Consider the following 576,716-nt stretch of genomic DNA (forward strand, 5'->3'; position numbering starts at 1 on the left):
TGCGTGTAGCTTGAGCAGCGGCCGGCAGCGTCTGACGTCACATGCAATGAGGGCAGTGTGGGCAATCCGGGCTTCACCTGTGTCCCAAGGGGAGGGGCAAGGACGGACGGAGCGATTTGCAGATTTTGGCTGTGAGACTGTCGGGCTGCTGGCTAGATCCGCTGCAGAGGATAAGGGCTTAGCGGAGGCGTCTCCCACTATACCAATACGGCAATACAGAGAGGATTAACATCAAAGAGGCTGTCTAAAGGTGCATATTTGCACCGATAAATGTGAGTGCATTACCGTTTTTCTTAATGGAATAAAGTGATTCTTTTAAAAGATATAAGCACTATTGTGAGTCTTCTCTATTACATGCATACGTTTATTATGAGGATATAAGGTGTACTTAAGAGGATAAGATCATCAGCATCTACCAGACACCTGGCATTTAGATCCAACCACACCTAATATGAGATTGCAAAGGAGGAGATTGATCAATCTATGGGAGGAAATCATCTGATCCCGCCAGGCAGTTAGAAATTGAGTGCATTTATTTTTCATACAAGGTGAGCGCCCAATCACAAGGGGGTGCACAAATAAGAAAGAACTGTGACACCCTTGTCACCCACGGGGTTGTTGGGAGCACAGCCACACAATTGGTGGTTTGAGCACAGTTTGTTTTTTGCACATCATTTTATCGTCATTATATATGGTGCACCGTATATTATTTGCACAAATAATGTTTGCACAATTTTTATTGGTGATTTAGCACGTTTGTTACAATTAATTTACTGTTTTAAGTATCAATATTCATTTATCACTGAGGTAAACAAGCATTCATTATATTTTATAAAATAATATTTATTTTTCATTTTCATTTTTATTTAATTTTATGAAGTATTTATTGCACATATCCTAGGTTTCATAGGAATCTAATTCACTTGAGCACAGATATTTATTTTGAATAGGAGGACCATTACAAATGTGATTCTACAACATATAGTGAGTTTCCATAAACCTACTTTTAAAACCACCACTCAAATACCCCAACAATTCCACAATTATGATTATCAATGTATACCCCCTAGGTCGCATCCCATTGGTTCCTGTTGCGAATCTTATCAGACAAAAAGAAGCACACAAGAATAGGCAAAAAAATGTATGTATTTCTACTCTACTAATAAATTATGCTTTAATGAATATGACGTGTATTAATAATAATAGATATTTATCACTACCTCTACAGACTTGGGGATAAAAATCCTTGAAAAAGGCTACATTGTAGCCGAAACGCATCAGACAAAACTGGATTACCTCTGTGAACACATTTCCAAGCAACCAAGCCTGGAAAAACAGAGACTAAACATCCAAAAATGAGTCACCATATTCACAATTGTCGCGGAAACTCTTTCCGAACCTATTTTCCTACCTACGCACTTTGGGTCTATAACCCAACGCTTATGCACACTACGATGATTATCATTACCATTATAAGTTTCTACCTTGAAACAACTAAGTGTATGTTTTAAATCCACCAATAAATTACTTTGATTTTATGTACAATCTGTGTTCAGAATCACTTGCCCTTAAAGTCCCATTCCTTGGTTTGAGGCACCAACCCACCCCTTCCAGGTCCATATATATTTGGACGCAGGCACAATTTTAGGTATTTGCCAAAACATTATCAAGCTATAGTTATATGGTGGATATGGGCTGAAAGTGCACACTCTCAGGTTTAATTGGAGGGTATGTACATCCAAATCAGAGAAAGGGTTTAGGAATTACAGCTCTTAGGAATAGCCACCCCACCTTTTGGTCAAGGGACCAAAATTAATTGGAGAAATAAATCAAAAGCTGTTTCAGACCAGGTGTGGGCCACTCCTTTGTTATTTCCTAAAAGAGCAGGTAAAAGGTCTGGAGTTGATTCTATTGCCTCGTACACACGTTCAGATAATCGGGCAATTTATCGTTTGCATTTTGTTGCATGATACTAATATCGAATTTAACAATGCATATAAACGTAGGATTTTTTTCGTACAATTCCGGGAAAAGCTTCCTGGTTGCTTAGCTACGTATCAGATGGTGCAAAACAAAAACAATGGCAGCCAAGCTTTTTCCGTGCTATTTTAGTTTTTCTGATCATGTGTGGTCTTTGTTGCTCTATTTTTATTAGCGGACGCATACTGTACTGATTAACCACTTTACCACCGGAGGATTTTGCTGTCTTACGTCCAGGCCACTTTTTGCGATTCGGCACTGTGCGACTTTAACTGACAATTGCGCGGTCGTGCGACGCCGTAACCAAACGAAATTTACGTCCTTTTTTTCCCACAAAAGAGCTTTCTTTTGGTGGTATTTGATCACCTATGTGATTTTTACTTTTTGCGCTCTAAACAAAAAAAGAGCGTAAATTTTGAAAAAATAACAATATTTTTCACATTTTTTTATATGAAATTCCCCCCAGAAAAATGTAAAAATCAAAATTTTTTTAAATATTTGGCCAATTTGTTTTCTGCTACCTATGTTTGGTAAAAAAAATATCACAATAAGCGTATTTTGATTGGTTTGCGAAAAAGTTATTGCGTTTACTAACTAAGGGAAAGATTTTTGTCATTTTTGGTGTTTTTTAATGGCGGCGATTTGCGATTTTTTTTGCGGGACTGCGACATTGCGGCGGACAGATCGGACCCTTGACTGACATTTTTGACACTTTTGGGGGTACCAGTGACATTACTACAGTAATCAGTGCTATAAATATGCACTGTTACTGTAAAAATGACACTGGCAGGGAAGGGGTTAATTTTATTGGAGAGGGAGGGGTTAATGTATGCCTGGTGCTTACTAACGTGTGTGGGGGGAGGTGACTGAGTGACACAGGGACAGATCGCATGTTCAGTTATGCTGAACCCTGCAATCTGTCACTGTCTGTCACTTAGGAGATCCGCCCGCTTTGTTTACACAAGCGGGCGGATCTCCAAACTCGATTCCCCGACGATCGGGGAAGAGCGGCGGTGATCACCGCCACTCCTCCCCTGGCCCGACTCCCGCTGTGACTGAATACAGCTGGAGCGAGCCTCCGGCGGCGCGCGTGCACCGCCCACAAGGGGAGGAGTCCAGCGACGTATGTCTACGTCGCTGGATGGGAACTGACCACTTTGCCGCAGTAGAGCTCGAGTGAGCGGTCAGCAAGTGGTTAAACGATTGTCGTTCTTGATCGGCTGTCTAAAGCTGTGTACCAATGATCAGATTATCGTGCGATCAAGTCAAAAGCGATTATTTTCATACGATTTTCTGAATGTGTGTACGAGGCATAAGTGTGATATTTGCATTTGGAATCTATTACTGTGAACCTACATAATGCGTTCAAAGGAGCTGCCCATGCAAGTGAAACAGGCCATTGTAAGGCTTCAAAAACTAAATAAAAATCCATCAGAAAGATAACAACAACATTGGGAGTGGCCAAATCAACAGTTTGGTACATTCTGAGAAAAGAAGAACGCACTGGTGGGCTCAGCAACATAAAAAGGCCTGGACATCTATGGAAGACAACGGTGGTGGATGATTGCAGAGTCCTCTCTATGGTGAAAAAAACCCATTCACAACAATTAGACAAGTGAAGGACACTCTCCAGGAGGTGGGCATATCATTGTCAGTCTACAATCAAGATAAGACTTAACGAGAGCAAATACAGAGAGTTCACCACAAGGTGCAAACAATTCATAAGCCTGAAGAATAGAAAAGCCAGATTAGACTATGCCAAAAAACATCTAAAAAACCTAGACCAGTTCTGAAAAAGCATTCCTTGGACAGATGAAACAAAGATTAATCTGTACCAGAATGATAGTAAGAAAAAAGTGTGGAGAGGGCTTGGAATAGCTCATGATCCAAAGCACACAACATCATCTGTAAAACATGGTGGAGGCAGTGTGATGGTGTTTATTGTATCTGTCAGCCCAGATTTAGCCAAATGCAGCAAAGTTGATTGGATGGCGCTTTACAGTACAGATGGACCATGATCCAAAACACACTGCAAAAGCAACCCAGGTGCTTTTGAAGGAAAAGAAGTGGAATATTCTGCCATGGCCAAGTCAATCATCTGATCTTAACCCAATTGAGCATTCATTTCACTTGCTGAAGGCAGAACTAAAGGCAGAAAGACCCACAAGAACAACTGAAGACAGCTGCAGTTAGAGCCTGGCAAAGCATCAGAAAGGAGGAAACCCAGTCTTTGGTAATGTCCATGGGTTCCAGACTTCAGGCACTCATTGCAAGTAAAGGATTCACAACAAAATATTAATTAACATTTTATTCATGATTATATTAATTTGTCTAATTACATTTGAGCCCCTAAAAATGGGGGCGCTGTGTTTAGAAATGATTGCAATTCCTAAAATGTGTACTTGATATTTATGTTTAACCCCTTGAATTAAAGCTACACTTCAAATTAATTTGGATAAATTCATTTTAATTTTATTCTGGTGGCATACAGTGTCAAAAGTATGAAAATTGTGCCTGTGTCCAAATATATATGGACCGGACAGTATCTCACAGAAGTGAGTACACCCCTCACATTTTTGTAAATATTTTATTATATCTTTTCATGTAACAACACTAAAGAAATGACACTTTGCCACAATGTAAAGTAGTGAGTGTACAGCTTGTATAACAGTGTAAATTTGCTGTCCCCTCAAAATAACTCAACACACAACCATTAATGTCTATACCGCTGGCAACAAAAGTGAGTACATCCCTAAGTGAAAATGTCTAAATAGGGCCCAATTAGCCATTTCCCTCCCCGATGTCACGTGACTCGTTAGTGTTACAAGGTCTCAGGTGTGAATGGGAAGAAGGTGTGTTAAATTTGGTGTAATCGCTCTTACTCTCTCATACTGGTCACTGGAAGTTCAACATGGCACCTCATGGCAAAGAACTCTCTGAGGATCTGAAAAAAAGAGTTGTTGCTCTACATAAAGATGGCCTAGGCTATAAGAAGATTTCCAAGACCCTGAAACGAATCTGTGGCACGGTGGTCAAGACCATACAGCAGTTTAAAAGGACAGGTTCCACTCAGAACAGGCATCGCCATGGTCGACCAAAGAAGTTGAGTGCACGTGCTCAGCGTCATATCCAGAGGTTGTCTTTGGGAAACAGACGTATGAGTGCTGCCAGCATTGCTGCAGAGGTTGAAGAGGTGGGGGTCAGCCTGTCAGTGCTCAGACTGCTTCAAATTGGTCTGCATGGCTGTCGTCCCAGAAGGAACCCTCTTCTAAAGATGATGCACAAGAAAGCCCAGGAACCATGTCCTGTGGTCTGATGAGACCAAGATAAACTTATTTGGTTCAGATGGTGTCAAGCGTGTGTGGCGGCAACCAGGTAAGGAGTACAAAGATAAGTGTGTCTTGCCTACAGTCAAGCATGGTGGCGGGAGTGTCATGGTCTGGGGCTGCATGAGTGCTGCCGACACTGGGGAGCTGATTTTATTAAGGAAACCATGAATGCCAACATGTACTGTGACATTCTGAAGCAGAGCATGATTCCCCTCCCTTTGGAGACTGGGGCGCAGGGCAGTATTCCAAAATGATAACGACCCCAAACACACCTCCAAGATGACCACTGCCTTGCTAAAGAAGCTGAGGGTAAAGGTGATGGACTGGCCAAGCATGTCTCCAGACCTAAACCCTATTGAGCATCTGTGGAGCATCCTCAAATTGAAGGTGGAGGAGCACAAGATCTCTAACATCCACCAGCTCTGTAAAGTCACCATGGGGGAGTGGAAGAGAACTCCAGTGGCAACCTATGAAGCTCTGGTAAACTCCATGCCCAAGAGGGTTAAGGCAGTGCTGGAAAATAATCTTGGCCACACAAAATATTGACACTTTGGACCAAATTTGGACATTTTCATTTAGAGGTGTACTCACTTTTGTTGCCAGTGATTTAGACATTAATGGCTGTGTGTTGAGTTATTTTGAGGAGACAGCAAGTTTCTACACTGTTATACAAGCTGTACACTCTCTACTTTACATTGTAGCAAAGTGTAATTTCTTCAGTGTTGTCACATGAAAAGATAGAATAAAATATTTACAAAAATGTGAGGGGTGTACTCAGTTTTGTGAGATACTGTAGATGGGGCATGGCCTGGGCATGGAAGAGTGAGGCAGCAGGACACCGGAGCTCTATCCGCACACCAGCCTAATTAGCCTTAATCAGGGGTCCCCGCAGCCAGACCGGATGCCCAGAGCGTGTCCTACCACCGAAAAGCCTCATTCCAACCCTCGAGGGACTGCAACTCCATACCAGGGAGGCATAGAATCCTCCTTTCATGAGGCCGGAGTGGGGGTAAGGATAAGACATCTGCAGCGGCTCAGCCTCTCCAATAAATGTCATATCAGTCTAAGGAAAGGGTTAAATAAACCTCCCAGATGCGCATATAGCCATCCATACTTACAACTAAATAGATGCTTGTTGTTGCCAAGACTGCCAACGAATAACAAAATGTAATTTCATGTGGTTACAGGTCATTAGGTCCATCTGGTGAATGTCCACTCAGATATCCATCTTCTAGTAGGCAGAGGAATGGACTACAATGGCGCCCATCGCATTCCCCAGTGTCCCAAAATATACTGCACATGCACATCATCATGACGTCACATGCGTGCGCGTTACTTTCAATCTCCGCCATGACCACTTCCGGAGACTATCGGGTGCCGTACTGGGGACAAGCCACCAAAACAGGAGTCTGGTATGGGTTACTGGGCTTTATAATGGCTTTCTCTATCCCTGGGGCTTTTGTTATCATTTATATACCTCCTTATGGCATATATCTCTTCTGGGCTACCTTGCATGCCTTTTTAGGTGCACACTTCCCTAGGAGGGGCTTCTGTCTGGCCCATGTTTCCCTGCAACCACTGCTATTATATTCATTCATTGCTACCTTTCTCCTTACTCTAGGTTAACGCCCTTGTTCTTTGTCTCAATTAAGACATGCAATTTGCTTATCCTGTCTACAGTGACATCAGTTGACAGACTCACTCCAGCAGAATACCCCCCCCCCCCCGTGTTGATTTATGATCTGTTTACCTTTTTACTGTCCAATATTTTGGCTATTGTGATTAACTACTCCCCTCTACAGGGGTAGGTATAATTTCATAGATGTTTACTGATATTAGCTATGTCTCTCGGGTCCCCACATCGGTCCCTGTATGCTCTTTTGCCCGTTTGGGTTGTTGCGTTCCTAGCCATCACCATTTCTGGGTCCCCTTGGTGACGAACATCTTCCACTCCCCCCTTTTTTTTTTTCCATTGTTTTTTTTTTTCTTTCATTGTACTTTTTTTGATTGAGTGATTTCTATGTTATTATTATCATATTGTTCCTTTTTCTTTCTCCTATTTAAAAATGTTGATTATTTTGTGTTCTTTATGCAATACAATACAATTGTTGTTAAATCTATCTAAGATATTTAGATTTGTGATAATTGCATACAGATGCTTTGTGAATAATAATGGTTCATTCTGCTACACAGAGTCTGTATACCAGTAGCTCCGGAAGAAGCTTGATTTCTCAAGCGAAACATGTAGGGCACCTGGCTACATGAACCATCCCTCACGTTTAGGGCTGTACGAACTACACTCTAGAGGACGTTCAACGTCATGTAGGATGTAATGTATAGTATTCCTACACCACCACATTTCATATGTTATGCAATCATTTGTACATTACTTATATTCTTATGCCTCATTGTTAAGGTATATTTTGGTGTTTTTTATGTATCTTATGTATGTCCAATAACCATTCCCTTGTGCTAGGGTTTTTTTTCCCCTGGTTTTTATACGTCAATCAATAAAAAAGTTTTTTACTTCATCCCTATCTGTGCCTATAAAGTCCATTCAATTCTTTCCAAATGTTCGATACCTATTAGGATGTGGCACATTGCTCCCTTACCCTGTTGCGCCCTTACTCTGCTGCTGTATTGTTTGCGCAATATATTCGTTTATTTAACACAGGAGGATGGTTCCACCTCCAGCTCAAACCAGGAATAATGCACGCACACTGCGCATGTTCCAAGGGGTGCAAAGTCCCCCTTGCTTAAAACCAGAAAGGGAAACAATGAGCACGACCGCACATGCTCCAAGAGGTGCCAAAACAACAAGGCCCTAGTAGGAATCACTTGGGGTCTTGCAGTATCAGAGGTTCTATACCTTTCGGGATAATTTGTCCACTCTGGGTTTTATACTTCTCTCTGGTACAAAGGGTTGCCAACCTCCCAAAGTAAAATGTACTGACATGAAACAAATGTTCTGACAGAGCCATTTTTTTAGTTTCAATAGATTTTTATTGATTTTAACAGGAACATAAGCATTCATAAAAGGCAGTTAACAGACATTTCCTTCATGCTAGAGATGTTCAGAACAATTGCAAAAATGCATACAAAAGGTATAACACATAGCCATCAATAGTTGTTCTCACGAAACTCATGTGAAAGGTATTGTAACAGTAGCCTGGAACAACGGCGGACTTCCCCCCCCAGGCACCCCAATGGGAACAAACTGTGACACAGGGGGGGATGTCCACCCTGACGAACATGAAATAGTAAACAACTTGCGGGCTTCAATGAGCATGTTACCAAGACTGCCACTGTAGAGGGAAAGATACTGGTGAGTGTGGGGGGAGGTAGGGGAGGACACATGAGGAGGGTAGGGTAACATAAAGCGGTTAAGAAGTTAGGAGGGTAGTGGAGAGGGCAATGTCATTAGATCCACCTCACATGAAAGCAGGTAATCAATACTACATCAAATGATAACTGTACATTTAGGGTGCTGGAGCCAAACATCCCATTTCTTGTGAAATGCCTTAGTGTTCAAGGAAACGCGGGAAAGGATACGTTCCATATCACACTGTTGGTTCAGGGTGTCAATAGTGTCCTCTATCGAGGGGGCTGTGGTGGACTTCCACAGTCTAGTGATGGTGAGTTTGGCTGCTAAAAGAGTGTGAAGTATCACCGGTCTAACGGCTAGCCGAAATTCCTGGATACGGATATGTAAGAGGGCCAAGTCAGGTTCGGGGGACACCTGTTGATTACATAATTCAGATATTAGTGAGAAAATTTTATTCCAGAATGACCTGAGAGATAGGCAGGCCCACATAGTGTGGAAGAGGGTGCCACACTCCCCACATTCCCTCCAACAGGAGGGCAGGTGGGAAGGGTAGATCTTGGAAAGTCTATATGGCGTTAGGTACCAATGGTGGGTCAGTTTAACATGTTGTTCCCAATGCGTGACGCATTTAGTGGCCGAGTAGGTGGACGAGAAGGCCTTCAACCAGTGAGAGGAAGGGAATGTTTTTTGTAGGGTCTGTTCCCATTTAAGCATGGTATGCGTTTTAGAGAAGAGACCTAGTTGGGTAATTGTTTTGTAGAAGAGGGTTATACCCTTGGAGGAGCCAGGGAGATCTTGAAGATATTCGTGGATAGGGGAAGGGAGTGTAATAAAGTGTGGGATGGCTTCGGAGCGTAAGAAGGACCGAATTTGGAGATATGTGTGGAAGGCCTTCGGCGGGAGGTTAAATTTTTTCACTAAGTCCGTGTATGTGGAGAGTGAGGTGCCTTGGTAAAGGTCCTTGATGTATCTTGGTGGGGCGCCCCTAGGCAGCCACAACGTGAGATCAAGGTTGGGAATAAAATAAGAGAGGACTTGCAGCGGGAGCATAATATTCTGGCCGCAGTCTGTAGGTGATATAGTGAGAGGAAGTTCTTTCCATATGTGATACGAACATAGGACAGAAGGATTCGTGGACGGAGGGGGTTTGGCTCCCATACGAGTGGCAAGTAGCGACAGTTGAAGGCTCTTGTGTGGTACTAAGGCCGCTTCCATCTGCGACCAGGATTTATTGGAGGAAGGGGACCACCAGTATTTAAGTTGGTCAAGCACACAGGCTTTGTAGTATGAGTAAAGGTTAGGGACTCCCATCCCCCCTAGGGACCTGTGCCTGGACATAATAGTCAGCGAGCATCTCGAGGGTTTTCGGTCCCATATAAATTTGGTAATTGCACCCTGAAGGGCTGTAAAGAAGGAGCGTGAAAGGGGAATTATTAATGTGCGGAGGAAGTAAAGGAGCTTAGGTAGGATTATCATTTTAAATGTGGCTATTCTACCCATGACGGATAGTTCTTGCGTTTTAAGGGAAGTCAAAGTACGTGGCAAAGATTCCAATAAGGGTTTAAAATTATGGGCAAAAAGTCCGGAGGGGTTCGGGGTGAGTTGAATACCCAGGAAGCCTAAAGAGTCAGCGACCCAGGTGAAGGGGAGATTGTGAGAAAGTGATTGACGAAGGGCAGGAGGTATGTGGAGAGCGAGTATTTGGGATTTGCTAGCATTTAATTTATAATAGGAGACTGCACTAAATTCTTGTAATAGATCATAAACTGCAGGTAGAGAATTGGCTGGATTGGTCAATATGAGCAAAACATCGTCCGCGAACAGACTTATCCTGTGCTCAGAATGAGCGATCTTAGGGCCTGAGATAAGAGGGGAGTCACGGATTCTCTGAGCTAGGGGTTCCATAAGCAATGTAAATATGATGGGTGAAAGGGGGCATCCTTGCCTAGTGCCATTGGTAATGTGTAGGGGTTTGGATTTGATTCCCGAGGTAAGGACTACTGCAGATGGGGCGGAATATAGAGATAAAATGGCAGATTGCATCCACTCCTGAATACCAAACTTGTCTAGGACCTGTTGCAGATAGCCCCAATGTACCCTGTCAAACGCCTTCTCCGCATCCAGGGACAGGAGCAGAGAAGGCGTTTGAGGGGCTCCAAGGTGGGAGATTAGGCCAATAAGACGTCTGGTGGCATCAGGGGCCTGACGACCCGGAACAAATCCCACCTGGTCTGGGTGTATCAGGAGAGGAAGCACCCTTTGTAACCGTAGAGCTAAGATCTTGGCATAAATTTTAATATCAACATTTAGTAGTGATATAGGTCTATAATTCGCAGGCAGGGAAGGGTCCTTATTCGGTTTCGGGATAGTGACTATAACAGCACGCAACATATCAGGAGGGAAGGAAGCAGTGGAGGAAGCAAGAGAGAAGACGTCCTGCAATCGAGGGGCAATTTCTGGAGCAAAGCATTTATAATACTCATTGGAGAAGCCATCTTCCCCGGGGGATTTATTGTTAGGTAGTTTAGAAATAACAGAGCAGATTTCGTTTGGAGTAATGGGTTGTGAGATAGATTGGAGCATCTCCGTAGAGAGAGCAGGCAATTTAGTTTTAGAAAGAAAGTTGGCAATACCTTCAGGAGTAGGTTGAGGTGTAGAGCTGTCAGTGCGGAGGTCATAGAGTTTCTGATAATAAGACGCGAAGGCATCTGCTATGTTTTGGGGGTTGGTCAGGAGATCAGCTGCGGTCGGATAGGTCAAGGATAGAGTTTTCTGCTTTAGTCGCTTAGATTTGACCTTCCGAGCCAGCCAAGCGCCCGCCCTGTTGTTCAGTGCATAGAATTGAGCCTTCATGTACTTAATGTGATTTTCATATTTATATAAGAGGAGAGACCGTAGGGTCTGTCTTTCAGAAACAATAAGTTGCGTGAGGCTGGGGGAGGGGTTAGTTTTGTTTTCCTGTTCCTTGAGAGCAATGGACTTCAACAGGTCCTCAACCTGTTTCCTCCTCTGCTTCCGTAAATATGAAGACATTTTGATCAGCACTCCTCGCATGTATGCTTTATATGTGCCCCACAAGGTGAATCTGTTAACATCAGGGCCATCATTCCATTCAAAAAAGTTGTTATGTTCCTGCAATATCGCCTGGCGCAACTTCTCATCCGCCAGCAGCGAAGAGTTCAGTCTCCACACCGGGGGAGGGGAGTTGCGCAGCTTGTCGTCAAACTCCAGAACTATCGGTGCGTGGTCAGACCAAGAAATCGCGCCAATGCGAGCATTGGTCACACTCTGCAAGGATCCCTTCGTTGTGAGAAAGAGGTCTATGCGGGAGTATGAGGAATGAGGAGCAGATAGGAACGTATAGTCCCTTTCAGAACCATTAAAACAACGCCAGACATCATATAAATCGTGAGATTGCAGTAAAGACACTATAGATTGTGTAGGCCTCCTGGATTGTGAGGTGGAGTCCATGGCAGGGTCCAGGACAGTATTGAAATCCCCTCCAATCAAGAGGGTACCTTGCAACATTTTCATCGTTACAGAAAGCAATGGGGTCAAGAACTTCCTTTGACGTGTATTCGGGGCATAGAGGTTAAGTAGGGTAAAGACAGTGTTGTTCAGTCGGCATATCAGCACAATAAACCTTCCTTCAGGGTCGGCTATGGAGTCAATATACTGGAATGTTACTGAGTCTCTGATAGCAATAAAAACACCACACGCCTTTTTCGGAGCGTTGGCCATATAAACATGGGGGAAGTGAGGAAGAGTCACTTTGGGGCACTTGTGGGCAGCAAAATGGGATTCTTGGACAAAAAGAACGTCAGCTTTGTGAAGTTTGGCTTCTCTAATCAGTGCCGATCTCTTATAAGGGCTGTTGAGCCCTTTTGTGTTCAACGAGAGTACTTTCAACGGCATGATGACACAGTGGGATATGTGCAAATGGTGAGGGTCCTACTCTGGGTAGGGCTCACTGCGTGTAGAGCATAGTACCTTACTGGAAAGTCATGTAGATAGGAAGGCATCGGGACGGCTTGCAGCACGATGAATGAGGTGCAGAAGGGACATTCGGATCCAGCAGATACCTGAGGTATTAGTCCAAACAGTTGTACAAGTCGACAGGGATGATTCGGATTCAGGTAGGTGGTGAGTGGTTCTGGAGGGGCTGTAAGAAAAGGGGGAGACGACAAGACAGACAAAACAAACAACACAAAGATAAGAAAGGCCTGACTAAAAAAGCAGGCTCGATGGGCAGCCAAAAAGGCCACTGCGGTCAAGGGGGGTCTACAAACGCTCAGCAACATGCTGAGCTGTCACAGAGAATTTGTAGAGCGCACCAGTGCAAAAAAGGCCTGGTGTAACGCAATGGAAAAAGAGCTTCAAAAAGGAAAAATAGAGAAAAAAAAAAGTAAAGCAGCAAAACCGGCAAACATTGGAGCTCACGGCAGTCCTCCAGAAATTTGAAGAGGAATCTGACTAATGCAGAAAGTAGAGGCTTGTAGAGAGTCATGTCCATTCAGAATGCAGGCGTTCCAACGGGGGAACAGTGGGTAAAGGGGTCTCATCGGGTATAAGCTGCCACTGCTTGAAAAGCTGTATCCCCTTCTCCACACTATAGATAGGATAGGTCTTGCCATTCCAGGTGACCAGCAGCTTCGTGGGGAAACCCCACTTGTAGATCACTTTGTTATTGCGGAGCATCTTAGTGAGGGGCGCCAGCTTCTTACGGTTAAGTGCAGTTTGCTGCGAGATATCCGTGTAAAGGGAGATGCCCATGAATTCTTCAGGAACCGCTGGACTCTGCTTCGCCGCTAACATAACCCGTTCCTTCACATGATAATAGTGAATGCGAGCTAGGGTGTCCCTAGGTGTTGTGTCGGGCAGGAACTTGGGTTTTGGAATACGGTGGGCCCTGTCCACACACAGTTCAATGTCGCTCAGGGCTGGGAGGAGAGCCTTCATCAGGCGTTGCACATAGCGGGTCAGCTCGCTATGGGGAACAGTCTCAGGGATCCCCCTGAACTTAATGTTATTCCGACGTGAGCGATCTTCTAGGTCGGCTAGTTTAGTTTGGATGCGTTGCAGCTCAGTCTCCTGGTCAGTATAAGCATCTACAAGGTCATTGTGTGCATTATAAAGATCCGCCATCTTAGTCTCCAGATGATGAATCCTATGGTCATTGGTGTGCACTTTGCCTTTAATTTCATGAAACATGTCATCAAAGTCAGCATGGAGTGTACTTCTGAAGGATATGAGCATCCGCTTCATGGTCGCTTCGGATATGGGTTGGTCTGAGGCAGGGAACATATCAATGGAGAGGTCCGAGGATCTGTTAGGCCTCTGGGCCTTGTCTGAGGCGCGCTGTGTGAAGGGGGAGATGTCTCCGCTATTGCGGCGCTGCTTAGATTTAGCAGGGCTGGATGTTGTGGGAGAGGAGGGTGGGGAGCTTTCCTCCAGCGTCCCTATGTCAGGCATGTCCTCCAAATGAGGGTCATCCCCGCCGCTATGGCGCTGAGGACCGGGAGCCGCGCCGGGTCCGGCGCCATTTTGTGTACCTCGAGCCGGCGCCGCCGGGAAGAAGTCGGTCAGCCGCTGGGGTGGTTTCGTCGCCTTCCTGCGTTTGGACATTGCTGCCGGGAGATGTAAGGAGCCTCCTGAGCCGTTTGCCGTGACCGTAGTGCAGAGACGTCAGCCGCTGTGAGTTGCTGTATTCTGGTGGATGCCGGAGCTCTCACTTCATGCGGCCATCACGCTCGCCGGCCGGACACGCCCCCCAGAGCCATTTTTTTAATGGCCGTTCAAAAAGTAAGTATCAGGCTAGGAGCAGATAGCAGGAAACAGTTCAGATGTGCACTGGTGGTGTGCTGATACAGGTGATTTAAAGGTGAGCTGGCCAATCACCGTTGATTCCCAGGCAAAGGCTGTGTCAGGTGAGGTTTGCTGGGTCTTAAAGTTATCCTAGTACTAACATTACCCCCCCCCTACCTCGAGGGGTTGCTCCTGCACCCCCAGGCTTACTTGGATAACGAAGATGGAACTTCTTCTTAAGTTAGTCAGCATAAAGATCACGAGCTGGGACCCAAGATCGATCCTCTGGGCCAAAACCTTTCCAATGAACAAGATGTTGAAAGGAATTACGTACTCCTCTGGAATTAAGAATATATGCCACTTCATATTTCTGACTGTCCAAGACGTCCACAGGTTCTAGTTCATTTACTTGGAGGCTTGAATTGAACAGGCTTCAACAATGAAACATGAAAGACATTTGAAATGCGCATGGATGGGGGAAGTCTTAATCTACAGGCCACATGATTAACAATCTCCAAAATGTCATAGGGCCCGATGGATTCTGGGCCAAGTTTTTTAGATGGTATATGCAGGGACAGATTCCTAGACGATAGCCACACTTTGTCACCAATTTTATATCCTGGAATGGAGAATTCGGATAGGGTGGTTACCCTGGAGATTGCCAACATCCCTTGATATAAGTTATAGCGGAAAGATCCCCTGGGGGTGGGACTTTAAGTGGCAAAGACCAGAGCTTGAGTAGATTTTATCAAATTTTATTCGTACAATGATTTACATTCGTGAAAAGCATGTGAAAATCGCTGTGTACATAGGTTACAAACACTTAGTGGTCAAAAACAAGTGGTCAAATGATACATCACAGTTCTGAAGCGATACAAGTTACGTATTTATTGATCAGACTACCATATCCTCTCTTTAGGGATTCAACGTTGGACATTTGCTCTTACTAAGCCCTACAGTGCGGGCTATTCATTTGGTGATCCTCGTGGGAGTCCTCTGTGGGATGGTTGCATCTCCCTCGCTTCATATTTTTACTTTATGGTTTGCCATTAGACACCTAAATTGGTACAAATTCCTTTCTGAGGCAAGATACAGACCTGGAGAAGCTGATAATTGGCGACTCTTTCCGATAGCACGAGCCATAGGTTCTTTCTTGGCTTCGTTTTTATGCTTTGTGGCCTTCTTTCTCACATCACATTTAGGATGTGTCCTCAAGTCTGAGATTCTTTCCTGCTGGACCACTGAGAAAGGTTACCAACCGAAACGCGTCTGGTCCCTTCTTTCCAAGAAATCCCAGCCATTCTTATCTGTGATGTATCATTTGGCCACTTGTTTTCAACCACTAAGTGTTTGTAACCTATGTACACAGCGATTTTCACATGCTTTTCACGAATGTAAATCATTGTACGAATAAAATTTGATAAAATCTACTCAAGCTCTGGTCTTTGCCACTTAAAGTCCCACCCCCAGGGGATCTTTCCGCTATAACCAATTTTATATCCTGGTGCCTTTGAGTGCCTCTTGTCAGCCATTCTCTTAAAAGCCTGCACAGAGTGGGAGATAGCACAATTAACATCGGACCAGATTTTGGAGAAATTTTCAATTTTAGTGTTGGCATCTGGAACATCGGAGGGTGGAAGATCAAAGAGCCTTCCAAAACTGGGCTATAATCTGAGAACCACGGTCTGAGACAATGTTAATTGGTGCCCCATAGAGCCTGAAGACATGTTTAATTAATAGAGACGCCAGTTATTTAGTGGATGGAAGTTTCGGAAGCGGAACAAAGTGGGCCATCTTACTGAACCTGTCCACCACCACCACTCAGATCGCGGAACATTCCTGGGACGGAGGCAAGTCAGTGATAAAGTACATAGATAAATGGGTTCAGGGATAGGTGGGTATCAGAAGAGGACGTAGGAGACCGGAGGGCTTAGAGGTACTGCTCTTTTGGCACAAACTTCACAGGGCTGGACGAAGGCTAACACATCCTGCCTAATTGATGGCCACCAGAGGTGTCAAAAGATAATCTCATAAGTCTGTCTAAATCCCGGATGTGCTGCAGACTTCGATGCATGTACTTGCTGCAATACCTGAAAACAATGAGCCAGGGGCACAAAAAGCGTTCCAGAGGGAGTGGAGGGAGGGGCCTCAGCCTGTGCAGGTAACAAGGCCTCAGAGATGTCAGTCAAGGTGAAAGCCAAAATCCTATCCTCCAGGATAATGGGTTGTGGAGGAAGCGGAGGAGGAGACTCTGATAAAAAGCTTTGAGACAAGGCATCAGCCTTAATATTTTTTTTTGGCCCTGGTAGATAAGAGATTGTGAAGTCAATGAACAATGAACACCTGGCTTGACGGGAGTTCAGTCTTTTAGCAGAACGGATGTATTTAAGGTTATTGTGGTCAGTCAGAACTATGAATGGATAGCGAGCTCCCTCCAGCCAATGTCTCCATTCCTCCAAAGCTAGCTTTTTGGCTAGAAGTTCTCAGTTGCCTATATCATAGTTTCACTCTGCTGGAGAATATTTATGGAACAAGAAGGCACAGGGGTGAATGGCAGCAGTTACAGGATCCTTTTGTGACAAAAGTGCCCCCACCCCCACCTCAGATGCATCTACCTCCACAATAAAAGGCAGCTCAGGAACAGGATGGCGTAGAATTGGTGCAGAGGTAAAGACCGCCTGGGCTTTAGTAGTCCATTTAAACTTAGTCTGAGCCTTCCTTGTGAGAGAGGTGATGGGATGAGCAATGGTGGCAAATTAATTTCCTATAGAAATTTGCAAAGCCCAGGAAGCGCTGAACTGCCTTCAGGTCTGAAGGTGGTGCCCAGTCTAAAATGGCTTGAATCTTGGTTGGATCCATGATAAGGCCCGTGACAGAAATCAGGTAGCCCAGGAAAGGTACTTGTTTAACATTGAATAAACACTTTTTGGGGTTTACAAAAAGGGAGTCCTCAATCGGGCCAATACCGAGCAGACGTGCCTCTGATGTGTTTCAAGATTGGGGGAGTATATCAAAATATCATCCAAGTATACAAGCAGGAAGCGACCCAACGGGTCACGGAAATGTCATTCATAAAGTTTTGAAAGACAGCTGGCGCATTCCTGAGACCAAAAGGCATGACAAGACATTCATAATGGCCATCCTTGGTGTTAAAGACTGTCTTCCATTCATCTCCTGCACGGATGCGCACTAGATTATAGGCTCCTCTTAGGTCCAGTTTGGAGAAAATTTTGGCTCCCTGAATTTGGGAGGACAACTCAGTGATGAGAGGAAGAGGATATCGATTGGGAACAGTTATCTTATTTAAACCTCTGTAGTCAACACAAAGTCTTAGTCCCTCATCCTTCTTTGGGACAAAGAAGCATCCTGCGCCCGCGGGAGCAGTAGACGGGTGGATGAATCCTTTAGCTAGGTTATCCTGGATATACTCTTGCAAAGCAAGATTCTCTGGCACAGACAGTGGAAAAACTCTCCCTCAAGGAGGTGTAGTGTCAGGCAGGAGGTCAATGGGACAATCATAACTGCGATGAGGAGGTAAACTGTAAGCAATCCCTTTTAGAAAACACGTTACAAAAGTCCTTATAACAAAGCAGAATCTATTCCACTCACAATTGACAGGCAGCAAATCTAACAGGGTGCTGGATGCAGTTTTTTACACACTGATTGGACCAAGCCAAACTATTTTCTGTTCGCCAGTCAATTACTGGATTGTGATTCTGAAGCCATGGAAGGCCTAGGATCAAAGGAGTGGATGGAGAGTCAATGACAGGGCATGGAATCTTTTCCTAGTGCAAAGCCCCCCACTTGTAACTGGAAAGGGTTGGTGGATTGGAGCACTTGATCTTGAGAGAGAGGCCTATTATCCACAGAAATCAGGCGGACTGGGAAATCTAGAGCATGAGTTTCCAGGGACAAAGAGATAATCAGAGTCTTATAAAAAAAAAATCAGCTGCTCCCGAATCCACAAAGGCCAGCAGTTCATGAGCCCCCGTACCAACGTGAATAACAGCGGGTAATAGTATGCACTTACCTAATTTGCCATAGCTGTATTGAGTCCACGCCTCCTCTCCCGCTGGCGGTGGTCAATTCTAATGGCTAGACACAGCCTCTCCCAGTGAGTCTGGGTAGGAAAAGTGGACCAGAGTGTCCATAATTGCATCAGAAAGGCCTATTCTAAACTGGCTGCGGAGAGCTGCATCATTCCAGCCAGAATCCGGGGCCCACCTGCGAAACTCTGAGCAATGCATTTCAGCAGTGTTTATCCCTTGCTGTAAGTTACACAGGGTTGATTCTGCGGTAGCAGCACGATCTGAATCATCTTAAAGCAAACAGAGGGCTTCAAAGAAGGCATCTACTGTTAGCAGGGCCAGATGGTTTGGTTCCAAGTTAAAGGCCCAAGCCTGGGGGTCACCCTGTAGTAAAGAGATGATTATCTGAACCCTCTGATTTTCAGAGCCAGATGAGGATGGTTTTAACTTGAAAAAAATTTTGCAGCGGTTTTTAAAGTTGAAAAACCCTTTACGGTCACCAGAAAAACGATCAGGTAGAGGAATTTTCGGTTCAGGTGATGGAGTATTTGTAGCGGTGGTAGTAAGAGATTGCACCTTGGTGAGCTCTGTGGCCATTTCCTGGACTTGATGGGATAAACGGCAAAATTACTGTGCAAACAACTGAGCTTGTGAAGGATCCATGACCATGATAGTTTTCCCTTTAAATGTATGTCTCGTGATGTCAGGCTAGGAGCAGATAGCAGGAAACAGTTCAGATGTGCTGATAGGCAAAGAGTTCAATAAACAAGAGAACATACCATGAGCAGGTCTGACCAGAGCAGGTCAGCTGGAACTTGTAGTTCACCACCACTGCAGATGTAGCAGGAGGTTGGCTGGTGCTTGTGGTTCACCGCTACAGATGTAGCAGGAGTTTGGCTGGTACGTGTGGTTCACTGCTGCTGATGTAGCAGGAGGTTGGCTGGTACTTGTGGTAGAAACAGGCAAAGCGTAGTCTAGACAAGCTGGGTCATACACAGGTAGATCAGAGTCCAAACAGTACAGAGTCAGAAGCGAGCAAAGCAGGGTCAAAACTAGCCAGGTCATACACATTTTAACTATAGCACATATTAGCTGGGTCAAGCAAGAGCACACAAGGTGATAACGCTATCACGAGCTCTGGTGGTGTGCTGATACAGGTGATTTAAAGGTGACCTGGCCAATCACTGTTGATTCTCAGACAAAGGCTGTGTCAGGTTAGGTTCGCTGGGTCTTAAAGTGATCCTAGTACTGACAGTAAGCCAAAATGACTGCTTTCATTGCAAATATTAATATTTAAGCTACAAACATGTACACTAGCTAGTGTAATTCGTAATATGCTTAAGGTATAACAAAAGGCAAAAAACATATTTCTCCTTTTACATGAAGGTCAGGTTAATATAAGCCAGCACAGAGTCTGCAGGGTCCCCCTTTACAGTGCAAGGGGGAACTCTGAGAACTCTGATGTAAGAGGGAATGCTGTGGACGATGTAAAGTGAAACTCTGATGTAAAGGGGTCTCTAGTCCCTGGAGCCCCCTTACACAAGAGTCGAAAGATCTCTCATTTACATCACAGTCCACTCCTTACTTTAGACCCCACAGTGTTCCTCTTTACATCACAGTCCACAAAGTTTTCCATTACTTATAAGGGCGGGGTCTCTGATGACCCTTTAAATCAGAGTCCACATAGTTCCCCTTTTAGGTAAAAGTCCTCAGAGTTCCCCTTTATAGTGTAAGGGGGAACTCTGCAGACCCTGATGTAAAGGGGAACACTGTGGACTCTGATTTAAAGGGTCACTAGAGACCCCGCCCTTATAATTATGGGAAAACTTTGAGGACTGTGATGTAAAGAGGAACTCTGTGGGGTCTAAAGTAAGGGGGAACTCAGTGGACTGTGATGTAAATGAGAGCTCTCTGGACTCTTCTGTAAGGGGGGTTCTGGCGATTGATCCTGATGTAAGGGGGAATGCTGAAGACTCAGGTGTGAAGGTAAACCCTCATGTAAGGTGGTCTCTGGTCACCAGAGCCCCCTACATCAATGTCTGCAGCATTGCCCTTTACATCAGAGTTCCCCTTGACAGACGTTGTGTGGCAGCTGGAGGCTGGAGCTGTAGGTGACTAACCATCTCCATTGTTCGCTTGGGTGCAGTGCAGTCAGGTGCGGTCCTCGAAGTGGCTCCTCCCATCACCAACTTGGTCCTCTTCTCCTTCAAAGTCCACCTCCAGTCCTCCAGTGACACAGTTCCTGTAATTCCTAAAAGGCACCAAGTGGCGCCATGATGCCTGAGCCCTGCTTGATCTCACCAGAACCTGGCCAGCTTCGGAACTGAGCACATGCGCACTTTCGAAGCCACATTTGTTACAGGCAGCCACTGTCCATAACGGACATTTACAGACAAACACCCGATTTTAACAAACTGTAAATTTAGGGACGGTTAGCCCCTTACTAATCAGTGATTCTCAGAAGACCTAGAAGTCACAAGCAGGAAATACTGGCACGACTTGATGTTACCTTGACGGTACGAGTATAGCGGGTCAGCAGTTGGTCCTTCCAAGTTGAGAGGCCTCCACAATCTCAAATGTTTCATCTTATCCAACTGCTGCAAAAGTGCCTGCAACCAGAGTCCCTGTGTGGCCCACAGATAGTGGAATGTGTGGTAATGGATTGTTACCTGAGGTCTTTATACATCATAAGTGAGTGAGTCAAGGGGACCCCAAGTCAGCTGGTAGTCTGGGGGAGCTTGTTGAGAGGTAAAATGCTGCAGAGAGCCTGGTTGCCTCCACTACAACCTCAAAGACTTTCCACCCAAAGCCACGGTCTCCCTAGTCGAACGGTAAGACTGTTCCAGGGGAAGAGGGTGGTAAGCATGGCAAGGAGAGCAGGGGAGAGGAGCTCTAAGGTGTCTGTGAAGTGTGACAGGGGCTAAGCAGTTGTTCGCTGGAGTGCCAGGCCAGGGATTGGAAAGTGGCCTATGGGCAGAGTAGGGCAATTTATGGCAGAGGAGGGCTGACACATTGATGAGAGCTAGGCACCACTGAGACTGGAGAATGAAAACCTGTTGCTAGTGCCTAAGGTTCAATCACCACGGAACCCCTGAAGAGTGATGCTGCCAAAGAATTACCAAATGAGAATTTTATAAGTGCCAGTAATGGTCTCCAACTCCATGAGTAGGATTTTTATTATGAATACAGAGCTTAAAGATGCAAAGCTGATCCTCCTGCCATCACATTTTTACAACACCTCTAATTACAAGAACTACTGGCCATGTATTTGCAAGCAGGGGGCACGTAATTATTCACAGCAGAAACTGAAGATGAAGATGAAGATGAACCGCCATTACTAGTAATAAAAAAAAAAAAAATACATAAAAATTCCTGTATATATCCCATAGTTTTTAGATGCTATGACTTTTGGGCAAACCAATCAATGTACGTTTATTAGGATTTTTGTTTACCAAAAATATGTAGCAGAATACATATTGGCCTAAATTTATAATGAAACTTGATTTTTTCCATTTTTTATTGAATAGATTTTATAGCAGAAAGTAAAAAAAATATATATTTTCTTTTTTTCAAAATTGTAAGTCGTTTTTTGTTTATAGCACAAAAAAAAAAAAAAAAAAAAACGCAGTGATGATCAAAAACCACCAAAAGAAAGCTATATTTGTAGGGAAAAAATTACATACATTTTTTTTTTTTTTTTGGGGGTACAGAGTTGCATGACCATGCAATTGTCAGGTAAAGTAACCCAGGACCGTATTGCAAAAAGTGGCCTGGCCATGAAGGAGGGTAAATCTTTCGCAGGTCAAATGACAAAGTTAAATCTATCCCTGAACTGAGATTGGCATTTCAATTTTTACATCAGGAGTTCCATTAATCTACTCTGGTCTCCATCTTGTGCTATTTTTCTTGTTCTGGAAATATTCCATTCTCTATATCTTCTCTTTCTCAGCTACCAAAATCACTCCACACTCATTTTTAAAAGACACAGGTGTGGAACAGTTTCTCTTCACTCTTATAAACTCTCTTAATGGAATGGATCTAATTATATGCATAGGATGACAACTAGAGGCTAATAAGAGTGTATTTCCAGCACATTCCTTCTTGGGTGTGCTAGTTTCCACTTCCCCAGTGTCTATGTGTCCTATATATACAATATATAGACAATAAATAATTGATTCATGATGATAAATACCATTAAATTCAAGATTAAAGTTACTATTAAGAAACTGGAGAAATGCAGTAATGCTTGTTTCAACACTGCACCACACCATGACCATGTCTTCTATAAAATGACCATACAAAATTACCATACCTATAAACCGTCTATAAAATACTGTCCTACCATACCTATAAACCCTCTATAAAATAACCATACCAGATCACGCCTGTAAGGATCATTATGGGAGAACAGGTAAACCTCCTCCCACCAACCCATGTACAGGTTGGCCAGGGAGAGGGGAAACCTGGCCCCCATAGATGCTCCACAGCATTGAATACCAGAATACCAACAAGTCATTTTTGTTACTTTGTTATGCAACCAACTAACAACATTTGTGTCACTTTTTAGAGGGAAATTGTTGCTTTTCAGAGAGACTGTGCTGTGTTTTTCTCTTCCTCCCTGTTTAACGGTGTTCATCTTGTTTATTTGGGATCTGTCTTCCTAATTAAATGATTGTAGAGCAGACCTCTTGGTAATTAAAAATGTTGTGATTTCTCATTTTTACTTATACTTTGAAGAAGGCCATCATGGAGAAAACATGTTAGCTATTTTGTGCCCCCATTAAGGTAGCCTAATAAAGAATTTGGAACTTGGAACGTAACAGGTTACCGGATAATTTCTTCTATATCTAACACTTACCTTCCGCAGATTTACAATGCTGCTGTCCAAAGGCCATGCGTGCCCTGTGCCCATTTATCCAGAGTGGGGGCACTCTAATACAGGTGTTGTTGTGGAAATGTTATTAATATTTGTGTGGACATTTTCCAGGAAGTGTTTTATTTAAATTGCCAGTATGTCTCCCAGTGTCAGTTTACTGGTAATCGCTATGCACCGCGAATATGGCTTTAACTGGCATTGAGAAAAGACCTGTAGTTGTAGAAACCTTCCATTAAATGGAGACTGCATACCACTCACCTAATCTCCTGATTGGCGGGTGCTCTGAGCGGCTACCACTGGAGAGAACGCCGATCCAGATCTATGGCAATGTGATGCGAACTCCTCAGCGCAAATGTATATCAGCCCCCGGGGCCCCGGTATTTACTTGCAGGGATATGTTTGTGATGTGGAATTATTATGGTTTTGATAAATATCTGCCCATTTTGCTGGAATAATGGCTGGTAGCTTTCTATTATGCTTGATCCACATGATTGAAATACTGCTGATTTTTTCCTTTGCAGCCATAGTTCCATTTACTGGAATAGTAGCATATTCACTATCAAATATGTATTTTATTAACTATATTATATAGGATTCACTCTAACAGGTTATGACGGGTTGTGCGTGCGTATGTACTGGCATGGTCGTGTTCATGAGAATCCATGCTAGTTCCATTTTATAAGTGTTTGGCAGCCATTTTAGCAATAGTGCAAGGTTCCTGTTTCACACAACAGCTGGAAACTCCTGCAGACAGTTTCAGTTGGTTCATTTACATGCACTCCCATTTCTATTTTATATTTGAATGTATACAAGTGTGTCATTGGCTAATGTGGTGTAACCATCCATTCCTGTCTCTGTTCTTGTGTTGACCTATAAATAAACTAAGCCCATTGTTCAACGGAGGACTGCTCCTATGGACACCGACCGTGATACAGCGTGTGCCTGTCTCTCTCTTTGTCGCCGAGCGCGCTAGAATTTCTATATATAAAAGAGCTTTACATTGTACTTTTCAGTACAAGGGATTAATGGCGCTTGGCACATATTAATATCCACAAGTGCGCTTTTCAGCGCAGCAAAGTTTTCAGCGCACCAAGTGAATATCTATGCTCCAAACCCCATTAATTTCCAGAACAGTGTGTTACTGGCCAGATCACCAGGTAAAAACAGAGGGGAAAAAGCCTAAAAAAAAAAAGAAATGATCGGTAAGCTGAATTTTTAGTTTTGGGTTTAATAACTCTTTAATGAACATGAAAAGAACCATGCTGTGATTAAAAAAGAATGCTTAGCAATAAAGTGAACTTTGGATGCTCTGAGAAATAATTTATTAGGGTGTCATTTTGACCTAGTATATGATCAAGCTCCTCTCAAATTGATGGTCCAAAAGAAAAAGAAACAGAAATAAAAGAAACAAAAAAGTGGGAAAACCTGTGGTTTTTGGCTCTACAGGATTATTCCTTCATGGTAAAACACAGACCAGGTACTAAGAGGAAATATAGACACCCATCCATGGTTCACCCTTATTGGGCTACAGTTGTTCCAACCCTAGGTTTGAAAAGGAGGGAAGAATACAGTGCATTCGGAAAGTATTCACAGCACTTCACTTTTTCCACATTTTGTTATGTTACAGCCTTATTCCCAAATTAAATAAATTCATTATTGTCCACAAAATTCTACAAACAATACCCCATGATGACAACATAAAAGAAGTCTGTTTGAAATCTTTGCAAATTTATTAAAAATAAAAAATGAAACAATCACATCTGCATAAGTATTCACTGCCTTTGCCATGACACTCAAAATTGAGATCAGGTGCATCCTGTTTTCACTGATCATCCTTGAGATGTTTCACCTGTAGTAAATTCAGTTATTTGGACAGGATTTGGAAAGTCACACACCTGTCTATATAAGGTCCCACAGTTAACAGTGCATGTAAGAGCTCTAACCAAGCCATGAAGTCCGAAGAATTGTCTGGAGACCTCCGAGACAGGATTGTATCGAGGCACAGATCTTGGGAAGGGTACAGAAAAATTTCTGCAGCACTGAAGGTCCCAAATGAGCACAGTGGCCTCCATTATCCATAAATAGAAGAAGTTTGAAATCACCAGGACTCTTCCTAGAGCAGGCCGCCCGGCTAAACTGAGCAATGGGGAGAGATGGGCCTTAGTCAGGGAGGCGACTCTGACAGAGCTCCAGCTTTTTCTGTGGAAAGAGGAGAACCTTCCAGAAGAACAACAATCTTTGCAGCACTCCACCAGCCTGTATGGTAGAGTGTCCAGACGGAATCCACTCCTTAGGAATAGGCACATGATAGGCCGCCTGGAGTTTGCTAAAAGGCACCTGAAGGACTCTCAGACCATGAGAAACAAAATTCTCTGGTCTGATGAAACAAAGATTGAACTCTATGGCCTGAATGGCAAGCATCATATCTGGAGGAAACCAGGCACAGCTCATCAGCTGGCCAATACATCCCTACAGTGAAGTATGGTGTAGGGCTGCAACTAACGATTATTTTCATAATCGATTAGTTGGCCGATTATTGTTTCGATTAATCGACTAATCGGATAAAAACCTCAATAAAAAAAGATTGGTGTATAATTTAGTTAATATTGTTGAATATCTATATGCAGTGGTAAATATAAATACCCAGCTATATAGTTGGATATTTAATCCACTCTTAAACAGATATATGTATTATTGGAGGTTTAAATGTGGTACATATCAGACTCCGAGTTCAATATTTTTAAAATGTGAAAAGACCTAAAACACTTTTTTGCAAATTTTCAGCCCGGATTGGTATATAATATTCATGACAGACTCCCTTTTTAAAAGGCAGGTAGTTGGACACAAGCTCCCTGCTGTCACTTATGCTGGCCATACACAAACTACATTTTTTTTTTTAGAAAATTTTCAAAAACGTTCATCCAATTTTCTAGCCATTAGTGGGGTCCATTTGGTGTTCATTGTCAACCACAGTGACAGGAACATTCGAAGGAGCAAAATTGAAAACTTCTCGATCAAACAAATCTTCGTATAGTGTATGTGGTTTTTGCTCAGAAGTTATATTCATTTTAAAATTGAATGTTAAAAGCAAGTGGAATTTTCAAACACTTGTCCATTTAACAAATATACAAATCATTTTTGAACAAATATAGATGCAAATATTTTTGTCCAAAAATCCAATACATGAATGGGCAGCATAAGACCTTTAGTAGCAGCAGCGTGCTTTTTTTTTTATCACCTGTCATGATGGGGTTAAAAAAAATAGCCCTTTTATAGTAAAAAAACAGCAGATAATCGCTACTGTAATATAATTATAATTTCTAATGTGAAACAGTGAGTATTATATCTTGTATTATGTATATATAAAAAAAAAAAAAAAAAAAAAATGCCCAGAAGTCGGATATGGAGGATATTTTAACTGGGAGTAAGACATGAAGCTATATGAAGGGTGGAGGGGGGAAAATAACATTTATATATTAAAGTAGTACTAAAAGCTGAGACTTTTTTCTCATGGATATAATTTTAAATATAATGCACAATACTAGTAAACTTTTACTCTAAATGTAATTGTAATTCCTTATATCACCTCTAGTCTATCAGCCTCCACCTTCTCTGGGTTCAAATGCTGATCTTCCCTGCACAGAGCCCTAAAGTGATTGTAAGCAAGGTAAAAAAAAACCTCTGCCTTTAGAATCACTTGGTTCCTTCTCTTGCCCAGGACTACATTTCCCATGAGGTATTGCTTCACACATTCACAAGTTCTCTGCCTTCTACTGACATGTATGGAAGGTGTACTGAGCTGTATGTGCGTTGCACTGTATTTTCTGATATGTAAACAAACAATGCATTCTGTATGCAGGACAACTAATCGGCTGACCGATTAATCGATTATGAAAATGGTTGACAACTATTTTCATAATCGATTAGTTGTCGATTAATCGATTAGTTGTTTCAGCCCTAGTATGGTGGTGGCAGCATCATGCTGTGGGGATGTTTTTCAGCGGTAGGAACTTGAAGACTAGTCAGAACCGAATGAAAGATGAATGCAGCAATATACAGAGACATCCTTCTTGAAAACCTGCTCCACAGTACTCTGGACCTCAGACTAAGGTAAAAGTTAATCTTCCAACAGCAATATGATCTTAACCACTTGCCTTCTGTGCACTTAAACACCCTTCCCATCCAGGCCAATTTTCAGCTTTCAGTGCTCTCACACTTTGACTGACAATTGCGCGGTCATGCTACACTGTACCCATATGAAATTTTTATAATTTTTTTCACACAAATAGAGCTTTCTTTTGGTGGTATTTAATCATCTCTGGGTTTTTTATTTTTTACAAAAAAAAAAGAAAAAATACTGAAAATTTTGAAAAAAAAAAAAAGTTTTTCTTATTTTCTGCGAGTAAATTTTGAAAATAAACTTTTCTCCTTCACTGATGTGCGCTGATGAGGTGGCACTGATGGGCACTGATAGGCTGCACTGATGGGCACTGATGAGGTGGCACTTATGGGCACTGATGAGGAGGTACTAATATGCCGCACTGATGTGCACTGATAGGCGGCATTGATAGGCGGCACTGATAGGCGGCACTGATAGGCAGCACTGATGAGCACTGATAGGCGGCACTGCTGGGCACTGAGAGGTGGCACTGAGAGGTGGCACTGCTGGGCACTGAGAGGCAGCACTGACGGGCGGCACTGATGGGCACTGATAGGCGGCACTGATGGGCACTGGCGGATGGCACTGATGGACACTGATGGGTGGCACTGATGAGCACTGATGGGCGGCACTGATGAGCACTGATGGGCAGCACCATCAGTGCCCACACTCAGTGCCCATAGTGCTGCCAGTCAGTGCTCATCAGTGCCTAGATGAGCAGGCATTGATGGGCACTGACTGGCAGCACTATGGGCACTGATTGTGGGCATTGATGGGGGGCACTGAGGCGGGCACTGTGGGCACTGATGGGGGGGCAATGTGTGTGTTTTTTTACCTTTAGTAATCAGGGCACTGGTGATCAGTGCCCTGATTACACTGCTGTGTGTCCCCGGCGGCTGACGGCTCCCCCTCCTTCCTCACACTGCAGGCTCTGTGTGAGGAAGGAGCGCCGGCGATGAGAGATGATCTCATATGTTTACATATGAGATCATCTCTCATTGGACGGCTTGATCACGTGGTGAATGGCCGCTGTGATTGGCCATTCACCACGATCTGTGATTGGCTGTGTCCAAGGGACACTGCCAACACAGATTCTCCCCGATGCGCGCTCGCGGGAGCGTGCGGGGAGAGTCTTTCCGGGAGGCCGTTTAAAAACGGCCTCCCGAAAATTCAAGTCCGCGCTGCAGCCGTATATAGGCTGTAGCGCGGATGTCAGGAAGTTAAGCACACAGCCAAGATAACAAAGGAGTGCCTACGGGACAACTCTGTGAATTTCCTTGAGTCGCCCAGCCAGAGCTCAGACTTGAACCCAATTGAACATCTTTGGAGAGATCTGAAAATGGCTGTGCACCGACACTCTCCATCCAACCTGATGGAGCTTGAGAGGTCCTGCAAGGTGTACCAAGCTTGTGGCATCATACTAAAACAAGACTTGAGCCTGTAATTGGTGCCAAAGGTTCTTCAACAAAGTATTGAGCAAAGGCGGTGAATGCTTATGTACATGTGATTTTGTTAATTTTTTATGTTTAATAAATTTGTAAAGATTTCAAACAAACTTCTTCTACATTGTCATTATGGGGTATTGTTTGTAGAATTTTTAGGAAAATAATACATTTAATCCATTTTGGAATATGGCTGTACCATAACAAAATGTGGAAAAAGTAAAGCGCTGTGAATACTTTCCGAATGCACTGTATGTAGCAGAATGTCTCAAAGGGAGCCTGGGAAGGTCCTGTCTGGGATTTATACATTTCCCAGGCTGCTGTCTTTTATCTTTCGGGACTTCTGATAATTTGTCCACTCTGGGTTATGTACCTCTCTCTGTCACGCCATTTAGTAACACTAAAGGCTCAGTCAGTGCTCTCTAGCTTGGGGAACAGACAGGTTGTGTATGTGAGAGCTAAAAGGTTGTTGTGGAAAACTGATGTGGAGGCTGGATAGGGACATGTCTAGGATGTTTTGAACTGTTTTATTTTTGGAGCACAGTACATCACCTGTATATAGCCTTATAAATAGCACCAATAAATACATCACGGTGTGTCACTACATCCCTGGACTGGTATGTGTGCCTTAAAGAGCTGCTCACCCCAGGGAACATTCTACCTGCCACCTATCCCCAGCTCACACCTGTCACTTATTGGTTTTGCTATGTCCTGACTTGATTCCTCCATTCATCAATGTCTGGAATGTCAGCAGGGTAATTTGTGATACCAAGTCATTGAGGCTGCCTATCACACTAACCAACCAATAGAAAGGTGTAGGAGGCAGGAGGAGCAGGGACAAGCTCATTTTATATAGCATAACCTGAGATGTGCATAATTCTTCCGCTGTCTATATCTTAAATAATAGTTTTTGACAAGCAGTTATCTCTGCTTATGCATTTTTCATCATATTCTCAGCTTGAGCTGGCCAGGTTTAAACAGTCACTTTAAGTGTGGATCAACACGTTTACTCCTGCTGTCATTCAAGTATATATTTCTGCCCCAACATTATTTAATTCTTTCTGCTACTTGCATTTTTTTTAATGGCTGTGAGAGTGAACTGTCACTCGCCCATCCCTTGATCGCACCGCAGTGGTAAAGGCAATGCTGCATAAAATCTACATATGATATGCAACTGTATAAACCAAAAATGCTTTCTTAAAATAATTTTTATATATTATCAAAATACTATAAATAACTAAGTTCCAAAACAACTAAGGGTTTACAGAATATTAATACCTAAAAAGGAATGACTTCAATTAAATGATATCACTAAATCAACATTTGAACCATAGAATGCTGCTGCAGATATCAGCTAAATACATGCCTCTGGTTTACAACCAGGTACTAAATGTATTATGTTAACGTTGCATTAAAAACCACAGTTAGAAAAAAGATTAACCACAAAAGTCATAAATGTGGGTAGGCAACCAATAGAAGGTGAAAGTTTAGCAAAACTTTCTCATCGTCTTTGTCAAAGACAACAAGAAAGGTGTTAAGTACAGGATGGGAGAGAGCTGAAGTGAATATGCTATTGTCTGGCCAAATCGATTCCCATCAACAATAGGTTTAGAACGCAGGTGTATTTATAGTAAAATGACCAAAAAAAAAAAATGTTATCTCTAAGGCCAGCCATACTTGAATCCCCCATCAACACAGACAGTGCTGACAGGGGAAATAAGAAATTGTCTGCCCCAGGTGGGGGGAGGCAGGGGCAGGTGGGAGAAGCCATCCCCACAGGGAGAAGACAGTGATTATCGCAGCGGCTATAGCTATAATCGTTAGAGAATCCAGCAAGCTGGTTGTACCCAAGTACAATTCATTGGGTACATTAGCCTGCCCAATTAACAATTTGAATCTCAGTAGGTTCCTGTTAAACACTAAGAACATCTAGTAAGATAATCTAAAACAGCGCCAATCAGGCATAAAAATTATCACAATTATAATATAAATAATAATATTTAATGAAGCACTAGTACACTTTATTATTATTTATATTAAAAATTGTCACAATTATAATATAAATAATAATATAAATAATAATGTTATTTTATATTTTAAAATAAGTATTGTATGTATAGATATTAATAGAGATGTATAGTAACTAAGTAGAACTACTTCACTACTGTACTTAAGTACCGAAAGGCGGTATCTGTACTTTCCTAGAGTAGAATTTTTTTCCCCTACTTCCACTTTTACTTCACTACATTTTTTCGATGATTTCAATACTTCTACTCCAATATTTTTATTTTGTGCTGCATAGTTACCCGTTACATTTATAAAAATTACCACTGCCAGAACAGTAGATGGCAGGTTTCATGAAGCTCAAAAAAATATGTATGTCATGTGTACTTTTGACTTCTTTTGACTTCTTTCGTTAATAACTTTAACTTTAATAAATTTAACTTTAATAAACTTTTGACTTCTTTCTTTAATAACTACATAACACAGTACTTGTACTTTTACTTTTAGTACTTGAGTAGCAATTTTTTTTAAAAAAACTACTGGTACTTTTACTTTCAGTACTTGAGTAGCAAAATTTTTTAAAAAACTACTTGCAATACTTAAGTACAAAAAATGTTGAATACTTTAGTACTTCTACTCAAGTCACTTTTTGATCGAGCACTTCCACTTCTACTCAAGTCACTTTTTGATTGAGCACTTGTACTTTTACTCAAGTATGGGTTTCGATTATTTTATACAACTCTGGATATTAATGATAAAGTAGCACCTCAGTACAGTATACTACCCTTATCACTCGGCTCCAAACATCTAAACAAAAAATTACCTTTTAATTAATTTTTCTCCCCTTCTGAGCAGATTTATAATATATCAGTACAGTATAGTTATCAGTATAATACAACAACCTCAAGTTTACTGTACATTAACTGCTTTAAGACCGCCCGCCGCACATTTACTGCGGCAGGCTACCTCTCCTGCACAAACCGATGTAGCCCTACTTCGGTCACGCGCCTGGTGCTGGAGAGTGAGTGCGCGCTGTCGGCGGCGCGCTCCCGCCCCCACTAGGCAGTGGAGATGCTGATACACGGGGCTGGCGCCCGTGATTGCCACCGGGCACGCGTGATCCCTTCTCCCTGAGAGAGAAGAACGGTCAGCTGTTGTACACACAGCTGACCGTTCTTCTCTCTGAAATTATCACAGAGCGCCTCTGATCCTGCTATATAGGATCACAGATCTCTGTGGTCATTTCATAAGCCCATTCCCCCGCAGTTAGTAAACACTCCCCTGGGCTCACACTTAACCCTTTGATCGCCCCTAGGTTAACCCCTACCCTGCCAATGTTATTATTACACTAACAGTGCATATTTTTAGCACTCATTACTATAATAATGTCACTAGTACGACCAAAAGTGTCAAAAATATCAGTTAGGGGTCCGGTCTGTCCACCGCAATGTTGCAGTCTTCCTAAAAATCACAGATCGCCGCCATTACTAGTGAAAAAATATAAAAAATGACATAAATCTTTCCCCTAGTTTGTAGACGTGATAACTTTTGTGCAAACCAATCGAAATACGCTTATTGCATTTTTTTTTTACCAAAAATATGTAACAGAATACAAATTGATTTTAAAAATGTTTTTGGGGGAATGTTATATAGCAGAATGTGCAAAATGTTGTTGTTGTTTTTTTTTCCCCAGAAATGTCGCTGTTTTTTTATTTATAGCGCAAAAAATAAAAATCGCAGAGGTGATCAAATACCACCAAAAGAAAGCTCTATTTGTGGGAAAAAAAGAACATCAATTTTATTTTGGTACATCGTTGCACTTTTCCAGTAAAGTACCGCAGTGGCGAATAGCAAAAAAATGGCTTGGTCATTAGGGGGCAAATCCTTCCGGTCCAGAAGTGGTTAAGAGCAGCAGGTCAATGATATTTAGTAAACACAACAATTGTGGTAAAGTCAGGGGACCCACTTGATTTACCCTGATGAACATGCAGCCCTTCACGTGGTTATTGGGGAAGTACCCTGAAGCCTGTGCTGGGTATCCACCCATTTCCCTCTTCCCCCCCCCTCAAATCAATGTATGGATAAAAAAAAACAAAGTACTGACAGGTTGGGCTTAGCTCCATATACATGGCTCAAGACTTTATTTTAAGTAGGAGTACTGCTGGAAATACTGAAAGGAGACCGTGATGTACATTCAAAAGGAGTGGCCATTGGTTACCCGACAATGACCATGATGAATGTGAGAACCGCTGTCAATTTTTTATTCCTTTTTCTGCTGTGTCCCATTGGGGAGATTCCCCTTCACTTCCTGTTGCAGAAACACAGGAGGAAGTGAGAAGATATCTCCCCTAAGAGAGAGGAAACAAACTTGTATACAGTTGTCACCACTGGCAAATTGGACCCAAGTCCAGAGAAGACTGCAAGCAGGCATGTAGGTTTCTATTCTAACAGTAGTAGTTCATGTCTTTTCTGCAATAAAAAGCCTGCCTGCTCATGTGTTCTTGGAATGTACACTGAGCTACGCATTCTAGTTGTTGCCATTCCTGTTTTATTTAAGGGAATAAAAACCTGACGTGGGTTCTAACATTCCTTACTCTACCCAAAACCAAAAACTTTAGATTCCCCTTTTTAAGCATACACAGTCTATCAATGTACTTTAGCCACACGCAGTTCATCTTCTTTCATGACATGGACAATCTTAGGGATGTGTGTAACAACCAGGGCAGCTTTTCCACTAGCAGTGCGATAAGCCAAAAGAAAACGCCACAGTTCCTTTTTCCAGTCTCTTCTCTCTAAATGAGCAATCCGCAAAGCTTTCAGCAAGGTTCGATTCTGGCGTTCCACTTCCCCGTTAGCCTGTGGCCAGTATGGAGTTGTACGATGATGTTCAATAGCATTTGATTTCAGATAATCCTGAAATTCCTGAGAAGTAAATTGGGCACCATTATCACTCACAATCCGTTTAGGCAACCCATGAGATGCAAAAATGCTCTCCAACCCCTCAATTACAGTTGATGATGTAGCTTTAGTGAGAACTACCACCTCTTGCCACCTTGAATAATAGTCCACAACAACTAAAAGATGGTGTCCAGATGGAATGTCGCACAGATCAATGGCTAAATCTTCCCATGGTCCCTCAGGTAGAACAGTGTGAGTTACTGGTTCTGGTTTAGGTTTGCTGCCCACCAACTGACATGCTCGACATGAAGAAACCAAACGTTCCACATCCTTGTCAATTCCTGGCCACCAGACTTTCTCACGTAATCTTTGTTTGGTGCGTACAATGCCTTGATGGCCCTCATGGGCTAAATGTAATGTACGTTTCCGTAAATCTTTAGGCATCACAATACGATTGCCACGTAGAACTAGTTGTCCTGCAATACTCAGCTCTTGTTTGATTCTGTGATAGCTTGGGTCACAATCCACCCAAACCCCTTGTCTTACACATTTTCTCAACCGAGCAATTTCCGGATCCACAGATGACAATTCTTCAACCTCCCGCGGTGTCAATGCCTGAGGCATGGCGTTAGTAGCCACAAAACGAATGTACTCTTCTGCCAGGTTATGAACAGGTGCAGAAGACTGAGGCAATCTGGAAAGTGCATCTGCCGCATTAGTCGGTCCAGGTCTGTACCGCACTGTAAAGCGATATGGTAACAATCTGAGAACCCATCTCTCAATTCTGGCGGATGGTTTTGAGCGTGGCGAATATATCACTTCCAGAGGCTTGTGGTCTGTGATGATTTCAAAATCAAGGCCGTAGAGATAGGTGTGAAACCTTTCACATCCCCAAACAACAGCCAAAGCTTCTTTCTCGGTCTGAGAATAACGTCTCTCTACATCAGTGAGGGATCTGCTTGCATACTGAATAGGCCTGTAATCGCCTGTGCATTGTCTCTGAACCAAGATGGCGCCTAACCCCACAGGGCTAGCATCGACAATAACTTGGGTGTGTGCAGTAGGATTGAAATAAGCCAAAGTTGTGGCGCAAGTCAGCCGTCTCTTAAGTTCATCAAATGCACCTTGTTCCAAAAAGCCCCACTTCCACGGGACTGCTTTGCGAGTCAACACTCTCAAAGGTTCACTGACAGTCGCCATATCTGGAATAAACTTGGCACAGTAATTCACTAGCCCAAGAAAACTGCGTACTTCTGCAGGGTTTTCAGGATTTCTGGCATCAGACACAGCTTTAATTTTACAGTCCTCCGGACCAATGCCCCTGTCAGACAGCACATGGCCCATAAAAGTCATTTTATTCATTTGAAATGTGCATTTCTTCTCATTTAATGTTAACCCTTTCTCCTTCAAGCGATTTAGCACTGCACGGAGACGTTCATCGTGCTCCTGTGTGTTTGTTCCCCACACAATTATATCATCAGAAATGTTATGCGTGCCTTCACAACCATGTAGCACTTGCTGAATCACATGTTGATAGGCCTCCGGTGCGGACGATACGCCAAACATCAACCTCTTGTATCTAAAAAGACCTTTATGGCTTGCAAATGTAGTGATGACTCTAGATGCTGGGGTCAATTCAATCTGATGATAACCCCATTTCAAATCCAGTTTACTGAAGACACTTGCCCCATTCATTGCATGCAGAACATCTTCAATAGTGGGAATTGGATGTCTCTCTCTCTGCACAGCTTGGTTAGCACATCTCATGTCCACACAAATCTGAATATCTGTGCCCTTTGGTACCACAACTAACGGCGATACCCACGGAGTGGGCCCTTCCACAGGTTCAATAATGTCAAGGTCTAGCAGCTCTGCCAGTTTGTGCTCAACAGGTGATCTCAGGCTATAAGGAAGTCTGCGTACTGGCTGTGCAATAGGCTTTACATGTGGATCAATGTGAAGCTCCAACTGAAAATCCTTTAATTTTCCAAACCCAGAGAAGCAATCTTTAAATTCCTCTTTCAATGCAGAAATAGCAGGAGACACCATATTCACTCTTGCGCTGCCTACATCACGGCCAATCTGTAACACCCCTAGTGCCATTGCGGTTTGACGACCAAGCAGAGGCGACCCTGTGCCATCTACAACATAGAATTCGGTCTGCAATGGAGGACCAGTCTCATGTGTTTGAACAGAGGTATAAAATTTGCCTTTAAGTTGCAGTGGTGTACTGGAGCCATAAGTATAAATCTGTTTAGTGGTGTTACACAATTTAAGGTGATTTTCTCTGCCATTAAGACTGTGCCAAGAAGCCAAGTCCATAACATTGCATGTAGCTCCAGAGTCAATCAACACTGACACATCTGTATTTCCAATCTTAATGGTTAATGTCCCAGCTTGCAGAGAACACAGGGAGAATATAAATTCACAGTCAGGAGCACTCTCTTTATCCTCAGCTATAACATTTACTTGTGCAGATGGTCCTTTGGTTTTGTTATCTCTGGTTGTACTTCTACACACAGCTGCAAAATGACCTGTCTTTCCACAAGCAAAGCACATTTTATTCTGTACCACAGTGCAGTCCTGACTTGTGTGTCCCGCCCTGCCACATTTATTGCAGGTGATATGTAAAGTCCTCTTTGGAAAACTCTCTTTCCTACTCCAGATATTCCTATTATTATAGGTAGGTTTGGAGACTGTATTGACAGATGCAGTGTTCTTTGTTTCAATATGCAGAGCCTGGAGCTCAGACAGTTCAATGGCTCTTGCAATCTCCTGCAGACTAGTAAGTGTGAGACTAGGTTCTCTCAATAATCTCCTCCTGAGGTGCACAGATGTGCATTTCTCTATGACCTGATCTCTGATTATCTCCTCAGTTACAGTCCCAAAATCACAAGACTTTGCCAGATATTTCAGCCTAGTCACATAACTGTCTGTGGTTTCTCCCAGTTCTTGCACAGCCTGTCTAAACTTATATCTTTCATAGGGAATATTTTTCTTTGGCTCAAAGTACTCACTCAGTCTATTCATGGCTGTCTCATAGTCTGAATCTTCCCCTGTTGCTCCCAGGGTTTCAAAAATGTCCTGAACTTGAGGTCCAGCTAGATGCAGCAGCATGGCTCTCTTCTGAGCAGGTGCAGTCACTCCTGTGGCTATAACATAGAGCTGAAATCCCTTCTTCCACTTGTCCCAGCGCTGTGAGAGACTAGTGTGGTCTCCAGACACATCAAACGGTCCGATAGCCGGTAAATCCAGAAAGCTAGCCATCCTCGTCGCCAAAATGTAGTGTATTAACACAGACAAGCTGTACAGGTTGCTTCTTTATTCACTGCACATCAGCATGCAACTAACTTCAGCCACACCCAGCTCCCAGACATATACATAATTGTAACATTTTGCAGACAGCAACTTAACCCGTTGCTTACCATACTACAAACATACTCTCTGCATCAGGGCTTTTGGTATCGAACACAAATTACATTTTTTTTTTTTTTTTTTATTATTATTATTTATTATTTTTTTTTTTTTTAAGTATAACAGAAAGAAGAATTTTACAAAGTGATATATGGAGGTACAAGGTTGTAGGGAGTACAGATATCTCTACTACTGATGAGTACAGGCAGATTCAACAACACTATAGAGGTAGATAAAATTGTTCAATCCAAGACAGTGGCAGCTGGTGCTCAAAATGTTTAGGGGCGGCGCAAACAGAAAAATGAGTGATCAGCCTGCCCCGAATCAATTCAGAGTGCTACAGCATGCCCCCAATCAATGCAGAGCGCCACAGCATGCCCCCAATCAATGCAGAGTGCCACAGCATGCCCCCCAATCAATGCAGAATGCCACAGCGTGCCCCCAATCAATGCAGAGTGCCACAGCGTGCCCCCCAATCAATGCAGAGTGCCACAGCATGCCCCCATCAATGCAGAATGCCACAGCATGCCCCCATCAATGCAGAATGCCACAGCGTGCCCCCAATCAATGCAGACTGCAATAGCATGCCCCCCGATCAATGCAGAGTGCCACAGCGTGCCCCCAATCAATGCAGAGTGCCACAGTGTGCCCCCCAATCAATGCAGAGTGCCACAGCATGCCCCCATCAATGCAGAGTGCCACAGCATGCCCCCAATCAATGCAGAGTGCCACAGCATGCCCCCCAATCAATGCAGAGTGCCACAGCATGCCCCCCAATCAATTCAGAGTGCCACAGCATGCCCCCAATCAATGCAGAGTGCCACAGCGTGCCCCCCAATCAATGCAGAGTGCCACAGCGTGCCCCCCAATCAATGCAGAGCGCCACAGCGTGCCCCCAATCATTGCAGAGCGCCACAGCGTGCCCCCCATCAATGCAGAAACCAGCGTGCATGCCCCCTTCAATGCGGTGTGGGCTTCCCCCCCCCCGAGACCAATGCACTTACCTGGCGGCGGCTTCTCTTCAGTCCCAGCGGCGGCGGCTTCTCCTCACTCTGTCCCCCGGCGCGTCTCCTGCAGTCCTCCTGCTCCCGCCTCCTCCTCGGCCAATGGCATGGTGTTTGCTTTGCAGCCAATCAGGAAGCGTGTATCGGACGCGCTTCCTGATTGGCCAGGAGGAGGATTCAGTGTGGCAGTAGCGAATTTTCATTCGCTATTGTCACACAATGGGTGGGCTTGGGACGCACTGCTCTGTGCCCCGAGCCCACCCTTTGCATCACCCTATTAGAGCCTCTGGCTCTAATCAGGTGATGTAAAAAAAAAACCCATTGCACTCCATGCGTCCGGCGCCCTGCATGCAGATTAGGGGGCCGGACACATGGATGGGGGGGCGGCGCCCCTGCACCCTCAATACACCAGCCGCCACTGATCCAAGATTTTGGCACCATAACAAGTTCCAAATCTTGACTGCCCTTAAGAAACATTTAGGGGAAATGGCAGCTTTTGTACCGTAATGACTGTAGAGAGTATTACAGCATGGCATTCCTAAATAAAATGCCACACTTCTGCACCCATATAATAGTATGTACTAATACAATAGTACATGCTAATATGGAACAATGCAGCTAAATTGTGATTCAGGTTCTCAAGACACAGAGGTGGATTTACTAAAGGTAAATAGACTGTGTACTTTGTATGTGTAGTTGCACTCATTTTCCCCAAAACTTTATGAATGTGGTAACGATCTGCTGATTTCCATTATCCAATCATGTGCACCTGATTTAGTATTCTTTACAAAGTAAAGCTTTACCACATGCACCAAGCTCTCAAGACTTTCGACTCTCAAGCTCCCTTTTCTCCTCCTCCCATGCTCGTCTCCAGGATTTCTCCAGAGCCTCTCCCATCCTCCGGAACACTCTACCTCAACCTGTACAGCTATCTCCTTCTCTAGCTGCCTTCAGGCAATTCCTGAAAACTCATCTCTTCAGGGAAGCCTATCACACCTCCAACTAATCTTTGACCTCTTCCATCTGCTCATTCCCCACAGTTACAAGAGGAAGTGGGCTGTAAAAGGTATTTACTGGCAGAAAAAAAAATGCTTTACTATTTAAGGTTAAAACAAGGGCAGAGGATTTAATGGATGGAAAGATGAAAAACGACTGAAGAGCCGCTGTGGTCACCCGAGCCATCGCTGCTCTCCCTCTTCTCTGTGAACCGATGTGGTCACCCGAGCCATCGCTTCTCTGCTACTTCTCTCGTTGACGCTGGCATTTCAATTGTCCTGAATGGTTCATCAGTCATCTGGGAGCTGTGACATGTCCCAGAATCACATAGGTGATCCGAGTGGAGTGGGTACCTGTCAAAAACTAGGTACACGCTCCCTCCCCCCCCCCCCCCCCCCAAAAAAAAAAAAATGACGTGGCAAAAGTGGCAGGGTTTAAGTAACTAAAGCAGAACTGCCCCTTTTATGTGGAGCTCCGCTTTAACCACTTGCGAACTGCCTGCCCACAATGTACTGCGGACAGGCAGCCAAGACAGGCACAGCTACGTACTGGTATGTTGCTGCCTGTTTCCGGGTTTAGGGTGCCCCCCGCGCTAACGCTCACAGTAATTGTACACAGCGGGTGTCTGTCAGCACATCCTGGGCAATGATTCATGGCCGGGACCTGATGTTGGAATGACTTCTCTGTTTCTATTTTCTGCAAAGCAGGGATAAGAAACATAGAGATCTTTAGTATAAATCAGCACATAACACACACATTACACATTGTTAGGCACACATTTAATCCCTTGATTACCCTGGATGTTAACCCCTTATCAGCCATTGTCATTAGTACAGTGACAGTGTATAGTGTTAGCACTGATCACGGTATTAGTGTCCCTGGTTGTGTCAGTGACAGTTAGTCAGTTCCCACTCAGTGCCAGTTAGTGTCAGATTGTCTGCCGCACTATTGCAGCCCCATTATAAAAGTCGCTATCACCGTCATTAGTAGTTAAAAAAAATAAAAAAAAATTCCAGTATATATACTAAAGTTTGTAGACGCTATAACTTTCACGCAAACCAATCAATTTACAGTATTTGGATATTTTTTTTTTTACTAAAGACAAGAATACATTTTGGTGTAAATTTATGAAGAAATTAGATTTTTTCATTGGATATGCTATATACCAGAAAGTAAAAAATATTATTGTTCATTCTTATGTTTAGATAATAAAAAAACAGCAGTTATCAAATACCACCAAATGAAAGCTCTATTTGTGTTTAAAATTAAGACACTTAATTGTTAACATTCTATTACGCACTGTTTTTCTGCCCAAACATTATATACTTTTTAATTGAGAAGAAAACTAAAGGACACAAAATATAGTGGGAGATTTGTAAAAAATATTCTATGATGCAGGAATTGTCCTATATCATTCATTCTGCAATATCTCTGCAGTATTTTTTTCAAGAAAAAGCAGTTGTCAGATCCTTTGCAGCAACTGACAAGTAAGAAGTGCACCCTCCCTTCTATATGCTTGGTATGATATTGTAATTTTAGCACATGGCTGAATCCAGATTTAAAAACCGTAAATACAATATATATCAGTATACAGATTATCGCCTCGCTTCCTCCAACGCGCTCTACAAACGGCCTTTCTGCTTCTTTTTTTGAAGGCCATATGGGAATTTTCAGAGCCATTGCAGCAAATCATGTTGCATTCAATGATGACTTCTGGGACACTAACAAATTGAGGTGAGCCAGTGAGAGCGATAGGACACTGGTGACAGACAGAGCATGCTCAGAAGCAGAAAAGGGGGAGAGCAGCAAACGCCAGCTTAGTCTGCAGATGGTGCAATGAAAACAGCTATTATCATATGAATGAAACAGGCTTGCTGAGATTTGTTTGTAATTCTCCAATCAGAGACGAGACAATAGGAACCCTCTTAAACCATTTTTATTCAGCAGAAGGAAGACGGGGAACTCCAGATAACAGTAGATGTTGCTTTTGTAGCAATGTAAGCTATGCACACTATTGAAGTACTGATCTCCCATCCACAGCAGCCTCTGATGTCGTCTGCAGCTGTACCGGAGTCATGAACAGCATGTTCTTATGGTGAGTGTTAATGACAGCATTTATCCATTACAATATGGCTTGCATTGTAATTTTTAGAATTAATGGCTACGTTTTATGTACTGCTACTGAACATGATTGCTTTCAGCTAGTTATATCTTAATCATTCCTAATGAGGAACTGCATTATTTCTGCTTTAATATGTGTAACATTGACTGTATGGAAAAGGAGAGTAAATTTAGCATACAAGACACATTTTGGACAGGTACTCATCTTGTCTAATGCATATATTATTTTAGAGCATCATCTATTTTGGTTACTGCATGCAACAAATATACGTGTGTGACCTCATTTTCACAAGGCTTTAACAAAGTCCAGGCCTCCCCAAAGGGAGAACAGCCTTTATTACAGTGTTACACTGACAAAAAAATGACATATAACAAATATGAGCTCATTGCGATAATTAGATCTAGATATAGCTAGAGGGTTTATCATATCAAGTATACAATACATTCTCCTATTTAAATTGACCTTGTGCTGTTTATGTAAAAGGGTTGCCTAACTATTAGGTAGGATGTCATACGCTTCAGGTTATTTTTAGTTTATTTAAATTTGAACACATGTATTAAAGTGTCTAAGGCAGCCTTTCTCAACCTGTTTATCCCAGAAGAACCCTTAAAATAATTTTCAGGTTTCAGGACATCCCTGCTAAAAATGATTATATCTACAGCCCACAGTAGAGAGTGTATGGATAAAAATGAATTAATAATTAAAAAAATAAAGAGTGTGACATACCTACAGTATTTGACACCCAAGGTGGATCATGTTTTAACAACCTCCTGCTGTATATGATAAAATGATTTGTAGTCATTTTTACAAAATTAAAATAGTAATGCCGGTCAGAAAAACCTGGACTCTACATTGGTGGTCAGTGGACAAATGCCTTCGTATTTTGTGTTCTGTTGGAAAGGAGTACCCTTACATTATGGTCAAAGAGAAAGAGTTGCTATTTTTGGTTAGAGGAAGAATGGCCCTTACATTGGAGGTAAATTAAAAGAGTTAACCATTTCAATGGGGATCAATGCCATCATTAAAGACAGCTAAAACAATCCCCAATGTCATGCCACCAACGCTGTCCAAATATCTTTGGCCCCCAGAACTAAGCAATCACCATTAGATAGTAGATCAGTCATGTTTAAAGAACCTCTGGAGCAGCCTTTCTCAAACTTTTTAACACGGAGGAACCCTTGAAAGAAATTTCTGGTCTCGGGAACCCCTGCTTAAAAATAAAAACTCATGGCACATTAGTGTGACAGTCATTGGGAAGAATGCTCCTTACTCTTGTCATCATTGGGAAGAATTACCCCTTACCGATAGCTAAAAGGAATAATGGTGTTATTGGGAACATATGAGAGAGGCAGAAATTGCCCATTGCTCAAGGAACCCCTAGCAACCCCAGGAGGAACCCTAGTGTTTCACGGAACCCTGGTTGAGAAACCCTGCTCTGGGGAAACCTTCTTGTTCCACGGAATTCTGGTTAAGGATGTCTGGTCTAAGGGAAGAATTGTCTCTTGATTGGTATCCATCAGATTGTTCCTATTATCCTGAAATGGTTTATCCCTTAAGAAATTGTTATAAATCAGGCCAATAGTACTAACAGCAGTGGTATGGGGTTACCCAAAATAACCAATTGCAAACTCTTTCTAAAGTTGATCATAAACTGAGCCAATTCATTAGGAACAGGCTGGAATTTGCTTCATGGGAGGCCATGTCGATACCTTCCCACCCAACCTCCTTTGATTAAAAAATTTAAAAAGGCGAACAGAAAACTGTTGGCTGAACAGTAACTACATCCAATCAGATGCAGTCATTTTTTAAGTATTCCTACAGCCATCAGCTGTCAGACCACAATAGCCAGCGCTGCAGATTCGTCCACCTACACTGTATGGGATGGCTGGAAGAATGTTTTAGAATTCTCCATTCAGTCTGCAGGCTAAAAAAAAAATAAAAAATATCAGTGTATGGCCAGCTTAAGGTGATAAAATGTGACTAGTTTTTTTTTTTTTTTTACTTTTCATTTATTATGTATTGAAGTATTTTGTTCATTGTTATTTTATACAATGTTAATGCTCAGAGTGATGAGACCTTCTTAAAATTCTTTACAATAGTGTTAAACAATCTCTATGATGTGAAATGTGCTTAAAACGGAGCTCAGAGATTACACTGTTTTTTTTTTTAATAATTGCACTGCTTTAAATAAGAATTACAGACAAAAAAATCCCATGCAGTGGGGCTGTGCCCGCATTGCATGGATTAACTGCTCCTTATTTTTCTAGGGGTGAGGATAGCAGAGATATACTTACCTAATCCATCAATTCTCCAAGCGCAAGTCCAGTCCCTGCTGCTCCTGCTCCCCCGCACACTAGGGGTCTTGCCAGTGCACTGTTCCTGACGTCATCACGTCCATAGACTAGCTCTGGATGTGAGGACGGCAGGAACAGTCAACAACTGGACGTGGGGAGCTCTGTTTTCCTGAGGATCGAAGAATTGGGTTAGAATATCCTTTCTGTGCTCCTCTGGACAAAACGAGATGTTAACCCATGCTCCTGAATTCTGCTTTAAACTGTATGTGACAAAAAAAAACTATTTCAGATGGAGTTGGGAAGAATTACAATCCCTGTTTGTTTTTAACTGCTATCCAGGGCTCAGTTAGAGAAATTTGGCTTTACTTCCTGTCCCTCTGACAACAGTTTAACCAGACAGGAAGCAGAGAAAGCCTTTAACGAAACAGACAGAAATTAAAATCTGACAGGGGCACTAGCCTTTTTCTACTCTAGCTAAAATGTAAAATTTTTATTTGTGTCTGAGCTGCTGTTCAAAAGTTCTGCTCACTTTGTGCCAGAGCCCCAGATAGCATTTTAAATCTGATAGGGGTGTAACCCTTCCCCACTCGATCCAAAACGAGGAATAAAAAATGTTGGTTGTACATACACTTAAAGACAGGCTTTAAAATTAAATGTAAAATTTGAGTAAATAAATTGTTAAACCCACACAAGTTCAAGGAGAACATGCATACTCCATGCAGACAGTGTACAGGTTGGAATAAAATAAAAGACCAAGTGGTCCACCCTGCGCATAGGTGAAATAAATTAATTAGTTAATTAATAATGTGAAAAACTCCTTAAATACTGTAGCTGCTGCTCATCAACATGTGAAAATATGTGGGTATATGTACACAGCGCTAAAACAGTGTTAATATTCCAATAATCTAAAAATATAAAAAATTGCAAAAAGTTAAAAATATTAAAAATATAAATATATAAGTGCAGTGTCCAAAAATAAAAGTTCCGTGCTAAAAACACAAATCTCCACTGTGAAACATCTTCAGTGCAAATAATTGTACAGAAAGTGCTCCCAAGTGCTTTACGGATCCACACGTACCCTCTTCCCCACACGTGAGTCCACTTACCAGATGGTGTGGACCCCTTAAGACCATCAAAGACGGTCTTTGATGACGCCCACAAGGAGGGGCGAAATGCGTAGACGTATGTCCGGTCTTTACAGCGAACGTGATACGTCACTTCCGGTACAGTGGAACGCAAGCGGAAGTAGCGTTGGAACGCACGCCGCTTTCCACATCTAGGAGGACGGTAGGAACACTATCCACTAGACACCGGGGATATTCTTATTGGTATTAAGGCTTGTTAATATATTGGAAATGTGAGTGTATTTCCTACAGTTATTTGATCTATTAAATTATACTTTATTGGAACATACTGCACCATTGGTTTTTTGTATGCTTATTTGCATATCCTTATGGGAAGACTATCCTGAAGGCACCCAAGCTCATCCATCTAACCTAAAACCTGCTAGACCCCAAGAACATAAGGTCTTAAGGGTCCACACCATCTGGTAAGTTGACTCACGTGTGAGGAAGAGGGCACGTGTGGATCTCATCCATAAAGCACTTGGGAGCACTTTCCGTACAGTTATTTGCACTAAAGAAGTTTCACAGTGGACATTTGTGTTTTTAGCACGGAACTTTTATTTTTGGAAAATGCACTTATATATTTATATTTTTTATATTTTTAACTTTTTGCAATTTTTTATATTTTTGGACACTTATTTATTCATGTATATGCATAAGTCACTGGTTCATTAGAAGTTTTATTGTTTTAGATTATTGGAATATTAACACTATTTTAGCGCTGTGTATATATACCCACAGTGTACAGGTTGGTATTCATACTGAGGACCTAAGTGCTGCAAGGCAGAAGTGCTAACCACTAAACCGTTTTTCTTTTTTTAAATAATCTTTATTTATTTAACAAAGTCAAAACATTACACGGATATACAAAACATCAAGAAAAAAAGGCAAAGTACAGATAGGAGGTACATAGAGAAGGCACAATCGGTGATTCTATCAGTCCGGATGTCATGAGCGAAACTTATACATCCACAGAGGGCAAACAAACATATTGAAAGCGTGTGCCAATTTGGCCAAACAGCAATTACAGTAAGAAACCCCCCTTTACACGCCATGTCTGTCATCGCCATCCAGGAAGGCCTTCACAAAGGGAGTCGGATAGCCAGACAGACACCATGTACACCTCGAGCAATAGTACACGTTGGCATCCATAACACAGTGTATACTACAGAGGATACTAGCCGGAGGCCTTAAGAAAAGAGAAAGAAAAAAAGGCAAAGGGCAAGAATAATAGGGAAGAACAGTGTGGGGAAATGGACAGATAGGGGGGGAAGGGAACAGATAGGATAAGGGAGGCCTGGAGGGGGGCGTGGGCCCCAGTGAGGAGGAAACCGGTCAGGAGTCACAGCGTTTAGCTGCATGCAGTTGTTGTTACACATCTGGGATCTCATCAGAGTAGAACATCCACCCCATCCAGGTATCCTGGAAACGTTCCTGTCTACCCTGCGAGGTCAGAACCCGCCGTTCCGCCTCCATCACCAGGTTGACCTCCCGCTTCCACTCAGAAAGTGTGGGACAGGCGGAACTCCGCCAATGCCTCGGAATGAGGCACTTGGCGGCGTTTAGCAGAAAAGGGACAACACTACGTTTGTAATGTTTAAACGAGGAGCGTGTATCATGGAACAGGTACTGTAGGGGAGTGCGACTAGGAGGAGTGAGCGACAGTTTTGACACCCAATGATGGACAGCGTCCCAGAAGGGCTGCAGCAGGGGGCACTCCCACCAGATGTGGAGGAAGGTACCCACCTGGCCACAGCCCCTCCAACAATGGGGGTCCGAGCCTGGAAATATCCGGGCTAATTTGGCAGGAGTCCTGTACCATCGAGCCACAAACTTATAGGCCGACTCCAGGATCCTAGTACTGATGGAGGAAACATGAGTCAAACGTAGGATGCGTGACAATTGCGCGGGGAGAGAATTCCACCCCCAGCTCTCTCTCCCATTCCCTCACAAAGTAAGGTGGCGTGGAGGAAACCCCGCTCAGAAGCAATTTATACATATATGACAACAGATGGCGGGAGTCTGGGGGATCTACAAACCACTTCTCAAAGGCTGAGAGACCAGTAATCGGGCGGGGAGCAGTCGGAAGCGTGGCGAAGAAATCAGTCAGTTGCCTATAGCGCCAGTCGGACATCGGAAAATCGCCGAAGCGGTCGCACAAAGTCGCCAAGGGTAGCAAAGTGCCCGCAGGAGCAAATTTCCCGCAGTACAATTTGCCATCTGCACTCCAGGAGCGGAAGAAGAGCACATCTTCCCATGGAGCAAACCAGGGAAACCCACCTAGAGGGGCCAAAGGGGACACGCCGGAAGACAAATCGCCATCCCAGATGCGAAGTGTAGCCTTAGTCAGGGGCGACGTCCAGACCGAAAGCCCGCGTTCATCCGCCGGAATCCACGGAGCTCCAGCTAGATTCCGTCCCGCCAGCGTCTTCTCTAAGGGGACCCAAGGTTTAGTCTGGCCATCGTGCGCCCAGTTCAGCATACGAACCAGTGCCATCGCTTTATAATACAGAGCGACATCCGTAAGATGTCCGTAAGACCTACGCCACCATCGGCCTTCGTCCTCCTAAGGATAGAGTAGGCCAAGCGGGGGTTCTTTTCTCTCCAGACGAACTTCAAAAAAGCCTGACGCAGACGCTTAAAAAAGGATACAGGCAGATGCATGGGAACTGTGTTAAACAAATAAATCAGCCGAGGGAGAATAGTCATTTTAAGCACGTTGATGCGGCCAAACCACGTAATAGAGTGGGATGCCCACGAGTCCAAGTCAAGATGAATGCGTGCTAGTAAGTCCTCGAAGTTCTTGTCATACAGGGTTTTTTAAGTCAGGGGAGATGTTCACTCCAAGATATGGGAGGTAGTCCTCCCGCCATCTAAAGCCAAAAGACTGTCGCAGTGTCTGAGCCAAATCTGGGGGCACATGGATAGGTAGTAATTCAGATTTGTCATAATTGACCTTGAAATTGGAAAGCCCACTAAACCGTTTTTCTCATCTGTCTAATGACTGTGGGGTTGTACTGTAAATAGGGCCTAAGCATGGTAGTGCTTCATGGTTACAGAGTATGTATTAAAAATATGCTTATCAATTTCATAGCTGAAAATTATAAATACAGAATCATTATGCTGAAGGTTAGAAATCTTTTAGCAGGTTGGGCTGTCATCATCATAGTGCCATTAGATGATATGAACACTACAGGCAAACTGAATATTCTATCACTTAACAAGGAATACATTAATAAATAAACACAAGTTAAAAAGGCTTATCTACATTTCAGTCTCAAGAGAAAATGCCATCAGTCCTAGAGTAGATATACTGGGAAGTAATGCACCTCCGTAGAGTCTTCTGAACCCTTTTTAGGCAGATGGTAGTTAGATAAAATGACATCTGGTCCTGTTAAGTGGAAGTACAACTATAAACAATCAGGCTGTATACCAAAAAAAGCCCTCTAAGATCCGTCAAAAAGGTGATGCCACAACAGAATGCTGTTAAAGCAATAGGTAACAATGCCAATGCATCAGATTACTAAATCATTTTAAGACCTGCGGGAAAATGTACCTTAACAATTTTCATGAACCCTATATATTGTCCAAATGCTGTTATGGTCTACATTAGCATTTCCTTTTGTCAGTCACAGCACCATTTAAAAACATTCAAAATCTTCAGGCACCCCAGTCTAAATTGTAAAAAATGTATATGTTACTTATCAATGGGAAATTCAAGTCCGGAACGATACACACAACCAATAAAATTTAATTCACTCCTTCACATCAGAGGTCCCCGATCACATTAGAATATACATGGAAGCCCCCCCCCCCCCCCCATTACATCAAAGCCACCCCTATACATAATTTGCTTAAATCCCCCTTCAACACAGATCCCTCCTGCCGAGCCATTGTATTCTCCCGGCGTGAGGCCGGGGGAAGCTGTCTGGTTGTACCCACGTTGATCGATGAATAAACTTGGTACATTCAGCCTGCCTATACATGGTTTGGATATTGAACTGTCTATGGCCTAAGTCCCCACATTGTATCTAAGACCCTCCAATACCACAAAGTCCCCACGTCACACAGCCCCCTGACCACAGAACCAACCAGCCTGCACTATGGCAACTCATGACACTAATCCAGGGCAAACTGGGTCCCATGTACCCTGATGGAACCAAGATGGCACCCTGGCTGAGAAACACTGGTCTAGATAAATGATTATAAGGCTGTAAGGGATACCTTCCTTCCTTCTCTGTATACTGAGTTCCTGTGATGTGGGGACTCTAGGCATGAATGACTTTGGTAAATGAAAAGAAATCATGAGGTGATAAAGTAAATCTTTACTGCAAGAACACTGGAAACACAAGAAGCCTCTACCCCCCCCCCTCACACACAGTTCAGACATACTTCACCAATTTAAAACTAAGGCAGGGGTCTCTAAACTTTCTAAACAAAGGGCCAATTTACTGTCCTTCAGACTTTAGGGAGGCCAGACTGTGACCATTGGGAGTAGAAAAGGTCCCAACGTCAGTGGGAAAAAATAATGCCCCATCTTTGATCCCAGTGGGAGATATTGTGTCCCATTGTTGGTGTAATTGGGAGAAATTGTGCCCCGTCGTTAGTGTCATTAGGAGGAATTCTGCCCCTTTAGTGGTGTCAGTGAAGGGAATTATGCCCCATTGTTGGTATCAGTGGATGGAATAATGCCCCAAGGGGAGGATAAAAACAAGCAAAGGGCCGAATCTGGCCCGAGGGGAGCAATTTGGAGACCACTGCTCTAAGGCAATCACAAAGTTCAATTCAGATTGTTCAAGATACATCTGGGACATTAAAAACGTCTCCAACATTGCTATATCCTTATATTCCTGTTACTAGTAGTTTCTGAAATAATCTATTAATTGTACTAATATGTAACTGTAAATATGTAATATATGTTTCAATAAAAAATATTAGAAGAAAAAAAATATTTCCTCGAAGAATAATGGAGGATGCTATTTATGACCAAGATATATATATATATATTTTTTTTTTTTGAATTTTTCACCACTATGTAAAAATTTGCATATTTTCTAGAAAATTATGTAAATCCCCCATCATATTATCTTATAAAAGCAGTTGCAATTTTTTATTTTGCATATTTGGGCACCTGTTTATCAAAAATTTGTATTAAAAAATCCACTAAAATTAATTTGAATGCACATAAACACAATAAGTATAAACAAAAAAGTCCTGGCGCTGTGGTTGCGGTGATCAGACGGCGGGGCTGGGATAATGGGGTCGGACAATGTCCCAAGGGGGTCCACCTTCAATGTCACGTCCAAGTCTGGGCTGCTGCCTACCCTAACCCAGATTCCAACTGGGTGGAGAGAATAGCAACACGAAAAATCGGGTATGATGGCGCTCCCGGACAAAATGACATGAAAAAGAAAGAAAAAACTTTGATGCTGCTCGGGATCTGGATAATAAACTTGTTTATTAAAATCAATAAAATAGGCTCCTGGTCAAGGAAAAAACAATGGTGTGCCAGGGAAGTAATGCTGAGCATGTAGACATAGTACCAAGGGGGATGACTCAAACAGCAAGGAGGACCCAGAGGCAGGGAAACAACGCCTTACCACCAGTAAGGTCTGGACAGTGTGTCACCTGTGGATGGGCTGACCGACAGCCTCGATCGGATCGGGAGCCTTCGCTGCGGGTGAGTCTCCAGATGGGGCGATGCCTGGGGTGAGGAGAGGTAGATGGAGGGGTGGTATCCTCAAACCCCGACCTGCAGCTCCGGTGGTGGTGCGCGCCCGAGGTGGCAGCGGCCGCTGCTCGTCAGTCCCTGCTGACGCGGCGCCGGGAGATGACGTCACCAGGTGCCTAACGCCGATATGCGCACCAGGGGCTGGACCCACGATGTAGCCGGAAGTGTGGAGGTGGCTCACCAACGACCCGGCTCTTGCATCACCAAAGGGTCACCTGGCGGAGCTATTGGGAAATGCCACAATTGGAGGGAAATGACATGTTTCGGGCCAAGCCCTTCTTCAGATCTCCTGTGGCTAACTGAAAATGGCACATATATAGGGTATGGGGAGGAAGAGGCGTTGCCCCCCACTCTCTGGCTCCACCTTGTGTCCAATCATGATAAATATAAAACAATAACATAATGACATGACAAAACAAAAACAAACCAACAAATATCATGGAAAATAAATGGAAGAAAAATATATAGACAATATGAAAAAAAAAAAAAAAAAAAAACTTTTTAAAAATTTTTTTTATAAAAAATGAAAAATGACAGATGACGACCTTGAGCCCAACCAAGAGGAAGTTACACCACAGTGTAAGCGTCGAGCTCCTCGTTCAACCCATGGGGGGACAGAGTATTAAGCTTATAAATCCAGAACGTCTCTCTCTTGCAAAGCAAGGAGAGACGTTCATTACTGGACAAGGAACCCTTGGGTACGCACTCAACCGCCCACACCCTAAGGTCCTGTACTAGGCTCTTATGGTGGGTGGCAAAGTGTCGGGGCACACTATGGGGTGGTTTCCCATTTTTAGTATTTAGTCCCTGCAAAATACCTCTACGGTGCTCACCAATCCGTGTTGGGGGCAACGCCTCTTCCTCCCCATACCCTATATATGTGCCATTTTCAGTTAGCCACAGGAGATCTGAAGAAGGGCTTGGCCCGAAACATGTCATTTCCCTCCAATTGTGGCATTTCCCAATAGCTCCGCCAGGTGACCCTTTGGTGATGCAAGAGCCGGGTCGTTGGTGAGCCACCTCCACACTTCCGGCTACATCGTGGGTCCAGCCCCTGGTGCGCATATCGGCGTTAGGCACCTGGTGACGTCATCTCCCGGCGCCGCGTCAGCAGGGACTGACGAGCAGCGGCCGCTGCCACCTCGGGCGCGCACCACCACCGGAGCTGCAGGTCGGGGTTTGAGGATACCACCCCTCCATCTACCTCTCCTCACCCCAGGCATTGCCCCATCTGGAGACTCACCCGCAGCGAAGGCTCCCGATCCGATCGAGGCTGTCGGTCAGCCCATCCACAGGTGACACACTGTCCAGACCTTACTGGTGGTAAGGCGTTGTTTCCCTGCCTCTGGGTCCTCCTTGCTGTTTGAGTCATCCCCCTTGGTACTATGTCTACATGCTCAGCATTACTTCCCTGGCACACCATTGTTTTTTCCTTGACCAGGAGCCTATTTTATTGATTTTAATAAACAAGTTTATTATCCAGATCCCGAGCAGCATCAAAGTTTTTTCTTTCTTTTTCATGTCATTTTGTCCGGGAGCGCCATCATACCCGATTTTTTGTGTTGACATAAACACAATATAATACCCGCAGTGCTGAAAATTGATAATACCTCACATGTGGCACAATTTATGTTACATACACACGCACATCCTATGTGTGCGGTTGCATCTGCATCTGTGCGAGGGGTGATGGTGTACTTTTACATTTTATTATTTTTAATTATTTTATTGTAATTTTATTTTTTAGAATTTTTTTTTTTTTTTCCATTTAACTTTTTTTGCTGTCACAAGGGAGCTAACAAGCCTCCTTTGTGATTGCAAGGGTGGATTTTAGTACAGGAAAAGAGCCTAGAAAAATCAGGGGTCTTTTGAACCCCCAGTGTCATGTCTATGACTGACAGCTCGGAAGTGACAAAATGCTGAAGTGAGAGTGGTAAAGGGATCGCTTTTGATGGAATTTTGATTGAGGAAAAATTTCCACGAAGGAAGGAAGTAAAGCAAAAAAGAATTCGACTTTTTTCGGCAGAACTAAAGAAAAAGGCAACCAACTTCCTAAGACACTTGCAAAAAACTGAGGCATGCTGTGTATAGGAAGAGTTATATGTGGGCTAGCTTACAATTTTCTGTCCCAACCTCCTAAAGGTGGTAGTATACCCTAACTGTTTCTGAATTCTTGTGTCCCTCAATGTACAAGAAAGAAATAGTGTTTGAAATAGTGTGAAATAATTGCTGATCAACTTCCTAAATTGTTAGGTACCTGTCTGTCATGGTAACCCTTGGGTTTTGTGAGCTACTTACCTGGAACAAGTATTCAGATAGGGGGCTTTCACATTTACTGGCTACAGACTTGATGGGAGTCAGAGTCTTATAGAAGGTAAAGCTAGTATGCGGACAAAGCCCCAATGCCCAAAATGAGAAAGGTTCATGGTCCATGGTATCAACTTGTATTTTCCTAACCTGAAAGATTCCCTGAGAAAATAGAAGACTTACTTCTCCCCCTGCAACTGCATTCTTTGATATCTGCAGAGTTCAAATTTGTACATAGAGGTGCATGAACCTAGCTGCTGAAGATCTAGATGCCCAGATTAAGGAGGTTTATGACATTTTAAAAACAACTATAGCTGTAAAATGGCAAACTAAATGCTTAAAAAAACCTACTAATCAAGTGGGCTAGGGTAATGATTCATAAACAAGTTTACCGTCACCACGAGTTCACTTGTTAAGTGTGAAACACATGGATGAGATTGGATAATAAAAACAGATGAACAGATGGTTACAGTTCAATCAGCAGAAATGTTTACCGAGAACATGTTTATTTCATTTTAATAAATGTAAATTTATGTTACATTGTGAGGGCCAAAGTAGCTTGTACACTTAAGGGTCTATGTATAAAAAAAATCCTGTAGGAATGTCACAGCAGCTGTCAGGAATAACTCCCAAAATGTGTCTAATATGTTTATTTCCTATGATTGACAGCTCCATCTGGTGGTCAAAATGCAGAATACCTCAATTGTGAAAATACTGCAAATTACTGCCACTAGATGGATCTGACGATCATAGGAAATCCTTACGGGCATTATTCATGACTACTGAGAAAATGCTGTGACATTCGTACAGCAAAGTTTCATAAATAAACCCGATAGCATCGCAGTATAAAAAAAAATTATCCACAAACATTATTCCCTGCATTTTCTGGTGCCTAACTGAACTTTAAGACCCACTCAATTTTTTTTTTTTTTTTAGAAAAAGTGATGAAGAGATAGAACCTCTTTCAGGTTTTTTTTGCTCTGTTTCCCAGTTTGGGAGAGTTCCCCTCAGTTTGTATCTTAGTGACAGGGAAACTGGGGACAAGGAAAGCAACAAAAGCATTTTTAGTAGCGTAGGGAAAGGTCAGACCCACTGTCGAGGTTCATTGCTATTCCTGTTTCTTGCTTTTCTTGTCACAGGGTCAGTAAATAAGGACTAATCTTCTAATGCGGTCAAGAGAAGCAAAAAGAAGAAAAGTGAAGTTCTAAATCTTCCCTACTCCATCCAAAGCTACAAAAAAAATGGCTGGCAGTGGGCTTTAACTGCCACCTAGCTCTTACTTTATTACCCCATCCTTTCCTTTTTATAGAAGACAGCCAATGCACACTCCTGGAAGACCCCCTCTGAATTTTCAGGAAGTTAAATCTAACTTAAATCGCAAAATGGTCAATGAAAACATGACCGCCATAGTGGAGGATCAACATTACTTACAGTATTTCTGAAATTGTTGGAACCCGTGGATAGATTACGTACAACCTGACCATGAGGCTTTACATTCTTATTTTTAACCCCTTGGAGCCTAAACCTTTTTCTGACACTTGTCTCCAAAGGCGACGCTTTAAAAAATTTAACGGTTACCAGTTAGGAGTTACAGAGTAGGTCTTGTGCTATAATTATTACTCTCACTCTAACAATCACGGTGATACCTCACATGTGTGGTTTGAACACTGTTTACATTTGCGGGAGTGACTTACATATGCGTTCGTGTTATTTTCCTATTTTTTTTATTTTATTTCTTTACATTGTCCCTTTAAAAAAAAAAAAAAAACAGTAATAGGCAGTGACAAGTACTCTTTATGGTGGGATCTGGATTCTATAAGACCCCAAACCCCCCTCTGCCCTTAAAAGCATTCAAAACGCCAAGATCGGCTGTTTTGAATACTGGCAATTTTTTTAAATCTGGCGCCTTTAAGGTTCCAGTAAACAGAAAGTGATCTCATGACATTGCTTCCAAGTTACTAGATCCGAGACCCGATCAAAGCCGATTCCGGTGGGACAGGACAGCCTGGGCGAGGGGGGGGGGGGGATATCCCCTCCTGCTGCTTGTAATAACAGGCAAGCAGCTAATTAGCCACATCGGTTGTTATTACAATAAAGTGGGCATCACCCCGGTACAACCCTTTAAAGCCGAAAGCCACATACTTGCGTTATGTCAGTGTCAAGATGTTAACTCTACTGTTATGGAATGACAGTCATTAGGGGAGAGGATACTACTCCCCAGCCACTTTGACGTAGCATCCTTATTGCATTTTCTCTTCCTCCTCCTCTTTTCCTCCTACCTACTTCTCTTTCAATTCCTCCCACTGGACAATTCAGACAGTTCAGTAAACATGTAATCAACCTACACCAGTTCCTTTGCGTGAGCCTCCATTGATTTTTTTTACCTAGTCCTTTCTTTTTATTAAACCATTACGTTGGAAACTTATCCATTCAAGTTTTTGCTATATTTAATTAGTATTCACCAAGATTTGGAAATTATTTACTCAAACTCTAACAACTCCACAAAAACAATAGAGAAATGCTTAATACAATATTTCTGATCAGATTAGCTGCAAAAGAAGCCCCATTGACGCCAGTACTCAACACAGTACTCTTATACACAGTTAGGGTTGTACATCTTTCATTATTACCATTGCAATATAATGTTCACCATCATTGTTACAGACCCAATGACAAGCTAAAGGTCCCAGGGGGTATACTCATTCTCTCTGCTATAGGTACTCAGTTTTGTTACAAGCAGTGTCAGAAGAATTACAACTCCTTAGAGGGGTGGGTGCTGTGTCCGTCAATGAACATCAGAGAAATGGATTTTACGGTAAGCAAAAAATTCAATTTTCTCTTTCGTTCATTGATGAACACAGCTCCTGATCTTCTTAACCATTGGGACGTCCCAAAGCATGGGAACATGAGGAGTGGGAACAGTGAAAAATAAATTCCCAAGGCTAACTATAGACAACCAGGTAAACAGGAGCTCAACCAAATAAACTGGAGCTCACCTGAAAAAAACAGAACACCCTCAGGTCCTCTAAACAGCAGCGTGCAAAACCTTGCGGCCAAAGGAAGCATCGGCAGATGCCAACACATCCACTTTATAGAACTTTGTGAAAGTGTGCACCGACGACCAGGTGGTCTCCTTGCAAACCTGCGTCACTGACGCCTGATGACGGAGGCCCTGAGTAGTGAGCGCCTGAGTAGAATGCGATTTGACAGGGAAAGGAGGGACCTGACACTTGATAGAATAGGCCTGAACCATGGTCTGTCTGATCCATCTGGAAATGGTCGCAGAGGAAGCGGACAACCCTTTCCGATGCCCTCTTGTAAGCACAAATAGTGAGTCTGATTTCCTAAAAGACTGCGTAGCTGCCAGGTACACCCTAATCGCCCGGACCACATCTAAGGCATGCAAGGCAATTTCCTTTGGATGTTGTGGCCTGGGGCAAAGGGAACGCAACACAATGTCTTTATTCAAATGAAAATCAGAGACAACCTTTGAAAGGAAGGACGGACGGGGGCGAAGAACCACCTTTTCCCTGCGAACCATAAAGTAAGGTGAATGACAGGATAATGCGGCCAATTATGACACCCTGGCGCAGAGGTGGTAGCCACCAAAAAGGCCACCTTCTGGGACAGTGTAAGCAGGGGAATCTCCAGGAGATTCTCAAAGAGAGGCTTCTGAAAGACTGAGAGCAACAAATTGAGGTCCCAAGGCAGTAGCGGAGGCCGCACTGGAGGAGCCAAGTGCCAAACTCCCTGAAGAAATATACGCACCAGGTAGTGTGTGGCCAAGGGCCGTTGAAAGAAGACCGCTAAGGCTGACACCTGGCCCTTGATAGTACTCAAGGCCGGTTTCTGCTCAACCCCCCGTTAAAGGAAGGTCAAGATCCGAGGTACCACACCATGCAATGTACGTCTTCCTCGTACGATGGTAGATCTTCCTAGAAGTAGATTTCCTAGCTTTTAACAGCATTGGAATCACTGACTCTATCCATTAGCACCTGGCGTTCAACAGCCAAGCCAGTGACTGTAAAGCAGAATGGCAGATAAGTCCTTGGGACAGCACATCCTCCCTGATGGAAGCTTTCAAGGAACATCGATTACCAGCCGCACCATATCGGTGTACAAAGCCCAGCGAGGCCAGTCTGGGGCCACTAAGATGACCGAAATCCCATCTGCCTCAATCCTACGAAGAAGTCTTGGCAGAAGCTTGAGAGGAGGAAAGGCGTAAATCAGACAATACTGACCCTACGGGGCCACCAGCGCGTCTGTGGCGTCCGCCAGAGGATCTTGTGACACAAACCTCTGCACCTTTCTGTTGAGCTGGGACACCAACAGATCTCCCTCGGTAATGCCCCACCACAACTGAGACACAACTGATGAAACACCTCCGGATGAAGGGACCACACCCCTTGGTCCAACGCCTGCCAACTGAGGTAATACGCCTGCCAGTTTTCCACCCCAGGAATGTGTACTGTGGAGAGGGCAGGAACAAACCATTCTGCCCACCTTAGAATGCTGGCTACCTCCAGAACCGCCAGAACACTTCTTGTGCCCCCCTGGTGATTGACATAAGCCACTGCCGTGGCATTGTCCAATTGAATGTGCACTGGACATCCCTGAAGATGATCCGTCCATTGTTCCAGGCACAGTCTGATAGCTCAGAGTTCCAAGACATTGATCGGTAGTCTGGACTCTTCCAGTGTCCAGATCCCCTGAGCAGAATTTTTGCAGAGGACGTCTCCCCAACCAGACAGGCTGGCATCCGTGGTGACCACTGTCCAGTACAAGGGGAGGAAGGATTTGCCCAGCCGAAGCGCCAGAGACCGAAGCCACCATTTCAGGGACTCTTTCGTTCCCTGGCTCAGCCAGATCTGATTGTTCAGAGACATTTGGCCAGAATCTCCCTTTGCAGGAGCCTCGTATGGCACTGTGCAAACGGAACCGCCTCGAAGGTAGACAACATCAGGCCTAGCACCCGAATGCAAGTCCAGGGCGATGACCATCTGCTGGACAGCAGGAGACAAATCCCAGACTGCAATTTCTGGAGTTTTTCCAGAGGAAGGAGAACTCTGGCTAAGGCCGAGTCCAGAGTCAGACCCAGATAATCCAGATTTGTGGACAGAAACAGAGCAGACTTCTGAAAATTCAGAATCCAGCCGAACATCCTCATAGTTCGTATGGTGATTTCCAGGTTTTCCACCAGAGCAGTAGGAGACTCCGCAGAAGGTCATCCAAATAGCCCAGTATCGCGGTCCCCCATTGGCGTAACAATGCTAGCACCGGGGGTTAACACTTTTGTGAAGACCCAAGGAGCAGAGACGAGACCAAATGGTAACGCCACAAACTGATAATGCTCCTCTCCCACGACAAAGCGGAGGAAGCGCTGGTGACCAGCACATATTAGAATGTGAAGGTAAAGCATCCTTGATGTCGATAGAGGCAAGAAAATCCCCCTGATGCAGAGATGCCACCACTATGCGAGTGGACTCCATTCTGAACTTCTGCACCCGCACAAAGCAGTTTAGCGCCTTGAGGTCCAGGATTGGACGCACCTTGCCTTCCTTCCTGGGAACTGTAAACAGATTTGAGTAAAAACCCTGAAAACGTTCAGATGTCGGAACCGGGACAAACACCCCTTAAAATAACAGGTCTTGTACCACCCCAAACAGACCCTGTAAGCGGTCCAGGACAGGCCCAAATTGGAAGGAAAGAACCTTGCCGGGGGGTGAGAGTGAAACTCGATCTTGTAGCCGGACCGTATGACTAACAAGGAACTAGGGCACTAGGGCCTTACTCCTGACTAGGCAGAAAAAACAGTGTACCTATAGCAGAGAGAGGGAGTATACCCCCTGGGACTGCCCATAGGCCTAGCCAGACTTTTTTTCCACCGATTGTCCTACTTCTGTAGGGGGCAGTAAACCCAATGGTTAAGAAGATCAGGAGATGTGTCCATCAATAAATGAAAGAGAAATGTCTGTTTTCTTGCTATGGTTATAATAGTTACTGGTTAGGAAGCTTTATGGCCATTTTAATGATAAGCATAACACGAGAAGAGATAAACTTCATAGATGATTGTTGCCCAGATTTTGAATGGACAAACCACATAACTGAAATTCAGCTGCAAACAGAGCCATATTGGCCTGATTACCTGTGTAATCTTTACTACTGTCTTTCAGGTCTGGGACAAGGGGTGGGCAGAGGGAGAGGCTTCCCTGGGTGCAATAGTTTATTGCCAGAATGGGGGCCCCTGTGCCAGTTGGTTCTGTTACAAGGCTGACATGAGTTGTGACAGTGACATCACTATCAAACCCAACCCCAAGGGAAGGGGGGCGCAGTTTAGCATCTTTGCCCTGGGTGCTGGATGACCTTGTCGCAGCACTGCTGTCTCTTATTGGGTTTGCAGATGATTAGCTACCAAGATTTTGACACAATCATTTCAGGACTGCACACATTTCAATGTGGACAACTGCAACACTATGCGGTCATAGATGGTTACACGGACATCATAGCAATCTTCAATCATTAATAAAATATTACAAAGCACTAGTGAGGAGGTTTTGCATAAATGAAAATGGCAACCTGTTAGAAACTGCAGTCAACTGTCAGTGTGGGACAAATGAACAACACAGCTGCCAATTTAGTTTAGCCACAATGCTGTTGGAATTGAATTTTTTTTTCTTTAACGTGGAGTGGTGTTCATCACTATGTCATTTTGTATTGATTGTTCAAGTGATGTTATTACATTACAAGAAAGGAAATAACACCTAGCTATATCTTCAAGGCTATTTGGATTAAATTACAGGCAATTCTCCACTTTCATTTTGGATTTTATATTTTTAAGCTTTATATTGTTTTGCTGCAGTTAATGGAGTCTAACATTACATATGCAATTTTGCCTCTCCTATCATACACTTCTCCACCATCTCCTTCCCGAATTGCATTTATTTGTTAATTTATTAATGTGTTCTAGCTGGTTGCAACCCTAGAAAATAATAGTTTCCCATTGCTAGTGATGCATTATTTAGTAGACCATCATCACTGTTACATGATATAGCCTATGATCTACCTTCATATAAAACAGATTTGTGATACTAATATTGATACTGATATTGTGACTGTCAAATTGAAAACCATGTGATAATTTTATAAAATAACATTTTTTTGTATTGTTTAATGGTGCATGTATTTTTTGACAAGACAATAGGCATGTTATTTATATATGAAATATAGGAAACATGCAATGCCAGCACTATCTTAAATAAAACAAAACAATGATGCCTGTGATTTCAGCAATCTATGTATGAATTGCAGGTATGGATATAAAAACAATATCTGTTAATTCAGCTTTAAAATGAAAATGTGTACTGTGAGCTACAGCATGGGCTTTCAATTTTGAGAGGACATCCGTGTCGCATCAGTTGCACTCTAGGATCGATGTGTCCTTTGGGCACAGCTAACTACAGTTCGGAGTAAAGGGCCAATCACAGCATCCCTTTACCATGTGATCAGCTGTGTCCAATAACAGCTGTCACAAATGCCCCAAAGCAAGCTTGGATGGCTGGTATCGGTGTTCTAAATTTTCGTCGGACCCGTGAAAATTCCGGACCCTCGTCACTTCCGGTCACTTCCGGTGATGCTCCGTCACCACCAGCTGGTGCGACAGCTGGTGCGAGCCCCGGTGCGCATGCGCACAAGAATTTTTCCAGGTCCGATGAAATTTTAAGACTTACGAACAGCTGACTGAGAGGAGGAGGGACTGAGGTGGGACGCACACACCACCGCGGGAAAATTTTACAACACCGCCGCATTATCGAGCAAGGAACATGTTGCAGAGCTGACTTAGAGGAGGCGGGAAGGAAGTGAATACTCATACTAAATAGCATTGATAAAAAATGTTTAGTATTTCTTATTATTTTTTTTTATCATTACTATTTAGTATGAGTATTCACTTCCTTCCCGCCTCCTCTAAGTCAGCTCGGCAACATGTTCCTTGCTCGATGACGCGGCGGTGTTGTAAAATTTTCCCTCGGCGGTGTGTGTGTCCCACCTCAGCCCCACCTCCTCTCAGTCAGCTGTTCGTAAGTCTTAAAATTTCATCGGACCTGGAAAATTTCTTGTGCCCATGCGCACCGGGGCTCGCACCAGCTGTCGCACCAGCTGGTGGTGACGGAGCGTCACCGGAAGTTACGGGGGTCCGGAATTTTCACGGGTCCGATGAAAATTTTAGAACATCGGCTCTCCTTTCCTCACACAAAGACAACATGTGAGGAAAGGAGAGCCAATCTGTGAGTACAGCAGTTACACTGATAATACCCTGATCATCAGTGCAGCCTCATTAGTGCTCATCAGTGCCCATTAGTGCAGCCTCATCAGTGCCCATCCACATCAGTGTAGCTTCACCAGGGCCCATCAGTGAAGAATAAAAATTCCTTTTTGCAAAATGATATAACAGTAACATTTTGTTTTTATTTATTTAGCAAAAAATAAAAACCCCTGTGGTGAATAAATAGAAAGCTCTATCTGTAAAAAAAAAAGGATTACATTTTTATATAAGTTTAGTGTTGCATGACTGAGCAATTGTCTATCAAAATGTGACAGCACTAAAAGTTGAACATTGGCCTGGGCAGGAAGGGGGTAAAAGTGCCCTATATTAAAATGGTTAAATAACTCTGTAATGTTGAAAATTTCACCACTCACCTTATTAGCATTTCCAGTTTTATTAGTACAAAAGCTCAAATCTGGGCTGAATTTTTATTTCTTAACATTAGCCCCCCAGAGTTAACCCGAAGGGTGAGTACATACTGTGAGTGCAGGCCATCATGGTTTAAGTCCCTAATGGGGGCATAACCCCTTTTTCACAGTACTGTTGCATAGAGTGGCACTGACATCATCTCTGAAACAGTGAGGACCACCTATCGCTGAAAAGATGTGAAGAGGACTCTGAAGCATCATGTGGCCAGCCCAAATACTTAGGAGAGAGATATGTTTTAGGCAACAAAAAGCATAAAGTATGGGCAGTGGGGGCCACAAGGTAAAAGGATCAATTTGGTGGATGTGGTGGTGTGAAAGAAGCACAGAGCCCATATTTAGGCTTTAATGTTTTTAATTTTAATTTCGTTATATTCAGACTGAAAAATTAAGCTTTTTAAAATGTTTTACGCTTTAAATTTAGTCAGCTCAATATGAAATACTGAATATGAATATTTAAAGCCCAATAGCGGCTTATGCAAAAACAAGTTGTCAGGATAGCTCCGAATAAAATGTGATAATTGGCTTGCTCTTTTCTGTTTCTGTAAAGCCACCCCAGCCCCAGAAGAAAACTCCTATGCTCGGCAAATGTGCTCTATGTGAGAAGTGGTGTTCATACACACATGCCCCCCACTGAGTGGGATTTCCAGCGCTGTAATCAGTGGGGAGTGTGAGCTTTGATTGCAGAACTGCAGTTCAGATGCTGTAGCTCCAATCCACCTAATTTGTGATTCCACTTCCACCAATTGAACAGTAACTCCCTCTGTATAAATGATCCCCAAGTAAACCAAAGGTCTTCATATCTCCAGAAGGTCTTTATATTTCCAGGCCTAATAACACCTCTTCTCTCCGCCCAACACATGTCCTCAATAAAAACCTCCACAGGGCCATCTGTATTGAAGGATGGGACTTTATATATTTCACTTATATTTAGTTAGGAGCTATTTCTTTTTTGTTGTATTGTCAAGAGTGCATACTCACGCATGATAGCAAATCGTGGCACTGGGATATGATTGTAGTCACACCAATAAGCAAGGATTTTTCCCCAAACCATTTTGTCTTTCTTTTTTCTTTTTTTTTTACTTGGTAGTAGGAACATTCCGAGGTACTTACATTAAATTTGCAGGTGGGAGCTTTTCACTCACTAATCTCTTTTTCTCTTTTTTCCTGAGTAATTTTTTGCATCACTTTTGGCTGCTTTTGGAAGGCTGCTAATAGACATTAAGGGGTTTATTTAATAAAGCTAGAGCAGGCAAAACTAGTCACAATTCTGCAGAGAAACCAATCATTTTCCAGGTTTTATTGCTAAATCCTAATTAAACAAGCTGAGGTTAGAAGCTGATTTGTTTCTATGCAGAATTGTGACTAATTTCACCCTCTCAAGCTGTAGACTGTCACTTTATTTATTTTACACTGTATAAATCAAAATAATAATTATATATATATATATATATATATATATATATATATATATATATAATTATATATATATATATATATATATATATATATATATATACACATATATATATATAGTTACATAGTTAGTCAGGTTGAAAAAAGACACATCTGGTTCAACCAAAAAAAAAATCAGTATTGAAAACCCAACCATACAATCCCTTATACACAATCCTGTACCCGCAGTTGATCCAGAGGAAGGTGAAAATCCCCAGCAAAGCACGATCCAATTTGCTACAGCAGGGGGGAAAAAAATTCCTTCCTGATCCCCCGAGAGGCAGTCGGATATTTCCCTGGATCAACTTTACCTAAAAAAAAATATATATATATATATAAATATACGTAAATATATATATATATATACATACACACACTTTTTTTTTTTTTGGTAAATTCTTCATTCATTCCAAGTATGCAGATCAAACAATTTACAGATCAGTGTAGACAACATTCGGTCACATCATAATAATATGATCTTTTTATGTCTTTGTTTTCTCAGCCTAAATGAGATGTAAAAACGGAATGACAATCATGGTTTGTTTTTTTACTTTTATTTAAACATTTTATCACCTGCTGCAACTTTGCAAGCTATTTTTCAGGGTGGGTCTCCTGAGGGTGACAACAGTGCCTGCACACTCAATGTAGTCAGTATGGGTGCTTATAGTCCCCAATGGGAGAGTCCAGGATGAGGGAACAACACAGCGGTTAGGGACACAAGTCTTTCCCTGGAAGCATCTGTCTGCAGGTCCATCTATCCACAGGTAACCGCCAGGGTTGCCAACCATCATGAAATTCAAGGATAGTTAGTAAAATCCATGATTTTTATATCTGTCTGTGAATGGCTATTATGGACATGCAGTTCATACGGACATTCACAGAGAGATGTAAGAAAAATCACGGCTATTACAGACTGTCTGAGAATTTGACAGTTGGCAACCCTGGTAACTGCTGGATGTGCAGATACACGTGAACAGTGATGGTTATTCTCATCCTGTCATTGCTTTTTAAAGGCTGAGCTGTACGCATACATCTGATCCCAGCTACAAGAATTTGCAGCATGCCTGAAAAATCACCCATGTAAATGATGCCTTAGGCTATGTTCACATATATACCACTTTCTCAAATGAAATCTATCCAAAACTGAGCTCATAATATTTCCTCTCTCCCCTGCCTCTGCCCCTGATTTCTGTGTCAAGATCGATGGTGCAACTATCTCAACCTGTCCCTGCATGCCAGGGTCCAAGGTGTAATCCTGGACTCTGAACTCTCCTTTTGGCCCCACATCCAATCACTGTCCAAATCTTGCCACCTCAGCCTACGCAACATCACCAAAATACACCCCTTCCTAACCGAAGACACCACTAAGCTCCTTGTTCACTTCCTGGTCATTTCTCAACTCCCACTACTACAACTCCCTCTTGGATTACGATTAAATAGGCAATCCCTCTTCAGCACATCACGAATGCTGCCGCCAGGCTTATTCACCTTACCAACCCCTCTCTGCCAATCCCTCCACTGGCTTCTGCTCACCCAACAAATTCAATTCAAAATACCAACAACTTACAAAGCCATCTTCAACTCAGCTCCCCGCTACATCACTAACCTAGTCTCAAAATACCAACCTACTCGTTCTCTTCGTTCCTCTCAAGACCTCCTGCTCTCTGAGGAAGGGAGCGTGCCTCCCAAAACGCATCAGAGGTCTTACTATAGGAACATGTCCTTTCCACATCGAGGTGGACTAATTTTATGCGATTTTAGCTCTTCATGTTTGTGAGTATGTTTTTGCCATTTTAATAAAAATTTTAAAGGTGTCCAAGGGTAATGCACTAGATGCTTGTGCCTCCTTTCTTTTGTATTTTTAGTCTCTAGCTCCCTCGTCACCTCCTCCCAATGCTCGCCTCTAGGACTTTTCTTGAGCCTCTCCCACACTATAGAACTCCCTACCCCAATCTGTCTGACTATATCCTTCTCTGTGCACATTTAGGCGATCCCTAAAAACACTCCTCTTAAGAGAAGCCTATCTTGCCCACATCCAACAACTGAACTTTTATTTTCTCTATCAGCTCATCCCCCACAGCTATTGCCTTTTGTATCACTTGACCCTCCCTCCTAGATTGTAAGCTCTAATGAGCAGGGTCCTCTGATTCCTCCTGTATTATACTGTATACTAACAGTACTGTCCGCCCTCATGTTGTAAAGCGCTGCACAAACTGGCGGCGCAATATAAATCCTGTATAATAATAAAATATACAGGGGTGGGAGTGCATGTAAATCACACAGTGCTGCACAGAAAATTTGAGGGGTGCCTTTAATTTGGCATCCCCATGCACTGAAAAATGTGGTGCAGTGTTCTGTAGACAGAAATTGCATGGTGCAAAAGCACCATGTGTTTTACATGCAGCCAATTTTTTTTAAAAGGTGCAGAGACCTTTTCCGTACAGAAAACGCAGGCACAGCAGCCCATTTATATGAATATGTTGCTGTGCCCACACCCCCACGTCACGCACAGCCGCATACATGTGAACTAGGGCTTAGGGCTTCTTCCTTGTTTTCCGGACACTTCCTTGTTTCCTTAGCACATGTGCTGTGGCTGGGGAATCATAATGTTGCCAATACCAGTGTGTAAATAGTAAAAATCCCTAGGTAGAGTACTGGTTTATGTGTGTGCTGACAACCCTTGGCATCCACACCCAGTGCTCTAGCCAGAGAATTATATTTTCCTGGTGCCAACATGGCAGCATACTACCATTTATATTCTGCCATGGATTGGCGCCAGGAAAGGAAAATTACGATGAGTATTTGATCCCATTTTCTGTTATTTACACATTGCTGGTACTAAACCCAGCAGCCTGAAGACTTCTGGGACACACAACGTCCATATCCCAGGAGTCTGTGGTGGGGTCTGTAGTCAATGTGGCTACTTTATTCCTGAATAGGTAAGAAATGTGGAACTGAGAGGAGGAAAACAAAAAATGGTATTTACCACTTCACGACTGCCCTATAGCAGATTTACTGCTCTACAGGGTGACCGTTCTGTGCAGAATCACGTGTGTGTGTGTGTGTATATATATATATATATATATATATATATATATATATATATATATATATACATATACATATACATGTGATTCTACACTTCCGCATAGGAGAATGCGCCACTTCTGCTGTGATTGGTCTCCTTGATGATCAGCATGTGCCAGTGGTCATCCATTGGCCAGCACCCGTTGATCGTCAAGGAGACACAGGATGGAGCTCTCCATATGTGAACAAGGCAGCGCTCTGCCCTGTCAGCAGGGATGTGGTGGATTTTGTTTCTCTGCTTACATCCCTTAGTAAAAACACCGCACAGTACACACACAAACACTGGCTAGGCACACAGTTAACCCTTTGATCATCCTAGATGTTTAACCCCTTCCCAGACAGTGTCATTAGTACAGTGACAGTGCATATTTTTAGCACTGATTGTATACACTAATACACTGTATTAGTATCACTGGTTCCCACAAAGTGTCAATAAGTGTCAGATTGTTCGCTGCAATATCACAGTCCTGCTATAAGTCCCCTGCTCGCCGCCATTACCAGTATAAAAAAGAAATAAAAATGTCAGTATACATACCATAGTTTGTAGATGCTATAACTTTTGCGCAAACCAATAAATATACGCTTATTGGGAATTTGTTTTACCAAAAAATATGTAGCAGAATAGATATTGGCCTACATGTATGAAGAAATTTGATTTTTTAGTTTTATATGTTTTATAGCAGAAAGTGAAAAATGTTGCTATTTTTTTTTTTGCAAAATTGTCGTTCTTTTTTTGTTTATAGCACAAAAAAAAAAGGGACAAATGTTATTTGGGTACAGGCTTGGATGACCGGGCAATTGTCAGTAAAGTAACGTAATGCAGCATTGTAAAAAATGACCTGGTCATGAAGGGGAGTTCATCTTCCAGAGAGCAGGTGGTTAATAGGTAGAAAAACGATTGGATGTATTTGACGCATAACTTATTTTGTATTGGATATATTTTATAGCAGAAAGCAAAAAATGTTGCTTTTTTTTTATTTTTGCAAAATTGACGTTCTTTTTTTGTTTATAGCACAAAAAATAAAAAATTCAGAAAGAAAAAAGCCTAATTTGCGTGAAGAAAAAAGGCATACATTTTATTTGGGTACAGCATTGCATGACTGGGCAATTGTCAGTAAAGTAGCGTAATGCTGCATCGCAAAAAATGACTTGGTCATGAAGGGGGGTACATCTTCCAAAGGGCAGGTGGCTAATAGGTAGAAAAACTATTGGATGTATTTGACACATAACTTATTTATGTTTTATAGCAGAAAGTAAAAAATGTTGCTTTCTTTTTATTTTGCAAAATTATCGTTCTTTTTTCCTTTATAGCACGAAAAAACAAAAAACGCAGAAAGAAAAAAAAAAAAGCTCAATCTGTGTGGAAACAAACTTTATTTGGGTACAGCATTGCATGACAAGGCACTTGTCAGTTAAAGTAACGCAATGACGTATCGCGAAAAATGGCCTGGTCATGAAGGGGGGTAAATCATCCAGAGGGCAAATGGTTGCTAAGTAAAAAAAATCTACTAGATGTATTAAACTTATAGGGAATTCTCTCATCTTGTACAGCAGAGCGGAGGTGTAGTTTGTTATCATCGGACACAATTTGTGTATTTTCCACAGAAAGGCTCTTTTTGTAGGTTTCTGCTTATACAGTGCCTTGCGAAAGTATTCGGCCCCCTTGAACTTTGCGACCTTTTGCCACATTTCAGACTTCAAACATAAAGATATAAAGCAAATTTTTTGTGAAGAATCAACAACAAGTGGGACACAATCATGAAGTGGAACGAAATTTATTGGATATTTCAAACTTTTTTAACAAATAAAAAACTGAAAAATTGGGCGTGCAAAATTATTCAGCCCCCTTAAGTTAATACTTGTAGCGCCACCTTTTGCTGTGATTACAGCTGTAAGTCGCTTGGGGTATGTCTCTATTAGTTTTGCACATTGAGAGACTGAAATTTCTGCCCATTCCTCCTTGCAAAACAGCTCGAGCTCAGTGAGGTCGGATGGAGAGCGTTTGTGAACAGCAGTTTTCAGTTCTTTCCACAGATTCTCGATTGGATTCAGGTCTGGACTTTGACTTGGCCATTCTAACACCTGGATATGTTTATTTGTGAACCATTCCATTGTAGATTTTGCTTTATGTTTTGGATCAGTGTCTTGTTGGAAGACAAATCTCCGTCCCAGTCTCAGGTCTTTTGCAGACTCCATCAGGTTTTCTTCCAGAATGGTCCTGTATTTGGCTCCATCCATCTTCCAATCAATTTTAACCATCTTCCCTGTCCCTGCTGAAGAAAAGCAGGCCCAAACCATGATGCTGCCACCACCATGTTTGACAGTGGGGATGGTGTGTTCAGGGTGATGAGCTGTGTTGCTTTTACGCCAAACATAACGTTTTGCATTGTTGCCAAAAAGTTTGATTTTGGTTTCATCTGACCAGAGCACCTTCTTCCACATGTTTGGTGTGTCTCACAGGTGGCTTGTGGCAAACTTTAAACAACACTTTTTATGGATATCTTTAAGAAATGGCTTTCTTCTTGCCACTCTTCCATAAAGGCCAGATTTGTGCAGTATACGACTGATTGTTGTCCTATGGACAGAGTCTCCCACCTCAGCTGTAGATCTCTGCAGTTCATCCAGAGTGATCATGGGCCTCTTGGCTGCATCTCTGATCAGTCTTCTCCTGGTATGAGCTGAAAGTTTAGAGGGATGGCCAGGTCTTCGTAGATTTGCAGTGGTCTGATACTCCTTCCATTTCAATATTATCGTTTGCACAGTGCTCCTTGGGATGTTTAAAGCTTGGGAAATCTTTTTGTATCCAAATCCGGCTTTAAACTTCTCCACAACAGTATCTCGGACCTGCCTGGTGTGTTCCTTGTTCTTCATGATGCTCTCTGCGCTTTAAACAGACCTCTGAGACTATCACAGTGCAGGTGCATTTATACGGAGACTTGATTACACACAGGTGGATTCTATTTATCATCATTAGTCATTTAGGTCAACATTGGATCATTCAGAGACCCTCAGGCCCAGTTCACACTGGGGCGATCCGACTTCCAGGGGCGACCTCCGAGGTCACGGTGCGAGCAGCGCGCCGCGACCTCGGAGCGGCCGGCACGGACTTCATAACATTGAAGTCTATGACGGTCGCTCCGGGTCGCCCCAAAGAAGCTCCGGACCAAGTCGGAGCGACTTGTGTCGCTCCTATTAGAATGGGTCCGCAGCTTCCCTATGGAAGGCGACCTACGGCGACCTGTGAGGCGACCAGGTCGCCTCACAGGTCGCCCAAGTGTGAACGGGGACTTACTCAACTTCTGGAGAGAGTTTGCTGAAAGTAAAGGGGCTGAATCATGCACGCCCAATTTTTCAGTTTTTTATTTGTTAACAAAGTTTGAAATATCCAATAAATTTCGTTCCACTTCATGATTGTGTCCCACTTGTTGATTCTTCACAAAAAATTACAGTTTTATATCTTTATCTTTGAAGCCTGAAATGTGGGAAAAGTTCGCAAAGTTCAAGGGGGCCGAATACTTTCGGAAGGCACTGTATATAATACAAATACAATTAGGGATGCACCGATCCATATTAGGATCGGATATCGGCCGCGATACTGACAAAATAGCTGGATCTGGGATCGGTAAAATTTAACAGATCCACAGGCCGATCTGGGGTTTCGTCGCATCAGAACCGTCATTAATCAGCCTCACGTGTGTGTCGGGTATGGAGCGCGCCAAAGAGTCACCTGTGTGGAGATATTAAATGCTTGCCAAGCCAACTAGTTCCACAGCTGTTTGCAATGTCTGCAAAGTAAATGTTTCGAGGGGAGGTGAAATAACTGGGGACAACTGAAAAATGCCTGCTGGCGCTGACTTGATGCCGGTCAACGCCGGTTAATTCTGGTTAACGCTGGCCTGCTGCCTGTTAACAATGAAATGACTTCTAATCACCTCCTTGTGACTCAAAGTCCTTTTGAAGCTCCCTTTGGCAGTCCTTGCTGAGGTAGCTACTTTATCATTGCTCCACTGCTGAACACTTGTACGCTTCAGGGCCCGCACCGGCACCCTCTCTCACACACTTATCTTCAGGGCTTAGACACTGGCACCCCCTTTTCTAAGCCTTCTCTACTGGTTAGCTGGCTCCCATATCCCTGTGACCTTCTGGAGTGGTCCCTTCTCCTTCTCCTGGATCCCTCTCTGCAGCTCAGCTCAACCTTCCATCCTCTAGGCCGACTGCCAAGGACCTTTTCTCACGCTAAAAGGAGGAGAGGCAGCCATCACCCTCCTCCTGGGACTCTGCTTCCTGCCAAAGACGCTCTGTCATGTGCTCCCCACAGACTTATATTCCCCTCCCGGGATGCATTGCTGCAGATTCTGCCCTCTGGGATAGATACAAGCCCTGGTGTGCTATTGGCCAGGTTTCCTCCACTGTCCAATAAGAGCCCTCATTGGACATAGTGGGGAGACTCCCCAGACTCAACAGGCACACCTGGAAACACATGACAGCCTAACTGAACAATCAGGCCCCCCTGATAAGCAGACAGGGCCTCCCTATGGTTTTCCTAGCACCTACCTAGGAGGGTGCTACATCATGTTACAGCCTTATTCCAAAATAGATTCAATTTATTATTTTTCCTCAAAATTCAACAAACAATTCCCCATAATGACATTGTGAAAGAAGTTTGTTTGAAATCTTTGCAAATTTAATAACAATATAAAATGAAAAAATCACATGTACATAAGTATTCACAGACTTTGCCATAACTCTCAAAATTGAGAATTGAGCTCAGGTGCATCCTGTTTCCACTAATCATCCTTGAGATGTTTCTACAACTTGATTGGAGTCCATCTGTGGTAAATTCAGTTGATTGGACATGATTTGGAAAGGTACACACCTGTCATATATAAGGTCCTGTCTATATAAGGTAACAGTGCATGTCAGAGCATAAACCAAGCCATGAAGTCTAGGGAATTGTCTGTAGACCTCCGAGGCAGGATTGTATGGAGGCACAGATCTGGGGAAGCATACAGAAAAATGTCTGCAGCATTGAAGGTCCCAATGAGCACAGTGGCCTCCATCATCTGTAAATGGAAGAAGTTTTGAACCACCAGGACTCTTCCTAGAGTGGGCCGCCCGGCCATACTGAGCAATCCGGGGGAGAAGGGCCTTAGTCAGGAAGGTATCCAAGAATCCGATGATCACTCTGACAGAGCTCCAGCTTTCTCTGTGGAGAAAGGAGAACATTCCAGAAGAACAACCATCTCTGCTGCACTCCACCAGTCAGGTCAATATGGTAGAGTGGCCAGATGAAAGCACATGACAGCCCTTCTGGAGTTTGCCAAAAGGCACCTGAAGGTCTCTCAGACCACATAGTTGCCAACATTTGAAAAAAAGTTCCAGGGACACTTTGCAGCGCAGCTATCAATTACTTACCACACCCACTTCCCTGAAGCTCCGCCCACTCTGCATAATTACTCTCCGCCTACTTATCATATTATAGGGTCTACTTCATAAAGAGAGAATTACAGGAATTTGAAAAGCGAATTAAAAACTTGAGGCCAAAGTAGCAGGGTTGGAATAATTCTCCCATTCAGCTGCACTACTTCTGCCTAAAGTTTAAGATTCTCATCACAATTCCCTGCAATTCTAAAGTGTCAGCTTGTCGGAAGGTGCTCTGCCTCCCCCTGCTGGCGGATTTCGGAAAGTGCACCATGCTGTCACCCTGCCTCCGGTGATACGTTAAATTTGCGACAGGCGGGAAGAGTGAGCGGGCACCGCGAGAGAGACAACCTGCTGCCAGAACTACAACACCTAGCTGGGGTGAGAGCGACACTGTGTGGAACAAAATTTAAAAAAAAACAGGGACCATGTAAATTAAACGGGACAGGCTCCTATTTGCCGGGATTGTCCCGGGAAAAACGGGACAGTTGGCAGGTATGAGACCATGAGAAACAAAATTCTCTGGTCTGATGAACGATTGAACTCTTTGGCCTGAATGGCAAGCGTCATGTCTGGAGGAAACCAGGTACTGCTCTTCACCTGACCAATACCCCTTTTACAGTAAAGCATGGTGGTGGCAGCACCATGCTGTGGGGATGTTTTTCAGGGGCAGGAACTGGGAGACTAGTCAGGATTGAGGGAAAGATGAATGTAGAAATGTACAGAGACATCCTCGATGAAGACCTGCTCCAGAGTGCTCTGGACCTTACACTAGGGTGAAGGTTAATCTTCCAACAGGACAACAACCCTAAGCACACGGCCAGAATAACAAAGGAGTGGCTGCGGGACAACTCTGTGAATGTCCTTGAGTGGCCCAGCCAGAGCCTAGACTTGAACCCGACTGAACATCTGTGAAGAGATCTGAAAATGGCTGTGCACCGACACTCCCCATTCAACCTGATGGTGCTTGAGAGGTCCTGCAAAGAAGAATGTGAGAAATTGTCCAAAAATAGGTGTGCCAAGCTTGTAGCATCATACTCAAAAAGACTTGAGGCTGTAATTGGTGCCAAATGTGCTTCAACAAAATACTGAGCAAAGGCTGTAAATACTTATGTACAGTAAACCCCCGCTCCATCGCGGTACAGTTTTTGCGGTCCCGGTTTTGTGTTTTCCATAGACCTTGCTATGTCTCTTAGTATCTTTTATGTGTTTAAATGAGTTTCTATTGTTTTAAAAGTGTGTTTAAAGACCTTAAAATGCTTTTACACGTACAGTGACAGTAAAATAAACATGCCTACAATGCATTTTAATAGGGTTTTTCTATTTCGCGGATTTTCACTTTTCGCGGCTGGGTCCGGAACGTAACCCCCGCAATGGAGGGGGGTTTACTGTACATGGGATTTTGTTTGTTTTTTATTTTTAATAAACTTGAAAAGATTTCGAACTTCTTTCACGTTGTCATTATGGGGTATTTATAGGATTTTGAGGAAAATGATGAATTTAATCCATTCTGGAATAAGGCTGTAACATAAATTGTGGAAAAAAGTGAAGCACTGTGCGTACTTTCCGTATGCACTGTGTGTGATATATATATATATATATATATACACACACACGTAAAAAAAATGATGAGAAGAGTATCTTCTATAATTTTTTATATGTATATATATATATATATGTATATGTATATATTGCTTAACAGTTAAAGAGGTTGTAAACCCTCTTGTATAACTTTTACCTATAGGTAAGCCTATATTAAGGCTTACCTATAGGTGCTATAAATATTTCCCAAACTAGCACCGTTTAGGAGATATTTACAGCGCAAACTGCCGATGACGTCATCGGCGCAGGCGCTCTGAGGGAACGGCCACCCGTGCCGTTCCTTCAGAGCTCAGTGCCGTGAACGGCGGCTCCCGCGCGCATGCGCGGGAGTGATGTAATCGCGCCTCCGGCCAATCAGATGGCCGGAGGACGCGAACCCGGAAGCGGGACGGCAGGACATGTCGCCGTCCTGTCGCTGAGGTGGCGGCACGGCGGGGGCTTCGTTTTAAGGTAAGTACTGCATAATGAGCTAGTATGCGATGCATACTAGCTCATTATGCCTTTCTCTTTACAGGGCTTTTTTTTTCTCGGATTTTTTTTTTTGAGTTTACTTCCTCTTTAAGAGATATATATATATATATATATATATATATATATATATTATATATATATATATATATATATATATATATATATAAAATAAAAGATTGAATATACTCTTCTCATTATAATTCTTTTATAATAGTAATTTGTATTTTTTTTTTTTTAATAATATGCTCATATACATGCCATGTAAACTCATAAATAAAAAAATGCAATGTGGTTAAGCCTTAATCACATTTCATTTGTTATTTATGAGTTTACATGGCATGTATATGAGCATATTATTATTGTTAGGGGCTATTTTTCACACGTTACTGCTTATGAAAGGAACTGGCAAACACGACCTTTCGTCCACGTGCCTCCATTCTCCTTCTCTACATGTAGCTTTCCTCAGACCAGTCACAGTGAACCTCTCCGTCCTCACACCCTTCCTTTGTACTTTAGAGAGCTGAAGGACCTGCGGTGACATCACCGTCATGTGACCAGCCTCCTGTGTGGGAGGGGCCATGTATGCTGTCCATGCTGCAGGCTCCGAGCCGGTGAATATGTTCTATGGAGACAAGTAAGATGATTTCCTCCTCAGTACAGTGCGGGGAGAGCTGTTCAGCATGTCTTCTATGCATGTCATGTACAACTGTATCGTCTAATAGGTTTTCAGCCTGTGGGACGCCAGGTGTTGTAGAACTACAAGTCCCATGATGCCTTGCCACATTTTGGCTCATGCTCCAGAACACTAATGTTACAGCTGAGTAAAGGGAACCTGTCATTTTGTAGATGTTAGTGAATTGTGTACAGAAATAAAGTGCATGCAGTGTTGACTATGTTCACATCTGGGGGGTTACATGAAAGTGTGTTTTTTCGCATGTTTTATTTTTTATTGCATGTTTTCATACTATGGGCGTACAGCAGTCCATTCATTTAAATGAGCTGCCCTATGCGTGTCAAATAAGCGCATGTACCATTGTGGATGTTGAGCTGTACACGGTTTTGGTGCATTTTTCACACACCACAAAAATGCTCATCTGCTGGCCACGTTGGGGGGTGCTATTAACCACTTCAGCCCCGGAAGATTTACCCCCCCCCCCCTTTCATGACCAGGCCATTTACTGCGGTATTTTAACTGACGATTGCATGTTCCTGCGCCACTGTACCCAATAAATGTTATGCCCTTTTTTTCGCACAGAATTTTCTTTTTGGGGTTTTTGATCACCTGTGTTTTTTTATTTTTTTGCACTATAAACAAAAAAAGACCGACAATTTAAAAAAAAAAAAATTTTTTACTTTCTGCTACAAAACCTATCCAATAAAAAAAATGTAAAAAATATAATTTCTTTATCAATTTAGGCAAGTGTGTATTCTGCTAGATGTTTTTGGTAAAAAAAAAAAAAAATCCCAATAAGAGTATTTTGATTGGTTTGCACAAAAGTTATAGCGTTTACAAACTGTGGGAAATATGTATGGAATTTTTATTTATTTTTTACTAGTAATGCGATCAGCGATGTTGCGGTGGACATTCAGGCACTAACTGACACTTTTTGGTGACCAGTGACACTAATAAACTGTACTCGGGACACTGGCTGGGAAGGGGTTAATAGGGACGATCAAAGGGTTAAGGGTGTGCCTAGGTAGTGTTTGTGTGTTAACTGTGTGCCTAACCTATAGGGTTTTGTTTACAGTGTTGGGTGCTTTTACTAGGGGAAGACATGGATCTGCTTTGCAGAGACATGGGATCCATGCCTTACCACCTGTTAGAACAGCGATCTGCCTTCTTATTCATAGGCAGACTGCCGTTCTGCCTCTCTGGCTGACGATCGGTGCTGGTGGACATCTAGTCCGCGGTACCCACTGATCGGCTCATGCTGTATATAATCATAGCAGGAGCGAGCCGCTGGTGGCGCACATTCGTGCCCCCTACCCAGAAGTGCAGCATCATGTGTGTGTGTGGATATATATATATATATATATATATATATATATATATATATATATATACATACATAAGGGATCCTGAACACAGCGGCTGCCCTGTAGCAGTAAAACTGCTATAGGGCAGTCAGCAAGTGGATAACAATGAATGGCACGGCAAGCATGACATTCATTTTTTGCACATTTGCAGAACTTTTAGACAGGCCATGCATTATGCAATTTTCTTTCCTTCAACCATGGATTGAAGGAAAGAAATTTGCTTGATTCCCCCATCAACAGTCAGTGTTGATGAGGGGATCCCTCCGTTTTGTGATTGTATTTTGACAGGGGGAGGTTTCTCAGCCATCAGAATACAATGATCACTGCTGGCGGCTGTATGCGGAAGCAGTTATTGTACAAAAAAAAAAAAAAAAAAAAAAAAAAATGACAGGCTGGTTGTACTGAAGTTCATTGATAGATCTCATAGATAGATCAACATTCTGTCGGTTCCTGCTGTACTGGCCGAATTTTAGTCTGTCTATGTCCGGCTTTAGATGTGAAATGGAACCTGAGAATACAACACCTGGTGCTTGTCATTGTGGGAATTGTAGCACGGAATATAAGCCCATGTTCACACCTGGGCCATTTATTGTGCATTTCCAGAAGTGGATACTCCAATTTTATTCCATTTCATCTGAGCCATGTGCTGTCTCTTGTTGCACCAAAGAAGTACACAAGCCATGATTGGGCAGGATCACCTGTATTTTGGCCTCCTCCCTGTAACATGATTTCCATTAGCCTAAAAGAAAACTCCTACACCTAAAAATGCATAAAAAACAACCAAAGAAGCAAACACTGAAGTGTGAACCTAACCTAAGTAAGAAAAAAAGATTTCCTCTGCACCCTCCGACTCCTAGGACCCATTTACATGTTTTGTAGTGTGTTTCCTTACATCTGGGAGAGAGCCAACGAGAAAGTATAACCCAGTCGCTTGGATTTTAAAGCGGTTGTAAACCTCAGAAAAAAAAAACACCTGAAAGACAAACACATAATGAGCTAGTATGTATTGCATACTAGCTCATTATGAAATACTTACCTTAGAATGAAGCCCCACAGTGCCACCCGCTCACCTCTCTCACGGATGACATGTTCGGTCGCCCTTCTTCCAGGGTTGTGGCATCCGGCCATCTGATTGGCTGGGGCCACAATGACGTCACTCGGAAGCCAACGTTCACGGCACAGGGCTCTGAAGGAATGGCACAAGCGGTACATGTTTAGGAGATATTTACAGTACCTATAGGTAAGCCTTATCATAGGCTTACCTATAGGTACAAGTTGCAGAGGAGGGTTTACTTCCACTTTAAACACCCCAGGGGTTGACAAATTTGCTTTGAATCTAGGAGCCAGCTAAACAAGTTAGGAGCCAGTATGTGCATGAAGGGCGATATGTAACACGTGTATTGCAAGCGACATTTTCATTCATAGGCGCCCTAACTTGTGCGTTTGCTTTTTTATGTGTGGGGGGGGCCTAAAAAAATTGGGGGCGGGATTTTACATGCTTGGGTGTAATTTACATTTTTTAGCAAATAAAAAAAAAAAACATTTCTCTTACGTCCTCCGACAGTCGCCGCCTCTTCATATTCGTCACATATGGGGTATTAGACTTTGCTCCGAAGGAGTAGCTAGGCAACAGAATATGTTAACATTAAAGCTTTTAACATATCCCACCCTCAAGGGGTGGTCCCCTCAGTCAATACCCTCCTACTTCCTGCAACCATATCTCAGTTTTAATGTCTAGCTTGTCAGGAGTGGCTGGCTCTCTCTGTGCTGGGGCTTTCTGCCCCAGACTCTTTCTTCTTTTTTGGATTTTGTTTGAGTTTTCTCTCTACCTTTACTTAGCTGTTATTTTTGTCAGCGTTAGTTAGTTCTTCTGATGAAGAGGATCATGCGGACTGGGTCTCGGGCTGATCCCCCTGGTCGCAGGTCGTGGGTCAGTGGCTTCCCAGTCTGCCATCGAGCGTTCAGCCAGGTAACACTCCTGGTACAGTGAACGACCCATCCCTGTTCGGTGCAGGGATGATTGGTGAGGTGGCTACCTCACTGGACGCTGTGCGGTTTCTTAACCCCCGTTTTGTGCGTCTTGAATGCGACTCTCCCTGCCTCATGTGCAGCGGCTTGTTCGCCTGTGCGGGTCCCCCACGCCATGTGAGGTAAGTGTATTTATGTGGGGACCTGTCTGTCTGGGGGGGTGTCAGTCTGGGACTGTGTAACCTGCCTCTATTCACACTGCTTGTCTCCCTATCTCTCGGCTGCATGCTGTGGGCTGCAAGGGGGGGGAGCTGTGTGACACTGTGTGTGTCAGCCTGGTCAGTGTGTGAACGCTGTGTGCTGTGGGGCATGTTTTTTTGGCATGTTTGGGCATATACAGCGATCGCTGAGGCGATCTGACATGTATTCTGATACTGGGATGTCATGTGTGCTTTACTGCACTGTGGAGCGGCGGTTTCGGCGCCAAACGGCGCCATTTTGCCTACACTCGCTCCGGCCGCATGTTTTACATGCATGGCGGCCATTTTCTTGTAGCCTCCATAGGCTTTCATAGAGCGCCCTGGCAGCATCACTTCCTCTTTCCAGGAACACCGATCGAGGCAGCAGCAGCGGCGAGGGTCTCCTCAGGTTTTATCCTTCTGTTCTTGCTATCCATTGCCTGTGTTCAGTTTGCATATTCCCTGTGGGGGTCTCATTGTGCTTGAGTGTGGTGCGGTGGGCTGCGCTTGCCGCGCTTGCTTTAAAGGGGCAGTTAACCCTTTATTGTCTGGCATTACAGGGGCAATGGATTCTCAGGAGGGCAAATTTCCTACCGCCTTGGTGGAAAGCCAGGGGACCGCTGTTTCCCCCCCAGGGGGGGATTTAGCCACTATTGTGGCTGGCCTTGCTGCTCAGGTACAGATGCTGGTGGCTGCTCAATCTACTAAAAGGCCCAGAGTTGCTCTTTCCTCTGATTCTGAGGGTGAAGGTGATGGGGCTGTTATGGCGGGGGCCTCCTTATCGGGGTCCCGCTCCTCTCTAGATCTAGTGGGGTCCGAGGTGGAGGCTGAAGTTGAGGGGGTTGATAATTCTCCCCCTGGCTCGCCTGAAGAGCTTGCAATCATGGATGAGTTGATTGCTTCCATAAAGCAAACGCTGCGTTTGCAGGATGAAGTGTGTCCCCCCGCCGCCTTGGCGGCTTATGGGACGCAGAGAAAACGCAGGACGCCGCAGGTTTTCCCCTGCAATGATGATTTTCAGCGCGCTGTTAAGGAACAATGGCGCAATCTGCGCAAACCTTTTGCTGTACCAAGTAGATTCAAGCTGCGTTATCCTTTCTCGCCTTCCACTGATGAAAGGTGGTGTGTGCCTCCCCCAGTGGATCACGCAATTGCGGTTTTAAACAAATCCACTGCGACTCCTGCAGAGGATTCCCCTGTGTTCCGTGATGCCACGGATAGGAGATTGGAGTCTCTTGCCCGTCATACTTATTCTGTTACGGGTTCTATGCTTAAGGCTCTGTTTGCTTCTCTCATGGCGGCTCAGGCGATCGCAAGTTGGACGCAGATGCTTAGGCGCGTCCTAGTGGCCGATTCGGCCTCACCGGCGACCCTGGATATGGTGGATCAAATCCACCAGGGTGTCATGTATCTGTGTGATGCGGACCTGGACCTGGTTCCGTTGGCTGCACGTGTGCACAGCGTGGCGGTGTTGTCTCGCCGCCTGGTTTGGTTAAAATGTTGGTCGGTGGACCAGTCCTCACGTAAGACCTTGGCCAATCTACCTTATGATGGGTCTCGCCTTTTTGGGGAGTCCTTGGATGTGTTGATTAAGGGGATCACCGGGGGTAAGAACACTCTCTTACCCCATTTCCCCAAGGCTAAGGGGGCTTCTGGGAAGAAGCATGCTAATTTTCGGCCCCCTCAGGGGTCCTTTCGTGCCTTTCGGCCGCACTACAAGGGCAAGCCGTTCAAAGGTCAAGGCTCTCAGTAGAAGCCCTGGTCTGGGATACAGAAGTCCGGCCAATCCGGATCTGCAGCCCATAACAGTTCGGCCTGAAGGGGCGCCCTCACCCAGTTTTGGGGTGGGGGGACGCTTGCTCGGTTTTCTTCAGCCCTGGTTGACCCGTGTGCGGGACAGATGGGTTCAGGAAATCGTTCGATCTGGTTACAAGATCGAGTTTCTCTCTCGGCCGGAGAGCAGATTTTTTCCCTCAAATCTTCAACTGTCTCCAGAGCGTTTGCGGGACCTGCACCTGGCGGTGCGGGACCTGAGGGCTCAGGGAGTGGTGGTTCCGGTGCCTCATCGGGACAGATTTCGGGGGTTTTATTCCAATCTGTTCACCGTGCCCAGGAAGGAGGGCAAGGTTCGTCCAATTCTGGACTTGAAGGCTCTGAACCGCTCTGTGCGGGTTCGCAAGTTCCGCATGGAATCCCTGCGGTCGGTGGTGGCTGCCCTGGTTCCGGGGGAATTCATGGCCTCCATCGATTTGAAGGATGCGTATCTTCACATCCCCATTTTCGAGGGTCACCAGAGGTTCCTTCGATTTGCCATTGCGGAGGATCACTACCAGTTCGTGGCGTTGCCTTTTGGTCTCGCCTCGGCTCCGCGGGTCTTCACCAAGGTGCTTGCACCGGTTCTGGCGTTGTTGAGGGCCCAGGGCATTTCTGTCCTGGGGTATCTGGACGACATTCTGGTTCGGTCTGCGACCAGCCAGGGTCTGGAGAAGGACCTGTCTGTCACGATGCAAACTCTGCAGGAGTTTGGTTGGACGGTAAATTTTCCAAAGTCGACACTGAGTCCGTCGGTTCGTCTTCCCTACCTGGGAATGATTCTGGACTCGGTGCAGGCGAAGGTCTTCCTGCCGGAAGACAAACTCAGAACTCTCCAGGAGGAAGTCAGGTCCCTCAGGGACGTTCCGCACTCGTCTCTGCGGACGTGCATGAGATGTCTGGGATTGATGGTCTCGGCCTTCGAGGCGATTCCCTTCGCCCAGTTTCACACGCGGGGTCTCCAAGCGGAGATCCTGTCCAGGTGGGACGGGCGACCTCAATCTCTGGATCTTCAAATCTCGTTGAGTCATCGCACCAGAAGAAACCTTCTGTGGTGGCTCCAGTCCCCATTGGTGTCCGGGGGCAAGTCGTTTCGTCCTGTCTCGTGGACGGTGATCACCACGGATGCCAGCCTGTCGGGCTGGGGTGGTGTTCTGGGCGTTCTGTCCGCCCAGGGAACTTGGTCGGAGGGGGAGTCTTCCCTTCCGATCAACATCCTGGAATTGCGTGCGATAAGTCTCTGTCTTCATCGCTGGACGGACCGGCTGCAGGGCTGCCCGGTTCGGGTGCAGACGGACAATGCCACGGCGGTGGCCTACATCAACCACCAAGGGGGCACCAGGAGTGCCCGAGCGGCTCGAGAAGTGGCCGACATTCTGTCTTGGGCCGAGACTCATGTCCCGGCGATAACGGCGGTTCACATTCCAGGGGTGGAGAACTGGCATGCGGACTATCTGAGTCGCCAGACCCTGGATCAGGTGGAATGGTCTCTCCACCCGGCTGTCTTCCAGATGTTGTGCGCGAAGTGGGGTCTTCCAGATGTGGACCTGTTCGCGTCTCGTCTCAACAACAAGGTGAGAAGGTTCGTGGCAAGGACGCGCGACCCTAGGGCAGACGCGTCGGACGCGTTAGTGGCCCCGTGGCATCGGTACAGGCTGATGTACGCGTTTCCACCGATTCAGTTGCTGTCCAGGTTCCTTCGCAGGTTACACTCGGAACGCAGCACGGTGATTCTTGTGGCACCGGACTGGCCTCGCCGGTCCTGGTACGCAGACCTCGTGAATCTGGCGGTCGACGCCCCGTGGCGTCTGCCTCTTCGAGACGATCTACTGTCTCAAGGACCGATATACCATCCTGCTTTACAGTCGCTGGCTTTGACGGCCTGGCTGTTGAGACCGAGGTCCTGAAGGAGAAGAGTCTCTCTCCGGAGGTCGTTCATACTTTGATCAACGCGAGGAAATCTTCCTCGGGGAAGGTTTATTACCGTACTTGGAAGGCCTATTTTGCCTGGTGTGAGTCCAGGGGGTTTTCACCCCGCACGTACTCGGTTTCCCGTGTGCTGTCTTTCCTTCAAACGGGTGTTGATCAGCGTTTGGCGCTGGCTACGATAAAGGGTCAGGTGTCTGCGCTGGCCGTTCTGTTTCAACGTCCCGTGGCTTCCAACTCCTTGGTTGGCACTTTTGTTCAGGGTGTGCGGCATCTGATTCCTCCTAGGAGGGATCCTTTGCCCCCTTGGGACTTGAATCTCGTTCTGTCTGTGTTGCAACGTGCTCCTTTTGAACAGATCAGGGAGATCTCGTTGTCTATGTTGTCCAAAAAGGTCGCCTTTTTGGTGGCGATCACTTCGGCTCGCAGAGTGTCGGAGCTGGCAGCTTTGTCCTGCAAGTCTCCTTACCTGGTTATTCATTTGGATAAGGTGGTCTTGCGACCTAATCCTTCTTTTCTTCCGAAACGGGTTTCGGAATTCCATCTTAATGAGGATATTGTCTTACCTTCGCTGTGCGCGAAGCCTAAACATCCAAAGGAGGTGAGATTGCATTCTCTGGATGTTGTTCGGGCGATAAGGGTTTACCTTAAATCGACTGAGTCCTTTCGTAAGACGGACTCCTTGTTTGTTCTTCCTGAGGGTCCTCGGAAGGGCATGGCGGCTTCGGCCTCTACCATCGCCAAATGGATCAGGCAGACCATTGAACAGGCCTATGCCTTGCAGGGGAAGGTTCCTCCTGTACCTGTGAAGGCGCACTCTACTAGATCTTTGAGTACGTCTTGGGCCTGTCGTCATGGGGCTTCTGTAGCCCAGGTGTGTAAGGCGGCGACTTGGTCGACCGTGCACACTTTCACAAAATTCTACAAAGTAGATGTTCAGGCATCGGCGGATGCTTCCTTTGGCCGCAAGGTTCTTAATGCGGCTGTTCCCTAGGGTCCCTTGTTGGGGACTCCTGGCTGTTGGGATAAGTTTTGTATCCCCTGGTTTTTTGTCTTTTCCTGGGTTGTTGCTCCTGTTGAGCACTTGTTTTTTTCCTGTTGCCCAGCTGGTTTCCTTCCTTTGGTAAGGTTCCTTTCTTTGATGCGGAGACTGCGTTGCCTTTTCGGCGCGGATGCGTTTCCCACCCCTCATGTTTGCACTGCTTTGGGACGTCCCCATATGTGACGAATATGAAGAGGCGGCGACTGTCGGAGGACGTAAGAGAAAACTGAATTTTTGTAAAATCTTACCTGTAAAATTCCTTTCTCTGAGTCCTCCGACAGTCGCCGCCCCCGCCCCTCTTTTGGGGTTTGGTTGTATACTCTACTGCTATTCCACTAAAACTGAGATATGGTTGCAGGAAGTAGGAGGGTATTGACTGAGGGGACCACCCCTTGAGGGTGGGATATGTTAAAAGCTTTAATGTTAACATATTCTGTTGCCTAGCTACTCCTTCGGAGCAAAGTCTAATACCCCATATGTGACGAATATGAAGAGGCGGCGACTGTCGGAGGACTCAGAGAAAGGAATTTTACAGGTAAGATTTTACAAAAATTCAGTTTTTTCATCACATAGGGCAGGGGTGTCCAAACTTTGGCCCTCCAGCTGTTCAGGAACTACAATTCCCATCATGCCTAGTTATGTGTGTGAATGTCAGAGATTTACAATGCCTTATGGGAATTGTAGTTCCTGAACAGTTGGAAGGCCATAGTTTGGACACCCCTGATATAGGGGACAAAAAGTCCCATATATGATGTCTTCTCTTTAATGAGACATGCAGGGTCTAAAAAACCCTGCATGTCTCCCTTGTGCTCTACTGAATGTATTGCAGTGCAGATCGCAATGCATTACATTCTTACCTGGCCAGGGAAACTGTCAACGGGGACCCAGAAGTGACGTCATACACTTTGCTTCTGGGTCAGGAACAAGATGGGTAGGGGGGTGGGCACACATCCACTGTCCTCTCTCTCACCTCTACCCTGCCGAGTCCACTATGCTGGTCCCGGGCCTGCAGATATCCAAGCGGAGCCCGGGATACATAGTGGAGGGGCGGCAATTTACCTGAATGTGTGAAAGCAATTGGGTGGCAGCGGAGCCGCCCAAATACTTCCACCTGACAAGTGAGCCCTACTGCTTGCCTGCAGGAGGGCTAAATGAAGAAAAAACGTCCTGCCCGGCACCCAGAACTGCATGTCTTGGGCATCGGCAATACAAATTGTGCATCCCTGCAACAGTAAATGGGCTGACAAAAGCCAGGATGCAATTTCTTGTCACCATGGTGACCTGGTGCTTGGGATTTGTCAAGCCCTGAAACACAAACACCCTACACCCAAAGAAGTACATGAATTATTTTTATAAGAGTACTCAGGTATTTTTGGTCCCATAGATGTCAATAGGAGCAGCTGTAAAATCACAACACATACATTTTGGGCCTGAAAAACTCCTCTCCTTCTCTAGATCTGCTTGCCTTCCCTTACCAAGCCCAAGACACCTAAAGCTTGATGCATGCGCAAAACACTTTGACAAAGCTTGTAAAACTCTTTACAAATTGCCTACCCCCCCCCCCCCCCCCCCCCCAAGACAGGTGGTCTGTTTTCATATAAATTGCCCCATAGAGAAGAGCTGGACTCTGTCCGTGTCTGCTCTGCATAGCGGAGCGGACACGGACCTTTCATGCCTGCTCAGCGAGATCAGTAAAGAGATCCCAGACAGAGTGGAGAGGGATTAGAACGCTTGTCAGTTTTTATTGCTGTCTCTGCCCCCATTAGGGAGATTCACCCTCCTCTACTTTTCCTGTTTACCATTATCATTGAACGTGAAAGCAAAAGAAAATCCCAAATTTTGGGTTGCCCCTGAAAAGAAATAGAGGGGAAATCTTCCAATGGGGACACTAGTTCTGGTGACCTGGGGGTCCCCAAGGAATTTTCCTAATTTTCAAGGATTTCCTCTCACTTCCTGTTTGGCTATGGGATAGGAAGTGAAGCAAAATCTCTGCCATTGGCAAAAAAAAAAAAATCTTGAGGGTTATAACCCTCCCTTGCTCTATGCAAAATTAAAAAAAAAAAAAAGGTTTTACCTTTAGTTCTACTTTTAAGTGTTAGTGCCAGGCTACAACTAAATTTAGAGTTTGGTTATGCTTTGGGATTTAAGTAACAAAAAGGGACTAAAGCAACAACTGTCTTTTTTGTCCTGTTGGGGAGATATTCACTCTTTTCGTATCTCAGAGACATATCAGGAAGTGAGAAATAATCCCCTCACATGGGCATACCCATCTGTGCTTCTATGTATAGGGCCATGCATGGGATGCACAGGTATTCCATGCATCCACATGTAGGCAGTTCCCTTCATGTCTATTGGGACACAGCCACTGGTCAACATCTGAGTGGGTGCTTCTCCGCAGATGCAGACAATATATGTTCAGGATCCCACACCCACACAGCTATACAACTGGGGCCAGCAGCTGTGTACATGCAGCTGATGCGTCCCAATAAAGATGAATAGGACTGCCTGCACACAAATGCATGAAACACCTGTGCATTCCGTGTGGTGTCCTGATGATCAGTTATGCCAATCAGTGCTTGCAATCAGTGTCTATCAGTGATGCCAATCAGTGCCAGCTTTCATTGCTGCCTATTAGTGCCGCATATCAGTGCTGCCTCATCTGTGCCCATCAGTGCAGTCTCATCAGCGCACAACAGTGAATGAGAAAAATGACCTGTCTGCAAAATTTTATAGCAGAAACTAAGAAAAACTATTTTGTTTCTTTTCAATATGTTCTGTCTTTTTTCGTTTGTTTAGCAAAAAATAAAAAAAACAGTGGTTATTAAATACCACCAAAAACAAAGCTCTGTTTGTATGGAAAAAATGATAAAGAGTCATATGTGTACAGTGCTGCATGATTGTGCAATTGTCATTCATAGTGCGACAGCACTGAAAGCTGAAAAATTGGCTTGGGCAGGAAGGGGGTAAAAGTGCCCAGTAGGCATGTGGTTACTTTTGGGATATGTAATGGGATGAGACATGTTAATACACTTTGTGCACACTGGTTCCTTTAGTTCCTCTTTACAGAAACATACTGAGTAGTGATGGGCTCGGGCATGTTCGGATCAAGCCCGCCAGGAAGCCCTCACTGCACACCGCCAATCATAGGCAGGGAGGTATTTCCAGACCAGCAGCTGCATACAGTATCCCACAAAAGTGAGTACACCCCTCACATTATTTTATTATATCTTTTCATTTGACAACACTGAAGAAATTACAATGTAAAGTAGTGATTCTACAGCTTGTATACCAGTGTAAATTTGCTGTCCCCTCAAAATTCCTCACAACACAGCTATTAATGTCTAAACCGCTGGCAACAAACTTGAGTACACCCCTAAGTGGAGATGTCCAAATTGGGCCCAAAGTGTCAATATTTTGTGTGGTGACCATTATTTTCCAGCGTTGCTTTAACCCACTTGGGCATGGAGTTCACCAGAGCTTCACAGGTTGCCACTGGAGTCCTCTTCTACTCCTCCATGACGACATCACAGAGTTGGTGGATGGTAGAGACCTTGCGCTCCTCCACCTTCCATTTGAGGATGCCCCACAGATGCGCAATAGGGTTTAGGTCTGGAGAAATGCTTGGCCAGTCCATCACCTTTACCCTCAGCTTCTTTAGCAAAGCAGTAGTCACCTTGGAGGTATGTGTGGGGGTCAGTATTATGTTGGAATACCACCCTGCGGCCCAGTTTCCGAAGTGAGGGGATCATGCTCTGCTTAAGTATATCACGGTACATGTTGTCATTCATGGTTCCCTCAGTAGCTCCCTAGTGCTGGCAGCACTCATGCAGCCCCAGACCATGACACTCCCACCACCATGCTTGACTGTAGGTAAGACACACTTGTCTTTGTACTCCTTATCTGGTTGCTGCCACACACACTTGACACCATCTGAACAAAATACGTTTATCTTGGTCTCATCAGACCACAGGACATGATTCCAGTAATCCATGTCCTTAGTCTGCTTGTCTTCTGCAAACTGTTAGCGAGATTTCTTGTGCATCATCTTTAGAAGAGGCTTCCTTCTGGGATGACAGCCATGCAGACCAATTTGATGCAGTGTGCGGCGTATGGTCTGAGCATTGACAGGCTGACCCCCCCCACCCCTTTAAACTCTGCAGCAATGCTGGCAGCACTCCTGCGTCTATTTCCCAAAGACAACCTCTGGATATGATGCGGAGCACGTGCACTCAACTTCTTTGGTCAACCATGGCGAGGCCTGTTCTGAGTGGAACCTGTCCTGTTGGTCTTGGCCACTGTGCTGCAGCTCAGTTTCAGGGTCTTGGCAATCTTCTTAAAGCCTAGGCCATCTTTATGTAGAGCAACAATTCTTTTTGTCAGATCTTCAGAGAGTTCTTTGCCATGAGGTGCTGTGTTGAACGTCTAGTGACCAATATTAGAGAGTGAGAGCTATAACACCAAATTTAACACACCTGCTCCCCATTCATACCTGAGATCTTGTAACACTAACAAATCACATGACATCGGGGAGGGAAAATGTCGACTTGGGCCCAATTTGGACATTTTCACTTAGGGGTGTACTCACTTTTTTTTGCCAGAGGTTTAGACATTAATGGCTGTGTGTTGAGTTATTTTGAGGAGACAGCAAATGTACACTGTTATACAAGCTGTACACTCACTACTTTACATTGTAGCAAAGTGTAATTTCTTCAGTGTTGTCACATGAAAAGATATAATAAAATATTTACAAAAACGTGAGGGGTGTACTCACTTTTGTGATATACTGTATACAGTCACACTGCCTATGATTGGCAGTGTGCAGTGCCGACTTCCTGACGGGCTTGATCCAAAAACGCCCAAGCCCATTGCTACTATTAATTACCTACACACACACACACACACACACACACACACACACACATCTAAAAAGTATTGAAAAAGTCTATACACTTTGATTAAGCTCATATACAGTACGTTATGGCATGTATGCATTGTTTGAAAACACTGACGTGGTATTATATGGAATCCTTGATAATCTGAATTCTCTTTTTTTCCCTTCTTCCCTAGGTCTATTTACAATGTTAAGCTGCCTAAATAATGACAGTCTCTGTTGCTAGGCTGTTTTTTGGATATCTCAATGTGGTATTTCTACAGAATGAACATATCTGCAGTGTTTAATGCTTTGCTTGTATCCATCCTGGCAGCAGTGTTGTGGAAACATGTCAAACTTTGGGAGCAGTTTTCTATTATTGAGGAGGAGTTGGACCTCACCCGTCAGTCCCAGGAGCTGTCACAAGTACGCATTGACTATCATGCAGCTTTATATGCACTTGTGGAAGATGGCACTAAAATGGTTTGTACTGGGAGGATGCATACAGACCGCGTGTGTCGCTTCGAGTCACTTTGTTTCTCCACCGAAGCTGAAGAGTTTGTCTTTTTTCATAGCAACTCATCAATTATGCTACCAAACCTAGGAGCTAGGCGCTTCCAACCTGCTCTTTTAGACTTGTCTTCTGTAGATGATCACAATACCCAATATTTCAACTTTGTAGAGCTTCCAGCTGCTGCACTAAAATTTATGCCCAAGCCTGTCTTTGTGCCAGACGTTGCGCTCATAATGAATAGGTTTAATCCAGACAACCTAATGCATGTCTTTCATGATGACTTGCTACCAATATTCTACACCATGCAGCAGTTTCCAGACCTAGACCTGGACTCTCGACTCTTTTTTATGGAAGGATGGGGGGAAGGCTCACACTTTGACCTCTACAAGTTTATGAGCAATAAACAGCCTTTATTGAAAGAGCAGTTGAAGACTTTAGGAAGGCTCCTCTGCTTTACTAAAGCTTATGTGGGGTTAACGAAAATCACAACATGGTATCAGTATGGCTTTGTCCAACCGCAGGGTCCAAAGGCAAACTTATTGGTCTCTGGCAATGAAATACGACACTTTGCAAAATTCTTATTGGGAAAGCTAAACATAAGTTCTGATCAGAGTACGACAGAAGATTACATAGTACTGTTCACTCGATCAATTAATCGACTTATTGTAAATGAGGCTGAATTACTCCTTGCTTTAGCTCAGGAATTTCAAATGAGAACAATAACAGTTTCTCTAGAAGACAATTCATTTGCTGAAATTGTGCGTCTGATCAGTAATGCATCCATGCTTGTGAGTATGCATGGAGCACAATTAGTTATGTCCCTCTTTCTGCCAAGAGGTGCAGCTGTAGTAGAGCTTTTCCCCTATGCCATCAACCCAGATCATTACACACCATACAAAACTCTAGCAACCCTTCCTGGCATGGAACTCCAGTATGTTGCTTGGCAGAACACAGAGGAGAAGAATACGGTCACTTATCCTGAAAGGTCTTGGGAACAAGGTGGAATTGCACACCTGAATGTTGTTGAGCAGGAACGAATAACGAAGAGTAAAGAAGTTCCACGTCACCTCTGTTGCCGTAATCCAGAGTGGCTTTTCCGTATCTACCAGGACACAAAAGTAGATGTTTCATCACTTATCAAAGTCATCAGAGGTGTTATTAAAACAAAGCCTGGTTCTCGAAAGCAGAAGTTTGCAAATGGATTGTATCCTGGCAAAGTAAGGGAATGCAAGTGTCAGGCTTCTTCATCAGGTGCCAGTGTAACCAAGCTGTCCGTGTCTTGGCAGATTCCATGGAATCTCAAGTACTTGAAAGTCAGAGATGTAAAATATGAAGTATGGATCCAAGAGCAAGGTGAAAACACATACATGCCTTATATATTATCCTATCAGAACCACACATTCTCTGAAAACATTAAACCGTCTACAACATATTTAGTGTGGATCCGCTGCATTTTTAATAAAACTCTCCTTGGACCTTTTGCAGAAGTTTTAGTGTGTAAAACATAACAAAACGGAACATATGTTTAACACAGTGTGTATACACTTTGTAAAATAAGGTTTTATCATCTGTGAATTTATCACTCTCTCTTTCATGGTTTAAAGCAGTGCTGGACTTCTGTAACCAATAGTAAAAACCTTGACTTACATATGCTGTATGTTTAAAAGTTCCCTATCCCATGGCTTTTGTTTAATAAAAGCCATTACTTTTGTGCAAAATGCAGTAACTAAGCAAGCAATCAGACAATATTTTATTCCCCTTCGTATTTTAAACCCCTGAAAGCAGAAATGGCATTGATTTTGACAACAGAACAGTATTACATTTTGCAACTATATATAATTATGAATTGAACAACAGTGGTTATCATTTAAAGTGACTTTGTCATGATTAGGTGTCTTAAAAGGGAAGTATGGGGTTCTTAAAAAAAAAAAAAAAATATATATATATATATATATATATATATATATATATACACACCTAGGTGGATGCAGCACACTTTGACCTCTACAAGTCAAAGTGCTTCTATAATTGAGAACTGAGCGATCAAAGACCACTAATCGCTCAGTTCTCAGTCTTTAGTGAGCAGAGAGTCAGCTGCGAGGCTGAGCTAGCTGCCAGTCCAGGCATCTGAGTGGATCCCAACTTTAAAGTCAGGATCTTTCCAGAGCCTGGACCAGCTGAGTGATGTCAGCCAACAGCGGACTTTATCCTGCTGTTGACTGAAAGCAGGTCACAGGAGTGCAGAAAGAACTCCCCTCCTTTGATCCATAAGAGAGGTAGGTCCAAAATGTTTTGGCCATACTTCACCTTTTAAACAAGTGTACCTGAAAAATAAGATACTTGTCTTCTGCACTGCTGAAATTCTGCCCCTTTCAGTGGGAACCTTCTTATGGCTGCAGGGAAACTAACATCTCCAGTAATGTCGATCTCCTGGGTCCACCACAGCTTTCACTGGTTCCTCGTGTTGACTTTTACTCACTACAGCATATAGTAGTGACATAGAGGTCAGCAGGAGGAATCAGCGAGAGCTGTGGGGAACCCAGGAGATCGACATTACCAGAGTGTTGTTTCCCTGCTAATTTCAGAGGAAGATTTATTTCGAACTGAGCAGCTTACTGGCAGCCCCGGCAGGGGGAAACCTTATTATTCCCTCCTTATTTTGAAAGTACATTTGTTTAGGATGCTTTTATTATGACATGGTTGTTAAAAAAAAAAAATCTTGTACAATGCATCAGTCAGTCCCTGAAAAATTAAAATTGACAAAAAGGGCAACAAGTGCATTGCTTAAAGTTTTGTGTAAACAGCTCAGATATCTGATTTTAATTAATTTCCGTCCTATTTAGAATAATAAATGTTGCATTTGAACACTATGAAAAAAACAAAAAGGCTAAGTGCTTGATGTAAATTGTGTATATACATCATTGAATAATTTATTAAGATGTTTTGATATAGATTGTGTACAGAGTGTATGTTAGTGTGGCTAATGCAAAGTTCTGGTTGTAAGTTATTATAGGACAGGTCAATAAATATGTTTTGCATCTATTTAAAGAATATTTTTTCTTTGTAACAGTAATCTTAAGCGGTATAACTATTTTGTATATTTTAAGAACTAAAGAAGATTTTCATTGCAAGTGTCATATTCTAGGTGTGGTAAGTTTTACGAAAGTACATTTCATATGCTATGTGCATTAGAACAACTAATATAGATTTTATTATAAAATGTAATTGTTACATTTGGTCTTTATTTTCTGTTATATGGACATTGTGTGTGCTTTTAGGTGCAGACATCTGTTAAACTATGAATGGGAGAAAAATTAGATTAATTTACGTATTCCTGATATCTAGTATGTTTATTAAGCGATTTCATCTGTTATTCAGAAAACAACACACAATAAATGGGTCACAACCAAAATCAGAACATGCCTCCCATTCTCAGAAAATAAAAATATTAAATGTTTTTCAACAAAGAAAATGGTGGTATAAGTTGAATTACAGTACATGCATAGGAAGAAGTGACAATAGTGAAGCAAAGGTCACCAGTCCAATATCGAAAATAATGAAATGTGAATAAAGGGGATCATACTAATTTCCCAGACTTGGAGACATTAGAGTAAGGAGGATAAGATATCTAGTATTTAATTGTAACATGTTGGTGCAGTGGTTTTGTTTGAAGAGACATTTATGTTGATTTACTAAAACTGGAGAGTTCAAAATCTGATGCAGCTGTGAATGGTAGCCAATCAGCTTCTAACTTCAGCTTGTTCAATTAAGCATTGACAATAAGCCCTTGTTCACATTGAATCGTGCGGCTTCATCTGAATTTGCACAATTTCAAAGCCGCATTTCAGTCAGACTTCATGGGCGACTTGAAAGACATTTGTGCGGGTTCATGCACAGATGTCTATTGAAGTCACCCCACAAAATCGGCAAAACTAGTGCAGGAACAACTTTTGAAAATCGGTGCAGCGCTGCAAAATTGGCGTTGGATCATGCCTATGCCGGCAATAGGCTACGATTTGACATGTCAAATTGCACCAATGTGAACGGGGGCTAAAACCTGGAAGTTAATTGGTTTCTATGCAGAACTGCACCAGATTTTGCACTCTTCAGTTTCAGTAAATCAACCCCATTGTCACCCTGTGCTGATCCAGGGCCATGTGACAGTGTCTTCACAGAACCAACCCTCCCAACAATGTTCTGTGCACCATCACCACCTCCATACTTCAAGAGTCCACCCTGGGTAAGATCCAAGGTGTGATGGTGCCTGTTAGACCCCAGTGGATGACGTTACAGCACCATCCCTCAACTGAAAAGGTATAAATAACAAGAAATACAGTATCGGAACATAGAATTCAAATAGTTTTCAATTGTCACAGCTAATAAAAACAGTTGCTTCCTAATTCAAAGTATGATACAGATTGCATTTTACTACTCTAAACTTGGCATGGGAGAAATACAGGACTTGCCTTTGCTGACCTACTTCTGCCAATACTAACTTCTTGGCTGTTCTACTGAGCCACTGGTTTCAGTATTTTTACTGGCACTTTTAGAAAAAGAAGAAATTACAGCCACCATAATTCTCTAAAGGACAATATTTCTTAAATGAGCTTACATTGCCCTAATTAGTTTTGGATATATTTTAATTCATTCAGGGTTTCTCTTTTTCTCTGGAAGACATCTGTCTTGAGATTCACAGAGCTCAAATTAATAAATGACAAAGGTAGTTTTCAGGCCATCAGGTAAAAGAAACAGCAGGTCCAAATTACTTTATTCCATTTTTAGATTTGAAGATTAGAAATTGCAACAGCTCTACTTTAATTTCTGTAGCATCTACAATGTGGAGAACAATAAGGCTGGGTTCACACATATGCTAATCGGATGCAGGTTTTTTCCGTGTCCAATTTGCATGACCGGCCCTCAATGGACACAGCTCTGGGGCTGCCGCAGTTCACATTTAAAAAGTGTCCTATGCATCTTTTGTTCCGATTCAGGTGCGAATTCAGGCAAATATTTGGACCTTATAAGGAGAGGAATCCTGCACTGATCCTTCCAATAATACAATTAAAATTATGTGATAACCAATACCACTTAAGTGAACAAAAAAAACTGTGGATTATTGTGTAGAATTTTACAAACTAATTCGAGAGCCGCTACCCAATGAAGTCTGAATAGAAGACTCAAAAAGGTGACCAGGTGCGCTTCTCAGTTAACAATCATCATCATGAAATGTGTGCTACATAGCCAATACATAAATAATTAAAAACAAAACAGCTTGACAATTAAAACCTAATCACATATAAAAAGTCTGTATGGTTCTCCCAGTGAAAAAGAAGTGGAAACATGGCAACACATATAGTGATAGGGTGCTCTGACAGATCCCTCTCCACCGATAACACCCACCTCTTACCAGAGACTATCGGGATAATAGAGACCAAAATCGCTTTGTTCTCCACACTTCTGTATCATTTAGGAATAAAGACCGGCCGTCAGCCAAGATGGCTCAGCATATAACTTGCGATATCTTATCACCACCCAGGTAATTCAATGTGTGACCAGCAGACAGTTTTCCATATAAAGCGCTCCAACAGTGGTAAAATCGATCCTCCGCATGTATCAAGTGAAAGAAGAGGTAGGTAATTTATAGTGTAGTATTTTAAAACATTCCAGTTTATTAAAACATGGCTTGCACTTACACTAAAGATGAAAACAAACAGCGGTAGAATCAAACAAACAAGGCTGCGAGCCCCGCTACCCAGTTCGTGTGCACAGACTTCTCAGATATGGCTCCAGCTGACACATTTCCCCGTAACAGGCGTCAACTGGGAAAAGGAGGCTCCTGGGGAAAAAGTCAGACCTGATTCGCACCTGAATCGGTGAACAGGAACGCACCGGATCCCATGCTGTGAACCACGGCCGTAGTATATGTGAACCCAACCTCAGGAGGAAAAAACTAGTCAGAAACTTACAGGAGTTACCAGGTGCAAGGTTTAATCAGAGTAAGACTTTTTTTTATCAACTTTCATGTTTTTGAAACTTGCTGTTAATACAATGTATCAAAGTTTGTTCACATTTTAACAAGCACTAACTCAGAACACCTGCTGACATCAGCTATTTGAAATAGGTTGAAATGTCAGCTGTCAACCTGACAGCAGGTTCTGACAGCTACAGGTGTAGGTGTGTGTCCAGGGGAAAGACACAACTTTTATGCACTGTATTTTAGTCTTAAAAAAAAAAAAAAAAAAAAACGTACTGCAACTGAGATACGTCAACGGAAATTACATATCTCAAACCCCAACCACCAGAACAAAACACCAGACATAGACTGACGAAATAGCATTGGGTGTTGTTTAAAAAAACGTAATTTCCGGTCAGCTGGACTCCAGGTGGAGCGCAAATTGGTAATTCCTATACAATACATGCTGATCCCTGTCTTCTTTAATGTAAGTGCAATAAAACCTTCTTCTTAAAATAAATTATTTGAAATACTGCACCATGAGAGTGTTTCTTCCTCTCCCTCTCTATATGGCAACACTGGAGCTTTGAATGTGCTATTTATATACATATTGAATGGATGACAGCGGCAGTTTGGAATCATTCCTGTGACCTCAGGTTTGACATCTTGAATTTTCCCATATGCGCAATTTGACTCTGTAATAGGGGTCAATAAAGTGTAGGGAGCGCATAGTGCGTCTGCATGCTGGTTGAGTGGAACCTTTCCTATACTCACTGAGGACATTATTCACGTGTGGACTTCACAAGTTTTATGTATTTTTTATAATTTAAATGAAGATTTATTTATTTGTCTATTTACTATTGTTTATTCACTATGGTGATATGTATTTTATGATGTAAGGACACGGTTCCTTTGTTTCTTAAAAATAAGATACTTACACTGAAAGGGAAAAAAAAGGGTCCAAGGAGACATTTTTAAGGGATCACAAACAGTTTAAAAAGAGGGTGGAACTCCACTTTAAAGAGAACCTTTCAGAACAGATGGTACACTTTAGAACAAAACTTGTATCCAACATCCCCACTGATCCAGAACCTCCAGAAGGGCTAGTTCAGAAATTTGCATTGCATCTGGGATTAGGGCAAAAGCAGCCTCCAGTGTTAAAAGGAAGCCTTACCTTGGACAGGCAGCATTAATCACACAAAACTGTGACAACATAGCTGAATTGGTGTGTGATCAGCTTTTTCATTTTTTGAAATGTAAAAGTGCAAATGCAAAATCTGATAATAAAAATAAACTTCCTCTTATGTATACCTCGATACCTCCTGGGAGTTACATTTTGAGATAATCCCTATTTATTCCAAGGATTTTGTTCCATTTTGGTAATTTGGTTTTGTTAAGTATGTTACCTTATTTCTCCTAAATTATGTATTTCTAAGTATTCTAGAAACTGGGTTTTGTTTGTTTTATCATGTAAGTTCTCTGTATATCATATCTATGGTTTGACTTAATGGTTTTCTCAATAAACGAAATGTGAATGGATCACAACAAAGAGATTTTATCTAACGTGATGAAATATTTTAAAACAGAATTTATGCATGGGAAGAATTGTTGTCCCATGTGTATTTGACTTCTGTCAGGTTTTATTTTATTCCCTTTTTTTTACTGCCTGTGTCCTGTTGGGGAGATTTGACGCACAAAAAAAGATCGGCAGCGCTGTGTTCTGAGCTTTCACATATCAGCATTGTGGTGCATTGGTGCACTATTTTTCTACACTGAATAGGGGGTTTGTGATGCCAATCAGTATGCATTGAAATGCACATACTGTATACAGTGTATGAAAGGGCATCATTCTCCCCAAAACAGCAAAAGAACAGATGCAAGCCAAACAGCAATCATATGTACAAATAGTGCAGGACATTTGTTAAAATTGGAGCAGCAATGCACAGTAACCAGTCTGCTTCTATCTTCAGCTTGTTGAGTTAAGCTTTGAGAATGAAAACTAGAGGCTGATTAGTTGCCATGCACACAGGCCCCCGGTCTTAGCAAATTGCCCTCAATATTTTTTCTTTATTTTTTTTCTGTAAATGTAGAGCTGCACAATTCTGGATAAAATGAGAATCACAATTTGTTTGCTTAAAATAAAGATGATGATTCTCGGTTAAACATCATCTTTTTACATTATAAAAAAAAAAAATGGGCTAACTTTACTGTTTCGTTTTTTTAAATTTCATGAAAGTGTATTTTTTTCCAAAAAACTGCATTTCAAAGATTTCTGCGCAAATACAGTGTGACATAAAACGCTTGCCGTTTTATTCTCTAGGGTTTCTGCTAAAAAAAGAAAAAAAAAATATATATATATATACAGTGGGTACGGAAAGTATTCAGACCCCCTTAAATTTTTCACTCTTTGTTATATTGCAGCCATTTGCTAAAATCATTTAAGTTCATTCTTCTTCCTCATGAATGTACACACAGCTCCCCATATTGACAGAAAAACACAGAATTGTTGACATTGTTGCAGATTTATTAAAAAAGAAAAACTGAAATATCACATGGTCCTAAGTATTCAGACCCTTTGCTGTGACACTCATATATTTAACTCAGGTGCTTTCCATTTCTTCTGATCATCCTTGAGATGGTTCTACACCTTCATTTGAGTCCAGCTGTGTTTGATTATACTGATTGGACTTGATTAGGAAAGCCACACACCTGTCTATATAAGACCTTCCAGATCACAATGCATGTCAGAGCAAATGAGAATCATGAGGTCAAAGGAACTGCCTGAAGAGCTCAGAGACAGAATTGTGGCAAGGCACAGATCTGGCCAAGGTTACAAAAAGATTTCTGCTTAAGGTTCCTAAGAGCACAGTGGCCTTCATAATCCTCAAATGGAAGATGTTTGGGGGGACCAGAACCCTTCCTAGAGCTGGCCATCCGGCCAAACTGAGCTATCGGGGGAGAAGAGCCTTGGTGAGAGAGGTAAAGAAGAACCCAAAGATCACTGTGGCTGAGCTCCAGAGATGCAGTCAGGAGATGGGAGAAAGTTGTAGAAAGTCAACCATCACTGCAGCCCTCCACCAGTCGGGGCTTTATGGCAGAGTGGCCCGACGGAAGCCTCTCCTCAGTGTAAGACACATGAAAGCCCGCATGGAGTTTTCTAAAAAAACACCTGAAGGACTCCAAGATGGTGAGAAATAAGATTCTCTGGTCTGATGAGACCAAAATAGAACTTTTTGGCCTTAATTCTAAGCGGTATGTGTGGAGGAAACCAGGCACTGCTCATCACCTGTCCAATACAGTCCCAACAGTGAAGCATGGTGGTGGCAGAATCATGCTGTGGGGGTGTTTTTCAGCTGCAGGGACATGACGACTGGTTGCAATCGAGGGAAAGATGAATGCGGCCAAGTACAGGGATATCCTGGACAAAAACCTTCTCCAGAGTGCTCTGGACCTCAGACTGGGCCGAAGGTTTACCTTCCAACAAGACAATGACCCTAAGCACACAGCTAAAATAACGAAGGAGTGGCTTCACAACAACTCCGTGACTGTTCTTGAATGGCCCAGCCAGAGCCCTGACTTAAACCCAATTGAGCATCTCTGGAGAGACCTAAAAATGGCTGTCCACCAACGTTTACCATCCAACCTGACAGAACTGGAGAGGATCTGCAAGGAGGAATGGCAGAGGATACCCAAATCCAGGTGTGAAAGACTTGTTGCATCTTTCCCAAAAAGACTCCTGGCTGTATTAGATCAAAAGGGGTCTTCTACTAAATACTGAGCAAAGGGTCTGAATACTTAGGACCATGTGATATTTCAGTTTTTCTTTTTTAATAAATCTGCAACAATGTCAACAATTCTGTGTTTTTCTGTCAGTATGGGGTGCTATGTGTACATTCATGAGGAAGAAGAATGAACCTAAATGATTTTAGCAAATGGCTGCAATATAACAAAGAGTGAAAAATTTAAGGGGGTCTGAATACTTTCCGTACCCACTGTATATATATATATATATATATATAAAATGTTTGGATGGTCTAAGTAATTTTCTCAAAGTCGTCTTCCAGGACAGCCCATGAGACCTTAGGCTCCTCCCCCAGGGACAGGAAACACATTCCAAAATTCAAATAAAAGGCGGTGCCTTAGTCCTCACCTTCAGTATTTAGTGTTTCCTCCGGACAGGGGGTAACATGTTCCTGGAACTGAAGCTCCCGGTCTCCTGGACTGTCCTTGGAAAGACTTGGAAAGATGCATCTCCTCAGCCCATAGCGGTACCCCCTTAGTGCCGCAATAGGGGCTGACCGCTGTCTCCTGTTCTTCTAGCCTCTCGGCAGGACTACGGATGCTGTCTGGTGGAACGTTGGGGAGTCCACTCCGTTGGTCGGCCGGTTCCTTGGAGCAGAGTCCTGTGTACCCGTGAACCGCTAACTTCGGAAGAAATTTTGAAGTTGGCGCCAAAAACGGAGGGGGCGGAACTCAGCGTATCCACTCTGGCCTCACGGGAAGCGAAAGTGTCACTTCCGGCGCAGTGACGGCATCCGCGGGCGCCGGAAACCCTCGTTCCAGTTTCCGAAGGCGCGAACAGTGAGTACATATGGGCGACCGATGTTAGGTGGAAACAGCAGTGCTGGGACCACCATACAGAGCGATGGACACGACAGTAACCGCACAGGCGGTGGAAGTCGGCTCTGGCATCGGCACCTCTCAGGTAAGCAAGGGAAATGTACACCCTATTTGCAGATACCTGTTAGGAACTCCGTTCCCCTTCCCCCCTCTCTTTTCTATCGTTAGGGGCAGGGGTTAAGCAGCACCGCTCCCTCTTTTCTAAATCACAAATGGGGGATAAGCGGGAGGTGGGAGGAGGACAAGTTTCCCTGATTATAATTCTCTTGTCTTTTATCTTCCAGGCCAAGGCTCAGGACAATAACCCACCTCAGCCCCCCAAAAAGAAGTGTGCTGTATGCGGAGAGAAATTGAGTTCCTCTTGGAACAAAGCAGTGTGCCGGGCATGTATAGCTAAACTGGTCAGAGACGACCCTGCAGTCTCTACCCAGAAAATGCTGACCTCAGTGAGAGATGAACTAAAAAGTACCATTAGTTCATTCAAAACTCTCGTTGAAAAGATGCAGGCACCAGTCCAGCCTTCCACCCCAGCTCAGGCTCCATTGGCCCAGGCCCCATCTTTGAATGTCCCAGTGGGTTTGGAGGAAGTTTCTTCTTCCCACTCCTCCGGTGGGGAGCAAGAAGGATCAGGATCAGGGGAGGAACCCATAGACAAGGATTCCCATGATAGCTCCAACTTTAAATTGAGCTTGGAGGATGTAGATAACCTACTAAAGGCAGTTTATACAACTCTAGAAATTGAGGAGGAAGAAGTGCATCTCTCTAAGCATGACTTGATGTACGCTTGTCATAAAAAGCATGCTAGAGTGTTCCCTGTGCATAGCTCCCTATTGGATATGATTAAACAGGAGTGGAATTCTCCTGATAAAAAGCCTTTTTTTCCAAAGACTTTGAAAAGAAGGTATCCATTTGACAACAGTGGGGATCAGCCTTGGAACAAAATCCCTAAGCTGGATGCCTCCCTTTCCAGAATCTCCAAAGGCACTGACTTGGCATTTGAGGATTCAGGAGCTCTAAAAGACCCTATGGATAAGAGAACTGATATCTCTTTGCGTAGGGTCTGGGAAGCCTCCATTATGAGCTTAAAGCCAGCCCTGGCATCCACCTGCATAGCCAGACACCTGGAGCTCTGGCTATCTCAAATCCAAACACACTTGTCTGCTGGAACATCGAGGGAACAGATTAATAAATCATTTCCGCTCTTGTTTCAGGGAATTGGATTCCTGGCGGATTCTTCAGCTGAAGCTGTAAGAATGGCAGCAAGGACCTCAGCTTTGGCTAATACGGCCAGAAGAAGCCTATGGCTCAAGACATGGTCAGGTGATGTTACTTCTAAATCTCGCCTTTGTGGTCTTCCCTTCACAGGAGACCACCTTTTTGGCCCAGGCCTAACAGAAGCCCTGGAGCGTACAGCGGATAAAAAGAAGGGATTCCCAGAAAAGAAGAAATTCCCCTATGCTCAGAGGAATGCTCGTGGCAGGGGTAAACAGCAGAAGTCTTTTGAAACCCAGCAAAATTTCAAAAAACATTGGACCAGGCATAAAGGAAAAGGGAAGGGCAACATTCTGTTTAACCCTCCTCAACGCCCCGACAAGCCCCAATGACTCCCTTCCCAGGGTGGGAGGAAGTTTAGGGGCCTTCCTCCCACTATGGAAGAGGATTTCTTCCAGCCCTTTTATTCTAGACCTAGTAGGCCAAGGACACAGGCTGGAGTTCTGTCTTCTACATCCAGAAAGAATCTGGGTCTCTCTGAGGGACGTCACAAGAAGGATGTGCTTGATGACCTCCTGTTTCCCAGCGGTCCCCTGGGCAGGGTTCCAACTACGTCCACTCCAAATGTTCTTCCTACAGAATTGGGATGGATAGTCAAGTTCCTTAGAACAGAAAGTAAAGGTTCCCACCAAGTTGAAAAGGACCCTTTGGGGGTGGAAATCCTCTCTTCACCTATCAATAAGGCGAAGCTGGACCATCCAGGTATCACAGACATATCTGCACCACCACCAGATGAACCAGGACAATTGGTTCCTCAACCAAGAGGTGTTTTTCAAAGTCACAACCCCTTGGGGCCTACCGGTAGTGGATCTGTTTGCCTCCTAGGCAAACAGGAAAATAGAAAAATTATTTTCCATAATCCTAGTAGATATAGAGATGATCCTGATAACCCCATACTGGCCCAAGAGGCCATGGTTGGCACGCCTTCAGGCATTGGCTGCACTACCTCCAATGACCTTCCCTTGGAGACTAGATCTCTTAACTCAAGGTCCGGTGGTCCATCCATTTCTCAGGACCCTAAACCTGTCGGCCTGGTATCTGAGGAACAAATTCTAGGTTCTCAGGGGTTCTCAGACAGAGTCATCCAAACATTGACCAGCTGTCGTAAGCCGGTCACTAGGAAAATATATGCAAAAAGTTGGAAGAAATTTCATTTTTGGATGGTGGAGAATCAGAGATTTTCCCCAGATATTCCAACTATCTTAGATTTTTTTCAAGAAGGCATAGACAAAGGTCTCTCCCTAGGGACCTTAAAGGTACAGGCTGCCGCCCTTAGTGTCTTCCTTCGGTTCTCCCTTAGAGAAGACCCTAATGTGAATGCCTTTTTCAGAGCAATTGCCAGGACAAAGCCAACCAGGATTAAAACGTGTCCAGCTTGGGATCTATCCCTGGTACTCCAGGCTTTGGTTACCAGTCCGTTTGAACCCTTGGTAGACCTGTCAGTAAAAATGCTCACCCTAAAAACTTTATTTTTAGTAGCTATTACATTCGGCTAGAAGAGTTAGCGAATTACAGGCTCTCTCAATCAGAGAACCTTTTCTTATGATTTTTGACGACAGGATTGTGCTAAAAACAGATCCAGGATTTTTGCCCAAGAGGGTCTCTTCTTTTCATAGGACTCAGGACATAGTCCTTCCTTCCTTTTGCAATTTCCCAAACAACAATAAAGAAAGAGAATTTAGTTGTTTGGATGTCAGAAAAGCCCTTCTGAGATACCTGGAGGTGACTAAAACCTTCAGGAAGAATGATACTTTGTTTTTACAATTTTCCGGCCCCCATAAAGGGGAAAAAGCTTCTAAGGCAACCTTAGCTAGATGGATCAAACAGGCTATCACAGAAGCCTATATGGTGAAAAAGGTGACTCCACCTTTCATTACTGCACACTCTACTAGAGCACTGTCCACGTCTTGGGCTGAAAGGGCCGGTGCCTCTCCAGAACAAATCTGTAAGGCAGCTACCTGGTCTAACTTTTCGACCTTTGTTAGACATTATCGCCTGGACCTCCTATCTTCTCAGGAACAGGCGTTCGGTCGAAAGGTGCTCCAGGCAGTGGTCCCTCCCTAGACTGGTAAGTTTCTTGCTTATCGTCTCATGGGCTGTCCTGGAAGACGACTTTGAGAAAAGATGGGTTATACTTACTGATAACTCCTTTTCTAATAGTCTTCCAGGACAGCCGGATTCCCACCCGATTTATCTGGTATTATGTATAAATGATATGTGTATATATATATCTATGTATATGTTTTACAGGGTGTCCTACGGTTCTCATGAAATACTGAAGGTGAGGACTAAGGCACCGCCTTTTATTTGAATTTTGGAATGTGTTTCCTGTCCCTGGGGGAGGAGCCTAAGGTCTCATGGGCTGTCCTGGAAGACTATTAGAAAAGGAGTTATCAGTAAGTATAACCCATCTTTTCTAGCAAAAAATAGAAAAGGCTTTGTTTTTAAACTTTGTTTTACAGACAGATGTTCATTCCTTTAGTGCCGGTTCACACTAGTACGACTTGGTAAAAAAAACCTGAGTGCAGGAGTCCCTCAGACCTCCCTATTACTTCCCTGAGCCCCCTCTCGATCCAGCGATCTCCACAAGAGCTTTGACTCTCCAGGGACTCGCACTCCTGAATGGCTCCCACTGCTGTCAGCCACAGCCAGTAAGCTAATCAGTAGATGAAGGGGGCGGGGCCAAACCACTGCTCCGTGCATGACAGGACATACAGAACCACGGGACAAGAGCGCAACTGCTTGGGTTTCTTCAGAGCAACATGCTTGCTGTAGGGGCACCCAGCAGGAGGGAGGAGCCATGAGCACCAGCGAGGAACCAGAGAAGAGAAAGATATGTGCAAAACCACTGCACAGAGCATGTAAGTATAACATGTTTGTTATTTAAAATAAAAAACAAGGCTTTAATATTACTTTGAGTATTTGTATATACACCCCTCCTCAATTCAGTAAAATAGCCAATCATGAAAGGAAAATTCGACATGGGCTAAAAATCTCAAATAATGCCTAAAACCCCCTCAATCTCCAACCCTATGGTGACAAGTAGGGCTGTTAATAAAACCAGATTCTTCTCTCTAGAGGGCATTCTCATTATTCACCCATGAAGAATCTACAAAATAGCTGGTGACACCAGCATACTGATTTGTATAATTAATTTTTTCACACTGCAGTTGTGCTTTGCAGAGAACACTAAATGGTTTTAAGAATTGGGTTACCCAGGTCTTCTATAATGGGATGGAACTGATGTGCAGGTGGCAGGAGGTGTCTTCTATTCACGCTAAAAAAAGCTTTGTGCGTTTTTTTCCCCGTAGGTTCAGTTTAAGTTGTCTCCAGTGGTAGGATTAGTTAGAGTTTTCACCAATTTCTGTTTAGATTTGCTTGATCTTGATTTCCAAAGGTTGGTGAACTCATAACATCACAGAGAAACCATCAGTGCTTATAGATGAGACAGGAAAAAAAACTTCAAGTTAGCAGTACAACAGGGTGAGTAATCACCAAATGATCAGATAGAGTGTAATACTAATTTGCAGTTTAATAAACAAGTGCAATATTAAAATCAATAATGCAAAACAGCATCAGAATAGTAAACAGCATGTGTAAACTGCAGAATACGGTAAAACAGCTTCACAAGCATGGACTTTTCACAGCAATGTCTTCGTGGCTCAATCCCAGTAACGAGGCAGCAAAGCATAAAACTCTATAAACCTCTATAATAAAGGAGAGTCTAGATGAGAATTGCTACTTCAGTAAAACAGTTCCGAACAGACATTTGCTTGTGCTTATCCCAGGGGTGTTTTATGAAAGATTCTCTATGGGGTTTAGGTAAGGTGAGTTTGCTGGCCAATCAAGCACAGTGATACCATGATCATTAAACCAGGTATTGGTACTTTTGGCAGTGTGGGCAGGTGCCAAGTCCTGCCGGAAAATGAAATCAGCATCTCCATAAAGCTGGTAAGCAGAGGAAAGCATGAAGTGTTCTAGAATTTCCTGGTAGAGGGCTGCGCCAACTTTGGACTTGATAAAATAAAGTGGAACACCAGCAGATGACATGGCTCCTCAAATTATCACTGACTGTGGAACATTTTGCATTTCATTTGGAAATCAAGGTCCCAGAATCTGGAGGAAGAGTGGAAAGGCACTAAATCCAAGTTGTATGAGGTCCAGTGTGAAGTTTTCAGTCAGTTACAGTGGCGGCCCATCCATTGGGGGTGCAGGGGCGCCGCCCCCCCTATCTATGCATCCTGCCCCCTAATCTACATGCAGGGCACCAGGCGCATGGATTCCAATGGGTTTTTTTTTTAAGCACCTGATTAGAGCCAGAGGCTCTAATAGGCTTCAAAAAAGGGTGGGCTCGGGTCGCAGAGCATTATATTATAGGGTGCTGACCAGTGCATTTATAGTTCATTAAGAACTACAAGCGTCTGCCACAGTGCCAGAAGGAACTTGTAATTTTTTTCATTAACAGATCGCGGTTAATGAAAAATGTGGCTGTGCAGGCGGAGACCCACACAGCCGTGCAAATTTTAAAGAAACTCTGCTCACTGTTATGTGGAGGTGGGGGTAAGGTAGGGGGGGTGCTGAACATATTCCTAAAGAGGGGTGTCATGTTCAGAAGGTGAACTTATCCATTATTAACATACAACACAGTGTATAGAGTGCAGCAGTCAGGATGATAGGTGGAAAGAGAAGGAAAAAAGGGGTGCAAAGAGAAAAAGAGGGGGGAAGGTGAGAGGGAGAAAGAAAGAAGGGGGGGAGGGATTGAGATGGAGGGAGAGATAGAGGTAGAGAAAGGAAGAAAGAGAGAGGGAGTTAGAGAGAGATAAAAGGAAGGGAGAGGTGGGGAGAGAGAGAGACAAGGTGAAGAGAGAGGTGGGGGGGGGGAGAGAGGACAGGTGGTCAGAGGAAGGAGGGAAGAGAGGAGGAGGAGGAAAGAAGGGCACAGAGCAAGGGTTAAGAGAGAATGAGCACCTAGGCGGTACAGAGGCAGACCCCCATTCTGTCACAGAGGAAAATGGAGATCTTGTGTTTCTGCTAAGCAGAAACTTGGATCTCTGTTTTTCTCTAGTGCAGGGGTCTCCAAACTGCGGCCCAAGGGCCAGATGTTGCTCTTTGCTAGCCTTTATCTGGCCCTTGAGGCACTATACCTCTTACTGATATGAGGCACTATTCCTCCTACTGACACCAACAAGGAGGCACTATTTCTTCCACTGATACCAAAGATGGGATACTATTACTCCTACTAATAGGGGCACTACTCCTTCTCCTACTGACCATCAACACTGAGGCCAAATATATTATCATTGATGCTGGGCCCATGACATGTTCTGCCCCCGCTGCCTACAATCTGGCCCTCCTAAAGTCTGAAGGACAATAAACTGGCCCTTTGTTTGAAAAGTTTGGGGACCCCTGCTCTAGTGCAACCATTCCCCACACAGTTAGAAATCACTCCCTAGGAGCACACTTAACCCTTTGATCGCCCCTGATGTTAACCCCTTGCCTGCCAGTGTCATTTATACAGTGACAGTGCATTTTGTTTTAGCACTGATCACTGTTTTGGTCACTGATCACTGGTCCCAAAAAAGTGTTACTTAGTGTCAGATTTGTCAGTCGCAATCCCGCTAAAAATCGCTGATCGTCACCAATAATAGTAAAATAAAATAAAAAAAAAAATAAAAAGTACATAAATCTATCCCATAGTTTGTAGACGATATAACTTTTGCGCAAACCAATCAATATACGCTTATTGGGAATTTATTTTTTACCAAAAACATGTAGCAGAATAAATAGGCCTAAAATTAAATTTTTTTAATTTTTTTTTTTATTGGATATGTTTTATAACAGAAAGTAAAAAATATTGTTTTTTTTTTTTTCAAAACTATCAGTCTTTTTTTTATTTATAGCGTTAAAAAATTAAAAAATAAAAACCGCAGAAGTGATCAAATACCCCCAAAAGAAAGCTCTATTTATGGGAAAAAAGGACATCTTTTTTATTTGGATACAGCGTCGTGCGTCCACACAATTGCCAGTTAAAGCAACGAGGTGCCATATTGCAAAAAATGGCCTGGTCAGGAAGGGGGTAAAACCTTTCGGCTCTGAAGTGGTTAAAAAGGTTTTACACTTCCCTGTACTGTTTATACCTATAGGTAAGCCTATAATAATGACGATGACTGATTGGCCGAAATGCGTAAGTTGATCCCGGAGAAAGACACAGGCATGCTAGAAGCCACTGCTTTATTGCTTTTTGCTGCTTGTTTTATGCTGGAATTTTCAAGTACAATTTTAATAAATTGTCATTCACTCATTACGTACTGCCCTATGAATCCCTTTATTTTCTGGGTGTACTTATTTGATTGAGTGGAAGAATATCTATCAGTCAGATCCTTGAGTCTACGATTTATACTATCATACTAATAATGAGAGTGTCTGTGGGTCTCCCTGTGGATGAAGCCTGAGAGTCATCTAAAAGCACTGTGCATTATTGTTCATCATCTGGTAAGCAGATTTGATTGCATCACGGTGGTGTGGTGTGGTGTGGTGTGGTGTGGTATGCTTCATCGACACACAGGCTGGTCAAGGACATTCAACTTTACATCCTTTTTTGACCTTTAATCAACTTATACCCACCCAAAACACAGTGTTGCTCCAGACAAATATATGTATAACACAATAGATAAAGTATATTAAAGATATAATATAAGTGAAAAATAAGCTAACACAAATATTATTAGCTGTGCAAATCATAAGTAGTGCAAAAATAGTGACTAAATAATGTCCATCAAATGAATCCCATACTGATAGAGTGACACCTCCGTGAATGTGATATGGTTCCCTTCACCTTCTAAAGTGGCCTCTCACCTTGTTCTTAGACCCGGAAATCACGAGTCAATAACAGCTTTTACCCTCACTGGGGGATATGAGATGTTAGTCCACAAACAGGGGGGGCTGATCCAGGGTTCCACCTCCGGTCACAGGTGGCATATATAAGGAGTAAAGGGAAAAGATCTAGTGCTCTCTGCCTTTTTTAAGTAAGGTAGTTTATTAAGTAAATAGCCGCACTTACATATAAGACACTCGGCAGTGCATGCTTGTATAGCTGCTCGTAACAGTTCAGAAAGAGATGTAACGTCAGGTATGCAGGCTCCACCCCCTATACGCGTTACGTCAATGCTTTCCCAGCTGTGACTTCCTCGGTAGGGGGAAGTCACAGCTGAGAAAGCATTGACGTAACGCGTATAGGGGGCGGAACCTGCATACCGGACGTTACATCTCTTCCTGAACTGTTATGAGCAGCTATACAAGCATGCACTACGGAGTGACAAATAGGCGGTGTATTATCTACAAAATGCTGTGGATGCCGCTATTAGCGTGCGTTCAACGCCGATCCAGGAAGTGTAACAGGAACTGACGATTACATTGATGCCGTACCGGAAGTGCGCACTTCCGGTACGGCATCGACGTAATCGTCAGTTCCGGTTACACTTCCTGGATCGGCATGGAACACACGCTAATAGCGGCATCCACAGCATTTTGTAGCTAATACACCGCCTATTTGTCATTTTGTTTGTGAGTATGTTTTCAATAAATTTATTGAAACGTACTTCACTATATGCGGTCCTTTGTTTCTGGTCTGGGGGTCTATGGAGGAAACTCGGACCATCCTTATTTAGGAAATACCTGAAACAACTTGTCATTCCTTAGGAGGTGTCCTTTGTGTATTACCCCAGTGACTACAGGCTGTTTTTATTCGTTGTTCTGGTGAGTGGGGAACCTGGAGGGGTCACTGTCACCTGGAGCACATTACCTTCTGTTTTGCACTGGAGCACTTTGGATTTTATTGATCACCTTTAATGAAAGGAGTTTTGTTTTCATGACTATTGTCATTGTATAACTTTGTTCACATTATGCACATTATTTAATCAATTTAATGATTTTGGTTTTATGCTAGCGCTGTTTTAATATCAATTTTACATATTTTCTAAGTTTTTTACAGCAGCTGCATCTTATTACATTTACGTTTTTTTGGTAGGGAGCGCGGGTTTTAATTATTCTTTGCATGCACTGCCGAGTGCCTTTTATGTAAGTGCGGCTATTTACCTAATAAACTACCTTACTTAAACAAAGCAGAGAGCACTAGATCTTTTCCCTTTACTCCTTATATATGCCATCTGTGACCGGAGGTGGAAACCTGGATCAGCCCCCCCTGTTTGTGGACTAACATCTCATATCCCCCAGTGAGGGTAAAAGCTGTTATTGACTCGTGATTTCCGGGTCTAAGAACAAGGTGAGAGGCCACTTTAGATGGTGAAGGGAACCATATCACATTCACGGAGGTGTCACTCTATCTGGAGTATGGGATTCATTTGATGGACATTATTTAGTCACTATTTTTGCACTACTTATGATTTGCACAGCTAATAATATTTTTGTGAGCTTATTTTTCACTTATATTATATCTTTAATATACTTTATTTACTGTGGTATACGTATATTTGTCTGGCGCAACACTGTTTTTTGTTTGATATTTGATTTTGATTGTAAGGTGTGAGCACAATTTGGTGTGAGCAGCCGGATTCGAGGAATATAGTTTGTGCACTGTATATTATATTACATTTCTTTCACTTTTTTGATACACAGAGATTATTTAATTTAGTGTGTCACATTTTTGCACTGATAGATTTTTGAATTATTTACTTATAGGTATTGTAAATATCTCCTACACTTGCACCGTTTAGGAGATATTTACTGTATACTGCATTAATGACATCATCGGCACATGCGCTCTGAAGGAACGGTCACCTGCGCGGGGGTGACATCACGAGTAGCACAGCCGAAGTCAGCGGGCCCAGCAGGAAGACGGGGGAAGATGGATGCTGCCTCCAGGGGGGACAATGAGGGCTTCTTTTGCAGGCAAGTTTCACATAATGTGCTAGTATGTGATGCAGGTTTGCAAGCAAGTTTCACATAATGTGCAGGTGAAGATGGATGATGACTCCAGCGGGGACAATGAGGGCTTCGTTTGCAGGCAAGCTTCACATAATGTGCTAGTATGTGATGCATACTAGCACATTATGCCTTTACTTTGCAGGTAAAAAAAAAAATGTAAAAATAAAGCAGACTTTACCTTCTCTTTAAGAGACTTGCCCTGGAATTTTGTGTTGCTCAATAATTATAGGGACATTTGTGTATTTTATATATTGTTTGAGCTAACCATTTGTGAACTTAGTTATCACATATTCACTACAAAAGTTTCACATTTTATTTTAAGTATTTTTGTATTTAAAATGTAAAAGAATTGCACACCTACTTTCGACTAAAAGACAATAGGGATATAATGACTTTGGCATTGAATGAAAGGTAATAAGGTATTCAAACTGTTTGGGATGGATTAATGTTTTCAATTAAAACCCTTCATTTGTTGAGCCAAGAGTGGAGTATCCTGTGTGTATGAACAGTCCCAGATTTGGCAGTTTTTACATATTTCAATAAATCCTCTTTTATTATAGCTTGAGATGCTTCCATCAAAGGACTTCCAATCCCTCTACTGCAAATGTATTCCTTTTAACTCTGCAAGGCTTATCTAATCTCCTTCATTCTCCACTGGGAGAGATTTTATTTTGCAGGATTATGATTCTGACCACTGGAGATGGAACAGAACCAAACAATAGGATTACAATAATGGAATAAGAAAACAATACATTTGTTCTATAAATATCCTCATGCACAGGAGACACACATTATTCTTCAGCAATATGTCTTTGTACATGCATATAAATCCTGCTATTACATTATATCTGAACATTAAACATTTAGGCTTTTCTAGCAGGCATTTCTCCAATCAGAAGAGTGAAACCGCTGAAGCAGCGCCGGCACTCCCCACGTATAATTATAAACCAGATGTCAGGATGGCTACATTGGAGACTCATTTATCTGATGTTTTTTTCCTTCATGACATCCAATCTCAACGAGTTCTAGCAGCTGAATTAGGCTTTTACTGGTCACATTGATCTGAACCATATCACCCCGGGAGTTTAATACATTGTGTTCTTAAAGCGGAGTTCCACCCTGGGACATTTTTTTTTAAATAAAAATACCCCCGGGACAGTCAGGAGTAGTACATTCCACAATGGCTAGCCTCTGATCTCTCCCGGGTTGCACTTACCTGTTAGGAGAAATACTTACCTTGCAAAAGTATTGTCCAGCACTGCCATCTCAGGTGTGGGCAGCTTGAAGCCAGCGCGATCCTCTTCTGCGTCCTCTTCCGTCTTCTTCGGTCCCACGATGCACTGCACTGGCCCCGCCGTCACTTCCGGTGCACGCGCGTCATCCCTCCACAGCTTCGGGGCCGGTGCAGGCGCATTGATTCCTGGGAGCGATGACGTTCAGCTCCCAGGAATCATTACAAAGCCAGGAAGTGACGAATCGCCGTGGCCGCTGAGGGGAGGAAGAAGGAAGTAAGGTAAGTATATTTTCTTCTATACGAGGTAAGTAAAAAAAAAAAAAAATTGCGATTATCCATTTGTTTTTCAGGTGATCCGGAGCGAGAAGATGGAGGTAAGTATACATTTAGGGTGGAACTCCGCTTTAAAGCAGCACTAAAAGTTGAAAGATTTCAGAAAGCAAGTTATCCATTTAGAAATGAACATGATGGATCCCTTCAAAACACATCACACCTGAAGTAATTTTGTAATACTTTGGAATTCTGCAATCAAATTCCCAGCCTGTGTAGCAGCAACCGGTGTAAGATAGACTCTGAAAAATGGCTTCTGCACTTTCAGAAAGGTTTCTGTATACCATTAGGCTGGGCTCACACATTTGGGGCCTAGAGTTGCCACCTCATCCCTTTAATCCAGGACACATTAATTACACAGGTTCTGAGGCTGCTATAATGCACATAGGGCACCAAGTGAGTTTAATTACCACCGTAATTAGCCACAGAACCTGTGTAATGAATGCGTGTCCTGGTTTAAAGAGATGAGGTGGCAACCCTAATGGGGCCGCGGTTTCAGTGTGGCAGTCCGGTGCAGTTCTGTTCACCGGTTCAGGTGCAATTCACCTGCAAGTTTTTACCTGAAATCGCAGCTGAGCTGGACCCACAATCGCACAGAACCCTTTTTAAAACCACACCGTAGCCCCCCCCCCCGTACATGTGTGAACTAGGATTGCCACTTCATCCCTTTAAAACCCAACAGATTACCGTATTTATTGGCATAGAACACACACTTTTTCCCCCTGAGAAAAGAGGGCAAATCATGTTTGCGTGTTATACGCCAATATTTTACCTGGCTGCCTCGGAGGGGAAGAGGGGGGGGGGTCGAGCGCCGCCAGATTACACAGAGCCGGGATTTCCTGTCTTCTAGGTGCTCACGGTCACACACAGTCCCGCCTCCTGGACTGGCTCTTAAGACCCATACACACGAGTAGAAATTCGGCCGGGAAATTTCGTCCGATGACCGATCTGCCGATTTTCGGCTTGTTAGTATGGTGCTTCCGACAACCGACTCTGACTTTTCGGCCGAAAAAATCCTAGTGTGCAGGCTGTATAATTTTTGTTGACCGTCAAAACACGGCCGATTTTCGTCTCATTAGTACAGATTTCGATGGGGAAAAATCTTATGAGAAAGACTAGGCATGCTCAGAGATGAAAGAACACAAAGAAAGCAACCCAACACATGACATCACTTCTGAAGTAGAATTCTGTCGTGTGGAGCACATTCCAACCAACAGACACCACTCTGGACAAAAGACGGATGACCGGTCGGCAGACATTCGTAGCGTGTGTACGAGGCTTTAGGATAGACGTCACATGTCCCGGCACTGATCAGGCTGCATTAATGGGCAATGGTGAGGCTGCAGATGGGCACTGATCAGGCTGCATTAATGGGCAATGGGAGGCTGCAGATGGGCACTGATCAAGCTGCATTGATGGGCAATGGCGAGGCTGCATTGATGGGCAATTGCAAGGCTGCAGATTGGCACTGATCAGGCAGCAGATGGTCCATGTGGTGGACTCATTCAATGCAATTTCTGCTCTTCATGTCTGCGAGTACGTTTTTGGCATTTTAATAAAAGGTTTTAAAGGTGTCCAAGGGTAATGCACTAGTTGCTTTCACCCCTTTTTTTCTCTTTCCTATGCAGATGGCCACTGATTAGGCTGCATTGATGGGCAATGGCGAGGTTAGAGGTAAGCACTGATTAGGCTGCAATTGGGCACTGATCAGGCTGCTATGATGGGCACTGACCCCTATTTTGCTTCAAAGTTCTTTATTTAAAATTTAAGTTTTTTGTCCTAAAACTTTCCTCTTAAATGAAGGTGCATGTTATACACCGATAAATATGGTAATTACACAGGTTCTGCCACTGTTTAACCACTTAAGCCCCGGAGGATTTGGCTGCTAAACGACCAGGGGGTATTTTGCGATTCGGCACTGCGTGACTTTAACGGACAATTGCGCGGTTGTGCGACGCTGTACCTAAACAAATTTGACGTCCTTTTTTTCCCCACAAACAGAGCTTTCTTTTGGTGGTATTTGATCACCTGTGCGATTTTTTGATCACGCGCTATAAACAAAAAAAGAGCGTCAATTTTGCAAAAATAACAATATTTTTCACATTTTTTTATATGAAATTCCCCCCAAAAAAATGTAAAAATCTAAATTTTTTAACATTTTCGGCCAATTTGTTTTATGCTACCTATGTTTGGTAAAAAAAAAATCGCAAAAAGCGTATTTTTATTGGTTTGCGCAAAAGTTATCGCGTTTACTAACAAAGGTAAAGATTTTTGTCATTTTTGTTGTTTTTTTTTTAACGCGTAATGGCGGCGATCTGCGATTTTTTTTGCGGTACTGCGACATTGGGGCGGACAGATCGGACCCTTGACTGACATTTTTGACACTTTTGGGGTTACCAGTGACATTTCTACAGTAATCAGGGCTATAAATATGCACTGTTACTGTAAAAATACACTGGTAGTGAAGGGGTTAACTTTATTTGAGAGGGAGGGGCTGTGTGTGTCCCTAGGGGCGTGATTCTTACTGTGATTGGCTGTGACTTGAGGTGTAAGGACACTGATCAACGGTTCTACATAATAGAACCGTATGATCAGTGTTTTTACACCGAGGAGAATGACAGGCAGCTTGTTTACACAAGCTGCCTGACTTTCTCCCTCTCCCCCGACAATCGCCGAGTGACCGGCGGACATCGGGTCCGCTGGTCACACGCGCGGGGGAGTCCGGGAGCGCGCCTCCGGCGGCGCGCGCTCGGTCCCCAGACCCTCCCAGGCGAGTGACGTTAATTAACTAGCAACCACGGCTCCCGTGAATTTTGGCCAAATCTTTCTCATGCCCGCTCCTAGGAGACTACATTGTGCCTCACATAGCTATCAAGCTGGAAATCATGGTACCAGTAATGAGGCGTCTCACTATGAACAGGGGAAATGTATAACGCCATAAATTGTGCTGCATTCAATAATTCCTAATGGTGCCATATAGTGAATCATAATAAATGCACACATCATTCAACAATAATATTAGCACCACTGTTGTCATTGTACCTCAATCCAACCAGAAATACTAATATAATTAAAATTAAAATACACCTCAAAAGGTGATGAATATAGTATATACTAATACATCATATATCACGTATAAAAATATAATACAGTGAATACAGTAGATACGAGATCATCAAAAACAGTTCAGAAACAGTTCAGAAATAGCTCAGAAAACCTTTTAAAATTATTAAAAAATTATTAAAAAATAGTTTTTAAAATATAACCAAAAAAATAACTAATTAATTAAATTAATTCAAATAACCAATCAATTAAGAATCACTAATAAAACAATATAAGTCCAATTCGATGTTTAGGCCAATCGGGCTGAGAGATTGGGTCATATATATCCATTTAGTTTCGCACTTGGATAACTCCCTCACCCAATTGGCCCCCCTCCAGGATGGTGTGACACGTTCTATGCCCCAGAACTGTAGGCAACTAGGGTCACGTTGGTGGTGTGACCGAAAATGAGCCGGCACACTGTGTTCTTTTTTGCCTTTAATGATGTTAGAGATATGCTCACCAACCCTTAAACTCAGGGTACGTTTTGTGCGGCCTATATATATTAGTTTGCAAGGACACATTAGTGCGTAAACCACATGGGTGGTATCGCATGTGATTAGATGTTTAACATCAAACTCCTTATCAATGGCCTGCACATAGAAGGAATCCCGTCTTCTCAGGTTCGGGGCGTGGCCAGGCGGCGTAACCACCCGGAAGGCGCGATCCGCGGCGTGGAGTCAGGATACGGGTCCCGATGGGTACACACCTCCGGACATGCGATTATCCAACTGATGTCATGTGAGTGTGAGATTTTGTGTATTTTGGAATAAAGCCAGTATTATACGTTATCACACTAGTGGAGCTCTATTCCTTCCTTCCCTTGCATGTCCATTGTATTTGATTGAGCCCATTATCGGTCCTATCCCGGAACCCCAAGTGGATGCAGCAGAGCCTGTCATTGGTCTGATTGGTCCCAATCCGGAGTCCCGAGCGGAAGTGGCTGTATTGTGGCTTGTTTGCTCAGTGGTGAGAATCACCGGGCCAGTGAAGTCGGTGAGTGTGCATTACCTTCCCCCCTTCAGAGCACAGTGGTGGTGGTCAAGGTGATCCTTTATTTCTGCACCGATTAGGATTTCTCAAGGGATACATCAGTGTGAATATCGTTATTTGTCATACGTTTTTCAACGCTGCTATGGACTGATCCATGTTGGGACTATTTTTTTATATTTAATGGTCCTACATAGTAGAACCGTGTGAACATTGTTTCTACACAGGGGAGAATGATAGGCAGCTTGTTTACACTAGCCGCCTGACTTTCTCCCTCTGCAGCGGCGATCGCAGAGTAACCGGCGGACATTGGGTCCGCCGGTCACAAGCGCTGGCGGTCCTCCGGGGGCGCACGCTCGCTCCCTAGACCCTCACAGGCTAGCGACGTAGATCTACGTCACTTTGCCTGTGAGGGGCTGACTGCCGACGTAAATCGTTGTTAGGCAGTCGGCAAGTGGTTAAGGGATAAAGTGGCAACCCTAGTGTGAAGCGGCTCCATTAAAAGCCGGTCCGATTTATGTTATGCATATTGGATGCGGTTAAAAACGCATCTGATTTGCATAGATGTGAACCGAGCCTAAGTTAAAGACTAGAAAGGCCCTGTTGAATCTATATCCCAATATCAAAGACAGAGGATTAAAAAAAAAAACGAATTTGGCTTCAGAGCAGCCAGCAAAGTCCCTACTGCACCTTGAAGTGAATATGTAGGCAGATATAAAAGGCTGCCATTTAACCACTTAAACACCAGGCCTATTTCTGACAGTTGTTGCTTACAAGTTCAAATCTGTATATTTTGCTAGAAAATTACTTAGAACCCCCAAACATTGCATATATATATATATATATATATATATATATATATATATATTTTTTTTTTTTTTTAGCAGAGCAGAGACTGTATTTGCGCAGTGGTCTTTAAACGCAATTTTTTGGGGAAAAATACACTTTACTGAATTTAAAAAAAAAACTAAACAGTAAAGTTAGCCCATTTTTTTGTATAATGTGAAAGATGATGTTACGCTGAGTAAATAGATACCTAACATGTCACGCTTTAAAATTGCATGCACTCATAGAATGGCGACAAACTACAGTACTTTAAAATCTCCATAGGCAATGTTTACAATACTTTTATTCATACTATTTGGCCTCTCAACTGGTCCATATCCATGAATGCTTGTATCCAATCTCCGCCAATGCTTGCACTACCACAGAGGCAGCCATTGGCTCCTCCTTAGACTCCCTACAATAATATCTATAGAGGTTGTATCCCAGCCTGCCCCAGCCCATTCTACATACCTCCCTATCCTTATTTAAATCTATTTTGGGCCAAAGTTTCCACTGATTCGTGGCTGACATTCCCCAATAACCCTTTGTGGTTTAACCCTAGCCTTCCAGAATTACACTTTCTACCTGAACCACAAAGTTTGTCTGCCAAAGGGGTTAAGTATTTATGCCATCTATTCACTTAACAGGGTTTTAAAACATTCTATCAATTGCGCATGGACTTTGATTTGCCATGTACTTACTTATTTTACTACTATCAACTCTGCTATGCTGTTCGTGCACAATTTGATTGTGTGTGCGTCACCGGTGCAAACTAAACCTTAAAATAATAATCAATATATCGTTTGCTGCGGCTAAAGTGACTCCTGAAAGGAGGGTGTACAAATGGAGCTGATCTGTGCTTATATACACCACCTTCCCAACTTCGCACTCACCAGACGGGAGTACAATTGGGCCTGATCAATATAAACATCTCCCAGGTGTATTGCCGGTTAGAGGGCACTTCTAAACATGAGTGTGAAATGTAAATTTAGTTTTAATCAAATCGAATGGAATACTGCGCAACGATGGCTTTTATTTAATTACATGAGTGCATGAAAGGGAAGCCAATCGGACCAAATAAGGAATACGTGGAATACCATTATATAGATCTGGGATTGTTGCTGGAATTGTGACAGTGGAATGCATACACCTGGGCGACGTTTATATTGATCAGGCCCATATTGTACTCCCGTCTGGTGAGTGCGAAGTTTGGAAGGTGGTGGAAATAAGCACAGATCGGTTGGGTGAATCACCATATTAGCAACTTTACACATTATTATTGGCAGGGAATGGATTCATGGACACTTTGTTTTATATAAATATTTCACACAAATATGTAAGTTATATAATATTTTTACACTTGTTTGTTAGTGGTGTTGGAACATGTATATTGTATCGTTTTATTTTTGTATGTTGTTTTGGGTATTAATTATTCATATACTGGTTAGCGCAGCTACTATAGATTTTTTCCCACATGCACAATTTGGTTCCCTAGATAACCATATCCAGGTACCTCCTCGGGAGAAATTATTGAAGCGACCAGACCTCACTAAATGCATCTCCGCCTACTACTCTGCCCTTATGACTGAGTCTAAAGTTAGATATGCACTAAACAACTTTTGTTGTTAGATTTCCTTTAGATTTACCTTCAACTATGTAGTGCAAGGGCCTGCCTAATTGCATACAAATTGAAAAAGTGTTTAGATTTTACCTCATATTATATGGTTTTGGTAAATCTAAAGGAAAAAATCTAAAGACAATTGTATAGTGTGTATGGCCCATTACCCTAGATTCCAAACTGCTCAAGTGAAATGGACATCCCCATACATACCCCTTATGGAATCAGACTGGACTGAGTTTAGTGATACCTATAAAACCTCTGGTATTTCATCCAAAGACTGTATGATTTAACTTAATATCTTCCACCAATCCCACCTCACACCTGCCAGACTACATAAGATGGACTTATCTCCCTCAGCTGAGTGCTTCAGAGGCTGTGGACAGGTTGATGACTTTATGCAGTGTTTCTGGACCTGTCCCGTGGTTCACGACTTCTGGGTAGACAAACTCTTTTATTTCCTCCACCCTGGGACTACCTAACATAAGGGATACAAAGAAATGCCTTTTGGGCATTTTTGGCGATTTGACAATTTCCTCCCACGCCAAGAAACTGCTTTGCATCCTATATTTCTATACGAAAAAGTCCCTTTAACTATCCTCCCCTTGTATAGGCTCACCTTTGAACTACGTAAAAGAGTCAAGACATTTAAAAAAAATTATGTTGCTAAATTGCGTTTTGACTGCCTGTGTTATTGTTTATTACCACTCTCTCTGGCAGTTATTGTATTCGCTAATACCGTACCACCTGTGAGACTGCGCTTTCTTTCTAACTCATAAATGAGCACAACAGACATATGAGATAGTTGAACAAGGATTGTTTATTACTTGTTCATTCCCGGAAGCAGGAGGAGAGCGCGTTTCCGGAAGCAGTGTGTGTGTGGGCGGAGCTGCGAGCAGCGAGGAAGCTGTGTGGAGGAAGAGCCGCGGGTGACACGTGCGGGGGGAGCCGCACTAGTAAACCGGGTGCGGGTGCAGAGGACCTCAGGGACCGGGAACAAGAGCGGCGGTAGCAGCTACGGAGGACGGCCACTGCACGGAGAGGGGAGGTGACCGTGAGGTGACCGGAAGAGGTGAGAGGAGGTGACCATGAGGTGAACGGAAGAGGTGAGAGGAGGTGACTGTGAGGTGACCGGAAGCAGAGGAGGAGGAGACCGTTCCTGGAAGCAGAGGAAGTGTGTGAGGCAGCAGCAGCTGCAAGCAAGTTGGTGGGAGAGAGCTGTGTGACTGTGCTCTGCGACTGATAGTGAGCTGTGACTGACTGACCGTGCTCTGCGACTGATAGTGATCTGTGACTGACTGACCATGCTCTGCAAGTGACCGTGCTCTGTGACTGACTGAGCTCTGCAACTGTCTGACCGTGCTCTGTGACTGACCGTGCCCTGCGACTAACCGAGCTCTGCGACTGACTGCTCTACGACTGTCTGACCGCGCTTTGCGACTGACCACGCCCTGCGACTGTCTGCTCTACGACTGTCTGACCATGCTCTGCTCTGCGACTGACAGCGCTCTGTGACTGTCTGACCGTGCTCTGCGACTGTCTGCTCTACGACTGACCGTGCTCTGCGACTGACCGCGCCATGCGACTGACCGCGCCCTGCGACTGACCGTGCCGTGCGACCGACCGAGCTCTGTGACTGACTGACCGTGCTCTGCGAGTACCTGGGAGGACTGGTGAGTATCTTAGCGACTGGTGAGTACCCCAGGTTTAGTACCAGGGGGGATATGGAGGTAGAGTAGGTAAGGAAAAGCAGTTACTAATTATCCCCATAGAGTAGAGGGTAATAATGTCTGACAGGATTGGGGATGCCACTCAGTGCACTTCTTGCTCCATGTATGCGTTCCTTGATGAACCAATTGAGGGCGAATACTGCTGTGCAGGATGTGTGCGACTTGTTTCTCTGGAAGCCCAGATCATGGATCTAGAAAACATAGTGTCAACACTGCGTAGCATCAACAACCTGGAAAGAAGCTTGGACATGACCCATCAGGCGCTGGCAGGGGCCAGCATAGAGGTGGGAGGAGTCGAGGAGACACAGGCATCAGAGGTAGGCAGTTGGGTGACCGTTCGGAAGGGTAGAGGGGTGAGTGCCAGGGAGGCCAGTCCTGAATTGGCACACCCTAACAAATTTGCCAAGTTGCAGGTTAAGGGGGATATCAGCTCAGGGGTGACAGTGCTGGAGCAGGCACCCTCCCCCAGCTGCCAGGGGAGTGGCAGCTCCAGGAAGAAGGGGGGGGGGCGAGACTCAGGAAAGGTTAGACAGGTTGTGGTAGTAGGGGACTCAATCATCAAGAGGACAGAGAGGGTAATCTGTCGAAAAGATTGCGGTAGCCAGACAGTATGTTGTTTACCGGGCGAACGAGTTCAGCACATCGTGGATCGGGTAGACAGATTATTGGGCGGGGCTGGGGATGACCCAGCGGTCATGGTGCATGTGGGCACTAATGACCAAGTAAGAGGAAGGTGGAGGATCCTAAAGAACGATTTCAGGGACTTAGGGAATAGATTGAGGAAAAGGACCTCCAATGTGGTTTTCTCTGAAATACTGCCGGTACCTCGAGCCACACAGGAGAGGCAGAAGGAGATTATGGAACTTAACCTCCCTGGCGGTATGATTCTGTCAGGAATTACATACCAAAAGCGGTACAATTCTTTTCATGGAAATTTGGCGTTATGTATTATAGGCCTACAAGTCTTAGTAATTACTGACTTAAACCTGACCAAAACAAGAGTCTAGTAGACATCCCAGATGTGATAAATTTGAAACACAAACGCATGAATTATAATCTAATCAATAATATAATTTTATTATTTAATATATAATAAAATTATATTATTGATTAGATTATAATTCATGCTATATATATATATATATATATATATATATATATATATATATATATATATATGTAATATATAACGCATGAATTATAATTGAATCAATAATATAATTTTATATATATATATACATATATATATGTATATGTGTGTGCATATATATATATATATATATATATGCATACATATATATACCGGTGTATATATATATATATATGCATATATATATATATATATATATAATATAAAATGTGTTATGTGTTTTGTGCAACGTTTTTATTTTTTTTTATTTTTTTAATTTCCCTCCCTAGTTCCGCTCCCATGCAGCATTGCTGCTGCAGGGAACGGAACTAGCAAGTGATCACACTGACGGTGGACGGAGGAGCGGCGGGACTCTCGGCTGGCGATCTCTGCAATGAGAGATCATCGCTGGATCGCCAGGAGAAGGTAAGAGAACACCGCTGCGCTCTCTGCACATCCACCCCGAGCGTGACTCGGGGTTACCGCTCCTGCAATAAAAAATCCACCCCGAGTCACGCTCGGGATTACCGCCAAGGAGGTTAACAAGTGGCTGAGAAATTGGTGTAGGAAGGAGGGGTTTGGGTTCCTGGAGAACTGGGCTGACTTCTCAGTCGGCTACCGGCTCTTTAGTAAGGATGGGCTGCACCTTAATGGGGATGGTACAGCTCTTTTGGGGAGAAAGATGGCCACCAAGTTGGAGGGGCTTTTAAACTAGGAGACGGGGGGGGGGGCTCAGAATTAGAGTCAGGAGGGAGGGAGCAAAGGACAGAAGGCAGTTGTAGAGTCAGCAGCGACAGTAGTTCCATAACGTCAATTGGGGGGTCTGTGCGGGAAAACCTCAGACCAAACAGGAATAAAAATAATCACCATTCACTATCACCTTCCACAAACCTAAGATGGGTATATGCAAATGCCAGGAGCCTAGCTAATAAAATGGATGAGTTGGAAATGTTAGTACATGAGGAGGACATAGACATTGTGGGAATAACAAAAACTTGGTTCGACCCCTCACATGACTGGCTGGCCAATATCCAAGGGTATTCGGTGTACCGGAAGGGCAGGGTAGGAAAAAGAGGGGGAGGGGTACATCTCCATGTCAAGAATAATGTAAGGGTGTTAGAGAGGATTAATATTATGGAAGGGATGAATATGGAGTTAGAATCTGTGTGGGTAGAACTCCATAGGGAAGAAGAAAAGGGAAAAGTAATTGTGGGGGTTTGCTATAGGCCACCCAACCAAAGGGAGGAGGTAGAGCTGGAATTTATATCACTGTTGGGTAAAGTGGCAAAACTGGGATCAGTCATCATATTGGGGGACTTCAATTATCCCGACATTGACTGGGAAGAGGGGACTACACACTCACAGAAGGCCCGTCTATTCATGGAAATCTTACAGGACAACTACATGTCTCAGTTGGTGGATTCTCCTACTAGAGAAAATGCAGTCCTGGATCTATTGATCACTAATGGCCCAGACCTAATCTCGGTGGTAGGAGTCCAGGACAACCTAGGCTCTAGCAATCACAGGATGATCACATTTAGCGTAAATAACAATATAACAAGGTAAGAGGGGAACATAAGAACCCTAAACTTCAGAAGGGCAAACTTTCCCAAATTGTGCTCAATGATGGAAAGGGTAAACTGGGACAAAACCCTAGGAACACTGACCACGGAGGAAAAATGGGAATGCTTTAGGAACATATTAAACAAATGCATCTCGCAGTGCATTCCTATGGGAAATACATTTAGAAGAGACAAAGTCAAACCTGGCTGGCTAAACCGTAATGTTAAAAAACGTATTAAGGGGAAAAAAATGGCCTTCAAGAAATATAAATCAGAGTGCACAGTATCGGCTTTCGAGCAATACAAGGAGGCAAATAAGAAAAGTAAATACGAAATAAAAATGGCTAAAATCAACTTTGAGAGACAAATAGCGGAGGATAGTAAAAAGAACCCAAAGAAATTCTTTAAATATACAGTGCCTTGCGAAAGTATTCGACCACCTTGAACAATGCGACCTTTTGCCACATTGTAGGCTTCAAACATAAAGATATAAAACTGTAATTTTTTGTGAAGAATCAACAAGTGGGACACAATCATGAAGTGGAACGAAATTTATTGGATATTTCAAACTTTAACAAATAAAAAACTGAAATATTGGGCGTGCAAAATTATTAAGCCCCCTTAATACTTTGTAGCGCCACCTTTTGCTGCGATTACAGCTGTAAGTCGCTTGGGGTATGTCTCTATCAATTTTGCACATCGAGAGACTGAAATTTTTGCCCATTCCTCCTTGCAAAACAGCTCGAGCTCAGTGACGTTGGATGGAGAGCGTTTGTGAACAGCAGTTTTCAGTTCTTTCCACAGATTCTCGATTGGATTCAGGTCTTGACTTTGACTTGGCCATTCTAACACCTGGATATGTTTATTTGCGAACCATTCCATTGTAGATTTTGCTTTATGTTTTGGATCATTGTCTTGCTGGAAGACAAATCTCAGTCTCAGGTCTTTTGCAGACTCCATCAGGTTTTCTTCCAGAATGGTCCTGTATTTGGCTCCATCCATCTTCCCTGTCCCTGCTGAAGAAAAGCAGGCCCAAACCATGATGCTGCCACCACCATGTTTGACAGTGGGGATGGTGTGTTCAGGGTGATGAGCTGTGTTGCTTTTACGCCAAACATAACGTTTTGCATTGTTGCCAAAAAGTTCGATTTTGGTTTCATCTGACCAGAGTACCTTCTTCCACATGTTTGGTGTGTCTCCCAGGTGGCTTGTGGCAAACTTTAAACGACACTTTTTATGGATATCTTTAAGAAATGGCTTTCTTCTTGCCACTCTTCCATAAAGGCCAGATTTGTGCAGTATACGACTGATTGTTTTCCTATGGACAGAGTCTCCCACCTCAGCATGATCATGGGCCTCTTGGCTGCATCTCTGATCAGTCTTCTCCTTGTATGAGCTGAAAGTTGAGAGATGGCCAGGTCTTCTTGGATTTGCAGTGGTCTGATACTCCTTCTGTTTCAATATTATCGCTTGCACAGTGCTCCTTGGGATGTTTAAAGCTTGGGAAATCTTTTTGTATCCAAATCCAGATTTAAACTTCTTCACAACAGTATCTCGGACCTGCCTGGTGTGTTCCTTGTTCTTCATGATGCTCTCTGCGCTTTAAACGGACCTCTGAGACTATCACAGTGCAGGTGCATTTATACTGAGACTTGATTACACACAGGTGGATTCTATTTATCATCATTAGTCATTTAGGTCAACAGTGAATCATTCAGAGATCCTCACTGAACTTCTGGAGAAAGTTTGATGCACTGAAAGTAAAGGGGCTGAATAATTTTGCACGCCCAATTTTTCAGTTTTTTATTTGTTAACAAAGTTTGAATTATCCAATAAATTTCATTCCACTTCATGGATTGTGTCCCACTTGTTGATTCTTCACAAACAATTACAGTTTTAGATCTTTATGTTTGAAGCATGAAATGTGGCAAAAGGTTGCAAAGTTCAAGGGGGCCGAATACTTTCGCAAGGCACTGTATCAACAGCAAAAAAGCTAGGGCAGAGCATATTGCACACATAATTAATGATGATGGGAAGATGGTTACAGAGGACACTGAAAAAGCAACCGTGCTGAACGCTTTTTTCTCGTCAGTCTTTACACAGGAAAAGGAGGGGTACACTGACCACGACTATATGGTTAGTAGTAATACACAGGACTTGCCGCTATGGCTAACAGAGGGTGAAATCAGGGAAAGGCTGGATACAATTAACACAAATAAATCACCAGGACCGGATGGCGAACATCCGAGAGTACTCAAAGAACTTAGTAAGAGTATATCTAGACCACTGTTCCTGATCTTTGCTGACAGTATTACGACAGGAAATGTACCAGGGGATTGGAGGAAAGCTAACGTGGTACCGATATTCAAAAAAGGGCAGAGGCATGTCCCGGGAAATTACAGGCCTGTCAGTCTGACATCGATAGTGTGTAAACTTCTGGAGGGGATGGTAAGGGACTATATCATGGAGTTTGCCAAAGACAACATCATCAGCAGTAATCAGCACGGGTTTACAAATGGGCATTCTTGCCAAACCAATCACTTAACATTCTACGAGGAGGTGAGCTGTGAGCTAGATAGGGGGAGACCAGTGGATGTGGTGTACCTGGATTTCGCCAAGGCGTTTTGATACAGTTCCCCACAAGTGCTTGATTTATAAAATAAGGTCTGCAGGCATCGACCGCAGGGTTTGCTCTTGGATACAGAACTGGCTTAAAGGGCGTGTCCAAAGGGTGGTATCATGTACCTGGCGGGTGGAGCCTGAATATGCTGAGGAAGGCTTCTCTTACACCCCTGGTAGTGTAAACAGGAGGCGCAGGAGTACAGATTTGCACGAGTGCCTGATGGCGTGCTGGTGCTGGTTAATAGAGTAGGATGTCAGGTGGCCACAGAACTCCAGTGGAGAGAAGGCAGCGGGTGTGACTGGGAGCTTCCAGGAACTGAAAGTAAGCAAAGTTAAACAAGCCGGGTCATACACAGGAAGAGCAGATCAGTTTAAATCGTTGGAGCAGAAGGATGGTCAAGGTCAAGCCGAGGTCGATGCAGGCAGAAGGCAGGGGTGGTCAAAAGCAAGCTGGGTTGGTATTTCACAGGAGACAGGTAGCAGATGCAGGAACAAACAGGGGAAGCTGAAGACGAGACAGCACTGAACCTGTGTGCTGATCCAGCTTAAATAATGCTGTTCCTTGATGAGAAGGGTGGAGCCAGGATTAGCCTGTGGGTTTAACTAATCCTCTGCCAGAGCTTTCCTGACATGGCCCCCCCCAATGGGCAGCCTCCGGATGCCCAACTGGGCCATTCTTGCTGGGTGGGCCCAGTTGAAAGCCTGTATGAGTCTTTTGGCATGGATGTTTTCTTCAGGTTCCCAGGAATTGTCCTCAGGACCATACCCCTTCCACTTAATCAGGTACTGTACCTGATTCCTCCTTTTCCTGCAACCCATAATTGCCTCGACCTCAAATTCCTCTTCACCGTCCACAATTACTGGCTCGGGGGGACCTGTATTTCGCTCAGGAAAAGGATCAGGGGTGGCGGGTTTTAGCAGGGTGACATGAAAAACCGGGTGGATTTTAAAGGAAGCTGGTAGTTCCAATTCATAGGCTACGTTGTTAATTCTCCTTTTTACTGGGAATGGTCCTACAAATCTAGGTCCCAATTTCCTTGAAGGACAGGCTTATTTCAGGTTAACTGTGGATAACCATACCTGATCGCCAGGTTCCAGGATTAACTCCCCACGTCTTTTCTTGTCAAAGTTTCTTTTACTGTATTCCTGTGCCTTGGTAATTGCTTCCTGTAACAATTTATTGTTAGCCTCGAGGAAGGTTACTGTTTCCATCACAGCTGGAACGGGACATTCAGGGATAGAATTGGGAAGAAAAGATGGATGAAAACCATAGTTAGCAAAAAAAGGAGCTTGCTGGGTAGCTGAGTGTTTAGTATTGTTATATGCAAACTCGGCTAATGGCAGCAGTTTTACCCAGTCATCTTGAGAGAAGGAGGAAAAGCACCTTAAGTATTGTTCCAGAGTCTGGTTCGTCCTTTCCGTCTGTCCATTTGTTTGAGGATGGTAGGCTGAGGAAAAGGATAACTCAATCTTCAGGGCCTCAGATAGAGCTTTCCAGAATCTTGAGGTGAATTGTACCCCTCGATCAGATACAATATTATTCGGGACTCCATGAAGCCTCACAATTTCTTTAATGAACACTTGTGCCGTTTCCAACGCAGAAGGGGCGCCTTTCATGGGTAAAAAGTGTGCCATTTTAGAGAGCCGGTCGACGACTACAAAAATGGCTGTACACCCCTCAGAAGGGGGAACTTCCACTATAAAGTCCATTGACACCATTTTCCAAGGTCTGTCTGGGATGGGCAGTGGTTTGAGCAAACCCCATGCTTTCGTCCTGCTGCTTTTGTTCCAGATACATGTGGTGCATGCCCCCACATATTTCCTACAGTCTTCCTGTAAATGGGGCCACCAAAATGTACGGAGTACTAATTCGGCTGTTTTGCTGGCCCCAAAATGTCCTGCCAACGCATGGTCGTGGCACAGGTTCAGAACAGAAATGCGTACACCTTCCGGTACAAAGATCTTGTCCTGGTGCCATAATAGACCATCCCTGGTTTGTAAAGGTGTCTCAGGGAGCAAGGGAATTCCTACAGAAGCCTGCTTGATTCGAGAAATTAAGTCTTCCTGCAACAGGAGGAAGTTTCCGGGTGATAGAATGGTGTCCGGGAGATCAGCTTCTTCAGATTCTGCGAACATTCGGGATAGGGCATCTGGTTTAGTATTTTTTGACCCAGGTCTGTAGGTTATGTGAAAGCAGAATCTCGCAAAGAACAATGCCCACCTAGCTTGACGTGGCCTCAGGCGTTTTGCTGTCCTTAAGTATTCCAGGTTCTTATGATCTGTAAAAATAAGAATAGGATGAGCTGCCCCTTCCAGAAGATATCTCCACTCCTCCAATGCTGCCTTAATCGCTAGGAGTTCACGATCCCCTACATCGTAATTCCTCTCGGCTGGAGAGAGTTTACGGGAAAAAAACGCAACTGGATGCAGAAGGCCCTTGGTTCCTTGGCGCTGGGAGAGTACTGCCCCTACTGCCGTTTCTGAGGCATCAACCTCCAGGACATATGGTAGAACCGGGACAGGATGCTTAAGAATGGATGCTGACGTGAATAACTGTTTGAGGTTTTCAAAGGCAGACTGGGCCTCAGCAGTCCAGGAGAACCTGTTGCCCTGTTTGGTTAATTGGGTAATAGGGGAAATGATGGTTGAAAATCCTCTAATGAATATTCGATAGAAGTTTGCAAAACCAATGAAATGTTGGATTCCTTTTTTATCAGTGGGAGCAGGCCAGTCTAGAATCGCAGCAACCTTCTGAGGGTCCATCTCTATGCCTCCGGTAGAAATTATCAGTCCCAGGAACTGGATGCTCAACCGCTCAAACTCACACTTCTCTGGTTTGGCGTATAGACCATGTTGTCGAAGACGAGTTAGCACCTTCCTTACATGTTCCCTGTGAATCTCCAAAGAAGAAGAGAATATCAAAATGTCGTCCAGATAGACAATAACAAAAAGGTCTAAAAAGTCTCGAAAAATATCATTGACAAAATGCTGAAATGTAGCAGGTGCATTACACAAACTGAAGGGCATCACCAGGTATTCAAAGTGCCCAAATCGGGTACGAAATGCTGTCTTCCATTCAGCCCCAGCCCGTATGCGGACCAAGTTATACGCTCCTCGAAGATCCAGTTTTGTAAAGATCGTTGCTGATCTGAGTCTTTGAAAAAGTTCGGGTACCAAGGGTAAGGGGTACCGGTTCTTGATTGTGACTTTGTTAAGTTCACGGTAGTCGACACAAGGTCGAAGGGAATGATCCTTCTTCTCAACAAAGAAAATGCCCGCTCCGGCCGGAGAGGTGGAAGGGCGGATGAACCCCTTTTTCAAGCTTTCATCAATATAGTCCTTTAGGGCCAAGAGTTCTGGTTCAGATAAGGGAAAAATCCTACCGAAAGTTACCTCAGCCCCGGGGAGTAACTCGATTGGACAGTCATAAGACCGGTGAGGGGGAAGAGTTTCTGCCCCCTTTTTGCTAAAGACATCCAGAAAGTCCAGGTAGGCAGTAGGAACAGATTTATAAACTTCGGAGTCTGAGTCCATACATAACAAAGGTGAACCAGGGGAATCTGATAAGCAGTGCTGGCAGCAATAGGAAGAGTTGAACTGGATCTCTTGTGTAATCCAATTGATGTGTGGGTAATGAGCCTGCAGCCACGGCATCCCCAAGATGATAGGAAACAAGGGTGAGGCGATGACATCAAGACATAAGAGTTCTTTATGGCAGGAAGCAATGATGACAGGTACTGGTATGGTTTCCTGTGAGACTAGTCCGGATTTAATAGCGGATCCGTCCGCAAGGTGAACAGAAAGCTTCCGAGTCTTGGGTTGCAGAGGGATCTGATGCTTGGCAGCAAAGGTTTGGTCAATAAAGCAACTACAGGCTCCTGAGTCAATGATAGCTGGAACCTGAATAACTCTTCCTGGGAACTGTAATAGAACAGAGATATTTAGATGAGAAGAGTTGTTAAGCTGAGTGAAAGGCCTGGGAGAGGAGATAGACAGGCACTTACGGAGTTTGGCAGGACAGTTCCTCACGTAATGACCTGGTTCTCCGCAGTACATACACAGATTATTCAGACGCCTGCGTTGGCGTTCTTCCTGGGTGAGCGAGGGACGGAGTAGGCCGAGCTGCATAGGTTCAGCAAAATCACCAGCAGATCCTGAATTCTCAACGAGAGCGGGACCAGGAGGACTGGGGACCCGAGGAAGCATCCATACAGGGCGATAAACTCCGGTAGACCTCTCAGACCTGCGCTCCCTTAACCTCCGATCGATCTGAATAGAGAGCTTGATGAGATCGTCCAAGGAATGTGGCACTCCAACTCTGGCAAGTTCAGCCTTTAGGGATTCTGAGAGTCCCATAGGAAACTGGTAACGGAGAGCTGCGTTATTCCAATTTGTATCTGCACTCCAACGTCTGAAATCAGAGACATAGTCCTCGACCATTCTGCGGCCTTGTTGGAGAGAATAAAGCGCAGTTTCTGCAGTGGCGGTGCGTTGAGGGTCTTCATAAATCTGGGCCATGTCCTCAAAGAAGGAGGATAGAGTATTAAGGGAAGCAGCCTTCTGTTTCAATAGGCGGTGGGCCCATGACTGGGGCTCACCCAGTAGCAAGGAAACCACGAATCCAACCTTTGTGGTTTCCAATGAAAACGTGCGAGGCTGTAGGGCAAAGTACAGTTCACAAGCAGTGCGGAAGGCTCTAAATTTGCTGCGGTCACCAGAGAATCTTTCTGGGATAGGCACTCTGGGTTCTGGAGGTAACATCACAACTGATGGAGGTGCAGGGTTTCCGGTGGAGGATGAGGAAGCAGCACTGGGAGCGGAGGTAGTAGAGGAGAGGGATAGGACCCGTTCCTCCAGTTGAACATAACCTTCCTGTAAGCTCTTCACGGCCTGTGTAAGGCCAGCCAGGTGTTGGCAAAGTTCATCCATGGGAGAGGTTCCTCGCTCAGGCTCAGACATGGCTGTCTCGTACTATCACATACCTGGCGGGTGGAGCCTGAATATGCTGAGGAAGGCCTCTCTTACACCTCTGACTCGGAGCCCCTGGTAGTGTAAACAGGAGGCGCAGGAGTACAGAGTCGCACGAGTGCCTGATGGCGTGCTGGTGCTGGTTAATAGCAGAGTAGGATGTCAGGTGGCCACAGAACTCCAGTGGAGAGAAGGCAGCGGGTGTGACTGGGAGCTTCCAGGAACTGAAAGTAAGCAGAGTTAAACAAGCCGGGTCATACACAGGAAGAGCAGATCAGTTTAAATCGTTGGAGCAGAAGGATGGTCAAGGTCAAGCCGAGGTCGATGCAGGCAGAAGGCAGGGGTGGTCAAAAGCAAGCCGTGTTGGTATTTCACAGGAGACAGGTAGCAGATGCAGGAACAAACAGGGGAAGCTGAAGACGAGACAGCATTGAACCTGTGTGCTGATCCAGCTTAAATAATGCTGTTCCTTGATGAGAAGGGTGGAGCCAGGATTAGCCTGTGGATTTAACTAATCCTCTGCCAGAGCTTTCCTGACAGGTGGTAATAAACAGCGCATACTCAGACTGGTCTAAGGTGGTAAGTGGGGTCCCCCAAGGCTCAGTCCTGGGACCAACCTTGTTCAATTTATTCATAAAAAGCATTGAGGACGGGATCAATAGTTCTATATCAGTTTTTGCAGATGACACAAAATTGGGCAGGGCAATAACTGCACAGCATGAAGCAGATATCCTACAGAATGACCTGGATAAAATAACAGAGTGGGCAACGACATGGAAAATGAGGTTAAATGTGGAGAGGTGTAAGGTTTTGCACTTGGGGACTAAAAACATAAAAGCACAATACACTTTAGGGGGGGAACCTTTGGGGGAATCAAAAATGGAGAAAGATCTGGGAGTTTTGGTAGAGGATAGACTAGACAATAGCATGCAATGTCAAGCGGCAGCTGCCAAAGCCGGCAGAATATTAGCATGCATAAAGAAAGGGATGTATTCCAGAAATAAAACTATAATCCTTTCACTTTATAAAACTCTGGTCCGACCACATCTGGAGTATTCTGTCCAGTTCTGGTCACCAGTCCTCAGAAGGGATGTGTTGGAGCTGGAGAGAGTCCAGAGAAGGGCAACTAAACTAATTAGGGGATTGGAGGACCTTAATTTATGAAGAGCATCTGCAATCACTTGATTTATTCTCCCTGGAGAAGAGACGCCTGAGAGGGGACATGATAGCAATTTATAAATATCTCAATGGTGATCTCAGCATAGAAAAAAAGCTATTCAGTCGAAAGGATTGCATAAGGACTCAAGGGCATACAATGCGATTAGAGGAGAAGCGTTTTAACCTCAGGCAACGTGGGGGGTTCTTTACTGTTAGGGCTAATTGTGGAATTCTCTACTACAAGGAGGTGGTTTCTGTGGGAAGTATGGTGGCTTTCAAAGGACTCTTAGACGTACATCTCAAGGAGAACATCATTCAGGGAGAGATGATTACGGCCACACACACCTACACAGGTTGAACTGGATGAACTATTGTCTTTATTCAACCTCACCTACTATGTAACTATGTAACTTGTAATTGATTTTATACATTGTTTTTTTTTTTTTTTTTTTTTTTGGACCAGGCACTGTGTAGCCATTGTTGTTCATTTGTTTTGTGTCTGTATGCCTTTAAAACTCAATAAACATATCTTTAAAAAAAAAAAAAAATCAGTGTGAAACTGGTCCTTTGTATAGCAGCTTCCAGTAATAAAGACCGGTCACTGCTGCCCTCTCTCTCTTGCTCTCTCCTGGTGCAGGGTGACTGGTCTAGTCTCCACCTCCTCCTGTAGTTTTTTACAGGCAGCCTGTAGTAGGTGAGCCTGCTGCGTCCCCTCTGCTCTGGTAATGTACAGAACAGTGATGAGGTCACTCTTATCTGTATATGGCAATATCTGAGTTTGCAAAGGCATTTGGTGCACACAAATTGGATTTATATCCTTTCTGGCTAATAAGAAACATATTTAAAACACGTTTTTTGGGCCTATAGGAATTTTTAAACCGTATCTCAATCTCTCTATATACTCCCCAACTAATCCCCTGCATATCTGCATTTATTTTTAGAGAGAACAAGAGGCAGCAATGTTGGTCAGTCAGGGTTTGATGCATTTCACAGATTCATGAATCGAAAATAAATTGAGCATGTAGTTGGAGGAGAGAGCAAAAAAAATGATTTCATCAGCAAGTTTTTTTTTTCTTAAAAACGTGCTGGCAAAGTTTTGTATTATTTTATTTATTACCCTGCCCATGTGCAACCTTTTTTTGCCAGTTTCAAACTTATCAAAGTTGTTGTTGCTTTTTTTGCTTTGGTGCAGACAAACACTGGAAGTCGGAGCTTCTGATGTATTTGCTGTACCTTTAAGGAATAGCCTATCTCCAGGTGAGCCTACTCCTAGTTGGTGAATGCTAGAATATACAGTATATCCTATACTCAGAAATCCAGATGCTTTTGAGTTAGGGACCACCCTTTTCAGAGGTGCCTTGACATGTATATGCAAATGTATGCAACAAAAAAGCTCTCTCTTTAACCTAGGAAGGTGTAATAGTTTAGTTTTATTTTTTCGGTGCCTAGCTTGAAAGTGTACTGTTGACAATTTGGTAGGTAACATTTTAAAGGGGGCATACCCCTATAATCCTACACCACTCCATGAGACCTCAGCATTTTAGCAAGCTATCCAGAGTAACACAGTAATGCATGGGGGGGGGGGGGGGTGACCTGTATCCTGTACCGTACCACAAGATACAGAACTTACAGGTAAGTCAAAATTCTTTTTATCTAAATCGTTGATTTACCACACCCTTGGACATGGAGCATGGGCAACAAGGCAAACCGTGAGCATGCCAATAGGTCTAACAAAACAGAAAAAGGTCAAAGACCCAACTCAGAGTGCCCCAAAATGAACTTGTGTCAAAAGCTGCATCCACAGCCACGACATCCACCTGGTAGAAATTGTGTGAACTAAAGACCAGGTTGCAACCTTAAGCTGGCCACAGATGGGTTGAATCTCAGCAAATTCAGCAGGGACCACCTGAGATTCAAACCATCTATGGGTAGGCTGAATGAAACAAAGATGTGGATGGGGAGCTTTGCTTCCCTCAGTGACCCAGTTCCCTGAACTGCGAGATATTAACACATTCCTTCCCAGTGAGGCTGGAATCTGTTGTTCTCACCTTCAAGGAAAGTGGGAGAAAAGACTTCACCCTTTTCAATGCAGGAATGATAATCTACCGAACTAGGGAGTTACTTGCTTAGCTGAAGAGAAATATAGGAAAGTAAGTCAAGAGATGGAGAGTGTTTGCTCCAGGCCAACAGAATGTTAAGATGGAGGGGCCTTGCTAGGAATTGAGGTAAAGGAACAGCCTCAAATGAGGCAACTATGAGGCCTAGGACTGTTATAGAGAATGTCAGGGAGGAATGCTTGAGCATGGGATCTTAGATAAGCTTGTGTGTTAGAAGTAAAATCTTTGCCTGAACCGTGTCCACATGCAGGGAAGGAGGGAGGGCATACTTTTGGAAGTTGATTACCAAACCTTAAGTCTGAAGAATCTGGATAGTCCTTTGTACCTTTGCAGGCCTTATGAGGGAGATGACTCATCCGAAGAAGGTTGTCTGGGTACTGTGGATGCAAAGGAGATGCAAAACAGGAGTGTGACAAAATGGGAGCCATTGTCTCCTACTGCAAAGAACAGAAAGCGAAAGGCATCTTGAAGGTCTACTGATGTCGTATTACCCTTGTCTCAGAGAGGCAGTAACTAAGCTGGTGGATTCCATGAAATCCTTGTGAACGCAAAAGTACTTGCTTAGGGATTTTAGGTCCAGGATAGGATGAACACCCCTCTTTGGATTTTACTACCAAACAGGTTTGAATAGAAACCTTTGAGCTGTCCAGTAAATCTGACTGTCCTAGTCAGATATTGCTTGGTTTGACAGAAGAATTTGATGAAGTGGTGGAGTTTCTAGCTTCTTGAAACCACCAACTGAACCCATAGGTCTGGGACAACTGAGACCAAGAGGATTGCAAACTGTAACAGATGCACCCTCCATGCTCTTAGGAGTGAGGGTGCCTCTTCATTGTCATGAAGACTTTGTGGCAGAGTAGCTTTGTTGCGCTGAAAGGAAGGGCTGAATTTTTTGGCTCTGAAGATAAAACCTGGGGAGAGCCACGGGGCGCTCTGTGTTTTGAGGTAGAATCCCCCGAAGGATGGGGGTGGGGGGGTGGGGTTGGGAGCCTCCCTCTGTGGGAAAAGGACCTTTCCTTCTGTGATATCTTTTCTGAATTTGTCAAGTGCCTCACCAAAGAGACATCCTCCTTCAAAGGACATATAACGGAGGGATCTTTTGTAGGTGGATTCAGCTGACCAGGCTTTCAGGTATAACATTCTGCAAATATGGACAGAAAAAGGAAACAGAAATTTGTGTTGACATGTTCTAGAGCATTAGCACAGAAAACTAAGACAGAAGTCAGTGTAAGTAAGTTTTTTACCAGTGCTCACTCCTGAGAGACAGGATCCTGTTGATTACTCAATGCCCTAGTCTAATTAGCTGTGATTGGACAAACAGAAATTGCAGCAATAGCTGAATGTAGGGCTGGACCTAACAGGGTAAGACAGCCTTAAAAAGCATACCATTTTTTCTGTCTGCAGAATCCTTGAACAAGGGAATATATTCTATAGGCACAGTAAGATGTGTAAGGCAGGCAGCATGGTTTACTATAGGAACACTTTTTAGTGAATCCCTTTTCACTGGATATAGTGAGGCCACTTCTCAAACCGCCTCCAGGTCTTCTCGAAAGTCTTCCATATCTACTTCTTTTAAGGGAGGTAGCTCCACCTCTGACTCAACTAAAGGTGGAGAAAAAGCCTGGCACTTTTGGGCTCTGGATAGTGATGGCTGAAAATAGGACCATTAATTGTCTGAGAAATTTTGACATAAATGCCTTGGTCAGATAGGTTGCTTGTTGCATGTTTGAGAGACACACTAGAATCAGATGCAATGAAGGGTGTTAAAAAACAGGATTTTTGACTTACCGTAAAATCCTTTTCTCTTAAGTTCATTGACGGACGCAGTTCTCGCTGATTCATATCAGTAGGGTAATACTGCCCCCTACAGGAGTAGGACACTAGGCAGAAAAAAGTTCTGGCTACGCTTATGGGCAGTCCCGGAGGGTACACCCTCTCTCTTCCTGCATAGGATGACAGTTTTGTATCAAAGCAGTGTCAGAAAGGAATACCAACCCAGCCTTAAATAGAGAGGGAGGTACTGCATCTGTCAATGAACTTATGAGAAAAGGATTTTACGGTAAGTCAAAAATCCAGTTTTCTCTATCGTTCATTGACTGACGCAGTGCTCTCTGATTCTTATCAGTAGGGATGTCCCAAAGCAGTGCCATAAAATGAGGGGTGAGGACAGCAGAAAAGTACAAGTCCCCAAGGCCAAACATAGCCGACCAGGCAACATAGGACTCATTAGAACAAAAGATGAGGCCCACCTGAAAACAAACAGTAAACACCCTCAAGGAAGGCCAAAAGCCCTCCAAACAGCAGCCAGCAAAAAAACCTTGCAGCCGAAAGAGGCATCTGCAGATGCCATCACATCCACCTTATAAAACGTGGTAAAGGTGTGAACAAACGATTAGGTAGTCGTCTTGCAACCTGAAGCACAGATGCCTGTATGGCTAAAAGCCCAGGAAGCACTAGGTGCCCAAGTACAAAGCGCCAAAACAGGGAAGGGTAGGATCTGACCCATAACTGAAGAAGCCTGCACCACCGACAGTCTGATCCACATGGAAATAGTCGCAGCAGACGCAGGCAGCCCTGTCCTTGGGCCATCCGTGAGCACAGAGAGTGAACCTGACTACAGGAAGACTCGGTAGTCGCCAAGTACCCCTCGAGTGCCCGAACTCCATCCAGAGTATGCAGCGCACATTCCGTAGGTTGAGGGGGCTTAGGACACAAGATGTCAACACAATGGCCTTGTGCAAGTGAACACTAGAAACCAACTTTGGAGGGAAAAATGGATCCGGGCGAAGTACCACCTGGCCCCATGAACCAACATATTGCGAGAATGACAGGACAATGTCGCCAGTGCCGACACACCCTGCGTGCAGAGTGACAGCAACCAAGAAGGCCACCTTCTGTAATAAGGTAGGCAGGGGATACCCTCGATACTCGAACCCATGGTGCCACCATTGCACCCGCCAGAAGGTCCCGGGAGCGGGCCACGACCTCCGCACTATCCTGTAGATGCGATGCCAACAGGACCTTGTCCGGAGTGCCTCCAAACCAAGGCACAACTGCTGGAAAAACTTCAGATGAAGGGACCATTGCCTCGCATCCAGGGCCTGTCGACTGAGGCAATCCACCTGCCAATTTTTGTTTTCCGCACCTGGAAAGGGACAGCGGATATAGAGCTGGAACAAGGCCCCCTGCCCAACGAAGAATCATCACTTCCAAGGCCGCAAAGGACACCCTTGGTGAATGACTCAAGCCACGGTCGCGGCATAGTCGATTGAATGTGCACCGGACAGCTGCAGGTGCTCCAGGACAATAAGTGGTAACCTGGATCCTCCAGGGACCATACTCCCAAAGCAGAGAACCTGCCGATGACTCCTCTCCACCCAGACAAGCTTGCATCCATGGTGACAATTGTCCCGTAGAAGGGGAGGAAGGATTCCAGAGCAAGACTCCCTGGGCACCTGGCCCAGCATGATCCGCAAGTCCAAAGTGTTTGGATTCCAGTCGCCTTCAAGAAGGATTGCCTCCTGAGGGATCCCCAAGAGGGATTGAGCGAAAGGGACCATCTTGAAAAACTACACCAGCAGTCCCAGGACTCGCATGCAGGTCCGAAGGGAAGACCATGTGCGGTACAGTAACAGTCGAACTCAGTCTAAAGTTCCAAGAGTTTTTTACCCCGGAGGGAGAAACACCCTGACTGAGTCCAAAGTCAGGCTCAGAAAGTCCAGTCTCATGAAAGGGACCAGGGATGATTTCTGAAGTTTCAGAACCTACCTGAACTCCTCCAGAGTACTAACAGTGACAACCAACTTTGTTGTCAGCACCGTAGGGGACGTCTCCAAACGGAGAAGCAGAGTGGCCAGGAAACCAGGGCCGATATACTCAGCTGCCGCAACAGCGCCAGGACTGGAGCCAACACCTTTGTGAAGACCCTAGTAGCATAAGCGAGACCAAAGGGTAACGCCACAAACCGATAGAGATCCTGCCCCACGGCAAAAAACGAAGAACCCGTAGCTGTCCAGAACATAACATAACAGGGGGGGTCACAACAGGACAGAGGGAAACCCAGGAGTGTGAGGGTCCGACTGACCCAGGGAGAGGGCCCGCATCCACCGCAAAATCCGCCAGGGAAGGGGGGAAACATTTACTCCCATACCGGGAACACAGGCGGGCGCCATCTCTTGACAGGACCCCACGCCACCGAAGTAGGGGGGCTGTCGGCAAAATAGGAACGATGCATAAGCCTAGACCCTGTCGTGTGCGTCCTGGGACTATATAGCGGCCGACCCAGCGCGGAGCTAAGGGCTGCACGCGCTTGCTAGCCAGGCTGGGGTGGGGTGACCACTGGATATGGAGGTCCAGTCCATCGACTAGCCTGGCATAATTGCTTAAAGATCTCACAGGAAAAAAGTTCCGGAGAAAAAAAGGCTAGCTAAAAAGAAAACTTACATAAAAAAATACTTTATATGCCAGGACCAAAGATTCCAGCAAGGAACTAGGTCCTTACTCCTGACTTGGCATATTAAAACTGACATCCTATAAAGGAAGAGAGAGAGTGTACCCTCTGGGACTGCCCATAGGCATAGCCAGAACTTTTTTCTGCCAAGTGTCCTACTCCTGTAGGTGGCAGTATTACCCTACTGATATGAATCAGAGAGAACTGTGTCCATCAATGAACGATAGAGAAATAGAGTCCTGCTTCGATGCAAGGGAAACCATGTCACTCTGAGCAGTTTAAGTACTTTGCACCCACTGGCAACCATTCTCTTGCACATGGTTTTAGAAATAAGGTAAGCGTGTCCGGAGGAGGATACACAGTAACCCAGGTGTTTACTGTCCTGTGGCAAAAAGGTGGGAGGAACTGCCTTAAAGGGACTCTGGGCAGAAGTTTATAATAATAGTAGGAACTGTGATGTGAAATAGCACCTGGTCGTTCACCTGAGACTAAGTTCTGAATGGAGGAAATTTTACAGCCAAGTTTGAAAGTTTAAATACTCAATAAACTGAACAAATTCAAGCATCAATCCTTGGTTTTCTGATTACTTTTCAGTTTTTTATTCATCAGTTTAATTTTTTAACGAATACTAATACTAAATAGTAATAAGTGTATTGCAAAAAGTGGAGATATCAATTCTCATAATGGCTATAAGGCTACAGTAACAGTTCTATAGACAGAACAAACCTGGTTTACCCTTCCAGGTTGCTGGTCCCAGTATGGATACAAGCTTTGCCCACCAAAGTGGACATACCCTAGGAGAGGTCTTTAGGGTATGGGAAACAGGAATAAACCACAACTCTGGAGCTGTGTAGCACCTTGCAGCTAACTACATGTGTGGCGAGATGAGCGTCCAATCAGGATCCAGTGCCCGAAGCGGCATCACAGGTCCCCACAGAATAGTATCCAGATATAGTACCCAAGGTTTTACCGAGGTTGCACCAAGGCAGAAGCACTGTTTCTGCTGTAGTATTAGAAGGCAGGGAAGAAGTTGATTTAAGAATTCAAAGTAAATAAGAACTAGTTAAGTATAGAAACTTCTCCCTAAAGGGAGAAGAGGATAAATACCTACAGGACACTAGCAAAAAAACAAAAAAAAAGGTCTCACAGAGTAGAGTAGGTATGCCCAAGAGGGCATGTATAAAAAAGGTTAAAAAATAGGGTGAAAAGGAAGTCTTTATAACACTGACAATACTAGGTTTAAATCCCACAGATGGACTTGGGGCCTAAGAAGGGGAGCAATGTGTGCAACTCCCTGCATGGGAGTACAAATCCATGAATGATTAGCAAGAGGACTTTAAAAAAGAACAGACATTGAAGACCCCTGACTTTAGAGGGCACTAAGGGTCAAATGTTGTTCTACCTATACCTGGAGGAAAAAAGAAAACTGCTCACCAAAAACGCATGGGGATAAACCCTATGAAACTGACACCAGTGTAAAGACGTCTTCCACATTCCATATTATATCTTGCTGAAAAATTAATGAGCTGTTAACATAACTGAGATCAAAGAATTCCAAAATGACTATTTAAAGGATAAGTTCACCTTTGGGAACATGTTCCAGAAATTTTAGAGTGAAACATGAAATTATGTTCCTCTGCTGCGTCTAGTGACAACAAGCTGGGGATCTTCTCGCTGATGAACTGCTGTTGAGCGCTCTAGGTAATTCATTGGCTCTTCCTGTCAGTGTGTATCTTCCTGCCCTTACGAGCAGAACGATTCACTGACAAGTCTGCAGAAGTTCTGCATAGTACTGTAGCTGGGATCGGCTTATCACAGAGGCAATGCTTTTTAGGCTCCTAGTAAAAAATATAATAAATGCACATTTTTTGTTAAATACATACACATCTTTATGCAGGTATTTATTTTTGTTAAAAGGTGAACTTGTGCTTTAAGAACCTGTATTTCAAAAGCCAGTGAACAAGGCGCAAGGTGGAAGACTGGTCCTTAAGATAACAAATCTTGCTGATCTGGTAGAGGACACAAAGCATTAATTAACAGAAACAAGGTCAGCGTACCACACTCTTGATGCTATGAGAATGACTAGATTTCCCTCGACTTTGATCCTTCAAAGTAAACAAGGTAAAATTGGGCAGGGTACAGGGCATCTGCTGAATCAACCATTGGGTAAGTCGGTTCAGCTTCTTGTTTAGAGACATCAGTAAATCCACATCTTGCGTCTCCTAACATCGACATACTATATATCCCAGAACACTTTTGGATAAAAAATCCATTCCCTTGGGCCCAAATGTTTTTTGATAAGAAAATCTGCCTGCCAAGTTTTCTACTAGGTTACATCTGTTGCTGCTGCAACACTCCCGATGCTCACATGATGACTGATGCAGTCCACAGCTGTGGCATGTACCAGACAAGTGGTCAAAAAAAGAGTTCAGTGAAGTAATAACAGACACTTGCTTGTCTGAGGCCTGAAGTTGACAACCTAAATTCTGCAGTTTTGTTAACTTCTTATGGGGCAGGAAGCCCTAGGCCTGGAAACAGTCATTTTGATAATGGATAGGAAGGTGTCCTGCATCACAGAAGAAAGGGTAACCAGAGACAAAACTAACATCCAGAGCCACGTACCACAGAAAGTTTGAGTTGAGAGTCAACACCAGAAACCACTACATCCCTGCTTGGAGATTTTGACCAGTCAGGAATGAGTGCAGAGGTGAACAGAGGCACTAGAATTTCTCAATAAATTGAGAAATTGCATTCAACATATGTTAGTAGGGTCCCGAAATGACGGAGCATTTAGTCCAAGAACCAAGCCCAGACACCAGGATAGGCGGGCAATATATGATCCAATTTCTTTTGTTCAACCTGCAGGTTGACCGAAAGAAAATTAATCGATTCCCCCAATATGCACTCCATGTGGATGGAGGCATCCTTCCTGCGGAGCTATTTTATTCTGACAACGGGGGGGCTTCCATGCAAACAGAATACACTCATCAGCACCACTGGCTATAGGTGGTAGCACTGATCAAGTGAACATTTTAGAAAAAGAATACCCATCACTAAAAGGTCCTGGATAGGAGTGGCCATCATCCCTGGAAATATGAACAAAAGAAAACCCCCTTTGTGTTGGGATTATAAAGGCGACCTCTAACCAAAATAAGTTCAATATAAAGGTTTATTGTTACATGTAAAAAGCTATTTCAGTATATATACATAACACATGCTAGATGTGTCATGCAACTAGAACATAATGAATAAAAAATATCACGGCTATAAACAAAGTCTTGAAACAAATTGTATTACAACTTCATTAAGGGGGGTAGGTGTTCCTCAAGTTCCCGACGCATTTCAGGTGATTGCCACCTTTCTTCAGGGGTACAGAAGATAGAGGTTTACATAATATCCTATATCATTGAACAAGACAAGGAGTTTGAGTTATTTGTTATATTATATACAGTGAAAAAACAAAATTATGCGTCAAGTAATAACTGTTTGTTTCGGCGGAAGTACTGTATCGATGCCGTTGGTGCGCAGGGCGGAAGTAGAAGTACTTCCGGTTTCAGGTTTTCGGAGGGGGAGCTACTGCGCCTGCGCTGCCATGGCTTTAAACTTCGGTGGACCGCGTCGCGCACTCAGTGGAAGTCCGTGATGACGAAACGCGTCAGAGCATGAGTGCGCGGTCGCCATAGGGACGCTGGATGCCAAGCCGAGCCACGCTACAAGCTTCGGACGGTTTTGAGCCTGCACGGATAGCAGTGCGGAGAGACAGCGGTTGTACATTTGCAATGCCTCCATTACTTGCTCGTTTGAAAGTAGGATTGGGATGGGAGTGGGGTCTGGTGTTTTATCTGTTTTACTCAATAAATATACAGAATTACGCTATGTCCCCCCGCTCTGCATTTGTTTTGATTACATGATACGTTGTATGTGAGTGGATTCTAAGGAGGCTGGATTTGGTCTGGATACCACAGCTTAACGGATGGGATGCCGGTTTAAAGAGGTTTCTCTGAGTTTGACAGGCGATTGTTGCTCTACAGTCCGGTGAGTGTTCATTGCGAGGGGGAGCACGTGATTGGTGGAGGTTATCAGGGAGACTTGGGATTCCTTCACACCCTTCCTCCTGCATGCTCAGTATTTACTTGGGACTGTGTTTGACAAATTAGTTGGAACTGTTACAAGCTCTGACGTTGATGCAAGTGTGATCACAGGAAAAGTGCACAGATATATGCACGGTTAATGAGCCAATTCAAGCGCTGCTAGTGTTATAGACTCATTTATGCATTGTAGAGTGATTCTGTTACACCTATTTCTCATTGTGTTTTTGTATAGCAGCTGCTAGCTTCATCTGACAGGTGTTTTACTCATTTTATTCAGTTATTTTAATGCTATTAGCGCTGGGTGAGTAAGGTTTTTTTGCGCCATAGGGGATACTACATTTTTCCTTGCTCCTATATACAAGTAATAACTGTTGTAATACCTACCCAAGATAAGAGATATTTTGTAAGAAGACAAAAAGCTGTGTATATAGTTAAAAGCTAAAAGGACAATTTGCAGTGAGACTGCCAGAGCCATATGGTGGTAGCAAGAGGTCTATAGTGGATACATCCTAGCCATCTAAAAACACATGGTTTCACAAAGATCCCCAAATGGGCAGAGTGGTATCCTCACAGTTGGCCATATGTTGGATATTGAGAAGATATAGTTGAACCGACCTGGATTCAAGGACATCAATAATAGTTGTAACAATAAAATAAAAGTAAATAGGTAAATATATAAAGTTGTAGTATAGAAAAATTTATTTTTTTAGGAATAGATGCAGAAAAAGCATTCGAACGCATTAATTGGGAATTTATGTTTTCTACATTGAACTTTATAGGAGTAGACAAAACTATGCTTCGGTGGATTCAAGCTATTTATTCGTCACCATGGGCTCAAACAACGGTAAATGGGATATTATCAGAATCTTTCCCCATTAAAAATGGGACAAGACAAGGTTGTCCTTTATCCCCTATATTATTTGTTTTATCTTTAGAGCCATTTCTCTGTCGAGTGAGACAAAACACAGATATATCAGGAATAGTACAGGGAGATAAGCAATTTAAAGTTACTGCATATGCAGATGATCTGATGTTTTCGCTCACGAGATCAGAGATATCATTGCCAAATCTATTAAAAGAATTTGAAATATATGGAAGATTATCTAATATGAAGATTAATCTTGATAAGTCAGAAGCCATGGGAGTGGGAGCTTCTCCTTCCTATTTTCATAATCTGAAACAAAACTTTGGCTTTAAATGGACGGAGAGAGCGATAAAATATTTAGGAACATTTATTCCCCCTAACATGAAGAAAGTATATGAATATAATTTCACTCCCCTTTTGAATAGAACAAAAACACTTCTGGAAAAATGGAACACAGGAATACACTCCTGGTTCGATAGATCAAATTTAATAAAAATGTCTATTCTTCCAAAATTCTTATATCTTTTTCAAACTTTACCTATCAGAATTCCAGTTCAATATCTCAAACCGGTCCAATCAGTATTTATAAATTTTATCTGGGCAAAAAAGAAACCAAGATTATCAGTCAAATATCTAACCCTTCCAAAAAAATGTGGAGGTGTGTCCTTACCAAACATATACGCAGATATTATCAAGCTTCCCATTTATGTCGTCAAGTTGACTGGTGCAGACATCCGGAATCCAAATTGTGGATACATGTGGAACAATCTCAAACATCAATCCCCCTGAATAGGGCCGCTTGGTGTTATGACTATCTACCGGAAACTTTGAAAAAGCATCCGATGATAGGTAACACATTAAATATAGTTTCACAAGTATATATAAAGGGGATGGAAAATAATTCAGACTCCCTTTTACTCCCTGTTTTGGGAAATCCAATGTTCCCTATGGGAATGGAAAAAGGCCCATTTGGAGAACTAAGGAAAAAAGGTTGTTTCCAAGCCTCACATTTCTTGAAAGAAGATAAGTGTCTGACATTGGAGATATTGATGAACAAAGAAGATACCTTTGGACTTTCGTTCTGGAGTGCCCTACAGGTACATCATTACCTTGATACACTACATCCTCAGAGCTACGGAAGACAAGAAACAATCTTTGAAAAATATTGCTCAGAAACAGGAACCTTAAACCACACGCCATCTAAAATGTATAATTTGTTAGTGACACCTAAAGACCAGGCTAAATTACATTTTCTAAATAAATGGGAAAAAGAAATTAATTGTACCTTTTCCTCGGAACAGCAACAAAAAATAATAGATCAAGCTTTTCAGTCTTCTATATGTACCAAAATCCAAGAAACAAACTATAAAATTTTAACAAGGTGGTATTATACCCCTCAGAGACTGAAAAGTATCTATCCTAACACATCAGATAGATGTTGGCGCTGTCAAGAGGAAATGGGTACAATGATGCATATATTTTGGACATGTTCCAAGATAAGATGATTCTGGGAGGGGATCAGAAGGATAATACAGAAATTTACGGAGGTAGAGATCCAAATGGATCCTGCCTTCTTTTTATTACAGGAATCAATAATGTCAACAAAAAAATATAAAAGATCGATAACCAGTCACTTAAACGCAGCCAGATCATGTATCCCTTTGGGGTGGAAAAAAATACTCCACTCTCTATAAGGGATTGGATAGAGAAAGTGGAGGAAATAAATAAAATGGAAGATCGGACTCTAACAGCAAATCATAATAGAGAGAGAGATATAGACAGACATGGGAGGGATGGAATGCTTTCATCCTCTCTGAAGAAGGGAAAACCCTTAGAGAGTAGAGTAATGGGGAAGTTTGAGAGGTTTGTCATTGGATTTGGGAAGAAGAAGGGGGAGGGGGGTGTGGGGAGGGAGGGTAAGGGGGGTTGATTTTTTTTTTCTTTTACTTTTATGCAAGAGTGTTGCTATGGTTGTTTATGGTTATGGGGGGTAAGGGTTTGGAGAGGTAAAAAAGAGAAATGGAAAGGTAGGAATGATTCCATGTGATAAGAGGGGAATAAATAAACAGGGCATTATAAGTTAGGATAAGGAATAGGACAAATATTCCTACTCCCAAATGCGTATCCTTTGTTATATATTTGATTTGGCTGTTATTTTTTTTTTTAAATGTAAGTTCCTTTTCACTCTCTAATAAAATAAAATCTAAAGTTGAAAAAAAAAAAAAAAAAAAAGAAAATCAAAATTTCCAATCATAGGTACCTGAAATATTGCTGGATCCTCTGGGTGTAAAATGTTCCCATAAGGGAGAATATTAGGCTGAATATAGGAGTCTGGTTAAAACAGCAATGTGAATTTGTTACAAATATGTCTACAACGGCTCAAATTGGAGCACAATAAGACACTGTAGAGATTTGGCTGAAAACTTACCAGAAACTCTCAAATTCAATGTAAATGTGATATCTAATAGTAAAGATCATATACATAAGGCAAGACAAACAATGAATTTACCCCACCAATAATCATGCATATATAGATGTATGTATAGATATACTCTATCGTATATACAGTGCATTGCGAAAGTATTCGGCCCCCTTGAACTTTGACCTTTTGCCACATTTCAGGCTTCAAACAAAGATATAAAACTGTATTTGTTTGTAAAGAATCAACAAGTGGGACACAATCATGAAGTGGAACGAAATTTATTGGATATTTCAAACTTTGTTAACAAATAAAAAACTGAAAAATTGGGCGTGCAAAATTATTCAGCCCCCTTTACTTTCAGTGCAGCAAACTCTCTCCAGAAGTTCAGTGAGGATCTCTGAATGATCCAATGTTGACCCAAATGACTAATGATGATAAATAGAATCCACCTGTGTGTAATCAAGTCTCCGTATAAATGCACCTGCACTGTGATAGTCTCAGAGGTCCGTTTAAAGCACAGAGAGCATGATGAAGAACAAGGAACATACCAGGCAGGTCCGAGATACTGTGGAGAAGTTTAAAGCCGGATTTGGATACAAAAAGATTTCCCAAGCTTTAAACATCCCAAGGAGCACCGTGCAAGCGATAATATTGAAATGGAAGGAGTATCAGACCACTGCAAATCTACGAAGACCTGGCCGTCCCTCAACTTTCAGCTCATACAAGGAGAAGACTGATCAGAGATACAGCCAAGAGGCCCATGATCACTCTGGATGAACTGCAGAGATCTACAGCTGAGGTGGGAGACTCTGTCCATAGGACAACAATCAGTCGTATACTGCACAAATCTGGCCTTTATGGAAGAGTGGCAAGAAGAAAGCCATTTCTTAAAGATATCCATAAAAAGTGTAGTTTAAAGTTTGCCACAAGCCACCTAGGAAACACACCAAACATGTGGAAGAAGGTGCTCTGGTCAGATGAAATCAAAATGGAACTTTTTGGCAACAATGCAAATGGCAACAATGGATGGAGCCAAATATAGAACCATTCTGGAAGAAAACCTGATGGAGTCTGCAAAAGACCTGAAACTGGGATGGAGATTTGTCTTCCAACAAGACAATGATCCAAAACATAAAAAGCAAAATCTACAATGGAATGGTTCACAAACATATCCTAGTGTTAGAATAGCCAAGTCAAAGTCCAGACCTGAATCCAATCGAGAATCTATGGAAAGAACTGAAAACTGCTGTTCACAAACGCTCTCCATCCAACCTCACTGAGCTCGAGCGGTTTTGCAAGGAGGAATGGGCAAAAATTTCAGTCTCTCGATGTGCAAAACTGATAGCGACATACCCCAAGCGACTTACAACTGTAATCACAGCAAAAGGTAGCGCTACAAAGTATTAACTTAACCACTTTACCACCGGAGGATTTTGCTGTCTTACGTCCAGGCCACTTTTTGCGATTCGGCACTGTGCAAATTTAACTGACAATTGCGCGGTCGTGCGACGCCATACCCAAACGAAATTTACGTCCTTTTTTCCCCACAAACAGAGCTTTCTTTTGGTGGTATTTGATCACCTGTGCGATTTTTACTTTTTGCGCTATAAACAAAAAAAGAGCGTTTATTTTGAAAAAATAACAATATTTTTAACATTTTTTTATATGAAATTCCTCCCAAAAAATATGTAAAAATCAAATTTTTTTAAAATTTTTGGCCAATTTGTTTTCTGCTACCTATGTTTGGTAAAAAAAAATCACAATAAGCATATTTTTATTGGTTTGCGCAAAAGTTATTGCGTTTACTAACTAAGGGAAAGATTTCTGTCATTTTTGGTGGGGTTTTTTTTTTAACGAGTAATGGCGGTGATCTGCGATTTTTTTGCGGGACTGCGACATTGCGGCGGACAGATCAGACCCTTGACTGACATTTTTGACACTTTTGGGGGTACCAGTGACATTACTGCAGTAATCAGTGCTATATATATGCACTGTTACTGTAAAGATGACACTGGCAGGGAAGGGGTTAACTTTATTGGAGAGGGAGGGGTTAATGTATGCCTGGTGCTTACTAACGTGTGGGGGGGGGGGGAGGTGACTGAGTGAGCCAGGGACAAATCGGATGTTCAGCTATGCTGAACACTCCGATCTGTCACTCCCTGTCACTGAGGAGATCCGCCCACTCTGTTTACACAGGCGGGCGGATCTCCAAACTAGATTGCCCGACGATCGGGGAAGAGCGGCGGCGATTGCCGCCGCTCCTCCCCTGGCCCGACTCCCGCTGTGAATGAAAACAGCGGGAGCGCGCCTCCGCCTACACGAGCCACTGTGCCGCAGTAGCAGCACAGTGGCCGGAGCTAAAGTGGTTAAGGGAGCTGAATAATTTTGAACCCCCAATTTTTCAGTTTTTTATTTGTTAAAAAAGTTTGAAATATCCAATAAATTTTGTTCCACTTCCTGATTGTGTCCCACTTGTTGATTCTTCCCAAAAAAATTACAGTTTTATATCTTTATGTTTGAAGCCTGAAATGTGGCAAAAGGTTGAAAAGTTCAGGGGGGGGAATACTTTCGCAATGCACTGTATATGGATACGACCAGCGCAGCGCCCCCCTCTGCATAACATTGGCTCCTACCAGGATGCATCGCCCCCTTCGTAAAAATTGTCCATTAGACTTACCGGTAACAGTGTTTCTACGAACCTTCCAGGACGGCAACACATGAGAGATGAGAGGCTCCACTCTACAGGAAAAACAATCAGTTCACAGCTGTTAAAAGGCACCACCCTTCACCTTGTCCCTCAGTTGTAAAAAAGTAGTTCTCCAACCGATTCACAAGGGATGTATAATAACTTGGGTATTTACCACCTATTGTTTACATTCTTTCCTCACCCTTTTAACAGCAGGTCTGCCGTCCTGGAAGGTTCGTAGGAACACCGTTACCGGTAAGTCTAACGGACGTTTTTTTCCTCTCACCTTCCAGGACAGTACCACATGAGAGGATAATAAAGTACCTGCAGGCCTACCTTAGGGTGGGATCACTGCCTGCAAGATCTTCCTGCCAAATGCCAGGCTTGCAGCGCGTTTTACCTCCACTCCATTATGAATGATGCAGATATCTTGGATCAAGAGGCTGATCAACAGGTTTTTCCCTCCGAAGTTTCTGCCTTCTCTGCTTCGGATGCAGGACCTATCTGGAGTGGAACTTAAAGATGAAATCAGAAAACCTGTGAAATCAGTAGGTTAGCAAGATTGACTGTCTAAATCTTCTAGCAATTGTGGTCTAAAATGTCTGTACAATTCTTAGGGCCACTGACAGGACTAATTCAAGACTTGTTCTGTGAAACAAAGACACTACTTTGATTAACAAAGTGGATCTGGCTTAAAGACTACTTTGTTCAGGAGAATGATTTAAAAGGAGGCTCCCTGACAGACACACCTTGCAGGCCCCCTTTAAATTACTATTTATCTTCCATAGTGATGGGTAAAGGGAAGCCCGCTCAAGGGAAATCGATTAAGGTATAGTTATTACCTGGGCTAAGAAGCTGGACAGGTATGTACCCAAAGTACACCAAAACTATGACTTCCCTCACAACTGAATGTTGGCATGTCAGTTATGAAAAATGCTCTATATACCAGAAAACTCCTTATACACCTGACATCAAATGCAATAAAATTAAACGGAAAGGAGCTTGTTAAAATAATGCTTTTAACCATATCGTAGTGATCAGGTATTCGACCTGATGCCTGGAACCATAATCCACTCCCTATAGACCTGTCCCCAAATATAATAAAATTAAGCACAAAGGAACTAGGTAAAAATTTAATTTTTGTAAGAACTTACTGAAAAATGATTTTCTCGGAGTCCTCTGACAGACGCAGCTCTGGAAGTTTCCTCACTAATGGATTATGTGCGCCCTCCCTCTTCAGGAGTAGCTAGGCAGTGAAAGCTTTCACTAGGCACGCCTTTAGGGGCCATCCTATGCACATCACCCCAGACACACCTGCTCATAGAATCAGTTTCGTAGCAAAGCAGTGAAGGAGAACACAACTAACCCCAATATAGAGGGGCGGGAGCTGTGTCTGTCAGAGGACTCAGAGAAAATAATTTTATGGTAAGTTCTTACAAAAATTCTATTTTCTCTTATGTCCTCTGACGGACGCAGCTCTGGAAGTTTCTTCACCAATGGGACGTCCCATAGCAGTGTAAGCATGAGGGGTGGGAAGAACGCAACCAACAACTGTTAACGTTTCAACAAGGCAACAAAAGCTCAACCATTCCAACAGGAGCTTACCCCAAAACAAAACAAAACCTTGCAGCCAAAGGAAGCATCCAAGGATGCCATCAAATCAATCTTGTAGAATTTTGTAAAGGTGTGTACAGACGATCAGGTCGCCGCTTTACACACCCGAGCCACAGAAGCCTGATGGCAAAAAGCCCAAGAGGCACTCCGTTTCAATGAATAGGCCTGAACAATAGTCTGTCTGATTCATTTTGATATGGTTGCAGCAGACGCAGCCGAACCCTTACGCGATCCCTCAGGAAGGACAAACAGGGAATCAGACATCTGAAAGGATTCCGTGGCCGACAGATAAACCCTGATCGCCCGAAAAGAATAAATAAACATAAACATGTCTTAAAAGAAATAAAAACTGAGATCAAAGTCCCAGCAGGGAACCTAGGTCCTACTCCTAAGCTAGGCAGCAAGAAAACTGATTCTACAAGCAGGTGTGTTTGGGGTCATGTGGATAGGATGGTCCCCAAATGCGTGCTTAGTGAAAGCTTTCACTGCCTAGCTACTCCTGAAGAGGACGCACATAACCTATTAGTGAAGAAACTTCCAGAGCTGCGTCTGTCAGAGGACATAAGAGCAAGAATGTTTTTAACCATATCGTAGAGATCAGGTCCCTTACCTGAGCAGAACACAGTAGCAGAACACTCACATTGGCTTACTGAAACCAGTTATGCTAAGAGAGTGATATGAGGGATACATATAGAATTGGAAACCTTTTGAGTTGGGTATACGGGTCAGATAAGTTCGGATACTGCATCTTTAGGCCAGAATACCTCTATGAACAAAGTTCTTAAAGGGAAGAGGAGGATATTTTATAACCTTCTTCTAGTGTCCTACAACCTTACCAGTTTTTAAGCAGAGGGAATGCCTCTGGTATGCCTGAATGTAAGGGACTGCGTATTCTGACATCTGACGTTTCTGCAGCCAGAACTCCTGGCCCTTCCATGTCCGAGAATATAAGGTCTGCAATAAAAGTGATACATGTATAACTAATATCACAAATATAGAAGATCACAGATCATAAAAGGCATAAAGTCAGAGTCTTGGTGAATGCAATTAAAAATAGCCAGCAGAGGGCAAGCTTTATATAGGCATAAAGGAAAAGGAATTGGCAGCACTCTAGGTTGAGTCAAAATCCAGATTTATTGACTGGACATCCAAATATGACAATCGTGACAAGGTAGACACGTTTCACACACTGTGTGCTTTATCATTGTTAATGATTAAGCACACAGTGTGTGAAACGCGTCTACCTTGTCACGATTGTCATATTTGGATGTCCAGTCAATAAATCTGGATTTTGACTCAACCTAGAGTGCTGCCAATTCCTTTTCCTTTATCAAGTTTTCACAGAGGCGAGCCGGGGCATGCACCTGTGTGAGTCATCAGGCAAACACACCACCTTGAGCAGTGAGTTCTTGTCTTTTTATATAGGCATAGCTTGAACTCTAGATACTAAACTTTCATCCACCAGAGGAGAACCAGGATAGTTACAAATAATGGAAGTCTAAGGTGGGGATCCATGTCTCCCAGCATCGAAGGTCTTAGTGCCGGTTCACACTAGGGCGACCTGTAAGGCGACCTGGTCGCCTCACAGGTCGTCGCAGGTCGCCTCCCATAGGGAAGCTGCGGACCCGTTCTAATAGGAGCGACACAAGTCGCTCCGACCTAGAAAAAGGGTCCGGAGCTTCTTTGGGGCAACCCGGAGGCGACCGCCATAGACTTCAATGTTATGAAGTCCGTGGCGGCCGCTCCGAGGTAGCGGCGCACTGCTCGCACCGCGACCTCGGAGGTCGCGGTGCGAAGTAGCGTCGCCCCTATGTGAACGGGGCTTAATGAGCACAGACCTGGAGATCAATTAAGTCAGCCTCAGCAAGAGGTGGACAAAATTTTAGCTTGGAGGCAATCAGTCACTTGAAGGGCTTAACAAGCAAACATTAAATACAGCACAGGTTAGTATATGTAGCTCTTTGTATAGAGGTTTGCACCCAGAAAAAAATCAATCAGAGTTGCAGAAAACAGTGATTCTAGTTCATCAAGGGGTGGGCAGTAGCCCAAACCTCCAAAGATACCAAATAACTCTTACAAACCAACCGATCTAACAGCAGTGTAAGGAGGAAACAATAGGTTGAAGCTTATTAACCACTTTACCCCCAGTATTTTTTCCTAGAAAACTACTTAGAACCCCCAAACATTATATATATATTTTTTTTAGCAAAGACTCTGGAGAATAAAAGGTCGGTCATTGCAAAATTTTTTGTCACGCGGTATTTGCGCAGCGGTCTTTAAAACGCCATTTTTTTGGAAAAAATTTGAAAAATCACATTTCACTGCATTTAAAAAAATACTAAACAGTAAAGTTAGCCCATTTTTTTTGTATATTGTGAAAGATGATGTCACGCCGAGTAAATAGATACCAAACATGTTACGGTTTAAAATTGCGCCGCCCCGTGGGATGGCGACAAACTACGGTCAATAGAGATCTCAATCTGCGACGTTTTAAATTTATTTAACGGTTACCAGTTTAGAGTTAGAGTGTAGCTCTTTTTTTTAAATTATTGCCCACGCTCTGGCGATCGCGGCATTACCTCACATGTGTGGTTTGAACAGCGATTTCATTTGCGGCTCGACTTGCGTATACGTTTTTTTTTGTGCGCGAGCTAACGGTGACGGGGGCGGCTAAATTTTTTTTTTTTTTCCTATTTATTTTTTCTTTTTTTTTAACTTTATTACAGTTTTTAAAAAAAAAAAAAATCTGATCACTTTTATTGCTGTCACAAGCAATGTAAACATCCCTTGTGACACCAATATGTAGTGACAGGTACTCTTTATGGAGGGATCGAGGGTCTAAAAGACCCTAGACCCCTCCACTACACTTCCCTGTATGCAAAACGCCGAAAACGGCATTTTTGCATACAGCCGTTTCTCAAATCTTCCGCCTTTTGCAGCACAGTAACCCGGATGTGACGTCATGGACACCGCCTCCGGGTTACGTCATCGGAGACCCGATCGATGCCGTTTCCGCCATTCATCGGGACTCCATTCAGCCGGCGGACGCGCCGGCTGGGTGCTAGGGGGCTCCCGGTGGGACGGGAGCCCCGAGCAAAGCCGCGGAAGGCGGCGGGAGGGGGGGGCGTCCCCTCCCGCCCCCCCGGGCAACGATCGAGCGGCTCCCGAGCCGCATCGATCTTTACCGACGGAAAGCCGACCGTTGGCTTCAAACAACGGTACCGGGATGATGCCTCTAGCTAGAGGCATCATCCCGGTATAACCACTCAAAGTCAGCCGACGTAAATCTACGTGGCTGGTCGTTAAGTGGTTAAGTTGTAACACATAGCATGTTAAACACAGCAAGCAACTCCATAAGGAAAAGTTCCCAAAGGGTACCCCTTACTGTCCCTTCACCATATGTGGAGAGAATTTAGGAGTCAGGCTTTAAAGAGCACGAAGACTCTATATCATGGGTGTCCAACCTTTTGGCTTCTCTGGGCCACATTGAGTGTAGAGAAATTTTCTCGGGCCGCATATAAAATATAAACTATAGTTAGGGTATATAAGTAATAAAACACTGCCACGCCCTTCCCACGCTGCCGCCCCCCCCCCCAGCACTAATTTAACACAACTAGAGGATGATCCCCTCTGAGGTTGCCTCTGCCTACAGTTAGTTGGAAGCCGCTGTGGCCGTGCCCCCGACCCAGCTTCCTTCTTCCCCATCAAAAAAAGAAAAATTGTCAGGGGGCAGTGGGCCGCATTGCCTGGGGCTCTGGGCTGCAGGTTGGACATGCCTGCTCTATATGAAGCATCTTGGAGATACGTGCCAGAATCATAGCCACTGGCCTAATATATTCAGATTATCTGGTGTGCATTGCTGACCAGGGAAAAATCTGTGGCATTACTCATGTAATCTCCAGGTTCCTGCAGACGACCTTACATTCCATTTCATCAACCATTTAGGAATGCCTAACTTGTTAAGTGGCAGAAATAGCCTGTAAAAGACTCTGTGTCTAACAGGTGTCACCCCTTCACTAGATTTACCCTTATTGATATACAAAAGGGTTTATAGTGAGACTGGCAACTTAATGTTGCAATAACCACAGCATCTCCTGAGTTAAAAGGAAACTGTGGACATTGGTCTAGCTGAAGCTTCTGGGTTACTTGTTTCCAGGCCCAAGGGAAAGGATAGTAGTACCCTCATTAAGGGAGGTAATACTATGACAAAGCCCAAGAAACCACCTGGCTACTATAAGGGGTACTGCTGCTAAGCTCAAAGGCAAAAGGGAAGTACACACCACTGTTGTTTTTTTCCCTTTACCACAGCCACAGGGCTTGCTTTTCTATCCTCATGATCACATGAGGAGGATAGCGGCATAAATCACCCCTTCGCAAGTTGCTGTCCCGACTGGGGAGCTGAAAAGTTAGGCTGAGGAAGTTGTATTCCAGCAAGATATACTATCGTACGCGGAACATTTCTTGGTGTGAGTTGATTGGCGCTCATCCTCGATCCTTTTCTTTGGCTCGAATCTTAACCTTTCTTCAACAGGGCGTTGATCAGAAGTTGGCTTAAAGCAGGGCTTTTCTTTTAGCTGGAACTTGGTGGAACTTAGTTCCACCACCTCTGGCTCAGGCCCTTGGCTCCCTGCTCATCAATATCACTTGTAAACACACAAAAGTCAGGCTTCTGTGTTTACAAGTGACAGCTTGTATCCCAACAGCACCCACAGATCTGATCTCCTGAGTGGCTCCTACTGAGTGCAGGATGGGGACAAGGGAGAAGCAGGTGTCCAGGGTGCATTGCAGATGCTGACACCCCCACTGGATGAGCTCCAAGCAGGTGAGAGAGGCAGAGCCACCTACACAGTGTGTGGGGAGGTACTAGAGCCAACTGGGTGCTTCAGCTATATACAGCAACAAAAGCAAGACGTGGAAGATAATGGAACTTTTAAGGAGGTGGGGATAAGATGGGGGCAGTGTGGGGGGGGGGGGGGGGGGTTGCATGCAGAGGTCAGAGCTGAAGAGGGGTGAAAGTTAGATGTGAATGGGGAGTGCAGAGGTAAGCAGCTGTGGAAGTAGGCTGAACTCTGCACTCTGTGTAAAGCGCACCCCTTATTCTGCACTATGTACGTAGGGTACCCCCTGACAGGGCAGATCAAAGAGAGCTTTCTTGGAGGCTTGGTCTGCGGACCAACACTTAAACCACAGCACGCGCCTAATCACCACCGTTGAAACAAAGTTTGGACAGCACAGACTCTGTATCCAAAGCTGCATCACAAATAAACTGCAGCCCATGGACCAACTGGTTCACTAAATCAATATAAGCAGTGGGGACCTGCTTACCCCCAGGCCCTGGTGCAAACGCTTGGCCCATTCAGTTAAGAGTCTGAGACACCAGGGCTGAGGCAAAGACAGGCCGCAATGTCGAACCAGCCACAGTAAAAATGCTGCGTGCTACAGCCTCCGCTTTCCTGTCTGCAAAGTCCTTAAAGGATTGGGATTCCTCCAATGGGATCATGGTAGCTTTGTTCAACCTGGAAACAGGAGGGTCCACCACTGGTGGACTAGTCTAATTTTTTTTTTTTTAAAAAGTGACTCCTCAAAAGGGTAACGTACAGCAAAACGTTTGGGGACCACAAAGAATAATTTTGGTTGTTCCCATTTCTTACAGGAAAACCTGTAAAAATAAGGCACATTTGGAGTGCGAGGTGACTTATGCGTTCCAAACATCACAGCCACGTCCGTGGCTACATCAGCCGCAGCCTCCATTTTTAAAGTCTCACGCACTGCAGTGATAAGTGCATCTACCAGCACTTTTTAATTTGCTGCGACCAAGGAGGAATCATCCTCACTCTCGGATAGATCTGGGGGTGCGATATTAAGCTCCTCTGGACGGGCCGCGCCCATGGCGGCATCAGGCTCGGAATCCGATGAGACAGACTGAGCAGGGAAAGGCGGGGGACGCTTCCTCCTGGGGCCTTTGCCCACAGGCCATTTCCACCCAGGACACTAAAGAATGCAGGACCACCGCCAGTGCAATCATGGGAAGCTGGGGTTCCAAGGGAGCTGCCACCTCCATGATGGGGTCAGCAGGGGAGATGTGACCCTGAGGCTCCATAAGGAAATGAAGACCTTGCAGTACAAAAATTATCTTTTGGTACCACTAAAGGATCCCCCAAAGGCTCAGGGTACCCATCAGCAGAGAGAGAGAGATAACAGAGACCCCTAAGGACTCACTGTACAGATCGGAGTGCCGAGAATTGGAACCCAGCATCACCATGGACGCCATCCCTGTTCATATGTCTCAGGCACAGGAAGACGAAACAGAGAAAGGAAGAGAAAAAGGAGGAGCTTCGCCATCCCCACGAGGCTTCGGTCGTCTCCAGCATCTCCCGGACTAGAGGAAAATGGCCCCAGTGACATCAGTAGGCTACACGAAACATGGCCACCAGCTGGAGACCAGCCAGACTAAGAGAAAATGGCCCCCATGATATCATCAGGCTACAAACAGGGCCACCAACTAGAGACCAGCCAGACTAAGGGAAATGATTACCTAGAGCAGAGAGGGGGGTTATATACCAAGCTGAAAACAGCCCATGGGCATAGCCAGATGTTTGTTCTGCCTAGTCCCACTCCTGGAGGAGGCAATATAACCCAGTAGTTATGATTTATGGAACCCAAAGTTGCATTTATTTCTTTCGTTTTGGCTAGTACTGTGTGGTGTGGGGTTAGAGCCACTGTGAGGTTTTACCGCTTTCTGCATGTAGAAGTATTTGATCTCACTTCCTGTCCACAAGACAATAGGAAGTAAGGGGGAAATCTACCCCTAGGAATGGAAAATCACTCCTGTAATTTAATGTCTGGAGTTACACTTAAAAAACTTACCTGTTCCAACTTCCATGCAAATTCAACTTCAGAACAAACCTACAGACCCTATCTTGTTTGTAACCCTCGGGACTGCCTGTATTTAGTTTATATAGGTTTGTGATTACTGTTATATTTACAGTTTCATTCAGCGTGAAGTACAGTAAAAGCGGCTCTGGCACTCGTACATGGAAGCTACAGTGTTTGCCCATTTCTCTCTTCCCATGGTCATTTACAGAATACTTTGTATTCTGTGAATGGGTTCACTGAATACAAATGGTTCTGTGAATGGTCAAGTGGATAGGAAAGGTGGACATACGACAGCTGCAAGTCACCTGTCGCAGTGCCATATGTATACTGAGAACTCTACTTCCCGGTATGAATATACAGTATCTCAAAAAAGTGAGTACACCCCTCACATTTTTGTAACTATTTTATTATATCTTTTCCTGTGACAACACTGAAGAAATAACACTTTGCTACACTGTTAAGTAGTAAGTCTACAGCTTGTATAACAGTGTAAATTTGCTGTCCCCTCAAAAAACAACACAGTCATTAATGTCTAAACCGCTGGCAACAAAAGAGTACACTGGATATGACACTGAGCACTTGCACTCAACTTCTTTGGTCGACCTTGGTGAAGCCTGTTCTGAGTGGAACCTGTCCTGTTAAACCTCTGTATGGTCTTGGCCACCGTGGTGCAGCTCAGTTTCAGGGTCTTGGCAATCTTATAGCCTAGGCCAGCTTTATGTAGAGCAACAATTCTTTTTTTCAGATCCTCAGAGAGTTCTTTGCCATGAGGTGCCATGTTGAACTTCCAGTGACCAGTATGAGAAAGTGGGAGCGATAACACCAAATTTAACACACCTGCTCTCCATTCACACCTAAGACCTTGTAACACTAACAAGTCACATGACACCGGGGAGGGAAAATGGCTAATCTGGCCCAATTTATACATTTTAACTTAGGGGTGTACTCACTTTTGTTGCTAGCAGTTTAGACATTGATGGCTGTGTGTTGAGTTATTTTGAGGGGACAGCAAATTTACACTGTTATACAAGCTGTACACTCTACAGTGTACTACTAATACTTTACATTGTAGCAAAGTGTTATTTCTTCAGTGTTGTCACATGAAAAACTGAATTTTTGTAAAATCTTACCGTAAAATTCCTTTCTCTGAGTCCTCCGACAGTCGCCGCCCACTCACAAGTCTTCACCAATGGGTATTGACCTTTGCTCCACAGGAGTAGCTAGGGAACAAGAATTGTTAATAACAAAAGCTTTTAGCATAGACACACCCCTAGGGGCTGTCCCCTCAGTCAATACCTCCCTGCACCAGCATTCCCAACTCAGTTTGGTAACATAGCAGTAAGAGTACACAAAAACCCCAAAAGAGGGGCGGGGGGCGGCGACTGTCGGAGGACTCAGAGAAAGGAATTTTACGGTAAGATTTTACAAAAATTCCGTTTTCTCTTACGTCCTCCGACAGTCGCCGCCCACTCTCAAGTCTTCACCAATGGGATGTCCCAAAGCAGTGTAGACATGAGGGGTGGGAGACGCAACCGTAGAAAAGGCAACGCAGTACCCACATCAGAGAAAGGAACCTTACCACAGTAAGAGAACCAACTGGGCAACAGGAAAACGTGCTCAACAGGAGCAACAACCCAGGAAAACAAGTAACCCAGGGGTAAAACACCCCAATAACCAAGGGCCCAAAAAACCAAGGGTCCCTAGGAAACTGCCGCACTGAGAACTTTACGGCCAAAGGAGGCATCAGCCGATGCCTGAACATCCACATTATAAAATTTCGAGAAGGTGTGAACGGACGACCAAGTCGCCGCCTTACACACCTGGGCCACAGAAGCCCGATGGCGGTAAGCCCAAGACGTACTCAAAGATCTGGTAGAGTGCGCCTTCACAGGGAAGGGAGGAACCTTCCCCTTCAAAGCATAGGCTTGCTCAATGGTCTGTCTGATCCATTTGGCGATGGTCGCAGCCGACGCCGCCATGCCCTTACGAGGTCCCTCAGGAAAGACAAAGAGGGAATCCGACTTGCGAAAAGATTTAGTGGACGACAGGTAAACCCTGATAGCCCGGACAACATCCAAGGAATGCAAGGCAACCTCCTTAGGATGCTTAGGCTTCGCGCAGAGCGAAGGCAAGACAAATTTCTTCATTAAGGTGAAACTCCGAGATCCTTTTCGGAAGAAAGGATGGGTTAGGTCGCAAGACCACCTTATCCTTGTGAATCACCAGGTAGGGATAGCTGCAGGACAAAGCCGTCAGCTCCGACACCCTGCGAGCCGAAGTGATCGCCACCAAAAAGGCAACCTTTTTAGACAACAGAAACAACGAGATCTCCCTGATCTTTTCAAAGGGAGCCTGTTGTAAAACAGACAGAACTAAGTTCAAGTCCCAAGGAGGCAAAGGTTCCCTCCTAGGAGGGACCAAATGACGCACCCCCTGAACAAAGGTGCGAATCAATGAATTAGACGCCACAGGACGTTGAAAGAGAACGGCCAGCGCAGAAATCTGACCCTTGACCGTGGCCAGCGCCAAACGCTGGTCCACTTCAGTTTGGAGGAAAGCCAACACACGCGACACCGAGTATGAGCGAGGGGAATACCCCCTGGACTCACACCAGGCAAAGTACGCTTTCCAAGTACGGTAGTAAATTTTTCCTGACTAGGCTTTTCTAGCCTTGATCAAAGTGGGAATGACCTCAGGGGAGAGACCCTTATCCTTCAGGACCTGGCTTTCAACAGCCAGGCCGTTAAAGCCAGCGACTGTAAAGCAGGATGGAATATCGGCCCTTGAGACAGAAGGTCTTCCCGAAGTGGCAGGCGCCACGGAGCGTCGACTGCCAGATTGACGAGGTCTGCGTACCAAGACCGGCGAGGCCAGTCCGGTGCCACCAGAATCACCGTATGCGGTTCCGAGGCCAACCTGCGAAGGAGCCTGGACAGTAGTTGAATCAGGGGAAAGGCATACATCAGACGATACTGATGCCAGGGCGCCACTAACGCGTCCGAGGCGTCCGCCCGAGGATCGTGCGTTCTTGCCACGAACCTTTCCACCTTGTTGTTTAGATGAGACGCGAACAAGTCCACATCTGGGGAACCCCACTTCGCGCACAACATCTGGAAGACATCCGGGTGAAGAGACCATTCCCCCTGGTCCAGGGTCTGGCGACTTAGATAGTCCGCCTGCCAGTTCTCCACCCCCGGTATGTAAACTGCCGTTATCGCCGGGACTTGCGTCTCGGCCCAAGACAGAATGTCGGCTACTTCCCGAGCCGCCCGGGCACTCCTGGTCCCCCCTTGATATAGGCCACCGCGGTGGCATTGTCCATCTGAACCCGAACTGGACGGCCCCGAAGTTGGTCCGTCCATCGCAGAAGGCAAAGCTTTATCGCCCTCAATTCCAGAATGTTGATCGGAAGGGAGGACTCCTCCTCCGACCAAGTTCCCTGGGTGGACAGAACACCCAGAACACCACCCCAGCCCGACAGGCTGGCATCCGTGGTGATCACCGTCCACATTAATGGACGAAAAGACTTGCCCCCCGACACTGCCGGGGACTAGAGCCACCACAGAAGATCCCTTCTGGTGCGTTGGCTCAACGAGATCCGCAGATCCAGGGATTGCGGCTGCCCGTCCCACTCGGCAAGAATCTCCGCTTGGAGACCCCGCGTGTGAAACTAGGCAAAGGGGATCGCCTCGAAAGCCGAGACCATTAAACCTAGACATCTCATGCATGTCCGGAGAGACGAGTGCCGGTTGTCCCTGAGGGACCGGACCTCGTCCTGAAGTGTCCGGAGCTTGTCTTCCGGCAGGAAGACCTTCGCTTGAACAGAGTCCAGAAACATTCCCAGGTAGGGAAGACGAACCCGAAGGACACAGTCGACTTCGGAAAGTTTATGGTCCAACCGAACTCCTGCAGTGTCCGCATCGTGGTGGACAGGTCGGTCACCAGGCTCTGACTGGCATTTGACCTTATCAGGATATCGTCCAGATACCCCAAGACAGCAATGCCCTGTGCTCGTAACAGGGCCAGAACCGGCGCCAGCACCTTGGTAAAAACCCGCGGAGCCGAAGCGAGACCGAAAGGCAACGCCACGAATTGGTAGCGATCCTCCGCAATGGCGAATCGAAGGTACCTCTGGTGACCCTCGAAAATAGGGATGTGTAGGTACGCATCCTTCAGATCGATGGAGGCCATGAATTCCCCCAGACTCAGGGCAGCCACCACTGAGCGCAGGGATTCCATGCGGAACTTGCGAACCCGCACAAAGCGGTTCAGAGCTTTCAAGTCCAGAATCGGACGCACCTTGCCCTCCTTTCTGGGCACAGTGAACAGATTGGAGTAAAACCCCCAAAATCTATCTCGATGAGGCACCGGAACAACCACCCCTTGGGCCCGCACCGCCAGGTGCAGATCCTGCAAGCGCTCCGGAGACAGCTGAAGATTTGAGGGAAAAAATCTGCCCGCCGGCCGAGAGAGGAATTCGATCTTGTAACCAGATCGAACGATTTCCTGAACCCATCTGTCCCGAATGTGGGTCAGCCAAGGTTGTAGGAAACCGCGCAGACGTCCCCCCACCCCAGAAACGGGTGAGGGCGCCCCTTCAGGTGGAATTGGCATGGGAAGTCGAACCGGACTGGCCGGACTTCTGCTTACCCGCCCACGGCTTCTTCTGGGAGCCTTGGCCTTTGAAGGGCTTGCCCTTGGATTGCGACCGAAAGGCACGAAAGGACCCCTGAGAGGGCCTAAACGAGGAATTCCGTTTACCACGGAAGGACTTATGCTTGTGAGACTGGGGTAAGAGAGTACTCTTGCCCCCCGTAACACCTTTAATCAGAGTATCCAAAGCCTCGCCAAAAAGGCGAGAACCCGCGTAGGGAAAATCCGCCAGCGTCTTGCGAGAAGATTGGTAGACTGACCAACTTTTCAGCCATATCAGACGACGGTTCAGTATCGCCACGCTGGACAGGCGCGCAGCCAAGGGAGCTAAATTCAAGTCCGCATCCAGAGATGTATAGTAACGAAGTAGAACTACTTAAGTACTGTACTTAAGTACCGAAATGCGGTATCTGTACTTTCCTAGAGTATAATTTTTTTCTCCTACTTCTACTTTTACTTCACTACATTTTTTTGATGATTTCGATACTTCTACTCAAGTATTTTTTTTTTTGTGCTGCATAGTTACTCGTTACTTTTAAAAAAATTACCACTGCCAGAACAGTAGATGGCAGGTTACATAAAGCTCAAAAAAATGTGTATAATGTAATTTGTAAATCAGCGCATACGAAAATAAAGGCTGTGTATAATAAAAGCTGCTATACCAAATCTTTCCAATAAAAAGAAAATATGAAACAAACAAATAAATTGTGCTACAGCGCTTAAAGTGCATCAAGAAACTACTAACAAACACAACTTGGCTGTGCGAATAAAGTGCCTGTGCAATCGATATAATATCATTGTTGCCCCCAGTGCCCTGCCCACACTCCACACAGTATCAAAAATAAAGTGACATGAATGTGCTAAAGCCTAAATGCAGTGAAAATAATTATTCCCACAATGTAACAGTAAATTCAATTCATATAAAATATGACAATAAATCACAATAAAATAAGTTATGAAATAAGTTAGGTCAGGTGCGTGCAACAAGTTGAAGTGTGTAAACCTATCTATAACGAAAAGTCCATAAATGAATTCCAGTGTGCAAATCTAAAGTGTCACTTCACTTGTCAGATGCTTCCACCTCCTTCAGTGCTCAAGTGACCGACCAACACACTTAATGGTGGTGGCACTGGTGGATATCGTCTGGGTGGCACTGTGGCACTGGCACTGACTGCACTGGTTCAAAAAGCCATATATATATTTAATTATTTCAATTCTCAATCTCATAGGTCCTCTCCTCATAAGATATTAATAATTTAAGATTAGGTGATGAACTTCTTGGCGGCCCTGGCAGGATGACGGGGACACCCGCCACTTCTGGAGCCGAGCCGCTGTGATTCCCCAACATGTGACAAAGTGACAGTCAGGAGATCTAGTGGCTAGTAGTGCTCAACAATACCGCTTTTATATATAAAAATGAAATAAAATATACTGACTCACAATTTAGTAGTAGGTAGCATGTAGCAGTAGGCAGCACAACTCAATTCAATCAATCCCACAGCTTCGCTCGCGCCGCGGCCCGCGGAATCACTGTCATGATCATCAAGTTAAGACCGCACTGGAGGAGCCATGCTGCCGTCTTCCCACTCGAGGTCTCTGCCTCTAGACGTGTTGTGTGTCACTCAGACTCCACCCCTTAGGGCCCTTACTGAGAGGAGTTGTGACACGGGCGGCGGGACTCGGAGCATTTTCTTCGTTATCTCATCTTCTTCTCTATGAGGTGAGTGAGGTGGACCGTGGAGAGGGCCTAATCCTTGCCATGGCAAATGTGCCATTTGAGAATCAAATAATCAATATAAAATATTAATATATTATATACACACAGGTCATGGGTGGCTTTTTTGAACCAAGAAGAGTGAGACTGACGGCTATGATTATCCAACCATCCATGGTCCATGGACCATAAGTGTTGTGTTGTGGTGGTGCCTGTGCTTCCTGCGGCCTGCCTCTGCCTGTGCGGCTTTGCCTGCACTGCAGTGGCCACTGGCAGTGGCACTTGACTTGAGCAAAGCAAATGAGCACTACTAGTGTGAAGGACAGGTGGTGGAAGCATGTTCTGACAAGTTCTTATAATGAAAATAATATAGACAGCTTTTTGAACCAGTGCAGTGCCAGTGCTACTAAGGTGAGAGGCAGAGAGAGAGGCTATCCAGTCCACCACTTTACTTGAGCAGATCACAGAAGAAAGGTGGAAGCATCTGACAGCAAGTGACAAGCACTTCTTAGATTGCACACTGGAATTCAGTTATGGACTTTTTGTTATAAAGTTTAGTTTACACACTTAAACTTGCACCTAACTTATTCACAATCACAACTTATTTTATTGTGGTATTGTCATATATATGTTATATGAATTAAATTTACATTGTGGGAATAATTTACACTGCATTTAGCACAGACATGTCACTTTATTTTTGATACTGTGGGCGATGATTTTGAATACAAGAAGAACATATATAATTGCAGGCACTTTATTAGCATTTTTAGCACAGCCACTTTGTTAGTAGTTTTTGATGCATTTTTCACTTTAAGCGTTGTAGGTTTGATGAAGCTGGCCTGGCACATCATCATCAATTGAGCAAATCAAATCAAACCGCGATTAAGACTGCGCATGCTCCTGTTCTGCCTTTTGATCAGCTGAAAAGATGGACGAACCAAAAACACCACCTTCCACCCCTGGCTCTTCAACTTCAAGTGATCTGCCTGGCTGTGAGAGTGAGGAAGCTCAGGAAGGAGACCGCCCCTGGCTTTAAAAGGTGGATGCTTTAAAAGGGGAAGGGAAGGGAGGGACATACTTTATCTGTTTTTTGTTTACAAAAAGTTACAGCCTAAGGAATTGTGATTGTCCTTTAGGTTAATCATTTGAATAAATCATTTGAAATAAAAAAACAATATGATGTTCAAACTTTTGACTTCTTTCTTTAATAACTACATAACACAGTACTTGTGCTTCTACTTTCAGTACTTGAGTAGAAATTTTTTTTCAAAACTACTGGTACTTTTTACTTTTAGTACTTAAGTAGCACATTTTTTGAAAAAACTACTTGCAATACTTAAGTAAAAAAAATGTTGAATACTTTAGTACTTCTACTTAAGTAACTTTTTCTGCGAGCACTTCCACTTCTACTCAAGTCACTTTTTGATCGAGCACTTGTACTTTTACTCAAGTAGAAATTTTGAATACTTTATACAAGTCTGTCCGCATCACACAAGTACATGACACCTTGATGGATTTGATCCACCATAGCCAACGTGGTAGGCGGAGCCGAATCAGCCACCAGGGTGCGCCTGAGCACCTTCGTCCAATCTGCAACAGCCTGGGCCGCCATAATGGAAGCAAAAATAGGCTTCAGCATGGAACCAGCAACCATATAGGCATGACGGGCAAGAGACTCCAGCCTCCTGTCCGTAGGGTCCCGGAAAACCGGGGTATCCTCAGAAGGAACCGCAGTAGCCTTGTTCAAAATGGCCACCGCGTGATCCACCTGAGGCGCCACACACCAACGCTCGTCGGTGGAGGGCGCAAACGGATAAAGCAGTTTAAACTTACTCGGCACTGTAAAGGGTTTCTTTAAGTTGCGCCACTGCTCATTAACAGTATGATGAAATTCTGCAGGGCAGGGAAAAACCTGCGCTGATTTGCGAGTTCTCTGCGTTCCAAAAGAGGACACCCTAGCAGGAGGAGTAGGCTCATCCTCCAGGTGCAACGTATCTTTAATGGAGGCAATCAGCTCATCCATGAGTGCAAGCTCTTCAGGCGAGCCAGGGGGAGAAACATCAACCCCCTCCACCTCTGCCTCCCCCTCGGACCCCATAAGGTCCAACGATGAGCGAGACCACGAGAAGGGTACGCCAGCCACAGCAGCCACATCACCCTCTGAATCAGAGGAAATGGATAACCTGGCCCTTTTTGCGGATCGATCAGCCATCAGCATCTGCACCTGAGAAACCAAGGACGCCACCACCGCAGCCAAATCAGCCCCCTCGGGGGGTGCAGCAGCCACCTGGTCCTCCCACCAGGGCGGGGGGAAACTTGCTATCCTGAGAATCCATGCCCCAGCAATGAAAGGAAAAAAAGGTACTGGCCCTTTAACACCACGGCGAGCGCAGCCCACCGTACACTACTGTATGCACCGATCCTGCAGGGATAGAGAACACTGAGCAAGGAATGACAGGACAATGAAGGTAAAAACCTGGAGAGAGCACAACAGGCTGCTGCCACCGATCGCTGTTCCCAGAGAAAGAGGAAGTGATGCAATAGCTGGCTGACTGATATAGCCCATGAGGCTCCGCAAACATGGCCGCTCGGCTGAGGGATGAGGCTACAGGAAAATGGCGCCGACATGTGCCCGAACTAGCGCGGCCCGCCAAAATGGCGGCGAATGGCGCCAAAACACGGCGCTGTACAGGGACAGGGCCGGCCACTGCATACATGCAAAAAAATGGCGGATCGCAGCAGCGGCCACAGCACAACACATGTCTGTACCCAAATCTGCACCCAGAGCATAACTCACAGCAGAGCAGGATGGCCCCCCCCTCGCAGCCCACAGGCAATGCATCCATACAGGGATCTGACAGGGAGCCCGCATTTTCACAGACATGGGGGGTTCTATACAGCCACAGACTGACACCCACACAGAAGGTCCCCACACAGAAGGTGCTTACCGTACCAGATGGCGTGGGGAGCCGTCTCCAGCGACAAACCGCTATCAAGGCAGACAGGGAGTGCCGCAGCCAGGACGCTTGTGGACTGCAGCCATAGACCGCAGCATGGCGTCCAGTGAGGTAGCCACCTCACAGGCAGCATCCCTGCAGCGAACAGGGATGGGTCGTTCAATGTGCCAGGGCAAACCTAAGCTGAACGCTCGATGGCAGGCTGGGGATCCATCTGGCACTCAGCCCTGAGATCCAGGGCGGCCAGTCCGAGACCCAGCTCCGCATGAACATCTTCATCCGAAGAACCCTAAACTAAAGCTGACAAAATAACAGCTAGTTAAAGGAAAGAAAAACACTTTGAAATAAAATCAAAAAGGGTAGAAGGCTGAGACTGAAGTCCCAGCACAGGAAAGCCTGCTACTCCTAAGCTAGGCAAGATCAAACTAAGTTGGGAATGCTGGTGCAGAGAGGTATTGACTGAGGGGACAGCCCCTAGGGGTGTGTCTATGCTAAAAGCTTTTGTTATTAACAATTCTTGTTGCCAAGCTACTCCTGCGAAGCAAAGGTCAATACCCATTGGTGAAGACTTGTGAGTGGGCGGCGACTGTCGGAGGACAAAAATATTTACAAAAATGTGAGGGTTGTACTCACTTTTGTGAGATACTGTAAATGTAAATATTACAGTAATGGAAAACATACTTTGTGATTTACACCATAACAGAACTTACTGTATATTTAAAATGAACATCCTGAAGTTCTACTTTATATTAGCAAACTGCTCCTGCTAGTAGATATATAAAAGTAAACCTGGCATTTCTGCCATGTGATGTTGTCTTTGTTCGCCTAGAGTCACTGGTTGAATTTATGGCTAAAGCTGGTTTCTGTCTAATGTATATGAGCAGCGCACTCAGCTTGGTTTGCGCGTATAATTATTATTTGTGTTTAATACTTCAATAAATTGTATCTTAGGTAATGCATGAGGCTGGTGCACCCTCCTTACTTGTTCTTTTTCTGAAAAACAGATGCTTGGTGTTCAAAAGCCCCTGAAGCGGAATTGGTAGAGTGCAGAATAGATTATTAAGGAAGGGAGGGACCCTGTCCTTAGACTATAAACTTGAAAGATGCCTGGTCTTATCCACCTAGGCAATGGTGGAATGAGAAACAGTGAGCCCCTGCAGAAACGTTTGGAAAGCAGAGGGAACCAGATTGCTGAAGAAGCTGTAGCCAAAAGGTAGACTTCCACAGAAAACTCCTTGGTATGTCTTGGAGCAAGACATAAGGAGGGAAGAACAATGTCCTAACTCAGACTTGCTGCGCAGAGATGATAGCAATAATAAAAGTAACTTTGGGAGTGAGGTCTGGCACAGGATTATTCCAAATGTATTTAAATGGTGGACTCTAAAGGGCCAGGAAAGCCAAATTAAAGTCCCATGGAGTCACAGAGGAACGTTGCCGCTTGATGGCACTCAAGGCCAGATAAGATAAAGGACAGGATGCATCAAATGGATACCAAAGCGGACGAGGGATAAGCTGTAAAGGCGGAAAGGTGTAGAATAGGGTGAACTGATAGAGGCAGAGTCACACAGGTTTCCACAGGGTCACTGGATCTGGCAAAAAAAATGTTCCACTTTGTTGGTGATTCTGGACACCAGAAGATCCACATCCAGCATTCCCCCACTTGTGGCAAAGGGCTTGGAACATGAGATGGAAAGCCTATTCCCCCGGATTCAGATGCTGAAGACTGAGAAAGTCCACATGAAATATGGATGGCAGACAGGCTTGAGAGGTGCAACTTCTGGTGCCTTCTTGATCGTTGGCATTGTGTAAATGGATTCTGGTGAGGCAACCTCGCAGCTGAGAGGTCCAGTGTTAAAAGGGACAACGAAATTGCCCTGAGTTCCAGGATGTGGATAGAAAGACAAGCTTCCTCCAACAACCATGTCCCTTGTACCAAGAAGTTAAGATGCTGATGCAGTGAAGAAACCGGTTCAGGTGAGCACAGCATTGGATCCTGGGACAGACGAGTGTCTGTTTATTAAAAGTCAGCAACTACATGTTTTGTAGTAGATAACTTATTTTTCACACATGACAGAAGCTCCTCCTAAAGGAGCCCTTCCCTCAACAGAATATTGCCGATTAAGCTTTTGGGAGGGGGGAAAATTTCAGAACATTTTTCTCTTTTTCAGGTTAAGGCCAGTCATCATACAAAACAAGTGAGTGTACAGAGAAGATCAATTTGGGTTTTGGCATTTTAAGGGAACTGTGGCTGGAGACCTTAAGGCAAAGGTGTACCGCATCAATAAGGATCCTTGACCACATCTCTACTGAAACCATTTATTTATTTACACACTACAATCTGCATTTATTTTGACTAGTAAAATATTTTAACCCCCCAAAGAATGATATATTTTCTGAAGGCAAAGGCCCTGTAAAATAAAATGGTGGCAGTTGCATTTTTCACAGTATTATATTTATATTATATTAAAATAAAAGCAGTATTAAACGCAAAAGCAACATTTATTTATGTTTCAATAATTTTTATTGAAATAAACAAGGAAACAATGCATCAAAAGCATTACGTAATAAGTTGAGCGTTACAGAAGAGAGAGTTGAGGTACAGTTGACCACACAAAGAGGCATCAGCCCGCAACTATACCCCTCATGTCAAATGAGGGCTACCTATACCTGCATCAGCAGTTGATAGCAAATATGAAAAAGGGAATATTTGACCATAAAGAAGTTGTCATAGTTGTAATGCATAAAAAAGATGTAAATGAACGTAAAAACAAAAACATAGAAATAACTTAACAACTGAGTCCAGTGAGTCCACCTACGCTGAAAAAGAATTGAAACAGTTCAGAAACATCATACAGTATTACATCATCACTCATGTGCGTTTCTTATACCTTTCTGCCCATATGTCCCATCTATTCCTACAAGCTTCAAGTTTATTGGATGAAGCAACATTTAGTTAATGCAGACGTCACATCTAAGATATTGTAAGCTGCAATATGTTTTCCTTTTTAGGCTCTCTTTTTCTGTTTTCGTATGGTGATCAATCCAGTAAATCTGTGGTTTTTCTAAAGAATAAGCTCTCCAGCAGTTAAAGAGATGGGACCAACCATTTACTACTGATGAGGTGCTTACAATGATCAGCTTTTTTCTATGTAAAACCTTTATCCCAAAAAGAAAAATGGTTGTTGTAACTGCTTATGCAGTGTGAGTTGGAGTTCAGCTTTGATTTGTATCTAAATCTGCTAGTACATCTAATTCTTACCTCTCTCAGACTAGCAATGCTTCTGTCCAAAGGTGCCCCCCTGTGCTCCTTCACCCAGAGTGGGGGCACTCTAATACAGGTGATGTGTTAGTGGCCAGATCACTAGGTGAAGAGGGGGGAAAAAGCCTAAAACAAAGAAAACGAATGCAGCCACCACATGTAATGATTGGTAAGCTGCAATATATTACATTTAAAGTTTTAGGTTTAATACCACTTGAATTCTAGTGCACATAAATACAATAGAATACCCACTTTTTGGGTAAAATATAAAAGATGGGGTGTGTCGAGTAAATAGATCCCAAACATGTCAAGCCTTTAAATTGTGCACAGCTGCAAAATGGCAAAAAACTATGATAACTAAAACTGTCTATATGCGAGACTTTAAAAGCCACAGCATCCCTCAAAATGTTCACTCCCCTGCTCACATTAGGCAAGTAGAAATAAGCTGAAGGCGAGTGTGGAGCAGGCTACGGACTGACCAGTAAGGGGCGACGCACACGGATGCAGAGGCTGGGGTACGATAGTGACAGATCCTCCTCCACTGGTCCATGTAGATCCCAGGCTCTCCCTAACCTGCACTGACAGCTTGGTGAGTGGGAGAATGGGACAGATCGGCTCCCCCCCATGACCCCCCCCCCCCCCCCCCGCATATACTAGGATGCTTTTAAATGTACCTTGGTGGAAAAGAGGTTAGGCTCTTAAGGAATTTCTGCAAAAAAAATCCTGTTTCTGGCCTGAGCTTTTAGAGACAAAGGATTATCTTCTTCCTTCTCCGCAGGTGGCATAACAGCTAGTAGAGGAGTCAGGAACAGACTCTGGCGGAAAGGCTGAGGGGGTCTTTGGTGTCTTCGCCCTCCATAAAGGCTTTTACCCTTCCCAGAAATTAAGACCTGGTGATAGAAAATTATTTTCTGGAAAAAGAAAGGGTGTGTGTGTGCCAGGGGATGCAACAGATGCCCAGAGGAGGGTAGAAACTTGGATAGAGAACTACGGCCTTCTGAGGAGGGACTATCCTCCCCCCCAGAGTCGTTAGCTGATCCTTGACTTGGTGTCCCCAGAGGGGTACTCAAAACAGTCACTTTGGGTTGTGGGAAGAGTTGTGATCAATATGCCAAGCACTTAAAAGAACTGGGAACCCAGGTTGGCTGTAGTACTCTGCAGGAGCAGAGCTGATCCAGTTCTCTGCAAGCCAGGGCGGGAAAGAAAATGATACATTAAAATGGTTCTAAAGACAGAAGGATTTTTACCTTATTGAATTCTCTGCATTAAGATAAAAAACCTTCTGTGTGCAGCTCCCCCCCCCCCCCTTATACTTACCTGAGCCCGAACTTAATCCAGTGCTGTGCTCTCGGCTCTCTCTTCACTGGAGCGATCAGCTCCCACTGCTATCAGTCACAGCCTGTGAGGAGAGAGCAGGGCATGGGGCCAGGCAGAGTTGTGTGTGTCCATAGACACACAGAGCATGGCCCAGAAAAGAGACAGTATGAGTGTTCCCAGGCACTTTAAGGGGAGGAGCCAGGAGTGCCGCTGTCGGACCCCGAAGAGGAGAATCATGGCTGCTCTGTTTCAAACCATTGCACAGAGCGGGTAAGTATGGCATTAAGTACAATCGCGGCCCCTGGTGATGACCTAATAAAAACGCATTTGAATAATCAAAGTGAGATAAAAGATGTGTGCTTGAACTGGCACTCCTGCCTACGGCAGCAACACCACTAGTCCCCAGGTGATTACAGAACACACAGCACCCTGGGAAGGTCTGTTAGCATGGACTCGCCACACAAATCGTCTTCTTCCAGTATCAGGATATTAGGAACAAATACAATTTTGGCTTGCCTTATATTATGTACACTTAGGAAAGAATCCAGGCCGTTTTTAAAGCAATTTACTGAGCTGACCAGAACCACCTCTTGAGGGAGTCTATTCCACATGTTTCCAGCTCTAACTGTGAAGAAATATTTCCGGGTTTGGAGATTAAATCTTTTTTTCTCCAGATGTAATGCCGCCTCGTCCTATGTAATGACCTAAAGTGAATAACTCAACATCAATTTCCTTATATAGATTCCTTATGTATTTGAACATGCTGATCATATCTCTCTCTCCCCGCCCCCCTTAATCTCCTTTTCTCATAAGAGAATAAATTCAGTTCCTCTAATCTTTCCTCATAGCGGAGCTCCATGCCTCTTATCAGTTTGGTTGCCCTTCTCTGCACTCTCTCTAGTTCCCCGATATCCTTTCGAGAACTGGTGCCCAAAACTGAACTGCATATTCCAGATGAGGTCTTAATCTTATAGGACAAATCATTAGTAAGAAATTTAAATATTTTTAATAAGGTAAATATAAATAAATAGTATACATTTACCCTACATTCACACCTGAGCGTAGCGTTTTTCGCGCGTTTTTTTTACCGCGATTTTACCGCGATTTTTGCGGCGTTTTTTACCGCGATTTTACCGCGATTTTTACCGCGATTTTTGTGCAGGCGTTTTTAGATTGAATAGAGATCAATGGAAAACGCCTGTAATCTGCCCAAAAAGAAGCTCATGTACTTTTTTGAGCGTTGGGCGTTTTGTATACAGCGTCAAAACGCTCAGATGTGAACAGGGGCCATTGAAATGAATAGGATTTGTCTTGTTGGGCGTTTTGAGAGCTGATCCTAGAGCAGAAAAACGCCCCAAAAACGCCCCAAAACGCCCACATGTGAACGGAGCCTTAAAAATTGTGATCAGAAGGTGGCATGCTCTAAACCGCTTTCGGAGGCTATAATATCAAACAAATATGAAGCAGGAGTAAGTAGACCAGAATGCAAGTCACTCAGAACACACTTACACCCTTCCAGGACTATTTGGCTTGGTCAGTCTACACAGGGGGAGTTTACAGTATATTTATTTGCAAGCTGCAGGTTAAATATACAATGTAGTATACTTTTATTTGTATAATATAGAATTTATACAAATAAAAAAAGATATAAAACTTCAGTTTAGCCAACTGTAACCTTTCAAAAAGATGTTTAAAATAAATTTGACCAAAAACCATTTCACGTTAAGAATATAAAAGTACACAATTCAGAGAATTACATAAAGTTAAATTTCACTCTCTCAAACACTGACACATTTTTACTCATCATGCTGCTAGCATTAGTAAATAGGTAAAGTTTAAAACAAGAAAATATGATATACTTTTCTATTTCCCTGGTTACCTCCTGGCTATTAGGCCTGGGCAAATGATGTTATACATTCCAAGAGTCTTCAGGAGGGGTTCTCTCAGCTAAGCACATCTCCTGCCTGCATGTCTGAGGTATGGGCAGATGGCTTCCAGGAAGTAAATGCTACATGAATGTGCCCTTACTCAAGATGTCCACAGACAAATGCTGGGATGTTTATTCAAAGTGATTTATCAGCAAAATAAAATATGGATGGATGGATTGGTGCTTTTGCTTTAAATATGAAAAATCATTTAAATAGCCTTATTTTTTTTTGTGGCGCTCAGATACAGTGTAGTACTGCTTTAAGGTTTTGGAGCACTGCAAATGTTTGGGGAGTTTAAAGAAACCTGTGAGGTTAGAATCATAGGGGCTACCAATGCAGATTTGGGATTTAAATGTAAAAGATCTTTGCGGTTTCTCAGATCCTAGCTTCATTACCTAAAGTCACTGGCCTGAAAGAAGAACCGAGTCAAAACTAGTTTACTGAATATTTGTTCTTGTGCATCAACTTACTAAGCAACCAGAAAAATTAAGAGGACCCCCCCTGCACCTGGCTGTCTACAACAGGGGTCTCCAAACTGTGGCCCGAGGGTCAGATGTGGTCCTTTGCTTGCCTTTATCTGGCCCTTGGGGCACTATTCCTCCAACTGAGAACAATGATGGGGCATTGTTTTCATTCACTGATGCAAAGGCATTTTCTGCTCCCACCGGTCAGTCTGGCCCCCTTAAAGAAGAAGTAAAGTCTGTTGATTTTTTTGTTTTGTTTTTTCTTACCTGGAAAGTAAAGGCTTAATGTAATATGATGCATCGCATACTAGCACATCATGTTACACTTACCTCCAAACGAAGCTCTCGTCATCCCCGCGGGAGGCCAAATTCATCTTCACCTGTCTTCCTTCCGGGTCTGCGGACTCCAGCTGTGTTACTGGCCGGAGCCCTGTGATGTCACTCCCGCCGGTCACGGCACAGGGCTCTGAAGAAACGGCACAGGCGGCGTTTCCTTCAGAGTGCATGCGCCAATGACGTCATCGGCTGCATGCAATATATACATCTCCTAAACCAGGGCGTGACAAATTTTCTTTGAATCTAGGAGCATGCTAAAAAAAGTTAGGAGCCAGTTTTTCAAATCAGCTGCCCGGCACCCAAAAAAAAAAAAAAAAAAAAAAAAAGCAAGAAAGAATTAATAGGTAAGGAGAAAAAGAAAGGAGAGAGGAAAAAAGGAGAAAAAGAAAGGAGAGAGGAAAAAGGAGAGGGAGGTAGAGAAGAGGGGGTAGGTAAAGGGGAGAGCAAGAGGGAGATGTGGGGGGTAGGAGAAGGGGAGAAGAGAGAGAGAGAGAGACTGACTCAGGCAGATGTGTAGATGTACAGTGAGGTCCCCCTCAGCACTATGGTGTGTACAGAGGAATCCACCAGAAGTATGGCACTCTCCCACCTCCTTCCTCACATACCCAGAAAATGGCCTGCTCGGCTCCCCCACAAACGTGTCTATGGGGGGGGGGGGTTGCTGAGGAAGCAGTGACATGCAGGGGCAGGCTGGAGCAGAGGAATGGGGAGCGGGTGATACATGAAATGCTGTGCAGAGCCCAAGCCACCATTCCCCCGCCTCACATACCACTCAGCTGCGGACCTGGCACTCTTAGGCTCCATGTACACGGGACGCTGGAAATGGCCGTTTAGGAGCTGTTGGGCGTTTTTTTCAGAAGCCCCTGCACCCATCTACATTTTATCTTATCTGTCCATGTACACAGGGTCGTTTACAGTCATTTGCAGGCAGTTGCATTCAGGGACTTTTTTTAGAACGCAATTATTTGCGTTCGAACGTGTGTTTCCCGGCATTTCAAACGCACAAACGCGTCCGAACGCGTCTGAACGCGTCCGAACGCATACGAACGCGATGACCCGCGTTTAGCGTTCGCGTTTTTCCATTTTAAAGGGGAATAATTTTTTTTGACCTCTAGGAACGGTTCTAAACGCAAACGCCCGTAAACGCCGCTAAACGCCCGCTAAACGCGGGTACAAACGCGACTGAACGGACGTTTCAAACGTCCTAAAAATTCCAGCATTCAAAGGGACTTTTAACAACGTCCCGTGTACATGAAGCCTAACCTGATGTCAGATAGATGTGTGCCGGGCGACCGCAACGAAGAGAGCTGACAGTGGCAGAAGTCAAGCAGTGCATCCTATGGATGTGCTGAAAGTGGAGAAGAGGCAGCCGGTTCTGATTGGTCAGCGCGTCTATGTGACAGCGCTGACCAATTAGAATGCCTCATGTCCGTACACCAAGTATGGATAGGAGCCGTGGGGATTTCAAATCTCTGGATCATCAAAGCGGCATCCCGATGCCTGACAGCAGACGGCTGAAATCCTAGGCACCTGGACTCAGTTTCTAGTCGCCAATGCGACCTGGCTCCTGGGATTTGTCAAGCCCTGTCCTAAACAGTGCAAGTTTAGGAGATATTTACAGTACCTATAGCTAAGCCTTATTAGAGGTTTACCTATAGGTACAAACGTTACAGGGGGGTTTATAACCACTTTAAAAACTGAATGACAGTAAACTGGCCCTTTGCTCAAAAAGTTTGGAGACTTCTGCTCTAGAAGACAAAAACAAGCAAAGACAACTCCATTATTCTATCCTAACAAGACTACCTACAAGAACTTTGTAGATCTTTATGAGCATCTTGAATGTCAACGTTAGCATGGTGGTGATCCTTTCCCTTTTACTTTGACAGACATCACTTCTTTGAGCATCTTGATATATACTGTACTTCTCATGCAGTTTACATTTATTCATATATTAAAGACAGAAACATTTATCATAAAACGTAAATAAAGTTTAATTTTCGCAGGAACAAAAGTACCAAACACAACAAAGATGCTGTTCTCTTGAGATCATGATCATCTGAAGTTGATGTAAAATGTTTTGTAGTCTGGATCTGTAAAAGAAAGAATGTTTGCATCTGTGACTGATACTTCAAATAACGGAATTTTTGTAAAATCTTACCTGTAAAATTCCTTTCTCTGAGTCCTCCGACAGTCGCCGCCTCTTCATATTCGTCACTATGGGGTTATTGACCTTTGCTCCGTAGGAGTAGCTAGGCAACAGAATATGTCAATATTAAAGCTTTTAACATATCCCACCCCCAGGGGGTGGTCCCCTCAGTCAATACCCTCCTGCTTCCTGTATCCATACCTCAGTTTCAGTAGAATAGCAGTACAGTACACAAACAAACCCCAAAAGAGGGGCGAGGGCAGTGACTGTCGGAGGACTCAGAGAAAGGAATTTTACAGGTAAGATTTTACAAAAATTCAGTTTTCTCTTACGTCCTCCGACAGTCGCCGCCTCTTCATATTCGTCACTATGGGGACGTCCCAAAGCAGTGCATACATGAGGGGTGGGAAACTCAGCCGCGCCCAAGGCAACGCAGTACCCACAGCAGAAAAAAGGAACCTTACCAAAGGAAGGAAACCAGCTGGGCAGCATGAAAAAACTTGCTCAACAGGAGCAACAACCCAGGAAAAACAAATAACCTAGGGACAAAAAAACATCCCAAAACAGCCAAGGGCCCAAAAATAAGGGACCCTAAGGCACTGCCGCACTAAGAACCTTGCGGCCAAAGGAAGCATCTGCCGATGCCTGAACATCCACTTTGTAGAACTTTGAGAAGGTGTGAACGGACGACCAAGTCGCCGCCTTACACACCTGAGCCACAGAAGCCCGATGACGACAGGCCCAAGACGTACTCAAAGATCTGGTAGAGTGCGCCTTCACAGGCATAGGGGGAACTTTTCCCTGCAAAGCATATGCCTGTTCAATGGTCTGTCTGATCCATTTGGCGATGGTAGAAGCCGACGCCGCCATGCCCTTCCGAGGCCCCTCTGGAAGGACAAATAGAGAATCCGTCTTGCAAAAGGATTTTGTCGATGACAGGTAAACCCTGATCGCCCGAACAACATCCAAGGAGTGTAAATCCACCTCCTTTGGATGTTTAGTCTTCGCGCAAAGCGAAGGCAAGACGATGTCCTCATTGAGATGAAACTCCGAGATCCTCTTCGGAAGAAAATAAGGATTAGGTCGCAAGACCACCTTATCCAAGTGCATCACCAAATACGGAGAACTGCAGGACAAGGCTGCCAGCTCCGACACTCTGCGAGCCGAAGTGATCGCTACCAAAAAAGCGACCTTCTTGGACAACATGGACAATGAGATCTCCCTGATCTTCTCAAAGGGAGCATGCTATAACACGGACAGAACAAGGTTCAAGTCCCATGGAGGCAAAGGCTCCCTCCTAGGAGGGACCAGATGCCGCACCCCTTGAACAAAGGTGCTAACAAAGGGGTTAGACGCCACAGGGCGCTGAAAAAGAACGGCCAGCGCAGAAATCTGACCCTTAATCGTGGCCAATGCCAAACGCTGGTCCACACCCGTTTGAAGGAAAGACAACACCCTAGACACCGAGTATGAGCGATGGGAAAACCCCCTGGACTCACACCAGGCAAAATAGGCCTTCCAAGTACGGTAGTAAACCTTCCCCCAAGAGGTCTTTCTAGCGTTGATCAAAGTGTGAATGACCTCAGGGGAGAGACCCCTATCCCTCAGGACCTCGGTTTCAACAGCCAGGCCGTCAAAGCCAGCGACTGTAAAGCAGGATGGAATATCGGTCCTTGAGACAGAAGATCTTCTCGAAGAGGCAGACGCCATGGAGCGCCGACCGCTAGATTCACGAGGTCTGCGTACCAAGACCGGCGAGGCCAGTCTGGCGCCACCAGAATCACCGTGAGCGGTTCCGAAGACAACCTGCGAAGGAACCTGGATAGCAGCTGAATCGGTGGGAATGCATACATCAGTCGATACTGATGCCATGGAGCCACTAACGCGTCCGACGCGTCTGCCCGAGGATCGCGCGTCCTTGCCACGAACCTTCCCACCTTGTTGTTCAGACGAGACGCGAACAGGTCCACATCCGGAAGACCCCACTTCGCGCACAACATCTGAAAGACATCCAGGTGGAGTGACCATTCTCCCTGGTCCAGGGTCTGGCGACTCAGATAATCCGCCTGCCAGTTCTCCACCCCCGGAATGTGAACCGCCGTGATCGCCGGGATGTGCGTCTCGGCCCAAGACAGAATGTCGGCCACCTCCCGAGCCGCTCGGGCACTCCTAGTGCCCCCTTGGTGGTTGATGTAGGCCACCGCTGTGGCATTGTCCATCTGCACCCGAACCGGACGGCCCTGAAGCTTGTCCGTCCAACGTCGAAGGCAGAGATTTATCGCCCGCAATTCCAGAATGTTGATCGGAAGGGAGGATTCCTCCTCCGACCAAGTTCCCTGGGCGGACAGAACACCCAGAACACCACCCCAGCCCGACAGGCTGGCATCCGTGGTGTTCACCGTCCACGAAAGAGGGCGAAAAGACTTGCCCCCCCGACACCGCCGGGGACTGTAGCCACCACAGAAGATCCCTTCTGGTGCGAGGACTCAACGAGATCTGAAGATCCAGAGATTGCGGTCGCCTGTCCCACCTGGACAGGATCTCCGCTTGGAGACCCCTCGTGTGAAACTGGGCGAAGGGAATCGCCTTGAAAGCCGAGACCATCAATCCCAGACACCTCATGCCCATCCGGAGGGACGAGCACGGAACGTCCCTGAGGGACCTGACTTCTTCCTGAAGTGTCCTGAGCTTGTCCTCCGGCAGGAAGACCTTCGCCTGAACAGAGTCCAGGATCATTCCCAGGTAGGGAAGACGAACCGACGGGCATAGCGTCGATTTTGGAAAGTTTATCGTCCAACCAAACTCCTGTAGAGTCTGCATCGTGACGGACAGGTCTTTTACCAGACCCTGACTGGTCGCAGACCGAACCAGAATGTCGTCCAGATACCCCAGGACCGAGATGCCCTGGGCTCTCAATAAAGCCAGAACCGGTGCAAGCACCTTGGTGAACACCCGCGGAGCCGAAGCGAGACCAAAAGGCAGCGCCACGAATTGGTAATGATCCTCCGCAATGGCGAATCGAAGGTACCTCTGGTGACTCTCGAAAATGGGGATGTGAAGGTATGCATCCTTCAAATCGATGGATGCCATGAATTCTCCCGGAACTAGAGCAGCCACCACCGAGCGCAGGGATTCCATGCGGAACTTGCGAACCCGCACAAAGCGGTTCAGAGCTTTTAAGTCCAGAATTGGACGTACCTTGCCCTCCTTTCTGGGCACAGTGAACAGATTTGAATAAAACCCCCGAAATCTGTCCCGATGAGGCACCGGAACCACCACTCCCTGAGCCCGCAGGTCCCGCACCGCCAGGTGCAGATCCCGCAAAACGCTCCGGAGACAGCTGAAGATTTGAGGGAAAAAATCTGCTCGCCGGGCCGAGAGAGAAACTCGATCTTGTAACCAGACCGAACGATCTCCTGAACCCACCTGTCCCGAACGCGGGCCAGCCAGGGTTGAAGAAAACCGAGCAAACGTCCCCCCACCCCAGAACTGGGTGAGGGCGCCCCTTCAGGCCGCATTGTTATGGGCAGCGGACCCGGACTGGCCGGACTTCTGCTTACCTGTCCACGGCTTCTTTTGGGAGCCTTGACCTTTGAAGGGTTTGCCCTTATAGTGCGACCGAAAGGCACGAAAGGACCCCTGAGAGGGTCTAAACGAAGCATGCTTCTTACCTTGAGCAACCTTAGCCTTGTGAGACTGGGGCAAGAGCGTGCTCTTACCCCCAGTGATCCCCTTAATCAGCGTATCCAAGGAATCGCCAAAGAGGCGAGATCCCGTATAAGGTAGATTAGCTAAAGTTTTGCGAGAAGATTGGTCCACAGACCAACATTTCAGCCGTATCAAGCGGCGTGTCAACACCGCCACGCTGTGCACACGTGCAGCCAAAGGGACTATATCTAAGTCCGCATCACACAAATACATGACACCCTGATGAATTCGATCCACCATAGCCAGCGTTGTCGGCGGGGCAGAATCAGCCACCAGGATGCGCCTGAGCACCTGCATCCAATCCGCGACAGCCTGAGCTGCCATAAGGGAAGCAAAAATAGCTTTTAGCATGGAACCGGTAACCGAGTAAGTATGGCGGGCAAGAGACTCCAGTCTCCTGTCCGTGGGATCCCGGAACACCGGGGTATCCTCCGCCGGAATTGCAGTAGATTTATTCAAAACTGCCACCGTGTGATCCACCGGAGGCGGCACACACCAACGTTCATCAGTGGCGGGTGTGAAGGGATAACGCAGCTTGAACCTACTTGGCACAGCAAAAGGCTTCTTTATATTGCGCCATTGTTCACTAACAGCGTGCTGAAAATCCTCAGTGCAAGGAAAAACCTGCGATGATTTGCGTCTCCGCTGCGTCCCATAAGAGGCCAGGACGGCAGGAAGACACGGTTCATCCTGCAAATGCAGTGTTTGTTTGATAGAAGCAACCAATTCATCCATGATTGCAAGCTCTTCAGACGAGCCGGGGGGGGGGGGGGGAATCATCAACCCCTTCAACCTCTGCCTCCCCTTCCGACCCTACAAGGTCAAGGGACGACCGGGACCCCGAAAAGGGGACCCCAGCCATAGCAGCCCCATCACCATCGCCCTCTGAATCAGAGGAAATTGAAACTCTGGGCCGTTTTGTGGATTGAGCAGCCACAAGCATCTGCACCTGAGCAGCTAGGTTAGCCACAATGGTAGCCAAATCGCCCCCCTCGGGGGAAGCAGCAGACCCTTGGCCCCCCACTAAAGTGGGAGGAAATTTGCTTTCCTGAGAATCCATGCCCCAAAAGTTTGCAGGAAAAAAAGGGGTACTGCCCCTTTAAGATCGCGGCGAGCGTAGCCCACCGCACACACACAGTACACACCGACCCCCACAGGGAGAAGTACAAAACTTAGGCAAGGAATACAGAAATAAGGAAGGTAAACCTGGAGAGATCACTCAGGCCGCTGCATCGATTGCTGTTCTCAGGGCAAAGGAAGTGATGCAATACAGACCGCTCCTATAAAGCCTATGGAAGGCTACACAAAAATGGCCGCCGGAGGAGGACTGCAAAGGCAGAGACCATGCAGCGCTGACATGTGGCCTGAGCGACCGCCGCCAAAATGGCGGCGCTTGGCGCCAAAGACGCCGCTCTCCCCACACAGTATCGGCCACCATAAGCCTGCTGCAATAAAATGGCGGGTCGCCGAAAGTATGCCCATAAACATGTCTCACATCATGCCCCACAGCATACAGCATGTCACACAGAAAAAAACACAGCCTGTTACACAAAACATGGCAGAGGAACCCCCCCCCCCTTGCAGCCCACAGCAAGCAGCAATCCAGACAGGGAGCCCCAGTGTTTTCAGACATGCAGGGTTACACAATCCCAGACTGACACCCACTAAAAAGACAGGTCCCCACACAGAGTACACTTACCTCCTGAATGGCGTGGGGAGCCCGCCCAAGCGATCAAGCCACTGCACAGAGGACAGGGAGAGTGGCAGTCAGGACGCAATAGAACTGCGGTGCGAAACCGCATGGCGTCCAGTGAGGTAGCCACCTCACCGCAGCATCCCTGCAGTGAACAGGGATGGGTCGTTCACACATGCCAGGAAAAAAACCTGACTGAACGCTCGATGGCAGGCTGGGAAGCCAGTGGCCCTGAGCCCCGGAACCCCAGGGAGGCCAGCCCGAGACCCAGCATCTTCATCAGAAGAACCTAACTAGTGCTGAAAAATAAACAGCTAATAAAAGGAAGAGAAAAAACTTCAAATAAAATCAAAGAAAGAAAAGAAGCTGAGACTGAAAAGCCCCAGCACAGAATCAGCCAGCCTACTCCTGAGCTAGACAATTGAAACTGAGGTATGGATACAGGAAGCAGGAGGGTATGGACTGAGGGGACCACCCCCTGGGGGTGGGATATGTTAAAAGCTTTAATATTGACATATTCTGTTGCCTAGCTACTCCTACGGAGCAAAGGTCAATAACCCCATAGTGACGAATATGAAGAGACGGCGACTGTCGGAGGACGCAAGAGAAAAATAGTTTTCTAAAAAGAAAAAAAAATCTCTTTCTTTGGGTAAACTAATGTGAAGGGCACTTAAGTGTATTTAAACCAAAAAACAAAAATGTATTATATACTGTAGCAGCTTTTTTTTTTTTTTTTTTTATAGACTCCTTCACCATATTTTCACCTGTTAATTCTGCTGTTTTTTTTCAACTTATTAAAAAGTGGCAGTTACAGGGTTGAGACAAACCATTTAATGCTGACAGTAGTGCCCACAATTGTTACCTTTTATTAATTTTTGTAAAACTGTTGTTGTAACTGCCTAAAAAGTATTACCTGGAGTTTTAACGTGTTAGTCACATCCATCTAAATTTGATATTGCACCTATGGGTCACCACATACATTGCAATCTGAGTATACAATCAACGTTATATTTAAGAAAACTAGAAAATGGGGACCTGCCTAATCTATCCATTCAGGCAAGTATGAACTATACAGTTGTTGGTAGATCTAAAGGAGATTGCTTGTCCATTAAGTGGAGCCACCCTTAAGCAGGCCACACACATTACAAACTGATTGTATAAGCTCTATATTCTATATACTCTCCTTTAGAACTACCACAACTACTGTGTGTAGTAAAAGCTCTGCCTGAACAATCTATTCCATATGTATCCAGTCAGATAAGCTCTTGTACTACATCGCTATTGGTAGTTCTAAAGGAGATTTTACAATCAGATTGTATAGTGTGTTGCTTAAGAATGGAAGTTTGTTACTGCCAGAATCACCAAGGCCTGGTAAGCTACATTATATATAACATTTTTGTTTTGGGGTTTAGATACACATTAAAGCAAACCTGAAGAACCTAATAAAGTGAGACTTGGAGAGGTGACGTGCAGGCATCTCTTATACATCTAGAGTGACCTTTAACCTCCCAAGAGCTACAGCAATGTTAGACAATTAAACAAGCTATTATGGCCATTGACTCTGTCCCACTAATGCCTTCAGAACATTCAGAACATCAGAGGAATTATCGTCCAGTTTTATTTGCATGCTAGTCTCACATCGGAAATAAAGAAGTCTCGTATGACAAAATACAACTTCGGAAGTGATAAATTGTGTTGTATTGTAATGTATTCTTTAGTTTCCAAGCATGCATGTTCTTGGTTTTCCAATTTGTTTTGTACGAATACTGTACTGATTAAAACAAAAATTGTACGATCTGGTATCATACGAGAACATTTTTCGTTTGTCCCTTTGGGTAATTTCACATGAACTATTGTGATTGGCTCTGGAAAGCTATGCACGAACAATCAGATTATCGTACGATCGCTTAGAAAGCGGTTTCGTCCAATTTTCTGATCGTGTGGACTAGGCATTACTCCCCTATTTTATTATTGAACTGTAATGGGAGATCCCACTGGCCGATGGTGAGGTGCAAGAGGTTGACCAATCCAAAGCCCTCAACCCTAATAGCTCTGTCAGATACTGGTCCCATTGCCCTCTAGCAGAAAATAGGAATGATGTACAAACATCTGCAGATACCTAGTAACCTACTAACAAAGCTAAAATAGTACTAGGCACAAATGCTGTACAATTAAAACAACATTTATTTAAAAAGCATGAGATAGCCTTTGGTAAAATGCATTGCATCTTTTGAAGCAGCAAGCAACAGATGAGTAGGTAGATGCTTAGTATACAGTCAGGATGTTATTGTAGTTTCTGAGAGGCAATGCAGTCACATGATTACAAGGAGAAAATCAGGGGGGAAAAAAAAAAATAAAAAAAAAAAATAAAAAATAAAAAAGTCACCTTTCTTTCTAGATACATCCATTCAGCCTCTCCAGCCACCCCCAAATGCAGATGTAGACCTGTGGAAATGAAGATGGGATTAGCCATGTACAGATGTGCAAAAGTTAACCTTTTTGCAATTATTACAACCAGAAAATATTAAACAGTTAAAAAAAAATCAAATCAAAGATTGGCTCCTTTGATATCTTTAAACTTTCATCATTTAGCTTTCATAACTATGCCTAATGATACATTACTGCACTTTGTTACTGCAAGAAACTCGGAAACAGGAGAAATGCTGCGACTCGGGCTGAGACTCTGTCATATGCGACCTTGCGAGTCATTTACCTCGCAAGTCAGCCCCCGTTTGGTGGGGCTACGTCACGGCCGACCTAGTGCTCGCTGGCCAGACTGGGGTGACCGCTGGATCTAGATTATCCAGCCCGTCGCCCAGTCCAGCAGTTAAATGTAGATCTCACAGGAAAAAAACCAGGAGAAAAAATTGCCAGGACCAGAGATCCCAGCAAGGAACTAGGTCTTTACTCCTGACTAGGCAGAAAGAAAAACTGAGTACATATAGCAGAGAGAGGGAGTATACTCCCTGGGACTGCCCATAGGCGTAGCCAGACTTTTTTTTCTGCCTAGTGTCCTACTCCTGTAGGGGGCAGTATAACCAAATGGTTAAGATGATCAGGAGCTGTGTCCATCAATGAACGAAAGAGAAAAGAGCGAGGGTGAGCACCAAGCGACTCACACCACGAAATGTACGCTTTCCACGTACGATGGTAGACCTTCCTAGAAGTAGACTTCCCAGCTTTCAGTAGTGTAGGAATCACCGACCCAGACAAACCTTTATCCTTCAGCACCTGGCTTTTAACAGCCAAGCCGTCAAAGCCAGCGACAAAGCAGGATGGAAGAGGTAGTCTCCAAGGGGCGTCGGTGACCAATTGCACCAAGTCAGCGTACCAAGACCGGCAAGGTCCGTCCAGGGCCACTAGAATGACCGGAATTTCTTCTGCCTTGATCCTGTGCAAGAGTCTCGGCAGACGCTTGAGAGGAGGGAAGGTTTAAATCAGATGATATTGGCCCCAGGGGGCTAGCAGCGTGTCTGTGGCATCCGCTAGCGGATCCCAACTGTGCCACAAACCTGTGCACCTTACTGTTGAGCCGGGACGCCAACAGATCCATCTCAGGGGTGCCCCACTGGAGACACATCTGATGATGAAACACCTCCGGATGAAAGGACTACTGCCCTTGGTCCAACGCCTGCAGGCTGAGATAATCCGTCTGCCAATTTTCCTCCCCTGGAATGTGTGCAGCGGACAGGGCTGGAACGAACCGCTTTGCCCATGGAAGAATGCCGGCTACCTCCAGAGATGCCAACACACTTCTTGTTCAACCCTGGTGATTGACATAAGAAACGGCCGTGGCATTGTCCAATTGGATTCGCACTGGACACCCCTGAAGGCGATCCGTCCAGTGATACAGGCACAGTCTGATCGCTCGGAGTTCCAGGACATTGATCGGGAGTCTGGACCCTTCCAGTGTCCAAACTGCCTGAGCGGAGTTCTGACCCAGGACACCTCCCCACCCGGACAGACTGGCATCCGTGGTAACCACTGTCCAATACAAGGGGAGAAAAGATTTGCCCTGGCGAAGAGCTGGAGAGCGAAGCCACCAGATCAGAGACCCTTTTGCTTTTTGGCTCAGCTTGATTTGATTGACCAGAGAGTTTGGACAATTGTCCCATTTTTGCCAAGATCTCTCTTTGCAGGGACCTTGTATGGAACTGTGCAAACAGGACCGCCTCGAAGGTAGAAACCATCAGGCCCAGCACCCTCATGCAAGTCCGGAGGGACAACCACCTGCTGGACAGCAAGAGATGAATCGCAGCATGCAACTTCTGGAGCTTGTCCATAGGAAGGAACACTCTGGCTAGAGCCGAGTCCAGAGTTAGACCCAAATAGTCCAGTTTTGTGGAAGGAACCAGAGCAGACTTCTGATAATTCAGAAGCCAGACAAACTCCCTAAGAGTCCGTATAGTGATGTCCACATTGTCCATCAGAGCAGTAGGAGACTCTGCTCGCAAGAGGTCATCCAGGTAGCCCAGCACTGTGATCCTCGCTGACGTAACAATGCCAGCCCCGAGGCCAACACCTTTGTGAAGACCCGAGGGGCAGAGGCGAGACTAAAGGATAACGCAACAAACAGATAATGCTCCTCTCCCACAGCAAAGCAGAGGAATCGTTGGCGACAGACACATTGGAATGTGTAAGTAAGCGTTCATGATAGAGGCAAGGAAATCCCCCTGATGCCGGGGTGCCACCACCATTCGAATAGACTCTGAACTTGTGTACCTGCACAAAGCAGTTCAGAGCCTTGAGATCCAGAATTGGACGCATCTTGCCTTCTTTCTTCGGGACTGTGAACAGGTTTGACTAGAACCCCTGAAAATGTTCTGAAGTTGGAACTGGAACAAACACCTGTTGAAGCAACAGGTCTTGCACCACCACAAAGAGGGCTTGCAATCAGTCCAGGGACAGATGCACATTGGAAGGAAAGAACCTTTACGGAGGGTAGGAACGAAATTCGATCTTTTAGCCGGACCGTATCACTTCGTGGACCCACTTGTCTAGCACCAGGGAAGTCCACAGGTCCGGAAACCTGCACAGGTGAGGGCGCACCTTCATGCAGAAGGAGCTTGTCTGCAGGTCTGGAGAACCCCACTTTGGACTTGTCAGACCAAGTTCGCTTGGATCCTCCCAAAGTGGCCTTGAAAGGCTTTGAACCCTTGTCAGCCGACCCTGAGGAACGACAAAACTTCCTGTGACCCGAGAAAGGACAGGCCACATCTGCATCGAGGTTCCTTACCCTTACTAGCCTTTGGAAGAAAGATGCTCTTCCCCCCTATGAGACTCTTAAGGATGTCATCCAGGGTAGCTCCAAACAGGTGATCCCCTAGAAAAGGAAGATGGGGGAAGACTTTTTTAGAGGTCTGATCCGCAGACCAACATTTGAGCCACAAAACACGCCTAAGGACCACTGCCGAAACGGACAGTCTAGAAAGCAGGGAAGCCGCATCCAAAGAGGCATCACAGATAAACTGCAGCCCCTGGATCAACTGGTCGGCCAGCTCATCAAAGGCACTCATCAAAGGAAGAAAGGTACTCTTTCCCTCATAAGACCTTTTATGATTACATCCAGGGTAGCTCTAAACAGGTGATCTCCTTGAAAGGGCAGATCAGTCAAGGCCTTTTAGGAAGTCTGGTCTGCAGACCAGCATTTGAGTCAAAAGACACGCCGAAGGACCACTGCCAAAACAGAGAGCCAAGCCACTAGGGGAGCCGCATCCAAAGAGGCATCACAGATAAACTGCAGCACCTGGACCAGCTAGTTCGCCATCTCAGCAAAAGGCAGGGGGAAGCTGCTCACCCTCCAGGTCACGGCGTAAAAGCTTAGCACACTCTGTGACACCAGGGCAATAGTGAAGATCGATCTGAGTACCTAGCCTGCCACAGTGAACATACTGCGTGTTACAGCCTCCGCCTATCTATCCTTAAAAGCCAGCAATTCTACCAGAATCATGGTTGCCTTATGCAACCTGGAACCCAGGGGATCCACCACCGGTGGAACAGTCTACTTCTACAAGGAGGGACTCTTCAGAGGGGTACCTCATAGCGAATCACTTAGGGACCACAAAGGGATGTTTTGGGTGTTCCCACTCTTTTGCAACAAATCTGTCAAAATAGGCAGGAAACAGAAACACCTTCACTGCTGTAGATGGCTTGTGAGTGCCAAATGGAACCGGTGCCTCCGGCGCAGCTTCAGCTGCGTCCTCCAATTTTAAAAATCTCACACACAGACACAATCAGTGCATCCACCAGTGCCTTTTCCTGCACGGTTACAGGAGTGGAGAAATTATCCTATCGGAGAGCTCAAGGCGCGTGGCCTCAGAGGGCCCTGCAGGCTCTGAGAGGGGGTCAGATGGGGAACTGTGCAAAGACCCCATGAGGAATAAGGATTCCCCACTAAAGTGCAAAAAGACACCGTCAAGGGACACCCCCATCGCGCTGGTAACACCACCCAGTCGCCAGCAACAGAGCACCCTATGATCCTGCAGCAGAGAGAGGGAGAGTATCCCACCAGACTCGCCATCCCACCAGGCAGTCACGGGCAGCACCAGGATCAAAGCACTCCACATGCGACATCCTGGACGTAAAAAAGCCCAGGAGTCAGCACAAGGGGATAAGGAGGGGTTCCCACAGCTAAAAACGCCGCCCAGAAGTCTCCACAATAATGGCCGCTATTTATTTCAATGCCGGACTAACGAAAAATGGCCACCAGCCTATACAGCAAATAGGCTACAACAAAATGGCTGCTCCACGAGGCTCCCAGGAGGGATCCCTAGGGCCCAGGTAAGACACAATCAAGAAGGGGGGGCATGGCAGGCGCCCACAGGACCATCAGACTCACGGAGGGGGTCTAATAGAAAGGAGGGGAACCCGGGGGTCCAACCATCCCAGGGAGGGGCCCGCGTCCACCCCAAAACCCTCCAGGGGGAGAGGGGGGACAGCTACTCACCATACCAGGAACCAGGGCGGGCACCACACCAGAAAGAACCTCCTCCCAATCGAAATGGGGGCTTTTGGCCAGGAGGAATGCTGTAACGCAGGCCAAGACCCGTTCTTAAGCAGTGACCTTGCGGACGACCTTGCGTGGAGCCAAGGTCTGCGCACGCTCGCTGGCCAGACTGGGGTGACCACTGGATCTATATTATCCAGCCCGGCATTAGATTGTAAATCTCACAGGAAAATACCAGGATAAAAAGGTCTAAAAAAGGAAAAAACTTGCCAGGACCAGAGATCTCAGCAAGGAACTAGGGGTTCTTACTCCTGACTTGGCAGGAAAAAAAACCTGGACTACCAGTATATAGCAGAAAGGAGGGGGGAGAGTATACACCTCCTGAGACTGCCCATAGGCGTAGTCAAGTTCTTTTTCTGCCTAGTGTCCTACTCCTGTAGGGGGCAGTATAACCCAATGGTCAAGAAGATCAGGAGCTGTGTCAGTCAATGAACGAAAAGAGAAAAATGACTAGATCCACAGCTCAGATACATTAGTGTGTGGGTCAGTTGAAAAAATGCTCCTTATTTAAATAGCCAGTGGGAAAAATGTCCCCCTTAAAGACAGCTGAAAAACCAGAGTTAGACTTACTGGTAACTCTGTTTCTAGGAGTCGTCCAGGACAGCACAGGAGATATAGGCTCCACCTCCGGAGACAGGAAACACAAAGGATCAGGTGAATAAAGGGGCAGACACCCACCATCTTCCCCAGTCTTTATCCGAGAACTCCCCGGACATGGCATCTGCAACAAGACAAAAAAACACTCGCCCATGTTTATAACAGCATTATAGGGAGGGAATCCCTGCTGTCCTGGACGACTCCTAGAAACAGAGTTACCGGTAAGTCCAACTCTGGTTTTTCTCCAGTTGTCTGTCCGGGACAGCACAGGAGAGATCAACGAGAACTTACCAGATTAGGGTGGGACTACCGCCTAGAGGACCTTCCTTCCAAACGCTTGTTCTTGCGCAGAGAGAAGGTCCAGTCTGTAGTGCTTGATAAATGTAGAGAAGCTAGACCAGGTGGCTGCTTTGCAAATTTGTTTCGCCCCTGCTCGCTCCGCCCAAGAGGCCGATAACGCCCTCGTGGAGTGAGCTAACAGAGAAAGAGGGCACTCTTTGTCTAAACTTTTATAGGCTTCCACTATCGCCTGTTTAATCCACCTGGCAATAGTGTTCTTTGAAGCTTGCTGCCCTATATTTTTTCCTGCATGCACTACAAATAAAGCATTGTTTTTTCTAAAGCTCTTAGACAACTCTAGATAGTTTAACACACAGGCCCTGACATCTAAAAGATGAAACTCTGCTTCCCTTGGATTTTTAGGGGAGGAACAGAAGGATGGTAATACCATTTCTTGGGCCCTGTGGAACCTGGAAGCCACTTTAGGTAGGAATCCTGGATCTGTACGTACCACCAACCGGTCTTCATAAATTTGAACAAAAGGTTCCTTAACTGAAAGCACCTGTAACTCACTAATGCGCCTGGCTGTAGAAATTGCCACCAGAAAGGCTGTCTTAAGGGTAATATACTTTAATGACAGGTCTATATCCTGCGAAGGTTTTATCCAACCCTGTGGTACTATTGACAAATCCCATTTAGGAAGAACCTTAAATGGAATTGGTCTCAATCTGGATAATCCCTTGAAGAACCTCATCACTAAAGGTTCTAAAGCCAGGAACTTTTCCAGAAACACTGACAATGCCGCTACTTGTACTTTTAGTGCTAACGGCCAGTCCCTTGTCTGCACCTTCCTGCAGAAATTCAAGAATGGCTGGAATACCGACCTCCCGTTTATCGGTTTTTAGCCAAGAACAAAAAATTTTCCAATACTTAAAATAAATTGCCTGGGTGACCTTCTTTATACTAGAAAGAATTGTGCGGATCACTTTATCTGAAAGTCCTTTTGACTTCAAAAGACCTTCCTCAGATACCAGGCCGCCAACTTCATTCTCTGGATTTTTGGCAGTTGTATCGGCCCCTGGGATAGCAGGTCTTCCCTCTCTGGGAACATGAGCGGGGGCCTACTGCTAGACGCCACAGGGATGAAAAACCAAGGCCTGTTGGGCCAAAACGGGGCTACCAGGATTAAGGTGGTATCCTCCTGGATGAACGAGAGGAATCAGCTTAAATGGTGGAAAGGCATAACTCAGCTGAAACGTCCACTCCTGAGCTAAGGCATCCAGCCCTATGGCTCCTCCGCCTTTCTCCAAGTAAAAGCACCTTGGGACTTTGTTGTTCATTCTGCTGGCGAACAGATCTATGTCTGGAAGGCCCCATCCCTAGGTCACCAACTGGAAGACCTCCCATTTTAGGGACCACTCCGATTCCAATACTCGATGGCGACTTAGAAAATCTGCCCTCTCGTTGTCCACACCCCTTAGGTGGACTGCGGAAATAGAGCTCAGGTTCGCTTCTGCCCAGGAAAAAAGGTTCGCTGTCAGCTGCATCAAGGACGGGCACTGTGTCCCTCCCTGTTTGTTGACATAAGCGACTGCCACCACGTTGTCCGATAGGACTTGCACTTGGTGGCCGTTCAGGTCTTTGGAAAAAACTTTTAGGGCTTCCCAGATAGCCCGCAGCTCTCTCCAATTTGCTGATTCCCGAAATTCCCTCCTGGACCATGCTCCCTGGGCCATCCTCGCTCCCCAGTGGGCTCCCCAGCCCCAGGTACTGGCGTCCGTAGTTATTCGGACGGATATTGGGAAAGACCACTGAAGGCCCCCCCAGAGGTTCTCTTCTTTCCTCCACCACCAGAGCGATTGCTTGGTTTTTGGGGATAAATGGATGGTCTTGTCCAGGGATTGTTGTCTCCCGTCCCAAACCCTCAGGATGTTGGCCTGGAGACACCGAAAGTGGGCCCTTGCCCAAGGAACGGCTGGGATCGTTGCCACCAGGAACCCTAGAACTGACATGGCTGTCAAAGGTTGGTTTGCAGGGCGGCCGCTGTCGCTTTTACTTTTTGCTCTATTGAATTTATCCTGTACCCAAGATAGCACAAATCTTGTGTTGGGATCAGGTTGAATTTGTCCCTGTTGATTAACCAACCTAGGTCCTCCAAGAACAGGGTAGCAACCCGTAAGTCTTCTTGCAACTGGGGAAAGGAGTGGGCAAAAAATAAAAGGTCGTCCAGATAAGGAATGACCGAGATCCCCCTTAGTCTTAAAGGAGCCAATGCTTCTGCCAGAACTTTGGTGAAAATCCTGGGAGAAGAACTCAGCCCGAATGGCAGGGCTCTGAACTGCAGATGGCCAACAGCACTCCCCCAGCTTATCGCTATTCTTAAAAGTTTTTGAGACTTCTTGTGAATCGGGATATGGAGATAGGCATCCCTTAGATCCAGGGAAGCCATAAAGCAATTTGGGGGAGCATGGACTTCACCGTAAAGATGGTTTCCATCCGGAATTTCTTGTAGGTCACCCACCTGTTCAGAGGTTTTAGGTTCAGGATTAACCGAAAAATCCCCGACGGCCTTTTGCACCACAAAGACGTGCGAGTAGAAACCCATATTTGTTTCTTCTTGAGGCACTGGAACTAGAACCCTCTGGTCCATAAGGTCGCCAATTTGCGACAGCAGTGCTGACGCCTTCAGGGGATCTCTGGGAGGGGAGGTCAGAACTGTTCTTGCGGGTGGAATACCCTGGAACTGAATCTGATAACCTTCCCTGAAAATCCTCAGTATGAACCCGTTTTGGGTCACGTTTTCCTACTGTGGGAGGAATTGAGAAACCTTCCCCCCACCGGGACCCGGTCATTGGGGTTTTTTTTAGGAGAGGAAAAGAGAATACCCTTTTTTTGCTGTCCTCTCCCCCACTGTTTTTTAGTGGTTGGCATCTTAGAAGCTTGGGTCTTTGGGGACAAAAAAACGTCGCTCTGGAGCTTTCTTGGTCTTTGCCGGAAAAGCTTTCTTCCTATCAGCCGTTCGGGCCAAGACCTTTTCTAGGTCTGGGCCGAATAAGAGATCCTCTTCAAAGGGAATACCACAGAGCTTTGTCTTGGACGCTAAGTCCCCTGACCAGGGTTTCAACCACAAGGCCCTACGTGAAGAGTTCACCAGGGCTGCAGTTCTGGCTGATAACTTTAACCGATTCTGCCGAAGTGTCTGCCATATACCCGGCCGCTTTTGACAGCATAGGAAGGGAATCCAGAATCTCTTTACGGGAAGTCCCTCCTTCCAGGTGGGCTTTAAGTTGGTCCAGCCAAACCTCCAGATTTCTGGCCACCACTGTTGTGGCCATAGCTGGCTTCAGGCTAGCCATAACTGCCTCCCATGACCTTTTGAGGAGAACCTCTATTCTCTTGTCCATAGGCTTTTGAAGGACACCCATATCCTCAAAGGCCAGGTCTGTAGACTTGGCGCATTGTGAGAAGGCTGCATCCAGCTTGGGAACCTTGTTCCAAATGCAAGAGGGATCCACGTTAAAGGGAAACCTCCTCTTTAGGCTTTTTGGGAAAAACAGCTTCTTTTCAGGCTCCACCCACTCCTTCTTAATGGAGTCCGACAAAGTGTCATGTACCGGAAACACCCTAGACTGAGTTTCTTTCAGGGTTTGGTACATTTTGTCATGTAGGGACAGAGAGACCTGCTCTTCTTTAATTTCTAAGGTCTCATAAATCACTCCTAGTAAAGCATCAACCTCCTCTAGTGATAACTTAAACCTAGGTGATTTAGTCCCTAACTCAAGGACCTCCCTGGAAGAAGCTGCCTCACTAAGCTCTTCAAGGGAATCAGAGTTCTCTGCCTCTGTTTCTACACCCTCCTCTGGGGCTGAAACTAGGTGGCTTTCTGCTGGCTGTTTGGGGGTCTCTATGTTAGACAGCATAGTTTTAATCGCTTTCATCTCCTTCTGGACTCCTGCGATTAACTCCTTGCATGCCCCTGTTGACTCCTTATAGACCAATTTGTCTATACAGGGTTTACAAAGGGGTTTACTCCAGCCCTCCTTAAACTAAGCAGCACAGGCTGGGCATCTTTTCTTCCCTGCCAGTTTCTCTGTGTCTTTGGGCTGAGCCTGAAGACGAGAAGAGGGGGAAAAAAACAAGGAAACAGTGAGACCCTTAACAGAAAAAACAAGGAGGGGGGTAAACTACCACAGCCACCCCCTCCCCCTGCCAGAGAAGCTAAGCCAGAGTTCCTAGGCTCTTTAGCCCGGACTCAGCTTTGAGGGGGGGGGGGGGGGATGAAAAACAAACAGGGGAAATCACAGCATTCTGAGGGCACCTGTACTCACCCCCCCCTCTCCCAGCCTAGTAGGTAACCTACCTGAGCTGGGATGGCGCCACCACCGCTGTGTCCTGCAGTCTCAGTGAGAGAGGCCTCTTCCTCCTGCAGCATCCTGCCGTTGCGTTCTGCCCAGGGAAACCTCGCAGACTTGCAGCGGTTTCAGCAGTTTAACTAAACCGCCATGGCTCCGGCGTCATCACTGCTGTGAGCCGGAACCGGAAGTGATGCGCCGGAAGCTCCGCCCTCCTCTGATGCACTTCAAAGGCCGGAACACGCGGCCTGCGCAAGCACCCACTGCCTTGTCGGAAGCCGCTCGGAATGAGCCCAGATCGCTGCGGGCAGTGGACATAGCCCTCCCCGGGCTCCAGGAGGAGATGCGCCGGACCCGGCCTCGTCGGCCACCGGGGGCCCCCCCCTCCGCTGACCTCCCTCTTCTGATCGGGACAGGTACAGCAGAGCTCCACACCTGCCTCCTCCTCCGGGGAGGAAACACAAAAGACTGGGGAAGATGGTGGGTGTCCGCCCCTTTATTCACCTGATCCCTTGCGTTTCCTGTCTCCGGAGGTGGAGCCTATATCTCCTGTGCTCTCCGGAGGTGGAGCCTATATCTCCTGTGCTGTCCTGGACAGACGACTGGAGAAAATATCATTGGTATCAGTGATAACTTACCTGAGAGGCAAAAAAAAGTCTGTGTTTAAGGAACCCCTAGTAACCTCTGAAAGAACCCTGGCTGAGAAAGGCTGCTCTAGACTTTACATAGCTATACACTAAAACTTTCTAAACAAAAGGGCCAGTTTACTGTCTTTCAGACTTTGGAGGGGCTGAGTTGTGATCATTGGGAATAGAAATTGCCCTGGCATCAGTGGGAGTAAACAATTCCTCTCCTAAGTAAATGTAAACACGTACTAGGGGGGGAATCGTGCCCAGTCATTGGTGTCAGTGGGAGGAATTGCTCCCCGTTGTCGGTTTCCGTGGGAGGAATAGTGTCCTGTATCAGTGATAAGAAAGATGCCACAAGGGCCAAACAAATGTATCAAACATAAATTAATATAAGAAAATATAAACAATATTTCACACGTGTTCACAAAAAGTAGAAAAAGAAAATAGAAGCGAGTCCAGCTTCCCACATGCAGTTCTGACCAGATGATTGTGATATAAATCAATTATTTCCACATGAAAAAAGTACCACCACCGTGCTGTGTATATAAGGTGAGCCGCTTACCTCAAGAAATTATCCCACCAAGAGATCATATGCATGTGTATAAATCCTCCTTTATAGTAAAATGATCATTCAGCTCCCAGAAATGGAAGGCTCATGTATCTCCTTATTCTCGTAAGTCACATCAGGCAATATGTAAAACAATGGAAGAGTCTCATAGTGCATTACTGTGTAAAAATGTAATTCATTGAATAAAAATGCACTTGCATCCACGACGTATGAATCAAGCAGTGTGTTGTATGGTCGTGCACGGCTGCCTGCAGAACGGTGCGCACGAATGGATGTCGCGTTGCTAGCTCCGATCGGACGTCTCTATTCCCAGTCGAAGTCTCCTAGAAGGAAGCGTGTCGGCTCGAAGCTAGCAACACGATGTCCATCCGTGCTGACAATTCTGCAGGCGGCCGTGCACGACCACACAACACACTGCTCGATTCAATCTTGGATGTAAGTGCATTTTGTTTTCAATAAATTTGTTTTTTTACACAGTAATGCACTATATGAGACTCTTCCATTGCTTTACATATTGCCTGATTTTTATATAACCCATGAAGGCGCCTCATCCACAAGTGATAGTCCCTTAACAGCTGCCCCTTTAAATGTGAAATCACATTAATATAGTAAAGTAAATAAAGCAGGTGCTGTTGAATCGTAATTAATCTAAGGGTAACATATTGCAATGAACCAAAATGTGCCAATCAAGTGACCACAATTAAACTATTAGTATTATAAGACCAACATCTAAAAATAATTATGTGAAAAAAAAATTTTTTATAAAATAAATCTTTAGTCCATATATGAAATATAGTGCTCTCTGAAAGCTGCCACCCACACTGTGCATTCCTAATTTTCATTCATCAGGTGCTCCACCACGTGATATATAGCACATAAATCTGCTCACCAAAAGCCCCAGGCTCCAGGTACCATATAGCCTTCTCAACAGACAGAAATCTTAGGATCAGTTGGCAAATCCTCCTCAATCACCTCTCGAATGATCGATATTGGTTATGTAGAGGCAAAACAAAAACACCCAATAAAAATGCAACACTGTTTTATTGGATAAAATATAAGCCCCCACACACACATCTATGGTTTTGCTTACATAAAAAGTGCCCCGACTTGCACCAGCTCAAACAGCATAAAAAGATTACATCCCCAATCAAGTGACAGGCTCACCCCTCTGAATGCTCTGAGAAGCCGGCCGGCGCGTGTTCCACAGAGTCGCCGGAAGTGACGTCACTGGTTAATGCGGAACTGTAAGCGGGCGGACATCAATGCATTTCGCCGTATGGCGTCTTCAGGAAATTGATGTCCGCCTGCCTACACTTCCATGCTAACCAGTGACGTCACTTCCGGCGACTTAGTTTACGATTTAACAGCGCCTGCTTTATTTACTTTACTATATTGTTAATGTGCTTTAACATCTAAAGGGGCAACGGTTAAGGGACTATCACTCATGGATGAGACGCCTTCACGGGTTATAGAAACATCAGGTAATATGTAAAGCAATGGAAGAGTCTCATAGTGCATTACTGTGTAAAAACAAATTTCTTGGAAACAAAAAAAAAATGCACTTACAACCAAGCTGTATGAATCCAACAGTGTGTTGTGTGGTCTTGTATTGCAGAATTGTCAGCACAGATGGACGTCACGTTGCTAGCTCCAAGCCAAAATGTTTAGTTTTAGGAAACTTCGACTGGGAATAGACATCGGATCGGAGCTAGCAACGCGACATCCATCCATGTGCACCGTTCTGCAGCCAGCCGTGAACGACCATACAACACACTGCTTAATTCTTACGTTGTGGATGTAAGTGCATTTTTATTCAATAAATTACATTTAATGCACTGCGAGACTCTTCCATTGCTTTACATATTGCCTGATGTGACTTACGAATAAGGAGATACATGAGCCTGATTCTGTTTCTTGGAGCTGGATGACCATTTTACTATAAAGGAGGATTTATACACATGCATATGATCTCTTGGTGGGATCATTTCTTATGGCAAGCGGTTCACCTTAAATACCCAGCACAGTGGGGATTCTTTTTTCATGTGGAAATAATTGATTTATATCACGATCATCTGGCTGGAACTGCATGTGGGAAGCTGGACTCGCTTCGATTTTCTTTTTCTACTTTTTTTTATTTCATATGTGAACATGTGTGAAACAATGTTTATTTTTTCTTTTTATATTAATTTGTGTTGGATACATTTGTTTCCAATGCCTGGACTTGGATGTAGCAAGTTTTTTTTTTATTATTATTTATTATTCACGTTTTGAATACACTTTTTTTTTTGTTTATTCATTGTAGAACACACTTCATACAGATCACTCATATAGTGTCAGTTGATACACATTTGACATTCCATGGTTTAGTGCTTGTGACATTCAATTTACAGCACACCTTATTTTATTCACCACTTCTATTTCCACTGTACTAAAGGATTTTGAGTGCAGAAGTTTGACTTTTCATGTTTTTGTGTTTGAGGCCAAGCACACCGTTTTTATTAATTTAATTTTTGAATAACCTATATGTGGATATCTGCTGAAATAAATAATGTCTCTATTTGCCTTGTGTGACAGCAGACTATTAAAAACCTCTCTGTATCCAGAATGGGATGTACTGTATGTCCCAGATTCAGGCAGTTTGTGAACCATTTTTCTTTTTGATTAGGCTGGAGAGAGGAGGTTGTTTAGGTTAGCTTATTAGGTAACATGTCCAGCTGAAGCATGTTGGGTGGTTTAGGGCACATAATAAACACCCAGCTTGTTCAGGAATTTTGTACCAACCTTGAATCAAATTTTGTTTATGCCTGTATATTGAAAGACAGCTCCTGTTTTTAGAGACACAACCTATGTGGCAACTTTATAGGCAGAAAGATAGGTGCATGGGGCAGTAGTAGGTTGCTCCAGGTGGGTGAGCCAGACATCCTGTAGGTTTAGTAAGATGCCGAGTGGCAAAGTTTTCATTATTTTTTTTTTTTTGTTTTCCGATCTTTTGCATAGTGTATATATTCTGTGTAAATAAATTGACTGTTTCACAGAGTGTTGTGAACTCATCCAGAGAGAGACACACACTCAGCTGCCAAGATTATCCCTCACACTAGCAATAATTAATGAACAATCTGCCTTGAAAACAAACCTTTGAACATCAGGGATGCCCTAATAACTATCAAACTCTTGGCTAGGTTCCTTATGTACATGTAGTGGGAGCAACTCAATGTGTGGACACTTTGTTTGAGCCATATTTGTCCAAGTGTTCTAGATATATTAACCACTTGTCTACCAGGGCAAGTTTTTAATTTTTCAAACATTAAAATCTTTTTTGCTAGAATTTCTTTTTAAACCCCCAAATAATTATTTATTTTCAGAAAGTCGACCTACAGAATAAAATAGTGGCAGCTGCATTTTTTATGCTGTACAATATTTGTGCAGCTGTTTATCAAACACAACATTTTCAGGAAAAATACAGTAACTTTTACACAAAATATAATGCCCCCTATTTTTTAGTAAAATATAAAGGATTGAGTTGTGTCGAGTAAAGATACCAAAATTTTCTGGAACAATATAAAAGATGGTTACGCCGAGTAAATAGATACCCAACATGTCACGCTTTAAAACGAAGTATGCCCACGGAGTGGAGCCAAACTACGGTACCTAAAAATTTCCATAAGTGACGCTTTAAAAGCATTTACAGGTTACCAGTTAAGAGTTACAAAGGAGGTCTGATACTAGAATTATTGCTTGTACTCTGATGTTCATAACAATACCCAATTTTTATCTATATTTATTTTATTTAAAAATGGGATTTTGACTTACCGTAAAATCCATTTCTCTGATGTTCATTGATGGACACAGCTCCTGATTCTTCTTAACCATTGGGTTATACTGCCCCCTAGAGAAGTAGGACACTAGGCAGGAAAAATCTTGACTATGCCTATGGGCAGTCCCAGGGGGTATACACCCACTCTCAGCTATAGGCACTCAGTTTTGTTACAAGCAGTGTCAGGAGAAAGCCAACTCCACAGAAGGGTGGGTGCTGTGTCCGTCGATGAACATCAGAGAAATGGATTTTACGGTAAGTCAAAAATCCCATTTTCTCTTTTGTTCATTGACGAACACAGCTCCTGATTCTTCCTAACCATTGGGACGTCCCAAAGCAGTGTTAAACATGAGGGGTGGGAAAAACATCAGAAAAAAATTCCTGAGGCTAACCAATCAAGTAACAGAGTTCTACCATAAACAACTGGAGCTCACCCGAAAAAACAATACATCATCAAAGAGGACCAAGTCCTCTAAACAGCAGCCTGCAAAACTTTGTGACCAAAGGAAGCATCCACAGATGCCAACACATCCATTTAGTAAAAACTTTGTAAAAAAAAAAGTGCACTGACGACCAGGTGGCCGGCTGCAAACCTGCTTCACTGACCCATGACGATGGAAAGTCGGAAGCACTAGGCGCCCTAATAGAGTGCGCCTTTACAGGGAAAGGAGGAACCTGACCCTTGATGAAATAGGCCTGAACCACCGTCTGTCTGATCCATCTGGAAATGGTCGCAGAGGAAGCAGACAACCCTTTGTGAGGTCCATCCATGAGCATAATAGAGAGTCTGACTTCCTAAAAGACCTCCTAGCTGCTAGGTACACCCTTATTGCCCGGACAACATCCAACCCATGCAAGGCAATTTCCTTCGGCTGTTAAGGCCTGGGACACAGGGAAGACAACACAATGTCTTCAGTCAAATAAAAGTCAGAGACCACCTTAGGAAGGAATGACGGACAGGGGCAAAGCACCACCTTATCCTTGTGAATCACCATAAGGTGAACGACAGGATAACACCACCAGTTCCAACACCCTGTGCGCAGAGGTGAAAGCCACAAAAAAGGCCACCTTCTGGGACAGCGAAAGCAGGAAAAGCTCCCGAATATTTTCAAAGGGAGGCTTCTGTATAGCTGAAAGCACCAAATTTAAATCCCAGGCGGCAACGCTGCCCACACTGAAGGAACCAAATGTCGGACACCCTGAAAAAAGGTACGCATCAGGGAGTGCGCAGCCAAAGGTCGTTGGAAAAAAAAAAAACGCAAAAGCTGATACCTGGACCTTGATGGTACTCAAGGCCAATTCAACACCCCCCCCCCCTTTGAAGGAAGGTTAAGATCCGATCCACTGAGAAGTAGTAAGGATTAACCCCAAGAGACTCACACCACGCAATGTACTTCTTTCACGTACAACGGTACATCTTCCTAGAAGTACATTTCCTAGCTTTCAACAGCGTAGGAATCACTGACTCAGACAAACCTCTATCCTTCAGCACCTGGCGTTCAACAGCCAAGCCATCAAGGCCAGCGACCGTAAAGCAGGATTGAAGATTGGACCTTGGGATAGCAGATCCTCCCTGAGACGACCAGCCATACCAGATTGGCATACCAAGACCGGCAAGGCTAGTCTGGAACCACAAGAATGACCAGAATCCTTTCTGCTTCGATCCTGCACAGGAGTCAAGGCAGGAGTTGGAGAAGTCTGGAACGAATCGGCAACCCACCTTAGAATGCCGGCTACTTACCGAGCAGCCAGGAAACTTCTTGTGCCCCCTTGGTGATTGACAGACCATGGCCGTAGCCTTGTCTTATTGAAATCGTACCGGAAACCCCTGAAGATGAATTGTCCAATGAGCCAGACAAGTCTGATCGCACGGAGTTCCAGTACATTAATCGGCATTCTGGACTCTGCCAGAGTCCAGACCCCCTGAGCACATTTGTGCTTAGAATGCCTCCCCACCTGGACAGGCTGGTATCCATGGCGACAACCGTCCAGTACAGTGGGGGTGGGTTTTCCCTGTGAAAGCGCCAGAGAAGGAATCCACCTCTAGAGACCGTGGATTTTTTTCGCATTTCACCAGAATCTCTTTTGCAGGGATCTTGTGTGGAACTGTGCAAACAGACCGCCTTGAAGGTGGTCACCATCAGGTCAAGCACCTGCATGCAAGCCCAGAGTTCCGGAAGACCGTCTGCTGAATTGTCTCCTGTAATGTCTGGAGTTCTTCCAGAGGAAGAAACACTGGCTGAGGCCGAGTCCAAAGTCAGACTCAGATAGTCCAGTTTTTGAGGACAGAACCAAAGCAGACTTCTGAAGGTTCAGAATCCAGTCGAACTCCCTTAGAGTTCGCAGAGTAATCCTCCAGATGTCCATCAGAGTAGTCGAAAACTCCGCTCGCAGAAGATGGTTGCCCAGGTACCCTCAGTACCGCGATCCCCCGCTGACTCAAAGAAAGCAGCACTGGGGCCAACACTTTTGTGAAGGCCCAAGGAACGAAGGCAAGACCAAAGGTCAATGCCACGAAATGATACTGCTCCTCGCCCACGGCAAAAAAGGAGGAAGCGCTGGTGACTGCCACATATTAGAATGTGCGAGTAATCATCCTTGATTTCGATAGACAATAGAAGTGAGAAGAAAACCCCCTGATGTAGGGATGCCACTACCACACGAATGGACTTCATGTCCAGAGTCTGCAACACCAGGGCAATAGTAAATACCGGCCTAAGTGCTGAACCAGCCACAGCAAACATACGGCGGGCCAGAGCCTCTGCCTTCCTATCAGCTGGATCTGTAAAGGCTGGGGACTCCTCAACCAGAATGAAGGTAGCTTTATTCAACCTGGAAACCGATGAATTCGATACAGGTGGGACTATCCACCTTTTAAGCAGTTAATCCTCATAAGGATACTGCAAGGCATAAATGCTTAGGAAACCACTTTATTTTGGACAACCCCACTGTTTTGTGACAATGTTGTCAAAGAAAGCGGAAAGGGAACACCCTCGCCGCATTGGAGGGCCTGTCGGTGCCGAAAGGGATTGGCGTCTCTGACACCGCATCGGCAGCAACCTCCATTTTTAAATTTTATGCACTGACACAAACAGTGCATCCACCAGCGCCTTTTATTGCGCGGGTAGAGGAGCAGAGGATTAATCGTCGCTATCTGAAGAGTGCGTGGAAGCAGATCCAGTAGGGTGACTCGCGTCCGCAAATGTAGCAATCCATTTACTTGGCATAACATCTTTTACCAAATAACTTCGGTATTATATTGTATTTGTGTGCACTAAAGTGCACACAAATATTTGTTTCCAAAAATTTTGCGTTTAAAAAAGCTGATGCACAAATTATCACGTCAAAACAAAATTCCAATATCTAACATTTTATTTTCTAGCGCCTCTGCTTTAAAAAATAAATATGTTTGGTGATTTGAAGTAATTTAAAGCAAAAAATAAAAAAAAATTTTTTACATATATGCGAGAGGCGCCAGAATTGGCCAGGGGGCTGAAATGGTTAAATAGCATTTAGAATTAGCATCATGTGACACTGTCAGAAATACTTACTGGTTTGATGCCCCAAATGAAAAACCTGAAAAACAATTACCACAAGAGTTAATTTAAGTTTATAAAGGTTTACTAGTTCAAGATGTTTCAGAGTGTAAAATATACTTCACCTCCACTGCTTCCTGGGGCTGCTCCACCACTACCAGAACCAAATCCAGAAAATCCACTATTCTGTCCGCCAAATCCTGGTCCTTGCTGGGACAGACTCCCAAAAGTTGGGGCGCTCTGGCTGGCCAGGTTGCCAAATGAAGCAGTGGGAGTGTTGCTTCCAAACCTGCCGAAGGGAGGATAGAGAGAACTTTGTAATGACTTATTAACCACTTGACCTGTGGAAGATTTACCCCCCTCCATGACCAGGCCATTTTTTGCGATATGGCAATGTGTTACTTTGACAATTGCGCAGTCATGCAAATAGAGCTTTTATTTGGGTGGTATTTTATCATCACTGTTTATTTTTTGCTCTATAAACAAACAAATTTTGAAAAAAAAAAAACATTTTTTTTTTTTACTTTCTGCTAGAATACATATTCAATAAAAGAAATTGAAAAAAAATAAAAATAATTTCTTCATAAATTTAGGCCAATATGTAATCTGCTACACCTTTTTGGTAAAAAAAAAAAAAAAAAAAAAAAATCCAATAAGTGTATATTGACTGGTTTGCGCAAAAGTTATAGCATTACAAACTATGGTATATGTATACTGGAATTTTTTTTGTTTATATACTAGGAATGGCAGAGATCTGCCACTTATAGTGGGACTGCGATATTGCAGCGGACAGTCGGACACTGATACTTTGTGGGAATCAGTGACACAAATCAGTGAACGGTGCTAAAAATATGCCCTGTCACTGTACTAATGACACTGGCTGGGAAGTAGTTAAACATCTAGGGTTATCAAATGGTTAATTGTGTGCCAAGCCAGAATTTTACTGTACTGTGTTTTTTCTTCAGGGAGGTGATGGATTTTATTCCCCGACACAAAATAAATTCCTGCCCTCGCCGTCAGAACTGAGATCTGCCTTGTTTACATAGGCAGATCTGTGTTCTGTGTCTCTGCCTGATGATCATCTGGTGCCAGTGGACATCCAGTGCCCGGAACCCACAGATTTGGCTTCTGCTGTGAGTAATGGGCATGGGCATGAGCAAACTCGATCATGTAACCAGACCTAATCAACTCGTGAACCCATTTGTCTTGAACGAGCAAGGTCCAAGGGTTTGTAAAGAAGCAAAGGTGTCCCCCCCCCCCCCACCCCAGATACGGGTGAGGGCTCCCCTTCAGGCAGAGGAGGGCTTGTCTGCGGAACCATTGGAACCCACTTTCGACTTACCAGCCTAGGGCCTTTTGGAACTTCCCGCAAAGTTACAGGGGGACTTTTGTCCCTTCTCCTGCAAGCCCACGGGACAAAAAGCCAGTTTGTGAACCGAGAAGAAAGGACAATGTGTACAATGAGGCTCTTTACAACCTGTGGAAGCAGAGTACTCTTACCTCCCGTAAGACCTTTAATAATCTCTAACGGATCCTATAATCTATGAGAGAGATCCGTGCATCTTCTCCCGAATTCCCAGTGAAAATACCATCAAGAAGTGAAAATAGCTCCCCAATTCCCCCCAAACATGAGTCCAGACTTAATGAAGGGGTAAAACGAACGGTTTATTGAACTCAAACACAGTCAATTTATATTCAGCATGGACACATCCCCCTCCTCATCAAATTACTACACACAGGTCAGGGGTTGAATGATTACATTATAATATGTAGATTAAATTGTATACGGGAACTGAACTAATTATCTAGGGAATAACAACCACAAACAGTATTCTTAACAGATGACAATGACTCAATCAACCTGAGGCAGTTAACTGGAAGACGGCCGTCCTCGAGCTCATTAACTACAACACACATTATCAAACAGAGGGATACATCAGCATATTCAATGATGTCTGGAAGACAGAGGGTTGAGCTGATGACATTAGTATCGGTCACAAGAAGTACACATCTAAGCATTGTAACTTGGGACAAAATCTTCATACCTGTGGAGAGACATTGTTGACAACTATCACTCTCCCTTACAGGCAAAACTTCATTTTGTCACATAGCTCCCCCTTAGTTCCATGGGACAGCATACCCGCCTAGACCCTAACGGGTCGGCTTGGGGATGTCCGGGAAGTAGAGTCTATTTCTCCAGCTTTGTGTGCCGGGATAACCCATCAGCATTGGCGTTCTGCTTCCCTGGTTGGTATTGAAAAGGTGAAGTTGTAGGGCTGCAGTGCCAAGCTCCATCTCAACAGTCTGGGGTTATCTCCGGCTACTCGGTTGAGCCAAATAAGTGGGTTATGGTCAGTCATTACTATAAAGGAACGCCCATACAAATACGGCTGCAGTTTCTTGAGTGCCAAACACTAGGGCCAAACACGCTTTTCAACGGTGGCATAACTGACCTCCCTGGGTATAAGTTTTCTGCTCAGATATGCCACCAGAGGCTCCATGCCATCCTCTCCAACCTGGCTTAAACAGCTCCCAGTCCAAAACTCGAGGCATCTGGGTATCTGGAGAGGGTGAGGCATTCATAGCTCGCTCCTGCTGTCTGGTGGTGACTGGGAGTGCTCCTTCCGAAGTCGGGGGTTATTCCCCAACAAGACCTCAGCTGGTAAATCTGGCATGATGCCCATTTCCACTGACCTAGCCCCGGTGAACCAATCAATATGCACCCTGGCGGTGGGTAACTTGTGGATGGCTCCCCCTGCCACCCTTACACGCCCAGTGTGCTGTGAGGGTTTAACCCTGTGCGGTTATACCAGGGTTATGGTGGCTCCAGTGTCTCAGTCCCCTGGCTTCTTGTCCATTTAGTCTCACCGTCTGTCTGTGGTGAGCCCTGTTGTCCTCAGCTGCTTGCACTGGGTTAGCCTCGTGAAGGGTACCCAATTGCTCCTCAGTGGGTTCAAACCTGGGTATGACTGGGAAAACCTCTGCGGGATAGTAGGGGACCATTATCTGTGCTGAAGGGGGTGACCCTGGTCGGATCCATGCAGCTTGGTTCCTGCTCTGGGTACAGTCTCGTTGATAGTGCCCAAACTGCTTGCACCTGTGGCACTGTACCCCACTGCGGGACAGGTATCTGGGTGTCTGCCTGTGGGTGTGGTAGTAGTGAACTGCTGCTTGCGCTGGGAAAGGTGGCCCTGTTCGAATTCATGAAGCATGGTTCCGTTTCTGAGTGCAGTCTCTCTGATAGTGCCCAAATTTCTTGCACAAATGGCACTGCACTCCATTGTGCCTATGGTATCGATTTGCTGGGGGGTTAGGGATAAGTCCCGATTGTTGTGGTGCTGGCGCTTGAGGATAGTACTGGGGACATAATCCTTATGATCCTCTGTGAAGGTCGACCCGCCTGCTCTCATAGAATTAGTCCGCCAGCCTGGCTGCCTCCTCCACTGTCTGAGGTTTCCTGTCTTTGACCCAGTTTCTGACATCTGCTGGAGTGTGGTCGAAGAATTGCTCCAGCAGTAGCAACTGTAGGGCATCTGCTAATGTAGTCGCCTGGCATCCCTGCATCCAATTGCTGGCGGCGCATGCGGAATGCCCACTCTGTATATGACTCTTTGCCCTGTCTCCTGAGGGCCCGGAATTTTCTTCTGTGTGCCTCCGGTATGACAGCATAACGAGCCAACAAAATTTCTTTTACTTTGTCATAATTGTGAATGTCCTCGTCAGGCACTGCTCTTAAGGCTTCTGCTGCTCTGCCTGATAACTTGCTGCTCAATATCGCAGCCCAGTTAGATTTTTCCAGGTCCTCTAATACACACTGTCTCTCAAAGTCTTGCAAATAATTATCAATATCTATCTCACCCTCTGTGAAGCTTTTAAATGCAGCATAGTTAATCTTACGTGGCCGTCCTATTGTAGATCCAGGTAGCGACAACATATCCCCTTGTGGTGATCTGGCTCTGGCCTCCCGAGCTTCCCGGATACTCTGTGCTTCTGTAGCTTGTGCCATGATTTGCACCACAATTTCTTGTGGGGGGTTAGGTCCCAACATACTTAGTCTCCATCTTACATCATTTTGGAACTCTGTTTCCTCTGTGTTTGCCATTTGCAGGTTGCTGGTTCGGTCGCTCTCCAGTAGTTTGGCTATTATCGTGGCTTTTGGCTTGTTGCTTGCCCCTAAGTCTCGAGCCTCCAGCAGTTCCTTAAGCGTCGTTCGTTTCAGCCGTTCGTATATATGCGCCATTTACCTCCTCTTTCAGTTCAGGCTATCCATTCGGGGAGAAAAATCCCACCGCTTGCCACCAGTGTAACGGATCCTATAGTCTCTTTGAGAGAGATCCGTGCATCTTCTCCCGAAATCCCAGTGAAAATACCATCAAGAAGTGAAAATAGCTCCCCAATGCCCCCCAAACATGAGTCCAGACTTCATGAAGGGGTAAAACGAACGGTTTATTGAACTCAAACACAGTCAATTTATATTCAGCATGGACACATCCCCCTCCTCATCAAATTACTACACACAGGTCAGGGGTTGAATGATTACATTAAAATATGTAGATTAAATTGTATACAGGAACTGAACTAATTATCTCTAGGAAATAACAACCACAAACAGTATTCTTAACAGATGACAATGACTCAATCAACCTGAGGCAGTTAACTGGAAGACGGCCATCCTCGAGCTCATGAACTACAATACACATTATCAAACAGAGGGATACATCAGCATATTCAATGATGTCTGGAAGACAGAGGGTTGAGCTGATGACATTAGTATCTGTCACAAGAAGTACACATCTAAACATTGTAACTTGGGACAAAATCTTCATACCTCTGGAGAGACATTGTTGACAACTATCACTCTCCCTTACAGGCAAAACTTCAATTTTGTCACAATCTCTTCCCTAGAAGCACCAAACAAACTGTCTCCTGCAAACGGTAGATCAGTCAGCACCTTTTTGGAAGCCTGGTCAGCCAACCAGTACTTCAACCAAATCATGCGGCGGAGGATCACCGCAGTCACAGACACTCTGCCAGCAAATGGAGCCGCATCCAAGGATGCATCACAGATGTACTGTAGCCCCTGTATCAACTGATCTATCGCCAGTTCAGGATGTTGACCCCCTTCCAGATCCTGGCGTAAGAGCTTTGCCCATTCTGTTAAGGTCTGAGAGACCAAGGTGATAGCAAACACTGGCCTCAAAATTAAACCCGCCATGGTGAAAAGGTATCAGACCAGAGACTCAGCTCTCTTGTCCATAGGTCCCTAAAAGCCAGGGAATCTTCCACCGGAAGAAGCGTGGCTGCCGGTCTACACAAACATGGCCGCCAAGGCTGTATACAGCCATCCACCACAAAATGGTGGTGCAGCGCGGCATCCAGGACCCAAACCAGCCCTACAGGTACTTGTAGTCCACCGGGGGGGCCCTCACAGGGACCCCAACGCAGGGCCGGCGCCAGCAATAGTCAGGTTAGGCAGCTGCCTAGAGCGCTAGGGTAGGGAGGGCGGCAAAATCATTTTTTTTTTTGGATTCCATCAGTGGCGTGGCATGGGAGTCTCCCGCCTTTGGCCGGCGGCTGACGGACACCCGCAAGTGGCGTGCAATCTCCCGGCTGCCGCGGGAGTCTTGGAGTCTTATATCTGCTGGAGGGGAGACTGAAGGCGATGGAGCTGAACGCTGTAGCCGGAGGATGACGTCACCGATGTGAGCCGACTGACACTTCGATGCTATGGGACTGCTTGTCCAAGCACCACACAGTGCCTTCAGTAGCGGTGTGTGGCCCGTCCCACTGCCATACCATCGGAGTGTCGGTCGGCTCACATCCTCCGGCTGCAGCATTCGGCTGGACATATTCAATGGAGCTCTTGTGGAGTTCTCATCGCCCTATTGACAATATTTGATGTGTCTGCAGGGCCGGATCTAGGAGGTGCTGGTTTGGGTCCCCCCCCCCCCCCCAGGGGCGGCAAAATGAGGTTTCGCCTAGGGTGTCAAAAATCCTTGCACCGGCCCTGCCCCAACGCAGCAATTCGCCGCAGGAGCATCAGAAAATGAGACACCCGCAGCGCGCTTCCACCTCCCTCCAACCCAACTCCAATGATACCCCATACACCACAACAGCCCGTGCACCACAGAGTACTAAGGGGGGGTAGATGAGGGCGACCAGTACAGGGGAAGTCTGCTAGTGAGGGGGGCGGGGGAACTATGAGGGAAGGAAGGGCACAGAAGGGGCCAACCAACCCGAGGAAGGGCCCCCGTCCACCCCAGTATTTCTCCAGAGGAGTGGAGGGACTCTACTCACCACACCAGGGAACCGAACAGGCAGCACTCCTGACAGTACATCTTGGAATGGGGATACTGCGAGTCGGAGGTACACTGCGACTCAGGCCGTGACCATTATCGTGACCAGGGCTATGCGTCCTCACGAGGAGTTTCATTCGCCAGCCAGCCCCAGTCCAATGGGGCTGTGTCGCGGCCAACCTAGCATGGAGCGAATCGTTGGGTCGTGCTCGCTGGCCAGACTGAGACGACTGTAAGGATCTAGGATATCCAGTGCATCGCCCAGTCCAGCAGTTGATTATTGTTCTCACAGGAATAGAAATAAATAAAAGAAAACAATTCCATTCATTAAAAGGGAAAAAACTCCAGGACCACTGGTCCCAGCAGAGAACCAGGTCCTACTCCTGACTAGGCAGGAAAAATTTAAGTCCTATAGCAGGAAGTGGGAAGTATACCCCCTAGGACTGCCCTGGGGGGCGTAGTCAAGTTTTGTTTCCACCTAGTCCTACTCCTTTGGAGAGCAGCATAACCAAGGGTCAAAGATATGGAGCTGTGTCCATCAATGAACGAAAGAGAAACATTTATTTTGGTCTCATCACTTCAGATTACTGAGTACCAGTAGTATTTTTCATTCAGCATGGGCCCTGGCAAATTCTAGGTGGGCTTTTTTGTGCATGGGATTTAGGAGAGGTTTCCTTCATGGACGACAGCCATGCATGCCATTCCTCTGCAGTGTATTGTGTCACAGGAAACAATCCCCCTAGTTTGGCTTTCTACTTCTTTAGCTAACTGTAGTGAACTTTCATAGCGATTTTTTTCAATCCTTATAACTTCCATGAACGACCTGGGCATCTCTGTGAGATGGTTGCAGTTCCATCTTAAATTTTTGTATTTAATTTTTGCTACAGTATCCTGATACATAAAGCTTTGCTGATCTTCTTGCAGTCTTCACCTTTCTTGTGTAAAGAAATCATTTCCTTTCTCAGGCCTTGTGACATTTCTCTTCCATGTGGTGCCATTGCTGACAGCTTATAATGGGAAGGAGTTTTCTTTGTTAAACAACGCCCTTTAATAATCAACTGTCTACAGGACACTTGTTAAAACGAATAATTAGACTCACTTGTACAGTATTTGCCCTGGATCTATTGTATATTGCCTCTCTGATCTAAAAAGGTAGCAGGTGGTCACGCCGTCTACCTGTCAGGTGGTTAGGATCGGCAGGTAGATCTTGATCGACGGCTTGCCGACTTCTGCTGTAAAGGATATTCACCCTCTTTATACGTTCTGTTAACCAGTACCAAAAAAAATAAAAATAAAATCTCAAATTTTGGGTTGTCCCCTGAACAATAGTGGGGATATTTTGCAAAGGGGACACTAGTCCTAGCGGTCCTGATAACAACCAGAGATTCCCTCACTTTAGAGGGATTCTCTCCTACTTCCTTGCTTTGGCTATAGGACAGGAATTGTTGGAAAATCCCCCCAATAAGACAATGGCAATATTAAACCTAACAGGGAATATAATTTTTCCTCTGTCCAAAATGAAAAAAAAAAAAAAACGGAATTTTTGTAAAATCTTACCGTAAAATTCCTTTCTCCGAGTCCTCCGACAGGCGCCGCCCCATCATAATCTTCACCAATGGGTAATTGACCTTTGCTCCGTAGGAGTAGCTAGGCAACAAGATTTGTTAATATCAAAGCTTTTAGCATATCACACCCCTAGGGGGCGGTCCCCTCAGTCAATACCTCCCTGCTTCCAGCATTCTCAACTCAGTTTGGTAGCATAGCAGTAGAGTACATAAACAAACCCCAAAAGAGGGGCTGGGCGGCGACTGTCGGAGGACTCAGAGAAAGGAATTTTACGGTAAGATTTTACAAAAATTCCGTTCTCTTACGTCCTCCGACAGTTGCCGCCCCTTCATAATCTTCACCAATGGGACGTCCCAGAGCAGTGTAGACATGAGGGGTGGGAAAAAAAACGCAGCCGCGCATAAAGCAACGCAGTACCCACATCAGAGAAAGGAACCTTACCAAAGTAAGAGAACCAACCTGGCAACAGGAAAAACGTGCTCAACAGAAGCAACAACCCAGGAAGAACAAGTAACCCAGGGGTAAAAAACACCCCAACAGCCAAGGGCCCAAAACAAGGGACCCTAAGGCACTGCCGCACTAAGAACTTTACGGCCAAAGGAAGCATCTGCCGATGCCTGAACATCCACTTTGTCGCCCGAACAACATCCAAGGCATGCAAAGCCACCTCCTTCGGATGCTTAGGCTTCGCGCAAAGCGAAGGCAAGACAATGTCCTCATTCAGGTGAAATTCCGAGATCCTCTTCGGAAGAAAGGAAGGGTTAGGTCGCAAGACCACCTTATCCAAGTAAATCACCAAGTAGGGAGAGCTGCAGGACAAAGCCGCCAGCTCCGACACCCTACGAGCCGAAGTTATAGCCACCAAAAAGGCAACCTTTTTGGACAACAGAGACAACGAGATCTCCCTGATCTTTTCAAAAGGAGCATGTTGCAACACGGACAGAACAAGGTTCAAGTCCCATGGAGGCAAAGGCTCCCTCCTAGGAGGGGCCAAGTGTCGGACCCCCTGAACAAAAGTGCGAATCAACGAATTAGACGCCACTGGGCGCTGAAAAAGAACAGCCAGCGCAGAAATCTGACCCTTAATCGTGGCCAGTGCCAAACGCTGGTCCACTCCAGTTTGGAGGAAAGCCAACACTCTCGACACCGAGTATGAGCGCGGAGAAAACCCCCTGGACTCACACCAAGCGAAGTACGCTTTCCAAGTACGGTAGTATATCTTACCGGAAGAAGCTTTTCTAGCCTTAATCAAAGTAGGGACGACCTCAGGGGAGAGACCCCTATCCCTCAGGACCTGGCTCTCAACAGCCATGCCGTCAAAGCCAGCGACTGTAAAGCAGGATGGAATATCGGCCCCTGCGACAGAAGGTCTTCTCGAAGCGGCAGACGCCACGGAGCGTCGACTGCCAGATTTACGAGGTCTGCGTACCAAGACCGGCGAGGCCAGTCCGGTGCCACCAGAATCACCGTATGCGGTTCCGAGGTTAACCTGCGGAGGAACCTGGACAACAGTTGAATCGGAGGGAAGGCATACATCAGGCGATACTGATGCCAGGGCGCCACCAACACGACCGGGGCGTCCGCCCGCGGATTGCGCGTCCTTGCCACGAACCTTTCCACCTTGTTGTTCAGACGAGACGCGAACAGGTCCACATCCGGGAGACCCCACCTCGCGCACAACTCCTGGAAGACATCCGGGTGAAGGGACCACTCTCCCAGGTCCAGGGAATGGCGACTCAGATAGTCCGCCTGCCAGTTCTCCACCCCCGGAATGTGCACAGCCGTTATCGCTGGAACGTGCGTCTCGGCCCATGACAGAATGTCGTTTACTTCCCGAGCCGCACGGGCACTCCTGGTGCCCCCTTGATGGTTGATATAGACCACCGCTGTGGCATTGTCCGTCTGAACCCGAACCGGGCGGCCCTGAAGCCGTTCCGACCAATGCAGAAGGCAAAGTTTTATCGCTCGCAATTCAAGAATGTTGATCGGAAGGGAGGATTCCTCCTCCGACCAAGTTCCCTGGGCGGACAGAACGCCCAGAACACCACCCCAGCCCGACAGGCTGGCATCCGTGATCACCGTCCACGACAAAGGACTCGCCGGGGACTGGAGCCACCACAAAAGACCCCTTCGGGTGTGACGGCTCAACGAAATCCGCAGATCCAGAGATTGCGGACGCCCATCCCACTTGGCCAGGATCTCCCTGAAGACCCCGCGTGTGAAACTGGGCGAAGGGAATCGCCTCGAAAGCCGAGACCATCAATCCCAGACACCTCATACATGTCCGGAGGGACGAGCACTGAGTGTCCCTGAGGGACCTGACCTCGTCCTGAAGTGTCCGGAGCTTGTCTTCCGGCAGGAAGACCTTTGCTTGAGCAGAGTCCAGGATCATCCCCAGGTATGGAAGACGAACCGACGGACACAACGTTGATTTTGGAAAATTTATCGTCCAACCGAACTCCTGCAGAGTCTGCATCGTGGTGGACAGGTCGTTCACCAGGCCCTGACTGGTCGCAGACCGAAGCAAGATATCGTCCAGATACCCCAAGACAGAGATGCCCTGGGCTCTCAATAAAGCCAGGACCGGCGCAAGCACCTTGGTGAAAACCCGCGGAGCCGAAGCGAGACCGAAGGGCAACGCTATGAATTGGTAATGATCCTCCGCAATGGCGAATCGAAGGTACCTCTGGTGACCCCCGAAAATGGGGATGTGAAGGTACGCATCCTTCAAGTCGATGGATGCCATAAGTTCCCCCGGAACCAGGGCAGCCACCACCGAGCGCAGGGATTCCATGCGGAACTTGCGAACCCGCACAAAGCGGTTCAGAGCTTTCAAGTCCAGAATCGGATGTACCTTGCCCTCCTTTCTGGGCACAGTGAACAGATTGGAGTAGAACCCCCGAAATCTGTCCCGATGAGGCACCGGAACCACCACTCCCTGGGCCCGCAGGTCCCGCACCGCCAGGTGCAGATGCTGCAAACGCTCCGGAGACAGCTGAAGATTTGAGGGGAAAAATCTGCTCGCCGGCTGAGAGAGAAACTCGATCTTGTATCCAGATCGAACGATTTCCTGAACCCACCTGTCCCGAATGCGGGCCAGCCAGGGTTGAAGAAAACCGAGCAAACGTCCCCCCCACCCCAGAACCGGGTGAGGGCGCCCCTTCAGGCCGAATTGGTATGGGCAGCGGACCCGGACTGGCCGGACTTCTGCTTACCTGCCCACGGCTTCTTCTGGGAGCCTTGGCCCTTGAAGGACTTGCCCTTATATTGCGACCGAAAGGCACGAAAGGACCCCTGAGAGGGCCTAAACGAGGTATTCTTCTTACCGCGAACAGACTTATTCTTGTGAGTGTGGGGTAAGAGAGTGCTCTTACCCCCGGAAATTCCCTTTATCAGAGTATCCAAAGACTCGCCAAAAAGGCGAGAACCCGCGTAGGGAAGATTAGCTAGAGTCTTGCGAGAGGATTGGTCAACCGACCAACATTTCAGCCATATCAGGCGACGGTTCAACACCGCTACACTGGAGAGGCGTGCAGCCAAAGGGACCAAATCCAAGTCCGCATCGCACAAATACATGACACCCTGATGAATTTGATCTACCATAGCCAATGTTGTCGGCGGAGCAGAGTCAGCCACCAGGGTGCACCTGAGCACCTGCGTCCAATCCGCAATAGCTTGGGCTGCCATAATGGAAGCAAAAATAGGCTTCAGCATAGAACCAGCAACCGTATAAGCATAACGAGCCAGAGACTCCAATCTCCTGTCCGTAGGGTCCCGGAACACCGGGGTATCCTCAGCAGGAATCGCAGTAGATTTATTCAAAACTGCCACCGCGTGATCCACCTGAGGCGGCACACACCAACGCTCATCAGTGGTGGGTGTAAATGGATAACGCAGCTTGAACTTACTAGGCACAGTAAAGGGCTTCTTTAAATTGCGCCATTGCTCATCAACAGCGCGCTGAAATTCCGCAGGGCAGGGAAAAGCCTGCGCTGTTTTGCGTTTCCTTTGCGTCCCATAAGAGGACATCAAAGCAGGAGGACTTGGTTCATCCTGCAGACGCAGTGTTTCCTTGATAGAAGTAATCAACTCATCCATGAGTGCAAGCTCTTCAGGCGAGCCAGGGGGAGAAGTATCAACTCCTTCTACCTCAGCCTCCCCCTCAGACCCCACAAGGTCCAGAGATGAACGAGACCCTGAGAAGGGCACTCCAGCCATAGCAGCCCCATCGCCCTCTGAATCAGAGGAAATAGATAACCTGGGCCGTTTTGCGGATCGATCAGCCATTAGCATCTGCACCTGAGAAGCCAAGTTCGCTACAACAGCAGCCAGATCAGCCCCCTCGGGGGATGCAGCAGCCCCTTGGCCCCCCACCAGGGTGGGAGGAAACTTGCAATCCTGAGAATCCATGCCCCAGTATCAACTGAAATAAAGGACTGCCCCTTTAAGACCGCGGCGAGCGCAGCCCACCGCACACTACTGGATGTACCGACCCCCGCAGGGATAAGGAGCACTGAGTAAGGAAATACAGGCTAAGGAAGGTAAAAACCTGGAGAGACCACACAGCTGCTGCCACCGATCGCTGTTCCAGCGAAAAAGGAAGTGATGCAATGACTGACCGCCCTATATAGCCTATGAAGGCTTCACAAACATGGCCGCTCGGCTGAGGGAATTTTAGGCAATAAGAAAATGGCGCCGACATGTGCTTGTATGAGCGATCGCTGCCAAAATGGCGGCGTTTGGCGCCAAAACACCGCGCTGTACCACACAGGGCCGGTCACCACAGTTTACCGAAAAAAATGGCGGGCCGCATCAGCGGTCGCCGCACAGCATGTCTGAGCCCAGTCTGCCCCATACATAGCAGAGCGGGAGAGCCCCCTCCCCCCCCCGCAGCCCACAGAAAGGCAGCTATCACAGGAATCTGACAGGGAGCTCAGCACTTACACAGACATGCGGGTCACACAGTCATAGACTGACACCCAAACAGACAGGTCCCCACATAGAAGTTCACTTACCATTCCGGATGGCGTGGGGAGCCTTCTCTAGCGACCAAACCGCTGTACTGAGGACAGGGAGTGTCACAGCCAGGACGCAGTGGAACTGCGGTGCGAAACCGCAAATGGCGTCCGGTGAGGGAGCCACCTCACAGGCAGCATCCCTGCAGCGAACAGGGATGGGTCGTTCAATATGCCAGGGAAACCTGAGCTGAACGCTCGATGGCAGGCTGGGGAAACCCCTGGCTCTCAGCCCTGGGATCCAGGGTGGCCAGTCCGAAACCCAGCTCCGCATGATCATCTTCATCCGAAGAAAACTAAACTAATGCTGAGAAAAAAACAGCTAAGTAAAAGAAAGAGAAAAATACTTGAAATAAAATCAAAAAGAGGATAGAAGGCTGAGACTGAAAGCCCCAGCACAGGAACAGCCAGCTACTCCTAAGCTAGGCAATGAAAACTGAGTTGAGAACGCTGAAAGCAGGGAGGTATTGACTGAGGGGACCGCCCCCTAGGGGTGTGATATGCTAAAAGCTTTGATATTAACAAATCTTGTTGCCTAGCTACTCCTACGGAGAAATGGTCAATTACCCATTGGTGAAGATTATGAAGGGGCGGCGACTGTCGGAGGACGTAAGAGAAAAAAAGTTTGCCTTTGGTTTCGCTTTGTTTAGTGAGTGTCATATATACAGTATATATATATATATATATATATATACACACAGTATATATATACACAGTATGTATATATATATATATATATATATATATATATATATATATATATATATATATATATATATATATATATATATATATATATGTATATATATATATATACACACACATATACACACACACGCCTGATTCCAAAAAAGTTGGGACACTGTAAAAATTGTGAATAAAAACAGAATGCAATGACGTGGAAGTTTCAAATTTCAATATTTTATTCAGGATACAACATATATGACATATCAAATGTTTAAACTGAGAAAATGTATAATTTTAAAGGGAAAAATAAGTTGATTTTAAATTTTATGGCATCAACACATCTCAAAAAAGTTGGGATAAAACCATGTTTACCACTGTGTGGCAACCCCTCTTCTTTTTATAACAGTCTGCAAACGTCTGGGGACTGAGGAGACAGGTTGCTTAAGTTTAGGAATAAGAATGTTGTCCCATTCTTGTCTAATACAGGCTTCTAGTTGCTCAACTGTCTTAGGTCTTCTTTGTCGCATCTTCCTCTTTATGATGCGCCAAATGTTTTCTATGGGTGAAAGATCTGGACTGCAGGCTGGCCATTTCAGTACCTGGATCTACACAGACATGATGTTGTAATTGATGCAGTATGTGGTCTGGCATTGTCATGTTTAAAAATGCAAGGTCTTCCCTGAAAGAGACGACGTCTGGATGAGAGCATATGTTGTTAAAGAACTTGGATATACCTTTCAGCATTGATGGTGCCTTTCCAGATTGTGTAAGCTGCCCATGCCACACGCACTCATGCAACCCCATACCATCAGAGATGCAGGCTTCTGAATTGAGCGCTGATAACTTGGGTTGTCCTTGTCCTCTTTAGTCCGGATGACATGGCGTCCCAGTTTTCCAAAAAGAACTTCAAATTTTGATTCGTCTGACCACAGAATAGTTTTCCACTTTGCCACAGTCCATTTTAAATGAGTCTTGGCCCTGAGAAAACGGCTGCGCTTCTGGATCATATTTAGATATGGCTTCTTTTTTGGGCTATAGAGTTTTAGCCGGCAACGGCAAATGGCACAGTGGATTGTGTTCACCGACAATGTTTTCTGGAAGTATTCCTGAGCCCATGTTGTGATTTCCATTACAGTAGCATTCCTGTATGAGATGCAGTGCAGTCTAAGGGCCCGAAGATTACAGGCATCCAGTATGGTTTTCTGGCCTTGACCGTTACACACAGAGATTGTTCCAGATTCTCTAAATCTTTGGCTGATGATATGCACTGTAGATGATGATAACTTCAAACTCTTTGCAATTTTTCTCTGAGAAACTCCATTCTGATATTGCTCCACTATTTTTCACCGCAGCATTGGGGGAATTGGTGATCCTCTGCCCATCTTGACTTTTGAGAGACACTGCCACTCTGAGAGGCTCTTTTTATACCCAATCATGTTGCCAATTGACCTAATAAGTTGCAAATTGGTCTTCCAGCTGTTCCTTATATGCACATTTAACGTTTCCCGCCTCTTATTGCTACCTGTCCCAACTTATTTTGGAATGTGTAGCTCTCATGAAATCCAAAATGAGCCAATATTTGGCATGACATTTCAAAATGTCACACTTTCAACATTTGATATGTTATCTATATTATATTGTGAATTAAATATACGTTAATGAGATTTGTAAATTAGTCCATTCCTTACTCACAATTTGTACAGTGTCCCAACTTTTTTTGGAATTGGGTTGTATACATATACATACACACGGGAAAATATTTATTTGAGCCACCGCAGATTTTGTAAGTTTGCCCACTTATAAAGAAATGAGGGGTCCATCATTTTTATCATAGGTGTATTTTAACAGATATAGACGGAATACCAACCCCCCCCCCCCCCCCCCCCAAAAAAAAAAACCACCACATAAGAACAAATGCTATAAATTAAGTTGCAGTTCAGTGAGTAAAATAAGTCTTTGATCCCCCAGCAAAACATGACTTTGTGCTTGCCAACAAGAGTTTCTCCACCAAGTACTGAGCTAAGATGTTTCTTGTAGTTGGTGACCAGGTTTGCACACATCTCAGCAGGGATTTTGGTCCACTCTTTTTTACAGATCTTCTCTAAATCCTTAAGATTTCTTGACAGTCTCTTGGCAACTTGAAATTTCAGCTCCCTCCATACATTTTCTATAGGATTAGGGTCGGGGGACTGATTAAGCCACTCCATGACCTTAATGTGTTTTTTTTTTTGAGCCACTCTTTGTTGCCTTGGCGGTATGTTTTGAGTCATTATCATGCTGGAATACCCATTAAGGACCATTCTTGAATGTTCTGGCTGAGAGAAGAAGGTTCTCATCCAAGATTTTACAATACATGGCCCTTTCCATTGGCCGCTCAATGTGGCAAAGTCGGCCTGTACCTTTAGCAGAGAAACTCCCTCAAAGCATCATGTTTCCACCTCTGTGCTTGACTGTAGGGATGGTGTTTTTAGGGTCATAGTAGGCATTTTTCCTCTTCCAAACACAGGGAGTCCCCCTCCTCAAGGAGGCATATGTACAGTCATGGCAATGAATATTTAAATGTTTCAGAGAAAGATTTAGAGAACGTGCCCATGCTTGACTGTAGAGATGGTGTTCTTAGGGTCATAATCAGCATTTTTCTTCCTCCAAACACGGCATGTCCCCCCTCCTCAAGAAAGCATATGTACATTCATGCCAATGAACATCTAAATGATTCAGAGAAGGATTTAGAGAAAGCGATTAGAGCAAAATTGAGCTCTTTGGCATTAACTCAAATCGCCATGTTATGTGAGGAAGAAAAAATGCTCACTATGACCCTAAAAACACCAGCATTTTCTTCCTCCAAACACGTATGGAGGAAGCTGAAACTTCGAGTTGCCAAGCGACAGCCAAGAAACCTTAAGGATTTAGAGAAGTTCTGTAAAAAGAGTGGACCAAAAACCCCCAGAGATGTGTGCAAACCTGGTCACCAACTTCAAGAAACGTCTTACCTCTGTGCTTGCCAACAAGGGTTTCTCCACCAAGTACTAAGTCATATTTTGCTTGGGAATCAAATACTTATTATACTCACTGAACTGCAACTCAATTTTTAACATTTGTATATGTGTTTTTTTTGGTTGATATTCTGCCTCTTATTTAAAATACATGATAAAAATTAGAGACCCTTCATTTCTTTTGTAAGTGGGCAAACTTACAAAATCTGCAGGGGATCAAATTATTTCCCCCAGTGTGTGCACATACACATGTGTATATATATATATATATATATATATATATATATATATATATATATATATATATATATATATACATACATATATATATATATATACATACATACATACACACACACACATACACACACAGCTGGGCAAAAAAGTATTTGGCAAGTTCTCCCACTTAAAAAGATGAGAGGCTTGTCATTTTCATCATAGGTATACTTCAACTATGAGACATAAAATGAGGGGAAAAAAATCCAGAAAATCACATTTTCTGATTTTTAGAAAAATGTATTTGCAAATTATGGTGGAAAAATAAGTATTTGGTCAATAACATCTCTATTGAGTTAATCTCAAAACTTTGTTATATACCCGTTTTTGGCAATGACAGGAGGTCAAACGTTTTCTGTAAGTCTTCAAAAGGTTTTCACACACTGTTGCTGGTGTTTTCGCCCATTTCTCCATGCAGATCTCCTCTAGAGCAGTGATGTTTTGGGGCTGTCGCTGGGCAACACAGACTTTCAACTCCCTCCAAAGGTTTTCTATGGGGTTGAGATCTGGAGACTGGCTAGGCCACTCCAGGACCTTGAAATGCTTCTTACGAAGCCACTCCTTCGTTGCCCGGGCAGTGTGTTTGGGATAATTGTCATGCTCAAAGAACCAGCCACATTTCATCTTCAATGCCCTTGCTGATGGAAGGAGGTTTTCACTCTAAATCTAATGATACATGGCCCCATTTATTATTTCCTTTGCATGGATCAGTCGTCCTGGTCCCTTTACAGAAAAGCAGCCCCAAAGCTGCTTAGTAGGCATGTTGTTCTTTGGATGCAACTCAGCATTCTTTCTCCTCCAAACACGACAAGTTGAATTTTTACCAAAAAGTTCTACTGTGGTTTCATCTGACCATAGGACATTCTCCCAATGCTCTTCTGGATCATCCAAATGCTCTCTAGCAAACTTCAGATGGGCCCGGACATGTACTGGCTTAAGCAGGGGGACACGTCTGGCACTGCAGGATTCGAGTCCCTGGCGGCGTAGTGGGTTACTGATGGTAGCCTTTGTTACTTTGGTCCCAGCTCTCTGCAGGTCATTCACTAGGTACCCCCGTGTGGTTCTGAAATATTTGCTCACCGTTTTTGTGATCATTTTGACACCACGGGGTGAGATTATCAGTGGTCTTGTAAGTCTTCCATTTTCTAGTAATTGCTCCCACAGTTGATTTTTTCACACCAAGCTGCTCGTCTATTGCAGATTCAGTCTTCCCAGCCTGGTGCAGGTCTACAATTTGGTTTCTGGTGTCCTTCGACAGCTCTTTGGTCTTGGCCATAGTGGAGTTTGGAGCGTGACTGTTTGAGGTTGTGGACAGGTGTCCTGGATTCTTCCCTCCCATTCTGTCTCTCATAGTTGAAGTTATTGATCGAGCGATATCGTTTTTTACCGCCGATACCGATATTTTGGTCATCGGATATCGGTATTTTTTTTTTTTATGTCTACAGGTACTGTGGTGGAGAGATCGGGTGGTCTAAAAGACCCCAAACCCCTCCTCTGCACTTAAAAGCATTCAAAACGCCAAGTTTGGCTGTTTTGAATGCTGTACGTTTTTTCAATTTGGTGCCGCCAGTATCCGGAAGCGCCAAATTCAAAGAAATGGAGACCCGGTCAGATGGCGCCGGTGCAGATGGAGACCCGGTCAGACGGCGGCAGTGAAGGTAGGATGCCCGAGTCCCCTGGTGGGACAGGAGACCCGGGCGAGCCGCGGGGAGACACGTCCCCTCCTGCTCCTCGGAATGACAGCCGAGCGGCTTCTCAGCCGCATCGGTTGTCATTACAGCCGACCGTCTGCTATGGACACTGGTACCCGGGGTGATGCCTCTAGCTGCAGGCATCACCCGGTACAAGCACTTCCCGAAATATCGATAAATCAAAAGGCCGATTCCGATATATCGAGCAAAGTGCATATACGGTCGATCACTAGTTGGAAGTGTAACTATGATGAAAATTGCAGGCCTCTCTCTCATCTTTAAGTGGAGGAACTTGCACAATTGGTGGCTGACTAAAAATGGATTTTTGTAAAATCTTACCGTAAAATCCTTTTCTCTTAAGCTCATTGACAGACGTAGTCCTCGTTGCTTAATAACAACTCGGGTTATACTGCCCTCTACAGGAGTAGGACTAGACAGGAAAGAAAACGTTCCGGCCACACCCTAGGGGTAGTCCCAGAGGGTATATCCTCTCACTTCCTGCTACAGCAAATCAGTTATGTCACAAAGCAGTGTTTAGAGAATTTAACCCAACCCAACTCAAAAACAGAGGGGCGGGTAATACGTCTGTCAATGAGCTTAAGAGAAAAGGATTTTACGGTAAGATTTTACAAAAATCCATTTTTCTCTGTCGCTCATTGACAGACGTAGTCCTCGTTGATTAATAACAACTCGGGACGTCCCAAAGCAGTACCACAAATGAGGGGTGGGATAACAGAAATCAAAATCCAAAAGGCCCAACCGGAGCCAACCAGAAGCATCAAGGACTCATCGAGCAAAAAGAGGAGACCTAAGTGAAACACCCAACAAATACTTGAGGTAGACCAACAGTCTCCTCAGATTGCGGCCTGCAGAACCTTGTGGCCAAAAGAGGCATCTGACGATGCCATCACATCAACTTTATAAAATGTTGTAAAGGTATGAACCGACGATCAAGTCATCGCCTTGAAAACCTGGATCGCTGACGCCTGATGGAGGAAGACCCAGGAGACACTAGGCGCCCGAGTAGAGTGCGCCTTAACAGGGAACGGAGGATTCGGACCCTTAATAGAATAAGCCTGTACCACCGTCTGACTGGTCCATCTAGATATGGTCGCGGCAGACACAGGCAACCCCCTTCAAGGGCTATCAGTGATCACAAAAAGTGAGTCCGTCTTACGAAAACAAGTTCGTAGTAGTCAAGTGTATCCTTCTGAACCCCATCCAAGGAGTGTAATGCAAACTCCCAAGGATGGCTAGTCTTAGGACACGGGAAAGGTAACACAATATTTTTATTCAGATGAAAACTCTGAAAACCACTTAGGAAGGAAGGATGGATTTGGAAGAAGAACCACCTTATCCCTATGAACCACCAGATATGGGGAACGTTAAGATAATGCGGCCAGTTCTGACACCCTGCGTGCAGAAGTAATGGCCACCAAGAAGGCCACCTTCTGGGATAATGTAAGCAAGGGAATCTCCCTAATATCTTCAAAGAGAAGTTTCTGAAGAACCGAACACACTAAATTAAGATCCCAGGCGGCAAGGGTGCGCGCACTGGCGGAGCCAGATGTCGCACCCCCTGGATGAAATTCCGCACCAAGGAATGATTAGCCAAAGGTTTCTGAAAGAAGATTGCGAACGCTGAAACCTGACCCTTGATAGTGCTCAAGGACAGTTTCTGCTCAACCCCTTGTTGCAGACAGACCAGGATTCGGGTCACCGAATAGGTATGTGGGGGAAATCCAAAAGATTCACACCACGCAATATAAGACTTCCATGTGCTGGAAGTCGCTTTCCTTGCTTTAACTAGAGGTAGGAATAACTGAAGCTGACACTCCCTTGTCCTTCAGTACCTGGGTCTCAATGGCCAGGCCATTAAGCCAGCGATTGTAAAGCAAGATGGAAGATCGGTCCCTGAGACCGCAAATCCTCCCTGAGAGGAAGTCTCCAAAAAGCGTCCGCGACTAGCCTCACCAAGTCGGCGTACCAGGCTCGACGAGGTCAGTCCAGAATTTCCAGAATAACTGGAATTCCCTCCACCTCTATCCTGCGAAGAAGTTCCCGCAGTAACTTGAGAGGATGGAAGGCATGCCGTAGCGGATACTGCCCCCACGGGGCGATCAGCGTTTCTGCTGCGTCCGCTAGAGGATCGCGGGTGCGAGCTACAAACCTCCGCACCTTCCTGTTGAGCCAAGGTGCCAACAGATCCACATCCGGGGTGTCCCAATGAAGGGACAGCTAGTGAAAAACCTCTGGATGAAGAGGCCATACCCCTTGATCCAGAATCTGACGGCTGAAATAATCTGCCTGCCGATTTCCCACCCCCCGAGTGAACACTGCGGGGAGATCCGGAACAAATCGTTCCGTCCAACGAAAGATGCTAGTCGTTTCGATGGCCACCAGGACACTCTAAGTGCCCCTTTCTTGACATAAGTCACGACCATGGCATTGTGCGATTGGATCCGAATCGGGCTGCTCTAGAGCTGCTCGGTCCAGTAAATCAGACAAAATCTGATCACTCTCAGTTCTGATACCCTATTGGTAACCTGGATGCTATCGGAAGGAATGACTTCCCCTGGTTGAGCATCGGAGGCTCCCTGGTCCGCTCGCTTAACCGGATCCGATTGTCCAGGAAATCGGAATTCTGATTCCATAAGAAATTAATCTCCTTCAGGAGAATTCGGGTATGAGACTGGGTATATGGTACTGCCTCTAAGAAGGCCACCATCCGTCCCAGCCAATTGACGGACAGCAACATCCGAATCGTTGACTGAACCTTCTGGAGTTTTTCCGCAAGGAGAAACTTTCTTGCCCAGGATGTATCCAACATTCCAAGTCCAGAATTGGACGCACCTTGCCCTCTTTCCTGGGCATTGTGAACAGGTTCGAATAGAACCCCTGAAACCGTTCAATGTTAGAAGGGAAGAATCGTACCGGTGGAAGTGTTCGAAACTCGATCCTGTATCCTGACCGTATGACCTCGCGAACCCCTTAGTCCGGGTTTCTGGCAAGCCATGGATCCGGAAACCGGTGAAGACATCCCCCCACCCCAGAGATGGGTAGGGGCGCATCAGGCTGTATTCTTCAGGCTTGGCTGAGCCGGACTTTTTGTTTAGCCGACCAGCGCCCTTTGAAAAACCCTCTGAAGGGGCTTTGGAGGGTTTCGCCTTATCGCCCGCCCTCGCGGAACGAACAAACTCTTTAGGAGCAGAAAGGGAAGGTCCTCGTTGGTTACGAGGTCCTCTTTATCCTAACAGTCTGTGGCAAGACAGCAGGTGGTACCGTCTATCCTTTAAAGAGGGATTCCTCAAACGGATAGCGCCTAGCCATGTGTTAGGAAATAACAGGGGTTCGTTTCAAAAACGACCCCATTTGGGTAAAGGAAAATCCTTCGCCCTTTTGGTAGGCTAACAAGTACCAAAAAGGAATTTCAGTCTCAGCTACCTCTGCCGGTGTAACCTCAAGACTAAAGGTTTCCCGGACGGACACAACTAGTGTATCCACCACTCTTGTGCTATGGCGGAGGCAGAAACGTTCTCCTCACTGCTGAGGAGACATTACCTGAGACAACAGCCCCATAAGAGGGACCTGCAGCTGCATTGACCAGCTTCGAATCCGTATCTGAAGTATCAGATAAAAAATAGGGGTAGGCGGGGGTCGCTTCTTGACCCCCGTCCCCGACAGGCCACCTCCACCCGGGATACCAAAGACTCCAAAACTGCCGATAATGCATTAAAAACAAATTGGGTACTGGAGGGTCCTGCGGCCACCTTGAGGGGATCAGGTGGGGATACCTATGCGGCAGGGTCAATGATTATACAAGACATTTGCCAGCGATAAAAAATGACAAAGTAAAAAACTTTTTTTTTTTTTTTGTATCCCCCAGTCGCAACAGCGCACCTCAGTGTTACCTGCCTTTTTGGACCCCCCAGAGAGAGAGACCCCAAGGCTCATCCCTGATGCACAGAAGTTTTCCTCAGCTTGCTCAGTGCTGTCCTGTTACAGACAGGAAGTCTTTGGCCCTTTTTCCTGGGTAAAGGAGGCGGCTCCGCCCCTTAACACGCCTTCCGGCGCCTCCCCCTGGCTCCACGAGGTGTTTGGTCACCTCAAACATGGCCGCCCCCATGCTGGAGACACGAGGCTACGCCAATATGGCGGCCTCGTGTGCTCTGCAAGACAATGGCGGCGGCCTGTTAGGATAGCGGCGGCTTAGCAGCGGCCTGCGGGATGCTGTATTCGGCCTAGCGGCCTACGGGAGTGCATCAGCCCCCCAAACTTCACCCTGGATGGTGATCAGCCTGGCCGGCGGTACCGGACCCTGGCGGGCCGCATGCGGTCCGTGGGCCGTCGGAAGGCAGCCTGCCCTTGCTGGAGGAATGCGATCTGAACTGCAGTTATACATGCATAGACATCGCCCTGTGAACACCTCTGACAGGTAGGATACCTTATGCTACCACAGTAATATTCTAGTACTGCCACTGACTTCAGTCATCTTTACAGTTTTGAAATGACATTAGATTGTCAGCTCCCAAACCAATTCTCCTGGTTTCTTGTTCACAAAAATCACACTCAAATAGGGGAGACCCATCCTTACCATTTCAGAGAGGGGCCCGCGTTCACCACAAACCCGTCAGGGGGAAAAGGGGGAACATACTACTCACCATACCGGAACCAGGCGGGCGCCAACTCCTGACAGTACCCCTCTCCACCGGGGTGGGAGGGCTGTCTACCAATACGGACGCCGTGACTCATGGTCATTGGCGTTTAAGCGAGACGTTTAACTCGCAGGGTCAGTCCCCGTCCAGTGGGACTATGTCGCGGCCGACCCAGCGCGGAGCTATGGCCTGCACGCGCTCGTAGGCTGAACTGGGGTGACCACTGGATCTCAACATTCAGCCCGTCGCCCAGTTCCATCTTTCTTGCTTGAAGATCTCACAGGAACACTGGAGAAAAAAGCTGTCTAAAAAATCTTTCTAAGAAAAAAATCCTGCCAGGACCGAAGATCCTAGCAAGGCATCTAGGTCCTTACTCCTAACTAGACAGAAAAAAAACTGATTTGCTGTAGCAGGAAGTGAGAGGATATACCCTCTGGGACTGCCCCTAGGGTGTGGCCGGAACGTTTTCTTTCCTGTCTAGTCCTACTCCTGTGGAGGGCAGTATAACCCGAGTAGACATATGCCGGTTTTCGGTAATTCGATATATCGCGGTATTGCATAGCCACGGTATTGTTATTGTGGCATTTTTAAAATACCGAGTTTCTCTGCTCCTGGGTCTGACTTGTGAATTGATACATTTCAGTGAGCTGGATGACTCATTCACTCACACAGCTCTCCCAGTAACTATAAATAAAAATGTTTACATTGTATCTTTTCCTTCCCTCTGCCAGGGAGAAAGGAAGTTTAACCTCTTAAAGACTGGACCTTTTTCTGACACTTGTTGCTTGCAAGTTAAAATCAGTTTTTTTTTTGCTAGAAAAGTACTTAGAACCCCCAAACATTTTATATATTTTTTTAGCAGAGACCCTACAGAAAAAAAATGGCGATTGTTGTAATATTTTATGTCACACTGTATTTGCGCAGTAGTCTATCAAACGCAATTAATAGACTTTAATGAATAAAAAAAAAAAAAAGTAACAGTAAAGTTATCCCAATTTTTTTTTTGTTACACAGAATCGTGAGAGAATCGTGATCTTTATTCCAAGCTAAAAAATCGTGATTCTCATTTTGGCCAGAATCGTGCAGCTCTAATTATATAAATGGATTTTTGTAAGATCTTACCGTAAAATCCTTTTCTCTTAAGCTCATTGACAGACATAGTCTTCTTGATTCTCAAGAGCTGGGTTATGTTGTCTCCGCAGGAGTAGGACTAGGCAGAAAGACAAAACGTTCTGGCTCCACCTTAGGGGCAGTCCCTGAGGGTATATCCTCCCTCTCTCTGCTACAGGGAATCAGTTCTGTTCTAAAGCAGTAACAGAGAATTTAACCCAACCCAACTCAATGATAGAGGGGCGGGTATTACGTCTGTCAATGAGCTTAAGAGAAAAGGATTTTACGGAGAAAAATACACAGGAGGGATGGGGCGTGCCCGGAAGTGAGGATGTGAGTGTGGGCTGTGTATCTCCTCGCTGAACACCTCTCCCGCCGGAGCTGACAGAGACGCCGTGAGGACGCCCTAAAACAGCGGAGCTAGAGAGCCGGAACTTGGCTGTGATCCAACCGCCGACATCTGAGCAGCTCGTGCCTCGGGAGAGGAGAGAGGAGCAGCTGTTCCGTGCGTGGAGAGAGAGGTGGAACCCGGCTAGATCCCGCCGTTCGGAGCGTGGGCGGCCTGACCGGGTAGGGGACCGTGTCCCGGACCTCCCGCTGGGTGTCTCCGCCGCCAAGTTCCTTGCTGCTGGAGCACGCCGGGGTAACGGTGTGGAGAAGACAAGGAGAGTAGAAGGAGGAAATAGGACATCAACCTCTTGAGCTCCCGCACTGTAGAGAAAAGGAGGTGGGATACCCGGCTGGAAAAGCCGGCCCGAACAAGCACAAGATACCTATTGCAGGTCATTATATTATTTTAAAGCTCCTTAATGTGAAGGGTTTCCCCCAGAGAAAAAGGACTGTATACCTACCGAAAGAGGACAGCTTCGAACGTGGGTGAGATAATACCTTTTTGTTCTTTTTCTATCTATATCTACCTATTTCCATTGCTTGTGGGATGGCCATAGACTGTGATATCCATAGCAGGTAAAGTGGAAGAAAAAGGAACTACATCCCCTCTGTGCTGGATACCTGTTTACCTCTTGGTGTTATTGAAATAAAGTCTACTAGAGGAATTATTGGAAACTGGGAGAGAACTGGTTATTGAACAAAAAGGAAAGCATGACATTAACTAAAAAAAGGAAAGGAAAGAAAAACACGATAAAAGTCAAGATAAATAAACCAGAAGGAGAAATAGATAAATATTTTGCTAATAATCATAAAACGCCAAGGGAAGTAAAAATGGCAAGATGTGGAAACAGTGCCTTAACAAGCCCAGAGTCAGGGGATGTGCCGAGCTCTATGAATACTTCCCCTACCTCGGAGAATTATCTGGAAAGTCCGGAGACGAGACAAAGGGAGAATGAAATATCTTGTAACTATACACAGAGCTTGGAGTACAGCGCGGAGTTAAAAGCTATGCTACAAGCTCTACCAACTAAAATAGACATAGAACAGATGGTGCATAAAATAGAGGAAGCACATCAGAGAGAAATGCAGGAAATTAAGAAAGAAATACAAAATATTTCGCAAGCTCTAGTAGAGGAATCAAAGGCCAGAAAAGATATTGAAGAGAGAGTAACATCATTGGAATTAACAAGGGACATACAAAGGGAGATAGATGAGAAGATACAATTACAGTTGGAGGAGATAGAAAACAGAAATAGACGTAATAACCTACGCATAAGAGGCATACCTGAAACGGTGGGAAAAGAGAGATTATTAGAAGTAGCGGAAGATATTTTTAAACAGATCATGAAGGACAAATATCCGGAACAACTAGAGATAGAAAGAATACATAGAACCACTGGCCCCAGAAATAAGGATGAGAAAAGCCCAAGGGATGTGATCTGCAGACTATTTCACTACGTACATAAAGAAGGGATTTTAAGACTGGCATGGGAATCCCAGGATATAAAAGTGGAAGGAGGGATAGTTAGGATATATGCAGACATCGCCAGAGGAACATTGAGAAGAAGAACTCTTTTGAAACCGCTATTAGATCTGGCAAGAAAAGCAGGATGTACATACAGGTGGGGGTTCCCATTCTCTGTAACATTCCGTAGGAACGGACAGTATTTTAACCTTAGGACATATCAGGACAAGACGGCATTTTTCCGGTTTATTGAAACAGATCCTATTCAAATAGTGAACTGGCTGAACCGATTGCCCAGCGAAAAACCGTCAACATACCTTCAACAAAGGGAGAAAAGATCAGAGACACTATCAAGAGAAGAAAGAAGATAAAGAGACTTAACTATTAAGAGATAGTAGTGAGGTCCCCTTATGGGAATTAAGGGTTAATAATCTTCCCCCTTTTTTTTTTTTTTTTTTTTACACAATTTTTTAAATTTTTGATGGAAGTTATTCCTCTAACCACTAATTTTACGGGGGATCTTGGGATTTTCACATAATTTTGAAACTATGATGGAAGTTATTCCTCTAATCACTAATTTTTGGGGGATTTTGGGGAGGGGTTCCCCCCTCCCCCTTTTTTTTTTTTTTTTTTTCTTTTCTTACACAATTTAAAAACTATGATGGAAGTTATTCCTCTAATCACTAATTTTGGGGAGGGGCTTCCCCCCCCCCCTTTTTTTTTTTTTTTTTTTGAAACTATGATGGAAGCTATTCTTCTAATTACTAAATTTATGGGGGATTGATAGATTAACAATTGGAGGGGAGGAAAGAAGGAGGGGATTGAATTAGTGAATTTGAAAATGTTGTGATGTTTATTATGTGATGAATGACGCTCAGGGGATCGGGGGGAGGGATGGTTGGGGAAGGGAGAGAAAGGAAGAGGGAGGTTACTCTCAAACCTGCTACCCCCCCACCTATCCCCAGGGCCATAAGTTAGACATTTTAATGTCCTTTGGTAATTTAATGAGAAGGGAAGGCCTCTATTTACTGGGGGAAACTGAAGAATATGAGGGGAAAAGGAAACTCCGGTAAATCTTAGAATAAAAAAAGGATAGAATAAGCACATAAAAAACGGCGGGAGGAGGTGGAGGAGAGTCCACAGAGAATCACTTCAGGGCACGACCCTATCTATAGAGTCACACAAGTGGCACGAAAGTGACCGTGTGAAATAAGGATAAGTTTTGTTATTATCCGAAACTACGGGGGAGAGGGTCGCTCTCTTGTGGAGATCGTCCCCCTCAAACCCGTAGGAAGGGGGGTAAAGGGAGGGGTGGGGGTTTAGGGAAAGCGGAGGGGGTTTTTTTTTTTTTTTTTTTTCCTCTCTCTCCTCTCTCTCTCTCTCTCTCTCTCTTTCTCCTTTTGCTCGTTTTTGCGTCACGAGCTAAGGATGGAAAATATAAAGGTGGTATCATATAATGTCAAGGGACTCAATGTACCAGAAAAAAGACACATGCTATTATCTGACCTAAAGCAGTTACATACGAGTATAGCACTGATCCAAGAAACGCATTTCAGGACGGATAAACTACCCTTTCTTAAAAACAGAAATTTCCCTTATGCATATCATTCCACTTATACACAATCTAAAGCAAGAGGAGTCTCCATACTTATTGCAAACTCTGTCCCTTGGACTTTCCAAGATAAAATGCAAGACCCGGAAGGAAGATTTCTGTTTGTGAAGGGGAAAATAGGGGAAATACAAATAACAATAGCAACAATTTATGCGCCCAACAAAAGACAGGAAAGGTTCATAGCTAAAGTAATAGAGAAATCTATGAGGTTTTCAGAGGGACAGTTAATTATGGGAGGAGACTTTAATTGCCCATTAACACCAGCATTGGATATATCTACAGGGACATCGACTTTTTCAGCGGGAAGGAATAAAAAAATTTTAAAGACAATATATAAAGCTCAACTTATAGATGCATGGCGGTTACAACACCCCTCTGAAAAAGAATACACCTTTTTCTCTACGCCGCATAAGACTTATTCCAGAATTGATTTTTTTCTTATACCACATGCACAATGACAATCAGTTCAAAAAACAAGTATAGGTAGTATCACATGGTCAGACCACGCACCTATATCCCTGCTGTATAATTTGGTGGTGAATTCTACACAGGGGAGGAGCTTCTGGAGGCTAAACGAAAGTCTGCTACAAAAGGAAGAGATATTAAGGGAAGTTGAGAAAGAAATGAAAAGTTTTTTTGAAATAAATGAACAACCAGACTGTAAGATAGGAATACTCTGGGAGGCACATAAGGTAGTTGTGAGAGGACTCCTTATAAAACATGGAGCACGTATTAAAAAAGAAAGGAATGAGCAATTATCACAGCTATTGGGAAAACTTGGAGAACTAGAGATAGAACATAAACAAAGACCAATAGATGTAACCTTGGTTGAGTTAAAATTAGTCAGGAAACAGATAACAGACCTGTTACAGTATAAAGCAAAAGCTGCATTACAAAGATGCCGCAAATTAAACTATGAGGCGGGAGATAAATGCGGGAAAGTACTGGCTAGAACTGTGCGTGAGCAGAGGATAAGAGCTTATATACCATCTATCACATCAAGAGAGGGAATTAAAAAGACTTTGCCAAAACAAATATTGAAAGAATTTGAGATATACTATACTTCTCTATATAATCTACAGGAGGCACCCCCTCAACAGCAAGATATGGATCAGTATCTGGTACAGTCACAGATGCCTAGACTCTCAGAGGAGGACCGGGAAAGTCTGGAAGCCGAGATTACACTAGAGGAAATAAAACAGGCAATTGGAGCCATGAATCCCGGGAAGGCGCCTGGCCCAGACGGCCTAACGGTACAATATTACCGGGTACTGTTCCATATCTTGGGACCGTATATGGCAAAGCTGTATAATGCATCAGGTCCAGAAGGGAAACTAGCGAGAGATACACTTACAGCTCATATCTCGTTAATATTAAAAGAGGGTAAGGACCCAGCGGCATGTGGCAGCTATAGGCCAATATCCCTATTAAATGTGGATTTAAAAGTACTGACTAAAATCTTGGCAAGTAGATTGGCAGAACTCCTTCCAAAATTAATACACCTAGATCAGGTAGGCTTTATGCCATCTAGAGAGGCAAAAGACAATACAACAAGAATCCTCAATTTGATGCAAGTAGCAAAAGAAAAAAAGATCCCTTATGTTGTGCTGAGTACGGATGCAGAGAAGGCATTTGATAGAGTGGGATGGCCGTTTCTGTTTTCCGTACTCAGACACATCGGATTAGGAAAAAATATGCTAGAGAAGATTACTAGGGTATACACGGAACCGATAGCTAGAGTAAAGGCCAATGGGTTACTATCAGAAGCTTTCCCAATAAGGAATGGTACTAGACAGGGATGTCCCCTGTCACCCCTCCTGTTTGCCTTAACGGTGGAACCGTTTCTGTGCAGGGTCAGACTGAATCAGGATATTGAAGGGATAGAGGTAAAAGAAGTGCAATATAAAGTAGCTGCTTACGCAGATGATCTATTATTTTCCCTGACTAAACCGGGTATCTCACTGCCAAACCTCCTACAGGAATTTAGAAAATTTAATAACCTGTCCTATTTAAAGATTAACTATGGAAAATCAGAAGCAATGGGCGTAGGATTATCTATAGCTCAAATTAACCTATTAAGAGACAGTTTTGGCTTTAAATGGAAGAAGGACGCAGTGAGATACCTGGGGACTTATATACCAGCAAGGTTAATACAGGTGTTTGACCTTAATTTTTTACCACTTTTGGAAATGACTAGGAAACTACTTAAACAGTGGAATGGCGGGCTACATTCTTGGTTCGGTAAATGCAACTTATTAAAAATGATAGTACTACCTAAATTTTTATATCTATTACGTGCATTGCCAGTTAAGATACCAAGCGCGTTTTTCAAGACAATACACTCTCTTTTTGTAAAGTATATATGGGCCCATAAAAGACCCCGCATAGCACGTAGAACTTTAACCCTACCGAAAAAGAATGGGGGTCTGGCTGTACCAGATGTCCGAGTCTATTATCTTGCAGCACATATGAGCAGGATATTGGATTGGTGGCATCATTCAGAAAATAAACTTTGGGTACAAATTGAACAGACTCAAACAGAAATAGACTTAAAGAGGGCGATATGGGTCTACCAGTGGTTGCCTAAGGAGTTGAAAAATCACCCAATAATAGGAAATACACTGCGGATATGCTCGCATCCGAGCATATATAGTAAACTAACGAAGAAGGAATCACCTTTATTTCCAATATTAGGGAATCCGCAGTTTACTCCGGGCTTAGACTCCAGAAGCTTTATACAGTTGAGAGAAAAGAAACAGGAACAGGCCTCATCATTTCTTATACAAAATAACTGGGTTTCGATCAGTGAATTGTTGGAGAGAGATGGTGCATATAGCTTATCTTTCTGGCAAGCAGCGCAACTACATCATTTCCTGGACTCCATACAGGATTCAGAGAAGTATGGTAGAGCATTAACAAAATTTGAAAAGCTATGTGTAGAACCAGGGAAACTACTACGTACACTGTCAATCTCCTACGATTTACTGATGGAACCAGAAGAGCAAGTTAAACCTCAGTGGGTGGGAAAGTGGGAGAAGGATTTAGGGTTTGAGTTAACAGAAGGGCAGGTGCAGAGAATAATGAGACTAACTTTTAAACCAGCAAGATGTACCAAGACTCAAGAGATGAACTATAAGTTCATGATGAGATGGTATATTACTCCTGAGAAATTGCATAATTGGTATCCAAGAGAAACCAGTGAATGCTGGAGATGTAAAAAAGAAATAGGTACGCTGGTCCATATTCTCTGGACATGCACAGAAGTTAAACCCTTTTGGGGAAGAGTAAAGGAGGTAATCCAGAAATTTACTGAAAATAGAATAGAGGAAAAACCAGCCCTTTTTCTGCTACACTTGTCGGATATACCGACAAAGAGTTACGAAAACTCGATCGTCCCATTTTTGATAAATGCAGCAAAGGCATGTATACCGAGTAATTGGAAAAAAGCACACCCCCCCTCGATAGGAGAATGGGTAAATAGAGTAGAGGAAATAAGGAGAATGGAGGAAATGATTGCATCCTCTCAGAATAGGCAGGGAAGATATAAGAAAATATGGGAGGAGTGGAGTCAATTCATAATCTCGGAAGAAGGGAAACAACTTACAATAGGATAAAGTAACCTGGAAAAACTTATTGATTGCTTTGATCACTTGAACATTGGCTATGGATGGAGGGGCGAGGGGGGGAGAGAGAGGAGGAGAGAAAAACTTATGGGGGTTTTCCCTTTTTTTTTTTTTTTTTTTTTTTTTTTTTTGGGTTTTGATAGGGAGGGAGGGAGGGAGGGAAGAGAGAAAAAAAAATGTAGGAATATAAGAGGGAAAAAGTGGAAGAGGAAGATTAAATTACGTGTTAAAAAATGTTGTAAATTTCACTTTGAAGTAATGTTTGTATTTTGTTTTTTGTATGAATATTCCTGAATAAAAATTTCATATTTGAAAAAAAAAAGAAAAGGATTTTACGGTAAGATCTTACAAAAATCCATTTTTCTCTATCGCTCATTGACAGACGTAGTCTTCTTGATTCTCAAGAGCTGGGACATCCAGAAGCAGTGCCACAAATGAGGGGTGGGATTGACAAAAATCAAATCCAATCTAGAAGGCCCAACCGGTGCCAAACTAGAAGTTTTAAAGGCTCATTATAAACAAAGAATGAGACTCAAAAGAAAAATTTCCAAAGGAAAAAAACCCTCGAGGCAGACCACTGGTCTCCTCAACTGGCGGCCTGCAAAACCTTGCGGCCAAACACGGCATCAGATGATGCCATTACATCAACTTTATAATGTTTTGTAAAGGTATGCACCGACGACCAGGTAGCCGCCTTGCACACCTGGACTACTGACGCCTGATGGCGAAAGGCCCATGACGCACTAAGCGCCCGAGTGGAGTGCGCCTTAACAGGGAACGGGGGCTCCCGACCCTTAATAGAATAAGCCTGTACCACCGTCTGTCTGATCCATCTGGAAATGGTCGCGGCAGATGCAGGCAACCCCTTTTTGGATCCATCCGGGATCACAAAAGGTGAATCCGTCTTGCGAAACGAGTCTGTCGTTTTCAAGTATACCCTGATCGCCCGGACCACATCCAAGGAGTGTAAAGCAAACTCCCGAGGATGACTGGGCTTAGGACACAGGGAAGGTAATACAATTTCTTCATTCAGATGAAATTCTGAAACCACTTTTGGTAGGAAGGATGGATTCGGACGAAGAACCACCTTATCTCTATGAACCACCAGATATGGGGAACGACAAGATAAAGCGGCCAGTTCTGACACCCTGCGTGCAGAAGTGATAGCCACCAAGAAGGCCACCTTCTGGGACAACGTAGGTAGAGGAATCTCCCTAATATCTTCAAAGGGAGGTTTCTGAAGAACCGACAATACTAAATTAAGATCCCAGGGTGGTAACGGCGCGCGCACTGGCGGAGCCAGATGTCGCACCCCCTGGATGAAATTCCGCACCAAGGAATGAGTAGCCAAAGGCTTCTGAAAGAAGATAGCTAATGCTGAGACCTGACCCTTGATAGTGCTCAAGGCCAGTTTCTGCTCAACCCCTTGTTGCAGAAAAGCTAATATTCGACTAACCGAATAAGACCGTGGACGGAACCCCAAAGGTTCACACCATGCAATGTAGGACTTCCATGTGCGATGATAAATCTTTCTGGAAGTCGCTTTCCTTGCTTCAACTAGAGTAGGAATAACTGAAGCTGACAATCCCTTGTCCTTCAGCACCTGGGTCTCAATAGCCAGGCCGTTAAAGCCAGCGATCGTAAAGCAGGATGGAAGATTGGTCCCTGAGACAGTAGGTCCTCCCTGAGAGGAAGTCTCCACGGGACGTCCGCCACCAGTCTGACCACGTCGGCGTACCAAGCTCGACGAGGCCAGTCCGGAGCTACCAGAATTACTGGAATTCCTTCCTCCTCTATCCTGCGAAGAAGTTTTGGCAGTAACGCGAGAGGAGGGAAGGCATACATTAGCTGGTATTGCCCCCACGGGGCGATCAGTGCGTCTGCGGTCTCTGCTAGAGGATCGCGGGAGCGAGCCACGAATCTCTGTACTTTCCTGTTGAATCGTGATGCCAACAGATCCACATCCGGGGTGCCCCAACGTAGGCACAACTGGTGGAAAACTTCTGGATGGAGGGACCATTCCCCCTGATCCAGAGTCTGACGGCTGAGATAATCTGCCTGCCAAATCTCCACCCCCGGAATGAACACCGCAGAGATAGCTGGAACAAATCGTTCCGCCCAGCGAAGAATGCAAGCCACTTCTTTGGCCGCTCGGACACTCTTGGTGCCCCCCTGGTGATTGACATAAGCCACGGCCGTGGCGTTGTCCGACTGGATCCGAACCGGGCTGCCCTGGAGCTGCTCGGTCCAGTGAATCAGACAAAGTCTGATCGCTCTCAGTTCCAATACATTTATCGGCAACCTGGATTCTTCCAGGGACCAAAGTCCCTGGACAGATAACTGACCGAGAATTCCTCCCCATCCGGATAGACTGGCATCCGTGGTCACTATCGTCCAATATATTGGCAGAAATGACTTTCCCTGGCTGAGCATCGGAGACCGAAGCCACCAGACCAGAGACTCTCTGGTCTGTTTGCTCAATCGGATCTGATTGTCCAGGGATTCCGGATTCCGATTCCATCTGAGAAGAATCTCTTGCTGAAGAATTCGGGTATGGGACTGGGCAAATGGGACTGCTTCGAAGGAAGCCACCATCAATCCCAGAACCCTCATGCAAGTTCCAAGAGAAGACCAGCTGTTGGATAGTAACAACTGGACTGCTAATTTAATCTTCCGGAGTTTCCCTACCGGAAGAAAAACTCTTGTCCTGACTGTGTCTAGAATTAGACCCAGATATTCGAGCCTCTGGGTGGGAACCAGAAATGACTTTTGCTGGTTCACCAGCCACCCGAATTCCTGTAAAGAAATCATAGTAATTTCTATGTTTTGTAGCAAGGTCTGAGGAGACTCTGCATGAAGCAGAAGATCGTCTAGGTAACCAAGAATCGATATGCCTCTTTGGCGCAGTAGTGCCAACATTGGGGCCAACACCTTCGTGAAGACCCGAGGAGCCGTGGCGAGACCGAAAGGTAACGCCACAAACTGATAGTGGTTCTCTTCTACGGAAAAGCGTAGAAACCGCTGATGTCCTGCGAAAATGGGAATGTGAAGATATGCGTCCTTGATGTCTATGGACGCTAGGACATCCCCTGTATGCAGGAAGGCTGCTACTGTGCGAATGGACTCCCTTCTGAATTTTCTTATGTTGACAAAAGAATTGAGTGCCCTTAAGTCCAGAATTGGACGCACTTTGCCCTCTTTCCTGGGTATTGTAAATAGGTTTGAATAAAACCCCTGAAAACGTTCTGTCCAAGGAACGTGGACTACCACTCCTTGTTGTAGTAAATCCGTGACTGCTCTCCGCAGATCTTCTAAACGATCCGGGGATAGTCGAATATTGGAAGGGAAGAATCGCGCCGGTGGGAGAGATCGAAACTCGATCTTGTACCCTGACCTTATGACTTCGCAAACCCACTTGTCCGGGATTCTGGAAAGCCATGGATCCGGGAACCGGCAAAGACGTCCCCCCACCCCAGTTATGGGTGGGGGCGCACCTTCAGGCTTTGGACGATTTATCTTCAGGTCTGGAGGGGGCGGGCTTTTGCTTGCCCGACCAACGTCCCCTGAAGCCTCCTGAAGGAGCTTTGGAGGACTTAATTTTTTCACCCGCGGGACGAAAAAACCTCTTGTGAGCAGAAAAAGAAGGCCCTCGTTTTTGACGAGTTCCTTTACCTTTAACATTTTGCGGTAAAAAGGTGCTCTTTCCACCCGTGAGATCCTTAATGATCTCATCTAAGTTGGCTCCAAATAGACGCTCTCCTAGAAAGGGGATATTAGCCAATGCTTTTTTGGAACCTTGGTCGGCTAACCAACCTTTTAGCCACAGTGTACGCCTGAGAACCACCGCTGAGACAGATGCTCGCGCCAATAATGGAGTGGCGTCTAACGCCGCATCACACACAAACTGTAACCCCTGTATCATTTGTTCCAACAAATCTGATACCGCCTGAGGGACCTCTTCTAAGTCCCGGCGTAACCACTTGGTCCATTCAGTTACAGCCTGCGAAACCAGACCAATAGCAATTATTGGTCTGAAAGCTGATCCAATCAAGGTAAACATGGTGCGAGACATAGCTTCTATCTTGCGATCCACTGGATCTTTAAAAGACGGAGCGTCTTCTAGAGGAATAACCGTGGCTTTATTCAATCTAGCAATTGGTGAATCCACCACAGGTGGTTCTGTCCATTTCTTAATGAGGGTTTCCTCAAACGGAAAACGCCTGTTAATGAGTTTAGAAATAGTAGAAGTGCGTTTTGGCAGACTCCATTCTTCTTTGATTGGATTGGGCAATGGAAAAACCTTCGCCACTTTGATGCGTTTTTTAGTCCCAAAAGGGATTTCAGTTTCAGCTATTTCTGACGGAATACCCTGTAATCTTAAGGTTTCTTGAACAGATACAATGAGTGCGTTTACCAACGCTTCCTCTTTGGCTATGGCTGATGCCGAATGTGAGGTGAATGATCCTCCTCACTGTCTGAAGAGACAGTACACGAGACACCAATCCCAGATGAAGTACCTGCAACTGCAGAAATAGGCTCAGAGTCTGAATCCGAGGTTTCAGATAATAAAGGGTTAGGCGGGGGTCCTCCTGCAGGTTTAACCAATTAATGACTTTACTATTGCTTTAGGCCTGGTTCACATGTATGCGGGTTGGGGGCCCACATTTGCACAGGCATAGCAGCCCATTGATGTGAATGGGCTTGAGCTGCTATGCCTGCGTTTTCAGCTGAAAAAAAGGTGCATGCAGAATTTAAAAAAATGCAGTGGCCATGAAATCCATCCTTCTTTTGCACCATGCGACTTACCTGCCGTTGCTGCACACGCAAACTGTTTTTAAATGCCGTGCCCACGTATACAAAAAATGCAGAAAGCTTGCCAGAGCAGTAACTGCAGGTTAGTCGCATGGTGCAAAAGCAGGATGGATTTCAAGGCCACTGAATTTTAAAAAAATGCTGCATGCACCTTTTTTCTGCGGAAAATGAAGGCATAGCAGCCCGTTCAAATCAATGGGCTGCTATGCCTGTGCAAATGTGGGCCGCCAACCCGCATACATGTGAACCGCCAACCCGCATACATGTGAACCACCAACCCGCATACATGTGAACCAGGCCTAAAGCGATAGTAAAGTAATTTATAAACAACACCTCCTTCAGGTTTAACCACTTCTTGACCACAAGGATTTGCCCTCTTAATGACCAGGCCATCGGATCGGAGCCGAGCGCCAGGACCAGTTATCACCAGTTAGGCCAGACACTGCTTGATGACCTATTTTAGGCCTGGTTCACAGAGTCTGTACTGACTGACTATATAATAATGTGCATAAGTGAACCAAAGACCCTAAATTCAGCAATGAAATTGAAGTTGAGGTGGAAATTTAATAATTTAAGTTTAATAATAGAATACCGCGATAATACCGTATACCGTGGCAAAACCTTAATCAATTAATCGCAGCATGAAAATCTGATACCGTCACAAGCCTAAACCCGAGTTGTTATTAATCAACGAGGACTAAGTCTGTCAATGAGCGACAGAGAAATACTTTTTTGCCCAACTGTATATACATACACACACACACACACACACACACACACACCTTTGCCCAACATGCATTTGCGGGCTTCTACACGTGCCCCCCCTCCCTTTGTAGGCTGGTAAGGGGCAGGGATTGGCACTTGTGATGGGACTATCCCCCCCCCCCCCCCCCGAGGTGTATAATGATGGGACTATAATTAAATTGTATTATTTTCAGATGTAATGCTGTATGTGTTGCATTGACTGCTAACTGTATCCACACTGCAGTGCTTATCCTGAAGAACTGACCACCGTGAAAATGCATTGATATTGTGTGCTGCATGTATGATATTGTGTAATTTACATCTCATGAAGAATTTGAGCTATGGCTTATGTGGATTTATAGTATGTACTATTTGTTTTAAATCTGTATTTATGCCAAACACTGTTTTAAAGATATAATGTAGTCTAATTGGTTCCATTAGGTGCATGCACAGTCCCTTAACCACTTTACGACCGCTCAATGTGCTGCTGCTGCGGCACAGTGGCAGCCCTGGGTCCAGCGACGTAGACCTACGCCGCTGGATTCCTAGCTGTCTCGGCGTTGCGGAGGCTCGCACCTGTTGTGTCGGGCCAGAGGAGGAGAGGCGGCGATTACTGTCTCTTCCCCGATTGTCGGGGAAAGAATGAGAAAATCCGCCTGCTTGTGTAAACAAAGCAGGCGAATCTTCTCTGTGACAGACAGGGAGAGATCACAGGATTTAGCATAGCTGAACCTGCGATCTCTGTCTGGGTCACAGAACCCCCTCCCCCCCACACACGTCAGTAAGCACGAGGCATACCATTTAACCCCTTAATCACCAACAGTGTTAACCCCTTCCCTGCCAGTGTCATTTTTACAGTAACAGTGCATATTTTTAGCACTGATTACTGTAGTAATGTCACTGGTCCCCCCAAAAGTGTCAAAAATGTCAGTTAGGGGTCCGCTCTGTCCGTCGCAGTCCTGCAAAAATTTGCAGATCGCCGCCATTACTAGTAAAAAAAAAAAAATAATAAAAATTACAAATCTTTCCCGTAGTTAGTAAATGTGATAACTTTTGTGCAAACCAATCAAAATACGCTTATTGCGATTTTTTTTACCAAAAATATGTAGCAGAAAACAAATTGATCTAAAATGTTAAAAAAACTTGATTTTAAATTTTTTTTGGGGAATGTTCTATATCAGAATGTGGAAAATGTTTTTTTTTTTTTTTTTTTTAAAAATTGTTGCTCTTTTTTCAAAAATTAAAAAAATCGCACAGGTGATCAAATACCACCAAAAGAAAGCTCTATTTGTGGGGGAAAAAAGGACGTAAATTTCCTTTGGGCACAGCGTTGCACGACCGCGCAATTGTCCGTTAAAGTAACGCAGTGCCGAATTGCAAAAATATAATTTTTGTAAGAACTTACCGTCCTCTGACAGTCAGTCAGCCTTCACTAGTGGGTAATGCAGGAGTAAGCTAGGCAGTTTGAAATGTTAATAAAAAAACTTTCTATACTTAGACACACCTCTAGGGGAACTGTCCCCCAGCCATTATCCTGATCCAGTTATCACTGTTCCTTAGTTTGTAGCAAGCAGCACCGGAAGGCAAAAACCCCCAGATCCAAGAACCAGAGGGGCGGGGGCGGCGACTGTCAGAGGACTCAGAGAAAATAATTTTACGGTAAGTTCTTACAAAAATTCTATTTTCTCTTACGTCCTCTGACAGTCGCCGTCCGTTCAGTCAGCCTTCACTAATGGGACGTCCAAAAGCAGTGTAGGTGTGAAGGGTGGGGAAAAAAACGCAACCTACCCAATAGGCAACGTAACAAACAGGCAAGAGGAAACAAACCAACTGGGCCAACAGGGCAACAGAAGCTAACCCAGAAAAAAAAAAAATAGAACCCCACCAGGATGAGACAGGACAAAAAGCCTGATGGCGAAAACGCCCAAGAGGCACTGATGGATCTAGTAGAATGTGCCCTTACCAGAGATGTATAGTAACGAAGTAGAACTACTTAAGTACTGTACTTAAGTACCGAAATGCGGTATCTGTACTTTCCTAGAGTAGAATTTTTTTTCTCCTACTTCTACTTCACTACATTTTTTCGATGATTTCGATACTTCTACTCAAGTATTTTTTTTTGTGCTGCATAGTTACTCGTTACTTTTAAAAAAATTACCACTGCCAGAACAGTAGTTGGCAGGTTGCATAAAGCTCAAAAAATGTGTATAATGTCATTTGTAAATCAGCGCATACGAAAATAAAGGCTGTGTATAATAAAAGCTGCTATACCAAATCTTTCCAATAAAAAGAAAATATGAAACAAACAAATAAATGGTGCTACAGCGCTTAAAGTGCATCAAGAAACTACTAACAAACATCATTTCAAATCATTTGAAATAATAAAAAACAATATGATGTTCAAACTTTTGACTTCTTTCGTTAATAACTACATAACACCGTACTTGTACTTCTACTTTCAGTACTTGAGTAGAATTTTTTTTTCAAAACTACTGGTACTTTTTACTTTTAGTACTTAAGTAGCAATTTTTTGGAAAAAACTACTTGCAATACTTAAGTAAAAAAAATGTTGAATACTTCAGTACTTCTACTTAAGTAACTTTTTCTGCGAGCACTTCCACTCCTACTCAAGTCACTTTTTGATCGAGCACTTGTACTTTTACTCAAGTAGAAATTTGGAGTACTTTATACAAGTCTGTCCCTTACAGGTAAAAGGAGAAACCTGACCCGTGATTGAATAGGCTTGAACAACCGTCTGTCTGATCCACGTAGAAATGGTTGCCGAGGACGCAGCTAAAAACTTCCGAGATCCCTCAGGAAGGACAAACCGGGAATCAGCGTCCTAAAAGAATCCGTGGCAGACAGGTAAACCCTGACCGCCCGAACTACAAAGCGAAGGCAGAACAATATCCTCATTGAGGTGGAAAGCAGATACCACCATAGGAAGAAAAATAAATAGTGACTGGGTCGCAAGACCACCTTATACCTATGAACAACCAGATAAGGTGAACGGCAAGACAGAGCCGCCAAGTCAGATACTCTGCGTGCAGAGTCGATAGCCACCAGAAAGGCAACTTTCTGGGACAACACAGGCAGAGAAATTTCTCTAATGTTCCCAAAGGGAGGCCGTTGCAAAACGGACAAAACCAGATTCAGGTCCCAGGGAGGCAAGGGAGCCTAACAAGCCTCGTCCAAGGCAGTGTCACACAGGTACATCCCACTCTGGGTAATCTGATCCACCATGTCAAGGGCAGTCGGAGGCCAACTCTGCCACCAGGGTGCTCCGAAGCACTCTGGACCATGCCATGAGACCCTGCATCACTGAGGTGAGGTTTTCCCGCCACCAAGTAAACGTGGCGGGAAAAGCGCCTCCACGCGCCTATCAGCCGGGTCTGTGAACACCGGGGAGTCCTCTCCACTGGCATCAAGGTAGATTCATTCAGTCTAGAGACAGTGTGGTCCCCTTTAGGGGACACCATCCAACGTTTGTCCATGGCCTCCAACAGGGGATAGCAGTGTAAAAAATGCTTGGGCACCACCAGCACATGTTCAATGCGACGCCACTGGTCATTCACAATTATGTGAAACTCCATAGGACAGAGAAAAAACCTGACCTGACTTCTGGGCCCTTCGGAACCCAAAAGCAGCCCACTTACTTGACTGAGATAGCTCATCCTCAAAATGAAGAGTTTTCTTAATGGCGCTAATGAGGGCATCCATCGCAGCGTGTTCCCGCACCACAGAGGAGGAAGATTCCTGCCCCTCAGAAGCGGAGGACTGGGACCCCTCAGGAGGGACATCGTCCGTGGCAACAAATTCAGGCTCAGAGTCAGAGGGCTGGGAGGGCATAGGCCGTTATTTAGAAGAGCGTTCCGACATCAGCAGATCCACTTTGGACACCAAAGTCGCAAGAGCAGCAGATAATGAGGCTGTGGAAGAGGATTCAGGGGGCACCCGAAGCACCTACCAGGTCTGCAGGGAATTTGTTATCCTGGGAGTCCATTTTTGCCATATAAATCGGCGGTTCCCGTGGACCCCCCCGCAGCCTGCACCAATTGAAAGAGTCCCTTCAGACAATACAATAGCCACAAGAAAAAACAGTGTCTTCAGGAAAATGGCTTTGGCAAAGGCAAAAATCCCCCAGAGTGTCAGGTACTTGCCACACACGCTGCTCTGTGAGGAGATGAAAGGGAGGGAGGAAATTACCTCACACCCCTAGAGGCCTAGCCCTTGAGCCACATTAAAATGGTGCCTAAAGAAACAATGTAAAAAGTCACCGGCAAGATGGCCACTTGCCCTTAATAGGCATGTGCCCTTAGCCAAGATGGCGCCCGATCGGCAAGAGGACAGGTGTAAAATGACTGCTGCCCACACACAGAGCTCAATCACCTTCCCTCACCCAAAATGGCGGCCGTGCTAAACGGCGCCAAAACAAGCATATACATGCAGTCTGGCCACCCCAGGGAGACCCCCTCACAGCTATGGAGGCCCCCCACACCCCCCAGGTACCACAAGTACCCCGCACAGCACCCTCAGCAGGGCCAGGGAGAAAGGGAAAATACACCAAGCCGGCCAGAAGGGGGATCCCACAGAGACCACCAGCCCTGCCATCCCCTAAGAGTGGGCCCACAATCCCCCCTAAACGTCACCAGGGACAAGGGGATACCAGTACTCACCAGTCCATGAAAGCGGGCACTGCTCTGATACAGGAGACCTTCCACCCTAAGTGGGGGTGCCGTCAGCCAAAGAGGGATGCTAGCAACTTGGCGTTCCCGAGTTGAGACACCCTCAGCAAAGATGCATCTCTGCAGGCTCATTCCCATTCCGAGGGGCACAGTCGTTGCGAGGCCTGGGCGCACCAGTAACCTGCAACGTTCCTTGGCAGGCTGGGACTCCATAAGGATCTATATTATCCAGTGTGAGGCCCAGCTCTACTGTCGCTTTTAGTCCTCCAGGAAAAGTCCCTGACTAACTAGTGATAGTGAGAGAAATAAAAATCTATTTTCAGAAGAAAAACACAGATTGGTGAAAAAAACCCCAGAGAAAACCAAGAAGCTAGCCTACTCCTGATGCTAGGCAGCATAAAACTGAGGACCAGTGGTAACTTGATCAGGCTAATGGCTGGGGACGGCCCCCTAAAGGTGTGTCTAAGTATAGAAAAGTTTTTATTAACATTTAAAACTGCCTAGCCAACTCCTGCAGAGGGCGCCATTACCCAATAGTGAAGGCTAAATGGATGGGCGGCGACTGTCAGAGGACGTAAGAGAAATGTACATTTTCACTCTTTTTTTTATTAATATCGCAAAAAATAAAAAGCGCAGAGGTGATCAAATATCAACAAAAGAAAGCTCTGTTTGTGGGGAAAAAATGGATTTTTGTAAAATCTTACCGTAAAATCCTTTTCTCTTAAGCTCATTGACAGACGTAGTCCTCCTTGATTAATATCAACTCGGGTTATACTGCCCTCTACAGGAGTAGGACTAGACAGGAAAGAAAACGTACTGGCCACACCCTAGGGGCAGTCCCAGAGGGTATATCCTCTCACTTCCTGCTACAGCAAATCAGTTATGTCACAAAGCAGTGTTTAGAGAATTTAACCCAACCCAACTCAAAAACAGAGGGGCGGGTACTACGTCTGTCAATGAGCTTAAGAGAAAAGGATTTTACGGTAAGATTTTACAAAAATCCATTTTTCTCTGTCGCTCATTGACAGACGTAGCCCTCCTTGATTAGAATCAACTCGGGACATCCCAAAGCAGTGCCACAAATGAGGGGTGGGAAAATGGAAATCAAACTCCAATCTAGAAGGCCCAACCGGTGCCAACTAGAAGTTTAAAAGGCTCATCAAACAAAAGATGAGACAACAGAAATTCCAACGGAAAAAACCCTCGAGGTAGACCACCATTCTCCTCAAATTGTGGTCTGCAAAACCTTGCGGCCAAATGAGGCATCCACCGATGCCATCACATGAACTTTATAAAATTTTGTAAAGGTATGCACCGACTACCAGGTAGCCGCCTTGCACACCTGGACCACTGACGCCTGATGGCGGAAGGCCCAGGAAGCACTAAGCGCCCGAGTGGAGTGCGCCTTAACAAGGAACGGAGGATTCCGACCCTAAATAGAATAAGCCTGTACCACCGTCTGTCTAATCCATCTGGAGATAGTCGCGGCAGATGCAGGCAACCCCTTTCTGGGGCCATCCGTGATCACAAAAAGTGAATCCGTCTTACGGAACGATTCCGTAGTCTTCAGGTATACCCTGATTGCCCGCACCACATCCAAGGAATGCAACGCACATTCCTGAGGATGACTGGGCTTAGGACACAAGGAAGGTAGCACAATATCTTCATTCAGAAGAAAGTCTGAAAACCACCTTAGGAAAAAAAGATGGCTTCGGATGAAGAACTACCTTCTCCCTATGAATCCCCAGATATGGGGAATGACACAATAATGCAGCCAGTTCTGACACCCTGCGTTCAGAAGTGATAGCCACCAAGGCGGCCACCTTCTGGGATAATGTAAGCAAGGGAATCTCCCTGATATTTTCAAAGGGAGGTTTCTGAAGAACCGACAACACCAAATTAAGATCCCAGGGTGGTAAGGGCGCGCGCACTGGCGAAGCCAAGTGCTGCACCTCCTGGATGAAATTCTGCACCAAGGAATGAGTAGCCAGAGGTTTCTGGAAGAAGATTGCCAACGCTGAAACCTGACCCTTGATAGTGCTCAAGGATAGTTTCTGCTAAACCCCCTTTTGCAGAAAAAAACAAGATTCGGGTCACCGAATAGGTACGTGGGGGAAAACTCCTACGATTCACACCACGCAATGTAAGCCTTTCATGTGCGATAATAGACTTTGCTGGAAGTCGCTTTTCTTGCTTTAATTAGAGTAGGAATAACTGAAGCTGACAATTCCTTGTCCTTCAGTACCTGGGTCTCAATGGCCAGGCCGTTAAAGCCAGCGACTGTAAAGCACGATGGAAGATCGGTCCTTGAGACCGCAGATCCTCCCTGAGAAGAAGTCTCCAAGGAGCGTCCGCGACTAGTCTTGCCCAAGTTGGCGTACCCGGCTTGACGAGGCTAGCCCGGGAATTACCGGGATAACTGGAGTTCCCTCCACCTCGATCCTGCGGGCAGAAATTTTAGCAGTAACTTGAGAAGGGGGAAGACATACAGTAGCTGATACTTCCCCTACAGGGCGCTCAGCGCGTCTGCTGCGTCCGCTAGAGGATCGCGGGCGCGAGCCCTGTTGAGCCAACCTGCCAACAGATCCATTTCCGGGGTGCCCCAATGAAGGGACAGCTGGTGAAATACCTCTGGATGAAGAGACTATTCCTCTTGATCCAGAATCTGACGGCTGAAATAATCTGCCTGTCCACCCCCGTGATAAATATCGCGGAGAGAACTGGAACAACTGTTCCCCCAATAGGAATGTTGGCCACTACTATGGCCGCCAGGGCACTCTTGGTGCCCCCTGGTGATCGACATAAGTCATGACCGAGGCATAGTCCGATTGGATCCGAACCGGGCTGCCCTGGAGCTGCTCGGTCCAGTAAATCAGACAAAGTCTGATCGCTCTCCGTTCCAACACATTTATCGGTGACCTGGAATTTATCAGAAGAAATGACTTCCCCTGGCTGAGCATCGGAGACCGAAGCCACCAGACCAGAGCCTCCCTGGTCCGCTCGCTCAATCGGATCCGATTGTCCAGGGAATCGGAAATTCCGATTCCATATGAGAAGAATCTCCTCTTTGGAGAATTCGGGTATGAGACTGGGCAAATGGTACTGCCTCTAAAGAGGCGACCATCAATCCCAGCCAGTTGACGGACAGCAACATCCGAATCATTGACTGGATCTTCTGGAGTTTCTCCGCATGGAGAAACACTCTTGCCAAGGATGTATCCAAAATTAGGCCCTGATAGTTCAGTCTCCTGGTGGGAACCAGGGATGATCTTTGGGAAAAGCAACGAAAACGCTGATGTCCTGCGAAGATGGGGATATGAAGATAGGCACCCTAAATGTCTATGGACGCCAGGAAATCCCCCTGATGCAGGGAGGCCACCACTGTATGGATGGACTCAATCTCTTCCAAGACTAGAATTGTACGCACCTAGCCCTTTTTCCTGGGCATTGTGAACAGGTTCGTCTAGAACTCCTCCAAGGAATGGGAACTACCACTGCTTGTTGCATCAAGCTGTCCCCCGCAAAGCTTTTTAAGCGACCCGGGGATTTCGAATATTGGAAGGGAAGAATCGCACCGGTGGAAGTGATCGAAACTCGATCTTGTATCCCGACCATATGACCTTGCGAACCCCTTTATCCGGGATTCTGGAAAGCCCTGGATCCGGAAACCGGTGAAGACGTCCCCCCACCCTAGAGATGGGTGGGGTCCATTCTGTCAATCCAACGGGATAACAGTGGCTTTATATAGTCTGGAAATCGGTGAGTCCACTATTGGTGGTACCGTCCATCTTTGTAATGAGGGATTCCTCAAAATTCCTAGAAATGCGTTTGGAAATAGCAGGGGCTCGTTTACGGACGACCCCATTTGAGCAAGGGAAACCCTTCATCATTTTGGTAGGCTTGCTAGTCCTCTGCCCGTGTAACCTCAAGATTTAAGGTTTCCTGGACAGACACAACTAGTGCTTCCACCAACGCTTCTTGTGCTATGGCGGAGGCAGACGCGTCCTCCTCACTGTCTGAGGAGACCGTACCTGAGACAACAACCCCAGAAAAGGGGCTGCAATGACCAGCTCAGAATCCGTATCTGAAGTATCAGATGACATAGGGGTAGGCGGGGGTCGCTCTTCTTGACCCCCGTCCCTGACAGGCTACCTCCACCCGGGATACCAAAGACTCCAAAACTGCTGATAATGCATCATCACAAGTGGGGTACTGGAGGGTCCTGCGGCCACCCCGAGGGGATCAGGTGGGGATACATGTGTGGCAGGGTTCATGTAACAAGACACTTGCCAGCAAACACAAAAAAATTGCAAGAAAAAAAACTTTTTTTTTTTTTTCTTCTTAGTCCCCCAGCGCAATAGCGCCCCTCAGTCTACCTGCTTGGACCCCTCAGAAAGAGAGAGAGAGAGAGAGACCCCAAGCTCACCTGATGCACAGAAGTTTCTTATCAACTTGCTTCCAGCACTGTCTGTTACAGACAGGAAGTCTTTGGCTTGCTTTCCCTGGGCCAAGGAGGCGGCTCCGCCCCTTTACACGCCTTCCGGCGCCTCCCCCTAGCTCCTCGAGGTGTTTGGTCACCTCAAACATGGCCGCCCCCATGCTGGAGACACGAGGCTACGCCAATATGGCGGCCTCGTGCGATCTGCAAAACAATGGCGGCGGCCTGTGTAGGATAGCGGCGGCTAGCAGCGGCCTGCTGGGAAGTATGTATTCGGCCTGGCGGCCTGCGGGAGTGCCTCGGCCCCACAAACTTTACCCTGAATGGTGATAAGTCTGGCCGGAGGTATAGGACCCTGGCGGGCCGCATGCGTTCCGTGTGCAGCCCGTGGAAGTGACCGGTTGCTGGAGGAATGGCGATCTGGACTGCAGTAACTCAGGCATAGGCATCGGCCTGTGTACACACTGACAGGTAGGATACCTTCAAATTCAATAGGAATGCCCTTTTGTACTGTTCTAAGAAAAAAATCCTGCCAGGACCGAAGATCCTAGCAAGGCATCTAGGTCCTTACTCCTAACTAGACAGAAAAAAACTGATTTGCTGTAGCAGGAAGTGAGAGGATATACCCTCTGGGACTGCCCCTAGGGTGTGGCCAGAACGTTTTCTTTCCTGTCTAGTCCTACTCCTGTAGAGGGCAGTATAACCCGAGTTGATATTAATCAAGGAGGACTACGTCTGTCAATGTGCGACAGAGAAAAAAGGACTTAAATTTTGTTTGGGTACAGCACTGCATGACCGCGCAAGTGTCAGTTAAAGTCACGCAGTGCCAAGTTGAAAAAAGTGGCCTGGTCATTGAGCAGCAAAATCTTTCCGTCTTAAAGTGGTTAAATCTGTTCCTCCGATTTCCATGAGTGTTTTCTTTTGCTTTTGACTTCTAGGGTGGCACCATAAGGACAGTTTTTTTCTTGATAGTTTAACTCTCACCATAAATAATCTTCTTTTGAAATTCACACCCCCCTCTGTGCTGTTTGCTGCTATGTCTGTTGTCGGTAAACTGTTTCCTCTGGGCTTCCCAGAAAAGTTTTGGACAATATGAAATGAGTACCATATCTTGAATTACAATCTCTACGGCCCTTAATATGAATGTAAACGCTCTGACATATCACGTGCAGAGCAGAGAACAGAAGGATGCACACTGGCTTCCTCTGTCTCTGTGTCAAAGATGCCCTTGTGCATTACCTTTAAGTGAGAAATGGAAGCAGTTCCTGCATGGAAAACAAGAGTTGCAGAACATAGATCAGGCATGGTGCTGACAATGTGGAGAGGTGGGGATTGTGATAGCTGATGTGTTGAGGGCTGGAGCTGTGGGTACATTGTAGAGAGTTGCAGGGCTTATCAGAGTAACACAAGCATTTCTAAAGCTGCTTTCAGGCTCCCTGCTGTATTACCATTCCAAGCAAAGGAAGCTTTATCTTAACTTCTCAGTGTTCTATATGAGATTGTGTCAAATCTTCTGCAGAGGTTCCACTTTAAGGCACTGTGATTGCAGATAACAGTGTAGAGCCATTAATTAGCTTTTATAATGAAGGATCAGGCCTCTTAGAGAGGTCTGCAATACGTGACTCAGGCAATACATATTACGAAAGTTTCAGCTGGGTGCAAATCCCCACCTGCCCCGCCCCACTGCTGGCAGCCAGTTGTTTTACAGAATCCCTTAAGAGAGCCCAAAAGCAGAAAGGGGACTATCAGTCCATGTCCATAGTCCTTCCTCTTTGCTCGCTTAATTAATCTATTAGGAAGAGGGGTGACCAGGAGTAGTAAAAATGGTGGCTCTATATTGAAAAAGGCTATACCAACAGGTCTAGTTTTGTCTTGGAGTACAAGAAGAATAATAAAGTCCATTCTGAGTTTCTCTGTACTATTTAATTCTTACGATTTATTTTTCTTTTCTGGGGGTGGGAGGACAGATTTTTAAAATATTTACCATTCCAAAAAAAAGTCGCTGAAGGGTCCTTAAAATAAACACTATGGGTTGATTCAAATCCATAGTTACTATGCAGAGCTGCACCAGATTTTGCACTCCCCAATCAACTTCCTTTTTTCTTTTTTTTGTCGAAGCCCAATTGAACAAGCTGAAGTTGTCCAGCTTTTGTAAATAAACTGCTATGTATTGTAATTCGTAAACACTGAAACAAATGTGCACATAGAACGGTGTAGTTGAAAACCTGTACAAAGAATGTAAGCAAAACCTAATTTCCCTACAAATACCTTCCTTAAAATGCCTAGGTTTGTCTGTGTTAATTATTGTGGACCCTAAAAGCCTAACGTATCAAAGCATCAGCATCTGAGGAATTCGACAGTTGACCAAATTATAAAAATAAATACATACATTTTTTAAAGCTTTTAAATGATACAATTTTAATACTGCACTTTCATATGCAACATCAAATAAACACGAGCTTTTTACGGATGGAAAGATGTTCTTCAGTAAATTTATTCATGTTTAGTTATTCATTTAGTGAAGTTTGTAACTAAACTAAGTCTGACATGAAAGAGGGGAAAGAGGGCAAAAATCGGAGGACATGCAAATGGTGCGCACGCCAGCTACACAACCCAGCTCATTGACTTTTAATAATGTAGGAGCTCCTACAAATAGCATTGTGATCATTCTATTCTGCGGTGGGGAAGGCCCCCCCCCTGTGCAACCTGCCAGCAGGACACAATAGTGCTGTGGAACAGATTCCCCATCAACACTGTGTTGAAGGGGGGGAAGTGAACAATTTTCTTTCCTTCAAACTGTGGCTGAAGGAAAAATAAATTGCATTATGTAAGGACTTCCTTGGCCAGACAAACTCCTCAGACTGTGTGTACACAATCTGCTTGTGCACAGATATCTGCCTGCCTCCTGGTGCATTATGGGGAAAACCACCACTCTGGTTTGGTCTTCCTGGAACATATTCTTTATGGGCTCATGCCCACTGCAGCTTAGAGAAGCTACTCCTACAGGCAATTGCACATTTTTTAGCGCTTATTTTCTCTGCACACTATGGCTTTTTCAGGAATTTACAGGCATATGCTCTTACAGGCAGAAAAAAACCCAACCAAACTCGTGTTTTTGAGAAGACTTTAGAGCAGAAAAAACACCCAAGTGCCTAAAAACGCATGAAAACATGCAAAAAAGCATTAAAAAGCTCAAAGAAGCTCGAAAACACAAAAAAAAAAAAAACACACACACACTTATGCTCAAAAAAAGCTCAAGGGACCATAATAAAAAAGGTGCAACAGAGCCCCAAAAAAGTACAAGCTTCTTCCAGCAGAAATAAAAGCTTAAATGCCGTATTTTTATTTTTTTAGCTGCAGTGTGCACAAGCCCTAACAATCAGCCCAACAGTAGAACAGCCCATTTAATTCAATGGGCATTGGGCTCTCCTAAAACACTGGTTAATTGTTTGGAGATGACACTATAATTTGTGCAGCTTTCCCAGCCTAAGAAACCCAGAATTTCAATAACAATAACATTAATAATAAAAGAAAAAACAAATACAATACAAAACAAAATGTGTAAAAGGATAGAAGAGCTTCTCTTACCCAAATCCTCCTGTGTTAGCCGCAGCTGTACCCTCGCCGAACACTTTGCCGCCAGTCGAGCCCAGCGGGCTTGTAAAATTTGGGGCTGAACCAAATGCTGGCACCCCTCCGAATCCAGGGGATCCCCCAAATGTTGGAGGGCTGCCGAACACTGGAGCAGCGCCGAACCCACCTGAGCAAAACAGAGGCAAAAAAACAAAACAAAACAAAAAAAAAAAGGGGGAGGGAAGGAGACATAAGGGAACAAGAATCACATGCATGCCAATAGCAAACAGGGGTCTTAGCACTATGACAAACTAGGACAGAGGTCACATTAGGCTGTGTATGGTGGTGGCCCATATTTAATGTAATTAGAAATTAAAATTCTTGGACAAACTTGCCAGTCTATCAGTGTCTAAAATAAGACCAGGATGTATATGAAGCCTTGACTTCTGCATCAAAGATAAACACTGCCCCTTGCCATACAAGTGTCAAATACCAGCACTTCAGCAGGCACTAGAAGCTCTGAAATTCAACAGTGGAATGACAAATGACAGGTCTTAAAGCTAGCAGAGGATTGAGGTCCCATAAACAGCCTGGGTTTAGGGTCCAAAGGAACTCCACAGGTACACAGATCAGCCATAACCTAATAACCACTGACAGGTAAAGTTAACCACACTTTGAGCTGAAATTTTACATTTTTTTAAGATTATTTGCTTAGTAACCACAATTTCTGTGGCCATTTGCCTCTTAGGGTTGGTCAACCATCTAGCATTTTCTAGGGCCTCCAGAACACTTTTGGGTCTACTCCTGTTCTATGCTAGAAAAGACAATATTTTTGGCATGGAAATCGAATAGGCCCCCTACATTGGAGAGCTGGAAGAAACTGGTTAATTTATTGGTCCCACTGTATAAAATTACATATCTCTCCTGAGTTTGCCCCCAAAAATGTCATAAGGTCAGGGATATTTGGATTGATTTTCCATCCACTACTAATGCCAGAGACGATACTGTGCTTGACTAAAGTGGATGGTGTGTAAATTGTATGTTCCTTTAGGAGGGGGAAGGGCTATGCGGGGGTTGACCAGGTGTGCTTCCCCCCCTCTTTACCTTTTCTTATCTTCCCTGGGACTATATGTTGCTCATACTACATTTTATTATATATTGTGTTATATTCTCAGTTTTCTAGCTTGTTTTTCTGAAATAGGTTGTGTCTACTCACTATAATAGTGCCTACCTTCTGATTGCCTACCTTGGCCATGTGATGCTGCTACCCTCGTTGATCCTGGGGTACCCGAGTTGTGGCTACAGTTGTGATGGTTTTGTTATGTTAATATATTATGTTTTCTTTTGAGCCAGGGAATGCCCAAAGGCTCTGTTTGGTAACTTACTTTTCTAAAACGAATACAAAACAATTTTAAACGTTAAGAACACTGAATATCTCATCACAATGGCACTTGAAAGTGGGTGGGATATATTAGGCAGCAAGTGAACATGTCCCTGAAGTTAAATGTGTTGAAAACAGAAAAATGGGCAAGCGCAAGGATTTGCTACACCCTAGTGAACTCTACGCTAATGTAATAAAAAATAAATAAATCTGGAAACCAAAAAAATGTGTAACTAATATTACGGTCAGGACAGCTGCTTTCACTAGTATAAACAGAGACTACAAGCATCTATACATTGATAAATACTTTCCCTTTAATAATAGTGAATATAATACACATACAGTATAATAGCGAATAAAAAACAAAATAAGTACAAAATCCTAACACAATCTCAATATAAGCTTAAGACCACCAAACTGATTGCGAAATATTATATAAAAGTCAGCTAAAATTATATAAACGTGTGATAATGACTTCTTGTGACCACTTTAGTTTTCCAACACTCAGAGAATGAGCATTGGGGAACACTCCTTTACTGCCACCATCCGAACTTTTACATTCTATTTCACAATCAGTGTGGTGGACTTCTATTGAGCTTATATTGAGATTGTGTTTGGATTTTGCACTTATTTTGTTTGCATTGCATTCACTATTGTAGGCAGGGCCGCTGATAAGCCAGTACAACCAGCCCTGTTGTACAGGACCCGGCGTACTCCGCTCTGCATGGGAGGCCTGGACAGCCTCACAGACCATCAGTGCAGAATTAAAAAAAAAAAAAGGGCTTTCTAAATTCACCCCTGATCAGCAGCTTCCTCTAGCTTTAGGGGGGTGTAATATTGCTCTTTTCTGGGCCCCTCTCTGATGATCTCCGCTGGGGAGAGTGGAGGGACTTTTTTTTTTTTTTTAATTTTTGGGCGCATGCGCAGTGCATTCCACGCCTGCTCTACATTTTCCGGCTGCTTAAAGTCCTGGGCCACCTGCCACTGCCCATTTTCATTCCGAGGTGGAGTGATCTTCCTTCACTCAGCTCCCCACTCAGTAGTCGGACTGAGAGAGATGGAGAGCAAGAGGCTGTGAGGTGGCAGGCAGCTGACAGCATCCAGGAGGAGAGGGGAAGCCGGAATTCATCATGGCTGCTGCAGCACAGGGATCCCTGGGGATGGGTGAAAGATATACTGCACTGTACATTACTATGTCACCATCTATAACACAAAGGCAGCAGGTTCTGTCACAGTGTGTCACATAGAAATGGCTGTTGGGTGTTGATTTTAACTTATTGGTCATAAGTTAGCAAGGTCAGAAATCAACAGCCATGCTATGCGACACTTACAGAGAACCTGCTGACTGCTGCCTGTCTTATCATAATGCTGAAGAACTTAACCTGCCATTGCTGCTGTGTGTTATTAAGGCTTCTTTTGCAGGGAGCGGAATCTGCTTGTTCAGCGGGAGATCTGTCCACTAATGAGCTAAGTGGGCAGATGACAGGTCCATGTCCACTCCGCTTATGCAGAGCAGACACAGACACAGCCCAGTCTGCTCTAAGGATGACTGGTTTACAGCAAACTGGCTGTCTGTTTACACCAGACTGTCCTCCAATTCAATCTGCTAGAGGGGAAGGGATCTTCTTCAGTTTTGGTTAGAGGATCAGATTGGAGGTAGGCGGGTGTAAAAGTCCATTTAGATCCATCGCTCTCTAGTAGTGAATGGTGGGTTTGATCAGGTCCACCTAAAAAATGGACAGGTGGATATGATCAAACCTGTCATGTGAACCCAACCCTAACATTTTCCCTTTAACTGCTTGCTGCACACCCGCAGTACATTTTCTGCAGGAGGGTGGCATGGGCAGGCTGGATCACATACGTGTATGTGATCCAGCCTGTTCCATGTTAGGGATGCACATGTGTGTGCCTGCTGCTAACCCACACTGTCATTGGCTACATCCTGGCCAATGATTTATGGCTGAGACATGCTGATCAGCTGTAGCCAATTACAGCACAAAGTCCTGTGTTTACAAACACAGGGCTCCGTACACAGATCAACAATCTGGCTATTTCTTCTCCCAAAAACAGCCAGATCTGTAAAAGCAGCACATGTTAGGCACACAGTTAACTCATTCATTGCCCCTGATGTTAACCCAGCCACTCATCAATATAGTGCACACTATACAGTATTTTAGCTGATGACTGTATTGGTGTCACTATTGATGTCATTGTAAGTCAAGCTAGCCATAGATTGGTAGAATATTGGTCAGTTTAGCAGGGGCCGGCTAAGATTTGAACAAATTGGCAGCCTGATTGTACCCAAGTAATAGATCGACTTGGGTACAACCTGCCGGTCCCGTTTTTACATGCGATTGTTTTAAGGCGGGGTCTGGAAAGGTGACAGGGGCAGGGTGGGGCCCCGTCAGGTAGGCTGAATGGGGCCCCATGATTTAGATCAGAGGCCTTAATTGTATGTGTGTGTTATATTCACTATTCTTAAAGGGATAGCGCTACACATTTACCTTTGTATGCAAGCGTAAAGATTTAAGCGACTGTCAATGGCCAAACTGTAATGGCTAGATGACAGGGTCAAGGCAACTCCAAAACTCCAGCTTTAGAGGGATGTTGCCCGTCTGCAGTGCTTGAGACGTACAAAAAGGGTCCAAAAGGAGGAAAACCGGCAAACCAGCTACATGGTCATGGGCTTTCAAGGTTTACTGATGCACGTGGGGAGTGAAGGCTGGCGCCGGTAATCCTGAAAGACTTAATGCCGGTTCTGACAGAACTGGTTAGAAGACACAGTTTGTTGCATATGGGGCTACATAGCCGCAGACCGGTCCTAGTGCCCATGCAGACCTGTGTCCACGGCCAAAAGCTGCTACAATGGGCACGTGAGCATTAGAACTGGATCATGAAGCAATAGAAGGTGGCCTGGTCTGATAAATCACGATTTCTTTTAGATCATGTGGATGGCTGGGGTGCGTGTACGTCGCTTACCAAGGGAAGAGATGGCACCAGGATGCACTACACGCAGAAGGCAAGCCAGTAGAGGAAGTGTGGTGCTTTGGGCAATGTGCTGCTGGGAAACCTTAGGTCCTGTCATTCATTTGGATGTTGCTATAGAGTCCATGCCTTGATGAGTCAGAGATGTTATTGCCGCAGAAAAGGGGGACCTACTCATTATGTGGGTGGTCATAATGTTATGGCTGATCAGTGTATATAGCAGGTGCTCCAACATCTTATATGAACATGTTTGTTCCATTTCATAAATTCATTGAGCAGTGAAGGAAGATTGACAATCAAATACTGCAGTCCACACAGATTAAGGTGGGTCCACACTTGCCCAGACTAAACGTTGGGTGAGCATCCAGCTTGTTGCAATTCGACAGTAATCGTTTCATGACAATCAGCACTTACTCACACAGTGATTCACTCTATGAGTAAGCTCTGGTTAGTGTGAAATGCAGAAGAGGTTTGTCAAAATTCCATCTGTATCACTTTTAAAAGTAAAAAGTGTCATTAATGCAACATATGCTGGTTGAGCCACCAACAATATTCTTTGGATTGCAGTGAAGGAAAAATGACAGACACTAAGCATGTGCCTTAAAAAACAAATCAACAATGCTTCCTAAATAACTTACTTCACAAAACAGACATACAAACTGATGAAAAACCTAAAGCATGTTTACTTTCTTTTTTCTTTTAGTAACAAGGTTCACTTTTGCTTAAAGCTGGACTCCAGACAAATATATAAAAATTAGGAATTTTGGTTTACCTCTAAAACCCTTTTCTTGGAGTACATTTGCAGGGCACAGAGGAGTTAATATCCAGGAGTACTTGGGTTATGCTGCCATCTTCAGTTAAATGGATACTAGTCAAAAGTAAAAGGCAGGAATCCCAGCCCAGGCATAATCCCTCCCAGCTCAGCTAAGTCACGGTTTTGCAGCAAGCAATGATGAACACAAGCAAGAGGGGTGGGATCACACTCCCATGTCTGTGTCCTGTGATGTGCTACAAGAAAGGATTTTACAGGTTAAACTAAAATCCTATGTATCTAATTTTACATTTAGGAAACGGGAGTTCATAATCATGGCTACTTAGGATGTCCCAAAGCACTGAACATGAGGGATGGGTAACACAGTAACAAGGCAAACAAGCCCCAAATCCCCAACCAGAGGAGAGAAAACCCAACTACAAAGCCACCTGTAAGACCTTCTACCCAAAACTGGCATCTGCAGAGGTAAAAATATCAACCTTGTAGAACTTGATAAATATGTAAAGAAAAGTCTAGATAGCAGCCTTGCCTTACAAAACTTGAACAGAAGTTTGATATCGAATAGCCCACAAAATATTGACAATTCTGATGGAATGGGCCTTTACCAGGAAAGGAGGAATCTTGCCCTTAACACTACAGTCCTAAGAAATTAGCTTACAAATCTACCTAGAAAAAGCAGAGAACTGCCTGACCCACGTGAGACCCTCTAGCAGAACAAGTAGGGAATCAGACTATCAAAACGAAGCTGAAGATTTCAGATTAAATCGGTTCTTCACCCTAGGAACAAGAAATTGAAAGTCAGTAGCTACAAATACTGTAGCTGCCGACTTAAGAAATAGGACACTCATCTGTCCAAGGATGCAGCTTCGGCCTCACCTAAGCCAGTAATTCACTGGTCTTCAAGTCCCGGCACCAGCATGCTAACTGTGGGCAGCCAGCTGTCTGCACTTTGTGAATGATCCTGTAGTCTTCTGGGGTATGTGACGTGTTTGGGTTGGAGGGGGTTTGGGGAGAAGAGAACTTCAAGTGGATCTACCACAGCAATCTGACGGGAAGCAGGAATGGGTAACTGTCAAAACCAGGTAACCTTAACCATCACCTGCCTCCCCCCCAAAAAAATGTCTTTTGGGTAAAGTTACGCTTTAACACAAACAGCTTAAAAACAGAGTGAAACACTTTTCCCTTTGAATGTTTAGGGCTAGGATAAAAAGATAAAAGCATAAAGCCCTGATTCAGGTGGATAAAACTACCATAAGTAGGAAAGAGGACCAAGGCTTCAACACCAACTTAAACAGGTAAAGCAGGGCTCGACAAATATCAGGCGCCAGGTGACCACGGCGACTGGAAACTACATCCTGGAGCCCGGGCTTTTGTCAGTGACAGGTGCTTCAGCTGCCATTACATGGCGGTCTGCAGGGCGGGTCTTGGCCGGAAAGGTGGAGGTGGCACTGGCCTTGTAGTCCCTCTGGACACAACAGAGCATTGCTTGCCATCCTGGGGAATGCAATTAGCAGCAGTAGCTGGGATGGAGACGATCCGGGATGGAGCAGGGAGAGAGTGGTGCAGCAGCCGCTGACACAATGGAAGAAGCAAGCAGCCAGCAGAGTTCAGTCATGCTAGGGGATCCCCATTGGCCTGTCATCCCTGTTGCTGCTGCCGCCCTTCCGGGAGGTACTGCTAAAGCAGGCTCCGCTGAGGGAGGAGGCAGCCCAGCTCAGGGCCGTTGGAAATCCAGAGTTGGTGGTTTCCCAGCACCAGTGTGCCCTGCTCTAGTGGCATACCATAGCGGAGGCTATGCAAAGCCACACAAAGTGGAGGAAAGGGAAAGAGAGCAGGCGCTGTGAGCGGAGCCGCCGTCCATGCCACCAAATAATCAGAGCCAGGGAGGTGGAGAGCTCATTGCTGTCATCTGTCATTCCTCCTCTACAAAGGTGTGCTCTGTGTCTGTTGCTGAGAGGAGCACCTGAGCTCTGATGTCTGGGGAGGACTAGGAGATGGTGATGCTGCAGTGTCAAAGAGGCTGCTGCTGTGAAGGAAAGGTGGAAGGAGCTCATCTCCCAGGTAAGATCTCTAGGGGGGGGGGGGGGAGCTCCACATGCCCCTTTCCCTTTGCCATGCCTGCACACCTAAGATCTCTTTGTGCCTTCTTTTTGCCTTGGTATGGTTCGTATTACGGGGTTCAGGGCTGGACCAGCTCACTGGAGTACCAGGAGTGCAATACGACAGAGCCCTCAGTGCCTGTGATATGCAGAGGGTCTTGTGCTGAGCACATTGGATCTCCGACATTTATATATTATTAGATAATATAGGGCCAGTCCATATACCAGCAGCCATCACCATGTCCTTGACTAGATGCAAGTCTGATCCAATGCCAACTACAAGACACAGGCAAGGGCACATGAATTCTGAGCATTAGAGCCATCACGGCTACATCTGTGGTTCACCAATACCAATCACTACAATGGGATTATACTGGATGGCATCATCCCTGAGGAGCTTATTACCGTAGGATGACTGATGAGCGTTCCCTGGGGGAGAGCCCAGCCTGCTCCTCACTGCAGATGGTACAAACAGCGGATCCTAGGTGGCACCTGAGCAATATAAACTTCACATGGAACCTGGAGCACCAGTTAAATACACTGTTTATAAGCAATAATAAAAGGCTGCGGGCAGCCAATCAGAGGCTTAAGCCTAGTACACACTAGCATTTTTTTTATTTTTTTCGCTCAATCCAGCGGACTGTATGAAGAAAAAAAAAAGAGGAGCGCACTGTACTAACTACTGAGCTATTGTGTTCTGATAGGGGGACAAAAGAAAAAAGCATCCAGCAAATGTTCATCAACATTGCTGCTTTTTAGCAGAGACCCTAGAGAATAAAAAGGCGATCGTTTCAATTTTTTATGTTACACTGTATTTGCGCAGAAGTCTTAAATTTTTGGGAAAAAATACACTTTAATAAATTTAAAAAAACTAAACAGTAAAAAAATGTTTTATAATGTAAGAAATGGTGTTACGCCAAGAATCGGGATCTTTATTCCAAGCAAAAAAATTGGGATTCTCATTTTATCTCGATTTATCCAGAATCGTGCAGCTTTACTAGGCACAGGTGCAATAACTCCTTGCAGCAGCAACCTTTCCAAAAAGCCCCTCTTTTTTGAGAATCTAAAAATACCCTTGAGCAAGTGGAAACACTCCTTCGTTGAAAACAGGAGGGCCGGGGAGTCCAGTCCTTTACCCAAACTGGTAAGTAGGCTTTGATTTAGAGCCAGAGGCAGCTGCAAAATCTTCCAGGAATTTCCAGATAGCATAACCCCGGGTTTGATTTCCTGGAATAAAGCATATATATCTGCCTAAACTTTAAAGGATTGGCACACTCCCACTGCACCCATCGCAGGCTTCAAAGCTGCTCCTACCAGAAAGGACAATGCCTTAACATGGGCCTCTACCCTCTAATCTGTCGTATCTTTAAGGACCAGGACCTCGCCCACAGGACTCATCAGGGTTTTATTTAAAAAGGAATTAGGGTTAGCAGCCCGAAACCCCCATTGCCTGTAAAAAAAAATTTTCAAAGCGTACTGGTGAGCAAACCATTTTATTAGTGACATTCTCCAGGTCAGACCCATCAGAATACATAAATTCTAGACGTACATGCACTTGGAAGAACTTTGGGAATTTGGATTGCCGTCATGACACGAAACTAGTGACTATCGGAAGGAGATTCGGAGGGTAGTAAATTAAAGTGATTGTAAAGTCTCTTTTCTTCTCCTAAAATAAAGTTATACTTACCTCCACTGTGCAGTTGGTTTTGCACAGAGCAGCATGCATCCTCCTCTTCCCGGGTCCCTCGTTGCTGCACTTTGCCCCTCCCTCCTATCGAGTGCCCCCACAGCAAGCAGCCTGCTATGGAGGCATCCGAGCCAAGCTGCAGCTCTGTGTCCCCATTCAGACATGGAGCTGCCCCCCCCCCCGATTGGCTGACTTTGATTGACAGCCGAGGGAGCCAATCAGGAGGGAGGGTCCCGACAGCCAAAGGGACTTGTGGACATCGCTGGAAAGAGAAAGGCTCAGGAAAGTATTTGGGGGGCTAAGGGGGTATTTTTTATCTTAATGCATAAAATGAAACTCCTTTAAAAGGTTAGTGCGAATCACATCTGCCAGGAAGCTCATCAAGGTATATTGTGACTGAGACAGCCCTGGACTCAGATACCTCTTAGGAATACTCATCTACAGAGGATTCCTGATCCTCAAAAGGCTCCCACTTCTTCCTCTTCCAAAGGAAAATCTTCCCCTGCCCTATCCTCCTTTAAAATGGAGTTTGCATCTCAGGCATTCCAAAGTAAGAACTGCTGAAAGCTGATCCCGCAGTCCAGATTTGGTCACAAAGGATTGTGCCCCTGTAACAGTGGCGATATCAAATGAGGGCATGGATTTAGAGTTAATATGACCCTTTTTCAGGGAAACATTCCTACCTGATAAAGGGATTTGGGGGCCATCCCATTGTTCTTGCCGCTGAGGAGGCAGGATGGCACAGATGCAGCCTGAATTCAGTTAAGGCAATGTGGGGGCTGAACACACATGGAGAATATAGGAGGCACAATAGCATTTGCAGTAGCGCATGATGGCATTATCATACGTGCTCCATCATGGATTGCCCACAATGAACACTGCCACAGCCTGTATAGCACCCAAGAAATTGGTTGCAAGCAAAAAAATAAATAAATAAATAAAATGCTCCTGTCCCTTTTAGGCATGAGCTATAGCATAGTGCTTTTGCCATGTCAATTGTCCCTTTATATGTTGTACAATACCTAGCTGATACTGCCTGCTTTAGTCTTCCCCTCTGTAAACTGACCACATTTATCATGGTTGCGGATCCGTGGTAGCGTGGTCAGTTTAAGTGCCTCCGTCATCCAGCTATCTTTCCAGTGTCTCTGCATCTCCCCCACTCTTCTGTAGAATGTGTAAGAGCCGATCTCTTCCCCACCTCACCTCCAGCCTAGAAAGAGCAAAGCTATTCCCCTGAAGCTACTCTTCCCCTTCTCTTTGTTAACCAGTTCCCCCCGGGCAATTCTGATATTTCTCTTTTACATGTAAAAAATCTGTAGTTTTTGTGCTAGAAAATGACTCAGAAGCTTCAAAACATACATTTTTTTTTTTTTAGCAGAGACCATAGAGAGTAAAATGGAGGGTGTTGCAATTTTTTTTATGTCACTTGGTATTTGTGCAGAGGTTTTTTTAAACACAATACACTTTAATGAATTTTTTTGCACACAAACACTATATAATATCTAATTTTTGTTAAATTATAAGAGATGATGTTATGACAAGTAAATCGATAGCTAACATGTTATACTTTTAAATTGCGTACACCCGTGCCAAACTACGGGTGCCTAAAATAAAAATCTATATTGGTGGTACTTTAAAAGCTTTTACAGGTTACCAGTTTAGAGTTACACAGGTCTGGTGCTAGAATTATGGCTCTCACTTTGACATTTGTATTAATACGTGTGATCACCGTTTAAAAATGTTTGCGCAACTTTTGCATTCGTTTCATTTTATTATTTTTATTATTTATTTTATTCAAAATGTTTTTTGTAAACTGTCTGATTTTTTTTATTTTTTGAATGATTAACTTTATTTCTTTCACAAGGGATGAACAACCGACTGACCGATCCTCCCTGCGGTCGATGGAGTGGTGCTTCCTGCAATCCTCCCTTCGATCCTGCAATCAACAGACTAAACCCTCCTTTTACCAATCCTTGTTTCGATTGATCCTTTCTTCCGTTATTCATTTTTTGCTAACATTTGTTTGCAATGTTACATATCATTTTCCATATAGTACGATACCTGTTGATCCTGCCGGTTACGGTCGGTAAACTGACTTTCTAATATCCTTCTCTCTCTGCAGTATCTGTATCTCCCTCTCTTCCCCTCCCTTCCTGTAATTTCCGTGGTCTGTGTGAAGCTGATCCTCTCCCTGCTCCTGCCCTCCTGAAACTAACAGCAGAGAAATGCGAGTCCCCCCCACTGGAGTCCCTCTGCTTGGGAAGAAGAGCTGAGGAAACCATGAGACTGCACAGAAGCACTGCTGGAAAAAGGTATTTAGAGATTATATTAAAACCACACTGCCTTTACTAATACCCCATAAGAGAACCTATCATGGGAGTTGATTGTGGAGAGTTTGTTTTACCCCACTTTAAGGGGTAAAAACACACAATGCCACTGTCCTATGACCTAAACCTCAACAATCGTGGAACGCTGCAACTCTACAATATACAGAGGCACTAACCAGGAAAAGCGTCGGGGCACCCTGCCAGTGAGATCACCAGGCACGCTGCACACCAGATGTCGAAGCTAATAGGATCCAGCGCCATCACTCACTTGAAGGTAGGTATTAGGTACAGTCCCTCATGGTCTTATGGATGGAGCCCACCTCTGCCCTTGCGGAGGTGTAAAGGAACAAGCCAGGAAATGTCCCAAAAGAAGATATCTTCAGAGAGACACAGGAAACATCTGTCACCTTCAGACACCAGCACTAAACTGAGGCATAGCTGAGCTGGGAGGGGTTATGTCTGAGAGGAGAGTCCTGCCTTTTTTTTTGGCCAGCGTCTATTTGCCTGACGGTAGCAGCATTAAGTAGTTCTGATTAACAACTCCTATGTCTCTTGTGATGTACGATTAAGAAAAAAAAAAACACCATTAGATGCAGTGATATATTCACTACAAAAATATTAAAAACACTTTTAAATACAAAATAGGGAAAGTAACAGATTTTGATTTGGTTTTGGCCTCTTGTAATCCCCTTTATAAGTAGGACTGGGGTGGAGAGAAGGTACCAAATAGGTACACCTCGGCTAAAAAAAAAAAATTTGGCTTACCGTAAAATGTATTTCTCTGATGTTCATTGATGGACATAGCTCCTGATCTTCTTAACCATTGGGTTATACTACCCCCTACAGGAGTAGGACACTAGGCAGGAAAAAAAAAAAGTCTGGATATGCTTATGGGCAGTCCCAGGGGGTATTACTGCCTTTCTTTGCTATAGGTACTTGTTACAAACAGTGACAGAAGAAATACAACTTCACAGAGGGGTGGGTGCTGTGTCCGTTAATGAACATCAGAGAAATGGATTTTACGGTAAGTCAAAAATCCTATTTTTGCTTTCGTTCATCCCAAAAGCAGTGTTAAACAGGTGGGGTGGGAACAGCGAATAGAAATTCCCAAGGCTAACTTTAGCCATCCAGGAAAACAGGAGCTCAACCAAAATAAATGGAGCTCACCTGAAAAAAACAATACACCCTCAAAGAGGACCAGGTCCTCTAAACAGCAGCCTGCAAAACCTTGCAGCCAAAGGAAGCATCTGCAGATGCCAATGCATCCACTTTATAGAACTTTCTGAAAGTGTTCAACCAACAACAACCAGGTGGCCACCTTACAAAGCTGCGTCACTGACGCCTGATGACAGAAGGCCCAGGAGGCACTGAGAGCCCAAGTAGAGTGCGTCTTGACAGGGAAAGGAGGAACCTGACCCATGATGGAATAGGCCTGAGTCACCGTCTGTCTGATCCATCTGGAAATGGTCACCGAGGAAGTGGACAACCCTTTTCGAGGCCCATCTGTAAACACAAATAGTGATGTATAGAGAGAAATAGCCGCACTCCAACTTGAAGGTGAAAAATATAAAATCTGTTTTATTCGTATCCAAAAGATAAAATCAATTCTGAATTGAATTGATTTTATCTTTTGGATACGAATAAAACAGATTTTATATTTTTCACCTTCAAGTTGGAGTGCGGCTATTTCTCTCTATACATTATGGTTGCCTGGACTGCGGATCCTTGCTGCACCTTATTTTGATGGTTGGGATTACCTTATCACTGGAGCGGTGCTTTTGCCCTTTCTGCTGATCTGAAACACAAATAGTGAGTCTGACTTCCTTAAAGACTCCGTAGCTGCCAGGTACACCCTAATTGCCTGGATCCCATCCAAGGCATGCAAAGCAACTTTTCTTCAGATGTTTTGGCCTGGGACACAGGGTAGGCAACACAATGTTGACCGCAATCCCTTCAGCCTCGATCCTGTGTAAAAGTCTTGGTAGAAGCTTAAGAGGAGGGAAAATGTAAATCAGACGATACTGACCCCCACAGGGCCACCGTGTCTGTGGCATCTGCCAGAGGATCCTGTGACCTAGGGGAGTGGAAAATAATCATAGAATCAATGCATCTCAATGCAGCCTTGAACAATTCAGCATCGATGGGGAGAACGGCTACATCGATTGTATTGACATCATCCTGACTCCCCCCTGCCTCTCCTGGGACAGCCCTGCCAGTGCACTCTCAAGTTAAAACAAATCAGTGTCAGTCCCTCTGTTTCATGGATTCCTTCCTACAGTAAGGGTTAATATGTAAACCGATGCTTCTAACGCATCATCTCTGATCTTTCATCGCCTGTCACCGTCACGTGTCCTCCATCCAGGAGCAGAACAGCCGGCCAGAGGGCACGGTAGAAGCATTGGTTTACATATTAACCCTTACAGGCTGTAGGAAGGAATCCATGAAACAGAGGGACTGACACGGATTTGTTTTAACTTGAGTGAACTGGCAGGGCTGTCCTGGAACAGGCAGAGGGGGCTATTTAATGTAAATTGGCTGTGTAATGTAAATGGGGGACTGTATAATGTAAATGGGGGGCTGTGCCATTTAGTATTTACTGTTGTCTGTTTTGTTCAGACTTTGCTACATGCAGGGAGTGCCTTTTTTTTTTCTTCTAGAGCAGATAAAATAAAATAAAAAAAATGGATTTCGTCTGATTGCTTGTTTTTGCTTTATAAAAACCGCAGGCAGTAATCACGATGCATCGCGGAATCAAATCGTTGACAGGATAATCGTAATCGAATCGGGAGACCAGTGAAGATGCGCACCTCTACTGTGACCGAGCCACAAACCTCTGCACCTTTCGATTGAGCCGAAAGGCCAACAGAACCACCTCGGGGATGCCCCCCGAGGCACAACTCATGAAACCCCTCCGGATAAAGAGACTACTCCCCTTGGTCTAATGCCTGCCGACTGAGGTAATCCGCCTGCCAGTTTTCCACCCTGGGAATGTGTACGGCGGATAGGGCTGGAATGAACCGTTATGCCTACCTTAGAATGACGGCTACCTCCAGAGCCGCCAGGACACTTCTTATGCCCCACTGTTAATTCACATAAGCCATGGTCGCTGCATTGTCGGATTGAATGCAGGCTGACCATCACTGAAGACGATCCGTCCAATGTTCCAGGCACATTCTGATCACTTGGAGTTCCAAGACATTGATCAGCAGTCTGGACTCTTCTAGTGTCCAGATCCCCATAGCAGAATTTTTGCAGAGGATCTCTCTTCAGCCAGACAGGCTGGCATCCATGGTGATCACCGTCCAATACAAGAGGAGGAAGGATTTGCCCAGCCGCAGCGCCAGGGGAGGAAGCCACTATATAAGGGACTCTTTCGTTCCCCGGCTCAGCCGCATCGGATTGTCCAGAGACTGCGGATTCTTGTCCCATTTGGCCAGAATCTCCCTTTGCAGAGACCTCATATGGAACTGTGCAAACGAACCATCTTGAAGGTAGGCACCATCAGGCCCAGCACCCGTATGCAAGTCCTAAAGGGAATGCCCATCTGTTAGACAGCAGGAGAGGAAGTGCAGTCCACAGGTTCTGGAGTTTGTCCAGAGGAAGGATCACTCTGGCTAAGGTTGAGTCCAGAGTGAGACCCAGATAGTCCAGCTTTGTAGACGGAACCAGAGCAACAATCTGAAAACTCAGAATCCAGTTGAACTCCTTCAGTATTCATATGGTGATCTCCAGGTTGTCCACCAGAGCAGAAGGAGGTCATCCAAGTAGCCCAGTACCGCAATCGCCCGTTGGCGTAACAATGCTAGCACTAAGGCTAACACTTACGTGAAGACCAGAGGCGAGACCAAAGGGCAATGCCACAAGCTGATAATGCTCCTCTCCCACGGCAAAGCAGAGGAAGCGCTGGTGACTGGCACATATCGGAATGTGAAGGTAAGCATCCTTGATGTCTATAGAGGCGAGAAAATCCCCCTGACGCAGGGATGCCACGACCATGCGAATGGACTCCATTCTGAACTTCTGCACCCGCCACAAAGTAGTTCAGTGCTGGGAACTGTAAACCGGTTTGAGTAAAAACCTTGAAAAATGTTCCGATGTCAGAACCAGGACAATCACCCCTTGAAGTAATCAAGCAGGGCTACAGGAGTGCAGGAATAACCCTCACTATCTAAGAACACCACCCAGCAGAAACAGGCACCTGCAGCCACCAGGATAATCTGCACTCCACGTGCGGCGACAGGAAGTGAAAGGATCCAGGAGTCAGCACCAGGGGATGAGGAGGGGCGCCCACTGCTGAAATAGCCACCTACAGGGCTCCACTGTCATGGCCGCTGATATTTTCAATGTCAAACCACCGCAAAATGGCAGCCGGACTACACAAACATGGCTCGCCATGCATTGAGCACACAGGCTACAGCAAAGAGGCACCTACCAGGTACAGCCCCCCCCCCCAGCAGATCGGCCAGACGCTGGGGGCGCACCCCGCCACCCCTATTGCCAGCACAGCACCCTGCCCCCACCCCACAGCCACAGCGGGGTCGCCTAATGGGAAAGAGGGGAACCCTGGGGTCTAACCATCCCAAGGAGGGGCCCACGTCCACCCCAAAACCCTCCAGGGGGAGATGGAGGACAGTTACTTACCATACAAGGAACCAGGCAGGCACCGCTCCAGACAGAACCTCCTATCCATCGAAATGGGGGGGGGGGGCTGTCAGCAAGGAGGAACGCTGCGACTCGGGCCAAGACCCAGTCGTGTGCAATCTCACGAGGCGTTTAATTTGCCGGTGGGGCTATGTTGCTGCCGACCTAGCACGGATCTGAGGTCTGCGCGCGCTCGCTGGGCAGACTGGGGTGACCACTGGATCTAGATTATCCAGCCCGTCGCCCAGTCCGGCAGTTGACTGTAGATCTCACAGAAAAAAGGAAAAAATTGCCAAAATGACCAGAAATCCCAACAATGAACTAGGTCCTTACTCCTGACTGGGCAGAAAAAAATGGAGTACCTATAGCAGAGAGAGGGAGTATACCCCCTGGGACTGCCCACAGGCGTAGAAAGACTTTTTTTCTGCTTAGTGTCCTACTCCTTTAGGGGGCTATAACCCAATGGTTAAGTAGATCAGGAGCTGTGTCCGTCAATGAACAAAAGAGAAAGATACATTTTTACAGAAGGAAAGAGCAGAATGAGCAATAGGTTGAGCTCATCAGTCTGGTACTGCTCCTTCAATGTCCAAATCAAATAATGGGGACAGGGTGAAGACCTGAATCCACTGCTTGGACCATTATGTAAAAGAGGACTACCCGCCCTGTAAGAAAATACTGGGGATATGGCGGCTATCTGCTACCATAACCCTGGCATTTAACGTCAAAGTACCGACGTAAAACTGCGGGGGGTGGCCTGGAAGTGGTTAAAGTATTACTAAAGCCAGGACCATGCATTCAGTATATCTGGTCTCCCACAGTACAAAACATGGAAATGCAAAAGTTTTAGTAAATATAAACTGCTAAACACCTTTTCTCATCAGCAGTTAGAGCAGTCTACTGACTTCGATCAGTATCTGGTTAAGGCTTACAGGAGGAGTTTATTCTCCCCCGATTGTCCTATGAGGCTGCAGGACCCCTAACATTGGACAGTGCCAATTGGCCCTGTTCTGATCACATGCGATCCCCCAAGAAAAAAAAAGAGGGGAAAAAAAACAAACACTCTAGTAATTCACACCAAAATGAGCATGTGCAGCTTACCCTTCAAGCTATGTTCTATAAAGAGATGTTTTGGGGACAGCAGAACGGGAGGATAAGAGAAGACAGTATCAAACAGCCTTATTACAGAGGATTAACTCCTTAGAATACACAGGGAGTATAACAAGCATGCTTTACTGCATATACAGACTCATTTTACTGTTGTGGGTTTAGTAAAACTTTAATTGCACCAGAAAGTAGTAAGGTGACCAACTTGGTTGTACTGTTTGACAGGGCTGTGTTAATCTGAGGAATAGATTGACATAAATACAAATCCAATGACCGTTAAAACAGCTCCCATGATTTTATTTCAACAGTGTTTTGAACATTTACCTGGAGTTCATCTTCAAGTAAAACTGAAGTACTTTAAAACTACCACAGTTGCTCTAGTACATACTAGATCTCTCCAAAAAAAACAAGATCAGAAATGTGTCTTGTATGCTGGTGTTAGACGGTCTGCAACTACTCTGTCATACCTGTCTTGGTAGGGCTGGAAAAGCCAAATCCTTGTGTAGCCACACTGCCACCAGCGCTGAATGTCCCGGTTGTTTTTTGCTCTCCAAATGATGTGTTGCCAAATCCAAAACTCTTTGCCCCGCTGTTGCCAAAGAGACTGGTTGTGTCTGACAGAAGAGCAAGAAATCCAGACTTCAGTATAGAAATGTATAAAAATGGGATGGTGAAGAACATAAAAGATTGTCAGTTTTGAAATCCTTTATTTAATTTGAATGAGTGAAGTCAGCAAAATTTCAAAATGCGTTTTCCATAAAATGACTATATAGTCATCGTTATCTTTTGGTAAAAACTGTTCAGCTGGCTCTCAGGTGAAAGTTGGACTAGCTTTTCATTTTATTTTATTTTTTTAAACTTATCTCCTCGAACAATTGTACAGGAAGACATCATTACAATAAGGATAGCCACAATAAATATACCAAACTGCCAATAAAATAAAGCGAACACCGCAATAGTCTTGTGTGTCTCCATAGCGCACACTCACAGCAAAGCAGATTACAACACAAGGAAAAAAAAAACGGTCACATTCTTCATACAGGCAGTTGAATTATAGTGCATAAATTAGGTTGAAGAGATGGCAATGTCTATTTTTTTTATATGATCTCTTCATAGGGGAGGATTTTTATATGATCTCTTCATAGGTGAGGATTTTTATATGATCTCTTCATAGGTGAGGATTTTTATATGATCTCTTCATAGGGGAGGATTTGGTCATCGACTGCTGCATCTGCTTAAAGTGGCTCTAAAGGCTCAAGGTTATTTTTACATTTATGCATTCTATTAATGAAGGTAAAAAACCTTCTCTTTGCAGAAGCAGCCCCCCCTCCCCTCTTTATTTACATGAGCCTGATCTTCCTCCAGTGCTGTGCACGAGAGCTCTCTGGGGACTCTCCACCTCATTGGCTGGAATAGCAGCAGGAGCCATTGAATGGACACACAGAGCAGTGGCTTGGGAGTGAGCCTACCTGGGTGCAATTTTATCAATATACAAGTTTTTTTTTTTTTAGTTCTTTCACTAATGTTTTTAGGGAAATGGTGATCACAAAAACGTATTTACTTTTCATGGCATTTACCTATCCACCATAGAAGTCTGAGGGAATGAAAAAGCAGCTTGAAGGAGGTCAAAATAATCCATAATTAACTGCAAGTGCATCAAAATGATTCCAAAAGCAGTCTGCATTCGCCCATCAAATGGACTATGATCATTTGAATTGAGTTCTTGATTTGAATCCTGACCATGACACTACCTGCCCGTATTTTTTTTTCTTTTTTAAATCTTTTTGTGGTCAATTTTAAAAAGGGCTTAAAAAAAGTACTAAAACCCATGCAGGGGCTACCTTTGGCATACCTAAAACATCTGCCAAAGTACAGAGAACAAAAACAAAATCTATATAACAGGGAAGGACTGCCGTTATTCGTGTATGTGTGTCCCATGAAATCGTTTCAGAAGATAAGACAGATAACTTGTCCCCCCCCCCCCCAGGCTGAGGCCAGACCCCCCCCCCCCAACCTGCTTGGAGTCTGCATGTTCTCCCTGTGCTTGCATGGGTTTCTTCCGGGTACTCCGGTTTTTCCCACATGCCAAAGACATGCTGGCAGGTTTTTTGGCTCATGTTCACATTGACCCTAGTATGTGGCCCTATGCATGTATAGTAGGGAGGTTAGATTGTAGGTAACTTGAGGGCAGGGACTGATGTGAAGGTACAATGTGTACAACTGCGTAAATAGCCTGCGCTATATAAACTGTAATAAATAAAATACTCAAAAGTTACTGAAGCATGAATACTCATAGTCAATTTCTTTAAAGGTGCAGGTTTATTGATAAAATTTGTATATTGCCCCTCTTCTTTCGCTTTCAAGTGATACTAAAGCTACAATTTTTATTTTTTGTTATACTTACAGTGCCTTAAAAAAAAGTATTCATACCCCTTGAAATGTTCCACATTTTGTCAGGTTACAACCAAAAATGTAAATGTATTTTTATTGGGATTTCATGTGATAGACCAGCACAGTGAAACATAATTGTGAAGTGGAAAGAAAATTATAAATGGTTTTCAAATTTTATATATATTTTTTAAATATATGAAATGTGTGGCGTGCGTTTGTATTCAACCCCCCTGAGTGAATACTTTGTAGATTTCAAAATAAAGATCAGCGCAAGTATATAGTAAGTAGCTGCTTTCAATAAAAAGGAAAAAACACACTACCTTCAATCCAAAAGTACTACAAAAATTGCAGCGCTACAATACTTTGTAGAACCACCTTTTGATGCAATAACAGCTGCAAATCTTTTTGGGTATGTCTCTAAAAGCTTTGCACATCTAGAGAGAGTGACATTTTTGCCCATTCTTTGCAAAATAGCTCAGGCTCTGTCAGACTGCATGGAGAGTGCCTGTGAACAGCAATTTTCAAGTCTTGCCACAGATTCTCAAATTGATTTAGGTCTGGACCTTGACTGGGCCATTCTATCACATGAATATGCTTTGATGTAAACCATACCATTGTAGCTCTGGCTGTATGTTTAGGGTCGTTGTCCTGCTGGGAGGTGAACCTCTGCCCCATTCTTAAGTCTTTTGCAAACTCTAACAGGTTTTCTTCTAAGATTGCCCCGTATTTGGCTCTATCCTTCTTCCCATCAAATCTGACCAGCTTTGAAAAGCATTCCCACAACATGATGCTGCTGCCACCACCATGTGTCATGGTGGGGATAGTGTTTAGGGTGATGTGCGATGTTAGTTTTCTGCCACACATAGCATTTTGCTTTTATGCCAAAAATTTTAAATTTTGGTCTAATCTGACCAGAGCACCTTCTTCCACATGTTTGCTGTGTCCCCCACATGGCTTCTCGCGAACTGCAAATGGGACTTCTAATGGCTCTCTTTCAACAGGGGCTTTCTTTTTGCCACTCCTCTAAAAAGGCCAGATTTGTGTATAATAATCGTTCTCCTGTGGAGAGATTCTCCCATCCGAGCTGTGGATCTCTGCAGCTCCTACAGAGTTACCATGGGCCTCTTGACTGCTTCTCTGATTAATGCGCTCCTTGCCCAGCTTGTCAGTTTAGGTAGACGGTCATGTCTTGGAAGGTTTGCAGTTGTGCCATACTCTTTCCGTTTTCGGATGATGGATTGAACAGTGCCCTGTGAGATGTTCAAAGCTTGGGATATTTTTTTTTTATAACCTAACCCTGGTTTAAACTTCTCCACAACTTTCTCCCTGACCTGTCTGGTGTGTTCCTTGGCTTTCATGATACTGTTTGTTCACTAAGGTTCTCTAACAAACCTCTTAGGGCTTCACAGAACAGCTGTATTTATACTGAGATTAAATTACACACAGGTGGACTATTTACTAAAATTAGGTGACTTCTGAAGGCAATTGGTTCCACTAGTTTTTAGTTAGGGGTATCAGAGTAAAGGGGGCGAAATATAAATGCACGCCACACTTTTCAGATATTTGAAAAAAATTTGGAAAACCATGTATTCAATTTTCTTCCACTTCACAATTATGTGTCGCACTGTTTGGTCTACCACATAAAATTCCAATAAAATAGATGTTTTTGGTTGTAACATGAAAAAGGGTGGAAAATTTAAAGAGGTATGAATATCTTTTCAAGTCACTGTACCTGCCCTGTGCAATGGTTTTCCACAGAGCAGCCCCACTCCTCTTCTTGAGTCCCCCGCTGGTGCTCCCGGTCCCTTCCCTCTGCTGAGTGCCCCCATAGCGAGCTGCTTGAAATGGGGTACTCCTGCATGTTTCGATCCCATAAGACACACAGAATGGGGTTCAGCCAAGCCCCCCGCTCCCTCCCTACTGGCTGTGACAGCAATGGGAGCCAATGGCTCCCACTGCTGTGTCTCAGCCAATGAGGAGGCAGAGAGCCTGGAGAGCAACGGCTCTTGCACACATCGCTGGATCCAGATTGGGCAAGTATTAGAGTGGGTCTGGGAGGGGAAGCTGTACAGAGAAGGTTTTTTTTACCTGCATGCAAAGAATGCATAAAAGTTAAAAAAAAACTTAAGTCTTTAGAACCACCGAGTCTAATTCTTCAACTTGAGACCTGAAACCTGACAGCTGAATTATACTCTGAACTCACATTGCAAACATGAGAAATTAGCTTGTGCAATCTCAGAAGTTGTAAGGTAAAGAAATTGTTGGGTTTCTGGTGACATCTTACTCCAGACTTAAAGTGGATCTTTACCCATAACAACGTGATACAAAATAATGTCTTTAGCACAGAACATACATTGCACATTAATAGATATGCTACCAAAATGAGTGTTTGCTGTACATTGCCTCCAGCATTGTTCCAGTTTCTTCTCGCTGGAGACTGCCATTTTGGGGAAGCCTAGAGCCCACAAGTAAATCTTGAGGCTGTCAGCAGATTGACTTTTACATTTTTTGGCAGAGTGTCAACTGAGCATTTGCAGAGCAGGGTGACACAGTGTATTACTGGATTTTAAAACAGTATAGACGTTTATTTAATGTTTTACATAGCTATAACTGCAAAAGGAGCCAGCATCAAGTCAGTCATCAAGCAGGACTGAAATTTTCTAAGGTTCTACTTTAAAGATCCAGTCATATTCAGAGGATTTTTAAAGAATTTAGGACTGAATATGAGCTCCAGCACACAGCCTGTGACTGGAAGCCACAGCTGTGCATATTCCTGTGTACTGTGTAGAGGGCACAGGGGTGTCCCTTCCCTCCAAAAAGGGCTCAGAGCTCTCCTCACAAAGTTCTGCAGTGCAAGTCTTCGAATCCCAGCCTCCTTTTTTTCCAGACCAGAGAGATGCAGTGTAAAAAGTGTGATTTGGAAGACTGTGGAGGACAGATGACTGCAGATAAACAGGTACAACTTATGTAGAAGGATTTGTGTCATCTCTGTTTATTTCCTGATGTTAGTCACTTCACTGGGTATACGCGTAAGGGTTTTCAATCACATTAGCAAGGAATCTAGGCTATCCACATCCAGAATCTCATCTCCAATATGTTAGGTTGAAAATGTCAGGGTGAAGGGCTCACTCCGCTTGGTCTAGGTACTGACGACTGGGGTAATCTGCTTTCGGATTGTCCACTCCTGGGATGTGGACAGCAAATGTCGCTGGAAAGTATTTCTCTGTCCATGAGATGATCAGACTTGCTTCCTTCAAGGCTGCAAGACTCCCGGGTGTCCCCCTGGTGATTGATGAAGTCCACAATGGTGGTGTTGTCTGATTGCACCCCAATCAGGTGTCCCTAAAGGGGGGTCAAATGTTGCAGGGCCCTTTTTATTGCTCTGAGCTCCAAGATGATGAGGGGAGGCTTGGTTTCTTCGGGTGAGCATGTATCCTGAACTGTGAGACATTGTAACACATTCTCCTCCCAGCCTGAGAAACTAGTTCTGTTCTGATTATCTTCCAGTAACTTGCCCCTTGCCAATGCTGGGTTGTAAATCCACCAAGCTAAGTAGTTTCTTGCTTTGCTGGACACTAGAATAGGCAGGCTGAGAGGCGTTGTAAGGAATTGGGCGAATGGAACAGCCTTGAAGGAGACCATCATGAGGCGTAAACTCTCATGGAGAATCTCACAAGAAGAATGGACACTTCCTTGCTGTCAAGGCCCAATCATGAGATGAGAGAGATGGTTTTATGGAAGAAAGACTTTTGCTTGGGCTGTCTCTTGAATGAGGCCCAAATACTCCGGGCGAGAATTTCTGCAAGATGATTACCCAACCGAAAGCCCAAAGTATCTGAATAGCCCTGTGGACGTTTGCAGGTCGCTGGCTGGAAAAGGAACCCTTCCCTGTGACCTAAATTCCCTGAATTTTTAGGAGGGCAGGGAAGGGTACAGGTACCTTTATGAATACTCTGGGAGCAGAGAATAGGTCAAATGGCAATGAACAGAATAGGTTTCCCTCCTACTATGAAGCACAAAGCGCTGATAAAGTGGGTAAATTGGAATATGCTGACAAGCATCCTGGATGTCCACAGATGCCAGGTATTGACTTGGTCTCAAGAGAGGCAATAAGTGACCTGGCAAATTCGATATGCTACTTTGGAATTTGAAAGGACTTGTTTAGAGGGGTTCAAATCCAGGATAGGACAAATACCCAGTGGGGTTTTGTTAAAGTGAAAATATTAGAATAGAATCCATTGAACCTGTTTTACAGAGTTATTAAAAACAAGTACTCCCTGTGACAAAAAGATGGTTAAGGTTGTTCTGTAAATCCGGCTGACCATGTGTAGATTATTATTTTTTTTGGTTTGAAAGAAGTAAAGGGGTAGAGCTTTAAACCCTATTTTGTACCTCTTGAAAACAACCACTGAACCTAGAGATCTGGGACATATGTTGCAGAGAAAGGCAAACTAACAGGTGCCCACTCACTCTTAGCCCAGCCCATTCATTGAGAAGAGGGCTTAAGGGTACAATTGGTGGATTTCGTGTTCTAACTTATGCCGAAAACAAGGGCTGAACTTGGGCTTGGAAGTGGAAGCCTGGGTAAATAGTTGAGGTGCACTGCATTTGGAGAGGGTAAAAGCCCCTGAAGAAAGGGAGTCTGGACTCTTCCACCATTGAAGAAGAACCTTTCCTCCTGTGTAGTATTTGCTGAATTTATGAAGTGTCTTATCAAAGAGACATCCTCTCCAAGGGGGAGACCAAGCTGACCAAGCTTTGAGTTACAAGATTCTGTGCATGTAAAAACAAATTGGAGCCATTTTGGATATTTGTGTCATTACTTGTTATAGGGCATCCACACAAAAAAGCAAAAGCAGAAAATAATTTCAGTTCTGGAATACAGGATCATGTTGGTTGTTCAATGCCATAGTCCAATTAGCTGCGGTTTGACAAACAGAATTTGCAGAAAAAAAGATGGTTACTGATCTGGGCCTGTGAGAGTAAATGTAACCTTTAATCAGTTGCCTACCGGGGTCATTTTGAAACTAAGAGGCACTCAGCGCTCTAGTAGAATGCGCCTTCACAGGGAACAGAGGAGCCTAACCCTTCAGCAAATAAGCCTGAACAACCATCTGGATCCATCTGGATATGGTCACAGCAGATGAACCCAATCCCTTACAAGGTCCCTAGGTAAAGAGAAATAGAGCATATGGTTTTCTAAATGACTCAGTGGCCGCCAGGTAAACCCTGATGGCCCGAACCACATCCAAAGAATGCAAGGCAATTTCCTTAGGATGCTTAGGCTTGGGAAAATGTGAAGGCAGCACAATGTCTTCATTCAAATGAAAATCAGAAACCAAATCATCCGACACCGACCCCAATGAGCCACCAGTGCTTCTGTGGCGTCGGCCAGAGGATCTCGAGATCTGGCTAAGAACCTCTGTACCTTGAGACGAGAAGAAAACCGATCGACCTCAGGTGTCCCCCACCGGACACACAGGAGATGAAACATCTCTGGGTGTAGGGACCACTCCCCTTGATCCAACACCTGTCGACTCAAGGTAATCCGCTTGCCAGTTCTCCACACCTGGGATGTGCAAACGCAGAGAGGGCTGGGACAAACTATTCCGCCCAGAACAACATTTTCGGTCACCTCCCTGGCCGCCAAGCAAGACACTCTTGGTGCCCCCCTGGTGATTGATGTAAGCCACAGCCGTGGCATTGTCCGATTGAATCCAAACTGGACAATCTTTCAGACGAGTTGTCCAGTGGCTCAGACAAAGCTTTATTGCTCTGAGCGCCAAAACATTTATCGGCAGTTTGGACTCTTCTACTGTCCAAGTTCCCTGGGCACAGAGCTTCCCCAGTACCCCTCCCCATGAATTCAAACCAGACAATCGTGCAGACGAGTTGTCCAGTTGCTCAGACAAAGCTTTATTGCTCTGAGCGCTAAAACATTTATTGGCAGTTTGGACTCTTCTACTGTCCAAGTTCCCTGGGCACAGAGCTTCCCCAGTACCCCTCCCCATGAATTCAAACCAGACAATCGTGCAGACGAGTCGTCCAGTGGCTCAGACAAAGCTTTATTGCTCTGAGCTCCAAAACATTTATCGGCAGTTTGGACTCTTCTACTGTCCAAGTTCCCTGGGCACAGAGCTTCCCCGGTACCCCTCCCCAGCCCAACAGGCTGGCGTGAGTGGTTACCACCATCCAAAACAATGGGAGGAAGGACTTGCCCTGGCATAGTGCTGGAGAACGAAGCCACCATAACAAAGCAGATCTTGAGTTGTGGCTCAACTGAATCAAAGTGTCTAATGACTTCGGATCCTTGTTCCATTTGACAAGAATCTCTCTTTCCAAAGGTCTGGTATGGAACTGAGCAAACGGAACCACCTCGAAGGTTGATCCCATCAGAACCAAGGGCCGCTTGCAAGTTCGCAGAGAGGACAGAGTGTTTGCCAACAACAATCTGATCGCCCCCTGCAACTTCTGCAGCTTGTCCGAGGGAAGAAAAACCCTCGCCAAAGCTGAATCCAGAGTCAGGCCCAGATAATCACGGCACAAGGAAGGTATCAGGGTGGATTTATTCTGCAGGGAGCAGACAGTGATCGTCAGGTCGCCCATTAGGGTTGAATGAGAGTCTGCTCTCAATAGTAGATCGTCCAAATACCCCAGTACAGCAATCCCCCATTGGCGCAAAAATGCCAACACCGGGGCCAGTACTTTGGTAAACACCCTGGGAGCAGAGGTGAGACCAAAGGGTAACGCCACAAAGGGGCGGTGTTTTGGAGAGTGTAGTGTAAGGATCACTAGTGTTGGGGGGCGGGCACTTCATTGATGACAACACCTCCCTTCCTTTAGCGTCGCATGCAGTGAGCGGAGTGGGACAGGACTCACTCGGGTAATGTGGGAAGAAGACGCAGTGTGCTAGGTAGAGCCATGCCCATTGAGGAATATGCTGCAACACAGTAGACAGAGAGCAGCTTTGTTTCTGCATCTAAGCTAAATGTTCGTACCTTCCCTCTGCCTGCACACAGTGCACTGTAATATTCCCTCAGCAATAGAGTGGATCAGGTGGAGCACATGAGGTGGGGATGGCATCAGACATCAATGTTTCCTGATTGATCTACAATGCATATAACTTTCCTGCTTCTCTGCCTGAACAGCGGCTTCTCCCTCCCCTTTCACTTAATTTCTGTCACTTTTACTTTGTCTTTAAGAGTGTCCCACGGACATCACAAGCACCGCCTCCCCTCCCAGCCTTTTTTTTTTTTCTTTCCCTGCTCTGGACGATGTAGGAGACCATTCCTTGTCTGTGTAGTGACCCCTCCTCCTGTGCTCTTTTCCTCTCACCTCCTCCTCTCCAGCCCTACTGTCAATCTGAATGGTGCCACTCTCCTCTCTGTGTCTGTGCTTCTGAATGGTGCCCTCTCCCCTCTGTGTCTGTGCTTCTGAATGGTGCCCTCTCCCCTCTGTGTCTGTGGTGCTGAATGGTGCCCTCTCCCCTCTGTGTCTGTGGTGCTGAATGGTGCCCTCTCCCCTCTGTGTCTGTGGTGCTGAATGGTGCCCTCTCCCCTCTGTGTCTGTGCTGCTGAATGGTGCCCTCTCCCCTCTGTGTCTGTGCTGCTGAATGGTGCCCTCTCCCCTCTGTGTCTATGCTGCTGAATGGTGCCCTCTCCCCTCTGTGTCTGTGGTGCCCCTCTCCCCTCTGTGTCTGTGGTGCCCCTCTCCCCTCTGTGTCTGTGGTGCCCCTCTCCCCTCTGTGTCTGTGCTGCTGAATGGTGCCATCTCCCCTCTGAATCTGTGCTGCTGAATGGTGCCCTCTCCCCTGTGTGCTTGTGCTGCTGAATGGTGCCCTCTCCCCTCTGTGTCTGTGCTGCTGAATGGTGCCCTCTCCCCTCTGAATCTGTGCTGCTGAATGGTGCCCTCTCCCCTGTGTGTCTGTGCTGCTGAATGGTGCCCTCTCCCCTGTGTGTCTGTGCTGCTGAGTCTGCCACTAACTACTCAGCTAACAGGTAACACACTTTCACACTTGATATCCGTGATATAGCTCTGGAGACCACTGTTCTTCCACATTCTATTTTTAGTAAGGGCCTATTCACAAGAGGTGCAAGCAATGTGTCTCCCATGCAGGCCTGTCTTTGATCAGCACAGGGGGTACCATAGGTGTTGTGCGCATCCCTATGCCAGCATCCCATTCACATCTACTGGGACATGAGGCTGCATGGACACTCTGTATCCCAAGCCTCTGTATCCTAATGACACGCGGGAATGGGTTCCAAAAGAAAAGAATGAGACACTGGCACAGGGACGCACACAGCACCCGTACATCCCTGTGCTGATAACAGAGCGCCCTACATGGGACACACATATCTGCGCTGCATATGAATGGGCCCTAAAGAACCCATGTATATCGGAGGCTTAGTGATCTTCCTAGGTTTAAGAAAATTGGGATTTTACACAGGACCCACTAAAGCTGGCCATAGATGAATAGAAATTTGACTGATCCTGCAAGGACCGGGTGAGTTTCAATCCATCTATGGTCATTACTGCTAAAAAGAAGTCAAATTAAAGATCAACATCTATCAAAGCAGCAGATATTTTTCCTTCAATCTTTACACTAGCATAGATGTCTCAGCAGAAAGGACCTTAGCTGTGTGGATGGTAGGATCTGCTCAGTTTTTTGATCAGACACTGATCCATCTATGGCCAGCCTCCAGCTTACCATATATTATACAATCTGATTGTACAATATCTTTTGGATCTACCACCATCTAAGGCATGCCTGATTGGATACTACTTACATTATTTTTTAGGTTTTTCCATCTATTACAAAGTTATTTTTGGAAGCCTGGTCCGCAGACCAGCTTTTTAACCACACCATGCGTCTAATCGCAATCCCCACTCTGGCCACTAGGGAAGCCGCATCAAGGGATGCATCACACATGAACACCAGGGCCTGAGTCATCTGGTCCATTTGTTCCAGCACCGCTGGGGGGGAGCTGCTTAGCTTCCAAGTTACCTTTTAGTAACTTCATCTATTCAGTAACCATCTGAGACTCCACTCGTCTATCCACAGGGTCCGCCAAGGGTGGGGAGTCTTCCACCAGAACCACAGTGATCCACTTTTGGTGGCACGGTCCACCTCCATCTGCAAAAGGAGAACGGTGTTTAAAGACGCTTAGGCACCACTAGCATGTGCTTGATGTGCCGCCAATGTTCATTGACAATATTGGCAAAAATCTCCGAACAAAGAAACACCTTGCCCTTTTATTTAGGAGCCAAAAGACATCTGCGAACCTGACGCAGTAGATTCATCTACCAATTTTAAAGTTTCCCACACTGAAACGTAAGTGCTTCCACCAATGCACGTTCCCGTGTGGCGGTGGACGAGGACAGGTCCTCTTCACCATCAGAATGTAAAGACCCCTCAGGGTGGGGTGCGTCTGCGGTGGCCATATCTGCCTCAGAATCTGAAGAAACTACCGAGGGAGGCGAAGGCAGAGGGCGTTTGATGCTAGCAACACTTTTCCATACAAAATCTAGCTTTGACACCAGTCTTTCCAAGACTGCCATAATCGCAGACAGGGGCTGTGACCCAGAGGGTTCCGCAGCCACATGTAGGGGGTCTGTAGGTGAAATAGTACCCTGGGACTCCATATTACACTGATATGAAAAAAAAAGCAGTGTCACTTTTAAAGTCGCTAAAGCGTGATCCCACCGCTAACTTAGCGGTACACCTAGTCCCGATCCAACACGAGCTGACAGCAGAGTGGGTAAGTAAAACCTACAGGGGACCCCAGAAACGTTACCAGACCATTCAGGAGACTGCCAGCGCGTTCTTGTGAAAACAAAAGTAAAACGTTCTGTCACAGGAAATGACAAGCACAGCTTGTCATAGCTAGATTCCTATGTTACATGCTGTTCGCTTGTCCATCGATTGTGGACTACAAGAAAATGGCCGCCCCATGCATTCCATATGGGGAACGAATAAAAAAATGTCTGCCTATGCATTTCAATGGGAGAATAGAAGCATGAATCTACAGCAAAATGGCGCCCCCCCCCACGGCGCACGATGCTGTCTCCCAGACCCCCTAAGAAGGGACCCCACTAGGACAAAGCCACCCCCGCCGCAAAATTTACGCCCCCCCCCCCGGAGGTAGGACCTGCTATGGGTAAGGGGGAAGACTTGGGAGGGGGTAGGCCTACATCCCAGAGGCAAGGGGAACCGAGGGAGCCCGAAGGGTCCAACTATTCCAGGGAGGGGGCCCACGTCCACCCCGAGACCGCCAGAGGATTGGGTGGACAGTATTACTCACCACACCAAGGTACAAGGTGGGCATCACTCCACACAGATTGATAGAAAGAAAAAAAGGTGCGCAAACAAATGATGGGGCTATCAGCTGCTACCGAAACTCCAACCTGGATGGAGTGATGTGAATGAGAAGAAAGATGTGAGGTGCGCTTGATATGTATTAAGGGATCACTATGTGAGTTAAGCAAACTCTAGGTGAAAATATGGTAGGTTTCTACAAAAGTATACACAAATATGACACAGCAAAATATAACAAATGATGACATAAATGATTCAATGAAACAATCTGAGCAAAAAAGATTAACAAATGCAAAAAGTCCCAATGAAATCCAAAAACTTGTGCAGGTGAATATTCTTGATGCAAATAAGCCAAGGTGCAGATACTGAATACACAAATCCCTCACAGCACCGCGTGTGGATGAGGAAGAGGTACCCTTACCAACTGGCAATTTTAGCATGCACATGTGATGATGTTAAAGACCCATTAGGTACAGCAAAGAATCTTCCCACTGAGCAATCCTTCACCCCGTGTAGAAATATGGGTGGACTCTTACCGGATAGCAAATGATCAAGGATCAGATAAAGGATTAGGGATGGGTATCTGGATTCCCCCCCTGTCCAAGAGTAGATGTTTCTTAGATAATCCTGCCCTGTCTCCTTGGTGGTAACAATAAGCACTTCCTCCCTAGGGTCGCTTACAAAGGATATCCGCAGAATAGCTCCCCATATAGTAAAAAAGCAGGAAATAGTGCATTATCCTCTATATAGGACTTTTATTAAAGGAAACACACTTACATTGGGTAGGATGAAAACCAACAGAAGTATCAGATGTTTGCGGCCGCTCTGAAGCGCGGACCGCGAGGAGTGACAGCGCGGCTTCTCCACCCTTAACATAATCACATGTTAATGCTAAAATTGCCAGTTGGTAAGGGTACCTCTTCCTCATCCACACGTGGTGCTGTGAGGGATTTGTGTATTCAGTATCTGCACCTTGGTTTATTTGCATCAAGAATATTCACCTGCACAAGTTTTTGGATTTCATTGGGACTTTTTGCATTTGTCACTCTTCTTTTTTGCTCAGAGATTGTTTCATCAATCATTTATGTCATCGTTTATGTTATATTTTGCTGTGTCATATTTGTGTATACTTTTGTAGACACCTACCATATTTTCACCTAGAGTTTGCTTAACTCACATAGTGATCCCTTAATACAGTCAGGTGCATAAATATTGGGACATTGACACAATTTTAATCTTTTCGGCTCTATACACCACCACAATGGAATTGAAATGAAACAAACAAGATGTGCTTTAACTGCAGACTTTCAGCTTTAATTTGAGGGTATTTACATCCAAATCAGGTGAACTGTGTAGGAATTACAACAGTTTGTATATGTGTCTCCCACTTTTTAAGGGACCAAAAGTAATGGGACAATTGGCTGCTCAGCTGTTTCATGGACAGGTGTGTGTGTGTGTGTGTTATTCCCTCTATATCCCATTTACAAGGAGCAGATAAAAGGTCCAGAGTTCATTTCAAGTGTGCTATTTGCATTTGGAATCTGTTGCCATCAACTCTCAATTTGAGATCCAAAGAGCTATGACTATTAGTGAAGGAAGCCATCATTAGGCTGAAAAAACAAAACAAACCCATCAGAGAGGTAGCAAAAATATTAGGTGTGGCCAAATCAACTGTATGGACCATCCTTAAAAAGAAAGAATGCACTGGTGAGCTCAGCAACACCAAAAGACCCAGAAGACCACAGAAAACAACTGTGGTGGATGACCGAAGAATTTTTTCCCTGGTGAATTAAACACTCTTCACAACAGTTGGCCAGATCAAGAACACTCTCCAGGAGGTAGGTGTATGTGTGTCAAAGTCATTAATCAAGAGAAGACTTCACCAAAGTGAATACAGAGGGTTCACCACAAGATGTAAACCATTGGTGAGCCTCAAAACCAGGAAGGCCAGATTACAGTTTGCCAAACAACATCTAAAAAAGCCTTCACGGTTCTGGAACAACATCCTATGGACAGATGAGACCAAGATCAACTTGTACCAGAGTGATCGAAAGAGAAAAGTATGGAGAAGGAAAGGAACTGCTCATGATCCAAAGCGCATCACCTCATCAGTGAAGCATGGTGGTGGTAGTGTCATGGCGTGGGCATGTATGGCTGCCAATGGAACTGGTTCTCTTGTATTTATTGATGATATGACTGCTTGCAAAAGCAGCAGGATGAATTCTGAAGTGTTTCAGGCAATATTATCTGCTCATATTCAGCCAAATGCGTCAGAACTCATTGGACAGCGCTTCACAGTGCAGATGGGCAATGACCCGAAGCATACTGCGAAAGCAACCAAAGAGTTTTTTAAGGGAAAAGAGTGGAATGTTATGCAATGGCCAAGTCAATCACCTGACCTGAATCTGATTGAGCATGCATTTTACTTGCTGGGGACAAAACTGAAGGGAAAATGCCATAAGAACCAGCAGGAACTGAAGACAGTTCCAGTAGAGGCCTGGCAGAGCATCACCAGGGATGAAACCCAGCGTCTGGTGATGTCTATGTGTTCCAGACTTCAGGCTGTAATTGACTGCAAAGGATTTGCAACCAAGTATTAAAAAGTGAAAGTTTGATTTATGATTGTTAATCTGTCCCATTACTTTTGGTCCCTTTAAAAGTGGGAGGCACATAGACAAACTGTTGTAACTCCTACACCGTTCACCTGACTTAGATGTAAATACCCTCAAATTAAAGCTGAAAATCTGCAGTTAAAGCACATTTGGTTTGTTTCATTTCAAATCCATTGTGGTGGTGTATACGTAGAGCAAAAAAGATTAGAATTGTATCGATGTCCCAATATTTATGGACCTGACTGTACATATCAAGCGCTCCTCACATCTTTCTTCTCACTCCGCACAGATTACCTCCCACCCAGGGTGGGGGTGCTGCCAGCCAGGGGGTACGCTGCGACTCAGGACGTTCCAGCGAGACTTGTCCACTCACAGGCTCGCCCCAATCCATTGGGGCTCTGTCATGGCGAGGCCTAGTTCTAGACTATAACCTGCTCACGCTCGCTGGCCAGGCTGGGAGACCATAAGGATCTAGAATATCCAGTACGAAACCACAGTCGGCTGTTGCTTGTAGTTCTCCAGGAACTCTAGTGAAAATAAATAAATAAATAAAAAAACACAAAATAACAAAATTTCCCTATCAATACCGAAGACCGAAGTCCCAGCAGGGAACTAGGTCCTATTCCTAAACTAGGCAGAAACAAACTGGCTGCTGTAGCAGAGTGTGTGGGGTTATGGCTGCAGGGACAGCACCCGTAGGCGTGGTAAAAGCTTTTTCCTGCCTAGTGTCCTATTCCTGATTGGAGAAGCATAACCCCATGGATAAAGAAGATATGGAGCTGCTTCTGTCGATGAACGATAGAGAAATGGATTTTACGCTAAGTAAAAAATCCCATTTTCTCTTTCGTCCGACGGACGTAGCTGCTGCTTTAAATCATAGACGGATAGGACGACCAAAAAGCAGTAACCACTGAGGGGTGGGGAAAGGACAAACTTAAAAGAATGCAATTCCCACGGCTAACATAGCCAACTATATAACATGGAGCCCAACAAGCAACAACTGGGGCCCAATTGTAACAAAACCATAAAAGGAGAAGGAAAAGTTGACTGCTCCTTAAATGGCGGCCTGCAAAACATTGCGGCCAAAGGACGCATCCGAGGATGCAAACACATCAACTCTGTAAAACTTAGTGAACGTATGTACAGACGACCAAGTGGCCACCTTGAAAACCTGAATCAAGGACGCCTGATGGCGGAAAGCCCAAGAGGTACTCAACGCCCGCGTAGAGTGAGCAGTGACAAGGAAAGGAGGAACCTTGCCCTTAAGAGAATATGCCTTCACCACCGTCGGTCTGAGCCATCGAGAGATGCTGGCCGCAGACGCAGCCTGCCCCTTACGGGTCCATCCGTATTCACAAACAGAGTACCACTTACGAAAGGACTCAGTCTCCAGATACACCTGTATCCCCCGAACCACATCCAAGCAATGCAAGGCAATTTCCTTAGGATAGGAAGGCTTCGGACAGAGTGACGGAAGCACTATGTCTTCGTTCAGATGGAAGTCTGAAACCACCTTAGGAAGAAACGACGGATTAGGCCGTAACACTACCTTATCCCTGTGTATTACCAGATAAGGAGAGCGGCAAGATAGCGCCGCTAGTTCAGAAACCCTGCGTGCAGAGGTGATAGCCACCAAAAAGGCAACTTTCTGCGACAAGGCGAGCAAGGAAATGTGTCTTATGTTCTCAAAAGGAGATTTCTGAAGAACCGATAGAAACAAATTAAGGTCCCAAGGAGATAAGGGAGACCACCTGGGGGGGGGGGGGGGGGGAGTCAAATGGCGAAACCCCTGAAGAAACGTACAAATCAAAGAGTGCGTAGCCAAAAGGCGTTGGAAGTACACAGCCAAGGCCGAGATCTGACAAGAGTGCCCAACGCCAAACGTTGGTCAACCCCATTCTGTAGAAAGGTCAGGATCCTGCTGATAGCAAAGGATCTCGGATGCAGCTTCAGCGATTCGCACCAAGCAATGTACGCTTTCCATGTACGATGATAAATCTTTCAAGAAGTGGACTACCTAGCCTTGAGTAAGGTAGGGATCACAGAATCGGACAGACCGCTGTCCTTTAACACCTTGCTCTCAACAGCCAAGCCGTTAAAGCCAGCGACTGTAAAGCAGGATGGAAGATTGGACCCGGAGATAGAAGATCTTCCCGCAGAGGAAGTGCCCACTGACCTGCGACCTTCAGCCGAATCACGTCGGCGTACCAGTATCTCGGGGGCCAAACTGGAGCCACCAGAATTACCGGAATCCCCTCCAACTCGACCCTGCGTAGCAGGCGAGATAAAATTTTTAGCGGAGGGAACGCATAAATTAGCCCGTACTGGCTCCAGGGAGCCCCCAGGGCGTCTACTGCATCGGCCAGAGGATCTCCACACAGAGGCACAACCTTTAACACTTTTCTGTTTTGTTTGCAGGCAAACAGGTCCACATTTGGGGTCCCCTACCGGAGACACAGCTGGTGGAACACTTGTGGATGCAGGAACCACTCTCCCTGATCCAGGGTTTGGCGACTCAGGTAGTCCGCCTGCCAATTTTCTACACCGGGAATGTACAAAGCAGATAGGGCTGGGACATAGTCCTCTGCCCAGCGCAGGATCTCTGCTACCTCCAGCTCCTAAGACCAGGCAGCTAAAACTGAAGATGAAACGGTGAGGCCAGGGTTAATAACCCAGGGACCCTGCCCCCCTGGGCGTGTCAAAGCCTTTGGCTCTACCTGGTCACTCCTAGTGGGAGGAGCTTATTACCCATCCTTCTATGATTTATAGCAGCAGCTACGTCCGTCGGTGGACAAAAGAGAAATTACTTTTTTTTATTATTCAACTTTATTGCTATCACAAGGGATGAACAACATCCATTGTGATAGCTGGGGCAGTGACAGGTACTCTTTTTTTTTTTTCTTTAAAAGATCAGGACTCTAGACCTTTGATCTCTCCTCTGCCCTCTAAAGCACCTGATCAAACTGAAGTCCGTTTGATCAGATGCTTGCTTGGCCACTAATGGGTAATAAACAAACCAAAACTAGAAATGCCGAAATTCTCTTCACTTTCAGGATCATGTATCACAGAGGATAAGGAACAGATGTTCCTTCTTCTCTTCTGTGCTCAGCTTACACAAGTCCTGTAAAAGTGACCAAGGGGCTATAGAGCCGCTTGCCTCAATCTTATCTGAAAGCCGGTTGCAATTTCTTTTAAAACTCTTTATCCACTGAATAGAGCTCGGCAATGATTCTCAAAGGGGAGACCATTTTCATAGATTTTGTGATATATAGATTTAAACCCGCGCTAAGTAAATGTAGTGATGTGATGAGAAATATACAAATATAAATAAATGTATAAAAAATACAATAAATTGGGTAAATGCAGCTGCTGTTCCCCAAGTAAATAACTCGGACAAAATAGTGGTAAGAACAGAAAGTCACAGCGCTTGCAAAATAAATGCCTACAATAACCAAGTGTGTAATAAAGTTCACAAAATATCTACGTATTTCCGGTGCGGCACCTTCTGACGTCACTTCCTGGTCCTTTCCTGGTTCTCTGTGGAACGCACACAGCAGCGGCGTTCCCGAAACCATCTGTGATATGTTTCCTTCTGCTTTTATTACCAACAATTCTTTGTGAGTATATTTTTTTCTTTGCACCAATAAATTATCAAAAACGGCCTTCACTATTTTGGAATCCTTATTGTTTTTGGAGCTGCCCAGGGCCATTACATTGAAGGGATATTATCCAGCCTATTGTATCTCTCATCAAGGAGATTTGACATGCCATAATCTCCAATTAGCTAGGAATACAGATTGGAGGATCCCTTTTTATACAAACGGTTTTTGACCCCTAATACGGGTCCACCCTTTCTGGTGAGTGGGGTATCTGAAGGGGTTCAAGTCACCTGGCACCAGTGATTATCTTAAGAGCACCTCAATACCTGCACAGAAGCAACTTTTATTGTATTTATTCATTAGCATTTATATTATTTTTTGCACTTTTGCACATGAAATTTTAACTTTCTTAAATTTGTGGACTTTATATTATCAGTTTTCTGGACACTCAATCAATTAGCAATATTTTTATTTATATTTTGCACTTTATGCACTTATTTTGTGAACTTTATTACACACTTGGTTATTGTAGGCATTTATTTTGCTAGTGCTGTGACTTCCAGCTTTTACCACCATTTTCATAGAATGCCCATGCTATTTTTTCATGACAGGAAATGTCTATTTAGACATAGTAGGTCTCTTAGTACTCAAAGAGACGTAGCAAGATGGGAGGAGAATCAAGAGCAGCAATGTGGAGGTTTTTGCGCACAGCAAAAGTGAGCATATGAACATTAGAAGGCATACTGTGAGAAGTTGTAACATCAAGTTATAGGAGCCACAGCCTCCCTCAACACTGCTTGGGGGGTCCCTCTTCATTGCCACTCTGTCTATTTTTTCTACAGTAGGCACATCGGAAACTGACCCAGTTACCTGAAGGTACAATCCTTTATCCCAGTCGATGAACATCAAAAGCCTATGTCCTGTATGATTAAGAAAAGAAGGTAAGAGCCCCAATGCTCGGTCCACATGGCCTACTCACAAAGTGACTTTCCAGAGATAGTCACGCCTGGGGCTGTGCTACAGTTCTTGACCCAAAAACCGCTTTAACGGATAACAAATGCAATACACTCTGGCCTGGAAAGTGCCCCAAGGCAGAACCCAGTGCCTGAAGGTCACATTCCACACAAGTCCATAATCGTCTAGTCCAGTGGACCCATTTATGGCCTCCAAAGCTAGTGCTGCGGAAAAGACGATCCTGATAGTTGAATAGACAGACAAGCTTGAGCAGGTAGTAGATGAATATTTAATGAAGAAAGAAAAAAAAAACCAGATGGATCTGTGGGAGTGGTCATACCAGGCTGGCAGTTTTCGGTTTGCCAATATCTAAGTCCTCCTGTAGGCAGCAGTATAACCCAACAAATTCTAAAGTCCTATGTCTTTCAATGACTGATAGGAAAAAGTGACTTGTAAACAAACCACTGGCCACTGCCCCACAACACCCCCTTTAAAAAAAAAAAAAAAAAAACTCTGTCCTGATGTTCAGGCCAGAATGCACTCCAGCCCATTGCGAGAGTGCATTCTTGCAGGATTTCATGCTCCCAGCTTTTCCAGCAGGCAGGGGGCTGGCAAAAATGCAGACCTTCCATTTTTTATTAAAGATCTGTTTAAGTGATGAAGGGCTTAGGGATTTCCTCCATAACCCTCGACCCCAAGGTGTTACTGCTGGGCCTCTGTGAGTCAGTCTCCCCCGGGTGCATGTGCAACTGTTTGTTTTTTATCTTTTATTTTATGCTAGGAAAAACGATACTAATGGGGTGGAAACCAGCAGATCCTCCCCAGGTCTCCTGTTGGAAAACATTGGTTGACTCTGTTCTGCCACTGTATAAACTCACCTACATGCGCAGGGGTTGTCCACAGAAGTTTAATAAGGTTTGGGGTCCTTGGCTGGGATCTCAGGCGGTACTGTGATGCCCTGCTCTTCTGGGCCCTACTTCTGCTTTTCCGCTGTCTCATTCTATTGCCACCTGGCATTCCTGCTGCTTTCCACTCTTTGGTCTCTTCCTCTCTTGTTTTGTTTTCACGGCTTTTCTATTTCTTCTGCCTAGTCCCCTCTTGCTTACCCACTGGAGGTCCCTTTCTTGTGATAATGTGCCTTACACTTTAAACGGGCTGGAAACTGTATGGGTTATTTATGGAGTGTTGCCTTGACGGCCATTTTCCTATTTTGACTGTTTGTACTTAGCTACTGTGCAATGTGATTTATGATGTGTACCCCGCCTGTTTTGTTATAGAATACATATGTATACTGTGCTGTTCATGTTGTTTGAAACATCAATACAAATGTTTCTGTTAAAAAAAAATAAATAAAAGATCTGCTTAAGTAAATCTGTCACAGACCTGAGCGAATATTCAGCAGATTCAGACACATACACCAATCAGCCATAACCTAGGGCTTTTTTGTCAGAATAGGTGCAGAAACTCCAGGGTGAAAGGGGCGATGTGGCGCATCAGCTGGTAGGAGGGTCTTCAAAAGGAACCAGGAGTGTATAATGCACAGAATGGGAAGGTTCAGTAGTGAATTACACATGGGGTGTAGTGTTCAGGAGCGCACAACACACAGAGTGCAGGATTCAGGAATGCAATATGTGTGGAAGGGTTCCAGAGTGCGTAACACTGGCAGGATACAAGAGTACATTACGTTCAGCAGTGTGCATCACACAGGCCATTTTACAACCAAAATTACCCTCTCCCAAATTCTCCCCAGACCCCTACTACAGAGCTTTAGCTCCTCCCCCTCCCCAAATTTCCCAATTAAAAAAGCACAAACTGCTGCATTACATACTCTTGACCACAGAACTCTGTATTCTGTGCTGTCCCTATCAAGTAAAAATCTTCCCCAGTAAAAAGCTTTTCACCACAAAAACATCCATCATTCAACTGTGTAAACCCCATCCACATGTAACTTTTGCACCTCCCATCCACAGCTCACTTCTGCACCCCACAGTCCACAACCCACCTATGTCCCACCCATCCACAGTTCACCTCTACATTCCCAATTCACAACTCCCCTCCACACTTCCAGTCTACAACTCCCCTCTGAACCTCCATCTGCGACCCACCTCCACTCTTCTCCCCCCCCCCCCAAGCTCACCCCCAAACACTTCCCCCCCCCCCACATTTTGCAGGCCACTTCACTTCAGTAGCTTCTTCCACAGCTTTTTTCTGCAACTCCACCCCCTCCCAACAGCTATGCTCTGCAGCCTTCATCCACAGTTCTTGCTTCTGCATTCCCCATCTACGTCTCACTTACATAGTTAATCTGATTGGAAAAAAAAAAGACATAAGTCTGTCCAGTTCAACCAATGAAAGGGGAAAAAAAAAAAAAAAAAAAGGAATAGAAAAAAATTATACAATCCTATTCCCACCGTTGATGCAGAGGAAGGCAAAGCACCCCAGCAAAGCATGATCCATTTTCTCCAGCATGGGAAAAAAAATCCTTCCTGATCCCCAAGAGGCAATCAGATAGTCCCTGGATCAACTTTACCTATAAAATGTTAGTATCCAGTTATGTTAGGTACATTTAGGAAAGAAACCAGGCCTTTTTTTTTTTTTAAAAGCAATCTACTGAGCTGGACAGAACCAGCTCAAGAGGGAGTCTATTCCACATTTTCACAGCTCTTACTGTGAAGAGACATTTCTGTATATGGAGATTAAATCTCTTTTCCTCTAGACATAAAGAGTGCCCCCTTGTCCTCTGTGATGACCTTAAAGTGAATAATTTACCATCAAGTTCACTATATAGACCACTTATGTATTTACACACATTGATCATATCCCCCTTAATCTCCTCTTAACCACTTGCCGACTGCCTAACGCCGATCTACGTCGGCAGTCAGCCCCTCACAGGCAAAGTGACGTAGGGCTACGTCACTAGCTTGTGAGGGTCTAGGGAGCGAGCGCGCGCCCCCGGAGGCGCGCTCCCGCGTGGTCACGGACCCCCCCCGCGCGCGTGACCGGCGGACTCGATGTCCGCCGGCCACTCGGCGCTCGGCGGGGGAGAGGGAGAAAGTCAGGCAGCTTGTGTAAACAAGCTGCCTGTCATTTTCCTCGGTGTAAAGACACTGATCACACGGATCTACAATGTAGATCCGTTGATCACTGTCCTTACAGCTCAAGCCACAGCCAATCACAGTAGAAAGAACGCCCCTAGGGACACACACATCCCCTCCCTCCCTCCCAAATAAAGTTAACCCCTTCACTACCAGTGTATTTTTACAGTAACAGTGCATATGTATAGCACTGATTACTGTAGAAATGTCACTGGTAACCCCAAAAGTGTCAAAAATGTCAGTCAAGGGTCCGATCTGTCCGCCCCAATGTCGCAGTACCGCAAAAAAATCACAGATCGCCGCCATTACGCGTTAAAAAAAAAAAACAACAAAAATGACAAAAATCTTTCCCTTGATTAGTAAACGCGATAACTTTTGCGCAAACCAATCAAAATACGCTTTTTGAGATTTTTTTTACCAAACATAGGTAGCATAAAACAAATTGGCCGAAAATGTTAAAAAATTTTGATTTCTACATTTTTTTTGGGGGGAATTTCATATAAAAAAATGTGAAAAATATTGCTATTTTTGCAAAATTGTCGCTCTTTTTTTGTTTATAGCGTGTGATCAAAAAATCGCACAGGTGATCAAATACCACCAAAAGAAAGCTCTGTTTGTGGGAAAAAAAGGACGCCAAATTTGTTTAGGTACAGCGTCGCACGACCGCGCAATTGTCCGTTAAAGTCACGCAGTGCCGAATCGCAAAATACCCCCTGGTCAGGAAGGGGGTAAAATCTTCCGGGGCTTAAGTGGTTAACCACTTTAAGACCGGAAGGATTTTCCCCCTTAATAACCAGGCCCTATTTTGCGATTCGGCACTGCGTTACTTTAACAGACAATTGCGCAGTCGGGCAACGCTGTACTAAAATGAATTGATGTCCTTTTTTTTCCCCACATATAGAGCTTTCTTTTGGTGGCATTTAATCACCTGTGCGATTTTTATTTTTTGAGCTATAAAACAAAAAAAGAGCTACAATTTTGAAAAAAAAAAAAATTCACAATCTGCTATATGACATTCTCAAAAAAAAAAAAAAAAAAGAAAAAAATTAAAAATCAAAATTTTTTTTTTTTTAAACATTTTAGGCCAATATATTTTCCGCTACATATTTTTGGTAAAAAAAAAAAAAAAAAAATCGCAATAAGCGTATTTTGATTGGTTTGCGCAAAAGTTATCGCGCCTACCAACTACGGGAAAGATTTAGGTCATTTTTGTTGTTTATTTTTTTTTACTAGTAATGGCGGCGATCTGCGATTTCTTGCGGGACTGCAACATTGTGGCAGACAGATCGGAACCCTAACTGACATTTTTGACACTTTTGGGGGTACCAGTGACATTACTACAATAATCAGTGCTAAAAATATGCACTCTTACTGTAATAATGACACTGGCAGGAAAGGGGTTAACCTTATGGGTGATCAATGGGTTAAATGTGAGCCTAGGGGAGTGATTCTAACTGTGGGGGGAGCATGGCTTGTGAAATGACCATAGAGACATGTGATCCAAAATAGAAGGATCACATGAGCTCTGTGATCATTTCAGGGAGGAGGACGGTCAGCTGTGTTTACAACAGCCGACCGTCCTCTCTCAGCGGGGAGCGATAGTGGGTGTCAGGCGGCAATCGGCTTCTCCGCTGCCGAGTAGGGACGGGAGCGCGGCACGCGCTTGCCCCCTAGCCTCCTGCGCGTGACCGACGCACCCATACGTCGGTTTGCGCAGGAGAGCCACCCTGCCGCCGTATATATATATATATATATATATATATATATATATATATATATAGTAAGTGGTCGGCAAGTGGTTAAGAGGGAATACATTCAGTTCCTCTAATCTTTCCTCATAGCTGAGCTCCGCCATGCCTCATCAGTTTTTTCGCTCTGCTTTTTCTCCAGTTCCCCGATAACCTTTTTGTGAACTGGTGCCCAAAACTGAAGTGCATATTCCAGATGAGGTCTCTAATGATTTGTACAGGGGCAAAATGAGAACTCTCTTAATACAAGAAAGGATTTTGCTCTCTTTGGAAACCTCAGCTTGGCATTACATGCTGTTATTAACCACTCTACTACCGCTCACAGTAATACTACTGCGGCAGAGTGGCTCGTTCCCGTCCAGCCACGTAGTATTAACGTGACTGGACTCCTCCCCTTCTGGGCGGCGCTTGCGCGCCGCCGGAGGCTCGCTCCCGCTGTTTTCATTCACAGCGGGAGTCGGGCCAGGGGAGGAGCAGCGGCGATCGCCGCTGCTCTTACCCGATCGTCGGGGATCGAGTCTGGAGATCCGCCCGCTGTGTGTAAACACAGCGGGCGGATCTCCATAGTGACAGGGAGTGACAGATCGGACTGTTCAGCATAGCTGGACATCCGATCTGTCCATGAATCACATAGTCACCTCCCCCCCTACACGTCAGTAAGCACCAGGCATACATTAACCCCTCCCTCTCCAATAAAATTAACCCCTTCCCTGCCAGTGTCATTTTTACAGTAACAGTGCATATATATAGCACTGATTACTGCAGTAATGTCACTGGTACCCCCAAAAGTGTCAAAAATGTCAGTCAGGGGTCCGGTCTGTCCGCCGCAATGTCGCAGTCCCGCAAAAAAAAATCGCAGATCGCCGCCATTACGCGTTAAAAAAAAAAACACCAAAAATGACAGAAATCTTTCCCTTTGTTAGTAAACGCAATAACTTTTGCGCAAACCAATCAAAATACGCTTATTGCGATTTTTTTTACCAAACATATGTAGCATAAAACAAATTGGCCAAAAACTTTTAAAAAAATTGGTTTTTACATCTTTTTTGGGGGGAATTTCATATAAAAAAATGTGAAAAATATTGTTATTTTTTCAAAATAAACGCTCTTTTTTTGTTTATAGCGCAAAAAGTAAAAATCGCACAGGTGATCAAATACCACCAAAAGAAAGCTCTGTTTGTGGGAAAAAAAGGACGTAAATTTCGTTTGGGTACGGCGTCGCACGACCGCGCAATTGTCAGTTGAAGTCGCACAGCGCCGAATCGCAAAAAGTGGCCTGGATGGAAGACAGCAAAATCCTCCGGTTGTAAAGTGGTTAAGCTTACAATCTACCAAAACACCCAGATCCTTCTCTACCATTCATTCCCCCAATTGTACTCCCTCTAGTATGTATGATGCATGAATATTCGTAGCCCCCCCAAGTGCATAACTTTACATTTATCAACATTAAACCTCATTTGCCACAGTTGCCCAACTAAATAAACAATGCATTGAGGTCAGCTTACAAGTTGGAGACCTCGTGAAATTACCTTATTCCACTGCAAAGCTTGGTGTCATCTGCAAAGACTGAAACGGTACTTTTAATCCCAGACCCTATGTCACGTATATATATTATTAAAAAGTAAGGGTCCCAACACTGAACATTGGGGTACACCACTGATAACCTTAGATCATTCAGAGTATGGATAATTACCCACTACTCTCTGAATTCGGTCTTTTAGCCAGTTTTCTATCCATTTACAAACTGATTTTTGCAAGCCTGTAGACTTTACCTTACACATTAGCTGTGTGTGGTGAACTGTGTCAAATGCTTTTGCAAAATCAAAAGTATACTACGTCCACAGCCACCCCTCTGTCCAAAGTTTTACTTACCTCCTCATAAAAAGAAATCAGATTTGTCTGACTTTTCTTTTTTATTTCTAGCAAAAAATCATCTATGAGCTATATTATTAAAGGATATGTTCGCTTTAAAAAAAACAAAAATGCAAATTTTTATGCAGGTACAAAGGTACAGTGACAGCAAATATCAATGAACTACCACGGTGCTCCAAAGCTAGATGTTGGGACTTATTAGTTAATTTATACACAGAGCTGTGTAAATGAATGACGCGGCCGTGAGGGCGGAGCCCCGCTGATTTCAACAGGTCTATAGTTACTTGGCAAAGACTTTGATCCCTTTTTAAATATAGGCACCACATTTGCCCTACACCAATCCAGTGGTACTATTCCAGCCATTAAAGAGTCCCTAAAAATTAGAAACAATGGCTTTGAAATGACAGAGCTCAATTCTTTTAAGATCTGTGGGTGTATGCAATCTGGTCCAGGTGCTTTATTCACCTTTATTCTGTCTAAATATATCAATCAGACATATCAGTTTTGAGCCACTGTGGCTTATTTGAAGCTGTGTCAATACCATCCTCATTATGGACATGAGCTCCCTCATGCTCTTTTGTAAACCCAGACCTGAAGAAGGTATTTATTAAATAGGTCTTCTCTTTGTCCCCAATCACCCACTCTAGATTATTTTGTAAAGAGCCTACGTGCTCAGACCTGACCTTTTACTATGAATATAGTTGAAGAATTTTTGGGGCTTGTCCTATCTTTTGCAATCTGACATTTGTTAACATTTTTACAGGCTTGATATCTTTTTTACATATTGTTATATTCTTTGTAACATTTAAACAATGATCGTGTTCCTTCATTTTTGAAAAGCTCTTTTCTTATTATTTTTAGCTTTTCTAACTTTGGCCACAAGCCACATAAGTGTTATTTGTAGCCTTTTAAACTTATTGTCCACAGGAATACATCTCAGTCTAGTCTTAGAGAGCATCCCTCATCCATGTAACATTTGCTCTCTCAAAGTTAAGTGTTTTTATCTTTCCAGTATGTGCTTGTTGTTCACAGCTAACATTAAATGAAAACATGTTATGGTCCCTGCTACCCAGATGTCCTTGTATATGAACATTAGTAATAAGCTTTGCATGGTTTGAAATTACTAGGTCCAGGAGAGCGTCATTCCTAGTTGGGAAATCTATCAACTGTACCAAAATTGTCTTGTAATAGGTTTTTAACATTTCTGCCATTTAACTGTTCCTGCAGTGCCAATATTCCAGTCATTGTCCGGATAGCTAAAATTCCCCATTATGATCACTGTCCCAGCCCTTTCTATCTGGGCAAGGAGTAGAGTCTCCACACCTCCTCATTAACATTGGGTGGCCTATAACAAACTCCAATGATTTGTAGTACGCACACCCATGTACAGTTCCATCCGTAATGCTTCAGCCTCATCACACTCTTCATCCACTAGGTCCTCATTTACACTCACTTTGACATCACTTCTCACATGAAGACAGATACCACCACCTTTCCTTTTTACCCAGTCTCTCTAAAAGAGCATAGCCAGGAATTTTAATAGCCCTGTCGTGTGAAGAATGTAGCCAAGATTCAGCAATACCAATTAAATCCTAATTCTTTTAATGCACCAAAGCTTCCAACTCACCTTTTTTGCTTGGCCAGCTTCAGGCATTGGTGAACAAACGCTTTAATTGCCACATTTTACACACATATTTTGCAAATTTTTTATTTTAGTACAAATAGTACCATTTCCAATGGTTGTTAGTAACATGGGAACCTTATCAGCTGACCTAGCCCCCTACCTATGTTTTCCCATTCAACTCACCAATAGGGACTGACCCCTGTCTGCCCCATTATAATCTAATTCTCCCTCCCCCCTCAATCCTAGTTTAATTACTCCTCTAGGCTTTCCATAAACCTCTTACGCACAGCAGACCCCCTTCCATTTAGGTGCAATCCATCTTTAGCATATAGGTTGCACCCCAATGAAAAGTCATCCCAGTGCTCTAGAAAATATTTCCCTCTTACACCAGGTCTTTAGCCATGCATTCACTTCTCCAATCTCCCCCTATCTTTTCTGTGTTGCTCATGGCACAGGCAATATTTCAGAGAATATCAGCTTGGAGGCCCTTCTCTTCAACTCTCAGCCTAGTTCTTTAAATTGATTCTTAAGAGGCCTCTCCACCTTCTATGTACTCGGTCATTGGTTCCAACATGGACAAAGACAGCATGCCCAGTCCCTCCCAGTAATTCATCAACCCAGTCCACCACACGCTGAATCCTGGCACCAGACAGACCGCAATCCATTTGGCTGAGGTGATCCTGGAGACAGATTATTTTAAAAGTCCCGATTATAGAATCCCTGAATACCACCAACTGTCTAGGCCTTCTTGCACTACCCTCAGCACCCCTACTAGATGGGCTGCTCTCCCGGCTGTTACAGGTAGCATCTTCTTCTACACCCCTCTGCGCACCCCCCATCTTTCCCCCGCCACCATCTTTTACGTGCTTACCTTTTCAAAAAGTATCTCTCAGCAGCCAGCCAGCTATGGTACCTTCTGCAGCTGCAGTTTGCTTACCCACACAGTGCACACTCATTTGTGGCTCTGCCTCCCTCACTTGCAGCAGCAGTTAGACCATCCAGCAGGGGGGCATCGGAAGCAGGAATAGGGGCATGAGCTGTCAGGAGAGGTAGGCTGTCACTTGTAAACACAGAGCTGGTCTTCTGTGTTTATAACTGACAGTAGAAAGTAGCCAGTGCCGGAGATGGCAGAACAGAGTTCCGCCATGTTCCAGCTCAGAAAAAGCCCTGGCCATAACGTTAGGACTTGTGACAATATTATCATCTTGTTACAAAGGCATCTGAAAGTGTGTTGGAGATATTAGGCAGCAAGTGAACACATTCCTGACGTTGATGTGTTGAAAGCAGAAAAAAAATTAAGAAAATGGCCACGCGTAAGAATTTAGGCGACTTTGACAAGGGCCAAATTGTAATGGCTGGATGACTGGATCAGAACATCCCCAAAACTGCAGTTCTTGTGGGATGCTCCCAGTCTGCAGTGCATTGGACCTACCAAAAGTGGTCCAAGGAAGGAAAACTGGCAAACCAGTGACAGGGTAATTTGAGGCTAAAGGCTTATTGATGCATGTGGGGCGCAAAGGCCAGCCTGGATAGTCCAATTCAATAGAAAAGCAACTGTAGCTCAAATTGCTGAAAAAGTTAATGCTGGTTCTGATAGAAACATGTCAGACCTCACAGTGTGTCGCAGTTTGCATAGGTGCCAACGCTGACCCGTGTCCACAGCCAAAAGATTCTATAATGGACACATAAAAATCAAAAGTGGACCACAGAGTAATGGAAGAAGGTGGCCTGCAAATTCAATTACGGTTTGAGGAACTCAACAAGATCAAGGTGTTAGCCTCGAGCATCTGGAGTGTGTGCTGGAAAAACAAGTCTGATCTATGGAGGCTCATCTTGCAATTTTTAGAACTTCCTTTCTTCAGAGGTCTAGTGGTGACCATGCCTTGATGGGTTATATAGTAGGGGGGCCATAATATTATGGCTGATTGGTGTATACGGCCTTACTAATGAACCCCTGTCCTCTGTGTCCCAATACCAGGCAATCGTGACGTTAAAAGTTAAGGCTGGCCTGGTCTATTAGTCAAAAAGACTGCCCATTGCATTAAAGACCCAACAAATAGGGTTGGGAGGCAGTGGAATCAAGTTCAACTTTAGAGGAAAGGAGATTTACATACATCTCTCTCTACCTTTGGACCTACATAATTTTAAATGTACAGTTTTTACTAAAAATTACCTCAGTTTATGTGTTTTTATCATATTCTTAGTCTGGATTTAGTCTGATTTGCTCAGAGTTGAAACAGGTTTAAGTTGAGTTGAGGGTTTCTAACATGGCAAAGTAAGCATGACCTGCATCACATCATTATAACAAGACAATCATAATATAACAAATTTCCATTTCTTTTAAAGCATCGGCCTTTAAACAAGTGTTAAAGAATACTCACTGGCAGAGTTGGGTGACCCAAAACCAGTGGTCGATGATCCAAATGGGTTCTTGTTGGCAGCTTCCTGGCTGGGTTTACCACCAAGACCACTAAAGAAACCACCACCTGTACTATTGCCGCTTGAGCCAAAAAGCCCCCCACTGGTGGAAGATGACTGCAAAGGAAACAAAAACAACTTCTCAGCATAGATTAAACCCTCTACTCAATAGATGTTTTTCTGTTTTGGGTGTTGCTTGGTCATCAACTAAGTTTTGACTACTGACCAGAATACTTATGAGAAAACATGCTGACTGCCAGCGTAAAGGGGGGGGGGGGGGGGGGCACGCTGACGTAAGGGGGGCATGCTAAGCACTGACCACCAATGAAAGGGATACACTGACCACTGATTACGGGGAAGCACTGAGCGCTGACCACCAATGTAAGGGGGCATGCTGGCTGCCAGTATAAGGTGGCATGATTACCATCTGTGTACAAGGTATTATGGTGTAAAGTTAGCACACTGAGCACCAACATAAGTGGACACTTAACACCTATTCACTGCACTCTGCAAGCTGTGCAATTATTTAGTCCTGACCACTGCCGTCTGACAGTTGCTCTGTATGTGGTATGCTGTACATTACACAGTCCTGACTGCTGTACCGTATATTCCACATAGTCCTATCTACATAATCGTATCAAAACATAAAAAGCTTATACTCAGATTCTTTTTTTTACTGTTGGGGTAAGGAAGCTTTTAGAAAGAATTTACCACTATTCTACAGCATGTCTTCACCCCACTTGTAAAATATTCAGTTTTTGACAGTTCCCTCTATTAATTCCGTAGTCTCTGAAAGTCTTCTGCCACCCCTTTGGCAACATCAGGGGTCACAACTGAGGTCCCCTAAACCTTGAAACTTGACAACACCTGCTCTAGCTTATTCTTCTTAAGGACAACTCGCTAAGATGCTGTGGTCAGCAAGCTGTAAAACAGATCGGTTGGATATTAGGATGTGATATTCCCACTGGAGTCTCCAAAGCCAAGAACTGAGCAGAGAATGAACCTTGAATTACACCAGCAAATAAAAAACTTTAAGAGCAACACATTTGAACCTTGACTCTTTAAAGCCGCCTCCACCCACACACAAAAAACAAACAAAAAAAACAGATACCTGTCCAAAGACGTTTGAGTTGCCACTTTGTGATTGACCAAATACTGATCCAGTGGAATTGGAGCCAAATGCTAGAAAGTAAAAACAAAAAAAAAATGATTGCATTTAAAGATACTCTTTAATTTCACTGCAAATAAACTCTTAAGAGGTTCAAAACTACAGACATCACTTTCAGGTTTATAAGCACAAATCAGTAATGCAAGCAATGCCCACCTGATGGTTGCCCAAAGCTGAATGTAGAGGATGACGTTGTTGTTGTTGTAGATGAGCTTGCACTGCCGAAAATGGGAGCACTCTGCCCAAATGTGGAGCCCTGGCCAAAAACTGAGGTGTTGCTCTGTCCAAATAGTCCTCCTCCAGAAGTGGATGCATTGTTGCTGCTTGATGGTTGCCCGAAAGAGAATGTACTTGCACTGCTTGTGTTTGCAGATGCCCCAGATGCCCCAAACAGGCTGCCACCACTACTGGTTGCAGCAGTTGAAGCAGGAGCCTGTCCAAAGGCTGGTTGTGATCCAAAGGCTGATGGTGCAAAGGAGAAGCTGCTAGCAGAGTTAGCTGGGGTTTTCCAAAGTGATGCTGTTTGACCAAAGGTAGGCTGTCCAAAGCCTCCACTACTATCTGCTGATCCAAAACTTGGTGTGCCAAAGCCAGAAGCAGTAATCCCAGATGTGGTGGTTGACGTACTGCTTGGCTGACCGAACAGAGTACTTGTACTAGGTGCTGGTACCTGGCCAAAGAGAGAACCAGCTGTTGTTGTTGCAGTAGGTGAAGTTGCTACTGGTGGTTGGCCAAAAGAAGAGGCTGTTGCAGTAGACCCTGCAGATGCAGACGTGACCTGTGTGCTTGTTGGGCCTAATGTAGGAGCTGATGTAACCAACACTGGTGTCTGAGAAGCAAGTCCCTCAGAGGTGGTGGCTGCAGGAGGAGCCAGATGACTGATTGATGTAGGAGTGGAAGTAATGGGGACATTTAGATTGGAGCTCGCTGTGGTTGAAAAAGTGGAAACGGGTGTAGTTGTCTTCGCTTCTGTAGGAGGTTGTGTTTTAGCAGCTGTAGGTATGACAGCAGGAACGGTGGTCATTGTTCTTTCAGCCATTGAAAAGGTTAGTGCAGAAGCAGGCTCCTTACTACTCTCTGTTGCGGCAGCAAGCAATGCTTGCAGCTGGGAAGGGAGTGTCACCGCCTCATTCAGTGGTTTTTCAGGAGCTGGTTTGGCCTCAGGTGTGGAGCTGGGTACAGGTGTAGGCAGTGGAGCAGAAACTGTTGTTGTAGGAGTCTGAAGTGATGTTGAAGAAGCGATTAAACCACCAAAAGGCAGAGATGATGTAACTTGTGCTGTGGACGAAACTTCAGTTTCAGAAGTTGTGGTGGCTGGTGTTGTAAATGAGAAGTTCTGCCTAATGCCTGTAGGATTAAACATGCCAGCTATCCCGGTGTTTGTAAATTTCATATTACCAAACGTGGTTGAAGAGCTGCTTGTTGATGAAGCTGGTTCTACAGGTTTTGAAGGCTGAAATCCTCCAATGCCTGTAAAAGGAGCAGCACCAGAAATTTTTACTGGCTGTATAGATGGAGTGACTTTAGGAGGCTCTGTTTTGGGTACTTCTTCAGCCTGACCAACCCTCAGTCCTGAAAAACTGCCCAAAGTCTCTCCTCCAGTGAAAGTCTGTGCAGCTCCCATGCCTACACCAGTGGATAGTGATGTAGTAGGTGGAGGTGCTTGGGCAGAAGTTGATTTAGCACTTGTAGAATCTAAGGGGCTAGCAGTGGAGACAACAGTGGCAGGCTTAGGGGGGCCAAAACCAAAGTTTGCTTCTGTTACATGGCCAAACTGGAACTTGTTTCCATTGTTGTTGGTAAAAGGGGTTGGCAGGCCAGTGTCCTTTACTGAAACAACAAAAGCAAAAAAAAGTTACTTGCATGTGCAATAATAAAAAATGTAAGTTTTACTAAATAATAATAATAAAAAAGGTACACAATAATGTAGGTATGGTTATTTTAATGTGATCCTAAAGTAAAGCTTTTATTTTTTTATATAAAACATGTTATACTTGCCTGCTCTGTGCAACGGTTTTGCACAGAGTAGCCCCGATCCTCTTTTTTTTTTTTAGGTCCCCAGCCGGCAGTCTCGGCTCCTCCCCCCTGCCAAGTGCCCCCAGTAGCAAGCCTCTAGTTGTCTATTTACACACAGAGTGCCCCCCGCTCTTTCCTCATAGGTCCACTGGCTGTAATTGACAGCAGCGGGGGCCAATGGGCTGACAGCAGCAGGAGCCAATGGGGCCTGCAACCAGAAGGCTTTTTACCTTAAAGGGGTTGTAAAGTCTCATGGTTTTTCATCCTAATGCATTAAGGTGAAAAAATCTTCTGTGCTCAGATGCCCCCCCCTTTTCTTACCTGAACTCGATCATTCCAGTGATGAGCATGAGCTCATCGGCTCCAGCCGCTGTTTTGGGTTCTTATTGGATAGATTGATAGCAGCAGGAGCCATTGGCTCCCGCTGTCAATCAAATCCAGTGACACGGGAGCCGAGGGGCCGGGCTGATTCCTGCTGTATGTGTCAATGGACATAGCAGCGGGACTCGTGAGCGCACCCACACGGGTGCCCCAATGGAAATCGGCTCACCGTAGGGGCACTCAATGAAGAGGAGCAGCCAGGAGCGCCACCGGAGCACACAATGAAGAGGAGGATCGGGGCTGCTCTGTGCAAAACCCTTGCACAGAGCAAGTAAATATAACATGTTTATATATATATATATATATATATATATATATATATATATATATATATATTTTTTATTTTTTTTTTAAATAGAGAAAATAATTTTACGGTAAGTTCTTACAAAAATTCTGAGTCCTCTGACAGTCGTAGCCCATCCATTTAGCCTTCACTAGTGGGTAATGGCGCCCTCTGCAGGAGCAAGCTAGGCAGTTTAACAGGTTAATAAAAAACTTTTTATACCTAGACACACCTCTAGGGGGCCATCCCTCAGCCATTATCCTGAACCAGATATCACTGTTCCTCAGTTTGAAGCAAGCAGTACCGGAAGGCAATAACCCCCAAATCCAAAAACCAGAGGGGAGGCGACTGTCAGAGGACTCGGAGAAAATAATTTTACGGTTAAGTTCTCAAATTCTATTTTCTCTTACTTCCTCTGACAGTCGCCGCCCATCCATTTAGCCTTCACTACTGGGATGTCCGAAAGCAGTGCAGGTGTGAGGGGTGGGAAGACGCAACCAACCTAAAAAGGCAATGAAAACAACCGGGCCAGAAAAACAACCTGAGCCCACAGGGCAACAAGCCCAAACCGGGAGCAAACACAGAACAACAAAAAAAAAAAACACCCCAAGGGAGAGACAGAAAAAAAATATGTTTCTTCAAACAGCCGCACTCAAAACTTTGTGGCCAAAGGAACAGCGATATCTGGTTCAGGATCATGGCTGAGAGATGGCCCCCTAGAGGTGTGTCTAGGCATAAAAAGTTTTTTATTAACCTGTTAAACTGCCTAGCTTGCTCCTGCAGAGGGCGCCATTACCCACTAGTGAAGTCTAAATGGATGGACGGCGACCGTCAGAGGACGTAAGATAAAAAACCTTTACAATCACTTTAATGCATAGAATAGTAAAAAAATCTTGAGCCTTTAGAACCACTTTAAGGGAACCTTATATTGAGAGAAATATGGTAACTGCCATTGCGGACCTTCTACAACAGCTAGTTCCTTAGTGGCTTGTGGCCTAAAAAGTCACTAATCCACGGAAAGCATGTACCTAGTACAGTTAGAAGAAAGCATAAACTGATCTGATTACTTGTTTTCAGGATCAAAAGCTATGGATATCTTTGGATGAACATCATAATAAAAAGACTACAATTTCAGGAATAGCCTATTCATGGTCCTAAAATTGATTTTTTTTTTTTTTGTTTAGAGAGAAACACAAGAAAACAGCATTTGCGAGCCAGGCCTTCTCGTCCAACATCAGTGCCTGACTTCACAAATGCGCTTCTAGAAGAATGGTCAAACATTGGTGGGCCAACTCAATATTGAACCCTACAGACTAAGACTGGGATGTCACTAAAGTTCATGTGTGTGTAAAGGCAGGCGTCCCAATACTTTTGACAATATAGTGTAGTTCAACATTTTCAACAGTATTGGTGTTCTAAGCTTCCAATCTTCAGTGGTCTAACAGGTCTCACTGTGAATTTACACTTTAAAGGCCAACACCTAAAAAACAATATTTGGGCACACAGAAGCAATTGCCTGCAGTAGGGATGGATGATCACCCCTGGATGCAAACAGCTTGAATCCAGGAGCGATCATCTGTCCCTAACAGCAGGTAATCACTGGCTGCACGATTAAAACCAAACACTGGAGGGGGAAGTAGCCGGCGCGGGACCAGGATGGACGCCTGATTTAGAGCTCCGCCACCAGGCGAAGGTGGTGAATCCAGCACCACCTGCGACAATCCGAGCCATCACCAGCACTCATCCTTGCGCTGCAACACCAAACATCCGCTACATGTCCCGCAAGAGGAAAGAGGAGAAGGCGCCCAAGAAGCTCACAGGTTTCTTCCCGCCACCGCTCTGTGGCGGTAAACAAGATGGCGCCGGCAGTCCAGGCCTTGCCGCCTCGGAGCAGAAGCGGGACCACTCCACTGATCTCCCAGAGGAATCACCCCCCAGGGGACACACCAATGAAGGTACTCCGTGCTCATAGCTCGGTGCCCACCAGCCCCTCTTGCAGCAGCCCTGCTAAGTCCCACATGTGGATAGAAGGCACTGCCCAGGCCTCTGCACTAGGCCTCACTGGCAACCCCGCACTATCAGTTACACTGGGTCCATCCCCAATAGCTGCCTTTCCCACAGCAGGCCAACCCATCCTGGACACTGATGAAGGAGATGCTGCTTTCTCTTCACACATCCCTGCCGGGAGACATGGTATCACTCACCCACCGTTTTACAGCAGAAGTTCACTCCCTAGGAGACAGGGTCCAGAATGTTGAATCCTCCATTTCAGACATGGTTACTACCATTAATGACTTAGTTGAGGCCCATGAGAACATTGATGAGAGACACTGGCTGAAAGCAAAGATTGCTGACCTGGAGGATCGCTCCAGAAGAAACAACCTTAAAATCCGGGGCATCCCTGAATCCGTGCATCCATCTGAGCTACACAAATTTGCCCAGGATCTCTTCTCAGCACTCCTCCCTGGAGCGACCCCCCGGGAACTCACAATTGACCGTATCCACAGAGTTCCGAAGCCCCCCTTTGTCCCCCAACAGACGACACGAGACGTATTACTAAGGGTTCACTTTTACCAATCAAAGGAGGCCCTAATGTCTAAATCCAGATCTTTGGGTCAGTTTCCTGATCTATACGCCAATATACAGATCTTCGCTGACTTATCCAAAACACACCCTAGACCTACGGAGGCAACTATCTACCATCACAAAAGCCCTGCGAAATCATAATCTTCCTTACAAATGGAAGCACCCTTCGAAAATTGTTATTGAAAAAGTATCCCACGCCATCACTACCTTAGAAAGAGGGTTAGCTTTGCTCCACTCTTGGGGCATTATTCCTGATCCGGCCCCTCCAGCAGGGGCTAAAAAATCCCCAGGAAGACTGCCACAGCAGTGGCACAACCTTAATCTGCGCGGTAGATGGGACACTTGAATAGAAGATGCTCATTCCAATTGAATACTTGATGTTTGGCTCGGTCACATTATAACCCGCCTTGTGCCACCTAGCCCGTTTGGCCATGAACTTTCCTTACCCCTACCTACGGAGACGGCTATTGAGGCCTGTTTTCTCCCCCATGCCAGTTTTCTACACGTTTGTGTGGTTTTTTGTTTTCCCTCCATCCCCTACGCAGGTCGCTTTACTTCACAAGCTTCCCAAGCAGTATTCAGAAGCTGTACGCCTTGCTTGTCTCGAGAGAAAGTCAGCGGAAAAGCTCATATCCAGCCCGCCGAACCCATCGGTAAACCATCAGTATACAGAAAGCTTCGGAGGGATCAAGCTTCCAGCCTTGAGTCTCTGAGACCCGTGAGTACATGAGACCCGTGAGTACATGCACATCACTTGGAACATGCAGCCCAGATCGTTTGTGCCCAAGAAAATCACTTTTTAGAGTCCCACGCTCCCGTATGCACCCACAAAGACTTTCCAACTGTCCTCACGGCCTCATGCTCTAAGAAAAGGAAGGGGGTCCTAATTGCTATACACAAGTCTTTGGACTTGCACCTCATCACGAGTATGGCGGACCCCAATGGCAGATACCTTATTATCGGGTGTTCCGTAGGAGGCTATACTATGACTATTGCTACCCTTTATGCCCCTAACACACACCAAATCCGGTTTTTAAACTGTACGATGAAAAAAATGGATTTTTGTAAGAACTTACCGTAAAATCCTTTTCTCTTAAGCTCATTGACAGACGTAGTCTTCTTGATTCTCAAGAGCTGGGTTATGTTGTCTCCGCAGGAGTAGGACTAGGCAGAATGACAAAACGTTCTGGCTCCACCCTAGGGGGCAGTCCCTGAGGGTATATCCTCCCTCTCTCTGCTACAGGGAATCAGTTCTGTTTAAAGCAGTACAGAGAAATTAACCCAACCCAACTCAATGATAGAGGGGCGGGTACTACGTCTGTCAATGAGCTTAAGAGAAAAGGATTTTACGGTAAGTTCTTACAAAAATCCATTTTTCTCTATCGCTCATTGACAGACGTAGTCTTCTTGATTCTCAAGAGCTGGGACATCCAGAAGCAGTGCCACAAATGAGGGGTGGGATTGACAAAATCAAATCCAATCTAGTAGGCCCAACCGGTGCCAAACTAGAAGTTTTAAAGGCTCATTATAAACAAAAAATGAGACTAAAGAAAAAATTTTCCAACGGAAAAAAACCCTCGAGGTAGACCACTGGTCTCCTCAAATTGCGGCCTGCAAAACCTTGCGGCCAAATGAGGCATCAGACGATGCCATTACATCAACTTTATAATGTTTAGTAAAGGTATGCACCGACGACCAGGTAGCCGCCTTGCACACCTGGACCACTGACGCCTGATGGCGAAAGGCCCATGACGCACTAAGTGCCCGAGTGGAGTGCGCCTTAACAGGGAACGGGGGCTCCCGACCCTTAATAGAATAAGCCTGCACTACCGTCTGTCTGATCCATCTGGAAATGGTCGCGGCAGATGCAGGTAACCCCTTTTTGGGTCCATCTGGGATCACAAAAAGTGAATCCGTCTTGCGAAACGAGTCTGTCGTTTTCAAGTATACCCTGATCGCCCGGACCACATCCAAGGAGTGCAAAGCAAATTCCCGAGGATGACTGGGCTTAGGACACAGGGAAGGTAATACAATTTCTTCATTCAGATGAAATTCTGAAACCACTTTTGGTAGGAAGGATGGATTCGGACGAAGAACCACCTTATCTCTATGAACCACCAGATATGGTGAACGACAAGATAATGCGGCCAGTTCTGACACCCTGCGTGCAGAAGTAATAGCCACCAAGAAGGCCACCTTCTGGGACAACGTGGGTAGAGGAATCTCCCTAATATCTTCAAAGGGAGGTTTCTGAAGAACCGACAACACTAAATTAAGATCCCAGGGGGGTAACGGCGCGTGCACTGGCGGAGCCAGATGTCGCACCCCCTGGATGAAATTCCGCACCAAGGAATGAGTAGCCAAAGGCTTCTGAAAGAAGATGGCTAATGCTGAGACCTGACCCTTGATAGTACTCAAGGCCAGTTTTTGCTCAACCCCTTGTTGCAGAAAAGCCAATATTCGACTAATCGAATAAGACCGAGGACGGAACCCCAAAGGTTCACACCATGCAATGTAGGACTTCCATGTGCGATGATAAATCTTTCTGGAAGTCGCTTTCCTTGCTTCAACTAGAGTAGGAATAACTGAAGCTGACAAACCTTTGTCCTTCAGCACCTGGGTCTCAATAGCCAAGCCGTTAAAGCCAGCGATCGTAAAGCAGGATGGAAGATCGGTCCCTGAGACAGTAGATCCTCCCTGAGAGGAAGTCTCCATGGGACGTCCGCCACCAGTCTGACCATGTCGGCGTACCAAGCTCGACGAGGCCAGTCCGGAGCTACCAGGATTACTGGGATTCCTTCCTCCTCTACCCTGCGAAGAAGTCTTGGCAGTAACGCGAGAGGAGGGAAGGCATATATTAGCTGGTATTGCCCCCACGGGGCGATCAGTGCGTCTGCGGTTTCTGCTAGAGGATCGCGGGAGCGAGCCACGAATCTCTGAACTTTCCTGTTGAATCGTGATGCCAACAGATCCACATCCGGGGTGCCCCACCGTAGGCACAACTGGTGGAAAACGTCTGGATGGAGGGACCATTCCCCCTGATCCAGGGTCTGACGGCTGAGATAATCTGCCTGCCAATTCTCCACCCCCGGAATGAACACCGCAGAGATTGCTGGAACAAATCGTTCCGCCCAGCGAAGAATGCAAGCCACTTCTTTGGCCGCTCGGACACTCTTGGTGCCCCCCTGATGATTGACATAAGCCACGGCCGTGGCATTGTCCGACTGGATCCGAACCGGGCTGCCCTGAAGCTGCTCGGTCCAGTGAATCAGACAAAGTCTGATCGCTCTCAGTTCCAACACATTTATCGGTAATCTGGATTCTTCCGGGGACCAAAGTCCCTGGACAGATAACTGACCAAGAATTCCTCCCCATCCGGATAGACTGGCATCCGTGGTCACTATCGTCCAATATATTGGCAGAAATGACTTTCCCTGGCTGAGCATTGGAGACCGAAGCCACCAAACCAGAGACTCTCTGGTCTGTTTGCTCAATCGTATCTGATTGTCCAGGGATTCCGGATTCCGATTCCATCTGAGAAGAATCTCTTGCTGAAGAATTCGGGTATGGGACTGGGCAAATGGGACTGCTTCGAATGAAGCCACCATCAACCCCAGAACCCTCATGCAAGTCCGAAGGGAAGACCAGCTGTTGGACAGTAACAACTGGACTGCTGATTGAATCTTTCGGAGTTTCCCTACCGGAAGGAAAACTCTTGTCCTGACTGTGTCTAGAATTAGACCCAGATATTCGAGCCTCTGGGTGGGAACCAGAAATGACTTTTGCTGGTTCACCAGCCACCCGAATTCCTGTAAAGAAATCATAGTAATTTCTATGTTTTGTAGCAAGGTCTGAGGAGATTCTGCATGAAGCAGAAGATCGTCTAGGTAACCTAGAATCGATATACCTCTTTGGCGCAGAAGTGCCAACATAGGGGCCAACACCTTTGTGAAGACCCGCGGAGCCGTGGCGAGACCGAAAGGTAACGCCACAAACTGATAGTGGTTCTCCTCTACGGAAAAGCGTAGAAAACGCTGATGTCCTGCGAAAATGGGAATGTGAAGATAGGCGTCCTTGATGTCTATGGACGCTAAGACATCCCCTGGATGCAGGAAGGCTGCTACCGTGCAAATGGACTCCATTCTGAATCTTCTTATGTTGACGAAAGAATTGAGCGCTCTTAAGTCCAGAATTGGACGCACTTTGCCCTCTTTCCTGGGTATTGTAAACAGGTTTGAATAAAACCCTTGAAACCGTTCTGTCCAAGGAACGTGGACTACCACTCCTTGTTGTAGTAGATCTGTGACTGCTCTCCGCAGATCTTCTAGACGACCCGGAGATAGTCGGATATTGGAAGGGAAGAATCGCGCCGGTGGGAGAGATCGAAACTCGATCTTGTACCCTGACTTTATGACTTCGCAAACCCATTTGTCCGGGATTCTGGAAAGCCATGGATCCGGGAACCGGCGAAGACGTCCCCCCACCCCAGTTATGGGTGGGGGCGCACCTTCAGGCTTTGGATGGTTTATCTTCAGGTCTGGAGGGGGCGGGCTTTTGCTTGCCCGACCAACGACCCCTGACGCCTCCTGCAGGAGGCTTGGAGGACTTAGTTTTTTCACCCGCAGGACGAAAAAACCTCTTGTGAGCAGAAAAAGAAGGCCCTCGTCTTTGACGAGTTCCTCTACCTTTAAAATTTTGCGGTAAAAAGGTGCTTTTTCCACCGGTGAGATCCTTAATGATCTCATCTAAGTTGGCTCCAAATAGACGCTCTCCTGAAAAGGGGATATTAGCCAATGCTTTTTTGGAACCTTGGTCGGCTATCCAACCTTTTAGCCACAGTGTACGCCTGAGAACCACTGCTGAGACTGATGCTCGCGCCATTAATGGAGTGGCGTCTAACGCCGCATCACATACAAACTGTAACCCCTGTATCATTTGTTCCAACAAATCTGATGCCGCCTGAGGGACTTCTTCTAAGTCCCGGCGTAACCACTTGGTCCATTCAGTTACAGCCTGCGAAACCAGACCAATAGCAATTATTGGCCTGAAAGCTGATCCAATCAAGGAAAACATGGTGCGAGACATAGCTTCTATCTTGCGATCCACTGGATCTTTAAAAGACGGAGCGTCTTCTAAAGGAATAACCGTGGCTTTATTCAATCTAGCAATAGGTGAATCCACCACAGGTGGTTCTGTCCATTTCTTAATAAGGGTTTCCTCAAACGGATAACGCCTGTCAATGCGTTTGGAAATATTAAAAGTGCGTTTTGGCAGACGCCATTCTTCATCGATTGGATTGCCAAAACATTTGGGCAATGGAAAAACCTTTGCCACTTTGATGCGCTTTTTAGTCCCAAAAGGGATCTCAGTTTCAGCTATTTCTGATGGAATACCCTGTAACCTTAAAGTCTCTTGAACAGATACAATGAGTGCGTTTACCAACGCTTCCTCTCGGGCTATGGCGGATGCCGAAACATCCTCCTCACTGTCTGAAGAGACAGGACCCGAGACACCAATACCAGATGAAGTACCTGCAACTGCAGAAATAGGCTCAGAGTCTGAATCCGAGGTTTCAGATAATAAGGGGTTAGGCGGGGGTCGCTTTCTTGCGCCCTGTCCCTGACAAGCCACTTCCACCCGGGACACAAAAGTTTCCATAATAGCTGACAAAGATTCAATTGTCAATGGGGTGCTGGAGGATCCCGCAGACCCCTCGAGGGGATCCGGAGGAGATACATGAGTGGCAGGGTCCATGTTAATACAGGACACTTTGCCAGCAATAAACAAAAAAACTTTTTTTTTTTTTTTTTTGTGTGTCTCCCCCTAGCGCAATAGCGCCCCTCAGAGTACCTGCTTCTCGATCCCAGAGAGAGAGAGAGGGACCCCCAAGGCTCACCAACCGATGCAGTGCAGTTACCAACAAACTGCAGCCAGCGTCTGTCTGACACAGACTGGAAGGAGCTGTTTGCTTTTTCCCGGGCAGAAGGCGTGGCTCCGCCCCCTGTGTACGCCTTCCGGCGTTCCCAGCCCTCCACGAGGAAGCTGGGCTCACAAAACATGGCCGCCCCCATAGAAGAGACATAAGACTCCAAAAACATGGCGGCCGGCGTGACCTGAGGACATTTATGTATTCGGTCTACGGCAAAATGGCGGCGGACCGCCGATATCGTCTTCCCAGCACATCCACCTGCACTCTGCTGAGAGGTGACATATGGATCTACAGAGATACACTGCACATAAGGTAGGATTATACCTCCTATGTCTGCTGTAATGTTACAGTCTGCTGGGTAGAGTGTTAGCTCTTGAACCAAGTCCACTTCCCACAAACACATGCTGTATTACAAGGGGGACTTGTAAATGTCAGATATATACTGACCATATATGGAGGGGCCCATAATATATACTGCCTCATAAAATGAGGAAAAAAGGGAACGTTTTACTCACCATACCGAACCGACAGGCACCCTCTCTTCATAATACCCTCTCCACCGGGGTGGGGGTTTGTGGACGCCTCGACTCTCTGGTCCTGGCGTCCAAGCGAGCTTTTAACTCGCAAAGTCAGTCCCTTTACTGGGACTCCGTTGCGGCCGACTCAGCGCACTGGTCTGCACGCGCTTTTAGGCAGAAACCGGGGTGACCACTGGATCTCACATCCAGCCCGTCGCCCGGCCCCGCATACTTACTTGAATATGTCGCGGCCGACCAAGCGCAATGCCTGGTCTGCACGCGCTCGTAGGCCGGCTGGGGTGACCACAAGTGTCGCCCAGTCCGGCATTTTTGCTTGAAGATCTCACAGGAAAAAAACACTGGAGAAAACTACCTAAAAAATGTCTTTTTCTTAAAGAAAAAAAGTCTTGCCAGGACCAAAAGATCCCAGCAAGGAACTTAGGTACTTACTCCTGACTAGACAGAAAAAAACTGATTCCCTGTAGCAGAGAGAGGGAGGATATACCCTCAGGGACTGCCCCCTAGGGTGGAGCCAGAACGTTTTGTCATTCTGCCTAGTCCTACTCCTGCGGAGACAACATAACCCAGCTCTTGAGAATCAAGAAGACTACGTCTGTCAATGAGCGATAGAGAAAGATCTGCTCAGCACGGAAGGGTCCTTTAATACTATGCAGAGACTTCAACGTGCCTCCCGATAGACTCTTGGACACGTCCACCCAGCGCACCATGCACCAACCATCCCTACAGAGCTTCATTCATCGGAATGACCTATATGATGTTTGGCGATGCCATCACCCGTCTGACCGGGAGTATTCCCCACCATTCAGTTGTGCATAATACCTATTTCCATATAGATTTTTTTTTTTTGCTTGATAAAATGCTCCTTCAGAGAGCGGTGGACTCCGAGGTAGGCCCAATAATGTGGTCTCCCAAGCTCCCTTCCCAAAAACCGTAGCAGGCTAGAGCGGATATCTTGAAAATTGAGGAAAATGCCACCTTTCTCCAAAATGCGCTGTCTGAATTTTTCCACGTTAATGAGGGGTCGGTATCGGAGTCTGCGACTCTCTGGAGTGCCCATAAGGCTTTCAGTAGGGGTATATTGATCCAATACAGTTACACAAGACTAATAAACAAAGATAATAACGCATAGACAAACTGACGACTGATATTAAACTTCTAGAATCTCAAAACCAGGTATCACCCTCCACAGATCTGCACAGTAAACTAATCTTACTGAGGAAGGATCTCAGGTCACACTTACTGGTCACTTACGAGAGGAATCTAAAAAAAAAGACTAAAGCCACCTACTACGCTACCAGCAACAAGGCGGGTAAACTGTTAGCCGCCAAATTGAAGGGTCAACGTACTCAAACAAAAGTAAAAAATATCATACACCCCTTCACTGGCGTATCACTACAGGACCCCAAAGATATAGCAAATGCTTTTAGTAGCTATTATGGTTCACTTTATAACCTTAAGACCACCCTAGCCACACCACCCACACCAGAACTGATCAACAAATTCCTAGACTCCGTAACCGTAACTCCTAAACCTAACCGCGCTGTTTAATGAAGCCGCTTAATCTTCTAGCTTCCCGGCTGAAATGCTCGCAGTCACTGAGATAACACTCCTAAAACCTGGCAAAGATCCCAACACTCAACAAAACTTCCGCCCCATTTCCCTACTTAACACGGACATCAAACTCTACGCTAAAACGGTAGCCAACAGACTAATGCAAATCTTGCCACTCCTTATCCACAAAGACCAAGCGGGATTCACGAAGGGAGGCAATTGGCGGATGCCACGAGACGTCTCATCAACGTGATCCACGTTGCCTTCCACACCAGAGCGCCTTCTCTCCCTGGATGGGATATCTTCGCAAGGTACTCCAACGGTTTGGCATAGAGGGGAGGATGCTATCTGCAATTTTGGCCCTGTATACACACCCATCCGCCCGAGTCCTGATAGTAATATTGAACTGATCGGACAGCGTGTTGTCTAACGGGGCGAGACAGGGATGCCCCCTGTCTCCCCTCATCTTTAACCTAGCAATCGAACCACTAACTCAAAAAATCCACTCAGACCCACAGATTTACGGAATCAAGATTGGAGCACAGGAACATTGCATCAGCCTATTTGCTGATGATGTTATTTTAATGCTCTCCAACCCCACATCCTCTCTGCCTAGGGTCAAGCACATCCTCTCTGAATTTGGTTCTGTCTCATTGTACAAAGTGAACAAATCCAAATCCAACATTTTAGACCTGGGAGTGGATGGTACAACTAGGAACTTTCTAACTCAATCCCTCCCTTACAATTGGGCAGATACCGGCATCCCTTATCATGGTATCACCATTACCAGATCCACAAAAAAAACCTCTTCCAAGCCAACTATGCCCCTTTCAAAGTTCAAATGAGCAAGGAATGTCCATGTCCAAGTTCGAACCAACATGGTCAGGAAAACTGGCAGCGTTCAAAATGTGCACATTGCCAAAGCTACTCTACCTTTACAGATCCCTTCCTATTCCAATCCCTAAATCCTTCATCCAGTTGCTCCAATCCTCATTGTCCCGATACCTGTGGCAAGGGAAAAAACCTTGATGTGCCAAACCTTTGCTATTTAAACATAAGTCAGTAGGGGGCGCCTCCATGCCTAATCTGGAAGAGAACTATCTGGCATCCGTATTATCGCAATTGAGAGACTGGTTCCAGGACTTCCCGAACACTATTTGGGGAGCTATGGAACGGGAATCAATCCCCCATAGAAACCTCGCCGCCTGGTTATGCAGCAGGCGTAAAGGTGTAAAACTTCCTGAACACCTTTCCCCTACCATTAGAGCATCTGTTCTATCTTGGCATCGTCTTCTCAATAACAGTTGGAAATCCACTCCCACTGCTAGTGTGAAGCTATCAATATCGAGCGTACTCGATATTGATAGCTTCACACTAGCATCAACCTGCGTTCATGGACTGCCGACTCCCCAATAATGTTAGATTCACTGTACTCCAATGACGATCTTAAACCTCTCACCCAAAAAGCCACTGAACTAAACCTAAATTCCTCGGAATGGTTCCGTTATGGCCAAATTGCCGCCTGCCCACGTCAAAACCCCCAACTACTTGCACAAATCCCCATTGCGTTGTGGACTTACCTGTCTTCCCCTCCGCAGACAACCAAAGGTATATCGCTCATCTACCTCTTACTGGGGGAAAATAATTCCTTCTCAAAAACCCCGTCCCATTGTAAAATGGGAACGAGACATTGGGGCCACGTCCACTCCTAGTCAATGGTCAAAAGCCTTCAAATCAGGACACAAAACCACGCTAAGCGCATCACTCAGGGAACTCCACATGAAAATCTCTCTTAGATGGTATCTCACACCGGCACTCATAGCGAAATTTAAGTGCGATTCTCTGGCCACCTGTTGGAGAGGATGTGGACATTTAGGTACCGTCAAACACATTCTTTGGGACTGTACCTCCATAGCCGCGCTGTGGACTGCAGTATTTCAATTACTCTCCAAGATAATTAAGCTGCAGGTTTCTCCAACCCCTGAACTAGCCCTACTGAACCTGACAATAGATCGCAGCCCGATACGATCTCGTACGGTTGCACTCCACCTACTCCTAGCAACCAGAATCTCTATTACAAGGAAATGGAAATGCGACCAACCCCCATTTCTCAGGGAGGTAATAAAAACCACACAAACCCACCATACGTATGAATTGCTCATGACCCATTCAAAAGAGTCATACCAGAAAGAAAAAAGTAAATGGCACCTATGGACAGAATGGTATACCACACAATTTGCTACTGGATAACCTTCCTAATTAGCTAGACGTACACCATTCAAAACTTGCACTTCCGACATTAGCCGCTAGATGGCATTAGAGTACCTCACACCAATGTTGTTTTAATGTGATAACTATTTGCTTGTCAATTCGATTTATGACAGTAGATGGCACTGCTTGTATTTTCCAATAATACTGCGTACCCCTGTTTTTTCTTTTGTCTCTTTTTGTTCCATTTATTGCTTATTGGTAACATTTATCGACCTCCTGTTACACGTTTGAATAACCGGTTTGTTTTTTGAAAAATGCAATAAAAACTATTATTTCACCAGAAAAACCAAACACTGGAAGATAGCTGTGGTCGCTGTTAGCTTGTCATTGCTTTGTACTGGCTCAGCAACCGCAAAGGTGGGCATCCACCTGTGTATCAAGCCACAGCAATACACTGGAGTTTGGCCACAGCTTGAACACTTTTCCCATATGAACGAGGCCCTAAATAGTCTTTAGTGTGCAGAATCACATTTATCTCCAACATAAGTATTTCCTTCAGCTGCCTGTGTCCCTGTCCTCTCCCACAGGTCCATAACTAAAGCATCACCTTTTTATTCTACATTTTGGAGAATACATTAAGCCAGTTATATATTGTATGCCTTTTTAACAGGAATGGCAGTTAGACAGAACTAATATTTCTGGTGTGGATATCTTACCAAGGGAGTCCAAGAAAAATACCACAGTATGTGATACAATTTACCATCAACCATTTATTTTTCACACATTTCTATTTGATTTTGAATATATCTACAAATGCGTAAAAAGGACAATGCAATTTATTAGCTATACCATAAAAAAAAAAAAATGTATGGAAAGCAGAAGAAAACAAATAAAAACGGAAAGCCAGCATAAAGTAGACCCAAATATGAAAAACAGTACATAGGCTATCACTACGGTAAGAGTATATAACGTAGCTTTTAGAAAATATCTAATTACCTTGAGCTGTACTTTCCAAACTGGATGACGGAGTAGAAGATGGAGCACCATTACCTATTGGGAACACACCACTGCAAAGCAAAAAGACCACAACTTATCACGTACCATGCATAATATACAGTAAAGGATGTTTAAACAAATTGGAATAAGGAAATATCAAACCTGTTTATATGCATTTACACAACATTCAACAAACAAGTTGCAGCTTAACCACTTGTCGTCAGCAGTACATACACTGTGGCAGGTCGGCTCTATTGCGCGAAACTACATACCTGTACGTCGTTTCGTGTAATAGCCAGTAGGGGCAGCGCTCACACCGACTGGCCAAAGGGGGAGCCAATCAGCGGGTCCAGCGGATGCGATGTAGGCTGGTCACCAGCGATCACTCTCCAGAGAGACAGAATGGTTGTCTGCCTATGTAAACAAGGCAGATCGCTCTTCTGTCACAGATGAACACAGGGATCTTGTGTTCCTGCTATTTAGGAAAACAGATCTCTGTTCATCTAGTGAGTTCATCCCTCACAGTTAGAAAACATCCCCTGGGGACACCGTTAACCCTTTGATCCGCCCCTGGTGTTAATTCCTTCCCTGCCAGTGTCATTAATACAGTAACAAAGCATATTTTTAGCGCTGATTACTGTAGTAATGTCATTGGTCCAATCAAAAGTGTCAGGTGTCCGAGGTGGGGTGCTGGCAGGTGTCTGGGCTGATCCTGCTAACGCTGCGTTTTAGGAACACTATGCGAAACTATTAGGGACGCTAGTATAGTTCCGATATGATCAAAGATATTGATTCGTTCAGACACTATACTAGTAATGGAGGGGTTTAGTGTGTGTGTGTGTGTGTGTGTGTGTGTGTGTGTGTCACTGCCAATCAAAGGGTTAAAATGTATTACTAAATATGTGGCAGGCAATCTGACACTGTCCTGGATTGATGCTAACTAACATCAAAGCTAACTAATGTCCCCGGTGACACTAATACAGTGATCAGAAAAAAAGATCTGTACACTATAATAGTGACACTGTGACAGGGCAATGTAGGAGTTAAATCTTTATTAGGGGATATATATAGCGGGTACCCTAAACCTATCTGGGATTGCCGCTAACTACCACTAACTGCCTCTCAAACTAACTGAAGTCTCAAGTGACACTAATACAGGGATCAGTAAATTATCTGTATACTGTATATAGTGACACTGACAGGGAGTGGAATGGTTAACTGGGGGGTGATCAGGGTGTGACAAATATGCCTATGTGTACTGGTGTCAGTGTAGTGCTTCTGTACTCACTGTCTGATGCTCTCTTCTCTCACGCTGGAACCGAAAAGGGCTCCAGGAGAGAAGACTAAATAATTTCCTGTGCCTGTGTTTACATTACACAGGCACAGGACGTTCTGCAATTGGTCGGAACCGATCACCAGGTCCAGGCCAAAAATCATTGGCCTGGACCTGATGATTGGTTCTGAACCCGAATCAGCACATCATGGGGATGGCAGGTTTGCGCAGCCGAGCCACCTTGCCTCAGTAAAACTGTGAGGGGTGGTCGGCAACTGGTTAATAAGTTGGCTATACACTAGTAGATTTTTGACTTGCTTTAAAAAAGGAGAAGTATGGCCAAAGCTTTTTTTACTTCTCATGTGGGGAACATGAGTGCACTCAGTTCTGCACACCTGTGACCCACATACAGCAGACAGCCAGCTAAAGACCGCTGTCAGATGATGCCACAGAGCCAGTTCAGGCTCTGCAGGGATCCCAATATTAATGTTGCAACACACTATTCCCAATGCACACGTTCCTGTAAAAGTGGCTGCTGAGGCGACCACCATCTGGGATCATGAATAATCAGAGCGAGAAATGTCACAAGCATACCATGTGTCTCCAAAATTGGTCCAAAGCTTTTTTTCAGCAATCACATCATTATAGCAAAATTTCAGACCCTTGCAGAACCCCTATATCAGGCATGTGACATGCCTGATAAAGGGGTCCTTTTAGGCTTAGTAACGTTGCTGTAACGATGTGATCGCTGAATAAAGCTTTGGACCCATTTTTTGGAGACCCATGGTGTGCTGGTGACATTGCTCGCTCGCAATAAAAATATTGGGATCCACCCAGATGCCTGACCAACAGCTGGCTCAGCCTCTCAGAGCGCTGCTGAGAGTCTCAGCCAGCTGCTCCTGCCCCCTCTACAGCCTGGTACCCCAGTGAGCATTGGAGGGGCAAAGCGGAGTGTTCCTGACTGACAGTCACCAGTCCCTGCTCAGTGAAGACCAAGAACTAAGAAAACAGCAGTTATGTGATTGCTTGGTTCTTGGTCTTAGAGCCAATGGGGGACAGCCCCAGCATTGGATCGCTGCTGCAGCCAACAAAGTGATTATGATTGATTTTTTATTTTTTTAATCTAGAACTTTTCTTAACATTTCATTTTGGATTGAATGTATTTTATGATGTCGATCTGACCCCATGAAACAATTTAAAAAATAAATAAAATATTTGAACAACGTACATAAAACAAAAAAATTCTGAACTAGTTTGTACTAGTGTATGACCAGCTTTACTCTCACTGCATACTTCTTAGGAAGCTATTGAATGGCTTGAGAGCCGGTTCACACTACCACGACCAGAAAGTCACCCCATGAAGGAGTGACTTTTTAGCGCGACTTTGAAGAGACTTTTGAAGAGACTTTTAAAGATAGGCGACTTTGTCTGTGGGGAATGCCTGGGTAATCTTTTTCTTCTTCCTGAAAAGTCAGATCACAGTCGCTTGAAAATAGATAAGGATACGACTTAGAGGCGACTCCCATTGAAGTCTATGTGCACAAGTCAGATAGAGGTCGCCTTGAAGTAGTACAGGAAACTTTTCTTAAGTCGGAGCGACTTCAGTAGTGCATATTAGACGGCTCTCATTCATTTACATTGAATTTGTAATAACAAGCGACTTGGGGCGACTTGAGGTCACACAAGTCGTGTCCCAAGTCGGAGTAGTGTGAACCGGGTGTTAGAGTAATTCCTGGGATACATAGTTTCTTTTTTGGGCAAGTGTAAATAAATCAGCGCTAAATTCAAAATAATCTAAATAAAATCATAAAACATATATCACATAAATAAATTAATGCAATCAAGATAATAAATTCTGTGTAAATATTCCAATAAAGTGCTAAGGTGTAAAAATTACGTGATTTACAAATTAATCACAAAACCATATCCATAAAGTGCTGGTGAACAGATGTATGTGGGATAAAATAATATATCCCAATAAAATACTAAAAACTATAAATAAAATATAAAATACTAAAAACTATAAATAAAATACTAAAAACTATAAATCCATGAAGTGCTGACGTGAAATTAATTATAAAGTGAATTTAAAAAGAATAAACATAAAAGTCCATATTCAAGTTCAAGTGCAAAAAGTGCAAAATACAGCAGCAAATGACAGTGATCTGAGTGAGGTGGTGTGCACTCAATTCCAAAGGTGTCACGGATGTGAACAATATCCCACAGTGAATCCAACACTATGTGCAATGGCTGCTCACCTTTAAAATGGTAGTATTAAGCGTGAGGGAGAGTGACGAGCGAAACCCTGGCCTATTAGTACCATCCGCCTTCCTGTTACCCTGATTGGAGCCACATAGGAGATTAAGTCTCCATACCACGCTTAATACTACCATTTTAAAGGTGAGCAGCCATTGCACATAGTGTTGGATTCACTGCAGGATATTGTTTACATCGGTGACACCTTTGGAATTGAGTGCACACCACGTCACTCAGATCACTGTCATTTGCTGCTGTATTTTGCACTTTATGCACATGAACTTTAATATGAACTTCTAGGTTTATTCTTTTTGATTCACTTTATAATTAATTTCACGTCAGCACTTCATGGATTTATACATTTATAGTTTCCCCGCTGAGCAAGCATAGTCCGTCCAAATGGACCTGCCCCGTGTGAAAGGGGCCCTAACTAATGTGGAATGTTTAAGTTGATACAAGGTAACAGGAAGGTGGTTAAGCTTTCATACAAGAAACCTGTATTGTAGAGGGGTGAGATTTCTTCTCCTAGCAAACTGTTCATTTTGTAACATAGCTTGGTTGCTTTACGATACTAATAGCAGGTAGTGTCTGGGCTTGATTGTGTGACTTCCATTAGGCAGTCATTTTTAAAGTGATACTAAACACACGTTGTTTAATTTACATTATCCCTTCTGTTTTGCTGAGATAAGCAGTTCTGTCTGGTGTTCTTACCTAGGACCTGAAAAAGAAAATGCTTTGTTGCCTTGGAGACCAGAAGTCAAGCCAGTTGAAGTTGTAGTCTGGGCCTCAAATTTCGAACTGGTTTGTCCTAAAACAACAGAAAAACATCTAAAGTGAGCTTAAGTGAACTTTTAAAAATGCATTTTGGTTGCTGGGTAGAAGGAAGGAAGACCAGCAAATATCTAGGATCTCCCCTAATTAGAAAGTACCCAAAAGAAATTTCCATTACATCCCTTCCAGATTCAGGTGTCGCTATGCGCAGCTGCTGTGGCTGGGGACGAAACTATTGAAGCACTAGCTATGTTCCAATAGCTGCAGTAGAAGGCAGGGGAAATATCAGGGGTCTAAGGCTCCATGCAAACTAGAAGCTTAAAAAAAAAAAAAAAGCCAGAAAAAATATGGATGAAAAACACTCATAATAGCATTTTTTGTGCCAGCTTTTAGCAATAGTTAGGAGCTTTCAGCTTTTTCTTTTTTTCTGCTGCCAAATCGCTCCCAAAAAGGCAAGGTTTTTTTTTCTGCTCCTAGAAGCTGAAGCCTCAAAAACACTTCTAGACTGAAATACTGTGCATGGACACATAGGATAACCCTATTTGCTTCTAGAAGCAGAACAAAAAAATGCTCAAAAGCTGCTGCTAGGAGCGTTTTCTTTTTAAGCTAGTGTGCATGGAGCCTAATTGAGCAAAATGCTATCACATGGTCATAGATGGGGTCTGGTCCCCTATGTGACAGCAAACTTATGTGGGGAAAAAGCTTAAAAAAAATAAATAAAGTTATACCCAAGCAGTTGCTTTGTCACCTTTTACAGGCACGCAGTTTCAAGGTTAGATATGTTGAGTATCTGTTTTACTCAGCTCAACCTCATCTTTTTAATTTTACAAAAAATGAGGTGTGCACTAAAACCTTACTGCATTTTTTCCTGAAAAACTGATAAACCACTGCTCCAATATCAAGTAACACAAAGAAAAAAGGAAGAAGAAAAATGGAACCACCAATTTATTCTTCAGGGTCTCGGTTTTCAGAAAATACTTAATGTGTGGGGGCTTTAACTATTCTTCACGCCTAAAATATGCATTTTAATGTGTATGCCTAAAAACAAGAAGCTTTGGCAGAGAGAGAGTTAAAGAAAGTGATTCCATTAACTCACCCGTTTTGTTCGTTGCCAGCCCAGATCCTGGTTGTACAATGACATTGCTGGTAGGAGCTGAAGCAGGTGGTGTCTTGAATCCACTGGGTGGCTGCATCTGAGCCAGCAAAAAAAAGAACAAAAAATAAAACAGATTTAGAGAAAGGAGCATGAAATACAATTAGTTTATGGGAAAAACTACAACTAGTACTTATTTTTAGTTTATGGTACTGGTTCTTTCAGTATGCTGGTTAGTATGGGGAGAAGCCAAGGAGGGCGTACCTGCAGCTGGTAGCTCAAATGCAAGGCTGGGATATAGTCAAAGGATTACAGCAGGGCTCGACAATCCCCGGGCGCCAGGTCGCATTTGCGACTAGAATTAGCGACCTGGCGCCTGGGGTGCCCTGTCATTTTTGCCCGGACTTCCGCGCACGGAGTGCACGGACTTCCGGGCCGTCCGAAAATTGAGGCCCCGGCTTTTCGGTCTACTTGAGATAACAGGCTTCCATTGGGGAACTGGCGCCCTCTTGTGGAGGCCGGGAGTAATGACTGTTGTAATGACTGTTTCCACTGCCTTTTTGTTCTCAATTCATTACCATCTCCCTGTCCAGTTAGTTACCTTTGACAGGGAGTGTGGTTATTATTATTTATTTTTTAAATGTAAAAATATATATATATTTTTTTTTTTTTTTTACCTCATCGCCATGCCACAGCCGAAGGCCCCTTTCACACGGGCTGTCTGATCAGGTCCGCCTGTCAGTTTTTCAGGCAGACCTGATCGGACCCTTCATTCTCCTCTATGGAGCAGTAATCTGCCACCATCTGATCCTGTCCACCAAAAGCAGACGGATGGTGGTTCTATTTTCTATCCATCCCGTGGATCGGATCAGATGGCATCGGATGGAAAGAGACAGACAGTCTGTTTTCATCCAATTGTGCTATAGAGGAGAATGGGGTTCTAGTCGTATTTATGTGTAAATTTAGTATCCATTTTATTAAATAAAGCTTGGTTGTTAGTTTAAAAAAAAAAACTGGCTCCTAACTTTTTTTAGCTGGCTCCTAGATTTCAGGAAAATTTGTCAAGCCCTGGAGTACAGTAAATACCATAAAAACAGTAGTGCCTGGTACAAAGGAGCACTACATTTCACAGTTAAACAGTGTTCGGGGGAAAAAAACTTGGGAATGATGTCAAAGAACTGCTATATACAGCTGTACTTGGGCCTGAGGATCCAAAGCTGGCCTAAGGAAGGTAAGGAGAACAGTCACCTGTCTAAGCACCAGGCTCCAATGTATGCTGTATCAGAGATCCTACAGATCGATCTGTATATGGCAGAAGGCAGTGAGTCTTGGCTGACTGCAGAATAGAGATAGTGCAGGGAGAGTTGTCAAACACAGGAAGCGCTGAATGAAGAGGGCAAGAATATGTAGCTTAACATGTCACTATACAGAGTTTCAGAAGCCAAGTGTAACAAGGTTGTATAAGGGCTGTGGATCTGGGACTGACCGCAGAGAGAAGGATCAGTGGGGAGAGAGCTGGCAGCTGTCAGCCACAGACTTGAACAAGGAATGATCCTCTGAAAAGCATTGGCTACCACCAATGCTATCCTAGTTTTCTTTTGTAAATTCCGATCGATTTTTTCAAAAGTAAAGAACAGTTTACAAAACAGAGCCTCTGGGCATTTCATGGCTCAGAAGGGTATAAAGCATATGAAACTTGAGAAAATAACGAAGTACGGGTTAGCGATCAAACATATTTAGAACCAACCCTGAACACACACTGTTTATTTACAAAGGAAGAGTGGTACAGTAGTAAAACGGTTCATACAGTATGCTACACCATCTTTAGAGATGGAGAAATCTGGAAGAGGCCATAGGTTTAGGATATTGGAGAATGGAAATAAAGGAGCCCCATCATAAGACTTTTAGGTGAAAGGAGCTTAATGAGAGGAGTCAGAGACCATCTAATTTATATAGCTATTGAGTGGCATTAGTGGCAAGGGAGTCTACCCAAATATTCCACACTTTGTCAAACTTATCCAGGCTTCCACGAGAGGTATGGTACCTTTGCCTTCAGCCGTGACAGTATTTGCTGCATCCAGCTTTACTATAAACGAACCACTACTCCGTGTCCCTTGTCATTTTATACACAGGCTAAGTGTTGAACTTTTTATTCAGTGTGCACTGAGGACGGTTTCATAAATTTCCCCCCCACTAGCGCCTTCAGGCTGTGGCTGACCGCTGTCAGTCCTCCCCACACTGATCTCTCTCGCTCTCTGCTGCCAATCCAGAGTCCCTAGCCCTTGTACAGCGGTACACCTGAACTCTGAAATACTGTATAGTGACATGTTAAGCTGCATCTTTGCGCCCTCTTCATCCAGCGCTTCCTGTGTGACAGCTCTCCCTCCACTTTATCTCCCTTCTCCAGCCAGCCACAATTCACTGCCTTCTTCCATTGATGGACCAATCTGTAGGATCTCCAATACAGTGTACACTGGAAACTGTGTCTTTACACATATCATCTAGCACTTCTAGTCACAGCTTGACAGCAGATAGTTAATCCTTTTTTTTTTTTTTCCTCTCACCTTTCTTTCCTCAGCCAGCTTTGGATCCACCAGACCCATGGGGTATAGTGGTATATATGAACTGGTTTTCTCACATAAATGCCATGCAAGTGTGCTTTTTTTTTCTCCAGATCACTGTTTAATTGTGACTTTTAGTGATCCTTTGTGGATTCCTATCCCCCAAGACGTAAGCCTCAGTGATAATCTTCATAATACACTTAAAGATGGTAAAATGAGATGCAGGACAGCCCTCGTGAGAGTCTGCAGGTAGGACAAACAGAGGATCCAAGGACTAAATAGAAGCAGTGTCCAAGACAAACTCGCACTGCATGTACTACATCTAAAAGAATGTAAAGAGATCACTTTGTTCTCTCCAAAGCACCCCTAAGGGAAGGCAGCACAATGTTCCGATTAAGGCCTAGCCCATACAAATCTCATCTGCTTTTTTTTTTTTCTTTTTTCCATGCTAGTCTTATATCGAAAACGAGAGGGTTACTAAAGTTACGAAAACTCCCGTATGACAGCATACAACTTCCCAAGTACTTATATATGTTATAGCATGTAATTGGAACTAATGTAATGTATATTTGACCCCTCTTCTAGCCACACCCACAGCGCTACACATTCGGAGTGCCGAAAAGGTTTTTATGCATTGTGTAAAAATATTGGAAATGTACAGAATTGATCTCTTGATTGATTTACAGAAATTTAAATAGTGACAGTTTTTCTTTTCTTTTTTAAACAAGAAAAAAGGAAAATCGCCCACAGGGCTATCAAAATAACAGATTATTATTTATAAATTAAGGAGTATCAATCTTTACTACATCAACTGATGTACAAACTAGGATTTTATCCTGTTTGAGAACATTTTTTGCTTTAAACGATAATTGTACTCGCTGCACTTCCGGGTTATTCATTCGTTTCTGAGCATGAGCAGTCTTGATCACTCGGTTGGTTTCATACAAATACTATACTAATTACACAAAATTTGTTCTCTTATCAAATAAGAACATTTTTCACTCATGTTCCTTCGGAAACTTTTAGCTGAACTGTTGTGATCAGATGCCGGAAGCTGTGTACTAATGTTTAGAATATTGAACGATCACTCTGAACACGGTTATTTTTGCCCGATTTTCTCATCGTATGCAATTAAGCTTTAGGTGCCAACCACCTTAGGGAGAAAGGAGACCTAAGGCCTCAAAACCAGATTGTCTTTATGAAGCACAAAGAGGGGTTCTTTCTAAGACCCAACTAGACATATGCCGGTTTTCGGTAATTCGATATATCGCGGTATTGCATAGCCACGGTATTGTTATTGTGGCATTTTTAAAATACCGAGTTTCTCTGTCAAGTCTGCCTGACTTGTGAATTGATACATTTCAGTGAGCTGGATGACTCATTCACTCACACAGCTAACCCCTTTCATCATTAAGTCTCCTAACTATAAACAAAAATGATTACATTTGTATCTTTTCCTTCCCTCTGCCAGGGAGAAAGGAAGTTTAACCTCTTAAAGACTGGATCTTTTTCTGACACTTGTTGCTTGCAAGTTTAAATCAGTTTTTTTTTTTGCTAGAAAAGTACTTAGAACCCCCAAACATTTTATATATTTTTTTAGCAGAGACCCTACAGAATAAAATGGCGATTGTTGTAATATTTTATGTCACACTGTATTTGCGCAGCAGTCTTTCAAACGCAATGATTAGACTTTAATGAATAAAAAAAAAAAACTTAACAGTAAAGTTATCCCAATTTTTTTTTTTTTGTTACACAGAGAATCGTGAGAGAATCGTGATCTTTATTCCAAGCTAAAAAATCGTGATTCTCATTTTGGCCAGAATCGTGCAGCTCTAATATATATATATACACACACCCACACGCATAGCAGCCCACATTACATTATTATATAGCCATCAAGCAGTGTCTACAAAAAATGCAGAAAGCTTGCCAGAGCAGGAACTGCAGGTTAGTCGCATGGTGCAAAAGCAGGATGGATTTCAAGGCCACTGAATTTTAAAAAAATGCTGCATGCACCTTTTTTCTGCGGAAAATGAGGGCATAGCAGCCCGTTCAAATCAATGGGCTGCTATGCCTGTGCAAATGTGGGCCGCCAACCCGCATACATGTGAACCACCAACCCGCATACATGTGAACCAGGCCTAAAGCAATAGTAAAGTCATTTTATAAACAACACCTCCTTCAGGTTTAACCACTTCTTGACCACAAGGATTTGCCCTCCTAATGACCAGGCCATCGGATCGGAGCCGAGCGCCAGGACCAGTTATCACCAGTTAGGCCAGACACTGCTTGATGACCTATTTTAGGCCTGGTTCACAGAGTCTGTACTGACTGACTATATAATAATGTGCATAAGTGAACCAAAGCCCCTAAATTCAGCAATGAAATTGAAGTGAGGTGGAAATTTAATAATTTAAATTTAATAATAGAATACCGTGATAATACCGTATACCGTGGCAAAACCTTAATCAATTAATCGCAGCATGAAAATCTGATACCGTCACAAGCCTAGACCCAACACACTGACGTGACAGCCATGATGAAAAAAAAAAATAGAAAAAGACACCTTATGAGTAAGGCCGGCCAAGGGAATATCTATAATATAGACTCAAAGTGAGGTTTCTGTAGAGCAGACAGGGTCAAACTGAGATCCCAAGGGGGAGCGATGTGAGCCACCCTCTGAACAAAGGCCTGAACCAGAGGTATATAAAAAAAGAATGATGGCCAATGCTCAGTCTTGACCCTTAAGGGTTCTCAAAGGTCAATTTTTGATCCTGCCCAGATTTGTTAAACGACAGGTTATATCCCCTGGCGTATGTTCTAGGGTTAAACTTCCATGTCTTCCACTATAAAAATATAGGCATTCCAAGGGCAATGATGCACCTTGCAAGATATTGATTCCCTAACTTTAAATAGTTTAGGAATTACAAGGTCAGGGAGACCTTGACCTCTCAGGACTTGGTGCTACACAGCCAAGCCAAGCCATCAGAACCAGTGACCGCGAAGCAGATGTTAGACCGGTTTTTGAGACAGGCGATCTGGCTGGCCTGGAAGAGCTCATGGAATGTCTCCCAGGACTCAGACACTGCCCAAGTTTCAAGTCCTTCTGAACCAATATGGTCACAATGCATGCCAACTGTCTACTCTGGACAGGGTTGGAGCACGCTTTTCGGCCCAAACCAAAATTAGAACTGCTTCTCAATAGGCTGCTGGTGCCGTTCTGATGACTTCTGTAAACTGCAACTGTGCTGTTGCCCGACTGGACCCTTGTCGGTCGCTCCTAAAGCTGGTTGGTATAGGCAGCAAGAATAGGCATATGGCTTAAAGTTTGAGAATGCTGATGGGAAGTGTACAAGAGGGGGAGGGGGGTGTGGGACTTTGAATGAGGCACACGGTGGGACTGCCGTGTGTCTCCATCCTTGTTCAATTAATAAGAAAAAAGGGGGGTTGGGACTTTGAGTGAGAGACATGACAAGGCTGGCCGGGAACAGTTGACACATTTATTGGTACATACAAAAAAAACATAACATACAGAAATATCCTGTGATCAGGATGATGAGAGCTGGTGAGTAACCCCTAAGTCCAAATACAAAAAATCAGCAAGGCAGAGTTCCAAGTAATAGTAGAGTAATATGATATATTCACAATGTCACAGACTCAATTTCAAGTAGTAGTAGATTAATAGGAGTAGTCAAAACATAACCGCAACGCGTTTCGTGGCCCAAAATCGACACTTCGTCAGGAGTGGATGTATGATAAAATCTATAAAAAATATATACATAAGGAAATAGGCACCATGATGATGTGTAAGAGATAAAACAGGGGGGGGGGGGTTGGGGGGAGACAGAGCCCCTCATTTCAAAAACGTACATAACAGCTCGGGTAGTAAATGGCATGGGAAATGGATCATTACCCCAAATGTCCTCCAAGGGAGCTGAGGGCACTCAAGGCAGGTGGGCCAGGCAGAACACGGTGCACACATGGAGAGTGTGGGCTGCGATGGACAAGGTGAAAAGTAATGAGTGTAGCAATGTGAAAAAAATGTCTATCCAAAAATATTGTAGAAAAAAAATATGTTAAAGTAGTAAAGTGTATATTTGATTGAAGTATAGTGCTACTTGCAAAATAGAGATGAAAGGTGAAAAAAGGTAGGCATGTGAGACAGAGTGGCATAAATTAATAGAAAGGTGTACGTAGCCAGCATCGGAGAAAGTAAAACCGAAACCATGTGATGAAGTGGAGAACCGCCAAAAAGTGAAGACCCCAAAGGAGGGGATGAGGGGTGATGTGCACAGGGTTAAAAAAAATGTAAGAAAGGCCAGGACATGATCCTTGGATTGGTGAGGAAAGCATAAAGGTAAGAATTGAAGGGAATGGCAAAGAATTGTACCAAAAGTTGAGGCCCAAACACCGGTACATGGTGCCCAGCATCCACCAAGAACCCGTAAACGCTGTGAGCACAGCATCACGCCAGTGCATAGAGGAGACAGCTCGGGAACAATACACGCCATCAGGTATGTCCGTATCATATGCTATGAAGGAGGAATCCAACCGTTGGCATCGGGAAAAACGTCACACGTCGGCGTGGGGCAGCTCCCAGGGTGAACACCAGCTGGTCAGCCAAGACACCAAGCCAATGTGGCCCAGTATGGCACTGTGAAATACGGCAAATGAGATATTGATGGTGATAATGCTAAGTGTAGATCTGAATGTATTACAACAGAAAAAAAGTGCAAAATTAACCCCCTCATCTGGTCCAGGGGGGAGTCTGCCAGACCCTGTCATTGCTCTCATTCAAAGTCCCAAACCCCCTTTTTTCTTATACTGATGGGAAGTGTAAACTCCCTCAAAAACCCATTATCCCATTTCCCTTCTGCCTGACTTCTGTCATGAAGGTTCAGGGATCCCTTGAGGAGTATTAACAATTTTGATCAGAGCAGAGTGTCTCTCACACCTGAAGGCTGTTTTTATTTATTTATTTTTTAAATCAAATTAATGTTTTATTGAGAAGAATGACCAGGCCCAAAGCTCATTGGAATACAAAAAAGCAAAGTTCAGAGTTCAGGTTAGAGTTTGGAGAGCACCTAAGCTCACCTCCAGTCAGAACTGCCCTTCTAATGACTAATGCAGGAATAATCAAGCAGTAGAGCAAGGGAGGTGAAGAAAGTAATACAGCAAATGTTCAGTTTTTTTAAATTATTTCAAATCCATTTTAATTTTTACAGGCTTAGTAATGAAAGATGTATATTTGCCCATTTACTTAGCTACAGACCACTTAATTTCAGCTGCAGTGCCACCAGCCATAGGTCACGACCTGAAGCCTGACTTGAAATCAACCTAGGATGTGAGGTCAGACATTGGGCAGCAATTTCCAGCCTTCAGGCGACATCTAACCCTTTAATTGCTTTAGCAATCACAGTTTCTGTATTGTGACATGGACAGGTTCCTTTTAGGACCTACACTGGACCCGCACGCCTCTATTGTCATGAATCTGCCCTTAACTGCTCAAGAAAATACTGAATAAACTGTATACCTGTTTAATGGGAGCTGATCCTACTGTCACTAGCACCTGGTTGATCACCTGAGCAGCAGACTGTGGAACGGAAGGCCTAAGGGAAAGAAGATGCAAGGCATAATTACAATGAACATCCTAGTAAAGTAATGATTTCTCAACTCATTACAAGCTCCATACACATTGCCACATTTCACATAAATGTAAAAACATTCAACCTGCGGGCATGGCCCCGAAACGATATAAGCGGTGTTGCGTCATCTTTTGGACGCGGCAAAATTGTGCATTAGTTTGTGCTGGAAGAGCTCGACCCCTCCGACGATCTCCCTCTGGTTACAGAGGGTAAAATGGATTAACGAGCTGGAGGACCTGGTACCGACGGGAAGTGGACGGAGGGAGCAATACACTAAAACGTGGGCTTGCTGGAATGAGTTCATACTCTCGGATGAGGGCCGAGGTTTGGGTTCGCCTCCCCAGCAGTAGTGGTCCGACTGGACTATTGAGTCACCCGTACGGGATTCACTTACCTTAGTCCCTCCCTACCCGGTTTACCCCCCCCCCTACACCCCGCCCTTTCTCTACGTTTCCCCCCCTCTTTTCTTCCCCTGGCTCCCACTCTTTGTAACTCCTTGTGCTCTATTTTTGCCTACACTTCTTGTTTTATCTGGTCCCTTCCTGACCCCCCCCCCCTTTTTTTTATTTTCCCAGTCCTTGTTTCTTTGCACCCTCCCCCTGATAACGAGATAATACCGTAGAGTGAATGACCCTGGGACGTGCACGATGTGTTGCTCGGCCTTCACACGTCAGTGTTTTTGGCCATCCCTACTTGCACTACATTTGGCTGTCTTTCAGGACACACGATCCTCGGTCATGGTATTAAGACAGGGATGGACTTATAATGCTATTGTTTTCCTGGTTCAACCTTTTCTACGAGACTATGTCTCTTGCACTTGTTAGCGACACTCTTGATTGATATGTCATATTTTGTTTGTTTACCTATTTCCTTACGCACTTTGTATTTTGTATTTGTATGCGTTTTCTATGCAAAGCCAAACTAAAGAATTTGAAAAAAAAAACATTTAACCTAAAATGGCCAGAAAAGTTGAATGAAGCCGCAGGTACAGAAAAACTTTTTACTCACTGTAAAGTTCTTTAAGTCCATTGTGGCGCACAGGAAGTCTTTCACTTTGGGGTTATACAGGAGGATTGCACACTGGCAAACAAAAATACTATAGGCCAGAACAGAAGTACCCATCCTATTACCTGCATGCTTTAATTTTGTAGCTAGCAGTACTGCGAACATGATAATAAGGGGTAGACAGAAGAATTACAACTCCACAGAGGGGTGGGTGCTGTGTCTGTCAATGAACATCAGAGAAGTGGATTTTATGGCAAGTCAAAAATCTAAATTTTTTCTTCCATTCATTGACGGACACAGCTTCAGATCTTCATAACCCGATGGGACGTCCCAAAGCAGTGTTAAACATGAGGGGTGGGAACAGCAAAAAAATTCCCAAGGCTAAACAGTAGCCAACCAGGCAACAGGAGCTCAACCAAAACAACAGGAGCCCATCTGAAAAAAAAAAAAAAACAAACAAATATACCCTCAAAGAGGATCAGGTCCTCTCAACATCAGCCTGCAAAACCTTGCTGCCAAAAGAAGCATCTGCAGATGCCAACACATCCAATTTATAAAACTTTGTGAAAATGTTCATCGACGACCAAGTGGCCACCTTGCAAACCTGCGTGACTGATGCCCGATGGTGGAAAGACCAGGAGGCACTAAGCGCCCAGGTATAGTGCGCCCTAACAGGGAAAGAAGGAACCTGACCCTTGATAGAATAGGCCTAAATCACTGTCTGTCTGATCCATCTGGAAATGGTCGCATAGGAAGTAGACAACCCTTTACGAGGCCCATCCGTGAGCACAGTCTGGCTTCCTGAAAGACTCTGTAGCTGCCAGGTACACCCTAATTGCTCGGACCACATCCAAAGCATGCAAGACAATTTCCTTTGTGTTGCCTTCCCTGTGTCACAGGGCCTAAACATCCAATGTCTTTATTCAAATGAAAATCAGAGAACACCTTTGGAAGGACGACAGACCGGGGCGAAAAACCCCCTTATCTCTGTGAATCACCAGGTAAGGGGAACAACAGGACAACCTTAGTTAGACTTACCGGTGACAGCATTTTTAAGAACCTTTCAGGACAGCACCTGGAGAGAGCGTAGCTCCACCCAATTCCCCTGGAAACACTGCAGTCTTTAAATCCCTCCTTCCACCATGCCTTCAGTTATAGAGTAGCCTCTGACATGCTGGAAAAGAGCACATAACAACAAAACAACCAAAACAGGTTATTAAGTCACATCTCAGAAAAAACTTAAAAGGCAAAGTAGGCTGCTGTCCTGAAAGGCTCTTAGAAAATACCATCACCGGTAAGTCTAACTAAGGTTTTCCCAAATCACCTTTCAGGACAGCACCTGGAGAGGATAACCAAGTAACTTACCCTAGGGGCGGGACCATTGCCTGCAGTACCTACCTACCGAAGGCCTGATCTGTGGCTGACAATAAGTCTAGCCTATAGTGCCGAAGGAAAGTAGAAAAACTGGAACAGGTCGCTGCCTTGCAGATTTGTTCAGGGGAAGCACTGGCTCTTTCGGCCCAGGAAACAGCCACTGACCTAGTAGAATGGGCCCCAATACCTACAGGAGGATTTTTACTCTGACCTGTGTAGGCTTCTTGGATTTCCCACTTAACCCACCTTCCTAAAGTACTTTTGAAGTCTTTTTTACCTTTGCGGGATCTCATGAAGATTATGAAGAGTGCAATGAAAAGATGTAGCAATCTTAGGAAGAAAGGCCGGATCCGTTCTGAGAAATAATCGATCCGGAAATATAACTAAAAAAGGATCTGCGATTGACCAGGCCTGAATTTCACTGATTCTACTGGCTGATTCTACTGGCTGATGTGATCACCACCGGAAAAATAGTTTTAGTGCCGGTTCACACTATAGCGTGTGGGGCGATCGCATGCAATATCGGAGCGCACTGCTCCTTCATTACATGCGATCGGATGTGCAGTGCGAATTCAGCCATACACTTTGTATGGCTAAATTCGCACTGCACCCGCACAAAAGTCGCACGAGGCATTTTTTCAGCCGCATCAGGATCGGATCGCACAGTGGTTCACACTTGTGCGATCCGATCCTGTGCGAACTGTCAGATCGCACTGCGATATGCGATCAAACTGGGGGTGTCGTTAACATTTCATTGACACCCCCTGGGTATCGCATATGGCAGTGTGAACTGCCAGATGTGCGTTTGCGATGCGGGAACAGGCTGCAAATTCGCAGCCTTCCCGCATCGCACAAGTGTGACCTGGCACTAAAGAACCAATTTCCTCAGAGATGTTTCCTCTAAAGGTGCAAATGGAGCTTTAGTAAGTCCTTGCAATACCAAAGATAAATCCCATTTGGGAAAAATTTTAAAGGCCGTTGGCCTAGACCGAGCTAAGGTTTTAAAAAACCTAATGAGTAAAGCTTCTTGCAACAAAGTTGTCTTAAAAAAAAAAGAAGCAGAACCCGCCATTTGGGTTGTTAGGGTGCTAGCTGCCAGCCCCCCCTCCATTCCTTCAAGGAGAAATTCCAAAACTGAAATTACATTTTTAACCTGAAGCTTCTGAAAAGAGGACCAAGGATTATATTTCTTCTAGACCTTCATGTAGATAGCTCTGGTGACCTTTTTCCTACTGGAAAGAAGGGTAGAAATACGCTTCTCTGATAGACCTCTGGCCCTTAAGAGGTCTTTTTCAGAAAACAAGTCGTCAATGGAAGACGTTCTGACTGATAGTTCAGGGCCCCCTCCGTTAGAAGATCTCTCCTGAGCGGAAGCTTCCAGGGGTTGTTTCGTGGTTAGATTTAGAAGTGGCGCAAACCAAGGCCTTTTCGGCCAAAAGGAAGTTATGAAGATCTGTGGATTCTTCCCTGAACTTCCTGAGGACTAGTGGTATCAGCTGGAGGGGGGGGGGGGATACCACAAAGGGAAGAGTCCCATGAATGAGCAAGGGCATCCAGACCCGAAGCCTGATTTTCCCTGTGAAGAGAAAAGAATATTGGAGCTTTGGTATTTTGCTGGCTCGCAAATAAAATTGGCCTGAGGATGGCCCCAGACCTCCGTAATCATGAGGAAGACTTCCTGGATCAAGCTCCATTCTGCTTCTATAATCTTTTTCCTGCTCAGATCTGCCCAGGAAGGTAACTGCATGGCCAGATCAAAGAGGCTCTTGCTCCTTGTTCCCCCTGCTTCGATACATAGGCTACGGCTGACATATTGTCTGACAGGACCTGAACATGTTGACCTTGGACAACTTGATGAAAAGACAGAAGGCCTTTCAATACTCTCAAGTTTGACGACTTCCTAGCTTCTGTCTTGGACCATGTGCCTTGAACAGTATGGTCGTCTAGATGGGCTCCCCAGCCCCATGCACTTGCATCGGTGGTTAGCTTTTTGTTCAGGGAAAAAGACCAAATTAAGCCTTTTGACAGATTGTTTGGGTTTCACCACCACCAGAGCGCTCTTTTCACCCTTGTGGAAACTCTGGTTTCTCTGGAGGCTGTAGGTGTGACCAATTTGTGTCCATCTGGAGGGAGCGAGAGTGTAACCTGGCCCACTGGACTGCTGGAATGGATGCAGTCAAAAGGCCCAGCGCCGCCACCGCTGTCCAAACCGACACCCGGAGGTTGGTCTGAATCTGGACCACTGCGGACTGGACTTTTACTACTTTTTCTTGAGGAAGAAAGACTTTTTGAAGTACCGAATCTATGGTGTACCCCAAAAACCAAATCTCTTGTGATGGAGTCAAGCAGGACTTTTCCAGGTTTAGAAGCCACCCCAAACTTTCGAGATGGGACCGAGTCTCCTGGAGATTTGTTAACCTCTTCTCTTTGGAGTCTGCGAAAAACATCAGGTAGTCTAGATAAGGGACAGTGAAGATCCCCTTCAATTTCAGGGCCTCAAGAGCTTCTGCCATCACTTTTGTGAACTCTCTGTGGGAGATTGACAGTCCGATGTGGAGAGCCCTGAATTGAAGATGCCACGTTGACTCCATCAGGTTGAGAGCCAGTCGGAGAAACTAGAAACAAGACCCAGCTATTGGGATGTGTAATTAAGCATCCCTCAAATCCAGGGATGTCATGAAGCATCTTGGAGAAAACAGCTTTGTTACTGAGTAGATAGGGTCCATCCGAAAATGTTGGTACTGTATAGACTTGTTTAGCATCAAATCGATATTTGCCTGAGGGTTTCTTCACTAAGAAGAAGTGCGAGTAGAAACCTCTGTCTTCCTGATCCTTGGGGACCTGGATAACAACTTCCTGTTGCATCAGCTCCTGTAACAGAAACATCATTGCGGAAGCTTTCTCTTTGTCCCTTGGAAGAGGGGTGACAAGGAACCTGCTTGGGGGGAGTATCTGAGAACTCTAGGTTGTAACTCCAAGACACAATGTTTCGGCTAAAAGGACTTGAAACCTGCTCCCGTGGTGGGAGGAACAACCTCAACCTTCCTCCCACCGGGAGGGGAACGTCATTTACTTTTGGAAGAATAATCTGGAGGCTTGAAGAGAACCCCACCTCTTCCTTTGTCCATTTGGAAGGACCATCTAGACTTTCGGTCTTGTTCCCTATTTTTCTGGGACTGTGAAACAGCATGAAAATTTTTCTTGTTAGGCTTTTTTTTTTTTCGAGGGAAATGCTTTATCAGCCGTTCTATCCGGGACGGATTCTAGATCTGGACCAAACAAAAGGTCCACAGAAAAGGGCAATCCGCCCAATTCGATTTTAGAGGCCGAGTCACCAGACCAGGTTTTTAACCAAATTGCATGCCTGGCTGAATTGATCAGAGCTGAGGCTCTTGCCGACATTTTAATTGATTCCGCAGAAGCATCAGCCATGTATTAAACATTAAAGAAAAATACTCCAATAAATCTTTCCTAGGTATCCCAGCTTCCACATGACTCTTATACTGTTCCAACCAGCACTCCAAAATTCTGGCCACCACAGTGGATGCCATCGCCGGGTTAAGGCTGGACAAGGTGGAATCCCAAGCCAAGTGAATCTGCCCCTTTAGCCATCGCATCCTTTAAAACACCCATATTCTCGAAAGCCAAATCTGTGCAGAAACTTGGGAAAAGGCTGCATCAACTCTAGGCCTTTTATTCCAAGCATGGGTCTCCTCTTGAAAAGGAACCTTCTCCTAAGAGTATTACAGAAGAAAGGGACTCTTTGCGGTTCTTTTTATTCTTTTTTAATGGTTTCTGTCAGAACCTTGTGCACTGGGAAAATCCTGTGCTTAGTCTCATCCAAACCCTGATACATTCTACCATGTAAAGACAGCTGGACCTTTTCTTCTTGGATCTCGAGTGTAGTATAGAATGCCCTGAGCAAATCATCTACCTCTTCCAAGGACAGTTTATACCTAGAAGATCTACCAATATCCTCCTCTTCCTCCTCATTTGTATCCCTGAAGGAAGGAAGTGTACTTGCTCCTTCTCCCTCCGAGTCACTGGCCTCCGCCGATTTTGAGGTGGATGCCAAGGAGCTAGATAAAGTACTCTGCTGGGAGTCTGACTGAGTTTGGTCCGTTCCAAATTGGTCAAGGTTCGACACAAAGTATCAGTCAACTCTTTCACAGAAGAAAATAAATCTTTACATTGCTGCGCAGATTCCTCTTCAACAAGATCTGCTATACAAGTTTTGCACAGAGGTTTCGGCCAAGTATTTCTCAATGGATTCTTGCAGGAAATACATTTCCTTGATACAGAGGGAGACCTGGGCTTAGCTGTGGCTTTAACCTGAATTTGAAAGATGAGAAGAAAACACTATTATCTATCCCAATATACAAACTTATCTATGCAACACCTGCCTGGGCTGCCTTCCAGCCCAAAACCCGAAGCTCCCGGGCACCAAGGCAAGAACACCGGCGAGGCCTCTGCTCCCCTGAGCCAGAAGGATCTGAAGCTCTGGAACATCCCCCCCCCCCCATTCAGCATGGGGGGGGGGTGCTGGGATGGTCATAGAAAAACAAGGAGGTAAGCATACCATTTCCCACCTAGAGAGAGAGCAGCCCCTTAAGGTTCCTGCAGCTTCTCCACCATGGCGGAGGAAACACAATACCTGAAGGCATGGTGGAAGAGGAGGGACTAAAAGACTGCATTGTTTCCTGGGAAACTGGGTGGATCGACACGCTCACCAGGTGCTGTCCTGAAAGGCGCCAGTTCCGACACCCTGCGCGCAGATGTGATGGGCACCAAAAAGTCCACCTGGGACAGCATAAGCAGGGGAATCTTCGAAGTTTCTTAACGGTAGGCTTCTGGAGGACCGAAAGCACCAAATTGAGGTCCCAAGGTGGCAACAGAGCCCGCACTGGAGGAACCAAATGTCAGACATCCTGAAGAAAGGTACGCACCAGGGAATGTGTGGCCAAAGGTCATTGGAAGACGACCGCCAAAGTTGACACCTGGCACCAGATCGGAGTAACAAGCCTGGCAAGGCCAGTTCGGAGCCACTAAGATGACCAGAATCCCTGCCTCGATACTGCGTAGAAGTCTTGGCAGAAGCTTGAGAGGAGGGAAGGTGTAAATCAGACAATACTGACCCCACGGGCCACCAGTGTGTCTGTGGCATCCACCAGAGGACCCCTTGACTGAGCCACAAAACCTCTGCACCTTTCTGTTGACCTGAGACACCAACAGATCCACCTCGGAAGTGCCCCACCAGAGACACAACTGATTAGAGACCTCCGGATGAAGGGACCACTCCCCTTGGTCCAATGTCTGCCGACTGAGGTAATCCACTTGCCAGTTTTCCACTATGGCAATCTGTAGGGCAGAGAGGCCTGGAACAAACCATTCTGCCCACCTTAGAATGCCGGCTACCTCCAGAGCCGCCAGGACACTTCTTGTGCCCCCTTGGTAATTGACATAAGCCATGGCATTGTCCGATTGAATGCGCACTGGACAACCCAGAAGACGATCCGTCCAATGGTTCAGACACCGCATGATTGCTCGGAGTTCCCAAGATATTGAACGGTAGCCTGGACTCTTCCAGCATCCAGATCCCCTGAGCAGAATGCTTGCCGAGGACACCACCCCAGCCCGACAGGCTGGCATCCGTGGTGACCACTGTCAAAGGGAAGGAAGGATTTGCCATGCCGAAGCGCCCGGGAATGAAGCCACCCTATCAGGGGGACTCCTTCGTTCCCCGATTCAGCTGGATCGGATTGTCCAGAGACCGAAAAGTCTAGTCCCATTTGGTTAAAACCTACCTTTGCAGGGACCTTGTATGGAACTGTGCAAACTGAACCGCCTCGAAGGTAGACACCATGAGGCCCAGCACCTGCATGCAAATCTTGAGGGATAACCATCTGTTGGACAGCAGGAGACGAATTGCAGCCTGCAATTTCTGGAGTTTGTCCAGAGGAAGGAGCACTCTGGCTAATGACGAGTCCAGAGTCAGGCCCAGATAGCCCAGCTTTGTGGACGTAACCAGGGCTAATTTCTGACAATTCAGAACCCAGCCGAACTCCTGCAGAGATCGTATTGCCATCTCCAGGTTTTCCACCAGAGCAGGAGGAGACTCTGCTTGCAGAAGGAGATCCTCCAAGTAGCCCAGTACCGCGATCCCCCTGTGGCGTAGAAAAGCTAGCACTGGGGCTAGCACTTTTGTGAAGACCCGAGGAGCAGAGGCGAGACCAAAGGATAACGCCACAAACTGATAATGCTCCTCTCCCATGGCAAAGCGGAGGAAGCTACTCCCTTCGAAAAAGTCAGGAAGTGACGAAACGTCAGGATCGTGGCTACACAACGTACCGGAAGGATTGGTCGGATGAGCAGAGGTGTCTCCTCGGTTCGAGCGTTACACTACGCCGCGGCAGCAGGCTCTGAGTGAGCACCGTAATCCCCGATTATGACATACTTTTATGTGTTTTTACAAGGATTGTTCCATGTAACTTTAAACATTGGAAGCTGATACTTCATTAAAGGGTCTTTCAGACGTTATTGCACTAGTGGTATCTTCTCTTTCTTTACATGCTATGAGCGGAAGGATGCTATCTAGACATCCGTGATCTACCAACCAGTGTACTCTATATCTAAGGTGGAACATCCAAGCGTCTTTTGCCCATTTCATGAGAGTGGAGGGCATTAAATGGGGGTGAGTGACTTGGCAAAGGGGTGTGGAACACGGAGGTGGTGGACCTTTTTTGGTGTTTCACTGGAATCTCACCTTGAAACAAAGGAAGTGGAGAATTGTGCCCCTGAAACTATCAAAATACCAAATAAGAGCTAGGAGTCAGAGCTAATCTGACCCTTCAGGGAGCCATTGCAGTGCAAACCGTGTAGAGGGATTTGGGAGCCCACCTGATCATTAATCCCTCCACCTCTCTGCTTGTGCAAAACCATAAATTGCTGAAGTTTAAAAAGGCCCATGAACCCAGAGGGAAGAGGCCTCCTAGCTGAGAAGAGTGTGGGTCTATGCCTGAACACCTATGTGGTAGTCAACCCCATCAGCCAGCAAATGTCCCAATAATTGCTGTGCCTGATGAGAAGCAGCAAGCCTGCAGGCAGAAAGCATTGTATCTGGCGTGCAGCATGATCTGATCGTCTAAAACTGAGTGGACTCAGGCACCACAAACACACATGTACTGTGCCTGGGACTGAAGAAAATGGCACCTATGATGACATATTTGCTCCTTTTGAGCTCCACCGCATGTAAGAGTAACCTCATAATGCAAAAACCTGTCCAGAAATTAGGGATGCACCGAAATGAAATTCTTGGCCGAAGCCGAATAATAATGAAATGCTTGGCCGAAGGCCGAATACCGAAAGCGGTGTTTCGCATTTTTTCCATTTATTTTGCCAATTTTTAGGGGGCACGCTGATGGGCACATTTTATGTTAGGGGGCACGCTGATGGGCACATTTTATGTTAGGGGGCACTCTGATGGGCAAAACAAAACATTTAAATCAGCGTTGCTCTTAACATAAAATATGCCCATTAGCGTGCCCCTTAACATAAAATATGCTCATCAGCATGTCCCTTAGCATAAAATAAGGGGCACGCTGATGGCCACATTTTATGTCAAGGGAGCACTCTGTTGGGCACATTTTTTTTCTTTTTTTTTTTTTAAGGGGCACTTTATAGGGCACTCTAATGAGCATGGCAAGTGGCAACATATGGCAAAATATGCCAGTCTGCACACTAATGCTTGTGCAGCTACCATATTCTCCCCCAAATGTTCTCCACATACCTGAACTGCAGCCAGGTCGGAGCCAAAAGCCGCGAACAGGGGGGCAGGGTGTGCACATAGTGTCACGCACGCTGGACCTAGTGTGAAGGAGCCGCAGTCAGGAGCAGGGGGCGGGACGCGCGCATGACGTCACACCCCCTACTCGCGGCCGGACAGGACACCGGCGGCGTGTGAGCAGGGAGCCGCAATGAGGAAGGGGACTGAAGGACTCCTAGGTAGCGGGCTCGCGGTCCGGGCGGAAGCATCGCGCGGGCCGCCATTTAGTGACCGCCGCTGACATTGTTCGGCACAAATTTATTCGGCCTTTTTACTTATTCGGCCGAACACCGAAAGTGCTATTTTTTCTATTTTCGGCCGAATAATGTTCGGCCGCCGAACATTCGGTGCATCCCTACCAGAAATCCCAAAACACAGGGAAATATTGTTAGGGGAACTGCCACATGTTCCAATGAGACACAGAAGCACTCACTAGTCCATAGCTGTAGGGCCAGCAAAACCAATCTTGGCCCACCATGGCGGGTGAGCCCACAGGGCCTTCAGGGACTCCCGTCCCCTCCAGGAGGAACCCTGCCCTAGACCCGTAGAGCATCCTGCCAGAAAGGTCACTGGGCACCCTGTATACAAGAGATCACTGCTCACAATATCTAGCACTGACCAGCAAACATTACAGGCCATCACTGCTTTTTGGGCAAGTGATTCAGGTACAGTCTTCTCTACTGGCCATAGCGACCGATCCAGATCATGCCCAACTTTGCTACATTTGAGGTGTAAGGAACAGGCCAGCAACAAAAGTAAACACCCAAAAAAAGCCAGACACAATGAGAACACCAAAAGAAAGCACATCAAAAGATTTCAGAGAGATACAAGGAAGCAAATCCATCCCTTACAGGCCATTACACAAAACTGAGGCTTAGTTCAGATGGAAGTTTTTGTTTTGATCAATGTCCATTGACCTAAAGGTGGCAGCATAACTCCAAACAGTCATGAATATGAACTCCCCTGTGTTCTGTGAAGTACAATTAAGAAACTATAATTTACACATTTAGAACATGTTGCTAGAAACCAAACAATTCATAATTTTGAATCTTACCCAATCACTGTGGAAATGTTTGGACCAGGCCCATTGCCCTTTAATTCTTTAACATTGACCACCTGGGGTACAGTTTGCAGGGTAGATTCAGTCAGCGAGGCTAAAAATTTGAAATAAATAAAAAAAAGTGAAATAAACATACAAATTTATCATAGCAAAGACAATATTAATCATGCAGAAACATATTACCTGACACTTGGTTGGACATTTGTCTTCTCAAAGCTGCTGCAGCAGCTGCTTGCGAAGCCGTAACAGTAGGAGCTCCATGTTTGACAGTCTTGGTAGCCAACATTGTGCTGTCTGCACCCTGTGGGATCACTCTGATTGATTGTGCAGGGATTGCGGCTGGAAAATGACACATTGAAGCACATTAACTTAACATTTAGGTATCGAAGGCTGAGGTTTTGTTGTATACAAATAAAAGAGATGTTTGACGTGTTAACATTTATGCACTGACAAGTGTTAGGGTAAACTTGTACAGGAATTTTTCTCTATATATTGAGAAATAATGATCCTAATATCTCACAAAGGAGGTGCAAGTGCTGCCCAAAGAAATTACATTTTTACGTTCATTTTTAAACCTACTCTAGGTAAGCAACAGCTGGAAACTCACCAGTTGCTAGGGGCAACTTTTTTTTTCTTTAATGTACATAAGGCTCAAGATGACCATTATAATTTTTATTCAGGATTTATTTAGCGCCAACAGTTTACACAGCGCTTCACAATTTAAAGGGGGACAATACAGTTACAATACAAGAGGACTAAGAGGGCCCTGCTCAGAAGAGCTTACAATCTAATAGACCCAAATACTGTTAATACTGTTAATATGGCTGAGAAAGAAAAACTATTGGCCAACTTACATGTTGTGCTATAAAGACCAGTTCACACCACATGCAGTCCAGTGCCTTTTTGTCTTCAAAAATGCATATGGTTTCCAAAAAGCAGGGTTCACACCAGTGAGGTCAGTTCCAGCTTCAGAAAAAAGATAGAACATGCTTGCATTTCTCCTGCATTGGACTGTACTGGAACGCGGTAAAATTAATCAAAAAATGCATCAGACCCCAGAACAGTGAAGAAGAAAAAAAAAAAGAAAGCATCTGGAATGCATCCAGAAACACAACAAATATGCACTGGAACGCATCAGAAATGTGCAGAAATGCATCCAGTACAGATCTGGAGAGTGTTGTGGTGTAAACTGGCCTTTATAGTAGAATTTCTTGAAAAAGAAAAAAAAAAAAAAACAGTACAATACACTAGCATCCCCTTAAATACAGTACATTAGAAGTGGAAGGAATAAGCATGAGAAGGTTTTGACCACCAAAAAAATATAAAACTATTTCGCTCAGACAAGGTTTATGAAATTGGATGACTATTTTTGACTTACGGGTGCTTGTAATTGGACCAATTTGAGACTGAGATTTTCCAAATGGAAGTGGTGTTGTTCCAAAGCCTGGTTGCACAGATGCAGTACGCGTCACTGGGGCATGGCGCACAGTTCGGACAGCAGATGGCTCTGGTGGTGGAGTTTCTTGTTTAAATGTCTCATGTTGTGGAGGTGCCTGAATCTCTTCATTATCTGCTGCCTCAGATAGAGAAGATGATGAGCTTACATCATCCAAGTCTTCAAAGTAACTTGGGGCCAGGAATGATGACCGACAAAGGTTGACTAAAAATATAACAAGACCAATTATTTATAAAAAGGTAGAAAGAAAAAAAAAATACTGGGATTTTGCATGCATTCAGACTTAAAATTTATAAAAATTGGATTTTTCCTACATACTTGCATGTAAAATCAACTTCTTGGAGTACATCACAGAACAGCTTATAATTATTACTATCCGGGTTATGTGCCACCTATAGGTGAATGGACACTGACAGATCGATCACACAGGATGTCCGCCTCGATATAATCCCTCCTACACAGGAAGTACATCAGTTTTGCAGCCAGCAATATATTCCCAGAAAGAGGGGAGGGACCTCTGCGTCCTGTGATGTACTCCAAGCAATGGCATTTACAGAAAAGTACGTAGGAAAAACTGGATTTTTGTCTTACTATAAAATCCTTTTCTCTGATGTTCATTGACGGACACAGCTCCAGATCTTCTTGACCTTTGGGTTTATGCTGCCCCCTACAGGAGTAGGACACTAGGCGGAAAAACGTTTGACTATGCCTATAGGGCAGTCCCAGGGGGAATACTCCCACTTCCTGCTATAGACCTTCAGTTTTGTAACAAGCAGTGTCAGAAGAACATGAAACCCAACTCAATAGAGGGGTGGGTGCTGTGTCCGTCATTAAACATCAGAGAAAAGGATTTTACTGCAAGACAAAAATCCAGTTGTTTTCTCTTTTGCTCATTGACGGACACAGCTCCAGATCTTCTTGATCCTTGGAATGTCCCAAAGCAGTGTCAACATGAGAGGTGGGAAGAACACAGTAAGTAACACTTTCCAAAGGCTAAACATAGCAAACCAGGTAAAACAGGAGCTCAACCAGGAACAACTGGAGCTCACCTGACAAACAAAACCACCCTCAAAAAGGACTAATCCTCTCCAACAGCAGCCTGCAAAACCTTGCGGCCAAAAGAAGCATCCGCAGATGCCAACACATCCACCTTATAAAATTTTGTGAAAGACTGCACTACCGTCTGCCTGATCCATCTAGAAATGGTCGCAGCAGACGCGGCCAGCCCCTTATGGGGTCCATCCGTAAGGACAAATAGAGAATCCGATTTTGGGAACTAATTCGTTACCGCTAGGTACACCCTAATTGCCTGAACCACATCCAAAGAATGTAAGGTAATTTTTTTAGGATGCTTAGGCTTAGGACACAACGAAAGCAACACATTGTCTTCATTTAAATGGAAACCAGAGACAACTTTAGGAAGGAACGACTGGCAGGGACAAAGATTCACTTTGTCTCTGTAAACCACCAGATAGGGTGAGCGAAAAGACAACACAGCCAACTCCAACACCCTGCGCACAGAAGTAATAGCCACCAAGGAGGCTACCTTCTGTGACAGAGTAAGCAGAGAAACCTCACAAATATTTTCAAAAAGGTGGTTTCTGAAGAACCGACGGCACCAAATTGAGATCCCATGGAGGAAATGAAGACCTCACCGGGGGAGCCAGGTGGTGGACCCCCTGAACAAAAGTGTGAACCAAGGAATTTGTGGCCAACGGGCACTGAAAGAAAAAATCGCCAGGGCCGAAATCTGGCCTTTAATGGTACCCAAGGCCAAACACTGATCTACACCTCTTTGGAGAATCTCCAAAACACGAGACGCTGAAAAGGAACGGGGGGGGGGGGGGACGACAACCCCTCCCCCAAGACTCACACCAAGCAATGTACGCCCTCCAGACTTGATAAATCTTACTAGAAGTAGACTTTCTAGCTTTTAACAGTGTAGAATCACAGATTCAGACACCCCTCTATCCTTCACCATCTGGCTTTCAACAGCCAAGCCATTAAAGCCAGCAACTGTAAAGCAGGATGGAAGACCGGTCCTTTAGCTAACAGATCTTCTCTGAGAGGGAGTCTCCAAGGGACATCAGCGACCAGCTGTACTAGGTCTGCATACCAGAAACTGTGAGGTCAGTCCAGAACCACTAGGATGACCGGAATCCCTTCTTGCCTCGATTCTTTGCAGGAGTCTTGGCAGAAGAGTCAGGGGAAACGCATACATCAGACTACACTGGCCCCATGGAGCCACCAGAGCGTCTGTGGTGTCGGCCAGAGGATCGCGAGACCTTGCTACGAACCACTGCACCTTCCTGTTGAGACGAGAGGCCAACAGGTCCACAGCTGGAGTTCCCCACCGGAGACCCAGTCAGTCAATGAAACACCTCCTGGTGAGAAACCATTCTCCCTGATCAAACGTCTGCCGACTGAGGTAGTCCGCCTGCCAATTTTCTACCCCTGGAATATGCACAGCAGAGATGTCTGGAACGAACCGTTCTGCCCACCTTAGAATGCCAGCTACTTCCCGGGCCACTAGGACACTTTTGGTGCCCCCTTGATTGACATACGCCACGGCCGTGGCATTCTCCAGTTTAATCCTTACTGTTCGCCCCTCTGCAGATGAACCATCCATTGGGTCAGGCAATGTCCGATCGCCCAAATTTCCAGGATATTGATGGGCAGGCTGGACTCCTTTAGAGTTCAAACAACCTCAGCACAATCCTTGCCCAAGACAACCCCACCACCCAGACAGGCTGACATCCATGGTGACCACCGTCCAGTACAATAGGGAGAATGGATTTTACCTGTCAAAGCGCCGGAGAGCGGAGCCACCAAATCAGGGATCCCCTCATACCCGGCTAAATAGGATCAGCTTGCCTAGAGACTGTGGGTTCTTGTTTCATTTGGCAAGAACTCCTTTTGCAGAGATCTGGTATGAAACTGAGCAAATAGAACCGCCTCGAAGGTTGAGACCATCAGGTCCAGAACTTGCATACAAATCCTGAGAGATGACCGCCGGCTGAACAACCGGAGCCGTATCGCATCCTGCAACTTCTGGAGTTTCACCTCCGGAAGAAACACCCAGGCTGAGGCCGAGTCCAGGTGTCAGGGCCAGATAGTCTAGCCTGGTGGACAGAACCAGAGCAGATTTTTGGAAATACAGTTTCCATCCGAACTCTTGCAAGGTTCGCACAGTGATGTCCAGGTTGTCTTTCAAGGCAGTAGGAGAATCTGATCACAATGCCCTTCTGCCTTAGCAATGCAAACACCAGGGCCAAAACTTTTGTGAAGACCTGAGGCGAGACCAAAGGGTAGCATCACAAGTTGATAGTGCTCCTCACCCATGGCACAGTGAAGGAAACGCTGATGCCCGACATATATTAAGATATGAAGGTAAGCGTCAACGATAGACAACGATTGACAACGATAGAGGCCAGGAAATCCCCTTGATGAAGGGACGCCACTACCGTGCGAATAGACTCCATTCAAAATTTCTGAACCCGCACAAAGCAGTTCAAGGCCTTGACGTCCAGAATTGGACCGAACTTGCCTTCCTTCATGGGAACAGTAAATAGGTTTGAATAAAACCCCTGAAAGCTTCCCGATTCCGGAACCAATCCCATGTGAAAGCAGATTCTGTACCGCCCAAAGAAGACCTTGAAAGCCATTTGGGGCCAAAGCAGCTTGGAAGGGAAGAACATTGCCGCAGGCAAGGACAGGAACTCGATCTTGTAACCGGACCAAATCAACTCGTGTACCCATTTGTCTTGAATCAAGGAGGTCCACGGATCCGGAAAGAAGTGAAGACGTCCCTCCACCCTAGATACGGGTGAGGGTGCCCCTTCAGGCAGAGATGGGCTTGTCTGCGTTCCTGGAGGAACCTGCTCTCGACTTACCAGGCCAGGGCCTCTTGGAACCCCCTGCGGGGTTCTGGGCAGATTTTGATCCCTGGTCCTTAGAGCCCGAGGGATGAAAGGGCAGCTTACTGGTAGTCTGCGGAAGCAGAGTACTCTTACTTCCAGTAAGACCATAATGTATTCTTCCATGGAAGCGCTGAACAAGCGGTCTCCTAAAAATGGGAGCTCAGTCAATACTTCCTTGGCAGCCTGGTCCGCAGACCAGTACTTCAGCCATATTATGTAGCGAGGAGTCACCGCTGTCACGGACAGCCTGCAGGCTAAGGGGGGCTGCATCCAGAGAGGCATCACAGATATACTGCAATCCCTGGACCAACTGGTCCGCCAGGTGAGGAGGGCGCTGTCCCCCTTCCAAATCCTGGCGGAGGAGCTTAGCCCATTCCGTTAAGGTCTGGGAAACCAAGGATATTGCAAAAATTGGCTGCAGAATAGAACCGGCCATGGTAAAAAGGAAATCGGACCAGAGATTCAGCTCTCTTGTCAAAGGGGTCCTTAAAGGACGGAGAGTCCTCCACCGGGAAAAAGGTGGCTTTATTCAACCTGGAAACCTAAGAGTCCACCACAGGTGGTACTGTCAGTTTCTTTAACAGGGACTCTTCAAAAGGATACCTTCCAGCGAAGCGCTTGACCCCGACAGTGCGTTTGGGGGAACCCAACTGACTCGCGACAATATTGTCGAAATAGGCGGGAAAGGGAAACACCTTTGTCGCTTTGGAGTCTCCACCGTGTGATAGCAATGGAAAAATAAAAGAAAATGGGCGCCGGACTACTACACAAACATAAATGCCAGCTACACGCGGCTACCGGGACCCGGAGATACACTTGAACAGTAAGGAGGGGACCCTTCTAGGAATCCTCACAGAACTATCCCCCCCACCCAAAAAATGCGTTTTGCGGGGGGAGCTAGGCGTGGGTGAATGGGGGTGGTCCGCAGAGGGACCCCAATAGTGAGGGGGGAGCGACATGAGGGAAGGAAGGGCACTCAGAGGTCTGACCAACCCAACCCCAGGGCCCATGTCCACCCCAAAAATCACCAGAAGGGAGGGGGGAAACTACTCACCACACCTTGGGAAAGGGCGGGCACCGCTACAGGCAGACCACCGCACCATCTTGGAATGGGGGTGCCGTGGGCCAGAGGGCTATGCGTCCTCACAAGATGTTTAACTCGCCGGCCAGCCCCCATTCAGTGGGGCTATGTCGCAGCCAACCTAGCGCGGAGCTAAGGTCTAGCTCCCTGGCCAGACTGGGAAGACCGTAAGTATCTAAGATATCCAGTCTGTCACCCAGTCTGGCAGTTGATTGTAGCTCTCACAGAAACCGTAAAATAAGAGAAAATTCAGTTTACAAAGAAAAGAATGCTAGGACCAGAGATCCCAGCAAGAAACTAGGTCCTTACTCCTGACTAAGCAGAAAAAAAAAAAAAAACTGAAGACCTATAGCAGGAAGTGGGAGTATACCCCATGGGACTGCCCTATAGGCGTAGTCAAACATTTTTCTGCATAGTGTCCTACTCCTGTAGAGGGCAGCATAAACCCAAGGTTCAAGAAGATCTGGAGCTGTGTCTGTTAATGAACGAAAGAGAAAATCCAATTTTCTTTAGTGTACATCACATGACACAGAGCAGGTTATGATCATTACTATCGGGGATGTCCAAAAAGTAATACACTTGAGGGGAGGGAGACACAATCACAAAAAACATCATCCAAGAAGGACCTACTCTGCCGCTTACTCTGCTGCCCGTAACATACTGTGGCCAAAGGCAGTATCCCCTGCGGCTTTGACATCCAGCTGGTAAAACCCTGGGAATGGATGAACCAAAGACCCAGTAGCAGCCTTGCAAACCTGAGCCTTTGATGCCTGATGGCAGAAAGCAGATAGCCCAAGATGCGCCCACACACCCGGTAGAGAAAATCTCCCCAGAAAGGGTTTGCCCTTTCAAACCATTGGCTTCAATGATCAACTTGCAGATCCAATGAGAAATACTTGACATGGATGCAGCCTGCCCTTCCTGGGCTCTTCTGCTGGCAGTGCAACCAGGATTCCTGACCTGATCCGACAACTTAAGAAAATCCTGACCACCTGAACTACCTCCAGAGTATGCAGCAATCTTTCTCCTGCCAACTGTGGATTAGGAAAAAAAAAAAAGAAAAAAAAGAAAAAAGGCAAGACACTGTCCCGATTCAAGGGAAAGTTAGAAACCACTCTAGGCAAGAAAGATGGATGAGGACGCAATATTACCCTATCATAATGCAAGACCAAGAAAGGCTCCTTATATGAAAGAGCTGCCAGCTCTGACACTCTTCTTGCCAAAGTGAAAGCAACCAAAGAAGCAACCTTCCATTCAAAGGACTAACGGAGTGTCTCAAATTGGTTCAAAAGGTGGCCTCTGCCAGGACACTCAAGACCAAGCTCGAGTCTCAAGGACACAATGGTGATCTGAAAGGCAGGACTGTCATTGATACCCGCTGCAGGAAGTATGAAAGGAGTGAGAAACAATGGTCTCTGGAAAAAAAATGGAAAGCGACAAAATTTGACCCTTAATGATACTTATGCCAATCTCATTTCCGCCTCAGGATTAGAGAAGGGAAACAAAAAAAATCTCTCATTCACATATTTCCGCAGGTGCCACTTTCTGGCTTCACACCAGGCATTTAAGATTTCCAAGTCCTGTACTGGAAGCTCCCTGAATTCGGCTTCCTGGCACTCAACAGCGCGGAGATAACAGGACCCAAGATCATAGGTCTGGCTAGACCAGAAGTGTCCAAGGAGCAACCCCCGCAAGATTCACTATGTTGGTGTACAACACCCTCCTGGGATAGGCCGACTAACACTATTATCAGTGTTATTACCTCCCGTATTCTTAGCAAAAAGAAGTGATAGTTAAATCAGGGGAAAGGCGTAGACCAGGGAGAACTGGTTCCTAAGGTTTTACCCCAATGCATCTACCCCTATTGTCGGTGGGACTCTCATCCTGAAGACAACCTGTCCAACCTGGAACCCAGCAGACCCACCAGCAAAGTTCCCCAATGCTGGCAGATTGCAGAGAACGTTTCGGGATGCAGGGGCCACTGTTGAGGTATTAGTTGCTGGTCTTTTATACCTGGAATATGTACTGCCGCCAGAGACAGCACATGCTGTTCTGCCCTAAACAGAATGTGTTCACCTCCCTGAGCCACACGATTCCTTGCGCCATCCTGGTGGTTGATCTATGCCACTGCAATGACATTTTCAGACTGAACACTGACCATAAATCGGTACAACCGGTTCTTCCAATAATCTAGAGCAAGGTGTACCAAGATATTGATGTGCAATAAACGGAGAGACTGGCATCAGTGGCTACTATATTCTATATCCCTGGAAAGAAAAATGTCCTGTTCTACAGATTACAAACAACCACCAATTAAAGCTCTGCCCCAAGGACAGAGGATTCTGGTAATCGGATGCTTGGAGGTTTATGTTCCAAACAGAGAGAATGTTCCCTCTACCAAAGACCTGGAGTGGCACTGCACATGTTGAATTGCTTCAATGTAGATACCATTTGCTCATGCAGAGATCGAAGGATACCTTTCGCTTCTTATATTTTGCTTTAAAGCTGGAACTAACTGCTCCCTGAGCAAAAGGTCATTGAGGTATCCTGAGATTGACACCCCCTGCATCTCAGCAAGTCCGGTACTGGGGCTAGGAGCTATGTGAACCCTCTGAGGGCTGTAGCCAGCCCAAAGGACGAAAATGGCGATCTTTTACTGCCATCGCAGAAACCTTTGATGACCCTTGAAAAACACAGGACGATATGCATCATTAATGACTGTGGACACTGGAAATCTACCTCTTGTAGAGGCGCTATCATTGAACAGACTAATCCCATCTGAATCTGAAGGATGTTTAGAAATTTGTCTAGTGCTTTGAGATCTAAGTTGCCGGAGTCAATCTAACTACGAAGCGAACCGCCCCAGAGACTGCCCTAGCATCCTTTGACACAAGATACCTCTCAAAACACAGCAGCCTCATTATTCTAGAAGGGAAAATTTTACAGCACCTGGTATTCCCAGGTAATCTGCCAACCAAATACCAAATAGGCCCAATCCTGCTTAGCCCTTTTTTTCAAATTCTTTATTTAAATCATGAAAAAGGTTACAAAAGCGCATCAAAGTACAATCAACAACATCGACAAACAGCAATCCTAAAGAGTGCAAGATACAAAAGACTTATTCCATAGAGGAATTCACAACACCCGTATGTTCCCGTTAGCAGAAACACTTTTCCATCCCTTAAAGTCGAGGAGTATACAAAAAACCTGAGATCGAACAATCACTGTGATCGTCCCGAGGCATACAAGGGTACTGCTTGTAAATGCATGCACATGGGATCACAAATAACTAGAGTTTTTATACTGAAAATCGGGGAAAAGGGGTAAGAGGAACAGGGCCAGACAGCCTGAGGGAAAAGAAGAGGGGGGAGTAGTGCGGGGGTCATAGGGAAGGGAAAAGAAAACAGCAGGGATGTGTCCAGCGCCGTGCCGGGGGGTGGTAGAATGAAGCGTAGGAAGATCAAGCAGGGAGGACAAGTGGGACCCCCTGAATTCCCTCCCGTGCGGGCGACCTTGCTGCCAGTAACGTCCCCTACTCCGGGGGTAGGCCCTGAAGTTCCAATCCCTCCTCAGAGAATATGAACGTATTCCAGCAGGACCACGTCTTAGAGTACTGTTCCTTTCTACCCTGTGCGGTGAGCACCAGGTCCTCCAAATCATTTATCCGCGTCCAAAAGGTGTCTCAGAACTAATCTTTTATAGCGTTTAGGGGCCATGCCCGTACAGTGCAGCAAGAAAAAAGCCGGGTCGCCGGGAACCGCCCGGTCAGTCATCAGTTGGGAGATACGGCGAACTTCGGCCCAGAAGTCCCGGAGTTTTAGGCAGGACCAGAAAATGTGGGACATGGTACCCACCTCCTGTTGACAGCGCCAACACCTGTCAGACGTCTCCGGGAAGAGCCAGCAGAGCCTCACCGAGGCTGCTTAGCCCTTTTAACCTAAGACCAGGTCAGGCACATTCAGGGAGTTGCAGCCGTAGTCCATTGAAGCAGTCAATGCCACCACTAGGAATAACTGCCATGTTAGACAAAAACAGTGGCCCAGAATTCTCTGACCATTTAAATGGTATACCCAGTATAGAATGTAGCAACTATATTTGCCAAAAAAGAATATGCAGTCCTTCCAAGGATGCAGGCTCAAAACCATGTTGGTCTACTGCTATGCAACCCTGCAGACATGCAAGTACGTAGGTACGCAGGTATACTGTTATACTGTTATGTACTTACGTACCCAGGTATGCAACTATACAAGCATGTATTTCTGCAGTTCACGCCCATATGCAGTTTTTAAAAGTATGTAAATGCAGTACACTGCAAGTAAACATATACACATGCAGTTCAATGCAAGTAAACATATTACGCATGCCGTTCAAATGCATGTACACATAAACGCATGCCGTTTAAATGCATACAAACACAAGTACAGGATCACAGTATATATATATATATATATATATATATATATATATAATAAAATGCAAAGTGTTTTTTGATTAAAATTGTGAGCAGACTGCAGTTCCTCTTTAAGGTGGTCATCAGGGATGAGCTCAGGCATGTTTATGTATGTGCCCGATCCCGTCAGAAAGCTGACACTGCACTCCGCTAATCACAGGCAGTGAGACATTTCCTGATCCGCAGCTGCACAGATCGGGAAAGGTCTCACTGCCTGTGATTAGTGGAGTGTAGTGTCGACTTCCTGGCGGAATCGAGCACGTACAAACTCGAACACGCGCAAGCTCATCTCTAGTGGCCATGGACCAAATCGAGCATCTCTGAAGTCTGCAGAATATCAAGACACTAGGAATAGCTAATCCCAGAAAGAAAAATTAAGTTGGCTGGGGTGTTTTTCTACACACACTTTACTGACATTTATAGAGATCTGTAACCATTTATTGATGTTCTAGAAGAGGTTCTGAGCACAGTGCAATGTTTTCTCTTTGGAGGGTTCTCTTTATTCAGTCACAAACCTTCCTGTGCCAACAAAAACAAAAGCAAAAAAAGCAAGTTGTTACCTGGGGCAAGTGATCTAACCACTGGAGGTTTTCTGTTGACCAGAAAATTTCTCAGCTGGTTCAGCTTTAATTTTGATATCTTGGCTGCAAGAAAACACAAAGTTCATGCAATAAATATAAAGTGCTGAATTTAAACAAATTAACATTTTCAAACAAGATAAACAAAAGGCAGCCTATGTGTTTAGCAAGTTTACCTTAAAGTATATGTAGACTCCTACAGAATATTTAGTTTGCTGAAGAACTGTGTTAGATAAACTACTGCCTTTATTATCAATAAAAGAAGAATTTTGGCATGTGAGGGTTAGTTTTTGATCATTTTCTTTGCAAGGATTCTTTTGATTCCAATTTTAATTGACATAATATTTGCATATTTTTAAATGGTACTTCAACCCTAACCATAAAAAATACATATCAATAATTCTGGATAAAAATAGGAAGAATTAGAACTAAGGTCAAGTTTTTATCACTGCCAGGAACATTTCATGCAACTTCCTGTTGTCACTGGGACAGGAATTGGTAAGAAGCTCTTCAAGAGTGGAATCAACAGCAATAAAAGCTTTTTTTTTTTTTTTTTTTTTTTTTTTTTAATAAGATAGGAAAGGTTAGAACCAGAGATTATTATAATTATTTTTTAATGCTATTAGTCTCCAAATTTAGGGGAGAGCTCTATTATTTTACCAGAACAGAAGTAGTGGAAAATCCCCTCAGGTACAGAGCGCAATAAACACATTTGCAATTCTATTGAAAAGGAGAGAAATTTTGACTTATTTGTAAATTCCATACCTTGGAGTGCAGTACAGGACAAAGGCAACTTATTCATACATCATGATTTATAGGCTTTAGGACCTGGGTTTCAACAGCCATGCCTGTCAAAGCCAGAGACTGGGTAGCTAGTTGTAAGAAAGGGTCCTCAAATAGCAGATTCAGTCTTTTGGGGAAGAAGGCAGGGGTCTTTTGCAAGAAGTCAGAGTAGGTCTGTGTACCAGAATCTTCTGGGCCAGTTTGGTATCAAAAGAATCACTGTCTTCCTGATTTGCTCTATTTTTGTGAAGCAGGCGAGGTAGAATGCTCATTGGAGGGAAGGCATAGACTAAACTGAAAACAGGGGATTACTAAATAATCTGAGGCCAAAGCTATAGGATCCCTGGTTCTGGATACAAACAGAGGTAGCTTTCTGTTGTATCTGGAGTCCCTTGTTCTTTTGCATATCAGATTGAACACATCTGGATGAAGAGACCATTCCCCTTGGTCCAGGAGGTGGCGGCTGAGAATCTACCTGCTAACTGTCCACTCCTTGAATGTGGATTGCAGAAATAGCTGGTCAGTGAGTTTTTACCCATATGAGAACCTGGTTTGCTTCCTTTAAGGTTGCCAGGCTCCTTGTGATCCCTTGATGATTGATATATGCCACTGTGATGGTATTGTCTGACTGCACCTGAATTTGAGGGACAGCCTAAGAGCTCTAAACTCTAATATCTTGATGGGTGTTTGGACTCCTCCTTTGATCACTAGAAGAATCCTTCTCAGCTTAACAAACTCGCATCTGTTAGAACGTTTCAATTGTAGGGGAGGAAGGATTGAAGTAGTGATCCACCAGGACAAGGAATTTCTTATTTGGAGGATAGCACTAGCAGCATAGGTAGATCCAGGGAAAGTGCCTGCTTTTTCCATGCTGATAGAATGTTTAGTTGGAGAGTTCTTGAATGGAATCGGGCAAAGGGTACTGTCTTAAAGAAGGCTACCATAAGGCCTAGGACTTCAATAGCGAATTTCACTATGGCATTTCTTTTGGGTCTCAGTTGTTGAACATGAGCTCTTCAGGCCAATTCACACTAGTGTTTTTTCACACAGGAAAATTGCAGTTACTGCTAGGACATACCGAAAACAACTGTTTTCTGTGTGTCTAATTCACACTGAAATGCACCTGTGCTGCAGTGAACCAGTTAATAACCTGAACCTGTGCTGCAGTGAAATGCGATAAAAAGCAGACATGCTGCATTTTATCACAGTTCCTGTAAAGCAGCACAACGCACAGCATTGCTGTATAGGGAGATGAATAAAGTGTCACTTTTGTGCCCTTAAAAAAAAGCTCAAAATTTTTATTTATTTTTTTTAAATAAAAAGGGAGGGGGGGGGAATAATGGTACCCAGGGGGTGTGTCCTCAAAGGCTTTGCCAGTGTCCAATCACCTGAATTTATCAGCCTTTAACTCATGATATACTCACAGCCTATGTTGTCTTTATACAAATATGACTCCGCAAACTAGCACAGGTTCATAGCGTTGTCCTCCCACACACCCTAAAAACTATTCAACCAACGTATTGCTGGGGGGGAGATAGACCAAACTGGAAGAGCCAATTTTTTCTGAGCGTCAGGCTTCCTGTTGGGAGGACATATGCTTATTGATGCCTTGTTTCACAATGAAAAGTAAAAAACACATTAATTGTAGTGACGTTTGTTACTTACGCTGCACTTTAGGCGAGGGTTGGGGCTTGGTTTCCAAAGCAGTATTCAACATTGCAATTTGCAGATTTTTTAGCTCCTCTTCAAATTGTCTAAGAACAGATATATAAATTGGATTTAATGCAAATCATACGTAAAAAAATTATCTGTGTTATCTAAAAAAAAAAAAATATGAGGCGGCATGTTAAAGCAGATCTAAAAACTGTGGAAGCTGTGCCCAAAAAAAGGCAGGTGTGGGGCAAAGGTCTAGTCCCCTGTATGGTCTGTGATCCCCCTGCACCTGCTCTGCAGTGCATCCCAGTGTGTAGGTGGCTATCTTGTTAGAAGGAGGTATCTGCATTCTCCTGTAAGAGCCTCCAGGAACGAGATCAGTGGGCAGAGCAAAAGTGACATAGACAAATCTTCCATGACTAGTGTCTTAGATCTCACGCTGCAGATATATAGCTATAAGGCTGAAAACACAGCAGTGCCTAGGTACTTATCAGGACACACACTGCTATTTTTTCAGGAGGAATATGAAGACAAAAAAGGTACATTTTTAAAGGGTACTGCTTAGGAACAAATCTTATCTCAAAATTTTGACCACACCACATTATATTTCATTTCAGGTCCCCTGTAAAAGGTGACCCTTGGGAAGATCTATAAAAAAAAAAAAAAAAAATAGGATTTTTGACTAAAATCCATTTCTCTTTCATTCATTGACAAACAAAGCACTCCATTATGCAGAACCACAGAGTTACATTGCCCCCTAGAGGGGTAGGACACTAGGCAGAAAAAAAAAAAAAAAAAAACTTGGCTATGGGCAGTCCTAGGTGGCATAATCCCCCCTCTCTGCAATAGGCCTTCGGTATTGTAACAAGCAGTTTCAGAAGTATTACAACTTCACAGAGAGCCGGGTGCCGTGTCTGTGTCAATGAACTCAGAAAAATGGATTTTACGGTAAGTCAAAAATCCCATTTTCTCTTTCATTCATTCATTGACGGACACAGCTCTCCATTATTCAGAACTACAGGGACGCCCCCAAGCAATGCCAAAACATGAGGGATAGGACAACAGAAAATCCCAAGGCTAAACACAATAGCCAACCAGGTAAACAGGAGCAACAAAAAAACTGGAGCCCAACCTGAAAAATACACCCAAAGAGAGAACAGACCCTCTAAACAGCACCCTGCAAAACCTTGTGGCCAAAGGAAGCATCTGCAGATGCATACGCATCCACTCTGTAGAATTTAGTGAAAGTGTGCGCCGATGACTAAGTGGCTGCCTTGCAAACCTGCGCCACTGACGATGGAAGGCCAAAGAAGCACTAAGTGTTTGAGCAGAGTGTGCCGTTACAGGGAAAGGAGGAATCCGCCCCCTGATGGAATAGGCCTGAGTCACCGGCTGTCTGATCCATCTGGAAATGGTCGCTGAAAAAGTGGACAGCCCTTTTTTTGGCCCGTCCGTGATCACAAACAGTGAGTGTTTGTGACTCTGTGGCTGCCAAATACACCCGAACCACATCCAAGGCATGCCAGGCAAATTCCTTAGGATGTTTGGACCTGGGACACGGAAGGAAACACAATGTCTTTATTCAAATGGAAATCAGAGACTACCTTAGGAAGGAACGACGGACTGGGTGAAGAACCACCTGATCTTTGTAGACCAAATGGGGGGTACGACAAGATCGCGTTGCCAGCTCCGACACCCTGTGAGCAGAAATGATAGCCACCAAAAAGGCCACTTTCTGGGACAGCGCAAGCAGGGGAATCTTCCAAATATTTTTAAAGGGAAGCTTCTGGAGAACTGAAAGCACCAAGTTCAGATCCCAAGGCGGTAGAGGGGACCGCACCGGTGGAGTCAGATGTCGAACTCCTTGAATAAAAAGATACGCACCAGAGAGTGTGTGGCCAGGGTTTGCTGAAAGAAGACCGCCAAGGCTGACACCTGGTCCTTGATGGTAATCCGAGCCACCAAAAGAGAGGGAGGGTAAACTCCAAATGGACTCAACCACTAAATGTATACTTTCCACGTACAATGATAGATCTTCCAAGGAGGTAGACTTCCTAGTCTACAGCAGTACTGGAATCAACGATCCAGGCAAACCTTTATCCTTCAACATCTGGCTTTTAAAAGCCAGGCCATCAAAGCCAGCGACTGTAAACCAGGATGGAAGATCGGCCCTTGGGAGAGTAGATCTTCTCTGAGAGGCAGTCTCCAAGGGACGTCAGTGAGCAGTCGCACCAGGTTGGAGTACCAAGACCGACGAGGTCAATCCAGAGCAACTCAAATGACTAGAATCCCCTTGGCCTTGATTCTGGGAAAAGCCGTGGCAGAAGTTTGAGAGGAGGAAAAGCGTAAATTAGACGATACTGGCCCCACGGGGCCATCAGGGCGTCTGGGTTCCCCCAGAGGATCCGTTGACCTTGCCACAAACCTCTGTACCCCTTTTTTTGAGCCGGGACACGCACAGATCCATCTTGGGGGTGTCCCACCAGAGACATATCTAAAGAAACACACCCCTTGGTCCAACACTTGCCGACAGATAGTCCACCTGCCAGTTTTCCACACCTGGAATGTGTACAGCGCAGAGGGCCAGAACAAAGCATTCTGCCCACTGGAGTATGCAAACTACTTCTAGGGCTGTCAAAACACTGTTTGTTCTTCCCTGGTGATTGACATAAGCCACCACTGTTGCATAGTCTAACTGGATCCGCACCTGAAGCCCCCGGAGTGGATCCGTCCAGTGATCCAGGCACAGTCTGATCACCCGAAGTTCCAAGACATTGATCGGTAGTCTGGAATCTTCCAGCATCCAACAACCTTGAGTAGAGCTCAGTCCCAGGACACCTCCCCACCCGGACAGACTGGCATTCATTGTGACCACTGTCAATACAATACAGGGGGGGTAAGGATTTGCCCTTCCGAAGAGCGAAGCCACTAGACCAGAGACCCCCTGTTTTCCCGGGCTAAGCCGAATCGGATTGTTCAGAGACCTCGGACACCTGTCCCATTTTACCAGGATCTCCCTTTGAAGGGACCTCGTATGGAACTGTGCAAATGGAACTGCCTCAAAAGGTAGATACCAACAGGCCCAGCACCTGCAAGCAAGTCTGGAGGGAGAAGCACCTGCTGGACAGCAGTAGGTGAATCGCAGCATGCAACTTCTGGAGCTTGTGCAGAGGAAAGAACACTCTGGCTGGGGCTGAATGCAGAGTTACACCCAGATAATCCAATTTCCTGGATGGAATCAGAGCAGACTTCTGGTAGTTTAGAAGCCAACCAAACTCTTTCAGGGTCTGCCCGGTGATCTCTATGTCGTCCATCAGGGCGGAAGGGGAGGACAAGAGGAGATCGTCCAAGTAGCCCAGTACCACAAATTCCTGCTGACGTAGCAACGCCAGAACCTGGGGCCAACACTTTTGTGAAGACCAGAGGAGCAGAGGCAAGACCACAGGATAACTAGACAAACTGATAATGCTCCTCTCCCCTTAATGAGGTCATCCAGGGTAATCCAGGGTAGTCCCACAGGTGATCGCCTTGAAAGGGCAGGGTCCGCAGACCAACACTTAAAGTGAATGTAAGTCTCATTTAAAAAAAAAAAACATGTTATACTTACCTCCTCTGTGCAGTTGGTTTTGCACAGAGCAGCCTGGATCCTCTTCTTCTTGGGTCCCTTGTTGCTACTCCTAGCCCCTAATGATTTTTGGCCTGGACCTGTTGATCGGTTGACCAATTGCAGAACCTCCTGTGCCTGTGTAATGATGCAATCTCCTCTCCTGGAGCCCTTTTCGGTTCCAGCATGAGAAGAAAGAGCATCTACCATGAGTACACAATCAGTACACTGACACCAGTACACATATTCACACATTTAACCCCCAAATCACCCCCTAATTAACCCTTTCACTCCCTGTCACAGTGTACACTATATACAATACAGATAAAATTTACTGATCACTGTATTAGTGACACTTGTGACTTCAGATAGTGTGAGACCGTGGTAGTCCCAAATAGGTTTAGAGTCCCTGCTATATATCACCCAATAAAGATTTAACCTCCTGATCACTCCTTCATTGCCCTGTCACAGTGTCATTTTCATAGTGTACAGATCTTTTTTTTTTTTTTGATTACCGTATTAGTGTCACAGGTGACATCAGTTCGCATGAATCCATGACAGCGTCAGATTGCCCACCACATATTTTAGTAATACATTTTAACCCTTTGATTGCCAGTGACACACACACACACACACTAAGCACCTCCATTACTAGTATAGTGTCTGAATGGATCAATATCTGATCAGAACTATATTAGGTGTCCCCAATAGTTAAGTATAGTGTTCCCAAAATGCAGCGTCAGCAGGATCAGCCCTGACAACTGTCAGCACCTGCATTTAGCCCCTCCCCCCCCCCCCCAAAAAGAGCAGAATCAGCAGATTAACGTCACTTCCAATACACAGCACACTAAACCACAGCGTTAGAGTCAGGCCCGATCTCTGCTAGCACTAGAAGTTACATTTTTTGGTAGCGGTTCAAACAGTCCTTGACAACCAGGTGCTTTTTTACCTGTGAGTCACACTAGGTACCTATAAAATTTATTGGCCAATATGTCCAAACAGAGGTACACTAGTGAAAAGGCCTACACAATGCTGAGCATGACAGATGAGAGTGATGGGGAAGCCTCACTGTCAGAATCAGGCTCAGTATTCAAACCTTTAGAGAGCAGCAGCACCCTGACAGATAGCTCTGACAGCGTACCCAACCCCGTTCTTCTGTTGCAGAGGTGCAACAACAGCAGAGATCTCGTATGCAGCAGAGTGTCAGTACTAGTGCCGCTCAACCTTCTGGTGAACTGGCAAGCACCAGCAGCCTAGTACATCCTGGTCATAGTCAAACCAGCACTGCAGTAACACTTGGTGACATGGCGAGTCCCATAAATGCAGTTCAAGCAGCCACCAAGAATTTCGAAGACAGGCCCGTAAAGCCCATAGTGTCCTTTCTGATGCGCTTGCAAATCCCGATTGGGAGCCCACCACTTCTGCAGCGCCGACACTTCCCCTATGCACTGGCCAACCCGGAATTCAGGTGGAAACAACCAACTTTATTTCCCTTGATTTTTAGGAGCTGTTTTTCCATGGAAGATCTTTACAGATCCGTTGGGGACCAAGCAATATATAGGTCGATCAAGTAATCGTCGCAAATCCAAATTTGACCCTTGCCAGAGAATTTGCATGGAAACGTATCACGGTTTCTGAATTTAAAACTTTTCTGGGCCTATCCCTCCTCATGGGCATTACTAAAAAGAGAGTGAGTTGCTGTCATATTGGTCCACTGACCCAATTCACCATATGTTCGTGTTCTCTGCTGCCATGGCCAGGACTAGATACGAGAAAATATTGTGGTTCATGCACTTCAGTGACAATGAACTCTGTCGTCCTCAGGGTGACCCTGGATATGACCGGCTTCACACAATTCGGCCCCTCGTAAACCCCTTCAACCAGAAATTTGCAGCCTTGTATATGCCCCAACAAGCTGTCTGCGTTGAGGAGTACCCAAATAAATTTTCTGGCCGTCTTGCTTTCAAACAGTTTCTCCCCAGCAAGTGTGCCAGATATGGGGTCAAGAGATATAAGCTCTGTCACAGGGCAACAGGCTATACATGAAGTTTCTGGATTTATGAGGGAAAAGATAGCAATGTGGAGCCCCCCAACTGCCCAGACTACATGGGGAGCAATGGCAAGATTGTTTGGGACTTGGGGTCCCCCCTATTCGGAAAGGGGTACCATTTATACCTGGACAACTTCTATACAAGTGTGCCAATTTTTAGACATTTTTGATTTTGCAATTGGCGCACGTGGCATTGTGCGGCCTAATCACCTGGGCTTCTCCCAACAGCTTGTAGATTCCGGACTTAGAAGGGGGGAGAGCCTTCTTGAAGTCTGATAAATTGCTTGCAGTGAAGTGGAGGGACACAAGGAATGTTTTCGTTCGGTCTTCCTTTCACGCAGATACGACAGTCCAAATTGCAAAGTTGACTGATGTTGCTGAGAAGCCCCTCTGTCCACGAATACAACCTTAACATGGGGGGGGGGTGGACTTCACCGATCAGATGATGGCGCCCTACTTAATTGCCCGTAAGGCCAGACGAGGATACAAAAACGTGTCTGTATTCTTATTTCAATTGGCACTGCTGAAAGCTTATGTCCTATACAAAATGGAAGAAGGAAGAAGTGGATCCTTCCTAAAATTCCAGGAAAAGATCAAAGCCCTTTTTTATCCAGAAGGTGCTGTGGCCCAAATTCCCAATTCAGATGCAGTGAGCCAGCTGCACGAGAGGCATTTTCTGGATGTCCTCCCTTGTACCCCTACCCAAAGAGCACCCCAAAGAAGATGTTGGGTCTGTAGGAATAGCGGATTTAGGCATGACACCCGCTATTTTTGTCCCTCCTGCCCTGACCAACCTGGTCTCTGCATCGGGGACTGTTTCCGTTGCTACCACACACTAGTAGAGTATTCGTATAGGGGTACAGCACGGCACAGTCTAGGGCACACCTTTTCACACAGGGTCTCGAAAGATGTTGGCTATTGCATTTTTAAGCCTAGCCTGGAACATGTATTTTAAAAAAAGTGTGAAAAAAAAATTTAAAAAGCCAAAAACATTTGTCGTTTTATTGAGTTAATTTTCTGTTCTTACTCTACTTGGAGAGAAGAATTCTGTCTATAAAATTACTAGCACCACCCCCTTGAGTAAAACTACTACGCCTTCCTCTGGATCAAGTGCAGGTATATGATTGTGTATATGGGATTGTATGGTTGGGTTTTCATTACTGTTTTTTTTTTTGTTTTTTATTGGTTGAGCCAGATGGACTTGTGTCTTTTTTCAACCTGACTAACTATGTAACTAAGTACTCTACTTTTCTACTCGTTCTACTTTTACTGTATAATATACTGCTATACTGTAATGTTTTATTGTTAATGTTTTATCATTAACCATGGTTTGCTTTGCAGGTACGCACCCATCAGCTGCCGCACTGATTTGTTTATTCTGACAGCAACAGCGTTTGCTCTCACTTTATATGTAATCAATGATTGTAGCGCTGTAGGAGGTGATTTCACCACTGCAGTTAAAAAAGGAGCATATATGGCGAAGCATAGGGGATTGGGTGGACACAGAGGGCAGATCTCCCCTATGCTTTGCCATATATTTTTTAACACTTCTCTTGGCAGAGATTTCTTCATCCACATCAATCGAAGCGAATGGAGGAATCTGACATGTTTTTTTTTATTTTTTATTCAGCCCATGGGCTGCACGAAAACAAAAACAACATTGCATGTATGCCCATCATTAGAAGTGGATGCTGGGAGGTCTAATGGTGAGTATACTACACACTTTCTGGTATCGTTTTTTTACAGCCAGCGGTCAGCTTTCATGTAAAAGCAATCCTAGCAGATAATTAGCCGTTAGACTGCCCTCTCCAACTCCCGCCACCTTCCACAGATTTCGCAAGCTCTCCTGTCCCACCGGGTAACCCGAGACTGTAGCCGTCAGTTGACCATAGAGCTAATTGGAGACCAGAATGGCTCCAATCATCTCTATGGCCTAAGATACCGGAAGCTACGAGCATTTCATGACTTCAGTTATTCCAGATATAAACAGCACCAATGGGAAATTGGGAAAGCATCTTACCACACCAATCTTAGTGTGATCAGACGCTTTAAGGGCAGATGAGAGATCTAGAGTCAAATAGACCCCAATTTAAAAAAAAAAAAGGGAGTACCTGTCCCTACTTATTGCTATTGTAGGGGATATTTAAACTCCCTATGATAACAATAAAAAAAATGAAAGGGAAGGTGTCAAAATAAAACAAAAATAGATATATGAAAAAAAAACAAAAAAATTCAAGCAACCACACCACCGCGTTTGCGCGCAAAGGCGAACGCAAGCATCGGTCTGGTGTCATATGTAAACAGCAATTGCACCATGCATGTATTGTATCGCCGTTAACAGCAGATCAAGTGCAGTAATTCTTGCAGTAGACTTGCTGTAAATCTAAAGTAGTAGCCTGTAAAGGCTTTTAAAAATGTATGAGGTTTGTTGCCGTTGCACGGGCGTATACAATTTAAAAGTATCTCTTATTTTGTATCTATGTACTTGGCATAGGATCGTCTTTTATATTTTACCAAACAATTGGGCAATATATAGTGTATTGTAGTGCATTAAATTTAAAAAAAATAAATATAATTTTTTCCCCCAAAAAACTGCATTTGGAAAATCTCTCCATGAATACTGTGTGACAAAAAATTGCAACATCTACCATTTTGTTCTGTAGTCTCTGCTTTATATATATATTTATTACACACACACACATATACATATATATATATATATATATATATATATACACACACATATATACATATACACACACACACACATTTTATTTTTATAATAATTTTATAGTTAAAAAAAAATATATTTTTTTCATGTAAACAAAAAGTGTCAGAACACCCCCCAAATGACCCCTTTTTGGAAAGTAGACACCCCAAATTGTTTGCCGAGAGGCATGTTGAGTCAATGGAATATTTTATAATTTGCCACAAGTTTCGGGGAAAATTAAAATGTTTTTAATTATTTTTTCTTTCATACAAAGTTGTCACTAAATGATATATTGCTCACACATGCCATGGGCATATGTGGAACGACACCCTAAAATATATTCTGCTGCTTCTCCTGAGTACAGGGATACCACATGTGTGAGACTTTTGGAAGCCTAACTGTGTACGGGACCCCGAAAACCAATCACCGCTTCAGGTTTTCTAAGGGCATAAATTTCTTATTTTACTTCCTCACTACCTATCATAGTTTCGGAGGCCCTGAAATGTCAAGATAGCGCAAACCCCCCCCCCCCCCCCAATACCCTATTTTGGAAAGTAGACACTCCAAGCTATTTGCGGAGAGGCATGTTGAGTCCATGGAATATTTTATACTTTGTCACAAGTATCGGGAAAATTCCAAAAATGTTTTTTTTTTTTTTTTTTTACACATTGATATTTTGCTCAAACATGCCATGGCTACATGTGAAATTACACCTCAAAATACATTCTGCTGCTGCTTCTCCTGAGTGCCATACCACATGGGTGAGACTTTGTTAGTCTAGCCAAGTAAAGGACACTGAAAACCAGTCACTGCCTTCAGGCTTTCTAATGGTGTAAATTGTTGATTCAATGGGCTCAACATGCCTCTCAGAAAATTCCTTACTAATTCTACTTTCCAAAAAGGGGTAATTTTGGGGGGGGGGGGGGGGAGGGTTGTACTGCCCTGCCATTTTAGCACTTCCAGAAATGAGATAGGCAGTCAGAAATTAAAAGTGGTGCTTTTAATTGTAAATTCCAGTATTTACACCATAGTTTGTAGATGATATAACTTTTGCGCAAAACAAAAAATGGCCTGGTTATTACCGGAGTAAATCCTTACGGTCCAGAAGTGGTTAACTGAAAAAGTTCTTAACAGTGCAACATGTACATACAATTCATAAGCGAGTCCATAATCATTCATAATCAGAAAAGTGCTGGTGCTTCGGTGATCCCCACCACCGCTTAACCTCTATGTTTGACCTCTCTTACTTGGTTAAATTTCGACATCATCAGTGATGGCAAGCCTTGGCACCCCAGATGTTTTGGAACTACATTTCCCATGATGCTCAACTACACTACAAAGAGCATGAGCATCATGGGAAATGTAGTTCCAAAACATCTGGGGTGCCAAGCTTTGCCATCACTGCCCTATATGCTGTGGTATGCCCGGTGGGCTCCTCTTGCATCCTCCTCCTTTTTTTTTTTCCACTGTATATCCAGATACCCTTTCTTTAGTGGGGTGCGTGGCCCTTTAGAACTGCGTTCTTCCTCCATATAAAGATTCATGCAAAAAAAAAAAAAAAAAAAAGGGGTCATCGTGGTCTAGTAATTTCAAAGTAGGTATTTATTTAAAAGTAGTAACTTATATTTAAGTTTAAAACAAACTGCTCCTTTAATGGACAGTAAGACACAAAGGTTCTCACATCACTTCCTGTATGCAGCAGGGTTTGAATTTATGATATCGATTTATATTTGTGTATTCACCATTATTATTTATAAAAGACACTAAAGGGGGAAAGTTTCAGACTTTGGTTGCACTTTTTCTTGATAATATGGATTCACTTATAAATTGCATATACATATTGCATTTTTAAGTATTTTTTTTATGCGATTATATTGCGATATTGTGATTTTGTGATCACGCCATTCAGTTGCGATTTTGTTTTAAGTACATATTTGTGTTTCACATTTATAAACACTATTGAAGTTTACACAGGAACCAGTGTTTGATTCCATGATATCGATGTATATATATGACCCACTTACTATTTACCAAGGACACGAAGGAGGAAGATTTTAAACTTTGCACTTTACAACACAATTCTTTTAATGACACTGCTAAGGGCATTAGGCACAACACCACACACTCTCATTATACTATTTGTACTTGCTAAACGTCCCACATATAACATTTTGTGTTGTGGTCAGGGGAGGAGTGTAGGGAAATACTAGAGTGTCATCTGAGTGACAGTTCCAAGTCTGTTGGGGCTGCTGACATCACATCCAAAATGCTGTCCAGCAGCAGTCCCAGCAGAACGTCGTGTGTAGACAAGGGAGGGTTTTACAAGTAAACAGCATGCCAAAAATAAGTTGAATGCAAATATAATCCTATGAGGGGGGACTGTTGAAAAAAAAATAAATAGAATGGCAACAGGGTCTAAATACAATAGGATGAGATACCTTTCTCAGGCAAAGGCTAAGATTGAACTATGCGTTTAATAAAGAATTTGTGTTTGTCGTTTTTTCTAAAATAAACATTTGACCACATTTTAGAAGCCATATTTCCAAGGGTTCTAAATCTCCTTCATTCATCTATGAGCCAGGCTAATTGTTGCTCAGAAAACATATGGAAAATACCATACCTTTGACCATTGGATGTATCTATCTGTACACTCCACTGAGAGGTCTGGTTGTACAGGCCGAGCTCCTGCAAGTTGGCTACCAGCTGGTTTAAACGTTGCCTCTGCTGGCTGATGATTTCCTGATGACTAGCTAACGTATTAAAAAGCGTCTCTCGCTGCGGAACAGCAATGCCCCTGTGGGAAGCAAAGTGCATAAATGGCTCACATAAAATTCCAACCTGAAAGTTTCTAATACAAAAAAAAAAATCAAAATGATCAAAAACAAGCAAACTTCACTAGTAAACACATGAACAATGGTAATAAAGACAACATTAGGTAAACACACTTTATTAACAGGATCAAGTCACACATAAAAGCAGCCGAAAGGCAACACATTTTTTTCCATTCAACCAGCGGGAAAAAAATAAAAAATAAATTTTTTTGATTCCCACATCCACACACTCATCTGTATGGGGGATTCCTACCCGCTGAGCTATTGTATTCTGACAGCGGGGAGACTTCCTGCTATCAGAATACACTGATCAGCACTGCCAGCTACAGCCGGTGGTGCTGATCGAGCAGGGAAAACCCAACAGGCTGGTTTTTGATCAGTAGATCAACTTCTGTACACCCAGCTTTCCCATACATGGATAGAAATGAAGCCGGTCCCTACTGAACCTTTTGACCAGTTTAAGGGTTTAGGAGACAACTTGTGTGTTCCCCCCCCCCAATCACCCAGAACATACACATGAATGCAAAATGCACGTGTATTTAAACAAAATTTGAGCCAAACGTGAAGTATTGCCACAAACTGCAGAGCAAGAGCAATAATTCTTGGGTTATAGCTTATGGTGAACTCTAAACTTATAACCTGTAAAAGCTTTTAAAGTATCACCTATGGACAATTTTGTAGATCATAGTTTTTAGCCATTCCACAGGCACATGAAATTTTAAAGATATACAAATGTTTGGTATCTATTTAACTAAACGCAACCCAATGTTTATCTACCAAATACACATGCGTATTTGATTGTGTTTGTATGTGTACCCACATTTTTTGTGTACCTTTGCCACCAATTTATTTTATAGGCCTCGGCTTTCATAAAACATATTATATCTAGGGGTTTTAAGTAATTTTGTAGCCAAAATGCACGTTTTAACGTGTGCAAAAAAAAAAAAAAAAAATGCCTCTGTAGACAAGTGGTTAAGATGTATTTACAAAAATACCCACCTCTGTTTTTTCCTATTGCACAAATATTGCTCCCAACGATAATCAAGGACATTATTGACATCCTGAATAGCATATTCCACATACTGATTGAGTCTGCGAATTTCCTGGAAGGAAAATCAAGAGATTGGGTCATAAGAAGAGCAGACTGGTTAAAGACATCATTGCTCAGTTACATTTTGTTTACTGTAGAGAAGCACCAGTCCCCAGTGTTACCTGCATCTGTGCCTCACTCTTAGGGTCCAGAGGTCTCTGCTGCAGAAGACGGCGGTATAGTGTATTCTTTTTTTTTTCATTCAGTTCTTTTGCATCTTGCACAGTTGTAAATGCATCGCGCAGGGTGGTTTGTAGACACCCATTATCATTATGTAGAGACTAAACAAAAAAAGAAATCTGTTAAGACAGTTCCTGAAAAAGCACAAGCCATATAAAATAAACACACTCTATGGTCTTTATACACATGTATAGCAAGAGTATCTCACAAAAGTGAGTACACCCCTCACGTTTCTGTAAATATTTTAATATATCTTTTCATGTGACAACACTGTAAAAATTACACTTTGCTACAATGTAAAGTAGTGAGTGTACAGCTTGTAGAACAGTGTAAATTTGCTGTCCCCTCAAAGCAACAACGCCATTAAGGGCTTAACCGATTGCAACAAATGTGAGTACACCCCTAAGTGTAATATGTCCAAATTGGGCCTAAAGTGTCAATACATGGCCACCATTTTCCAGCACTACCTGAACCCTCTTGGAACGATAAAACACAAGGGCGCACCGGCCTAGTGCATTATCCTTTAAGCAGGTTTATTAAAAGTAATGGAATAAAAATACTCACAAACGAGTTCTTGATAAAAGCACATCAAACAAAATTTTAAAATCCTCAGCATCGAGATCGGGATTGGATCGTCCCCCGAAGCTGTATAGGCTTACGCGTTTCGAGGCAGCGCCTCTTCTTCAGAGCCTAGAAAGCATGTCTAAGCCCATGCTTTATATATTGGACAATGACTCAAAGGGCCAGATACAATTGGATAGGGACCCTCCCTCTCCAGGGTGTGTGCATGAGGTCCCAGCCCACAGACACCCATCCATTATGATAGTATATCGCCCCCAAAAAAGGGGGAGTGATGGTAGGTAGTAATCAAATTAAATTAACAGAGGCAGCCTGTAGGACACATGCAATAGTTTGATATGAATGATACTATCCCTACAATGCTGACTGCAACATTAGAGTGGTTGTGCAATTATGGGGTTTAGCAGCCTTGTGCCTGGAGTGAGTGGGAAACTGTACATTCTGACTGTGGTGAGGAAACAGCCGTGGATACCCCTGGGATTGCTTGGTGAGCCTTCCATTGGATTGATTCATTTTGGTATCATTATGTATGGCCCCCTTCAATTATAAGGTCCATGATATTTTGGCATCAGAATGCACATAGACACCTAGTAGGTGCAAGGCTCCTCACTGCTGAGCATTGTTGAAGTGTTGTATAGGCTGGTGAGATGGGGGTCACTATTATTATTATTGATACGATCACTTCCATTCTTGATAGCTATGCCTTACATGAATAATATATATGCACTCTGCTGATCAGGACTGATGTAACTTTCAGCCTCTCTGAATCTGCTGGCTGGTGCCTGTTTTCTGTTTGCTGTCTTGGTCTCTGGGTTCTGGCAGTAATATCAGTACCAATATCGATATCTCTATCTATTTTTTTCTTCTTATTGTCATTTCTATTTACACTTTTGTATATTATATCATGCCTCTATTAATTTAATTTGATTTACTACCTACCATCACTCCCTCTTTTTTAGGGGCGATATCCTATCATAATGGATGGGTGTCTGTGGGCGGGGACCTCATGCACATGCCCTGGACAGGGAGGGTCCCTATCCAATTGTATCTGGCCCTTTGAGTCATTGTCCAATATATAAAGCATGGGCTTAGACATGCTTTCTAGACTCTGAAGAAGAGCCGCTGCCTCGAAACGCGTAAGCCTATACAGCTTTGGGGGATGAGCCAATCTCGATGCTGAGGATTTAAAAATTTTGTTTGATGTGCTTTTATCAAGAACTCATTTGTGAGTATTTTTATTCCAATACTTTTATTAAACCTGCTTAAAGGATAATGCACTAGGCCGGTGCGCTCTTGTGTTTGTTTATCGTTTCTAGAGTTGCCAGTCCACCTTGGTCTTGTGAGGGGCTGCAAGGCTGAAGCATTCCAAAGTTACCGTGTCAATAGTTCGACATCTACAAGTCTGTAGCCAAGCTGGATAGAGGATTGTACCACTCAGAGCGCAGGGGACAGGTGCTTTGCACCGACGGTTTATTTGCTGGTTTCTGAACCCTCTTGGGCATGGCGTTCACCAGGACTTCACTGGTTGCCAATGGAGTCCTCTTTCACTCCTCCATGACGACATCACGGAGCTGGTGGATGTTAGAGACCTTGCACTCCTCCACCTTCCGTCTGAGGATGCCCCACAGATGCTCGAGAAGGTTTAGGTCTGGAGACATACTTGGCCAGTCCATCACCTTTACCCTCAGCTTCTTTAGCAAGGCAGTGGTCGTCTTGGAGGTGTGCTTGGAGTCATTATGTTGGAATACTGCCCTGCAGCCCAGTCCCCGAAGGAGGGGGATCATGCTCTGCTTCAGCATGTCACAGTACATGTTGGCATTCATGGTTCCCCCAATGAACTGTAACACCCCAGTGCTGGCAGAATTCATGCAGCTCAGATCATGACACTCCCACCACCATGCTTGACTGTATGCAAGACACACTTGTCTTTGTACTCCTCACCTGGTTGCCGCCACACACACTTGACATCATCTGAACCAAATAAGTTTATAAGTCTTGTGTTCCTGCCTGTGTCATGGGGCTATATGCCACCACAATCTAAGTTCTCTGCTCATAGACAGGATTACTTGTTACATGGTAAATGAGATATGCCCAGCAATGAAACACTACTACTACTGTGGTGTACTTACCTCTGTGGTTGCTTTGATTTCCCGCACAAAGGAATCAAGATCATTGCACTCGGTCTTCAATCGTCTCATCTCCTCATCAGTCCCTACAGTGAAACAGGCTTTTGCAGTCCGTGCTTTTAATTCATCCATCTCTTTCTGAAAGTGAGCAATCTGGGCAAACAAAATATTTATCACACTGTTTTAACACATTTGAAAGAGACAAAAAAGAGAGACTGGGGCATAATTTACTGAGCGCCGGTTCACATTACCGCGACGCTACTTGCAGGGACGACCTCCGAGATCGCGGTGCGAGCAGCGCGCCGCGACCTCGGATCGGCCGCCATGGACTTCATAACATTGAAGTCTATGGCGGTCGCCTCCTGGTCGCCCCAAAGAAGCTCCGGACCCTTTTTCTAGGTCGGAGCGACTTGTGTCGCTCCTATTAGAACGGGTCCGCAGCTTCCCTATGGGAGGCGACCTGCGGCGACCTGTGAGGCGACCAGGTCGCCTCACAGGTCGCCCCAGTGTGAACCGGCACTAAACCTGGTGCATGCAGAATCTGGTATAGCTGTGCATAGTAGCCAATCAGCTTCCTAGTTTTTGGTCAAAGCTTAATTGAACAAGCTGAAGTTAGAAATGGATTGGTTACTATGCACACCAGATTCTGTGCTCTCCAGTTTTAGTAAATCTTCCCCCACAGAGACAGTGAATTACTTTTAAATTTTTAAATTCACATATTTAATCACTGCATAATCATCAGTGGGATAGAAATCTGTCAACTTTAACTACTCTGGAAGATTCCCCTCCATTGTGACCAGCAGGCCATTTTTTGCAATACGGCACTGTGTTATTTTAACTGACAATTGTAAGGTTGTGCAACACTGTTCTACAAACAAAATGTAAGCTATTTTTCCCCCCACAAATAGGGCTTTCTTTTGGTGGTATTTGATCACCACTGCATTTAAAAAATTTTGAGCTATAAACAAAACATTTTTGAAAAAATAAATATATTTCCTTTCTGCTATAAAACATATGCAATTATAAAAACATTAAAAACGAATTTCTTCATAAATTTGGGCCAATATGTATTCTGCTACATGTTTTTGGTAAAAAAAAGGAAAAAAATCCAAATAAGCATATATTGATTGGTTTAGAGCCTACAAATTATGGGATATATTTATGGAATTTTTTTTATTTTTATACTAGTAATGGTGGCGATCAGGGACTTCTAGCGAGACTGCGACATTGTGGTGTACTACAAGACACTGACACTTTGTAGGAACCAGTGCTAAAAATATGCACTGCCACTGTACTGACACTGACTGGGAAGGGGGTTACACATTTAGGGCCTCCTTCCAATAAAACTAATACTGTAAAAAGAGCAGTGAGAATTTGACATAGTCGGTATATCTTGTTTATTAGTTTTATCTTTATGCACGTCTTTACCAGTCAATGAAAAAAATAATGACTGACCATTCTTGGAATCCACTGAGGGACACATGTCGCCCTTCACCTTTAGAGTATACTTCTGCCTACAGGAGGATCGGACATTGGCAGACAAAATAAAAAAAAAAACAAAAAAAAACCTACTACCAGCATGCCTTCATTCAGTAGCAAGGCAGTAACAGCGGGATGATCATAAACCGACCTGTGTTCCTCAACAGACCTTAAGAAAACTGGATTTTTGTCTTACCGTAAAATCCTTTTCTCTGAGGTTCACCGACAGACACAGCCTCAATTCTTCAGACCATTGGGTATTATATGGTCACTCTTCAGGAGTAAGACTAGGCGGAAACCTTTTTGGTTACGTCCCTTGGGCAGTCCCAGAGGGAATACTATCATTTCCTGCTGTAGGACATCCAGTTTGTAACAAGCAGTGTCAGAAGAACAAATAGCCCAACACCAAAAGAGAGGCAGGTGCTGTGTCTGTCAGTGAACCTCAGAGAAATATATTTTATGGTAAGACAAAAATCCAGTTTTCTTTCGTTCGCAGACAGACACGGCTTCAATTCTTCAGACTATTTGGATGTCCCAAAGCAGTGTCATAATAAGCGAAAGCCTCTGCCAAACGCCGCAACCGACGATACAAATACATCCGCCTTATAACATTTTGTGAATGTGTGTACAGACGACCAAGTAGTCGCCTTGCACACCTGAACCACTGACGCCTGATGACGGAAGGCCCAGGAGGCACTAAGCGCCCTCGTAGAATGCAGGGAAAGGAGGAACCTGACCCTTAATGGAGTAGGCCTGCACCACTGTCTGCCTGATCCACTTAGAAATGGTCGCAGTAGATGCGGCCTGCTCCTTACAAGGTCCATCCGTAAGAACAAACAAAGAATCAGATTTCCAAATCGGTTCAGTCACCGCCAGGTAAACCCGAATCGCCCATACCACATCTAAGGAATGGAAGGCAATTTTCTTAGCATGTTTAGGCTTAGGACATAGGGACGGTAGCACAATGTCCTCATTCAAATGAAACCCCCAAGACATCCTTAGGAAGGAACGCCTGACATGGTCGCAACACCACTTTGTCTCTATGAATCACAAAGTAAGGTGACCGACAGGACAACGCAGCCAACTTCAACGCACGAAAGTAATAGCCACTAAGAAAGCAACCTTCTGCGACAGAGTGAGCAGAGGAATTTTCCCAAAATTTTTAAAGGGAGGCCTCTGAAGCACCAACAGAACCAAAGAGAGATCCCATGGAGGTACCAGGGATCGCACCGGAGGAGCCTGATGGCGAACTCCCTGCACAAAAGTGTGAACCAAGGACTTTGCCACCAACAGCCTTTGGAAAAAAAAATAGCCAAGGCGGAAATCTGGCCCTTGATGGTGCCCAGAGCTAAACGTTGGATCTACCACACCAAGTAATATACGCCTTCCAAACTCTATGATAAACCTTCCTGGAAGTAGATTTCCTAGCCTTCAACAGCATAGGAATCACCGACTCAGACAGCCCTCTGTCTTTCAGCACCTAGCTTTAAATAGCCACGGCGTTAAAGACAGCGAACGTAAAGCATGATGGAAGATCTTCCCTGAGAGGACGTTTTCAAGGGACATCTGCTACCAGCCTTACCAGGCCTGCGTACCAAGACCGGCAAGGCCAGTCTGGTGCCACCAGAATGACTGGAATTCCTTCTACCTCGATTCTGCGTAGCAGTCTCGACAGAAGTTGAATTGGAGGAAAGGCGTAAATCAGATGATACTGACCCCAAGGATCCACCAGAGCATCGGCAGCGTCGGCCAGAGGATTCTGAGACCTTGACACGAACCTCTGCACCTTACTGTTAAGAGGGGAGGTCAGCAGGTCCACATCGGGGGTCCCCCACCGAAGACATATTTGATGGAAAACCTCCAAGTGTAGAAACCATTCCCGACTGCGATAGTCCGCTTGCCAATTCTCTACCCCCGGAATGTGCACAGCAGAGAGGGCCGGAACATATGGTTCTCCCCACCTAAACATGCCAGCCACTTCCAGGGCCGCCAGGGCACTCTTTGTACCCCCTGAATGATTAACATTTGCCAAAGCAGTAACATTGTCCGATTGTATCCACACAGGGCGTCCCTGCAGAGGATCCATCCATTGAGACAAAGTCTGATTGCCCAAATTTCCAGGATGTTGATCGACAACCTGGACTCTTCCCGAGTCCAGACACCTTGGACCAAACACTCCCAAGACACCTCCCTATCCAGACAGATTGGCATTCGTTGTGATTACAGTCCAATACAGGGGAAGAAAAGATTTTCCCAGACCTAGGGATGGGGAGCGGAAACCCCGACCCAACAGAATCAGATTGTCCAATGACAGCAGATCCTTGTTCCATTTGATCAGAATCTCCCTTTGCAAAGGTCTGGTATGGAACTGCGCAAACGGAACTGCCTTGAAGGTGGAGACCATCAGACCCAGCACTTGTATGCAAGTCCTGAGTGACGATCGATGGTTAGACAACAGGAGCCAAACAGCCTCCTGTAGCTTCAGTGGTTTTGTCTGAGGAAGAAACACCCGGGCTGATGCTGAGTTCAGCATCAGATCCAAGTAGTTCAGCTTTGTGGACAGAGACCGTGTCAATTTCTGAAAATTCAGTGTCCAATGAACTCCTGCGGAATTCACACCGTAACCTATAAGTCGGATTCCAGAGCCGAGGAAGACACTGCATACAGAAGCAGATCATCCAGGTAATCCAGTACCCCGATCCCCTTTTGCCGTAACAAGGCCAAAACCTTTGTGAACACTCGAGGAGCTGAAGTGAGACCAAAGGGTAACGCCAAGATTTGAAAGTGCTCCTCGCCCACAGCAAAACAAAGAAAAACACTGATGCCTGACATATATTGGAACATGAAGGTGAGCGTCCTTGAGACCGATATAAGCCATCAGATCTCCTTGCTGAAGGAAAGCTACTACTGTGTGGATGGACTCCATCCGAAATATCTGAACCCGCACAAAGTTGTTCAGAGCCTTGAGATCCAAGATCGGATGAACCTTGTCTTCCTTCCTGGGAACTGTAAAAAGATTTGAATAAAAAAGACCTTGGAAACGTTCCGACTCTGGAACTGGCACAATAACTCCTTGTGCTAACAGGTCCTGCACTGCTCCGTAGAGGCCCTGTAGCCGCTTTGGAGACAGGCTTAAGTTGGAAGGAAAGAACCAGAGGCAAGGACCGAAACTCGATCTTGTAACCGAACCGAATCAGTTCGTGAACCCATTTGTCCTGAATGAGCAAGGTCCACGGATCCAGAAAGAAGTGAAGATGTCCCCCCACCCCAGATGCGGCCCTTCAGGCTGGGGAAGGCTGGTCTGCGGAACCAGACGCGCTTGCTTTGGAATTACCATTTCAGGGTCTCTTGGAGCCTCCCGCAAATTTACGGGTGGATCTCGAGCCCTTTTCCTGCGAGCCAGACGGACGAAAGGGCTGCTTGTGAGCCGAAAAGAAGGGACCCCACTAACAGTGAGGTTCCTTGCCCTCAGCAGCCTGTGGAAGCAAAGTACTCTTGCCTCCTGTAAGGCCCTTAATGATTTCTTCCATAGCGTCACCTACAAAGGGAAGATCAGTCAGTAACTTATTAGAAGCCTGGTCAGCTGACCAATACTTCAACCAGATCATGTGGCGAAGGATCACTGCCATCAGAGAAACCCTGCCAAACAGGGGGGCCACATCCAGGGATGCATCACAAATATACTGTAACCCTTGAATCAACTGATCCGCCAGGTCCACCAACTCAGAAGGATGTTGACTCCCCTCCAGATCCTGGTGCAAAATTTTAGCCCATTCCGTTAAGATCTGGGATAACAAGGTGATAGCAAATACCGGTCTTAAAATTGAACCAGCCACAGTGAAAAAGGTACCGGACCAGAGCCTTCGCACTTTTGTCCAGGGGGGTCCTTAAAAGACGGGAAATCTTCCACCGGCAAATGTGTGGTCTTATTCAGCCTGGAACCCTGAGAGTCCACCAATGGTGGAACCGTCTGTTTTGCTAGAAGATACCCCTTTGTGGAGTCTCTTCTGAAGAAACTGTTTGGTATTCCAACCATGCGTTTCAGGGAACCACACTGACTAATGACAATCTCGTCCAAAATAGGCAGGAAAGGGAAAAACCTTTATCACCTTGGAAGATTTGCATCGGCGTCGCCGATTCAGCAGCAGCTGAGTCCTTCAACTTAAAAGTTTCCCGCACTGATACAATCAGGGCCTTCACCAGCGCTTTTGCGTGCGCAGCTGCAGAGGACGACTCACCCTCACTATTAGAGCACTCAGCATGCATGTACACAGACCCAGTAAGCTGACTCTCGTATGCGGTGGCCAAATCCACCTCAGAATCTGAGGAAGGAGAGGATACAGGTGAAGGTGAGGGGCACTTCCTGCCAGGTCTCTTTTGCAGGGCCATATCTACTTTGGCTACTTGTGACTGCAGGGCTGCCGTCATTGAGGCCAGGGCAGACAGACCCAGAGGGTCCCACAGCTTCCAGTAGTGGATCGGGTGGTGAAACGAGCTCCCCAGGCTCCATGACCGTAAAAGGTTAAGCAGAACCACGCTGCTCAGCAAAGAAAATTTAAAAAAAATAAATAAAATAACACAGAAGGCCCCTCCTCCCTGTGCCCCGCTGTGGCACTACAAGAAGCAGCATACCCACGGCGTTGTATACAGCAAGGAAGGATAGTGTACCCCCAGAGACTCACCACCCGAGCTGGAAGCGCCAAAACTATCAGCTATACTGCTGGAAAGAGGAAGAAGAAATGCTGACACCAGAAGCTCTCACGGCCACAGACTACAGGAAAATGGCCATCAATGCAAGTCTATGGGGAAACCAAAAACATGGCCGCTGAACTACAGAAACATGGCCGCCGAACCGGGAATCCCAAAGACCACGGAAAAATGGCGGTACCACGCGGCGCTGCACGGGACCCTAGGAAAAAAAATTTAGGGACACCCCCCTCCATAACCCAGGTACGAACACCACTAACAGGGACAGACAGCGGCATAACCCCTTGCTCCTTCAGCCCAGCACCATGTAACCCCCCTATCTAATGTAACCCATGCCCCCAAACAGGGGTCAGGGAGGGGACAGATGAGGGCATCCAAATTTAAGGGGGAACCCCGCGAGGAGGGGGAAGCACAAGGGGGAGGAAGGACACAAGGAGGCTTACCATTCCCAGTGGGGGCCCACGATCACCCCAACAATTCCATCGGAAAGGAAGGGAGACACTACTGAATATACTACGGTCACCAGGAAGACACCACACCCAGCAGTCCACCGCAACATCTTGGAATGGGGGTGCTGTGGCCTGCAGTACGCTGCAAGACTCTGGTAATGACTGCTGTCGTGATCAGCGCTATGCGACCTCGCGAGGTGTTTTACTTGCCGGTCAGCCCCCGTCCAGTGGGGCTATGTTGCGCTTAGCGTGGAACTAGTAGTTGGGACGCGCTCGCAGGGCAGACTGGGAAGACCGTAAGGATCTATAATATCCAGTGCATCGCCCAGTCCAGCAGTTGATTGTAATTCACACAGGAACAAAATAAAGATAAGGTAAAAAATTAAATTTAAATAGGAAAAAATGCCAGAACCACAGATGCCAGGAGAGAGCCAGATCCTTAGTCCTGACTAGGCAGGAAAAACTGGGGTCCTACAGCAGGAAGTGCTGGTATACCCTCTGAGACTGCCCCAGGGGCGTAAACAAAAAGTTTTCCACCTAGTCCTACCCCTAGAAAGCATTAGCCCAACGGTCTGAAGACTTGAAGCTGTGTCTGTCAGTGAACTAAAGAGAATAATTCAGTTCCTCAACTATCCTCATAGCTGAGCTCCTCCATGCCTCTTATCAGTTTGGTTGCTCTTCTCTGCACTTTCTCCAGTTCACCGATATCCTTTTTGGGAACTGGTGCCCATAACTGAACAGCATATTCAAGTATTCCAGATGAGGTCTTACTAATGATCTCTCTCCCTCTGGAGTTCATACCTCTCTTAATACAAGAAAGGATTTTGCTTGCTTTGGAAACCGCAGCTTGGCATTGCATGCTATTATTAAGCTTATGATCTACCAAAGGCCCCAGATCCCTCTCCACCATTGATTCCCCACAGTTGCACTCCCCCTTGTATGTATGAAGCATGCATATTCTTACCCCCAAGTGCATAACTTTACATTTATCAATATTAAACCTAATTTGCCACATACAGTTGTGCTCATAAGTTTACATACCCCGGCAGAATTTATGATTTCTTGGCCATTTTTCTGAGAAAATGGATAATACAAAAACTTTTCTTATGTGCATGTTATCAGGCCAAAATCACCAGGGTATGTAAACTTTTGATCAGGGTCATTTGGGTAGTTTCTTTTGACATTAGGATTTTAAAAGTGTAAACACAGTTGATTGATAATAAATGGCTTCAGCCAAACACTAACCATGAGTGGAAGAAAATTTTGTTTTATACATTCATATTCTCGGGAAAATGGCCAAGAAATCATGAATGCTGCCCGGGTATGTAAACCTATGAGCACAACTGTAGTTGCCCAATTAAACAGTGCATTGAGGTCGGCTTGTAAGTTGGAGACATCCTGTAAGGACGGTATTCCACTGCATAGCTTGGTGTCATCTGCAAACACTAAAATGGTACTTTTTTATTCCAGACCCTATATCATTTATGAAGGTATTAAAAAGTAAGGGTTCTAACACTAAACCTTAGGGTACACCACGGATAACCTTAGACCATTCAGAGTATGAATCATTACCCACTGCTCACTGAATTCGGTCTTATAGACATTTTTACATCCATTTACAGAGGAGACCCTGCATGTCTCCTCCGAGCGCCACTAAATGTTCTGCAACGCACATCGCATTGCAATCACATTACTTCCCGGCTATGCTAGCCAAGAAAAGTGATAGGTGACCCGGAAGAGATGTCATACACAGCGCTTTCAGGGACATAGCACGTACGGGAGGAGAGCGGACGTGCGTGTCCACTCTTCTCCTTCCACCTGCCAGGATCCACCATGTCGGTCCTGGGCCTGCTGATGGGCAAGCAATCAGAAGAAATTCTTAGGGAAGAAGGGAGGGTGGCCTGTACTGCACTCAAAGAAAAGGCTAGTCAAAAAATCCTTAGGTCTTAATCAAGCAGTGCAGGGCAAAGGCTTCTTTGAGTCTAAATCCTAGGATGTACCCAGGCAATACAGTTGAATGGTGGGCAACACAACAATGCCAACAGGCCCAAAACAAGTAAATCAGGTTCCAAACTCAGAGCATTTTGAAAGCACGTTACCACTGGAAAATGGCGTCTGACTCTTTCAGCTCATGTCAGAGCTCAGGCCCATAGTGCTAACCCTTCCACAATGAAAACTGACCAAAAACAAGATATTTCACTACTTGAGGTAGTTCCCAGAGCGTGGCATGACTGGCACACTCACAAAGTGAGTCTTCAGGGACAGGGTAAGCACTAGGGCAATGCAAATGGGTCTGGACCTGAAAAGTGGTCCACTTAAAATTTTACAGACCAAAGGAGGTCAGCTCTAGCAGCTAAGAAAATTACCTTGATTAAAGAAGAAAAAAGTGCTAAAAAATAGGTTACTCTTAGAAAGCAGAGCTGAAAAGATATTCATCCTCCTAGGACACGTGCAAAAAAAAAACAAAAACTGACAAGCTGGTAGTAAACGGCCTACAGTTTTTTGCTTCCCAGTGTTTAATCTTCCTATAGGCAGCAGTATAACCCAAAAGGTGAAAAACTTCCTGTGTTCCAAGAGACCAGAAAAAAATTGATTCATAGTCACATTTTTAAAACCACATACCTCCTCTTGTATTGCATTTAGAATAGGATTGGTAGCTTGGGGCTGCAAAACAAAAATAAAAATATATAGATTTATAAAGGCAGCAACTTTTTCACAGTTAAAAGTTCTATATTAATAACATACCATTGTCTTTTTTGGGCCATGGAAGAAACCCCACACAACCACAGGACTAACACAAACTGTGTACAGATGTCTGTGGTGGGAGCAGAATCCAACATCACCATTAATTACAACATACTCAAGGTCTCCAGCAAACACACAGTGTAAAGTTACATGCCCTTTGAGTTTCTTTTTTCGGACTGATCTGTAGTAATACTGTCAGAGAATAATACAAAACGACTTCCCAGCAAATAAATACAGGCTGGGAGGACTCTCTGCTAAATAAAACGGCACCATGTATAAACAAGGTTTGGTGCCTGGAACCAGCAGGAGTAGTAGGTTAGTCTGAGACAAGTTTTAAGGTCTCACATAAGACGCATCCTTTATAGAACAAAGTTTTGGGTAAAAGGATAACTTCACCTTTGGTAACATGTTACATGTTTCCAATGCTGCAGCCGCTGCCCGATCCCCGCACTTCCTGTGACAGCAGTACGGGGAGAAGTTTCCTATATTATCCGTCAGTTTTTTAAATCAACGCGGCTGTGCGAGGCTCTTTGTATGAAAAAACAAGTCCAGACATTTTTTTCTGGATGTCGGCTTGCAGTTCTCAATGAACTACCAAAGCGCATTGGAGCACCGTTGCAGTTAAGGGATTCCTCCTGTCAGTATATCTGCTTGTCTGTACAGGATGTACAAGCACACAGATACACTGACAGGTCTACAGGAGACCTGCATGGCACCAGTGATCTGCTGATTGCTGGTGCATGCTTTACAGGTTTAGCAATGCTTTACAGATTTAAAAAAATAAAATAAAAAATAGATGCGCATTTTTGTGCCTGCATAAAAAAAAAAAAAAAAAATGGGATTTTTGACTTGCGTAAAATCCATTTCCCTGATGTTCATTGATGGACAAAGCTCCTTATCTTCTTGACCATTGAGTTATACTGCCCCCTACAGGAGTAGGACACTAGGCAGGAAAAAGCTTGACTACGCCTATGGGGCAGTCCCAGGGGTATACTCACACTCTCAGCTATAGGCACTCAGTTTTATTACAAGCAGTGTCAGAAGAAAGGCAACTCCACAGAGAGGTGGGTGCTGTGTCAGTCAATGAACATCAGAGAAATAGGTTTAACGCTAAGTCATAAATTCCATTTTCTCTTTCGTTCATTGACGAATACAGCTCCTAATCTTCTTGATCATTGGGACGTCCCAAAGCAGTGTCAAACATGAAGGGTGGGAACAGTAAGAAAAAATTCCAAGGCTTAAACCGTAGCCAACCAAGTAACAGGAGCTCAACCATAAACAACTGGAGCTCACCTGAAAACAACAATACACCAGGCTCTAAACAGCAGCCTGCAAAAATCTTGAGGCCAGAAGAAGCATCCGCAGATACCAACACATCCACCTTATAAAACGTTGTGAAAGTGAGCCCAGATGACCAGGTGGCTGCCTTGCAAACCTGCATCACTGATGCCTGATGACGGAAGGCCCAGGAGGCACTAAGCGCCCAAGTAGAGTGCGCCTTAAATCAGACAACACTGACTCCAAGGAGCCACTAATGCGTCTGTGGCATCGGCCAGAGGATCCAGAGACTGTGCCACAAACCTCTGTACCTTCCTTGGGATGTGTACAGCAGAGAGGGCTGGAACCACTCAGTCTACCCACCTTAGAATTCCGGCTACTTCCTGAGCCGCCAGGAGACTTCTTTTGCCCCCTTGGTTATTGACATGGACCACGGCCATGGCATGGTCTGATTTAATTCGTACCAGACTCCCCTGAAGATGAATTGTCCAATGATCCAGACAAAGTCTGATCACTCGGGAGTTCCAGTAGATTAAATCGGCAGTCTAGACTCTTCCAGAGACCAGACCCCCCCCCCCCCCCCCCAGCACAATCTGGGCAGGCTGGCATCCGTGGTAACAATCATCCAGTACAAGGGGAGAAAGGATTTTTCCTATCGAAGTGCCGGAGAAGGAAGCCACCTCTAGAGACTGTAGATTTTCGTCCCATTTCACTAGAATCTCTTTTTGCAGAAATCGTGTGTGAAACTGTGCAAACGTAACCACCTCAAAAAAGGTAGACACCATCAGGCCCAGCACCCACATGCAAGCCCCGGAGGGATGACTGTCTGCTGAACAACAGAAGCTGAATTGCCTCCTGCAATGTCTGGAGATTTTCCAGAGGAAGAAACACTCTGGCTGAGGCAGAGTCCAGAGTCAGACCCAGATAGTCCAGTTTTTGTGGACAGAACCAGAGCAGACTTCTGAAGGAACAGAACCAAACAAACTCCCTTAGAGTTCGTAGAGTAATCACCAAGTTGTCCATCAGTGCAGTCGGAGGCTCTGCTTGGAGAAGATCATCCAGGTACCCCCGTACAGCGATCCCCTGCTGACACAAAAATGCTAGCACCGGGGCCAACACTTTTGTGAAGATCCAAGGACTAGATGAGAGACCAAGGGGTAACGCACAAACTGATAATGCTCCTCGCCCACGGCAAAGTAGAGGAAATCCCCCTGATGTAGGGACGCCACTACTGTGCAAATGAACTCCATTCGGAACTTCTGTACTCGCACAAAGCAGTTCAGCGCCTTGGGGTCCAGAATTGGACGTACCTTGCCTTGCTTCCCGAGAACTGTAAAGAGGTTTGAGTAAAACCCCAGAAAACGTTCTGAAGTTGGAACCGTAACAATCACCCCTTGAAGTAACAAGTCTTGTACTGCCCCAAAGAAACCCCGTAAGCGATCTGGAGACAAAGGCAGGTTGGAAGGGAAGAACCTTTTCGGAGGATAAGACCCTTGCAATCTTGCAACCGGACCAAATTACTTCATGGACCCACTTGTCCTGTACCAGGGAGGTCCACGGACCTAGAAACCAGCGAAGACATCCCCCCTCCCCAGATACAGGTAAGGGCGCCCCTTCATGCAGAGGAAGCCATGTCCGCAGGTCTGGAAAAGCTTGCCTGTGGCTTGCCAGACCAGGGCCTCAACCGGAGGTTTCAAGAGGACCTGAAGGGCTTTGAACCCTTGTCTTGAGACCCTAAGGGACGAAAAGGCCTCCTATGAGCCGAGAAGAATGGCCCACGTCCAGGATGGGGCTCCTTGCCCTTGGTAGCTTGCGGAAGAAGAGTACTGTTCCCCCCTTTGGGACCCTTAATGAGGTCATCCAAGAAAGCTCCAAACAGACAATCCCCTACAGACAGCCTATAAATCAAAGGAGCTGCATTCAAAGAGGCATCACAGATAAACTGTAGCCCCTGGACCAATTGATCTGCCAGCTTCGCAAAGGCAGGGGGAAGTGGTTTCACCTCTAGGTTCCGGTGTAAATGTTTAGCCCACTCAGTCAGAGTTTGTGACACCAGGGCAATAGTAAATACCGGCCTAAGTGCCGAACCAGCCACAGTGAACATACGGCGGGCCAAATCCTCCGCCTGCCTTTCAGCCGGATCATCAAAGGCTAGGGACCCCTCAGCCTGAAGACCCACAGTGACCACCGAAATTTTAGAGGGGCTAAGAGGAAGGAGGGGAACCCAGGGGGCCACTTCCACCCCAAAACCCTCCAGGGGAAGAGGGGGTACAGTTACTCACCATACCAGGAACAGGGTGGACACCGCTCATGACGGACTTTCGATCGGAATGTGGGTGGCTGTTGGCCAGTAGGAACGCTGCAACTCAGGCCAAGGCCAGTTCGTATGCGCCCTCGGGAGACGTTTAATTTGCAGGCCATCCCCTGTCCAGTGGGGCCATGTCGTGGCCAACCTAGCGCGGAGCTGAGGCCTGTGTGCGCTTGCTGGCTAGATTGGGGGACCCTCTGGATCTAGATTATCCAGTCTGTTGCCCAGTCCGGCAGTTGATTGTAGATTCTCACAGAAACAAAATAAAGATAGGAAAAAGTTCCATTCAAAATGAAAAAAATTGCCAGGACCAGAGATTCCAGCAAGAAACTAGGTCCTATAGCTGAGAGTGGGAGTATACTCTCTGGGTCTGCCCCATAGGCATAGTCAAAGTTTTCATGCCTAGTAGCCTACTCCTAGGGGGCAGTATAACCCAATGGTCAAGAAGAATATGGAGCTGCGTCTGTCAATGAACGATAGAGAAATGTGCATTTTTTTTTGTTCCAATCTGTTTTAAATAAAGCGGTTATAAACCGCTGCACTTTTATTTTTAAACTTACCTGCAAGGCAAAGGCATAACATGTGCTAGTACTAGCACATTATGTTAAACTTACCTGAAAACTAAACTTTCCAGCAATGCTATTGCTGGAGGCAACGTCCATATATACCCGGTCTTCCTTCTGGGTTTGCGGCTCCGGCTCTGTGACCGGCCCGAGCCGCGATGACGTCACTCCTGCGCATGCGCACGGGATCCACCAGTCATAGCACACTGCTCGGAAGAATTGGCATGGGGCCGCCATTCCTTCAGAGCGCATGCGCCAGTAGCGTAACTGGCTGCTATCTCAGTAAATATCTCCTAAACGTTTTAGGAGATATTTACACTACCTATAGGTAAGGCTTAATATAGGCTTACCTGTAGGTTAAACTTAAAGATATAAAGTTTTATAGATTTGTAGAACAAGATTAATTTACAGTAGGTGAAAAGATGCAAGTGCATGTACAAAGAACATCTACAATGGATATAAAAAGTCTACAGACCTCTGTTAAAATGTCAGATTTCTGGAATGTAAAAAAATTAGACAAAAGATAAATCATTTAAGAACTTTTTCCACCTTTAATGCAACATATAAACTGTACAACTCAATTAAAAAAAAAAATATATATATTTTTTTTTTTTTTTTTTTATAAAAATGAATGTGGTTGCTTAAGTGTGCACACCCTCTTATAACTGGGGATGTAGTGGTGTTCAGAAGCAATCACATTCAAAATAGGAGACTGAAAACACCGGCCATCATTTAAAGTGCCTCTGATTAACCCCAAATAAAGTTCAGCTGTTCTAGTAGGTCTTTGCTGACATTTTCTTAGTCGCATCCTACAGCAAAAGCCATGGTCCACAGAGAGCTTCCAAAGAATCAGACGGATCTCAGTGTTAAAAAAAGGTATCAGTCAGGAGAAGAGTGCAAAAGAATTTCTGAGGTATTAATATACTATGGAACACAGTGAAGACAGTCATCATCAAGTGGAGAAAATAGGACACAACAGTGACTGGACGTCCTTCCAAAATTAATGAAAAGACGAGAAGCAAACTGGTCAGGGAGGCTGCCAAGAGGCCTACAGCAACATTAAAAGGAGCTGCAGATTTATCTGGCAAGTACTGGCTGTGTGGTACATGTGACAACAATCTCCCGCATTCTTCATATGTCTGGGCTATGGGGTAGAGTGGCAAGACAGAAGCATTCTTTTACGAAGAAATACATCCAAACCCAGCAAAATTTTGCAAAAACACATCTGAAGTCTCCCAAAAGCATGTGGGAAAATGTGTTATGGTCTGATGAAACCAAGGTTGAACTTTTTGACCATAATTACAAAAGATATGTTTGGCGCAAAAACAACACTGCACATCATCACAAAAAGAACACCATACCCACAGTGAAGCATGGTGGTGGCAGCATCATGCTTGGGGGCTGTTTTTCTTCAGCTGAAACAGGGGTCTTAGTCAAGGTAGAGGGAATTATGTACAGTTCCAAATACCAGTCAATATTGGCACAAATCCTTCAGGCTTCTGCTAGAAAGCTGAACATAAAGAGGAACTTCATCTTTCCGCATGACAACGACCCAAAGCATACATCCAAATCAACAAAGAAATTGCTTCACCAGAACAAGATTAAAGTTTTTGGAATGGCCCAGACAGAGCCCAGATCTGAAGTTGATCGAAAATCTGTGGGGTGATCTGAAGAGGGCTGTGCACAGGAGATGCCCTCGCAATCTGACAGATTTGGAGTGTTTTTGCAAAGCAGAGTGGGCAAATATTGCCAAGTCAAGATGTGCCATGCTGACTCATATCCAAAAAGATTGAGTGCTGTAATAAAATCAAAGGTGCGTCAACAAAGTTTTCATTTAGGGGTGTGCACACTTATGCAACCATATTAATTTAGTTTTTTTATTTTTAACCTCCCTCCGTCTTAAAGATTTCCGTTTGTTGTACAACTGAGTTGTATAGTTTATAAGTCAAATTAAAAAGGTGGAAAACAGTTCTGAAATGATTTAGCTTTGTCTCATTTTTTTACATCACAGAAATCTGACATTTTAACAGTAGTGTGTAGACTTTTTATATCCACTGTACATATACTGGTGCATTATAAAAAAATAGAATACCATCAAAAAGCGAATTTCAGTAATTCAATTCAAAAAGTGAAACTAATTTTATCTAGATAGAGATTAGTAATACCATGATCATTCAATCACGTATTGGTACTTTTGACAGTGTGGGCAGGTGCAGAGTCCTTTTGGAAAATGAAATCAGCATCTCCAGAAAGCTGGTCAGCAGAGGGAAGCATAAAGTGCTCTAGAATTTCCTGGTAGAGGGCTACGCTGACTTTTTGACTTGATAAAATACAGTGGACCAACATTACCAGATGACATGGCATCCCAAATCATCACTGACTGTGGAAAAGTTTGCATTTCATTTGCAAATCAAGGTGCCAGAGTAGGAGGAAAAGTGGAGAGGCACAGAATCCAAGTTGCAAGAGGTCTAGTGTAAAGTTTCCACAGTCCGTGATGATTTGGGGAGCCATGGCATCTGCTGGTGTTGGTCCACTGTGTTTTATCAAGTCCAAAGTCAGCTCAGTCCTCTACCAGGAAATTCTAGAGCACTTCATGCTTCCCTCTGCTGACCAGCTTTATGGAGATGTCAATTTATTTTCTAGCAGCACTTGGCAACTGCCCACACTGCCAAAACTACCAATACCTGGTTTAATGATCATGGTATCACTGTGCTTGATTGACCAGCAAACTTGCCTGACCTAAATCCCATAGAGAATCTGTGTGGTATTGTCAAGAGGAAGACGAGACACCAGACCCAACAATGCAGACGAACTGAAGGCCGCTTCCATAACACCTCAGCAGTGCCACAGGCTGATCGCCTCCATGCCACGCCGCATTGATGCAATAGATCATGCAAAGGAGCCCCGACCAAGTATTGGTATAGTGCATACTATACTGTACATGGACATAATTTTCAGTAAGCAAACATTTCTGTATTAAAAATCCTTTTTTTTTTATATTGGTCTTATTACATTTTCTAATTGTCTGAGATACAAAATTTTGGGTTTTCACTAGCTGTAAGCCATAATCGTCACAATTAAAAGAAAGAACTGCTTGAAATATATCACTCTGTGTGTAACGCATCTATATAAAATATAGGAGTTTCACTTTTTGAATTGATTCACATAAATAGCTTTTTGATAATATTCTCATTTTTTTAAATGCACCTGTATATTCAGAGTACAATGTACACCTATTGTAAATCATGGGTGTATATTTCCAAGCTAACATATAGAAAATTATCTACATCAGCACTTAGTAGAATTCAAATATTGTAGTTAAAATTTAAATAATCAAAATATTCCATACTTGTATTGGGGAGCTCATCTACGCGAGTTGTTCGCATTACACTTGGTAAGCTTAAAAAGGGGGGAAAAAAAAAAAAAGAAGAGGGGAGAAAAAAATAAAATAAAATAAAGGGGGAGAGGAGTAACAAAGGGAGGAGCGGAGTAGAGGCCAGGGTTGGAATAAGAAAGGTATCAGGAAGACTCAACTTTGATTAAGTGGAGGCAATGATGGGATTTCCTTTAACCCTTTTTTTTCCCCTTTAAGGAGTCAAAAGTTCGCATTTGTCCAAAAGCAGTTATACAAGCTCTGTTGGCTGCAGGACTTTTTTTTTTTTTTTTATTCCTTTTAGCTACTCACTAAAATCAAATGTTTTATATTTCCCTGCCTTGGGATGCAGAAGATTACCTGAGGAGGTGTTTGCTTCACCTCTGATGAACTGATCTTCAACGTCTTCTGGCGCATTACTGGGGTTGCTGGTTGCGGATGGCCTAATTTCCCTAAAAAAAGAAAAAGAAAAAAAAAGGATATACCTGTTAAAGAATATGTAACTTCAACATTTCATATTTCAGATATGTGCCTGCTGTACCATGTTCTTTTATGAAAATGTATCCAATTTTCTTTGTATTGCTTCTTTTGTGTGAGATACCTGGTGTTTCTGCCAGTCTCTGCTTTCCTAATAAAATCTGACCACACTAGGCAGGAGAACACAGTGAGGTCAGTTCTAACGGTGCTAGGAACTCAGCCTGCTCTCCTCCAATGAGAATTGTCTTGGCACCCTCCTCCACCCTGCACATCATTTTACTGGGAAAATCAGTGTGCTGCTGCTTCTCTTCCCCCAGCTCTCTGAGCTCCGTGTGCAGCTGAGAACAGAAGGAATGTGATCACTTCTTTAAAAAAAATGGGGAAAAAAAAACATATTTAGGTCTTTATAACAACTATAAACACAAATGTTTTGCCTTTAATGTGTACTTTGTTTTACAAGGTGTGGATTTAAAATCACTAACAAGGAAACACAATCAATCAACGGACCAAGAAATAAGATTTGCATGTATGCAAAAATAAAACCATTTACATGGCATCTCATCTTACACCACTGCACTGGTAAAAGAAGCCAGAGAACCTCATTAGTTTAGGCATCACAGACTGTGCAAGAGCATTTTGCTCTTAACAAGGATAACTGAAACACACTGTAAGCAAGCAAAGTACCAGCATTTCATAATAGCGTGCAAGGTAAAATATTATGGAGGGAGGTAGGATTTATACCACAGCATCCAGCTAGTGCCCCTGCCTGCAAACAGATCTCACCCGCTGCCCCATCCCAGTAACAGTGGACCAACAGTATCTGGAGAAAAACCCACAAAAAAGGTAAGTATTCAAGCAGACCATCTCCCAATTGCTCTCCCTCATCGTCACCCTGTCACATTCACTTTCCATGAAGACTAAATGTTGTATTGTAAATGTTTTTTGCAGAAAATGTTCAGCTGCTGTCACAAATCAAAGAAGCTGTCCCTGAGCAATGACATGCAGCCTTCACAGGAGCGAGTGTATGCGGCTGCAGGAAATCCAGCAGTATTAAAATGCAACATAGGATTTAAAAACTGGGCAATTTAAAGACAAAACAGGCAAATTGTTCATGAAACATAAAAAGGGACATTTATCAAACAAATTAGTAACCCATTTAGTTGCATCTCCAACATTTCTGTGATATGTACAGGAAACCCCAGCTCCATCGCGGTTCAGTTTTTGCGGTCCCGGGATATTGCGGTTTTTTTTTGTAATGTTATTTTACTATATAAATCATTAAAAATGAAATATTTTTGTGTTTTCCATAGCTCTTGCTATGTATCTTAGTATCTTTTATGTGTTTAAATGAGTTTCTATTGTTTTAAAAGTGTGTTTAAAGACCTTAAAATGCTTTTACACGTACAGTGACAGTAAAATAAACATGCCTACAGTGTATTTTATTAGGGTTTTTCTATTTCGCGGATTTTCACTTTTCGCAGCTGGGTCCGGAACGTAACCCCCGCAATGGAGGGGGGTTTACTGTATTTCTGGATATCCTAATGAAACCATTTGCAAAGCTCAACAGACTTATTACTGAAGACAGAATTACACTCCAAAAAGATACATAATTAAGAAGGGTCATGTTTCATTTAATCACAGGCAAAGGAAGAATTTAAAGTGATTGTGTCCCTTCAGACGACACGGAGCTGCCATTCGGCCCCGCCCCCTCTTCCTCCTGATTGGCCAATTGACTTTGACTGATAGTGGCGGGAGCCAATGGCGCAGTCCCTGTGTCTCAGCCAATTAGGAGGGAGAGTCCCGGATGGCCGAGGGACTTGTGGACATCGCTTGACAGAGATGGGGCACAGGCAAGTATTAGGGGGTGCTGGGGAGACTGCTACACAGGTTTTTTAACTTAATGCAAAGAATGCAATAAGATAAAAAAAAAAAAACCTTCTGACTTTACAACTCCTTTAAGACTCAGACTGTCCTATGATGCTTCTCACTGCTCAGGCTTAGCATTGCTTGCCTTGGAACAAGATCAATAAAATGTTCCCCACAATGTCTTAACACACTAAAGCTCAATTCACACCTGAGCGATCCAAATCGCAGGACGCTTGTGCGATGCCACTACTTCTTAATAGCCCCCCAATCGGGGCACGATTATTTGCAGTGATAAATTGCGCTGCAATTGCAGCAAATCACAACGTGTAAACCTTGTCACTCAAAAAGGAACAGGAGCTTCTTCTGCCCATTATTCGGATGGCTCAGGTGTGAAAAGAGAGTCTAAATGTCGCCAAGTTATGGTTTACATTTACTAGTGCATGGATGAGCATCGATTTAAATGCAGAAAATAGTAGTCATGTAATTAAAATTTGCAGAAACATATATTTAAGTTGTTTCTTGCAATCGTTATGTTACCTTCCTTCTGAGAAAATTAGCATAAAATTCACTTTGGACAAGGGGACTTCCACATAGTACTGTATACAAATACAAATTACTATATCTATAACAAGAGTTACTGGAGACCATATTCCGCGCTACACTAAATTTGGTCATAGACAGCAGTAAATTACCATCAGGAAATGAGCGGTTAGGAGCCATCACGGACGGTGACTGAAGTGATGGAGGAGCAATACTGCTCTGAGGAACAGCTGCCACTGTGGACTTCACAGGAGGGGTTAACGGATATGACTGGCTATGAGGAGTAAAACCAGGTTTTGGGGTTGCTGCATCAACAGCACTGAATCTAGAACACAAAGAAGAATTGAATAAACAGAAATGCAACAATTGTGGTCACATATAATGAGAACAAACACCTAAGAAATTACTGCTAGCGCAGTTCAAAAACCATTAGCTCACTATACTGTATATACACTCATGTTCCCTGGCTGCCTGAGATGGTACTGGTTTCTCGGTAAGACTTCCTGGTTCTCAAATTCTACAGTATTTTTTTTCCTCTTATCCTCAAGCACTATGTACTCGAGAATGGAATTTTAACATTCATTAAAATAAGCACTTGCATTCAAGCAAGCCAATTGTTACTCACTTTCAGACTGTCCAGACAGAAATCATCATGTTGGGAAATAAAGTTCAAAACTGCTTTATTTTAGAGTAGGGAATTAAAGTGGTTGTAAACAATTTTTTTATTTTTTTTTTTAAATAACAAACGTTGTTGTTAGATTTACCTGCTCTGTGCAATCATTTTGCACAGAGCAGTCCTGATCCTTTTCGCGGGTCCCCCTTCAGCACTCCTAGCTCTTACACCCCACCAAGTGCCCCTATGGCAATTAGTTTGCTATGGGGGCACTCGTGCTTGCTTGCTCGCTCCCAAGACCCACTCTCACTCTCCTTTTTAGAATGCATTAAAGTGGAGTTCCACCCTATTTTTATACTTACCTCCATCTTCTCGCTCCGGGTCACCTGAAAAAGAAATGGATAATCGCATATTTTTTTTTTTTTTTACTTACCTCGTAGCGAAGAAAATATACTTACCTTACTTCCTTCTTCCTCCTTCCTCGGCCGCGGCCCGTCGTCACTTCCTGGCTCTGCAATGATTCCTGGGAGCTGAACGTCATAGCTCCCAGGAATCATTGGGCCTGCACCGGCCCCGACGTCAGCTCCGGGTCGCGCGCGTCATCCCCTTCTAAACAGCTTCTGGGCATGCCCAGAAGCTGTGGAGGGATGACGCGCGCGACCCGGAAGTGACGTCGGGGCCGGCGCAAAGCATCGTGGGACCAAAGAAGGCGGAAGAAGACGCCGAAGAGGACGCGCTGGCTTCAAGCTGCCCACATCTGAGATGGCAGCGCTGGACAAGACGTTTGCAAGGTAAGTATTTGTCCTAACAGGTAAGTGCAACCCGGGACAGATCAGAGGCTAGCCATTGTGGAATGCACTAGCCCTGACTGTCCCGGGGGTATTAAAAAAAAAAAAAATCCAGGGTGGAACTCCGCTTTAAGGTAAAAAAACCTTCAGCCTTTAGAACCACTTTACAATATCTATCTTTTATTCATGTCTGCATCACCTCGGGAAAGATTTCATCATTCTACTTTCTGGCCTTGAACAGAAAAATAGGAGTGAGCTTCTGTATCTGGGATATAAAAAGGAAAATAAAAACTGACAGAGGCTCCAATCCAACACCACTTCAAAACGAACAATATTGGCAGAAATTGCATTTTAAAATCCATTTATAAGCACAATACAAGTTATGCTAAGTGTGATGGTTTCTAAATTTTTGTACTTACTTTTCGCTAAGGTTAACTTTGACATTAGAAGTAGAGAATGCAAAACTGGAGCTGGCAGCTTGTTGTGCAGTGTTAGAAGAGTTGTCTGGCTTGGAAGTGGAGGCTCCAAAAGATGGAGGTCCCTGGAGAGAGAAGGAAAACCCCTGGGCATTTGATGGTGCAGAAAAGCCAGTGTTGGCTGTTCCTACTGAAGCAGATGGCGAATTTGTGGCAAAGTTGAAACCTGTAGTAGATTCTTGGGGTTTTCCAACAGGGCCTGTGACACCAAAATATGAAGCGCTAGCTTGTGGCTTACTGGGAAGACTTTGAACCGTGGCACCAAATCCCTGTGCAGTAGCCTGAGGTTTGCTGGGAAAACTTGCTGCAGGACTGCCAAACACCTGTGAAGTGGTCTGCGGTTTGCTGGGAAAACTTGCTGTGGCAGGAGTAAAAATCTGGGCAGGTTTGCTGGTAGTGACAGGCAAACTAAAAGCTGGGGGTGTCGGCTGAACTTTGGAAGCAAGGTTAGATACCGGAATGCTAAAAGCTGGACTGACGGCCGGAAGTGTACTAGGTGGAGCTCCAGGACCCTGGGGGGGATGGGAAGGAATGCTTGAAGCTGCAAAGATATCAAAAATAAAAACAAATTAAGCACGTAACCTATTTTCTGAGCCAAAACCAGACAATCTTGCAGTTAATGTTTCACCACAGTTACCCATTTTTACCACATTTTTCTCAGACCAAAATATAAATATGAATATTAAAGCTCACTGCAACGTGCATCCAACAAACCTTCCTAAAATAATAATAGGCGTCGTTACCAGATGTTGCACCTCACGTTATGGTTTGACTGACTCCAGTTTTTGTTGTTGTTGGTTTCTATGCTGATCTTCATCTGAAAATGCTGGCTAGCTGATTTTTAGCTTACATGCTTATGAAGTCAAAGACTTTAAACAAGAATACAGAAAGAGAAGTCAGCAGATTTGCAGGCTGGCCTCATGTCAATGACTCAGAAACCAGTAAAAGGAAACATTCACTTTTGCAAATGAACATCATTTTTTTCCTGTTTCTGATCCACTCCCGAGTAAGCGAAAGTCACAAATAAAGTTTGGGAGTTAAAGAGAAAAAAAAAAAAAAAAATTATATATTATATATATATATATATATATACATACATATATACATACATACATACATACATGGGTACGGAAAGTATTCAGACCCCCTTAAATTTTTCACTCTTTGTTATATTGCAGCCATTTGCTAAAATCATTTAAAAGCGGTAGTATCCCGCTTTTTGACACTTTTACCTACAGGTAAGCCTATAATAAGGCTTACCTGTAGGTATAATTAATATCTCCTAAACCGGCACGGTTTAGGAGATATTTGCAGTGCATGCAGCCGCTCACGCGAGCAGCGCATGCGCTCTGAAGGTCCGGGGGGACCTTCAGTTTTCCTAGCCGGCAGCTCGCCGGAAAATCACTCCCGCGCGCATGCGCGGGAGTGACGTCATCGCGGCTCCGGCCAATCACAGAGCCGGAGCCGCCGAACCCGGAAGAGACGCTTCTGGATCATGGCGGCGCCCGCAGCGATGTCCGGGGTCCGCGTCGGGGCTTCGTTCTAAGGTAAGTAATGCATAATGAGCTAGTATGCGATGCATACTAGCTCATTATGGCTTTGTCTTGCAGGTTTTTTTTTTTTTTTTCGGGTTTACAACCGCTTTAAGTTCATTCTTCTTCCTCATGAATGTACACACAGCTCCCCATATTGACGGAAAAACACAGAATTGTTGACATTGTTGCAGATTTATTAAAAAAGAAAAACTGAAATATCACATGGTCCTAAGTATTCAGACCCATTGCTGTGACACTCATATATTTAACTCAGGTGCTTTCCATTTCTTCTGATCATCCTTGAGATGGTTCTACGCCTTCATTTGAGTCCAGCTGTGTTTGATTATACTGATTGGACTTGATTAGGAAAGCCACACACCTGTCTATATAAGACCTTCCAGATCACAATGCATGTCAGAGCAAATGAGAATCATGAGGTCAAAAGAACTGCCTGAAGAGCTCAGAGACAGAATTGTGGCAAGGCACAGATCTGGCCAAGGTTACAAAAAGATTTCTGCTGCACTTAAGGTTCCTAAGAGCACAGTGGCCTCCATAATCCTCAAATGGAAGACGTTTGGGATGACCAGAACCCTTCCTAGAGCTGGCCGTCCGGCCAAACTGAGCTATCGGGGGAGAAGAGCCTTGGTGAAAGAGGTAAAGAAGAACCCAAAGATCACTGTGGCTGAGCTCCAGAGATGCAGTCAGGAGATGGGAGAAAGTTGTAGAAAGTCAACCATCACTGCTTTATGGCAGAGTGGCCCGACGGAAGCCTCTCCTCAGTGTAAGACACATGAAAGCCCGCATGGAGTTTGCTAAAAAAACACCTGAAGGACTCCAAGATGGTGAGAAATAAGATTCTCTTGTCTGATTAGACCAAAATAGAACTTTTTGGCCTTAATTCTAAGTGGTATGTGTGGAGAAAACCAGGCACTGCTCATCACCCGTCCAATACAGTCCCAACAGTGAAGCATGGTGGTGGCAGCATCATGCTGTGGGGGTGTTTTTCAGCTGCAGGGACAGGACGACTGGTTGCAATCGAGGGAAAGATGAATGCGGCCAAGTACAGGGATATCCTGGACAAAAACCTTCTCCAGAGTGCTCTGGACCTCAGACTGGGCCGAAGGTTTACCTTCCAACAAGACAATGACCCTAAGCACACAGCTAAAATAAGGAAGGAGTGGCTTCACAACAACTCCGTGACTGTTCTTGAATGGCCCAGACAGAGCCCTGACTTAAACCCAATGGAGCATCTCTGGAGAGACCTAAAAATGGCTGTCCACCAACGTTTACCATCCAACCTGACAGAACTGGAGAGGATCTGCAAGGAGGAATGGCAGAGGATCCCCAAATCCAGGTGTGAAAGACTTGTTGCATCTTTCCCAAAAAGACTCCTGGCTGTATTAGATCAAAAGGGGGCTTCTACTAAATACTGAGCAAAGGGTCTGAATACTTAGGACCATGTGATATTTCAGTTTTTCTTTTTTAATAAATCTGCAACAATGTCAACAATTCTGTGTTTTTCTGTCAGTATGGGGTGCTATGTGTACATTCATGAGGAAGAAGAATGAACTTAAATGATTTTAGCAAATGGCTGCAATATAACAAAGAGTGAAAAATTTAAGGGGGTCTGAATACTTTCTGTACCCACTGTGTATATATATATATATTTTTTTTTTATATATTTACTTCTTTAGGTGGGTGAAGCATTGATCCATGCTGCATCTGTTCCCAGTTGACTCCAAGACGGAGAACGGAGCTATCGAACGCCACTGATAACTCAGTGACGGCTCTCTGCTCTTCCCCTCCTGAACTCACTGGAGCGCTGGGTTGTGGAGGGGAAGGAAGGGGCAGCTGGCTCAGGATCTCAGGGACTGGCTGAGATGCTGAGCCAGCTGCTGGTCCAAGCATCTGGGTGGATCCCAACTGTAAAAGAAGGGTCTTTCCTGAGCCCCAACTGGCTGAGTAATGCTAGCAGGTTGAAAATGTGTCACAGGAGTGCAGATTTGGGTGCACTCCTGTGACACATAGGAGAAGTGTAGCCAAAAGAGCTCTCCTTTAAGCCACTGGATCATCAAAACAGCTTGGCAACTATCATTTTAACAAGGAGATCTCTATGCTGTTCTATCTCAAAGTTGAGTCCTCCCTGAAGTATCGGGCCATAAACATGGCTGCTTCTTGACTGACATTTATCCCAGATAATGTTGCCCCCTTGATTTCCAGGTTTCAAGGCCAATATAAAGTTTTGTGCAAGCTACCCCTTCCCGTAGTACGACATACTAACCTGCCTACACATTTATGGATGCCTCAGCTCCCATACTTTTTGCACAACTACCCTGTTTGGATACCCCTACAGATTTTTAATAAAGTTAATGGCATATTTAGGGACTTAATTTGGTGAAAGAAAGCCCCCGATATAAAACTGGAGTCATTACAGTATCCCAAAGATATATTTCCTTGCGGCTCAACTGCAGCATTTTGTAAGGTGGGACTCTTGCAAGGTGTCTCCTAACATCTCTTATCGCTTATTTTTTTAATGTGTTTAAGGATCGGCCACCACTGTATGCCTTGGAAGGGGCATTGGGAGGCGCTACTCTTCCTGCTTTGCCCACCCTTTTTATAATGTGCAAGGTATGGGATTCTGCCAAGAAATTATTAGGGATTCCCTCTTACTATATATACACCTATTTGGGGAAAATGATAGGCTCCCTGAGCTTTCTTCCCTTCAGGGCTTTCAGAGGTGAGAAAGGGCTGGAGTCCGCACCCTAGATCAATTAGGACAATGGTTCTCTTAAAACCTATGAGATGACTACAGAATTCTCCCTGCATCCTAGGTGGTTCAATTTGCCTTAGCCCCAGTTTTATTTTCTCCTACCCGTCTTAAGACAGAACTGCACAAGCCACTTCTACTGTGTACGTACCCCAGCCCTGTTCCTATTGAAATTCCCTATGCTTTCCAAGGCAAGATGGGACCAGGCTATTGGCCCTTACCTGGGGATGTCTGGGAAGATGTTCTTTGGTCTCTTCCCTGGTTTCCATTTCTCCATTGCATAGATGAGCTCAGATCTTTATACTCCATAGGGTATATAGAACTCCCAAATTTCTCTGTGACATAGGTTTGCGATCAGACCCAGCTCGCGCTAGATACGGTAATCCTGGTCCGCTCCTCTTTTGTGGAGGCAATGGGCAGAGGTGGTGAGTAACAATAATGGGCTTTTGGAGGTTAATCTTCCCCACTGAAACACTTACATGCTTGCTGGGTCACATTGACTCCTCCTCTTTCAAACCTCTACTTATGTGGTCTACTGTTGCACATACCCTTTTTGTGGCCGGTAGACCAACTGTCCTTAAGTGGTCCTCACCACTCCCTCCTACTTTGACCTGATATCAGACCTTAACAAGTCATCTCCTATGAAACCTACACATTTTTTATCTGGTTATAGACAGTTAGAATTTTTGCCAGGTCAGTAGGGAGCAGCTGAGATTCCAACCATGTATGGGCAGGCTGATTGTTTCCAAGTGGATTGATCGATTACCAGCCTGTCAAATTTTTCATACAATTACTGCCAGGTGCTGTAGCCGCTAGCAATAATTACTGTGTGGTCTCCCAGCTGGGACAGCTCCCCCCACAAGGAGAACACAATAGCTCCGCAGGAGGGATTCCCCCATCAACACGGACTGGGGGATTCGAGCGATTTCTGCCCAATGCTGGGGAAGGCTCCTTGTTGCTTAACGCATCGATGCACATGTTTTGGATTTTCTCTTATTGGTGCCTTACTCTGAATATTGACTCCTGGAAGTCGCTATCTTGTCACCGTGCCTATTACTTATGTATGCTCCATGGCTATTATTGTGTCTTTTTGACGCCCTGCGTGGCGTGTTCTGTATGTCTTGTTAGTGGTTTAGGACATTAAAGTTTTTTCTAAATAAAATCTTAATTAAAAAAAAAAAAAAAAAAAAAAAATTGGATTTTTGTCTTACTGTAAAATCCTTTTCTCTGATGTTCATTGACGAGCACAGCGCTCCAGAATCTTCTTGACCATTAGGTTATGCTGCCCCCTACAGGAGTAGGACACAAGGCAGGAAAAAAAAAACAAAAAAAAAAAAAAAAAAACGTTACCACGCCTATGGGGCAGTCCCAGGGGGTATACTCCCACTTCCTGCTATAGGCACTCCGTTTTGTTGCAAGGAGTGTCAGAATAAATATAAAAAAAGGTGTATATCAGACTATACTGGCCCCAACCGTGGCATCGGCCAGAGGATCCCGAGACCTTGCTACAAACCTCTGTACCTTCCTGTTGATGAAAGAGGCCAGACAGGTCCACTTCGGGAGTTGCCCACTGGAGACACAGTTGATGAAAACACCTCCAGGTGAAAGTACCATTCTCCTTGGTGCAGCGCTGCCGACTGTGGTAGTCCGCCTGCCAATTTTACACCCCTGGAATATGCACAGCAGAGGGGACTGGAGTGTTCCGCCCACCTTAGAATACTGGCAACTTCCTGGGCCGAAAGGACACTTTTTGTGCCCCCTGGTCATTGACATATGCCACGGCCATGGCATTGTCTGATTTAATCCTGACCGGGCTCCCCTGCAGACGATCCGTCCAATGGGTTAGGCAAAGCCTGATCACCCAAAGTTTAAGCAGTCGGGACTCCTCCAGAGTCCAAACACCCTGAGCACAAACCGTGCCCAAGACGCCTCCCCACCCAGACAGGCTGGCATCCTTGGTGACCACCATCCAGTACAGGGAAAGAAAGAATTTTCGCTGTCGAAGAGCCAAGCCACCAAATCAGGGACCCTCTTGTACTCTGGCTCAACAGTATCAAATTGACTAGAGACTGTGTATTCCTTTTCCACTTGGCAAGAATCTCCCTTTGCAGAGGTCTCGTATAGAACTGTGCAAACAAAACCGCCTGGAAGATGGAAACCATCAGGCCCAGCACTTGCATACAAGTCCTGAGAGATGACCTCCTATAGGACAACCGGAGCAGAAATCGAAGGTATGTGAAGGTAAACGTTCCTGATATAGAGGCCAGAAGATCCCCTTGATGAAGGGATGCCACTACCATGCAAATGGACTCCATCTGGAATTTTTTTACCCGCACAAAGCGGTTCAAGGCCTTGAGGTCCAGGATTGGAAGAACTTTTCCCTCCTCCCTGGGAACAGTAAAAAGGTTTGAGTAAAACCGGAACGGGTACAATGACCCCTTGTAGAAGTAAGTCTTTCACCACCTCGAAGAGACCTCGTAGGTGATCTAGGGACAAATGCAGTTTGGAAGGGAAAAACCTTGCCGGAGGCGAAGACCGAAACTTGATCTTGTAACCAGACCGAATCAGTTTGTGGACCCACCTGTCTTGAATCAAGGAGGTTCACGGGTCCGGCAAAAAGGGAAGACGTCCCCCCACCCCCGGAAACGGATGGGGGCGCCCCTTGAGGCAGAAGAGGGCTTGTCTGCTGGTCTGAAGGTACCCACTCACGGCTTACCAGACCAGGGCCTCTTGGAACCTCCCGAAGGGGGTTAGAACGGATTTCGATCCCTTGTTCTAAAATCCTGAGGAAAGAAAAGGCCACTTGTGAGCCAAGAAGAAAGGCCCATGTTTACAATGAGCCTCCTTGCTCACTTGGGGGAGGGAGGGGGAGCTAGGTGTGGGCAAATGGGGGGTGGTCCACATCGAGACCCTGATAAATGGGGAAAGCTATGCGGGAAGGTCTGACCATCCCAGGGAGGGGCCCACATACACCCCCAACAGGCCACCAGTAAAAAGGGGGACGCTACTTACCGCACCATGGAAACCAGGTGGGAACCACTCCAGGCAGACCACCTCACCATCTTGGAATGGGGATGCTGCGGGCCAGAGATGCGCTGCAACTCGGGCCTTGACTAGGTCTGAGCATCCTCGCAAGATGTTTAACTCGCCGTTCAGTGGGGCTATGTCGCGGCCAACTTAGCGCGGAGCTGAGATTGGGTCACGCTTGTTAGCAGGACTGGGGAGACCATAAGGATCTAGAATATCTAGTGCGTCACCCAGTCTGGCAGTTGATTGTAGTTCTCACAGGAATAGAAAACAGTAAAAAAAAGGAGGGGAAAAAAAAAAGCCCATTTAAAAAAAAAAAAAAAAAATGCTTGGACCAGAGATCCCAGCAAGGAACTGCGTCTTTACTTCTGACTAGGCAGAAGAAAAAAAAAACACCTTAGTGCATATAGCAGGAAGTGGGAGTATACCCCCTGGGACTGTTCGATAGGCGTGGTAAAGTTTTGTTCCTGCCTAGTGTCCTACTCCTGTAGGGGGCAGCATAACCCAATGGGAAGAAGATTCTGGAGCGGTGTCCATCAATGAACAAAAGAGAAAAAGGAAGGATATCAGCAATAGTCGCACTCATATATTTGTCTTATAGCTTTTTCTTTTCCAAGAAGCCCTTTTATTATTTGTAAACATTAAAATCCGAAATTCCTGCCTAGGCCAGGCACCTTGTGGGACCTATTACCTTTACCAAACAGAAAGGCCTCTCTGTGTGTACTTTAATCACTTTTAGAAGGGATCTTGACCCCTTAGAGCTGGTTCACACTTATGCGAGTGCGGGAAGGCTGCAAATCCGCAGCCTGTTCCCGCATAGCACACGCACCCCCGGCAGTTCACACTGCCATATGAGATACGCTGGGGGTGTCAATGTAAACTTAACGACACCCCCAGTTTGATCGCATATAGCAGTGCGATCGTGCAGTTCGCACAGGATCGGATCGCACAAGTGTGAACCGATGTGCGATCCGATCCTGATGCGGCTTCCAAAAAGGGTCCCTGTGCGTGTTTGCTGAGGCTGCGGTGCGAATTTAGCCATACAAAGTGTATGGCTAAACTCGCACCGCACAGCCGATCGCATGTAATGTCGGAGCAGTGCGCTCCGACATTACATGCGAACCCCGCACACACACAAGTGTGAACCGGGGCTCAGGCTCCTATCACATCTAAGCGATCCGAACTGTGGGTGGAATCGCCATGCTTCTGCCCGCGATTCGAAATTGTGGCACGCTTGTGCAAAGCCATTACTTCTCAATGGCACCCCATTCGCGGCGTGATTTTGCCACGTTTGTCGCCTGACGAGTCGCTGTAAAATCGCAGGACGCCTGATTAGGGAAATGCAAATGTGTAATCTAAGCTATTACAACTTCATAGGGTATACAAACTAAAACTTCTATAAATTCTTCAAAGTGTTGACCAATAATTCACATAGTGGAATAAAAACAAAAAAATGCTAATCCTAAAGTGCAAATATATGATCCAATTCATAAAAATAAATTGAGTATATAAAACTTTCAGTGCTGCATCCACAAAACAAAATACATCAGTATGAAATATAAAGTCTTTAAAGTACCATGACCAAATAAAGTACTCAAGGCAACATGTTAGATGCACATAGTGATCATTTAAAGGAGAAGATTGCTTTTTGCACTTTACACTGCTATACATTTTTGTTTGTCTTTATGACACTACATGAATTGTTTAAAGGATATGTTCACCTTTGGTATCATGTTCCATGTTGCATCCGTATTTTGTTATCAAAGATCATCTGCCTGCATTGTGCCAGCTGGCAGGAGATCTTTTCCCCACACCCGCTGGTCACAATTCAAAAACAGCGTGGCACCACCTACACGGCTGTCATTCATTCGCAGTTTTCTTGAGGCAGACGGCTTGTAGTGCTCAATGAACTGCAAGGGTGCTGGTGGGCACTCTCATAGTTAATTGATTCTTTCTAGAATTCAGCAACTGTCTGTCCATATGGGAGGTACTGGTAGACAGCTGACTGGGAGTCTGCAGGATTCTGGTATTGCAGGTCACGGGTGTAATGTTTTACAAGTTAAAAACATTTTTGCAGCTTAAAAAAAAAAAAAAAAAAATATATGTGCATTTATTTTTTTACTCTGCAGCCTATAGAGCATTGCAACAACGACCTGCAATGCCAGGATACTGCTCAGGACAGCAAACTTTAACACTAAAACTTTTATAGAAGTTTTAGCTTGTATACTTTATGAAATCTTAATAACTTAGGATTATACAATTGCACTTTAGTAATTATGAAAGTAAGGAGATACAGAAGATTAAGTAGGCTCTGGTGCTGTATACCGTTTATCGATACTGCATATGCTAGTATCTCTGTGGTACACTTCCAACACCTGATAGAATTGACTTCGGGAGTAGGAGTGCAGATTTGCCACAACTTCCAACATCAGAAACTGCAAACCTACAATCCTACTTTCCAAAAGTCACCAAGGTAGACAGTAAGCATAAACTTACCACTTTTAGGCAGTCGCTCCCCCTCCAGACGGAGTTCCTCCAGGGGTGTGGTGAGGGACTTTACATTTGGATTTAAGTTGATCACATGAAAGGGGCAGAGGACACCATCAGTGGAAAGTATCATAAGTATTGGGGAAGGAGGCAAGACTTTCTCTTCATCTGTAGAAACCAGGCAAAAATAAACAAACATTCATGGTTACTTTCACAACAGCTTAGAACCTCTAAGGACTAGATTGTGTTAATCTTGGCAGTCTGTTAGCCCAATCTAATAACCAGCAGGCATTTTCTTCACTTGACAATAATGCCAAAGGTTTAGAGAACTGACTGGTTACTCATTTTTTATGGTATACCTCTAGTTCTTAGAAGTAAACAAACAGATTGTATGGCACCAAATGGTGTTCGCACATATTTTCCCTTATCTTTTACAGCACCTTGAGAGCCCCCTAAGGCCAGTGCACTTTAAGGCCTCATGCACACTGGACATAATCAAAACGTCAGTAGAAAGTTGTAGCAGTTTATCAGTTTTTTTGCAGTAGCTTTTTTCAGCTGTAGCATTTTTTTTTTTTTTAGCAATACTATGCTTCCACAAAAGCTTATGGCTCAAAAACGTTGATAAATGCCGAATTAGTGGCATTTTTAAGCTTTGATCAGAGTTAGAGAGTTTTTACAGCTGAAAAAACGCCTCCTAAAACTCAATAGTTCTGGGGTTTTTTAAAGCCAGAAAACGCCCCTGCCAAAAACTGCTAATAACAGCCTATGTGTGCATGGACACATAGGATAACATGCTGGGGAGTTTACTGGCTGCAGAAGAAAACGTCAGACGCCAAAATCAGTAACTGTAAAAATGTCCAGTGTGCATGAGGCCTAAAATGCAAACAGACTTCCACTAGAAGTCAGTAACTAACTCCCTCATGTTACTGTATATTGGTCAGCTAATGCATTTGGAGACATCAATGACCAACAGAAAGCTGAAGTAGGGAGTAGGACCAAGCAACAACATTCAAGGCAATATCTGCTCATTAGCGCATATGGTTTAGGAGCTCTAAAAGATAACGGAGATATGCACATGCGATTCTGGACACCTGAACTAATATTACCGGGAACAGCATCACAGGTTAATTATAGAAAAACAGAATAATTTTCTATTCACCATGATTACAACTGCTTGTTGTTGTGTGATCATTTAAAAAAGGAGAAGATAGCATCTGACCCATTGCTTTTGCACTTTATAGAGCTTTACCTGGGTTATATAAACAATGCTCAGCCTGATGCAGAACTGACACATCATGTATCTCTTCTGACTGCATTCACAGGGCCAAAGAATGTAAATACAAAGCCAGCATCACAGTTAAGACAAACAGTCTTGTGTAAAAAAGCAACCATATAGTTTTACAGCAAATCGTATCAGCCAAGGCTAGAGTTTGCTAAAAGTTATGGTTAGCATTCAAACTGTCTGAGCTCGTAGAGACATGGGATTGCTGTGACTTACTGTGGCCCACCAAACAAATTAGGAGTTCAGAATCATACTATTAAAAATGAACTATAAGAGCACATACTGATTGCGATTTCTAGCCGGCTGGTAAAATCCAATACAACTCCCATAGGCAATGTATCATCGCTAGTGTCGGACAATGGTAGCTCAGCTCGGCCTGCATCTTCCAAAATCCATAGTTCCCAGGTGTTCTGTGAGAGAGAGCATGCATGAGACTAGAGAAGCAGCGTCATATCAACAGCTGTGTTTCAACAAAAGTACAGCAAATTCTGCCTTACAAAAAGGCTTTGTTAGCTCAGGTGTTCACTTTCAGACCATTATTGAACATGTAAAAAAAGGACCCTGCTGTCCTGAAACATATTTAGAAACAATTGACATATTAAAGAATACACACCAGTAAACACAGAACATTCATGGGGACATATAGTGGTTTTCTGCAGTTATTTTTCATTTAATCAGGAAATAAATGCATATTGTATTTTACATTTTTTCTTTAGAACAGAAGGATCTCTAGTTCCCTCCCATAGCAGCAGGGTGCCAGGCAGCCACCCACCCAAAGCAGCAGGGAGACAGCCAGCCACAGCCGCAGGGTGCCAGCCAGCCAGCCACCCACAGCCCCTGTGCCAGCCAGCCAGTTTTTTTAAACCCTATTCAGTATAAACTCTTTCAAATTGCAATGGAGATGGATGCAGACAGAAAAAAAATAAAAGTGTGGTCTGGGACTATTTCTTGTCTCAACCATCCCAAGGAAAAGCAGCAGTGTGCAACACATGCACAAACAATGTAAGCATGGGATCGGTAACTGCAAAAAAACAAAAAATACGTCAAATCTTTGGGCCCATTTAAGAGTTCATCAGGATGAATTATATAATGCAGCACAGAAAAAAACAAATTGAATCACAAAGTGAAATACCGCCACTATCCCAGACAATAACAGATAGGTTTCAGAAAAAAATAAATAAAAACAGGTGGCTAAATTCAGATGGAAGATCCCAACTGCTAGACAGAGTAATCACAGAGATGATGGTCACCGATAACCAGCCTTTTACAATGGTGTCTGACTCTGGATTTAAAGCGGTTGATGTCCATAGCTGAACCAAGGTACACACTGAAGAGTGAAAAGTATTATCAAACCGAAATGCTGGTAAATATTCACCAAAATGTAGTTGAGAAAGTAAAGATTATGCTGCAACCAGAGAAAGCTGGCAACTCGCACTCATTCACGACTGACTGCTGGTCAGGACAAACCGAGTCACTAATGAGTCTTACATGCTACTTCATTGACAGTGGATGGACAAAAAGGCAATTGGTGTTGAATACAAAAGTGATGCAAGGATACTACGCTGGTGAGTACATTAGAGAAATGTTTCTAGGCATGGTTGAAGACTTGGGAATAAACAAAGACCAAGTGATGCTTGTGCTTTGAGACAGCGGAGCTGTCAGACCTCAGTTGCATGGCACGCACCCTGCAACTTGTGGTACATGATGGTCTGTCAAGTCAGAGACGTTTGATTGATATAATTGGCATGCTAAAGAGGTGTGCAGGCCATTGCCACCATTTAATCCTTGCCAAGCAGCGAATGAGGTACATTCAGGAAGACTTTGGCATACCCAAAAACAACTTGATTCAGGCTTTTTCAACATGATGGAACTCAACCCTTTACATGCTGCAAATAATGCTGGAACAGAAGCAAGCTCTTACCATCTATTAAGATGAATATGGAGGATATTATTTTTCTACTGCTGATCAGAGGGACATTGTAGCCAGTCATTGAGATCCTCCTCCCCCATAGAGGAAGTGACACTAGAGCTGAGTCATTACAACTCATCTGTCATCCAATGTGTGAGAATGCTGAAAAGGCTTCTTCAGGAGAATGAAGGACCCAACACATGTGGCATTAAAACATGTAGGCAGGTAATGAGGGACAGTCTCAAACTTTTTGAGAAGCATGAAGAGAATAAAAATGTTGTGCTGGCATGTCTTTTGGATCCTCGATACAAGAATCATGCTCTCTTCTTCTGATGATGTATTGGCCAAGGCAAAACAATGGCTGACAGAAGATATTCATTATTCAACAGTAGGTGCAGGAGGTTCCTGCCAAAATGTCATGTCAGGAAGAGCAGGCTTCTAATCTGGAAGAGCAAGATGCTGCAAAAACAGACAAATGTCCAAAAAGACAACGGACAGAAGAGAATCTTCATCGTGGTCGAATTGATGCCATGTTCAGTGCTTTATTGGGGCCTCATGTGGAGAATACTTCTGAATCTGCAACAATTAGCCTGAATGAGGAACTTCATTTCTATTTGAAGGAACTAGTAATTGAAAGAAGTGGTGATCCTCTTCAGTGGTGGAAAGAAAATGAGGCACGCTACAAAAGACTTGCCTCTAATGCTAGAAGATACCTCTCTGCTCCTCCTTCCTCTTTACCAAGTAAGCGTGTTTTTAGTGAAGCAGCAGCAATATATGAAAAAACAGAAGCCGTTTAACAGGTGAACATGCTGAAATGTTATGCATTCTGCACTAGAATATTGTTCTACTTAACTGGGAGTATTGAATTAAGTGTAGTGTCCACTGTGTCTAGCTTCTGCACAGCAGTAGTGATTTAACCTTAATCATTACAGTGAGTGCACTGCAGAAGTTTATGCCATTTTTCAGTTTATACTTTTCTCTTCCCTCTATCATGAAGACTTTCCAAAAGACTGGAAAAAAACTTCCCTGAATGTAGAACTGGATTCCTGGGCCAACAATGAAAAGCCTCGTCCTTAGTGATAACCAAACCAGCCTTTCCAGAGACAGGACCGCTTTGACACACAATAGGAAAATATTCTTTTTTATACAGTATGTGTGTAGATAAACTGAGCAAAAGGAATTGCCGTAAAGTAGGCTACCATCACTCCCAAGACACTTACACAGAAGCAGAGTCTCGGATGAATTCTGAAGAGGGAGAATCCGAGATTGGAAAGTCTGAAGTTTTTCCTGAGGACACGCGCACACTCTAGCCTGAGACTTGTCCAGGTCAAGGCCCGGACGCTCCAGTGATGATTTCTTAAGGTTCCGTGTCAACCCAAACCTTTCTAACCTCTGAGCATTCAAGAATACACATTATTAGACAGTGCTTTTGGCAACTGTTCCGTCAACAGGAGGTTTTCTAAGTATTCCCCAGTGGTGATGACACAAACACAACAGGGCAACTAGGGTCAGCACCTTAGTGAACACCTGAGGGGCAGAGGCGCAAAAGGGAAAACAACAAACTGATAGTGCAGGGGTCCCACCACAAACTACATAAAGTGTTGGTGCACTGGAAAAATGGGCACATGTAAGCCTGAAATTCTCCGTAGTGAAGTGAGGCAATGACAGATATGGTGGGTTCCATCCTAGTGTTTTGTGCCCAAATGTAAACTAACAGTGGCTTGTGGTCCAAGATTGGGTAAATATACCCTTTGGATTTGGCAACAGTGAACAGGCTGGAGTAAAACCCCCTAAAATCGTTCTGTAGTAGGGACCGGGGCAATGACACTTTGATCCAGAAGACCCAAGAAGGCCCAGTAGAGCAGGGCTCCAAATTTCAAGTTCTGAGCTACTAGCTAGGCTTAAGGATTACTCATCACCAATTGCCCCACCCAACCCCTACCTTGCCCCTAAATCCGCCCCTAAACACGCCATCATAAATTATCTAAAAAATGACACTGTTAAATGTTTTTGAAATAATGCAGAAGTTACAAAAATAATAACTATCAGTGCCCATCAATGCAGCCTACCAGCGCCCGTCAGTGTAGCATCATCAGTGAAGCTCATCAGTGCCGTCAGTGGAGCACCATCACTGAAGTTAATCAGTGCCGCCTCGTCAATGCAGCCTCACCTGTGCAGGGGAAGAGAGAGGAGAGGAAAGCCAGCCGGATAATCACAGAGTGGGGATCGCCCCTGCTGTAACCGCTTTTATTTGAATTGCCGGGCGCTCGCCATCACATACAGTCCCGCCTCTTTGATCAGCTCCTATGATAGACGTCACATGTCCCGGCATTGGACCGGTGTTCTATCAAAGGAATCGGGCCAGGAGGCGGTGCTGTGTGTGATGGCAAGCGTCCAGCAATTTAAATGAAAGCAGTTACAGTGGGGCGATCCCTGCCCTGAGATTATCCGGCCGGCTTTCCTCTTCCTCTGCTCTCTCTTCCCCTGGGCAATCACTGGGAGAACGCTTTCTGAGACAGCCCCACACTCGCCCTCAAATGCAAGCAGGCGAGTGGAAAATTATCAGGGCTGCTGTAGAGGGCTTAGCTGTTCAGAGACACATGAAAGTTGAAAGTGAGATAGTGAGGAGGAGGCAGGGAGCAAAACTCAAATTTAAAGACTGGGACACCACCTCCTGCACTTGGCATCTAGGCATCTGGAATTCAAGCTGCTCAAGTGCCTGCAAAAAAAAGTCAACAGACGAACCCCCACTCTGGAAAGTCATTAATGCTGAGGAAGGCTTATCTGAGGATTTGGCTGATTTGGTATACCAGAGCTTGTGGGTGGAAGGGAAGGGGAGTCAGGCTTGGGGGTCCTTGACACTAGAGTCAAGGGAGTGGAAAGGAATGCTTCTTGAAAGGTAGAGAGATGTCTTTGCAGCCTGTGTCTTCTGATGAGGAACGTTTCTGCTTTTGCCACCAGTAGCATCCCACAAGCATCTCCCAATTCTCAATGGAACCCACCAACAAGCAAAAAAAAATAAAAAAAACACCACTTTGAAAAGAACTTCCAGCCACTTACCAGTTGGGTCCTTAAAGGCAAATGCATCATCCATCGGAACAGTAGTTACCACTGTAACCACTTCCGCTCCCACACCGGTTTACCCTCTATGGACCAGGCCATATTTTCACATTTCTGCTATGTGTCTATAACTTTTGAATTACTTATAATACAGAATTCACTGAGAATTGGGGGACAAATAGGGCTTTTTCATCCTAAGGACCCGTTTTATTTGCATTTTAAGGGGAAACCATAATAAAAATTCGAATTTTTTCAAGTTTGATCAGAAATATTTTAAATATAAGACAAATTTCATTCCACTGCTTGTTCTACTCACTGCAGATTTAAAATAAAACATACACCCTAAACCATGTATTTTTTAACAGTATATCCTATAAAAAAGATATATATATATATATATATACACACACACACATATATACATATACACATATACATACACACACGCTATATAATCCTATTTCCCCAACAAATGATTTAACGTAAAAACAAACAGAGATGAAACTGTTAAATAGTAATTATACAGAGTGATCTACAGAAATGAATGGGTTAACTAGGAAAATAAGGGCATTCCCTGGTTTAGAAAGAGTTAACTAATTCCCTGTGCACACAAACACACTATGTCAGCTGAAGCCTCTCCCTCACAGATGCTGTCTGTCAGGGAAGAGATAAGACTGCTATGGTGTTACTTTTGTTATTGTTTACTAATGTTACATTGAATGATCTCTGTAAATTGGCTGTCACAGAGATCATTCAATGTGGAAGGCATCTGACTGGCTCCAATCATAGTATTGGGAGCTCATCTTTCTACAGAAATGGGTCTCATGCAGCTGTGCACATAAGGGAGCAGGAGAGATAAACTGCAGGCAGTCTCCTGGGCTACAGGAGATGCCTTGTGTAAGGTTGAAGGCAACCCAATTACAAAATCTGCTGGAGAGGGCGTGGGAGCACACTTGTGGCCTCTACAATCAAGAGTCTCCAAACAACTAGCTAATTCGGGTCATGAAGCCTTGCAAGGCCATGGTTAAAACCTCAGCCAAAACAGCAAAGAACCAAGCCACACCCAAAAGAACTAGGGAGGACTCTGAAGGGGGAAGAGTCTCTAGCAACAGAGGAAACCATGACTGTGGGTTAGGGGGCACCCAGTAGAGCAAATTGTCCTCCAGGTCTAGAATCAGACATGATGCAGTCATGGCACAGCATGAACAGATTGGTGACTCAAGTTCCACATGGTTCTTTGCAGCAGGAGCATCAGTGAGGAGATGCTTCCTCAACGTTGTAGAACATGGAAAAAAGCGTACAGTGTACACATATGACGCTCCACTGATCTCAGGATGTTAGAGCTCAGTCCGACGGTGTTTACTCCTTCCAAGGCAATGCCATCAGGAGCAATAGAGAAATACAAAAAGCCGCACAACTGGTTGAAAATGCAAAAAAGTTAAAATCCAAATTTATTGAAATCCAAAAGATAAAACCATCCAAAGTGTGACCACCACAGTCGGAGACATGGGAAAAGCACGGCGGTTGACGCGTTTCACGGAGTCTTCCGCTTAGTCGTAACCAAGCGGAAGACTCTGTGAAACGCGTCAACTGCCGTGCTTTTCCCATGTCTCCGACTGTGGTGGTCACACTTTGGATGGTTTTATCTTTTGGATTTCAATAAATTTGGATTTTAACATTTTTGCATTTTCAACCAGTTGTGCAGCTTTTTGTATTTCTCTGTTGCTGCTGTCAGGACTGCGGATCCTTGCCTGCACCTGTGTTGGATGTGTCTGGAAATACCCCCTCACCGGAGCGGTTCTTTTCTCCTGTGATTACCTGCCAATGCCATCGGGAAACAGGGAATACTGGCAACCAGCAACCAAAAAAAATGAGGGACCTTCAAATGCTTGGTCTGGTCAGCCTGCTCAAAAAAGTGAAGATTCACAGAAAGGACAAGCGCAAAGGCAATGCCAACGCCAACGCCTCTGGACCCAGAAAGCGCTATGCAGCTAACAGCCAGAAATTAGTCTGGAAAGTGCCCCACACAGTACCCATTGGCCAAAGGTCACATCTAGGCCAGCTCCACAACATTCAAGCAAGCCACATGTGGTATAATCCAAAAGCAAGGCTGAGGACATTCAGTTACAATGTAAACAATGTCTCCATGCACTGGATCTCCTCGCAGCCAGTTCACATCACTTCTGTAACTATCTTACCAAATAATACCTAAAGCAGCAGTCGCTGAATAACCCCCACACATAAAAACAATTAAAACAGTTGATCCCTCTCGTTTCACTGCATTATTGTAAAACCGGATTGTGCCACTGTTCTTGTTTATTCCTTATTTGTTCTGTATTGTTTTTAAACCAATAAAATTCTTAGAACCAAAAAAAAAAAAAAAAAACACAAGGACACAACTTATCCCTAAAATGTCCAGAATTTTTCAACATTCATATAAAAATAAATGAAACCGGGCATGTGGACAATGTAGATAATGCTGGTATTAGCAATCTGCTGACAAGGCTAATGCAATCATACCCATAGGCAGATCTACTATTAGTATAGGCAATTCCCAAGTACACATTGCTTTCATTCCCATACCAAAGCTGTAATCACTATAGCATGAATGTACCCCTCTCTCCTATTCACAGGATTTAAAGTGCTACTAAATCATTTTTGAAAAAACAAACATATTATACTTTCCTGCTCTGTGCAATGGTTGACAGAGCAGCCCCGATCACTCAGGTCCCCCGTCAGCACCCCCCCCCCCCCACACACTACTGAGAGCTTGCAATTGAGGCACTCATGCTTGCTCGCTCCCAAGCCCCCCTCTGTGTGTCCAAGGCTCCCGCTGCTGTGCCAATTAGGAGGGAGAAAGCCGGGAGAGCAGCTGTTCTTGTGCACATTGCTGGATCAAGATTTAAAATATAGGGTAAATATTGGGGGGGGGGGGGGGGGTGGGGCTGCACACAGAAGGTTTTTTACCTTCATGTAAAAATGCATTTAAGTAAAAAACCTTCAGTCTTTAGAACCACTTTAGGAACAGAGTCCCTCAGATATGGATATTCGAAAAGCCCTTCTTGGTGAAACATTATCTTCCACCCTTCAACCAAACTTCCCCCCACCTGCTAGGTAAGGGCAGCCAGCACTTCTGGATTCCTACTTGGTGGGCCACTGGTGGGGATGCCTGGCCCACTATCCGCCGATCCCCTTAGGCTCGGTTTATGCCTATGCAGTTTGCTTTTGATCCATTTCTGCAGTGCATTATGTGTTTATGGTTTTTTAAGTTTTTTTTTGGGCCAATTTGATGTTGGGTAGAATAAAAATAAACGTAAATTGGTGCAAAAATGCTGCAAAAACAAACTACATGCTTTTCACAGCTTCTCCATTGACGTCTATTAAAAAAAAAGAAGCACTGTTTTGCGTTTAAAAAGTCTCCAACCCTTTCCAAAAACACAGCGGTTGAAAAAGGCATTGATGTGAACGTGTCCTATAGGAAACCATGTTAAAAAAACCATAGCGGGTTTCTGCAAAAAGCACCAACAAACGCATAGGTGTGAACCAGGCCTTAATCCCCGAACACCTTCTTACCCCTTCATCGCAATTACTGTTGGCTTTTTTCTCCCCCCATTTTTTAACAACCCCTCCTACCGCCCCTATTTAACCACTTAAGCCCCGGAGGATTTGGCTGCTAAACGACCAGGGGGTATTTTGCGATTCGGCACTGCGTGACTTTAACGGACAATTGCGCGGTCGTGCAACGCTGTACCTAAACGAATTTGGCGTCCTTTTTTTCCTACAAACAGAGCTTTCTTTTGGTGGTATTTGATCACCTGTGCGATTTTTTGATCATGCGCTATAAACAAAAAAAGAGCATCAATTTTGCAAAAATAGCAATATTTTTCACATTTTTTTATATGAAATTCCCCCCAAAAAAAATGTAAAAATCAAAATTTTTTAACATTTTCGGCCAATTTGTTTTATGCTACCTATGTTTGGTAAAAAAAAAAAAACGCAAAAAGCGTATTTTGATTGGTTTGCGCAAAAGTTATCGCGTTTACTAACAAAGGGAAAGATTTTTGTTGTTTTTTTTTTTAACGTGTAATGGCGGCGATCTGCGATTTTTTTTGCGGTACTGCGACATTGGGGCGGACAGATCGGACCCTTGACTGACATTTTTGACACTTTTGGGGTTACCAGTGACAGTTCTACAGTAATCAGTGCTATACATATGCACTGTTACTGTAAAAATACACTGGTAGTGAAGGGGTTAACTTTATTTGGGAGGGAGGGGCTGTGTGTGTCCCTAGGGGCGTGCTTTCTACTGTGATTGGATGTGGCTTGAGCTGTAAGGACACTGATCAACGGATCTACATAGTAGATCCGCGTGATCAATGTCTTTACACCGAGGAGAATGACAGGCAGCTTGTTTACACAAGCTGCCTGACTTTCTCCCTCTCCCCCGCCGATCGCACGCAGAGTGGCCGGCGGACATCGGGTCCGCCGGCCACACGCGCGGGGGGGGGGGTCCGTGACCACGCAGGGGCGGCGCGCGCTCGCTCCCCAGACCCTCCCAGGCTAGTGACGTACCGATACGTCACTCTGCCTGTGAGGGGCTGACCGCCGCAGTACATAGTCGTGCGGCGGTCGGCAAGCGGTTAAACCAAAATACCCTTCTCTTTATACCCCTCCTTTATCATGCAGTTAGCCTGAAACCAACATGGATGTCACTCATAAGTATTGACTCTAAAAATTAATATCTAGAATGGAAACAATTATCCCTCACTTTTACAACATAGTAAACACTAGCTCATCTATCACTTCCTCCCCCAATTTACATGTGGTTTTTCATTTATAAAGTTTGATGTCTGCCTTTATTTGGCAATTTGTCCAATATTTAATTATCGCAATTTGAATTCTCGCATTAAATCTGAAAATATAAAACATAATCTTTACTTTAAAAATAAATCAATAAAAAATACCTGGTCAGGTAGCTTGGCAATTACACTGACTTCTATGGAAGCTGCAGAAGCTCCGAGAAGGACCTCCCTAAGTGAGAGATAAAGTAATGTTATCAGATCACTTTTTTACGGACAAGTAAATTAGAAATTACATTTTTTCATTTACCTGTAAAATCATTTACATCATTGGAGTGCATTACAGGGCACAGAGGACTCGAATATTCATGATTACTTGGATTATGCTACCACCTTTTGATGAATAGATGATGGCCAACAGAAAAAGCGGCAATCCCTGCCCAGGCATAGCCCCTTCAATGAGGATCTCTGCCCTAGACCTGTAGAGCATCCTGCCAGCTAGATCAGAGGATTCACTGCACCCCATAGATCACTGCCCCCTGGGGTCTGGCAAACACTATAGGTCCCTGCTCTTGCATGTGGGGTACAGGGACAGCCACTCCTGGCCTGCAGTGCAACCATAGTGTTTGGCTTTGGAACAGACTGGAATTTACAGGAACAAAGTCCATGGGTGAGATCAGAGAGATGCACAGAGATACATTATCAGTTAAGGACCCCAGTTATAAAAAAAAAAAAAAAAAAAAAGACTTAGCTGTGCTGGGAGGGATAATGCCTGCTGGGGATTCCTGCCTTTTTTGGGCCAGTGTTCATTCACCTAGCAGTGGCAGCATACACTGAACATAGGGAATGGTGTGGCGAGTCCTGCGCTGTCTAAAAAGAGTGATTGAAAGGGGTAAAAGGAGATCCCAGATGCTGCTAGTACCGGAACTGATAACCAAACAGTGTCAGATATATAAACAGGTGGGGGGTACTGCGCTTCTGGGTTGGTAAATAATAATATATAAATAAATAATTAAATAAACTGTATCTGGTGTGTGTGCCTGTCACAATAAATAAAGAAGGGAACTAAACCATATAAGATAAATCCATATTCATAATAAACAATTTTAAAATATTAGTGCAATACTCTAAAAAACCACTTAATGTGCTGATGATGCTCTAGTGACAAATAAAGTGCTCAGGTGCATATATATATATAAATCAAAGTGTCCTCTGTGCTTCACAGAAAATATATAACGGTCTGAGTGAAATAAAGTCCAAATAATTAAGGTAAGTGTTCAGGTGGGTAAAATATGTCCACAGGTGCTACTCCTTCACCAAACACCGTGCTAAAGGTGGTGGGGTGCTTCTCCTTATCCCCTCTAGGTGTTCTAGCCGCTCACCTTAAAGACTAAGGGTAAAAGCCTTATCAATAATCCAGGGGGCTCCTCTCCAATCTTATAACGTGCTCCACTGGGGTCAGATATCTGGGCTGCTGCGGGTGACTTGGCTCCCTCTCCCTCTCCAGATTCCCAGCGGTCACAATGGATCTCAAAGCAAAATACTCAAGATAGTGCAAGTATGTATGGGTAACGGGTACTTTATTAAAATATAGTTAAAACCACTCACATTTGTTGAGTAAACAAAGCGCAAAAGGATAGCGTCGGAGTGGGATCGCAGTCCTCACTTCCGCAATGTGCGTCACTTCCGGTCCGAACGTCCCTACGCGTTACGCCACTTCCGCGTCACGTGGCTTCTTCAGGGGTTGCTATTGGCCGTATGTGACGCTCATTTATACTGTTAAGGCCGGATGTATTCTAATCGCCATTTTGGATATGGGTATTGTGTTCATTCACCGAGAACCGGATATGCCGATTCCGCCATGATATAGAAGCCCGCTCCGGGCTCCCGGAGTAGGTTAATAACTTTATACATTTAGTCCGTATATACTAAATTACAAATGAGTGTGTGAATTGAAAAATGGCAATCGAATTGACAATAGGATGCTGAAAAATCTAAAAACATCTATTGGGATTGTTTACGGAGGACTATGTCCCGGGAGTGGAGCACATATTTCCATTACTGCATAGTCAATGATAAAACATAATAACATGTTATCTAAAGCTTCTAATGTTTAAAATGCAATTAAATTAGTAAACCCCGAAAATTATTAATAATATAAAACACTGGATCACAGATAACGATAAATTCATTAAATAATTATAAATATCTCAATAACCGACTCAGATATAGATAAGTCGGTTATTGAGATATTTATAATTATTTACCCACCTGAACACTTACCTTAATTATTTGGACTTTATTTCACTCAGACCGTTATATATTTTCTGTGAAGCACAGAGGACACTTTGATTTATATATATGCACCTGAGCACTTTATTTGTCACTAGAGCATCATCAGCACATTAAGTGGTTTTTTTAGAGTATTGCACTAATATTTTAAAATTGTTTATTATGAATATGGATTTATCTTATATGGTTTAGTTCCCTTCTATATTTATTGTGACAGGCACACACACCAGATACAGTTTATTTATTTATATATTATTATTTACCAACCCAGAAGCGCAGTACCCCCCACCTGTTTATATACACTGAACATAGCATGAAAATCAGAGTCCTCTGTGCTCTATGATGTAGGATTAAGAAATGTTCATCTCTATGTGCCAATGAATACAAACTGTACATGGCAATTAGATTTAACGACAACTGAATCCTCCTCTAGAAAACATGAGATTCACATGATGCAATACAGGTTAGGAGTCTCACCAGCACATTTCTGACAACACAATATGCCAATGAGGTCACATGCATATGCAGTAGTGGCCTGGTCTGCAATTTTACTACCATGCATGCGTAGGATCTTGCCGTTGTGTTCTTGGATATTTTGTAGCAACATCCCGAACATGCATGGTAGTGGCAATAAAGAACAGCCACTACCACACATGTGCTGGATCTCTTCCACTGCTCTGGGAGTAGTGGAAATGCCAGATGGCAGCGCCCCAAACTGGTGACGATCCTCAACAGTAAACCACAGAAACCACTAGGGAGGCTGAAAAAACAGGGATGTGCAGCTAGGCAACCTTGATACTCACTGACACCAGGATGTTCCCCTGCTGGAGTGAAGCAATCACCGACCAGATGGACTCAATTCTGAATTTTTGCACTCGCAAGAAACCTTCAGAGCCCGTGCCATAAATGGCGACTCCCGCGTACATGCGCGGGAGAGACGTCATCGTGCCCCTGGTCATTCATTTAGACAGAGGTCGTGAACCTGAAAGACTGGGTGAAGATGGAAGCCCTCTCAGCGGTGACATCGCATCACTTGAAGACTTTGTTTTAAGGCAAGACTCTTATGTGCTAGTATGCAAAGCATACTAGCACATTAGGACATTGCATATTTGCAAGGGATTTTTTTTGTTTTTTGCTTTTACGGCGGTTTACTACCAATTAAAAGACAGGCTCAAATCTCTTATCCACAGCATCATTAAACTTGGAACTAGATCCACCGGGACCATGAGAGCATTGTTCAGGTAGGCAACATCCAGGTCCACAGCATGGGAACTCCACCTACATGGGGGTACTGCTGAGTAAACCACTTAGGAGGTCAAAAGAATCTTCTCTGGGTGAGTCTAATCAGCATATATCATCTTTATGCAAATGAGGATGCACGGAAAAAGATTTGGGGTGGTTAAGCTGGATGCCAGGACCCAAACGCAGCGACCATAGGAGTAAATTTTAAATTTGTTCTAAATGCAAACGCCAAAAAACAAAACAAAAACCCTATGGTTCCCTATGCCCGATAGAGGCCAGAACCCGTAACCTCTTCCTGAGAAGAGTCCCGATCTTCACCACGAATTTCTCCCAAATCACATACCTCACCTGACATGAGAAGGAAACCATCTGTGTTTGCGCCCTAGGTGTTTTAACAGAGAAGGAATGCCAAAAGGTCATCACACAGCCAAGAAAGTACAGCTGTTTCAGGTTTACGGTACTGTCAGTAGTGTGAGATATGGACACCTATGATTATATGAAAGCTGTCAATTTACAAGCAAAGTTATTGTTTGAATGTTAATTCCTATGCAACTTGGGAAATTAATGCAAATATCAAGCAGATCACGAAGTTTCACCAATGCTAAAATGACAACCAACAGAATATTCAGCTTGAAAAATTGGAGTCTGCAAGTGCAACTTACCAATCCTCCATGTAATTCATAAAGAAATGATGTTGTCTTTCATTGTTGACACTGCAGTAACAGATCTCTGTAAAATTCAGGAAGCGCTCCCCTCGTTTGTCTTCCTTTTTCTGCATTAAAAATTGGCATTTGCTCAACCAAAATAAAAGTTCAACTTCAAAGCATATTGTTACAGTGGCAGCTATTGTTGATATCAATATCAGAAAAGGTTATTAGCTTGGCTAATCCAATGGCTTTACTTTATTGTTAGTGTACAAAATTATATAATAATCAGTGAGCTTTGGCATCAACTCCCAGGAATCCAAACCTTAAATACTTACTTTTTGCTTTCTGAATTGATTGCGCTCAGTGACTCCTGCACATTTCCTCAGTTTCCATCTAGGGTGAACATGGAAACAACAAAACCCCTGTGCTCTTATATGGACAATGATGGCCCTACCGCCTCTTACACCTGAATGCCAATTGTCAGTTACAGGATCTGGAAGAGGCAGGGCTAAGCACCAACAACCAAGTGAAAGTGTTCATTTTGCAAATTACAGTGCTCCAATGCACTCTGGATGGAAACAAATAAAGTATGCAGGCCCCACGCTGTGCATGCACCTAGATGCTGCAGTAAATTCAAATACTCTAATATGAATGCAAGATCACCTACAGAATTATTGTTCTCAACATGCAGGGTGAACATAAATGGTATTAGATATAAAGCATGTCTTGAATACAAAATCTGTAGTTATGCAACATAATAGATACAATTAAAGTGACATACCGGAAGCAAGACCATCACAAGCTGAGGAGATGTTTCCACAGAGCCATCCGCAGCTGCATATACCACTGCAAACACATATGTGCTGATCCATAGAACATCCAGCACTAAGATACAAACACATAGCAAGTATAAACATATAAAGAACTAGACTGTTTACACAGTACACTACATGTACAACCTCAATATTTTTGTACATTAAAAAAAATATATATATTTTTTTGTTTTTGACAGGTACTTTTGTGGAGGGAACTGGGGGTCTAAAAGACCCCAAACCCCTCCTCTGCACTTAAAAGCATTCAAAGTTTGGCTGTTTTGAATGCTGTAATTTTTTTTAAATCGGACGCCAGACAGTAAGAAAATTGCATATTGGCCCCCGATATATCGGCTTTGTCGATAATCGGTTGATCCCTAGTATGCACTGCATACTAGTAGATTGTGACAAACTTACCTACAGACGGAGCCCTCCAGGGTGCGCTGTCACGGGCGACTTCCATCTATGAACTGTATGCCTTCCATGTTTCATATCTTCAACCCCTTTAATGGGTAGGCCGAGGCAACGTCACTCATGCACACATGAATCACATTGCAGTAGCACACTTATATACACTTTAAAGCTCTACACTGAGATTAGTAAAACCCCTCCAGCCAGAGTGCAGGGAAGAAGGCTGTAGGAATCAGTCTAGAAGTGCAGAGGAGTCTGCAGGAGCAGAGGATTGGTTAAGTAAAGCTGCTCCCCCAGCTCTCTAGATTTTTCACTTTTACAGAGCTCAGCTTTAAGAGAAACATTGCAGTAACTCATAATGTGTTTCCTTAACATACACAAATCTTTGCCTTCATTTAGCAAATTGAGTTTTAGATGTATTCGCTACAGTGGGTATAGAAAAGAATTGCCACCACCACCCCTCCCCCCTTAAAAACATCACATTTTCTTGCAACGTAATGAAGACAGACACTGTTTTTGTTTTATCAAGCTGTATTTTCTTAGTGCAACTAATAACCTCCAAGTTGAAAGATATAACACTAACATGTCAGAAAAAAAAAAAAAAAAAAAATGTAATTTAAACATAACCTGCCAGGACAAACTTACAAACTTTGTGGAACTTTGTCAAGGAAGCTGCCATGATGGATTGACTCGTTGGAACTTGTTACCCGACTAACTCAGGCACAAACCGATTGGAGGTCTGGTACCTGGTTAGTCTATCTTTGGGGGGATATATGTGACGGTACGCACCGTCATTGGGAGTGAAAGACAGATACTTAAATGTTACTCCCATTTTAAGTTATCCAAACCATTTTCTCAGTGCCCCTTAACAATATCTCTCAAGAAATATGAAGATTTAATCCCACTTTACACTGAGACCTATAGCCTGTTGCAATGAAGTCTGTGACACCTAAATAATCATAGCAATATAAAGATGTGTATTCCATGTACTTCAATGTAGGAGACGGACAGACTGTCATTGGCAGTCTTGTCCTATTGTCTATCTATTGAGGTGGGATGTGGATTGTGTTAAGTCTGTTTGTTTCATTGTTAAATGTTAATGACCTCACATTGTTCTGTCCAGGTGGCTAGATAATTAGTTCAGGGTAAATATATTTCTGTATACAATTTCATCTGCATATAATAATGTAATCAGGCAGAGGGGAGGGATTGTGTACACTGTATGGGAGTGACTGAGTGTAAAATTGTGATTGTGAATTTCATGTCCTGTACCCCACAAGGTCCACCTGGGTGGTAGCCTTGTGCGGGGAAACTGTATAAAAGAGCAGCTGTACCATTAAACCTTCAGTTCTACTTCACCCTCAATCTAGAGTCCTGTCTATTATTTGGGGAATCTGCTACAAGGGATTTTTATGCTCTTCATACTCCCTTGGATAATCACTAAGCTCTTGTAAGAGCTTGTTCCTGTTCCTACTTCACTCTCTGGGAAAAGAAGGGTTCATCCACTGGAATCTGAAGCCTTGTCCAGATGGTGGGTAGGAGACAGCGAGACCCCAACCAAGTTGCGGCGGTTCCTGGGGTCTGCGATGGTTATGGTGTCTGAAGGAGTGCTTGGAGCCCTCGGGAAGCACTAGGAGCATCAGTCAACAGAGGTACCCAGTCAGGGTGCCAGTTGATACGTTACAGTCACCATCAAATTTATCTGAACTTGAGCAGTTCTGCAAAGAAGAGTGGGCAAATATTGCGAAGTCTAGATATGCAAATTTAGTAGAGGCATATCTCAACAGACTAAACGCTGTAATTAAAGCAAAAAGGTGGTTCAACAAAATACTGACACAAGGGGGGGGGGGGGGTGATCCTTTTTCCAACTCAGTGATTCTGTTTTTGATATGTTGGTGTTATATCTTACACTTGGATGGTATAGGTTGCACTGAGTAAGTAGATCTGGATAAAACAAAAACTTTGTTTCAGGCCGCAAAGCAACAAAATGGGATTATTTTTAAAGAGGGGCGATTCTTTTCTATACCAACTTTATCAAGTTAAAAGGGTATATATGATCAAAATGTAAAATCATATATCCGTTTCCTTATTGCATTTTAATTAATTTTTAGCCTACTCCTATCACTCTGAAAGATGTTTGTAAACTTACTTGAAACTTTGAATTCTGTGACACATATTCTCTATGTTCGGTTGATAGGCACTGCTGTGTCACATTTCACACAGCCTGACTTCAGAACTACAGAGGTGCTGAGAGGAGTTTCAGCAGGAGAGTCAGTACAGGAATCACTGCTTGCAGGCAGCAAGGAACCATGGAGCGCCAATTTCATACACAAGTCTGTATGACAAACAACAATATTGTTCTTTGTAGAAGCATGGTGTATCAATGGATTATTCCATAGTCACTGAGCCCTGGTTTATACTATAACCCGCATGTGAAATTGCACAGGAACCGCACCACAGTCCTGTGCAATTCACATGTGATTCAGTGTGGTGCGATTTAAGCCCATTCATTTTGAAGGCTCAAATCGCACAGCATCCCACCCAAAAAAGTGCAGGTACCCTTTTTTTGGAGCCACACCACAACCGCATCGCATGGTTGTTTTGTATTATGTGATCCAGTGCGGGCAAACCAAACTTTGTTTCAATCCTTTTGGGGGTATTGTCAACTTTTTAACACCTGCAGCGTCTTAAACACAATAGGACTTCAATGCAGTGCAGGAAACGCGGAGGGATCGCAGCATTTCTTGCACTGCATGTGTGTAAACCGAGGCTGAATGGGCTTAAATCGCATGTATGCACACAAAAAAAAAAAAAAAAAAAGCACAGGCTCCCTTTTTTGGAGCCGTTCCACAACTGCATCACATGGTTTTGTACCATGAAATCCAGTGAGGGAAACCACGCTGCATTTGTGATCCTTTTGGGGTGTCGCTAACTTTGTATTGACACCCGCAGCTGATCACAAACAGTGCTATTGCAATGCAGTGCGGGAAAACATGCAGAAATCCTTGCGCATTTCCCCAACTGCATATGTGTGAACCTAGACTACTTTCTAATGCTTCACATTTCTATTCTACTGTAAAGGAATGCCCAGATCATCAATAACAACAAGAGCGGAATCCTGTATACCTTTAACTGGATTATCCGAGTCATAAAAGGATGGACAGGGAATAACTTTCTTTTCTTGGAGATTCTGAAAGAGAACATTACCTCCATTAGTACAGAATGAAAAGATAGAAGTAATAAGCAACTAAACAAGCAAAGCTTGACACCTCAACAGGGCGAGTCTCCTACAAACTAAAGTATAGATTTTTTTGAAAAAAAAAAAATTATATTATTAAACATGAATAGGCAAGAAAAATATATTCAACCAGAAAAACTGCAACCATATAGACTAGACATAGATAAATAGTCCAACATAGATGAATTTATTAGGTGGCAATAGTGGTGAACCTATTAAATACTGAAAAAGAAAAGTATTGGGAAGTCTGAAAAGTTGAAATCAGTTGAGCAAGTTCAGATTCAGAGCCCCAAGTAATACCAGTGGGACTCACAGAACCAACCTTTTTCAGCAACTCACTCCTGCAAAGCTAGTGTGTCGTACACAGTAACGACAACTTTGCAACAGTAGTCTGCCACATGACAATTTATAAGTTTACAGACCTTGCAAATGTTAAAAGGTTAAGTTCACCTTTTAGAACATGTTGCATGCTCATCACAGTTTTAAGGTGGAACATGTAACATGCTTCCTTCACTTACAGTCACTTTTTGAAAAGGAGCGCAGCCACAGTGGCATCATTCATTCACAGTTTCCTGTAAATGAATGAACTACAAGTATGGTTAGTCACTACAGCTGATGGCTTGTTGTTCTGAATGATGTGCGAGGCCGCTGATGAGCTCTCTTGTAGTTCATTCACAAGCCCTGCAGCTTTCAAGCAGATAGCCCTCTTATGCAGGTACGAGTAGAAAGCTGCAGGGCTTGTCTACAGAAGCCCAACACTGATCATGGATGCAATGCTTTCCAGGCTCCTGCAGGGAAGAACACCACATGCACATTTCTGGGCATTTATTATTTTTTTCTTTGAAGCAATATTAAACCCAAAAGAAATACATTTATTATACTGCAGCTTACTAATTCTTAGATGTGGTGGCTATATTCCTTTACTTTTTAGACTTTATTTTCCTTATTTTCACCTGATGATCTGGCCGGTAAGTATGTTGTTTTTCAAAAGAACAAGATCTCTTGCAAATGTTGCAGTTAGGGGAATGAGACAAATGATTTACCACTGACAGGGATGCTTACAATGATCAGTTTTATGTAAAACCTTTATCCCAAAAGAAAAAAAAAACGATCGCTGTAACTGCTTATAAAGTGTTAACTGGAGTATGGCTTCAATTTGCTAGTGTACGTAATCTGCTAACACTCCCCTCTCGGACTGAAAATACTTCCCAGTGCTCCTTCATCCAGAGAGGGGGCACTCTAATACCTCAAGTGTGATGCTGGCCACATCACCAGGTGAAAACAGAAGGAGAAAAAAAAAAAGCATTAGAGAACTGCAGCCACCACATCTAATGATTGCTAAGCTGCAATAAAATAAATTTTTGGTTTTGGGTTTAAAGGATAACTTCAGGCAAAACCTAACTAACGCTAAACCTGCTCTTTGCCACATTCTAAGCCTAATCTAATCCCATAAAAGCAAAAAGTGTGTGTATGTGTCCTGAACACAGCTTCCGTTGCTGGAGACCGGACCAGTTCGGGTGCAGAATAGGCAAGTACAGCGATTTTTGATTTACACGGTTAGATTAGGTTTATAAAGTGGCACAGAGCAGGTTTAGCGTTAGTTAGGTTTTGCCTGGACTTATCCTTTAATACCCCTTTAGTGATTAACTCCAACCAAACAGGAAAACTGTCTAATTAAAACACTTTTAGGAGGTTACAGTCAACCTGTAGGACATCTCTCATATTCATCCTGACAGCATCAGTTTAGGGTATATGAAAATGTTACACCTTGCTCTGGGCTGAGGAAGAAATACACCTCACATAGAACACTAATAATTATTTGATGCAGCCATATATGTCAGAGGACTGGGAACGTCCTAATTGAAATATAGAAAAAGAAAAAAACAAAGATAACAGGCGCAGCGACTGGAAGGTGTAGTGGAGCTGTGAAGTTAGAAAATAGAACAATGACACTCTGGTCGCTGTGTAAAAGCCAACAGCTCTGAAGTGGTGCATTTCCTGGAGAGCGGTGTAATCTGCCAGCTCCCTGTGGCTGTCAGTTCAGGCCAATATGTGGGGTGTCCCTTCCAGGCTATAGTTGACCAGACGACAGCGGTCCTGTGAAGAATCACGAAATCCAGGCAAAATCATGGTTTTCAATATGTTTAAAAAAAAAATGTACAATCTGTGTGAACCCCCTTTCCCCTCCTTTCCTGGCTCCTGCCGCTAAGCTAAAGTCACAGCTCCCCTATACAACAAACAAGACAAAGGAGTTTAGCCTTCGAAAAAATGTTGCGCCTCTTTTTTTGAGCGCAAAAAAATAAAAAAACCACAGAGGTGATCAAATACCACCAAAAGAAAGCTCTATTTGTGGGGGGGGGGGGGGGGGGGGGGGGGTTGGGGGGGGGGGGGGGGACGACATAAATTTTACATGGGTACAGCATCGCAAGACCTCACAATTGTCAGTTAAAGCAACGCAGTGCCATATTGCAAAAAAATGGCCTGGTCATTAAGGGGGTAAAACCTTCTGGGGCTGAAGTGGTTAAAGTTGATCTGTTGGTTGAAACAAAAAAAAGCCTTTACAGAAGGGTGTCTGCAATGCTAGTGTAACTATTGGTACTATTAAAAAATATTATAAGAAGGTGCAAAAATAAACAACCCACAACAACCAGCGTTTGCAGATGAAACCAAGCCTTGCAGTGGAAGAACATCCTTACAGGACAGGAAGAGCCTTACCTATTCAACCTACAAGCTGACCTCAATACAACGTTTAATTGGGATGTGGCAAATGAGGTTTAATGTTGATACTGTAAATGTACACAAAGTTACACTCAAAATAGATATTGGTCTTGGGAGCCTCACAAGGGGTGGGTGTAATCACAAAGTAGCAATTGACCAAAAAAAAAAAAAAAAGGAAAAAAAAACACAGAGAAGCTACCTCTTTATGAATTTACCATATTGGACATACAAAACTGAACAGCATCACAAGTCCTGACCCCCTTCCTCCCCCACGATGACAAACAACCCCCTACAACCCAGAACCCCCCACATAAAGCAACGTCAAACCCCCCTTCTAAACATTTGACACAATCCTCCCTACAGAATGGGGCATGGGCTACCCCTAGACAAATCTAGAAGGTACCTGCAAGGCAATGGGGACCAGATGGAATACCTATTGGGAAGGTGGTCTAGATGACACTCCGCCTAATAAACACGATGGATGAATGAGTGCACATACCTGGACCAGCTGATCCCAGGTCCTCCACCACAGTGTGCTAAAACTAGTAAAATACATCAGACACAACACATGTTTAAATGATATATGCAGCCAATAGCTGCTGGGCACTGTCTGATAGAATAGATACACAACAGTTCATAAGAAGGTAATAAAAAAAGACACGTGTCAATGATCACTGCTAAGTATGCATTGATTCATGTAGACCAGTGGGCTCCAAACTGCAGCCCTTTTGTTGCCTTTATCTGGCCCTTGGGGCACTATTTCATTCAGTGATACCAATGAAGAGCACAATTCCTCCCAATGACACCAACAATGGGGCACAATTCCATCAATGACGAGGGATGGTTTATTTCTGCTGATGCTGGGACATTTTGTACTACTAATTGCCACAGTACAGCTCCCCTAAAATCTAAAAGGACAGTAAACTGGCCCTTTGCTTAGGAAGTTTGAAGGCCTCTAATGTAGACCATATGGAGAAGAAGCCACGAGTGCACTGTTAGTTGCAGGCTTGCTTGAATGAATGAATTAGCAACTGCATGCAAAAGGAGTATACAACAGGCAAAGCAGCCAGGTTGATGAAAGGTATGTGCTCCTTCCAAATCCAAATATGATAGACATGTAATGTCAGGCAACAGTCAGTCATATGGTGAGGGCATGCTAGCCACTATATATTGACCTCAAATCAAGATATAGTTAGATGCCAAAATACAGTGTTCATACCCATGCAATTCGGTTCAGGCAAACGCACTGCGTTTTGCGACCTACTATTGGAGTGTCTAATTGACATCCGCAGCAGTTTGCATGAACACAGTGTGAATGCTATGCGGTGTGGGAAACGCACAGAAATTACTGCATTTCTGGCAAGGTATCAGTGTGAACCGGAGTGATAGGTCAAAAAAGAACTGCAGAGCATGAAAGTAGGTAGATCTAACAATAGATCAATGTTTTACATTTAACCTATAGTGTATGTTTTGGCCTATACTTTAAAGGGTTACAAAATTTAGGGTACACTGCACAGGGTTTCCTATGGCGTATAGGTTTCACCAGATTAAGCATTCAGTGTAAAGGGATTACCAGTTTATAACTATGAGCAAAACTGGTAAGATTTCCAAGCAAATTTACAATCTATTATCGGGGAATAGCCACACTTACCGGGAGGTATTGCACCACTGTGCCATTCTGTTTTCCGACAGCCAGCTGCTTCCCTTTGGGGCTCCAACATACTATAAACAAAATGGAAGGTTTCAAATATCAGAGTATACATAAAACAAGTGGAAAGTCAGATTTTAACTTTTTCAGAGGCATGTAAGGTTTTTTTATTTTAAGTTTAACTACCTGTATTTGCATAGCTTCCTGTTAGCCCTGGCACAGGACTGGAAGAGGAAGAGGCAACAGGGATTACACTCTGGTACACCACAGAGAACTACAGATTTACCAAGTTTAGAGGAAGGGGGAGAACAAGGATGACTTAAGAATATGCTGCTGTTCTGTTTCGGATCACTAAGAAGGCTGGGGGTGTCCAGCACTAAGCTAAACTGCTTAACCACAATGAAGCTAGCAATTGGCAGATCTGTGGACATTTTAAATGATCAGCAATCTCAGAAAGCTTAGATTTCCATAAACCAACAGGAACTCTTTTCTGTACTCATGTCAAATATGATAATATGGAGGGCAGACATTGATAAAGCTTTGCTCTTACTGGCTCCAAATGATATTTAAGCAGGGCTAGAACACAAAACAATTTATTCTGGAAATCTAGTTTAGGGAATCGGCTAATTTCAAGCTTGCTAACAGCCATTCCAGCTAAGTGATTTAAAGTAGACGTTCAGTTAAATACCAATTATACTTTAAAGTTGTTTTAAAGGCACAAGGTCTTTTACCATCATGCATTTTACGTATGAAACCTTCTGTGTGCAGCAACCCCCCCCCCCCCCAAATACTTACCTGAGCCCCCTATCGATCCAGTGATATCCACGAGAGCCTTGCCTCTCCGGGGACTCACACTCTTGATTGCCTTTGGGCAGCAGCGGAAGCCATTGGCTCCCACTGCTGTCAATCACAGCTGGTTAGCCAATCAGGAGACGAGGGGTGGGGCCGAGCCCCAGCTCCGTGTGTCAATAGACACACAGAGCCATGGGTCAGGAGCACGCCTGCTTGGGTGCCCCCAGAGCAAGCTGCTTGTTATGGGGGCACTCGGTAGGAGGGAGGAGACAGGAGCGCCGGCGTGGGACCCGAGAAGAGGAGAATTCGGGCTGCTCTGTGCAAAACCACTGCACAGGGCAGGTAAGTATTACAGGTTTGTTAAAAAAAAAAAAACACCACAAGGCTTTAATATCGCTTTAAATCTACTCCCACACCCATTCTAAGCCTATTCTATCTACCCTGTAAAGAAAAGATGTGTATACTTACCTATGCTGAGGGCACTCCAGACCAGTCACAGGATCAGAAGCCCAGTTCCATCTTTAGTGAAGAGGAGAGATTGCCAACAACTGTTGTAGAGCCTAGATGATGACAGGTCTTAATATGAGGCTGCCCCTCTTCTACACTGAAGCCTGGCACTGGGACACAATCATGTGACTAGACTGGAGCACCTTCAGCAAAAAGGTATATATAGATACAGATCTTTTTCTTCAAAGGGTAGATAGAATAGGCTTAGAATGGGGGTGGGAGTAGATTTAAGTATAGTGCTTGACTGAACTTCTACTTTAAACAGTGATACTGCTAAGGCCCCTTTCACACTTATGCAACGCGATTTTACGGCAGGATTTTGACGCGACTTTGCAACAATTTTGAAAGCAATGGCTATGGCTCAAAACGCAATCAAATCGTGGCAAAGTAGTGCAGGAACTACTTTGAAGTCGGTGCGACTTCAAAACGCACTGATACGAATGGGGCTCATTGAAAATAATGGAAAACGACTTGTCATGCGATTTTGCAGTCCAAAATCGCGGGACAAGTCGCACTAGTGTGAAAGGGGCCTAACTGTTTCAAAGCATCCAATATTTATAAAAAAATAAAATAAACAACAAATAAACAAAAACACACACACACAACATATTTCCCTTTGTTAGCTTCTTCCCCCTATCCCCATTGTAAGAAGTAAAAATGTTTAGAAACAAACCTATTCACTTTAATTGTACCAAAAAAAAAAAAAAAAACCCACCTGAGGTAACCCCAGTAGCTACAGGCAGGCTGGCGTACAGGCTTACGGTATCTGTGACCTGTAGGACGGAGATGCTCCCATCACTTAGACAGACAGCCACATTGGAAGCTACTGCTGGGTTCCATTTAAGGTCTGCAACAAAACTGCCAGCGTTTTGCAAGAGTGTTTGAGATGCAAAGGCCTGTTTAGGTTGTCTGGCCTATGAGAGAGACAGACAGACAGAATTAAGTAAGACACTTCCAGTTTAGATATTTTTTTTATAAAACACTGCTATAGATCCGTTCTATTTACTGCAACGCAGCCCTCAAGGCCTTTATTCTATTAGAGGTTGAGGATCATTTAAAAGGATACATTTATCTGTCTAAAAAAATTAAAATAAAACCAAAATGTACATCTTTTAGCTATTTTTAAATTAGGAACCTGTAAAGCATTGTACCTGCGATCAGCAGATCATGGGTGCAATCTCAGGCTCCTGTAGACTGTCAGTGTAGCTGTCTGCCCATACCTCATACAAGCAGGGAGTTACTGAATGACAGCAAGCATCAATGAACTACTTATCAGCACCCTGGTAGTTCAATTAGAACTATAAGCCGTCAGCTGCAATGGTTGATGATGACTGTAGTTTCCCCCATTCATGGTAATCTGAATAAATGATGCGGCCAGGTGGTCAGATCGTTTTTTTGCTTTAATATGTGCCAATGGGTGTGGAGAGAAGATCCCTGGCCCGCAGTCACAATTAGAAGGGTGATCAGGTAGAGGCTGCAGGATCGGGAACATGTTACATGTTTCACCCTAAAAACGGGTGGTATATGTAAACAAGTTTCCAAAGGTGAACTTATCTTTTAATTAACAGAGCAATGCTGATTTGGTATTTTAGAACACTGGGCAAAACTAACACAAATGTTAAGACAGATTTTTAGAATAAAATCATAGCACCTAGTTTCCATGTGAAGCTGAAAAATCTAGAATTAGCCTACGTTTAATGCGGGGGAAAAAAAAAAGACGAAGAGCTTGTTTGGAAAACAACATTTCTATAAAATTATGGATACAGCGGGAAAATATTGAACATGTCACCATTTTTCTAGGTAAATATATTTCTAAAGGTGCTATTGACGTGGAAATGTTCACCACATGTCAGTAACAACCCAATCAATCCATACATACATACAAAGAAACCAAAACAAATGTGTCCAGAAATTAAGTTGTGTAATAAAATGGAATGACATATGGAAAAAAGTATTGAACCCATGAAGAAAGGGACATGCAAAAAGGCATGGAAAGCCAAGACACCAGCTGAAATCCATCAGTATTTAGAAAGCACTTCTGCCCCTTGTCAGTGCAAATTAATATCAGCTGGTTCAGTCTCAACTGATGGCCTATAAAAAGTTGTCACACAAGAAACATCTCATGATGGGTAAAAGCAAAGAGCTCTCTCAAGACCTTCACAACCTTATTGTTGCAAAACATACTGATGGCATTGGTTACAGAAGGATTTTTACACTTCTAAATGTTTCAGTGAGCACTGTTGGGGCCATAATCTGGAAGCGGAAAGAACATAATTTCACCATAAACCGGCCATGACCAGGTGCACCTTGCAAGATTTCTGAGTGAAAAGAATTGTCACAAGAGTTGTCCAAGAGCCAAGAACCATTTGTGGAGAGCTTCAGAAAGACCTGGAATTTGCAGAAACAATTGTTTCAAAGAAAACCAAGGCCTGTATGCACGCTCACCACGCAAGACTCCATTGCTGAAGAAAAAGCATGTTGAAGCTTGTTTAAAGTTTGCTGCACAACATTTAGACAAGCCTGTGAAATATTGAGAGAATATAGTCTGGTCAGATGAGACCAAAATTGAAATCTTTGGATGCCATAATACACACCACGTTTAGAGGTCAAATGCACTGCACATCACCCCAAACACACCATACCAACAGTGAAGTTTGAAGGTGGGAACATCATGGTGTGGGGCTGTTTTTCTGCATACGGTACTGGCAAACGTCAAGTCATTGAAGGAAGGATGAAAAGAAAAATGTATCAAGACATTTTTGATAAAAATCTGCTGCCATCTACCAGGATGATGAAGATGAAATGAGGGTGGACATTTCAGCAAGACAGTGATCCCAAACACAAAGCCAAGGAAACTCTGAATTGGTTTCAAAGAAAGAAAATAAAGCTGCTAGAATGGCCCAGGCAATCACCTGACTTGAATCGAATAGAAAATATATGTAAAGGAGTAAAGATCAGAGTTCCTAGAAGAGGACCATGGAATCTTCAGGATTTGAAGACCGTGTGGAAGAATGGGCCAAAATCAAACCTGAGCAATGCATGTGATTCGTTTCTCCATGTAGAAGGCATCTTGAAGCGGTCATTACCAACAAAGGATTTCGTACGAAGTATTAAGCAAATTTCAGGTAGCGAGTTCAATAACTTTTCCCTGTGTCATTTCATTTTATTACACAACTTAATTTGACCTTTTTTGTTTTGGTTTCTTTGTATGTATAGATTGCATGGGTTGTTACCAATATGTGGTGAAAAATTCATGTCAATAGCACCTTTAGTGTCTATTCACACTACCGCGACTTGTCAGGCGACTTGTCAGCCTGACAAGTCGCGGTCCATAGTGCTACAGGACCGGTTCTAATAGGAGCGACACAAGTCGCTCCGACTTATAAAAATGGTCCTGTACTACTTCGGGGCGACCTCGGAGCGACTTGCATAGACATTCATTATATGAAGTCTGTGCAAGTCGTGCCGCAGTCGCGGTGCACAGGACTTCACAGGTCGCCCCCGAAGTCGGAGCGACCTAGTGTGAACCGGCACTTAGAAATAAATATATTTACCTAGAAAAATGGTGACGCATTCAAACCTATTTTACCTGATGTATAACATACAGTGATAATCCAATCCATCCCAAAGGGGTACCTGGAAATCATTGCCTTTTAAAATGGAAATAATACTCTAATAAAGTTAAGAAAAAAAAAAGTTACCACAAAAGCAGTAGTAAACCATCACAAAAAAAAAATAAATGAAATGGGCCCCCCTGCAGCGTTAAGTCAAAATGCACTAGTATGCACCGCATACTAGCACATTATGACAGACTTCCCTGTAAAGCGGTTCCCTCCCACGCAGCGTTGTCAGGGATCCCCAGGGCTACCATCTTCCCCTAGTCTTCCTTCCGGGTTTGCAGGCTCCGGCTACATGAACGGCCGGAACCACAGTGATGTCACTCCTGTGCGTATGTGTGGGAGCACAGAGCTCTGCAGGTATAGCAATTTCCTTGGTGGCAGCTGGATGAGCTTAGAGGTTTAATTTCATATAGATCATTCAAGCTAAAAACTCAGCGTAGTCACCTCAGGACATAAAGTGTGTGTTACTGGCAGGGTCACCAAGTGAAGATAAAGGGAAAACCTTGAAACAATTAAAACTAAGACAGCCAATTATGTCAAAGGTCTGATAAGCTCTAACATGACAGATGTCTTTTTGAGTTAAGATATGCTTTAGGTTTTTTTATGCCAGTAAAGTTAAAACACAACTTTGTAAAATAATTGTTGTACTATAGGAATCCTAATTGAAAAAAAAATAAAAGTCTGATCTAAATACCTTGTTCAGTAGTGTACGAGTATCATAGAAGGAGATTGTACAGCCACTGTCATTGGAGGACATGCAGACAGCCAGCGTGAGGTTGTCAAAACTCAAGGCCACATGATGCACTGGATATTTTGTTGGCACATCGATCCCAGGTGGACTGGCAGCTGCACAAAAGAGGGGAAAAAATTCAGTCTGTGATGTTAAATACAACAGAGAAACCGGTCACTGTGATAAAGGCTAATCCAGTGGAAGGAGGTTTCTACACATATCTGCAGATTTCAACCCATCCTAAGCACTATAGAATCTCTGAAACCCAAGGTACTTATTTTTGCCAAGTTTGCTTTGAGCTAAGAAAGTCAAAGTTCTCTCCACCCACTCCTACCTCTTAAGCCCCTGTTCATCTGTATCCACCAAATCAGATGATAGAGAAGTTTGGCACCTTAGGCTAGGTTCACACTATGTTGTTTTCACTGCGGCCTCCTTTGCGTTAACTGAGTGTAATATGAGACCTGAAAGGAGAGAATGGACACTCCTGTGGGGATGCTGAGGGGGGAGGGGGGGTCCGTTTCCCAAGATTGTCTGGTTTCAGCATACGTAAACTGTCAGCAGTGACTCATACCAACAGCAGAGGAATGAGAGAGGAAACAGAAAATCACACTCTGCTTTGGATAGAGGCCAATTCACACTAGAGAAGATAATGCTTTGTTCATTTTTCATTTCAGGGGTTTAGAACCCTTTAACCATCTCAACTGAAACGGAATATCCAAAAGAAGTATCTTATGTCAAAGGGCTCCTGGGGAAGAACTGCAAGTTTGTATAACAAATGTATAATTTTCATGATAGAGCCAATCCATCCAAAACAGTTATATTACTTTTGGCTGGAGATAACATTATACTAGACAACATTTTTAAAGCTAAACTCAAGAAACCCACTGAGAGGGTGGGAGCAGAGGGACAGAGAGATGACATCGTCAGTCTTCTTACTTTAACTGTCCAGTCACAGGCTCATAGCCCCCCTGCACCCATGAACATAGAAATGTGCACAGCTGGTGCACACAAGTATGAAAATGACAGCTAGCTATAATTCTTGAGCACGGTTTAAACAGATAAAGTGATAAAGATAATTTTTTTTTCTATTTTTTAAATAACAAACATGTTATATTTACCTGCTCTGTGCAGTGGTTTTGCACACAGCAGCCCTAAAACTCTTCTTCTTGGGTCCCCCACCAGTGCTCCTGGCTTCTCCTCTTCTCCGAGTGCAGCCATAGTAAGCATAGCAGCTATCTGCTGCCATAACCCCAGTATATTTTTAAATGGTGGGCGGTCCGCTTTAACATAGAATGGGTCCCAGCGGCGGATCCGCCACGTGATCACTTTTATGGGCAGCGGAAGAGGTGCCCCCCTCCTGCTGCTTCCCAGGGAGTTAAGCAGCGGCAGAAACGAGTGAGGGAAAGATGGCCCTTTTGGACTATGCCCTTAGAAGACCAGAGCGATGTCAAATGTCACTTCTGCCCTCTGGCCTTGAAAAGGCCTCTTTTTTTTTTTCATTAAAAAAAAAAAAAACAAACAAAAAAACAAAGAAAAAGGAATTTTTTTTTTTTTTTTTTTGTATTGCTTTTAAGTGTAAAGGTGAGGTCTGAGGTATTTTTGATGTTTACATTCCTTGTAATAGAAATAAAAGTGATGACATTTTTATTTTTTTTTATTTTTTTTTTTAAAAAAAAAGGGACAGTGTAAAAATAAAAAAGTAAAATAAAAATAGGAAAAAAAATTTTTTAAACACGTCGAGCTCACTCGCAGAAGCGAGCGCATACACAAATCGTGCCCACACAAGTAAACCACATGTGAGGTATTGCCGCGGTCGTAGTAGAATTTTTTAAAGCCTCACCTATGGAGATTTTTAAGTACCAAAATTTGTTGCCATTCCACGAGTGAGGTATCGAATTACTTGAAGTAACATTAACTTTCACATTATAAAAAAATTGGGCTAACTTTTTTCTTTTTTTTTTATTTAAAAAAATGTGTTTGTATGACCGCTGCGCAAATACGGTGTGACAAAGTATTGTAACAATCTCCATTTTTTTTTTCCTCTAGGGGCCTCTGCTTAAAACATATATATGTACACATTCACTATATATATATATATATATATATATATATATATATATATAATGTAATTTAAAGTAATATAAAAGTAATATAAAGTAATTTTCTAGCAAAAAATATTGATTTTAACTTGTAAACAAGTGTCAGAAATAAAAAAAACCCTGTGACCAGGTCCATTAGGACGGAACGCGTCAACGCGACTTTTTGGCATTGACGTCCCGCTGCTGTGCGATTCCAGGTCGCCAGCAGCATCCTATGTGAGTTACATGCGTTTTGCTGTATTTTCCTTGTTAATTTCTCTGTCTCAAACATACTGTACTATGATTTTACCTTTGGGCTCTAGCTGAGCTGCTGCATTTCCTAATTGGATTTATTTATGGTAATTCAGCAGAGGTCTTCCTTCCATCTGACATCCAGAGTGATCCCGGGTCATGTACTAGTTTGAGGCTTTCTAGCTAGTGTAATGGTGGCCACGTTATCTGGTGACTGTTTAATATTTCTGGTGATGGCAGTGACTCACAACTGATATACAAATACTGCACCTTTAAATGACGACTTAACTATATGATCTACATTTTGGATATCAAGTTTTATGGACATTATTAAAGTGCACTACACTTTTGGATTTTTGTATGTTTTAAACTAGTCGGGTACACCACTTTTATGTCAGCTGCCTTTTGTTTTGCACACAGTGCAGAAACACCTTTGTTACTGTTTTAAGTGTCAGAAAAAAGCCTGGTCCTTAAGTGGTTAAGACAAACAGAAGGGGGTTCGGCTCCAATCCTTGTTCGAGGTTACCTGTGATGTGACAGCTCTGCCTTACTTTGAGGGGACAATCTTTTTTTTTTCCAAAGTAAGTCGCATTGTGCAGTATCATTTTGGACTTCAATACGTACTGAAAAGCAACAAAGACCAGCCATACATCTGTAAACAGTGGCAGCCTCAGAGAGCTTGGTCAGTGCTGCTGAAGGCAGGACTCGACAAACCCCGGGCGCCAGGTCGCATTTGCGACTAGAATTAGCGACCTGGCGCCTGGGGTGCCCTGCAGAAGGTGTCCTGTCATTTTTGCACGGACTTCTGCGCACGGAGTGCACGGACTTCCACGCCGTCCGAAAATTGAGGCCCCGGCTTTTCGGCCTTCTTGAGATGAGAGAGGCTTCCAATGGGGAACTGGCGCCCTCTTGTGGTGGCCGGGAGTAATCACTGTTGTAATGACTGTTTCCACTGCCTATTTGTTCTCAATGCATTCCCATCTTTTTTTTTTTTCTCATCGCCATGCCACAGCCGAAGGCCCCTTTCACACGGGCTGTCTGATCAGGTCCGCCTGTCAGTTTTTCAGGCAGACCTGATCGGACCCTTCATTCTCCTCTATGGAGCAGTAATCTGCCGCCATCTGATCCTGTCCGCCAAAAACAGACGGATGGTGGTTCTATTTTCTATCCATCCGTGGATCGGATCAGATGGCATCTGATGGTAAGAGACAGACAGTCTGTTTCCATCCAATTGCGCTATAGAGGCGAGTGGGGTTCTAGTCGTATTTATGTGTAAATTTAGTATCCGTTTTATTAAATAAAGCTTGGTTGTTAGTTTAAAAAAAAAAAAAAAAAACTGGCTCCTAACTTTTTTAGCTGGCTCCTAGATTTCAGGAAAATTTGTCAAGCCCTGGCTGAAGGAACTCACTGGCAGGGGAGCTGAGCAGGTCATTTTTTTTATACAGCAGCAATAGAGGAAGTGTTATCTATTTGTAAAATGAAAAAACTCTCTTGAAATCGCCATAGACATGAGATGATTGGCAATCATTTCCCAATCTGAACAATTCTAGAGGAACTGGGAAACGCTTTCCCTCATTCACACTTGAGGGTATCAATTTACTGGCTTTTCTCGCCATTTTTTTTTTTTTTTTTAAAGCGTTTTAGAAGTGTATTACAAGTGTTTTACAGCTTCAGGCATTTTTAGTTAGCCAATAGAAAGCACGGGGGGAGGGAGTAGAAATTATGGATGGAGAGCAGCTATTTGAGCGTTTTACAAGCATATGGATGGAGAGCAGCTATTTGAGCGTTTTACAAGCAGTTTACGAGTGTTTTTCTGCTCAGGTCAGGCTTTATTGAATTCTATTGGCCAAAAACGCTTGTAATTTGCCAAAAAGAAGCTCATGTACTTTTTTTGAGCTTCAGACAACAGCATGCTCAGATGTGAACCAAGGACCATTGAAATGAACAAGATTTTGTTTGTTGAGCGTTTTGGAGCTTCAAAGCTGGGTGCTTTACAAGCTGGGTAATTCAGGCTCCATTGTTTGTTTTTTTGTTTTCCATTTAACAAATCTGAACTGGTTTACGACACAGTAGAACAGCAAATTGGGAATATAGTGCCAAATGAGCAGCCCAACTCCGGGTGTTCATTTTCTAGAGTAGATTACAAAATTATAACCAATCTCTGATAGAATGTTACTAACCACATTTATTTTTTCCATATTTATGAAAGACTGAGCACAGATCTGATTTTGCCAAAATAACAACCTACCAATGCTGTTTGGGTCTACTCCAGCTTTTATAGGGATAAGAACATCTCTGGTGGAGAAAATCTTCAGACCAGAAGGACTGCCAACAAACAAGACCCCATACTTGTTGGATATGGCCAAGAGAGCGGAGCGATCTTTGGGAAGGTCTTGTGGAGGTTGAAAGATACGCAACTTCGTCAACTGTCTGAACAAGAAATCCTGTTAAATAAGAAAAACATCTGTTTAGAGTAGATCTGGTAGGATGTCCCAATAACAGTTCCTGCATTAGTAACATGTTACTTCTGGTAGCTCAGGGATTCCACTGAGATTAAAGAAGAAATATAGGCAAGACTTTTTTTTTATCATTTTGGATAGAGTAAAGGGGGGTTATAACTAGAGATCGATCGATTATCGGCAAAGCCGATATATCGAGGGCCGATATGCACTTTCCCCGATATATTGGAATCAGCCCCGGAGGTTACCGATATTTCGGAAAGTGCTTGTCCCGGAGTGATGCCTGCAGTTAGAGGCATCACCCCGGTACCGGCGTCCATAGCCGACGGTCAGCTGTCTTGTAATGACAACCGATGCGGCTGAGAAGCAGTTCGGCTGTCATTACAAGGAGCGGGAGGGGACTTCCCCCCCACCTCCTGCCGCCTTCGGCGGCTCGCCCGGGTCTCCCGTCCCACTGGATGACCCGGGCGAGCAGCCTGCACGGCCGTCAAAGATCCAATCAAAGCCGCATTCGGCTCTGATTGGGTCTCCATGCAAAAACCCGGAAATGATGTCATGAGTGACATCACTTCCAGGTACCGTCTGGCGCCAGATTAAAAAAATGACAGCATTCAAAACAGCCAAGCTTGGAATGCTTTTAAGTGCAGAGGAGGGGTTTGGGGTCTTTTATACCCCCAGATTCCTCCACAAGAGTACCTGTAAAGTAAAAAAAAAAATTTTTTTAAAGTACAAAAATAATCGGCCAATACCGTTATGCACTGGCCAAAATATCGGTAAACAAAAAAACGATATCGGTCGATCACTAGTTATAACCCCTATCAGATTTTTTCCTTCACTTCTTGCCTCATAGCCAAAAAGGAAGTGAGAGGAAGTCCCTGCAAATTAAAGGAATTCCTTGGGGACCCCAAAGTCATCAGAACTAGTGACCCCATTGGAAGATTTCCACTTTTCTGGTGACAATCCAGCATTTGGGATTTTCTTTTACTTTCAATGATAATGGTAAACAGGACAAATAGGGTTCCAGCCTCACACACTCACCTGTCCAACGGTCCAGCGATGCGGCCGTCCGAAGCCTCGCTCTTCTCCCTCTCTGCTCTGGCATCACTGGTGTGGGCACCCGGCTGTGACAGTTTGCGGCTTCACAGCCGGGTACGCACTGCGCATGCGCGAGTTGCGCTACGCGTTGTGATTGGCCGGCAATCTTCTGGGACCTCTGACATGTCCCAGAAGATTGCAGGGAGGGAGGAGGAGAGGAGAACCCGCTCAGGGCGCCGCGGCGCTCCGAGCGGAAGTGGGAGCGGGTATCTGTCAAAACTAGGTACCCGCTCCCCCCCAAAAAAATGACATGCCAAATGTGGCATGTCAGGGGGTTAAAACTACCTAAAGCGAAAGTTCCACTTTTGGGTGGAACTCCGCTTTAAAGCGGAGCTCCAGTCTGGGGAAAAAAAATAAATAAAGGTCAGCAGCAACAAATACTGTAGCTGCTGACTTTTAATATAAGGCCACTTACCCATCCAGGGATCCCGAGATGTCACCACCCTGACTTGATTCGTCAATCGGCTTCAGGTGCAGGAGCCGGAATTGTAAGTAAGGGAAACCGGCAGGGAAGCCTTCGGGGGGGGGGGGGGGCGGCAGAGCTAAAGGTGAATCAAAGTGTACAAATGCAGTGTGTGGTCAGCTTAACTCCTCAGGACCAGTAACAAGTCAGGCCACCTTCAGGAATAATTCACAACAGGACCAAACAGGGCATTCCTAACATAAGGTGCCAGAGAGTAACATGGTAGCTTCCTACGTAGCACCAAAACCCCAGCTTTTGAGTATGGAAAGAATGCGACTCCTTCTATAACAGAGCACTTTGGACTCATTTACACTTGCTTCGACTAACAAACATTAAAGCATTTACCATTTTTAGCATGCATTTTTAATGTGTTTTTGAAGCTTTAATGAAGCTTGCCAAATGCCCTATGTGTTGATTTTCTATTTGGAGCCCAGTAGAATCCTCGTTCAGCAGAGCCCCTTCTCCTACCTACCCGCCCCCGCTCCTACCTATCCACCCTCCTTCAGCAGTTCCCCTGCTTCTCCGTACCCTCCTTCAGCAAATCCCCTGCTCCTCCGTACCCTCGTTCAGCAGATCCCCTGCTCCTCCGTACCCTCCTTCAGCAGATCCCCTGATCCTCCGTACCCTCCTTCGGCAGATCCCCTGCTCCTCCGTACCCTCCTTCGGCAGATCCCCTGCTCCTCCGTACCCTCCTTCGGCAGATCCCCTGCTCCTCCGTACCCTCCTTCGGCAGATCCCCTGCTCCTCCGTACCCTCCTTCGGCAGATCCCCTGCTCCTCCGTACCCTCCTTCGGCAGATCCCCTGCTCCTCCGTACCCTCCTTCGGCAGATCCCCTGCTCCTCCGTACCCTCCTTCGGCAGATCCCCTGCTCCTCCGTACCCTCCTTCGGCAGATCCCCTGCTCCTCCGTACCCTCCTTCGGCAGATCCCCTGCTCCTCCGTACCCTCCTTCGGCAGATCCCCTGCTCCTCCGTACCCTCCTTCGGCAGATCCCCTGCTCCTCCGTACCCTCCTTCGGCAGATCCCCTGCTCCTCCGTACCCTCCTTCGGCAGATCCCCTGCTCCTCCGTACCCTCCTTCGGCAGATCCCCTGCTCCTCCGCACCCTCCTTCGGCAGATCCCCTGCTCCTCCGCACCCTCCTTCGGCAGATCCCCTGCTCCTCCGCACCCTCCTTCGGCAGATCCCCTGCTCCTCCGCACCCTCCTTCGGCAGATCCCCTGCTCCTCCGTACCCTCCTTCGGCAGATCCCCTGCTCCTCCGTACCCTCCTTCGGCAGATCCCCTGCTCCTCCGTACCCTCCTTCGGCAGATCCCCTGCTCCTCCGTACCCTCCTTCGGCAGATCCCCTGCTCCTCCGTACCCTCCTTCGGCAGATCCCCTGCTCCTCCGTACCCTCCTTCGGCAGATCCCCTGCTCCTCCGTACCCTCCTTCTGCAGATCCCCTGCTCCTCCGTACCCTCCTTCGGCAGATCCCCTGCTCCTCCGTACCCTCCTTCGGCAGATCCCCTGCTCCTCCGTACCCTCCTTCGGCAGATCCCCTGCTCCTCCGTACCCTCCTTCGGCAGATCCCCTGCTCCTCCGTACCCTCCTTCGGCAGATCCCCTGCTCCTCCGTACCCTCCTTCGGCAGATCCCCTGCTCCTCCGTACCCTCCTTCGGCAGATCCCCTGCTCCTCCGTACCCTCCTTCGGCAGATCCCCTGCTCCTCCGTACCCTCCTTCGGCAGATCCCCTGCTCCTCCGTACCCTCCTTCTGCAGATCCCCTGCTCCTCCGTACCCTCCTTCTGCAGATCCCCTGCTCCTCCGTACCCTCCTTCGGCAGATCCCCTGCTCCTCCGTACCCTCCTTCGGCAGATCCCCTGCTCCTCCGCACCCTCCTTCAGCAGATCCCCTGCTCCTCCGCACCCTCCTTCAGCAGATCCCCTGCTCCTCCGCACCCTCCTTCAGCAGATCCCCTGCTCCTCCGCACCCTCCTTCAGCAGATCCCCTGCCTCTCCTCTGCCTCTGTGTTAATGAGGGTACTCCCAGCTTGCCCTGGCACCAGCTGTAGTAATGAGGGTACTTCCCCCATGCCCTGGCACCAGCTGTGTTAATGAGGGTACTCCCAGCTTGCCCTGGCACCAGCTGTAGTAATGAGGGTACTTCCCCCATGCCCTGGCACCAGCTGTGGTAATGAGGGTACTCCCAGCTTGCCCTGGCACCAGCTGTGGTAATGAGGGTACTTCTCCAATGCCCTGGCACCAGCTGTGGTAATGAGGGTACTTCTCCAATGCCCTGGCACCAGCTGTGGTAATGAGGATACCTCCCCCATGCCCTGGCACCAGCTGTGGTACAGTGCTCTCAGCATGCCCTGGCACTCATGGAATCACCCTCCCATCCCCTCCCCTGCACTCACCTTGGTGTCCCGCTCCGGGGGAGCATCCGTGTCCTCCTCCATGTGGCCGTAACTCTCACACAGGAATCACACGACGGATCCCCTCACAGCTCTTCCGTGAACTTTCCACCACTCACCACAGCAGTCTAAGCCAAGGCTTCCCGCCCATCAATGAACTTAAAAGATAGAACCGTACAGTCCAGTGTTCTGTCTGTCGCAAACCCAACGATGTCACTTCCGCCCACAGAGCTAGACGAGCATGCGCGCGCGGGCACGCCAACATGTCAAGCGCCTGTGCACAGAGCTAGGATTCACCGCAGTGCATGAGAGTTGGAGGTTTTTTGGCTCTCTACTGCGCCTGCTTGCCCTAAGATTGGAGTTGTCGTCCGGACACTTGTATACAGCAGTGTGTACTGTAGAGGGGGACGGAGAAGGGGATTGCAGGTACAGATATGTCTCTGTACAGAAACACTGTGTGCTTCCTGGAGGAGCTCCAGGGGTACACCAAGTAAGTACACTGTTCTCCCCCTCCATCATACACACATAGGGGTGCCCTGTAACCCCCCCTGCATGGAGGACTACATGTCCCACCATCCCCTGCCCCCTTTATGGAGGACTACATGTCCCAGCATCCCCTCCCCCTTTATGGAGGACTAAATGTCCCAGCATCCCCTGCCCCCCCCCCTTTATGGACGACTACACGTCCCAGCACCCCATGTCACCCCCCCCTTCCCTGTCATCCAGTTTGTGGAGAACTATGAGTCCCAGCATCCCCTGTCATCCACTTTGTGGAGGACTACAAGTCCCAGCATCCCCTGTCACCCCCTTTGTGATGGGTTACATGTCCAAGCATCCAATGTCATCCATTCGGCCGTAAATTTTACATAGTCTTGCAGGAGTATAGTATATCCTATGCAGGAAATAAATTGGATTAACCGATCCCTTGCAGATACTAAATTTGCAAAGGGGAAACTCCATACATCATCCCAATCCTCTCCTTCCAAGTCCGGAACCTCCATCACCCATTGTTCTCTACACCTGGCTACCGAGGGGGGAGAAACAGCGAAGAATTTCTTATATAATTCCAACAATGGTTTTTTCATGGCTTCATCCAGTATGACGTTCTCCAAGGCGGAGGGCCTAATTTCCACCCTGGTGGAGGCAAACTGGGAGATGAATGCGTGTCTCAATTGTAGGTAACAGAAGAGATACAGGTTGGGCAAGCTTAATCTTTATTTCAGATCGACAAATTGAGATAATTCGCCACCCTGGTGATATCCCCCAAGGTCTTAACCCCCTTTGGATGCCCATATAACAGGATCAGGTATGGAGAGGAAAACAGGGATTCAACCACAGTGGCGAGGCCGGCAATAGGGATCCAGACGCAGGCGCCAGCAGTTTCTGAGCATTATCCCAGGCCTTATTAGTAGCTGGCATTGTCCCCATTAAGGGAAATTTGGCCCCAGAACCACGATACACCAGGAGATGAAGGCTCTCTTATGAACCCAGCACCACTGTCTCTAACACTATGGCAGAATCCCCATCATCTCCAAGGAGCCATCTGCGCGCAAAACTCTGTACCTTTTCAGCTCTGTGCAGTACTTGCCTCTGAGGAGGTTTTTCCCCGCCTCGTGCTAGCTCCTCCACACCTCATCTGATGTCCATGTGAAGGCCGCTGCGGCAGAGCAACTTACCTGAAGACCTACCTGGTGCTACTGGTCCAGCCAGATGGGTCCAGCATCACCATCCACTACAAGGAGCTATGAAGACCACTGACTGTAAGGAACATGTGACTAGTGTATCTTCTCTGTACAGCACTGTGATATATGTCTGAGCTATTTAAATGTATAATAATAGTGTGTGACTGTGGGGGTAGATTATAATGGGCACAGCAGGTGTACAGACCTGGGAACTCAACTAATGGGCACAGCAAGTGAATATTCTTGCACAGACCATTCTCCATGATGTGACATCTTTCATGATATAAAAACCTAGAAAATGGTGCCTCCATATGATATATGGGACGTAATTATAAAGTGGGAGTTAAAGATGCGGCTGCCATCAATTTTTGGTAACCAAAAAAACAATAATAGTGACAATGTGAGGTGCCGAATCCAAAATTGCTAAATAAATAATTAGTGGTAATAAATATTAAATGTGATAAATATTAGATATCAATATTTTCATATAGTGCAAAAATTCCATCCAATTGAAAACCTGTATAAAAAAACTACATATAAAAATACATCCAGTCCATAAATTTATAAAGTTCAACAATAATTAATTCTGTGCAGAAAACTCCACCACAAAAAGTGTCATAAGGTGCTGAACAAATCTTAGAAAAGTGCTTGTGCTTAAAATGTTCCTTCACCCATTAGTGCGGGGTGACTCGCCAGAAATCCCAGGGCTTCCAGGACCCAGTATGCTGTAAATTTTGTGTCAGGCTCCTTCGGTATGTAGCAGATGGTTTCCCTGGATTCACAATGGATTGCTAACAATTATCCCCTCAATCCAGATATTGTTGCCGTTTCCCAAGCAAAAAATAAAGGTATAGGATAACGCAATAAAGTTTTTTAAAATATTTATTGTATGCAATATAAGAACACTCACATATAATTGTGCCAACTGGCAGATCCATAGAGTGGAAAGCAGAGTAGTGTGTGAACGCCGCTCGGTAGCAGCGTGCGTTCCACAATGTGTTCCAACTGCAGGTGGAAGTGATCTTCGGGTTCGTCACTTCTGCCCGCTGTTGAAACGCACGCTGCTACCGAGCATCGTTCACACACTACTCTGCTCTCCGCTCTTTGAATGTGCCGGTTGGCACAATTATATGTGAGTGTACTTATATTGCACACAATAAATCTTTTTTAAAAAAAAAAACGTTATTGCGCTATCCTCGACCTTTATTTTTTATTTATTTGGGGAAACGGCAACAATATCCGGATTGAGGGGATAATTGTTAGCAATCCATTGTGAATCCAGGGAAACCATCTGCTACATACTGAAGGAGCCTGACACAAAATTTATAGCATACTGGGTCCTGGAAGCCCTGGGATTTCTGGTGAGTCACCCCACACCAATGGGTGAAGGAACATTTTAAGCGCAAGCACTTTTCTAAGATTTGTTCAGCACCTTATGACACTTTTTGTGGTGGAGTTTTCTGCACAGAATTAATTATTGTTGCACTTTATAAATTTATGGACTGGATGTATTTTTATATGTTGTTTTTTACACAGGTTTTTAATTGGGTGGAATTTTTGCACTGTATGAAATGTTGATATCTAATATTTATTACCACTATTTATTTAGTATTTAGCAATTTTGGATTTGGCGCCTCACATTGTCACTATTATCTTTCATGATATGATTGGTCATGTATTTGTCTTCTCTCTCCCTCCACGGATGACGGTAGACGTCACCACCCTGTCTGAAGATGAGCGGAAGGCGAGGCCGTGGCTCAGGGACCAGTCCAAGAAGGAGAAGGACATCTATGCCAACATCAGCTTAGATGAGTACTGGAAGAAATTCTGGAAGAAGAAATAAATCCCACTGAGCTATGCATGTATATAGAATGTTCAGGTCACAAGCCGAACTAATAAAGATTTTTATATTGAAAGTATTGATTTTTGTTTTTGTAATAAGATAATTTCATGTTCAAGGAGTCATCTTAAGACCCTGGATTCACACCACATTCCATGCATTGGGTCTACCTGCATTGTCATCTGTTCTTTCAAAGCATTGCATTGATGTAAAGGTTTTTTTTTTTTGCTCACAACAGGAGCCAAAATACATTACTTTTTTCAAAAGTAGTAAAACCTGTCAGAATTCTGTATAAAGAACCTTGCTCTCTGTGTGGAAGCAGTAGTCTCAATGCAGAGGTGCAATACAACCCCTGCTACATATCTGCATTCATGCTCCCTACTGATTGGAGGGCTCTGGCTCAGACACAGAAAGGGGTATGTCAGACCTCTGCAGATAGATAACTGCTTCCTGATAGAGAGCCTTTCTCTGCAACATTCTGACATGCTTTACTCTGGATTAAAAAATAAAATTATATTCCAGTATGTATTCTTAAGGTGATTCTAAAGAAAATAAATATATATTTTACCACTTCAATACTGGACACTTTCCCCTCCTTCAAGGCCAGTTTTCCGCTTTCAGCGATGTCAGACTTTGAATGACAACTGCGTGGTCATACAACACTATATTCATATAAAATATTTTTCAGACAAATAGAGCTTTCTTTTGGTAGTATGGTATTTAATCAGCACTGGATTTTTATGTTTTGCTAAATAAATCGAAAAAGACTGACATTTTTGGGAAATTTTCTTTTATAAAAGTTTGAAAATAAATAATCTTTCTTCATACATTTAGACCAAACTGTATTCTGCTCCATTTCTTTGGTGAAAATAACCCAAATCAGTGTTTATTATTAAGTCTGTAGGAAAGTTTATTTACTAAAGGCTTATCCACTGTGCACTGCAAGCGAGCGTTGGCTGTACATCTCCTTTAACCCTTTGTTAGACAAAACAGTTTTCAAATCTAGTTTACCACAGATATGGAGATCTGCCAGCACAGTACAGACAGAGTTATTTATGGTAACCTTCGTCTCCCCAGCCTTCTTGATAAATATTACAAATTATTATAAATTACAAATAGGAATGGTAAGTGCTTTTCTGTCCTAGAGATTTCCAAAAAGAGCGTTTTAAAAAGGTAAACAATGCATTATAAATAGTTTTTTTAAGTTATGCTGTGTGAAAAGGAACATGTCACAAAAAGGAAGATATTATCCTAGTTTGGCTGGAAAAGTGGAAATATACTTTAAAATGTAACTTTATAAAATATACTTTAATGTAAACACCAAAAATGATTTTTTTCTTATTCAGTCCTTTTTGGTACGTTAAACATACCATTAAAAGTGCTTTGTTAAATCTTTTTGATAAATACCTGTTAATGTTGCCAGAAATCGTGTCAGCTGATAATGTTCTGTGCCCTCTGACTGTGCTTCACTCATATCAGTTAACATTGTTCCTTGTGTAGCACCCACCTAGGTAAGCGCTAAGATAGTTAGATAATTGTAAAACTGTAGGCAATTTGGCTGTGATTTTGTGTAGGTAAAAGCATAGTTTGGCTCTCACTGTATCCAGTGAGCTTTGACTGTTTAGTTTGGCCTGATCTGTGTGCTCTGCTGCTGCTAGTCTGCTGGCAAGCTCCCTCTGTATCTAGGCAACTTGAGAAGTTTCTGGATGATAGGTGTGGAGCTTTGCAGATGACAACATGAATATCGATACCGCCCCAGCCTATTCCAGAGAGGCAGGCTCTGATGGCATGCTAGGAGACTATTTTTTCTGGGAGCACACAAAGCTCTGGGTCTTGTGCCAGAGAGTAGGAGTCTAGCTTGAGGGGGGGACACTGCCCTCTCAGGCACAAGCCATGCCAGCTGGGCGACCTGAGGGAGGAATGCTGAAACCCAGGTGCTTGGAAAGAAGCTGACTGAGGTGAATTAATGTACCAGCATTGCTCAAGTGTGTGCATCAGTGGAAAAACTAAAAGGCCACAGCTAACGGCTTTCTCACACAACAAAATATGCACGTTTAAGCCTGCCATACATGGATTGAAAATTGGTTGGCTGAGCAGGGACCAGCCAAGATTCGATCAATGTATGAGCAGGCTGATTGTACCCAAATCAATCCATCAATCAACTTTGGTACAACCAGCCTATCCGATTTTTTACATATGATTACTGCCGGCCGCTATAGCTGCTAGCAGTAATAGTTGTGTTCTGCCAGTCAGGAAGGCTCCCGCGAATACAAATAGCACTGTGGGAGGCATACCCCCATCAACACTGACTGAGTTTATGGGGGAATCAAGCATTTTCTTTCCTTCGACCCAGGGTGGAAGGAAAGAAAATCAAATTATCTATGGACTGTCTAACATGCACATTTTTGTATGTTGGGGAGCATTTCATTAGGTATCCCATTCTTTTTTTTAATCGGTTGTCAATGCATCTCAACCTTTGACTAGGCTTGTGACGGTATCAGATTTTCATGCTGCGATTAATTGATTAAGGTTTTGCCACGGTATACGGTATTATCACGGTATTCTATTATTAAATTTCCACCTCACTTCAATTTCATTGCTGAATTTAGGGGCTTTGGTTCACTTATGCACATTATTATATAGTCAGTCAGTACAGACTCTGTGAACCAGGCCTAAAATAGGTCATCAAGCAGTGTCTGGCCTAACTGGTGATAACTGGTCCTGGCGCTCGGCTCCGATCCGATGGCCTGGTCATTAAGAGGGCAAATCCTTGTGGTCAAGAAGTGGTTAAACCTGAAGGAGGTGTTGTTTATAAATTACTTTACTATTGCTTTAGGCCTGGTTCACATGTATGCGGGTTGGTGGTTCACATGTATGCGGGTTGGCGGTTCACATATATGCGGGTTGGCGGTTCACATGTATGCGGGTTGGCGGCCCACATTTGCACAGGCATAGCAGCCCATTGATTTGAACGGGCTGCTATGCCCTCATTTTCCGCAGAAAAAAGGTGCATGCAGCATTTTTTTAAAATTCAGTGGCCTTGAAATCCATCCTGCTTTTGCACCATGCGACTAACCTGCAGTTCCTGCTCTGGCAAGCTTTCTGCATTTTTTGTATACGTGGGCACGGCATTTAAAAACAGTTTGCGTGTGCAGCAACGGCAGGTAAGTCGCATGGTGCAAAAGAAGGATGGATTTCATGGCCACTGCATTTTTTTAAATTCTGCATGCACCTTTTTTCAGCTGAAAACGCAGGCATAGCAGCTCAAGCCCATTCACATCAATGGGCTGCTATGCCTGTGCAAATGTGGGCCCCCAACCCGCATACATGTGAACCAGGCCTAAAGCAATAGTAAAGTCATTAATTGGTTAAACCTGCAGGAGGACCGGTGTTTTTATCTATTAATGACTTTACTATTGCTTTAGGCCTGGTTCACATGTATGCGGGTTGGGGGCCCACATTTGCACAGGCATAGCAGCCCATTGATGTGAATGGGCTTGAGCTGCTATGCCTGCGTTTTCAGCTGAAAAAAGGTGCATGCAGAATTTAAAAAAATGCAGTGGCCATGAAATCCATCCTTCTTTTGCACCATGCGACTTACCTGCCGTTGCTGCACACGCAAACTGTTTTTAAATGCCGTGCCCACGTATACAAAAAATGCAGAAAGCTTGCCAGAGCAGGAACTGCAGGTTAGTCGCATGGTGCAAAAGCAGGATGGATTTCAAGGCCACTGAATTTAAAAAAAATGCTGCATGCACCTTTTTTCTGCGGAAAATGAGGGCATAGCAGCCCGTTCAAATCAATGGGCTGCTATGCCTGTGCAAATGTGGGCCGCCAACCTGCATACATGTGAACCGCCAACCCGCATACATGTGAACCAGGCCTAAAGCAATAGTAAAGTCATTAATAGATAAAAACACCGGTCCTCCTGCAGGTTTAACCACTTCTGGATCGCAAGGATTTGCCCCTTTAAAGACCAGGCCATCGGATCAGAGCGCCAGGACCAGTCATCACCAGGTAGGCCAGACACTGCTTGATGGCTATATAATAATGTAATGTGGGCTGCTATGCGTGTGTGTGTGTGTGTGTGTGTGTGTGTGTGTGTGTGTGTGTGTGTGTGTGTGTGTGTGTGTGTATATATTAGAGCTGCACGATTCTGGCCAAAATGAGAATCACGATTTTTTAGTTTGGAATAAAGATCACGATTCTCTCACGATTCTCTCACGATTCTCTGTGTAACAAAAAAAAAAATTGGGATAACTTTACTGTTATGTTTTTTTTTTTTTTTTTTTATTCATTAAAGTCTAATCATTGCGTTTGAAAGACTGCTGCGCAAATACGGTGTGACATAAAATATTACAACAATCGCCATTTTATTCTGTAGGGTCTCTGCTAAAAAAATATATAAAATGTTTGGGGGTTCTAAGTACTTTTCTAGCAAAAAAAAAACTGATTTTAACTTGCATGCAACAAGTGTCAGAAAAAGATCCAGTCTTTAAGAGGTTAAACTTCCTTTCTCCCTGGCAGAGGTAAGGAAAAGATACAAATGTAATCATTTTTGTTTATAGTTAGGAGACTTAATGCTGAAAGGGGTTAGCTGTGTGAGTGAATGAGTCATCCAGCTCACTGAAATGTATCAATTCACAAGTCAGGCAGACTTGACAGAGAAACTCGGTATTTTAAAAATGCCACAATAACAATACCGTGGCTATGCAATACCGCGATATATCGAATTACCGAAAACCGGCATATGTCTACCTTTGACAAAATTGGTCCCACACAATTATTAAATGTAGTAGCATACCTTGCATCATCATTGTTTACTGTCCCCGTTTTGTGCAGTCTTTGCAGCATAATGAGCCTTTAAAAATTTAGTGTAGAGTTTACAACTGTAGGGTAGCCCCCAGGGTGTCCCTGGAGCCACCCTGATGTGCATGCTCCAGGCCTGGACTTAACCTCCCTGGCGGTCTGATTATGTCCAGATTTCTGTGCTAAAAGCAATACATTCTTTTGCATGGAAATCTGTTGTTTTATATTTAAAAACTCACCTTCCCTTGCGATCCCCCGCCGTCCTCCCGCTGTCCTCCCAGCCGATGCCGGCACCCGTCTTCGGTTCCCTTCCCTGCGAGCGTTGCGACGCGAAACCGGCAGCAATTTCAAAAATGTAAATGCACTAAATGACATGATACAAAGCTGTGATCCTAACAGATAACACTGTTATCATGCCATTTCACCACAGGATTGCACCTGGTGACTTTCCCAGTGCCCTGCCTGTGCTTTTCCAGTTCTTTGCGCCTGGAAAATTGAGAAAGACCATGGCGTCAAAAGCATACTCTTTGCAAAAAAGCGCTTTTAGCTGTCGCTGTTTCCCAGTTCGTCTAAAAGTGCTTTTGCGCAAAAAACGCTTTTTGGGCGCCATGGTCGTTCAAAATTTTCCAGGCAGGGCACCGGAAAAGTCACCAGGTGATATCCTGTGGTGAAATGGCATGATACAGTGTAATCCGTTAGGATAACAGCTTTGTATCATGTCCTTTGTGTATTTACACTTTTGAATTTGCTGCCGGTTCCACCCCCCTGCGTTGCAACGCTCGCAGGGAGGGAACTGGAAGGTAAGTGCCGGCAATCGGCCGTGCACAGAGCGGGGAGAGAGTGTGAGGATGCCGAAGAGGACGGCGGGAGATCGCAGGGAAGGGGAGTAACATTACGAGGTAATCCCGAGTGTGGCTCGGGGTTACCGCTTTTGGTACTGAAAGTTAACCCTGAGCCAAATACCGCTAAGGAGGTTAAAGTAAAACTATAGGCTTTTTTTTTTTTTTTTTTCTTCCCCCATTTTGGATAGAGCATGTTAGGGTTATAACCCTTGTCAGATTTTTTTTCTCAATCTGTGTCCCATTGCAGAGAGACAAACGGGAAGAGAGAGGAAATCCCTGCAAATTAGGGAATTCATTGGGGACCCCCAAGTTACCAGAACTAGTTCCCACTATTGGAAGATTTCCCCTCTATTGCTTTTCTGGAAACCCAAAATTTGGGATTTTCTTTTACTTTCACTTCCAATGATTATGGTAAACAGGACAAATGGAGAGTGTGACTCTCCCTAATGAGGGGTAAAGACTGCAATAAAAACTGACAGATGTTTGAATCCCTCTCCACTCTATCCAAAACTAAAAAAAGTTTTGCCTTTTGCGTTGAACTTTAGTCTTCCCATGCTGTGTTGTGCTTGAAGAATACAAGCGCATCATGGAGGCGCTCTTAATTTAATCTGGGGATGCTCAAGCAGTACAATCAGTGCTATGGTGCTGTATTTGGAAGCATGCACAGTAGGGCAGTGCAGACAGTATCATTGGAAATGTAGTCTCTAAAATGTGCTTGGGGATACATGCACAGCATGGGCAGTACTCTGTGCTGTGTTCAGGCGCATACGCAGTATCGCAGCACAGACAAAATCATGGTAAATGTAGTCCCGAAGATCTCTGACATGCTCAAGGTTTGCTCCCCACCTGGAAGTATGGGGAAGTTCTGAAGCAAAGGAGGCAAGACTAGTTCCATGTACCTTATTGTAAATACTAGTGTTGCACTGAGGATTTAATATTTTTTTAATATTCCAAACACCAGCATCCCAAAATGAATGCTAGTAACAAAACAAATTCAGAAAGCAGAATTTTTAAGCTGCCTATATCAACCACATTTTTTTCACCATTATATTAAGAATGTGATATTTTCGCCTTAGAAGGATTGAAAAAGAAAATATTGAACAAAAACGGAGTTCACCCAGAATTAGTAAACATTAAAACACCACATTTATTGACCACGTTAAAAAAGTATACAAAATGTTAAAGTAGAAACCACCCCACGGATGGCTATACCTCATCCAATGTTTCCAAATCACATCCACCACCAAAAATCATAATGACACATACAGTATAACAGTTGTAGTGGTGTAAAATAATTCTACATGAATCCCAAATAATTTTAGGAGTCATTTTTTGAGTCCTTTTTTCTAGTATGTGTGTAAATCTACCTGTGCAAAACATGAACTCCTACCAGAGAAAGGTTTGTCCAGCTATGAACTATGAGCTACAATAGAAGCACCTTTGTCAGACTTTTATTAGCTGTCACTGCATAAACAATTAATGTGTATAGCATCTATCCATGAATAATGTTTAATAAAAAATGGTTGAAAACTTTATTTATAAGAACGCAGCAAGAGCTAGTATAAAATTGGTGTTCAAAATGCATTAAGCTCCAGTTATAGAAATTACAAAAACAAACCTTTGTGACCATATATTCAGTATAATAAAGTTGCATTCTACAGAGTTACATTAAAATGTTATAAAACTTGTTCATGAGCCCTCCAATATACTGTATGTGGGCATGTCATCCTGGGTACTGTTATACCTCGAGTGCAGGGACTGGGGGGGGGGGGGATATGTCTTTTTGTTCTTATTGGACATCAACTCCATAAAGGTAGCAACTCTGAATGGGTCAGCATACTCTCTATATATGTCAGGATACACTGATATGCAAGAAGACCCCGCTCTCCCCATTACACAGTACATGTATATGTGGCAAAAGATACATTTCTGTTTTTAGAAAAAAAAGGTGGGACAGTAGCTGCATGTCCCTTCATCAGCCTACTGGATGGGCTGTAGTCCTTGGGTATTACTTTGAAATCTTCACATTTCTCCATAGAAGAGTAAAGCATTTAGCCCCTTGTGTTGGGTAATTATGTACTAGTTGAAAAATCTCCCTGTGCAAAAATAAGATATTGTAACAATATTATTATATTTTTTTTTCACTGAGAATTGTCCATATTTCGTGTTGTCACGGGTTATATAGGCTCAGCTCGCTGTACCATATTATTTACAGTACACTTGTTTGACAGAATGGTCCCATTTCAAAAATGCTTATGTAAAATATAGATATATGGGCTAATGTCAGTGGGTGCGTATAAGAAAAAAACTCTTTAAAGTGGCTGTAAACCCTTACATATACCCAGTAAGTGATTGGCCTCAGGTGATACACCAAGATGAAACAAATTCTCCTACAAAAGTTGTATCTGCTGCAATCACTTCTCTACATCCGTTCAAAGTGCTACATTTTTTAGCTTGCCTGAGAGTTCCGAAAAAAACGGTGTGGAGAGTTACACACTGAAGAGCTCAGTCAGGAGAGCTCTTAGAGATGATTGGAGGGAATGGACACACCCACCCACACAGGAATAGAGGTGAGGGTGTCAATCTGCTGGGTGTTCCTCCCCTGACACCATTCATGCTAATAGTAGACAAACAAAGCGGCAGAGAGAAGTGATACTTAGTGATCTTAATAGAAACAAGGATACACTATAGAATATGTTTTGTTCATATTTCATGTCTGAAGTTTACAATCACTTTAATAAAGCTGACGTGTCTAGCAGTTTCTGTTTAAATGTCTCAGCAATGTAAATTTTGTGCAGACCTATGTTCCAAGAGGCTGCAGCTCAGTGCAGATAAATTGCCATTAATTATTATCAAGGAAAAAGTCATGAGAGGCTGCAAAGTCACCACTTTCAGAACTTGCCAGGTGATTTATTGGTTGACTATCTGTCATTCATCTATCTTGAAATCTATCTTTATTCTATATATGTCTTATATACTGTACATTGACCAATGAAAGACAAGACTGAAAAGAGGACTCCAGATAGGATAAATGTGCTAGAAAGTCTGGATAATGTGAGGTAATGTGCACTCATTTTTTAAAGTGGAGTTCCGCTCACCCCCCCAAAAAAAAATTTAAAAGTCAGGAGCTACACATACTGTAATTTCTGACTTTTAATATTAGGATACTTACCTGTCCTGGCATACAGCGATGTCGGCACCCCAGCCGATTTTTCCATCGGCTGTCGGGTGCTGCCGTCGTCTTTGCAGGTTAGTGAACCCGGCAGTGAAGCCTTGCGGCTCCACAGCCAGTTCTCTGCTGCACATGCGCAAAGCGTGCTGCGCTCTCTTACTGGTCCTGCAGTAGGGGAAGGAGGAGGAGAAGAGAGGCCAAAATGCTGAAGTACCTTAGCGGGGCAAGATCCAACAGAAGTGGGGATAGGGTACCAGTCAAAAACCGGTATCAGCTGACCCCTCCCTCTCGAAAGGTGCCAAATGTGGCACCGGTGGGGGAAGGAATCAGATAATCATAAGTTCCACTTTTGAGTGGAACTCCACTTTAAATTGTAAGATGCAGCAATATTTGGGCTAATAGGTTGGGCTTCAGAACAACTGGAGGGTTTGGGTTTGTGATAGACCTGCTGCTCCATCAGACTGCATTGTGTGGAACAAATGGAAGCAGGATGTCATCTGTTATTATTCTTTCTACAGGACCAAAATTTTATGGAACATTAATTTATCTTTAAAATAGTACTTCCTTATAATAAAGATTCACATGGATGTTTGCCTTGAATTGTGTTTAAAGGGACTCTGTTGTGTCTTTTATTACCTAGATGAAGAGGTGTAAATAACCTATAATAGCAGTAGCCATTATAGTCTCATCATAGTTCTGATGCAGGTACAATAACGTTTTCAGCCGTGGGGGGTGAACATAGTGTCCTTTTTTTTTTCCGAAAAATTGGATTTTTGATTCACCATAAAATCTATTTCTCTGATGTTCATTGGCGGACACAGCTCCTGATCTTCTTGACCATTGGGTTATACTGCCTTTTACAGGAGTAGGACACTAGGCAGAAAAAGAACTTGACTATGCCTATGGGCATTTCCAGGAGGTAGACTTCCCCTCTCTGCTATAGGTAATCAATTTTGTTACAAACAGTGTCAGAAGTAATACAACTCCATAGAGGACTGGGTGCTGTGTTCGTCAATGAACATCAGAGAAATGGATTTTACAGTAAGTAAAAAATTCTATTTTCTCTTTTGTTCATTGATGGACACAGGTCCTGATCTTCTTGACCATTGGGATGTCCTAAAGCAGTGTCAAACATGAGGGGTGGGAACAGCAAGAAAAAATTCCCAAGGCTAAACCGTAGCCAACCAGGTAACAAGAGCTCAACCAAAACAACTGGAGCCCACCGGAAAAACATTACACCCCCAAAGAGGGAACAAGCCCCCTGAACAGCAGCCAGAAAAACCTTGATACCAAATGAGGCAGCCACAGATGCCAACACATCCACTTTAAACAATTTTGTGAAAGTGTGCACCAACGACCAGGTAGCCACCTTGCACACCTGTGTTACTGACACCTGATGACGAAAGGCCCAAGAAGCACTGAGCGCCTGTGTAGAGTGTGCCTTCACAGGAATCTGACCCTTAATTGAATAGGCCTGAGTCACCGTCTGTCTGATTCATATAAAAATGGTCTCAGAAAAAGCGGATAGTCCTTTTTGAGGCCCATCCGTAAGCACAAATAGTGAGTCTGACTTCCTAAAAGACTCTATAGCTACCAGGTACACCCGAACCACATGCAGGGAATGCAACGCAATTTCTTTAGGATGTTTTGGCCTGGGACACAGAGAAGGCAACACAATGTCCTCATTCAGATGGAAATCCGAGACCACCTTTTGAAAGAACGACGGACAGGGGCAAAGAACAACCTTATCTTTGTGGACCACCAAATAAGGGGAACATTAAAACAAGGCCGCCAATTCCGGCACCCTGTGCGCAGAGGTGATAGCCACTAAAAAGGCCACCTTCTGGGATAGCGTAAGCAGGGAATCTCCCGAATATTTTTTAAAGGGAGGCTTCTGTTGAGCTAAAAGCACCAAGTTGATATCCCAATGCGGTAGTGGGGACCGCACCGGTGGAGTCAAATGTCGAACCCCCTGAATAAAAATACGCACCAGGGAGTGCGTGGCCAAAGGTTGTTGAAAGACCACCAAGGCTGACACCTGACCCTTATTGGGACTCAAGGTCAATTTCTGCTTAACCCCTCGTTGAAGAAAGGTCAAGAACCAAGCCACCAAAAAAAGAGCGAGGCTGAACACCAAGCGACTCACACCACGAAATGTACACTTTCCACGTACGATGGTAGATCTTCTTAAAAGTAGACTTCCTAGCCTTCAGTAGTGTGGGAATCATCGACCCAGACAAATCTCTATCCTTCAACACCTGGCTTTCAACAGCCAAGCCGTCAAATCTAGTAACTATAAAGCAGGATGGAAGATTAGCCCTTGGGACAGCAGATCCTCCTTGAGAGGTAGTGTCCAAGGGGCGTTGGCGACCAGCTGCAACAGGTTGGCGTACCTAGACCGGCAAGACCAATCTGGAGCCACTAGAATGACTGGAATTCCTTCTGCCTCAATCCTGCGCAAGAGTCTCGGCAGAAGCTCGAGAGGAGGGAAAGCGTAAATCAACCAATACTGGCCCCAGGGGGCCACCACAGCATCGGTGGCATCTGCCAGCGGATCCCATGACCGTGTGCACCTTCCTGTTAAGCCAAGATGCCAACAGATCCACCTGGGGGGCTGCCCAGCAGAGACACAGATGGTGAAACATCTCTGGATGAAGGGACCACTCCTCTTGGTCCAATACCTGCCTACTGAGATAATCCACCTGCCAATTTTCCACCCCTGGAATGTGAACGATGGAGAGAGCCAGAACAAAATGTTCTGCCCACCGAAGAATGCCCGATACCTCTAGAGCTGCCAATACACTCCTTGTTCCACCCTGGTGATTAACATAAGCCATGGCTGTAGCATTGTCTGACTGGATTCACTCCGGAAACCCCTGAAGGTGATCCGTCTAGTTATTTAGGCACAGCCTGATCGATTGGAGTTCCAGGACATTGATCGGGAGTCTGAACTCTTCCAGTGTCCAAACTCCCTGAGCGGAAGTGCCGATCAAGGACACCTCCCCACCTGGACAGACTGGCATCCATGGTGACCACTATCTAATACAGGGGGGGGGGGGATTTGCCCTGGCAAAGAGCTGGAGAGCAAAGCCACCAGATCAGAGATCTTTTTCTTTTCCGGCTCAGCCAGATCTGATTGTACAGAGACTTTGGACACTTGTCCCATTCGGCTAAGATCTCCCTCTGCAGGGACCTCATATGGAACTGTGCAAACGGGACCACCCCAAAGGTAGAAACCATCAGTCCCAGCACCCTCATGCAAGGCCAGAGGGACAACCACCTTCTGGACAGCAAGAGATGAATTGCAGCGTGCAACTTCTGGAGTTTGTCCAGAGGAAGGAACACTCTGGCTAGGGCCGGGTTCAGTGTCAGACCCAGATAGTCCAGTTTTGTGGAAGGAACCAGAGCAGACTTCTGAAAATTCAGAAGCCAGCTGACCTCCCTCAGAGTCCGTGTAGTGATGTCCACATTGTCCATCAGAGCAGTAGGAGACTGCTCGCAAGTGAAGGTTGTCCAGGTAACCCAGCACTGCAATTCCTCGCTGACGTGAAGACCCGAGGAGCAGAGACGAGACCAAAGGGTAAAGCCACAAAATGATAATGCTCCTCTCCCACGGCAAAGCGGAGGAAGCGTTGGTGACAGACACATATTAGGATATGTAAGTAAGCGTCCTTGATGTTAATAGAGGCAAGGAAATCCTTCTGATATAAGGATGCCACCACCGTGTGAACAGACCCCATTATGAACTTCTGTACCCACACAAAGCAGTTCAGGGCCTTGAGATCCAGAATTAGACGCACCTTGCCTTCATTCTTTGGAACTGTGAACAGGTTTGAATAAAACCCCTGAAAACATTCCAGAGTTGGAACCAGAACAATTACCCCTTGAAGTAACAGGTCTTGCACCACCCCAAAGAGGGCTGTCAATTGGTCCAGGGACAGACACACATTGGAAGGAAAGAACCTCTCTGGAGGGTAAGAACAAAACTCGATGTTGTGACCGGACCGTATCACTTTGTAGACCCGCTTGTCTTGCACCATAGAGGTCCACGTATCTAGAAACCAGTGAAGACGCCCCCCCCACTCCAGGCACGGGTGAGGGCGGACCTTCATGCAGAATGAGCCTTGTCTGCGGGTCTGGAGAACCCCCGCTTTGGACATGCCAGACCAAGTTCGCTTGGATAGTCCTGAAGAGGCCTTCAAAGGCTTTGAACCCTTGTCAGCTGACCCTAAGGGACGAGAAAACTTCCTGTGAGCCAAGAAGGATGGCCACGTCTATGACAAGGTTCCTTACCTTACTAGCCTGCGGAAGAAAGGTGCTCTTCCCTCCTGTGGGATTCTTAATTATGTCAAACAGGGTAGCTCAAAATAGGTGATCTCCTTGAAGAGGAAAATCAGTTAAGGCTTTTTTAGAGGTCTCTTCAGCAGACCAACATTTAAGCCACAAAACACGCCTAAGGACCACTGTCGAAACAGACAGTCTAGAAATCAGGGGAGCAGCATCCAATCAGCATGCAGATACACTGCAGCCCCTAGGCCAACTGGTCCGCCAGCTCCACAAAGGCAGGGAGGAGCTGCTCACCCTCCTGGTCACAGCATTAAAAGCTTAGCCCAGTCGGTCAGAGTTTGTGACACCAGGGCAACGGTGAAGGCCAGCCACAGTGAACATACTGCGTGTCACAGCCTCTGCCTTTTTCGTCAGCCAGATCCTTAAAAGCCGGCGATTCTTCTACCAAAATCATGGTTGCCTTAATCAACCTGGAACCTGGGGGATCCACCACTGGTGGAACAGTCTACTTCTTAAAGAGGGACTCTTCAAATGGGTACCTCATTGCGAATCGCTTAGGGACCACAAAGGAACGTTTTTAGCATTCCCACTCTTTTGCGACAAATCTGTCAAAATAGGAAGGAAACACCTTTGCCGCTCTAGACACTCTAAAGTCTCACACACAGACACAATCAGTGCGTCCACCTGCGCCAGGAGTGGAGGAATCATTCTCACCATCTAAAAACTCAGGGAGCGAGGCTGCAGACTACTCAGGGTAGGCCCCATCCATGGTGGCCAGATCAGATTCAGACTCTGAGGGGACAAATGGAGCAGAAGAAGTCGGGGGGGGGGGCCTTTTACAACCCGCTGCCAAAAGCCACCTCCAGCTGGGACACAAAGGATTCCAGGACCGTTGTCAGTGCATCAATGGATGGTTGGGACCCAGAGGGCTCCGCAGGCTCTGAGAGGGGGTCAGGTGGGGAAATGTGCTCCAAGGACTCTATGAGGAAAAAGGGTACCCCACAAAAGTGCAAAAAAACACTGCTAAGGGACACCCCCACCATGCCGGTAACATCACCCGGTCACCAGATACAGAGCACCCCCCTATCCTGCAACAGAGAGAGGGAGAGGACCCCACCAGACTCACCACCTCACCAGACAGTCACCGGCAGGACCAGGATCAAAGAACTCCACGTGCGGTGTCCAGGAAGGAAAGATGCCCAGGAGTCAGCGCCAGGGGATATAAGGAGGGGCTTCCACAGCTAAAATGGATGCCCAGAAGGCTCCACATTAATAGCAGGCATTCAATGAAATGCCGGACTAACGCAAATTGGCCACCACGGCCTACATAAACATGGCCACCAGCCTACACATAAAACAGGCTACAACAAAATGGCAGCTCCATGAGGCTCCCAGGGACCCAGAAGGGATCCCTAGACACAGAGCAAAAAGGGGGGGCGTGGCAGGAGCCCCCCACCAGGTACAGCTCCCCCAAAGCCGATCGTCCGGTGGCTGGCGGTGTATGCCTCTGCCCCCATCGCAAGGAGAGCACCCTGCCCCACCCCCAGGAGGTAGCCAGACCACCATTCAACCCCTGTATAGGGGGAGGGGGGTGGTAGATGACCCACAGGACCATCAGACTCAAGGGGGGGCCTAACGGGAAGGAGGGGAACCCGGGGGTCCGACCATCCCAGAGAGGGACCCTCGTCCACCCCAAAACCCTCCAGGGGGAGAGGGGGATAGCTACTCACCATACCAAGGGCCAGTCAACCTTGCATGGCGTTTAACTCTCAGGCCAGCCTCCGTCCAGTGGGGTTATGTCGCGGCGGACCTAGCACAGAGCTGAGGTCTGCCCGTGCTCGCTGGCCAGACTGGGATGACCATTGGATCTATATTATCCAGCCTGTCGCCGAGTCCAGCAGTTGATGTAGATCTCACAGGGAAAAAAAGAGAAAAAAATCTATCTAAAAAGAAAAAATTACCAGGACCAGAGATCCCAGCAAGGAACTACGTCCTTACTCCTGACTAGGAAAAAAACTGAGTACCTATTCAGGGAGGGGGAATATACCTCCTGGTACTGCCCATAGGCAAAGTCAAGTTCTTTTTCTGCCTAGTGTCCTACTCCTGTAGGGGGCAGTATAACCCAATGGTCAAGAAGAGCTGTGTCCGTCAATGAAGGAAAGAGAAATTTCTTTTTATTAAAGAATTAAGATGTATAGGTACAAAACATAGCCTTTGGGCATTCCCCGGCTAACAATTACATAAAAGATAACATTACTATCTGTCATATTCTTTCTAGAAATAACCACACATTCCATACACTTCGTTCAGATGATCTTCAATAGATTCAATGCAAGAATTAATGGGTTATAAGGAGGTTCCTGTTCCCTCCTAACTATCAGGATGATATGTCAGAAGAACATGAACTCATATTTGTATTCAAACCTGAACAAATGTAACATGAGTCACTGCAAATGAATAAATCCATATACAGTATCTCACAAAAGTGAGTACACCCCCTCAATTTTTTTGTAAAAATTTTATTATATCTTTTCATGTGACAACACTGAGAAATGACACTTTGCCACGATGTAAAGTAGTAAGTGTACAGATTGTATAACAGTGTAAATTTTCTGTCCCCTCAAAATAACTCAACACACAGCCATTAATGTCTAAACCGCTGGCAACAAAAGTGAGTACACCCCTAAGGAAAAATGTCCAAATTGGGCCCAATTAGCCATTTTTTCCTCCCTGGTGTCATGTGACTCGTTTGTGTTACAAGGTCTTAGGTGTGAATGGGGAGCAGGGAGTTAAATTTGGTGTTATCGCTCTCATACTGGTCACTGGAAGTTCAACATGGCACCTGGAAAATAATTCTGAAGGATCTGAAAGAAAGAATTGTTGCTCTACATAAAGATGGCCTAGGCTATAAGAAGATTGCCAAGACCCTGAAACTGAGCTGCAGCACAGTGGCCAAGACCATACAGTGGTTTAACAGGACAGGTTCCACTTTGAACAGGCCTTGCCATGGTCGACCAAAGAAGTTGAGTGCACGTGCTCAGCGTCGTATCCAGAGGTTGTCTTTGGGAAATAGATGTATGAGTGCTGCCAGCATTGCTGCAGAGGTTGAAGGGGTGGGGGGTCAGCCTGTCAGTGCTCAGGCCATATGCTGCACACTGCATAAAATTGATCTGTATGGCTGTCTTCCCAGAAGGAAGCCTCTTCTAAAGATGATGCACAAGAAAGTCCGCAAACAGTTTGCTGAAGACAAGCAGACTAAGGACATGGATTACTGGAACCATGTCCTGTGGTCTGATGAGACCAAGATAAACTTATTTGGTTCAGATGGTGTCAAGCCTTTGTGGCAGGAACAAGGTGAGGAGTACAAAGAGAAGTGTGTTTTACCTACAGTCAAGCATAGTGGTGGGAGTGTCATGGTCTGGGGCTGCATGAGTGCTTCCGGCACTGGGGAGCTACAGTTCATTGAGGGAACCATGAATACCAGCATGTACTGTGACATATTGAAGCAGAGCATTAAATTTAGCAAAGTGTCATTTCTTCTGTTGTTACATGAAAAGATATAAAATATTTACAAAAATGTGAGGGGTGTACTCACTTTTGTGAGATACTGCATATCTTAGGCTAAACCTTATCAGTAGCGAATGGATTAAGTCTATGGACTCCTGATTGTCAGCTGTGTATTCTGAGTCTGTCCACAAGTGCCAGACCTTCTTAAACTTTTTAGTGCAGCCCCGAGACAAATACGTGAACATAGTGTCCTTACCATGAAAATAGATAGCCTGGTTGGAAGACACTTCACAGATATCTTCAGAAACCACAAAAAATATAGCTGTGTAAACCAGTCAATAGTTCTACCAATCTGAACACTGCCCATTGTGAAAATGTCGCTAGGGGCCAACGTCCAGATGAGATAGCCTGCTTAGAAGATACTTAACATGTCCTTTTATTAGCCATAAAAAAATATATAACAACTAGGTAAACCAATCAGTAATCCTTCCATTCTGAACAATCTACATTGTAAATATGTTTCTAGGGGCCAAAAGCCGGATGAGGCGAAAATCCAAAAAATTTTTACAGTATTTACAGAAAATGAACTTATGGTTGAGGGTATATTATTGGGAAGTAAGGAAGAAATTGTGCTTTTCTATGTATTCCACTAGAATCTGTCCTCTTTTGACTATGGTTTCCACCAATGCTTTCACACCCTGGAAGCCTCCTTGGCTTTCCCAGAATTCGTGATCCATCTGCAATGATGTTAATAGCATGTTGTGTAAACATCCCGATTTTAGCAGTTGCACTGCTGATTTAGGATACCTAATGGAAAGCAAAAAAGAGCATTAGTCATAGTGGGGTGGAGGAAATAAACAATTTTATTAACACTGTCCATTTCTACAGAACTGCTGTATATTCTAAGACATGATCAATATACTGTTAACCACTTTACCGCTGCTCACTAGAGCTCTACTGCGGCAAAATGGCTCGATAACGTCTGGCGACGTAGACCGCTGTGTTCAGTCACAGCGGGAGTCGGGCCAGGGGAGGAGCGGTGGCGATCGCCGCTGCTCTTCCCCGATCGTCGGGGAATCGAGTCTGGAGATCCGCAAGCTTGTGTAAACAAAGCGGGCAGATCTCCTAAGTGACAGGCAGGGTCAGATTGCAGGGTTCAGCATAGCTGAACCTGCAATCTGTCCCTGTGTCACTCAGTCACCTCCCCCCACACATGTCAGTAAGCACCAGGCATACATTAACCCCTCCCTCTCCAATAAAATTAACCTCTTCCCTGCCAGTGTAATTTTTACAGTAACAGTGCATATTTATAGCACTGATTACTGTAGTAATGTCACTGGTACCCCCAAAAGTGTCAAAAATTTCAGTCAAGGGTCCGATCTGTCCGCCGCAATGTCGCAGTCCCGCAAAAAAAATCGCAGATCGCCGCCATTACTCGTTAAAAAAAAAAAAACACCAAAAACTACAGAAATCTTTCCCTTAGTTAGTAAACGCAATACCTTTTGCGCAAACCAATCAATATATGTTTATTGCGATTTTTTTTTTTTTACCAAAAATATGTAGCAGAAAACAAATTGGCCTAAAATGATAAAAAAATTTAGATTTTTACATTTTTTTTGGGGGGGGGGGGGGGGAATTTCATATAAAAAAAATGTGAAAAATATTGCTATTTTTTCAAAATTGTCGCTCTTTTTTTGTTTATAGCGCAAAAAGTAAAAATCGCACCAAAAGAAAGCTCTATTTGTGGGGAAAAAAAGGACGTACATTTTGTTTGGGTGCGGCGTTGCATGACCGCGCAATTGTCAGTTAAAGTCACACAGTGCCGAATCGCAAAAAGTGGCCCAGACGTGAGACAGCAAAATCCTCCAGTGGTAAAGTGGTTAAAGTACTGTTATCTTTTATAATTAAAGAGATTAAATTAAACTTTTTTGATTTTAGGTGGTAACATTACTACTTTACCAGGCAAGTGTAGATATCATACACATTTTTGCCCAACATAATTTTTTTTTTCTGGGCAGAGGGAGACTTCTGAGGAATTGCAGGATCAGGGGAGGACTGGTCCAGGGGGAAGGGGGGCAATTGCCCCCTGGGCCGCCCTGATGCCCCATTAAAAAGGCTGCACTGCTTCTGCCACAGACATGCCTAAAGGATTCCTGGTGAAGAGAAGTAAAAAGTCCCTCTCACTGACCTACTGAGTGCGAGTTGAGGACAAGGACAAGGAGCAGGCCTCCCCCACCCCTGGCTTGGATGGTGTAAACTGTGTCTGAACAGAGGCCGGTTCCATGCCCCACTGGAGACTTTTCTGCCCTGGCCTAACCCAAACGGGCTGTCCCAGCTCCCCCCAACCTCCCCCCTGCTGGCCAGGTCAGGAACCTGGATTCACCCGGTAAATAGAGAGTATCTGGAGCAGGGCATCAGCTTGGAATGGGGGTCAGGAGGAGGATTTGAAGAGTGGGAGGGGGTGCACCATGGGCCTCTGGTTTGTACTAGCCCCCTGGGCCGAAAGTTGCCAGTCTGCCCCTGTGCAGAATAAATTCATTCTCAATATATTTTATCAAATGATCAACTGAAATTATAGTAATAATTTGTTTGATTTATTAAGATATACATCCAAAATTACTTTTAATTTAGCACTGAGTACAAAAAGGGTAGATCTTTTGTTGAGTTTTTTTTTCATCTTTCTGTCCACTTTATCTAGATTTAACCTTACATCCTTGTCCATATGACCACTAGGAGCTCCTAGAGAGCTGCACTTTCTGTTTCCCCCATCTGGCGTGTATTCTCTCTATCTGTGAAAAATTCAGTAAGGAGCTGGTGATGTGAATTCTACCAGAGGAATGTACAGAAAATGTACGTCCGGCAATGGTACTATGGAGTTTAGCTCACAGAAATGCCCTGGTGGTTACCTAGACCAGATGACTTCTCCAATGCAGAGTAATTAGCTGACAGCTGTGTACCTCCTTCAGTATGGTTTATTCCACCAGATGTGCAATCATGCAATTCGCTGGAAAATATTCAGCATGGCAGGGTGGTCATATTAAAGCTGAACACCTGGCTTCAACCAGCAGTCCAGCACTAGTTAAATCTGGATCACAATACAGCTGCACACCTGGATTTAATCTGTACAGGTAACCTCGATCAGTGCTTTTCCAGAGTACCTGATCAATGTTGTTTCCATTCTGACCTGCTAGTCCCCCTTTCTGCTGGCAGCATAACCTTCAATTTGCCCTTCCAAAGGTTTTGTCTGCTTCCTGTGCTGACCTTTTCTATACTTTAAGACTTGATGCTTTGTTCTGCTCCTGTCTAAATTTCCAGCTGTCATCCCCCTAGCAATTTTGAGAGTTACAACCCAGTCTGTCTAGTTCAGTATAGCGAAATGTTAACTTCCACTGCTTGCCCTGCCTGAAACCAGGACAGGCCAGGCAGTGATCATTTTATAATTGTAACAAGAATGACACACAGCAAAACTCCACCCTCTGCTGTGAAGCCACACCCTCTTTACCAAAGTTTGCAGAAGATACAAGATGGTATCACTGTGGCTGCCAAACCTATACTAATGCTCATCTGGGACAAATGTATACCCTGGAATTGCTGTAGACAGGAGGTTAACCAGTTTGAAAAGCTTATTTATTGTGCACATTACCAACTCTGGTACTGCAAACCAACTAGGAGCTATATCTTTTGAACTAGGGATGCACAGAGTGATTTGGGGAGAATTTACTTTGCTGCAAAATTACTGCTTTCTCCTTAGGAACATTTCAGTGACATTCACCTCCAAATGACCCAACGCATTTTGCCAAAATGTTATTTTTGTTGACATCTCAATGAAAGTTATTGAATTCACTAACAGGCAAATTTTCCCATAGATAAGAGTAGTTTTGCGGGGAACTCGTTTTCACCAAAATCAGTCTGCTTATCCTCAATCAGGACAAGTCTGTTGCCTAAAATTACAGATTATTATCTGCTAGTACTTTTTCTTACCTATCAATCCCTTGTAAGAGTCTAAAATTAAGATTGTCCTCAGGGTGGTTTGGTCTCCCAGCATTGTCAATGTAAACTAAGTTAGAAGGGTCACTATGGCGGACCTATGAAAACAAAGTAAAAGATTATATTTATACAATCAGGTACTTTTCTGATAAGTAAAATATAGTTCTTACTATACTTTGAGATTTTAAAAATGATAGTATCCTTTATTCAAAGCCAAGGTTTATCAGAATCTTTTAAAGATATATTTATTTAAATTTTTAATGTTATACAAAGAAAAACAATAAAGCAAAAAACGAAGTACAACACAACCCCTCTATGCCTCCCTTGCCGCAAAAAAGTGATAACAGTACAAAGAGTGGTGGTAGATATCAAGATACACGATATGTAGGTGGGATGGGTTACAACGTATCAGAATAGCGCTATATCTCCAAAAAATAATAAAAAATTTCACATAGGGGCTCGTACTAAGTGCCAGAGTCCAATCATGCCAGAGTAAGAGGGCTAGACATCCATCTATGCCACATAGATGTGGCATAGATGGGCGGTCCTCGAGCGAAGCGAGAGGTAGGCAAGCTGGCCGAGCCCGAAGCCCAGCAAGCTGACGAGGGGACAGTGACTGGTCCTATTAAGAAGTCACGGAAGTCAGGCACTGCTACTATGAAAGGACCGCTAAAGCAGAAGTGGTTTATGACATTAAATAACTATACTGATGAAGACATAAAGAACTTATCTAGTGCAGCCTAATGCTGCAGCTACGCCATTATTGGTAAAGTTGGAGCTAATGGAACACCCCATGTACAAGGTTATTTCAACTTCAGACGTACAGCCCGTCAGTGCCTCTCGGCTGTTAATAATGTCATACAGTCATAAACACAATGATATCCCAGGGTCATGCCTCAGATACTTAATTGCTCAGGTGGTCTCTGTTTATGCCCTGTTGACTGCAACCACATTGTTCAGCTCTCGTGTACCATCAAACCAAGGACGATCTGTCAAGTTATGGGAGCCAATATATCACCTTGCCTATTGACTGAAGTCTACTGAAACCAGGACTTCATGTATTTTTCATGTTCAACTTTTTATTTCTCTGTTGCAATATTGTCTCTTTGTTTCTCTGTAATACATTTTTTCTGTAAATATTTTATTTTGTACCATTTTTACCTTTTCATTATTAAACCATATTTTAAGTGTTAAAACAGTCTCTATTGCCCTAACGCAAACTTAAAGAATCCCTGTCTCTGGAAGACCGCTACTACATGATAAATCTCTGACTATACCTGTCTGTGGTGATAGACAGTGTGTACAGATGTTTAATTTAAAATCATAATTGTCATTGCTGATACTGTGAAGGGTTGATAGGCCCAAAAGCTATCTAGTGGCAGTTTGGGGTGTAAAGGGTTAATTGCTTAGTTAACTACACCCAATGACAATCACTCTCAGTCTGATTGTCACTTAGATTGGTCCTGCAAGCTGGAAAATCTTTGTGCAAGGTGAGGCTAAGAGTGTCACTATTGCATACTCAGTGACAGCGCAGTATGAGGTCAACCAGTCCTTTGTCATGAGTTGGTGAGAAGGGCAAGGGTCTGACTCGCATTCATCACACCCCTTTCTGGGCTTACACTCACCGAATGCTGTTGGCCACCTAAACTTTTACAAAGGAAGGTCTCTCTGAGCTTTGTTTGCCAGTCTCCAGATCAATGGCCAATCAACAGTATCCAATATGCTCCATATCCATCATAGAATAGTTATTTTATTTAAAACCACTCCAAAGTATATTTGTTGGTGCCCTTCTGGCACCTGGATAATTCACTGTTAACTGTTGAGGAAACGCTGCTGCTCCAAACTGTCAGGGAGACAGCGTACGCTCCAAATAGCAGAAGTGCTTGCCCTTACAAGTTTTGCCACTTCCAGGACATCATCAGGAGGCCTGGCTACCACCATGTCTTCCACACATTATATACTACAGACCAAGCTGCGATTGGACAATACAAACTTAATGACAAATATTGTAAAGAAGCCTGAATTCTTGGCGACAAATGAGTATTAACTCAAATATATATATATATTGGGTATCAGCATATGATGCGTGTGTAGTATGGCATTTCATACAACTTTATTACATCCAAAAAAACTTTAAAAACTCCTACTTAGTACCATCTTCTTGACAAATTTAATAATATGTTGTATCTCATGTTTGGTTTAGGATAATTGAATAAAAAATAAAAATAAAATGAAAAAAATTTAAATAAAATGCTATTCAAATTAAATAAAAAATACCTAAAATTTAACAGGATTACCTAGCATTACCTTTCTATTTTAGAAATCTGTAATAAAGCAATTTAAATCCATAATGTTTCATTTTTTGAAATGTATTTTTTTAAGGTCTGAGCCTCTCCAATGTCTAACAACTTTATCAATACAATAAAAGGTAAGTAACCTACCGTATTTATTCGAGTATAACGCGCAAAATTTTCTACCAAAAAAATAAATCAAAGTTAGGGTGCACGTTATAAACGAGGGCTGGGGTGGGGTGGCAGTGGCGGCCGATCCATTGAGGGCGCAGGCGAATTGTGAGTTTGCACTGCGCCTTTTCCGGGCTGCAGCCGCTCACTGTACGCGAGGGCGAAGAGAAAAAACGTTCCCTCGCCGCGTACAGTGGGCGGCCCACTGTATGGTTGCCGCTTCATTTCCTCGCCTCGCCCACACGTTACGGTAAGCATTGCTTCTGTACAATTCAGTGTTTTGCGTACCGTAACCGATGGCAACTCAGGGTATCAAGAGAAAACGTTCTGCATATGACGCTTCATTCAAGCTCAAAGTTGTTGATCATGCTGAAATTCACGAGCAGCTAGCAGAGAATTCACTGTACCAGAGACGAATGTTAGAGAATGGAGAAAACAGAAAGTCGTCCTGAAAGATATGAATAAAACAAAAAAAGCACAACGAGGGAGACAAGCCATGTACCCAGACATGGAGAAGGAACTTTATGAATGGATCATTGACCAAAGAAGTAGTGGGTACATCGTCACATCACTCCACATTAGACTTCAAGCCCAAAAGTTTTGCAAAGATTCAAACTTCAAAGCCTCTAATGGATGGACACAAAAGTTTATGAAAAGGCATGGACTTGCAATACGCCAGAGAACAAAGATAGCACAGAAGCTGCCTAATGATTTAGAAGAGAAGATCGCTTCATTCCATACCTTTATAATCAACCAACGCAAGCAGATTAATTTTGAACTTTCACAGATAGGCAATATGGATGAGACCCCCATGTGTTTTGACCTACCAGGCAACAGGACAATTGACAGCAAAGGGAAGCACAGTCCAGATTAGAACCACAGGCCATGAGAAAACTCATTTTACCGTTGTGTTATCCTGTATGGCAGACGGTTTTAAACTTAAACCAATGGTGATTTTTAAAAGAAAGACTATTCCAAAAGAAGTTAAATTTCCACCAGGTGTCGTGATCCATTGTCATCCTAAAGGATGGATGGATGAAAAGGGCATCATTTTATGGTTAAATAAAGTTTGGAATACTAGACCAGGCGCACTACTGAAGAAATCCATGCTTGTATGGGACCAGTTCCGCTCACACCTGACAGACACTGTGAAGGACAAACTCAAAAGTCTAAAAACATTTCAAGCTGTGATTCCTGGTGGACTAACCTCTATTCTTCAGCCACTAGATGTCGTTTTAAACAAACCCTTCAAAGACAGAGTCAGGGAAAAGTGGATTACCTGGATGAAATCCGACGACAAAGAATTGACTGCAAAAGGAAACCTCAAGAAACCTGGCCTATCTCTCGTGACATCCTGGGTTAAAACATCATGGGAAGACATACCAAAAGAAATGATCATCAAGTGTTTTTTGAAGACAGGCATCAGCAATAAAATGGATGGCACAGAAGACGACCTGCTGTGGAATTCAGACTCAGAAGAAAGCGAAGAAACTGGAGAAACAGATGTTCCTGCCAACTGGGACACTGATGAAAAATTAACTCGAGAAGAATGGGAACAACTCTTTGGTGTATCTGATGATGAATCTGACTTTGAAGCATTTTAAATAAATATTGTTATCGTTAATTTTATTTCGGTATTGTGTTTATACCAGTTTACGTTGTCAATAAATGATTTGGTGTGAAACAAAATTTTATACCGATTTTTAATTGAAAATTAGGGGTGCGCGTTATACACGAGTGCGCGTTATACTCGAATAAATACGGTAAATTCTTTATTATGAAACAAGTTTAAAACACTAGGTTTATGATAATCTTAACGGGTACTTTAAATTAATTGATCACATATTGATTTTATGCCGATACACGGTAGTGTTTACAAATCAGCCTGCTGTTTTAACATTTTCTTACTAATGTATAAGATTTTCATCTGTTGCTTAATAAATATTTTAATGCAAATGTTGTACCTCATTTAAAGTCCCATGAAAAATGGTTTTAGTTCTTTTTCAATATGTTTATTGATTCTAATTAGAAGCTTTCTGGTGGTCCTGCCAACATTCTGGAGCCCACAGGGGCATTCCAGCACCAATTTGTTCACCTGGTTCATCCTGGTGTCCCACATTTAAAATTACCTTTAGGCCCTGTTCACACCTGAGCGTATTTCAGCTCCTAAAACGCTCATCTCTGAAGTCTCAAAACGGCAACAAGCAAAATCCCTTTCATTTCAGTGGCCCCTGTTCACATCTGAGCGTTTTGACTCCTGAAGCAAAATGCCTGAAGCTCAAATAAGTACATGAGCTTCTTTTTTGGCAGATTACAAGCGTTTTTGTTAGATGTCATGGTATGCTTTGGGTGGACAGATTGGGCAATAAGTCGTGTATTTCCAGATAGAGGTTTCCTATACAAGGATGTACTGATACCTGGCTTGTCTCCCATGAGGCAGACATCCAGATAAGGATAGAAAAAAGCTGCGCTAATAAGAACCAATTTGTCAATGATTGATACTGTGCAATACGCTAATCTCAATAGTCTTATTGTAAATAACAAAAAATTGCATAAAAACACCTAAATACTAATAGTGCATCAAATGATCAGTGAAAAACACCAAGCCTGCTTGATGAATAACATAGATACTCCTTGTGACCACTAGAAATCCCAAAAGAAAGTTAAATATATATATACATAAATGAATAAAAAATAGTCCATAAGTGATTATGACATGTAATAAAGTTCCAAAGATGAAAAATCCAAAATAAGGAAGTAAGTGAAGTGAATGAAGATATGAAGCCAAAATCTGTTGTCACCCCAGTGCTCCAACAAAGGTGACATACATGTCTCCTTACCAGATACTGGCGATAAAAACAGGCTGTATATATTGTTCCTTACAGCGCCACTCTAGATAGGGAAATCCTTACTTCAGCGAGCCCCCATGAATATGGCCAGAGAAGGATGAAACTGTTCCTGATGTTATTCACAAGTGGGAACTCTGGTGGTACCATACAAGGAAAAGATGGGCTCGATAGTGTGATATCATCAAACCATTTATTAAAAGAATAAAATAACACTCACATGTATAAGAATAAATAACGCTCTAGAATCAAAGGAAGCCGGCCGGCTCTCATGTAGCCGGTCCTCAGGGCAGCGCGGTGACGTCAGCCTACATCCAGATAGCAGATCTCTCTGCTGGCAGCTGTACCCGTAAACAACAGGTTTTAGTTGTCATTTAGATAGTTAAAAAGCAATTCAACTGGTTAGTACTGTTGTTAACCACCAGAAGGAGATCATGAATGTACCTCAAATAAAGTTTGAAGTGTGGTCTAAAGGGGTTTTCACCTCCATAAATGCAGGACCATTCCCACCAACCCAAATAAAGGGTGGCAAGAGAGGGCAAAAGGTTGCTCCCCTATCACCGTACCTGATCCAAGGCCAGGTGCTGAGAGGGCTCCCCTTGCAGCTAAGTACAGTACACCCCAGGAAGGGTGGTACAGGAGATGTAGTGCCCAAAGAAGCACAGGTTCCCAACAGGGTCGTCAAGAGCTTGCCCAGTGATTACCTGGTGGATGCTGGAGATGACAGGATACACAGCAAGACAGATGTCTCTTGGGAACTCCAGATGTACTTGGCAAACTTGTGCACACAGGAATCAGTAGTAGAAACCAGGCTGAGGATCAAACACGGGTAATCAGTCCGGAGACAAGGCAGGTAGCAGAAACAGGAACTTGACCGAGGTCACAACAGGAAAGCAGGCAGGTAATAATAGCAAAGTCCATAATGTGAGTCAGGGTTATACACAGGAAGGCAAGCAGGTAAGTAATAGTGAAGTCTGTAAAGCAAGCTGAGGTCATACACAGGTGATCAAACAGGAGCAAGGTTGGTAGAGCAAGCCAGAGGGTCAACACCAGGAGAAGAGATCAAACAGGTCAGGAACAAGCCGGGTCACAACAGGAAAATCCAAAGAAAGTACACAGAGGTTCAGAAACACAGGAAGGCTGATGACAATCCAGCAATTTGGTGGAATCAGTAGCAGTCTTATATAGGCCAGCAAGTGGCCACATCTGTTACGTTATGCGCACGCCATTGTGTACGCACGTTCGCTGATTCACGCCATTGTGTACGCGCATTCGCTAATTCACTGCTCTTCTGCGCATGTGCACAGGAGAGCGCCGGATACGCCCATCTCTAGTACTGGCAGTATTGCCAGTTCTTCCATGGTCATTTCCCTGACAGCTCTGCACCTCTAGTGGTACAACTCCCCACCAAACAGAAAATAATCGTGGGACAATAGAAATTCAAGTACTTCCAGGATAAACATACGATGTTCAATTACCAAATCAGTATATGTTTCTAAACTTAGACAGCCTCCATGGAAAAGTGAATGGGTATAGAAGAGTAAAAGTTTGTGACATCGTAATTGTAGAAGATGATTTGTATCTTTTAGGTATCCAGGGAGTTGAACTACTAGTGGCTGTAAATATCTATCCAACCATTGTCCCAATCCTTCATTTAAGGAACCAATCCCTAAATTAATTGGTCTACCTTGTAAGGGATTGAACCCTTTATGGGTTTTAGACAGATGATAAAAGGTGAGGAGAGTAGATATTTTGGTATAAGAGACTCAACTTGCTTTTTACTAAAAATGCCTAGATTAAATCCTCTGTCAATTAACCATGTAAGCAAAGTTTATATGACCTGGTGGGGGTCTCTCATTATGAGATGCCATTATAACAACTAACGTTTATTTTCTAGGGCAATATTAATTATTTTCCAAAATGCATGTACATACCAACTGTGACAGACCCAACCCACAGTGTGCTTGTGTGCTTCCGCCAGTATACCGCTTCCTCCAGTCTTGAACATAGATTTTAGATATTATGGCCGCCCTACATACAAGTCTAGCAGACAATAGCTTGTATGAGATCTGGAACTCTTTATTGAACAAACTCACACAGCATATATACCCCACCAGGTTAGGTGAGCCTGATTACATTATCATCTGCAGATGAAATTATATACAGAGACATAATTAACCTGAGCTAATTAACTAGCTATCTAGACGGAAACAATAGGTGAATGGGAATCCACACCTAGACAATGTTATAATTAACATGCTAATTAACTCAGCCTGGATGATTAGACTATTCGGTCCCTACAACAGTGAATACAAAGGACACATTATTACAAGTATAAACACATCCCACAAGGATTTGCTAGCAGAGACAATAGGTGTTCCAATTAACCATGGAATCCACATCTAAGCAATGCTTTGATTATTGAGGAATATCAGACTATTCAGTCTACAACAGGCTATATGGTAAAGCTCATAAAATGTTCCATCATTCTGATACAGTGGAATTAATGTATCATAGATTTCTTCTGTGATATTGTGGATAAATATTACTGTCCAATTTGAATTAATCCAAACCATATTCTCAGTGTCCATTAAGTAGTTGTCCATCATTTTCTCAGTCACCCTGTGTCCCTCCCTAATAGACACAGGGTGACTTACACATAAGAGGGCTCTGGGGAGCTGAGACAGGGATTTCCCAACCTCTCTAAGGTAAGCTGTTTTACACAGGCCCCCCCAACCAAAGTGACTCCCGTCACATCCAACCCAGAATTAAATTTATCATAGATTAAAGTATTCCTAAATAAAAGTAATTAAAGAAATTAAATATGGGAAACCTAATCTTTAATTTAAGGTGCATTAAGATTAGTCCAGCTGGAATGAGACTTATCAGCAGTTGGCATTCTTATCAGGCTTATCAGCATTCCTTCCATGAAATGAAACATCCCATGGCTTGACTTCAATATATATTTCACAGAAATAAGTTTCATGGTCTTCATCACCTTTAGCTGCAACTGAAGTTTTGGCAACATATTGACAAAGGGATTGGTGCTATATCACCTAATAAGATATATTTAAATTATAACTAAGGCTGGGTTCACACTATTGCGATGTTAGACATGTGATTTGCACCGCACTGCTGAACAGAACATATGTGATGTCTGTGTGATGTGAATTCAGCCATGCAGATTGTTTGACTGAATTTGCATTGCATTCATACCAAAATGGCGCAGGACTTTTTTTATTCGCACTGGAATCTTATCGCATGGGTGTTCACACCGATGCAATCTGATTCCTGCACCATTTGGCAGTTCGCATTGGGATCTGTGAACCAATCCGGGGGTGTCACTACCTTTTGTATTGACACCCAGAGCGGTTCGCATAGAGCAGTGTGAAGTGCCTGCGAGAGACATTCGATGCGGGAACCTACATTGGAATTGCGCTGGTTTCCGAATTGCAATAGTATGAACCGAGTCTAAAGGCAAACATTTTTTCTAGTTTTGGATGGAGTAGCGAGGGATTAGATCACCTGTCAGCTTTTGCTGCTTTCTGTGCCCCTGTTAGGGAGAGCAACCCTCTCTATTTTTCCTCTTTACTGTTATCGTAAAAAAAGCGAAAGTAAAAGAAATTCCCATATTTTGGGTTGACATCAGAAAAGTAAAAGAAGGGAAATTGTCCAATTAGGACACTAGTTCTGTTGACCCTTGTGACACCCTGGGATTCCTTCGCTTTTGAGGGATTTCCTCTCACTTCCTGTTTTTGCTGTGGAGCAGAAAGTGAACAGAAATCTCTCTTATGGGACACAGATGGCAAACAAAAAAAAATGGCAGGGGTTAAAACTTTCTCTTACTTTATCCAAAACGAAAAAAAAAAAATAATAATATTGCCCTCAGTTACACTTTAAGTGCTCTTTAAGTACTTTGCATTGATAGAAAAATGCTTATCTGCCTTCCCAGAACCAATAATACAGGATATCATTTTCACTGTCCCACACTTTGTAAATGTGGGGAAAATAAATACTTTTATGTATGGTAAAAAAAAGAAAGTGCAAAGGATAAAAGGACCTGTAAAACTGCTAGAAGGTAAACATCTAAATATAATACAACCCAAATCTATTATATTTCCTTTTGATTTCTGTGCTGAAAGCATGTTATAGAAACCACTGAGACCTAAATAAATTAATGTGCATTATCCTGTTTTGCCATTTTAATTATTTTAGTGACATGGGCTTAACGGATTAGGAAAAAAATTGAAAGTTTTCCTTCACACAAATAGTGGACGCTTTTCTGTGTAAATTAATATCATAATAACTAATACAGTTTAAGTTGATCGTATTTTTCACTTGGGATGGGTTAATAAGTGATTAAAATCCTCAACAAGGAGGTAATTTCTTATTCCCATGGAAAGTCTAATTGTGCTTTTAAAATAGAAACTTCTGCTTAACCATAGGCCTTCCAAAATCAATAATTACCAGTAATTGATACAAGTACTCACCAGAATGTGCACCAAGATCAGTTCCTTTGGGTTGCGACATTTGTCATGTAACAGCTCTTCTACACAAGGCTCTGTAGGGTCTGGTCTAAATCCACAACAATATCGGTCTAGTCGGTCCTGAACCTGGGGAATGAGCACATTATAGCATGTGTTTCTTTTTTCTGTGTAATCCTTAATACACTCTAACACAATACAATAACACTTATTTTAAAATAGATTCATAGGCCATCTTTCAGTCAACGAAGTGCGGACAATTATAAACTGCATTGATTTCCACAACTGAAAAATCACTAACTACCGACCAAGAAAATAGGACATATGGCTTATTCTCAGAAACAGACCTTGAAGGGAATCAATACTAAATGGCTCATTCTACTTCAACCCACAGATCTCAGTAACTTTGTTTTAACATAAACAGTAGCCATTCTAGTAGGACAAATATTGAAGTAATTTGCCTGAACATGAACATTTCCTTTTTGAATATTTTTTATGTTATAGAAAGTGATTGCAACTATCAGAAACATTTGCTTCTTAAATTATTTATTCAGTATGCTAGGGCTTCTATAATGATTAACACCTTGCACTTTAAAAAGCTGGTTCCCCAATTAGGTTCCCTCCCTCCCCTTGTTGAACCACCATAGAAAGTGTTAAAAATCACCAGTAAGAGGAGAAAAAAAAAGTTAATATACTTTTCCTTTCTTCTGGCTTCTGCCTGCAACACCTAGGCAAGGGTGATGTTATTTTCACTCCAGCAAAATCTGGAGAGTGTGGATGACTTCAAATCTTTCAGAGAAGAAGCTCCCATCACTGGGCTGAAATGATTATTTGCAAGAGATGGAGTTCCCCGTGAGCTCATTAGAGGATGATGATGTCACCCCCCAATACCACAGAAGCCAGAGGAAAGGTGATTATAATGTGATTTTCCCCTACAGGTGTTTTCTTTTCTTATGTAATCTTTATTTTTATTTAATATGCTGAAAATGTTATATAACGGTATCAGCCAAATGATCAGACCAGTGGTGATGTGCAATTTCTTCTTTACTTAACAATGAAAATCAACTTAGATTACACAGGAGATCATGTGAACAGGGGTTTGCAGTACAAATGGTGCAAACGGTAATACGAACAGTAGGAAAACAGGGTTAGAACATATGAAAACAATTCTACCGCAATTCTACTAATGGCAGCTGGATGGCAGCAGAGTGTTCTGAGTTCAGTTTACTGATAGAATAGAGAGCTAAAGGATCTCACGTGTCCAAGATAGTAATCGTTCATTTAACAGACTGTGAGGTGAGGGGATTTCCTGCTGGCGCAGACTTCACACTGGCACTTCTGATGCTGACTTTGATCAGGAGGCTCTGGGGGCTGTAGATAGGACCACTCCACTGCATGGACAGCTTCTCCGAATGGACTGTAACAGAGTCCTCTCCAGTGACTGGGGCTTGGACAGACTCTGCGTGCTCTTGTGCTCATTGCTGGCAGCCCACACACCAGACTTACCAGAAGAGGACCCAGCACCTGGGGACAGCTCACTTGCCCAGTCACTGCTGTCCCATCAGGCAGGATCTCTCTGAGCACCAGAAGTTGGGAGGAGCTGGCATTTATACACCCCGGGCGTGTCCAATAGCTCAGGGGATGCTGAGAGCCCAGAGGATTGTGGGGAGTTGAGTTAAAGGGACTTGCACTTGAATTTGGATAAAGGGGCACCCCACGAAAAAAAGCATAAGTTTCCATACAATAAGATAAGTAACAGAGGTAACAGAGGGTACTAAAACCACAACAAAAGTGGATCATACCAAATGACGCAAAGCATCCTTATTCAAGTGATAGCTACAGTAACCTATTAAACATTCTCAGCACGAAACCAGAGAGTAATTTTCTCGACTATGGGTCAGGTTGTTGGTGGGTGTGTCTCCATGAGTGGGAGGGGCAATCACCAAGAGGTTAGAATTAATGTCTCATGTCTGCAGGGTCATCAGGTGTTTTCTTTTCTAAATTGAATTTAGATGATTAAAAAAAGGGGGATCAGCAGCAAAGGTAAACTGTGGACCTTGTGTGTGTCTAACAACTAAGGTTTAATAGGAAAAATTGGAATCCGCCCCTATATTGGAACTTTAAAGGGCCAAAGCAATATCATAAATTATATTTTTATTATAGTATCCTTAAAAGATAGAAGTGTACATGCATAAAATGACAAAAACATATTGGACCAAGCATAAAGTGATACAATACAGTAGTCTATGCACTTCATGTGAATTGTACATGCAGAGAAAATATCCAACGTGTTTCAGAGTCAAAGTAGCTCTCTTTCTTTCTTTTTTCAGAGTCCACACTGAAGAAGGAGCTGCTTTGACTCTGAATTTCCTTTGCACGCACAATTCACATGAAGTGCATAGACTACTGTATTGTATGACTTTATGCTTGCTCCAATATGTTTTGTCATTTTATGTATGTACAGTTCTATCTTTTTAAGGATACTAAAATAAAAAATATATTTTATATTACTTTGAGCCTTTAAAGTCCCAACATATGGAAGGATTCCAATTTTTCCCAATATAATTCAGGGATGTTGGCTAACACTGCACACTAATCTCTCAGCTTTCCCTATTAACAACTAAGATTTAATGGGGTTCATTTGAAGACCTTTAGGAGCAATGTAAAATGTCCTATATGTGCTATCACTAGAATAATCTATAACTTGCAAGTTCGTGTGTGACCTGTTTTCCCTGTAGCTATTTGTTCCCAAATTCTACACATATTTTATAACAATATTTTTGTATTTTTTATCCTTACAATAAGACACCATAGTTTCTAGATTGTAAGCTCTAACAAGCAGGGCCCTCTAATTCCTCCTGCATTGAATTGTATTGTAACTGTACTGTTTTCCCTCATATTTTAAAGCACTGCGCAAACTGTTGGTGCTATATAAATCCTGTATAATAATAATAAAAGTTTCATAGTTCATCTGTGTAATATAATATACTACCAATAATTGTTAACTGTATTTTGGCCACTGGATGGCACTGTTATATAGAGCGAGAGATATAGAATCCTGAATTTTACTAAATGGCTTTGAAACAGTTTTTGAGAGCTATACAATTTATATTACACCCTAAAAGCACACTATTATTTGCCCTATTTGAATCTTCCCCCCTGCACAATATTAAAAAACGTGTGTCCTTTTTCCTTTTTATTCCCCTTTTGTTTTTTAGCCACCCTTTCCTTTCCTCCACTCTCGGCTAGGCGAGAATGACATTTGTGCCTCCTCCTGCAGCATCCCGGAATACCCACATCACATACTGTATACCAGGAGGCAGTAGATCCCTGAACTGGTGTGATACCTTAAAAAAAATGTGAATCGGCGCTTATGATATAAAAGATAAGCAGCTAGCAAGGAAGTGTAAAATATACGTACACTAAAAAGCGAAAATAAAAAAGGGTTGCAGGGCTTAAAATAAATCAATTATAAACATATTAAAGTGCAACAAGTATATACATTATCCCAGTGAGGGGATTAAACAGAACAAATACTAAAAGTATATTCAAAAGGTGTTGTGAAGTTTATGAGTAAATGATGAACAAAAGGGTTCACAAGTGTTGCTGTATCCACCACCAATGAGTGAAATTCAAACTCACCAGAGCCAGATGCTGTCTATATTATAGGACAGCAATAAGGTATTTTTCACCAGGCCACGTGATCCTTGGACGTCTGGATAATCGGCGACATCAGGCACCAGGAACCACTTCCAAAATGATTTATCGGCGCAAGACATTACATGAGAGTTCAAAAAATAAAAAGGGAAGAGGCTCATGGTGTAGTACGAAGAAGTATTCAAAATTTAATAAAAAGTATTTTATAAAAAAATATTTTTTAGCACCGACATCGATACAGTGTACATAAATGGACAATAAAAATATACAATCAAACAATGTAAGGGCTCACATCAAAAGCCACCACTACAGATAGGAGTGATGGCTGGACCTTAGGCATTTGAGATAATAGCGCTTTCTTTTTTATTGTCCATTTATGTACACTGTATTGATGTCAGTGCTACAAAATATTTTTTTATAAAATACTTTTTTATTTATTTATTTTTTTACTAATAGCGGACGTCGACATTGCAGCGAACAAATTCGACACCTAACTGACAATTTTGACACATTTTTTTGGAGACCAGTGACACCAATACAGTGATCAGTGCTAAAAAAAATATGCACTGTTACTGTACTAATGACACTGGCAGGGAAAGGGTAACATTAGGGGTAATATTAGGGTTAAATGTGTCCCTAGGGAGTGCTTGCTAACTGTGGAGGGATTGCTCTGACTGGGGAAAGACAGAGATCTGTGTTCCTGCTTAGTAGAAACACAAGATCTCTATCTTCTCCCCTGTCAGAATGGCGGTCTGCCTTGTTTACATAGGCAGACTGCCGTTCCGCCTCTCTCGGGAACGATCGCGGGTGGCAGGCAGACCCGCTGATCGGCTCCTCCCCTGTCCAATCAGCATACGCCTGGATCTCTGGCGCGGCGCCCTAGAAGCTTTTTCACTAAATAACATACAGATATGTGATTTTGCACAATAGAGCTACCTGCCGCAGTAAATGTACGTTACGCTGTTTGCAAGTGGTTAAAGAAGTATTCCAGGTATGGAGATTTTTATATAGTCACAATGGTCCAGCTTGGAGCAATGTAACTATGCATATACCATACCTGAAGGATCCCTATATAATCTGAAAATTACAGTAGTAAACACCACTACTGCAGTGATCTTCAATAGCTTCCATGCCAAGCAGCTACCCTGCTGCACAGTGAACACAGGACGTCAGCTGCTTGGCACAGATGGCATTCATTTTCTCAATGATTGCAAAGCATTCTCTGATTAGACAAGGTGGAGAAGTGGGGCTGTGATGTCACGCTCTCCACCTTCAGGGCCGGCCTTAGGTGATCAGGCGCCCTGTGCGAGCTAATCCCGTGGCGCCCCCCCCCCCCCCCGCGCGAATTTTCTTGCACCTTTTTTGCACTTTATTTGACTTTTCTTTTTTATGATCACTAATAACTTAGCCCCCCTTACATCAGAGACCCCCCACACAAAGCCCCCCTTAAATCAGAGACCCCACACACAGAGCCCCCTTACATCAGAGACCCCACACACAGAGCCCCCCTCACATCAGAGACCCCCAACACAAAGTCCCCCTCACATCATAGACCCCCGACACAAAGCCCCCCTTACATCAGAGACCCCCCACACAAAGCCCCCCTCACATCAGAGACCCCCACACAGAGCCCCCCTCACATCAGAGACCCCCGACACAAAGCCCCCCTCACATCAGAGACCCCCCACACAGAGCCCCCCTCACATCAGAGACCCCCGACACAGAGCCCCCCTCACATCAGAGACCCCCCACACAAAGCCCCCCTCACATCAGAGACCCCCCACACAGAGCCCCCCTCACATCAGAGACCCCCGACACAAAGCCCCCCTCACATCAGAGACCCCGACACAAAGCCCCCCTCACATCAGAGACCCCCGACACAAAGCCCCCCTTACATCAGACCCCCCCCTCCCCACGGAGCCCCCCACATCAGAGAGCCCCCCGCACATCAGAGACCCCTACACAAAGCCTCCCTAACATCAGAGACCCCCTACACACACACAAAGCCCCCCTCACATCAGAGACCCCCCACAAAAAGCCCCCCTTACATCAGACCCCCCCTCCCCACGGAGCCCCCCACATCAGAGAGCCCCCCCTTACATCACAGACCCCCCACAAAAAGCCCCCCCCACACAGAGCCCCCCCCACACATAGCCCCCCACATCAGAGAGCCCCCCCTTACATCACAGACCCCCACACATAGCCCCCCTCACACAGAGCCCCCACACATAGCCCCCCACATCAGAGAGCCCCCCCTTACATCACAGACCCCCACACATAGCCCCCCTCACACAGAGCCCCCCCCCACACATAGAGCCCCCCCTTACATCACAGACCCCCCCCCTTACATTTTTTGAAGGAGAGAGATGTCACTTAGTTTACTTTGTCTGCAGCTTTTTTTTTTTCTTTAAACTTCCTGCCCACACATCCCCGGGAGTGTGGGCGGGCGGGAGGAGGAGAAGGGGCGGGGTGAGGAGGAGCTGACGATCTCTCCTCCCTCCCTGCACTGACGCCAGAGGAGAGATCGTCAGCTCCTCCTCGCCCCGCCCCTTCTCCCCCTCCCGCCCGCCCACACTCCCGGGGATGTGTGGGCACTGGGCAGGAAGTCAGCGTGGATTCCGTGGAAGGATCGGAGGCTGAGCTGTGTGAGAGATACACAGCTCGCCTCACTGCAGCAATAGGTGATCGAGGCACGGCTGCACAGTGGGAGATAAGCGGCGGCCGCGGCCTGTGTTAGCCCTGTCCAGGCCGCAGTCGCCGCTCACTTCCCGCTGTGCAGCCGTGCCTCGATCACCTATTGTTGCAGTGAGGCGAGCTGTGTATCTCTCACACAGCTCAGCCTGATCCTCTGCGAGCTGTGATGGCCGCACGGCGCCCTTGTTGCCCATGGCGCCCTGTGCGGCCGCACAGCTCGCACACCCCAAAGGCCGGCCCTGTCCACCTTCTCCTATCAGAGAATGCTTTCCATTGAGAAAATGCAAAGCATTCTCTAAATGGTGCCCATGTCTGGCTCCCGAACTCCTGTGTTCACAATCCAGCAGGGCAGCCACTCAGCAAGGGGCCCAGAAACTAAAGGAGATCACTGGAGCAGTGGTGTCTACTACAGTGACTTCCTAGCTTCTAAAGGGAGCCCACATGCAGAAATGGGACAAGGCCATCCAGGGGCAAGGACAAAGATACCAAACTGCGCCCTCCTCCCTTCCTTTAGGGCAGGGTTTCTCAACCAGGGTTCGATGGAAACCTTGGGTTCCTCCTGAGGTTGCTAGGGTTTCTTGAGCAATGGTCAATTTCTGCCTCTGTGATAAGTTCCCAATGACAACATTGTTCCTTTTAGCTATCTGTAAGGGGTAATTCTTTACAATGATGACAAGAGTAAGGAGCATTCTTCCCACTGACTGTCACACTAATGTGTCATGAGTTGAAGATTTTTAAGATTTAACAGGTGTTCCCCGAGACCAGAAATTTATTTCAAGGGTTCCTCTGCGTTGAAAAGGTTGAGAAAGGCTGCCTTAGGGTAAGGGTCAGGGCGCCCACATCCCTGCAATACATCATTGTACCCAGGGCAATCATCCCTCCTGCCCACCCTTTGTCCCGACCCTGCCCATAGGTATGGTATATGCATAGTTTTATTGCTCCAAGCTGGACTATTGTAACTATTTAAAAATATTCATACCTGGAACTCCTCTTTCAATATCCTAACATCTTTCCTATGCTGTACATGTAGAGACTGTGGATAAGTAAATCATAATCCTTTACATCTGATTTATACCCTATGCCTGAAAAACAGAGATGATATAACTCTTTCTGTTTGCCAAGCCAGCATAATTACTGTATCGGTGCTGTGAATTGGATTCTAAAATATTCTTCTTGCAGCTGTGATTGCTGGATGCTTGTAGTGTGAACGCTTTCATACTAATACGTCACATTTTCCTGAAATATTACCAAAGCTGAAGTAGTCAACTCTGTGGATAAAGGAAAAAAGACTTTATTAAAACTTTTCCTAATAATACCAGCAGTAACTAATACTGTTTTAAAGGGGAACTCCCCTACTATTTGGGCAATAGGTTATTTTTACAACCCGTATTACCACTAAAATCTGCTGCTTAATCTTTGGACTCACATTGTAGATAGGGTGTCTTAAATTAAACCCTTACTGATGAAGAAATTAGGATGGTTTGACAGTGACAAAGGAGACAGGTCAGAGGGGTACAGCAGTGTGCAGTATTGTGCAGGTGAGAAATGGTATGACAGCAGCAAATATGTGCAGGAGAAGAGTGTAGAGGATACTCTAAATAATGCAGTGCCCAATGAAGAGTGATCCACATTTGGATCGATTTTCTGAGGGCAATTGACTGGCGGTGAGAAGTCAGTAAATCACCTCCTCACTTTTTTGATTTAATTCTATAATTCTGCGCTACCATGTCACAATCACATGCATTGCACGCACTTGCACCGCATTCCCATTTAACTCAATGGGTGCATTTTCAAACTCTGCTCCCCAAGTTAAAAATGTCACCATTGCACAGCATTGCGGCCATGGCATGTGAACAGCCCCCTGCGACTGGTATTTTGAGTAGGCAGCCGAGGGGTGGTAAAACCCCTAGCTTAGCTGTCCATTGTTATCGACCTCTGACCACCCATCTGAAAGAAACCTACCATTAGCTCACTGCTTCCAGTCCAGTTAAATTGGTCACAGAAATAGTGGCCCCCAAGACTATTGTGGCGATTCATTTTGTTAAAATGATAACAGGGGCCAAAAGTACTAGGCTAATAGTAGCACTGCAATCCCATGAGGGAGCCTCCATAAGACAACAGAATGGATGTAACCAAGGTTGACCTGGACACAAAAAGTGAAGATCTGCTATTTTATAGTAAACATCCAGGTAGCTAAGCAATACCCTAAAAATCGACCGTTTGCCTTTATTTATTTCCTGAAAATTGCAGTGCACTGCAGTATGAGATCATATGAGACACTGCTGCCGCTGACTGCTAATCCCACAAGACCTGGAGTGCAGTTTTGTAATGTCACTACTGTGCTGCTCATTGTTCTTCTGAAGGTTTGCTGGAAAAATATGTACCTGAGGACCTGAAGTGCATGTATTCTCCCTGCTTCCTTTGGTTTTATTTTTACTCCACCTCTTCTGCTGGCTCTTGACCATTGCTCCACCAGTCATCAGATCACCAGTCTTCAGGGGGGCAGCTCTGACATTAAGAACCAAAGTCCTACATAGACATAACTTCTACAGTACAGGTCCTGTGACCCAGAGCAAGCTAATAGCAGGTTAAAGCCTGCTGTCAACTGAGGTCACAGAGCCGCTCCAGGCTCTGGAAGGATCCCAACCATATTGTCAGGATCCACCCAGCTGCCTGACTGACAGATGGCTCAGGCACTCAGCTCTTGGGTGTGAGCCATAGCCAGCTGCACCTGTCCCCTCTCCAGCCCGGTGCTGTACACTGGCTTCAGCTCTTCATTTTTCAGATTTTTTTTTTCTGTCTTTTGTACTGCTCAGCGTACTCTTGTTGATTTATTAAAGGGGCAAAGCGTGCTCACTTTCAAGGCGGATTTTCACTTTGCAAGATCATTTTCACCTTGAATGTGGTGAAAATCCACTTTTCAAAATGTACCCAATTACATGCAAGGAAACGTTCAAAAAAAAAATTTTTCCATGCACACGATTAGAAAATAGAAGTCAGCACAGCTTCATCACATTCATTAAAATGTAAGTTCACCTTTACAGGAAATTTAAAAGGTGAACTTATACTGGACCCTCTCCCCCCTTACCCCCCCCACCCCCGGTCCCACTGTACCGAAGTCCCGTGATCCCCCATTCTCAGTCACCGGGTCGCCGCTTCACCGGTCTGGGGACTTTAAATCCCAGCGGGCTAATCTCTTATCTATACCTCTCAGCGTGCATGTATAGGAGACATTCAAATTGGTCAGCACCGTCGCATGGATGGCGCTGACCAATCAGAATCCGCTTAGCCTATCCTGTCAGCACAGAAGGAGAGAAAGCCAGGAGGATTTAAATTCCCTCGACTGGTAAAGCGGCGTACTGGTGCCTGACAGTGGGGGATCGCGGGGTGGGGGGGGTGGATGGGGAGGGGGTCCAGTGTAAGTTCACCTTACAGATTTTCTGTAAGGCTCGGTTCACACTACCACGACTTGATCTGACAAGCCGCGTGACATGTGAAATCCCAGGTTAGTCAACGAGATTGGCCTTAATTAGCACTACTGAAGTCTCTCCAACTTTAGAAAAGGTTCCTGCACTAGTTCAAGGTGACTTCTGTCCAACTTGTGCCCATAGACTTTAAAGGAAGTTTCCTCCAAGTAAGATTCTCATCTTAATTGATATGATTTGGATCTGACATTACAGGAAGATTACCAATGCATTCCCAGAAGTTGCTTCAAAGTCGCGCAATAAGTCATGCAACTTTCAGGTCAGGGCAGTGTGATCCGAGCTCAAAGCTTCAGCTTTGGGGGGGGGGGGGGGGGTACCTGTTTTTGACAGTTACCCTTCCCCTTCCGTCAGACCTTGCTGCAGCAAGCTCCGTCAGAAATTTGGCCCCCCTCCTCCTTCCTCACCGTTGGGCTATTCAGAAAGTGCAGCGCAGTAGGGAATCGGATCACTGCCAGCTTCCCTTACAGGCTTTGGCAGTGGCAGCACGCAAGAGCCGATGGAAACATCATAAAAAAACAAAATACATAAAGCGCACAGGAAAAACAGATAAAAGTCTCTGGTGTAGCAATTTAAAAATGGTCAGTCCATGAAGGGTTAAAAAGTCTATGATGAATAGGAGGCTTGGTAGTGAGCTAAGTGACACTCAAATAGGGCAGCTCTTCTCGGGGGCAAACTCTGTAGAGAACATACAAAAACACAGAAAAGCACCTCCGAGTGCAGACTATTTAATGCATCACATAAAGAAAAGACAATTAGCAACTCGCAATAGACAGAAAGGTTTCAAGCCTTATGGGGTAATGCAGTGCACCCAGCAAACTTAAATCTTGAAGGAGCGAAAAATCCCCTATGTTTGTTCCCTTTAAAGGGAATGTTTGCTTGTCATAAGACACTATGCTAAATGTGTGATTTCGTCCAACATGGACAAAAGTGCTTTACACATAAAGGTAAGACGTACCCCTTTTTTCTATAATTTCTATAATTGTTCCACTGATTCCACTGATTACGTCGTTTATTGCCTCATCTGCCCATGCAAACTCCTCTGTGTTGGATGCACCATCAGACCCATGAGACAGCGCTTTGGCAAACATCGCCATCTCGTGGAGGGTGGTAGTGACCAACATAGTGTACTACGACATTTTTTGGAAGTCCATAATAAATCCTCGATGGGCCTCAGTGGGTGATTGAATCCATCTCTAGAGACTTACCCGAAGCTGAAGGTTTTTCCCGATTTTGTCTCCGTGATACTTTTTGGATATATACTTTGGATACTCTTGCTCCTCGAGGCTTAAACGAGGAATTAGATATACATACTATACTGTGATTTGTGTGGCTTTTATGTGGCTATGGCTGTTACTTATATATGGGAATCCTTTTTAGGTTCCAAATCCTTTTTTAGATCTCTGAGAACACCATCTCCAATTATCACTTGTAAGTATAGAGATATAAAAAGTCCCTTACATATATAATACCCTAGAACCAGTATTGGTAACTATAGATACGGTATATACACAGTTCCTTATACTTATATTACTCTTTTATCCTTTTCTTCCTCATCCCCCCTCCTTTTCCCCCCTTTTTATCCTCCCCCCGTCTGGATCTAAAGTTTCCTTATATATTTCTTACAGTGTATCTCAGATTTTCTAGATATCTGGACAGATATATGATTTTTTTCTTTTAGGACTGTGCATATATTTTTACGTACTTATTATTATTAGTACTTTTTAACTTCTTGCTATTAGCATAATATATACTTTTTTTTATATATGTGTATTTTTAAACCATATATATATGTGTATGTATATATATATATATATATATATATATATATATATATATATATATATATGTGTGTGTGTGTGTATATACATATATATATATATAAAGTATTCGGACCCCCTTACATTTTTCACTCTTTGTTATATTGCAGCCATTTGCTAAAATCATTTAAGTTCATTCTTCTTCCTCATGAATGTACACATAGCACCCCATACTGACAGAAAAACACAGAATTGTTGACATTGTTGCAGATTTATTAAAAAAGAAAAACTGAAATATCACATGGTCCTAAGTATTCAGACCCTTTGCTCAGTATTTAGTAGAAGCCCCCTTTTGATCTAATACAGCCAGGAGTCTTTTTGGGAAAGATGCAACAAGTCTTTCACACCTGGATTTGGGGATCCTCTGCCATTCCTCCTTGCAGATCCTCTCCAGTTCTGTCAGGTTGGATGGTAAACGTTGGTGGACAGCCATTTTTAGGTCTCTCCAGAGATGCTCAATTGGGTTTAAGTCAGGGCTCTGGCTGGGCCATTCAAGAACAGTCACGGAGTTGTTGTGAAGCCACTCCTTCGTTATTTTAGCTGTGTGCTTAGGGTCATTGTCTTGTTGGAAGGTAAACCTTCGGCCCAGTCTGAGGTCCAGAGCACTCTGGAGAAGGTTTTTGTCCAGGATATCCCTGTACTTGGCCGCATTCATCTTTCCCTCGATTGCAACCAGTCGTCCTGTCCCTGCAGCTGAAAAACACCCCCACAGCATGATGCTGCCACCACCATGCTTCACTTTTGGGACTGTATTGGACAGGTGATGAGCAGTGCCTGGTTTTCTCCACACATACCGCTTAGAATTAAGGCCAAAAAGTTATATTTTGGTCTCATCAGACCAGAGAATCTTATTTCTCACCATCTTGGAGTCCTTCAGGTGTTTTTTAGCAAACTCCATGCGGGCTTTCATGTGTCTTACACTGAGGAGAGGCTTGCGTCGGGCCACTCTGCCATAAAGCCCCGACTGGTGGAGGGCTGCAGTGATGGTTGACTTTCTACAACTTTCTCCCATCTCCTGACTGCATCTCTGGAGCTCAGCCACAGTGATCTTTGGGTTCTTCTTTACCTCTCTCACCAAGGCTCTTCTCCCCCCATAGCTCAGTTTGGCCGGACGGCCAGCTCTAGGAAGGGTTCTGGTCGTCCCAAACGTCTTCCATTTGAGAATTATGGAGGCCACTGTGCTCTTAGGAACCTTAAGTGCAGCAGAAATCTTTTTGTAACCTTGGCCAGATCTGTGCCTTGCCACAATTCTGTCTCTGAGCTCTTCAGGCAGTTCCCTCATGATTCTCATTTGCTCTGACATGCATTGTGATCTGGAAGGTCTTATATAGACAGGTGTGTGGCTTTCCTAATCAAGTCCAATCAGTATAATCAAACACAGCTGGACTCAAATGAAGGTGTAGAACCATCTCAAGGATGATCAGAAGAAATGGAAAACACCTGAGTTAAATATATGAGTGTCACAGCAAAGGGTCTGAATACTTAGGACCATGTGATATTTAAGTTTTTCTTTTTTAATAAATCTGCAACAATGTCAACAATTCTGTGTTTTTCTGTCAGTATGGGGTGCTATGTGTACATTCATGAGGAAGAAGAATGAACTTAAATGATTTTAGCAAATGGCTGCAATATAACAAAGAGTGAAAAATTTAAGGGGGTCTGAATACTTTCTGTACCCACTGTATATGTATATTTTTAACACTGTAACTTTTTATTATTGGCTTTCTATTATAATGGTCCTTTTATACAGTATTATTATATCCAGTGTTATTGATAATCATTTTTTTTGGGCTTGCTTCTATGCATACGATTGAATACATGGTAAAATGATTTTATGTGGTAATGTTGTCTAATGTGTGCTATATTGTCGCTTTTGCACAATTGCCACTGGCCATGTATCGTCTGGTGACTGACATTATACTCTGCATCTTCTTCCCCTTTTCATCTATGGATTAGGAACACACTCTATATATAATCGATAGGAAGTGTGTCTATTCCTATTCTACACCTGAAGAAAGAGCGCGCATGCTCAGTTAGAGCCCCGCGCACAATCAGAAACGCGTCGTGTTGCCTCAGTTCCCCGGTGATGTCACAAGCTTCTCCCCGCGCTGTGGTTCCCCTCACAGCCTCTGCCTGGGACCCAAAAGCATACAGGAGACGGCTGGAACCATTTACTCCTAGGCTATATATATATATATATATATATATATATATATATATATATATATACACAGTATATATAATATAAATATTATGTGATTGTGTATATAGGATTGTAAACAACATTTTTTTCTCCCTTTAGGCCCCTTTCACATGGGGGCGGATCCGTTTGGACAGACTCCCCTTGCTCCCATCTTATCCAACCTGCTGGACGGATGGCGAACATATCGCCATACGTCTGTTTTCAGCGGATTTTGTGGGATAAGGTGCCAGGCGGTTGTCAGCGGACACATTTGCTGAGATCTGCCTCCCTATAGAAGTCAATAGGTGGCCTGATTGGGTCCGCCTGAAAATTGGACAGGTGGACCCGATCGGTCCGATCGTGTGAAAAGGGCCTTATTGGTTGAACTAGATGGACTTGTATCTTTGTTCAAACAGACTAACTATGTAGCTATGTCACTTATATTTTTTTCAGAATGTTACAATTTTCGGAAGTATAAACGTACTTGGACACATTTCCTGAAGTGATTTCTTTACTAGAATGTGTGTATGGTTATTTGCTTTTTTTTTTTTTTTTTTTTTTTTTTTTTTTTTTTACAGACTACACACAGTAATTGCACTTAATTGAACCCAGAAAAAATACAAGTTTGTTGTTCTACCTTTCTAGGAAGTCTGACCTGCAAGTATCTTCAGAGTATGGCGGGGAGCTCAAAGAATGAATCTTTGACAGTCTGGGATGCAGTGTACACACCATGAAATAAATGAGGCTTAGTAATATGAGCCCAGACAAAAGACACTTGCTTCTCTGCTCGGCCTTCTGTTTAAAGAGCGGTTGAGAAGCAAATAGAGTCTGCTGGTTTAGGAAGACTGCCATACTTTAGACCAGTGAGCACATACAGAATGTGTGTTCAGCTAGAAACTCTCCCATAGCAGTTAACTGCACAGATTCATGGGAAAAGACCATTTAGCTGTTGGGGGGGATACATTGAAAAGCAAGCCATATTCAACAAGTATGTGAAATTCACGTAGTGCTGTGATAAAAGGGCATTCGAAACAAAAAGTTTGGAAAGCTATATCTAAAAAGGAGAGCTATGTTTGATTCAATATATAATTGAATATATAGTTCAAAGCTTATAATAGATTTTCAATGAAAAAAAAAAAGACAGCGCAAAACTACTATTATACTATTACCAATTACAAAAGTATTTTAACCACTTTACCACTAGAGCATTTTGCTGTCTTACGTCTGGGCCACTTTTTGCGATTCGGCGCTGTGCGAATTTAACTGACAATTGCGCGGTCATGCGACGCCGTACCCAAACAAAATTTACGTCCTTTTTTTCCCACAAACAGAGCTTTCTTTTGGTGGTGTTTGATCACCTGTGCGATTTTTACTTTTTGCGCTATAAACAAAAAAAGAGCGTTTATTTTGAAAAAATAACAATATTTTTAACATTTTTTTATATGAAATTCCCCCCAAAAAAGATGTAAAAAACAATTTTTTTTTTGAAATTTTTGGCCAATTTGTTTTCTGCTACCCATGTTTGGAAAAAAAAAATCGCAATAAGCGTATTTTGATTGGTTTGCGCAAAAGTTATTGCGTTTACTAACTAAGGGAAAGATTTATGTCATTTTTGGTGTTTTTTTTTTTAACGAGTAATGGCGGCGACCTGCGACTTTTTTTGCGGGACTGCGACATTGCGGCGGACAGATCGGACCCTTGACTGACATTTTTGACACTTTTGGGGGTACCAGTGTCATTACTGCAGTAATCAGTGCTATAAATATGCACTGTTACTGTAAAAATGACACTGGCAGGGAAGGGGTTAATTTTATTGGAGAGGGAGGGGTTAATGTATGCCTGGTGCTTACTGACGTGTGGGGGGGAGGTGACTATGTGACACAAGGACAGATTGGATGTTCAGCTATGCTGAACACTCCGATCTGTCACTCCCTGTCACTTAGGAGATCCGCCCGCTCTGTTTACACAGGCGGGCGGATCTCCAAACTGGATTTCCCGACGATCGGGGCAGAGCAGCGGCGATCGCCGCCGCTCCTCCCCTGGCCCAACTCCCGCTGTGAATGAAAACAGCGGGAGCGCGCCTACAGGGGAGGAGTCTAGCGACGTAGGTCTACGTCGCTAGACGATAACGAGCCACTGTGCCGCAGTAGCAACACAGTGGCTAGTGGGAAAGTGGTTAAACACTTCAATACCAGACATTTTTATCCCCTTCCCGCCCAGGCCAATTTTAGCTTTCAGGGCTTTGAATGACAATTGCGCGGTCATGCAACACTGTACCCATATGAAATTTTTATTGTTTTTTTTTTTTCACACAAATAGCTTCCTTTTGGTGGTATTTAATCACCATTTTATTTTTTATGTTTTGCAAAACAAACAAAAAAAAGACCAAACATTAGGAAATAAAATGCGTTTTCTCTGTTTCTGTTAAAAATAAGTTTGCAAATAAATAATCTTTCTTCATAAATTTAGGTCAAAATGTATTCTGCTTCATTTCTTGGGTGAAAATAACCCAAATCTGTGTATATTATTTTGTCTGTTGGAAAGTTATAGAGTCCACAAACTATGGTATAGATCTGAAAATGTATCAATCCTAATGTACTGATGGCCTACCTCATTTCTCAAGGCATGAAAATGTCAGGACAGTGCAGATATCCCCCAAATGGCCCCTTTTTAGAAAGTAGACAGTTAAAGATATTTAGTAAGAGGAATGGCATGTTTCTTGAAGTTGTAATTTTTTTGTCACAATTTTTTGGAAAATTAAGAAATTTAAAAACAGTACAGTGTCATCATATAACTGGTGTAGCGGTGATCAGGGACATTGTCTGGTGACAGTATGTAAAAAAAATAAAAATAAATAAATAGTATTTTTTCTTCAATTTTTAAAATACTTTTTTTTTACGTTTTTTTTTTAATTTTTTTTTACATATAGTGACCAGAGCAATACAGTTTTACCATAGGTACACTGTACTACTGTAGGAAAGTAATCAAACATTTTTTCTTTTTTTTTTTTTAAACACTATGGTTGCTTATAACTGTGAACTTTACAGTTATAAGCAACCATTCATTCAGTGTTTACTTTTGTGATTAGCTGTGATTGGCCACAGTTGATCACATGGTACATATGGGCTGTGATTGGCCCTGTCTATACCATGTGATGACTGTGACAGAGCTCTTTACAATAGTACAAAATGAAAGGCATGAATACCTGTTTTGATTGGTCACAGTGGTTACATGGTACCGGCAGAGTTGTATAAAGTACTTGAAACCCATACTTGAGTAAAAGTACAAGTGCACGAACAAAAAGTGACTTGAGTAGAAGTGGAAGTGCTCGATCAAAAAGTGACTTGAGTAGAAGTGGAAGTGCTCGATCAAAAAGTTACTTGAGTATAAGTACTAAAGTATTCAACATTTTTTGTACTTAAGTATTGCAAGTAGTTTTTTTTTAAATTTTGCTACTCAAGTACTGAAAGTAAAAGTACAAGTACTGTGTTATGTAGTTATTAAAGAAAGAAGTCAAAAGTTTGTTAATGGTAAAGTTATTAAAGAAAAAAGTCAAAAGTCAAAAGTACACATTACATTATACACATTTTTTTGAGCTAAATGAAACCTGCCATCTACTGTTCTGGAAGTGGTAATTTTTATAACTGTAACGAGTAACTATGCAGCACAAAAAAAAAAATACTGGAGTAGAAGTATTGAAATCATCGAAAAAATGTAGTGAAGTAAAAGTGGAAGTAGGAGAAAAAAATTCTACTCCAGGAAAGTACAGATACCGTCTTTCGGTACTTAAGTACAGTAGTGAAGTAGTTCTACTTAGTTACTATACATCTCTGGGTACCAGCAGTAGGCAGGTACAGTGATCTGTCATCTGCCACTTCCGGTGGACACAGTGGGTGACAGAGAGCAATCATTTAACCACTTCTGGACTGGAAGGTTTTACCCCCCTTAATGACCAGGCCATTTTTTGCGATACGGCACTGCATTATTTTAACTGACAATTGGCCTTCAAGATGCTGTTTGTTCACCAAAGTTCTCTAACTAACCTCTGAGGGCTTCACAGAACAGCAGTATTTATACTGAGATTTAATTACACACAGGTAGACTCTACTTACTAATTAGGTGACTTCTGAAGGCAATTGGGTCCACTATTTTTTAGTTAGGGGTATCAGAGTAAAGGTAGCTGAATACAAATGCATGCTACACTTTTTAGATATTTATTTGTAAAACATTTTGAAAAACATTTTTTTAATTCCACTTCACGGTTATGTGCCACTTTGGGTTGATTTATCACTATTTACTTTTTTCGTTGTAACATGATAAAATGTGGAAAATTGAATATGCATACTTTTCCAAGGCACTGTAATTGTTCATGTCAATGCTTGTAGGATGCACAGTCAGATTAAGACCCTAGGTAAGTTAGGAGCTTTGGGACTCCTCCTGCCAAGCCGCCCTCCCTATAAGGCTCCATGCACACAGGACATTCAAATAAAGTCTTTCTGGACATCAGATTGCTGGCAGGAAACTGCTGCTTTAAAAACACGCTTTTAACTGCGGTTTTAAATTGCGTTTATGCACGGTTTTCACCTTTTTTCAGCATTTTTGTAAAATTATACCAGCTTCCATTCAGCTCTGCAATGTAAAAAACGCCGAAGGCTGATAAAAGCGTTTTTTGTGGTCAGAAGAACTGCTCTTGAATGCGATTTTAGTGCGTTCAAACAACAGCCCATAAACTCCCCTCCTAAAAAACCTAAAAAAGCATTCATGTGTGCATTGACTCATAGAATAACATAGAGGGGAGTTTAAGGGCTGTTAAAAAAAAATGTCCAAACTCACAAAAACGTGAGTTTATCAGCTGCAGTGTGCATGAAGCCTAAATACACTGTGTTCATATATTCAAATAACACCCACATTTTTCCATCTTAAAGAAAGCTTCTTGTTTAATTTTCTATTATGTTGTAAACTACTTCCCTTTCTGCATCATTCCCTTACATCTAGTTTGACTGCAAGAGGTCTGCTTTCTGTACAAAGCCAGCTAGAGATGATGCGATTTTCTTTCGCAGAGCTATTATGGTCTCCTAGTAAATGGTCAGGGGAGCCATGCCCGCTGGGAGAACATATAGTGATTATTGCTAGCGACTATAGTCTCTGGAAATAATTGCATGAGAAATCCCTTGTGCTGGAGCGATTGATCAACTCGGGTACAATCAGCCTGCCTGTACATGGCTCAAATCTTGGCCAGTCTCTCCTGAACCAGTCGAGATTCGAACCAGCTATAGCTGGCTTAACTCCTAATTATCTAGGTTGTGACTTCTATATCAGCCACCACTAAATGGCAGACCGCGGGCCAAATACGGACCATGTCACTCTCCCATTCAGACCCCCGCGGTCCTGCCATTTAGGAGCTTTTTTCTTCCCCCTGCTGTCCCTCTGTAATCCTCACAGAGCTGACAGCGGGAGGCGGGACAGTTCTGGATGGAGGGCAGAGCTGCCGAGGTTAAGAAGCAGGTGATTGGCTGCTAGGATGAAGGGCAGTCCTAGCAGCCAATCACTATCTTGCAAAGCCCGCCTCCATCCAGACAGCGCAGCATGTCTCCCTCCGATCCATCTGTGTAAGGTAGGACAGTGAGGGGGATGAAGTTACACAGGGCTAAGGACTAAATGTGGGGGGGGGGGGGGGGGAGATGCAGAGGATTGCAGTGGTGAGGCTGGGGACATTAAAGTGGGGGGAGCTGAGGACTGGAATGTGGGGGAGCTGAGGACTGGAATGTGGGGGGACTGAGAACTGGAATGTGGAGAGACTGAGGACTGAAATGTGGGGGAGCTGAGGACTGGAATGTGGGGGGACTGAGGACTGGAATGTGGGGGACTGAGGACTATAACGTAGGGGAACTAAGGACTGGAATGTGGGGGAGCTGAGGACTGGAATGTGGGGGACTGAGGACTGGAATATAGGAGGAAGGCTGAGGACTGGAATGTGGGGGAGCTGAGGACTAGAATGCGGGGGGAGCTGAGGACTAGAATGTTGGGGGGGGCTGAGGATTGGAATGTGGGGGAGCCGAGGACTGGAATGTGAGTAAGCTGAGGACTGGAATGTGGGGGGGCTGAGGACTGGAATGTGGGAGAGTTGAGGACTAGAATGTGGGGGGAGCTGAGGACTGGAATGTGGGGGGAACTAAAGACTAGAATGTAGGGGAATTAGGACTGGAATGTAGGGGAGCTAAGGACTAGAATGTGGGGGGAACTAAAGACTAGAATGTGGGGGACTGAGGACTGGAATGTTGGGGAGCTGAGGACTGGAATTTTGGGGGGCTGAGGACATCAAAGTGGGGGGGGGAGCTGAGGACTGAATGTGGGAGAGCTAATGACAAAAATTTGGGGGGACTGAGGATTGGAATGTGAGGGGAGCTGAGGACTGGAATGTGGGGGAGCTGAGGACTGAAAGGTGGTGGAGTTGAGGACTGGAATGTGGGGGGACTATGGACTGGAATGTGGGGGGATTGAGAACTGGAATGGGGGACTGAGGCCTGGAATGTGTAGTACTGAGCACTGGAATGGGGAACTGAGGACTGGAATGTGGAGGGACTGAGGACTGGAATGGGGGACTGAGGACTGCAATGTGGAGGGACTGAGGACTGAATTGTGGGGGGGACTGAGGACTGTAATGTGGGGGAGCTAAGGACTGGAATACAGGGGGGGGGACTGAGGACTAGAATGTGGGGGAGCTGAGAACTGGAATGTGGGGTGACTGAGGACTGGAATGTGGGGGGACTGAGGACTGAAATGTGGGGGACTAAGGACTGGAATGTGGGGGGAGCTGAGGACTGGAGTGTGGGGGAGCTGAGAACTGGAATGTGGGGTGACTGAGGACTGGAATGTGGGGTGACTGAGGACTGGAATGTGAGGGGAGCTGATGACTGGAATGTGGGGAGCTGAAACCTGGAATGTAGGGGAACTGAGGACTAAAATGTGGGGGAAACTGAGGACTGGAATGTGGGGGGAGCTGAGGACTGAAATGAGGGGGGAGCAGAGGACTGGAATGTGGGGGGAGCCGAGGACTGGAATGTGGGGGGAGTGAGGACTGGAATGTGGGGGAATGGTGTAAATAGGGGCAGAGGACATTACTGGTAATGGGGGTTGATGTCAAGGAAGTGTGAAAACACTACTGTGAAAGGGGCGGAGGGGTATGATGTAAAGGGGTAGCTGAGGACACTCATCAAGAGGGGATCTTGATGTGAAGGGGGAGGGGACTGTGATGTGCAGTGGGGACTGAGGACGTTGATGTAAGAATGGGTTAAGATCTGTGCATGTGCATTAGATGCACACATCAAGGGCTGCACAAACTGCAGGAAACACAGAAAGAAGTCCTTTGCCTTTTTTAAAAAAAATTGCGCCACACCAAGCCGCATGGTGCTGCAGCAACATGCCGCTTGGCGCACGTGAAAATGCCCAATGGTACAGACATGATATTCAGACCCCTGCTAGAAGAAAACTTTACTGACCGGACCTCAGTGAATTGTAATTCAATACCCCTGTCCTATATTATGTATAAACTTCTCTCACATCCTTAAAGAGTGCCATGTCTTTTACAGTTTGTATTGTTTCTTTATGCTCAATTTCAATATAACATTTTCTACCTTTTGTATTACTTCTTTACACATAAGAATTCCAGGCATCAATATGATATACATTACAGTTAACTATGTATATGAAATACCAGGCCGTTGCCCCTGTCAGCTGGAAATCACTCAAAGTGGTTGTAAACACTCACATATACCCAGTGAAGTGAACAGCCTCAGATGATACACAGAGATGAAACACATCCTCCTACATAAGTTCTCCTTGTATGTCTGCTGTCTTCCTCTTTCTACACTCTTTGTAAAGTGCAGATTGTGTTAAAAAATCTTTCTTCTTCTTTCAGCAGCACATAGGGGTGGGTGGGGACACTGGGCTTACACTGTGTGAGAGCTGATTGGAGGACAGGGACACACCCCCTCCACATAGGCAGAAGAATGAAGGAACAGGCAAAGCTGTATTATGAATAGACAAGCTCCCTGCTAATCTCCCTCTAAACTCCCTCATGTGTCCGAGAACTTGTCAGAAATGACTTATGCTGATAACAGAGGAACGAAGCACCAGAGAGAAATGGCACTTAGAGCTTTGGAGAGAGATAAGTAAAGGCTGCACATATGTGCTTAGTTCAATTTTCATATGAATGGGGTGTAGCCGGAAGCAGAACAGTTACCTGACACTGCAGACTTTTTCCCTGCTCTCCCAGACTGTCTCTGTGCTCCCCTAGTGTTGGTCTCGGATTTCATGCATCATACTCCTGAGACAGGAATAGAGCATTATGGAAACTGTAGTCTCCTGAAAAGATATTACTGCACTGCTGCACTGCTTATGGACTATACCTCCCAGCAGGCTATTCGCTTCAGGGGGGAATTGTGGGAGAGACTATAAAGGGATCTGCTGATAAGACCCACGCACTCTTGCTTCCCGGGATCCATTGTGTGTTCATCGGTCCGCTGCCGATAGAGAGAGGACTGCGGCCTACTGCACGCCACCCAGCTGTTTGAAGACTCACCCAGGTGGGACGGACGACGCTTGCTACGTCGCGGACATCCCTGCAGCATCGCTGTTGGTATCGAAGTCGGTGGGGCTCACTGACAGCAGAGCACAGCCATCTCTGTGTCTCATAGTCTGGAGAGTTGATTTGCTCGGTTCTCCAGGGTCAAGAGGGATAAGAGGGTCATGAGGATTGGTGAGAGAGCACCTGCTCAAAGTACAGTTATCAACTGCTACTATATCTCTTAAACACTGTATACAAACACCCTACATTTGGATCAGTTAGTGGATCATCATTAATCAGAACCAGCTATCTTGCATTGCTTTTCTCACACTGTCCTACACTTGGGAATCGTCTTTTCTTTGAGCTCCAACTGCCGGTGAAGATAATAGAAAGGCCTTGCATTTTGAACATTGCTATTTTATTACTTTTAAAGGGGACACGCTACTGGTATTTAGATTACCTCATCTTTCATTAGGATACAGGTACTATAGGGCGGTCTGTGGTTCCCCTTTAGTAGGAGTATTTCATATAGCAGTTCATAGCTTTCTGAGAGATTCATTTACTTACTGTCATATACTGTGTATATTGGTGTTATTTGCTTGTTACTATAACTGGTACAGAAGAACATGCAACTACAAGCAACCCTCAAGGGGGCAAGTGCTACAGGGGTTTACAACCATTTTAAGTAGACACCACTGCTTCAGTGATCTAAATGATCCCAGGAGGCTGCACAAGCAGTGGTACACAGCGGCTTCAGAGTGATCTGGCAGCACGTCATCAGGGGCCAACTTCAACAACCTAGAAAACACAGGCAGGCTCCCAATGCCAAAGGAATGGAGAATGGTAAAGCAGGACCCGATGTTGGACAGTAATAACAGCAGAAAAAAAGCTAGATTTAATGTGCATTTGAAGACATTCTTTAGCCATTAGGTATCAGCCTAGATCACTTTGTGGGCCATCTACTCTACTAGGATGGGTAATCACAGCAAGACACTTTCAGTGCCAGCTCATCTCAGGAGTAGTCCCCTCCCTCCTATTGTCGATTGATGGCGAAAAGGCCTTCGATAGGGTGGACTGGGACTTCATGAAGGAAACAATAAAAAAGTTAGGGATTGGATTAAAAATGAGGCAATGGATAGAGGCTCTATACAACAAACCGACAGCAAAAATTTAAATAAATGGAGGATTGTCAGAGGGCTTTGAGATGAGCAATGGGATGAGACTGGGATGTCCCCTGTCCCCCCTATTGTTCATATTAACCCTAGAACCTCTATTAGCAAAAATAAGACAAAATAAGGATATAAGTGGAGTGAAGGTGAATCAGGATGAACACAAGGTAGCAGCATATGCGGATGACTTATTATTTTACATTACGAATCCCAGGATTACACTCCCAAACATCCAAAAATAATTAAAAGAATATGGAAAATGATCAAACTTCAAAATAAATCCAATAAAATCTGAAATTCTCAATATCAGTTTAAACACTCAAGAAGAACAGACACTAAAAGCCTACTTCCCGTATACCTGGGCAAAAACCAAATGAAAATATTTAGGGATATATATAACACCACAAATCGGAAAAGTATATCAAGCTAATTTTATACCTTTATTAAATGAGATAAAAACAGATATAACAAGGAGATCAAATAATCAAATCTCATGGATCGGTAGAATAAACGTAGTTAAGATGTTTATACTACCCAAGATTCTGTACAAATTTTCTCTTTTACCAATAAATATTCCTCCATCCTTTTTTAGGGTAATGAAAACTTTATTAACAAAATATATATGGCAGCGGAAAAACCCAGGGTACAATATAAGATTCTCACAAGAGGTAAAGCACAAGGGGGATTAGCCACCCCGGATATAGAAAGGTATTATAGGGCGGTAATTATTACACGAATGATTGATTGGACAAAAGAAGCAACGGGGAAAAGATGGGTGGAAAAAGAATGCGCACAAAATAATACTCACTTACACAAAACAATATGGATACCACCAAAATATAGGGAAACACAAGGTGCACATGAATTTACAAAGGTTGTTCATAAAATATGGGATAGGGTTAATAAACAATTGAAATTAGAATATAACTCACCAATGATATCACTAAATGGCACAAAATATTTCCCACCAGGGAACGAGGAGAAATTTGGAAAATGGATTAGTAGCACTCAATTAATTAAAGGATATACTTCACAAAGGTCGTATCAAGACATTTCAAAATTTAAAGCAAAATAATAAAGATATAAGATTAGATGAATAAAGATATCTCCAATTGTGCCATTTTGTTAAATCATTACCACAACCGATTAGATCGGAAAAAACTCTTAACACTATTGAGAAATTAAGTTACACTTCCACTGAAAAACATGGAGTATCAAAATATATAGAATCAGAGATGTATAGTAACGAAGTAGAACTACTTAAGCACTGTACTTAAGTACCGAAATGCGGTATCTGTACTTTCCTAGAGTAGAATTTTTTTCTCCTACTTCTACTTTTACTTCACTACATTTTTTCGATGATTTTGATACTTCTACTCAAGTATTTTTTTTTTTGTGCTGCATAGTTACTCGTTACTTTTAAAAAAATTACCACTGCCAGAACAGTAGATGGCAGGTTGCATAAAGCTCAAAAAAATGTGTATAATGTCATTTGTAAATCAGCGCATACGAAAATAAAGGCTGTGTATAATAAAAGCTGCTATACCAAATCTTTCCAATAAAAAGAAAATATGAAACAAACAAATAAATGGTGCTACAGCGCTTAAAGTGCATCAAGAAACTACTAACAAACACAGGTTAATCATTTGAATAAATCATTTGAAATAATAAAAACAATATGATGTTCATACTTTTGACTTCTTTCTTTAATAACTACATAACACAGTACTTGTACTTCTACTTTCAGTACTTGAGTAGAAATTTTTTTTCAAAACTACTGGTACTTTTTACTTTTAGTACTTAAGTAGCAAATTTTTTGAAAAAACTACTTGCAATACTTAAGTAAAAAAAATGTTGAATACTTTAGTACTTCTACTTAAGTAACTTTTTCTGCGAGCACTTCCACTTCTACTCAAGTAATTTTTTGATCGAGCACTTGTACTTTTACTCAAGTAGAAATTTCGAGTACTTTATACAAGTCTGTATAGAATGTTGACGGAATGGCACTGTCTGGAGAACCCTCCATTCATAGTAAAATGGGAGAACGAAATCGGGGCACAATTATCTAAACAAGAATCAGATATTGTATTAAAGATGGTGGGGTCTGTAGCCACAGATGTTAGCACAACAGAATTAAATTACAAATGTCTGTTAAGATGGTATTTTACACCAGAAGTAATAAACAAATATCAACCAGACAAAACAGATAAATGTTGGAGGATCTGTGGAAATACCAGAACAATGTTTCACATGTTCTGGTATTGCCCAAAAATTAGAGAATTTTGGATAAAGGTCCGACAAATCATCAGTGAAATCACAGATATAATAATTCCAAATGACCCATGGGTATGTCTATTTCACAACACGACATTGTCATTAAAAAAATATAAAATAACTCTGGTCCCAACCTTATTAAACGCAGCAAAGGGGACAATCCCAAAAATGTGGAAAGAAACAGAAAGCCCAAAATTAAAGGAATGGTGTAACAGGATAAATTATATCTTTAATATGGAATACATCAGTAATACCCTAAAGGAGATTCAACGCATAAACATCTTCGGAGTGAAGGAAAAACAGAATGAAGAAGTTGTATAGGAAAAAGGGAGAGGAGGTATGTGAGGGGGGGGGGGGGGATAAGTAAATGGGATAAAAGTACCAAAAGATATATTGTAGTGTATGTTTCTCTCTTTATGTGTTTTCTTTTTCGATTCCTTTTTTTTTTTTCACATGGGAATCTGTATCTGTATGTGGTATACATGTTAAATTTTATATCCTAAATAAAATAAAAATTTTAAATATGAAAAAAATCTCAGGAGTAGTACAAAGTAATAGCCATAATATGACATGGTTGAGCCCCCTTTCCTCTGCTGGAACCTTTAGGTTTTAGAATAATCAGCTCTGTGATGATTTCCTCCAACCTATAGGTACCTTTTAACCACTTGCCGACCGCCGCACGACTATCTACGTCGGCGGTCAGCCCCTCACAGGCAAAATAACGTTGGTGCTACGTTGCTTGCTTGTGAGGGACTAGGGAGCGAGCGCGCGCCGCCGGAGGCGAGCTCCCGCTCCCGCGTGGTCACGGACCCCCCCGCGTGTGTGACCAGCGGACCCGATGTCCGCCGGCCACTCGGCGATCGGCGGGGGAGAGGGAGAATGTCAGGCAGCTTGTGTAAACAAGCGACCTGTCATTCTCCTCGCTGTAAAGACACTGATCACATGGATCTACTATGTAGATCCGTTGATCAGTGTCCTTACAGCTCAAGCCACAGCCAATCACAGTAGAAAGCACGCCCCTAGGGACACACACAGCCCCTCCCTCTCAAATAAAGTTAACCCCTTCACTACCAGTGTATTTTTAAAGTAACAGTGCATATATATAGCACTGATTACTGTAGAAATGTCACTGGTAACCCCAAAGTGTCAAAAATGTCAGTCATGGGTCCGATCTGTCCGCTGCAATGTCGCAGTACCGCAAAAAAATCGCAGATCGCCGCCATTACGCGTTAAAAAAAAAACAACAAAAATGACAAAAATCTTTCCCTTTGTTAGTAAACGCGATAACTTTTGCGCAAACCAATCAAAATACGCTTTTTGCGATTTTTTTTACCAAACATAGGTAGCATAAAACAAATTGGCCGAAAATGTTAAAAAATTTTGCTTTTTAAATTTTTTTTGGGGGAATTTCATATAAAAAAATGTGAAAAATATTGCTATTTTTGCAAAATTGACGCTCTTTTTTTGTTTATAGCGCGTGATCAAAAAATCGCACAGGTGATCAAATACCACCAAAAGAAAGCTCTGTTTGTGGGAAAAAAAGGACGCCAAATTCGTTTAGGTACAGCGTTGCACGACCGCGCAATTGTCCGTTAAAGTCACGCAGTGCCGAATCGCAAAATACCCCCTGGTCGGAATGGGGGTAAAATCTTCCGGGGCTTAAGTGGTTAAAAGCCAACAAAAATCAAAGAGGCATAGCAGGTTTACCTTAATTTTTTTTAAATGATGAGTTATCTTTAACTGCTTTTAACTGCAGTAAAAAAAACAGTAATCCAACAGTGCCTCTAGGGAAGTGACTTCAAAAAGAATGCAAAGTTTACCTCAATAACTTCTGTATAACTTAGTAGTGAAACAGTCCAGAAGGAAACGCTTAGCTATATTACTACCATGTGCCCCCTGTTTGTACTCAATGAAAACACGCATTCCAGTACTGATCTTGAATAATTTCATAGACCTGACGTAGTAGAGGCTTTGCAGGAAATGTATTAGAGTAAAATAGCAAATAGATACTACCAGCTGTACAAGTTGATACTACATATATTTTAAAGAGGTACATAACTGCACGGGGAATGCAATGTTGTTAAAGTCTACTTAATTTCAGGATTCAGGTCAGGTTAACACTGGTACAACACAACTGTTGTACGACTGATGCCAGGTCCATATCTCCGATGGGGTGACCGAAGTCTGCTATCCCAATCTTGGATCCCAGTAGTGGTTTGGACGTGTTCACAGGAAGGAAGCACTATCCCACCGCTTTCCACCAATGTGACGGGACCGACCCACAGTGTGCTTGTGTGCTTCCATCCAGATTCTACTTCCTTCAGTCTTGAACATAGATATTATAGCCACCCTACATATAAGACTAGCCAAGAAAAGCTTGTAATAGATCTTGAACCCTTTATTAAACAAACTCACACAGAATATATACCTCACCAGGTCAGGTGAGCCTGATTACATTATCCTATGCAGATGAAATTGTATACAGGAACAAAATTAACCTGAGCTAAGTAACTAGCCATCTGGACAAAAAGAGATAAATTGGAATCCACACCCAGACAATGCTATAATTAACATGCTAATTAACTCAGCACTTAAACCAGCCTGGATGACCAGACTACCAGCAACAAGGTTAAAACAAAATACATTACACATTATGCTAAGTATAAACACAGAACACCTTATTAAACAGACAATAGCAGGAGACCCCAGTAGCAGACTGTCTGGCTTCAACTTAAAAAAGTCTGTGAGGCAAAGCTCATACAATGTTCTATCATTCTGATACAGTGGAATTAATGTATCATAGATTTCTTGAGGGAAATTGTGAATAAATAATACTGTCACATTCTCAGTGTCCATTAAGTAGTTGCCCATTATTTTCTCAGACACCCTGTGCCCCTGATAGACACAGGGTGACTTGCACATAAGAGGGACCTGGGAAGCTGAGACATGGATTTCCCAACCTCTCTAAGGTAAGCTGGGTTCTACGGGCACCCCAATCAAAGTAACTCCCGCCACACCATTGACACCACATGACAGGTCCCGGAAGACTGTGGGACTAGTCACAGAGCGCTGTGCCGCTTGTGCATGCGCAGTGGGGACCCAGCTGTCACAGCTGGGTGCCCATAGTAAAGATGCTGGTGCCGCCGAGGGGAGGACATAGGGAGAAAATGGCTGGGGTGAACACACCGCTGGATCATGGGGACAGATGAGTGTATGTTTATTTAAAGTCAGCAGCTACAGTTTTTGTAGCTGCTGACTTTTAATTTCCACTTAAGAGATTGGAGCTCCACTTTAATGAATAAAACACAGGGAAATGAGCATGTAATTCAGAGATGTACTAAATATGTATTTTTCATTTTGCCTTTACATATACTTAAAGCAAATAGTTTTTTGCAAAGTTTCTTAACCACTTGCCGACTGCGCACAGTATATTTACTGTGGCAGTCGGCCCCGGCCAGGCAGAGTGACGTAGATCTACGTCGCTCGCCTGTCACTCCTTCTAGAGCCAATAGCGGGCGAGCGCGCCGCCTCCGAGGCGCGCGCCCGCCGAGGCTCGTTCACGGAGGAGTGCGGGAGTGTGACTGGTGGACCCGATGTCCGCCGCTCACACTACGATCGCTGGTACAGCGGGAGAAAGACAGAGCGGCTTATGTAAACAAGCCGCCTGTCTGTTCTCCCTGTGTAAAAATGAAGATCAGACGGTTCTACTATGTAGAACCGTTGATCTTTGTTTTTACACCAATAGCATTGTCCCACTACAGTTAGAAGCACGCCCCTAGGACACACTTAACCCCTCCCTGTCCAATACTGTTAACCCCTTCCCTGCCAGTGTCATTTTTGCAGTAACAGTGCATATATATAGCACTGATTACTGCAGTAATGTCACTGGTACCCCCAAAAGTGTCAAAAATGTCAGTCAAGGGTCCGATCTGTCCGCCGTAATGTCGCAGTAACGCAAAAAAAATCGCAGATCGCCGCCATTACTCGTTAAAAAAAAAAAACACCAAAAATGACAAAAATCTTTCCCTTTGTTAGTAAATGCGATAACTTTTGCGCAAACCAATCAAAATACGCTTTTTGCGATTTTTTTTACCAAACATAGGTAGCGTAAAACAAATTGGCCGAAAATGGTAAAAAATTTTGATTTTTACATTTTTTTGGGGGGGAATTTCATATAAAAAAAGTGAAAAATATTGTTATTTTTGCAAAAATTACGCTCTTTTTTTGTTTATAGCGCGTGATCAAAAAATCGCACAGGTGATCAAATACCACCAAAAGAAAGCTCTGTTTGTGGGAAAAAAAGGACTTGAAATTCGTTTAGGTACAGCGTCGCACGACCGCGCAATTGTCCGTTAAAGTCACGCAGTAAAAAATCGCAAAAAACCCCCTGGTCTTTTAGCAGGAAAATTCTCCGGTGGTAAAGTGGTTAACTGGGATGCTGTCAGTAACAGCAATTCCCACCATTGGCTGACAATACTACGTATTGCAATGCAGTGACTTAGTGTTGTTAGCCTGCAGCAGAAAGTGATTTTACTGGCAGGATCTCAAGGTATGAAACTTTGCAACAGATTCACAAAAAAAGATTTGTTTAAGAAGAGTATACAGTGAGGCATACGTAATTGACACGTATACTCAAAAATGGTTTTGGGATTGCCATACACCTTAAAAATCTTGCTGCTTTTTGACTTTTTTAAATAAATGTATGTGGAAAAGAAGCAATACAACAGTATATAAAATAGTTTATATTTCAATGTATTAAAACACTAGGAGCAGTTCTGGCCCACAGAAAATTAGGCATTGTATAGGAGGAACCTAGCGGGGGGGGGGGGGGGGATTAACTGGTATAGGGCACTTATCTGGCCAACTAAAATGTAGGGAAACGAGTATTTCATTTCTAAAATGGTTGCCAATATAAAAGTTAACAGTCATGTAAATATAGGTGGAGAACAACACATGTTTCCAGTGTATTGATCGCATGTTGGGGAAAACATATATAAAGTCATTATGTTTAACACTTAAATCATACATTGATCATTCTCCTCTAAATTTTCCTTTGAGATGCCTATGTGTATATGGTTTACTGATCTGAATGGATATAAAATATCATACCTGCAGGAGAAAATCAAACAAAGCCAACTTGCCCCATTCTGTGTGCTTGATGCCCACGCATGGTGGAGTATCAATAGGTGTGACAGAGTCTTCCATGCCACATCTATGTTTCAGCATTTCCTGATATGCCAACCAACCTACATCGTGAGAGTTCTGGTCATTGTTAGTGTCATTTAAGTGCTTGATGTCTGGATCCCACCATACAATAGGCCTTGCAGCGCCATTAGTATACTTATATGGCAGTAAGTCACTTGTAAATATTCGAGCGATGGTTGGAAGACTGCGATTTAGTCCTAACACTCTATCAAGGTGAAATGCTAACACCTCATATAAATCATTGGGTCTTTTGATTAATCCACATGACCCCTGTGTGCAGTGACTCTTTCTTTGGCAACTGCCTCCTAGGTGGCTTTGACACAAAGCAACTTTAAGAACCTGTCCATGTGCAGGAATCCTGGACTTTGCAACAATCTCACCCTCTGCCAATAACTTCATCTTCTGTAAATCATCAGAAGAAAACCATGGGGGAGAATTTTCTAGGAATGCTTCACTTTTTACTTGTGCTGGCTTTGAATGAAATTTCAAGCAGTCTGATCTCAAATGTGGTTCTTGTTTTGTTAAAGTATCCTGGAAAAAAACGGTTTTACTGCTCAAGTTTTCTCTGGCATTTTCCCCATTCTTCACAGCGTCTGCTTTCGATGAGTTTGGAAACTTATCTAATGGAACTACGTGTTCGTCAGTTTTCTGAATATCTGGCAGAACAGGAGGGTCATTTTTAAATTCGATGTGCACTTTACTTTTAGCAGTTTGTACTGACTTATTCTTACGCAAAGCAGGTTTTGGGAAGATGCTCCTTTGTTTCAGGTTTTGGAGATCCTTGCCAGTAAGGAGACCGATCTCATCTTTTGGAAACTTTTCTATAAACATATTTACATTGGCTCTTAGTGTAATATTCTTTGGTCTAATTCTTGTGGCATTTCTTACAGTACGTGAAGATTTTTTGGCCACAGACCTTTTATCTTTGGTTTTATAATGGTTGATTTTCCTTTGTGGTTGCTTGCTAAGCTGTTCTAAACTCTTCTTCTCCTTGCAGTCGCGGCTGCTGTTAGTATGTATCTGCAAGTCTTGGTGGTATTTCTGCAGGCCAGATTCCCAGCTTCTGTGGTTATTATTTTGGGCAAGTTTAGGGATAAAGTCCATAGCGTCAGCCCATAGGCGTTTGTGTCGAACCACTTTCCTGTGTTGTATTTTCTGCTGGAAATCAATGTTTTCAGCTATGTCTGCTGGCAATGCAGGAAAACTGTTAATTATCACCAACGAAAAGGCAAACAGGAAGAAAAACCCTGCAATAGGCCTCCTCTTCAAACACATTCTGAACCACAATCTCAGGGCCTAAAAGAAGAATCAAAGGCATTACACTTATTAGTAAAATTAACATATTATATTCTATAATATATTATATATTAATATTCATTGATAGTTGACATAGCTGTTACCGTTTTAGTCAAACTGTCAAATGTAAATATCTACAAAAAAAGTGAATGCATAGTTTATCTGCATTTAAGCACTTCATACTTTGGATTTATTTCATACAAGATATTTATAATATTTTTAAACTCTTAACTCTAAGTCCAGTAACTCGATTTTAAGCTACAGGGGGAAACGAGACTGTTGCTGAATCAGTACATTACATTCACCTTCATGTCCTCAACCCTTCAATTTTCTTCTCGATAGTGAGTCATATAGACTGTGGGCCGCTGCTTGGACCTTGATTTCTCCACCCCTAGGTATGTAGGTGCAGCCCATAGATCCCTGGAGGTTCTCTGATGAAAATTTATAAACATCAGATAAGAGAACTTTAGATTGCATAATTTATTATTACCAATTTATTCACCAATATACCTTTAATGCTTACCTTTGACTTGCAGTTAATAGTTTTATTTAGAGCTATCCTTAGAGATAACCCCCACTTTAAGAAATACAATCATTCTGTAATTTAATATTATCAAAATTACCTCTACATTTCAATTTGATGCCACTTTGATTTCATATAAATTCTCTAAAATAGCAATGTTAAATTATTTGTCTCAACTCTGTAACTGCTACTTTGTCTGGACAGCTTGGTCTTCTAAAGTAAGTTGAAAAAAAACAGACGTCACAAGGATGTTTGTCTGTTAAAAAAAAAAAGGAGTGAATGTTATATTGTATTAAATTAGTGAAATTTATTATTTCCACATTTATTACTCTGAAACTAAGAAGATCTAAAGAATATCTTTAGCTCAAGTCTTTTTTTCCCTGGATTTTGGCAGTAGGATAGATACATAATTCAAGCCACCAGCCAAAGCATAATCTTCTAAAGAAAAACTTCATTGTTCATTAAATGTTATGTAAGGTCTGTATAGACCATAAACCACAGAAAACAACCAGGAATTGGCTGAATTTTTCCAACATAAATGATTTAGGTTTTGAGATTATATGTTAGAATCTTTTTCCATTCTAAATAGGATTGTGCTAAAATCTTTGGCATAACTTGACAATTTATTACCATGTTTTGTATCTTAAAGGGTCAGCCCATCATTTTTATTTGTGGAGTATGCTGTTCTAAATCATCTACCAGCTTTATTTTTTTTCTGTAGGACTTAAAGTGAACCTGTATTCCAATATAAACTTTAAAAGTAAAAGAACTACCAAGGAGCAGATACCATACAATGCCATTCTTACATAGAAGTATCTCTTTTGTGCCCCTCATTTATTTTAGCTTTTTTTTTTATTTATCACTGAGGCCTGACATTCCCTGACTTTATGGTTAAGCCCCATTTCATTTCAAGTCGGCATAAAAATACACTTTAAGTGGTAAGATGTCCCCATTATATGTCATGGTATGGTTTCTACCCACATTGTAGTTTCACTCCTTCTGTTAAAAAAAGAACATGAGTAATCTTCCTGTTGTATTCTCAGTTATTTAATATAAAAGGTAACGAGAAAAGAGAGAGCTTATAACTGTTGCAAGGTCCTGGAAACTCAAAGGCAGAAGACCCATCAATGAAATCTGTAAAGTCAACTTAGAATGTTAAAAGGGGGTACTTGCCATGCAGATCCAGACCCTGCCCTGCCCTAAAGGGGATCTATGGGGATCCTGGCCTGCTATAAGGGGGGTCATATTGGCTATATACAATATATATATATATACATTTTTTTTTTCAGGGAGTGCCTGGAGTACCTGGTGGTGGTAAACCTGGTAGCGCGGGAAATATAGGTGAAAGGTAAGACTAGAGAGGGATCTATGGGCACCCTGGCCTGCTCTAAAGAGGGATCTATGGGGCCCCTGCTCTAAAGGAGATCTTTGGGGGGCCCTGCCTGCTCTAAAGGGGGATCTATTAGGGCAAAAAGGGGCGGAGCATGAGTGATCTTAAAATGATGCCCCCCCCCCCGAAAAAAGTTCTGCGGATGCCCATGGTATTAATAGCAGAATAAATAAATGAGCCCATATGTACTGCATATCGTTATGTGTTTATGCACAATCCAGTCTTTCTCTTTTGTATTTCTCTTCTATAAGATCATCTGATGTGGGGAATTTTATATGGTCTTGGTAGTTTCATTCACTTGTTTGGCACTTAACATTCATCAGATAAGGTGTTCTATATTCCAGAAATGTTGTGGTTTTGGATATACTCTTGGTAATTTATTTACTTTAATCAATGTGTTTCTTTGCTTTATGCATGGCCTTATTAAATAATTATTGCTATGTTCAGTATTTTACCTTATCTATCAGTTTAATATTCTCTTTATGTTGGCTGCTTTCCAAAACGACAAATCAATGTTAGTGTATCCTTCCACTTTAGGAATAGTTGTTTTTCCAATAACATGTTGGTTGAAAGTTACTGACCATGTAATTTATTCAATACTTAAAATAAACCTTATGGAAATAACCCAAATGAACCAGTTTACAGGAGAGCACGTCCAAACCTCAGCGTCCGCCAAGAGGGTCGCTGTGTACTTAAACATTTTCACTGGCAGGTCTATACTTTGTGGATATCAACTGACCACTTACACTCAGTCTTAAGCCATATATGAGTGATATTATTATCGTAATATATTTATGTTTTATAGCAACATCTGGAGGATGGTGGTTTTCCAGACACCTTCTATATTTTGTAATCAGTCATCTTCTGACTACAATAAGGCACACTGTATTTTATGATGATGTAGCGAGTAGCGACTAGTTGTTTAGCCTTGTTCCGCAACAGAGCAGTACAGAGACAGTACTTTTAGTACCTTCCTAAAGAAGAACTGTACCACCCATATTCATTTTTAATTTCCTTTCCCCTTCTATACTGTTTTCTTTGTTATCCTCAAAAAACATACTTACACGTTACTGCTTTGCCCTATTGTAATCCAACGCACCACTGCTGCCCATCAGGTACCGTACCACATTATTCTGCTCCTGCGTTATCCGGCTGTCTCTTTCTGGTTCTTGCAGCCAGCCCCCTAGTTCTTGCATAATGCGTTGTAAATCTAAATATTTTTTTTCACATAGGGAGGGTATGTGCGTTGCCTTCATCCCTATACTAGTGATGCATGCGAAAAAAAACCTCATGAATTTGGGACTTTATGGCAACAATGAGACTACATTTTCCGAATTAAACTATATAAATATATAAAATCCATGTCTTTATTCAAAACATATTCATGTTTGACAATTAAGCAAAACAATCCTTAGATTTTGAGGCAGATACATGTAATGAACAATAGTTCTACATAATGTGTTGGGCTACTTATGAGTGGTACATTGTTCCAACGCGTTTCAAAAAACATATATATATCTTCATCAGGGCCTTGCAATGTTGCCTGTGAAAAGCACAACAAACAGTAAGCTACAAAGTTTCCAAAAAATGTGAAAAAACAACAAGCAATAATACTGTATGGAAATAATCCCATATATAATACATAATTTCATATATGCAGGTGAAGCAGTGTGCACTAAGTATCTTGGCGACATCCCACACATACCTGTAACCCCTTGCCCGGACACAGCCAAAACCCCACCACCTAATGATGCAAGAGCCAGGATAATTTGTACGGAAGAAGCCTCCTCTCAGAAATGTCTCTGCATAAAAATATATATATATATATATACACATATATAAATACACATGCATATACATATATGATGCACATCCATATATATCGATATACATTGCACAGGTGCTGTTCATGGTTCAGAAAGCTCCTACTTATCTTACCTCTTCAGCAGGAGCCATAGCTGACACAGAGACAAGGGAAGAGAAGCCTGATCCTGAGGTTTTCTATAAGTAAATATGGGTCTGTGTATATTCCCAAGAACCAATCCCTTGAAGCCAAAGGGAGAGAGAGTGAGGGAAGAGACCCATTTAGATGCAATTTCCAGTGCAAAAATGCTATTCTCTTATCAATAACAAAACTCCCGCTTTGTCTTACCGCTTAGAAAAGAGCCAGAGCTAACACAGAGAACAGGAAAAAGAGGCCTGATACCTGAAGTCCCCTGTCAGTGTTGGTGGGTCTGTGTGTATTCCCAAAAACAGGTCCCTTAAAGCCAAAGGGAGAGAGAGTGAGGGAATAGACCCATTAAAATGTTATTTTCAATACAGAAATGCCTTCCCTTTGTCCATAATAGAGCAGACTTACTGTGCTAATGAGTGAATGAGATAGATTGCTGGCGCCCCGTATGACCCAAGCTCGCGGTGCCTCCTTTTCCCCGGTCTGTCTGGGAACTAAGTATTCATCTCCCCGTGGCTCCTGGTGTCTCCCTAAATACACCGCACATGCGCGGAATTGAGGGCGTGATGAAATCACTTCCGGCTTGTGTTGCCGGCAAAGAGATCCCGCTCTCTTTTTGTTATGTTCATCGCCTAGCAACCCTGCTCCTCCTCTGAGGGGCGTGACACTCTGGGTCCCCACCACATATTTGTCCTGGTTTCCCGAGGACACATCCCTTCAAGAAGGGAGAGATGATCACTGCGGTAAAATAAACTTTGTAGCTTACTGTTTGTTGTGCTTTTCAGGAATGGCATTGCAAGTCCCTGATGAAGATATATATAGATATGTTTTCCGAAACGCGTTGGAACAATGTACCACTCATAAGTAGCCCAACACATTATGTAGATCTATTGTTCATTACATGTATCAATATGTATTTGCCTCAAAATCTAAGGATTGTTTTGCTTAATTGTCAAACATGAATATGTTTTGAATAAAGACACGGATTTTATATATTTATATAGTTTATTTTGGAAAATGTAGTCTCTATTGTTGCCATAAAGTCCCAAATTCAAGAGGGGTTTTTTCACATGTAATGCGTTGTAGATTGCCTAAAGCCTCCTGAGATGAGTTAAGCGCGAGTTTCCAAGGAGGCTCTGGGAAGCTGAGGTGGAACAGCAGGCTACTTACCACAAGAAAGGTATCCCCCCTCCCTCCCAAAAAAATTATATCTGGGATTTTGTGGGAGGAGGGGTGGGAGCAACATTCCTGAAAGTAGGGTGAAGGTCCACATACATGGCAGTTCCACAGCCAAGTTCCACACATTGGCTTATAAATTTAACGTGCCAAAGTTGGAATTCTGAGAATACTGTAATTAACTTTCAGGAATATGATGTGTGTACATGTTTTTATTCTGTAAATTATAACATTTTCGTCACAGTGCTTTTTATAATATCATAAATTAAGTAGTAAGGGGAGATGTTCAGACTAGGAACAGGGGAGCAGAAGACTAAAGCAGTGGGGCAGGTGTCAAAGCACACACATAAGGCCTCATGTACACTGGTTTATTGTAAACGCAGTTTCTCCTGACACGTTTGGCTTTTTATATGCCCAAAAGCTCCTCTCCTGAATGTGATTCTTATATGTTCAGAAGAAGGAGCTTTGACTGCCTCCAAATGCTGCTGCTTCCAAACTCCTCTAAAAACCTACTGTATGTGTGCATGGACACATAGGCTTTTATTAAGGTGCATTCAGGGGCTTAGGCAAAAAAACGCCAAAAGCCCTAAAAACGTCAGTTGAAGAGCAGCAGTGGAGCACCTAAGAATTATTACAGGCTACTAGAAGAGATGAAAGTGGAAAGGAAATTAGTATAGATAAAGACAGCTGCAGATGTGTATGGGAGTAAATAGGTAGAGCAGCAATTATGCTCTTCAGCTCTTTGTTCTTCCAAAATCGCAGCTGCCTGACGAAGTCTATCCAAAGGACCTTTAGACTTTTACTGTCCAGAAGATGTTTGCTATTTAGCCCTGGCTGTGTGCTCTCTCTCGCAGCACAATACAGTTTTACCTCTAGTGACTTCTAGTGAGTGAAGCTGTGAGTTTGCACTCACTACCTATCTTGTTCCTTTCTTGAGCTTGCTATCTTCACTATGAGGATCCTTACGTTACTTCTTGACCAAAGATGCTCTTCATCCTAAATCTTCAGCCAGTCATAATTTTCTATAAATACATGTAATATCTCTTACTTGCAACCTTGGTTCTTGTATTTATTCAGAGGAGAGAGTTTCCTGGATTCATTCTTGTCTTACAGGCAGGGCTTTTTTTCAGCGGGAACGCGGGGGAACGCAGTTCTGGCACCTCCTGAATGTATGTAATGGCAAGGAGTACTGGGTTGTGCTACACTCTCTATTGATGCTGGCTGCTGAGGAACCTATTGTTGCTGGAGGGGATCTATTCCTGCAGGAGGATTTATTGCTGCTGGGAATATCTAATGTGGCTGCTGGGGGATCTATTGTCTCTTGAAGAGATCTCATTTTGCAGGGGGGTCTATTGTTGCTGGGGTGGGTCTTATGTTGCTGAGGGGTCAGTTGTTGCTGGGAGGGATCTACTGTTTAGGCAGCAGTCTATTGATGCTGGCTGCTGGGAGATCTGTTGTTGCTGCTGAGGGCCCATTGTTTCTGGTGGCTGGATTTATTGTTGCTGGGGGATATATTGTTGTTGGCTGCATGGGATCTATTTTTCTGCTTTTTTGTTATCATTAACAATTTCAATACAAATTACTTAGTACCACAAATGTTACTTTGTTCTGTATTTTCTAAAAGGGATGTTACTGGGAGGTGGGTAATGGGTGGAACGGAAGGTTCACGGAGGTAGGTAGGGACGGAGACAAGGGGTAAGTCCAAAAGAGGGAGTTCCTGCACCTATTCTCTGAGAAAAAAAGCCCTGCGTACAGGTATAATTAACTCCTTCAAGAAGTATGCACAGAGCTCAAATTCAAATTTATAGGTAGCTTACCAAATGAAATAAGACATCCCTGTTAATTGACTGAGCAAACTGGGAGTTTTGTCAGTGGTCCATTATAGGCAGCTTACTGAATGGAATATAATACAACTCTCAAGGGATTCGATGAACTAGTCAGTTGGTCAATGGTTAGAAATGTGCTTGTCTATAGGAAGGCCAGGGATAAAAAAAAATGTTATTCCAACATTAGGACTGATCAATTATACTAACGGAAGAACCTCCCATATCCGCACCAATTCTGAATGATTTTAGAGACAGTTGGCAAGCCCACTGGCCTAGGCTACAGTATATCTACTATATCCACAGAACACAGGCAGATAAGGATTTGCAATACAATTTGGCTAAAATTGTCTCAAAATGAAAGCAGACATGAATAGGATATTAACTTGAGGCTCCTTTAGTGAAAATTGAAAGTGATATTAGGAATTAAATTATTTTTTCATTAAAATAAAAAAGATTTTATACTTGATGTTATATAAAAAAAAGATGTTATACCTGCTCTGTGCAATAGTATTTTTTATGTTTTAAAAAGAACAGAGAAGAGTTAGAGCCTCTGTCAGGTTGTTTTTACTCTTTCAGAGGCAGAGGTTGCAATAAATAACACCTCAGGCTCCTTTTGGACCTGTTGGCTGGCCCATGGGGAATTTGGCTCTTTCAATAATAATCAGTAAGTACCATCTCTGTACCTCGAGGGCCTTCGTCATCTTCTCCTCTCTAATTTATTAGAATTCCAAATACAGCAGCCTAAGCAGCTACGTTTTGGCCCCACTAACATTCAACTACAAATGCATCTATGAGAGCAATGTACACAATGTGTTTGACCATTATCTTCTTGTCCTTTCTCTTCTCTCTTCTCCACTCCCTCCTGGTGGCTGCATTCATTTTTCATTTTTAGGCTTTTTTTCTTTATTTTCACCTGGTGATCTGGCCTGTACAACACACTTTTTCTTTTCTCTTTGAGTGTCTCCACTGTAAGACACCATAAAGCTGACCACAGATGGTTCAAATCTTAGCAGGTTTAGCAGGGAGTGGCGGAAGTGGCAGAAGTCGATATACCTGCTAGCAATAATCACTGTGTTCTCCCGACAGAAACGGCTCCCTGAGCCCCTAACTGTGTTGATGAGGGAATCTAGCAATTTTCTTTCCTGCAACCACGGGTTGCAGGAAAGAAAATTGAATCCTCTATGGCCTGCCTAAGAGAAGCAATAAAGTTACCTTTAGCATTGTTGGTCTGGGGAGAAGGTCGTGTTAGACTATCAGATTTAAAGCGGAGTTCCACCCAAAAGTGGAACTTCCGCTTTAGGTGGTCCTAACCCCCTGACATGCCACATTTGGCATGTCATTTTTTGGGGGGGGGGGGGGGGAGCGGGTACCTAGTTTTGACAGGTACCCGCTCCCACTTCCGCTCGGAGCGCCGCCTGAGCGGAAGTTCTCCTCTCCCCCTCCCTCCCTGCAATCTTCTGGGACATGTCAAAGGTCCCAGAAGATTGCCGGCCAATCACGGCGCGTAGCGCAACTCACGCATGCGCAGTGCGTACCCGGCTGTGAAGCCGCAAACTGTCACAGCCGGGTGCCCATAGCAGTGATGCCGGCGCCGAGGGAGAGGATCGAGGCTTCGGGCGGCCGCATCGCTGGACCGTTGGACAGGTGAGTGAAATGGCTGGAACTCCGCTTTAAATGAACTTGACTAATCAATTAAAGCCGACCTTCAGCTAATACTTTTTAGGCAGTTACCTTAACAGTTTTGTTTTCTTTTGGAAAAAAGAATGACTAAAAGCTGACCAATGTAAGCGATCCTGTTGGTGTTAAATGGTTTGTCTCAAACCTCTAACTGCTTTCAACAACTCTTAGGTTCCATGTACACGGGACGTTGTAAATGGCCGTTTAGGAGCAGTTGGGCATTTTTGTCAGAAGCCCCTGAACCCATCTCTATGTTATCTTATCTGTCCATGTACACAGGGTCGTTTACATTCATTTGCAGGCAGTTGAGTTTAGGGACATTTTTTGGAAAGCAATTATTTGCGTTCCAACGTGTGTTTCCCGGCGTTTCAAACGAAAAAAAACGAACGTGACCGAACGCGATGACCCGCGTTTAGCGCCCGAGTTTTTCCATTTTAACCACTTAAGCCCCGGAGGATTTGGCTGCTAAAAGACCAGGGGGTATTTTGCGATTCGGCACTGCGTGACTATAACGAACAATTGCGCGGTCGTGCGACGCTGTACCTAAACGAATTTGACATCCTTTTTTTCCCACAAACAGAGCTTTCTTTTGGTGGTATTTGATCACCTGTGCGATTTTTTGATCATGCGCTATAAACAAAAAAATAGCGTCAATTTTGCAAAAATAACAATATTTTTCACATTTTTTTATATGAAATTCCCCCCAAAAAAAAAGTAAAAATCAAAATTTTTTAACATTTTTGGCCAATTGGTTTTATGCTACATATGTTTGGTAAAAAAAATCGCAAAAAGCGTATATTGATTGGTTTGCACAAAAGGTATCACGTTTACTAACAAAGGGAAAGATTTTTGTCATTTTTGTTGGTTTTTTTTTAACGCGTAATAGCGGCGATCTGCGATTTTTTTTGCGGTACTGCATCGTTCGGGCGGACAGATCTGACCCTTGACTGACATTTTTGACACTTTTGGGGTTACCAGTGACATTTCTACAGTAACCAGTGCTATATATATGCACTGTTACTGTAAAATTACACTGGCAGTGAAGGGGTTAACTTTATTTGAGAGGGAGGGGCTGTGGGTGTCCCTAGGGGCGTGATTCTAACTGTGATTGGCTGTGGCTTGAGCTGTAGGAAGAATGATCAACGGTCCTACATAGTAAAACCGTATGATCAGTGTTTCTACACAGGGGAGAATGACAGGCGCGCTCGCTCACCAGAGCCTCACAGGCTAGTGACGTAACCGATACGTTACTCTGCCTGTGAGGGGCTGACCGCCGCAGTATATGTACTTGCGGCGGTTGGCAAGCCGTTAAAGGGGAATGATTTTTTTGACCTCTAGGAAAGGTTCTAAACGCAAACGCCCACAAACGCCCGCTAAATGCAGGTGCAAACACGACCTAACGGACGTTTTAAACGTCCTAAAAATTCCAGCATTCAAAGGGACTTTTAACAACGTCCCGTGTACATGAAGCCTTAGGCCTCATGCACACAGGAAGTTTTTTTTTAACTCTTCTAGAGGCCAGCAGCGTTTTTGCTGAAAAAAAGCCTGACGCTTGTAAAAGTGTCTAAAGCTTTTACAAGCTTTTAGGAGCTTTTACAGGCGTCAAGCTCTTGGGCATTAAATTCATTTAATTGTACAGAATAAATAATTTATTCTGGCAATTGCAATGGACTAATGCTCAAGGACTAGGATTTGGGTGTGTTCAGCAGCTTCTAGCAGCTTTTAGTAGCGTCAAGCATTTTTTCTGCCCTAACTCTGCTGCTCCTAAATGCACTGATAGTGGGGCTTTTTTCTGTCCCTAAAAGCCCCTGCCACAAATTGCTGCTATAAAAGGCTATGATTCATGGGAACATAGGCTGACATGCAGGGGAGTTTAGAGGCAGGAAAAAAAAAGCCAGATGCCCCTAGGAGCAGCTGCAAAAATGACCAGTGTGCATGAGGCCTGAAGATTAAAAAGCGTTTTACTATCCACTCTAAAGCCTCATGTACACAGGATGTTTTATTAAGAAGCCAGCAGGGTTTTTGCAGAAAAAATGACTGACACTTGTGATAGTGTCTAAAGCTTTTTACAAGCTTTTACAGGCATCGAGCATTAATTTATTTCATTTAAATAATTTATTCTGGCTATTAAAATAAAATAGAGCTCAAGCACTAGTGTTTAGGTGTGTTAAATGCTCCACTTTTGCTGAGAAAAAAACATTCCCCTCTGAGTGATCTCTGTACATTGCAAGGATTATAACAACCTTTGTTGCAGATTCCTACCTTTTTAAGAAATCACTGTTTGTTCCTCTGTGCTGAGTGGGTTTAACCGGAGTGGTTTCATAATTATCCAGCTGTGCAGCTGCAGAGCACTAATGTGGAAATCTGCTGGGCCTGCATTTAGACATGTTTCTGTTGGAAGTATTTTTCTAAAAATGACCTTTTTGTTCCAGGAGATGCCTGAAATGTGACTTGTATCTTAGACAGACTTCTGGGAAACTCGGAGAGCCAATCACACAAGCAGGAAATGATGTTTCTGAGGTGTGGTCAGTATACATTCTGTGTACAGAACAGGAAGCCATATTGCATAGAAAATTACAGCGGCTCCAGATTGAAAATGTTACAGAATTCCCAGCCATTTTGCTGGATGTGGGTCCGCCGGGGTTACCGCTAGCAACAACAGCACATTTAAGCTCGTTCTCCAAGTGTGAGCACTGAGACAATGACCAGTCCAGTATCTTTGGGTTTTTATATTTATTTGAGAACTTGGATAGGAGTGGGATGAATGGGATACTCCTTTGGCTCAACTATGCACAATTTGCTGCGGACAACTGAAAAAATGCTAATTTCTGATCACCTCCTTGTGACTCAAAGTCCCTTTTGAAGCTCCCTTTGGCACTCCTTGCTGAGGTAGCTACTTTATCACTGCTGCACTGCTGAACACTTGTACACTTCAGGGCCCGCACTGGCACCCTCTCTCACACTCTTATCTTCAGGGCTTAGACACTGGCACCCCCTTTTCTAAGCCTTCTCTACTGGTTAGCTGGCTCCTGGATCCCTCTGACCTTCTGGAGTGGTCCCCTATCCTAGGCAGACCTCTGGGCAGTTTACAGTACTCACGACACTGCTTTCCTGGAAACCTCTGCCCAGCCGCTCCACTCGGTCCACAGCACACCGGTTCCCTCTCCCCCCAGGGCCGGTCCTACCATGGGTCCCACTGGGTCCGTTGGACCCAGGCAGCACTTTGAGAGGGGCAGCAAATTGATACCCAAGATTTTTTTTCCTAGCAGTTTTGTGTGTCATCAGTTGGCGGCACATTATGGGCAGCATTTCCCCATCTCATACTGCTGCCCATAGTGCAAACTGATGAGAATGTGGTTTGAAATTGAACATAATGGTATGTCATATAATTGTATGTAGACAAGATGCTGTTGTATATAAATTTGACCTCCTGAAAAATGTAATTTTAGTTTTAATTATCACAATATAAAATAAAATTGCGTGGGCCTTTTGGTGGGCGTGATTTTTTTTTTTTTTGGAGCGGCAGCATTTAATTTTTGGACCCAGGCAGCACAATGTCTTGGGCCAGCCCTGGCCCCCCCCCCCCCCAAGAAAATATTAAAGATATATTTAGCTAAAATTTCAAACAAAATCACTATTAGCAGACAAATATAACATAACCCGCATAATTCCTGCTAAATCTAAAAAAAAAAACGATGTTAAATAATTAAAAATAAGAAGATGAGATGAGAAAAATATACAGGCTGGGCAGTTGGAGCTCAGTGATTAGAGAGACAGAGAGAGAGAAACAAAGTTACAATTTACAAATAAACTCCTGAGCAGAGATAAGTGCTGGGAGGGGGGGGCCCACACAAGGGAGGGGGCTGGGAGGGGGGGGGGGCACACAAGGGAGGGAGATTAGTGAGGGAAAACTGTCTCTTTCTCAACAGATAAAAGCTGATAGCAGGGAGAGGGACAGATCAGATTCAGGTGCTGGAGGAAGATTTCTGTATTTGTTGTTCATCACTATTCCCCCTCTCTGTGTGGGCCCCCCTGTGTGCTTGGGCCCCCTACAAGAGGGCTGGTGGTCCCCCCCCCTATCAGCGGCCCTGCTCCTGGGACTCTGCATCCTGCCAAAGACCCCCTGTCATGTGCCCCCCTCAGACTTATACCCCATCCCAGGATGCATTGCAGGAGATTCTGCCCTCTGGAATAGATACAAGCCCTGGTGTGCTATTGGCCAGGTTTCCTCCACTGTCCAATAAGAGCCCTCATTGGACATAGTGGGGAGACTCCCAAAGCTCAACAGGCACACCTAGAAACACATGACAGCCTAACTGAACAATCAGGCCCCCCCTGATAAGCAGACAGGGCCTCCCTTATGGTTTTCCTAGCACCTACCTAGGAGGGTGCTACATCAGGAAAGGTAATTTTTTTAATTACAGTATGACTTGTGTCGCATTTTTTCTTTATTTACTATTTCTTTTAGCCTCGAAAGTGGAGTTACCCTTCAAGCAGCTTCTAGCAGGTTTTAGTAGCGTCAGGCCTTTTTTTCTGTTCAAACTCTGCTGTTCCTGGATGCACTGACAGTGGGTTTTATTTTTCCTGCCTCTAAAAGCCTCAAAAAGCTCCTGTCACTACATGCTGCTGAAAGCTTATGTGTTCATGGACACATAGGCTAACATGGAGGGGCGTTTAGAGGCAGGAAACAAAAACGCCACATGCCCCTAGAAGCAGCTGTAAAAATGTCCAGTGTGCATGAGGCTTTAAAAGAATTAAAAAAAAAAAGCCTAAAAAAAGAAAATAAATGCAGCCACCACATTTTTATTATATCACAGCTTACCAGAATTGGTAAGCTGTGATATAATACATTTTTGTTTTTGGGTTTAGTACTGCTAAAACCTGTGACCACTGCTGCATTGTATATGTAATTACCAAAATTTAATAAAGACATATTTAAAGGGTAAACAATATAGTATATACAATTGCAACACAAATCATATTGTAATTGAATGTTATTAAAAAATTACCTTTTCTTTTCAATCTGCAGCTGTTGTAATTTTCTGAAAATGCAATGCAATATGGCTACCTGGAGCTGTGCTCTACACAGAATGTGTACTGACCACACCCCGGAAACATCATTTCCTGCTTGTGTGATTGGCTCACCAATTTTTACAGAAGTTTGCCCAAGATACAAGTCAGATTTCTGGCATCCCCTGCAACAAGAATATCATTTTTGGTGAGATACTCCCAATAGGAACATGTCTAAAGGGATGCAGGCCCAGCAGCTTCCCTCTTTAGAACTCTGCAGCTGCCACAGATTAAAGTGGAGTTCCACCCTAATTTTATACTTACCTCCATCTTCTCGCTCCGGGTCACCTGAAAAACAAATGGATAATCGCAATTTTTTTTTTACTTACCTTGTAGAGAAAATATACTTACCTTACTTCCTTCTTCCTCCCCTCGGCGGCCGCGGCGATTCGTCACTTCCTGGCTTTTGCAATGATTCCTGGGAGCTGAACGTCATCGCTCCCAGGAATCATTGCGCCTGCACCGGCCCCGACGTCAGTTCCGACGCGCGCGCGTCATTCCCTTCTAAACAGCTTCTGGGCATGCCCAGAAGCTGTGGAGGGATGACGCGCGCGCACCGGAAGCGATGTCGGGGCCGGTGCAGTGCATCGTGGGACCGAAGAAGAAGGAAGAGGACGCCGAAGAGGATCGCGCTGGCTTCAAGCTGCCCACACCTGAGATGGCAGCGCTGGAGAATACTTTTTCAAGGTAAGTATTTCTCCTAAAAGGTAAGTGCAACCCGGGACAGATCAGAGGCTAGCCATTATGGAATGTACTAGCCCTGACTGTCCCGGGGGTATTTTTTTAAAAAAAAATGTGCACTGGGTGGAACTCCGCTTTAATATGAAACCACTCCTATTCGACCCACCCAGCACAGAGGCACAAAGGAACAAACAATGATTTCTTCAGACTAACAAAAGGTAGGAATCTGCAACACATTTTGTTAAAATCCTTGCAATGTGCCTAGATCACCCAGAGGGGAATGTTTTTTTCTCAATAAAAGTGGAGTCATGCTTTAAAGTGGAGTTCCACCCTAAAATTTAACTTCGGTCCATCTTCTTGCTCCCGGTCACCTGAAAAACAAATCGATAATGGCAATTTTTTTTTTTTTTACTTACCTTGTTTTAGAAGAACATATACTCACCTTACTTCCTCTTCCTCCCTCTGCGGCCACGGCGAGTCATCACTTCCTGGCTTGCAATGATTCCTGGGAGCTGAACGTCATCGCTCCCAGGAATCAATGCGCCTGCACCGGCCCCGACGTCAGTTCCGGTGCAGGCGCGTTACACCTTGCTAAACAGCTTCTGGGCATACCCAGAAGCTGTGCAGGGATGACGCTGCAGCCCCGGAAGTGACGGCGGGGCCGGTGCAGTGCATCGTGGGACCGAAGAGCACGCAGAAGAGGATCGTGCTGGCTTCAGCTGCCCACACCTGAGATGGCAGCGCTGGACAATACATTTTCAAGGTAAGTATTTCTTCTAAAAGGTAAGTGCAACCTGGGACAGTTCAGAGGCTATCCATTGTGGAATGCACTAGCCCTGACTGTCCTGGGGGTATTTTTATGTATTTTTTTTTTGTTTTAGGTGGAACTACGCTTTAAATCGAAATAACCTGTCAGTTCTATTGTTTCCTATGCTACAAAAGAGTGTTTTCATTGCCGTCCTGTAAGTTTCCTTGTTGGAGGAGACTTACCATCCTTTCCAGGCCAACAGATGCATTAGAAAGTCATTCAAAATCTCCCAATGGGGACGCAGAGATAAAAACCTGAGGTCCTAAGTCTTTTGCAATACACCTAAAATATAAAAAATAAATTTTCAACTGGTGTCCCAGTTCAACTTTGTTTTATGCTTACGTGTCCAGTAATTTGGAAAAAGTAAAAAAAAGAGTTACAAATGCTTTCAAACTGACACGTATTACTCTTCTTCTATACAAAAGGTAATGTGGAGGTCTGGAGGAGAACTACTAATAGCTTAAACATTTGCTGGAGGAAAAGACAGTGTCATATTTCCACAAAGGCACCCAGGAGCGGAATTGTGAAGGCTGCAAGTTTACGTCTCTCAATGGCTGACCTGCAGAGCACCTTCATGAAATTCCAAACTTCTCCTGAGCAGGAAGAAAAACAATTCACTTTAAACATATTTCGAAATTCGCCTGCACAGCTGATTCACATTAACGGCTTCTGGCAAAGATTGTAAACTCCCTTTTCATAATAATATTTACTGAATGAAATCCGTGGTGGTTCCATAGATGAATCTTCTATTTACATACACCCTAAACAAGACTAAATCAACTGATGCTACCAAAATGTCATATCTGCTCTAAAAAAAAAAAAATTAAAGAACAAATTATTGTACATAGAGTTTGATCATTTATCGTGAATACATGTCTCGTGAATAAATATTCTTATATATTCCATACTGTAGACTGTTTTCACTAAGATTGGTATATGCTTTTAAAAAGAAATTAATCAATAAAAAGAATTCGCTACATATTGATTTGTGGAAATAAGTGGAGATTCTCCTACCGCACAGATCTTTGCTTATTGACATAAATAGACACTATTATATTCAGAGCAGTATAAACATTCTGACAATAGAAATGGTAATAAAACAGAGACAGATATGTTGTATGATAACTATTATCAGGGCTTTTTTTCTCAGACAATAGGTGCAGGAACTCCCCTCTTTCCGAGGTACTTTTCTCTGGCCCTACAAACCTCCGAGCACCTTTCCTTGGTCCCACCTCCGAGCACTATTCCTTTGTTCCACCTCCGAGCACCATTCCTTGGTTCCACCCCCTACCGCCATTCCTTGATTCCATCCCCTACCCACCTCCCAATACTGCCCTTTTAGACAATACAGAACAAAATATAATTTTGTGGTGCTAAGTAATTTTGTATATAATTTGGAAGTGATAACAAGAAACGTAGTAAAATAGATCCCCTGCAGCCAGCAACAATAGATCCTCCTAACAATGGTCCACATACCCCCCCCCCCAAGAACAATAGACTCCGGCAGCAACAACAGATCTCCCTACAGCTAGCATCAATCGACCCCTCCCTCAACAGTAGATCTCTCCCAGCAAAAACTGACCCCCCAGCAACATAGAACCCATCCCCAGCAACAATAGATTCACCACCAGCAACAATAGACTCCCTTGCTAAAATATATCCCCCCCCAGTTAGAGTAGATCCCCTCACAGCAAGCATCAATAGACCCTGCAGCACACCCCAGCACCCCTTACTATTACATACAGTCAGTTCTGGAGGTGCCGGGACTGTGTTCCCCCGCGTTCCCGCTGAAAAAAAGCCCTGACTATTATATATTATGTTGATGAAAGAATCATGCATTGGATGGGACTGCACTGCTGGAAATTAGAACACAGGGGAACCCTCAGAAATGTTTAAACTTAATGGCAGCGGGAGCCATTGGCTCCCGCTGCTGTCAATCAAACTCAGTGAGCCAATGAGGAGAGAGAGGGGGCAGGGCTGGGCCGCAGCTCCATGTCTGAATGGACACACAGAGCTGTGGCTCAGCTTGGGTGTCCCCATAGCAAGCTGTGTGCTGTGGGGGCACTCGGCTGGAGGGAGGGGCTAGGAGCACCAGAGAGGGACCGAGAAGAGCAGGTAAGTATAACATGTTTTGTTAGTTTGAACAAATAAAAAATGAGACTTTAATATCACTTTTAACCAATACTCAAGCACCACTACATTCTGACTCTAACTCTTAACTAGTTAGATTAGTTCATCTTAAAAAAGGATACAAAGTGGGTCAGGCCAATCCTCAAGTCCACACTGATTGCTGTTTTGCCACCATGAATAGCAATCTACTCGGTGATCCAGTAAATAGGTCCTGCGGATCACTTACTAGTTCACTTCTGTGATGCTTTTTCTAAGACCATTTTTAGTGTAAGCTGGAATGTAGTAAAATTCAACTTAAGGGAATTTATACCAAAATGCATATCCAAAAGTCCACATAAACTGTCATTATATAAATGTAGTAATTCCCTATTGGCCTGTTACATAGCTGACTATACCCTGAAATAGAACATGGTATGCTGATAATCGGTCCAAAGCGTCCTTCTCTTCACTAACATTACAATGCGTTAAGGCTTGTTCACACAAGCCATATGCCACACTCCAATGCACCTACATTACAACACACTGAACTGCAGAACAACACACGGTGTGCACTACATTTTTGTGTTTTGAGGTTTTACTGCTATCTGGGGCTCCATTAAATCATTGTCAGCAAGAGGAGGAAATGAGGGGAAATCTCTCCATAGGAGCTATGATTGGCAGCAAAACCTGAAAGATGATCTAATCCTTACCCACGCTATCCACAACAAACAAAAAAAAATGTGTTTGGATGGTTATACATTTTAATCAAAATTAATGACAGGAATTATTAGAGAATTGTAGTTAGATTATTAAAGGAGATACCCAACTAAGGCAAAACTCATTCAAACGTGTTACAGTTGCTACTACTTATCACCAGGGCTTTTTTGGAAGTTGGAACGTGGTGGAACTCAGTTCCACCACCTTTGGCTCAGGCCCTCTGCTCCCTGCTCATCACTATCACTTATAAACACAGAGGTCTGGCTTCCTGTGTTTTCCAAGTGCAGAATGGGGACAAAGGAGATGCCGGTACCTGGGGTGCAGTGCGAATGCTGACACCCCCACTGGATGATCTCCCTGCAAGTGAGACAGGAAAAGCCATCTACCGTATGAGGGGAGGTACTAGAGAAGAAGAGGGGTAAAAGTGAGATGTGAATGGGGGATGCAGAGCTAAGCATCTGAAGAAGAAGGTTGAACCCCTGAACTCTGCACAGTATACATTGCACAATCACAAACTCTGCCCATAGAACACCCCTGAACTGCACTGTATACATAGCACACTCCCAAACTCTGCACGTAGCAACCCCTGAACTGCACTCTATACATTGCAAACTCCCAAACTCTGCACGTAGCACACCCCTGAACTGCAATGTATACATTGCACACTCCCAAACTCTGCGCGTAGCACACCCCTGAACTGCACTGTATACATAGCACACTCCCAAACTCTGCACGTAGCACACCCCTGAACTGCACTGTATACATTGCACACTCCCAAACTCTGCACGTAGCACACCCCTGAACTGCACTGTATACATTGCACACTCCCAAACTCTGCACGTAGCACACCTCTGAACTGCACTGTATACATAGCACACTCCCAAACTCTGCACGTAGCACACGCCTGAACTGCACTGTATACATTGCACACTCCCAAACTCTGCACGTAGCACACCCCTGAACTGCACTGTATACATTGCACACTCCCAAACTCTGCACGTAGCACACCCCTGAACTGCACTGTATACATAGCACACTCCCAAACTCTGCATGTAGCACACCCCTGAACTGCACTGTATACATTGCACACTCCCAAACTCTGCACGTAGCACACCCCTGAACTGCACTGTATACATTGCACACTCCCAAACTCTGCACGTAGCACACCCCTGAACTGCACTGTATACATTGCACACTCCCTAAACTCTGCGCGTAGCAACCCCTGAACTCTGCACTGTATACATATCACACTCCCAAACTCTGCATGTAGCACACCCCTGAGCTCTGCACTCTGCGTGTAACCCCACCAAATTCTGCACTCTGTACATAGTGCACTCCTGGTATTTGATGCACCTTTAAGACCCTCCCACTGTTAGTGAAATTTTGATCAGTTTGGGGGGCAGAGCTCAGGGGTGTGATATGTATACAGTGCAGAGTTCAGGGGTTGCTACGTGCAGAGTTTGGGAGTGTGCAATGTATACAGTGGTTGACAGGGGGTCGTGGTTGAGTTCCTGCACCTTTTTTCTGAGACAAAAAGGCCTGCTTATTACACATGTGTGTTGCATCAGCGCACTTTCACACTCGATGAGCACTGCACTGAGGTGCCATTAATTTAGAATAGCACCCCAACACACAACTACAACACAGTGAACTGGAACAGTGCTATAGTTGCAATGCACATGCGTGTAGTGTTGGTGCACTTCATTGGAAAAAGGGGCATGCTCCTTTTTTTGTGCGTTAAGATGTACTGTCAGCACAGTCCAAATGCATGGGCTGTAGTGCATGCCAAAATAAAAAAAATAAAAAAGTTTTGCCTTTAGTTACATTTTAATGCAAAGCATAGTGTGACTGGTCCCCGTAAAGTATAGGTTGATATGTAGCAAAACAATTGTTCTCTCCGTTCTCTCTTTTTCTATGAAAAAAAGATCATGGTCAAATATTACATATTGAGAAAACATCTTTGGCCCTCCCTGTGCTAAGGATGAGCTGTGCTACATTCCATTTATCTGTTACAAGACCTATCCTCAATCTTCCCCCGCCGCCCACCTTTTTCTAATCTCACCTTCCCTCCAACCTTAGCAAATAAAACTATACAGTCATCAGCTAGTGCCCTAGGTAATGGCTTTTACAGGCCATCTGTTTTTTATTATCTTCTCAACAAACTGAACAAGCCTTTACCCACAGAAATCTTAGAGATTCGGCACTTTTCAACTCCCCCTTTTTTTTATTAGTTTACACAGCACTCATTCAAATTAACTGAAAACTGTACATAGACACTGATCAAAGCTGTGACATGTACATGTCAGCATTTCTGGGTACAAAGCATGTGTCAGTTTATGTCTATATTAAATTAGTGAAATCTCAGGAAATGCCATGTAAGCAACACATTTCAGTTGGCAGACTGATCCACAGAGCAAAGCAAATAAAGGTGGCTTGCCAACTGTCCCTGGCTTCCAAAGACAGCCCAAGTATGAAAAAGTAGCCCATTGAAACTTTGGTTGCTTCTTACATCACTAATGCTTTTTTTGTATACATTGTATCTATCTCAATCAATGATTAAATCACTAATCACAGTTGTATATAATGATTTGTGATTCTTCAATAAGCTAACTCAACATTAAACTTGATGATGCAACATTCCCAAATGTATATTTAAGCAAGTTATAGAGTATTATACCAATACGCAAAAAAATTGTGTTCAGAAACTCCCAGATCAAGCTTTTAACTTTCTAACTTCACAAGTCATAGAATTCTTTAGTGTCACTCTATGATTAAATGCTGTTCAGCATAAAATACCTAAGAGCGTTCAGGTGTTCCTGATGTATATCTGTTATACCATCGATAAATGGACAGCATATTGGCATTGATATGGGGTGAAACCTTTTCACTTTCATGAAAATCCCTTTGTTACTTTATATAACAAATGTTTTTCACCTATAGTGAACAGTGGCATAAAAGTAGAAGTCAGATCTTGTTGGGTTCAACGGGAGTGGAGAATATCTCATGACAGTGACCACATTGTCACCCCACAGGCACTGGAAGGGTTATGTGAAATGTATATGACAAATGCTGTAAGCTGATGCCTAGCAATGCTGAACACAATGCCTGGCCACTCACCACACACTCATCACTATAGCAAAAGCAACTTTACAGACTCAGCAATCCATACCATGTCTTACAGAACAAAGCACAAGGCTGAACGGCCATCCAAAGTAGTCGTGTGCCCTTCTTCTGGACCTCCTTTCCATAGGCAGGCAGTGCCTTGTCCTCTTTTTTTCCTTAGGATCCTACAAGTGCTTCACAAGTCGGGAGTATCAGATTCAAAAGGCTCACACTCGTGCAGCAAGCTGTCTGTATTCCCTCTGCAAATCCCATCCAGATGCATTGTAGACAATGGTTACTGTTTCCAAACTTTCTGTTTAGTTCGCATAAAAATGTTCGAGTTGGCGGTCTTACCCCTGCAAATACTTCTGTTAAATAACCTATTAGCTTCCTGCTTCCATTTATACTTTCTGAGATTATTAGATTCCCCCCCAGGGCTGAGTGTGCTAGATCAACCAAATTATTTGTGTCACTCAGTACAGCAAGGGCTGCAGCCAGCTCAGACCAGACTGTGAACAGGAGGAGAGGGTGGGATGGAGGTGAGGCAAAGGAGGGGGTGGGTGATGTTTCGAAGGGGTCTGGCAGAGGCAGTAAGGAAGGAGTCGCTCTTTTATTTGGTGAAGATCTTTTTTCACAATAGGAGTCCCCTTTTTTTTTACCATTATTAAAACATTTTGAGAAAGACCTTTAATAAACTGAAGGCTTGTGCACAAAAGTGACATCAATGCCACATTTTACTTCTGCCTCAGGATATTATAATATTCTCTTATCTGGAATGAATTATATGGATCTTTATTCTGGTTACAGACAGCAATGGACAACTCCTGACCGAATTTATTTTATTAGTATCTGTGTCCTGGAGACAACACCGGAAAAAAAAGTTCCTGAAAGTGAGATGTCTTTTTATTTTTAGCAGTTGTCACTAAAACAGGTGTCCCCATTGTAAGGCCTCCTCTTTCGGTGACAAATGTAAAATTTTTATTACAATTAGATTACCTCTCACTTTCTGTCCTGCTGACAATGGCTACCATAACAGGAAATATGGTTCACTTAAGCTGTAGTTCTGCTTTAGGTATGTGTAGCCCACCCTTGTAGGAGCAGCTGGATTTGATTGCAAGGTACATAGTTACATAGTAGGTGAGGTTGAATAAAGACAATAGTCCATCCAGTTCAACCTGTGTAGGTGTGTGTGGCTTTAATCACCTCACATAGCCCTGAATGTCCTGATCCTTGAGATGTACGTCTAAGATTCTTTTGAAAGCCACCATACTTCCCGCAGAAACCACCTCTTGTGGTAGAGAATTCCACAATCTTGTAGCCCTAACAGTAAAGAAGCCCCCACGTTGCCTGAGGTTAAAACGCTTCTCCTCTAATCGCATTGTATGCCCTCTTGTCCTCATGCAATCCCTTTGACTGAACAGCTTTTTTTCTAATCTGAGATCCCCACTGAGATATTTATAAATTGCTATCATGTCCCCCCCTCAGGCGTCTCTTCTCCAGGGAAAATAATTTGAGCGATTGCAGACGCTCTTCATAATTAAGGTCCTCCAATCCCCTAATCAGTTTTGTTGCCCTTCTCTGGACTCTCTCCAGCTCCAACACATCCCTCCTGAGGACTGGCGACCAGAACTGGACAGAATACTCCAGATGCGGTCAGATCAGAGTTTTATAAAGTGGAAGCATTATAGTCTTATCTCTGGAATACATCCCTTTCTTTATGCATGCTAATATTCTGCTGGCTTTGGTAGCTGCCGCTTGACATTGCATGCTATTGCCTAGTCTATCATCAACCAAGACTCCCAGATCCTTCTCCATTTTTGATTGCCCCAAGGGTTTCCCTCCTAACGTGTATTGTGTTTTTATGTTTTTAGTCCCCAAGTGCAGAACCTTACACTTCTCCACATTAAACCTCATTTGCCATGTCGTTGCCCACTCCGTTATTTTGTCCAGGTCATTCTGTAGGATATCTGCTTCATGCTGTGCAGTTATTGCCCTGGCCAATTTTGTGTCATCTGCAAAAATTGATATCGAACTACTGATCCCATCCTCAATGCTGTTTATGAATAAATTGAACAAGGTTGGTCCCAGGACTGAGCCCTGGGGCACCCCGCTTACTACCTCAGACCAGTCTGAGTATGCGCTGTTTATTACCACCCTTTGGACACGCCCTTTTAGCCAGTTCCGTATCCAAGAGCAAACTCTGCTGTCGATACCTGCAGACCTTATTTTATAAATTAAGCGCTTGTGGGGAACTGTATCAAACGCTTTAGCGAAATTCAAGTATACCACATCTACTGGTTTGCCCCTATCTAGCTCACAGCTCACCTCCTCGTAGAATGTTAAGAGATTGGTTTGACAAGAACGCCCATTTGTAAACCCGTGCTGATTACTGCTGATGATGTTGTTGTCTTTAGCAAACTCTACGACATAGTCCCTTATCATCCCCTCCAGAAGTTTACATACTATTGATGTCAAACTGACAGGCCTATAATTTCCCGGGATATGCCTCTGCCCCTTTTTGAATATCGGAATCACGTTAGCTTTCCTCCAATCCCCTGGTACATTTCCTGTCCTAATACTGTCAGCAAAGATCAGGAACAGTGGTCTAGATATAACCTTACTGAGTTCCTTGAGTACTCTCGGATGTACGCCATCCGGGCCTGGTGATTTGTTTGTGTTAAGTTTATCCAGCCTTTCCCTGATTTCACCCTCTGTTAGCCATAGTGGCAAGTCCTGTGTATTACTACTAACCATACAGTCATGGTCAGTGTACCCCTCCTTTTCCTGTGTAGTTCTATCTTCCAGCAGTGGTGACACTCTAGATCAGGGATCTTCAAACTATGGCCCTCCAGTTGTTCGGGAACTACAATTCCCATCATGCCTAGTCATGTCTGTGAATGTCGGAGTTTTACAATGCCTTGCGGGATGTGTAGTTCCACAACAGCTGGAGGGCAACAGTTTGAAGATCCCTGCTCTAGATAATATCCACAAAACACCAATACACCAGCTTAAATGGTAAGTTTACGTTTACAGAAGATGATCCGTATATCGCACACCTCATTAGCAGCCCACATGACTGTGCTGACCAATGTGAATCTCTTCTGAGTCTTCTCCCGGAAGTGACTATGCTGACCAAGGACTGTTAGCCATTGCAAGTATTACAATGGTTACAAGCTCCAGGGTTGCTAGTGTAGTATACGGTTTATATTTTATCTTCGGTACTGTAAACTTATTCTTTAAATACTTTCTTTTTTCTTTTACAAAAAGGTTTGTTGACTGTAATTACAGACACAAGTAGCCAACGGAGACTACATAGGATACAGAGTGTAAAATGTAGACATCAGCAATAGGAAGCATCAGAAATACAGCCAAATGAGGTTCACCTAAATACATAAAAGAAGGATCAAAACAAAACATCAAACAAAAGGCAGTCTTGTAAACATAAGGTCAAATAAGACACTAGTATTCAAGTGATGATAAAGCCACTCCAAAGAGGGGGGGATAGGTTGATTAGGGATTGCTTAAACCAGTAGATACCTTACCATCAAATCAAAAAGGAAAAAGAACAGGGGAATGCAGAAAGGGTAGAGGTGGAGATGAAAGAAGAGAATAAGGAAAGAAAGAATAGAAGAGAAAGTCCCAGAGGGTCTCAATGGTTAAGAAGTTAGATGGTTAGGAGAAGATGTTCAAATCTGGATGGGTGGGAGTGGTCGATCCACAGGCACCAGACTCAGAGAAACTTGTCATGGGAGTCTGCCAAAATAGCGGTCAGCTTTTCATTGATCATGATGTCATTATTTATATGATTTTTACTGCCTCAAAGCTAAGGGTAGGGTATTTTCATGCCCTTGCAAATGTTAGTTTGGCGGTTGTAAAAGGTGCGAGGCTAGTTGGCTTTTCGAGTGGAAGGGGGAGTTAATCGGTTTGTGAAAAGCTTCATATGTTTTTTTCTTAAGGTTAGAGTGCTAACTCTACAGAGTAGGACATAGACTCTGATCCATAGCCTTCTCATTCTTTGACAGGACCACCAAATATGTGCCATCGTTCCAGTTTGGGCACATCCACAGAAGCACATAGGCGGGTAATTTGGAACAATGCGTGCAAAGCGGGCTAGAGTATAGTACCAGGTAAAGTATTTTGTATGCATTTTCTAGGATTAAAACATTTTTGGAGCATTTAGAAATGGTCTGTAATAGCCTGCCAGTCTTCCGGGTTCAACGCCTTCCCCACCTCACTTCCCAGGGGTTTCCTGTGGGAGAGAACCACCTAGTGACTAGACAATCCAATGAAGACTTACATGAACAGTAACAGTGGTAAATAAATACATCAGTTACAAATGATATACCTTATAATTTTGGACAGTAAAAACATTGTCCCCTTTTTTGTCCCACTGACCAGTGAAGAATAGACACAAAACATATGTACAGTATGTCCACAGTCAGCAAAGTGCACTAGTTCAAAGTAGTAAAAGATGGTTTGGCAAGACACCCAGTTATGATTTTCTCTGTTTCTGTCCTTATAGGGAATTTTGAAACGCTGTCCTGTTAATAAACCAATTAAACAGTGTCTTGGATGTAATCCGCCCTGTTGATGTTGTGTAGAGGAAGTTGGCTAAAACAGCTTACTACGCTATCAAGTAGTAGTATGACCTTGAAGCACCGGAGACCAACTTGTTCACATTAGGGTCACAACTGCAGGACAGATGGCTGGGGAAAAGTTATCTAGAAGTAAAGGATGATTATCCACAGATATCAGGAACAGGTACTTGGAAATTTTTTGTCGGTGACTGTTTACATCCTGCGGTCCATCCTGTGGCTGGCAGTGTGTTAGTCCATTTACACAGTAACATGCACTTGTAAAGACACTTTAGCAATCGAAAAGACTGTCTCTTTACATAGAGTTATCAACTGAGGAAAGAGAAATCCACAGTTTCTATTAAAGTAGAACTATAGGCAAATTTTTTTTTCCATTTTGGATAGAGCAAGAGAAGATTATACAAGGTGTATATTCACAAGATGTAAACCCCTGTGACAAAGTCGGAAATGACGAAATGTGTCGGGGTGTGGCTGTACGGCATCCGGAAGTAATGCAAGTGGACTGACAAGTGTCCCCAGGCTGACTTACTCACCGGCCTGGAGAGGGTGAGCGATGCCGGAGACACTCCGGTCTTGGAATCTTGGGTTTTATTGAATACCTTTTATTAATGTGTACACTGTGAGTGTATTACCATATATTTTTATTAATAAATATTATCAGTCCAAACAACACTATGTGAGGCTGTTTTATTTGCATAATAACGGCTTGACCGGGATGTGTCAGATGGTGAGGTTATGACTCCATGAGATATCCAGGTGACCAGAGTACTGTTATTGAGCATGTTTGCCTGATCCACGAGAGTGGGAGGCATACCTTTCTGGTGAGTGAACTCACGATTGGGTGTCTGAACACACACTGGTGGTGGATTTGAAGGTGTTCTACTCCAGCACTTGAATACCAGGGTTCTTCAGTTCACGTCTTTGGACTTTCTATTCTTTTATATATACTAAATGCACCTTTATGGACATTTTATGTAATTCATGATTATATTGACTAAATTGGACTGTTTATGCATTAACTATAATGATAATGGTAAACAGGACAAATAGAGAGTGTGAATCTCCTTAATAGGGGCACAGACAGTGATAAAAACTATCCAAAACTAAAAAAAAAATGTTTTGGCTTTAGTTATACTTTAAAATACAGCATCATCTTCTGCAGTCAACTTTATTGGTGGTGGACTTTCATCACTCTTAAGGTGGACATAGATGGTGCAGTTGGTTGGTTGGTTGCAGGAGTAAAAAGGGAACACACAGTGATTTTTGCTAGTGGTTGGATCAAGTTGAGTACAATCCGCCTGCTCAACTAGTCAAGATTTGAATCATCTATGGTCGGCTTTAATAAAAATCATAACTCTGCCTTTTTTCAATACAACTTCTGCATGGTTCATCACACTGATGCTTTATCTTGAGTTTTCCAGGCTTAAATTCTGTACTCTTTCAGGTCTGACTAGCAGGACTGCAGATGAAAGAGATACTGGTGCTTCTCGATCATGAGAGGGACACTCACCCTGTCACAGATCATCAGCTTGGCTTTTTCAGCACAAGACTTGTCCAGTCCCCCGTTCTCCAGCGGTCTTGAATAGTGGACTGCTGGACTGTAGATAAATGTTATTTTCTGGAGGATCGAAAGATCATGTGAGTATATGCTTTCTGCTTACCCCTTGACAAAACAAGCAGTTGCACAGTGCAGGCACAGCCCCACTGCATTGGGAAAAAAAATTTTCTTTTGCCCAGAGTTGGATTAAGATGATACATATGAAGTAGTTGCTCTGTCTTTTATATAACTGTAACGTAAGTTTTATTCTCTATAAGAGCCCTCCTAGACTGAACAGGCATTATGTTCTGCATATAGAGGTTGTCGGGTTGATCCCACATTTGATATTTTTTTTAAAGCAGAACAGAGTTTAGCCTAAAAGCGAATCCCTTAAAAAAAAAAAAAGCTATCTTTGTAAGACAATTAATACTACTAGTCTCATTTCCTGTGTCTCTGATCTTGCAGAGCTATATTGGGTGCAGTTTTCAGGATCTGACACTTCTTGGTCCTTCCTCAGCTCCATTGCTGTGGTTCTGCCAGCCACTACTGTGTGTCATTATTGTCATTATTGTGTTCTGTATTGTTCCAGTTTGCCACCTGCTAAGTTCAGCGACAGGATGCACACGGAAATCGGAACTAATGCTTGGCCGGGGGTCGGTTGCTGGTCAAGTGGGGCCCCCGGGCAACTGCCCAGCATGCCCATTCAGTAAGATGGCCCTGTGCTTTATAAAGCAAGTCCAGAGCATAAGTAAAGAAAAACATCGTCCGAGCTACTGGCTGAACTTCTGATTAATTGAGTATGTGCAAATAAATAAAAATATTATTTTTACACCTTAATAATAAATATTAAGGTGTAAAAGTCCCAGAGTCCTTTTAAAAAAGAAAGGGGAGGACCAATCCAGATCATCCAGTCACCGGTATATACAGTAAGAAAAGCAAAATATCACCCAATAGTGACAGCCAAAACTGCATACAGGAAGGTCTTACCCTCCTGTTACAGAGTGGTCAAACAACGCCAGCAAAATCAAAGTAAACGTTGTATGAAAAGGATCCCTCTCGCTTCCTCCAACAACAAATGGCTCCAAGACTCTTGTATAGGGGGACAATACAGATGGAAACAAGCCTGAACCCCTCTTAATCACCAGCAGAAATGACACCACCTCGGAAGGATAAGAGCGGGCCAATAGTGTAATATGTAAAAACAGGCAATTTTTTTATGAAAGTATTGCACTTACATGAGATCCATTAAAAAGAGCATGCAAAGTAATATCCGTGGTATGGAGAGCGTGCTTACACATCCGAGTGCCCGGTCCGCCTTACGCGTATCGTCATACACTTGACATCATCAGAGGCAATGATCAATCCTCCCCCTTTATTTTCTATAAGGACTCTGGGACTTTTACACCTTAATATTTAAGGACTTTTATTTATTTGAACATATTTTTATTTGTATATTTACCATTGGTGCTGCTTCTATTGTGTTATTGTTATTTATAGGATTGTAATCTGCCTATTTAGCTGGCTGCCTTTGTTGTCATAACATTTTTTTGCTCTTTCTTTTCTGATTCTGAGCGCAATATCTCTCTCCCTTTCTGATTAATTGATTGCCTCCTATTGGGTTCCCCCAAACAAAAAGGCAGCTCTCATAATTTTTAGTGTGCTGTCAGTACCAAGCAGCTGGCTCCCGCGGCACAGAAATTTAGAGAGAGAGGCCTAAGCATCAATCAGCTTGCATATTTATAAAGAACTGTGAACATCTGAGACTAAAAACGAATCCTGCCCAAAAGATGTCATATATATTGGAATGTACAACTTGGCCTGATGTAACCCAGCCACTTCTGTTTAGCGATTGAAGAAAACATTCAGAATATTAATATTAACAGCACAATTAAGGGTGGTCCTTTTGTATATTTATAAAATGGGAAAAACTATCGTATATGCAGTAGAATAGTTTTGGAAAAAAAAGAATAGTAAATCTTTTGTAATTTGGACCTTTTTAGTTTAACCACTTACCGCATACTAACGTAGATCTACGTCGGTAAACTTTGCGGTAGTGTACCGGGATGATGCCTCTAGAGGCATCATCCCGGTACCGTGGTTTAGAGCCGACGGTTGGCTTTCCGTCGGTAAGGACCGATGCTCGGGAGCCGCTCGATCGTTACCCGTGTGAGCGGGAGGGGACGTCCCCCCCCTCCCGCCGCCTTCCGTGGCTTTTAACGGGGCTCCCGTCCCACCGGGAGCCCAGAGCACCCAGCCGGCACGTCCGCCGGCTGGATGGAGTCCTGATCAATGCCGGAAATGGCTTCGATCGGGTCTCCAATGACGTAACCCGGAGGCGGCGTCCATGACGTCACTTCCGGGTTACTGTGCTGCAAAAGGCGGCAAATTTGAAAAACGGCTGTATGCAAAAATGCAGTTTTCGGCGTTTTGCATACAGGGAAGTGTAGTGGAGGGGTCTAGGGTCTTTTAGACCCTCGATCCCTCCATAAAGAGTACCTGTCACTGCATATTGGTGTCACAAGGGATGTTTACATTGCTTGTGACAGCAATAAAAGTGATCAGATTTTTTTTTTTTTAAAAAAACTAATAAAGTTAAAAAAATAAATAAAATAAATGGGAAAAAAAATTTAGCCGCCCCCGTCACCGTTAGCTCGCGCACAAAAAAGAAACGTATACCGAAGTCGAGCCGCGAATGAAATCGCTGTTCAAACCACACATGTGAGGTATCGCCGCGATCGCCAGAGTGTGGGAAATAATTTAAAAAAAAGAGCTACACTCTAACTCTAAACTGGTAACCGTTAAATAATTTTAAAGCGTCGCCTTTTGAGATCTCTATTGACCGTAGTTTGTCGTCATCCCACGGGGGGGCGCAATTTTAAACCGTAACATGTTGGGTATCTATTTACTCGGCGTGACATCATCTTTCACAATATACAAAAAATGGGCTAACTTTACTGTTTAATATTTTTTAAATGCAGTGAAATGTGATTTTTCAAAATTTTTTTAAAGACCGCTGCGCAAATACCACATGACAAAAAATATTGCAATGACCGACATTTTATTCTCCAGAGTCTTTGCTAAAAAAATATATATAATGTTTGGGGGTTCTAAGTAGTTTTCTAGGAAAAAATACTGATTTAAACTTGTAAACAAAAAGTGTCCGAAATAGGGCTGGGGCTTAAGTGGTTAATATGCCCTGCAGAAAAGCATAGCTAGGGAATATAATACATCTATTCAAAGGTACTGTACATACAAGGATCCAAACAGTAGTATCTCTTTTGCTAAAATGCAATTGGAATGTTAAGGGTTAGTTAACCTTTACTAACTGTTGCTAAAAAGAAGAATTCCAAAGAATTGACAGCGTCCTCAGTAAATTACTAGTGCTAGTAGTGCTTTGTTTTTTAAAAGAATGCGTACTTTTTCATCAGCTCATTTTACTACCCTCCCGTCTCTGTCCTGAAGATGGCAGGGTGTACTGAGCAATAGATGTGCAGCCCTGAAAACTCATGAATGAGCACCCAATCCGTACCCAAGCATGAGCTGTCCACACTCTAGCAGAACGCTAAGCTATGAGAGAGCGTGCATTGCGCATGTGTGGGTGGGGAACAAAGCCAACTTCTTGTCGTGAGCTTGCAGGATGGCGCATTCAACACTCGTTATGTCCTGTCACCTGCAGGACAGGGAGGGGAGGGAGGTGAGAGGAAATAGCAGCGCCATCTAAGTGCAGTAGTAAAACAATTTTTTCCAAAAAATTAGTATGGCAACTTACAGTGTTTCAGATACAACAGCGCAAGTAGTAAGAGTACAGTTCATCCGCTCAGAAGGAAGGACGTGGGGCAGGGGGGGGGCAGGAGGTCTTAGCTGCGCTGGTGGTGTCCAGTGCTCCCTGGATCCTCAAAAACTCAGCCGCTGACATCACATCCGGATTCAGGAATTATACTTGGAGATGTATTTGGCAATAGTCAGTAAGCCCTGGTTCACAATGGTGTGATTTGTCATACGATTTGACAGTTTAAAATGACAAATCACACCCCATTGCCGGCAATGGGATCATTCAAATTGTCAAGTCGCAGCGACTTTGAAAAAGGTTCCTGCACTACTTTTTTGGGATTGAAATCGGAGGTGCAAATCGCACTGGTCTCAAGTAGCACGATTTCAAAGCCGCACTGGTGTGAACCAAGGCTAAAGGTAAATTTATCCTTTAAAAAGTCACTATCACTAACTTAATTATATTTTTCTAAATGTGGATATAAAGCTGCAAAACGTACCTCCTCTCCGACAGTTCGACTTCCACGAGGTCCTTCGCCAGCATCTTTTTCCCACACTTCTTTCAAGTGTCGGATGTTTTGCCGTCTTAATTTTCAGGCATGGAGTGATATGTCACGTGTGCATGAGTTCATTTATCCTGACACCAAGGAAACATGACAAGAATGTATACTGAGCTGCGCATGCACAGCTCAAATGTACATTTCATAGGACTGCAAGCAGGCTCATACATTTGTTTTATTGCAGAAGAGACATAATATCTCTTAAGCAAATAATAGCCTGCTTGCTTGTAATTTGTTTTATCTTAAGGTCCGGTACACACTTATGCGATGCGGGAAGGCTGCGAATCCGATGAGCGGTCAGATGGAGGTGACCGACGGCTGCAAGTTTCCGTGGATGGATGGACGCTCTCCCGTCACCAGGGGTGGTGAGTACAAACAGCAAAGGAACGGCAGGCTCCATCTGACCGCTCATCGTACACTGAGGCGGGAGGCTGCCGGCTTTCTTCCTCCCATTAAACATCAACTCAGCCACGGACGGCGCTTTGGAGTGGACATCACCACCTCCCTCCCCCCAGAGGATGTTTAAAGATCTGATGATGTTACACAGCCTGACTTTCACTTATGTCTTGTGAGTTACTACACACATTGCTTCTTATGTATTAATAAACTGTCTACACTTAGAGCGCTTCTCCTTTTTGTTTTTTTGTCTGCTTCTGGCTTTCCTACTATACCTTTGGCTTGCACCTGTTGCAGCTTCCTGTGTTTGACCCCTGGCCGGTCTTACACCTACTGCCTGGTTGTTCCTGGTTCCTCCTTGGACTGTCCGGTGTATTCCTGCCCAGCACTCTGCTAGAGACCGCCTGTCTACCATCTGGACTCTGCCGGCAACCAGTGCTTCTGTGGGCGCTACACCCTCTGTCTCAACCCCAGGGGTGTGCCGCACTCAGCCGCAAGGGGAGCCCTCTCTGCATCTCAGCCTCGGATCAGGTACGTGACAGTGAGCTTCACAGCCCACACATTACACATACAGTATGTATCTATGGGCAGCAGAGCCTTATGTAAGAGCACATTCAGGTGTTCAGCTGGTCCTTCCCTCTCCCAGGGTGAAAAGACTCTATAAAAGGGACGCTAGAACTAGGCGGGTAGGGGTTAAGGGGGTTAAAGTAGAACTATAGGCAAAACATTTTTTTTCATTTTGGATAGAGAAAAAAAAAGGGAGGGGGGGTTATATGCCCTGTCAGCTTTTTGTTTGCCGTCCGAGCCCCATTGAGGAGGTTTCCCTTTGCTTCCTGTCCCATGGCCAAACAGGCAAATTTAAGGAATACCCTGGGGACAGGTAAGTATCCTTATATTAAAAGTATGTGTAGCTTCTGACTTTTATTTTTTTTCTCCCAGGCTGGAACTCTTCTTTAACAAGTAAGAAGAAATGTGCAAATAATGAATTATGTGCAAATTGAGATGTGATCCCATTAAATACTGTTATCACATGTACTGTATATACTGTAAGTCTAATATATACATGTTAAAATGTGTTATGGAGTTTCTTCTCTGAACTTTGGAATGTGCCCAGATCAGGTTCAACTTTTTTTATTTCACCACTTAGTTGTTAACAGCTGTGAGTAGCCAAACACTTTCAGTCCTCAGAGTTTGTCAATGTACACATGAAGATAATTGTACAGCACTACTGAATTCCCACATCTGCAGTCATAATTATCAAGTTCTATGGTGTATTAAGGGTAATTCTTGTTCACAGCTGTGTTATGGTTATCACTGCATTCTTTCAAGTTCAAACTTGAAGAAAAATGAATCTTGCAAAGTATTTAATAAAATGAGCACCTTACTGTCAGCTACAGATTTACAATAGAAGTATTCCGTGGCTTTATTGGTAACCCAACTGCCATTCCATGGCCCAATGAAAGTGATTCAATAGCCATAAAGAATATTTTCAGTGAAAAGGGGTTTGGCAGTTGGCAGCACTTATTCATGAAGTCAGGGAAAGTTAGGCCCCTGTATAAACCTATAGGAGAGAAATTAGTAAAGTTATTAACGAACATGTGTTGCTGCTTCTATGCAAGTTATACAGTATCTCACAAAAGTGAGTACACCCCTTTCATTTTTGTAAATATTTTATTATATATTTTCATGTGACAACACTGAAGAAATTACACTTTGCTACAATGTAAAGTATTGAGTGTACAGCTTGTATAACAGTGTAAATTTGCTGTCCCCTCAAAATAACTCAACACACACACCCATTAATGTCTAAACCGCTGGCAACAAAAGTGAGTACATATTGGGTCCAATTAGCCATTTTCCCTCCCCGTGTCAAGTGACTCGTTGGTGTTACAAGGTCTCGAGTGTAAATGGGGAGCAGGGGTTTGTTAATGGGGGACGATTAAGTGGGACCAGGGACAGTAGAAATAGGATCATTATTGAATAAAGGGTAGTGAAGATGACATTTGTGCTTGGCAGGTTGTGTAGTAAGGAAGTGTAAATGGCAGCGGGACACGGATGGTAAGGCAGGTGTGGTTTGGCAGAGAATGTATGAGTGGAAGCAAGGACAATGGAGGTGTTTTTAGCATTAAGTATGTTACTGTAGGCAGAAGCATTGCTGAGAGTAAAAGACCTGGGCCATCTCTGGGCAGCCGAAAGAGGATGATAATGCAGTATACATAGAGCACTGTGATGACTACACAGCGTGGATTGGGGGGGGGGTATGTCTAAAAGTGACATTATAGTCTAGTCTTTTCTTATAAAAAAAAGAGGCAAATGACATTACTTTTTGCATAAAATTTCCTCCTCTAAGTTTACATTTCAAGTTTTCCCCTGACCACGCTGACTCCTCTAAGTGAACCCAATGTGCCTCTGGAGTCTCCTATGAGTTTCATATACATATTGGCACAGAGGAGGGCTGGCAGCCTTAGGCCTGGGGGGCAAGTCCAGTCAAGTGGCCCATTGAACCATCGAATCAGCTCACCATCCATGCCCACCTGGATTTATAATGGATATTGATGTTATGAAGCAAGACAAACACGATGCAATGTGGTAACATAATTTAATGTTAATAGCAACAAAGGAGGTTTAACAAACGTACATGACATCACGCCAGGCAGGGCCTAGGAAGCTCCTGTCAGGCAGAGATCACTCTGCCTGACAGGGAAGGGACTGTGTTAGTATTGTGCCGGCCGGGTGCAGGAGCATACTCATACTGCTCCGCTGCAGCTCTGCAAATATAATATTGTGTAGCAGCGACCAGTACCTGTATACAGTGTCTGGTCCCTACATTATTCCAGCTCTGAGTGTGGCCTTTTTAACCAGCATCAGAGTGGCCTGGGGGGCGATTGCCACCCTGCCCCCCTTCCCAGTCCTCCCCTGTATTGGCACATTCCCCTAATGCAGGTGGTCAGAAACTATTGCTGAATACTGTGTTTTTCACCTATTGCAGCCCGCTTTCCTATAAGGCAAGCAGGTCTACTGGTACTCGTTTCCCCCAAGGACTTATACAAAATGCTATAGTGCCCTTAACACCACGCCAGGGCAGGTGCAAACTGAGCAAAGCAAACAGGTATTTGCAGTTGGCAGATAAGCAGAGTGGTTCAATGACACTCCAGGTAAAAGCGGGCAGAGTTTAGAGAATAGTCGTTATCCGATCCAAGGTCATACACAGGGAAATCCAAACTAGTAGAACAGGGCAGACAGTCAGGGAGCTTGATCAGGTATTACACATGTTACCACACTCTTTCACAAGCATGAGACTAAAGGCTTGGCTATCTCATAACAGGTTGGGTCTCCACCAAGAGACTGGCAACATTAATCACCTTTCAGGTGGACAGACAGACAAGAAGAATGCCACAACCAAACCCAGGATGCTAAAATGAGGAGCAGGAGCGCTAGACGCTCCTGACACGTATGCGCTCTTGTCCTGTACAACAAATCTACAACCCAAATTCCAAAAAAGTTGGGACACTTGAGTAAAATCTACATAAAATCACAATGCAAAGGTTTGCAAATCTCCTAAACCCATAGTTTAGAATAGAAAATGGAATACATATCAAATGTTTAAACTGAGAAAATGTACCATTTGAAGAAAAAAATAGGTAAATAAAAAAATCATAATTTCGAAATTGATGGCAGCAACACATCTCAAAAAAGTTGGGACAGGGCCATGATTACCATGGCGTAGCATCACCTCTTCTTTTAAAAACAAACAGTAAACATCTCGGAACTGAGGAGACCAGTTGCTGGAGTGTTGGGAGAGAAATGTAGTTCCATTCTTGCCTGATATAGGATTCTAACTGCTCAACAGTCCTGGGTCTTCTTTGTCATATTTTTCATTTTAAAATGTGCCAAATATTTTCAATTGATGAAAGATCTGGACTGCAGGCAGACCAGTTAGGTCATCAATTTAGTATGCCGTTTAGCATTGTCCTGCTGAAATATGCAAGGGCTTACCAGAAAATTACATCATATGGATGGGAGCATATGCTGCTGTAAAACCTGGATATTTCTTTCAGCATTGATGGTGCCTTTCCAGATGTGCAAGCTGCCCATTCCATACACACTAATGCACCCCTATACCATCAGAGATGCAGTCTTTTGAACTGAATGCTAATAACAACCTGGAAGGTCCCTCTCCTCTTTAGTCCAATGGACCTGGCACCCATGGTTGCCAAAAATAATGTCAAATTTCAAATATTCTAACCACATAACCATTTTCTGTTTTGCAACAGACCATTTTTAAAGGAGCTTTGGCCCAGAGAATATGACAGTGTTTCTGGATTATAATCAGATATGGCTTCATTTTTGCATGATAGTGCTTTAACCTGCGATTTTGGATTGCACACACAGGAACTATGTTCACAGATGGTGATTTTAACCATCTGTAAATAATTTTAACCTGTTTTGAAGATAATTAAAGCATTACTACTGCGAGTATTTATTATTCCTGATCGCACTAACTGCTGCATTAAATACTCCTGTCCATTGAAAACTTTGCATTACACACCCCTAACCTCTGCACTCTGTGCATTACACATCACTGACCTCTGCATTCTGCATTATGTATTGCTAAACCCAATGCTGATTGCAGTAATCTGTGTGTTATGTACTCCTGACCCTTAAACACATTGCATTACACACCCCTGACCCCTACACTATGTGCGTTACATACTCCTGCACTTTGTTTATTACACAGCCCTGCATTTTGCGTTATGTATTCCAAAACCTGAAACTGACTGCAGCACTGTGTATTATGTATTCATGACCCATGCACTCTGTGCATTGCACAATCTTGATCCCTGAAATCTGCCTTATAGACCTGCACTATATACACTATATTGTACGTTACATATTTCCCCCCAAAGTGTTCATTGTCTCAACAGTTCCTAGTTGCTAAGCAGTCCTTGACTATTTTAATGAAGCTCTTTTTTAAGGTAGGCTCAAACAAAGTGTTAGCTCTTTGTCTATTTTCATTGTGCACAAACATTTTTGCATGCCACAGGGTATTTTCTCCCTGAAGTGTCCCTTATTCTCAAGTTCTAAAGCTGGGAAGCATGGTAAACAGCTGCGTCTCCACCTCCACACTTCTAAAAAGACACCAGAAATATAATGGTGATCTTGTCTACCTGACAAGTACTATTATCACCATGCATGTACAGGATATCCCTGCCATGTTTTCTACATCACAATGTGGTGGAGAGGTCCCAGGAATGTGTGGTAGTGGCAGTACAGATAGGACACCAGCACACATTCTAGGGGTAATGACTCCTATGTTGCTGGAGGCCTTTCAGGAGTGTAGGAGTGAAACCCCCTTCCAATTTTTAATTTGCATAATAATAGATGGAACCTTGACGCCATATTACCAAAGTCCAGGGGGAAACTTATTCTTTTAAAATTGCCCTTTGTAAGTGCATTTTTTTAAATGAAAATATACAGACATTTTATATCGATTACCACCTAACCTAGTGATTCGTCTATATGTTTAATATATATATACACATGCATTAGGGTTTTCAAACTGAAATTAAGGGGGAAAGAAGAACAGTTTTACTTCTTGTACTCTTTTCTTATATACTGTAACTCTAGGATACTTAAATTCAACATAAGTGTAGAATTATGTTTTAGCATCAAAGTTATTTAACTACTGCATGGCTGTATATTTCATTAAATAATATTTCTATTGTTACCATTTTAATTCACCTGGAAAGACTCCCTAATAGACACTTTGGAAGATGTATGTCTGGACTAAAAAAAAAAAAAAACACATTCAGTAATACATAGAAAAAATGCATATTCCCTATGTTTTGTCTCTTTAACAAAACTGTAAGCACAGAAAAATAGCCTAATCTGCCAGAAATCCTTGCCAGCCCTGCTTAGTTCTCTTCTGCTGGACTACTGTCCACTTCCTACTCTCCCATATTCTATCACAAAAGTGTTATGTCATCACCCACAGAGGGAAATGGACAAGGCTGATAACACTGCTTTGGATTTCAGAGCAGTAAAAGCAGAGTACGCAGGAAGTTCTGAGCTCACTGGAATTATGGCAGGATCAACAGGTTCTTTTCTGTACTTGCAGCATTTAAAAAACACCAAAACTTGGGGAAATGTGCATGTATTGTAGAGCTACATTTTGTATTTTTTCCTAGATATATTCCATGCAATATTTTGTGATCAGATAAATATTTGTTCTCCTTTCAGTTGTAAAAATTAGAAAATAAAGCACACTGATGATAGCATGCAGGTTATGCTTTCATTAATTAATCCTTTAATAGTTTAGAAAAGTTTAGCACTATACAACTAGACATATGCCGGTTTTCGGTAATTCGATATATCGCGGTATTGCATAGCCACAGTATTGTTATTGTGGCATTTTTAAAATACAGAGTTTCTCTGCTCCTGGGTCTGACTTGTGAATTGATACATTTCAGTGAGCTGGATGACTCATTCACTCACACAGCTAAAGCCTTTCAGCATTAAGTCTCCTAACTATAAACAAAAATGATTACATTGTATCTTTTCCTTCCCTCTGCCAGGGAGAAAGGAAGTTTAACCTCTTAAAGACTGGACCTTTTTCTGACAATTGTTGCTTGCAAGTTAAAATCTGTTTTTTTTTTTGCTAGAAAAGTACTTAGAACCCCCAAACATTTTATATATTTTTTTAGCAGAGACCCTACAGAAAAAAATGGTGATTGTTGTAATATTTTATGTCACACTGTATTTGCGCAGCAGTCTTTCAAACGCAATTAATAGACTTTAATGGAAAAAAAAAAACGTAACAGTAAAGTTATCCCAATTTTTTTTTTTTTTGTTACACAGAGAATCGTGAGAGAATCGTGATCTTTATTCCAAGCTAAAAAATCGTGATTCTCATTTTGGCCAGAATCGTGCAGCTCTAATATATATATATATATACACACACACACACGCATAGCAGCCCACATTACATTATTATATAGCCATCAAGCAGTGTCTGGCCTACCTGGTGATGACTGGTCCTGGCGCTCTGATCCGATGGCCTGGTCTTTAAAGGGGCAAATCAAGATAAAAACACCGGTCCTCCTGCAGGTTTAACCAATTAATGACTTTACTATTGCTTTAGGCCTGGTTCACATGTATGCGGGTTGGGGGCCCACATTTGCACAGGCATAGCAGCCCATTGATGTGAATGGGCTTGAGCTGCTATGCCTGCGTTTTCAGCTGAAAAAAGGTGCATGCAGAATTTAAAAAAATGCAGTGGCCATGAAATCCATCCTTCTTTTGCACCATGCGACTTACCTGCCGTTGCTGCACACGCAAACTGTTTTTAAATGCCGTGCCCATGTATACAAAAAATGCAGAAAGCTTGCCAGAGCAGGAACTGCAGGTTAGTCGCATGGTGCAAAAGCAGGATGGATTTCAAGGCCACTGAATTTTAAAAAAATGCTGCATGCACCTTTTTTCTGCGGAAAATGAGGGCATAGCAGCCTGTTCAAATCAATGGTCTGCTATGCCTGTGCAAATGTGGGCCGCCAACCCGCATACATGTGAACCGCCAACCCACATACATGTGAACCGCCAACCCGCATACATGTGAACCAGGCCTAAAGCAATAGTAAACTAATTTATAAACAACACCTCCTTCAGGTTTAACCACTTCTTGACCACAAGGATTTGCCCTCTTAATGACCAGGCCATCGGATCGGAGCCGAGCGCCAGGACCAGTTATCACCAGTTAGGCCAGACACTGCTTGATGACCTATTTTAGGCCTGGTTCACAGAGTCTGTACTGACTGACTATATAATAATGTGCATAAGTGAACCAAAGCCCCTAAATTCAGCAATGAAATTGAAGTTAGGTGGAAATTTAATAATTTAAATTTAATAATAGAATACCGTGATAATACCGTATACCGTGGCAAAACCTTAATCAATTAATCGCAGCATGAAAATCTGATACCGTCACAAGCCTATATACAACTAAGTATATTACGTTTTTAGAATTTACTATCTTGAACCATGTCTTCAGTTTTACCCTCTAATTTAACATTATAAACACAATTTTCTGTTTCCTATTAACATATGGTAATAATCTGGGAACAAAGGGTGACCATGCATCAAAAAAATTACAGTGATGTCTTTGTATTAACTAGGAGTGCTGCTTCCTATGATGAAATTATCTTTTCAAAAATAGATACCGAAAAGGAAAAGGCTTTTTTTATCACTGCTATATCACCATCTGTATAAAAATGTGGTATGTTTTTTATATGCATTGTCTAATTTCAGTGTCCCCAGAAATGTATGTGGTGAATTACAGTCAGAGGGTTTATCTAACAGGAGTCAAAAAGACAGTGGCTAAGCGGTTAGCGCTTCAATCTAGCAGCACTTGGGTTGTTGGTTTGAATCCCAACCATGGCACTACCTGCCTGGAGTTTACATGTTCTCCCTGTACCTGGGTGGGTTTCTTCTGGGTACTACGGTTTCCTCCCACACCCCAAAGACATGCTGGTAGGTTAATTGGCTAATGTCTAAATTGGCCGAAGTATGTGCATGATTGAGTTAGGGACCTTAGATTGCAAGCTCCTTGAGGGCAGGGAATGATGTGAATGTACAATATATGTGTAAAGCACTGAATAAAATTGACAGCGCTATACAAAAAAACATTAAGAGATAAATGACAGCAAGACAATGACATTATATGCAATCTTTTTTTAAGATGTTCTCACTACTTAAATATGTTAATAGTTAAAGTGTTACTAAACACAGGACCCTGCATTCACTATATCTGATCCCCCACAGTACACAGAACATGGAAATGCAATTATTTTAGTAAATATAAACTGTAAAGAGAAAAGGGAGCGCCCAAAATTAGGACTGTGCAGGCCAGAAACCAGGAGTTCGATTTAAGTAAAAAATACAATTTTATTCAATATATCACATTAAAACAATAACAAAACTTAGATAAAATCAGTAATACTGGTAAGTTGTGCACTTAGGCCAGACGAGATAAAGTGCTGTAGAAGCAGTCCTCATGCGCCAACGCGTATTGCCATATTGCTTCATCGGGGCTTATGAGGAATACACAGCATACATCTATAAAGAGACAACATCATTTGTAAAACATTCATATAGATTACACATAGCCAACATTATTTATAGTAAATCGTTTTTTCCACCAGGCCCACCTCCATGCAAGGGAGTACCAGCTACAATATTCCCTGGGCGGGCGCCCGGAGCATCAAGAGTAGCCACTTGGGGACCGTCTACATATGTAGGATAGCTAGAGGCTAGTGCAGAAACAATCAGTACAATAAGGATCGCAGTAAAATATATATCAGGCTGTCAAAGAGCAATACAGACACATACCTAGGCCATATACTATGCAGTCACCGGACACAAAACTGAAATCTGCAGTCAAAAAATTGGACCTAACAAAAATATATATGGTGCGTCTGAAAAAAAGAGGCAAAAGGGGCTTATAAGCCCAGTTAGTCAGCATTCTTCTAAGAATGCATCTGTAGATATAATATACCAAGTAAATACCTATAGTTGAGCCGACCATAGCCCAAAATTCTACCTTCGGGGTTTCTCAACCAGGGTTCCGTGGAACCCTAGGATTCCTCCTGAGGTTGCTAGGGGTTCTTCGAGAAATTGGCAATTTCTGCCTCTCAGATAAGTTCCCAATGACACCATTGTTCCTTTTAGCTATCTGTAAGGGGTGTAAGTCTTCCCAATGATGACAAGAGTAAGGAGCATTCTTCCCACTGACTGTCACACTAATGCGTCATGAGTTGTAGAATTTTAATTTTTATCAGGGGTTCCCCGAGACCAGACATTTATTTAAAGGGTTCTTCTGTGTTGAAAAGGTTGAGAAAGGCTGCCTTAAAACATGACTACACGTTCTTATTGATGGTAGGAATCAATTACACAGTTCACAGACCCAGCTATGTCCAGTATCTACAAGTATCAAAGAAATAGATTGGTCATAACATATATACATACATAAAACTATGCCCACACAGCAAATTGGATATGCCCTGTTATGGCCTCCTTTTCACTCCAAATGAAGGGCATCCTGGTATATCACAATGTGGAATATGTTCATTCTGAACATGAGTATTAGAGTGTTCCTCTTTCAGACTTCCCAATAGCCAAATTCTTATAGTCAAACAACATATTGCATGCAAAATAAAGGGGTTGTATATATTATGTTATGCCCATGTGGAATCTTCTATGTGGGCAAAACTATTAGACCCTTTGGAAAAGGATATCAGACTACATATCTTATCTTGAACAAAAGGCAAAAGACCCCCTAATTTGGTGGGACTTTATAGGTCACCACACATCCATTTATTTGTATAAAAAAATATATATGTTTATTCAAATCATTAAATATTGTAAATAGCTTGACACATCACGTGTCTAGCTACATATTACAAAACATACATGTTCAACAATAAAGTGTATGAATATATGAAACACATGAAATGTTAAAATGTCAAACATGGCTTGAAAAAGATGTTCATCAAGAATGTAAGGATGACGGTGGGGAAATCCTCCAAACCCGACGCGTTTCAGGTGAGACCACCTTTCCTCAGGGGTATGTAGATGGAGTTGTATGGTTTCCTAAACCCTATTGATAAGAGGATACATTGTTTTAATCAAATACCATTTCCAGTAGACATTTATATATCCATTTTCAAATTTTAGGAGTTCTAAACGTAACTCTAAATTTACACATATCTTATATTAGGTTTGACCAAGTCAATACACACATTGGGGGGGGGGAGGTCATGTAGGGATGGTCCACAACTTTGAGTCTGTCATCAAATTTGCAGTTGTGGACACTGTCCCGGAAAAGACCGCAGAGGAGGTAATATAGATCTTCAGGTGCTTCATAAAGAGGCATGATGGATATATAATTTAGGAGCGACTACACCCCCTGTATTAAATGATATGCTGAGCTACAAACCCTTCCATTAAAATGTCAGCAAAGAAATAGTAGGCAGAACCAGTATTTGACTACCTGGGCCAATGCAGTTTGTTGTCGTTTCATGTAATATGTAGTTATATATTAAGATTTCTTCTGAAGAATATTTTGCTATATTGGATGGTATTGAATACGGTGAATATCCTGACATATACCGACACACACATGTGAATTGTAGTTGTCTGTTTGTTTCACAACTCTGACCCAGTTCGGGTCAGGGACGATATACGTGGCTTTATTCTCTATGCGGGCGTTTGGTCAACACACGTGGTTTTCCGTGCTTCTGGGGCCCTTGGTTTCCCTGTATTGCTAGCCATCTTCTTGGAGACGATTGATGCTATAGGAGCCTGGGCATGTGGCCATGCGCATGCCAAGTTCACATTGCGGGCCCCCTGGGTGACGCGAATTCGGATGGAGCAGGCTGTGTTAACTAGTTGTTTATAACAGGTATCTACATCTGTATCTTGTCTATTGTGGACATAACTATCTGGGCTTATGTATGGCCAAGCTAACTTTGGTAATTCTTCCCTCTGTTTTGTTTGTCTTTGGCGTGGGTGAAATAAAGCAAACATTTCCCTGTCTGTCATCTTCAACATCTTAATATGGATAGCTTGTGGGTCTGGGGGATGAATACTTGTTGGCTATTGAACTAAGTACATTGAAGATTATAAAAGAAGGCCAAAGCAGGACATATCCAATTTCCTGTGTGGGCATAGTTTTATGTGTATATTTATATATCTATATATATATATATATATATATATATATACAAACCCGATTCCAAAAAAGTTGGGACACTGTACAAATTGTGAAAAAAACAGAATGCAATGATGTGGAAGTTTCAAATTTCAATATTTTATTCAGAATACAACATAGATGACATATAAAATGTTTAAACTGAGAAAATGTATCATTTTAAGGGAAAAATAAGTTGATTTTAAATTTCATGGCATCAACACATCTCAAAAAAGTTGGGACAAGGCCACGTTGACCACTGTGTGGCATCCCCTCTCCTTTTTATACCAGTCTGCAAACGTCTGGGGACTGAGGAGACAAGTTGTTCAAGTTTAGGAATAGGAAAGTTGTTCCATTCTTGTCTAATACAGGCTTCTAGTTGCTCAACTGCCTTAGGTCTTCTTTGTCGCATCTTCTTCTTTATAATGCGCCAAATGTTTTCTATGGGTGAAAGATCTGGACTGCAGGCTGGCCATTTCAGTACCCAGGACCTTCTTCTACGCAGTCATGATGTTGTAATTGATACAGTATGTGGTCTGGCATTGTCATGTTGGAAAATGCTAGGTCTTCCCATCCAGACGATGTCTGGATGGGAGCATATGCTGTTCTAGAACTTGGATATACCTTTCAGCATTGATGGTGCCTTTCCAGATGTGTAAGCTGCCCATGCCACACGCACTCATGCAACCCCATACCATCAGAGTTGCAGTCTTCTGATCTGAGCGCTGATAACAACTTGGGTTGTCCTTGTCCTCTTTAGTCCGGATGACATGGCATCCCAGTTTTCCAAAAAGAACTTCAAATTTTGATTCGTCTGACCACAGAACAGTTTTCCACTTTGCCACAGTCCATTTTAAACGAGCCTTGGCCCAGAGAAAATGCCTGCGCTTCTGGATCATGTTTAGATATGGCTTCTTTTTTGGCCTATAGAGTTTTAGCTGGCAACGGCGAATGGCACAGTGGATTGTGTTCACCGACAATGTTTTCTGGAAGTATTCCTGAGCCCATATTGTAATTACAATTACAATAGCATTCCTGTATGTGATGCAGTGCCGTCTAAGGGCCCGAAGATCACGGGCATCCAGTATGGTTTTCTGGCCTTGACCCTTACACACAGAGATTGTTCCAGATTCTCTGAATCTTTGGATGATATTATGCATTGTAGATGATGATAACTTCAAACTCTTTGCAATCTTTCTCTGAGAAACTCCTTTCTGATATTGCTCCACTATTTTTCGCCGCAGCATTGGGGGAATTGGTGATCCTCTGCCCATCTTGACTTCTGAGAGACACTGCCACTCTGAGAGGCTTTTTTTATACCCAATCATGTTGCCAATTGACCTAATAAGTTGCAAATTGGTCCTCCAGCTGTTCCTTATATGTACATTTAACTTTTCCGGCCTCTTATTGCTACCTGTCCCAACTTTTTTGAATGTGTAGCTCTCATGAAATCCAAAATGAGCCAATATTTGGCATGACATTTCATATTGTCTCACTTTCAACATTTGATATGTTATCTATATCAGGGCTTCCCAAACTTTTTTGGGCCGAGACCCACTTCTGAATACAGTTATTTTTCGGGACCCACTTGCTTGTAATTGAATATTGTAAAGCGGTACAGAATTTGTTGGTGCTATATAAATGCAAATAATAATAATAATGCATATTTTAAAGGGAGTGGGATGTTAAATTAAGAATATCAATTTACTACTTTTCAATGTATTATTGATTACACTTGCCAGATGTTCTAAGTGAGGGGTCAGAAACCTGTGGCATGTGTGGCATATAAGCAGAGTTGTAAGTAATCAGCACCCTCAGACAGTATAAGGCAGGCAGAGAACAGAAATCAACCACCCCAGGACAGTGATCAGCAGGCTATATGGCACTCACACTCCTTCCTCTCCCAGCAGTCCACAGTGAAGGTGAAGCCCTTGTTTGCCCTCTCCAGGGCCCAGCACACCTCACCCAGAGTCTCCATGATGAGGAGCTCTATGCTGGTCTTGGTGTCCTGGCTCTTCTCCTTCAGATCCTCTACTGGGGTCACAGAAGCTGCCACAAACTCCTGACACTGCCGGACTACCTGGTCCTCTTATGACACCGAGGCTGTCGTCTCTGCCCGCTATAGCTGAGAGAATCCCGCCACCAGTCTATCCACCACTGCTGCCACCAGCAGGACCGAGGAGCTGGCTCTGTACCCCATGAACATATCCTACATACCAGCCCACATACGTACTCACTAATGCAAGTATCCTCCTCATGGGAAATGCAAATCATCCTCCATAAACTGCGTGGGTGGGGTCCTGAATCCATCGTGATTAGACTGCTCTTGCTCTCTGTAATTTGTGCAGGCTCGCACAGCACAATTTAACCACTTACCGCCCGCCCGCCGCCATATGACGGCGGGACGGTGCGGCTATTATCCTGGGCGGACGTCATATGACGTCCGCAGGAAATGCAGGGCGCGCCGCCGTGCACTGCCGATGTCGGCGTGTCCCCGGGACACAGCCGGTCACCGGCAGGGGGGAAACAGCCAATAGGCATGGCTGTTTCCCACGTGATCGGCTGTGTTCCAATGACACAGCCGATCACAATAGCGGAGCCCGGAAGATGACCGCGCATGCGCGATCGGGAGCGCGCAGCGCGGTCATGTCGGTGGCACTGTGTTCCATAGGAACACAGCTGTCACCGGCAGTAGTAAACAGTCACTGACAGTGACTGTTTACTAAGTGATCGGCTGTGAATCCATTCACAGCCGATCACAAAATGTAAACAAAGAGCAGTAACTAACTGTTACTAGCTCTTCTCCCCTCATACAGTTTCCTGTATGAGGGGAGCAGAGCTAGAAATAGTGAGTTACTGCTCTGTACACATGTAAAAAGTAAAATCACACAAATAAAGGTCCCCCCACACAGTCCTCAGCCCCCCCCAATGTCACCTGTCACCCAACAGTCACCTCATCAGTGCCCAGAAATTGACACCCATAACGTTCACATGTAAGCGCAGCATCACAGCGATTCTGCCGCGATCCGGAAATCATTGCAAATTGCGGGACGCCTGTGCGTTGCCCGTTTTTTGCAATAGCACCCCAAACGCTGTGCGATGTTGCCGCCATTTCCGCCTGCCGAATCGCGGTAACATCGCGCAAACAACGCATGACGCCCAAAAAAGGTACAAGAGTTTCTTTGGGGCCTCATGTGTTGTTTGCGTGATGTTACCGCGATTCGGCAGGCGGAAATCGCAGCAACATCGCACAGCGTTTGGGGTGCTATTGCAAATCACGGGCAATGCACAGGCGTCCCGCAATTTGCAATGATTTCTGGATCGCGGGCGGAATCGCAGAGATTCTGACCATGATCGCTACGCTCACATGTGAACGTAGCCTAAAGTTCACCGGTCACCAGAGACTGCCATCAGTACCACCGTGCACCATCGCCCGTCACCTGTCACCCATCAGTGACCATCGCCCGTCACCTGTCACCCATCAGTGACCATCGCCCGTCACCTGTCACCCCATCAATCATCGTCACCTGTCACCCCATCAGTCATTGTCATCTGTCACCCCATCAATCATCGTCACTTGTCACCCCATTAGTGATCGTCACTTGTCACCCCATCAATCATCGTCACATGTCACCCCGTCAGTGATTGTCATCTGTCACCCCATCAATCATCGTCACTTGTCACCTCATCAATCATCGTCACTTGTCACCTCATCGATCATCATCACCTGTCACCTCATCAATCAACATCACCTGTCACCTCATCAATCATCGTCACCCCATCAGTCATCGTCACCTGTCACCCCATCAGTCATCGTCACCTGTCACCCCATCAGTCATCGTCACCTGTCACCCCATCAGTCATCGTTACCTGTTTGCCATATACATGCAATCACTTACTGACCACCTAACGACTATATGCGTCGGCCATTAAAAGCTAAATACTGGGGTTATGGAGGCAGATAGCCCCCATAACCCCGGTATTTTTTGAAACGTCGGGCGGTCGGCTTTCAGATAAGGGTGGTCCCAGTGGCGCATTCGCCACGGAATTACCCTTACGGTGCAGGGGAAGAGGTGCCCCCCCCCCCTCCTGCCGCGTCCCAGACGTTTTCCCAGCTTACCGGACCCGCCGGCAGCGGGGAAATCTATCCGGTCCCAGATCCTCAGAGACAGGAAGTCGAGTGAGGGCAAGATGGCCCTCACTCGACTCTATGGTCTTGGAGGATCGGAGCTATGTCAAAAGACGTTGCCTAGCAACCGGTTTAAAGGGCCGCTTTTTTTTTTCTTTTTTTTTTTTTTCCTCTTTCAACATTTTTTTTTTTTTTTTCTTTTTTAGTGTAGTTGTGAGGTGTGAGGACTTTTTGACCCCAGATCTCACAATAAAGTGGACCTGTCATGCCTATTTCTATTACAAGGGATGTTTACATTCCTTGTAATAGGAATAAAAATGATCAAAGCATTTTTTTTTTAAACTGTGTAAAAATAAAAAAATAATAAATAAAATAAATAGGAAAAAAAAAAAATTAAAGCGCCCTGTCCCCGTTAGCTCGCACGCAGAAGCAAACGCATACGCAAGTCCCGCCCACATATATAAACGGTGTTCAAACCAAACATGTGAGGTATCGCCGCGATCGTTAGAGTGAGAGCAATAATTTGAGCCCTAGACCTCCTCTGTAACTCTAAGCTAGTAACCTGCAGAAATTTTTAAAATGTTGCCTATGGGGATTTTTAAGTACCAATGTTTGGCGCCATTCTGTGAGCATGCGCAATTTTGAAGCATGACATGTTGGGTATCTAATTACTCGGCGTAACATTATCTTTCACATTATGGAAAAAAAATGGGCTAAATTTACTGTTTTCTTATTTTTTAGTTCAAAAAAGTGAATTTTTTTCAAAAAAATCGCATTTGGAAGACTGCTGCGCAAATATGGTGTGATAAAAAATATTGTAACGATCTCCATTTTATTCTCTAGGGTCTCTGCTAAAAAAAAATATATAATGTTTGGGGGTTCCAAGTAGTTTTCTAGCAAAAAAATGATTTTAGCTTGTAAACACCAAGTGTCAAAAATAGGCCCAGTCTTAAAGTGGATAAATGGACAACTTTGTGTAAAGCGCTACTTGGATGTTAGGCCTATGTATGTGGCCAGGCTGTGAAAAAGTCTTACACATGTGGTATCGCCATACTCAGGAGGAATAGCAGAATGTATTTTGGGGTGCAATTTTTGCTATGTACATGCTATGTGTTAGAAATATTGCATAAATGGACAGCTTTGTGTAAAAAAAATGTGTTTTCATTTTCTTTCCACATTTTCCAAAAACTTGTGGAAAAAAATGACATATTCAAAAGACTCATTATGCCTCAAAAATTATACGTTGGGCTGTTTGCTTTCCAAAATGGGGTCATTTTATGGGGGTTTCCATTGTCCTGATGCTCCAGGGCCTTCAAAAGTACGATAGGTTGTCAGGAAATTATATGTTTAATTTGTGCTCCTAGAATGCCGGACGGTACTACTTGGATGTTAGGCCTCTGTATGTGGCCAGGCTGTGAAAAAGTCTCACACATGTGGTATCGCCATACTCAGGAGGAGTAGTAGAATGTGTTTTGGGGTGTAGTTGCAAGTATACATATGCTGTGTGAGAGAAATAACCTGTTAATACGTCAATTTGTAAAAAAAAAAAAATCTTCATTTTGCAAAGAGTTGTGGGAAAAAATGACAACTTCAAAAAACTCACCATGCTCCTTATTAAATACCTTGGAATGTCTACTTTCCAAAAAGGGGTCATTTGGGGGGTATTTGTACTTTCCTGACTTTTTATTGTCTCAAGAAATGAGATAGGCCTTCAGTACATCAGGTGTGGTCAAGTGTGATCAATTTTCAATGAATAGCACCATAACTTGTGGACTCTATAATTTTCACAAAGACCAAATAATATACACTTATTTGGGTTATTTTTACCAAAGATAAGTAGCAGTATATATTTTAGCCAAAATTTGTGAAGAAAAATTACTCATTTGCTAAATTTTATGACAGAAACAAAGAAAAATGCGTTTTTTCACAATATTTTCAGTCTTTTTTTATTTAAAGCACAAAAAATAAAAAACCCAGTAGTGATTAAATACCATCAAAAGAAAGCTCTATTTGTGCGAAAAAAAGGACGCAAATTTTTTATGGGTACAGTGTTGCATGACTGAGTAATTGTCATTCAAAGTGTGAGAGCGCTGAAAGCTGAAAATCAGTCTGGGCAGGAAGGGGGTGAAAGTGCACTGTAGGCAAGTGGTTAAGCAGTAATTTCCGGCTTACCGCGACCCACTCAAATGCAGCTCGCAACCCACCAATGGGTCCCGATCCACAGTTTGGGAACTCCTGATCTATATTATATTGTGAATAAAATATAAGTTTATGAGATTTGTAAATTAGTCCGTTCTTTTTTTACTCACAATTTGTACAGTGTCCCAACTTTTTTGGAATTGGGTTTATATATATATATATTATGACCAATGTATTTGTTTGATACTTGTAGATACTGGACATAGCTGGGTCTGTTAACTGTGGTATTGATTTCTACCAGTAAAAAGAAAACGCAGTCTTTTTTAACCACTTAGTGTAGTGTTACTGTGGCAGGTCGGCTCTATTACGCAAAACGACGTACCTGTACATCGCTTTCCGTAATAGATAGTGGGGGCGCGCACGCGCACCAATTGGCCAGAGAGGGAGCCAAACAGCGGGCCTGGCGGATGCGATGTCCGCTGGCCACCCGCGATCGCTCCCTAGACCTGTTCCTAGTTCCTATTTAAGAACACAGGTCTCTGTGTTCATCTATTGAGTTCATCCCCCATGCAGGTGGAAAGCACTCCCTAGGAGCACACTTAACCCTTTGATCGCCCCTGGTGTTAACCCGTTCCTTGCCAGTGTCATTAGTACAGTAACGGTGCATAGTTTTAGCACTGATTACTGTAGTAATGTCACTGGTCCCCTCAAAAGTGTCAGTTAGGTGTTCGATCTGTCTGATGCAATGTCGCAGTCCCGCTAAAAATCGCTAATCGTCACCATTACTAGTAAAAAAAAGAAAAATAAATAAAAATAACATAAATCTATCTCCTAGTTTGTAGACGCGACAACTTTTGCGCAAACCAATCAATATACACTTATTGAAATTTTTTTTACCAAAAATATGTGGCAGAATACATATTGGCCTAAATTCATGAAAAAAATTAGAAATTTTTAGTTTTTTTTTTATTGGGAATGTTTTATAGCAGAAAGTAAAAAATATTGTTTTTTTTTTCCAGAATTGTTGCTTTTTATTGCTTATAGCGCAAAACATAAAACAGAGGTAATCAAATACCACTAAAAGAAAGCTCTATTTATAGGAAATAAAGGACATCAATCTTATTTGGGTACAGGGTCGCACGACCGCTCAATTGTCAGTTAAATTAATGCAGTGCCGTATCGCAAAAAAATGGCCTGTCATTAAGGAGGTAAAACCTTCTGGTCCTTAAGTGGTTAGGGTATGATTTTTACTATGGCCAGCTTAACTATTGGTATTTACTTGGTATATTATATCTACAGATACATTCTTAGAAAAGTGCTCAGTAACTGGGCTTATATTCCCCTTTTGCCTCTTTTTTTCAGACGCGCCATATATATTTTTGTTGGGTCCAATTTTTTGACTGCAATTTTGAGTTTTGTGTCCGATTACTGCATAGTATATGGCCTAGGTATGTGTCTGTATTGATCTTTGACAGCCTGATTTATACTTTGCTGTGATCCTTTTTGTACTGACTGTTTCTGTATTAGTATCTAGCTATCTTACATTTGTAGACGGTCCCCAAGTAGCTATTCTAGATGCTCCAGCGCCCGCCCAGGGAATATTTTAGCTGGTACTGCCTTGTATGGAGGTGGGCCTGGTGGAGCAAACATATTACTATAAATAATGTTGGCTATGTGTAATCTATATAAATGTTTTACAAATGATGTTGTCTCTTTATAGCTATATGCTGTGTATTCCTCGTAGGCCCTGATGAAGCAATATGGCGAAATGCGTTGGCGCATTAGGACTGCTTCTACAGCACTTTATCTAGTCTGGCTTAAGTGCACAACTTACCAGTATTATTGGTTTTATCTAAGTGTTATTGTTTTAATGTGATATATTGAATAAAAATTGTATTTGTACTGAAATCGAACTCCTGGTTTCTGGCCTGCACAGTCCAACATTTGGGTGCTTTCTTTTCTCTTTACATATACAATTTCGGATGATGGCCTATAAAATGTCAAAAAATGTAATAAATATAAAACTGGTAAATACCCTTTTTCTCATCAGCAGTTAGAGCAGTCTTGTCCCTTCTGTCAGTGTCCAGCCAAGCACTGGTTAAAGCTTGTAGGAGGAGTTTTCTGACTGTTCTATGAGACTGCAAGATGCCTGACCCTCTGTCTGGACAGTGCTGATTGGCCCTGTGCTGATCACATGCACTCTCCCAAGAAAAAAAAAAAAAAAACCTCTCTAGAAAATGAGACTGTACTTGCACTTGCACTATATTATACTATACTAACTATACTACACTATATTTGCACTATTATACTGGAGTCCTCGTGTCTGAAAAATCTTTGATTGCTTTACTCCTTTTAACAAAACACATCTTAGTCCTTAATCAAAATCCATAAATGTGCACGGCTCTTTGGTTTTCTCTACTGACACTCAGGGGCAATGGCCACTAGGGAGCTCACCCAGGCTTACTACGCATATCGTTATATGAAAAACACAGCAACACAGTGAGATCTCAATCACATGACTTCAACTTTTCTGTACCTGACAGACAGGACTGCCTTTAGAAATCATGAGACCCTGTACAGCCTAACCTGACAAGGCACTACTCCCTTCTCCTGCTTGGTGTGACTGTAGTGTCAGTGAAGAGCAGTACATAGAAAAGTGCAATGAGCTGTATGCAGTGCAGGGCAGTAAGAAATGGCAGTTCAGGGCTGTGGAGTGTATGGTATGTGGCAGAAGGAAATTGCAGGGCAGTTAGTGAGCAGTATGTTGTGGAAGGGCAGTCAGTGAGTTTTATGTAGTGGAAAGGCAGTCAATAATCAGTATGCAGTGGCAGGGCAGTCAGTGGGCAGTATGTAATGGCAGGGCAGAGAGTGGTATGTAGTGGTAGAATGGTCAGTGAGCAGTATGTAATGAAAGAGTATGGCAGTATGCAGTGGCAGGGCAGTCAGTGGGCAGTATGTAATGGCAGGACAAAGAGTAGTAGGTTGTGGTAGGACAATCAGTGAGCAGTATGTAGTGAAAGGGTGGGGCAGAATGCAGTGGCAGGGCAGTCAGTGAACAGTATGTAGTGTCAGGGCAGAGAGTAGTATGTAGTAGTGGGACGGTCAGTGAGCAGTATGTAGCGAAAGGGTAGGGCAGTATGCAGTGGCAGGGCAGTCAGTGAACAGTATGTAGTGGCAGGGCAGAGAGTAGTATGTAGTGGTAGGACAGTCAGTGAGCAGAATATAGCGAAAGGGTAGGGCAGTATGCAGTGGCAGGGCAGTCAGTGAATGGTATGTAGTAGCAGGGTAGAGAGTAGTATGTAGTGGTGGGACGGTCAGTAAGCAGTATATAGCGAAAGGGGTGGGCAGTATGCAGTGGCAGGGCAGTCAGTGAACAGTATGTAGTGGCAGGGCAGAGAGTAGTATGTAGTGGTAAGATGGTCAGTGAGCAGTATGTAGCGAAAGGGTAGGGCAGAATGCAGTGGCAGGGCAGTCAGTGAACAGTATGTAGTAGCAGGGCAGAGAGTAGTATGTAGTGGTAGGACGGTCAGTGAGCAGTATGTAGTGGTAGGACGGTCAGTGAGTAGTATGTAGTGGTAGGACGGTCAGTGAGCAGTATGTAGTGGTAGGACGGTCAGTGAGCAGTATGTAGCGAAAGGGTAGGGCAGAATGCAGTGGCAGGGCAGTCAGTGAACAGTATGTAGTAACAGGGCAGAGAGTAGTATGTAGTGGTAGGATGGTCAGTGAGCAGTATGTAGTGGCAAGGTAGTCAGTGAGCAGTAGGTAGTGGCAGGGTAGAGGGTACTGTATAGTGGTAGGGCAGTCAGCGAGAGGTGTGTAGTGGCAGGATAGGGCAGTATGTAGCAACAGGTCAGTCAGTAACAGTATGTAGTGGTAGGGCAGGACAGTCAGTGAGGGGTATCCAGCTTAGAATATGATGCAAGGGAAGTTCACTAGCCATCTGTCTGTGTGCGGTGTAGCAGGCAGTGGCCCAATTCAGGACAGTGGACGAATTCCTGCTGGGGAAGAATCTCCCTATCTGCCACTTACTGCATGGCTGGAGAAGGAAGACTTTACAGGACTGCTATCTCTGCACCCTGTATTGAAATAGGCTTTGAACTTAACCTTATGGCTAGAAATATTAAAGTGTCACTAAAGGCAAAACCTTTTTTTTTTTCTATTTTGGATAGAGTAAGGGAGGAATAAAACCCCTTCTCAGGTTTTTTTTTTTTTAAAAAAAACCTATGTCCCCTTGCAAATATTTCCCTTCACTTCCTATCCCGCAGCCAAAACAGGAAGTTAGAGGAAATCCCTCAAAAGTTTGGGAATCCCAGAACTAGTGTTGTCATTGCAAAATTACTCCTCTATTCCTGTTCTGGCGTCAACCCACAATTTGGGATTTTCTTTTACTTTCACTTTTGATGATAATGGTAAACAAGACAAATATAGAGGGTGAATCCTTCTAACAGGGCACAGACAGCAATAAAAACTGACAAGACTTCTCCACTCCATCCAAAAACCTAAAAAAAAAAGGCTTATAGTGACACTTTAATATGAATTATTCATGTAAGGTGCTTACCTACCAAAAATTAAAACATCTTTTTGTAATTGTATTTTTCTAGGCCTAAATATAATAAAAAAAGAAAAAGGAGAATATATACAAAAACCATATATGTTCTCTTTAGTCAGCTCAGGTTTGAATGTCCTCATTTGTAATTCAGCTGCATGGTACATAATTATGGAAGAGCCAAGAAACCACAGTACTAGGTACAATACATTTCTGCCCTGGAGGTCCTAAGGATTCACTTAGAAAAATACATACCTTTATTCATTCAGCCTTGCTTACCTAATCCCTTGATAGCAAATCTGGTGCCATGCTGCAGTGCCAGTGGAAAAATTAACTAGCTTTTATTTATTATGTGTTGAAGCAGAATCTTAAGCAATGTGTCTCAAAAATGAGTCATCTGTGTCTCATATTGAGAGAAAACAGAGAAATTCAGCCAAAATGTGTGTTCTTCAAATATAGCGTACACATACAGCACATCAAGTTGCACATTTCAATTGAGCTGCAGAGTTTAAATAAAAGATATTATAGATTTTTTAAAGTTTCATATAAAGTAAGATGTTGTGGCAGTCACTGATATATAAAAAGTTTGTTCACTATGATAGCAATTGGTCTATTTTATCTCACATGTTCCAGAAGGCTGCGTATGGGGTTGGAGGGTGGGCGCAACATCCTCAATTCTCGCCTAGTTTTATTTTAAACTAAAGGACAGATTTTAGTGTGATCAAGTGCACTGGGTCCACAGGAGATTTAATAAGATTTAAACCTCTGGCGATACTTCTTTTTGAACCGCAGGAAGAACAAAAAAAAAGAAATTTGGGCCCGGGCAGTTTAAGTCAGAATGCATAGTAGCACATTATGACAGACTTACCTGAAAACAAAGCCCCCCAGTAGCATGCTGTCTCCGCTGTAGGCGTTTCCATCCACATCTGGTCTGGTCTTCCTTCTGGGTTCTCAGGCTTCAGCTGTATTAATGGCTGAGCCACGATAACGTCACTTCTTTGCATGCACGTGGGAGTCACTGTTTACGACACAGGGCTTTATAGGAACGTCACGGGTATGCCGTTCCTTCAGAGCGCATGCGCTGGTAAAGTCACCATCTGCTTCTGAAGACAGTGTATGTTTAGGAGATATTTACTGTACCTATGGGTAAGCCTTTTTATAGAAAAATCAACAAAGGGAGTTTACTCCCAATTTAAACGCAAGCTATTAAACGTTTTCAGTAAAGCAATTCAGATTAGTCCGGTAAACAATGATCTATTGAGCTCTGCCTTCTGGCTAGAAATATTATTATTAAATATTATAGTGGTTCTAAAGGCAGAAGGTTTTTTTATCTTAGTGCAATCTATGTATTAAAAATAAAACATTTTCTGTGTGCGGCTCCCCCTTCAGCCCCCCTAATACTTACCTGAGACCCATCTCGATCCAGGGATGTTGCACAAGAGACTCGGCTGTCCAGGACTCTCCTTCCTAATTGGCTTTCACACAGCAGTGGGCACCATTAGCTCCCACTGCTGTCATTTAAATTCAGTAAGCCAATGAGGAGAGAAAGGAGGCGGGGCCCAGCAGCAGCTCCGTGTCTGAATGGACACATACAGCAGCCGCTCGGCTTTGGTGCCCCCATAGCAAGCTGCTTGCTGTGGGGGACACTCGGCAGGAGGGAGGGGCCAGGAACACCCACAAGGGACCCGAGAAGAGGAGGATCCGGACTGCTCTGTGCAAAACCACTGCACAGAGCAGGTAAGTATAACATGATTGTTATTTTTAAACAAAAATAAACAAGACTTTATTATCACTTTAATGTGCAGTAGGTACCTTTTAAAAATATTTTTAAAGTAGTTTCTTTTGTGGGAGGCTGACGTGTGCAACCTTACTGACGACCAATAGGAGGAAGCCCTGGAATCGGTGCGACACTGCTCGTTGAACGTGACGTAACGACTTTCATAGCTGTATGTAATTCTCCGGGTGCATCGTACACTGGCAGGTTGGACACTGGTGATCTCAATCATCTACTGTGGCGCTGCCCTAAGCTCCACAGGTATTGGACGGCGGTGGTTCGGACCATCAATGCCGCATATCTCCTTTCAGTGCCAGTGGACCCAAAGCCCTGCCTTCTAGGTATGGTGGAGGAATTCACTGATGATGTAAATATCAGATGGGCGGTTACCAGGTCCCTGTTTCAGGCCCGGAAGGTTATTTTACAGCACTGGATTGCCCCGTCTTGCCCTGATTTGGTCATGGATCGCCTTCTACAGTAGCTGTGATTTGGGGTTGCCTCGGGGAGGGGGGGGGGGGCCTGATTGTTGATTACAGTGATGTACTGTCTGCCTCTCTGTTGGGAGCAGTTCTTAGCAGGGGGGGTATTTTCAGTTATTGTGGTTATTTCAGTGATATGCCTGTGCTTGTATTTGGGAATTACATGAATTGTGTGCAATCTGTAATGTCTTGTTTTTTTTTTTTTTCAATAAACTTGGTTTCTGATTTTAAAAAAAATATGTTCTTTTTAGTAATGAACATTGTGTCTGAGAGTGTCATGTGACTATTCTGTCTGGCAAGTCGGCCTTGCAGTTTAGTACGAGTGATGTCATTTGTTTTTGAAATTCTGAACAAAGAGAGTTTATAAAAAGTGCGGGAACCTTTTGAAGAACCCTAGTATATACTGTATATGTATATGTATATATATATATAAAATCCTATAATTCAGTAGCATGGTACATATGAAAGAATATGGAAGTTAAAAATACTTTTCTGCCCTGGAGGTCTAAAGGATTTATAAAATATGCAGCACTTACCTACCTAAAAATAATTTTTAAAAATTGTATTTTATAGCACTGAACATAACAAATAGAAAATATAGATATACAAAAAGCCCTTCACATTCTCTTTAATCAGCTCAGGTTTGAATGTCCCCTTTTTTCTAATTCAGTTGCATGGTATACTGGATAACATGATAGCATTATTGCAAAGCCAAGAAACCACAGTACATGTACAGTACACAGTACAAAGATTTTCTGCCCTGGAGGTCTTAAGGATTCACTTACAAAAATACACAATTTCATTCATTTGGCCTTGCTCACCTAATCCCTTGATAGCAAGTCTGGTGCCATGCTGCAGTGCCTGTGGAAAATCAGCTAGTTTTTATTCATAATGTGTTGAAGCAGATTCATTAGCAACGTGGCTCAAATAAATGAGTCATCTGTGTCTCATATTGAGAAAACAGAAAAATTCAGCCAAAATGTGTGTTCTTCAAACATGGTGTACACATACGTTAAGCAGCGCACCACATTCAAGCAGCAGGGATTAAATGAAGGATACTACATATGTTTTTTATTTCCATATAAAGTAAGATGATTTAGTAATCACTGATATAAAAAAGAATGTCCAGTATGATAACACTTGGACAACACTTAGTGCTAAAATAACAAAATAGGGGCCAAGAAATGCTGGAAACACTTAAAAAGATTCAGCTATCCGAAAGTGTGAAGTTTTGTTCAAGAAAATAAGATCTGTAACAAAAAATGTGTCTAAAATTCTTAAAGGAAAATAATCTCAGCCAGTTCTTGGCTAATGACGTTCTTAAAGAAACCTGACTAGGCAGTTTCTCTACCTTCTGGTAAATAAATTTTCGTTGAAGGACCTCTTAGAACTTAGAAGTTGTGCATTTGAAGCTGTGAATGTTATCGCTGAGCAGCTGAACAAGCTCTGAATGTTGGTTCTTGCTGCTCATCCAAGAGTCAATAGGACTGTTTAGACAGCACATGGACAGTTGTTCAAAAGAGAGATCATCTTTAAAGAAATAAACTCTGCTCGGGCTGAAAAGTGTACAAATGCTACACTTCACCCACGTTAAGGAGAGCAGTTCATTTTAAACCACTTGCTGACCAGCCGCTGCCTATATACGGGCCGCCACTGCCGCCGGGCACCTGCGATCGCTCTCCGTGAAGAGACTGTCTTGACTTCCAGCTTCTCCCGAACTCCCTGCCAGGCTTGTAGCTACGTGCCTCCCTAGCACAATCTTGAGACGGTCGCGCATGCGCAGACGGGACACACAGCAGCAGCCCTGGAACGCCGAAGTGGACCAGCCGCCGGGAACACTGAAGAAAGAGGAAGAACCAAAAAAAAAGAAAGCCTATACATAAGCTGCTGCCATGGAAGGTGGCCCCACAGTCATGCACATGTGTTCTTGATGTGTTTGTATGTATAACAACCAGTATCCTTCTTTTAGCAACATCTACACTAACCATGCAGACAAGATGGAGAGAGCAGGCCAGACCATGCTGAAGAGCTATCGCGGCTCATACATGAAAGAACATTGTGCTACGATCCTAAAGACAATAATTACAAGAAAAGGACATTGAATGATATTGATCATGCAGTTTATGTCACTTGGGATGCCCATTCACACTCACTTCAACTGCAGCTGCTGCAAAAAAATAAAAAATAAAATAGCATAGAAGACAGGACTGGTCAAATAATGCAACGACACACCACAGCACAACACAGAAAAAGCAAGAAGCAGAAAAAGGAAGGCAACATCAGATGTTATATCAGATATTGCTTGTCATTATCCAAAAACAAATAAATGCAAGAAACATGGAAATGTTTAAAAAAGTTATTACGGAAAGCGATACCCCCCCCGAAGGAGCTGCTTGGTAATTTGGGTTCTCTGCTCTGCTTCTCAACTGCAAGAACAACATCAGCTCCTCTGGCACACTGGGGTGTGTGAAAGTTACTGCATGCACTTATAGGAACACAATTGTGGATACCTTTAATTCTGGTGTGACATAGTACCAGGAAACATACACAACACCCTTTAGTGGTAAATTAATTCAATGTTTTGGTATGGTTAGAGTAAATTGTCATTTAAGCATAAATGAGCATGCAGAAGGTATGTTCAGACATAGTCTGCTAGACAGGATAATAACTATGCCAAGGTAACTTATAATAGAGTTCTGTACCACTAGACTTAACACACGAATCAACAATAAACAGTGCATATAGCATTAAAGTGATACTAAAGTCTTGTTTTTTTTTTTTTTTTTTTAGTTAAAAATAACAAGCATGTCATACTTACCTCCTCTGGGCAGTTGGTTTTGCACAGAGCAGCCCAGATCCTCCTCTTCTCGGGTCCCTCTTCGATGCTCCTGGTCTCTCCCTCCTGTTGAGTGCCCCCACAGCAAGCAGCTTGCTATGGGGGCACCCAAGCCAAGCCACAGCTCCCTGTGTCCATTCAGACACAGAGCCGTGGCCTGGCATTGCCCCTTTCTCTCTCTTATAGAATGCATTAGGATAAAGAAAAACCTAACATGTTTTGGCGTAGCAAATTGAGGGTTTCTTGGCTTCGGCCGGGAGCAGACTGCGATGTGTTACATCAAAAATGGAAATGCACCCTTGTTACACAATTGAGACTAGGGGTATGGAGAATCTGATTCCTTATGCCTAATCGGAAATTTTGGCACACTCCCCTCACTTTTAGAATTAACAGTACCTGAATATTTCCCCCTATGGTTTATGTTTGTTTTATCTCTTGTGTTCTCCTCGTGCATATGTTATGTCTAAAGGAGGTTTCACTTCATTGTCAATTTTTTTCTGCCTTTGGATTACTATTGGCAATGTGTCAATTTTATACCTTTTGTAAAAGTCTCTAATAAAAAGATTGAAACATAAAAAGACCTCCTGCCTTTACAACCACTCTAAGTGCAATGTAAATTATTAATAATATAAATAGTCTAGAATGCACTCTAGGAGGATGGTTAGTATATGGCGCTCAGTCCCCTGAGAAATACCTCTGCATAAGCAGTCAGCAAGGGTCTCTGTGTATCAGCTGTAAAGGGGCAGTCTTTAGCCCTAACTCTTCAATTGGCTAGTGTTGGGCCAATTGTACTGTTGGTGCACATAAGAATAGTCCCAGTCAAGACTTGTCAAGGTCTTACCTTGCCTTCCTGTTGACAGCCATCTTGGACATGTGCAGACTGCTGTCTTTTATAAACTCTGTTTGCAACATAACTTGCCTGCTGCCTGGGCGTTGCTCAGTGATGATTTTGCACATCTGACTATATTTATATCACCAGTTGGCTTGCAGTCCTTTGCCCTTGTGTTTGTGCTCCAAGGTGCTAGCAGTCTTCTGTTCTCTGTGTTCTTTCGTGCATGACCTGGCTTGTCTGATGACTGTCCTGGCTCTTGATTCCACATCGGCAGACAACCCGGCCAGACTTGTATAAAGTATTCAAAATTTCTACTTGAGTAAAAGTACAAGTGCTCGATCAAAAAGGGACTTGAGTAGAAGTGGAAGTGCTCGCAGAAAAAGTTACTTAAGTAGAAGTACTAAAGTATTCAACATTTTTTTTACTTAAGTATTGCAAGTAGTTTTTTCAAAAAATTTGCTACTTAAGTACTAAAAGTAAAAAGTACCAGTAGTTTTGAAAAAAAAATTCTACTCAAGTACTGAAAGTAGAAGTACAAGTACTGTGTTATGTAGTTATTAAAGAAAGAAGTCAAAAGTTTGAACATCATATTGTTTTTTATTATTTCAAATGATTTATTCAAATGATTAACCTAAAGGACAATCACAATTCCTTAGGCTGTAACTTTTTGTAAACAAAAAACAGATAAAGTATGTCCCTCCCTTTCCCTTTTAAAGCATCCACCTTTTAAAGCCAGGGGTGGTCTCCTTCCTGAGCTTCGTCACTCTCACAGCCAGGCAGATCACTTGAAGTTGAAGGGCCAGGGGTGGAAGGTGGTGTTTTTGGTTCGTCCATCTTTTCAGCTGATCAAAAGGCAGAACAGGAGCATGCGCAGTCTTCTTAATCGCGGTTTGATTTGATTTGCTCAATTGATGATGATGTGCCAGGCCAGCTTCATCAAACCTACAACGCTTAAAGTGAAAAATGCATCAAAAACGACTAACAAAGTGGCTGTGCTAAAAATGCTAATAAAGTGCCTGCAATTATATATATTCTTCTTGTATTCAAAATCATCGCCCACAGTATCAAAAATAAAGTGACATGTCTGTGCTAAATGCAGTGCAAATTATTCCCACAATGTAAATTTAATTCATATAAAATATATATGACAATACCACAATAAAAGAAGTTGTGATTGTGAATAAGTTAGGTGCAAGTTTAAGTGTGTAAACTAAACTTTATAACGAAAAGTCCATAACTGAATTCCAGTGTGCAATCTAAGAAGTGCTTGTCACTTGCTGTCAGATGCTTCCACCTTTCTTCTGTGATCTGCTCAAGTAAAGTGGTGGACTGGATAGCCTCTCTCTCTGCCTCTCACCTTAGTAGCACTGGCACTGCACTGGTTCAAAAAGCTGTCTATATTATTTTCATTATAAGAACTTGTCAGAACATGCTTCCACCACCTGTCCTTCACACTAGTAGTGCTCATTTGCTTTGCTCAAGTCAAGTGCCACTGCCAGTGGCCACTGCAGTGCAGGCACAGCCGCATAGGCAGAGGCAGGCCGCAGGAAGCACAGGCACCACCATAACACAACACTTATGGTCCATGGACCATGGATGGTCGGATAATCATCATAGCCGTCAGTCTCACTCTTCTTGGTTCAAAAAAGCCACCCATGACCCGTGTGTATATAATATATTAATATTTTATATTGATTATTTGATTCTCAAATGGCACATTTGCCATGGCAAGGATTAGGCCCTCTCCACGGTCCACCTCACTCGCCTCATAGAGAAGAAGATGAGATAACGAAGAAAATGCTCCGAGTCCCGCCGCCCGCGTCCCGCCGCCCGTGTCACAACTCCTCTCAGTAAGGGCCCTAAGGGGTGGAGTCTGAGTGACACAGCACACGTTTAGAGGCAGAGACCTCGAGCTGGAAGACGGCAGCATGGCTCCTCCAGTGCGGTCTTAACTTGATGATCATGACAGTGATTCCGCGGGCCGCGGCGCGAGCGAGGCTGTGGGATTGATTGAATTGAGTTGTGCTGCCTACTGCTACACGCTACCTACTACTACTACTACTACTAAATTGTGAGTCAGTATATTTTATTTCATTTTTATATATAAAAGCGGTATTGTTGAGCACTACTAGCCACTAGATCTCCTGGCTGTCACTTTGTCACATGTTGGGGAATCACAGCGGCTCGACTCCAGAAGTGGCGTGTGTCCCCGTCATCCTGCCAGGGCCGCCAAGAAGTTCATCACCTAATCTTAAATTATTAATATCTTATGAGGAGAGGACCTATGGGATTGAGAATTGAAATAATTAAATATATATGGCTTTTTGAACCAGTGCAGTCAGTGCCACAGTGCCACCCAGACGCTATCCACCAGTGCCACCACCATTAAGTGTGTTGGTCGGTCACTCGAGCACTGAAGGAGGTGGAAGCATCTGACAAGTGAAGTGACACTTTAGATTTGCACACTGGAATTAATTTATGGAATTTTCGTTATAGATAGGTTTACACACTTCAACTTGTTGCACGCACCTGACCTAACTTATTTTATAACTTATTTTATTGTGATTTATTGTCATATTTTATATGAATTGAATTTACTGTTACATTGTGGGAATAATTATTTTCACTGCATTTAGGCTTTAGCACATTCATGTCACTTTATTTTTGATATTGTGTGGAGTGTGGGCAGGGCACTGGGGGCAGTGATGATATTATATCGATTGCACAGGCACTTTATTCGCACAGCCAAGTTGTGTTTGTTAGTAGTTTCTTGATGCACTTTAAGCACTGTAGCACAATTTATTTGTTTGTTTCATATTTTCTTTTTATTGGAAAGATTTGGTATAGCAGCTTTTATTATACACAGCCTTTATTTTCGTATGCGCTGATTTATAAATGACATTATACACATTTTTTTGAGCTTTATGTAACCTGCCATCTACTGTTCTGGCAGTGGTAATTTTTTTAAAAGTAACGAGTAACTATGCAGCACAAAAAAAATATATCGGAGTAGAAGTATCGAAATCATCGAAAAAATGTAGTGTAGTAAAAGTAGAAGTAGGAGAAAAAAATTCTACTCTAGGAAAGTACAGATACCGCATTTCGGTACTTAAGTACAGTACTTAAGTAGTTCTACTTCGTTACTATACATCTCTGAACCCGGCATCAGCAGACGACCCACCTTTGGACTCGACCCTGGCTTGGATGACTACCTGCTCTGGACTTGACCCCTGCTGTTCCTGATTTCGCTCCTTACTTTTGCTGTGCGTATATTGTTGTTGCCCTTATAAACTGCTTTATTTTACTTGCATCTTCGTGTGGTCTGGTTTCCTGGCACCCTGACAAGACTTCAGGCTGCAATAAGGCTGCTAGATGGCTGTATGGTCAGTTCCTAAAGGGCTCAGTCTCTCTAGGAGCAGAAATAAATCCCCACAGCAGCAGCTCACCAGTCCCAGCAGTATTTAGTCCACTTTCTGCTCTACACCCAGGTGACTCTGTCAGTGATGGAGCACACTGCACATTGGTGTGCACTCCCTGGGCCCCCTCACAGCAAGAGGAAGCTGTGTTCTGTACAGCCTGAGAGAATGCAACTCTTTCCCCTCTGCTTGTAAATCTTTTTCTGGGAAATGCAGTTCAAAATCTCTTGATTACAATAGATTATCTCTCATCTAGACTGCAGTTCCCACAATGCAGTACTGCCTGACTCAGCCTAATAAACTCTCCCTGCTCAGCAGTTCCCTCCTCTTTCTGATATAGGTGTTAACCAGTTAAGCACCACAGGGCTGCAGCTACAGTGGGAACAGCTGTAGCCAGTGTTTCTCTCACTCTCCATTCTTAGCCAAGCACCTGGTTACATACATATGCCAAGATAAATTAATACCTTTAATAAGAAGTCATGTTGTGTGTCTTACATAAACCATGATGATTTGTACTTGAAGGGGATTTGTGGTATAGGATTGTGTGAACTGTGCCTCAAGTTTGCAGCCCCTGTTTATATTAGTGCTTTTACATAATTATGCATTTTTAGTGCATTTTTCTAATGCATATTTTTGCATTTTAATGTGTGTTTATGCAAGTTATTCATTTGTTTATTTCCACCAACCTTTCTACCTGTATGGAGCCATCACATACATAGATGTTTGAGCCAAATGTCTTATCAGCTGTGTAGACTGAATTGTTGGTACCCATTGCCTTTCTAATATCTTTTCTGTGCATCCAGCCCTTTGCGCTTTTCTGTGCTCCCATCCCGTATGGTGCATTAACCTGAAAAGCTCAATTTCTGGGCTTGCAGCTTTTTTCTTATATATATTGCTAGCTTTGATACTCATGCCTTAGTTCTGTCTGAACTTTGTGAGTTCATAAATCCTTTACCAAACTTAGTACCAGATACAGTATAGACCTTCAGAAATCCTTTATACAAATGAGTGGCACTCATTGCTGCTACCTACTAATAATCTGAGTTTTTTTATTTCTATTTGCTTTGAGATTTTCATTACTTTACTGACCTGGAAACCAGCTGTTAGCACTATGTCTGTGATTTTGTCTGGAATTTTTTTTAAAAGGCCAGTTATAAAGTCTGAATAAGGACCTAGCAAAAGGGAAGCTCTGTGCCAGCAACCAGGTATTGTTGTACCATAATTAATATAACTATACATTAACCACTTATTGACTGCCCTATAGCAGATTTACTGCTACAGGGTGGCCGTTCTGCCCAGGATCACGTATATATACTTGGTTCTGCACTTCCGGCTAAGGGGTGCACCCTGCTTCTGCTGTGATTAGTAACAGCAGAAGCCGATCAACGGATGCCAACCAATGGATATCCACCAGCACCCGCCAGGAAGACACACAGAATGGAGCTATGCCTATGTAAACAAGACACAGCTCAGTTCTGACAGCAGGGATGTGATGGATCCAGCACATTCCTTAGTAAAAGCACCTCACAAAGTACACAAAAACACCGGCTAGGCACACATTTAACCCCTTGATCGCCCAATATGTTTAACCCCTTCCCAGCCAGTGTCATTAGTACAGTGACAGTGTATATTTTAAGCCCTGATCACTGTTTTAGGCTGGGTTCACACTAGCTGTGGCCATGGCTCGCAGCATGGGATCCGTTACGTCCCTGTTCTTCATTTTGGGGACGAATCAGGTTCGAACTTTTGCCTGAATTTGGACCAGAAAGGGAGCCAAAGACACACAGGACCCTTATCCAGTGCAGACCGCGGCTGCCTTAGAGGCATGTGAACCAGCTCTATTGCAAGCCAGTCGCATTCTCCTGTCATGCGAATTGGATGCGGGGAAAATCGCATCCAATGCACATAAGTGTGAACCCAGCTTTAGTGTCACTGGTTCCCGCAAAGTGTCAAAAGTGTTAGTGTCTGATTTTCTGCCGCAAAATTGCAGTCCTGCTATAAGTTGCTGATAGCTGCAATTACTAGTATAAAAAAAATGTAAATAAATAAAAATCCCAGTATATATCCCATAGGTTGTAGACGCGATTACTTTTGCACAAACCAATCAATATACGCTTATTAGGATTTTTTTTTTTAACAAAAATATGTAGCAGAATACATATTTGCCTCAATTTATGAAGAAATTCGATTTTAGAATTTTTTTTATTGAATACTGTTTATAACCGAAAAATATAGGGTTTTTTTCAAAACCGTTGATCTTTTTTTGTTTATAGCGGGAAAAATAAAAGCTGCAGTGGTGATCAAATACCACCAAAAAAAGCTCTGTTTGTGGGGGAAAAAATGACATAAAATGTGTTAGGTACAGCATTGCAATTGCAAGTTAAATTAACGCAGTGGCGGATCGCACAAAATGTCCTGGTCATGAAGGGCGGTAAATCTTCTGGAGGTCAAGTGGTTAATTTGGAATCGATTTGCAGTCTGTAACACTTGTTTCTTATGTTTTGCTGTCATCTAGTGGCAATTTTCTAGTAATGCACTTGTGTTCCTACACAGTAGAGTAATCTAGTCCTTGGTTTCTCAAGCTTTTTTCAGTCAAGGCACCATCTAAAATTATAGGCAGTCTCGAGGCACCCCATTCTGAAATGTAAAAAGCTATTCTAGTAGTTTTATATAATACATCAACATCCACACACATAGGACACGCAACGTTAGAGGTGATTTATACTTCCAAATCCATTACACTTTTGCACACTGGTACTGACTAGTATAAAATGTTTCTCTTCTCCCTCAATTTTTCTTCATTATTCAGCTAATGTGACCCCAGCGCTGACAGAGAGGGGCAGGTGAGGACCATTGTTTGTTAGGGCGACGGCGGCTAGAAGGTTGTAATGGTACATAATGAAATCCTGTGGCTTTGTGTAACTAAAAGCCCCTTTCACACTTGGAGTCCGTCGGCAGACTCCGTTTTTCTCAGCGGGGGATCGATCCGCCGATCCCCCACTGAGCAGGCGGATGGCAGCTCTGTCTCCGCGCTGTTTGCAGAGACAGAGCTGTCAGGTCCCCGCTGTTCTCTATGGGGGAATCGGATGAGAACGGGCCACCTGTCCGTTCTCATCCGATCCGCTGGACGGATGGAAAATAGGGTTTCCATCCGTCCAGATTTGACGGACCGGATCAGATCGGATGTCAGCGGACATGTCTCTGATGACATCCGATGCCCCATAGAGATGCATGGGGCATCCGTTCAGATCCGCCTGAAAAACTGACAGGCGGATCTGAATGGCTAGCAAGTGTGAAAAGGACCTTAGGCAGGCTTCATCCATCTGCTGGCTTGTATACAATTTTGAGGCAATTTTGCCAAGGCAACCTTGAAGAAACCTCAAGACACCCCAGGGTGCGTAAGCATCCTGGTTAAAAAAGGCTGATCTAATCCATATGCGAGATGTGTCTAAAACGTTCGGTGAATGGTATCAGAAAATAAACAAAGTAGATGATACAAACACATTACCTTTATTGGCCTTCAAAATAATCACCATCCTCCACAACACACTTTTGGCAATGTTCATAAAGCTTCTAGAGACTGTCAGCAAAGGCATACTTGCCAACTGTCCTTTTTTTTCCTGGGACAGTCCCTGCAAATAGGAGCTTGTCCCAGGTAATTTATATTGTCCCTGGAAGCGCCTGTTAATCAGGCTGCCCATAAATGTTATGCAGAAGTAGTGCAGCTGAATGGGAGAATTATTCCAACTCTGCTACTGTGGCATTAAGTTTGAAATTCCCTTTTTAATTTCCTGTAATTCTCTTTATATTGAGTAGACCCTATAATCTGATAAGTAGGCGAAATTAATTATGCAGAGTGGGCGGAGCTTCATGGAAGTGGGTGTGGTAATTGATAGCTGTGCTGCAAAGTGTTCCTAATTTTTTTTTAAATGTTGGCAACTATGCAAAGGCCTCTTTAGGAATCGATCGTAGAACCGCTGTGAAACATTCTTGGATTACCGCCACGTCCGCAAAATGTGCGGATTGAACTGGTAGCACCAGGTCTCATCCCCTGTGACGATGGTTCGCAGAAAGGAGGGGTCCTGGTCACACATGGTAATGAAATCTCCAGAGGTTTCCATTAGTTTTGCTTTCTGTTCGTCTGTCAGCATGAATGGCACAAACCAGGAACAGATCTTCAGTTTACAAAAATCTTTGCGGACAATGATGGTGCACACCGTGTCCCTGCTAATACCCAATTCCTCCTCCATCAATCCAATCAGTTGCCGATCTTGTGCCAGCATTTGTCGCTCTCGCTCAATCATGTCTGGAGTTCTGTTTGTCAATGGCCGACCTGAGCTTGGCTTATCCTCTGTCGTCTCCTTTCCATTGCGAAAGCGCTTGAATCAGTCGTAAACACATTTTCTGCTCATGGCTTCCGTTCCGTACACTTGCACCAACATTTCATGCATCTTTGTCGCTGTTTTCACTAATTGGTTGACGTTCACTCATTGCTCCATTGCACATCTCACACTAGCTACATTCGACTGCCCACAGCAGGTTTACCCTGATGGTCATGTGTACTCCACGCGGGTTGACGCGTTTCAACGTGTCTCTGGATAGCCATGTGCATGTGCGCGCACCTGGACCATGTTGCTGTTGAGATATCGGACCATAGACACAATTTACAACTTTTGTACAAATCCATGACTATAAATGTAAAATAGAATAGAACAAATAGGCATCTGTATAAATATACAGATATTACCTTCATATGAGCATAAAGATAGTGCTAAAACATAAAAATAAATATATGTTAAAAGTGAAAAATGCACAAGTCTCTATACACTTAACTCATAAAACAACAGTACGGAATAAAGAAGACCATTTTGGCATAGTTTTATAAATGATATGGTGATCCTATATTTAGGATTTTTATTGACAATAGGAGAGATTTGCACTTTTTTTGCACAGTTGCTTACAAATTATATGAAGAACAAAGATTAATTAATTTGAATCAGTTTACATGAGGGGTATTGTTTGAATCATAAAAAAGTCTTGGGCATCTTGGGGGGAGAGTAATGATGTGGCATGTGTATCTGTGATGGACGGCGGGGTGACCAGAATGCTTACAATGGGAGGAGCCTTAAAGGGCATGGTTAAACAGGACCTGAGCCTGTATGCACTGCACACATAGTATGCCAAAATCCCTTTACTCACAAAAAATGCTTTAATTACTATGGATAGTAAAATGTACATATTTTTATACCGTACCGCTGTACGGGCGTGCAAAATTTTAAAGCATGACATGTTTGATATCTATTTACTCCTCTTTTATAATTTTTTTTAAAAATTGGGCTATATGTTTTTTTTTTTTCTTGTATTAAAATTCAAAAAAGTGTATTTTTCCCGAAAAATTGCGTTTGAAAAACTGCTGCACAAATAATGTGCAACATAAAAAAATGCAAAACCCACCAATTTATTCTCTAGGGCCTTTGCTTTAAAAAAAAATGTATAATGTTTGGAGGTACTTTTGAAGTAATTTTCTAAAAAAAAAACTAAACTGATTTTCACAGGTAAACATGCCCTATCTTCAAGCGCTGCGGCCTTTCAGTTGCTTTACACCAAATTTATGGTGTCGGTGTATTTGATTTATTTCTGATTGTACTTGGGATTTACACATGCTAGGGAATTTGAAAGAGAGGACATTTCCTAAGGTGTTTGGTTCACAGGAAGAGTTAAAAGCCCATACACACGATAAGAAAACCGGAAGTAAAATTTAGTCCGACTAACGATTTGCCGATTCGCGGATCGTTAGTATAGTACTTTTGACAGCTGATTACGAATTTTCGGACAACAAAAGCTGAATGTGCAGGCTATAAAATTTTTATTGTATGTGAACACATCCGATTTTTGTTGATTAATACAGTTTTCGTCAGAAAAAAAATCGTAAGAGCAAGACTACACATGCTCGGAAATGAAAGAATACATACACAATAAACAATTCAACACATGACGAGAAGTGGGACTTTTTGCGAGACAGATGGACATAAAAAATTTTAAATAATTACATAAAAATACAAGTTTATTATGAAAGTATTGTTTATGTCCACACACAGAAATAAACCAACAAATAATTGGACAATACATATTACAACAGAAAATGCATCAACATTAATGGATTACTCATTACATTTCAAAGAATACAGTAAAAAACTGTGTGTGTCAACGATCTTGCATAATAACATAATTTATAGGGAAATTCATAAAATGAGGTAGATATTGTAGGCTCGACACGTTTCATGGATCAAAGTCCACTCATCAGGAGCTTGAAAAATATGGGAATCTAAAAAATATAAATGGGTCACATTGTATATTAGAAAAAAGGAAAAAAGGAATAATGGGGAATGAGGAGTAAAAAATGGTGGAAAAACACTACCTTGAGCAGTGTCATGTATCCACAACCAATCCAATGTTAAAATGGGAGACCAGTGCTGATCCTGATATGTCTCACCCGGGGCTGAGGCATGAAACCATCGACACATAGGAGCATCAGGAAGGAAAGGACCAAGGATGCAACGTGATGTGATATTGGAAGGCATTAATCCAGGAATTGATAATAAAAAGGGCACCCTTCGGTGCACACAAATTTTCTGAAAGACATATAGATATGCATAAGTATGCTATAAAGACAATGGATGAATAAACTGATGTAATAGAATAAATGCAACCAATAAAGTGCAAGGGAACAACAGGGAAGAATGCACCGAAATGATGTGATAAAGAGAAAAAGTGGAATGTGAAAGGTGCATGGGAACCTAGATAGGGTGATCAGGGGAAAAGGAAATACATATGTGGCTGGGAGAGATGCCGGATGAAAACATAGATGGAATAAGTGGATAAATAAAATTGAAAGGTAAAAATAAAATAAAAGCTGGCATAGCCGAGGCTAGTGCAAATAGGATGAAATTGGATTGGTTGTGGATACATGACACTGCTCAAGGTAGTGTTTTTCCACCATTTTTTACTCCTCATTCCCCATTATTCCTTTTTTTTCCTTTTTTCTAATATACAATGTGACCCATTTATATTTTTTTAGATTCCCATATTTTTCAAGCTCCTGATGAGTGGACTTTGATCCATGAAACGCGTCGAGCCTACAATATCTACCTCATTTTATGAATTTCCCTATGAATTATGTTATTATGCAAGATCGTTGACACACACAGTTTTTTACTGTATTCTTTGAAATGTAATGAGTGATCCATTGTGATCCATTAATGTTGATGCATTTTTTGTTGTAATATGTATTGTCCAATCATTTGTTGGTTTATTTCTGTGTGTGGACATAAACAATACTTTCATAATAAACTTGTATTTTTATGTAATTATTTAAAAAATTTTATGTCCATCTGTCTCGCAAAAAGTCCCACTTCCCCTCTCAATGTAGTTTACCCTTATATGGGATGGAGACATTTGGACATTGGATGTGGCAAAGCAAATATATAATTTTTCAGAATTCAACACATGACATCACTTCTGAAGTTGAATTCTGTCGTACGAGAATTTTCGTATGAAAGTAACCTCTTCGTTTTCAATATGAGACTAGCATGCAACAAAAATGGATGAAAGTTCGTCCGATAATCTGATTGTGTATACGAGGCTTAATGCTGGCAATACGCCCGGCAGACTCTGTTTTGCTCAGCGGGGATCTATCCGCCGATCCCCACTGAGCAGGCAGA

The 576,716-nt window shown here is 44.0% G+C and overlaps 3 protein-coding genes across 4 annotated transcripts; 1 reads left to right on the forward strand and 2 right to left on the reverse strand.

Moving 5' to 3' along the window:
- Positions 1–74,170: 74,170 nt before the first annotated feature.
- Positions 74,171–89,623, forward strand: POMGNT2 (protein O-linked mannose N-acetylglucosaminyltransferase 2 (beta 1,4-)). The gene is made up of 2 exons (XM_082259487.1): positions 74,171–74,253; positions 87,711–89,623. The coding sequence occupies exon 2, from the start codon at positions 87,781–87,783 to the stop codon at positions 89,533–89,535; it is 1,755 nt and encodes a 584-aa protein (XP_082115613.1). The 5' UTR covers positions 74,171–74,253; positions 87,711–87,780; the 3' UTR covers positions 89,536–89,623.
- An 84,178-nt stretch (positions 89,624–173,801) lies between these two features.
- On the reverse strand, positions 173,802–439,039 carry NUP214 (nucleoporin 214). Of its 2 annotated transcripts, XM_082258634.1 has the most exons (37): positions 438,956–439,039; positions 434,793–434,988; positions 430,179–430,330; positions 426,580–426,778; positions 424,569–424,639; positions 420,088–420,151; positions 416,520–416,623; positions 415,754–415,863; positions 411,723–411,789; positions 402,073–402,199; positions 400,517–400,675; positions 390,635–391,232; positions 388,967–389,139; positions 386,292–386,374; positions 378,287–378,328; positions 369,033–369,182; positions 366,267–366,425; positions 366,054–366,157; positions 364,844–365,017; positions 353,872–353,960; positions 351,406–351,489; positions 341,317–341,598; positions 340,122–340,277; positions 339,933–340,032; positions 328,566–328,641; positions 320,475–320,571; positions 319,319–319,415; positions 315,079–315,149; positions 298,743–300,416; positions 298,530–298,600; positions 297,382–297,535; positions 267,258–267,404; positions 249,810–249,981; positions 200,289–200,452; positions 200,179–200,203; positions 181,769–181,827; positions 173,802–173,925 (listed from the first exon to the last, which is right to left on the reverse strand). In XM_082258634.1, exons 1-36 carry the CDS (start codon positions 438,995–438,997, stop codon positions 181,791–181,793), a joined length of 6,270 nt encoding a protein of 2,089 aa, XP_082114760.1. In that variant the 5' UTR covers positions 438,998–439,039; the 3' UTR covers positions 173,802–173,925; positions 181,769–181,790. The 2 variants fall into 2 exon arrangements, with proteins under 2 accessions (XP_082114760.1, XP_082114761.1); XM_082258635.1 differs by lacking the exon at positions 267,258–267,404.
- Positions 439,040–459,334: 20,295 nt separating this feature from the next.
- On the reverse strand, positions 459,335–526,728 carry GASK1A (golgi associated kinase 1A). The gene is made up of 5 exons (XM_082258638.1): positions 526,313–526,728; positions 503,824–505,215; positions 472,877–472,999; positions 463,073–463,176; positions 459,335–459,898 (listed from the first exon to the last, which is right to left on the reverse strand). Exons 1-5 carry the CDS (start codon positions 526,313–526,315, stop codon positions 459,697–459,699), a joined length of 1,824 nt encoding a protein of 607 aa, XP_082114764.1. The 5' UTR covers positions 526,316–526,728; the 3' UTR covers positions 459,335–459,696.
- Positions 526,729–576,716: the final 49,988 nt, after the last annotated feature.

Source organism: Pelophylax lessonae (genome assembly GCF_965119305.1).
Source record: "Pelophylax lessonae genome assembly, chromosome: 5".
In the NCBI taxonomy this organism is placed as follows: Eukaryota; Metazoa; Chordata; class Amphibia; order Anura; family Ranidae; genus Pelophylax; species Pelophylax lessonae.

What these genes read in the sequence shown, in the direction of transcription:
- POMGNT2 (XM_082259487.1), top strand. Translation starts at nt 87,781, where the DNA reads ATGTGGTATTTCTACAGAATGAACATATCTGCAGTGTTTAATGCTTTG.
- NUP214 (XM_082258634.1), bottom strand. Translation starts at nt 438,997, where the DNA reads ATGGAGGAGGACACGGATGCTCCCCCGGAGCGGGACACCAAG. An exon ending in GATACATCCAATGGTCAAAG is followed by an intron (nt 353,961 to 364,843) that starts GTATGGTATTTT and finishes ATCTGTTCTTAG; the next exon opens with ACAATTTGAAGAGGAGCTAA. An exon ending in GGTTAGATCACTTGCCCCAG is followed by an intron (nt 341,599 to 351,405) that starts GTAACAACTTGC and finishes TTATATTTTTAG; the next exon opens with TCAACCTTTGTCGGTCATCA.
- GASK1A (XM_082258638.1), bottom strand. An exon ending in TGTTTGATTTTCTCCTGCAG is followed by an intron (nt 473,000 to 503,823) that starts GTATGATATTTT and finishes CTCATTCCCCAG; the next exon opens with GTTCAGGACCGACTAGACCG. An exon ending in CTCTTACAAGGGATTGATAG is followed by an intron (nt 459,899 to 463,072) that starts GTAAGAAAAAGT and finishes GCTTTCCATTAG; the next exon opens with GTATCCTAAATCAGCAGTGC.